Source organism: Marmota flaviventris, chromosome 5 (genome assembly GCF_047511675.1).
Source record: "Marmota flaviventris isolate mMarFla1 chromosome 5, mMarFla1.hap1, whole genome shotgun sequence".
Taxonomy (NCBI): Eukaryota; Metazoa; Chordata; class Mammalia; order Rodentia; family Sciuridae; genus Marmota; species Marmota flaviventris.
In genome coordinates this window covers 115,108,198-115,684,913 of record NC_092502.1, presented here as the reverse complement: position 1 = coordinate 115,684,913, position 576,716 = coordinate 115,108,198, and the positions used below count along the sequence as shown (strand labels likewise).

The window sequence follows — 576,716 nt, the reverse complement described above, 5'->3', positions numbered from 1 at the left end:
AGCCCAGGAGGAACAATACATGGTTTGGTTTCCATACAAAAAGCCATGGTCCTCTCAACAAGCCATTTTTATAACCAGCTAAATCTACAAAGAGTGATTATAACACATCATATTTTTAAAAACAAATCTATAGTGATAAGAGAGAGAAGGAAGTAGTTGTGGAAATTTAAAGAAAAAAAAATACTGACATGGAGGAACCATGGCCATACTCCAATCAGCCCTGACTCTAACCAGGTTGGATGAGAGGGTAGAACTGAGCCTGCAGGGAGAAGAAAATTGGGCACATCTGTGAGGAGAGGGAAATGGTGAGAAGGGGGATCCTAGAAAGACCTGCAACACTGGGAAACCCCATCTTCTTAGGTTGCCCCTCATCCTTTGGTTCTGTCATTGCTGTCAGGTACTAAATGTTCGGGATGATTTGCAAGCAGAGGTTGCTGGAAGAAGGGGGCTTTGTCTCCTTTTGTTTCTCATAAGCTTATAAGGGTTTATGAGGAAGACTCCCTTCAAAACAAAACACTGAACAAAAATGAATTAAAAAAATAAATTCTACAGTGAAATCATTTCAGGAGACACCATTACCTGAGAGCTGGAAAAATGAAACATTTCCTGAAGTTCTACATAGAGCCCTAATTACTACAGTGTTAATACTGTACACATAAACACCATTAAAGTCAGCAGGAGGAAGTCTTCCTCAGGAGCCTCATGAGTGAGGGAAGATCAGTAGCAATAATTTTTTTTTTTTCCACTGAGGTTGGTATTAAAGGCAGATTTGGTCTGGGCCAGAATTAAATTTCTACAGAGTAGATGAGCAACATATGAGACATGTGTAAGACCAAGGCAAAGACCTTACCAGCCAGCAAAGACACTGATATGTATGTGGTATCATAAGCACTGTCACAAATGATGGGTTAGTGGCTATTAGTTGGACATCTCTATTCTTTCCCAAGCAGGTACCCAGTTCTGGGACACAGCCTCTCTCCTTGAGAAGTTCCCACTATTGGTCTAAGTTCATAATCACAAGTTCTCTTTAATATTCCTAAGTATTCCCCTGACAGGAAGTAATCTTAGCAAACGAAAAATTTTGAATAGCATGGATAAAGGCTCAGTGGCCTTACACACACACACACACACACACACACACACACACACACTACATCTTTTAAAATCACAGGCCCTCTTTTGCTCCAACATATATCCAGCTCCTCCAATCTTTTTGCAAGATATAAGCTCTAATTCCCTTTCCTGAGGCTGTGAAAAGACACTTGTGATTTCTTGGAGACTGAGCTGAGCACAGTCTGCTTCACTTGGAGACTTGTCTTCCATACACACTATTTCTATTCTGTGCTGTGTTAATTTGAAAACATTCTCCTCATGATTTTCAATACTCATCACATTCTCACAAATCCTTTGAGGTTAAATTATTTTCTAATTATTGAAGAAACATAGAGGTTCAAATTCAAAAATTCTCCCTTGAAGAAAGTTCCTTCTACTCTTGCTCTACACAATAATTTTCCCCTAACCCTTTACCCCCAACAGAATTTCCAGTCTCTACCAAGCAAGGTGGCACATGCCTATAATCCCAGCAACTCAAGAGGCTGAAGAAGGAGGATTGCAAGAAATTTAGCAAAGTGGTCTGTGGATGTGGCTCAGTGGTTAAGTGCCCCTGGGTTCAATCTCTAGTACCCCAAAAAATAAAGCTACTGAGAATTCCCAATCTCCTACCATTTTGCTGCCTAGCTCCTTTCTTGGCTCCTGAGATAGTAAATTTTATGTGTGAAATTGGGCCACAGGACATCAATTTTTCAGTAAAATAGTATTGGAGGTATGTCTATGAGGATGTTTCTGAATGAAATTAACATTTGTTTTGGTATCAGATGCTGTCCCAATTGTGGGTGGGCCTCATCCAACCCACTGAGGACCTGAATGGGTCAAAAGAGTGAACAAGAGAGAACTTGCTCTGTGTAAATTTCTTCAAGTTGGCACATTGATCTTCCCCTGCCTTTGGACACAGATTGGAACTCACATCATCAGCTCTCCTGGTTCTTAGGCCCTTGGACTGCAAATTTGGGGATTTATCTTCAGTAATCACATGAACCAACTGCTCCTTAAAACAAAAATAAGTGTGCTTGTATAATGTATATATGTGTGTGTGTAAATAAAAATGTGTGCATAAATACATATGTGTGTACATATGTGTATATAAATATGTAATTTTCTGATAGATAGATAGATAGATAGATAGATAGATAGATAGATAGTCAGTCTTCTGGTTATGTTTCTCTAGAAAATCCTAATTTATAAAACCCTTTCCTTTCCCTTTTTCTCTCCCTTTTCTCCCTCCCTGTTTCTTAGAATAAAAGAATAACATACGTCATTCTCACTTTCTCAAGCAAGGTTTAACCACCTGTTTCTGCTGCTCAGCCTCTGCCACGCCTACCTACCACCTATCTCCAAGGAGTATATCAGGTGTTTTCCCAGCACAAGCGGTCCCTTCACACTTCCTTTCCTCGGAGGATTTCTCTTGCAGTTGTTCAGAATACTATTTTCAAGAATAAACAGTGATGTTTTCTCTTTGAGGGAAATATGGTGAGCCTAGAACTTGTCTGCTTCCTCCAGCTGCAGTTCTAACCTGAGCCACCCTCCTCCAGCTGCTGAGACAGCTCAGCAAACCTGAGAATGCTAGGTAGATCAGCAAGTTAGGTTTCTGCCAGCAGCAGAGAGCAGGTCTTTTGGGTTGAGGCACAGAAATAAAGACTGAACAAACGCCTGAAAAAGAACAGGTGTCTGTGAAGTGAGGTAAGGACAGGGCTGCCAAGGGGAATTGGAGGAGCAATGAACCCTAGGAGAAGTATAGGAAAGGAAAAAAGATTTCAACATTTACCTGCTACTGGTCCCCATGCCTAGTGCTGTGCAGAAAAAGTTAAAGTCTTGATCTTTTCAGCCCACAGGCATTACTATTATGAGACCAAACAGCACTGTCAATAGCAGACCTATAGCAAAGCAATTCAGACTACAAAGCAAGATGTATCTATACATGATAGAAAAGTGGGTGGTGAAATATGTTGAGGTATTTCTGAATATTTATATTTTTTGTATCCTATTTTACAATAAAAAAAAATAATGAGGGTACAAATGGAGTAAAATAATAGGTTGAAGGAAGCCAAGATGGTCTTGGATTTACTGGAGGATTTATTGGAGTTTTGGAGTATTTTGTTTTTATTTTTGTTTTTGTATTTTCCTCCTCCCATTTTCATAGCATAAGTCAGATAAGCCTCCTTAATGGTCTTCCCTCCTCAGAGCTCACTGGATCTGACCTACACACTACATTACCATACTCAGACTGTTATTAAAATCTTAATTAATTCTACAAACATCCGGAGGCAGTCTATAGTACAGGAGGCAACATAGTGAAATGGCTGAGAACATAGATTTAGGAAACAGACTGCTTGAATTTGATTTCAAGCTTTACTACTTACAAGTTGTATGACATGGATAAGTTCCTAACAACTCTGTGCTTTAGTTTTCTCATCTATACAATAAAGATAATAATAGTACCTACCATGAAAGATTTTATTGATTAAATGAGTTCATGTTAATGAAGTGCTGAGATCAATGTCCAAATTACAGAAAATGGTTCATTCCTATTTATGTGCAAGGCATTATGTTGGCTAGTTCACAGATGATCTTTGTGTTCATACAGCTAATGGTCTAATGGCTTCCAGAGGTCTACAGATAACTATAGGAAGAGCTCATTTTACCAGGACAATTATTACCTAGAAAATCAACTAGGGAACAAAAGATTACAGTTTTTTAAAGTAACTTTGGCCTAGATTTAATCTTTTCAAAATAAAAAGAAATGTTTATTTTATCTTATATTTAACAAATACAGGCATTAATTGCAACAAATAAATCATGTAGAGTTTTTATGTATTTTTTTCTGCCAAATTTATACTATATGACACCTTCACTTCCTATTTAAATTGTTGTAACATTACCATGAAGAAGATCTCCTTTATAAAAATTTTAGCCTGCTTCATCAATTTTCCTAATGCTTAGATATGCAAATCATTCTCTTGTTATACTCATGTCATCATTCTAGTTAATTCCTCCCAATCTTTTTGATCTTACCTATACTTTCATAAACAATTCTGGCATTTCCTGGGCATCATAACTTCCTGTATTTTTGTGGATCTTGCAATTTAACAGCAATCTAGTCACATAATATCTGAATTGTGTTATGGTTTGTTTACAACATCCAAAGACCAGAGAGGAAATGTCAGACATTACGGTGATTTATCATTTGTGATAAAATGGAAGAAGTGTTAGAGAAGTTGAGGTTAATAATATAAGTCATCTAATTAGTGGCTAGATTCACGATCTATTATTTTTGTTTCCTCTCATAAGGTATAACTTCAGAGATTAAGATGATCATGTTTTTCATATTAATAATGATAATAAGTTTAACACAAAAAATCAGTGTAATAATCAAAGTATACACCAAGTTCTACAGGAGTCTGCAAAAGAAGCAGTTTATTCTGCTTGAAAGAATTGAGCCTTCCCCATGAAAATGCTAATATACTTGAGCTAAGTCAGGTTGAGTAGAATTCCACAAGGCAAAGGCATTCTCAATAAAGGCAGAAAAGTTTATGGTATTTTCAGGGAATAGTAAACAATAGCACAAGGATTATGAGAGACTGGATATGTGTATTTGGAACGGGCATGAGAGGTTAAGACATCCACACTGAGACTTAGTAGTGAAGAAAAGATGGGCAAAACGAGGCTTCTCTTTTGCAAACAAGGATTTGAAAGAGAACTTTAAGCATTAAAAGATACAACATGGAGTCACAAGGTACTTCCTAGTTATTTCATTGGTGCTGTTAATTTTTTTTTTCTTTGCTCAGACACATGTGGTGGGAGATTGGTCTGGTCTGTAGAATAAATCAACTCTTCCCTGGATTTCTCAAGAAACCACACCTGAAATCCAAATATCAATGGTATTACTTGATTTCTTACTTATCTCAGGCTTACACTATTTTTTAAATTTTTTTATTTCTTGCATATATGACAATAGTGGAATGCATTATAATCATAATTATCCATTCACAACACCATTTTTCAAAAACTCTGTATATAAAATATGTTCATGCCAAATTATGCCATTATACATGAGCTCTTATTATTATTATTATTATTATTATTATTATTATTATTACATTATAATTCTTAATACACCTTCATACCACAATTTATCATTTCTCTGATTATTTATAAGGTATGTTGACACCAAATTCACATCTTCATACATGTATTTTGTATAATGATGAGGGTCTCACACTATATTTATAGTTATCTGATTTCCTCAAGAAATGAAACATCCTGAATGGGGTTGTCAGGGTAAAAATTTTGGAGGGAAATGAGAATAAGAGAAGAAAATTCAATATATTTTGAATGTTACCACAGGCCTGATAGCAGATTAAGCACTAGGAATAGACTGATTGATTATAAAACAGTTTTTCTTTCTTTATCATGCTTTTGTTTTAGGAAAAAGCACAATCCTAAGAAATACAGTCATTAAATGATAGTGGGAAGATTTCAGGAGGGGTCAGTAGACATGGTAGAGAGAAAGAGAGGTTTAGCGGACAGAATATCTTCAGTCTCTCCTTTCAGAGACATCTCTCACACACACACATACACACACACACACACACACACACACACACTATAAGAACTGCTCTTGCGACTACCCACATGGTTTTCTTCAAATTGAAGAATTAGGTGAGGTTGGGGCTGTAGCTCAGTGTAAGGATGCTTGCCTTGCATGTGTGAGGCACTGGGTTTGATCCTCAGCATCACATAAAAATAAACAAATAAAGGTATTCTGTCTATTCAAAACTACAAAAAACAATTTAAAAAAAAGAATTAGGTCAAGGAGAATTAAGCCATCTACCATATTGAGGATGGAGGTAATACTATTCTGTGTCATGTAATTTATTGAGTGGTCACTATGTGAATGATCTCAAATATGAAATTGAGATTAAGGTAGTCAATTCCATAAGCCCTAAATCTGATATTTCATGGCATATCAAAAGATTGACAAATAATAAGGAATAGCACAAACTACCCTTGTGGTACTTTGTACAGGAGAAAGAAAATATTCTGCCTTATGGACATAAAATAAATGGCAGAGAAACAAGGAAGTTGTAGAGTGCTCAAGAATTCATCCCTATTAGGAAATTTAGACACAACACCAAGTGAACATTAGAATTTGTTTCCATTAAGAAAAGAAAAGCAAGGTATCCCACAGTTCTAATGGGAAGAAGTATGTTCTGGCTCCTGGTGTGCAGGGAACATTCCTAGCATCAGTACTATCTTTTGAAATTTGAAATTGAACTTCTTATTCACTGTAGTGCTTCTCCGGATTAAAAAGGGGACTGAACCTACCTAATCTGTCTCTCTAGCCTCTACCTTGACCTTATCTCTTCCTCTTCTTCCCTTTCTTTGTCCAGCACCCTGGTCTCATCTTCACTGTTTTGGGGACACACCAGATATGCTCCTGCCTTTCTCAATTGCTATTCCCTCTGCCAGGAATTATTCTCCCCTAACTATCCATAAGGCTTATATCTCACTTTTCGTAGGTCTTTGTGCAAACATCACCTTCTCCAGTGGGGCCTCCTTGGGTCAAATTATAATAATTGCAACCCTTCCCCAACACTTCCCTCCCTTATTATTCCTCTAAGTTCTTGATCGGTTTCTAATGTGCTGTTTACTTTGCTCATACCTATTCTTTGCTAAAAACAGGCTTCTTAATGGCAGGCTTTTTTTCCTGTTACATCCACTGCTATAGCCTCAGGAGCCAGAACAGAGCTTAGCAGATTATATGCATTTAATATATTTTTGTTTAGTGAGTGAATAGATAAGTATAGACAACTACAGCTCTAGAAAGTTCTTAATGGAAGTACTTCCAACCTGATCTAAATCCGTCCAGAAATAGTGATTTCAAGAACTCCAAATATCTCCTTGTAAAAGCTCTATCAAGTCAGGCTCAGCCCAGGACCACCTCTACCCACCAGTAGATACCCACCAGAGTCAGGCTCAGCCCAGACCTGCCTCACTGACCTGTGTGGGAGCTCAGGCCCCACATTATCTGACATTATCTTACTGAAGAGATTGTGCATCCCTTTGGCTTGAAACTCAGTTCTCAGCCCAAGTCCATCCTGCCACCAGTAGTCACTCACCAGAGCTCAGGCTTGGCCCAGGACCACATTTGCCCACTGGCAGACACCTTTCAGAGTCAGGCCTGGCCCAGTCCCACCTCACTGACCTGTGCAGGAGCCAGGGCCCAGGGAAAACTTGGGTCTGCCCCACACAATACCACCTGGGAGCCCAGTTCTAACCCATTTCCATCTCGAGACACTGCAATCATCCCCATGTAGTAGCCTGTACCTTGGGACAATAAACAGGGCCTAGAAGCTGATGCATTTGGAGCCCTCATCCTAAAGCCAGTGTAAGCCCAACTCTTTAAGACCCATCTCTGAAAGACGTTGCATCCATCTTGGCGCACCTCTACTACTATCTTGAGTTACCTCCCACTATTGCCACCACCACCTATAGTTGCAGTAGCATCCATCTGGGGACACCAGCAGGGTGTGGAAGCCCAATACCAAGATGAGATACAGATAGTCTGCACACATACTACAAGATTATACGGTAGATACTGTAATACCTCAGATCCACACTGAAAGTAAGGAAATCACATAGATAGTATGAAAAAGCAAGGGAAGAAAGTGCCCCAAACAAACCAGGATACTTCAATAACAAAACTCATGGACAGCACAGTTGATAAAATTTCAGAGAAGGAGTTCAGAATGTTCATAATTAAAATGATCTGTGAATTAAAAAATGACTGAAATAAGAAAATGCCAGCAAAAATTAATCACTCCAACAAATTGATAAGTGAGCAAATACAAATACACACAACCATTGATTACATCAATAAACAGATAAGGGAGCAAATAAAGGCATTCATTGATCACACCAATAAAGAGATAAAGGAGCAAATACAGGTAGCAAAAGATTACTTCAAGAAAGATACAGATTCTGAAAAAAAATCAGAAGTGCTTGAAATTAAGGAAACAATAAACCAAATTAAAAACTCAATAGAAAGCATCACCAACAGACTAGATCACTTGGAAGGCAGAATGACAGATAATGAAGACAAAATATACAATCTAAAAAATCAAGTTGACCACACAGTGAAGATGGTTAGAAACCATGAACAAAACATCCAAGAATTATGGAATAGAATCAAAAAACCAAATCTAAGATTTTTTGGGATAGAGGAAGGCACAGAGTTTCAAACCAAAAGGATGCACAATCTCTTCAATAAGATAATGTCAGAAAATTTCCCAAACATGAAGAATGAATTGGAAAATCAAATATAAGAGGATTACACGACACCAAGTATACAAAATTATAACAGATCTACACCAAGGCACATTATAATGAAAATGCCTAGCATACACAATAAAGATAGAATCTTAAAAGCCATAAGAGAGAGGAATCAGATCACATATAGGGGGAGACCAATTCAGATCGTAGCAGGTTTTTCAACCAGATCCTCAAAGCCAGAAGATCATGGAACAACATATACCAAACTCTGAATTAAAATGGATGCTATCCAATAATCTTATATCCAGCAAAATTAACCTTTAGATGATGAAATAAAAACTTTCCATGAGAAAAAAAAAAGTTAAAAGAATTTACAACTGGAAAGCCTGTACTACAGAACATCCTTAGCAAAATATTCCATGAAGAGAAATTGATAGATAGATCTTCCAAACAAAAGCTAAACTAAAAAACTATAGAACTCAATAATATAATCAATAACTTAGACTTAACTGACATATATAGAATATTTTACCCTTCAATGAGCAAATACACTTTCTTCTCAGCAGCACATGGATCCTTCTCTAAAATAGACCATATATTATGCCACAAAGAAACTCTTAGCAAATATAAAAAAGTAGAGATGCTACCCTGCATTCTGTCATATTATAATGGAATGAAATTAGAAATTATTGATAAAATAAAAAATAAAAGCTACTCTAATACCTGGAGACTAAATAATATACTACTGAATGAATAGTGGGTTGCAAAAGACATCAAGGAGAAGATTAAAAAATTCTTAGAAGTGAATGAGCACCCAGATACAATATAACAAAATCTCTGGGACACTATGAAAGCAGAACTAAGAGGAAATTTTATTGCACGGAGTCCATTCCTTGAAAGAAGAAAAAGTCAACAAATAAATGACTTAACATTACATCTCAAAGCCCTAGAAAATGAAAAACAAATCAACACCAAAAGCAGTAGAACACAGGAAATCATTAAATCAGAGATGAAATCAATGAAATTGAAACAAAAGAAACAATTGAAAAAAATGACAGAACAAAAAGTTGGTTCTTTGAAAAAATAAATAAACTTGACAGACCCTTAGCCATGCTAACAAAAAGGAGAGAGAAAACTCAAATTACTAATACGTGATGAAAAAGGAAATATCACAACAGACACTACAGAAATACAGAAGATAATTAGAAATTATTTTGAAAACTTGCACTCTGATAAAAATATAGAAAATATTGAAGGCATCAACAAATTTCTAGAGTCACACTATTTGCCCAAATTGAATCAGGATGATATACAATTTAAAGAGATTAATTTCAAGTTATGAAATAGAATACACCATCAGAAGACTACCAACAAAGAAAAGCCCAGGACCATATGAATACACATTTGAGTTCTACAAACCTTTAAAGAAAAACTAATACCAATATTCTTCAATTTATTTCAGGAAATAGAATAAGAGGCGGCACTTCCAAACTCATTCTATGAGGCCAATATCACCCTGACTCCAAAACCAGGCAAAGACACATATAAGAAAGAAAATGTCAGACCAATATCTCTAATGAACATACATGCAAAGATTCTCAAAAAAAATCTGGCAAATTGAATGCAAAAACCTATCAAAATGATAGTACACCATGATCAAGTGGGGTTCAGCCCAGGGATGCAAGTTTGCTTCAACATACAGAAATCAATAAATGTAACTCATTACATCATTAGACTTAAAGATAAGAACCATATGATCATCTCAATAGATGCAGAAAAATCATTTGACAAAATATAGCACCCTTTCATGTTCAAAACACTAGAAAAACTAGAAATAACAAAAACATATCTCAACATTGTAAAAGCAATCTCTGCTAAGCCCCAGCAAATATCATTCTACATAAATTTAAAACATTCCCTCTAAAAACTGGAACAAGAGAGGGGTGCCCTCTTCCACCACCTCTATTTAAAAGAATTCTTGAAACACTGGCCAGAGCAATTAGACAGAAAAAAAATTAAAGGGATAAGGATAGGTAAAGAAGAATTCAAATTACCACTTTTGCCGATGATATGATTCTATACCTACAAAAGCCCAAAAATTCCACCAGAAAACTACTATAACTAGTTAATGAATTCAGCAAAGTAGCAGGATACAAAATCAACACCCATAAATCAAAGGCATTTCTGTATATCAGTGACATATCTTTTGAAATGGAAATGAGAAAAACTACTCCATTTACAATAGCCTCAAAAAAATAAATAAATAAAATACTTGGGAATCAACCTAACGAAAGAGGTGAAAGACCTCTACAACAAAAACTTCAAAACACTAAAGAAAGAAATTAAAGAAGACCTTAGAATATGGGAAGATCTCCCTTGTTCTTGGATAGACAGAATCAATATTGTCAAAATAACCATACTGCAAAAAGCATTATATAGATTTAACACAATTCCAATCAAAATCCCAATGACATTCCTCACAGAAATAGAAAAAGCAGTCATGAAATTCATCTGGAAAAATAAAAGACCCAGAATACCTAAAGCAATCTTTAACAAGAAGAGTGAAGCAGGTGGCATCACTATATCAGATCTTAAACTACACTATAGAGCAATAGTAACAAAACCAGCATGGTATTGGCACCAAAACAGACTTGTAGATCAATGGTACAGAATAGAGGACCCACATAATTAACAGTTATCTCATATTTGACAAAGGTGCCAAAAACGTACATTGGAGAAAAGACAGCCCTTCAACAAATGGTGCTGGGAAAACTGGAAATTCATATTCAACAAAATAAAATTAAACCCCTATCACTCACCATTCACAAAACTAACTCAAAGTGGATCAAGTACCTAGGAATTAATCCAGAGACATTGAGTCTATTAGAATAAAAAGTAAGCCCAAATCTCCATCATGTTGGATTAGGCCCCAACTTCCTTAATAAGACTCCTATCATGCAAGAATTAATAACAAGAATCAGTAAATGGGATGGATTCAAACTAAAAAGCTTCTTCTCAGCAAAAGAAACAATCTGTGAGGTGAATAGAGGACTACAATTTGGGGAAAATATTTTTACCACACACACTTCAGATACAGCACTAATCTCTAGGATATATAAAGAACTCAAAAATCTTAACACCAATGAATAAACGGGCCAAGGAATTGAACAGACACTTCTCAGAAGAAGATATACAATCAATCAACAAATATATGAAAAATTGCTCAACATTTCCAGCAATTAGAGAAGTGCAAATCAAAACATCTCTAAGATTTCATCTCACTCCAGTCAGAATGGCAGCTATTACACATACAAACAACAATAAGTGTTGTTGAGAATGTGGGGGAAAAGGCACACTCTTACATTGCTTGTGGGACTACAAATTGGTGCAGCCAGTATGGAAAGCAGTATGGAGATTCCTTGGAAAACTGGGAATAGCACCACCATTTGACCCAGCTATCCCACTCCTTGGTATATACTCAAAGGACTTAAAAACAGCATACTACAGGGACACAACCACATCAATATTTATAGCAGCACAATTCACAATGGCTAAACTGTGGAACCAACCTAGATGCCCTTCAATAGATGAATGGATAAATAAAATGTGGTATATATACACAGCATTAAAAGAGAATAAAATCAGGGCATTTTCAGGTAAATGGATGGAGTTGGAGAATATAATGCTAAGTGAAGTTAGCCAATCCCCAAAATACAAATGCCGAATGTTCTCTGATTTAAGGATGTTGATTTGTAATGTGGTTGGGGAGTGGGGCATGGGATTATTAGATGAACTCTAAATAGGGCAAAGTGGAGGGAGGGGAATGGAGAGGGACTGGGGGTAGGAAAGATGATGGAATAAGATGGACATCATTACCCTAAGTACACATATGAAGACATAAATGGAGTTACTCTATTTTGTGAACAACCAGAGACATGAAAAATTGTGCTCTATATGTGGAATATGAATTATAATGCATTTTGCTGTCATATGTAACAAATAAAAATAAAATAAAATAAAAAGCTCTATCAACCTCTCCTTGTTCCTCAAGCATACCAGAAAGTAATTTATTTTGAAACCTGTCTGGGATGTCAGTATGATTATGTCCAATTTTCACCACACAACAAAGCCATAATAAGGAAGAATGCTTGTCTGAAAACATGAATATTTTCCCCAACTAGGTCAAAATAAAACTATACCACATGGCCCTTGAATTATTACTGCAATGAAAAACAAACTACCCAACTAGTCCAACTCTCTTAAGACTCCAATGAGCTCAAAACAACAGAGTTGTCATTCTTTATGAGTAACTACAGACAGAAAAATCATGTTCACAGTGAAGCATTAAATTGTCCATAAAGCATACTATCAGTACTGCTCACTAAAATGAGATTATGCAATTATGGTGAGTACAGCCTTTCACCAACAATAATGGCCATACTTCTAAACATTTTATTTACACTGTTAAGAGCAAGCATGTCAGGGGCTAGGTTGTGGCTCAGTGGTAGATCACTTGCCTAGCACATGGAAGGCCCTGGGCTTGATCCTTAGCACCACATAAAAATAAAATGAATGTATTTTGTTCACAACATATAGGTGAACAAAAAAAATTTATATATATCATGTTAAAGGAAAACATAAATATATTTGACTTTAGGGCACTATCATCACCTATTCAAGGTCCATGTGGCGGGGGCGGGGGGCTACTTCTTCATCCATATTTAATTTAGTAATTATAGCATGAATTTACACAGATTTTACACTTAAAAAGTATTAATCCAATGATACCTCCAGTTTATCTGTCCTACCTACAAACAGATAAGCTCTCTCTTATCTTTCCTCTGGGCTAATGAAAATAGGGCAAAATTTAATCAATCTACCAGGTATTCCCAAAATAACTACTCAGCTTTTGGGTTTGTTTCACAAATACCATTAATAGAGACCAATTCTTTCTTTCACAATCAAGAATAAGGATTTTCAGAAAATATCCTTGAGAAGAGTAATGTGTTCCCTTAAATTCATGTAATGACTGGTCTCAGATCAACTTCTTAGAACCTGTTTCGATAATGAAGAGAGTATAAGACAAATCTCTATTCCCTCTTCTTACCGTCATGGTCTTTTTTAAATTTTATTTTTTAATTTGATCTAATTAGTTATACATGATAGTAGAATGGCTGTCACCGTCTTTTAATGTCTGGTTTCTGTTATTGTTCACCAAATAAAAATACAGGATATTCTTTTGCCAAAAGAGAGAGAGAAATAAAATCAAGCATTGTGAACTTTCTGCGTGTGTGGTGGAAGTAGATTGCCACATCTTGTTTGGCAGACCTCTAGAATTTATATGTTTTGTATGATTGAAATTTTTACCAGCTGATTATCAACTCCCTGTCTCCTCCCCCAAGCTCCTGGCAATAATATTCTATTCTTTGCTTCTGTGAATTTGACTATTTTAGATACTTCATATAAGTGGAAGCATGTGGTACTACAAGTGCTTCTGTGACTGGCTTATTTCACTTAGTATAATGTCCACAAGCTTCATCATGTTGTCTCAAATTGCAGAATCTCCTTTTCAAAAGGCTGAATATTCATTCCACTGTATGAATATACCACATTTCTTCTACTCCATTAATCTGTTGATGGACATTTAGTTTGTTTAAACTTCTCTGCTATTATGAATAGTATTACAGTGAACAGGGGTATGCTAATATCTCTCTGAGATGACTTCAGTTCTTTTTGATAGATACCCAAAAGTAAGAGTGCTGAATCATAAAGTGATTCTAATTTTAATTTTTTGATGAACCTATATACTTTTTTTCCATTAGCAGCTGCACCCTTGTGTCTTCCCACAAATAGCATACAAGCATTTCAGTGTCTCCACATCCTTAAAAACACTATCTTATTTTTGTTTTTGTTCATTTATTTGTATGTTTGATAATAGCCATTCTAACAAGTATAAAGTGGTTTTTGTTTGTCATTTAATCATGGTTTTTGTTTGCATTTTGCTGATGATTAATTGTGGTGAGCCGCTTCTGCCGTTTCTGCAGACTATGGTCGCCATTACGAGATGGCGCTGGCTCCGCTGTGGTATGTGACAAACAACTCCTTATCTGAGAGAGTTGGCACATGATTTTTCACCACCCTGTGAGAAAGCTCCACGCGGCGGCTTTGCATTGGCGCTTGGGATGCTTTATTAAGGCTGGGAGGGCATCCGGGGGGGAGAGAAGAAGAAAGAATAAGAAATATCAAGGGACCTGAATAAACTGCTGAGAGAAGATTCCTGAGTGTTGCGTCTTCCTTGCGGGCAAGGGGTCGCGACAAGTGGTGCCGAGACCCGGGAACCAGAACTCTCAGTAGTCAGGGGTGGTGCACCGGTTAGTCCCAGGTAAGTGGGATCCGCGATCAAAGCGGGGTTAGTCCCAGGTAAGTGGGATCCGCGATCAAAGCGGGGTTAGTCCCTAGTAAGTGGGATCCGCGACTAAAGCGGGGCAGTTCCTCTGTGATGAAAGAGGAAGCCTTGCATTTTATTGCAGCTGCACTGTGTACTTTTGCTTCTACTTTCGCTTTCGTTTTCTGTGTTTTTTTCGCTGTGTCAGTGTGTTTCTGCTGTCTGTATTTTTTTTGTCGTTGTGTCATGGGTGCCGCATCTTCAAGTCCGCTTCTTCTGGCCCTAGATGGCCTGTTACATTCCAAGGGACTGGAAGTGAAGCATAGTACTTTACAGAGATTTTTACAGAAGGTAGATATCGCTGCACCGTGGTTTGCATTTTCGGGCAGCCTTACTGTACCTAGTTGGGATAAACTAGGCAAAGATCTTGACTTTGCATCTGAGCAGGGCATGTTAGAGGGTGGGGTGATACCCCTTTGGAAAATGGTCCGTGGTTGCCTCACGGATGGCAGATGCCAGGAAGCACTTGCTAAAGGACAGGAGGTTTTAGAGCGATTACATGAGGAAAAGTCGGAGACGGCAGAAAGCGAAGTGACTCAGGAGGAGGGGAGTGTGCGGAGCATGACACGGGGGAGGAGACGGTTGTACCCAGATCTCAGTACGCTGCGTACACCCCCATGCGAAAGTGGGTCAGAGGAGGAGGAGGATGAGGAGGAAGAGCTCGGGAGGCTGTCTTGTCAGCTAGGGAGTTTAGCTATAGGAGAAGGGAACAAAAAGAAACAAGGGCTCAGGAAGAACGATTCCCCCGGATCCACCGCCGTATGGTGGGGGCACTACGGGGAGAGCTTTCCATGCCCAAACATGGAGGGCTGTTCACGCTGAGATGGGTCTTGCTTATCCAGTTTTTCAGGATGACAACAGGGGAAGAGTCCATGAACCCTTAGATTTTAAAATTGTAAAGACCCTGGCGGAGTCTGTGCGCACTTATGGGGTGGATGCCGCCTTCACACTGACTCAGGTGGAGAATCTATCTAGATACTGTATGACTCCCTCTGATTGGGCTAGCCTTGTTCGGGCTTGCGTTTCCCCGGGTAAATATCTGGACTGGAGAGCATTCGTGCTAGAGGGCGCAATAGAGCAGGCCGCCCAAAACCATGCGGCGGGACATCCCCATTGGGACAAAGATATGCTCTTGGGGCAGGGTAGATTTGCAAATCAACAGACAGGATTTCCTCTTGAGGCATATGATCAAATTAACAACATTTGCATTCGGGCATGGAAGTCGCTTCCAAATAGAGGAGAGGTGTCTGGTAATTTGACCAAGATTCTACAAGGCCCTGCAGAACCCTTTTCAGATTTTGTAGCAAGGATGGTGGATGCCGCTGGAAAGATTTTTGGGGATCCTGATAGAGCCATGCCCCTTATCAAGCAATTGGTCTTTGAGCAGTGCACCAAGGAATGTAAAGCAGCAATCACTCCTTATAAAAATAAGGGCATAGAAGCATGGATGAAAGTGTGTAGAGAGATTGGAGGACCTTTAACTAATGCAGGTCTTGCAGCTGCTGTCCTTCGGATGGCAAAAGGGGGCAGTCCTGGTGCCGGAACATGCTTCCATTGTGGTCAACCTGGTCATTTCAGACGTGAATGTCCTAAAAAAGATAATTTTACTGGACCCCCTCGCGGTGGCCCTTCCAATGGCCTTCGTCAACCGGGGCTGTGTCCAAAATGTAAAAAGGGGAAGCATTGGGCAAAAGAGTGTAGATCAGTGAGGGACATCTATGGACAGCCTGTTTCAGCTGGGCCAAAAAACGGCCGAAGGGGCCCCCAACCCCAGGGCCCACAAATATATGGGGCAATGGAGAATGTCACACCCAAACCCGAGACATGGCCATCTCTACGCCATCCCATGAGACACGGAGAGCCACTACAGGTGCCGCGGGATTGGACCTCTGTTCCACCTCCAGACTCGTACTAACACCTAAGATGGGAGTCCAATTGGTGGAAACTGAATTCAAAGGGCCTTTACCACCTGGCACTGTAGGTTTGCTAATTGGACGTGCATCCTCTATATTACAAGGTCTTCATGTCTTTCCTGGAGTCATTAGTCCTGATACTGTAGGATCAGTAAAGGTTATGGTGGAAGCTCCAAGGGGTATTGTGTCTATTTCCCCAGGAGACTGGATTGCTCAATTGCTAATTCTACCCAGTCTGCATACCCGCTTTCCTGCTGATTCCTTTTCGAGGACAAGTGATGAGATTGGAGTCACTGGAGGGAATTCTGTTTATTTGTCCTTAGATATGAATGACCGTCCTACTTTAAACTTAACCATAGAAGGCAAATCAATTTTGGGATTGCTAGATACTGGAGCAGATCGTAGTATAATAGCACAAAAGGACTGGTCAAAGGGGTGGCCGGTGCAGCTCTCAGATCAATCACTAAGAGGTTTGGGATATGCCCAGGCCCCTCAAATCAGCTGTAGACATCTATCTTGGAAGGACCCAGAAGGACACAATGGCACCTTTTAGCCTTATGTACTTGATTTACCTATCTCTTTATGGGGTCGTGATCTGATGAAAGACATGGGGTTCACTCTTAGTAATGACTATTCTCCGGTGTCTCAACAGATTATGCAAAATATGGGGTATAGGCCAGGTCTAGGACTAGGAAAACACCTACAGGGGTGTAGGCATCCTGTGCAAGGTCATCAAAAGCTTAACAGATTTGGTCTGGGTTTTTCCTAGGGGCCACTGGGGCTCAAATACCCATAACATGGCTCACCGAGGAGCCTGTTTGGGTGCCTCAGTGGCCTCTTCCCTCGGTTAAATTGGCAGCGGCCCATAATTTAATCAAAGAACAACTAAACTTGGGTCACATCCAACCTTCTACTTCTCCATGGAATACTCCCATATTTGTTATTAGGAAAAAATCAGGAAAGTGGCGCCTACTACATGATTTACGAGCAGTTAATGCTCAAATGCAACTTATGGGGCCCATTCAAAGAGGGCTACCTCTGCTCTCCTCTATTCCTCAGGGCTGGCATATTATTGCTATTGACATTAAAGACTGTTTCTTTTCTATTCCTTTGCATCCTAAAGACTCACAACGTTTTGCTTTCACCCTTCCCTCGTGTAACCACGAGGAGCCAGATCTTAGGTTTGAGTGGGTAGTGTTGCCACAGGGAATGGCTAATAGTCCCACGATGTGCCAGATGTATGTGGGGAAGGCACTCGCACCTCTCAGACATAAGTATTCCTCCATCAAGATTATTCATTATATGGATGATGTGTTATTGGCCGCTAAGTTAGAGCAGATAGTTAATGAGGCCTATAAAGACTTAGTAAAGCTGTTAGCTCAATATGGGCTACATATTGCACCTGAAAAAGTTCAAACGGGGAATTCTATTGAGTATTTAGGAGCAATAATTGGATATGATAAACTAAAACCACAAAAAATCACCATAAGAACTCAAGATCTCCAAACTCTGAATGATTTTCAAAAACTGCTGGGAGATATTAATTGGATAAGGGGATATTTACATATTCCTAATGGTGTGCTCCAGCCTTTGTATGCTACCCTTAAGGGTGATCCAGATCTTGCTTCTCCTCGTAGCCTCACCAAAGAGGCTAGAGCGGCCCTTATAACAGTAGAAGAAGCTATACAACATGCTACTCTATGCAGGCTCCAAAGTGATAAATCTTTCCAGTTATGTGTGCTTGCCACTATGCGGCAGCCTACTGGAGTACTGTGGCAAGATGGGCCTTTACTATGGATCCACCCACATATATCCCCAGGAAAATCTTTAGAATACTATCCTGATGCTGTTGCAGCATTAGCACTTAAAGGGATTCACCAAAGCATTCAATTTTTCGGACAATCACCTTCTTCTCTTATTATACCCTATACTAAGGCTCAACTTAATGTTTTGTGTGCTACTCTAGACAACTGGGCTATTCTATGTTGCTCATTTCAAGGGGATATTGATAATCATTACCCTTCCCATCCATTACTCCATTTTGTTAAAGAACATCCCATCATTTTCCCTAAGGTAACTTCACCCAATCCAATTCCGGGGGCTGTTAATATTTTCACTGATGGTTCCAAGTCTGGAATGGGAGCTTATGTAATTAATGATTCTCCCCCTGTTCAGCATCAATTTGCTCCTGGTAATCCACAATGGGTTGAACTGCAAATTGTTATTGAGGTTTATAAACAGTGTTCTTTTCCTTTTAATCTTATCTCGGACTCCATTTATGTGGTACAAGCACTCAAAGTCCTGGAGGCCGTGGGAGCTATTAGTAATGCCCATAATGTATCTGCTTACTTTAATCAGCTTCAACAACTTATCTGTAGCCGCACTGCTCCTTTTTATCCAATGCACATACGGGCTCACACTTCTCTTCCTGGTCCGTTATCACAGGGTAATGCCTGTGCAGACTCAGCCACTAGAGGCCAGTTGATATGCTTGGCTTCCTCCTTAGAGGGGGCTAAATTATTTCACCAAAATTTCCATGTTAATGCTTTAACGCTGCGCAGGCGTTTTTCCATTTCAAGAGCGGATGCTCGTCAGATAGTATTACAATGTCCCCATTGTGTCACATTTCTTCATCCCCCTACTTATGGAGTGAACCCACGGGGATTAAAACCATTGGTTGTCTGGCAAATGGATGTGACGCACATACCTGACTTTGGTAACCTCAAGTATGTACATGTTTCTGTTGATACGTGCTCTGGAGTTATTCATGCCTCTGCTTTGTCGGGAGAGAAGGCACGTAATGTTATCACTCATTGCCTAGAAGCATGGGCAGCATGGGGTGCTCCTGCATCCCTTAAGACTGATAATGGACCTGCTTATACTGGCAGACAATTTACATCCTTTTGTTCTACCATGGGAGTGCAACTTACTCATGGTCTGCCTTACAATCCTCAAGGACAAGGCATTGTTGAGCGTGCTCATCGCACCTTAAAAGAAACTTTACAAAAACAAAAAGGGGGAATAGGAGCTGAACACACTCCTAAAGAACGCCTGTCCTTAGCTCTTTTTACCATTAATTTTTTAAATTTGGATATTCATGGTCGCTCTGTGGCTGATAGACATGTGTCCCCTCAGCCCTCTGTGATTGGTTATGTTAAGTGGAAGGATGTTCTTACAGGCCAATGGAACGGCCCCGACCCCGTGCTGACATGGGCACGAGGATCTGTATGTGTTTTTCCCCAGGATCGCACGGAGCCGTTGTGGGTCCCTGAACGCCTGACAAGAAGAGTCTTGACATCAACCGACCAGCAACAAGAGATACCACAGCAACCCTGTGATGAGGATCTTCACTCTGCTACGTGCTCTGGTTCTGGTGCTGGTGCCGATGGCACAGACGACACCAATGCAGTGGTGGGCAGTGGCACGGGCTTCATTCTGATCTTCATTCTGCTGATATGGTTTATCACATTAATTGATTTGTGTTCATTGAATCACCTTTGTATCCCATAAATTAATTCTACCTGACAATGTTGTGTGATTCTTTTAATGTTCTATTAAATTTGGTGTGCTACTATTTCATTGAGGATGTTTTTTCACTAATTTTTATCAGGAATATTGACCTAGAGTTTTTTTGTAATGTCTTTGGTTTTGGTACCAGGGTAATGTTGGCTTCATAAAATGAGTTTGGAAGTGTTCCCTCCTCTTCATTTTTTGGGAAGAATTTGAGAAGGATTGGAATTAATTCTACTTTGAGTGTTTGATAGAATATGCCAATAAAACCATCTGGTACTGAGCTTTTCTTTGTCGGGGAGGTTTTTAATTACTGATTCAATCTCATTAGTAGTTATAAGTCAGCTTAGACTTTATATTTCTTCATGATTCATTCTTGGTAGGCTGTATGTTTCTGGGAATTTATCCATTTCTCTTAGGTTATCCATTTTTGGGATATAGAATTGTTCATAGTAGTCTTTTATGATCCTTTATATTTCTTTTTTAAAATAATTTTAGTTGTAGAGGGATATAATACCCTTATTTTATTTATTTTTATGCAGTGTTGAGGATGAATCCCAGTGCCTCACATGTGCCAGGCAAGCAAGTGCTCTACCATTGAACCAAAATCCCAGTCTGATAGTTTCTATTTCTATCATGTTAGGTATAACATCTTCTCTTAAATTTCTGATTTTATTTGAACTTCTATTTTTCTTAGTTGGTCTAGATAAAGGTTTGTCAATTTCATCTTTTCAAAACACCAACTCAATTTGCTTTTATTATCTTGTTTCATTTATTTCTGATCCAGTCTTTATTAATTCCTTTCTTCTGCTAACTTTGCATTTTCTCTTTTTCTAGTTCCTTGAAACAAAGTTAGATTTACTGCCTTCCCTGTTAATGTTTTGAATTTATGTGCTTTGATTTCTTTTTCTTCTTTCTTTTCTTTCTTTTTTTGTATCTTCTCTAGCTATTTTACTTGTAGTTATGATGAAGCTTGCATTAAATATAACTTTAGTAGTGTCTTTGAATCTGATAACAGATTAAATTCACTTGTACACAAAAACTCTATACTTTGCCTCTCCTCCAATACACATTATGTAATTGATGTCATGATTTGCATCTATTTATATTGTATATCTATTAGTGAATTTTAGTTTTAATTATTTTAATACATTTGTATTTCAATTTTTTGTTTTGTTTTTGTTTTAAATGGACACAATGCCTTTATTTTACTTATTTATTTTTATGTGATGCTGAGGATCAAACCTAGTGCCTTACACATGCTAGGCAAAGCACTTTACCACTGAACTACAACCACAGCCCAATACATTTGTCTTTTATTCTAGCATTAATAATGATAAAGCCACTGCTGTTATAGTAATACCATATTCTGTATTTGTGTTTGTACTTACCATAGCAATGTGTTTAATACTTTCTTTTTGTTTTTGTACTTACCATTAGCAACGTGTTTAATACTTTCTTATACTATCATGTTTCTGTTTAGTATCCTTTTATTTCAGATTGAGGAATTTCCTATAACATTTCATGCAAGGAAGTTCTCAGGTAATGAACTCCCTCATTTTTGTTTTTCTTGTAAATCCTCTATCACCCATTATTATTATTATTATTATTATTTTTGGCAGAGGGAGTACCAGGGATTGAACTCAGGGGCACTCAACCACTAAACCACATCCTCAGCCCTATTTTGTATTTTCTTTAGGGACAGGGTCTCACTGAGTTGCTTAGCACCTCACTTTTGCTGAAGCTGCCTTTGAACTCTCCATCCTCCTGCCTCAGCCTCCTGAGCTGCTAGGATTACAGGTGTGTGCCACTATGCCTGGCTCACTCCTTCATTTTTGAAAGACAGTTTTGTCAGGTATAGTGTTACTGGTTAGCAGGTTTTTTCCTTCAGTTTTTTGAATATATCATTCTACTTTCTTCTAGCCTGAAAAAAATTATTTAAAATCCACTGATAATGTTATGAAGGTTACCTTGAAGTTCTTTTTTCCCCTCTTCTTTCAAAATTTTCTTTTAACTCCTGATTTAAAAAAATTGAATAGGTTTTAGTGAGTTTCTTTGTATTTATCTTATTTGGAGTCTTTTAGGCTTCCTAGATCTGTATGCCTATTTCTTTTCCCAGATTTTGGAAGTTTCATCAATTATTTATTTGAACAAGCCTTCTGTTCCTTTATATCTTCCTCGAACACTCTCATATTGCATATATTTGTCTACTTGCAGTTGTTGCATAAGTCCCTTAATCTTGATTCATTTTTTTTACTCTTTTCTTCCTTTTGTTCTCTGCCTGAATAACATCCAATGACTTAGGTTTTATTTTATTATTTGCTTCCTATTCTTCATCTAATCCATAGTTGAAAACTTCTAGTAAATTTTTCAGTTCAGTTATTACATTCTTCAATTTCATGTTTTCTGTTTAATATCTTTCAGTAATTTTATTTCTTTGTTCAAATTCTTTACTTTGTTCATGAATTTTTCTCCTGAGCTTTGCCAGCATCCTTATGATGATAATTTTGAATTCTCTGTCAGATAAATAATTTACCTCCATTTGGGGGGTTTGTTTCCAGAAATTTATCTTGTTCCTTTGTGTGGGACATATTTTCCAGATTCTTAGTGTTGGTGTCTACACATTAGAAAAAAAAAAACAATCTTCATTTCCAGTCTTCAATGATTAGTCTTATACTGGAGAGAATCTTCACTAATCATTCTGGCCAGAGATGTTGAGTACTTCTCAAATGTTTATACTGGGTCAGCCCACTTTCTTTTTTATGAGGAGCCCCCAAGTTTCTAGAGTAAGCCAGGTCACCTTAGTGCTTCAAAATAAGTGAGACTGAACCAGTTCCTCAGAAAGCTTCTAGAGAAATTGGATCATTAGATACTATGTCCAACTCCTTCCCTCCACAGGTATAAGCTGGGATCTAGGGGTTTTGCCTATTTACTATGCCTTGAGCCAGGAGGAGGAGTTATGGTGACTAATTATATGCTTTATCAGAGTACCAACTTTGTCCTCACTGGCTTCCAGGTGAGAACTAGGAGCCCCTTAGCACTCTAAGACAAGTAAGACTGAAGCCAGTCCTTTGACCAGACCCTGGAAAAGTTGGGGTATTCTGCATGTGGTTCAATGTTTTCCCTCCTTGGGAAGAAGCTTGGAGCTAGGATTTATCACCTTTTCATTCTGCATTGAGCTGGGGGAAAGAACTTGTCCAGTTTTCTCTAGTTCAAGTTTCTGCTACTTCCTGTAAGCTGCAGAGGTTTGGTGCATGCCACACACTGTCAGAACTACCAGACAGGCAAGACAGAGGCCGAAGTCCCTCAGGTAATACCTAGAAAAGTTGGGGGACACTACCTATGCAGTCCAACTCCTTCATTCCTCAGGGAGATAGTGAGGGCTGAGGTTTCATATGGGGCAGTGCCTGCAGGAGGGATTATGGGGAGGGAATGTCTTTGCTTTTTTATTAATTCCAACTTGTCTGGTTTTGCATTTGCTCAGTGTACAGATTCTTTCAAATGTTTTCTAGATTTTCACAAATGGAATTTATCTACATGTAGTTGTTAAGTGGGTGTGTCTGTAGGAAAAAGGGGAGAGTCCAGGACTTTATATCCCACCATCTTGTTGCTATCATACTCACTTAGGCGTAAGTATAAAACTGTACCTTTGCCCTAGTGCCTTGAAACTCTACTTCCTGTTTAGTGAGTATACTGCCCAAAATAATAAAATTAGGCATAATTTCAGCTTTGCCAACTCTTAAGATTCCACTTCTCAAAAATATGTATACACAAGATGACCACATATGAGAAGCCCCAGGTTCTTCAAAATACACATTGTCTAAAACTAATGATTCTGTCTATTTCTAAATCATTTCTTTGTTCCAATGTAGACATGTGGGAAGACTAGCATGCTGATCTCTGTTCCACCCTTATCCCCATGAAAGGTTATAACCAAGTAAATTGTCCTTTCCTGGCCTCAGTGTTTGATTCATAAAGGAAAAGTTTTGTTTTATCAGAAAGAAAAACTAGTCACTGATCCTTTCGAATAGAAAACTCTGAGACACATCTACTAGAAATGGATATGAGATTTTTTAAAATTTGCTTTTCAGAAACTTGCTTCATTTTAAACCTTTCTAAGGCACCCTTAGAATCAAAACAATAAAATAAACCAGTGCATTTGAAATGAAAATAAGTATGTACTCATTTGTGTGTTTAAATTATTTATTCAGACAATTGAAGGGTAAACCTTTAAGGGTTAACACTTCATTAATTCTTACTAGGAGACTGGGACACCAAACAAGAAAGTAATAAGATAATCATAGGTAGAATGAAATAAACTGGGTTTGTTAACTTTCAATTAATGACAACAAAATTCACTAGACATGCAATGGCTATCAAGAGGCGTTAAGGAATGAAAGTATAATTTTGAGGCATTAGGGGAAGACAGAGCACAGAAACTGGTGAGAAAGAGCTTCAGAAGAGGGGAAGGGGTGTAAAGAAAGAAAAAGATTCTGTGGTTCCCCTGGGCCATTGGTTTGATTGAAGTCTATGCAGAAACAAGCTGCATCTCCAGCCTCTGCTGCCTGCATTTTGTCCTGGGAAACCAAACCTGGAGAACCTGAAGGATGTCGGCAAGGGGCTTTTAGGCTCAATATTTATGGAAAGGAATGAATGTTGTCCTCCTCTACACACTCTTCTCAGTAGGATGTTGTTTTCCTGGCTGTAGGGATACCATTAGCCTCCACCACCTTCAGAAAATAATGAGCAGTTAGTGAAAATTTAAATTCACTGAAAAAAAAAAAAAAAACCCAAAGCCAAAGAGAAAGACCAAACTAAACATCTAGAACAGGCAAATTCCACTGAAGACATAAGAAGTTTTAAAATAAATAAGAACACTCAAAAAGATAATTTAGGACACAAAGATATTCTAAATATTAAATTATAATATTTTAGGGCTAGACTTGTGGCTCAGTGGTAGAGCACTTGTCTAGCATGTGTGAGGTGCTGGGTTCAATCCTCAGCACCACATAAAAATAAATAAATGAATAAAAGGTATTCTGTCCATCTACAACTAAAATAATTTTTTAAATTACGATATTTTAATTTTTAAAGTATATTCACTAATGAGAACAAAATTTGTACTCTGGAAGACAAGTGAAAAAATATATTTTGAAGGAAATGCAAGATACTGGAAGGACAGACAGAATAATAAGAAAAACTCCAGAAAGAAAAGGAAAATAGATGATAAAAATAATAACATAACAAATAAATAAATAAAAATTCTGCAAGCCTCAGGTCTGTTACTTAGAGCCTGAGGAGACATAATGACTGAGGCTATGCTGTTGCCTCCCAGTCCTGAAGAAGCACTTCAGTATGAGAGTCTACCTCCAGCCAGGATAGAATAAGCACATCCCATCCCCTCTCTCCCACTGATTACAACTAAAACCCTTGGACAACATACATAGAGGGACTTGTTGAAGGCTCTGAAAAATAAATAAAAGCAAGCATATTCAGGAAAGAAACCAAACATAAAGAATAACCAACAGAGCAGATTTTACCAGTTTTCCACCATGTGACTGGAGGCTTGGATTCTAGAGCAATCAGAAACCTGTATCAGCACAAAGGATATGGGAAAAAAAGTTCCCAAGAAAACTCCTCAAGGACAACAAAGAGGGTACCGAAAGTCCCAATAAGATTGAGGTTCTGGGGGCTGAGGATGTAGCTCAGTGGTAAAGCACTTGCCTCGCACATGTGAGGCACTGGGTTCGATCCTTAGCACCACATAAAAAATAAATAAATAAAATAAATGAAGATAAAAAATGAACAAACAAAATAAAGATATTGTGTCCATCTATAACTAAAAAAAATTAAAAATAAAGATTGAGGTTCTGGGAGGAATCTGTGATTTCCCCCTTACCTTTTTACTGTCTGTGATGGTCAATTTTTTGTGTAGAGTTGCCTAGGCTAAGGGATGCTCAGATAAATGGTAAAAATTTATCTGTGGGTGTGTTTATGAAGCTATTTCTGCAAGAAAATTAGCATTTGAATTAGTAGCTCAGTAAAGAAGAACTCCCCTAACCATTATGGGTGCGTATCATCCAATCCATTGAGGGTCCACACAAAGAGAATAAAAAGATGGAGTGAAAGCAGATTTTCTCTCTCTCTTCTTGAGCAGAGACATGCATCTTCTCTTGTCCTCAAGCATCAGAACTCCTGGTTCTCGGACTTTTAGACTCCAGAAATTACATGGACAGCTCCTCTAGTTCTCAGGTCTTTGGACTGGGACTCAGTTACACCAGCAGCTTTTCCAGTTTTCCAGCTTGTGAAGAGCTTTCCAGGGACATCTTAGTCTCAATAAATCACATAAGCCAATTCCCATAATAAATCTTCTCTCATATAAACATGTATTTTATTTGTTCTGTTTCTCTGGACAACCTGATAATTCACACAAAGGAATACTATAAAACATTGAAAATGAATACACTAGAAATACATGTTGATATGAATAAATCTCAAAAACATGTTTAACTAAAATAGCTGCAGAACGATATGTATAGTACAAGACCGTCTATAGCATCCCAAAACATCCAAGATAATGTTATATTTTGATTACAGAAATATATGCATATAAGTTAAAAAATCAACTTCAGGATGGTAATTATATCTGAAAGAGGTAGGAGAATGTGCTTGACTATACATAAAGAACTTCATTTGAAGGTATATTGATTTATTTTTTAAGGTAGGTAGCAGTTATGTGATTGTTAAATAATTATTTCCTACATTTTTTTCAGTATACCAAGTGATACCAATTTTACTTATAAATTTTAAGGCAAAAATTCTAAATAAAATATTATCAAATACATAATGAATATATAAAAAGAATGATAAAACAGGAAAATAGGTTTATTATATTCATCAGTATAACTCAATACATTATAAACAGGTGCTTCCTTGATATAGTTCTTTTTCTCCCTTTCCTATTTGTATTTCCAGCCTTCCCATTAGAGGAGACAACCCACTATCTTCTTCAGGGCCAGCCTTAAGTAAACCTGACTCCTTCCTAACAATAATTGTCTCCTGAATATTGGTACTTGAGCGGTAAGCAGCCAGAACATTTGATTCTGGTAACAACAGCAACATGTAGCTGTGTATTAAAATAAAACTAAGACACAACCAAGGAGAGTTCATTCCAGTAAGTTCAATTGACAGCAGGAAACCTAGTAACAATTCTTTACATCAAAAAAGAGGGCACCTAAGCCAGGCTCAGTGGTGCGCTCCTGTAATCCCAGCCACTCAGGAGGCTGAGGCAGGAGGATTAAGAGTTCAAAAAACCACCCTCAGCAATGGCGAGACATTAAGCAACTCAGTGAGACCCTGTCTCCAAATAAGATACAAAATTCTGCTGGAGATGTGACTCAGTAGTGGAGTGCCTCTGAGTCCAATCCCTGGCGCGTGCGCTTGCGCGCGCACACACACACAGACACACACACACACACATTAAAAAAAAAGAGGACAACTATATTATAATATATTTGATGATACTCAAAGACTAACTAAGAATAATAACAATTTAAATATATTTCTTTAAAAATCTGGGGTTGTGGCTCAGAGGTAGAGTGCTCACTTAGCATGGTGGGGCACTGGGTTTGATCCTCAGCACCACATAAAAAAGTAAAGTAAGGGCATTGTGTCCACCTACAACCTAAAAAATAAATATTAAAAAAACCTGTTTACTCCTCCAAAAAATTGTTTTAAATTATGTATTTACCAAATCCCAACATGTTAAAAACACAATGTTAAAACAAGAATAAATCAAGAATAACCTCATTGCCACTCTTTTTTCAATACAGTTTTGGTTAATTATAGCTAAAACAAGAAGACCAAAACTATAATAATTCACATAAGAAAGGAAAAAAGTAAATGTACATCTATTGGCAGATGGCACTATAAGTGCTATAAACACAAGCACTTCTTACAAACATAAACTACTAGAATTTTGACAGTTTGGTCAGTTGGATGAATAAAAGCTACATAATTAAACAAAAATCAATAGATTTATTATATACCAGCAATATCCACTTAAAATTTTAATGCACTTGGAGACAGGCTCAGTCTCACCCTGGTCTCAAGGCACATCTGTGGAGTTGGAAAGTGAGACCTCACAAACTCAGTGTTCTCTCTGACATATTTCCTGGGAACAGAGATGAAACAGGTGTAAACAACTGACCAAGTATTTACAGGATTCTCTCTCACCCCATGACCCAGAATAAAATGGTCAATCACCACCAGGAGCAGCTAACCTGCATAGTCTAAAATTTCACAATCACATCTCATAGCCCTCAGCCGGCTAGCTACACAGATTTTTGGAGCTAGGATCATTGTGAAGGCTATGGAAGCAAAAATTTCCTGAAATCATTGAGAAATGTATGAAATAGGAGAATAATGGAAAATATATTTGTTTTTCTAGATATTAAAACTTACTTCAACTATTAAAATATACACTTTCAAACTGGCTAAAATTGTAAATTTTATATTATGTGTTTGTTCACAATTTTTAAAAAAATCAATATCATATTATCTCAGAAATTGTTAGGCAATTTTGGGGAGTTAATTTAGAGATCTGCTATCTCACCTAAAAGATTTGCAAAGTAGATGATCCAAAGCTGATAATGCTAGCCCCACCCTGATGAGAGCATAGGACTAAAGGGGACTTCCTCAGCAATATGTCCCCACTTTAAAGAACTCTATATGTTCCACCTAACATTTTCCATTTGCATTTCATTGACTAAATCTCTGTCACTTGCCTATATCTATCTGAATTGAAAGGAAAGAAAATATAATTTTATACCCAGAACTCACTGCTAGCCCAGGTAAAATTAGAGTTCTGTTGGTGGAAGGAAGGAAGGAAGGAAGGAAGGAAGGAAGGAAGGAAGGAAGGAAGGAAGGAAGGAAGACCAAGACATTGGATAGGCAAACAGAATTACATTGGTCCTGTATTTATATATGCACATAGGAAAGTTATGTCTGATTCATTCTACTATCTTTCCTATTTTCATTCCCCCTCCCTTCCCTTCATTCCTCTTTGTCTAACCCAAAGTACTTCTAATCTTCCCTATCTGCCCCCTGATTGTGATTTAACATCTGCATTTTAGAGAAAGCATTCAGCTACTACACTGCAACGAATATAGCATGGTATTAGCTAGAAATAAAGAAATAGCTGGGTTGAACAGAGAAGGAGTTTTGAAAGAGATGTAAGAATATATGGGAATATCAACATAATAAGATATTATATGTCAGCTTAATGGGAAAAGACGTTTTACTTAATACATAGATGGTGCTTTCATAATTACCTCTCTGGAGGGAAAAAGTTAAATATCCAACTTATAAAACATGCAAAAATAAATTATTAACTGATTTGAGTTTGTTTGGGGTAATGAGGATTGAACTCAGGGCCTTGTGTATGTGAGGTAAGCACTCTACCAACTAAATAACTTTAGGGTGGGACAATCTCCCCAAGCAGAACAGGGAATTTGAGCTCTATGCAATTTGACCACATGAAAATGAAAAGTTTACATGGCAAATGAGGCCATAATCAAACTCCAAAGGTAGGCAATAGATTTGAGAAAAATATCTGTGACACCTGTGAAAAACGAAGGGTTAGTAGCATTCCAAACATACCCAAGGCTCCCACAAAATTATTTTTTAAATCCCAAACAATTTTATACAAAAATAAGAAAAGGATTAACAACAGGCAATTCACAGAAGAGAAAGTCCAACTGACCAATAAATACGTTATCAAAACCAGATGTCAGGGAAGTGAAAATTAAAGAGATAAGATACATTTTCTACCCTTCTCCCCCATATCAGGCCTAATTAGAGAGTGGAAAACATTTAGTGATCATGATGCAAGGGACATCCTAAAAATAGTTGTTGGAACTAAAATCCTGTGTCTTTTCTTTTAGTAAGGTAGAAAGATCTATCAAAATTTAACATACCAAGTATGCCCACTTTTGGAAACCTACATGTTAATAGATAACATATAGCAATTACAGTGTGGGTCATCATGGCAAAAATTGGAACTCTAATTTGAATGTTAATTGGGAAATTGTTAAATAAAATCCATCATTACTTCAATATTTTATAATACCATTCAAAAATATGTATTAAGTTGAAAAATAAGTCAGGGAAAGATATAAACTGCTGCTAGTGTGGTTAAAAACAGGAAGAAAGATAAAAATCATCCCCCCTTTTCGATGAATTTTTTATTTGCTCTTACTAGTTATACATGACAGTAGAATGTATCTTGATATATTATACATATAAGGAGTATATGTAATATACTGTATAATATAATATAATGTATATCCCATTCTTCTGGTTGTACATGATATAGAATTGCATTGGTCCTGTATTTATATATGCACATAGGCAAGTAATGTCTGATTCATTCAACTATCTTTTCTATTCTCATTCCCCCTCCCTTCCCTTCATTCCCCTTTGTCTAATCCAAAGTACTTCTAATCTTCCTTTCCTGCTCCCTTATTGTGATTTAACATCTGCATATCAGAGAAAACATTCAGGCTTCAGTTCTTTGGGATTAGTTTATTTCACTTAGCATGATATTGTCCAGCTCCATCCACTTACAGGCAAATGCTATTATTTCATTCTTCTTTAAGACTGAGTAATATTCCATTGTGTGTATATACCAAGTTTTCTTTATCTATTCATCTATTGAAGGGTGTCTAGGCTGATTCCATAATTTAGCTGTTGTGAATTGAGCTGCTACAAACATTGATGTGGCAATGTCACTGTAGTATGCTGATTTAAGTCCTTTGGGTATAAACTGAGGAGTGGGATAGCTGGGTCAAGTGATGGTTCTATTCCAAAGTTTTACTGTTTTCCAGACTGGTTGCACTTATTTACAATCCTACCAGCAATGTATGAGTGTACCTTTTTTCCCACATTCTCACCAGCACTCACTGTTACTTTTATTCTTGATAATTCTGACTGGAGTGAGATGGAATCTCAGTGTAGTTTTATTTTGCTTTTCCTTAACTGCTAGACATGTTAAACATTTTTTCATATATTTGTTGACTGATCATATTTCTTCTTCTGTGAAGTACCTGTTCAGTTCCTTTGCCCATTTATCTATTGGGTTATTTGTTTTTAGGTTTTTAGTTTTTTTGAATTTTTTAATATATATTCTGAAGATTAATGCTCTATCTGATGTTCAGGTGGTATAGATTTTCTCCCATTCTATAGGCTCTCTCTTCACATTATTGATTATTTTCTATGCTGTAAATTATTTTCTATGCATTTAAATTTGATTCAATCCATTTGTTGATTTTTTATTTTACTTCTCGCACTTTAGGTGCCTTGTTAAGGAAGTCAGTTCCTAAGACGATATGGTGTAGATTTGGGCCTACTTGTTTTTTTAATAGGTGCCCGGTCTCTGGTCTAATGCCTAGGTCTTTGATCCACTTTGAGTTGAGTTTTGTGCAAGGTGAGAGATAAGTGTCTAATTTCCTTTTGCTACGTATGGATTTCCAGTTTACCCAGCACCATTTGTTGAAGGCTATCTTTTCTCCTTTATCTAGTATGAGATAACTATGTTTATGTGGGTTTGTCTCTGTATTTTCTACCCTGTACTATCGGTCTACATGTCTGTTTTGGTGCCAATACCATGGCATTTTTGTTACTATGGCTCTGTAGTATAATTTAAGGTCTGATATTATAATACCTCTGCTTCACTTTTCTTGCTAATGATTGCTTTGTCTATTTTATGTCTTTTATTTTTCCAAATAAATTTCATGACTGCTTTTTCTATTTCTATGAAGAATGTCATTGATATTTTAATAGGAATTACAATAAATCTGTATAGCCCTTTTGGAAGTATGGTCATTTTGACAATGTTAATTCTATCTATCCAAGAACATGGGATATCTTTGCATCTTCTCAGGTCTTCTTCAACTTCTTCAACTTAATTTTTCAGTATTCTGTAGTTTTCATTGTAGAGGTCTTTTGTCTCTTTTGTTAGATTGATTCCCAAATATTTTTTTTTTCTGTGAGTGGGGTAGTTTCCCTAATTTCTATTTCAGTTGATTTATCACTGACGTATAGGAACACAATTGATTTATGAGTGTTAACTTTATATCCTGCTACTTTGCTGAATTCATTTATGAGCTCTAAAGTTTTATAGTGGAGTTTTGGGGTCTTCTAAATATAGAATCATGAGGTCTTCAAATAGGGATGGTTTGAATTCCTTTTTCATTTGGATCCCTTTAATTTCTTTATTCTAATTGCTCTGGCTGCAGTCTCAATGGCAATGTTGAGGCATCCTTGTCTTGTTCCAGTTTTTAGAGGGAATGCTTTCCATTTCTCTCCATTTAGAAAGATGTTGGCCTTAAACTTCAATAGAATTCAATGAATATAATTTCAACATAGATTCTTGATGCTTTAGATGACAATTGAAAGAACTAATCACTGAAATCCCTTTGTTATTATTCAAGAACCCCATTTTCTATACTTCTTTGTAATCACAAGGAAGTATGATTTAGAGGATTGTTGAAGAGTTGTATTAAGTAAATAGACAGAAAACAGAAGCTAAAATTGAGCACTTATTGTATTTTTTAGCTTGATTTAGTAAAGTGAGATAAAATGCCATGGAATGAATTAGAGTATCTTTTTTATGTAGCATATTTTAGAAATGTCATTTATGTTTAACTGCTTTATTGACGTGTAATTGGTAATAAAGGACACAACATAAAAAAAAAGAAAGATGTTGGCCTTGAGTTCAGCATTTATAGTTTTACAATGTTTTGTATGTACATAGTGAATGTTGGGGAAGGACACAGATCACACTGTAGCTAAGGCTTCAAAATAGTGCATCTAAAGATGAGATACGAGTGGAAAAGTTGACTTATGTATACATCTTTGAATTGTTTTTACTTTCCTAAATGAGTGTATGTTACTTTTGGCTTGATTTGAAAATTCTTATTAAGAATTCTACATGAGACATGTCTTTGTAAGCCATCATTTTCCAGCGTATATAAGAAAAAGAAAGGTCTTCAATAAAATCATTCCCAAAACAGTAATTCTTTATGATATGCATCGTGGAATGTTGTTATTACTTATAATTAACTTAAAGTTTATTTTGCAATTTAGTTCAACTAGAGAAAACTGTTTAATGTGTACCATTTATATAGCAGGTACTATGCTTGAAGCTTAACAGTTAAAAAATATGTAGTCTTTGTTCTTTCCCTTAAGGAGTTTACAACCTAGTGAAGAACATAAGCAATGCTATGGCAGGGATCAGAACACAGTTATGCACTGCAAAGACATTTCAGTCAATGACAGACCACATATATAATGGTGATCCCATAAGATTAAAATGGAGCTAAAGAATTCTTATTGTGGGGCTGGAGTTGTGGTTCAGGGGTAGAGTCTTGCCTAGCATGTGAGAGTCACTGGGTTCGATTCTCAGCACCACATACAAATAAGTGAATAAAATAAAGGTCCATCAATATTTAAAAATTAAAAAAATTTCTATTGCCTAGTATTTTCACTATACCTTATATACATTTAAATACACAAATATTATTGTGTTATGTTACAATCACCTACAATATTAATTACAATAAAAAGCTGTACAGGTTTGTAGCCTATTAGCAATAGGTTATACCATATACCCTAGGTGGTATAATAGGTTATTCCATCTATGTTTGTGTAGGTACATGCTATGGTGTTCACAGAAGGAGAAAGTGCCTAAGAATTCCTTTCTTGGAATAAATCTCCCATTGTTAAGCGATGCAGGACTAGAGGAGGAGACGGGAGAGTAGCCACAGGAGGAATTATAGTGGTAGATTTTTGAAAAGTGTTTCCCCTAAACAATGAAACATCTAAGTTGAAACTCAAAAATATAGAGGAGGTAAGCAAATGAATGGTGATACATTGAAGGTAAGTGTACTCTGGAAACAGGGGCAGCATGTGAAAACTACTGGAGTTTACAAAGAATAGCCCAACTGCAGAAAGTCCCATCACAGTGTGGTGGGAACACAGAATGAGCTGGAAGAAATGGTAAGTTAAGGCTGGAAGGTAACTTGGACTTTGAAAACTGTGTTAAAGGTTTTAGGCTTTATCCTAAGTGTGGAATAAAACTTAAAAGAATCTTAAACATGGCAGTGATATAGTCATATTTTTAAAAAAAAAAATGCCTTGTTAACAGTTTGGGGATGGATTAGAGGGATCAAGCCTGAGAACAAAAATTCAGGCAAAAGAGGATGGTACCATAACAAGAAAGTAGCTGTGAGGACAGAAAATACTGGATGGATGGAGATAGGATTGGGAAACAAAATTGATTTAATCATTGATTGAATGGGATGGTGTGGGAAAGGAATGGATATTGAAACTGTTCATTGAGATGAGGCATATGGAGGACATTTTCAAGAGGAGATAGCATGTTCCATTTGGAGTGTGGTAGATTTGATTTATTTATGAAAGACTTAAGCAAAATTATCTATAACTCAAGAAGGAAAACTGGACTAGAAATTCAGATTTGGAAACCATCAGTATGCAAAGAGAAGGAAGTAAATATTTCCCAGAAAGGTGTATAAAGTTCCAGGGTTGGAGGGTGAGTTCAGAAAACCCAAGAAATAACTCTAAGAAACACCTGGCAGAAGGAGACTTAAAAGACAAGAAGAGAGTGCCAGCGATAAAAGAAGAAAACCAGAAGAGTATTGCCCTGTGAAACCCAGAGAAGTCTCAGTGTAGATTGTTTCCAAGTGATCACATTAAATAAGGGTTAAATGGTGTTTATTGGATTTAGCAAGGAGTGGCCAGTCATTCTGGCAAGAGGGGTTAGTGGAGCGACAGAGGCATTCAAACTGCTGTGAGAGGAGCAAAACTAAAGAGAAACCAAAAAGCAGGAGAAAGACTATATAAGAGGCGAGGTGTATTTGTAGTGTGCTGGTAGATCCAGTTTGATGGTTCCCTTCATGTGTGAGAAAACCAAGACACAGAGAATAAAGAATATTCACCTCTGAAGAGGCTGTATTTCCAGCTACTCAGAAGGTTGATGCAGGAGGGTCTTGAGTTCCAGGCTAGCCTGGGTAGCACAGTGAGACTCTAGCTTGAAAAATAAATGAATAAATGAAATGAAATGAAAAGGTCATAATAATTGAAACTTGGATTTGGTGCTTTCTCTAGGTTTTTCAAATTTGGGAGGAGGGCACCAATTTTACTTATTAAATATGTGTTTAGAAAATCAAGATTACTTATTACTTATATTATTACTTATTAAATATATGTTTAGAAAAAGTACATACTTTTCTTTCTTTCAAAGACTTTGAATTCTAAGGTAGGTAAAAAGGCAAAATGCTGAGTACTCGAAAGCAACAGAAGCAAGTCTACAAATTTTGCACAGGGAAGATTATGAAATACTAAACATCCTTGAAGATGAAATGAAGTCTCTGGGGTTTCAGTAATGGCTGGTGTGAATGTGTTACCAGCAATCAAGTAAGAATGTCTACAGTTAAAACTAATCTACTAGCTGTGAAAGCAACACGGTGTTACCTTGCCTTTACCGGCTTTGGGGGGCAATTTCCTGAGGTGCCAGCAGGTGGGGATAATTTAACAAAAGATGTCAGACAGAATAGTGGCTTCATCAGCAGCAAATGAGAAGGACATGAGCAGACAAACACAAGTCAGGACTCTCCTTACCTGCTCTTCAAGAAAAAAATATATATTTTTTCTTTTCCTTGAAATATAAAATGCAGTGATTGAATTGAAATAAATAATTATGAATGTGTTTGTTTTTCTCCTCATATCCAGTTTTTGAACTGCAGTTATGTAGTTTTTATAATTAACAATAAACAATTTTTTTAAAAAGGTAGAAATACAATGAGGCACATCTCATCCTATCACATTGTACTTCTAGGGATTAGGTAATTATTGAAATACATTTTAAAGTAAATTTTCACCATGCTGGTATTTCTAATCTGTGGAGTTAGAATTGTTCAGAGATAACAGGTATATCCCATTTACAAATTTGTTTAATACTTAACTCATATTTGGCAAACAACAAAAAGAATTATCTATCCCAATTGCTGAAATACTGAATATTATCTACATATTCAAAGCTGTTTGGTGTTGGATTATGCATACAACTTGGTTGTATTTAAAAAAAAAAAAAAACTTTCTTCTTTGATTTGGACTTTGGAAAGGCCTAGAACAAAATTCTTTAGCGGTATTTGTTTAATAGAAATTGTTGTTGTTTCTTGCGTTGCCTAAATAGTTCTTCACTATAAGTATATGCTCTCAAATATTGGGCATTCCTGTAATTGGCTTCATAAAAGTTGGAAAGGCTGATTTGTAATTTATTTATTTTGGTTTTTTATGAATGTTTGAATGGGTAGATATTTGGAGATAGGAGGTTGATTTTTCTTGAAATCAGCCTCTGGGTTTACAGGGATATTTGGGAATTTGGGATGAGCCAATTTTGTAGAGCTGCTTTCACTGAATGACAAAAAGTTGTTGTCTGAAATTATTTTATGTGTGAAAAAATAACTTACCAGCAAATTAAACTCAAAAACAATCTCAAACCCCAAAAAGAACATGTTTTAGTTAATTTTTTTTAAAAAGTACTAACTTTTTTTTTTTTTAATGCTGGGGTTTGAACCCAGGGATGCTTTACCACTGAGGTCATTCTCATTCCTCTTTATTTTTAAATTTTAAGACAGTGTCTCACCCAGTTGCCTGGCTTACCTTGAACCTGTGATCCTCCTGCCTCAGCCTCCCAAGTCACTGGGATTACAGGTATGCACCACCACACCCAGCTATTGACAAATTTTTTGAAAGTTGGATTGCTTTGGGAAACTAATTTCATTTTTAGGACACAGTAATCACCTCCCAGATAATATTTCTAAACCTAGTTTTCTTGAGAATCAGTTCTTTTTATTCTTATAGACCTAACATTCTCACTGGGAGTTTGCCCTCCAAAAGTAGTTCCAGGGAAAAATTAAGACATAAAGCATTTTATTCAACTTTATGATCTATTAGGGGAAAAATTTTTTTTTAACTAAATCTTTTCTTAAAAAAATAATAATAATTTCAAGTGTAAAGTCCCAGTGGTGGAAAGCCTAACTAGCTTGTCTTTTGATGAAGTCTTTTGTAAAATAGTTTATCTGATATGGTGTCCAGCTTCAAAAAGTCTGGGACCATAGTGTATAGAAAGCCCATATTACAGGCAGTGGAGGGAAAAAATTGCTCGGGCACTGTGCAAACTTCTGTCTAAAACAGGAGCACAGACTAATCTCTGAGCCAGCTGTTGTTCAGCCTTGCTTGATCACACATAGCAATTATGTGGATTTGGGGTAATGAGGCTACTGCCAGCCAACTGGTGAACATTTTATTACATTTAGTTTTCAAAGAAGGCGGAATTTTTATACCAGAGCAAATTAGAGAATATGGCTTTATTTTTGCCTATTTAATAAATTATTTTGGCCTTTTAACCTCCTGTGATTTTTATTCTGAGCTGCTGTCTACTTTATAAGCACTGACCTAGAAATGGTACTTTGTGCTTTGGACTATGGGTAGGATGTTTTGACTTTGAAACGTTTATGAAAACAGATTCAGACCCAAGACATGATGTTAGGCTGAGGCCGACTCACTGTCAAAGATGGGTTAAAAGCAAGCCATCTTCAACTCTGCAATTTTACCATTTACTTTTCACTCTTTGGCATCTGTCAGTGAATGTTTTCTTCCTGAGGCAGAGGAGCAAAATTCCTTTTAATCCCCTGGTATTCAGTATCATCACCACTCTCATGTTTGGTATCTATTTGTCACTTGAAGAAGATAATTCTCTGGTATTTTCACCCCACCGTTTAGATAAAAGGTTGGCACTTATGCACTGGGGAGATGAAGCAATTCCCTGCAAAATTCAGGCAAACATCATTTTTTTTTAATTTCATCTGATGAGTGCTTTGGGCTATGGATTTTGAGGATATTACCACAAGACCATTTTCTAAACCACCTTATGTTCTGTTTAAATGTGCTGTTAGTGTTATATTCTGTGGAAGCTTAAGATCCCTTGAGGGGAGAGAATAATCAAAGCAGTCTAATTCCATACCATTTGATCAAGGGATTAATTACTTGTATTTAAAATTCTAGATAATTGAATGGAAAGGAAAACTTGAAGCCATTTAGAAGTCAGCTGGTGGGGAAACCACAGATGGGGGATTTGGGGAATATCAAGAGGTTTCTTGAGTAGAAACAGCTGCAATGCCTTTTAAACAGCAGAATCGAATAATACCAGGAATGTTGCTATGCCATGAGGTATTATTTCTACATTCTGAAATATATCCCATTGCTTAAATATTGTGTACAGCCACATAGTAGAACCTTACATGAATGGAGCATTAGAAATAACAGCATAAACTATAATAGTATTTTTTAAAAATTTAAACTAAATTTGTGTTTTGTTTTGGGCACCAGGGGTTGAACTCCTGGGCACTGGACCATTGAGCCACATCTCCAACACTATTTTGTATTTTATTTAGAGACAGGGTCTCATTGAGTTGCTTAGCGCCTCGCTTTTGCTGAGGCTGGCTTTGAATTCGCGATCTTCCTGCCTCAGCCTCCCGAGCCCCTGGGATTAAAGGCGTGCACCACCACCCCCAGCCTGAATTTATTTTTAACTGATACATAAAAACACAAAAATTGCTCATATTAAAAGGTACCTTGTGATGCTTTCATACATGCACACATTGTGCAATGTTTAAATCACATTAAACATATCTATCTCCTCAATCACTTATTATTTCTGTATGCTAAAAACATTCAAAATCGTTTCTTCTGGCTTTTTGAAATACATAGTACATTATTGTCACCTATTGTCACTCTACCATACAAAAGCAAAATGGAACTTCTTGCTTCTAAATGCAACTTAGTACCTATTGCACAACCATTCCCCCATCCTTCCCTTTCTCCCACTCTACCAGGTGATTACCACCAGCCTACTCTCAACGACTATGAGGTCAAATTTTTTAGATTCCAGATACAAGTGAGATTATATAGTACTTGTCTTTCTGCACCTAACTTATTTCAAAACGACCTCCAGGTCGATCCACATCTCAAATGACAGAATTTTATCTTTGTTATGGCTGAATAGTATTGCATATTCAGCCATACAAATGTGACACATATGTGGTACATATGCAGTACCTATGTGGTACACATCCACCACATTTTCTTTGTCCTATAATAGTACTTTCTAAGCAGATACCAAAGTTTTAAGTAATGAGTACTTAGGATTTGGCAGGCACTATTGTTAAGTTCATTTAATTGGCATTGTTATATATATATATATATATATAAATGAGCTAATATATACATACATATATATGGAATATATATATACCATATATATTAGTTCATTTAATTCACAAATACTTATAAAATAATTACTATTGTTATCTTTATTTTTTTCTTTTTAAAATTCAAGGCTTGATGTACTTGCAGAAAAATAAATTTAGACAATGACTACAAGCTATAGACCAGTTTCTCAAGCCCCTTCCTAAAGAAGTTCCCATTCCTGAACCATCTTCAGACATAATCATTGTTCTGATTTTGATCACCAGACATTGTTTTATCCTGTTACAGATTCATATAAATAGAACCATACATCATGTTTTATTTTGTATCTGGCTCCTTTATTTCAAATTAATTTTTAAGACTAATATATATGAATTTACCACAATTTGTTTCTAAGCCTATACCAAAGTTTTGAGTAATGAGTACTTAGGTTTTGGCAGGAACTATTGTTAGATTTATTTAATTTGCACTGTTTTATAAATATATCATATTATATACCATATATATTAGTTCATTTAATTCACAAACACTTATAAAATAATTACTATTTTTATCTTGATTTTTTTTCTTTTTTAAATTTGAGGCTTGATGTACTTGAGCTATTATAAGTTAAAATAATGTTAATACTCTTGTTCAAATATTCTTTTGGGGCATATGATTTAATTTCTTTTGATCTAGGATTAAAATATTTTGTCATTGTTTAGGTGTTTGTTCTATATTAAAGGAAATTAAGATATTTTCCCAAAATGGTTGTGTTATTTAACATTTGCACCAATAATATGTGAGAATTCTAGTTGCTTCATGTCTTCACTAACATTTGGTTTTGTCAGTCTTTTAAAATTAATTTATTCTAGTGGGTTTGTAGTGGCACATCACTTTTGTTTTAATTCATATTTCCCTTACGAATAGTAATATTGAGTGTATGTTGATTTGCTTACTGACCACTGGGGTATTCTTCCATTGGGAAGTGTAAAAGTCCTTTTGCCTATTTTTAATTAAGGCTGTTTTTATTATGATTATGATTATGATTATGATTATGATTATGATTATGATTATGATTAAATGAGGAGGGTTATTTCTATGTTATGGATGCAAGTTCTTTCTTAGAATATGTAATGTGAGCTCTCCAGGCTCAGGCAGTCATGGCCTCATGGCTAAATGCACTAAGAAGGTTGGAATCGTAGGTAAATATGGGACCTGCTACAGTGCCTTCTTCCAGAAAATGGCGAAGAAAATTGAAATCAGCCAGCATGCCAAGTACACTTGCTCCTTTGGTGGCAAAACCAAAATGAAGAGACAGGCTGTGGGGATCTAGCACTGTGGTCCCTGTATGAAAACAGTGGCTGGTGGTGTCGGTATCTAGACCACCACTTCTGCCAGCACGGTCAAGTCTGCAATCAGAAGGCTGAAGGAATTGAAAGACCAGTAGAAGTTCTACTATTTGAGACATCCCTAGCCTATAATAAATAGGTTAATTTATATAGCAATATTATGGTTTGTTGTTAATTGTATTAATTGGATGTTCTGATGTGCACTGTGTTAATATTGCCCTTTCTAAAGAGATTTATAAATTGGAGTCCTTCTCATTTGAATTGGAAAAATTTGCTGAGATGGGTTATTGTAATTCAGTCTTTTTTTTCAGTAGTCAGATAATAATGACATGAAACTGAGTCTTACAGTTAGGTACATGCTTGGCTTTTCTTTTTTTTAAATAACTGTTCAACTTCTCAGAAATGCATTGACATATTGTGCCAAATTTGTTTTAAAGATAAAATATGCTAAAATATACAAAGGATATACATTTTTAAAAAGAATATGTAATGTGAATATTTTCTTCTTAAATGTGGCTCAGATATTCATTACTTTAATGGTATATTTTAATGAGTGAAAGTTTTTTACTTCAATAGGGCCTAATTAACCATTTATTTCTTTTTTATTTTATTTGTTGTTTTTAGATATACATGACAGTACAGTGTATTTTGACATATTATACATACATGGAGTACAACCCATTCCAATAAGGTTTCCATTGTTGTGGTTATACATGATGTGGAGTTACACTGGTCATGTATTCATATATGAACATAGGAAAGCTATGTCCTTTTCATCCTATTGTCTTTTCTATTCCCATCCCCCTCCTTTCCCTTCATTCCCCTTTGTCTAATCCAATGAACTTCTATTCTTTCTCTCCTCACCCTTTGTTGTGATAAGAAAGCAAAGAGAGAGGTCTCCACTTGCTAGATACAAATGTATACCCAATAGTCACGCCCCAATTTCTACCTCCTCCAGCCAGACCCTACCACTTCAGTTACGATTTAGTTAATCTCTATCAGGGAATTAATTCACTAAGTAAGCCAAGACTCTCACAACAATCATTTCTCCTCCAAACCTTCTTGCATTGTCTCACATGTGAGTTTTTTGAGGTACACCTCACATCCAAACCATAACACTGTTGTCAAAAATAAACTAACAATTTAACTGTGGTGTGAGTCTCCTGGATTTTCTAATCTGTTCTTTTATTCAATTTGTATATTTTTATTCTATGATAGTATTATTTTTCTTTAAAGAATTTTAATGATGTATTCCACTGTCTTCTGATTTGCATTGTTTTGAGGAGAAGTACAGATCATTCTCTTTTTTTTTCCTGTATGTATCTGTTACTCTAACTTCTGTAAAGTTTTCCCCATTATCTTTGATTTCAAGCCATCTCTATGTGATATGCCTTAGTGTGATTTCCTTAGGTTATCCTAGCTGGGGCTTATTAAAGTTCTCCTGGATTAGTGGGTTGCTATTTTTCATCAAATATGGAGAATTTTAATCATTATTTTTAATTTTTTTAGCTTCTGTGTCTCTTCTGTTTTCTATGACTCAAATTCCATATACATTAGACCACTTAGTTTTTTTTCTGTAGGTCACAGATTCTCTTTTCACTTTTTGTCACTTTTTTTGATTTGATATGTACAAATTTTAATTGCTGTTTTCAAGTCCTGATATATTAACTTAAACATACATATCATCTCTAGATCTGTTTCACTTGTATCCTTGATGTCCTTTGATCTGTTAAAAGGTCTAGAAATAAACTTTAGACAATTTGGTGCTGTCCATTTTGTCATCAGTCACTTACCCTGGTCTTGTCTTATGCACCTAGACTCAAAATTACAGTGTTAAATCTTTTTTAATCAGTTCCTCCACAAACATCAAATTAATTCAAATTCTAGAATATAAACAGCCTTAGAGATACTTTCTATTTCTAGACTCACAAAAATTTCTAGTTGCATAATGCATAATACCACTTAGTATGCTTTTAATGAAACAACACAGGTAAAATAGGACAATGTTTCCTCTGTAATAGGGAATTTAGATATTAGTTTGAGCCTTACATTTTTAGATTCTGTGAACTCAGATTTTTGTTGCTAAATTGAAAGTCCTTTCCTTGCTTTAATAGTTATAAATCCATAACTGGAGACTTGTCTCAGAAGCTACCCTTGGGAAGTAGAAAAAACTTCCACATAGTCGTTAAAATAACCCAAGATAATGCACATTGTATCAGTCCTTTCCTAAAGATAAAAAACTTGGTTGTAATTCCAACTATTAACACATAATTATTCCTAGCCTTAATTAAAATGATCATAGAAAAATTATGACTATAAATTCACAAAGGACACAAATTTTATGTGCTGAATAATATTTATAATAGATATCACAGACAAGATATTGTGCTCACTTACTTTATTCATTAGCTGTATGTGAACGGGAGAAATATATAATGCTTTAAAGCTAAGTAGTGAAAAATTTGGTCCAAAGCATAAACATAACAGATAATTGATTCAGTCTTTAGATGAAAGGAACTAAATATTTAAGTATGAATAAATAAGTGACATATGTTCTAAGGTGATCTGTCTCCCTATAGCCCTCTTTTCTGGGAACTGTCTGTTGAAATCTGTACCTTGTAACCACAACTGTACAGCTAATTAAACTATGGATATGCACTGAATTGAAAGAATCCAATGCTTTACACCAGCCAATAATAAATCATGTTTTCTATCTTTAATTTAAACTAAGAGTCACTGGTATAGCAGGAGTAAGGGGGATGAAATGTACAATTCAACTCAATATACATGGAAGAGGCCTAAAATACTTTTAACTGCATGCCAACAATTGAGCATATAGTGTGTGGTGAGAAGCAGGAAGATGGAGCAAGCACTTAGAAACAAGAAAAAACAGAAGACCAAATGCTCCTTATAAAAGGTGGAAAGAAACCTTCATCTCTGCTTTTTGGTTCCTAATTTCATAAGTGCACAGGTATTTACATTTTCATACTCTTGAAGATGCCTGTTGAATCCTTAAAATGAATCTCCCTTCCCTGGAACTAGCTTGAAGAGCTTCCTTACAATAAATATTACCTAATTCTTATTGTCCTTTAACAAAAATGCAAAACCAAAAAAAAAAAAAAATCCTCAGAACAAACTGACCTAAATCTTAAGTAAGATTATTCAACATAATTGAAAATAAGCAAGATATGAGCAGGTATTTTTGTATTGCTTCACTGATTAGGAAATGGGGACCAACAGATATATGAAAAAGTGTTCAACATCTTTAGCAATTAGAAAAATGAAAATCAAAATTACACTGAGATTTCATCTCCAATGAGAATAGCAGCCATCGATAATAAAAAATGCTGAAGAGGATGTAAGGCAAAAAGAACAATTCTACACAGTTTGTGGCACTGCAGATTAATATAGGCACTATGGAAATCAGCATGGAGGTTCCTCAAAAGACTAGGATTGGAACTACCTTATGACCCAGCTATACCACTCCTCAGTATTTATCCTAAACAATTCAAGTCAACATGCTATAGCAATACATGCATACCCATTTTTATAGCAGTACAGTTCATAATAACCAAATTACGGAACCAACCTAGGTGGCTGTCAATGGCTGAATGGATAAATAAAATGTGGCATGCATACACAATAGAGTTTTATTGGGGCCATAAAAAAGAATAAAATTATGTCATTTGAAGAAAAATGGATAGAACATGTGAATATTATGTTAAGTGAAATAAGCCAAACTCAAAAGTCAAAGGTCACGTGTTTTCTCTTACATGTGGAAACTAAAGAGGAAATAAGAAAAAGAAATGTGTGTTTGGGGAGGTGAGTCTCATACAAAACAAGGGAGATGGGAAATCAGCAAATAAAGGAAAGGGACCAGGAGGAGGGAGGAGGGAAGGGAAAGGGAAAATACTGGGATATGATGCTGACCGAATTATATTGCTATATCATATGCATGTATGAATATGTAACAACTGTCATGTATATAATGCACCAATAAAACGTATGAAAAAAAAATAAATTGTGTAGAAAGACAGTCAAATGAGATGGACATCATTACCCTAAGTTCATGTACAAAGATAAAAAAAAATTGGATCAAGAATCTGATAATACAAAATAAAAATCAGCATATCAAATCAAACTCAATAAAATAAAATAAAGAGGGATCTGCTATTTGGTCCTTGAGTAGCACATGTGAATTAACTTTTCTTTCTGTCGGGCCAAGAGTTAATATTAAAATAACAATGGCTCTATTGTACTGTCTTCTATTCCTTGTGTGATAACTGTATAATCTTCACTAAAGTGGACTTCTGTGTTTACTCTTGTGCCCTCATTAGGCCTAGATATTGTCAAATGTTAATGTACCGAAACAGAATTTAAAGTAATTTATATATTTTTTTTACTTTATTGCATTTCCAAGTACTGGATATAAGGAGTGTTAATTGGCTATTTGCACCTACAAGACCTCCCCTAGGAGTACCACATCACCTGGTTCTAAATCTAAAATCTAACTGGCACTTGGAAGTTTTCCATACCCTGACTCATAGAATATCTCATTCTATCTTCAGTGGAAGAAGAAGAAAGCATTATCCCTATTTGCAGAGCAGGAAATAAAGGTCAGGAAAGTGCAGTGTATTATTATCTATCAACTGCAGTCATGAATTACCACAGCTTTTGTGGTCAAAGGATACAAATGTATTATGCTGCATTTGTGCAGGCCACAAATCCAACATGGTCTCACCAGGCTAAAAGTAAGCTGTTGGCAGGGCTATTTTCCTTTTTGGAGGGTCAGCAAAACTCATTTTCTTGCCCACCAGGAGGGTCAGGAGAACACTTGTCCAACACTTGGCAGGAGACCCCCATTTTCTTACTGTCATCAGAGGACCATTCTTGGCTCCTAGAAGCCAGTCTCACTCCTTGGCTCCTAGAAGCCAGTCTCAGTCCTTGGCTCATGATCCCTTCCTCCTTCTTCAAAGCCAGCCACAGGATTTATCCTGTCACAGTCTGAATGCCACCTCCTTCTTTTATCATCTCATCTCTCTAACCAGTTGGGAAACATTCTCTGCTTCTAAGGGCTCATGTTATTAGACTGAGCTTACCTGGATAATAGGGGCTACTCTCCTCATCTCAAGGTCTTTAATCTTAATCACAACTCCAAAGTCCCTTTTGCCACGTAATATACCATAGTCACAGATTCTGGGAATTAGGGCATGCACATTTTTGGAGGAACCATTATTCTGCCTACTACATTGAATAAAGGCTAATTCAGTTCTCCAAGATTTCCTTCCAGGCCCCAAAATTAGAAGTTAGAAAAGATTATGAAGTAAGATTTTTAAATCTCCTCTTCAACACCACTCAAATAACTAAATATTGATAACATTTTTTAAAGTATCCTATGAATTTGGAAGCCAGAAAAATCAAACTAAATATCTCTGAGGTCTTCTGTCAGCAAGATGAAAAATCTGATTATAATTTTTTTCAAAGTCATACTTCAAATCAGTGTTTAAAACAAGAAAACTCATAGTACTTAAATTCACTGTTTTAAGAAGAATAAAACTGTTTTCTTGTCTCTATATCCTAATCGCTGCAAATAATATTTCATTTTTCCCACTGCCCTCTCTAAATTAAAAAAATCCATCAAAATAGTTTAGACATTGCATGCATAGTCCCTTTAATTTTCAAAAAGAAACTCATTTTGTTTTAAAGCTAACCTGTCTATATAGAATTTTACTGCCACAGCTGGAGTGGATTCTCTCTGGTATGTATATGAAAATCTTTGTGTATTGTACCCATGCCTACATGTCTATCCAAATGGCTTTTTTCAATCTTCCAATCTTGCCCTCCCAAGCCCCTGCCAGCCAAGCCATTTGCCATTTTCTGTACATCGCATCTTGGGTTTATTTTTCTACATGGAGATGATGATGTTCACTAACTGAAGTTCAGCCCTTCGGGAATGTTTGTCCTTCTGAGCCATCTCTGAATGCAACTATAGCTCAAAATCAGTCAGCTTTTTACTTATACCACCATAACAAGTCAACTGCACCAAGCTCTGTTTTTGCTTCTTTTTTTGTTTTTAACTCCTCAGTGCACATGCCTTAGGGAATGTCCATCCTAAGTCACAGGTATGACCTAAGGCATAAGCACCTGAGCAACTTAAATGGGGGTACACCACTTCTGCATTCAGCTTGATTATGCCTCTACACTTTTTCAAGGCTCTCAAAAGTACTACTTTCACTTATAATGATTCTTAGCAGATTGATTCTGGGCTCTTCTAATTTTGTGAATGGGAGGGCTTGACAATCTTCTAAGGGAAACTGGCAACTTCAACCACCTGGTCACTAGATGGCCCTATGCTTAGCTGCTCAGCTTTGCCTCTGTCTCAGAAGCATTCGAAGAGTGTTCTAGAAATGGTATACAGTTTTTTTACAGAAGATTGAATGGCCTCATTTCAGAATTCTAGGGTTCTGCCTTGCCACTTTCCTATTGAGTTTTTTCCTAGTGGCATCTTTTTCTACCACACATATTTCTACATGTGGCCTAAGTGGCAGAACTGCTTGTACTATATCCTAGACCTGTACACAATATTTGCTTGCTTTGAATCCTGTTCAAAACTAGCAGATGTTCACCTTACCCAACGGTTATATCAGTACTCTCAAGTGTTTCTTCAAAAAACCAAAAAGGATTACCAAACATGTTTGCTTCTCTGTTAATGGTAGGAGGTACAGGGTGCTTTGCTTTGAATGAGACGATGTCTTAGCATGCTTCAACTCACTGGACCCCTATCATTGCCCCTAGTGTGGCATCTCCCTAAATTTTTGTAGGATTTATCTCCTACCTTCCATGTGTAAGAGTTTACAAGCGCATTCTGAGGATGTACAGCTTATTGTTCATCAGTTCTGTTCAACATATTTCCAACAATATATTTGATGAAAGTATTGCTCAAAAGAACTCCCAACCTCTCCAGTCCCCTTCAAATTATGTTGTGAAGCATGTGGAAGAGTTACTATTGATCTGGAGACAAACTTGACAAATCATTTATTCTTCCTGATGGGTATGAAAAGAATGTATTCACAAGGTAAATAGTTACAAACTATGGATTAGAGAAGAAAAGAATGTAAAATGTTTCATTAATCAACCACTTGTTGGTTAGCTGTTAGTAATTCACTACAATATGTCATGGCCCATGCAAATTTTCAGACCATTAAATTAAATGGAGATATGATGAAGACTACCATCCCTGTATCTTTCAAGTTTTGAGTGTGGAAATAATTGCTCAATTTTCCTAGGATACATTATAATTTGACTTACTGAATTGGCAGTGATAGGAAGAGTACAATTTTGAGGATTCTACCTGGCCTTTCCTGCTAGACTTTACTTGAGACCATATCTTTTCCAAAAGAAACCAATTATAGGAAGTATAGGTTTGGCCTGACTCTGTGGAGACTCATTAAACAGGTAATTCCCTAATGCCCAATAGAAATAAAATGTGAGCCACATATGTAAAAATAAACAGGTAACTTGTTTTAATATATTTTATTCAACCCCAAAATAGACAAAATATTGTTATTTCAACCTATAATCAATAGTTTAAATGATTAATGAAACATTTTACATTCTTCTTAGTAAGCCTTCAGAGTCAACATATATTTTAGCACATCTCAATTCAGACTAGCCATGTTTCAAAGACTCGGTGGCTACATGTGGCTAACACTATATTGGATAACACAACTGTAGGATACAAATTGCAATGCGCTGTGTCCCACTTTGAGTCAAGGGTGCTTTGGCACTTCCATATCATTCAGTCAGAGACTACTCCTAGAGAGGAAATGGGTGTGAATCTTCCTCGACATTTCTAGGAGGAACAGCTCTTATCAGTCAAAGACAATTCTCTAGGAAGCTCACAAACATAAGTCACTATCAACAACACTTTTTGCTGTTAGGGAGTAAGTGCATTGGCTGGAGAAGGAATGCAAGTAGGAACCCCACAGCATCCTCTGTACTAAGTTAGCTAAATCATTTCTATTGCATACATCCACAAGCCTTAATGTGTAACAGAATAGCTGAAATGTGACATTATCTCACACTCTTATTTTTAAGAAGGCTTCCTAAAGCTGCTCCTAAAGCAGCACTGAGCTCTTGATTCTGGGACTCTCAAAACCCGGTCCCAGAATCAGCAACATCAGCAATATCTAGGAACCTGTTAGAAATACAAATGTGTAAACTCTGGGGCTGGGGTTCAGCAATTCCTGTGATAACCAGTTCTACAGATGATTCTGATGTACAACCAAGACTGAGAACCAGTGAATTAAATGCATGTCCCTTGAGAAAGCAACCTCACCCCTAGCACAGCAAAGGAAAATTTATTAGATAACTATATTCTTGACCCCTTTAAAGAAGACAGACTATCTGCCTATATCTATAATCCTAATACTGTGTGCACTTTCCATAAACCTAAGAAAATGGGGAAAAGTCCTCCATATTCGATGCATTTGTAATTAGGATGGTGCAACTTACCACCTTTGTATAGTAGAATGTTTGAAGCTAGTGTTCTATTTTCTGAGTTTATGAAACAGGAAATGATACTGAATTTTTAACTGATGTATTTCTGTGGGAAAGTGCAGCCCAGTATGACACCTGCTGGTAAAACAGACCTAACACAATGTGACAGAGAAACAGCAATGACAGCCAGAGCTATGCCAAACTCTCTGCCAAGCTGCCCTAGATTTGCTAAAATTCAAGGCCAGGTAGATCTGGGAAGTTCACAAAGTGCTGACTGATTAGTTTTCCTCTGTGAGATTGAAAGTCTCTCAGGAAAGTCACAAAAAACCACGTAGTATTGATCAAGAGATAAAATAAGTTCAATTAAAGACCAAACACAGACAATCATCAAAACAGAACCAAGGGACTCTGATTACACAGAAAACTGTCCCTGTCTTCAAATAAAGAACATTTTATGTAACTGGGATTTTTAGTCACTTGAAGATTAATCATTAGAACATTACTTGTTTATAACAAATAGGGCAGAATCATGACAGAACATTTAGATATTGAGCTTAATTAATGTAATGCCAATCTCTGTTTCCATAGTTATCACCTGTTACTATTTTGTTCCAACTCCAATCCATTGTGAAACTGTGCAAAAGCTGTTGCAAACATGTACAGATATTTTCACTCAAATGTTTGCAAAAATATTAAATAGGCAATAAAATATTAAAATGCACTTTTTTGTACATAACAACTCTATTAGCCATCATTATGACCGTATTCAGTACACTGAATAAGGATAAACAAAGTTTACCTTTGCTCCTTGGCCTATTAAGCAATTTTCTAAGAACATACTGAAATGTGTAACATTTAAAAGCTGGTTATAATCAGGACAATTTCCTATGATTGTACTGTTCATGTGTGATGGTACCCATTAGTAGGCAATGCATGAAAATAGACCTGAATCCTGTTACCTTAATTTGCCAGTTGCACAGCCCTAAGCAAGCAAGTTTCAACTTCTTTGTGCCTCAGTTTCCTCCTCTATGAAATAGGATTAAGATAAGTTCCCACTGGGAAATTAATTTACAATGGGAAGAAAGGGAAATGGATTCAGGGCAGGCAAAAATTGAGATGATCGCACACATAATATCTGTCTTCAAATACTATAACATTTAACAAATTAAAAATAAACCCAACAGGGCTGGATTGTAGTTCAGTGGTAGAGCACTTGCTTTGCATGCATGAGGCACTGGGTTCGTTCCTCAGCACCACATAAAAATAAAATGAATAAAAATAAAGATTAAAAAAATAAAAATAAAATCTACTTCTAAAAATAAATAAATAAATAAACCCAACATATTTTGTAAAATCTCAAATGACAAAACATGAATTAATATGTAGAAATTACTGGGTAGCATTCCTAATCAACATAAGAAAAAATATTATAACCATTAAAATGTTCAACTATAAATAGGCTGCATCTGAAAGTAAAGATATCTATCCTATCATGAAATTTCCAGAGTCAGATGGCCATTTTCCAGTGGTATAACAGGGGACTTCCCAAATTGTGCTAGAAGGAGTAGTAAATGACACCTAAGGCCTTCTCCAGATGTGTACATTGATAAACATTCTAGCAGAAAAGCATCTGTTGCTGTTGTTCCTTTAAAGGTACTGGTATCACTGAAAGGATTCTGGCATATAAGGAGAATAGATATGAATTTCTGACCAGCTCTACAGTTGCCATGGCAATCAGAGAAAGGGATGTAGCAGAACAGATTAGCTAGTGATTAGAAAGTTCTTAAATAGCGATTGCTGCAAATGAGGAGAAAGCTGATAGCGTGTAATAACAGTACCAGAAGATCGGTGGTTTTGACCCGTCACTTAAAAGGAAACATCAGGATGGGATATATAACCACAAAATATGACAGAAATTTCAAATATAAATGTCTGCCGAAACAAAAGAGAGAAAATTCAAAGTACTATGAACAGGTATTAGTGCAAGATTATGGTTCCAGGTTGTTAAAGAAAGTTGCTTTGAATCAATAAACATGATTATTTTTTAACATACTGATTCACAAACAGCATCTTTAATTTCTAATTAAATAACTATTTAAATGAGTTAAATATATCCTCAGGCATGATTCAGAAATGCAAATATGATGTCCTGGATGATGCTGCATGATGGAAGTTGAGTCCCTTCTATCCAACAATCTCCTGTCCAGCTAGAAGGTGGGTGGGCAGTCTACCTTAGCCAAGCACACATATTGCCCAAGATGAAACACAGCTAAATCTAATCAGTTTTCTAAATGGGCCAAAAGTTACCTAAATCTATCAATTTTAGGGGAGAAAAATAAAATAATGTTTTATTTATGTGTTTTGAATCTTATCTCTTTACATCTATTATTTTTCCCATTTTCTAGTAATTATATATTTTTTATTCTGATGAAAATATCACACAACTTCTTGAAATGTCCTCCTATACGTCATGATAGATAGCAGGTAGATAAGCATGCTAGACATGAGATGTGAAGAACAAGGGGTTAATTCTATAGACAAGAGCAAGGCCACAGAAAGGGAGAGGAAATTAGGGTGGACTGAGGGGAGGGAATCCCAAGACTGGGTGACAGGAAGGCCATGCCCAGTTGCAGTTAGAACTGTGGGTTCTACCTGGAGACAGCATTCCCATTCAAACCTGTCCTGATCCTTCCCCTAGGCAAGCAGCTTGTGTACTTAGCTCCAATATGTCTAAAGCTACCTTTGGCAAATTACCATATTGTTGTAATAATCATTAGCTTTGCGGTTTTGGCCCCCTCTTGTGGGCTTTCCCAAGCAATGCTAGGACGATTCAGGACTTTGCCCAGAAATAGATAATACCACCTGTCAATCATGTCTCCAATTCTGTGATACAGGGACAGAAAAGGAAGGAAACCCAGACCAAATCAGAACATAAAAACAGACTGAACTCAAATACCAGAGTTACCTCTCTCTTGAAACAGCCTGCTCAGTATTCTCTGGAGTGGACTTTTGTTTCATTGAATAAACCTGTTGTGCTTGTTTACTGTATCTGCTGTGTCTTCTGACTGAAATCCAAAGTTGCTCCTGCTCAGGATGCCCTCTTCTCACATCTTAGGAGTGTACTTTAATTTCTTGTATACACACATACTGCTTCTGTGACTCCACGGAAATCTTTTCTTTGAGAACACAAGAACTGAGGAAACCTCTGCCCACTAATACTTGGTATAGATCATTTTTAGTGGCATTTCTTCTGGGTCCTATTATTCGGCTTGTACAAGAAAAGTCTGTTTATATGTAATGTTTGTTCACAGATCTCTGATATTTAGTCTCTCTCTGTCAACTGGGGAGATGATTCATTACTCTTTTCACATATATAGCTGGAAAGTAGACTGGTGAGTGCCCCTTCTAAATGAGCTTCCAGGTTCTTGAAGTCGTTTTGTTCACCTCTGCTCTCCTGAAGCAGCAACTGTCTACCCCCATTTCCTGGAGCTGTGTTACTCTGAACGTCAACTTTAACAAAGGCCTCTCCTGTCTCAAAGCACTCTAATTTCTAGTGTAATATTCCGCACATGCTCTACAGCACCACACATTCTTGATCACTTTTCTTCCTAATTCTTTCCAGGTATATTCTCATGGAAATATCCTTGATAAGAATAGAAAATTAGTGTTATGATTTGGATGTGAGGTGTCCCACAAAAGCTCACATGTGAGACAATGCAAGGTTCATAGGAGAAATGACTGGGTTTTGAGAGTTTTAATCCAATCACCAATTAATCTCCTGATAGGGATTAACTGAGTGGTAACTGAATGTGGGTAGAGTGTGGCTGGAGGAGGTGTATTTACCCAATATATATATATAAGGTGTGGCTTTGGGGTATATATTTCTATTTGGCAAATGGAGATTTCTCTCTCTCTCTCTCTCTCTCTCTCTCTCTCTCTCTCTCTCTCTCTTCCCTTCCTAATCATCATGTGAGCTGCTTCCCTCTGCCACACTCTTCTGCCATGTTTTTCCTACCTCACCTGGAGCGCTGAGTAATGAAGCCAGCTGTCTATGGACTGAAACCACTGAAAACGTGAGCCCCCAAATAAACTCTTCCTCCTTGACAATTTTTGTGGTTGGGTCTTTTAGTCACAGCAGAAAAAAAAAAAAAGCTAACTAAAACACTTGGTAAAGAGGAATAGTATTTCAAGGTTGAGGATAGGCTAGGGAGGCAAGCAATTCAGCACCTTTTGGGTGAGAGACAGTTGCCTAATTGTCTGCATGAGATATATCCTGGGGCTCTGTGTTCAGAGATGGTCAATAGTAGCGATAGGAACAGTATTCCAATTTACTTTTTCAGGTGTACCCTATTTCATGAATTAAAGCCCCAGATATGCCATGAAAAGAGCTCTTGATATTATATTGTTCCTTGGTCTTTGTTTTTAGAGTCAATGTGAGTGTATGCTTTCTCTTATTTCTTTATTTTAGTGGAAAGTTAGGAGAAATTAAGAAGGACTGTAATTGAGAAAATAAACATCTCATCTTCTCAAATTGTCTTTAAATTTTAATCCTTTTTCTCCAGGGTAAATATTTTTTCTAAATTTGGTGTCATTCGTGGACCTGATTATTATACATAACAGATTATATTTTCCAAAAATGACCACAAAAACATTTCATATGCTCTTCTACAACTTGAGCTTGATAGTCCCTCATCAAGAAATGGAGGCGTCAATTTCTCCAACCTTTTGAATTTGGGCCAGATGTGTATTCCTTGAACCAATAAAGTATAGCAGAGTAACACCGTTGGGGCATGGCCTTTTCTGATCTGGCACTTTCCCTTCTTATTAACTGGAAAGCTTTATCTTTTGATACTGATTCTGAGAACCAAGAAGCCACCCTGCAAGAAGCCCAAGTGACCAGAAGAGTCAATGTGTAGGTATCTCAAGGCAAAAGCCCCAGTTGAGCTTTCAGGGTAAAGGTAGACTTTGCCATCGATTATAAGAGTGAATATAAAATATTCAGCTCAGTAGAACTTTCAGATCACCCATGACTCAGCAGTCATGTGACTTCAATTATAGGAAAGACCAAAGTAAGAACATCCTAGATGAGCTCAGTCAACACACAAAACCATGAAAAAAAAAACATAATTTTGTTTTTAACCATTAAGGTTTGAAGTGATTTGTTAAGCAAAAAGAGATAATAAGAATAATATGTCATATGAAACCAGATCCTATGATACTAACCTCAAGGCATTTCAATGGGAACTTGAGAAAACATACAAGCGACCCGACATAACTTTGAGATTAAAGGTAAATTAAATTAATAATACTGATCCAAACAGTACATATATAAAAGTGTGTGTGGGTGTGTCTTTGTGTGTGTATGTTGACCAATGTATTGATTTCCTGAGGCTATTGTAATGAATTACCATAAACCTGGTGGTTTAAAACAATGAAAATTTATTTCCTCATAGTTCTGTGGTGAAGGTGATCCCCCACTCACTGTCTTGACAGGGTCACAGTGAGGATGAATGCTAGCAAAACCTCGCTGGTTAGTGGGAAACTGAAACCATGAGACCCTTTTTTATATAATTGGGACTTTTCACTTTCATGCTTATGTTTCTGACAGGAGGCATGAGTATGTTAAATGCCAAACAAATTAAATTTCAGATGGCTAGAACATAACAGGTAGTTCATGCCTTGAAGGCTGTTCTACTACCCCTCAGCATATCAAGGACAAAGTAGAAGGCTGTTCTTCTATATCAGTACATTGAGGACAAATCTGATATGGACAACAATCATCCTCTGAAAGGTCACGAGAATTTTTAGGCACCACATTGATTATATCAACTAGAACCCAAGCTCATATTTCCGGCCTCTTAGAAAAACCTAATCATTATGCTTATTTTACAAAGCCCGCCATTTGTAGTCTCATTTTTGATGGAGGAAAGTTATATTATACACTTAGGAAAGTTAAAACATATAAATATATATTCTTCTCTTTTTATAAACCCTTTTTTACTTTACATAGGGATTTATGATGAGCATAGTTAATATTGGCAGAAAGTGGACTGATGTTTAGAACTTACCTTCTATTGAGAAAGATTATAAAGATATGAGAACTAGTGCACCTTGACTGAGAAACAAAGAAACCCTTTGAGAAAGCAGCTCAACCAGTTTTATGAGAATAAATTTAGGAATTAATTAAAGTAGCTTTATAAGATATATTTTTAGAATAATGTTAGAAATATTATCCTATTTAGATTTTTGGGTTTAGAAATTCTTAAGTTTTTAGTTGTATGGGTTTCTGATATGTTTTAAGAATGATTTATAAATTTTAGAATATTTTAAGTATAAGATTTAAGGGGACTTTTTTAGATGGGAATTTTAGATTAGAAATAAAGTAAAGGTGTACTTTAAACTTAAAGGTTAATGATAAGTTAGGAGACTTAGAGTCTGGTTACGTAGTTTGGCACTAGTTAATAAGAAAATAGCATATCTTGGGGAAAACAGTAAATCTTGGGAAAATCTGAAAAACGTAAATTAGTGATGCATTTTATTAATGATTCTGTACTGTTAATAATTAAATAACTAAAGGTCATATCCTGGAAAAATGTAAATTAATGTTACATTTTTTTGTACCCCTAATAATGGTTAAGGAAATGTCATGTCTTGGCAAAAGTTTTAAATTGTATAATCAATGACGTATTCTGAATCTATAATGATGAGAAAAATTGCAATAAAAGATGACCCAGAGAAAGCTGCATTAGAGCTCTCTCTCTCTGGTGATTGCTCCAACTGAACGACTCCTGTCTCATCTTTTCACCAACGCCACTCATCCTTCAGGACCTCCTGGACCCCGCTAGGGCAGGACTCCGGCAGTTCTGCAGTCCGTAAGTCTGAAATCAAGGTGTGCATCAACAGTGCCATGCTTCCTCCAAAGTTTCTAAGGAAGCTCCTTGCCTCCTTGCCTCTTCCAGCTTCTGGTGACTATCTGATTTTTTTTTTTTTACTTCCTTGGCTTGTGGCTTCATCATCCTGATCTCTGCCTCAGTCTTCGTGTTGCCTTCTCTTCTCTATGTCTTCTCCTCTCCCTCTCCCCTTCTCCCACCTGACCCCCACCCAAGAATCCAGATTACCTCTTCATCTCAATATCATTAACTCACACATATCTGCAAAGACCCTTTTTCCAAGTAAGGTAACATCCTCAGCTCCAGAGACTTAATGTGGATTGGAGGTGGTACATTTTTTTTTGCTAGCCACAATTGATGTGAGAAAATGAGCAGTGAAATGGAGTCCCTGCCATCTCAAGTTTCCAGAATAGGTAAATAAAGCTGATCATTATAAAGCAAGTGGTTGGGTATACTGCAGAGAATTTAATAACAGATGGTGTTTTATACTACAGTATGAATTCTTTCCATAGAATTAATGACAAAGTTTGAGAGACTCTCTGGCTACATACATTAATATGAGAGATATGTAGGTTGAATGAGTATTTGCAATAAATTCTAATCAAGTTCAATGAAGGATTACATATTTTAATTGGGTTAACTTTGTCTAACAATACAGGATGACTTTGTTACACTGCTTTGGAATTTCCCTGGCAAATTGCTTATACTGGCTACATGTTAATTTTCAGCCATTTTCTGACTTTATCAACCTCATACAATTACCATAAATGTACTGCTTATTTCTTTCACTTGAAGTTTGAATTTTTCTATGCATTGTCCCAATACTATCCTTTATGAAAAAGAATCTAAACTCCTTTATTCACCTTACAGTCTCTAAAAGAGAAGACCACATAGAAAAAAATTACAGTTCAAAATTGCTCACTAAAAAGTGTAAGAACTAGTCAAGTGAGACGCCAATAAAATATGCCAATAGTATTGGCAGGTGGTGTGATGTCTGCTGGAAAATGCACCAAGACACCCAAGTCAGTTAATTTTGGCAATTGTATGCTATCAGATATTTATGACTTATAAATTCGGTTATATTGATTTAAATCGTACAATATATGAACCAAGAATAAAGAGGCAATGAACTCACTCTGCTGAGGCATCCATACAATCCATTAATATTTCCACTGGTCAAAATTGTAGGTTTTAAAATTCTAATATTTAAATTTTCTCCTCCCTTCACTTGGTGTGTTCTCTCTCTCTCTCTCTCTCTCTCTCTCTCTCTCTCTCTCACACACACACACACACACTTACAAAAAGAGAGAGTAGCTATAGTCATGATTTTATCTTTTTTTAAAAATGTACTACAGAAAGTAAGACATGTCAGAACTTACAAAATCCTGCCCTTCTCTAGACTTAGAGAAAAATTAAAAATATAGATATTATTTCTTTTTTTTTTTAAGATAGAGTGAGAGAGGGAGGTAGAGAGAGAGAGAGAGAGAGAGAGAGAGAGAGAGAGAGAATTTTTAATATTTATATTTTAGTTTTCAGCAGACACAACATCTTTGTTTGTATGTGGTGCTGAGGATCGAACCCAGGCCGCACGCATGCCAGGCGAGCGCGCTACCGCTTGAGCCACATCCCAGCCCTGTTATTTCTTATACTACTGCTATGGACTAAATATTTGTGCCCCTCCTCTGGAAAAAAATTGTATTTTGAAATCCTAAAGTCCAGTGTGATGGTATTTGGGGATGATTATCTTCTGAGTAGAATTAGTGCTCTTATAAGAAGAGGCATGAGAGCTTGCCGTCTGCTCTGCTTTCTGCCATTTAAGGACCTAGCCGGAAGACAGCTCTGCAAACCAGAAAGAGTATTCTCCTCACAACTGGATCCACCATAGCCTTGAGTTTAGACTTCCCAATCACTGAAACTGTGATAAATAAATTTCTGTTGTTTAAACCACCCAGTTTATGGTAATCTGTTATAACAGAGCAGATACCTAAGATAACTACAGTCTTCCACTATTCTATAAATCTAATTATTGGGAAATGTATTCTTAGTCAAAAACTAAACACTTAAGAAAATACTAAAGCCATGGGAATGGGAATAGGAAAGACAGTAGTAGAATGAATCAGACATAACTTTCCTACGTTCATATAGGAATACATGACCAGTGAAACTCCACATCATGCACCATCGCAAGAATGGGATCCTAGTTAGAATAAGTTATACTCCATGTAGTATAATATGTCAAAATACACTCTACTTTCATGTACATCTAAAAAGAACAAATTTTTAAATTTTTTTAAAAATGCTAAAGCCATAAAATAAAACCACCCACCACTTGTATTGGAGCAAATTCAATGAGATTGGTGATACCTATAGACATTGTAATGCAGAGGGTCCAAGTTTTGCTTGTGTCACATGTTTATTGAATAATTCAAACAAGAAAGATTTATGTTCCACCAACTGTTCCTTACAAACAAGGTTAATGAGATCTAATCTTCATGTTCACTGATGATACCAGAAGTGTATTCTCATATTAATGGGGCAACTCAGCTCTTGGTATTAAAAAAAAAAAATCATTAGTCAAAATCAAACCAGCTTCACATGATCCCTAATTTCAGGTATGCTAACAAACTAACAGGGGCATAAAATGTCAACCTCACCTAACAGTTATTTCCAATCCTGAGAGAAGTTTTTGCAACTTCTCTGGATCAATACAATGCTAGAAAAACCTACATTAGTTTGCCAGGGTTGCTACAACAAAATTCCACAGACTGGGTAGCTTGAACAACAGAAATTTATTTTCTCATAGTTTGGGAGACTGCAAGTCCAAAATCAAGGTGGTGACACAGTTGATTTCTTCCATCTTTGGCTTACAGATGGCTGCATTCTCCACTATGTCTTCACATGGACTTTTCTCTTTGTAAAAGCATCCCTGGGTCTATAAGGACACAAAACCTATTGGATTAGAGCCCCACCTTATGACTTCATTTAACTTTCATTTTCTCTCTAAATGCCCTATCTCCACATGTTGTCATGTTTTGAGAGGACATAATTTAATTAATAACACCTTCTTTTACCTTATTTTTAGTGAGGAAAAGAAATTTTTTACAGCATCACTAAGTGGGATAGAGGAAATAAGGATTTCAGTTCCAGTTTGGTCAACTCTTGGTAATCCATAGTTCCTGTTAGCTCCTTACCATTTTATATAGGATCTTTGTGTCTATTTTCTACTCAGGGGATTTTCACTGAAATTCAGAGAGATCAAGAAAACCGAATTTAACATCCAATTGCCAGAATTCTACCTTTCCTTTGAGACCTTGATTCTGCAAGTGAATGCATTCTCTCCCTCCCCTGGATTTCAATAGCATTTGGTTTATACCTCATACCCACTACTTATAAATCTCTCATTTGAGAAAAGACCCTATTTTCTACTTGGTCCTGGCTATCTTAGAAGCAGAGACCACACTTTCTGCAGCTCTGTATGTCTCCCACAAATAGCTGACACAGTACCCAAATGTCGCAGCCAGGAAAGGTACATCTAATTAACTGATGAGAGAAAAGAAGCCATAGAGCTAGTGACTGGGAATTGGGGTCAGAAAGCACCCTGTAGCTGACAAAGGAAAGGGATGTCATGCTCTTATTCTTTGCCTTTAAAATTTGTGTCAGTAATAATTTCTGTGACCTACAGAAACTGTCACCAAGAAATAAAAATCATTCTCCCATTATATCTCAAGACTTTCCAAGCCAGTTGCCACTGTTAACTTCTCTGGTTTGCCAATAGCCTCAGTAAGGAAGGCAAAAGAGGGGGCACGAGCATCAATACCCTCTTTCCCGTTGTCTGCCCAGGAACTCCTCTAGTAACACAGACTTTACTGTTAGATTTGGGCCATGACAATCCCTACCCCTCCCCACCCTTGGATGATCACAACTTCAACATATCATAATGTCACTTTTGTAAAAATTGAAACAAGCAAATAAAATCTGAGGTAAATACTATCTAATTCCCATTTTATATGCAAGAAAAAAAAAAGTGTTGACTAAGATTAGTTAGATACTAAATAATGACGAGTATAAATGTGAAAGTGAAGTAGGTTATTGAGAGATTGGGTTAACAAATACATCATAACATCAATTCATTGCTTCTGCAGAGTCAGTACTTTACTGACCCAATGGTGATGCTTTGCACTAGTTCCGTTTAAGTCATCTTTTAACTCCTAATCTTTCGGATCAATTAAAGCCATAAATACCAGAGCTTATGTACTGCTGACATATGTATGCCTTTCTTTGTGCAGGGCTCAGCTGTTTTTTATTTTATTTTTGTTTTTGTGGCAGTGTTTGAACCTAGAGCCTTAAGCTTGCTCAGCACATGTTCTACCACTGACCTGCACCTCCAGGCCTTCTACCTGTTTTAAAATAAGAATGAATGCCACATGGGTAGCTTCATTGTTCCTTGATCTAGTTAGCCATGGGGTAAAATATTAGGTTACATAAAACGCCATGGTAAGTCTACCAGCTGGCTCTGTTTCCATGATTATCCTTGGAATTGATACTCTGGGCATTTAAATGTTCTTGGGTCACAACTAGCTCTGGATGGCATGTTTTCCACTAGGGTCTTGCATTATTATCTGAGCCAGCAATTGATAACTTACATAAAACAACGAGGAAAACGTTAACTGTCTTCTGAATAACTCTGTGAAATAGCTAAAACCTGAAAGTGTAAAGAAGGGTGGGCTGAATCCACTTATTATGAAGTAATGACAAGCAAACCCTGTCAGCATCTCCACTTAATTTTTCAAGCCACCCCTACAAATGAAATAAATGCACTGTCACTTCCAATTTTTTAATAATGAATTTCCATTAGTTACTGAGGAAAGAAAAAGGACCTCTCTGCATTGCCCTTAACTAAGAGCACTTATGGATCAAGCTTGAAAACTTTTCTTCCTTAATTGTTTAAAAGTCAAGTACATGTAGCTTAGAAGAAGATAATAGCAGTCAGCAAAAGGCCTAGGATTTGTCTGGTTTTATGAAGGAAAGGCTATTTTGAGGATGACCTCAAAAAGCAGAATCATTCCAGAGGAAACTCTGCATTATTTTTCCATTTTCTTTTCAGAAAATATCACAAAATTCTTATGCCAAAAGGCAACAAAAGAGTATGCAAACAGGAAAAGAATTATTTGAATGACCAACAACTACTACATGAAAAAATGTTCAACATCTCTAGCAATTAGAGAAATGCAAATTACACTAAGATTTCATCTCATTCCAGTCAGAATAGGAATTATCAAGGATACAAGTAACAAAAAAATTCCTTTTCTTATGTCTTCTACAATTTCTTTCATTGATATTTTATAACTTCCATTGTAGAGGTCTTTTACTTTCTTGGTTGAATTTATTAAAAGATTTTGCTTTGCTTTGTATTTCGTAGCTATCATGAATAGAATGGCTTTCATGTTTTCTTTCTCAAAAAATTGTTATTAATATTGTTATGGTTTGGATCTGGAATGTCCATCAAAGGAATATGTTGAAGACTTGGTCCCCTATGTGACAGTATTTGGGGTGGGGCCTTTGGAAGATGATTGGATTGTGATCTCATGAATGAATTAATCCATTTATGGACTGATTTATAACTTAAGGTGTTACTTGGGTGATGTAAATGTTAGGAAGTGGAGGCCTAGGTGAAGGAAGTAAGTCACTGGGGGAGAGCCCCTAAAAATTAGATTTTGTCTGTGGCACTTTCCACTCCTACTCCTCTTTCTTGGCTATCATAAAGTAAACAGCATTGTTCCACCATGTGCTCCCACTGTGATAATCTGTCTCACAACAGGCCCAGAAAAAAATGGAACTGAATGACCATGGTCTAAAACCTCTAAAGCTGCAAGTCAAAATAAATCTTTCCTTTTTTATGTAGATTTTCTCAGGCATTTTGTCACAATGATAGAAAGCTGACTAACACCAGTACCTAGAAAAGCTACTGATTTTTATAAGTTGATTTTGTATACAACAGTTTTACTGAATTCATTTATCAGTTGAATAGTTGTTTGGTAGAATATTTAGATTTTTCTATATATAAAAACAGGGATAATCTGACTTCCTCTATTCCTATTTGCCTACCTTTTATTTCTTTTGCTAAAATTTATAGCACTATATTGGATACAAGAAGTGAGAGTAGACACCCTTATCTTATTCCTGATCTTAGAGTCACTGTTTTCAGCTTTTATCCATTTAGTATGGTATTGGCTATGGGTTGGCTATGGGTTTAGTAAATTGAGATATACAATTCTTGGGTGCCTAATTTGTTCAAGGCTTTCATGATAGGATGTTGAATTTTATCCAATTCATTTTCTACATCTTGCTATGATCATATTATTCTTTTCTTTTATTCTGTTGATGTTATATATTACATTTAACAATTTGCATACTTCATAATTGTGGTGAATTGTCTTTTTAATGTGGTATTCAACTTAATTTGATGGTATTTTTTCAGTTTCTGCATGTATGCTCATCAGGGATATTGGTCTGTGGTTTTCATTTTTGTTGTGCCCTTGTCAACTTTTAGTTGCAGGGAATGCTGACGACAACAAATGAGTTTAGAAGAGTTCCCTGTATTTCAATTCTTTGAAATAGTTTGAGAAGAACTGGTTTTAGTTCTTCTTTAAAAACAGTAAAATTCAGTAGTGAAGCCTTACCCAGTTCCTGAACTTTTCCTTGTTGGGAGACTTTCTATTACTGACTCACTCCCATCACTTCTTATTGATACACTTTTATGTCCTCACATTTCAATTTTGGCAGGTTATAGGAGTCCAGAAATTTATCCATTTCTTCTAGTTTTTCCAAATTGTTAAAGTTTATCATGATAATCCCTAATGATCCTTTGTATTTCTGCAGTATCAGTTTTAATGTCTCCTTTTTGTCTCTAGTTTTATTTATTTGGGTCTTATCCCTTTATTCCTTGGTTAATCTGGCAAAGGTGTGTTGATTTTATCTTTTAAAAAAAAATCAACTCTTTGTTCCACTGATCTTTTGTAAGTTTTGTTAGTCGATATTTTATTTTTGCTTTTATCATTATTTCTTTCCTTCTGATTTGGGGTTTGGTTTGTTCTTGCTTTTATAGATTCTTGAGAGTCATCATTAGATTGTTTAAAACTCTTGTTTTGTAACGTAGGCATGTTTTAATGTTTATGGGTAGCAATATCCCTCTTAGTAGTGTTTTTGTTGAAACCCATAAGTTTTGGTATGCTGTTTTCATTTTCGTTTATTTTGATAGAACTTTAAATTTTCCTTTTAATTTTTCCAAGGACCCTTTGTTCATCCAAAGCTGCAGTATTCATTTTTTGTTTATTTTTATAATTTCTAAAGTATCTTTCATTGTTGACTTCTGGTTTTATTCCATTGTTCTCAGAAAAGATACTGGATATGATTTCAATTATTTTGAATTTGTTAAGATTTGTTTTGTGGTCTACTATATAGTCTGTTCCAGAGAAAGTTCCATGTCCTAATGAATGGAATTTGTATTCTATAGCTGTTGGATAAAATGTTCTAAATGTCTGTTAAGTCCATTTTATCTTTTGTATAGTTTAACTCTGATGTTCCTGTTTAATATTTTGTCTAGATGACCTGTCCAATGATGAAAGTGGAGTGCCAACATCATTTTATTATACTGGAGGCTGTTTTCCTCTTTAGTTGTAATAGTGTTTGTTTTATAAATTTGGATGCTCCAACATTAGGTGCATGTAGTTTTACAATCATATGTTCTTGATGAATTGATTGCTTGATCATTTTTGTAGTGATCTTTTTTGTCTCTTATTGTTTTCAATTTAATATCAGTTTTTTCAGTATAAATAAGCTATTTCTACTTGATTTAGGTTTTCATTTGCTAGAAATATTATTTTCCATTCTTTCACTTTTAATCTGTATGCATCTTTACTAGTGAAGTGAGTTTCTTGGGTGCAGCATGTTTTGAGTATTGTTTTCTTTAATTCATTCAGCCAGTCTGTATCTGTTAGTTGGAGAATGTGGTCTGCTAAAATTCAAGGTTATTTCCAGATAAGAACTTATCCTTATCATTTTGTTGATTTTATTTTGTTTTGGACATTCTTTGTTCTTTTTTCTTCTCTTTACCTTATCTTTGAGGTTTGATGGTTTGCTATATACAGTGTTCAGTTCTTTTCTCTATTGTGTGTCTGCTCTTCTAGTGAGATTTACACTTTAACATACTTTTGTGATGACAATTTCTTCTTTCCAATTCTTTATGTAGGATTTCCTTTTTTTGTGAGATAAAATTAGTGGCCATGAATTCCCTCAGTTTTTCTTTTCTTAGAAGGTTTTTATTTTCCATGTTAGAAGGATAGCCTTGCTGGATATAGTACTCTTGATTGAAGCTGCTTTATTTCAGGACTGGAAATATATCATTCCATTCCTTCCTTGCCTATAGGATTTATACTAAAAAAATCTGCAGTTATTCTAGTGATAATAATATTTAATTAGGAACTTTTTTCTTTTGCAGAGTTTAGAATTCTGTTTCTTGTACTTTTGACAGTTTGAATTAATATGCCATGGTGAAGATCTTTTATGGCCATTTATATTTGGATCCTATAGGCCTTCCATACATGGATATTCATATCTTTTCCAAGACTGGGGAAGGTTTTTGCTATTATTTTATAAAACAAATATTCTATCACTCTACCTTTTTTTCTCTTTTTCAGGTTCTCTTAAAATATGGATATTTGTTTGTCTTGAATGCTCTCTTCTTTCTTTCTTCATTTTTTTCTTGTATATTTCAAAAGGCTTGTTTTCAAGTTCAAACTCACATATTATTTTGTTGAGTTCCCAACTTCCAAGATTTCTGTCTGGTTATTTTTCAAAATCTCTATCTCTTTGCTGAATTTCTCACTTATATCCTGTATTGTCTTCTTGATTTCACTTAACCATTTACCTGCATTCTCTTTGATCTCATTGCCTTTGTATAATCATTTTCCTAAATTCTTTATCAGGCATTTCATCCGTACCAATTTCTTTGTGGCCTGTTGTCGGCAAGTTATCATGTTCTTTTGGAGGTGTTGTGTTGCCTTTTGGTTTTCATGTTTCTTATGCTTCTACATTGAGATATGCACATCTGGTAGATCAGTTATCTCGACCACTTTTATAAGGTGTCCTTCTTAGTAAGTAGCTTTCTCCTGAAGATGTGTCTTGGAGTGACTGGTTGTTAGGCAATGTTGATTTTGTCACTACTTGGGTACCATAGCATAGTCTCTTTACATCTTCTTTGCTATGACTAATGACAGAGCACAGTGCATACCTGAGTAGACTTGAAGAGGTCCACTGTCTGTGCAAGAGAGATAACACTCTAGTGGCAGAGGTAAGTATGGTGCAGACAGCATTGGATGTGGGATGTTCTCTGTGTGACTATTGCAGTAGAAGTGGTGGCTCCAATCCGGTGGATTTCCCCCAGACACTGTTGGTGTGAACTCTGCTGCTAGCAAGGGGCTCTGGTACTGGTGACCAAAGCAGTGGTGAGGTGTCTGGAGCACTTGTTCTCTAAGTAGGCAGTGTTGCAGTCCTAGATACTACATGGGGAGGGGCAGTGGTGGGAATCACAGTGCACCCTCCGTGACACTGACACCCAGTATCAGTTATGATGAAGGGGCAGGGAAGAAGTGGAAACTGAGTAGGTGTGGATAAAGCAGGATCCAGGGTGTAATAGTCTGGTAGTTATGCATGCCTTAGAGTGGTACAGCAGCTCAAGCCAAGTCTTTTCTCATAACCCCTTCAGCTGAAGGGAGTACATGGGAATGGAATGGTAGGTGGAGCCACAGCAACATTCCTTTCAGCTCCTTGGAGCTTGGAGATAGCTGTAGCTACAGAGTTTCTCAAGGTCACTCCTCAGTACATTCCCCTGGGCAAAGTGACAGCTAGAGTCAAAGCTTCTCTCCCAGACCTGTTAGTAGCTGGTGCCTAAGCACAATGCAGGGATAAGGTTAGCAGGAACTACATGGGTGCCTGCCTTCAGTCCTAGAACTAGAATAAAACCACATGAGGTTTTATCAGAGGATAAGCACCCTGATCTCCTGGTTCTCCAGACCAGTGCCCTCCAGTCCTCTGTGTCACAACACCTGTCCCTTATAGTGCTCAACACCAAGTGGACATTTGTCACAGTTACTCTGATGGGTTAAGTTGGGTTTTCAAGGCAGCTACCTCCCCCCCAATCCACTACAATGGAATGTCAATGAGTCCTCAGAGATGGCAATAATCAGGGTTCTATGACCCCTAGAGAAGCCCAAATCCAGATGATAGTTTACCTCTCAAAATGGCTCTTAGCTTCAGCAGCCTGGAGGTTCACGGGAAGATGATGTAAGACGCTTTTCCAAAGCAAAAATACCTTGAAGATTTCAAGTTGCTTGTCCAACTAGGCAGCAAGCCCCAGAGGATTATGAAACTTTCTGGTAGCTAGACTTGCTGGCATCTGTGCTGATAGTTTGCTGGAACTCTCCTTTTCACCCTTAGCCCTGCAAAGGGAGGCACAGCAGTAGTTGCCTGGCTGTTTTGTTTATCTTTCTATGCTATCATCCCACGACTCTGAATCTCACCAGACTCCAATCTCTCTCTCACTGATTTTCAGTGTTCTCTCATGATCACTAACCTCAGAAGGCCACTATACACCTTCTATTTAGTTGTAGTGGAGGAGGTGAATGCTGGGAACCTCTATTCAGCCATCTTGAATCCCTCTGAACAAACAATTCTAACAATTTCTAATAATTCATGTTAGATTGCATTCATTTCCAAAAAGGAAGACACAAGACACCAAAGATGTCTTCCAATGTCTTCCTCTCTGGAAATGAATGCAATCTAACATGAATAAACCATTCAAGGCTGTGGTTGTGGCTCAGTGGTAGAGCACTTGCCTAGCATGTATGAGGCACCGGGTTCAATTCTCAGCAACACATATAAAAAAATAAAAATGATGTCCATTTACAACTAAAAAAAATTTAATAAATAAGTAAATAAACCATTCAGATATTTAATAGGTTTTTAGAAGAAAATAAATATGTCCCACACCAAGAACAAGCTTTGCATTTGTATTTCACAAGATTCATTCTTTGATTCAATGAGTAATTATTGACTCCCTGTATACACAGGATTTCATTATGTAGCTATGTAGCTATATGATTTTTAAAAATACATTGTTTTTTTTTTTTTACCATCTCAGTACATTATAGTATTGGAAAACTAATTTAAACTATCCAGTGTAAAAAGTATACTGGCTTCCAAATTAGGAAAATCATGCAAGTTTAGGATACATCCAGATATTCGATATTAAGCAGATTCTTCTCTCTTCTCTGTTGATTCTGTTTCTCTAGGTTGACTTTTTTCTTAGATTCTACCATTACTTTTGTTTAATGACCACTACTGTTCCAACCAGAAATCTTAGTGGGAAAGGAGCACTTTTGCCATAGTTCCCGCTGAAGTCCCAAAGCTGGTATTCATCATTGACTTTGATTAACTCAATTTGTATCATGTGGCCATCCCTGAATCAATCACTGTAAATAGAGAGAAACAATATGCTGAATTTTCAAATTTATATCTGTCCCTGGAATCAAGAAACAAAGATAGAATAAAGCCTTACCCAAATAGCCAGGACTAAAATTGTGGACCAATGGTTCGCCAGTTAAAATGAAGAAATGAATACCTGCAATGAAATATTACACCTGACCACCACATTTACACTCAAGAAACTACAGACTATAATAAAACAGATACATAAGCAACTTATCCCTCTCTCTTTCTTTCTCTCTCACACAATATGGTGTGATGTTAAATGTTTAACTTGCTTTCTGGAAAATAAAAAGTCTTGATTTGTAGTGTTTCCACTTTGCATGGTGTAAATACCCCCAAACAGCTGATTTCAGTCCAGCACTATGTTGTCCCTGAATGAAAAATCAGGAATAGATGCATGTACACATCAAGCTCTTATGAGTCAGTATATCTATAGTATATACTATAAGTGGGAGAAGTTACTTCCATTTGAGATGCTCAGAAGTGGCATATAATCTGATGTTTAAAGGATAAATAAAATATTTGCAAATTGGTTTATGTGTAGTAGAATAAAAAAGTAAAGAAAGGCAAAAAAAAAGAATCAGAATTAGAAAAATGAGAGATATTTTAGATATCAGCTTGAGCCCCATCGAGGTAGGAGTGGTTATGGGAAAGGAGTGATCATGGTGGCTAAGATTTCTCTATTCTTATGGTCCCACAGATAGAATATAGAATCCTAGTCTAATGCTCTATTATGCACCCCCCCCAAAAAAAAGCTTGTTTTACTCTTTCAACTTCTCTAACATTAGAACTGATTTATGTGTAACTATGAACAATGGTCAATTCAATTTTTTAAACCAAATAGTCATATTGCCCCAGGAAGAATGCACTGGGAGAAATAGCAATGAGTTTTGCCAATGGAAACACCAAAGAAAGTTATGTAAAGAAGTAACATGGACTTCTAGTTTCAGCTTAGAAGAGGAGGATGGACGTCAACATCCTGCTGTTATAACGTGAATGTGTTGTCCACAGTCCAGTTGTGCCAGGGCAGTGGGGTAGGTTCAGACAAGCCAAATAAAGTGCCCAAAGACAGCATGGGAGACATATGTTTTTTTGGGGAAAGCTTTCAAGAGATCAGTCACTCTTCAAGAGTTCAATGGTGACAGGCTGACAGATAGCACCTGTCCCTCATGGTGATTTGCCAAGCAGTGTCTCCTTTCCCTCAGTGTTTTGTCCAAGTGACAATTATCCTTTCCACAGTGCTCTCACTTTCCACATCTGTCCCCACTGAAAGAGGTTTTATATCTTAGGCTGCAGACGCAATGACATCATAACATTAGCTCACTTAGTTTGCTTAAAACAACCAGCACCCTAGATTGCAACTATTCTGGTGCACGCGTAAACAAGTAGCTTTCTACAGATAATGCTATCCTGCCCTAGTTCCAGTGTGCAAAGAGAAGCTCTGTGGCCTGAAAGATAATATGTATCTGGATTTCCAGCTCAGGCTTTCATTGTTCCCCTAATGTGGCTAGGTTTGGGGGAACAAAAAGGGACATACAGAGACATAGTGTATGTCCCCCTTTTCTTTAGGGACTATGCAATGGAAAAGTTGAATAAACTGGAAATCAAAAACTTTTCCTATAACTTACCTGGAGTTACAAGGTCAACCACCAGCCAAAATCTGGAGACAAAGAGATGAACCCAAAAAGCTACCACCAACATCTACTCACCTAGAGAAGCAGCAACTGGCAACATAAACAGGTTGGAACACTTTAACAATTAATTTTGATGATTTGCTGGAAGCCAAATATAAATGGAGTGAGAAACTCCTGGAGGCTATAGTATTCAAGCAGATCCACATTTTTTATGGTTTACTTTTATGAGGGTTAGGGTTAACAGGTTCTCACAGTAAATACCTGAGAAAGATATGCTCATGTCTCTGTTTGGGGAGGGAAAGAGTAACTAATGTGAAAAACAAAGTGTTGTCCATAAGAAGGGGAAAGACCACTAGAGCTTTTTCCTGACTGAGGGAAGAACACTCCTCACCTTCCTGCCCCTGTAGCCTTCCTGTCTCATCTGATGGGAGAGATAAAAATTACAATATGGAAAAATAATTGAGAAGGTCACAGATGGAAGACACAAGCCCATTAAGTATATCACAAGACGCTTTCTTCTTCTCTTCCCCATATCTTACCACCACACTAACAGGGGTCTCCAGTATAACAGAAGATTATGGCCAAGGAGCTGCAAAACAGACTCACTCTTGGGAAAAGTACACTAAGTCAAGAAAGAGACAATACAAGAACACCAAAGGAATTTGAGGATCCTGAAACCTGCAGTAACACAAATGTTAAACTCAGCCCAGTTCGGAGCCGAATTGTCATAAACCCTCACAGTAAAGGCCTCTTTACCTCAGGAACATGTCAGTCTTTCAACAAAAGGTACATAGCATGATGGAAAGTGGCAGGGAAAGCACAATTTGAAAAGATAAAACAAACATCAAGATCCAGCTCAGATATGGCACAGATGCTGGGATGATGAGAAAGGGAGTTTAATGACTGTGAGGTACATATTAAGGATTCTGCTAGAAAAACTAGACAATCCACAAGAGCAGATGGGTAATGTAAGTAAAAAGGTGAAAATCCTTAAGAATCAAAAGGAAATGCTAAAAATTAAAATTATTGTAATAGCAGTAGAAGAAGACCTTTGATAGGATGGGTAGACCAGATAAGACCAGGAAAGGAATCAGTGAGCTCAATCTTGATCAAGAGGTAATGCATTCAAGCATAGGTACCAGTAATGCATAATGCAACATTTGTTGAAAAACTGTTAACCCCTAGGCAGGTACTAAATGTTTAAAATGCAAGGCTTACAGTGTTGGAGTGGAGCTGGTTTCCAACCCCCCCCCCCAGATAACTGTGAACATGCCGGCAAAACTTCAAAACTGTTTTTGGGGTGATTTTTTGTTGTTGTTGGTTGTTTGTTTTTGTGTGTGTGGGGGGGGTTATGTATGTATTTATTTATTTATGGTCTCAGATAAGGCCATCCAGAAAAGCGTGCAAGGATTCAATCAAAAATCACCAATTCACATCTGACTCACTCCTTTTAATGACCCTAGAATAAACTGGTCATTATGATACTAAATTCTCTGCCCAGAAAGCCTTTCTGGCTATGATTTTTACACATGGGAAGCATATTTTCAAACTGAGCATGCTCAGGCGTGTGCCTATCTCTACATGTGATGATGAGTCTTTCCTATATGAATAAGTTTCTTCAATAAAAGCCCCTGCTTTCTTAGTTCAGCAGGAACAGTACCTTGAGAATTACCTCTGGTGCTCTCCCTACTTTCTGTAAGTAATAAAACTTTCTTCTTTAGACCTGCTTGTCCCTTTGGGCTTGGCACTTGCAAAGGGATGAACTCACAGCATTGAGTTTATTTCTTTTTTTTTTTTTATTTGTTCTTTTTAGGGCTGAGGTCATAGCTCAGTGGTAGAGCACTAGCCTAGCATGTGCAAGACCCTGGGTTCCATCCTCAGCACTACATAAAAATAAATAAATAAATAAATAAAAGGTATTGTGTCCATCTACAACTAAAAAACAATTTTTTTAAAATTGTTCTTTTTAGATATACATGACAGTAGAGCATATTTTGACATATTATACATACATGGAGTATAACTTATTCTAATTGGGATCTCATTCTTGCAGCTAAGAGGTATCTCTTCATTACCCAGTACTTTCAGGGGCCATTACCACTTTATTTTTGTTGTTGTTATTTTCTGGAGAAATAACCTCAGGTTTCTATTTTGGAGTTAATGGTTTTAACATATACAAAAGTGATATATAACAATTTAAGTAATAATTGACATTCTTTGATTACTTATCATCAACCAATTACTGTTTGAAGCACTTAGCATAAAATAATCCACAAAATCCTGCAACAGCTCTACAGAGTATGTACTATTATTTTACCCATTTTACAGATGAGAGGCTTGAAGCACAGAGAGGTCAGTGATTTCCCCAAGATCACACAGCTGTACAGTGATAGAGCCAAGATTTTTAAGGCAAGAGGTCTGACACTAGGCTTTGTGCTCTTAACTACTACACTATACTTATAGTTTGTTAATTTATTTTACTTTCTCCTTGGCAACTTTACTAGATCTGTTTCAATTTCTTTACCAATAGAAAGGGAAAAGTTTAGGGTCAGCATTTTCAAACCAGTTCTTTATTCAGCCATGGAAAGTAATTTGAAGTTCTACTTGTGGTAATAGAAGTAAGAATTGGGCTGGGTTTTGCCTTGCATAAGCTGTGTGAGTAATTAAGGAAGTTTTCAGATATAAGGGTTCTACAAGTCCATTACTACTTCTAATAAAAAGTGATAGTGGGGTAAAATAAGCAAAGTCAAATTTAGCACTATTATATTCCATCAGGGTCTTCATACTTCTTCCTATTATATAGTATAATTTCTGAGACTTATAATACATATTTATAATTTTATTTTATACAAATAAAATTAAATTGTTTTATTCTCTCTCTTGGGATATATTTCCATTACAAGATTTATCTAGTTTTGGTTGTAAGTCTTTGTGGAAGAGCAAACTCTAGGGAAGAGGTGAACATTGGGAGAACTTCTTGTTAACCTTGGAATCACATCTGCCCCATTCACAAGGCAGCCCTGCTGGGAAGTGTTATGTGCATTGCTCCCCATGTGTGTGAGAACAGAGATTTGAGAACAATGTTAGGAAGGTGAGCAGTAGGAAGCTGAAGGATAAGGAGCAGCCAGGGGTCTTGCAGAGTCAGGACAGCCTCATTAAGTTATCACATCCAAGGACAGAAAGAACCTGAAGAGAGTTTCAGGGAGATCATTAGGTAAAGCCAGGGGTGAAAAAAATCAAGTCCTGTGCAAAGAGGTTACATAAATTTAGTTGATCTGCTGAGAAAAGAAATGGCAAATAGGACTTTAGCATCAATAAGTCAAAAGAAAATAGCAACCAGCTGATTCTTTTCCAGAGACAGAATTCAGAAGGCAGTTTTAGAACATAATAGGATAGATTGATCAAGGTTTGCTACATGTTTAAGTGAACTATCTGAAGGATGGTGGAAAATAGGTGATTCGTATCAACTATGGATGATCATCATTTCTGAAGGCCTAAAGAGATACTTACACCATATCCCAGACATCAAGATGTGACCTGGCTGACATCCTGCTTAACAATCTGGTTTTGTTGTCATTGTTTTTCAAGAAATTTACTAGCAAATAATTTGCTCAACTGTCAAATGTAAACAGAATGAAACCTCTGTCCAAAATCATTTCTTTTTAAAAAAAATATTTATTTTTTTAGTTGTAGTTGGATACAATACCTTCATTTCACTTATTTATTTTTATGTGGTGCTGAGGATCAAACGCAGGGTCTCCCATGTGCGAGGCAAGTGCTCTACCGCTGAGCCACAACCCCAGCCCCTGTCCAAAATCATTTCTACTGAATTATTTTCATTAAGAAGCCAATCTGTCTTATATCCTATCAAAAGGGTGCTTGATTATTGACAGGTCAAAAGTACTACAGAGTAACAGAATCTTATATATAAAGCAATCTCAGTATACAACTCAAGGTCAATGCCACAGTGTTCCTGCATCAGAACGATCCTACAGATACAACTAAGTACTTTAAAAAGAGAAAATTGTTCTGATCAGTAGACTCACTTTCTTGACAAGCTTTAACTGTAATATCTCCTTTATTGTGTTCAGAGAACCATTAGGCATTTATCCAGTAATTCTTGATAGTAACTCTATTTTCTTATTCTAATAAAATGGAATATCATAGACCTCCTCAGTTTTCAATCAAAGTCCTAGTTTTATAAGAATTTGTTTATCATGGGGTATTTTTGTCAATTCTCTAAAATTGTTGAAATTAAAGAACAGTTTTAGCTTACAATATGACTATTTCATGTGGAATCCATGAATTTTTTCAAATTTAATAATTTATTTTTCTATCCTACCTTCCCAATAAACACTATTGACTTCAAATCAATATCTATCTCAAAAATACATCCTTCAAAACTCTTAGCCTGTTTTTGTTTTTTGCTATAATTATTTGGTCATAATAAACATACAAATTAATGGGTTTCACTGCAGTATTTCCATACATGCATATATTTGTACTCTGATCATATCCACCTTCCCTAATATTCTCCTTTCCTCTCTCCTTAATTTCACCTTCCCTCCATTCCATCTTTTTTTGTTTGTTTCAATAAAGGAGAAAAAAATATGTGATACTTATCTTTCTGTGTCTAATTTCACTTAACATTAGAACAGTCAGTTCCTTCCATTTACCTAAAAAAATGACATGATTTTGTCCTTGTTTATTATAGCCAGATTTTACAAATCGCAAATTCTGATAAAGTAGAAAAACTTTAAGATGTTTTAGAAATCTTAGACTTAGTTCAAAAAAATCTGTTCAACCTTATCCTTCTGCTCTCATGAGAATAACATATCAAAAGAACAGTAAAGAAAAAATGGCCTCATGACATCTCAAAATAAAGCAAAAGATAGGAATAGGAATACTCATAAGCAGAACAAGGAGTATTGATGGGAAAAGAAGGATAAGGATGATGTTCAAAACAGAAGTTGCAGAAATAATCCAGAAGAACTAATTGAATATATAGTGGAAAGTGAAAGTGATTAAGAGTTATATCTGGTTTTATTGACTATCTTCTTAAAGACAATCTTAAAGAGGTGCCAGAATATTTAATGTCCATAATAAACTGGTTATGCTTCAGTGGTACATAGAGATTGAGATATGTTTCCCTTATTTAATAGTGTAAATCTGACAGGTATAAGAAATAGAGCCTACACATACCCAGAATAAAATAAAACAAGCATGTTTATTATAAATTATTCTGATGCCTGTTTTGAAAATATGCATGATAAAAAATGATAAAAAGAAAAGGTTGGGAAAACATGACAAAAATAACCTCATAATCTAGTTCCTGCAAGAGCTACACTGAACAATATAAAATAATAGAAAAATACATATATAATGGATGGAATCCTTACTTTCCATCTCAATCCTCCTGCCCTGGGCCCCAGTTTCCTTCAGCCCATTATCAGAGTGTTGTTGTTCTACTATGAATATATAAGGGAACTTCAGATCTAAAAGTCTGCCAACTCAGACTCTGCTATTCTAAAATAACTAACATTTGTACAGTTAGCAATTATTCTTTCCAACAATCCTGTAAGATAAGACCTGTCTTCTTTGATTTATTAGTGAGAAAATGCAACTGAGTTAGATAAGATTGAGGAAGGTGATCGAGATCCAGGTGTTCTTAAGTTCAGAGATAAGACTTGAACTCAAATTCACTGAGGCAAAATCCCATGTTCACACTCCAATGCTCATTGCACTAGGTAATCCTTGGTAATAAATGGAAGGAATCTGAAGCCTTCTAGTGACTCCTGGAATGCAGAATAAAGTTTTGCAAGGTCCTTCCACATCAGTAGATGTTTGATTCTTTAACTTTATAGAGAGAGTATCAACTTCTGGACAAGAACTCAATCAACCCAACTCTTTGATTATCAAATATAATTACCCCCAAGTAGTGCAGTAATAGATAGAGGAGCTGTCCCAACTCCTATCTGAATTTAATTGCTTCATGCAGCTCTGGATTCCATCACCATCTGCTCTCTCTATAACCTTACTATCAATCATCACTATCCTCTATACATCTTCATCCCTTCCCCATCCTTATCAGCTTCTACACCCCCTATTCCAGCAACTCCTCTATCAATTTTCTATCACTTTCTCAATTCTCAAAACTCTTAACAAATCTTCCTCTTCCTACTTTCTCACTTTATCTCACCACTGAATCGATTACAAAGTGTCTTCCTTCCCTACTAATCCAGTAAAACCTGACTTATCAAGATCACCTTTGAATAATGACTCCCAATTTTTATGTTCTTCTCTGAGTTTGACCTCCTATCTTGACATTGCCTCCAATTTTTGATGTCCATAACCTTTCTCCCCAAAACTGGTCTTCTACTACCCATCACTAAGTGACTGAACACAATAGTTTATGCAAACCACAAGCTTTGGGGCCACCCTTAACACTTCCTTCTCCCTCATCTCCCTCTATCCAGCCATCAACAAGCCCAAAAATTCTTGTAAATTCGTCTCTTCTCTCTACTTCCACTACCACCAACAAGAGAAGTCCCAGCTACCATCATCTCTTCCCTGAACTACACCAAGAGTTTCCTAACTGGTTAACTAACTCTTGGAATCCTCTGACAGCAGTCAAAGTAATCCTCTTAAAATGTAAATCTTCTTACATTCTCATTTTTCTTAATATGAATTCATATTTTCATAAACATCTGTGTTGTTCATATCAAATGTCATCTAGGTTGTAAACAAGTGGTATTAACTATATCACAGATCTAAAATTATGAGAAATTAGTAATGGTCTAGGGGTATATTTGGGGAGCAAAGGATGAGTAGCAGTGACTCAAGAAATTAGGCATTAAAATTTAGACTTATAACTCACACTTTCAGAAAGCATTCATTTCCCTGACAGTAAAAAAAGACTTGTGAATTAATTGATTTTTTAATATTTATGGTTTAAACATACCTTTAATTTGTTCACTTTATTTAACAAGAATCCCTTGTTATTTTCAAAGACTTCCCTCAGTGTTCCTTTATTATCCTCCCTTTGGCCCACACATGGCTGCCTTTTTCAAACTCACGTACTCTTGAGGATATCTGATGATGAGGGTGAAATTTAATATTTTTGTGAAGATTCCTACAGATTACAAGTGACAAAATCTAAGCTTAACTTAGGTTACACAAAATAGAACAAATTATTGAACGGATACTAGAATAGCTCTCAGAAATGAAGGAAGAACTGTAGGTCCCAGGAAAGTAAGATGAACTGTAACAGAGACACAAGCTCCTGCAACATTCTCCTCCTTCCTGGCCTTCTTGGGATCCTCTGTGCAGCTTCATTCTTTCCTCCTGAAGAAGGACTTTCTCTATACTATGTAGAGACTGCATTCTGACCTAGTAAGCCAGTGTTTTTTCTTCCAGGGCTAATTAATAAACTTCCAGGAATGGACCACAGTGTCCCTGGTTGGGACATGTGTCATACCCTTACCAAGTACTTCAGCAAAAGGGACACAGCATTATCATCAGCCTCATCTATGTGGCCACATACCACACTTATTCTTGCCGAGGTATCCAAACTGGAAGTGCCTTGATTTTGGTGGCTTCCTAGTTATATTGGCAGAGAAATCAAAGAAAAGGGATATTTTCCCAAGCAAACAAAACAATGTGCCCACTACTATTCTAATTACTACTGCAGTATAACAAATTACCCCAAACTCAGTGATATAAAACCACCATTACATTTTCTTGACCCAAACTTAGTAGATGTAATGTTTTTCTAGAAGAATATACTAGAAACTAATTACAGAACATTTTTTAAAGAATTAAATATCTCTTAATATGAAAACATCACTAATAAAGATGGTGGGTAGTAATATATACATGCATATATTATACAGGTACATGTATATGTGTAGTTTGATGTCTCTGCTTATAGCCAAAGTTTTATCTTTAAATCCAGAATGAAAAAGGTATCTTGCTGCTATTAATAAGAATAATAAAAACAAGAGAGAGGAGAACACTGAGAGAATTGATGGCTACCTAGGAGTGTTGACAGAGTGTGGTGAACACAAGGACAGTGCAGGCCAACTGCACATTCATTACATTGACATATTCAACAAATGAGGTCAGATAGTCAAGAACTAATGGTAGCACTGAGACCAAGGGTTGTAAAATGTCTTTTTAGTTATTAAATTTCATTTGATGTTCTGTTTTCCTAAATTGCTTTTGTGTTGCTTGTTATGACCTCCCTATTACTATTTTGGGTATGCTAAATATCCAAGCATTTCTAAAGAATTATTTCCTGATCAACAGAGTGGAGGAAATTTTAATCAGGTACCTGTGAGACCATGATTTTCTTTCTAGTTTGCAAAATAATATTAACAAATTGATCATCCTACAAAAAAAATTCCAACCCACCTTTTAATAATCCAACATGAAGAATTGCATATTTGTCTGCTTAATGACTCACTTTTATTTTATTGATATTAATCAGATAGTAATTTATGCCCTAGCATAATATAATAGCACACTATCACTAAGCTTTTTCCTTTTGAACAGCCTATCTTAACCTTTATTATTTAGTACTCAGTATATTTCTTACCTTTATAAAACCTCAAATGTTGCTCTGATATTTTACCTTTACTATTTCTTGGTACTATTTCATTCACAAGAAATGCACTGGGACAATGGAAAGTGAACTGGTCCAAATAACAACTGACTATAATTGAGTTCTTGGCTTGCACTAGCTCTATGCCCTAAGGTAGAGATTAGCACTAAGTCAGTGGTTTCCAAATTGGCTGCACATTTCAGTCACCTGAGGAGCTTATATAAATCCCATTGACAAGGTCATATCCATATCAATTAAATGAGAATGTCTGAGAGTGAGAAGCAACTTGAGTCAATTGGGAAAACTTGGGGCCACTTTACAATTTGATCTCTGAGGTCCTTCTAACTCTAGAACTCTGTGATTCTGTGGCTTAGCACTTGAAGCGAAGCATTAAATTTTAAAAACACTAAAGGAGAAGAAAGTAGGGACTTATTCGGAAAACTGAGATGTGTTTAGGAACTGTGAAATAAAGAGAAGGATTCATATGAAGCCCGAAGAACAGGACAAAACCTCTTGAAAAGTAAATCACTAGAGTCGATTTTTACCTGCCTCCACCCCTGGCCACAATACACTAAGAACAAATATTTCATGAACAAATTTACATTATAGATGATGGTCGTCTAATAAAAGAGGGATGGATCATATTATGTGAACTCTACATGCAAGTATATAAGGAAGAAATAGATGAAACTCCGTGTTTTATTCTTTTATCACAATTAGCCCCTGTAATTCTCTCCTTTCTTTCTCTCTTCTCACAGAAGTTAAGAAGAAATGTGTATCCAGGGTTCACATAGCCAAGATCCTGGCTGCTTGTAGCACTTATGTTCATGTCTTTTTAAAGAAAAGAGGAAAGAGACCAGTCATTTAGTCTTGCTCAGGGTAATCGGGGAACTATTTAATATATCTGTAGGGTAGAACAGAAATAGCAATTAGTGTTAAGAAGGCTTAATTAAAAGGCAAAACAAACTCCTTCTGAAATAGGTTGGTAGGACACATAATATTGTTGGGAGCAATGTATACATACCTTCATACACATTTCTGGCAGATGAGTCAATAGATTACCATAATGAATTAATCTATACATTCTCCTAAATTCTTACTAAGGATTAATACTTTGCAATCGTGTGACCTTTCCCTATGAAGACAATCCCAGTAATGTGGATTCACTCATTGTGGGTGTTCCCAAAAAAGTCTTGGAAAGTATAGTTGGGCTCAGGAAGAGTTTTCTAGTACAATCCATCTCAAAGCAGGATATATCTGAACTAACTTTGCTAGTATTGTTTTTAGACTACGTATCCAATTTGTTTTATATTATGGATTTCAAGATGGCAATTTCAGTTTAAGTACAAATGAGATGTAACTGCAAAATAAATATTTTTGACTCAAAAAAATTAGACTGAATATATTCACATAACTTTTTCTTCAGAAGGAAGACTCCAATGGTGCTACCACAGAACATGAGTTCAATGATGCTAATACAGAACAATTTGGTTGGGTTAAATTGGAAGCAATAAGAAGAGAAAGTTCTAGATGAGAAGAAAAAGGGATTTCTCAGTCAAGAACAGATAAGAGAGATTTTCTTTTCCTAATCCAGGGTGTTGGTTCTCTGGCAGGAGCAGCACAGAAATCTGGTCCTGAGTGAATGAATGCAGAGATAGAGGTGTCTGTCCTCCTGCCAGAAAACTCATCCACTATGTCTTAGTTATAAATCTGCCAGTACAAATAAAAGGAAGAGAACTGGAGGAACCCCCTTTCTAAGTTTTGCCACATCAGAAAGATAAAAAATAATGTTGAGATAGAAGACTTCTTCTCAAGAATAATATAAGAATTTAAGGAATCTGAAAAAAAACAAATAAAATTAATTAATAGATTAATTAGTGTGAGACAATGCAAGAAAGTTCAGAGAAGAAATGATTGGGTTAAAAGAGCTTTAACCCAATAGTGAACTAACCATCTGATGGGATTAACCCAGTGGGGTGTGGCTAGAGGAGGTAGGGCATTTGGAGCATAGCTTTGGGGTATATATTTGTATCTGGAAAGTGGAATTATCTCTCACTGTTCTCTGATCTTCATGTGAGCTGCTTCCTTCTACCACATTCTTCCACCATGTTATTCTGCCTTACCTTTAGCACAAGGAATGGAGCCAATCTTCTGTGGACTAAGACCTCTGAAACCATAAGATCACAAATAAACTTTTCTTCCCTTAAACTTGTTCCAGTCAGATCTTTAAGTCACAGCAGTGAAAAAGTTGACTAAAATAGAAATTGATATCATGAAGTGGGGTCGTTGCTGTGACTAACCTGACCATGTGATTCAAAAGTTTTTTTGTGTTTTTTTTGGATTTTGTGGGAGGAATTTTGAGATGCTTAGCAGTGCCAGCTCCAAAATGCTTTAAATTGTTATAAGCAGAGCTTAATGGCTGATTCTGATGGGGACTCAGAAGACCAGGATGTCAATAGGACTGTGAACAGTGAAGAAAAAGCTCAAGAGGATTCAGAGAAGGACTATATTGGAATTTTGACTAGAGGCCATTCCTAGCTTAGAAGTTGTCTACATTATGCCTGTGTCCTGAGACTTTCTGTGAGACTGATTTTAAAAACAACGAACTCCTTAATCTGGTGGAAGAAATGTCTAGGCAGCATGGCATTCAGGAAGTGGCCTGGGTATTGCTGGCAGCTTTTAACCAAGTTTATCTTGATAATTGGGAGCAGAAAGCATAGAAGAAAGATTTGAAAAACTTGAACTTGAAAGTCAGGGGTAAAACTGGAGCTAAGGAAGTTGCAGTTGTTAAAAACAATACTGACACTAAAGAAATGCTAAAGACTTTGCCCAGAAACCCCCAACCATCTCAGGCTCAAGGGAATAAAAGTGAAAATTCTCTGGAGAAGAGATCAATGGGGAATCCTTCTTGCACAGGGAGGCCTAATAAGTTTTTTTCAGTGTGCTCTAATCAATTTATTGTATTTTTTGGTTTAGTTTCTTTGTAACTTTTGTACTTAGAACTTCTTTAATTTCTTGAACCTGTGATTCTTGTGATTCTCTATTTTATTATTTAAGTGCATTAGAGCTTATACTTATATAAATTAAGATTATAGTCTACTTTTAAGTTATATTATTACATTTCATATAAACTGTAATAATGTTAAAGTAACGTACTTCCATTTTTTCTTCTTGATCTTTGTACTATTTTGTTGCTTTCATTTAGATGTGCTTATAAAACTACATATGTTAGTATTTCTGCTATGCCAGTTATATTTTTAAAATATTTTAATATTAAGAAAAAAAGTAGTTACCAATAGTTAAAGCCTTCATTTGTTATATATATCCAGATTAATAACTGTTATCATTCTGTTGATGAATTCTTTTTATGTGTAAAAAATAAATAAAGAGTGCAGGGCGCAGTGGCACATGCCTGTAATCCCAGCATCTCCAGAGGTTGAGGCAGGAGGATTGTGAGGTCAAAGCCAGACTCAGCAATGGTGAGGTGCTTATCCACTCAGAGAGACCCTGTCTCTAATTAAAATACAAAATAGGGCAGGGGTGTCACTCAGTGGTCGAATGCCCCTGAATTCAATCTCCAGTACCAAAATAAATAAATAATAAAAAATAAAGGAATTTGCAAAAAGCTTAACTTGAAGTCAATAGTGTATTCTAATACTTAGAATTATCACAAATGGAGTAGATTATCTTTTAAGGTAGTATGATGATATCTCAAACTAAAAATATCATGGCAAGAATTGAAAAGACATTTTTGATTACTTTTATATTCTTTGACATCAGAGAATAAATTTTCATAGCCATAGAAATGAACCAGAGTTTAAAATACATGGAGATAAAATGTATAAATTAGACATACTTTTACCCTACCATGTAAATCATGTTGTAAATATGCTTTTAGCATTGGAAGTTATAGTAATATTTACATTATTAAAAACCAGTAAATTTCTATTTCTTATCCAAAGTATTAATCCTCCATTTAACATGAAGAGATGGTCTAGCCTTTTGAAGTGTAAGCCTTTCAATTTAGTTTTGTTGCAGTATCACCTGAAGAAATACTGTGAATAGCAACATGGTAAGATTATGAGCCCAAATTCTATTTAAAATCAACCTTAAAAAAGGAATCGATTTTATTTTCCAAAGGTGCTGGGGCTCTCAGAATAGATATTTTCAGTTATTTTTCATCATTTGTAATAAATGTATGTAAGTATCTCTAATGTATAAGATTTAGGGATAGACTGACTATCTGGGGAAATGCTTCATCCGTAGAAATGAACAGAGGGAGGATCTAGATATGTGGGTGATTATTCTTTAACTCCTTGCTGTGTCATCCATGGTCCTGACAGGAAGCAGAAGGCATGCCCCCAAATTATTAAAGAGACTTAGGTGAAGACCTTATTTGTAGAAATGTGTGCAGTGTGATAATTATATCCCAAAGCTGTTACCATCTTTAGGCTTGAAGGGACAATGAAACCATCAGAGGTGGCAAGAGCTGGACTCACAGAAAATGCACCAGAATCATGGAGTTGTGTCTGCAGAGTAATGGAGAACTGTCAGAATCATAATGCTTATCATGGAGGGAGAGAAAGAATACATATCTCAACTTCTTTTTCCTTCACCCTCTGATCATCAGTCAATGCTTGTGACACAACCAAAAACCATAAGACAGGAGATACAGATAATGGTTTACAGAAGTCAGATGTCCAGGATATAGTACAGAGCCCAACAGAGAACAATAGAGAATGAATTCAGAGATAGAGTAGTAGTAACTGGAGAAGAATTAAAACACTAGGATCTCAGAGAAGGGGCCAATCAATAGTTGGTGACAGATGCCTATGTTGGTTCATTAAATATGCACAATGCTTTAATACCCACACGCTCAGTTACAAGTCACCCTCTCATACCTTGCATATTTCATAGCATATTATTACCTGAACTTACTGTATTAGTCTATTTGTTATCACCTATCATCTTTCCATTAGAATGTATGCATCATGAGAGCAAGGGACTTTGTCTCACTAACTGCTGTGTCTCTAGCACTCAAAACAATTCCTGGCACATAGGTAGTATTCAATAGAGATTTCATAAAGATTATTTGCCTGAGTACAAGTTTGAATCTGACATTCTTGGAATAAGAAGGCTTTAAAGCATTTTACTATGTGGAAAAGTATTGAATTTCTAGATAACTATTTGCAAAAAGAAATAGCTAATGGGAGTAATATTTAAACTGGATTAGAACAAACCATACAAAGGAACAAAATTCCTGGGCTAGTGCTTGCCTAGAAATAGGCATGGGGTTAAGCCAAGGAAAAATCACTGCTATGATTCTTGATAAAAAGATTCTACCAACACTGGGGAGCCACACAGTTAATCTCCCATATGTGTTCTCATTACAAACTAGCATGGAGCCAGAAAACCTCAACATGAATAAACTTCCAGCCAACCCTTTGATGTGAGTCTTGCCAAAGAGCAGGGGTGAAGAATGTAGTATGACAGCTCTTCAAATGGAATTTACTTTGGCTAACTGAAATAATGTCAAATGATATAAAAGCCCAGGCAGCTATTTTATAACCCCAAAAAGAATAAAGAGCACTTTTCCTCTTTTATTTAAAGGCTCCTAGACATTAAATAGCATATAAAATTATACAGTTTTAATTTATTCAACATAAAAGTGGCCCAAAAGACAAACTCATCCCTGTGTATGGCATTAATTCCCTGAATATTTGTTGAGCACTTATTATGTGCCAGTAACTGGGTCACCGAGCATATAAAAATGAGTAAAGTAACCCATGACCTCTAGGATATGACAGTCACCTGGCAGAAAGGACATGGGAATTAGTTTCATAACAAGGGATTTACAGAGATATAAACAAGCATGATGGAAACACAAAAGAAGGAATAATAGGCGTTGTCCAGAAACATCAAGAAAGGCTTCTCAGGTGTGATGATGTTTAAACTGAGCCTTTTTTTATTTTTATTTATTTTTTTTAGTTGTTAATGAACCTTTATTTCTTTCATTTATTTATATGTGGTACTGAGAATCGAACTCATGGCCTCACACATGCTAGGCAAGTGTTCTACCGCTGAGCCACAATCCCAGTCTTAAACTGAGTCTTGAAGGATGTATAGAAGTTTTCCAGTTGAACATGAGGATATGGGAATGGGGAAGAAAAGGCAAGCACTCAATAACACTGCCAGTATTTGCACTTGTGTTCCTAATTTTGTGGTTACTAATGGATAATTTAGTTGTAAACTAAGGAGGAAAAGACAGATATGGAATTAATTTAAAGGATACAGTCATTCCATGTGAAAACCATAGGACTACAGAGTGAGCTACATGAACTACAGTTGCACAATAGTTCAAGTAGATAAAAGTTGTCATCACATATCACAGGGCAAATTGGTCAGTAAAGTTGGAACCAAGCTCATATTGCAAGTCATAATTCAATTTTAGTCACAACTTTTGCCACATTGAATTAATGTTCTTAATTTGATCTTATGCCAACTATAAGATATATCACCAAAAACTTTACCACTACCCTAAATTTCTCCTCTGATTTCTTCTTTGGTGCTTGTTCAATATACATCTCAAACTAAGTATTTCAAAATAACAACTATTGTTCTTCTATCTTCTAACCTGCCCTTCCCACAGACTTCTCTGTCTCAATAAATGGGAATTCCAGCTGTCCAATCTTCCTTTAGCCCTCTATTTTATGTTTTCATTCAATTTATTGTCAAATCTTTCACCATCAAAATATACCCAGAACTTGACCATGTCTCATTAGCTCCATTCTACCATGTTGGGGTTCAAGTCACCGTTACTGCTTTCCTCCTAACAGTTCTCTGCTGTCCCTTGCAAATCCTAGAGTCTATTATTCATGCAATCCTCAAAGTGATCTATTTAAATATTTCATCTAAGCAAAACTTACTAATAGCTTCCAATCTGATAGAAATGTATATATTTATGTGTGTATGTATCAAGTTGCCTGAAATTTTCTGTATAATTTTTTCCTCCTACCCTTCCACATTTAGTCTCGACCTGTGTCCCACTCTCTCTCTTGGCTATAATTTGAATCTGGAATGCACCCTAAAGTCCAATGTATTGAAGACTTGGTCACCAGACTGTGATGCTATTGTTGAGAAGTGGTGGAAACTTTAGGATGTAGGGCCTAATGAAAGGAAGTGAGGATACTGAGGGTGTGCCCTTGAAGGGTATTAGGACCCCAACACCTTCCCCTTTCTCTCTTTGATGCCCAGTCACCATAAGGTGAGCAACTTCCTCCACTCCATGCTCCTGCTATGATGAATTGCGTTGCCACAGGCCCAAAAGCAACAAGGTCAAGCAACATGAACTGAAACCTTTCATACCATGAACCAGATAAATCTGTCTTCCTTATAAGCTGATTATCTCAGGTATCTGTTACCATAACAAAAAGCTGACTATCACTCTCAAGTCACTCTGCTCCAGTGCTTCAGACACACTGGCCTCCTTGATGTTCCTTTCTCAAGCATACTAAATAGTCATTTGCTGCCTATTTACATTGCACATTACACTCAGCCAAGGCTCAGCCCGGAGGAGTGCAAGTTCAAAGTCAGTCTCAGTAACATAGCAAGTACTTAACTTAGCGAGATCCTGTCTCAAATTTTAAAAGAAGGTAGGCAGGGGATATTGCTGGGGCGTGGCACAGTGGTAAATTTCCCCTAGGTTCAATCCCCCCATACCAAAGAAAGAAAGAAAAGGGTACAGATTTTTGTCTGTTGCCCTCACTGCTTTGTCTATAGTGCCTTACTAGCCCCTGTATCTCCTGCACACAGAATCTGCTCAATAAATAGTATTAATTCTTTAAAAAACACAGTTTTTCTTCACATTCTGTAAAGGCACACAATTGTAATATATTTACAAAATTCATTAAATAAGTATTTGTTGAACATTTAAGCCAGAAGGGGGCAGCAAAGTTTAAGCAGCCATCATTGTAGGTCAGCAATATGAAGATGAGGTGAACACAGCTGAGTCTGAGCTGAAGGAAGTGAGATCAGAGAGCCCTTTAGGACTGTGTCTTTACCAATAAGCTGAGAGGAGAAAGTGACAAGACTTGCCCCAGGAACAAGACTTGCCCCAGGAGCCTAAGACTCGCGGGAGAGGTCCACAAAAATGAACAGATGGGTCATAAGGGAATTTATTCAGATGCCAGAGAATTTGGCAAATCACCCCTATTGGTCATGGACACTACATGATCTCAGATAACAAGACTGTTTATGATTGTAGCCAGAATCTAGGAGTCAAAATGTGCCTACATTTAAGACAGGTCGGGAATTATGTAGGTCTCCACAAGTGGTTCCTCTTCCCTGAAAGCCAAGTTTCTTTTAATCATTGAACTGTTCCACATCTGTTAAGTTAAGTGAAAATAAAAACCTATAAAAAATAGGTCCAAGTTCCTAAAGAACAAAAGCAGATACTGGTACCTTTGGACCATTAAGACTAGTTAAAAAACAAAAATTGTTATTCATTCAGATTTTGTCAGTTACTCCCTAAGAAATCATCATCCCCTAAATTAAAATATAAAATATTAATACAAATTTTAAAATATAACAATGACACCATAGTTTTTCAACCCTGTTTTTCATTTCTCCAAGCCACTTTCCAAGTTCCTTTTTCCTCATGTCCAAGTATCCATCTTGGTGTTCTTATGTGATTTAGAGCTGCTCTGTTTACTATGGTAGTCACTGGCTACATGTGGTTCCTGGGAATTGCAGAAGTTGTTTATATGTGTAACAGGATTTAAATTTAAAATTTTATTTAATTTTAATGATTTATATTTAAAAGCTCATACTTGAGTCAGTTACTGGAAAACTTAACTGGGAATAATTTAAATACAAGAATGTTCTTTTGTAACAGTGGTTCACTTCACCTTTTGAATATAGCTCTGAGGCTAATTTTTAAAAGGGACCTATTTTCCTTTAACTTTTCTCCCTCTCCCCTCACTCAAGAACAGGAAACAAGATTACCTTAAGTTATCTGTGCTCCACAGGAAGCAGATGTCTAGGAAGTGAAAAACTTCCCAGATAATTAGTGCCCTGGGACCCCCTCTCAGGGCACACCAGAAATGTAGCCTTTGAATAGCTCCTTTAAAATCCTGCCCTCACCCCCAGTTCCTCCTGATGGGCAGAATCACAGCCTCAGGGACTGGAGTCCCCTCTGTTTCTCCATCGCTAGCAAAGTGATAAAGCATCTTTTCCTTTTACTCAAAGCCGTGTCCTCGTTATTAAACTGGCATTAATTGGCATTGGGGACAAGGACTGAGCTTTCGGTAACATTTTTAACTTAATAATGAAATACAAATGTGTGTGTGTGTGTGTGTGTGTCTCCAATAAAAAGTTAAAATCTGACATGGGATATTCTTTAAGTGATAAAAAAAACACTGGATTTTGTAGACTTAATATAAGGAAAGAATATAAATGTCTTATTAACAATGTTTATATTGATTATATGTTCAAATTGTAAGGTATTTGGGGTATTTTGGTTAGAACAAAATATATTATACAATTAATTTTATATTTTAACATTTTTAATGTGGCTGGTTAGAAAATTTAGGACTACACACATCTTAGATATAATTTCTACTGCACCAGTCTGGCCTAGAGCCTTAATACTCAAACTGTGGTCTGTGCATCAGCAGGATAAGGTCACCTGAAATCTTCTTAGAGATGACTAAGAATCTACATTTTTTTTTTTAATGTAGGCGATTTTGAAGCCAATTAAAAGAGGCAGTTGGTATAGATAGGTAAATCAAGTCAGGTCAGATCAATGAGGCCAATTTGAGTGAGTCACAGAAGTTGGAGAGGAATTGAAATGCTAAGGCTTCTGAGCCCTTCCTCCACCTTAATGAAGATAATCTGCCCCTGCTCCAACCTGTTGCTAAGGTAACCTGTTTGAGGAGTTGCCCTTCTCTACAGGGACTTGTAAAAGTTGTTAATTAATATGTCCAGGGCTGCTCCATCTGGCCCTTCCCACCCAACTGCTTCTCACCTTTTTGGCCATCCCACCAACATCTCCTGGGCCTAGTCAAGTACACAGGAAAGAGAAAGAGAACAGAACAAAGGAAGCCTAGGACATATAAAAGGAAAGACACCCTCACTTCTTGGAATACCAGGATTCCAGCTATGGCCCCCTTCTCCCTCCCAGGAGAAGTCTATGTTACTCTTTTCTAGATAAACCCTGCTTTATAAGCTTGCTTGCCTCAGCATGATTAACATGTGAGGGAGCAGAACTCCTCACAGGTAAGCAGCAGTACCAATTTGTTTACCCATTACAGTTTGAGATGCAATCTAAACTGCAACTAACAATCATGACTTACCCATTCTTTGTTTCTCTAGCACACAAAAACTATTCAATCCACAGTATTTAATTTTAAAACAGTTTTTCAGCTTCTCATTACACACTTGGCACTTCCTACAATGACTGGCTTTAGTGACCCTGACCAAGCTATCTGATGAACAGCATTTGTCTAAAGAAATGCCTGCCACTGTCTCTGGCTTTTCTTCCCCTTTAGCTATCTATAACCTAGTCCTACCTGCCTTTCCTCCATGTATTACATTCATAGACTCATACAATGCCAGAACTAGACAGTGATGCTTCTAGCCTCATTTTCCTAGAAGCTGAACCTGAGACTGATGTTTATTCAAGTGATTTATTCTAGGAGTGATCTCAGAGAAAAATGAGCATAGGAGGCAAAATAGATCAAGGAGAACAATGCTTAGCAAAGATGTGGGCTCTTTTGGAGACCAGCTCTATCCTGTTCCTACAGGGGTCATCTGGAGCCCAAATTTCACTAGTGTTGTTCATACCTAAAGACCTTAAGACAGGGTGGCTCCTGGATACCTTTAGACTAGTCAGTCATTATTTGAAGCTGGGGTCAATGCACAGCATACATGCATGGTGGCTTCCTGTCAGCCAAGAGAAATTCTCTGTAGAAGAGGGAAGTGGTGAGCTATTAACAACAAACTCAATGAAGCTGAATGAAGTGTGCACCTGCCAGTAAAGAGAACTGGGGTAAGCCTAATAGCATCAACTGCAGCCAAACCACTGCACCTCTCAGGTTCACTTGCTTTTCATATTAAGTTTATTCCATCCAAACATAGCTTCTCCAGGTTCCGACTGAACACAATGTCTGGAAGATCTTACAAAATGAGGACTGGTGAATGAAACCTTCTCAGCTGCTGATTCGGCTTGAGGCTATGCAGATGCTTCAAGTGACCCACGTACCTTACAGACCAATGTTTACCTTCCTCAGAATCTGTCCCACTTCCCATCTTGGCCACATGAAAATCAAATATCAGCATGTCCTGACTAGAATAGTATTTGGGTATGCTAAATAGGGGAGGGGAATTGTGTGTCAAAATTTCTGCAGGGCATTGACATATACCAACCAAAACTGAAAGAGTTGTCCTGAGAATGACCTAACTCCAGAAACTCATCCTTATAAATAACTGCACTCTAAAACCACTTTTCAGACTCAAGCACTGATATCAAACATGCATGTCTTTTTCCATTTCCCTGGAAGCACAGAATGAGATGGGCATTCTTGTTCAAGTAGTTTCTTGTGAGTGCTCTGAGAAGCAAGGGAGAGAGTGAAACAGGATAAGGCTGGAAGGAAAAAACCTCCTCCAGAATATGGTCTCTGATAATGACTCACATTAATTGATACCATAGGGAAGTTCCGGAAGTCAGATTGCAACACAGAATTGTTCTCACCTTGAGATAAGGTGCTTCTCCTTTTGTGTCATATGACAATTAATCATTTTTTAATCCTTGCCCTAGGTAAGGGAATGGGGGTGAGGGGTGTGTATGCTTAGCCTTCTAGGAAGATGGGAGGATCTTGTTTTGCTGAGGGTCCTCCTCTAGAGAAGAGAGCAAATGTCAGTTCAGTCTGCCAATACTGACAACAGCTGAAGGATGAGAACACTTTCAATAAAGTGGTCTGGGTAGGCACCAACAACACAGATTACAAGGCCTTAAATATTATCCACCTCAGTAACTTTTAAACCTTTTTTCTCTGTTGTATTATCTCTTTGAACAGTGATTAAAAGTTGTGAATTCTCTCCATAGAAAAGTAGACATGCATACAAAGTTTTGCATATAATCAAATGTGGTTGACAGATTGGTTAAGACCCAAATAATTTACATGTGATTTGTCCAAAGTGTATATGGTAAGTTAGAACAGCATGAGATGGACAGACAACCCAAATTTTAAATATTGAAATTTGGGGTGAAATTTTTTCATAATATACTGTGGGCACATGAGGTATTGAAGCAACAAGATATCTCTGAGAGCTCCCAGTTGCATAATTCACAGATATGTTAAAGTCATAGCCATGTTATTCTCTTTTCTCTATCATATATATGTGTGTGCATATACATATATATTGATTTATTTATTGTTTTAGTCAGATTTTTTTGCTGTTATGACTAAAAGACCTGATAAGAACAACTTTAGAGAAGGAAACAATTATTTGAGGGCTCATGGTTCCAAAAGTCTCAATCCATAGCCATTCCTTATGGTTTGAAGTGAGGCTGAACATCATGGCAAAAGAATGTGATGGAGTGAAGCAGCTCACATGATGATCAAAAGCAGAGACACCACTCACCAGATACAAAGTATGTATCCCAAAGGCATTCCCCCAATGCCCACCTCCACCAGCCACAGCTACCTACCCACAGTTACTATTCAGTTAATCCTATCAAAAGATTGATTCACTGACTGGGGTAAGACACTCAAAATCCAATCATTTCTCCTGTGAACCTTTTGCATTGTCTCACACATGGGCTTTTGTGGGACACCTCACATCAAAACCATAACATTTTATTTATTTATTTATTTACTTACTTACTCATTTTTGAACAGGTGTGGTGGCACGTACCTGTAATTGCAATGACTAGAGATTCTGAGGCAGGAGGATCTTACATTGGAGGACAGCCTTGGCAATTTAGCAAAACCTTTCTCAAAATGAAAATTTATTTACAAAGGCTGGAGATATAGTTCAGTGATAGAGTGCTGCTTAATATTTTTAAGTTAAAAAACATTTTAATATTGCTACTTGCAATTTTAAAATAACCATGAAGTTCCATTTAGAAGGAAGGTGTTGTGCTACTAAGATTAGAGGAAAGCATAAACATTAAAATCTAATCAGAGCTCAGAAATACCTTGTTTTAACTAAAGGCATAAACTTTAAGTTTTTTTTCTTTTTTCTTAGGAGTTTTTAAAGTATGAATTAAAGTTTGCAAGTTCAGAATGTTTTAAGAATGCCTGAAAGTTTCAAATTCCCTGTCTTCTCATTAGTGGTGCTCTCTGTAATATAATAATTTAGGTGCTGATAGAAGACAAGGAGGCTTTGGGTTTTAAAAATTTTTTAGATCTTATTCTGTGTTGAATATTTTTATAATGGAAGGATTTTGACTATTCTTTTTAAATAATCTTTGGATGTTAACTTTATACTTTGGAAATCACTAGGGAAAGACAGAGAAAGAAAACAACATAATTTTAAAATATGGTTATTTTCACTGACAGCTGAGTCCTTTGGGATCTAATTTGATATTTGGCCTCAAAGTAAACAACTATGTTCGTTAGCTTTTGTCTCTGTGACCAAAATGCCTTAGAAGAACAATGCAAAGGAGGAAATTTTTATTTTATTTTTTTCAAAGTTTTAAGTTTTAAAGGTTCATTTCATGGTTGGCCCACTCTGCGCCCAAGATGAAAGAGAACATCATGGTGAAAGGGTATGGCGAGGAACACTGATCAGCTCATGACAATCAAGAAGCAGAGAAAAGGGAAAGGTCTCCAGAGAAGATGCATCCTTCCAGGGCACGCTCCTAGGCACCTACCTCCTCCAGCCACACCCCACCTATCGCAGTCACCACCTAGTCAGACCATTCAAACTAGGATAGGCTAATTAGGTTACAGCTTTTAAAATCTAATCATTTCACTTCACAATACTCCTGCATTAGCACAGGAGTTTTGTTTTTAATATTTGTTTTTTAGTTTTAGGTGGACACAATATTTTATTTTTATGTGGTGCTGAGAATCGAACCCAGTGCCTCATGCATGCTAGGCGAGCATGCTACCACTTGAGCCACATCCCCAGCCACAGCACAGGAGTTTTGATGGGACACCTCATATCCAAACTATAATAAAAACTATCCATTTTTAACAGATAGTATGTATTTGGGAATGGTACTGGTAGTACTTTCAGAGTGATGATTTGACGTCCAGGAAAATTGGCTCTAGTTCTGGTGTAATAAGGTTTGACTATCTGAAAGTAATATGCAGTCAGGAAGCTCACATAATATCAAATATCAAATTAGAAACTTTAAATTTAAAAGCCCAAAAGGCTTAATTGTCAGTGAAGATAATCATATTTTAAAATAATATGCCCACATATTTGCATAGTGATTTTGCATGCATTTTTATATATGCACATAATTTTCTCCTATTATTTTCTGTATCCTTACATTATACCTGACCTCAGATCCTTTGATCCTTTTTATAACAGAGGCTCTATTTCCCCTAGTACATTACAGAAATTACCTCAAACAATATCCTATCCTGCTGAGGGATGCTCTTAGAAGACTGGTCTTCACATTATTTGCTATGAATACTTAGGAATATGTTTTGGTTTTTTCCCACCTGTTACTTCCTCCTGATAAGTATGGAACAAAGACTAGTTTTCACACTTGGAGAAATTCCTACTGTACCTAGTGACATCACCCACAAATGGAATCACCATGGGAGATATCCACAAGTTTTCTTTGGGTATGGGGGAAACTGTTGTTCCATCAAGGAGGACACTTGTGTTAATTTTTATTTTCCCTCTGTACTTTGCCACTAAAGCAAATCTACACTCTCTAATTGTGCCCATTTTCTTTCTACCAGTCACAATATCATTTCATGATGATCCTCATGCATAAAAAATCAAGTTATACTACATTACCACTGAGCTAAAATTAAGGGGTAAAAAATAAGATACCATTTGTTAACAGGGTACATGGTAATGCTTGGTAAATGCATTCAATATGTTTTAGTTTACCTTCCATTTAGTAAAAGCATTAATTTAAATCATTTAATTTTCCTTTTCAAAATTACATTTTCTTTTACATGCAGATATAGGCCACAGTGAACACTAATTTATCAGTTGATTTTGATCATTTTCTTTTGTCTTCAATTCCTATTACTTTGCTTCCTTTTGGCAAAATTCTCTATATGATTTCTTTTAACTCCCTGTCTCTTTGTTCTCCTTGAGTTCTCCTTGGGTTCTTTCTCAATTGCAATGCTAATGCAGAAATGAAAAGTTCCTGTTATAGGGGAATATCAGAACATGCACAGGATTTATAAGGGAATATCTCCTTTGTACCCTGTGCCTTATGCTATGAGAACTACTATAAAAAATTAATTTGAAACCAGAAAAATCTTTATCAGTCGGTTTCTAAGAAGCTGAATTTCAATTCTGAAACCATTTAGGAATCAAAACTCAAGCTCTACAGAATTATTCAGAACTACTTTATTTGATAAAAATCCTTCAAATAAAATAACAAAACCAACAACTAAATAATTAAGCATTTTATCATATTAAAAATTGCTTACTTTTAACAAAAAATTGCTCAGTTAAATGTGAGCATATTTTAGTTTTCTGAATATTGGTTTATAATTCTAGATTTAATAAATAAATTCTTAAAGATGTTGATGATAAAGATTATAAACCAGATGTTAATAATTAGTCATTCATAATTATTAGATACTTTTTGGTAAAAAGCACTCACTTGGTTCAAAACAGGTATATGAGGGCTAAAGTCCTCTTTCTACAAGTTTTTTTAGTAGATGGAATATTACAGTGAAAGCCAGATTCAGACAAAAATCAACCACCTCTATCCATTGAGAGAAAAGGTAGGCAGAAAAAAAAAATTGACTAACTTGCGCTGTAAATTCAATAGTATCTGTGTTGTTTGTTCTGTCAAGCACTTTGCAAGAAAGATTTACTGGAGGCTGATGAAGCAATATTCTAGTTGCAGGATTGTAGGATCCTGCCAACCTTCTGTAATATCAGATAAGAGACACCAACAACGTCTAGATATGGGAACTGATGGAAGATTTAGGCTTTGGTTCATGCTACTCTCAAGAGCACAGCATAATTTGAACACCACTGCTAACACCAGTGAAGAATCATTTCTAACATCCATATACTAACTGTCAAACCCTTCAGTGTTGATCAATGATAAGGCTAGTCATTCTAGATGATTTTTCAAGTACTAAATAAACATTTCTGGGATATTGATTCCTCACTAATGATTTCAACCATCAATTGATTGTCCTAGAATATAGATAAAAAGTACTTGCTATGGTCCACATGTTCCTCAACTTTCATATGGTGGAAACTTAATCCAAGTCATGTGTTAATGATATTTGAGAAGCAGTATCTATGAAAAGTAATTAAGTCAAAAGGTTCAGCCCTTGTAACAAGATTGACTCATTCATGGATTGATGGTTTATTGCAGGAGTGACTGTTATAAAATTGAGTTCTCTCTGGCATGCTTGCTGTCTCACAATGTAATGATGTCCCTTTGCTCTGTCATGACCATCAGGAAGGCCCTTACCAGAGGCTGAGTAGATGTCACCACAATGTTCTTGGACTGACCAGCTTCCAGAATCATTAAATAAATAAACTTAATCTTTATGAATTATCCAATCTGTGGTATTCAGTTATAGCAACAGAAAATAAACTAAAACACATAAATATACATATTTAGCACACTATTCATTATTTTTCTCCTTGCAGATTAATAGCTCTTACTTAGTTACTAAATTGCTCTTCACTGTCGGGAGTCATTTTGGACAGGAGATATGTACACACCTTTAAGTCCTGAGTAAAGGGGTACTGAACAGTTATTGCACCCTGCAATACATTGGACTTTTACCCCAGCTTGGATAATGAGGTGTGGCTCCAGGGGTGGTGTTAGCAGATGGGGTTCAATTACACCTACCTGTTCCTTTGTAATCCTACCCAGTTGCCCTTTTTGGGATAAAATGTTACAAGGAACTTCCCCTTGTGTGTCTCCCCTATATAAGAATAAAGAATTCCAGTGGCTTGCCCTCTTTCCACGGACCCCTAAGTTCACAGAGCTGTCCCTGGATTTTGAAAAGGTATGTTTGTGTGTTTGTGTGCTTTCTTTCACTGTTTTCTAAAGTTATTGGAATAACTTTTGTGAACCCAGCATAGGTCACCAGCTAGGATAGATAGCGATACTTCACTTACTCTTTTCCAATACTCAGTTGTTATGTAATTAAATATTTTCAAATAGAAAATACCTACTCACAGCCTCTCCAGCTAATTCCTCTCTTTTACCTCTCTTGATCTCTTAGCTTTCTTATCTTATTCCCTACTCCTACCTGATCTTTGAATGTTTTAGGAAATAGCCTCCCTGGAAATCAAATTTTATGTACACCTCTATACTAGTCTCTTCCCTGGGGTGGCACTAAGATGCTGAGAAAATGGCTTGATTTTCCTTCTATTGGGAAGGAATAAGAAAATGTAAATATTTCAGAGTAAAAGTATTTCTGTGGTTTACCATGCTCCACTGTTCTGGGAAAATAGGTCCTGCCCAGCACCTGGAGAGTTCTTTGTTGGTGAATAATGTGAGGGGTGAAAGTTTCAAGGAGAACTAGAAAAACACTACATTGCTCTACAATAAGAAAAGAAAAATAGAAAAGATTGAAAGACCAGAGGGAGAACCGGCTGGGAACACAACCAGAGATGCTGGGCTGAGGCCTCTGAGAGGGACGGCAGAAAACAGAATCCAGTGATATGTGGCCAGGAGCAGAGACTTGAGAAGAGACAACGAAGTGAGATTTTTGAAAGCCATATATTGTATGAGGTGCAATGTGATTATTCTGGGATAGGAAAACTACAAAGATAGCAATATGCTTGATGTGGTTGGGTTTCTTTTGGAAATAGAGGAAAAGGGCTGACTGAGGAAAAAAGGGATTGCTGACCTATGGGTTGGTATGTATATGCATCCAGCTCTGAGTAGGAAGGTGATACTTGAAACACAGTAGAGGAGGAAATGGAGCCATTCTTGTGTATGCTAAGGGTTGTGCAGCTGACTGTTCCTGCTAACTTCATACTATGTATAAGAGCAGGCACATAACACACAATAGCAGGAGTTACCTAGTTTTGCCAAAGAGCAATAAGAACAGGCAGTTGGTACAAAACCTTCTTCCTCCAGTCATTTGGAAAGTAAGCATTTAAAGCATTTGATGCCTTAAAAATTTGTTATTCCTTCATTTCTGCCCCCTACATTTCCAGCTACAAAATTTCATCTTATAGTTCTGTTACACCAAAAGTGCACAGAAGAAATAAGAAAGACACATAGACCATATAAAGAAAAGAAGGCACAACAATGGTGACTAACAATGTAAAACCACCTACTTACAATTCAAGATTTTCAAACCCAGCTCTTGATTAGGACTTATTACTGTCCAGCTTAATAGTCACCATTAATTATTAACTATTGATACATAGGAAGCATATTTATCAAATTTCAGAGAACACAGATGTATATTAGCTACCAGTAAAACTGGTAGGTAGCTAATACTCCAAATAATAGAATTTATATTTTTAAATATTGACAGATTGCATCAAAAACAAAACACTGTGATTGTTACCAGCTAATTAGATTGTTAAGCAAAAATATGTCCTCAAGCTCCAGACCCACATTACCATCAGCTTAATTGAACTCTTTTTTAGATATCTTACTTGAATACTCAATATTCCTTTCTAAAACATAGTTCTTCCAGTGTTCATTGTGTAATTTGAAAGTTACTACCATCTAATCAATTATGAATTATCCTAGAATATAGATAATTGTCCTAGAATATAGATAAAAAGTAGTTGCTATGGTCCTTGGTGTTTTGGGGTCTATTCTTAATTCTTTCTAATTCATTCTCCATATAAACCTAAACAAATCTACCCAGTTGCTTAAACAACTCAATGGATTCTCACTACTTTAGGGATTAAAGAACAAAATATTTAGCATAGCCAGTGAAGCCCCTGCATGATCTAACCCTTTCCTACCTTGCCAATCTCATGTTATGCTACAAACTTAATTTTGGCTCATACCAGTCCCAATGGCTTTTTTTTACTTTATTGAATTTATGTCTCATGATACAAACCTAGGCTTTACACAGACTTATCTGTAATTAATATATATATATATATATATATATATATATATATATATATATATATATATAAAACCATTATTTCCTCCCTGACTCCTACCCTTAATCAAATCTTCCAAGTGCATTCTCTCCTACTATATTGTACCTCTTATGCTACTTTTAGTACTTTAATTTTACTTTTATTTGTGTGATTATTTAACTCCCTTCTACCTTATACTGAAATCTCTATGTGGATAGAAACGATTCTTGTTTTATTTACTATCAGACTCCCAAAATCTAGCACAATATTTGTATATTAAATATTTAAATATTAAGTGAAATATTTAATATTTAAATATTTAATATACAACTACAACAATATAGTAGTTGTATATTAAATATTTAATGACAAAAAGATAAATGTGAATGGAGATTAATGTAAAATATTGTTTTGCTCCCAGCCCTTAGCAATCCAGAATAATTGAATTTGAGTTGATAATAAGCCCATTATATACAAAGATGATACCTGTTGTGAGGAAGCTTCTGGAGTCTTTGACTATGCTAATGGACTTGCAGGTGATGGTCTAGGGATGAGAATGCTCCTTTGTGCTTTGCATTGCCAAACTGTCTTCAGCAATGTGCCTTAGTACTTGCTGCTCCTGGAATGTTCAGGCCTCAAGTTTCTGCACAGCTAACCCCTACTTGTTACTAGTGATGGATACAATGTTGCTGGTGATCCCAAACACCAATGATTCAATCCCTGTCTAAATAGAAGGCTTCAGACTTAATATGGTACCCCTCCTTTTTTTTTCTGATGTTTATTTCCTTCTCTGTCACTAGAGTGTTTTGAAAGGAATGTAATTTCATTCCATTCCATTCATCATTCATAGCATCGAAATTCTTCAGAGAAATTTTTTCCCCTTAAACATTGGATTTAGTAATATAATAAAGTAGTAATATAATTTGTTTTCAAAAATAAAAATGATAATTATAACACACTAGGGACTTGGGATTTAGCTCAATTCCCCCCTTAAGCAATGTGGCTTAAGGACCGTGTCTGGTAGGTTGTCCAATTCAACATATGGTTCTTACCCGTCATGGGAAAAACTGACCTTTAGGCGTCAGCCTCCTGTCTTAGGTTGATACCACTGCAATTGGATCATACCCGTCACTGACTACCGGTCCAGCATACAGCCATACTTGTGGATAGGTCTATGCACCAGTGGGGGGGTGAGGTTCTTTGCCTCACCTCTGTTGGCCCCCAAATTTGGCCTTGGTGCCAGTGGGGGAGTGAGGTTAATGTGGCTTAAGGACCGTGCCTGGTAGGTTGTCCAATTCAACATATGGTTCTTACCAGTCATCGGAAAACTGACCTTTAGGCGTCAGCCTCCTGTCTTAGGTTGATACCACTGCAATTGGATCATACCCGTCACTGACTACCTGTCCAGCATATAGCTGTTGGCCCCCAAATTTTAGACCATCACTAGCAGAAGGGAGGAGGATACAGAAATGCCACGACACCAAGCCAATTGACGGCTCCTTGGGAAAAATTGCATCACTGGTGACACCATCAGCAAAGATATGCCAGCACTACCACAATTAACATGGGGTACGCTGGCAAGGAAATAAAAATTGCATCACTGGTGACACCATCAGCAAAGATATGCCAGCATTACCACAATTCGCTGCACCAAACGATAGTTACATAGTCCAGGCAAGTTCTGCAAGCAGTTCAAAGCGGAGGAATCTATCAATATGTCCATTTCCTCCCAAAATCCGTTTCCTCCCAAGGTAAGTTGACTCCTTGATTGAGCATTACTTGTTGAGTTATATTCATTGATGCATCAGTTTATACAGTTTACTGTGATAGCTATCATAGAAGCTGTAGTTTGGTTTTATCTTTGTCTTCACCTGCACTGGGATGAAGATAGGAATTCTGGCAATGATGCTAAAGAGACATTATCCTGAAAAGAATTATTAAATATAATGAAAAGGAAAGGTGAAAGTAAACAAACAGATCTGTTAACCTACTTTAAAAACAATCCTTAACAGCTGTTTACCTAATTTAAATTAGTAAACAAACAGATCTGTTAACCACCTTTAAAAACAATCCTTAACAGCTGTTTACCTAATTTAAATTAAACCATTTAAATCATGTGAATAAAAAAAAATAATAATAATTCGGATCCATTTTTTCATGAGCGCTCCTCATATAAGAAATATGGACATACGCACATACAGACATACAACACAAAACACAAGAGTGTACACAAACGTACAACACATAAGAAAATAGTAAAGGCCTTGTAGCTTTACCTAGGTGAAATCTCCATTGCAGTGTTTAAAAACTCCACAGTCAAAAAATAAAACTGATCAGAAAAACATTAACCTAGGTTTGTATGAGCTCAAAAAATAAAATAGAACTTTATGATGTGGGAAAAAGCAATAATAAAATAGATATTGAATATATCCTGGTTAATCACTGTCGCAGATGTAAGAATGGCCAAGCTGGAGTTCTGGATATCAGCTGTTATGGATTTGAGTCAAATCATCTTCTTTTTGATCTGTAGAAATTGTTTTAGTTAATCTCTCTGGAATCCAAATCAGCTGCTGTTCTCCCTGTGGAAAAACACAAACAGAACCCCGACTCCAGACAATCACTGGGTCAGGACCTTTCCATTGTCCTGTTAGAATATCTTTCCAAAGTACTTTAGGCTTATGTACATTTTTTGGATACATATGCCTTTCCGCAGCACTAAGTCCTGATGAATCCAAATTTAAAAAGTTTAGAGTAAAAAGCGTTATTTTAAGTTTATCTTTGGGGGATATATATCCCCTTCCAATTCCCTCTTTTTGCTTTAATAAGTACATTTTAATAGTTTGCTGAGCTCTTTCAACTATGCCTTGTCCCTGTGGATTGTATGGGATTCCTGTTATATGAGTAATACCAAATGATGAGCAAAATTGTTTAAAAGAGGTAGAGGTATAGCCAGGACCATTATCAGTTTTTAACTGTTTAGGAACGCCCACAGTGGCAAAATTTTGTAAGCAATGAGCTATAACATCTTTAGTTTTAATTAATCAGAAGTGGGGAGATGCTGGGAGCCATTAGCCAAGTAGGTATGACAATTTCCTTGCCAGCATACCCCATGTTGCTTAGTGGAAGGACTCGTGGAAATAGGACATTTTGCAGTGACATTGCATGTAGGTGACCTTGCTCAAGGACCAGGGCGGTTCCAGGTTTAGGGCGTTCCTGGTTTAGGATAATCGGGTTTAGGGCGTTCTGGTTTAGGTTCCAGGTTTAAGGTTTAAGATTATTCCTGCTGGGAATAGGGCGTATCCTGCTGCCTGAGTTCCCCTTGAGTTCTCATGGGATTCAGACAGTATTTTTTGGGAGACAGAAGCCCAGTGGGGGTGGATTTGGGCAGAGAACGTGGATTTCCCCAGAATGTGATTGTAGATGGCTGGTGTGAGTTCGGGAATAAAGAGTTGCTGTTTGAATCTACAAGCTGTGTGGTGGCTCGTGATTGTGTGCCCAGCCAGACTGCGGCACTCAATGGTAGAAGAACTTGACTCACATGTGCAAGGCCCTGGGTTCAATCCCCAGTACTGCATAAGGAGGAGGAGGAGGAAGAGGAGGAGGAGGTGGAGGAAGAGGAGGAGGAGGTGGAGGAAGAGGAGGAGGAGGAGAAGAAGAAGAAGAAGAAAGTTGGGGGGACAATACATACACTAGTCAGTATTTGACTTTCTGGCTCTTTAAGAAGTTGAACACATGAACACAGTTTCCAGACTGTAGATTCCGGCTGGATAAGTTAGAGCTAAACTTCTGTGCATACCCACTTCCTAGAGTTCCTTTCTGCCCTAAATTTATATGATTCTATTATTTTACATATAAGGAAACTAGGATTCATGCAGGTTAAGTAATTTGTCCCAAAGCAGCACAGGTAGTTAGTGAAAGAATCAGCCTGAGGCTGTTGGTTAGGGTAGATTCATTGTCCGTATTCCCTAGGATATCACTGTGTAATAGATAAAATGTTCGATTTCATGGATGCAATGTATCTAGAACTATGCCATGCAAGAGGTACTCTGTCAAAGCAAGGAAAGCAAGTCTCAAACCATAACCTTTTTTTAAAAAAAAAATGAATTACTAACATAGGCTTATTTTCTTACTGAGGAGCTAACAGTAAAGTTTGCCAATGAAACTATTGGAATGAAAATATCATCTCTTTCATAAAGGACAGAAGTGATAGCCGCTCAATAATATTAAATGATATGAACCGACAGCTATGTCAAATAATATGCACCAGTGTAAATTCTATTTTGGGAAATTAGTAAATTTCATTTTCATGATTCCCAAGATTATAAACTTTGAATATTAGGGCATACTGAAGGTTTAGTCTCCTGTAGTAAAAGTAATAGGTGACCTGAGAGATTCAGACCTTGCTACTGCCAGAGAGTAAGCTAGAGTAAGAAGTATCACAATATTTGATTGTATTTGCTTGGCTATATGTCCTTTGGAAAGATAGCAGTTATAAATCATAGAGTTTTGGTTTGTTTAGCTCTCCCCTCTCTTTTTCTGATTTCCCTGAAAATAACAATTCTTCTTCTACAAGCCAGTGTTTTTTAATTCTGAAACTACGCAACCAATATTGGAAAGGAGCCCACAACATTTTAAGATGGAAGGGGAAGCGCGACTCTAAATTAGATGTAGCAGACTCTGACTAATCTTTGGAAAATTACCCGAGAAAAACTACTTCAGTAAAAGTTTGTGCTAAAAATGTGTAGCCTTAGCCAGACATGGTGATGCACACTTATACTCCCAATGACTTGGGAGGCTGAAGCAGAAGGATTATAAATTCAAGGTCAGCTTCAGCAACTTAGTGAGACCCTGTCTCAAAATAAATAAAAAAGGGCTGGGAAGGTAGTTCAATAGGAGCACCCTTGCCTATCATATTCAAGGCCCTGGTTCAATCCCCAGTATTGCCAGATAAGAAAACAATGTAGGACTGCGGTTGTGGCTCACAGTAGAGCACTCTCCTAGCACATGTGAGGCACTGGGTTCGATCCTCAGCACCACATAAAAATAAAATAAAGGTATTGTGTCCACCTATAACTAAAAGTATAAAAAAAAAAATAAAAGTATTGTGTCCACCAATAACTAAAAGTATAAATAAAAAAAATAAAGGTATTGTGTTGAACTATAACCAATTTTTTTTTTTAAAGAAACAAGGTATATCTTTTAAAAGCATATTAGGGAGGTGGGGTCATGGCTCAGTGGTAGAGCAACTACCGTGTGTGAGGCACTGGGTTCGATTCTCAGCACTGCATATAAATAAATGAACAAAATAAAGGCCCATTGACGTCTAAAAACAATATTTTTTTTAAAAGTGAAGCCAGATTTAAAGTTAGGTAGTCAGTGTAGTTAGGTAAATTGGGTCTAATATCCAGTGAAATCTAAAATGGAGGCCATGCTGACAATGATTCCGGGAAACTCATGGAATATTAATGAAGTCCCAGAAAGGCCCTAGGCCAAAGTCCACCCCAAAGAAATGTTAATGGAACCCAGGAAACAGCCCCCAACAGATTTGGAGATAGCCCATCCCAAGAAGTGATAATTAAGTCCTTCCTGGGCCACCTGTGTCCTAATCCTTCCCCCTTGCATTCCATCACCAAACCTATAAAAAGGGGAGACAACCACACTTCCACGGATTCCACCTCTTGGGTCCCCTTCTTCCTCCAGGAGAAGTCTTTTCTGCTGTCCTTTAATAAACTTCTAATTTCTACTCTGACCTTGCCTCGGCGTGTGATTTTCTGATGTTATTCTTCAACATCAGGGAAGCAAGGACCCGTCAACGGCCAACAGCGGTAACAAAAGTGTATTAACTAATTAATGCTAGTTCAACCTAATAATTATTATAGTAAAATAATCACATTATAATAATGACTAGTTGTTAATAGAAAATAACATTTAAATGATTTTGTTGTTTAAAAAACACTTTCACATACTGTGCTCATTTAATCATACCAGCTGATTAAAACATACCATTAAGATCAACAATTTTTACAGCTAAGGAAACTTGGAGTCAAAGTCACATAATTTGCCTCAAATTATGTGACTGGAAAATAATAAATCTCAAGTCTTGTTTTGCAGTTTTACAATATCATGGTTTTTTTTTTCTTTTCTTTTTTTTTTTGTTGGGAAGGGGGTGTACTAGTAATTGAATTCAGTGGCACTTAGCCACTGAGCCACATCCCCAGCCCTATTTTGTATTTTATTTAGAGACAGGGTCTCACTGAGTTGCTTAGTGCCTCACCAATTTTTGAGGCTGGCTTTGAACTCTCGATTCTCCTGTCTCAATCTCCCAAACTGATGTGACAAAGCATATGACAAAGCTCCTGGCTCGTTTTCTTTTTAAGAAAGAAGGTTTTCCATGTTATGTCTTAAGGATTGAAGAATGATAATTCCTGGTAAAATGTTTATAATTTTAAAATTATATTAATAATAATATCAATTATTCTTGAAAAATTATATTAATTATAATATATAATTATATTACATTATTGTTTTACACATAACACATTAATTAATTAACTTTTGATTTACTGTCCTTAGAGTATTTTGAATAGAATTATATTTGTTCCAATAGTAATAAAATAAAAATTTGTACATCTTGGTTAACTGCAAATATATCAGAACGTCTCATCTTTTTCGGATGTTATGTGACCTCAGTTCAAGTCAACATATGTCCACTTAGTCTTACACTTACTGAAAGAGTGAGAAGAAGTAAACTACCTTTTCCTGAGGTTTCTGCATCTTTCATCCTATTACCCACAAACTTCAGGAGCATTGCCTGCCTTTTTATTAATCTTGGCACTCGCTCCATTCCACCACAGGAACATCCACACCCCTAGGGATTACTTAATTGATGTCTTTCTGGTCTTATTGCATCCCTGCCCAACCTGGACTCCATGGACTGTATTTCATCTGTGTTTTTATGACACCTTCTTTGCTTTGATCCTTGTCCTTTGGTGGTGTTTGATTTCTAGTCCTGAGCCTCATGGGGATCACATCATTGTAATTTCTTTATTTCTCTTCTTGGGCTGCTGAATACTTTGACAAAAGTCTTAAAAACTACATACAAATTTCTGTCATTGTTTAAACCTCTCTGATGTTTAGTAATCCTTTATGTAGAGCTCCATTGACTGGGCATTTTATTCTGATAACAGAACCCAATATTACTTTGGGGAACTATACCTTTTTCACTTTCAACTTATATGATCTGAGTACACATACACATACACAGTTTTATAGATGAGCAAACAATCCTCAACTGGGCAACTTATGTGATTCAAGTCTGAGATTCAGTTCCAGAACTTTTCTGGCAATATTGAGAAAGAGGCATTCTTTCTTCACTGGGTTTGCTAGACTGGTTTCATTTAAGCCTGTGGCTAATTAGCCAATTTGGCCATCACATTGATTCATTCTATCTAAAATAGAAGCTGACATTGAGAAAAATAGGTCAAAGGTAAAAAAAAAAAAATGTACTTTTAATAGCATCATTTAAGCAGCTAGATCCAAACATTCCTGAAACTATCATAGATTTACTCCTATAAATTAATAGATATTTTCCTTGGGTTTCTGTCATTGCTGAAGTGGGTCCTAAGTAATGCACTGGTCTAAAGAATTTTCTTAAAGGTTGTCATTACTACAAACAGTAATAACTGATATTTACTAAGTGCTTACCATATACCAGATATAATTTTCAGCACTTTCTTGGATAAAATCATTAACACCTCCCAATAACTCTATTATTCCCACTATTATTTTCTATTTACAGATGAAGAAACTGAGGCACAGAGAGATTAAGTAACTTGCTCTAAGGAAATACACTTGTAAGTGGTAGAGCTGGGATTCAAGCCAAGGCACTCTGGCCTAAGGACCCATGTCTGTATTGCTATGTGCTGCTTCATGAGTGAGCAATTCCAGTGGCCTTTCCTCATTCTCCTTAGCCTCTTAGATACATTAGACACTATACACTTGTTCTTCAAATTCACAGAAAGTTTTTGCTTTCCAATCATTCTAACAGGAATGTTTTTAGCTTTTCTTCTGCCCTATCTTCGAAATCTAGAATTTTCCTAAGGACTCCCTACTCTTCCCATGATACTCCACAATTTCAGATGATACTTCCATGCAAATGATACTGAAGGAAACAAAAATATTTATCCCCAAAACAAAAACTATTGTTGAGGTGAAGACAAACATAATACAGTGGAACTCATAGGCTCTCCAAAATCAGGACAAAGGTTCATAAAGACAGAAGACCTTTCTACCTTCTAACCCCCTAAGAACAGGATGCAGATTATATTTAAAATTTTTTTTTAGTTGTAGATGTCATAGTATCTTTGTTTTATTTAGATATTATTAGTGGTGCTGAGGATTGAACCCACTGCCTCACGCATGCGAAAAAAGCATTCAACCACTGAGTTACAACTCCAGCCCTAGACTGTCCTTTACAATGCCTATTTATCTTCTCAGAGATGGCAGCATCAGAGGAATCTGCCAGCAGACTTTCTTCCCATAGATTTACCTCCCCATACTTTTGCCACCTTTGAAATTCGGGACTTCTTTTGTTTGTCTTGTCATTTCTCTAAAATATATTGTTCTTTGTTGAATACAGACTCTTGACTCTGGATGTTAAGGCAGGAGGATCATAAGTTTGAGGCCAGCTTGGGCAATTTAGCAAGATCCTGTATCAAAATAAAAAAAGAAAAAGGTTTGGATAGAGCTCAGAGGTACAACAATCTTGGGTTCAATCTCCAGTATCACAAAACGGCAACAAAGAAAACCAATACTTTAGCCAATGCCTTCAATTTATTTTCTCCTGTGTGATGTGCACTGCACCAATTAATGAACTTGCTTCTTTTTTCTCTTATTAATCTATCTTTTGTTGCCAGAATCTGTCCCAATTACAAACTTATGAGGGTTGAGGGAAAATTATATTATATTCACATCAATACTATTAAATCAAACTTTTTATTTTGAATTGCCCACTTTCTCCTCCAAATCACTTAAATGTTCTGTTGAGGCCTCAAATGGCAGAAATTATACCATAAAATAGTATTTATAGAAAAACAGAAATGTTATTTAATTCAGTTTGGCTTTAATGAAGCCAGAGGTTATAAAACCCAACCATCAAGTAATAATAACATTAGGTAATCCAGTCTCATATTTATGGCTCCTGCATCTGTATATTCAACCATATGAGGGCCCACAATGTTATGGTTTGGCAATGAAATGTCCCTCCAAAGCTCCTGTGTTAATGCAGGAATATTCAGAGGCTAAATGATTGGATTATGAGAGCTGTAATCTAATCAGCCCAATCTAGTTTGAATGTGCTAACTTGGTAGTGGTAGGCAGATGGAACATGGCCAGAGGAGGTGGATCACTTGTGGCATGTACTGGAAGAGTGCATCTTCCCTGTGACCCTTTCCCACTTCACTCTCTCCACTTCCTGACCTGCCATGAGCTGAATAGCTTTTCTTCACTGGGCCTTTCTTCCATGATATGCTACCTCATCTTGGACTCAGACCACTAGAGTCAGCCATCTATGGCTTGAGATCTTTGAAACAATGAGCCCAAAATAAACTTTTCCTCCTCTTAGTTATTCTTGTCAGATGTTTTGTTCACAGTGATGCAAAAGCTGACTAAAATATACATCAAGAAATTCTGATGCAATTATACCAGAAGATATTTGAAGAAAAATTGTAATGAACAAATACAGACTTTTTCTTGTCATGATTCCCTAAATAATGAAGCCAGATTTAAAATTAGGTAGTCATTGTAGTAGGTAAATCGGGTCTAATATCGAGTAAGATTTAAAATGGAGGCCATGCAGGCCATGCTGAGAATGAATTCCCCAGAAAAGCCCTAGGCCCAAAGTCCCTCCCAAAGAAATGTTTATGAACAGCCCCAGCAGATTTAAAGATAGCCCATCCCAAAGAAGTGTTAATAAAGTCCTTCCAGCCCAGATTACTTCTTTGGCCCACCTGTGTCCCAACCCTTTGGGCCTTCCCACCTACATTCCATCATCAAAAACTATAAAAAGGAGAGACAACCACACTTCCACGGATTCCATCTCTTGGGTCCCCTTCTTCCTCCGGGAGAAGTCTTTTCTGCTGTCCTTTAATAAACTTCTAATTTCTACTCTGACCTTGCCTCGGCGTGCTTCTCTGGTGTTATTCTTCAACATTGGGGAAGCGAGGACTCATCACTGGTCAATAGCGGTAACAATAACACAGAACTAATAACAACAACAAATAACAACAATTCACATTGCATTTATACTGCATTAGGCACTATAAATAATCTAGAAATGATTTTAAAGTATATAGGATGATATATGCAGACACAACACAATTTTATAAAGGGATTTGATAGACACCACAGATTTTGGTGTCTGAGGAGGGTCCTGGAACTAATCCCTCCTGGATATGGATGATAGCTATATAAAGGTTATGTTGTCATGGATGCTTTGCAATGACTAAGACTTTTAGATAGCCATTACATCCAGTGAGATGAGAGATAATGTTAGTAAATATTTAGATAACAATTTCCTAATAGGTAAACAAAAATATATTTATTTTGCATATTATCATAAAGTTGAGTTTTTGTCTGCCTTTAATAAAAAGTGAAATATTTCCCTTGAAATATTGAAAATTGGACTCTTCATTTGTGATTTTGTTAAGATGTTTATTGAAAATAAAACAAAACAAAACAAAACCAAAACCTATTTCTGCACATCAGGTTGTAAACTGACAGGAAAAGCTGCTTGAGTTCACTAAATAAGTGTCAATAACTCCTCTCCCGGACTATGGTTCTCAAATTTGCCCATTCACTGGAATTCCCTTGTAATAGGGGACTCCTTAAAATTGGAAAACTTAAAAAAAGACCTAACCACTATCCTAATTAACTTTGTTTGTTTAACTTGTCCTTTTAAGTTATTTCTCTGTCCCAGATTCCTATAGGCAATCAGCTCATGCTAAGAATGGAAGCTGAAAGGAAGCTGCTCCCCAACACAGAACTTGTAAAACCAGATTTGCAAACCCCACAGGGCCTGAGTAGTTAGCAGATGCATATGCTCTTGGCTCCCCACTTTCATTCTTCTCCTATAGAATCTTGAAGCTGTTGTCTGTACAGGCAAGATAAATTTCCAGGCTAGCTGTCTTCTTTGTTTTGGCCAAACCAAGAGTAAATTCATTGGTATTTTCACAAGCACTCCATGTAATTCCTGTATGTTTCCAAAATTGAAATCCAAGGTTGAAAATAATTGTTCAGAGGGTACAATTTCTAGAGTTGCTAGATAAATATGGGTACAAATTTAAATTTAAATTTATAATGAACAATTATTTTTAGTATAATTATGTTTACACTAAAATGATGTTCATGATTGATTGATTGATTGATTGATTTTGTTTTTAACACCATCCCAGTGCTGGTGTTACTGGAATCAAATGCCCACAATGTCTACCTCTCAACCAAGAATTTTGGAGTCAGTTGGTGGAAGGAATCAGGCTTTAGTCAAATCCAACCCTGAAGAAGATAGAGAGGTTTACTCCCAAATCTCTATCTTAAGAGAAATTTCAGAGAGCAAAGGGCTTTTATATGGAGTGGGCAGGGGCAGTGAATAGGAAGGCTAATATCTGGGTAGGGTCTTTGTCATCCAGGTGAGTATCTTTGTTCCTTTTTAGTTGGAATATCACAATGGGCTTCTTTTCAACAAACAGGATTAGGAAGACGAAGAAGGAAAAAGGGAGGGGAAGAGTGAGCAAAGAGCAATTTCAAATGAGCATCTGTTACATTGGGAATAGAACCAGGGCTTGCACATGCTAGGTAAACTTTGTACCACTAAGCCATATCCCTAGTCCCCCAAATTCAATTTTAACTGGACATCCGTGTTTTTAAATGCCAAACTTGTCATCTTACCATTTCTCTGACTATTCTGTGACTTCATAGCAAATAAGAGGTTAAATTATATTCCTTAATCAGAAAGCATCAAGACTTTTTGTCTTGCCTCCCTTCTTTTCAGTTCCTCTAAAGGTTCTTTCTTTTTTAAAGAAAGCACTGCCAGCTGGCTGATCTTTCCCTCTAGAAGGTGATAATATCCTCTCTTCTGTTTTCATGTGGTTCCTCCCGTCAGTGGAAAGTCAAGTCCCTTTGAGGCTTCAAATCTCTCTGACATCTCCTTCTGTCTCATCTTTCTGATACCAACTGGAGAGTGTTTTCTGTTTTTCAAGGCTCATGTGATTGAATTGGGCCTACCTAGGTAATCCTAGATAATCTTTTTATTTGAGTTCCTAACCTTGATTAAGTCAGCAAAGTCTCTTACTTCATGATGTAACATATTCATAGGTTCCAGGACCTTAGAGGTGGAAATTTTGGAGGAGTGTTCTGCTTGTCACAATTGTCTGGAGAGTAATTTGCACTACTTTCCTCCATTAGAACCATCTCTCACAATTTCTTTGTTATTGTAGAATGCATCCTGCAAGTGAGTTTCTGAGAAAGGATGCAGGAAAAGAATACTTAGAATTTTACATATTTGAAAAGGTCTTTTTTTTAAACTTCATACTTTACAAATTTCAATTTTAGCCATTGGGTGGAAAACTTATGTGATATTGTCTTTCAATTCTGAGACTTTTTGCCCAGGGTTTCTTTGATACTTCTCTTTTTTGTTTGCTTTATTAGCTGTTAGATATTCAAACTTGGCTTCCCTAATTGCCCTGAGTAGAATCTACAGGACAATATTGAATAGGAGTGCAAGAACTGACCCCCTGTATTATTCCCAGATTTAGTTGGAAATGTTCATTCTTTCATGATTAAGTATGACATTAACTATGGGCCAAGCATGGTGGCACAAACCTGTAATCCCAGTGGCTGGGGAGGCTGAGATAGGAGAATCCCAAGTTCAAAGCCAGCCTCAGCAATGGTGAGGTGCTAAGCAACTTAGTAAGACCCTGTCTCTTATACAAAATAGAGCTGGGGATATGGCTCAGTGCTCAGTGGTGGAGCACCCCTGAGTTCAATCTGCGTCATCAAAAAAAGTATGACGTTAACTATGGGTTTTCATAGATGTCTTTTATTAGGTACTAGAAGTTACTTTCTATGCCTAGTTTAAGTGTGTAGTGTGTGTGTGTGTGTGTGTGTTATTATTAAAGTTGTTGTTTTTTGCCAAACGCTTTTCTTCATTTGTTGAGAGGATCATGTAGTTTTTGTCCTTTAATGTATGAAAATGGAATATTACATTGATAAATTTTGTATGTTACACCAACCTTGCATTCCTAAAGTAAATCCCACTTGGTCGTGTTGCATAATCATTTTCTATGTTGACTGGATTTGGTTTGTTAGTATTTTGTTGAGGATTTTTGCATTATATTCATTAGGTATATTGACCTGAAGAATTTTTTTTTTTTTTTTTTTTTGTGATGTCTCTGTTATCCTTTTCATTGTTTTTTTTTTTTTTTCCGGGGGTGGGGGTTCATCCCATACAGCCCTATTCTTGGGACAAAATTCCAAATAAGCCATCTCGGGCAAATGAAAATGTTTGTATCTATCTGAGAAAGAAAGCTATATAATTGTTTGGGGGTTCCCTTGTAGCTTCCTTCCCCATTCCGCAAGCCAACTAATAAAATGTGCTTTTCATATTCCACATCTCATTCATAGAGTTTTGAACATCTTTTTTCATTGCTCTGAATCAAGTTTTATGACTCTCTGGCAAGTCAGCATTTACTCCAAGCGTCACTCACTCCTTGAACAGGCACTTTTGACTCCAGGCACCAACTCACTTCACAATTGTGATTTGCCAGGAGTGGAGTCAGGTATCTTCAGTGATTATTCTCGATTATGCATGGGTGGAACCTTACGCACAGGAAGGTAAGCTGCGAATGTAGTGATATCAGAAGGGAAAACTGAACCCATATAAAGGTGCCACCTTTGGAAACCTTAGGCATGGGGATGGGTGGCTGGGACGCCGGCCGATTTTTGCAGGGAATGGACCCAGCAGGTGGGCCTGGAACTCCAGTAAGGGCTGGTTGAGGCCGGAGACAGCGCAGACTTTCCTTGTTCCGGCCAGTGGGTGAGGAGAGGGGAAACTTTCCCACGGTTCCGCTTGGCCCAGCGCGGCCCGCGCCTCTCCTGGGTCCACGCAGGGTCAGGGCCCGGCGCCGCCCACGCGGGCCTCGGGTGGGAACCCGCAGAGGCGGAGTGAGCCGGGCAAGCAGCGCAGAGGCACTGAGTCCGAGGCCGCGGGATCGGGGCTGCCGGCACAGCCCGAGCGCTTTCCGCGGGGTTTGGCTCCTGTCGCTTCCCGTCTCCCCGAACCGGCATCGCCGCCGCCGGAGCTGCAGCGGCCGCCACCAGGAGTCCTCAACGCCGGGCTGCGGGCGAACCGGAGGGGGCGCGGAGCCGGCGGCTCCGGGAGCGGACGCAGGTAAGGGCCGGAGTCTGGGAGCGGAGCGGGGCGGGGCGCGGCGGCAGCACCTCCCGAGGGGCTCGGCCTCGGCTCGACCAGGCGGCTCGGGCCCCCGGGCTGGCCCAGGTGAGGACACGCCGAGGGACTGGGCTGGGACTCGGCGCTGCTGGCCCGGCCTCGCGCCCCGGCCTCAGGTGACGCGGCGCGGTTTAACTTTCGCACCTGAGGCGTCGGAGGCGGCCTCCGGGCGTGCCCCGCCAGCAGGGTGGAATTACGTGGGGTATGAAACCCGAGCCCTGGCGGCGGGGCGCCGGGGGCGTGGTGAGGAGGCCGTGGCGGGTAGGGTTGGTGGGAGCGGGGTCTGCGCTGAACGCTCTTCAGGTCCGAGGTGAGGAGCGTCCTGCTTAGGGTCAGAGCTCCTGGGGACAGCTGGCGTACACCCCCTTCCAGGTCCGGTGCCCTCTGCTCAGATCCACTTTCTTTTGTCTGGTCCATTTCAGTATTGGTGTTTCAGCTGCTTTTGTTTCAGCCTTGGGTCCTGAGTGTACAGACTTTCTGCTAGGCAGCGGTCATAAGGAAGCTCTGAAATGCATCTGGACGGAGGTGGGAAGAGGGGGTCCTTTGGGGGATAATGCAGTCATTAGCACTAACGTGTAAATATGACCATATTCTTTCCTAGATACTACTCAGTATTTTCTTAGCATCTAATAGTTTTAAGCGTATTCACGAGAGCGAGAGCGTTTATTAGTTAACTTCAAAGGAGCATTATGTAGGCAGGTTACTTATTAGCCCATTTTATAGACCAGACAGCTGAGAGGCACCCAGGTAGAAAAGTGATTATATCAAAACTGAGGAGGAAGCTGTGATTAGCACTTGTTTGACAGAGTTGTCCTTGGTGGTCCAGTCACTCTGTCAGCCTCAAGCAAAATTTAGCACTCAAAAAGTGTCAGTCAGGTACCCATTCTATTTGAATTTACTCATTAATTATTAAAATCCTTCCTTATAAAATAGAGTTGAATGTTTTCAGACTCCTGAAAAAGATCAGAATAATTTTCAGTTATTGAATAGGATCACTAGAGTTGAAATAAGGAGTAAAACTCCTTCCTTTCTTTTGTTAAATCTTTTATTTCCTGTGTAAATATAGTGCTACTGGAAGTCCAAAGATTCTTGGTGGTGATCATAGCAGAGATTCTAAGTGTTCATAAATAAGTAGAATGGAAGAGATGAGCTGCTAGGTATCTGTGAATATAGCAAATTCACTTTGGTCATAAAGAATTGAACATGTAGGAGAACAGTCATTTTAGTGAAAATTAAATTGTACAGTAATTGCATGTGTATTACACTGTTGTGCTTTTTTAATCTCCCCAGAGATATCAGCAATTTACTGGTTTCCCTAGGGTTTGCATTTAAGTAGTTTTGCCATGGATCTTTTATAGCCCCATTTTTCTTTCTCGCTTACACTTTTATGTATTTGGCTTTTCAAAGTGAAGGGTTTTATTCTTCTAAAATTAAAAAAGAATAAAGTTTTCTTTCTTTATAAAAATACAGTTAACTAGAGACACTAAAATCTTAGTGTTTTGAAGACAGATCCCAGCCTCTTTAATAACTAACTCTCATACATCAAACAGGAATTCTTCCAGCCAAGTATGCAGTGAATTAATAATCATTTTAATAGACCTCTGTAGGATTTTATGACACACCTCCCTGAATAATAATAATAATAATAATAATAATAATAATACTTTGTACATATACATGCCTTTTTATCAAGGAGCTAAAAATGATCACTTAAATTTCGCTAACTACCCTAGCACAAATTTTAGGGGACAGTGTGCCTAGACTTCATTGTTGCCTCATGGAATAGACAGTTACTTTCCCTAATATATCACCTCTACTCAGCCATTTAAAAACGAATGATAACCTATCCTTTCTTTCATAGGGATATTTGGAGAATTAATGAAGTAATGTCTAGAAAATAGTTTGAACTTCATGGAAGAAAGTTGCTTTGTGTCTTCAAAGTGTGACCATATAGTCAAAGCATGAGGCTTATTCTGAATGAGAATTGCCTGGCCTATTCAGAAACCTATGGGAAGGGACCAAAACTGACATGGATACCAATTTAAGGCAGTTTGGAATGGATAATATAGACATATGGGTCAACAATATGGATAAATTGGGGATTGTGCTTTTAATGGAAAACTAAGGTTTATCTTTTTAACCAAATTCTGCTCAAATTTTTGGTTTTGACTACTCTAAAATTCCATCTCACTCCAGGCAGCATGGCAGTTATTAAGAATACAAGCAATAATAAGTGTTGGCAAGGATGTGGAGAAAAAGGTACACTCATACATTGCTGGTGGCACTGCAAATTGGTGCAACCACTCTGAAGAGCAATATGGAGATTCCTTTAAAAACTTGGAATGAAACCACCATTTGATCCAGCTACCCCACTCCTCAGTTTATCCCCAAAGGACTTAAAATCAGCATACTGTAGTGACACAGCCACATCAATGTTTTTTAGCAGCTCAATACAAAATAGCTAAACTGTGGAACCAACCTAGATGCCCTTCAATAGGTGAATTGCTATAGAAACTGTGGTATATATACATAATGGAATATTACTCAGCAATAAAAGAGAATAAGATTATGGCATTTGCATGTAAGTGGATGGAGTTGGAGAATGTCATGCTAAGCGAAATAAGCCAATCCCAAAAAACCAAAGGCCAAATGTTCTCTCTGTTAAGTGGATGCTGTTCCATAATGGGGGGCGGGAATGGAGGAACTTTGATTGGACAAAGAAGAGAGAGTGGAGGGGAGGGAAGGGGACACAGGGGTAAGAAAGATGGTGGAATGGAATGAGATGGACTTCATTACCCTAGGTACATGTATGACTGCACATATGGTGGAACTCTACATCATATACTACCAGAGAAATGAAAAACTGTGTTCCATTTGTGTACAATGAACTGAAATGCTATCTGCTGTCATGTGTAACTAATTAGAACAAATTAAAAAAATGGTTTTGAGATGGAATCCGTTGTTTCACACGCCATTTGTCTTCTGGGATATACAAAAAATGTATATTAAATATTTATATAGCTGAACCTGCTGGACTTAGAACTCATGAAATTGTAGAGTCAGAAATAAAGCTTCCCCTGCTCAAGTCAAGAATTATACTTCTTGCTAACCAAGCAACCATACTCTTTCCCATCTTAGCTTTTTGGTTTACTTATTTTCCTTCCTCAAAATACCCTTTTCTCTCTACTCTACCTGACTAATGCTACTTGAATCCTCTCTTATCTTTTACAACCTAGCTGGAAGTATCACTTTCTCCACAAAGCCTTCCCTGACTCCCTATTTCTTGCTTCTTGTTTTCAATTTACTTAATAGTTATATTTTTTATTTACTTTCTGTGATTTTGATTATTTAATTTATTTTCATTTTAAACTTTTTGTCCACACACATTTTCATACCCTGAAAAGCACAAACAAATCATGTCCCCTGCCATATATTTCTCCCTTGTACCATATATAGCACCTAGAATAGTAGATATATCTCATATATATATATATATATATATACACACACACACACACATATATATCATATAATAGTAAATATATCATATATATATATATGTATGTATATATATTTCAGCTTTGTATATATCAGCTCATAAGATTAGATCTACAGAAGAAATTTGGTACTCATGTATGAGGTGTAATTTGTACTTCATAATTATTTTAAACTGTTCAAATAGAAAAATAGATGGCTCAAGTGAGGTACTTGAGATGAGTTTAATTTAGAAAGATGTATATGGATTAAAATAAACTGACAATGGATGGTGAAGCACCCTAGGGCTAGAAATCATGGGGACAATTTTATCTCTGGGCCTGAAGGGGCAAGAGATGGGGATCATTATTGAAACCCAGAAAAGGTAGCTCTGTGTAGAACATTGTCTGTCTAGAATTCCGGCCTGTGATCTCGAAGTTTTGCTTTCTTCTGATTTACTGCAGGTGTTCCCACTGGCAAATCAAATTTGGAGCCAGAAGGCAAATATGTTAGTCAGCTTTTCATGACTGTGATCGAAATACCTGCAAAAATAACTTAGAGGAGGAAAAGTTTATTTTCTTTCATGGTTGGCCAAGTCCATTGCTCCAGGCCCATGATGAGGCAACACATCATGACAGAAAGGCTTGGTAGAGGGAATCTGTTCTGGACATGGCAGCTAGGAAGCAGGGACAGGAGGTGCTCTGAAGATATACCTTTCCAGGACATGCTCCTAGTGACCTACCTCCGCTAGCTACACTCCCCGTGCCTACAGTTAGCATTTAGTCCATTCCAACTAAAACAGACTGATTAGGTAAAAGCTCTCACAATCCAATCATCTCACCTCCTCAGTCATTCCTTCATTAACACAAGAGCTTTGATGGTGGTATGGAGGAGAGACATCACATATCCAAACCATAGGGATCTCTATTACTGCATTCCAAAAATCAGTCTCCTGGAAATTAGAGCAAGGTAGATGAGCTGGACAGTATATCCAGCTGGGAAAAAAAAATATTCAGCACCATTATCACATCATCCAGAGTGTGTGTTGATTATAGTGTGCAAACTTTTTGTGTTGTCTTTATTTTGTAAAAGATAAGCCTGTTTTTTTTTCCTAGTGTAATTCCATTACCAACATCCAAGAACACTTTATTTTATGATTGATCATATGAACTGCCACTACTATCCCCTATTTTTTGTGATATTAGCTAGTATAGTATTATTAAATGTTTTCTGAGAGTTTTTTTTTTTTCTACCTATGGCTTGTACTGTGTATAGAGAGGCTACATAAAACTTAGAATGAGCCACATTAGCAAACTATCCCTTTGGTATTCCAACTACATGATTTGTCTGAATCAGAGTTGCTCACTTTTTGTGCCATTTTTAGTCTTGGTATGTGCTGTCTCAATGCAGAATTCTAACTCAAACAGGTTTAGGAAAAATCCTGAGCATCTGTACTTTCTTTCAAAAACTTTCAGCTGTTCCAATGTACAAGGAGAACTCCTTGCACGGGTAGGGGTAGTTATTTTGACGCAAGTGTTGTGGTGGTAACCCCTTTCCCCTCACTATATCTGTTATTTTTTAGCATTTCAGAATTAAATGGAAATCTAAGGCTGCTTTATTACTCTTGAAAGCGAAATAAATATTTTATATTTTTCACATTGACAAATGCCTTAGTTTGACAACAGATGTTGGAGAACATTGAATTATCTTCTTCAGAGTCACAAAGGGATATAAAATGTAGTTTCTATTATATTTCCAATAGGATAAAATTTAAGTTTTTTTTTTTAAATATAGACTATTTCAAATATATGTAGAGAATGATATACTAAACACTCATATCTACACTTAGCTTTAAAATCATTAACATCTTACAATTTATTCTGACTTTTTAAGAGAAAAATGCAGATCAGGTGTAAGTCCCCTTAAGTCCCGTTTTCCCATGCATGTTTTTATGGTTTTACTACATATGCATGTATCACTGAACAAAATGTAACATTGTTTCACATGCTTTAAAATGTCTATAACTATACAATATTCAAACTTTAGGTGTATTTCAGCATCTTATTTTTAATCTGCCCAAAATAATTTTGAGTATTTTCTAGATATTCATGGCTTTAATTTATTAACTTTTATTGATATATTTATTATTTTATGAATGAACAAAAATAACTTATCAAATCTATTGATACACACTTTCATTGTTTCCATTTTTTTGCTATTACTACAAAGTGTTGCCAAAATGAACATTCCTATATGATATATTGTTTCTTTATATACCTATAAGCCTAGAAGTAGAACTCCAAATCCCTTACCAAATCTGTACAAATTGTTTTATAAAATGCTCATACTTAGTTATAACTTTCTAGTATCATGTGTGTGAAGTGGTATGTTTTAATTTTAATATTCTTGATTTCTGGAAAGTTCAACACCTTTAATGTGATTGCTGGCCATCTGGGTTTCCTCTTTGAGGAACAGCATTTTCATATCTTTTCTACTGTTGAAAAATTTATGTTGTAGGATTAATTGTACATACTAACCATTTGCCCATATGCACACATTTCTTTCAGTTTTGGGGTGATCTCTTAATTCTGTCTCTTCTTATACTGAAATTAAAAATATTCTCAATATTTCACTTTACCAATCATTATACTCCTTTTTTTGGAACATTTTTCTGACCCTGCATGTAGTCACACTCTTGGTCTTCCTTAGGTTTGTAGTTTTCTACCTTTCAAAACTTCTTTCTAGATAAAGTAGAGCATACATGAGTAAGTAAAGAAATTAAAATGCCACCTAGTTTCTCTTGGGAATACATAAAATTATTAATTTTTAAAAATGTATATGAGTCTCTCAGTCACCAATTTTTAAAAAAAGTCTCCCAGTTCAAAACTGGCATTCAACTAGTAGCTTCCAATATAGTCTTTTCTCATTTTTCATTAAGTTCTTGTATAGATGTAGAATAAAATGAAAACTCACCATTAAATAATGTATTTTATAAATAATATAAAAATGTTTGTGCATATTTATTTATAAAATATATATTTATGTAATGTTTTATCTTTTAGAAGATGTGTCTTTAACATACACAAAAATATATGCATATATACATATATGTATATAAACATATATATATATATATATTCTGAATATCTATATATCTATATAAAGTAAATATTCAGAAGGAAATGATCTTCACTAAGAAGCAAATGGCCCTAGGTTGAAAGGAATTTCTCTATATCAGTGCATCTGCATATCCCATCCTTTCCTTGTGATGTAGACTGTTTGATAAATACAGGCTAAGAGGCTTTATTCTGTCCCTGTAGTCAATTCCTTCATACATAGGACCTCGACCAGCCAGCAAATTGGACAGATATTCCTTTCTACCTTTCAGATACTTCTCTTTAAGGCAGGAATTGATGGGTTATCTTTTACTTCCTGTGATTCCAGAAAATTCTAGGAAGCCACTATGCAGTAGGGGAATTTGTAGCATGTACTACAGACAATCTGGAGACCTGATACATAAAGAACCCTGGTGATGGTACATAAGCAATTACAGTTAGCTTTTTATTATGTTATATCAGTTCCTCTCCCAGGGAAACAGGTAGGCAATAAATGGAATACAAGATGCTGTTCTGAAGAGTAGAGCAGAAAGGGAGAACCAGACTGTTAGGGGAAATAGACTAAATACTCTGTATATAAATAGGCTTTGAACTTAGTTCTAAGCAGGTAGGCAGAAAAGTGAACATGGGTAATTTCTTCAACCTGTATAACAACAAGTCTGGGTAGATCTCTTTGTAATTGAACTTGTATAGGGAAAAAAAGAAATAAAGTAATCTAAAATGAAACTTCAGGAATGCTATAGAACAAAGGAAGATTTATTATTGAAAGAAATTATAATGTTACTTTAATTTCACAGCCTGATTGATGGTAGTTTCATGAGTAATATATTTTGTGTCAGTGGTGTTTAGTCTGCTTCAGAGTTTCTGCAGATACTAGAGTATTTAACCTCTCCATTTTTTTTTTCTTGTGGGAATTTTGGGGTTCCTTGTAAGATTTTATGTGAGGGCAGTACAATTGCTACTTTGTTAAAGAATGTGATTTTCAAAAAAGTGGCTTTAAAGAAATTTCACAGAATAATTGTTATGAGGGAATCTTCACCAATCACCTTAGAAAGTTTTATTGTAAAACTATGAGTGTTAGATTTACAAAGAGTCATGACTAACTGTTCATAGTGTAGAAAACTTTAATGTCTGGAAACATTTAAAGAAGGCAAGCGAAACACTACATACTTCAGTGGTCTCTAAGGACTTTACTTAATGAGAAGACAGAAGAAACAACTAGTACAGATGAGATGTTTTAGTATATAAGCCAAATTTTCTTCTTAGAGTAACCATCTAATAATATTCACTGAGTTTCAGGGAGATCTATGCTAAAGGACTCTTTAGAGTAGCTATCTGCAGAAGCAGTTGCTGGCAAGTAGAAGTTTACAAAAACAAACAATAAATGACAGTATATTGTATATGTCTTGATATGGATTTCAAAAGAAAAGATGAAAAGTACAGAAAAGCAAAACAAAGTTTAAAAGTGAAAAAGACCACCAACATTCATATGATAAGATAGCGATGAATGCAGTTTTGTGAACTCTGTGAATTTATTGGACACTTTTATTTTTAGGATGGCTAAAGGAGAGTACATCTGATATCATGTGAAAGCTGATCAAGACTGAATATAAAATCATGAAGTTTCACCTTGGAACTGGTTGCTGCTTCCATGTTCTCCTTTTCTTGTTGTGGCCAGCTAGGGGCAGATCATGGACAGCTGCCTGGTCAGCAGAGGACAGAGAAGCCCCTGAAGAGAGCAGGGAATAATGATCTATTTTATATTTTCAAGGTTTATACCTTCAGTATAGAGAATAAAATGCTTCAAGTTTTCATAAAGTAAAACCTTGATGACTAGACCCACAATTTCTATTGTTGAGATCTCATATTTGCTTACTGTTTATAATGTGTATAATACAAAAAAATTTATAATAGAAATTCTCCTACATTTTACCTTTTGAAAGAGCTGGCAAGGAAGTATTTGTCCTCAAAAAAGGTCCCATACTACACTTACAGTACAGATGAGTTCATCTCCAAAATTACAAAATCCATGAGGAAATGATTGAATGTGATGGACACAACTGAGGAAATTTATATCCTTAGAAAATTTATGTGAACTCACAGCTTTGTAAGTTGGATCCATTTACATGTCTTTAGCAAACCATCCCATATTCAAACCCCCTGATTAGACATTTCAAACCTTAATATATCCAAAAACTAAACTCTTGGATCTACCTCTTCTGTTCTACCCACAGGTTTCTCTGTATCAGTCAACATCCATCCCATCCTTACAGTTGGTTCATGACAAAAAACATTGTGCCCTTTTGACTTCTCTTAGTTAGACTCCACATCCTATTGATCTGGAAATTCTGTTGATATACCTTTTATATATATCCAGTATTGATAGATATTTACTACCTTCCCTGCTGTCACCCTGTTCAAAGCCTTGTCTTGGTTGTATTTCTGTAGCAATGTTTTTCCATCATAGTTGAGTGTGTCTGATAAAATAGCTAGTAGTTTTCATTACCATTTAAATTCAGCATTTTATTTAAAACAAAATCTAGTAATCCATTTTGAAAGTGTTACCCTATTCCATTTTCCTTTGTAATTTTAAGTAATAATGAATACCATTAAGGTTTTACTAGGGAGGGGGCAGAATCTTATAAAAGCACATTGTGAACTACGGCAAGCATTTTGATTAAGCCAGACTCATATGACAATACAAATCATAATTTAATCTCTGAATTGGATGTTTTCCTTATGTGATTCAGCTTGATATACAGTTTGGCTCATAGGTGAATTTAAATGAAATGTATAATGTGGTTTATACCTGATATGTTTGAGATTCCTTTCAGTGCCCAAAGAAAGAATAGTAGCTCTAGTTACCTCTGATTCAATTCAGCAACATATATAGTCACATATAGTATATCTGTAGTATTCCAGGGATCATAAAGACTTTTTTTTAATGGTACTGGGAATTGAACTCATGGGCACTTGACACCAAGCCACATCCCCAACCCTACTTTGTATTATATTTAGAGACAGGGTCTCACTGAGTTGCTTAGCACCTTGCTGTTGCTGAGGCTGGCTTTGAACTTGTGATCCTCCTGTCTCAGCCTCTTGAGCTGCTGGGATTACAGGTGTGCCCCACCACCAGTATCATAAAGACTTGAGATACTGCTTACACCCTTCTTCTGAGAGTTTATAAGTAGAGGAAGAAATAGATGTATACATTGGTTTGATACATAGTGGCTCAGTGACATAAGTACTAAAAGAAGCTTAGGGCAGATGAACCCAAAGGTAAAGACCATTGAGGTAAAATAGAACAAACAGTAAAAGTGCTAGGAGCTTAAAACCCTCTTTTGGGGGAAGCTGGTAGGATAAATAAGTAAACTAACCTAAGTCCCTTGGTTTCATAGTCATTGCTTATGTATTGGGAGATATATAAAAGATACTTCTTTTTTGTTTCCATTATTTAGCAATGTTTTGGGAGCCAAAAATATTTTCGAGGTAACCTAGTGAACTGCTCTATATCCAAAAAGAGTCACTCTGTTATTGTTCCTTTGACCTGAAGATAAAAGCATTTGAAGCCACGTCAGTGTGCTTATTTGGGCTATCATCTTCTGATATGCATCTTTTCTTGATTATTGGTCATCAAAAACAATATATCCATTTAATAAAAGTAAGACAGTATTTATTAACTTTTGGTTAAAGCCATGTTTTCTAGTGTATTATTTTACTTAAATAATATTAATAATATTCACTAAATAATATTAACTTAAACATATTTCACTTAAATATATTTTAGCCCTTATCTCTTCTTCTAAGCAGTCAGCCTGAGAAGTATATGGGGAAAGAAGGCTTCATTTGACCCCAGGCTCAAGGTTTCAGTTAGATGTTTCCCTTTTCATCTACTCTCTCCCATCCAACTGTCTTAGAGCCTCCTTTACCCACTTATGTGCTTTCACAGTACATATCTATATTATTCTTTGTATTCACTGACAAAATAGTTAGCAAATCTACTGGATGAATCAATATTTGTAACCTTAAAATACAACTTAAAATTAACTGGAAAGGGCTGGGGTTGTGGCACAGTGGTAGAGCCCTTGCCTAGCACATGTGAGGCACTGGGTTTGATCCTCAGCATCACATAAAAGTGAAATAAAATAAAGTTATTGTGTCCAGCTACAACTAAAAATATTTTTAAAAAATTAACTGGAAAAAAATCACTTGATTTGATTTTCTTTATTCCTTTTTCTTATTTGTTCTGTTTGGTCTAATTAGAAATATTGTTGGCATCTTTATTAGAGTGATATTTAGATGTTTCCTGTATTGCTTAAGAATTTACAAAAATAGTGAGGCATGGTGGATTGGTGCATTCTTGTAGTCCCAGCTACTTTGGAGGCTGAGGTGGGAGTACTGTTTGAGACCAACTTAGGCAAAATGGCAAGATCCTATTTCAGAAAAAAAAATCTTCAAAAATGACTAGAACTGTTCCTTGGACTAAAAGCATGTAGTGTCATCATATATAGTGATTTCTAAGAGTCGTGTATAAATACAAATACATATGCACCTTTTGGAAATGTATATTTGAGTATTATATACAACTTTATTAATTTTGTATCTGATTTCTTTTATTTTCAGCATAAAAGGTAGTATGTGAGAAGTGAGTATATGGGTCCTACTATCAATTTCACTCATCTTTAAAATTTATTCCTCCTTTACCAAAGGATAGTATCAGTTAAAATGGACAGATCTATAACCAGGATATAGAACTTGCAAAATGTTTGTGTTGCTTCAGTGCTATTTTACAATTCCTGAAGGAGTGACTTAATCTGAAAGATAGCAGAGGGCTTTCAAGACTAAGTACTTGTGGTGTGTGTGTGTGTGTGTGTGTGTGTGTGTGTGAGTGTGTTTGGAGTGTGGGGGAATAGGCAATTTAGGAAGTGGTACTCATTCCAGCAGCTCAGTAGACTGCGAGAGGAGGATCACAAGTTTACAGCCAGCCTCAGTAACTTAGCAAGGCCCTAAGCACCTTGGCAAGACCCTGGCTGGCTTGCTTAAGTGCTCCTGGGTTCAATACCCATCTACCCCTGAAAAAAAAAAAAGTGGTGCTCAGCTTCAGTTGAAGTGTGTAGCTTAAGAATCAGGGTAGGAAGCATCTGGTTATTACTATAGTGTCAGAGTCCTATTAATTTTTCTTATTATGTCTGGGTATCAATTGCATAATGCCTAAGAACTCATCAATGCCTGGGAAGGCAGAAATAGAAATAAGGATGGTGAGAAGTAGATAGATGGAGATAAAGTAGTTCTGTATTGAAATATTTTTAATCAACAAAATTGGTTACTTTTAAAGAAAAATGTTTATGAATGTGAACACCAAAGTATGTAGACCTATTTAAACTTTATCATTTTCAAACTCAGAACTATATAACAGCAATGATTATTGAAGATTGAGGTCTCTATAATTCATTACTTAGGATTAATAAATTAGAAACTTCCAGTATGATTAAGGCAGCTGCTAAGCCTGGTATCGTAGAACTGACATTTTGGAAATAACCTGATCCAGTCTCCTATTTGTATAGATAAAGTATCTTATATCCTTGACAAAGATTGAAAGCTAATATAAAAGGAATCCTGGATTATAAGGTAGCTTTCACTAAATAATATATGTGCAAGAAATATTGAACTAAAGAAGGCATGTAAATTCCACAGGAATCTAGTTTTAACTTTAAAAAGCTATTTTCATTTCTACTTAACATAGGATTCCTTTTTGTATCCTGATGCATTTTTAAATGATTCAGAAACAAATCTAGAAGTTTGTTTTTTTTTAAAACTCACTCATTTTTATCTTTGCTTCACATAACACTGATTGCAAAGTTGTTAGTACTTCTTTGCTGTGGCCTGCTTGGATTTGAGTTATTTTTATTTCAGTTATTCTGTGCTCAGGAGGAGGATTCAACATTAGCAAGAAATACTGACATGCTATCAATTTTATAAAATAATCAATGTCAGTGCAGGTCATTCCCAACAGTTATTACATATGATGTTATGTCCATGTGAACAGTCACTGGTTCCTAAGTCCACTTCTACAAAGCAGTTATGAATTACTTCGAAGGTTCCTGTGTACTACATAATAATATTTCCCTTACTTTAATAAATGCTATTTGTTAATATTTATAAAAGGGATATTTCTTCCCATTTTATGGGACATAACTTCCAGTAATACAACCTCCAGGTAATTGAATATGCCACAGTCTAATGGCTACAAATGTATCACGGTGCTCATGAATTAAAAAAAAAAAGTAGATACACATTTTAAATTTAAGATGGTAATTTAAGTTTAAGAGAAAAAAAGAATGAAGCCGAACACAGTGGTATGCATCATGACTCAAGAGGCTGAGGCAGGAGAATCACAAATTTAAAGCCAGCTTGGGGAACTTAATGAGACCATGTAGTTCAGAAGTAGAGTGCTTGTGTGGCATGTGGGACCCTGGGTTCAATCCCCAGCACTGAAAAAGAAAAAAGAAAAAGAAAAACACCAAAATTTAGAAATAATATTGCTCTGATGGTCTGAGTTGGCTAAATCATTTAAGCATTTTATTTTCCACATAGGTGTGCATTGCTTTTTTCATACATTTACTCCTTTATCTCACTTGGCTTTTTATCTTATCACAGTTTTAAAGAAATACTGATAAATGATGAAGGAATTCCAAATTCTTTGGTCATTTCACTTTTTGATTTTTTTTTTTTTTTTTGGTCATTGTTCACAGGTGATTTTTTTCTTTTTGAGAAATTCCAAATTTAATATTTTTCTCCTTTATGCCATGATGTTATTTTATACATGAAGTATAATAGAAAAGACACACAACAAAACATGGGTATTATACTAATGTCCAAATTGAGAGGACTGGTATGGTTCTGTATGTACCATTATGAACTGAATTGTACACAACCCCCCATCCATATATTCAAGTCCTAACTCCTGATGTTACTATATTTGAAGATAAAGCCTTTAAGGAGATAATTAAAGTTAAATGCGTTTTTAAAAGTGGACCATTATCCAATATGACTAATGTCATAATTAGAAGGAGGAGGAGGAGCCACCACCAAAACAGGTGTTCAAAGAAAAGCCATGTGAGGTCCCACCTAACCAGAAGGCAGCCAATTCCAGGGCAGGAAGAGACACCTCACCAGAAATAAATCCTGTCAGTAGCTTGATCTTGAACTTTCATACTTAAACTGTGAGAAAATGATTTTCTTCTTTTTGGTATAATCCACTTAATCTATGGTATTGGGTTATGGCAACCTGAGAACAATAATTCAGATTTTGGTACTGTGAACTGGGATTCTGCTGTAATGAGGACCTAAAAATATGGAAATGTCTTTATAATTAAATGATGTGTGGCGGCTATAAGAATTTGATGCATCTGTTAAGGAAAAATTTAGATTGCCTTCAGGGAATTTTTTGGTAGAAATAAGGAATTAAAGGTGATTCTGGTCTATTTTTACTATATAAACTAGTGAAATTACATTGAGGGTAGGGTGTCTTTTTGGCTGATTAATAAAATACTGAAAGTATTGAATGTAAACCTGAAAGTTGAATTTAAACATTTTATGCCATGAATATTTTAATTTAGGAAAATAATGTAATTGAAATAAAAATCATCTTAATGAACAAATAGTTATTCAACACCTTCTACGTAGTAAGGGAAAATAAATTCTACATCAAAGGGTATGAGTGTATGTGTGTGTGTGTGTGTGTGTGTGTGTGTGTGTGTAGTATTATGTAAGTATTGTTTACTCAGACATTTTCTCATCAGTGCCTCAGCATAAGGGAACATGCTTGCTTACCATCATGATTATAGTTTCTAACAAAATGGAAACATTGTCAGCCTAAGAAAGAAAAATGGTATCATGTATAACAGGCTGTTAGTTTATTTTACACTGATAACCATTCCAATCCTTAGACCTCTTATTTACTTTTCTTCTTCTATTATCTAGGAGTTCTGACACAACTAGATAGTAGAGCAAATACTAAGCATCATTGTTTTTTTCCTGATTTTCATGGAATGCTTGCAAAGTTTCACCATTCGGTAGTTTCGTTGCTAGAGTTTTTGATAAACTCCCTCTATCAGGTTAAGGAAGTTTCCTTCCTTTTCTTGAGTATTTAAATGTTCTTTTTTTTTACTCACAATTAAGCTTCATACTGATGTTGTCATTGCATCTTTAAGGATGAGCATGAGTCTTTTCTAGTGTATTGAATATATTGAATAGATTTCTTTTATAATTTTGAATCATCTTTGAATTACTGAATATAACTTTTCTTGTTCAAAATTTATTGTTATTTTAATTTATTTATGGAGTCTGCTGGCTAATATATTATTTAAGATTTTAGCATCTATAAATAGGTCTATATTTTTTTATTCTTGTCTCGTTTTATATTTGCTTGTCAAATTATATATTTTTATGTATTTTCTATGTCAAAGTCATACTAACTTTATACAATTATCTTAAGGGCTTCCCATTCTTGGCAAAATTTTCCTGTTATACCATTTGTGCCAATATGCCTTCCAATTTTGTGGGGGTTGGGGGTTGGATAAATTACTTGAGTTGTATTTCAGTTTTTAAAATTATTTTGGTTTAGTTGGGTGCAGTGGTACATGCCTGTAGTTCCAGTGATTCAGGAAGCTGAGGCAGAAGAATCTCACATTCTAGGTCAGCCTTGGCAATTTAGTGAGACCCTATCTCAAAATTAAAAGGACTAGGGATGTAGCTCAGTGGCAATAAGACTTGCATAATTCATTTTTTTGTACCAAGTAGCTATTTTAAAAATGTGGTCTGTGAAACCTGCTGTCTCCAAGACCCATTCAGAAATCATTCTTTTGGTAATATCAGGATATTATTTGTCTTTTTCACTGTGGTGACATTTGCACTAATAATATAAAAACAGTAATGGGAGAAACTATTGGTCCCTTAGCTAAATCAAGACAGTGGCAGTGAACTACACTAGTGATCATTTTATTCTATACTGCTACACACGTTCAGTTAAGAATGTTGAAACAACATTTATTGAAACAAATATTACAGATTTTGTTAAATTTTAACTCTTTAATACATGTCTTTTAGGTCTTTTTTGTGGAAAAAAAAAAAGGCAAAAACATATAAAGTACCTCTGCAATCTGCCAAAAATCTGTTGAGTCTTGAGGAAAAGCCCTGCTCCATTGTTTTAGTTGAGAGCTAAGCCAGTGTGGCACCGTTGTTTGTTTCAAATCATTTTTACTTGAAAGATTGATATGTATTCAGATGTAATACTTCATAGTATTTGTTACAAGTGATAAATTGGAACTTTAAGTGAAAATTAGTATTTTTAAAACCTTGTATTCACCACTTTGACCTTGGCTACTGCCCAATAATTAAAGAAATTTTTTTTTGCTGAGGTTGATGGTAATATTAACAAATGTCATTTTTTTTCTAATTTTCCTCATTTTTTATTGGTGTGTTGTAATTGTATATAATGGGAAAATATGTTATGTATTCATAAATGCACACAATATAATGATATAATTTGGACAATATCATTTTTCGGTATTTTCTTCTTTCTTTCTTTCCCTTGGTTCCTTTTCTCTAATGATCTCATGGGATTCAATAATCCCACATTTCTTTTCCTTTTTCCTCTCTAGCTGTCACATATGAGAGAAAACATATGACCCTAGATTTTGAGAGTTTGACTTACCTCACTTAACATAATGTTCTCAAGTTCCATCCATTTTCCTGAAAATGACATAATTTCATTCTTTTTTATTGCTTGGTAAAATCAATTGTTTATATTTACCACATTTTCTTTATCTGTTTATCCATTGACAGACACCTAGACTGGTTCTTTAGTTTAGCTATTGTGAATTGTGCTACTGTAAACATGGGCATGCAGGTATTGCTATATAGTATGCTGGTTTAGATTCTATAGAATAAATGCCAAGGAGTGATATAACTGGGCCATATGGGGGTTCCATCCCTGGTCTTCTGAGGGAGCTTCATACTGATTTCCATAGTGGTTGTACTAATCCCACCAACAGTGTAAATGTGTTCCTTTTTCACCACATTCTCTCTAGAATTTATTGTTGTTTGTATTCTTGATGGATGCTATTCTGAGTGAGATGAAATCTCAGTGTGTTTTTGAGTTTTCTTTCCCTAATTGCTAAATATGTTCAACAGTTTATTCATCTATCTGTTGGCCATTTGCATTTCTTTTTTTGAGAAGAGTCTGTTTAGTTCATTTGCTCACTTATTAATTGTGTTATTTAACTTTTCTTTGTGGGGTCTTTTTTTTTTTTTTTTTTTTTTTGAGTTTTTTATATATTCCGAATCTTAATTCTTTGTCAGAAGAGTAGCTAGCAAAGATTTTTCTCCATTTGATATGTTCTCGCTTCATATTCTTAATTGTTTCCTTTGCTGTTCAGAGATTTTAAATTTGATGCCATTCCAGTTATTAGTTCTTGGTATTATTTCCTGAGTTTTAGGGGTCCTACTGAGAAAGTCATTATCTGCACCTATATGTTGTGTTACCCTACATTTTTTAGGATTTGCATAGTTTCTGGTCTAATTTCTAGGTCTTTGATCCACTTTAAGTTGACTTTTTGTACAGGGTGAGAGATAAGAATTTAATGTCATTCTTCCTCATATGGATAACCCATTATCCCAGTACTATTTGTTAAAAGACTATCTTTTTGCCAGTGTGTATGTTTTTAGCATCTTTGTGAAGGATCATATGATTTTATCTGTGTGTTTTTGTCTCTGTGTCTTCTATTCTGTTTCAATGGACCATGTTTCTGTTTTTTTATGCCAGCACCATGCTCATTTTGTAGTATAATTTGAAGTCAGGTATTATGATGACCCTAGCATTGCTTTTTTGACTTAGGATTGCTTTTGTTATTCTGGGTCTTTTATTCTTCCAAATGAAATTTAGGACTGTTTTTTTCTACTTCTATGAAGAATGTCATTGATATCTTAAAGGGGATTGCATTAAAAATGATTGCTTTTGGGAGTATGGCCATTTTAACAATATTAGTTCTGCCTATCCACGAACATGGAAGGTTTTTCCATCTTCTTGTGTCTTCATGAATTTTTTCTTCACTGTTCAATAGTTTTTCTTTTTTGGAATCAACTTAATGAAAGAGGTGAAAGACCTCTACAATGAAAACTACAGAATGCTAAAGAAATAAATTAAAGAAGACCTAAGAAGATGGAAAGATCTACCTTGTTCTTGGGTAGGCAGAATTAATATTGTCAAAATGAACATACTAACAAAAGCACTATACATATTTAATGCAATTCCAATCAAAATCCCAATGACATTCCTCATAGAAATAGAAAAAGCAGTCATGAAATTCATCTGGAAAAATAAGAGAACCAGAATAGCTAAAGCAATCCTTAGCAAGAAGAATGAAGCAGATGGCATCACTATACCAGACCTTAAACTATACTATAAAGCAATAGTAACAAAAACAGCATGGTATTGGCACCAAAATAGACTTGTAGACCAATGGTACAGAATAGAGGACACAGAGACTAACCCACATAATTACAGTTATATTTTCAAAGGCACCAAAAATGTACATTGGAGAAAAGACAGACTCTTCAACAAATGGTACTGGGAAAACTGGAAATTCATATGCAACAAAATGAAATTAAACTCCTGTCTCTCACCATGCACAAAACTCAACTCAAAATGGATCAAGGACCTAGGAATTAAACCAGAGACCCTGAACCTAATAGAATAAATAGTAGACCCAAAACTCCATCATGTAGGATTAGGACCCAACTTCCTCAATAAGACTTCTATAGCACAAGAATTAATATCAAGAATCAATAAATGGGATGGTTTCAAACTAAAAAGCTTCTTTTCAGCAAAAGAAACAATCAGTGAGGTGAATACAGAGCCAGCTAATTGGGAACAAATTCTTACCACATGCACGTCAGATAGAGCACTGATCTCTAGAATATATAAAGAACTCAAAAATCTTAACACCACAAAACAAAACAACAAAATAAATAAATAACCCAATCAATAAATGGGCCAAGGAACTTCTCAGAAGAGGATATACAATCAATCAACAAATATATAAAAAAATGTTCAACATCTCTAGCAATTAGAGAAATACAAATCAAAACTACTCTAAGATTTCATCTCACTTAAGTCAGAATGGCAGCTATTAAGAATTCAAACAACAATAGGTGTTAGGGAGGATGTAGGCACATTCATACATTGCTGGTGGGAATGCAAATTGGTGCAGCCAATATGGAAAGCAGTATGGAGAATCCTTGGAAAACTGGGAATGGTACTACCATTTTTTTTTTTACTCAGCTATCCCACTCTTCAGTCTATTCCCAAAGGACTTAAAAACAGCCTGCTACAGGGACACAGCCACATCAATGTTTTTAGCAGCACAATTCACAATAGCTAAATTGTGGAACCAACCTAGATACCCTTCAGTATATGAATGGATAAACAAAAATGTGAGATACACACACACACACACACACACACAATGGAATATTACTCAGCATTAAAAGAGAATAAAATCATGGTATTTGCATGTAAACGAATGAAGCTGGAGAATATAATGCTAAGTGAAGTTAGCCAATCCCCAAAAGCTGAATGCTGAATGATTTCTCTGATTTAAGGATGCTGATCCATACTATGATGTGCGGGTGGGGGTGGGAGGATTAAATGAACTCTATATAGGACAGAGAGGAAAAGGGGAGGGAGGGGAAGGGAGGGGGATAGGGGTAGGAAAGATGGTGGAATGTGATGGTCACATATTAATTCTGCCTATCCATGAACATGGAAGGTACTGTGTATAAAGTATGTGATGGTACCCTAAGTACATGTATAAAGACATGAAGGATGTGACTCTACTTTGTGTACAACCAGAGATATGAAAAGTTGTACTCTATATGTATAATATGAATTGTAATGCATTCTGTTGTCATATATAACAAATAAAAATTTTAAAAAAGATGGACAAATACCTTTATTTTATTTATTTAATAAAGGATAAAACACAGTGCCCCATGCATGGAAGGCAAGTGCTTTACCACTGAGTCACAACTCCAGCCCCTGTGTTCTATAGTTTTTATTGTAGATCTTTCACCACCTTGGTTAGATTTATTCCTAGTTATTTTATTTTATTGGAGGCTATTGTGAATGAGATTGCTTCCTGATTTCTTTCTCAGCAGATTGATTACTGGAGTATTGGAAAGATTTATTTTTGTGTATTGATTTTGTAAACTGCTACTTTGCCTAATTTGTGCATCTCTTGGGATGGATCTCTCTTCCACTCTTAAGTGTGAGCCGTTTTAGGGCACAGTATTCTCTTGCCAAAGTGTTCAGGATATCAGGTTGTTATGAATTTTTCAATATATTTCCAAGTAGGTTTTGTAGTATAGTTTTACTACTAGTTCTTTGGTGATGATTAATATATTTTTATACAGTGTATATTGTGTCAGAGCTTTAGGATTCTACTTTTTCTATAGGGGTCCATCTAGTAGACCTGGCAGTTGTGTTGTATATAGCAGGGTATATGGGGTTCACCTTCTGTGTTTACTCTTCTTAACAACTCTGTAATTATCAAAGGTTGTGAGGGTGATCTAGATTGAGACCCCTCCTAGTTATGGTATTCATAGCTTTTGTGTTAATCTGTTTTTGCTGTAGGAGTGGCTGCCCATGAGTGGGACCTAGAAACCCCCCTTAGCCGTTCCTTCTTGGGACTTGGTCATTAATTTGGGGTTTTTGTCTTTTCTATTACTTGTATTAAATTATTGCTGAAGTTTAAGTATGATTAATTTGTGTCTGGAGCAAGGTGTATTGTCTTTTGGCTTGGTTTAGCTCAGCAGTAGTTTCTACTCAGTGAATTTAAGAGTGTCCCAGTAGATTCCCAGCACCTTACTGAGAAGCAGTATTTTCAGTGATTGAATCCTGAGTCATGGGGCAACTAGAAATGCAGCCTTCTTCTAATCTGCCATCTTAAATCTCATTTTTTTCCAATATTATACCAATGACATGTTTTAGTGTTTGATATATCTCAGCAAAACATTGTTTTCCAAATTCCCAGTGCATTCAGAAAATGAAATGCCAGAAAGGAACATCAGTATAAGTAGGTAGGGAAGTACAGTATGAGGAAAAATGTATGCAAGCAAGGTTAAGAAAATTAAACAGTTATTTGCAGATCACTTGGTTAAAGTGACCAAGTGTAGGACAGGTGATAAAGAAGATCAGATTCGGGACTAGGATTATGGCTCAGTGGTAGTGCATTTGCCTGGCAAGTGTGAGGCACTGGGTTTGATTCTCAGCATCACATATAACTAAATAAATAAAGGTCTATCAATAACTAAAAAAAAAAAAAAGGTTAAAAAGAAGAAGATCAGGTTTTCATGATAAAGACACTGTGACATAGATAGGAAGAGCTAGCCTTTAAGGGTTGGGGATGGGGGCTGTCTATTTTAGAAAAATAACTTGTATCCAACTTGATGATCAGTACTAGAATAAGATATGAGTCACAGGATTTGGGAGAAAAGTAGAGGGTGCCTGAATGACTTAGGCCTTATCAATCAGCATGTTATGTTATCTTTCTGGTCTGTTGCAGTTATATGAACATAAGTATCACAGTCTCACTGTTTGTTATCCTCATCTGTTGACTAAAAAGCCAGAGTCCCTGCAGAATAGGTTCAAGTATGTCTGAGCATTGTGTGGCATCTCAAATGTACTCAGTAATAAATACATTTTTATATTGTATTGTTTTCTAAAATTACCTTGTCTTTGTTACTTCTCTGTTTGCTTCAATAGTTCTTTTGTTGCTGATTAGAGTTATTAAAGCCATGTGGTTGGTATATGCTATCTAAACTTTGTTTAATTCTGGTTATTACAGAGTTCAGAAAACAGAGTTTCAGTTGTTTTCTTATATAGTTTTCTCTCTTCCTTAGACCAATAGTATTGTCTAAGGTGCTCAGTAGTGGATGGAATTGAGTTTACAGTCCATAAACATGCTGTTGAAATACTGCCATTTTGTTAGTAGGTTGGATTACCATGTTTGACTTCTTCTTTCAGCTTAAGTTCTCTGACAGAGCTATTTCAGTCCTCATAAAAGTAGATCACTATTAGCCTTCAGTTCTCCTTTCATGCTCAACTATGTATAAACAATAATGTCCTCTTGTCTACTGTCAAATGTTTCCTATTTGTTTCATCTCACTAATTGGCCAGACATAATTAACATTTGGTATTGGAAAGTTAACACTTAGTGATTAATAGTTAATATTGCCATATCTTGTTCATCTGACTGTAATAAACATTTGTTGGAGGTCTTTTTTTGTTCCAGGTACTATGTTTGATAGAATATTAAATAAATAGATCATGGCACTTTTTAGGAACTCACAGTTGAACGGAGGAGACATTTAGCTGAGATCTCAATGATGAGAAAGGAGCTCATCATACAAGCACCTGGGGCAAGTAGGTGTAGAATAGAGCTGTCAAATTGGAATATAATGTAAATCTTATCTGTAAAGCCACATTAAGAAAGCAAAAAGAAGCAGGTGATATTGATTTTATAATTTATTTTACTAGTATATTAAATATTATCATTTCAACATGTATTTAATATAAAAATTATTGTGCTATTTTGCATTATTTTTCTTCAGAATCCAGTGTATGTTTCATGCTTACTGTACATTCTTAGATTCTGTACATTCTTAAGATTAGCTACATTTCAGACATTCGATATCCACATCTGGCTGGTGGCCACCTGTATAAAGGCAGAAATCTCTATTGGATGAATAGCCAGTTCAAAAGCTCTGAAAGAGATTCATGCAGAGGTGTACATTTGGCATTTGGAAGTAGACAATATTGGTCTTGATCTTTGGAACAATATCAAAACTAAATATAGAGATTTAAAAAATCATTGATATACCCAGGTCTGGTGGTATATACCTGTAATCCCAGTGGCTTGGGAGGCTGAGGCAGGAGGAGTTCAGCCAGCCTCAGTAACTTAGCAAGACCCTCTCTCTAAACAAAATATGAAAAGGACTGGGGATATGATATGGCTCAGTGGTTAAGCAACCCTGGTTTCACTCTCTGGTACCAAAACAACAACAACCAAACAAAAAATTATTGATACAGAAGAGGTGTCAGTATAGTTTTCAGTGAAGATATATAATGGAAACACCTACAGGTTTTGTTTTTTTTTAACTTTCTTATACACAGTTGTACTATAAAAGAACATGGAAGAATCTCAGAGAGGGGCCAGGTATCTTTAGGTTGGGGGAGCTAGCAGAGATAGAGTTTTTCCATAGTTAATTCTGACATGATTGGTTACTTCTTTCAGTCTCATTTCTGGCTGAGAACCACTACTTAAAAGTAAACTGAGGATAAACGAGGTTAAGAAGGATAAAGAAAGATAAGAGGAATGCTTAATAAGTTAAGTAAAGAGGGAAGGTGCTTTAACAATGATAGAAGAAGAAGACAGGACATTTTCATGTTAAAATTTTTGATACCCATTGAGATTGTAATTTAAATAGAGAGGTAAACTGGGCTAAGATGGGTTCTAAAATGAGTCAATGGAGTCATTGACTGTAGCTTAGCTGCTGGAAGATCCCTGATTAATTGACTGAAAGAGGTACTTGCTGTGCCCTCCCAGCCAGAGATTCTTAAATTCTTTAAACTTGATTATGGGCTATGTTCCTTCACTTAGAGTCCTGGTAGCTGTTGTATTTTAGTTAACTATTTGTGTTTGTCACCTCCATCTTCGCTCTAATTACACTATAGAATTACTTAGGGAGTTGTTTTTTTTTTTTTTAAGTGCTTGTTCCTATCCCCTTTCCTATCTGAAATCAAAATTTCTAGGAGTACAACCTAGATATCACTATTTTTTTTAAAGTTTCTGAAGTGATTCTGATGTTCTGAAGTGATTCTGATGTTCTATACCTGTACATAGTATAGTGAGCACCTCTAAGGCACAAGTTTTATTCACCTTCATGTTTCCTGAGTTTGACTAATTGTCCAGCATATAGTATGAAGAAGAATGAAAGAGTAAGCAAATGAGTAAATTTGATCAGCAAAATTGGCAGGCCTTGATGGATAGCCTCATAAATTAACATTGCTACCTACCTATTGCCTTGAACAATTACCAGGCAAGTTATTAAATACACTGTACTTATTTTGAAATTCTTACATAGTAATGTGCAACTATTAGCTCAGTTGATCTAAGTCAGGGTACTGACATAAGATTTCAGGTAGAAAAATAGATTAAAAAATGATGGAGCTATTCTGAATCTTATTGTTTGACTTCATACATCGCTAGATGTAGTAAACTGAGTACAATATATGAGAGAAGTTATTAAAGATAAAGGATTTTTGCCATCAGTTTATAAATTTGGCACTTCCAATTTTCACAGAATTAAATAAATATTTTTTTGTTTTTAAAATTTAATGCTGTAGGGCTGGGTTGTGGCTCAGAGGTGGAGCGCTCGCCTACCATCTGTGAGGCACTGGGTTCAATCCTCAGCACCACATAAAAATAAAATAAAGATATTGTGTCCACCTGTAACTAAAAAATTAAAATAAATAAATAAATAAAAATGTAATGCTGTAGCTATTCAAAACACCCTGCTTATAAGAATATTTATAGTTCTTTGTCATGACTCTTTTAAAATAACTACAGAAACATATTGAAGTGACTCTTCAATGGTTGCTTTTTATAACTTTCAATGAGAGATGAATGGAAAGCAACATGTATGAAATGTTCTGCAAAAAGAAAATAAGGTGGTAGTCACTAATAAGTCATCATCATCATAATGAAATGGCATTTTTAATCTCAGACATAGTTTATAGAGTACCCTTAGCCTAAGACCTAGTAGCAGCCAGGTATCTCTTTCATCTTACCAAACCTGTGTTGGAATTGCCCCCAAAGTAGTTGCAGAACCAGGTGTGGTGGCATGTGCCCATAATCCCAGTGACTTGAGAGACTGAGGCAAGAGGATTGCAAGTTTCAGACCAGCCTCAGCAACTTTGATGCTGTCTCAAAATAAAAAATAAAAAGACTGGGAATGTAGCTCTCTGGTAAAGTATCCCTGGTTCAATCAGTAGCAACAAAACAATGTGGTGTCAGAGGAGTTCCCCAAGGAGTATCCAGAGATAGTGCCATTGAGATTCTGAACTGAAAAAAAAAAAAAAAAAAAAAAAAGGAAAGCACTAAACTCCAGAGTGATAGGTCTAAAATATTTTTTAAGAGAACTCACAAAGTTCTCCAGCTTGTCCTCACAATGAACAATGACAGAAAAGGGATAGTCTACCTAATTATGTCCACAACAATTTGTCAAACTGTGGAGTTTATATGAGGGTTTAAGGAATTTTGGCTCAGGGCCAGTTTCTTTCAGTGTGTTCAGGGCAACAACTTAAATACTTTTATCAGTGCTTGCAAGTACTTAAAGCTCTTGCTTAGGTTCAAGCTTACAGGGATAAACCTGTTACAAAGCAATCAAAGTGCTTTATGAGTTTTTGCTCAGGACACAGAAAGTAGGGGAAAACGGGGGACTGTACAGTACTTCAATAATGATAGTTGTTTCTACTTGTAGCATTGCTGTATATTTGAAAATGAAGTTGATGTGACATAGTTTAACATTCTAAAACTGTATTAATGTTCCTACAGATGAAAAAAAGTGAAGAATTAATAACTAAAAATCATAATCAAGAAGAAATAAGTATTCTTCGTTGTTGGAAATGTAGAAAATGTATAGCAAATTCTGATTGCTTCATGAATTATCTTGAAAATCAAGTGATTAAGGTGAGTATTGCTGACTTTAGTCTTTGAACATTTTCTAGTGTAGGAATGTTGTGAGCATAGCATCAGACATACTATACTCTCTATATGGTATCCTTCATATTTCATAGTTACAAATAGTTTTAGCATTAGCTGCTAATGTTAATGTCCCTTTGAAATTCCTTGAACTTCTCTTAGAGTAATATTAAAGAGGCAATACTCAATAGGTACAAACTAGGAAGTAATTTGTGGAGTTTACAGGGAATTCTAAATTCAAAAGAGCATGACTGTAATCACCTGTTTTCTTCCCTCATTTAAGAGACACACTAATTTTTTGTCTTCTTATTGTTTTTTGCCTCAGCCATACTTGATCATGATTATTTCCTCTGTACTTTTAACAGATTAGCCAACCTGAATCTGATAATAGTAGATAACTTTTGGCTGCATACTTACTGTGTGCCACATACTTTTTAAAAACAACATTTTCACTGGATTAAAACCCCTCAAATTTTCACCCTATGTTACTCATCTTTTTGTTGCTGTGACAAAATACCTTAAAAAACATATTATCACCCTATGTTACTCATCTTTTTGTTGCTGTGACAAAATACTTTAAAAAAACATCTTAAAGGAAGAAAGATTTATTTGGACTTAAGGTTTTTGAGGTTTTAGACCTTGGTTAGTTGACTCCATTGCTTTAGGCCTGAAGCAAGGCATAACATCATGGTGGAAGAGCATGGTAGAAAAAAGCTGTTCATCTAAGGGTAGTCAGGAAACTGAGAAGGAGAGAGAGGAAGCAGCCAGGGACAAGATTCTTCAAAGGCATACCCCAATGATGTACTTCCTCCAACTTGACCCCACTTTCTAATAACCCATTCAGCTATTAACTTATTAATAGGTTGATCCATTGATGAGGTTAGTATTCTCATGATCCAACATCATTTCCCAGCAGCACTGCCTCTGAACATTGCTACACTGGGGGTGAAGTCTTCAAAACATGAGTATGTGGGGGGTACTTTATATCCAAACCATATCACATGCTGAGATTATTTTATTGAATATAATTTACATAGAGCAAAACAATGTGCACAGCTTGATAAATTTCATCAGTTTGATATGAATCAGTTGAAGATATAAACATTTCTGTAATCCCATAAATTTGGCCCTTTTCCAGGCAACACTCCCTCTTACAAGGTAGCTATTATTATCTATCACCATAGACTAGTTTTGCCTGTTCCTGCCCTTCATTCAAATAGAATAATATAGTATGCTTCTTTTTTGTCTGACTTATTTTCTTCAACAAAATGTTCTAGAGATTCATTTATGTGTTATCTGTAGAAGTAATTTGCTGAATAGTATGAATATATCATAATTAACATTTTTTTTCTGCCAATGGTAATTTGTACTCATTCCAGTTTGAAATTAGATGGGCTTATTGCAGTTTTATGCTCTAAAATTCTTACAAATGTCTTTCTGTGGTTATATTTTATTATTTCTTTTTGATACATATATGAATTTGGGGTCACAGGGTAAATGTATTAATTTTTTTAGAAACTGATACTAGATATCCAAAGTGAACACTCACTTTCCATAGCAGTGTATGAGAATTCCAGTTGCTTTACATCTTTGTCAACACTTGATATTTTAAGTGTGTATAATTTTAGCCATTCTGATAAGAGGAATAGTGGCATATAAATATAGTTTTATAGCATTTCCCTGGTTACTAAGATTTATGGGGTACCTTTTTATGTGCTTATTGGTTGGACACTGTTTTCTGTGCAATATTTATATTATTTATTCCCTATAGTAACTCTTAGAGGACAATAATCTATCATGTCCATATTACAGATGAGTACACTGAGGCAAAGAAGCCTAAATAATTTGCCCAGTTCACACTGCTACTAGGTAATGCATGTGCGGTAGGACTGGGTGTTGAGGCTCAGTCCTCTTAACATCCACATAGTTTTTGTTGCCTTTGGCCTTCCATAAGTATATCATGGAATATGTATATCACTCTCAATTGAGTGACTGGTCCTATTTACCTGCAGAATTCTTATTCATTCATTAAGCAAGTATTTAATAAACAATAGAAGTTCAAGCACTGCTAGGATGTATTTGGATGGGTAGTTCAAGAGAGCAATATAGAATAAAAAAATATATTCCAGTCCTGTAGGAGCTTTAAACTTTTCGCTGAAAATAGGCCAACCCAGTATAACTTAATTTGTTGTGTACTATAGCAGGAATGCAAACAAACTTCTGCCTGGACTAGTCATAGAATGCTTCCCAAAAGAAGAAATATGTGAAGACACACACACACACACACACACACATACACACACACCCAGGCAAACTCATGTTTTACATATTTTACAGCTTTTAAAATTTAATTTGTAAAATCAAAAATTTAACTTGTAAAATTTAATTTGTAAGCCCAAAAATTTATCCATTATAGAAATATAATCCAGTGATTTTTACTCATGCAATTATCACAACAATACATTTCAGAAACATTTTTGTTACCCGAAAAAGTCTTCTCATGCTCATTTTTTCTGTTCTCATCCCCAACCACCATTTTTATGTTTGTCTCTCTAGATTTTTATGTACAATGTATATGTATATATTTTGTAAAATATATATGTAAACTATCAAAACTATCTTATAAAATAAAGATATTTATGTGAAATTATAATCTGATATTATATATAAAAATATATATTGAAATATATATATAATAAAATATATTAAAAATCTAGAAAGTCAAAGGAGCAATTTATTTATTTATTTATTTTTAATTAATTCTAATTAGGTATATATGACAGCAGAAAGCATTTTGGTTCATTGTACACAAATGGAGCACAACTTTTCATTTCTCTGGTTGTACAGGATGTAGCATCATATCATATATGAAATTATACTTTACCTAGGGTAATGATGTCCATCTCATTTCACCGTCTTTCCTGCCCTCATGCTTGCTCCCTCCACTCCCTATACTTTACCCAAAGTTACTCCATTCTTCTCATGTCCCCCTATGCCCCCTTATGGATCAGCATCCATTTATCAGAGAGAATATTTGGCCTTTGGTTTTTTGGGATTGGCTTATTTCGCTCAGTATGACATTCTCCAACTCCATCCATTTACCTGCAAATGCCATAATTTTATTCTATTTTAAGGCTGAGTAATATTCCAGTGTGTATATATACCCCAGATTTTTTTTTTAATCCATTTAATCTATTGAAGAGCATTGGTTCCACAGTTTAGCTGTTGTGAATTGAACTGCTATAAACATTGAAGTGGCTATGTCCCTATAGTATGTTGACTTTACTTTGAGTATAGAAGGAGGAGTGGGTCAAATGGTGGTTCCATTCCAGGTTTTCTAAGGAACCTCTATACTGCTTTCCGAATTTGCAGTGTCACCAGCAATGTATGAGTGTACCTTTCCCCACACATCCTCACCATCACTTATTGTTGTTTGTATTCTTGATCGTTGCCATTCTGACTGAACTGAAATGGAATCTTATAGTAGTTCTGACTTGCATTTCTCTAATTACTAGAGACATTGAACATTTTTTCATGTATTTGTTGATCAATTGTATATCTTCTTCTGAGAGCTGTCTATTCAGTTCCTTAGCCCAATTATTGATTGGGTTATTTATATTTTTGGAGTCAAGTTTTTGAGATCTGTATGTGTCCTGGAAATTTGTGCTGTATCTGATGTGCATGTAGTAAAGATGTTATCCCACTCTGTAGGCAGTCTCTTCACTTAATGATTGTTTCCTTCGCTGAGAAGAAGCTTTTTAGTTTGAATCCATCCCATTTATTAATTGATTTTATTTCTTGTGCTTTAGGAGTCTAAATAAGAAGTCAGGACCTAATTTGACATAATGAATATTTGGGCCCACTTTTTGTTCTATTAGGTGCAGGGTCTCTGGTCTAATGCCTAGGTTCCAATCCACTTTGAAGTAAGTTTTGTGCATGATGAGAGATAGTGGTTTAATTTCATTTTGCTGCATATGGACTGCCAGTTTTCCCAGGACCATTTTTGAAGAGGCTATCTTTTCACCAATGTATGTTTTTGGTGCCTTTGTCTAGTATGAGATAACTGAATTTATGTGGATTTTTTCTGTGTGTCTTCTATTCGGTACCATTGGTCTACTTGTTTATTTTGGTGCCAATACCATGCTGTTTTTGTTACTATAGCTCTGTAGTATAGTTTAAGGTCTAGTATTATGATGCCTCCTGCTTTACTTTTCTTGCTAAGGATTGCTTTGGCTATTCTGGGTCTTTTATTTTTCCAAATGAATTTCAGGGTTGCTTTTTTTTAGTTCCATGAGGAATGTCATTGGGATTTCAATTGGAATTGCATTAAACCTGTATTATGCTTTTGATGGTATTGCCATTTTGACAATAAAAATTCTTCCTATCCAAGAACATTGGAAATCTTTCCATTTTCTAAGGTCTTTTTCAATTTCTTTCTTTAGTGTTTTGTAGTTTTCATTGTAGAGGTCTTTCACCTTTTTTGTTAAGTTGATTCCTGAGTATTTTATTTTATTTTTTTGAGGCTATTGTGAATGGGGTAGTTTTCATAATTTCTCTCAGAGGATTTATCACTCATGTATAGAAATTTGTTTGATATATAGGTATTGATTTTGTATCCTGCTACTTTGCTGAATTAATTTATTAATTCCAGAAGTTTTCTGATGGCGTTTTTTGGATTCTCTAAGCATAGAATCATGTTGTGGGCAAACAGTGATAGTTTGAGTTCTTTTCCTGGACATATCCCTTTAATTCCTTTTGTCTGTTTAATTGATCTGGGTAGAGTTTCAAGGAATATATTGAATAGGAGTGGTGAAAGAGGGCATTCCTGTCTTGTTAATATCATGATTAAGTCTAGAGAAGGAAGTTTATAATTAGGAAGGACTGAGGGGGTGTCTAAAATAATGTTGATTTTCTTTTTGTAATTTTTTTGTGGTGCTGGTCGTTGAACCCAGTGCCTTCATGTATGCCAGGCTGTATCCATGGTCTCATTGTTGTATCTCTCTCTCTCTCTTGTTTTTTCCAATTGACATTTTATTTTATTTATTGATATGTGGTGCTGAGAATCGAACCCAGTGCCTTATGCATACTAGGCAAGCACTCTGCCATTGAGCCACAACCCCAGCCCTCATTGTTGTATCTCTTAATCAGGGTAGCAGATATGTGATTTGCTTTTCCTTAAGTCCTTCTATAAATTATGAAAATGTGCCTTATATTTTATAAGCCTACATATTGTAAAAATATCAAAGATGCACATAAAAAGATATATTCTAATTATAGGAAATCACAAAATAAATTATTATACTCTAAAAGTAAGTTTATCAGAGGTTGTGTTGAAAAGATACTAAATTAATGACCTAATTATTTACATTTATTACCTACTAAAGTATACACTTAATTAAATAATAAAATAAGTGTTTTATTTCTGAACTTTCTATAAATGGAGTCACACTGTGGATAGGTGTTCTTCTGGAACTTGCTGTTAACTCAGCATCACCATGTTGAAGTGTGGCTTTAGTTTACTTTCATGTTTGTATAGTATTCTAGGATATTATATATGTCACATTATAATTAACTCTACTATTGGTAGACATTTGAATTACGTCTAGTTGTTTTGTGCTAAAATCCAGTGTTGCTTTTAGCTTTCTTATATGTATCTTAGTATACATGACAGAGGTATATTATTAGAAGTGGAGTTGTGGTACCATAGGCCATATGCATGTTGAGCTTTTCTAGGTTATATTTAAACTGAGCTGTAAAGGAATATGGACATTTGAGCTTTAGCTTTCCAGCCACTGTCATGCAATAAGACATGAGGGAATTTACAGTGGAGTTTACAATTTTCATAGAGAGAAAAGGGGGCTTCTACTCTGTCTTTAGACCTGAGTCATAAGACGTGTGGAGAAGAATCAAAAGTAAAATCAAAAGCAAAATCACAGCAAAACTCCTAAAAAAATTTAAAAATAAAATAATAGAAATTATCTCCATTTGTTCCATCTGTGGTAGTGCCCTCAGTTTTAGTTGTTATAGTTTGGACATGTCAAGTTAATGCGGCCTGTAGAACATTCAAATATGTTAGAAATAGGAAATAAGAGTATAGATTTAGGAGTGAGTCCTCAGCATGTAGGTAGTGAGGGAAGCTGTGAAAGTAGGTGGAATCACCATTGCAATATGTGAATGGAGTGAGAGAAGAGGACATAGGAAACTTTCTAGGATAGACAGAAAAATAGAAGATCACAAAGAAGGAAAAGGGAGCCATGGACAAAAAATAGGATGCAGTTTCATAGAAGTCAAAGGATGAACATCTTCCAGAAACACAGATTGGTTATTAGTGTTGAATGTTGTTGGGAGATCTAGAAGATGAGACACTGTCTTTCATGTGGATCCTAGAGAATGCTAGTCTATGAAATGTTTCCCCTACATTAATGCAGAGGTTGTGTACAAACTGTATAGCCATACGAAAAGACTCTGAATGAGAATTAAAAGTGGTCATTGGTTTTAGAAATGAGATCATTAGTCAATGATTATTGTAGTTGTAAGAAGAGTAGAGGCTAGAACCAAATTTCAATGAGATGAAGAAACTAATAACTGAGGAATAGTCCAACGTTTACTGTAAGGCACTTTATATTATTGGGTTATGACTCTTTTTCATCACTAGGCTAAGAAGTACTTCATCCTTATAATACCATGATAATGCAGTGGCTGCCATGAATATGATCAAAGAATATTGAATTGATTATAAAATTACATACCTCCTTTTTAGGTGGTTTGCTAATTTTCTCCTTGGCGTTATTATTCTGGTGGCTTTATTATTCTTTCCTTCATTGGCTATAATCTCAAAATATATATTTCAATGCTATTACATTTTTAATATTTTGTGTTTACTAGTTTCATAGTTAAGTCTTGTGACATGCAATGGACTGAATTGTATTCCCCTACTAATGCATATGTTGAACTACAACACAGTTGTATTTAGGTATAGGGTTTTTAGGAGGTAATTAAGGTTAAATGAGTGATAAAGATGAGGCTGTAATTCAATAATACTTGTGGCCTTATAAGAAGAAGCCAAGAGAAAGATCATGTGAGGATATAATGAGAAGGTAGCTATCAGTAAGATAGAAAGAACCTGAATATGCTGGTGCTGTGATTGTGGAGTTAGCCTCTAGAACAGTGAAAAAGTAAATTTCTATTGTTTAAGTTCTTCAGTCTGTGGGATTTTATTATGGTAGCCCAAGCAGACTACAACACCATGTGTCCTGTTATAGGCATAGGAAGTTCAGAGATGAGCAAAAGAGAAATTATCTGTCCTTGTGAAGTTTTCAGTTTACATATAATTTAATATTATATTAATATATTAACATACATATAACCCCATTAATAATTAATTAAAACATACATATAACCCCATTAATAATTAATTAATGACCTAATAATTAATTAATGGGGTTATATGTGTCTTATTAATATTTAATATTAAAGTTTCTGATTTAATGTTGAAAACTTAATATTTATAATATTGAGTAATCATATAATTATATCTGTTGTTCATATAAATATTAGATATTGGTCAATCACATAAGTTACTAGCTGAATAAATGGCATAAAGAAAAGCCTAGAGATCCATATGAATGGGATATAGCCAGGATGCTGGGTCTAGCTATGAGGCGAAGGTTTTTTCTGAAAAAGTAACTTGTATGGAGATAGAATAGGTAAGTGAGGGCAGTACAGGAAGTAAATCATTCCAAGCTTCAGGACCAACACACTCAAAGTCCCTGTGATACATTCATAGAAATAAAGGCGATTGCTATGATTGGGTTTCAGAGATCAAAAGGAATCTGACAACATATGAGGCTAGAAAGATGGGTGTTAGGTCATTTGTGGTTGTAAATCCAATGAAAGACTTTGTTCTTTATCCTAAGAGCTGAGAAATCCCTGAGAGGGAGTGATGTGGCTCTTGAATTTAGAAAAAATCACATTGGTTACATACTGTGAAGAGTGAATTAAAAAGGTGGAAGAGTGGATGCAAGTTGCCTATTTACTCTTAAGTGAGGATTGATTGATTTCTTTCTTTCTTTCCTAAATTCATTCTGAGCTTTTGATTTAAAAAGTTTTTACCCTTGAAGTAACTTCTCAAAGCAAACAGAAAAATCAAATAATCCAATAGAATTTTAATTTCTTTACATTTGCAACACTTTGAAGATTTCACTAAGAATAATTAATTAACACCACCAGACACAGTGACATATGCCTTTAATCCCAGCAACTCAGAAAGGCTGAGGCAGAAGAATTACAAGTTCAGGCCAGCCTGGGCAATTTAGGGAGATCATGTCTCAAAAGGGTTGAGATATGGCTCAGTGGTAAAGCATCCTTGGATTCAATCCCTTCATACTAAAAAAAAAAAAAAGAAGAAGAAGAAGAAGTTGCTCATCTAAATGACATTCTTGTTGTATAATTTTTTCCCTATGGTGTATTGCAGCTGTGGTAGTTAAATAATATAGTTGGCTCACTGTTAATGAATTAGCTAAGGAAAAATTATTGTTTTCTTGGAAATGCCGAGTGTTAAATATCTTTCAAAATGTTATTTTTTTTATTTGTTTTAATTAGTTACACATGACAGTACAATGATCTTGACATATCATGCATTTGAATCAAATGGGGTATAATTTCTCATTATACTGAGTGTACAGGTTGCAGAATCACATTGGTCATACAGTCATGTATATACATACAGCAATACTTGTGTCTATTTTATTCTGCTGTCCTTCCTATCCCCCCCATCACTTCTCTCTACCCAATCTAATGTGACACACTTTTTTTCCCCCTCACATCATCATACATGTAATATGTATAATGATGTTATTGTTTTAATCACCTTTTTCATCACTGTGACCAAAAACACCTGACAAGAACAACTTACGGAGAAAGGAAAGTTTATTTTGTCTCATGGCTTGAAAGGTTCAGTTCATAGTCAACTGACTCCATAGATCTGGGCCTGAGGTGAGGCAGGACATGGAAGAAGAGCGTGGCAGAAGGCGGCAGCTCAGGATATGGCAATCAGGAAGCAGAGAGAGCTCTTCTTACTAGGTACAAAATATAAACCCCAAAGTCACCCACCAGTGACTTACTTCCTCCAGCCACACCCTACCTACAGTTACCATCCAGTCAATCCATCAGTGGATTAAGATGCTGATTAAATTACAGCTCTCACTGTCTGAAAATTTTACCTCTGAACCTTCTTGCTTTGTGTCACATAAACTTTTAAACCTATATAATAGTTATTAAATTGTTTCAACTTTCTAACTTTAACCTGTTTCATTTAAAATCTTAAAAAATCACATAATGATAAAAAGCAAAGCATCAAATTTATAATTTTAAAATTAAATGGTATTCTGATTTTATTCAGTAATTGAAGACATTTCCTACCCTTAAAGAAAAAGTAAAATACTTATACATTAGCTCCCCCTGCTGCTTGAACAAATTATTTCATTTACAAACATTTTGGCAACATTTTCCTGGCAGCATTATGTGAATTGGCTATTAGTTTCTTCCTTCTCCTTCCCCCACATGATAAATTTGAGATGTAAAAATCTACTAATTTTTTTTAATCCTAGTGAAATTTTCTAATGTTCATTTATATTTTTCCCAAGGAGATAACCTTGGGAAAAATTAACCGCTACTTTAAACACCTTCAATTTCTCACATTAGGTTGTTTCTAGTTTCATCATTCATCTTAAAATATTTCCATTAAAACTTGTTTTAGATCTTGGGTATAGCTCAGTTGTAGCAGTTGCCTGGTACAAGTCAATGGATTCATCTCTCACACCACAAAAAGAAAAGAAAAAGAAAAAAATTGTGTTTTTTAAATATTTATATTTGTGTGATTTAAAAAAACTTAAGTGACTTAAGACTTTTATAATGTTTTTTTATAATGGTTGTAATGTGCCATTTTATCTGAAAAATTGTATTAGGAACAACTATTACAAGTGTCATACATATATTTCTTTTTCTTAGAAGGTACATACGGAAATACATGTGAAGTACTGTCAGTTTCATTTATAATTGAGGCCTCTGTGTTTATGCTGGTTTTTCTTTTCTTGCCTACCATATCTCAATTTTCAGAAAAGGAAACAGAATACTATATATTCAACCCAGCCTTTTATGCTCCTCTTATTTTTATCAATTGCTATAACTGATTTCTCTCCTTTTAAATTTTATTTATTTTTTAAATTTTTGGCATGAAAGTATACTTTGACTTTTAACTGTTCAGAAAATAATGGGGTTCTTGCTCTATATTAATAGTTCTCAAATGAAGATCAGGTTAAGATGTCAAATAGCAAGTACAGCTGTGGGATTTTTTTTTTCTAAATCTATCTTTCCCTGTACAAGTAAATATATTATTTTTGTTTAATTTACAAATATGTTATGACTCGGGAAGAAGAGCAGTATCATGCCTTAAGACATACTAAGGCAATATGTGTAAGAAAGTTTATTGCTCTAAAACTATAGTATTTATTTGGTATAGGAGATAACAGTGGGAGCCTATTGGGTAAGTTCATAAATTCTGAAGCCAGACTAGTTGAATGGAAATCTTTACTATGTTTCTTACTTTGTGACCTTGACAAGTTATTTAATAGTTTAATTTTTTAAATACTTCTTTTTATTTTTTTTTAGTTATCAATGGATCTTTTGTTTTATTTATTTATATGTGGTGCTGAGGATCAAACCCAGGGACTCACACTTGCCAGGCAAGCACTCTACCACTGAACCACAACTCCAGCACAGTTTAATTTCTTTTGTATCAACGTCCCTATCTGTAAGATAGAAAAAAAAATGTTAAAACATCACATGGGGCATAGTAATATAAAAATTTGTTATTTAGTAAAAATCAAAAGAAGTGTTGTCAAACTTCCTTTACCTGTCTACAACTATGATTATAATGTTTATTCACATAGAAATGTTTTTGAAGCATTTCAAGAACTTATGGAATATAGTGGCTTCTTAGTATTATGATCAATGTTATATGGTTAAATATTGTGTTAATCAGCTTTTCATCACTGTGACAAGATACTTGAACATGTCTTCATACATGTACTTGGGGTAATGATGTACATCTCATTCCACTGTCTTTCCTACCTGCCTTCCCCCTTCTTCCCCTCCCTCCCATTTGCCATATCTAAAGTTTCTCCATTCCTCCCATGCTTCCCTCCTATCCCCATTATGGATTAGCATCTTCATATCAGAGAAAACATTTGACATTTGTTTTTTTTGGGATTGGCTTACTTCACTTAGCATAGTATTTTCTAACTCCATACATTTCCCTGCAAATGCTATGGTTTTATTCTCTTTTAATGCTGAGTAATATTCCATTGTTTATATATAACAGTTTCTTTTTTCCAGTCATCTACTGAAGGGTATCTAGGTGGTTCCAAAATTTAGCTTTTGTGAATTGTGCTGCTAAAACATTGATGTGGGTGCATTACTGTAGCATGTTGTTTTTAAGTCCTTTGGGTATAAACCAAGGAGTGGGATAGCTGGGTCAAATGGTGGCTCCATACCCAGTTTTCCAAGGATTCTCCATACTGCTTTCCATATTGGTTGCACCAATTTGCAGTCCCACCAGCAATGTATGGGTGTGCCTTTCTCCCCACATCCTCACCAACACTTATTGTTTGTTTGTATTCTTAATAGTTGCCATTCTGACTGGAGTGAGATGGAATCTTAAGAGTAGTTTTGATTTGCATTTCTCTAATTGCTAGAGATGTTGAACATTTTTTTCATATATTTGTTGATTGATTTTATATCCTCTTCTGAGAAGTGTCTGTTCAGTTCCTTGGCCCGTTCATTGATTGGGTTATTTGTTTTGGTGTTAAGATTTCTGAGTTCTTTTTATATCCTAGAGATGAGTACTCTATCTGATGTGCAAGTGGTAAAAATTTGCTCCCATTCTGTATGTAGGCTCTCTCTTCACCTCACTGATTGTTTCTTTTGCTGAGAAGAAGCTTTTTAGTTTGAATCCATCCCATTTATTGATTTTTGATTTTATTTCTTGCTCTGTAGGAGTCTTTTTTTAATATTTATATATTTTTTTAGCTGTAGTTGGACACAATATCTTTATTCCATTCATTTATTTTTATGTGGTGCTTAGGATTGAACCCAGGGCTCTGTCCATGCTAGGTAAGTGCTCAACTACTGAGCCACAATCCCAGACCCACTATAGGAGTCTTATTAAGGATGTTGGGGCCTAATCCAACATGATGAAGATTTATTTGGGTCTACTTTTTCTTCTATTAGGTGCAGGGTCTCTGGTTTAATTCCTAGGTCCTTGATTCACTTTGAGGTAAACTTTATGCATGGTGAGAGATAAGGCTTAATTTCATTTTGTTGCATATGGATTTCCAGTTTTTCCAGCACCATTTGGTGAAGAGGCTATCCTTTCTCCAATATGTTTTTGGCACTTTGGTCTGATATGAGATAACTGTATTTATGTGGGTTTGTCTTTGTGTCCTCTTTCTGTACCATTAGTCTACAAGTCTATTTTGGTGCCAATACCATGCCGTTTTTGTTACTATTGCTCTGTAGTATAAAGTCTGGTATAGTGATGCCACCTGCTTCACTCTTCTTGCCAGGGATTACTTTAGCTATTCTAGGTCTCTTTATTTTTCCAGATGAATTTCATGACTGCTTTTTCTATTTCTATGAGGAATGTCATTGGGATTTTGATTGGAATTGCAATAGTGCTTTTTGTAGTATGGTCATTTTGAAAATATTAATTCTGCCTATCCAAGAACATAGGAGATCTTTCCATCTTCTATGTCTTCTTTAACTTCTTTCTTTATTGTTCTGTAATTTTCAATGTTCACCACTTTCGTTAAATATTTTATTTTTTTGATGTTATAGTAAGTGGGGGTAGTTTCTCTTACACAGGATTTGTCATTGATGTACAGAAATGCCTTTGATTTATGGGTGTTGATTTTTATAGCCTGATACTTTGCCAAATTCATTTATTGGTTCTAGAAGTTTTCTGGTGGAATTTTTTGGATCTTCTAGGTATAGAATCATGTTGTTGGCAAATAGTGATAATTTGAGTTCTTCTTTTCCTATCCCTATCCCTTTAATTTCTTTCATCTGTAATTGCTCTGGCTAGAGTTTCAAGAACTCTGTTAAATAGAAGTGGTGAGAGAGGTCATCCCTGTCTTGTTCCAGTTTTTAGAGGTAATACTTTCAGTTTTTCTCCATTTAGAATGATGTTGGCCTGTGGATTAGCATAGATAGCTTAAAATATGGAATGCTTCATGAATTTGTGTGTCATCTTATGTAGGGGCCATGCTAATCTTCTCTGTATCGTTCCAGTTTTAGTATATGTGCTGCCCAAGTGAGCACTATACTCTACCTTTGAAGGTAACTTTCTTAAACTATTTGATAAAGTAAATTGGAGTTAGGATCTTCAGTTTAGTGCTTTTTCTAAGTTACCCAGATTTAATTCATGAGTAACAAAAATAGGCTAGTAATGACTGAACTATCATTGCAAATTAATAAGTATTAGACTTTAATATTTTGGAAAAACCAGATAATCAAAGCACAGAAAATCAAATTCTAAAGATGTCTCAAGGTTCTTAACTTTATTGTATATGAGAATCCTAAGTGTTTATTTAGAGTGTAGTCACTCTGGGTGTGGATCAAGAATATGAATTTTGGGCTGGAGATGTGGCTCAAGTGGTAGTGCGCTTGCCTGGCATGCATGCGGCCCGGGTTCGATCCTCAGCACCACATACAAACAAAGATGTTATGTCTGCCGAGAACTAAAAAATAAATATTAAAAAATTCTCTCTCTCTCTCTCTCTCTCTCTCTCTTAGTAAAAATTTATAATTTTTATATATTTTTTAAAAGGATCCCAAGTGTTTCTGGTGCTGGTGATCTGCAGACTGCATTTGGAAGAACACTGTTCTGAGACAGTGCTTTTTACAGAGCTTGTGATCTTGATCTGGATGACTCTTCTTTTAGTGTTGTCAAAAGAGAGCCTTGCCAGAATGTTGCTGTTTATATCAACTCTGTAGAAATTGAGATATTTTAGAATAAAGTTTGGAGCCTAGAATTACCAGTGACTAAACAATGCAAGGTTTATCCCTGTAAGGGGCAAGTCTTGATAACATCTCTAAACATTTGTATTATGCTGTAGATTTAAGGAAAATGATTCAAGGGTGTTTCCTTATTTTCATGTAATTTTCTTACCGCTGAACAAGCACATGGAGACCCATTGTAACTTGAAGTTCCTAATTTCTTGATAAAATTGAAGATATATTTTCTTGAGATCATTGAAAGAAGTTAGAGGGCTTTCAGCTTATGACTGGAGTCTGGTGATGGAAGGACAGGGTACTCATCTAGACTGCATATGTTTAAATCCAGTGTGGATCTGTCACCTGTCAGCTATCAACTGAACCGTCTCCCTTAGGCTCCAATTTTCCTGTCTGTCAGACTGGGTTAGTAATATTAATTACCTCATGAGGTTATGGTGACTAAATCAGGACATACATCTAAAACAATCACAACCTCTCCTGGTACAAAAAACTTACTTTTCCATTTAGATCCACTCTTCAAATTGGTCCTTGGCTCCAGTTTCATTACTTTGTACTTTTTTTTCCCTCTTTTTTAGTCTAATATTCAGTGAAACTTTAAGGATATTTTATCTATTATTTTTCATTTTGGTCAATTTTATTAGTGTACAGTTTACAAAATATACATTGCAATGAGTTTTGACCAATGACCAATGTGTACAAAATTATAATTATATAACCATCATTTTTATAAGCTTATAGCCTTCTGTATTTCTATTTCACCTTTTTTAAGCAAACAGTATTAAATACATGTTTTATTGGCACTAACAAATCTACATCATTCTCATTAGTTGCTGTTGGTACCATTTTCATTGAGAACAGGTTGGTCCTCAGCATCTCATCTCTGAACTTTACTGCAGATGTTTTCCCTTTTTTTTCTAGGCAATTCTAGCCACCCTTGCATGTTGCCTTATTTCTTTCTGATCCAAGTACTACTCTTGCCTAAAGACAGATAAACTTCAACTGAATCCCTAATAGTTTCCCCAGTACCTCCTTTGTTTCTAGTTTCTACTACTGTGGCTTAGACCATTCTTTGTGATTTTTAATCTATTCTATACTTCAGTACACAATGCTGGGGGTTTTGTTTGTTTGTTTCCCCTCACTAATCTCTTAGAAGTTTCTTATGATTTCTGGTCTATTGGAAGTTGCCCATCAATATCTTCTACTTCAGCTATTGATTCCTTTTTTTCAAAAAATTACATTCTATAGAGCTTGGCTTTAAGATTGCACACCAGAACTTCTTGCTCATATCCAAGTGTAACTTGATATATATTGATTACTCATTACCACTGATTGTGTTCATTGTATATGAAATTTTACTGTGTATAGTATTCAGAATAATGACACATGGCTCAACATGTAAAAATAGCTCAAGTCTCTTTTCTCTTTTATTTATATTGTGGTTTGGGGATGGTGCTAAAGAAAATTAGATCAAGATAGCTTCTTTATAAATCTTAACAATATGTAAATAAATCACACTGAAACTTTTTGTCTATGGCCGGTCACCTTTTAGCATATTAAGAGGTAATGATAGACAAGAAAAAGAGCTCAGGAAGGACTAGCTTGGAAAATTAAACCTAGAAACTCTGGATGATACTGGCTCCAAGTCACAGCCTAAGATAGATTATTTGATGAAGGATTCTTTTTTTTTTTTTTTTGATGTGCTGTCTTTTCTTTTCTTTTTTTTTTTTAATTTTTTATTGTTGGCTGTTCAAAACATTACATAGTTCTTTATATATCATATTTCACACTTTGATTCAAGTGGGTTATGAGCTCCCATTTCTTAAAGTCAGCCTTTTCCCTTTTCTATCACTGTAAACACAAGACTTAAAAGGTGTCTCTAGAAATGTCCTTGCTGTTTGTTACTTTGTTTTATTGATTATAGTAACTAATATTATAACTGCTTGGAATCTGAGAGAGAAAGTATTGTGCTTTTGTAACTTGTAGAGCTATTCATCATAGAATCTGATCCTTAAAAATATGTGGGTGGGAGCCTTATTCTTTCTCTATTCCTCTCAACAACACTTCCCTGTCATTTCGTAGAGTGAAATTTTGTCAACCCAGCATGGACTTTAAAATTATGTAGCAATAACTTACAGGTGATTAAACTGAGACCCTAAAAGGAAATTAGGTCACATACATACATACATAGTAAACAGACATTTCTTTACCTTGGTCTGCCCCTTACTTTTTGTTGTTGTTGTTGTTGTTTTGGGTACCAGGGATTGAACACAGGGGTGCTATCCAACTGATCCACATCTCCAACCCTTTTTTATATTTTTATCTAGAGACAGGGTCTCACTAAGTTGCTCATAGCCTTGCTAAGTTGCTGATGCTAGCTTTGAGTTTGTAATCCTCTGCCTTAGTTTCCTGAGCCACTGGGATTACAGGTGTGCCCCACTGGGCCTGGCATTGCCCAGCTCTTTTCTGACATGTTGGAAAGCCATTTTGTCCCAATTATATATAATTTATTTCTACAAATCTGTTTTAGAAAGTCAAACCTCTCTCTTTAGATCTTTGTTGGTCTTATACAGCTAAAGTTTAGTCAGGACTTTTTGGGCTACCTATACAATTGTTCCTATAGGGGAGGAAAATTATTTTTTATCTCCCAATCCTAGGTTCATGGCCAAAGCTGTTATAACAGAAGACATAGTAGCAAGAGAAAATCATATAGATTTACTTAACATAAGTTTCATGTGACAGAGGAGTCATCATATGTAAATGAAGAACTGAAGAAATAAATGGGTATTTTAGGTTAGATGGATGACTACAGAGTCATGGAGAAATAGGATAGGGCAAAGGAGATATGATCTAATGGTAACAGATTGGGGAAACTTAGCATGATGTGTTTGTTCATATTCTCTGTGACCCTTCATGTTCAATGATAAGGATGTTTCTTTCCCTCTTGTATAGGAAGGTACTTCCCCATTGAGAGTCTTATGACCTACTGTGGAGGAGGTCAGAAGATTCTTCCTAAGTTGTTTACCTGTTTCAGGGGAAAAGGGGAGGAGGAATGGCAGAGAAATCTTCCTGTTTCTGCTATTTTTCAATCTATTAAGGTGGTATGTTTAGGGGTAGTGTGTCCTGAGCCCTATCATTCCTCTCCCCTAATCCTTCCAAATGTTTATTGAGCATCCTAAGAGAGAATATAACATCTTCTTTATTACGTTAGTAGTAGAAACAAAATAGAATCAGAGATTGAAGGCAGGGAGAAAGTTACCATGAATGGCATTATTTTATTTTACCCACCAGAAAAATAATAGGGCACTGGATTTGTTCATTCCATAATTTATGGCTGAACTTTAAATTTTATTTGATGAATTTAATAAAGTGAAGGGGATTTTGGTTTTGTCTTAAATCATAGGTAGTTATTTCCTAAAAAGAATTATTTTTGTCTTTGTGGATTTCTGGTGATGGGAGCAAGAGAAGGAGGACAGTGTATATTTGCTTTCTAACTGAAGTTTAATTTCTATTTTTGAATTTTATTTTAATATGAAATTTGTGAAATAAATTCCAAACTAATAATTACTAATAATATTGCTCATTTTTATACAACAGGATAGACATGATTCAGTTGATGCTGAAAGTATTTGCCATGTGTGGCACATGAATATAGAAGCCCTTCCAGAGTGGATAAATTGCCTAATACAAAAAGTAAGTTTCTTAGTTTCTGAATAAAATTAGAAATATGAAACCTTTAGAGAATTATTGTCTACTTTTAGAACTATTTTTCTTAGATGCATTGTTTTTTTTAAGATATTTGAAATATTGTGTTACTCTTTTCTTTAAAGTATTTAATTTTTTTTAGATATACATGACAGTAGAGTGTATTTTGGCATATTATATATACATGGAGTATAACTTATTCTAATTAGGATCCCGTTCTTGTGATTGTACATGATGTGGAGTTTCACTGATGGTGTACTCATATGTGAACACAGGAAAGTTTATTCCACTGCCTTTCCTATTTGTATCCCACCTTTATCTGTATTCCCCTTTGTCTAATCTACTGAACTTCTCTTCTTCCCCTCCCCGCTTGTTGTGTGTTAGCATCTGTATATCAGAGAGAACATTCAACTTTGTTTTTTGGGGATTGATTTATTTCACTTAGCATCATAGTTTCAGATCCATTCATTTATAGGCAAAAGTCATAAAGATATTCTTTCTTATGGCTGAGTAATATTCTATTGTGTGTGTATATATACATATATATGTGTATATATGTGTGTATTTTGTATATATATATGTGTGTGTGTGTATATATATATCTCTCACAATTTTTTTTTTATCCATTCATCTGTTGAAGGGAACCCAGGTTAGATCCATATTGTACTTATTGTTCTCCTCATTATAACTGAAGTGGTCCAGATACTTTTCTGTCTTAGACTTTACTCTTGACATTTCCCCTTTCAATCTTCTTCTCAAAATTACTCATCTGGTTTGTTCCCTCATTTCCATTGCTCTTTATTTAAGTGAGAAATTGCCTGGCCAATGTGTTGACTGTTCCTTCTCTTTATTATCCTTCTTCACACTGCCAATCTCCTTTGTTTGCTTCATGTACCTACCTATATTTTATAGGTTCACACACACTATAAGTAATATAACTATATTAAAGTGTATATATAACCTATATAATCATATACATATATGTATACACACATAGCATACTGATGTTGTTAATTGCCTAGCCTCCTCCATTAGAGTATAAGCTCTATAAAGTCAAGGATTTTTACATTTTGGTCATCTGTACTTCCGCAGCACCGAAAATAGAACCTGTTAAATAAAAGAAACATCTTGTATGTATCATTCATGTATAGACACATATGCATTTATACATACATATATGCTGGATAATTATGACTTTTAATGGTATAATCAAAATGAAAATGCTGGATTTTAAAGAATCCTTAATGAAATATAATCAAGAACTCACCTTGTGAATAACATGCTAATTTTTCACAATGCACAATACCTGTCTTAAACATAAGTAATATGATTTGGGGCAAAATACAATTGCATTTCTCCACTGAGAAGTTTTACTTTTTTTTGTCAGTGGTGTTAAAAAAAATAACATTTGGTAGATATCTCTTGCGCCCATTATTAACATTGTAATGATTTCCTGGGAGAATGCCAGTGTAAGTGGCATTGCAAATGTCCTGAACTTTACAAAATATATTAGGACACCACAGAGGTTCCACTATCTTTGTTGAAAAGAACATTTTAAGCCAGTTCATTATTAATTTCTAAACTGAGTATAGAAAATGCATTATCTAATGTAAGCAATCAGTATCTTTTGGTTGTATGTAAAAAGCTAGGAAAAGCTTTATTCTGTTAGTTGGATAAAATTCCCTCCCCTGGTGCTTGGTATGCAAGAAGTGTATCAAAACAGACACTTTTCTGTGAGATTTTACTTGCAAATTAAGCTCTGTAGACTGATTTGCTTCCTGGTTCCATAGAATATTTTTCTTTTCATTAATTCACCCTGTATCCATATTCAACCTATTGTTTAAGATACTCTCTTTTGGGATTCTTAGGAGTATTGTTTGGATGGGCATGATTTGCAATATGTTATCATTCTAGAACTTTGTAGCTGCTTATCTCTATTTATTGGAAGGCTTATTTCCATTTGCTGTTCTGCTACTAATCAGAAAAGGGAAAGCTAGTCTTTTCTGTAACATAGAAAACTTTCATGTGGTTGGCTTTTTTCTTTCTTTAAAAAAAAAACTCCCATTCTCTTCAGTTACTTTACAATGAAACCATTGTTTTTATTTTCTTTTATTACCTGTAGGCCCAGTGGACAGTTGGAAAACTGAATTGCCCTTTCTGTGGGGCCCGTTTAGGGGGCTTTAATTTTGTCAGCACTCCAAAATGTTCCTGTGGCCAGCTTGCAGCTGTACATCTCTCCAAGAGCCGGACTGATTATCAACCAACAGAGGCAGGCAGACTAATGAGACCATCGCTGAAATACTTGTCACATCCTAGAGTTCAGTCAGGTTGTGACAAGGAAACTCTGCTGACAGGTGGTGGCTCCAAAAGCAGAAATTACAGGCTTTTAAACATGGCCCAAAATAATAATGGCCTTGGAAGATTAACAGAAGCACTGTGCTTGGAGGTGCGATCGACATATTTTGAGATGAAGAATGAAAAATTGCTCTTCAAAACATCAGATCCAAAATACCAGCTTTTTGTTCCCCAGCTTATGTCTGGCAGGTGCACGGCAAGAGCTTTTCACAGAAAATCACATAGTTTGGATCTGAACATCAATGAGAAACTGACTTTATTACCCACTTTATATGAAATACGTAGTAAGACGACTGCCTATCCCAGGCTAAATGAAACACGGCCTGTTGCGCTTCCAGGCTTGCCTTTACAGTCCAGTAAAAATAGCTGTTCCTTTCAGAATCCATCCAGTTTTGATCCTGATATGTTGCTGCAAAGATTTTCAGTGGCTCCCCGTGAGACCCAGACACAAAGAGGAGGAGAATTTCAGTGTGGTCTAGAAGCTTCTTCAGTGTATTCTGACCACACTAATACTAACAACCTGTCTTTCCTGATGGACCTGCCCTCAGCCGGCAGGAGCATGCTGGAGGCCTCAGACCAAGAGGAGCACCTTTCTGCTCTGGACTTCTTGCGCTCGGCCAGTTTTTCATTGGGCACCATTAATCAGAGGCTGAATAAGAGAGAAAGGAGCAAGTTGAGGAATCTAAGAAGGAAACAACGAAGGCATGAAAGATGGCTACAGAAGCAGGTAATTTTTAAAATAAGAGTTTACTAAAAATTCTGAATTTACAAGTATTGGAATTTGGGGAGTAGAGCTAACTTTCAATATTTGTATTAAAAAAACGGAGTTTCAATTTTTGAAATGACATTTTTCTCTAGGTACACTTAATTATGTAGCCCTACTATAACTGCCATGTAAAAACCAGTTTCTATGTTTTACTTATGTTTAGAAAAAGCGTCTTCTGTGTACTTTTTCTCAGTTTTAGCTAGTATTATAAAGGAAGATTAATTTCATTATATTGAAACTGAATTGTTTATCACAAACATTTTAATTTTATTATGTGCTAGGATTATTTTGCAGTAATTTTATTTCAGGTTAAGTTGGAAAAAAGTTTTCTAAATTCAAATCATGTAACAAATTCATTCACTTTTCATCACATCATTTAAATGGTTATTTTCTAAAAACTTTAATTATGTGCTCATATGATTGATATATGATTAACTGTGCTAACTGATGAACATTATCTAAAGGGTAATTTTCCTTACTGTAATTTTATAGAACAGTTTGCTTTTCTATGATTTGAACTTCTTGTGTGCCCCATAATAATATGTTCCAAGGTGATATGTGTAAAAGGACTGCATGATAAATGTGAAAACCAGTTAAAACCAATGAATGAGGTGCTATAAAAATTTAGAAGTTTGATGACTGATATATTTCTGTATGAACTTTTTTTGTAAATTGCCTGTATTATTTGCTCATTAGTAGGATTGATAATTCTAATTAATTAATGTGTGAATGTTAACACTATCCACAGCACCAAAATATAGAAAGCTGCAACTTCATATAATAGTTCATTCTTTTTAAAGACAGTTAAGTGAGTCCTGTATGGCTTGTTATCCTAATCACAGACTCAATAAAACAAAATAACTGCAATGAGTGCTTCCGTCAGATTAGATGATTTTTTTCATCTTTCAGTTACATAGTATAATAATAATTATAGATAATTATTTTTGACTGGTTGCTAATAAGAACATTTAAGTTTGGTTTATGTGCAAGTGATGATGATGTTATGTTGAAATATACTTTATAGAATGTAAAAATTAATATATTATCATTATACTATACTGCATATTATAATTTACTAAAGCTGTAAAATTCAAAATGTTTATTGAGAATTTGACTTATGCCTAGATAAATTGGAAATGATCATATGTTAAGTGATCAAATAAGAAAATCCTTAAGAACAATGTGGAAAGCTCTGAAATAATTTTCTTCCAAATGGAAATTTAAAATAAGTATGAAAATCATATTTACTTTATTCTGTTAATAAATAACGTGTTTGTTTAGTTTTGGGGTTAGGTACTTCTGAAAATATCAATTATATTATTAATTATTTTCCAGCATAGAAATGCTCTATTTTACTCAGTTTAGAGCTAAACAACAACAGTTGTGTTTTTTTGTGTTTGTTTTTGTATAGAAGTTACTTTTTTATTTACATACATACTTTTGACCAATTTGCTTATCTAATTAATCAGAATTAGGGAATATTAGACCTGTGACAAGGTTTGTATGGGGAATGGCACTGTAGAATCCTAATAGGTTTGATTGGTTGCACAAGAGCTATAAGCAAACAAATGCCCAATGTCTCTTGAGCAGAAAATTTAAAAGAGTAGAGCAAAAGAGTAGAGAAATTTTGTGAGTTGCTGATATAAATACACAACATTGTTAGAGCCAGGAAAAAATAATTTTAAAGTTAATTATGCTAAATCAAGCAAAAAGACAAATTCTATCAAGTTAATATCTGAAATAAATTAATGGCTAATTATTCAGCTAATTACATGCTTAATAAAGATAAATTCTGTAAAGATTTACCAAATGCTCGTTTTAGATATCATGCTTTTGGGTAATGACTTTGGTACAGATACTGTCTTTTTTTAAAGATAAGAATAAAATATATAAAAGTACTAGTTACTGTTAATATTTTCTTAAAATGTTTTATATATTTTAATTGAAGTAAAATTGTACATATTTATGGGTAACGTGATGTTTTGACCCATATACATATTGTGTAATATTTAAATAAGGGTGAGCATATCTGTCTTCTGAAATGTTATTAATGATAAAATCATTCAAAATCCCTCTTCTGGACTGGGAATGTAGATCAGTGGTAGAGCCTTTGCCTAGCATGTGTGAGGTCCCTGGTTCAATCCTGAGTAAAACACCCCCCCCCCCCACACACACACACAACACACTGTTCAAAATCCCTCTTCTACCGTTTTTGAAATATGTAGTACATTATCATTACCTATTGTCATCATATTGTGCAAAAGAATACCAGAACTTATTTCTCCTGTGAGTGAGTACCCATTGGTCAACTTTTACCACTCCCCTCTTTCCCTTGCCAGCCTCCAGTTAAAACTATTCTACTCTCAACTTCTGAGATCAGTTTTTATATTCTATATATATAAGTAGGATCAAATGATGTTTTCTTCTCTGTCTGACTTAATGACCTCTAGTTTCATCCATTTTATACCAATACTGAGCTTTTTATGACTGCATAATATTCCATCACATATATTGTTTACATGCTTTTTTCTTTATCCATTCATCTGGTGATAGACACTCAGGCTGTTTCCATTTCTTGGCTATTGTGAATAGTGCCTTAATAAATATGGAAGTACAGATATCTCTTCAACACACTGATTCTGTCTCTTTTGGACACAAACCAACTAGTGAGATTGCTGGATCATATGGTGTTTCTATTTTTAAGTTTTTGAGAAATCTCCATATTGTTTTCCATAATGATTGTACTAATTTACATTTCCACTAATAGTATGTAAGAGTTCCCTTTTCTCCATTTCCTTACCAACCCTTATCTTTTGTCTGTTTGATAATAGCCATTCTAACAGGCATGATGTCTCATTGTGTTTTTTTATATTGATATAATTTATTAAGGTGTAATGGAACAATTAACCTACTAGTTACATATTTATTTCATTGTATGTAATAGCATAATCTCCAAATTGATGAAAATAGAAAACAGCATTTTAGACTCAAAGGAGGTTTTGAATCTGTAAATCTGTGTGAAAAAGGCTGAATGAGAAACTGAATTGAAAATGATATATAATCTTAAATTACAATAAACATGCAAATGTTTTATCTCTCAATAACTCATTAATATGGTAAAAGAGTTTCCTCAAAATTACTAAAATTTAAATTACCTAAAATATGGTATAATTAGATTGTGGTTTTGATTTGCATTTCTTAGATGATTTGAGGGGCTGAGTGTTGTTTTCATATATCTGTTGGCTATTTGTCTTCTTTTGAGGAATTTCTGTTTAAATTGATTGCAGGTTTTTCAATGGGTTATTTATTTATTTTTGCTAGTGAGCTTTTGGAGTTTCTTATATATTTTGTATATTGATCACTTATCAGATGTATGGTTTACAAATACTTTTTTTCCATTCTGTAGGTTCTTCCTTTATTCTGTTGTTTCCTTTGCTGTGCAGAAGCTTTCTAGTTTGTATAATTCCATCTATTTTTGCTCTCATTTTCTGTGTTTTTGAGATCTTAACCAAAAAATATTTGCCCTGAAATATTTACTCATCTTTTCTTCTAGTAGTTTCTACTTTTTTTTTTTTTTTTTTGGTACCAGGGATTGAACTCAGGGGCACTTAACCACTGAGACACATCCCCAGCCCTATTTTGTATTTTTATCTAGAGACAGGGTCTCACTGAGTTGCTTAGTGCCTTACTTTTGCTGAGGCTGACTTTGAACTCACAATCCTCCTGCCTCTGCCTCTCCAGAAGCTGGGATTACAGGCAGGTACCACCATGCCTGGCAGTAGTTTTTACTTTTTAGTATTGCTTTAGAATTTAGAAGTCTTTAATCCATTTTGAGTTTGTTATTATATATTGGAAGAAATAGGGCTCTAGTTTCACTCTTTTGAATATGGATATTCAATTTTTCCAGCACCATTTATTGAAGGGACTGATCTTTCCACAGTGTATGTTCTTAGCACCTTTGTTGAAGATTTGTTGTGTGTGGATGCATGGGTTTACTTCTTGGCCTAGTGTTCTTTTCCATTTGACTATATGTCTGTTTTTATACCAATACCCAGCAGTTTTGATTACTATAACTTCATAGTGTATTTTGAAGTCAGATAGCTTAATCTTTCCTGTTTTGTTCTTTTTGCTGAAGATTGCTTTGGTTATTTTATTTTTTATGGTTCTATACAGATTTTAGGATTTTTATCTATTTATTTATTTATTTTTGGTGAAGAATGTCACTGGTACTTTGTTAGGGATTGCCTTATGTTTGTGTGGTATGGACATTTTAATAATATTTGTCCTTCCAATCCATGATCATAGGATGTCTTTCTATTATGGTTTTTTCTTGTTGTTGTTGTTGTTGTGTGTGTCCTCTTCAGTTTTTTAAAATCAATGTCTTATAGTTTTCATTGAAAAGGTCTTTTAAACATATTTTTTAAAAATTTTAATTAATTGGCTAGGAAATCTGGATTTCTGACTATCATTTGACATTTTTAATGAATTATTTTGTAAGTTAGAAATCTTTCACTGGCATATACCATGATATAAAGTGTTCATGTCACTATAAAATTATTTAAACATTTAAAGCTTAGAAATGTAAATGAAATTGATGGTGAAGTAGATACTACAGCCAGTTTTGTGTGTTTCTTCAGCAAAAGTTAACTGAGCATCAATTTTGGGGAAAGACATAGTGCTAAGCTGTATTTAAACCAGAAAACTTCTTTTATATTCAGAATAGTTCTTCTTTTCATAATTACCATGTAATAAAATTTATTCCTAATATGTAGCTTTAGGTTTATATAAAGATCATCCCAATCCCCATTGGGATGATACGGAACTGTTGCATCATCCCCCAAACTCCTTTGTTCTGATCACCTTTAAAATCATACCTTTGTCCATCCTTAATCCCTGAAAACAACTGCTCTGTTCTCCATTACCATAGTTTTGTCAAATGATAATTTATACAAAAATATAATGTTATAATAGAACCATATAGTAAACTTAGGATTGACTTCATTTACTTAGCGAATGTGAATGCATCCAAATTGTTGCATACATTACAGTTTGTTCTTTTTAAATTGCTTGGTAGTATTGCATTGTATGAATGAACCACAGTTTTTTATTATTCAATAGCCATAGGACAGCAGGTAGGTTGTTCCAGGTTTTGACAATTATAAATAGAGATGTTATAAACATTTATGTGCATATATTTTTTGTGAACCTAATTTTTCATTTTTCTAGGGTAAATTCTCAGGAGTGGGATTGCTGGATCATATGGTAAGTGTCTATTTAACTATATAAGAAACTCTCAAATTGTTTTCCAGAATGGTTATTTTCTTTCTATATAGTTTTGAAAGTTCTTTATATATTTTTGCTACAAGTTCTAAATTAGATATATGATTTGTAAATATTTCCTCTCAGTGTGTAGCTTGTGTTTAATTATATTAACAGTTTTTTTCCTGCATAGCAAACATTCTTAATTTTGATTATGTCCAGTTTCTCAAAAAAAATTGTTTAATGGATCATGCTTCCAAAAGCATGTCGTATGGAAGAACTCTGCCTTACCCTAGGTTATAAAGATTTTTTTCTATGGTTTCTTCTAAAAGTTTTATAGTATTATGTTTTACATTGAAATTATTTACTTTGTATTGATTTTTTAAAATAAAGTGTGAAGTTTAAGTCAAGACCCATTATTTTACATAGAGGTTCAAAGTTTCAAGTACATTTTGTTGAAAACTGTGTCCTTTCTCTGTTGAAATGCTTTTGCAACTTTGTCAAAAATTAATTGGATATATATCTGTGGATCTAGTTTTGGATCTTCTGTGATGTTCAGTTCATCTTTAATTCTGCCCTTTTATCAGTAGCCCTTTTTCTTGTTTGTTAGAGTTTTATAGTAAATCATAAAGTAGGATATTGTGAATTCTTCAACTTTATTGTTATTTTTCAAAATTGTTTTACCTATTGTAGTTCTTTTTATTTTCCATATAAAATTTAGAATGAACCTGTTTGTATTTGCAAAAATTCTGTTGGGATTTTGGTTGGAATCATATTAAATCTATAGATCAACTTGGAAAGAATTGAAAACTTTACTTTGCTGATTTTCCAAGACTATAAGCATGGAACATCTTTCCTTTTATTTAAGTCTTTGATTTCTCATCATTATTTTGCAGAGTTGGCATTCAGAATATGTATGTTTATTTAGAATTATACATAAGTATTTTTTTCTTTTTGGGGAGAAGTTATTGTTGAACACTTTGACTTAAAATTATATATTGTTAGTATTTAAAAGTACTACTTTTGTTTTGATTTTATATCTTGTGATGTTGGTAGTACAAGTCTTTGATATATTTTGTCATTTTATCCCCAAGTATTTATATTTTTAATGAAATTGGTTTTTGTATGATCTTGCATGCTTACAATCTTTTTACTGTCACCTTCTAGTAATAGTTTTTTTGTAGATGTCACTGAATTTTCTACTTAGATGGTCATCGTATCTGCAAATGAAAAGTCTTACTTCTTCCTTTTTAATGTAGATATTTTTCTTTTTCTACTTCTTATGATATTGCACTGGTTAGCAGAAAAACATTCAATCTTTCACCTGTGTGATGCTATTTGTTGATAGTTGTAGCATTTTTTTTAAAAAAATATTTTTTAGTTGTAGATTGATGCAATACCTTTATTTTATTTGTTTATTTTTATGTGGTGCTGGAGATTAAACCCAGTGCCTCATGCATGCTAGGCAAGTGCTCTACCACTCAGCCACAACCCTGGCCTCAGTTGGAGCATTTTTACTGAAGAAGTTTTCTTTTATTTCTAATTTAAAGATAATTTTATCATGAATGGATGTTGAATTTTATCAAATGCTTTTTCTGCATTATTTGATATTATCATGTGTTTTAAATGTTTAGTATTAATTATAAGTTATTGAACCAATCCTACATATCTACAGTAAACCTCACTTAGTTATGTTGTAATATTCTTCTTATTGCTGGATACTATTGGTTATGATTCGATAATAGGTTTTGAGATTATTTTGGGGGGGCTTCTGCTTATGAAGGATATTGGCTTGAAATTTTCTTTTTTTTCTGCTGTTATTGTCTGTTTGGGGTATTAGAGTAGTGATGGCCTTTTAAGTTCTGTTCTGTTTTCTGGAAAATATTGTGGAGAATTAATATTATTTTTTTAAAGAGAGAGAGATATTGAGATTTTAATATTTATTTTTTAGTTTTCGGCAGACACAACATCTTTGTTTGTATGTGGTGCTGAGGATTGAACCCAGGCCGCACGCATGCCAGGCGAGTGCACTACCGCTTGAGCCACATCCCCAGCCCGAGAATTAATATTATTTTTACTTAAACATTTAGTAGTGAAACTATCTGGGTAATGTTGTGAAGATAATGCAAAAAGTTACCATATGCCCCACACCTACTCTTCCTTACTTTAATTAATATCTTACATTAATAGGTCTATTTGTCACAACTAATGAATCAATATTATACATTATTAATTATTATAATTATTTATTAATCAATTATTCAGATTTTCTCTCTCTCTCTCTCTCTTTCTTTCATTGAGGATCTCATCTAGGAGACCACCTTACATTTAAGTTGTCATGTCATTTCTCTTGACTCTTACAATTTCTCAGACTTTTCTTGTTTTTGATGATTTAACAGTTTTGAGGCGGACTGGCTAGATATTTTATAGAATGCCCCTTACCTGGGATTTGTCAGAGGATTTTCCTATATTTAGATTAGGATAATGGTTGTGTCATTGGTTCCCCAAATCATCTCACATTTGGTGTTTTGCCAAGAGAATCAGCATATGATCACGTTCAGTTGTGTTTTATTAAAGTGAAAGGATACAGATTATTATTAGCTAAAGGAAAATGTACATGGGGCAAAATCTGCAGTAAGCAAGCACAGGATTTCAAGAATCCTCTTCCTGTGGAGTCACATAGAATGTGCTTAAGTTTTCAAACAATATATTGTGAAAGGTTTTAAATACCAGGGAAGTTAATAGACTTAGCACCTATTGGGAGCTGGTCATGTAGGCACCTACTGCTTAGCTAATACAAACATTCAGATTCCTGAAAGTAAAGTAGGTGTTCAGTATAAATTGCATTGCTTGTACAAGCAAATTAGGTGCATTGAACCTCTCATCACTTATGGTGGGAACCCTCCCCAAATTTAAGGTCCTGAATTAAGGGCAGATCTGGTAAGTGCAGATAGGCCTGTTGTATTAATTCCTCTCTGAATATGGAATTTTAGGAGGAAGACCACTGAGATAAAATGCCATTGTCATTACTTTACAAGAACACATACTATCAACATGATTTAGCACTGTTGATGTTAACTCAGAAATGTTTTATAACAGAAAAGAATGCTAATTAGTTTTCTATTGCTGCTCCAACAAATTACCACAAACGTAGTAGCTTAAAACAACATATTGTATCATGTTATAGTTTGGAGGTCACAAGTCTGAAAATGGGCTTTATGGAACTAAAATTGAAGTGTTGGTGGGCTGCACTCCTTCTGGAAGCTCTAGGGTAGAATCTGTTCCTTGCCTTTTCCTATTTATAAATTTTGTCCTTATTCCTTGGCTTGTGACCTCCTTTTAGCCGTGGCACTGCTCCAAATCCTGATTTCTTTTATCACATCTTCTTTCTGACATTTAAGGCCTTTATCATGACATTAAACTCATGTGGATAATCCAAAGTAATCTCCCCATTTGAGGTCCTTAATTTAATCCTGACTGCCACATCCCATTGGCCATTGTAAGGTAACATATTTACAGGTTTCAGGAATTAGAATATGGACATCTATGCAATGGTAGCTAGAGTCATGATTCTGCTTACCTCACTTTATTATATGCCAGATATTTTGCTGAGTGCTTTATTTCATTTAATCCTGTCACCATTTTATGAGATAATTTCTGTTATTATCTCTATTTTATAGATGCAGAAATTGAGGCTCAGATAGGTTGAATAATTTGAATAATGTGATAACATATCTAGGTCCCAAAGTTTATGTTCTTAACCGTTAATCTACATCCTGTTGAGAAAGTTTTTTCCCCCATTTAATTTTTCTTTGATGTTTCAGAAAACATTTTCTATCATATACTTTTATTCTTTTTCATTATTTCCTTCATTTAACTAATTCTCTTTTGGTAGTTTACTCTTTGCTAGAAATTGCGTCAATGAATGAAATATCATCCTTTCCCTCACAGACCTTTGAGTCAAGGAGGATGACACATGAATTTCAGTGATCATTTTCTTGTGCATTTGCATAAATGCCATATTACAGATAACTTTGGCTAATGTTTACTTAATATTGGATTGCTTTCACCAAGACCTTGGGTTGCAACTGAGAGTTTTAGAGCAGTCACAAAAGATTAAGATTGATTGGGAGAGGGTAGGGAAAACATATAGAAATGGGAAAGTTGATTACAGACAAGAGGGAAATAGTCAGTTTATAAAGAATTATGATGTAATAGTTAGAAACTCATGTTAGATTTTGAGGATACTGTGTAGCTTCTAGAGAGTTCTGAGAAGCACCAATCCCAGTATACATTCAGAAGTCAGTAAACCTCAGAGGTTTAATTGGACAAATAAATAATGTAGCCAATGCTCCAGGCATGGTAAATGATTTGAGAATAAAGGCTAACAGTAGTTCTTAACCCTGATTTTGAGATGAAATCTCTTCAGGAGCTTGAAAAAATCCAGTACTCTAGGCTATATGAGATTATGCTTTAGTTGTCTATGTTGTGTGTGTGTGTGTGTGTGTGTGTGTGTGTGTTTGTGGGTGTGTATACATGCGGCAAGTATACACACATACATACACACATACAGTAGACATGGTATGAATATTTATGTCCGAATAATATTTGGTATGTTCAGATAACTTTCCTTAGCATGGAATTGAGAGAATGAGAATTTTGATTAGGAACAAGGGAGAGGAGAGCAATAGAAGGGAGAAGGTATGGTGGTGAGAGTGATGACAGCAAGTTAGTTTTGATGAGCATTACCGTATTCTAGGTACAGTATAAAGCGTTTTACTGATATTAGCTGATTTACATGAGCTATTCTGTCACTAGAACATAGAGAAGCTTTGAGAATGGCAAGCTTTGTTAGAGGAGAGGCACTGTGATCTCCTCAGTCACTGCGAGTGGAGAGAGAGAGAACAACAGAGATATACAATATCTTCTGCATGTGCTGTGGTTCCAATGTGTGACCTTCAAACTTCTGCTGTTCCTAATGAATAGTTTGAAGAGGTGGGGTGCTTAGGCCAGGAGGGCTCCTTCCTTGTTTATTGGAATAAGGTCCTTATAAAAAGGCTCCTTGCAACATTTGGCTTGCTTTTCCCTTGACCTTCCACCTTCTGCTCTATGAAGCAACAGAAGGAAGGCCCTTATCAGACTAAATGCCAGTGTCTTGATCTTGTACTTCCCAGCCTCCAGAACTGTGAGAAAAATGAATTTTTATTCTTCATAAATCACAGTTTCAGATATTCTGTTAGAGAAGCACAAGTGGACTAAAACACTAAGTTTGTGTAAGGATAACTTGTTTGGGGATGGAAAAAATATTAGAATAGTCAGTGAGCTAATCCCAGAATGATATGGAAAGCTGAAACCTATCCTTACAGGACGCAGCTTAGTGTACAGGACACAGCTTAGTGCTTGCTGTGTTTGATGAGCAGAACTAGGTAATAACTTCAGTGCTTTTGACCTTGTGTGCACCAAGAAGACTATTTTCTTGTTTTTATTCTAAATCTTCACATTTAGCTTTATTTACAAATAAACAAGCAAAAAAAAAATCATTTCTTTTTCTCCCTCATTGTTCTGTTACTGCACTTGTACATTTTTTAAACCACTTACTGACAGGCACCTCCTGTCCTGTTTGGATCTCCTTAAAATTTGCCCCATGATGAGATGAAAGTCCCACCTATTCTTCTCACATGTGGAGGTCTGACAATATCAGCTTCCACATGCCCCCGAAATGGGGAGTGCCTAGAAGCCTGTCTGTGTTTTGATGTAACCAACTGTAATTGGTATTGCCTGGGCTTTCTTTTGTAAACTAATATTTTAAAGTTGATTTTTAATTTTAGAAACAATATGAAAATGTGGCAGTTTTGCAGACAATGCAGAAAACTGAATATATCATTTTAAATTATCATTTAAATGCCTATTTTAAGAGAGTGGTTACTTATTCAGGGGAAGAGGATGTGATCTGGGGTGCTATATGGAGGGCTATAACTCTATTATGTTTTATTTCTTAAACTGGGCAGTGTTATCACAGATGTTATTATTTGGTTCATTTTGTATGTCTCTAGTAGGTAATAAAACATTGAAGATTCAGTTATAAATTATACCATTCTAATAATGTCATTACATTTTTATTCATTACTTTGCCACAGAGTCTTAGATAGCTCATTGGTGGGTTTTTTTTCTTCTTTTTATAAAGCTTGAGGGGAAATAGAGATAATATAGGCAATTATTATTTTACCTAAGAAATTTAACTTCTAAATAATACTTTTCTAATATGCCATCAGAATAAAAATTGAATATTTCATAATGAGTGACCACAAATTTCCACTAAATAATGATTATCTATGCTACACTAAATGTGCTAATCAGCTCCTGAATTCTGTGATTTTATGAACTGTGCTTATTTATAAAAGTTAAATGGATCATCTTCTTTTCCAACACCAGAGGGCACCAAATCTCCTCTAGGACCAAAATAATCACAACATTTCTTTCCATCAAAAAAATTCATATATTGGGGTAGAATATAGAATGGTATATTTTTGAGTTTCTTGAGAGTTTACAAAAGAGATTTTGTGTGTTGTGAGAAGGAGTTTTCAGAATTATAATAAGGTGTTCTCTTCCTGCCATCAGCTAAGAATCCATCAGCACTTTTGCTAAATTGTTTTTCAGAGACATTTGTTATGTGTTTGTTTTGAGAGAATGAAACAGCTACCTTGGGTTAATACTTGGGATAACATTTTTAAGGATCTGTAAATATGTTTATTCATTCTGTTTTTAAGTTTCAAGTGTCATGTGCAATTTAGGCAAGTTCCCTAAATTCAGGATGTAATCATTGATAAGTGTTGTGCTTCAGTGTAGAATATTGAGAGTGAAATGATATAGCCAGTAGGTCACAGAGCACCACTCATACATTGATGTTTAGCAGAGCTTATTAACTTGCATTTGATAAACCATCCTTCCTTCTTTCTTGAATAAAAGGGGTTAGAAAAGTTACCAATACGCCAGCCAATGATTTCTTTTCATTTACTATACTTTTTTGTTCAATTAAACATTCAAAGATATTTTTACATTGTACATCAAATTATTTCTGATTGTTGGATTTTCCTTCTATCTCCAGCCACAACAACTTGTAATCTTTTTAGATTTTCTTATCATTAGCACATACAAATGAGGCAACTTCTACTGTAAAACAGCAGCGTAATCTAATGGGATAGATACCAAGTATGTGTTTTAAGAAAATGAAGGTACTAGCTTCCTCTGTATATATAGATGGTGCACTTGTTTCCTGGTGCTGCTGAAACAAATTACCACAAATTTAATTACTTAAAACATTAATTTATTCTGGCTGTGGAGGTCAGCAGTGAGCTCAAAACTAGTATCACCAGGTTAAAATAAGTTTTGTTTGTTTGCTTGTTTGTTTTTTTAGGCTGCATTCCTTTCTGGAGGCTCTTGAGCAAAATTTGTTCTCATGCCTTTTCTACCTTCTAGAGTTGGCCCACCATGTCCGCCCTTTCATCTTCAAAGCCAGCAATAATTGCTGGAGTTTTCCTCATGATGCCATTCTCAGGTTCTGACTCTTCTAACTATGTCTTCCTAATTCAAGGACTCTAGATTACATTAGGCCCACTGAGTTAATCCATGAAAATATCTTTAAGGTCAGCTAATTATCAACCTTGATTCTGCCTTATTATGATTCTCATAATTGCCCACTCCCATTTAACATGATCACAGGTTCCATTTAATAGTATGTGGGCATTTTGTGGGGGAGGACATTATTCTGCCTACATCAGGCCAGCCTTGAAAGAGAAGAGATAACTATCTATAGGTCTTGATGGCTTCTAGAAAAAAAAAAATGGGTGTTTTCTCCATTACTCACTTATCTTTTTACAAGGTTCTGAAAATAAGTGTGTTTTCTGGCATAGCTCATTAAGTATTCACCATTAACATTATAATTTGAAAGAAATGATTAAAGTCTTGATCATTGAGTCTTGCCAATGTAGGATTAAAGACAATTATGTTTGAATGAGGGATCTGGATCAGGAAAAGCCAGAGGCATAGGTATTGTTTGAAAAGGTGTAGTGGGCCCTGAAGAAAGCCAGAGCTGCCTGTGGTAAAAGATATAGGCAAGACTGACCTGGAGTCAGGTCTGAGTGAAGACACTTTAGACGATAAACCACATCGTATTGATACATAAATAACTCTTAAGTAGCACAAGGCTGTGCTGAAACCTTCAGACTACAAGGGTCCATTTCAATCCATAGAAATATTAACAGCTATAAACCAGAGGTCTATTAATGGTAAAGGTGATAGCTTTCACTTGGGCTGCCTACATGTTTCATCTGTTATATTTGTTTATGAGCCAATTATCCTAAAATTCCAGTTTTCCTTGTATTCTTTTGAGTCAACTAAGTGTCATAGGAAAGACACTCAGTTTCTTTTCAGATAGTATTTAGTTCATGAGAAATAGATGCCATAAATTTGCCTGAGTTTGATAAGAGTTGAACTCTCATTCAATTATACTCATTGGTTTTATAGGTCCTAAAGCAATATGCTAAGTACAGAGACTATAATTTTGAGTTATCCTTTAACTAATAATGGTTTGGGGGAATAGTGTATATTGCAACATTCAAGAGTTTCTTCTTACTTAGGAATGAGTTGCCAAATTCTAGTCTACCAGCAAACTCTGGAACATTCCTTGTAGTTCCTTACTTTCATGCAGTATCATAATCTAGCCTAGATTAGATTGAACATGTTCACTATTTGAGATTAATCTAAAGAGGAAAGAAAATAGAGCATATCCGAGCTCTCCAAGAGAGCAAAAGCCTTTACAACTAAAGGAATACTTCATTTTATTGCATTTTGCTTTATTGCACTTTGTAGATACTGCATATTTACATGTTAAAGGGTTGTGGTAGCCCTGCGGGAGTAAGTCCATCTGTGTCATGTTATTGGACCATGTGCTCACTTGTGTCTCTGTGTCATATTTTGGTAATTTGTGCAACATGTCAGCCCTTTTCATTATCATTATGTCTATTATTGTGATCTGTTATCTTTAATATTACTATCAGAATTCTTTGGGGATAAACCATTCCCATATAAAGCAGTGAACTTAATAAATGTACATGTTCTGACTTCTCCACCGACCAACCACTCCCCCATCACTCTCCCTTTACTTGGATGTCTCTATTCCCTGGGACACTAAAGTATTGAATTTATGTCAATTAAGAACCCTACAATGGCCTCTAACCATTCAGGTGAAAGAGTTGCACATCTCTCACTTTAAATCAAGAGCTAAAAATTATTAAGCCTAGAGAGGAAGGCATATTTAAATCCTAGATAGGCCAAAAGCTAGGCCTGCCTCTTGTGCCAAATGGTTAGCCAGGTTGCAAATGCAAAGGAAAAGTTCTTGAAGGAAATTAAAAGTGCTACTCCAGTGAACACACAAATGATAAGAAAGCAAAACAGACTTATTGTTGAGATGGAAAAAGTTTTAGTAGTCTGGATAGAAAATCAAACCAGCCACAACATTGTTTTAAGCCAAAGCTTAATCCAGAGCAAGGACCTAATTCTCATCAGTTCTATGAAGGCCAAGAAAAGTAAGAAAGCAGCAAAAGAAAAGTTTGAAGATAGTAGAGATTGGTTCATGAGGTTAAGGAAAGAAACCATCTCTATAAAAATAAAGTACAAAGTAAAGTAACAAGTGCTAATGTAGAAACTGCAGCAAGTTATCCAGAATATCTAGCTAAGAAAATTGATGGATATGACTACAATAAAGAAGAGATTTTTCAGTGTAGAAGAAACAGCTTTACTTTTTAAAAAAAAATTAATTCCAATTCATTATACATGATAGTAGAATGCACCTTGATACATAATATGTAAATGGAATATAATTTCTCACTCTTCTGGTTGTACATGATGTAGAATCCCACCAGTTGCATAGTTATATATGTACATAGGGTAATGATGTTTGATTCATTCTGTTCTCCTTCCTACTCTACTGCCATACCCTCTCATTATTTTACTCCCCTTTACCTAAAGTAACTATTCTTCCAAAGCCCACCCTCGCCTTACTGTGATTAGCATCCACATATCACAGAAAACATTCAACCTTTGCTTTTTTGGAATTGGTTTATTTCATTTAGTGTGATATTTTCCAACTCCATCTATTTACTAACAAATGTCATAATTTCATTCTTCTTTAAGGCTAAGTAATATAATTTGTTTCTTGTTCATTCATCTGTTGAAGGGCCCTAGGTTGGTTCCATGGTTTAGCTATTGTGAATAGAGTTGCTATAAACATTGATGTGGCAGCATCACTGTAATATGCTGATTTTAAGTCATTTGGCTATATTCTGAGGAATAGGATAGCTGTGTCAAATGGTGGTTTCATTCAAAGTTTTCTGAGGAATCTCCATACTGCTTTCCATAATGATTGCACCAGTTAGCATTCCCACCAGCCATGTATGAGTGCACCTTACCCCCACATCCTCGCCAACATTTGTTGTTGTTTGTATTCTCGATAATTGCCATTCTGTCTTAGGTGAGATGAAATCTTAGAGTAGTTTTGATATGCATTTCTCTAATTGCCAAAGATGGTGAACAGTTTTTTATATATTTGTTAATCAGTTGTATATCTTTTGTAAACTGTTAAGTTACTTAGCATTTATTGATTGGGTTATTTGATTTTTTTTTTTGGTGTTTTTGAGATCTTTATGTATTCTGGAGATTAGTATTCTATCTGAGGTGAATGTGGTAAAGATTTTCTACCATTCTGCAGGCTCTTTTTTCACATTATTGATTGTTTTCTTTGCTGAGAAGAAGCTTTTTAGTTTGAATCCATCCCATTTATTGATTCTTGATTTTACTTCTTGCACTTTAGGAGTTTTGTTAAGCAAATCAGATTTTAATCTGCCATGGTGAAGATTTGGGCCCACTTTTTGTTCTGTTAGGTGTGGGGTCTCTGGTCTAGGGCCTAAGTCTTTGATCTACTGTGAGTTGAGTTTCATACAAAGTGAGAGATAAGGGTTTAATTTTATTTTGTTACGTGTGGATTTCCAATTTTTCTAACACTGTTTGTTGAATAGGCTATCTTTTCTCCAGTGAATGTTTTTGATGCCTTCGTCTAGTGTGAGATAACTGTATTTATGTGGGTTTGTCTGTGTGTCTATTCTGTACCATTGGTCTATGTGTCTGTTTTGGTGCTAATACCATGATGTTTTTGTTATTGTGGCTCTGTAGTATAATTTGAGATCTGGTATTATGATGCATCCTTGTTTCATTTTCTTGCTAAGGATTGCTTTGGATATTTTGGGTCTCATTTTTCCAAGTGAATTTCATGATTACTTGGAATGATGACATTCTTCTATGAAGAATGTCATTGAGATTTTAATAGGAATTGCATTAAATCTTTATAACACTTTTGTTAGTATGGCCATTTTGACAATATTAATTCTACCTATTCAGGAGCATGGGAGGTCTTTTCATCTTCTAAAGTCTTCTTCAATTTCTTTCTTTAGTGTTTTGTAACTTTCATTTTCGAGGTCATTCATCTCTTCTGTTAGATTGATTCCCAAGTATTTTATTTTATTTTTTGAGGCTATTGCGAATGGGGTAATTTTCTTAATTTCTCTTTCAGTAGATTCATCACTGATATATAGGAATGCGTTTGATTTATGGGTGTTGATTTTAATCCTGCTACTTTGATGAATTCATTTATGAGTTCTAGGAGTTTTCTGTTGGAATTTTTTTGGATCTTTTAAATATAGAATCATGTCATTGGAAAATAATGATAGTTTGAGTTTTTCCTTTCCTATTCATATCCCTTTAATTTCTTTCTCCTGTCTGATTGCTCTGGTTAGTGTTTCAAGGATGATGTTGAATAGAAGTAGTGAAAGGGCATCCTTGTCTTGTTCCAGTTTTTAAAGGTAATCCTTTTGATTTTTCTCCATTTATAATGATGTTGGTTGTGGGTTTAGCATGGATAGCTCTTACAAAAGTGAGATGTGTTCTTACTACCCCTAGTTTTTCTAGTGTTTTGAACATGAAGAGGTGCTGTATTTTGTCAAATGCTTTTTCTGCATCTTTGGAAGTAATACTATGATTCTTATCTTTAAGTTTATTGATGTGATAAATTACATTTATTGATTTCTGAATGTTGAACCAACCTTGCATCCTGGGATGAACCCCACTTGATCATGGTGCACTATCTTTTTAATATGCTTTTGTATATGATTTGCCATTATTTTATTGATAATTTCTGTGTCTATGTTCATCAGGGATACTGGTCTGAATTTTCTTTGATATCTCTATCTGGTTTTGGTATCAGGGTGATACTAGCCTCATAGAATGAATTTGGAAAGGTTCTCTCCTTTTCTATTTTATGGAATACTTTGAGGAATATTAGTGTTCTTCTTTGAAGGTCTTGTAGAACTTGGCTGAGAATCTGACTGTCCTTGGCTTTTCTTGATAGGTAGGCTTTTGATGGCGTTTTATATTTTATTGCTTGAAATTGATCTGTTTAAACTGTGTATGTCCTCCTGATTTAGTTTGGGTAGGTCATATATCTAGAAATTTGTCAGTGTCTTCAAGATTTTCTATTTTATTGGAATATAAATTTTCAAAATATTTTCGAATTCTTTTCTGTATTTCAGTCATGTCCATTGTGACTTTTCCTTTTTCATCATGTATTTTAGTAACTAGAGTCTTCTCTTTTTCTCTTTGTTAGTGTGGCCAGGGGTTTATCAATTTTATTTATTTATTCAAAGAACCAGCTTTTTGTTTTGTCATTTTTTGAATTGTTTATTTTGTTTCAATTTCATTGATTTCAACTCTGATTTTAATTATTTCCTGTCTTCTACTGCTTTTGGTGTTCATTTGTTCTTCTTTTTCTAGGGTTTGAGATGTTAGGTCATTTATTTGTTGATTTTTTTTATTCTTTTAATGAAAGAGTTCAATACAATGAAGTTTCCTCTTAGTACTGCCTTCATGGCATCCCAGAGGTTTTGATACATTATATCACTATTCTCATTTACCTCTAAATATTTTTTTCATTTAATCCCTTATTTATTCATTATTCAATAACATATCATTTAGTCTCAAGGTGTTAGAGTAGCTTCTGTTTTTATTCTATCTTTGATTTCTAATTTCATTCCATTATGATCTGATAGGATGCAGGGTATTGTCTCTATTTTTTTGTGTATTTTCTAAGAGTTGCTTTATGGCATAATATATGGTCTATTTTAGAGAAAGATCCACGTGCTGCTGAGAAGAAAGTGTATTCACTCATTGATGGATGAAATATTCTACATATGTCTGTTAAATCTAAATTATTGATCGTATTATTTAGTTCTGTAGTTTCTTTGTTTAGTTTTTGTTTGGAAGATCTATCCAGTAGTGAGAGAGGTGTGTTAAAAGTCACCCAGTATTATTGTGTTGTTGTCAAATAGATTCTTGACATTGAGAAGGGTTTGTTTGATGTACATAGATGCTTCATTGTTTGGGGCATAAATATTTATGATTGTTATGTCTTATTGATGTATTATTCCCTTAAACAGCATGAAATGTCCTCCTTTGTCCCTTCTGATTAGCTTTGGCTTGAAGTCCACTTTATCTGATATGAGGATAGAAACCCTTGCTTATTCTCGCCATCCACGTGAGTGACATGTTTTTTTCCCATCTTTCAGTCTTACTCTTAGAAGAGTATGCCATCTAGGATTTTCATAACCAGAGAGTTTCACAGCCTAGGTTCAAATGATAGGCTTAACCTTTACTAATATCCCTGGTGAGTTTAGGCTGCAGCCAGTGCTTATTGACCACTCCAAAAATGATAGTACCCTTAAGAATTATTCTAAGTCCACCCTGCCTGTGCTGTATAAATGGAACAATAAAGCCTGAGTGACAACACATCTGTTTACTGCTTTATTTTTGAAGTATTTAAAACCCACTGTTGAGATCTGATTAGAAAAAGAAATATTCTTTTCAAATTATTACTGCTCATTAACAATGTATCTGATCACCCAAGAGCTCTGATGGAGGTGTATAGTAAAATTACTGTTATTTCATGCCTGCAACTACAACATCCATTCTGTAGCCCATGGATCAGTGACTAATTTGACTTTAAAATCTTATTTAAGTAATGCATTTTTAAGATTATAGCTGACATAGACAGTGATTCCTCTGATGGATCTTGGAAAAGTAAATTGAAAAACTTTCAAAAAGGATTCACCATTCTTGATTTAATTAAGAACATTCCATTATTTATGGGAGGCTACAAATAAAATAAACATTAATAGGGGCTTGAAAGAAGTTAATTTCAATCCTCATAGATGATCTTGAAGGCATTAGGAAGAAATTGGAAGATGTAACTTCAGACGTGGTAGAGAAATAGCAAGAGAATGAGAATTAGAAGTGAAGCCTGAAGATGTGAATGAATTGCTGAAATCTCATGATAAGTCTTTAATGGAATTAAAAATCAAAATTATGTATTGCATTACATGTAACTCTGTATTAAATGTATGCAATATTTTTACTAAATCAAAAATCCCCAATTCTGCTATTTATTAGTGGTGTGATTAAAAAGAGAAAAGTGTAAGGCCTTTTACATACATTATTTCTAACTTGTACAGTAACTCTATCACACAGTAATGCTTATTTTATAGATGAGAAAACGAAGACCCAGGGAGATGAACTACTCTAATCCAAGTTGTGGTAGCAAGTCAAGTGATAGTGTTGAGATGCAAAGAAACATTTTTTTTAATATTTTAAAATTATGAGCCTAATAATATGTTACAATTGAATAATATTTTAACTTTGACACAAAGGATTTTATTGAAGTATAATCTACAAAGGAGCTATATGAAGCAGTACAGGCCTTTTATCATAACTAATAAGTGTGTAGATTATTTTTTATCTGTAAATACATTATCATGTCCTTTTAAATCCTACCACCACTCCTCCCACTTAGAAATTGATACTTACCAATGCAACTCTTCAGATTAGTGCCTGTCAGCTGTATTTAGCAGGGATCTGTCTTACATCTGTGGATTGCTAGTATGTGTCTTCTTTTGAGTCCATCTCATAGAAGATTCTTGTGTGTTGTTGCTTTGTTTTTCTTTATAAGATTAAGCTCTTTCATTTATACTTCTTTATATATATGGATCTGTACATGTATGTAAGAGTTTCTGAATATCTTCCCATATGTTTCTAATGTTCTAATATTATAAAATATTTACTTTGTAGGTTGTGTATTATGTAAATCATAATTTGCATAGTTCAGTTTTCATCAAGCATCTTACTGCTAAAGAAGCAAAGTATAGGCTGGGATTGTGGCTTAGCGGTAGAGTGCTCACCTAGTATGTGCAAGGCTCTGGGTTCAATCCTCAGCACCACATAAAAATAAGTAAAATAAAGGTATTGTGTCCAACTACAACTAAAAAATAAATATTTTTTAAAAAGAAGCAAAGTATATTGAAAAGCAAGTACTATTAAAATTTTACTTTCAAATAAAATTTCTTTTTAGTATATTTCTGACTTTTATTAAGATATGAACAAATCTTTTTAGGGTTATTATCATTTATTAGCATTATCTCAGGACTGAATTTGTTCTTTCTGAAAAGTGGCTATAGGAAGACTGTTAAAACTTTAAGGTTACTTCAGATCTGAAAGGTGATATTTAGATAACTGAATGATGTAAGTTGTTTATTATTGTTGAACTGACAAGAGTACTTCTTCTCAATGAAATAAAAATATTCATTGTTGTTGTATAATATTAAAACTGACTCAGAAAGATAAAATCTGCATAAAAATTAACTTCAGAAATGAAGCTTGGAAGTTCTATTAAGGGACAGTTAATCATTGTGGAGTTAAAGACATATATATGTGAATCTGTGTTGTGTCTCAGTACAAAAGTTTTCTTATGCAAAAAAGAGCATTTTCCATGAGTTATTTGTCAAGTACTTTAATGATAGCTTGAAATTTGAACTATTGTCACCCCTGAACTTTATAAATAAAATCAGCATTGCATCCTTGTAGGTTTTAAAAGACCACTTTATTCTGTATAGCTGTTTTAAATTTGAAACAGTTACATATCTTTTGATAGTTCCAGAGCACCCAAATTAACAAATACCTTTGTTCTTCATGCTTACGGAATTTAATAGACTAGATTTAAAGAAAAGTACATCCAAATCCTAATTAGAATAAATTATACTCCATGTATAATTTTTGGCACAGAGGTTGGCATTTCCGTAGTAAGGGACCCTCATGTTCTTCTATTTTGTTTTCTTTTCATATTTCCTTTGACCTTTATGCCCTTTTAAACAATTGTATTTTGCTAAGAACATTTAACATGAGACCTGTTCTCTTAAAATTTTAAGAATAATGTACAATACATTATTGTTGACTGAAAGTACAACATTGTACGGTGAAACTTTAGAGCTTATTTATCTTGCTTAACTGAAACTTTATAGGCATAAAGTAGATTTGTAACACCAAATTTTCCTCTCCCCCAAGCTCCTGGAAATTACCATTCCACTCCTTGTTTCTGTGAATTTGACCTCATATAAGTGTAATAATGGCTGTATTTGACTGGCTTTTTTCACTTTAGCATAATGTTCTCAAGGTTTGTCCACTTGTTGTATATGACAGGTTTTTCTTCTTAAAAGCTCTGTGGTATTTTATTAGATGTATATACCACCTTTTCTTTATCTATTCATCTATTGATGGACATATCTGTTATTTCCATATTGCCTAATGTGAATAGTGTTGCAGTGAACATAGTAATGCTGATATCTTTGTGAGATTCTGATTTTAATTCTTTCAAAAATATAAACACTTAGAAGTAGGATATTGTAGTTCTATTTTTAAGATTTTTGAGGAGCCTCTATACTGTTTTCTATAGCAGCTGAACTATTTTGCTTTCCCTTTGACAATGTGCATAGGTTCCCCTTTCTCCACAACCTTACTAACACTAGTCTTTTTAGTTTTTTGGTAATAGCCATCCCAATACGTATGAGATAAAATCTCATTGTGGTTTTCATTTACATTTTCCTTGATAATTAGTGACATTGATCATCTTTTTAGGTACTTGTCAGTCTTTTAATTTTTCTATGGAGAAATGTCTGTTTAGTCCTCAGCTCATTGTTTAATTGGGTTACTCATTTTTCACTGCTGAGTTGTAGGAGTTCCTTATATATTTTGGAGACTACCTCCTTATCAGGTATATGGTTTGTAAATATTTTCTTCCAATCTGTAGGTTATGCCTTTCACACTCTTGATTATTTCATTTGTTCTACAGAAGCTTTTTAGTTTGAATAGTTCCAGTTACTTGTTTTTATTACCTGTGCTTTTGGTGTCGTATTCATTAAATTATTGTCAAGGAGACCCTGATGTTTGAATTATTCAAATTAGCCTCCCCCCATGCTCAGCTACTTGAAATATTTAAAGTTTTAAAGGTTAATCTTATAATGAGGCTTAGTAGTTTATGAGTATTTTATTTGTTTGATTTTATTTTAGAAAGTTCACCATTGCTTCTTCTATTAGACAAATTTTTAAAGGAAAGTGAGTATAATTTTGACCCATGTACTATAATTCTCCCAACAGAATCCCTGTTGTGGAGACTTTTTAATACTGTAATTTATGGCTTGCTACTCAAAATGGAGTCCATAGACAAAGGTCATCAACATTATTTAACAAATTATTAGAAGTATACTATCTTGAGTTCCCTTTTCCCTATGTAATCAGAATCTGCATTCTCCAAGTTATTTATATGTTCTTCAGTGCTTGATAATTATTACTTTTGTTTCCTGGTGTTACAACTTTATAGACAAATTTCTTTGTTTGGGATAGTAATTGCTTGCTTTTACTGTATATTACATTTTCGTGTCAGTAAATATTGCCCGTTCTTTGCAAAGTTTGATTTTTTCTTTTTAATGTGTTTGATTCAAAGCAAGAATAGTCTATAGTATAAGGCAGTTGTCTTTTAAAGTATTGTTCCTCATTTGAGTTAAAAGCTGTTGTATTGATTGTGGCATTTTAGAGCTAGTTGAATTATTAATTTGGTTTCATTTGATAAATAGAAATATTTTATAAACATGGTGCTCTGTCTTATAAACATGGTGCTCCGTTATAGGTCTGATATCTTTCTCTTAAAGATGTGTTAGTACTAATGAATATTTTATAATCTACTTGCCTGGATATGGATAAGTAACTATAATCTTAAAAACAGGTATTATTTTCACTTGAAAATGCTTACTTTTAAATTTCTCATTTTAAGTAGAGCAAGTCTGCATTTTTCAAATGAGAAATATGATAAAAGTTCCACTTAGATTTTAATTGTGGAATATAATACAGTACATTCTTAAATATTACCTTTTCAAATCTTACATGAAATGGCTATAGTACAGCTCATCCATATACAGGTATCCTTCAATATTTAAACCTGTAAACCAAATGGATTTGAATACACTTTCAGAGATATACATTTCCTCTGTGTATTCTTGCTCCTAACTCTTTGCACTCAGTAACCAAGTAGAATTGAGTAGAAAGAGATACTTGTATTATTTTCCACCTTAATTTTTAGCACAATAAATACATATAAAACTAAAATATTTAGTAGCGTTTCCAAGCTTACTTTCTATAAAGTGTTAACTATTTTTTTTCATAGTATGATGTATATAGAAATACTCAACAGACTGTATCTTGGTTGGGTGGGAACTGGGAATTGAATTCAGGGGCATTTGACCACTGACCCACATCTCCAGCCCTATTTTGTGTTTTATTTAGAAACAGGGTCTCACTGAGTTGCTTAGTGCCTTGTTGTTGCTGAGGCTGGCTTTGAACTCATAATCCTCCTGACTCAGCCTCTTGAGCTGCTGTGATTACAGGCATTAGCCACCATCCCCCCACCTCTATCTTATTTTTAGAGACTTAAAATACAGATCACAATAACAAAGGCTCCAGTGGATCCTCTGTGATGTAAAATTGATAAATTTTGCTTTATTTAGCATTTCTAGCACAATTATATAAGAATAATTAGGCCATATGCTATAATAATGAGACACACTGTGTTTATGATAGAGCCTCTAAGAGCCTTAACTAGTATGAATTTCAGATTCCTCATTTCTAAACTGAGTTGATAGAATGAAACATGTTAACATACACTGGAATACCTGATAAAGTCATCAGTTTTAACTTCTCAGAGGAAGCATTGTGACAAGGTTACTTCAGAACTTTTAACCCATGATTATTTCTAAAAGCAGGGTTTATTACATCTTTTCTCAATACTTTCCTGATGGTATTAATCACTTGTTCTTCATTCACTCTGCTGCACTACACTGGCCTCTTCACCATTTCTTGAGTACACTAAGCACTTGTTGTTCCTTCTGCCCTCAGTGCTCTGTCTTCAGATATCTGCATGAGTCTTTTACCTCATTCACATCTCTACTCAAATGTTACTTCCTTGACATTACTGGGCAACCTTGTCTAAAACAGTGACCTGCCTACCCTCACATACATTCTGCTTTCTTATTTATGTAGTTTAAGTTTTCATAGTACTTACTGCTAACTAATATATGTTTATGTTATTATTTCTCTATACCCACTAGACTGTAAACTCCACAAGAAAAAAAAAAGGGGGCTTTTTTTTTGGTTGTGTTTACTGCTCTATAAACAGGAGTTTGGTAAAAATGAATGATATTTTATTAAGTAGTTTTAAATTAGATTTTTATTTGTGGCTCTCTCAGAAGTGTGTTTTTTAACATATACATAGTTTTGAACCTATATCAAATTAATTGTGGCAGATATTGTAATTGTGGCAAATACCATTCACTAATTTAACACTTCTTTCTAGCATCATTCTACCTTGCATACCTCTACTGCAGAGGACCTGCCCCGACAAAAGACAAATAAATAAGCCTTAAATATTTTACTAATTTTGTCAGTCTCCCCTTGTAGCGAGGACTGGCTGTATGGCATGATTCAGGTCAATGAGAAATTAGATCTATCTCTGAGGGCCTTTTGGGAAAGGTTTCCCTTGTATGCAAAATGGACAGATGTACTTGGTTCAGGCTTTTCTTCTTGTTGTAAACAAGAACACAATGTCTAAAGCTATGCTAGCCATCTTGCAGTATAAGTACTCAGTCTTCCTTCATAGTTGTTTAGGCAACATATAGTCAGTCATTCCATTTATTGCATTGAAAGCTTATCACACAGCTCAGAGCTTGGCACACAGTAGAAAATTCTTTCCTATTGTAACAACTATTATATTAATTATGCCTTTGAATGTTAAAAAATAAGAACTAGTCATATTATAGTGTTTTAAACAACCAAAGAAACCTAATTCTAATTAACTTTTCATTTTAATTACCATTTTAAATTTTATTGTTTTTTAAATATTTGTTTGCTTGATTGTTTTGTTCTTATTGATTATGATGTTTTTAATTCTATGCAGTAACAATATTCTTAAAAGCAAAAGCTTTTTTAAAAAATTAGAACATTATAATTATATACAGTAGTTGGGTTCACTTTGACAAAATCATACATGCATGGAATTTGATTTCAGTCCATCCTTCTATCTTTTAATCTTCCTTATATTTAAAGCGAAAGCTTTTGATTTGTAAGAACTGAGATATTTGACAGAAGAAAAATTGGGGGAATGGAATCCAAAGATAAAACCCTGAAGAATTTAGATGTGAACTTTATGCCAAAAGCAGTGGAAAAGACCTGTGGTTGATATAGAAACTCATTTTCCTTGTACTTAGAGGACAGATAAGAATAGTCTTGCACTAGAGGAAATAGGTCTATTCCACATCTCTCTTTACCTTGAGATTTGGGAGAAAAAAAGCAAGTCAATGAGTAATGGTGTAGTAGGTCCTTCAAAAAAGGATCCCATATCTTTTTCAGTCTGGGCATTGATATTAAGAATGGGATAGGGTAGAAGAATAATAGAACGTTCAGTGAGAACTGATGAAAGTAGAGCTGTCTCTCTTCTGAAATTGGGATACCCTTCATATCCTGCCCTTGGACATCCAGAATTCTATGTTCTGTGGCCTTTAGATGCTAGGCTTGTACAAGCAGTTTTTGGACTTTCAGCCTCACATTGATAGTTATGTCCTCAGCTTCCTTGGTTCTAAGATTTTTGGACTTGAACTGAGCCAGACTACCAGCTACCCTGTTTCTCTAGCTGGCATATGGTCTATTATGGGATTACTCAGCCTCCATAATTGATGGGAGAAAGAAAGAAAATGCAGTAATAGGATGGTTAGATACTAATGAATTTCCCTTCACATCTCTCTATTTCCATCATAGGAAGTAATTTTAAGTATACCAAGAAGAGACAATTTAAACAGAAATTAGAATAATTTCCTTTACTTCATTTCAAAGCAAAAGAAGAGAATATTTTTGAAATTGCTAAAGCAAAGGCTCAAACATTAAGATACATTAATTACAAAGATTAAGTTTGCTTTAATCATGGACCTTGAGTTCAGTTTCAAAGGGACATATATATTTATGTCACTGACAGTTCAGGGTTCATTATGTATATATATATATAACAAAAGATCATTTAAAAAAAAGAGGTTAGAAGAAAAATGGAGCAAGATGGCAGAGTAGGACTCTCCAGTAATCTCCCTTTCTGCCACAGAAACAACTACCCACATGCAAAAATACCTTCATAAGTGCTAAAGAAATTAAGTGAGCAATCACAGTACCCGGTAGTAGCACAATAAAAAGATTCATTGAAGGTACGAAGGACCATTTTACATTACCTGTATTACTGCATATTTTCAAATAATCTGTCTTCAAGTTCAGATTCTTCCTTCTTTATTAATTCTGCAGTTGATGCTTGCTTTCTGTTATATGTGTGCCCATCTTCCCTTAGCTCCAGGCAGCATAGCATAGAGAAAGAGAACATTTGCTTGTAGGAAACAGAAGAAAGTGAGTACAACATGTTACATTAGATCCCAATACTGGGCCTATCACAGTGATACTAAGAACTAGAAAGATATAAATGGCTCTATTCTGGATTGGTACCTATATCATGAGCCTCCAGACCCCACTGGTACAGGTGGGAGCATACAACCATAGATCTGAGACTTGCATGACACACTCAATCTCTAGCGAACACCCTGCCGCCCAGGCCAACTTCATTGGTCTTGACTCTGGACAGCCCTCAGTAATCACAGGCTTCTGTTCTTCTTCAGTACTATGCTGACCACATCTAACAATCTAACAAAGGCTTTTGTTCCACCCTAGCGCTGCACCTACCAGGACTTTCCCAGAAAGAGTTAGTCTGTGAAGACCAGGATAAATACCAGCCATTTCAAAGGTGCAGATCACATTTATTTCACACAAATAGGATTTTGTTATCAACCTCAAATAGTCTGTTATATTTGGAAGGTGTCCAGATAGTTATGATATAAGGTTCATGGTAACTTCAAAGCAACAACCTATGGTTGATACATAAAAAATAATAAGGGATCAAAATATTCCACCAGGAATAATGATTAATAAAGGAAGATACCAAGAGAAGAATAATGGGACAAAGGATCTATAAAATTACTAGATGGCATTATTAAGTTTTAATAAATAATTGCCTTATGTAAATGGGTTAAATGAGTTAAATTTTCTAATCAAAGACATTAAGTAGAAGAATGGATGAAAAAAGAAAGAACCAGTTGTTTGTTACAGGAGACTCACTTCACATGTAAAGATAGCACAAGCTGAAAGTAAAAAGATGGAAAAAATATTTCATGAAAAAGGAAACCAAAAGAACATAGGAGTAGCTATACTTATATCAGATATAAAATATACTTTAAGTTAAAAACTAAAAAGAAACATAGAAGGTCATTATATAATGATAAAGGGGCCAATTCAGCAAGAGTATATAATAATTATAAATACATATACAGTCATCATCAGAGCACGTAAATATATAAAGTATGAATAGATCTGAATAGAGATGTGGACTATAATTATACGAAGAGCAGAAAACCTCAACACTCCACATTCAGAATGAAAATCAATAAGAAAACATTAGATTTAAACTACACTTTAGACTAAATGGATCTAGCAGACTTATATGGAGTACCCTATCCAATAGCTGCTACATGCATGGTCATCTCAATGAAACATGGAATATTCTCCAAAATAGATCATAAGTTAAGCCACAAAACAAATCTGAACAATTTTAAGAATATTGAAATCATATCAAATATCTTTTCTGACTATAGTAATATAAAACTAGTTACGACAGAGGAATTTTGGAAAACTTACAAACACATAAAAATTAAACAACATGCTCCTGAATAGCCAGTAAGTAGGTCAATGAAGAAATAAAAGGTAAATCAAGATTTTTTTTCAGACAACTAAAAATGGAAACACAGCATACCAACACAGCACAAGCAGTTGCAAAAGGAAAGTTTATAGCAATAGATAGCTACATCAAAGAAGAAGGTCTCAAATAATCTCATATTGTACCTCAAGGAAGAAGAAAAACAAGAACAAAATAAGCCCAAAGTTAATAGAAGAAAGGAAATAAAAGATCAGAATAGAAATAAATGAAACAGAATTTAAAAAACAGAATATATCAACAAAATGAGAGTTGACTTTTGAAACTTTAAACAAATCAACAAACCTTTATCTAGACTAAGAAGAAAAAAAACCCTCAAAAGCAAAAAAAGGAGATACTAGAACTGATGAAATACAAAGGATTGTGCATGATTGTTATAATTGTATGCTAACACATTGGATTATATAAAAGAAATTGGTGAATTCCTTGATAAATCTATACTACCATATTGAATAATGAAGAAATAGAAAATATAAAGAGACATAATGTATAAAGAGATTAAATCAGTAGTAAGTCTCTTAGCAAAGAAAAGCCTAATGCAATAGTGACACAGCCACGTCAATGTTTATAGCAGCACATTTCACAATAGCTAAGCTGTGGAACCAACTTCAGTGCCCCTCAACAGATGAATGGATAAAGAAAATATGTACACAATGGAGTATTACTCAGCTATAAAGAAGAATGACTTTATGGAAATGGAAATGGATAGAACTGCAGACTATCATGCTAAGTGAAATATGCCAGTCCCCAACAATTCAAGGGTCAATTGTTTTCTCTGATATGTGGAAGCTAATCCAAAATAAGGGGGGTGGGGTTTGTGATAAAAAAGGAGTAGACAAAGTGGAATGAAAGGGAGGAAGGAAGGATGGGAAAGGAAAGTCAATGGAATGAATCTGACAACTTTCCTGTGCACATATATAAATATTCCACAGTGAATCTCACCAACATGTATATCCACAAGACACTAATTAAAAAAACAAAACCCTTTAAGTAAATAGCAGAAAGACCAGTAGACTAGAGGGAAGGGAATGGAGTGGGATAAAGGGAGGGTAAGGGGGAATACTGGACTCTAAATTAGAACAAATTACATTCCATGCTTTTATAATTATGACATAATATATTCTGTTGTTGTGTATAACTAAAAATAACCAGCAAAAATATTTTTAAAGCCTAAAATTTGGTGGTTCTGCTGCTGAAATCTACCATACATTTAAAGTAAACTAACACCAATTCTTCTCAGAACCTTCAAAAAAAATTAAAGAAGAGGGAATACATCCAAATTCATTTTATGAGGCCAGCTAATATCAAAGCCAGAAAAAGAAAGAAAAAAATACAGTTTAATATCCCTGATAAACTTAGATGCAAAAATCCTCAACAAAATACTATCAACCCAAGTCCAACAACACATGTAAAAGATTATTTACCATGATGAAGTGGAGTTTATCTCAAAAAATTTAGTTACTATTCAACACATACAAAACAGTAAATATAGTAACCGAATGATGAAGAAAAATCAAATGATCATTTCAATAGGGCAGAGAAAGCACTTGATAAAATTCAACATCATTTTTATTACAAAAACTCTCAACAAATTAGGTATGGGAGAAAGGTACCTCGGCCCACAGTTGACATCATGCTGAACATGGAAAGGTATAAAACTTTTCCTCTAACCAGAACAAGACAAAGATACTCACTATCATCACTCCTATTCAGTAGTACTAGTTGTTCTAGCCTCAGAAGTTAGGCAAAATAAAGAAATTAAATAAATAATTCTGTTGAAATGCAGAAATTAACTTTTCCCTGTTTGAATGCAATATCTAATGTATAAAAAATCCTAAATACTCCATAAACAAAATGAAAAAAAAAAAAAACCATGCAACTAATGAATGGATTCAGTTAAGTTAAAGGACACAAATCAACAAATAAAAATCAGTAGTATTTCTACACACTAATAGCAAACCACCACCATCACTCCAAAAATAAATAAATAAATAAAACAGTCTTATTTTCAGTAGCTACAATCTACAAAATAAAATACTTAGGAATAAATTTAAGCAAGGAGGGAGAGAGAGCTCTACACTGAAAATTATAAAACATGAAAGAATTGATGAAAGAAATTGAAGGAGATACAAATACATGCAAAGTTATCTCCTGTTCATGGATTAGAAGAATTAGGATTGTTGAAATTTCTGTATTGCCCAAAGTTATCTATAAATTCAGTGCAATTTCTCTCAAAGTTCCAGTGACATTTTTTCATGGAAATAGGTAAAATATGGAACCACAGAAGACTCCAAATAACTAAAGCAATCGTGAGCAAAAAGAACAAAGCTAGAGGCTTGATATTACCTAACTTTAAATATCCTATAAGCTGGTAGCAAAAATAGATTACTACAGCCACTAAAACAGACACATAAAATAATATGACAAAATAGCCTAGAAATCTACGCATTTGTAACTAATTGGTTTTCAGCAGAGGTACCAAGAACACACAATGAAAAAAGGATAGTTTTTACATAAATAGTGCTGGGGAAACTGGATATCCATATGCTGAAGAATGAAATTAAGACTTTTACATCACATCCTATACTAAAAGAAACTCAAAATGAATTGAAGACCTAAATGTAGAAATTGAAAGTATGAAAATGTGAAAGAAAATATGGGGGGAAGCACAAAAAACACTGTATGACTTTTTGAATCTAGTCATCCTAAAATGCATACAACAAAAATAAAAGCAAACAGAATTACATTAAAGTAAGGAAGTTTCTGCACCACAAAGGAAACAGTTCATAGACTGAAGAGACATTCTGTGTAGTGGGAGGAAATATTTGCAGACTATACATCTGATAAGGAGTTCATATCCAAAATATGTAAGGAACTTTCACAACTCAATAGTAAATTACAAGTAACCCAGCTTAAAAATGGGCAAAATAAATATTTCTCTAAAAAATTCTCAAAAGAATATACATAAATGGCTAACAGGTACATGAAAAAATGTTCAATATTACTATCAGGGAAATACAAATTAAGCCACAGTAATATAGAATGGCTGTTGGTGAGGATGTGGAGGAAAGGGAACCCTTAGGTACTGTTGGTGGGAATTATTTAACACAGCCATTAGATAGTGTTGAGGTTCTTTGAAAAAATAAAAATAGAATTACAAAAGGATCCAGCAATCTCCCTACTGAGTATATATCCAAGGGAAATGAAATAAAAATGTCAAAAGAGACATCTGTAGTTCCATGTTTATTGTAGCACTATTCACAATCATCAAGATACTTGGAAATCAACCTAAATGTTCACCAGTAGATGAACAGATAAAGAAAACATGGTGCATATACACAGTGGAATACTATTTTGCCATAAAAAGGAAATCCTAATATTTGCAACCATGTGGATGAGACTGGAGGTTATTAGGTTAAGTGAAATAAACCAGAAAGAGAAAGGCAAATATTGTATGATTTCAGTCATGTGTAATCTAAAAAAGTTGATCTTATAGAGAATAGAATCGTTATTTAAAGCTGGGTTGTTTAGGGGACAGATATAGAGTATATATCAAGGGATACAGAATTTAGGAGAATTAAGTTTAAGAGCTCTATTGTGCTGTGTTGTGACTATAGTTAATAATATGCTATATTCTTTAAAAATGTTGAGTCATAAAGAATTCTTACCACAAAAATAATAACTGTGTGAGTCGGTACAATTATTAATTAGCTAGATTCAGTCATTGATATATATATATATATATATATATATTTTTAAAACATAATGCACAGTAAATATATAGACTTTTTCAATTAAAAATAAAATACTGAACACTATCGAGTTAGGTATCAAAATGAATGGGCCTGAGGACAGCTGCCCACAGGTGATTAGTCCTGATGATGGAAAACTTGAAGGTTTTCTGTGCCTCAAGGGTGACAAGGACATATCTGATAAGAGGATGATGGTTCTAAAGGGGCTTCATAATATACTTAGTTGATGGGCATGGTCGCCAGAGACCTTATGAGTACACAGGCTTTGTTTAGCAGTAGATTCTGGGGTATATTACTGAGAACAATGAAGGGCAAGTTAGTTCTCAGCAGAGCCAGTACTGACAGAAGTCATGTAAGAACCACCCAGTCCTCCTCACTTATCTCATGCACACACCCCTCAGATAACCTTATTCATCAAAGTTCTGTACCTCCCCAAGTCCTCTGAGGAATCAATGATGGAAGAAGGAAAAGGTTGATATTCAAAGAGTCTGACTACCACAAAAAAAATGAGCTTTAAACTGGAAGATTCTAGAATGTCTTACCTTGAAGATTGCCCTTTAGTCTACAGAGAGGAAAAGAGAGCAAGTTAGATTCACTTGTTGAAAAATCATTAAATTTTTCAACATCCAAGTTTGGTAACTTTGAAATTCATACTTGCTAGATTATAAACCCTTATGAAATTATAACTATTCTATAAGTTCTTCCTTAATGCCCATGACATATCATGGTGTTTGTATCTTCTGTAGAATATTTTATGAGAAATATGTTAACTCAGCTTTTTATTTCTATTAATTTTTCACATCATTTATATCCCTTTTGTCATTTAACCATCAAAAATGATGTAGAGTTCTCTGTAAACTAGTAGAATTCTAATACTCTTTTTCTTCAAAGACCAAAAATTAATTAATTAATTTAACACTTGACATTATCACAGCTATCTCTTCTAGTTTGGAAGAAATGTTAAGATTAAAATGAGATTCCATAAGTTTTAATATTGTATTGCCTAAATATTATTGAGGTAATTTTTTAGATTGTAAAAATAATATCTAACTGGAGACTCTAGATCTACATTTTTGTGCCTTATTTATTCCATGAACCTGGGAAAGACATGAGGTGCTAGGTGTTTTATGCACAGGTAAAAACTGAAGATCTATAAGAGCTTAGGGTAGATAATGAAATTAGTACTAGAATAGCTTTCACATTTCTCTCAAGTCTTTATCCTGGAAGTGCTTTTAATAAGTGGATTTCCCATATAACTTCCCTGTTCATCAAGCATAAAAGTAGGGGGAAATCCTGCATTAAAATAATATTGATATATTATTTTTTTAAACAAACCTGATATGTCAGAATCTGAATTTATATTATGGCTGAAATAAAGACAAATTCTATTTCTAAATAGTTGCCATAGGCATTCTTGAAATAGAAAATTTCTATAATCTGACAAAAATATGCATTTTTATGTCAACCAAATATAGTTAGTTATAGCTTCAAAAATGATGTCCTGAATTCATTTATTTTTCTTGATCTTCTACTGTTAATCAAGTCACCATTGTCACTTGCATATACCACTGTACTATCCCAGTTTATTTTCTTATTATTGTTCTTGCCCTATCACATTCTGCTCTGCACTTCAAATCCCATAGTAATCAGGGTAGTTTGAAAGCAATAAATTAGATCTTTTTATCCTCTATTTCTAAATATCACTGGGACACAATCCCAGGGAGGTCCTTAAACGTGAGATAGACCTCACCTCAGGCTCTGAGGGTCCTTGACATCTTCACAGAAAGGAATTTAAGAGTCAAAGTGAGGCATAGATTAAATTTATTGAGAGAAAGAAGCACATACTCAGAGTGTGGGTGTATTTATTCATGTAAAATTTATCATAAAGGGACATGATCTAAACTTTTCTTTCTGCTTTGTGTTGAGGTTATTTTCTGACATGTTGACCATTACTGGGACAGGATTGGTTTTCTTTTCTTCTTTGCTTTTGATGAATTCTGCTTTGTGAATTTAAACACTATTTGGTGTACCTGTGGATAAGGTCTAACAATTGATTTAATAGTGGTGTTTATGATCAAGGCATGTGAAAGCAATTTTTAACTCTGGGCTTTAAATCTTGGCCACTCATGTGTTGTTCCACTTGGCTTCTTTCAATCCATCCTTCTGCCTTCTATCCTACCTCAAATATATCCTATGACTTTGTGTTGCCATGTAAGGTATATGGCACAGGATAAAAAATAAATTCCTTAGTAAGTTCCTAGGCTGTAATGATCTGCCCAGTAACCTTGGCTATCTCTTTGACCATTTTGTGCCATTCTTCACTAGCTTATTTAATGTTGACTATTCTGTTCCTCTTGCTGTTTCCTAGTTATATTCAAACATAATTCTACCTGTAAGCCTTGTTCTGCTCCTCCCCTAATCTCTGCATAGCTGACTTTATTGATTTTAATCAAATGCTATCTTCTGAGACTTTTTTATTACTCCTTAGCTTTTATATATCCCTGCTTATTTTATTTTCTACATAGTGCTTATCTTGAATTTATCCTAATGTTTTCATTTGTTTAGTTTTTATCTCTCACTTCCATTAGAAGGTAAGACCCATGGGAGTTATTCCTGTAACTCTAGTATTTAGAACTATGCCTGGCCCATTAAAATGCCTGATTTAATATATAGTAGTTGATTTAGTGAGTTATATGAACAGAAAGAAAAATTTTTGTAAATTACTACTTATAAATTAAATCATTCCAAAAACAGTAAGCAAAAACAAATGTTCATCTTTTTAAAGTTCACCTTTTTAAATCTAAGTGTGCTATAATTTAATTGTAACATAGTAATATAAGAGGTTAAGCAGTTTAGCATAGCAATTGAGAATCTGACTCTGGAATCAAACCAATTTTGTTGACTTCTGGCTCTTCCAGTTACTAGTTGTCAGTTACTTCAGTGCTCCAGGTATCTATGTCTTGATCTGTAAATTAGAGATAATAGTATCCTCCACTAGGTTTATTTAGGAATTAAATGAAATTATGCATTTTCATTTTAGGATACTTTCTTATATATAGCAAGCATTTGATAAATATTGGCTATTATTGTCAAAGTTAAAATTATTTTTTTATATTGAATTTACGCTTAATACTAGATGTAATCGCTCTATTCCCAGAACCTTACATAGTCTTAATGATTATACTAATATTATCCTAAGTGGTAAAATTGGACTATGGATATTCTGAGCTTGAAAAACTAGGCCCAAACTCTACCACTTAATTGTGTATATTTTAAAATATTGTTCAGTTATATAAAAGGTTGAAAAATCAAGATTAAGAAGGCAAGTTGTTTTTAAGTTTAAAGAGAACTAGTACCATAGAGAGCCAAACTTTTTGAGTTCACCTATTTTCAAGGAAGTTACTATTTAAGAAGAGATATTGGAATGAAAATAAGTAAGTCCTGATGACAAGATGAAGATGAAAAAGTGGAAGTGGTGTCTCATCTAATAATACCTTCTCCTCAGAGACTGGCAGAAGCATATTGGTGCCCTGTTTCTGGTAACATATGGATCTTCATACAAGAATTCTTAACAATTTACTTAACTGCCAAGATGTATTTTATGCCTTGGGGAAATCAGAAAACCACTGGCATTTTGCAATATGCTTTTTATAATGTGTTATGTTAAAAAGGCATTTAGGAGAGCTGAACTAGAGAAAAATGAATTTATAAATGCATTTATTAAATAAAAATCAAGTTTTGTAATGACAGTCATAAAGCTAGGTATTGTAAAAGTACAGGGACATTATCTTAAGATTATCAATTCTTTTTATGTAATCTTTTCATTTGGATATTGTATAGTAAATTGGACTTATTGTAGAATATGCTAAGCTTAAAGCAACTCGCATAAAACAAAGCACCTAAGAAAATACAAAGAGCAGGACTGGGGGGTATATCTCAGTACTTAGCATTTGCCAGGCCCTGGGCCCCGCTGCTCCCCACCGTGTGCAGATAGGTATATAGGTAGGTAGATAGATATGTATGTATACATAAATATATATGTGTACACATGCATATATAAATACATACATATGTATATGAATAGAGTGAGAGAAAATAACAATAAAGAAAATTTTAATTGGTGTGTTTTTCTCTAGCCATTAATAATTAATATAACTTCCCAAATTCAAAAGTTCATAAAGGGCCTTACAAAAGTCATTTGATCAACATATATGAGCCATTTTAAGTTATCTCTGATTTCTTAATCTTTAGGAAAGGAGAATCCACACTCTCAAAAGTTAGCTCCAATTATACCTTTCTACATTTTTCCTATGAATAAGTCATGTTCTCTGTATTTCTAGAGAAAGATCACAATTGTTTTAAACTAAATTTTTTGAAAATATCTTTCAAATATTAATCAACTGTAAGGTGAATTATGGCTATTTATTTTTTAAATATTCTTAAACCTTATTCATCTAAAAAGCAAAAGAGTTGACATTGAGTAAGTCTTCAAAACTCTTAGCATATTTTATGTAATTCAACATTTTCTGAACACTTACTATGTATAAGATACTCTTGTTATGGTTTAGATATGTCCCCATGTCCCCTGATATGGATTAATTGTATGGTTACCTATAGGCAGGTAGGACATGGCTGTAGGAAGTAGGTCACCTGGGGTGTGCTTTGGGGATTTATATTTTGTCCCTGGTGAATGGAGCTCTCTCTTCTTCCTAGTTTTGATATCCTGAGCTACCTTCCTCCATGACACCCTTCTGCTATGATGTTCTGTATCACCTTGGGCCCAGAGCTGCCATGAATCAAACCTCTGAAACCTCTAAGATGTTTCTTCTTCAAATTGTTCTTGTCAGGTATATTTATCAAAGTAATATAAAAGCTGACTAAAACAACTCTGAACAAGGGTTGGGGAAAATAAGAAAATAATGCTTGGGAGCTCACAGTCTATTAGTTGAGATGCAAGTAAAGGCAGTAATGATATCACAATTTGGCCTTGGAGAAAAAGTAGGGATAGAAGGAACGTGCCTAAATATTGTAGAAGCTATATAGGACATACTCAAGGCCAATATTATTCTAAACAAAGAAATTTGAAAGCATTTCCTCTAAAGACAGGGACAAGACAGGGATGCCCTCTTTCACCACTTCTATTTAACATAGTACTGGAAACTCTAGCCAGAACAATTAGGCAAAAGGAAGAAATTAAAGGGATATGAATAGGAAAAGAACTCAAAATATCTGTTTGCTGGCAATGTGATCCTATATTTAGAAGACCCAAAAAACTCCATCAGAAATCTTCTAGAACTTATAAATGAATTCAGCAAAGTAGCAGGATACAAAACTAACACCAAGAAATGAATTATATTCCTATACTCCAGTGACTAATCTAATGAAAGAGAAATTAGAAAAAACATTCTGTTCACAATAGCCTCAAAAAAATAAAATACTTGGGAATCAATCTAGCAAAAGAGGTGAAGGAACTCTACAATGAAAACTACAGAACACTGAAGAAAGAAGTAGAGGAAGACCTTAGAAGATGGAAAGATCTCCCATGTTCTTGGATAGGCAGAATTAATGTTGTCAAAATGGCCATACTGGGCTGGAGTGTGGCTTAGTGGTAGAGCACTTGCCTCGTTTGTGTGAGGCCCTGGGTTTGATCTCAGAACCACATTAAAAAAAATAATAATAATAATAATAAAAACAAACAAATAAAATAAAATAAAGGCATTGTGTCTATCTACAACTAAAAAATATTTTTTTAAAAAAATGATCTTACTACCAAAAGTGCTATACATATTTAATGCAATTCCTATTAAAATTCCAATGACATTAGAATTTTTAGAAATAGAAAAGGTGGTCATGAAATTCATTTGGAAAAATAAGAGGCCCAGAATAGACAAAGTAATACTCAGGGAGAAAAGTGAAGCAAAGAAGCATCACAATACCAGACCTTAACTTATACTACAGAGCCATAATAACAAAAATGGCATGGTATTGACACCAAAAAAGATACGAAGACCAGTGGTACAGAATAGAAGACATAGTGACAAACCCACATAAATATAGTCATCTCATACTAGACAAAGGTGCCAAAAACAGACATTGGAGAAAAGATAGCCTGTTCAACAAATGGTGCTGGGAAAACTGGATATCCACATGTAACAAAATGAAATTAAACACCTATCTCTCACCCTGCACAAAACTGAATTCAAAGTGAATCAAGTGAATCAAGGACTTAGGCATTAGACCAGAGAACCTATGCCTACTAGAAGAAAAAGTAGGCCCAAATCTATATCATTTCAGCTTAGGAACTGACTTCCTCAACAAGACTCCTAAAGCTCAAGAAGTTAAATAAGAATAAATAAATGGGATAGTATCAAACTAAAAATCTTCTGCAAAGCAAAGGAAACAATAAATAATATGAAAAGAGAGTCTACAAAATGGGAAAAAATCTTTGCCACCTGCACCTAGATAGAGCATTCATCTCCAGAATATAAAAGCACTCAAAAAACATAACACCAAAAAAAAAAAAAAAAAAAAAAACAACCAAATAACCTAATTAATAAGTGGGCTAATGAACTGAGCAGGTACTTCTCAAAGGAAGAAATACAAATGGTCAACAAATATATGAAAAAGTGTTCAATATCTCTAGCAATTAGAGAAATGCAGATTAAAACTACACTGAGATTTCAGATCACTCCATTCAGAATGGTAAGTATGAAGAATGCAAGTTACAACAAATGTTGGTGAGGATATGGAGGAAAAGTACTCTTGTACATAGCTGGTGGGGCTGTAAATTAGTACAAACACTCGGGAAAGCAGTATTCAGATTCATCAAAAACTAGGAATGGAACCACCATTTGACCCAACTGTTCCACTCTTTGGTTTATATTCAAAAAATATAAAATCTGCATACTACAGTGACACAGCCACATCAATGTTTATAGCAACTCAATTCACAATACCTAAGCTATGGTACCAACCTAGGTGCCTTTCAGCAGATGAATTGATAAATAAAATGTGGTATATATACACAATGCAATTTTTCTCAGACATAAAGAATGACTTTATGGTATTTCTAAATAAGATGAACCTAGAGCTTGTCATGCTAAGTGAAATAAGTCAGCCCCCCAAAAAACAAAGGTCTAGTGTTTTTTTCTGATATTTAGAAGCTAACTCACAATAAGGGGGTGAGAGGGGAAGAATAGAAACTCAGTCAATAAGAAAAAGGGGAATGAAGGGAGGGAAGCAGGGACAGGAAAAGGAAAAGCTGTGGAGTGAATCTGAAATAATTTTCCTGTGTACTTATGTGAATATACGATAGTGAATCCCACCATCATCTACATCCATAAGAATGCAGTCCTGACTGGAATAAGATATATTCAGTGCTTCTGTAATTATGCAAAATGAATACCACTGTCATGTACAATTAAAAAGAAAAACAGTTTGGCCAGTGGCATAAAAGAAGGATATTGGAGGAATAGTAAATTCTATAGGAGAAAGAAAGTCAGAAGGAATTTTTCTCATGGGAATCCTAGCATGAAATCTTTTGGGGCAGTCAGGAGTTGACTAAGCAGGTGGAGCAGAGAAGAGAAATCAGATCGCTCCAGCAAGAGTACCTTCTTGTGAAGAGGATAATAAAGTGTAGTAAGGCAACTCAGGATGAAAATAACTGACCTATGCCAGAGGGACTTAAAATGAAAACAAGTGTTCTATGCTAAAAGGACGTAAGGACTGAGTCCTGAAGATAAATGGAAAGGCCCCATCAAAGGATGCTGAAAATAAAGAAATCTGATTCTTGGGAATTATGCTGATCCCATAAGTGTATTAGAAAACAAGTCAGATGTACCTCTTTAAATTCATAAGGGGTTAGGCAAAATCCGTATAGGGAAGTCTTTTGTGGTGGATGCAGATGTTGATCAGGAAAGAAGCATGTAAAAGATCTCAGAAGCAACCATGATGGAGATTTGGGGTTAGGGAGGAGGTGGAGTTCCTAGTAGATTGGTGAATTGCCTGGAGAAGGCAAATGCCTATATTACCATAAGTGACCTGAAAGCAGAATGGAGAGATAGGGGCAACAATACAAAAGTCAAAAAGAATTACTACCCTTCATGGATAATATCTACCAGAGGAAATCCTGAAGTTTACTTGGGATTAATTTTTGTTTTGTTGTCGTTTTTTGTTTGTTTGTTTGTTTTACTGGGGATTGAACTCAGGATCATTCAACCATGGAGCAACATCCCTAGCCCTATTTTGTATATTATTTAGAGACAGGGTCTCACTGAGTTTCTTAGCACCTCGCTTTTTGCTGAGACTGGCTTTGAACTCGAGATCCTCCTGTCAGAGCCTCCTGAGCCATTAGGATTACAGGCATGTACCACCGTACCCAGTTGACTTGGGATTAATTGAGATTTGAAAATAGGCAGATCTTACCCAGGAAAAAGGCATATGAATGAGGTAGGGTAAGAGAATTCTCTGAAATGAGCATTCACCAAAGGAGAGCAAGTAAATTTGTCAGTGAGGAAAAGGAAAGGGGAGTGAGGTGAAGAAATCTTGACAGTCATAAGCCCAAAAGGGCTCAACCAAAGAATGGGAACCTCTCATTTTAACTTATTATTTATTTGAGTCATGGCAGCAAGATGATCATACCAAAAAATAAGATTTTACCTTAGGTAAAACACCACTGAATTGTGTTGTGTTCTTGGTTTTTGTGGTTCTTGCACAGGAGAATTTCAACCAAAAGAAGAAGGGAGAAAAGACACTCTGGAGGGAAAGAGCAGGCCCTCTTAGAGGGAGAGTGACAACTCTTTTCTTCATGGCTCAGCTTTTATTGAAGTCGGAGGAAGATTGTTAGAAAGTCCTATCCAAGTATCATCTCTGAGCTCTGGATTGACAGACTACATTACTTAACAACCTAAGGGCAACTGTTGATCATCTTGGCACTTAGTGACAGGCCTTAATTGGGACTTGTTTTACAGAATTTATGGTAGGTGGGCTGTGGTCTTAATCATCCAGCTTTCCTAGGTCTGGGAATCCTGACCTGTGTTGTTTGTGTGGCGTCTTGCTTAAGATATTTTAGCAATTAGGTCTTTTAAGCAAACCTATACTTGCCCTTTGATTCTTAACCCCTGAATTTATCAATCTTCCTCTTGTTGTCAGAGGAATAGTTTATAGGACTGAGGCAAGGATTCTGAAATAGTTATTTTGTCAGACCTTGTGATCTGACCTGGTCATTGAGGCGGGGATGTTTATTAACTAATTTGTTCTGTACTAAGAATTACTCAGCTTAAAAGAAGAGTAAAATTATGGAATTTTCCAGTAAGTGGTTGGAGTTGGAGAATAACATGCTAAGCTAAATAAGCCAGTCCCACAAAACCAAAGGCCAGATGTTTTCTCTAACATGAAGATGCTAATTCACATTAAGGCGGGAGGGAGGGGAGGGGGGCAGGCAGTGCACTAGGGAAGAATAGTGTTACCTTAGATTAGGTAGAGAGAAGTGATGGGAAGGGATAGGAAAGTGATGTGAGGATAGGAAAGATAGTAAAATAAAACAGACATTATTACTATATGTATATATGTGATTGCATGACCAATATGATTCTGCAAAATGTACACTCAGATAAATGAGAAATTATATCCCATCTATGTATGATGTATCAAAGTGCATAAATGCATTCTACTGCCATGTATAACTAATTAAAACTAATAAAAAAATTAGAAAAGAATTTTCTTAAACTCCTGATGCATAGCTCATGTCTAACTGCCACCTAACATTAGCGTTTGGGAGGCTGAGGTGGTCAGTTCACTTGAACCAAGAAGTCCTCAAAGAATAACCAATTCATCATTTTCATTCATTGTTGACACTGTTTTGTCTTACAGACTTACCTGTTTCCCTTTGTTGATGACTACTTCTGGAGAATTAGTTCAGTATATTTGTACAGAGCAAAGGCTTTGGAATCAGATCAATTTAGGATTGAATCCTGGTTCCACAAATAACTGGCTATATGACTAGGTCAGATTTTTGAAACATCACATCTCCCTTCAGTTTCATCATATGTAAAATGTGATGATAGTACCTGTTAAAAGGCTGCTGTGTCAGATATACATTTCAATTCTTTTAGCATGATGCTTTCCATGTAGCAAGCATTATTGTTTGTATCATTGTATATGTCTTCCCTTACGATCAAATTATTTATATTGGCTTAGTTTCCTTTCTATTACTGTATTATAGGTTGAATTTAATTCAGTAGTCATGCTCGTTCTGAATGCATACTGAATGCAAACAAGTGTTCTAAAGCTCCAAATAGGAAAGAACACAAACTAGATATATTTAATTGATGTCATACAGATTTACTTAGGCACATATAGAAATAGCACATTTAAGTTTTGACTTCCCATTTGTTCTAAGATTAGAAATCATTTCACTGATCTCTCAGCATACCATACTTCTGACAACAAGAATTCCCTTTGGCTGAAGTGACTTCATTTGTTAATTGTATTCTTTTACAAACCTCTAATACCAGTAATTTTTTGTTAATTCAGTTTTATAATATTTTTAATATATTCTGTGAGATTATAGGATGTTTTACCTTTCCTCTAAAAATATGCCTCATGATCAGACACAACAAACTCATTGACTTCCCTGTCCTTTCAGTCCTGTTTCTGAAAATATTATGATCTGATTGAATGTTGAAAATATATGGTATGAGTAACAATTTCTTTTTAAGCTCTTATAGATGAATACTATGTAGAAATAAACAAAGACCACCTAAATTAGAACAAGCAAAGTTTATTTATTCTGAATTTGCTGTGGCTAGGAAGTTAGTCACCATCACTAGTGTTTGGCAGACTCTTAAAGTAAGCAGATATATGGGAATTCATTACAGTGGAAAAAATGGGAAGACTGCAGGTATATCTTGATTGAAATCTGTTGCTAAGGGGAAGCTCTAGGAGGGCTAAGTACAAACATAGCATCCTGTGTGATTGATTACAAGGGTACATATTTGGCTGTCATAGGTTGGTCCTAAGTTGGAAGTGGGGCCACAAGATAGAAAACTGGTTTTAGTCAAGTCATGGCCATTTGGGGGGAAATTATTACAGGAATTATTGTTTGACTTCCTAGACTGGTTGCTGCAGGATCAGAGTTCTATTTTTATATATAGTCTGGCCATTTTCTACTTATACATTTGACTTCAGTTATTATTCTCTTCCAGTTATGAAAGTACTACAGACTTATTCCATAGCAACATAACTAAGGAAAATATCATCTTGAGTTATGAATTATGTTAATAATTTTATACTAGAAGTTGTACTTTTAAATATATTTTAAAATCAATTAATATAATAAAATATAAATTAGCAAAATGTGTATTCCAGTATTAATAATGAAGAAGATACTTCCATTTTTCCTATTTTATAGATGAGAGAATCCAAACAGTTAAGTCATTTATTCCAGGTTGTTCAGCCAGTGATGATGGAAAAAAATTTGAACCCAGGAATCTTGGCTCTGGAACCTAAACTAAAGTGAAAGAAAGCTAAAATGAAAGTAGAATTAGAGTTGTTACATAAGGTATCATCTGTAGTTAAAGCAACTTGAGAATCTTTCTTTTCCCCTTGTCCTGGGGATGGAGCCCAGGACCTTTCACATGCTAGGCAAACTCTCTAGCGGTGTCCCCAGCCCAACTTGAGATCCTGCGAACAAGAAAACAAAGCTATATTTTCTTATTGACCTTGGCCAATATTATCCCAATTTCCAAGAACTTTAAAGAATTTGATTTGCCATTTTGTCATTATACCTACAAAATGATTTTCTATGTTTAGATTACCTTTGGCATCTTTTACATTTGAAGTAGTATTACTCTATTATTTTCCTTACTAAGTGGTAACTTACTACAGGAATATAAATTATTTTAATCAAATAAGTAAGAAAAGAAAAGGGGGAAATAATACATGTATCTCAAACACTAAATATGAAGTTGTTGAATTATTCACTGTTTAAAATCATCTTCTTCCCTTTGTTACATATATTAATGAGTAAAAGCAGTTCAGGGAAACCAGGAGAATGACAGTACCATCAATTAATAAGTGTCAGCTATGTGCAGGGTGCTATGCTAGATGCTTTAAATATACCCATGTACCTGTACATTGTTCTGCTCACGTTTCATAATTGAACAGCCAGAATTAGCACCTCTCCCTCACCCTTTGAAACCTGTTAAGGGGTTGTAGAAATTTATCATTGCCATTACTTTGTCACAAAGTCCAAACAACCAATAAACATGAATTCAAAATATATTGTTTACTAGAAACATGTCTTTAAATCATGAACAAAGCCTCAGTTAATTGTTTCATATTGCTAAGTAGGAAAATATAGTGGCAGTATTAATTTTCAGAAACAGTGGCATTGAATGAGAAACATGCACTCATTTAAGAGACCTTTCCATGATTTGTAGAGGATTTTTATTTATTTTCTAGCTCTCATATAGAAAGTTTACTTTAGCCTTGATTTATTTTGAGAAATTGCCAGGTTGCTCACAACTAAAACACTCGGGGGTCACTCCAGGGGAACTGGGCTAACTGGGCTGCGTGAAATAACCATACAAGGGACAGAAATACCTTTTTCTTTGGGGGTGTTGTGACAGCTCCTCTGATCTTAAGGGTCTGCAGAAAGAGAGAGAGAGAGAGAGAGAGAGAGAGAGAGAGAACACACAGACTCCTTATATTGAGGAGAAGCTATTCAAATGAGGCAAGGGGTCAGGTTTCAGGGGGCTGAGTCTAGCTTTATGATGCCTGCTATCAGCAGGTTGACTGACATCTAGGAAGGTCATACTCAAGGGCACAGTAAGAGAAGGGGACACACAAAAGGTGTTTCCATGGAACATTCTATCCCAAACAGGGCAAGGGGTAATATTACAAAGAAACAGGTGAGCATAGCTCCACCCATGGGGATATAGAAAGGCACGCCCATGCATGAAAACACAGTTACTCAAATCCTAGAAAAGCGGTGCAGTTTAGCAGCATGGCTGCCGCCAGGCACCTCATCACTTATCAGGGGAGTTAACTCAGTCACATGTGAGGTTGGTTTCCCACAAGAAATAAAGCCCTTAAAAGGAGTCCTCCAACATTTTTATGAACAGCAAATACTTTTTATTTTCTCTCTGTTACTCTCTAGGTTCTCCAAAGGTATGTTTATGGTATATGAGCAAAGTGTCTCTGGCCAACAATAACAACAACAAAAACAGCAAAATATGTGCCTCTAGAGAGTCAGCTAGTTCAGATATCCTAGGAGTCCCAAGAAAATGTGAAACTGGGAGGTAGATAGGAAGTTGAAAATGCCATTGTATAAGAACATTATAATCAGACAGACATAATTAAGTCCTGGCACTAAGACCTCTATCTCTGGGACTTTGAATAAATCACTTATCCAAAAATCAGTTTCCAGGGATGGAACATGAGAGGGACCTTTAGTATTAGCAAGGTTATCTTTCTTCATCTAAATAGTAGATAGTCTGGTATTCATTTTGTTAAAATTTTTTGGCACTTGTGAATTTTCTTTATGAAAGTTACACTTCAATAAAAATAGCAGTGTACTAATAAATATCTCTTCAGGGGAAAAGAAGCCCTGATACCAAATACTTACCAGTTTTTATGGTATAACTATTCTCATCATGCCTGATTTCAAGCTAACAATATGAAATTGCTGAGTATGGAGTTGGGAAGAGATGTATACATTTACTGTCTTGAGTTCATCACTAAATAAAGACAAAATGTACTTGAAAGAAATTTGACTAGTGATAAATGTTTTAACTACTTATATTTCCTAATTTATTTTCTCTAAAATTTTGGTTAGCAGCCATGGCATAAAAAAATGGTTTCATAAAAACCAGTGAACATTTTTTTAAATATGTAACATTCTTTTTTTATCAGGTACATAAAATTGGATTTTTCATAATCCATAGTTTATGACAAAATATTATTGATTCATAAGAAAATCAGGGATGTTCCTTACTCAGGACAATTTTTCATTTTCTGATTTCCTTAAATTATAATTATAAGACATTAAGTGAATTTCTGCTACATGTGTAACTTATGCTATAACCAAATATTTGAAGAAAATGTTACTACTTCAATCAGATATAAATAATTTTGAGAAAAAAGTTATTAATTTGAAATTACAGGGGATAGGAGTGAATAGGGAAAAAGACAGAGAAAATCAATATTTTTTCCTCTACAAAAATAGGACCACAGTCCTTTTATTCTTGGTACCAGACATTTAACCCAGAGGCACTTACCAAGGATGTTTGACTGCTGATCCACATTCTCAGCCCTTCCCTAGGCTTTTTTTTTTTTGAGGGCAGAGTCTTACTAACTTACTTAGAGCCTCACTAAATTTCAGGGCTGGCCTTGAACTTGGAATCCTACTGTCTTAGCCTCCCAAGTTTCTGGGATTACAGATGTGTGCCACCACATCTGGCTATTTTTTACAATTTAAAAATTCAAAAATTGACATCACAGACATCTGTAGAATATTTCATCCAACAGCATTCAAAAACACTTTCTTCTTGGTTGCTCATGGAACTTTCTCCAAATAGATCATATTTTAGGTCACAAAACAACACTTATCAAATCCAAGAAAAGCTGATATAATCCCTTACATCTTGTCTGATCATAATGGGATGAAATTAGAAGTTAACACCAAAACTCTACAGAAGCTATATAAACAAACATATGGAGGTCAAACAATACACTTTTGAATTTTAAATTGGTAATAGAAGAAGCCAGGGGAGAAAGTTAAAAAATTTTTAGAATCAAAGGAGAATAGTGATACCATGTGCCAAAATGTTTGGAACACTATGAAGGTAATTTTAAGAGTAATGTCTATAGCTGTGAGTGCCTACATAAGAAAATCAGAAAGATCCTCAGTAAGCAGCCTATGATGTATCTGAAGGCCCTTGTAACAAAGAACAAATCTATTCCAAAATTATCACTGTTTGCCAATGATGTAATCCTATGCTTAGAAGACCCAAAAAAATTCTACCAAAAGACTGCTAAAGCTAATGAACAAATTCAGCTGAATAGCAGGTTACAAAATTAACATACAAAACTCAATAGCTTTCCTATATAGCAACAATTAATCTGCTGAGAACTAAATCAAGAAAATAATCACTTTCACAGTAGCCTTAAAACAAAACACCCTAAGCATAAATCAAGGCAATGCAAATACCTTATAGAGAAAAGTATAAAACATTGAAGAAAGAAATTGAAGACACATGAAGACCAATAAAAAAAAAAGAAGACACATGAAGATGGAAGACATCCATGTTCATGAATAAGCAGAATTAATATTGTTAAAATAGCCATACAACCAAAAGCAATAGACAGATTCAGTGCAATCCCCATCAAAATATCAATGACATTCTTCAAAGAACTAGAAAAAACAGGCCTAAAATTTATTTGAAAGAATAAAATACCCAGAACAGTCAAAGCAATTCTAAGACAAATAAAGGACTGCTGGAGGTATCACAATACCTGACTTCAAATTGTACTGCAGAGCTGTGGTATGAACTGCTTGCTCGTGGCATAAAAACACACATAGACCAGTGATATACACAATAGAAGACCCAAAATTAGCAGAAGGAAGGAAATAGTTAAGATCAGAGATGAAATTAAGAATTAAACAATACAAAGGAACAATGAAATGAAGACCTGGTTCTTTGAAAAAATAATAAGATTGATAAACCCTTAGCCAAGTTAACCAAAAGATAAGATTATTAAAATTAGATGTGAAAAAGAGGAAATCACTACAAATATCACAGATGTCTAGAGGATCTTTAGGTACTATTTTGAAAACTTGTACTCCAATAAGTTGGAAAGCTTAGAAGAAATAAACACATTTCTAGACACATAGACCTGCCAAAACTGAATCAAGAGAACATAGAACACCTAAGCAGATCAAATAACTAGCAATGTGATAGAAGCAGTAATAAAAAGCCTTCCAACAAAAAGTCCTAGGACCAGATGGATTCTCAGCTAAATTCTACAGGCCTTTAAAGAAGATCTAATGCCAGTGTTCTTCAAATTATTCCATGAAATAAAATGAAGATGTGAGTGGTCAGTCTACTGGTGTGGTTGAGTTGGTCACTTGGCTACCTTAGTCGAAGGGGGTAGAGATGCAGAGTCAACACTCAGACACCTGGAGCTGGTGAGAGAGCTGGCAGGTGACAACCTCAGTCGACCTCCAGCAGCTCATTTAGTGTAGAAGTGATTACGATTGATATAGAATGCATCTTCCAATCATACATAAGCAAGCAGATTATACAACATCTAGAAACCAATCATCTTATGATCAATGTAGCTGCACTATGAGGAAGTTCTAAATATTGCTACGTGATGGAAAGCAGTCTGGAAGGATCTTTGTCCTTAGGGGAGGGGGCCTTATGAATTGGGGGTTTCATGCCCTGAAGCACCTGACTCTCGGTTTCCTGGCCTTGTAGCTTGGCGACACTGACCTCAAGCACTGAGGATGTGGTTTCACAGATGGCTCACTAGAGCAGAGTGCCCCGTCCTGCAGGTGTTCCTGTCAGGTCTGTATGAGCGTAGGCTTCCTAGCACTCTGAGCTGCTCATAGCTGCTAGCTGCAAACTGAAAGTTATTCCAACAGGAAGGGAACACTTCCAAATTCATTATATGAAGCCAGTATTACCCTCATACCAAACAAAATAAAGACACTTCAAGGAAAGAAAATGACAGATTATCCCTGATGAACTTAGATGCAAAAAATCTTAATAAAATACTGGCAAATTGTATTCAACAACATATTAGGATTGCACATCATGACCAAGTTTGTTCTGTACCAGGGATGCAAGGATGGTTTAATTTATGCAAATCAATAAATATGATTCACCACATAAGTAGAATGAAGGATAAAAATCACATAGTCATCTCAATAGATGCAAAGAAAACCTTCAATAAAATTAAGCACCCACTCAAGATAAAACTAGGGATAGAAGAAACCTATGTCTATGTCAACATCATAAAGGCTGTATATGAAAAATCCAAAGCCAACATCACAGTAAATGTGTAAAACTGAAAGCATTTCCTTTAAAGTCTGAACAAGAAAAGGATGTCTATTCTCACCACCCTTATTTAATACCATGCTAGAAGTTTTAGCCAGAACCATTCATCAAGAAAAAGAAATAAAATGATAAAAATAGGAAAGAGAAAGGCAAATTATCACTGTTTGCAGATGACATGATCTTATACTTAGAAGGTCCAAAATGCTCCACCATAAGAATGCTCAAGTTAATAAACAAATTCAGTGAGGTAGCAGGTCACAACATCAATATACAAAAATTGATTGCTTTCTCATTCATAAATAATGAGTCTGCTGAGAAAGATATCAGGAAAACAATTTCATTCATAATAACCTAAAAAAATGCCTAGGAAGAAACCTAACCAAGAAGGTGAAAGACCTCTACAATGAAAATTATAGAACATTAAAGAAAGAAATTGAGGAAGACACAAGAAGATGGAAGACCTCCCATATTCATGATAGACAGAATTAATGTTGTTAAAATGGCCATGTTACCAAAAGCATTGTACAAATTCAATGCAATCCTCTTTGATATACCAATGACATTCTTCACAAAACTGGAAAAAATAGTCTAGGTATTCATGTGGAAGAATAAAATATCCAGAATAGCCAAAGCAATTCTAAACCAAAAAAGCAAAGCTGGAGGCATCCTAATCCCTAACTTCTAATTATACTACAGAGGAACAGTAACAAAAACTGCATGGTACTAGCATAAAAACACACAGAGACCAGTGGTGTAGAATAGAAGACACAGAGATAAACCAACAAAGATGCAGTCATCTGATCTTTGACAAAGATGAAAAAACACATTGGAAAAAAGGCAGCATTTTTAACAAACAGTTCTGGGAAAACTGGTTAACATGTGGAAGGAGACTAGATCCTTATGCCTCACCCTGCACAAAAGTCAACTGAAATGGATAAAGATCTAGGAATTAGAACAGAAACTATGCAACTTCTAGAAGAAAATGTAGGTCAACACTCCAATATATAGACTTAGGCAACAATTTTCTTAATGGAACCTCTCAAGCTCAGGAAATAACGCCACGAGTTATTAAATGGATGGCATCAATTTAAAAAGCTTCTGCACAGCAAAGGAAATCATTAAGAATGTAAAGAGAGAGCCTACAGAATGGGAAGAAAAATATTTTTTATCTACTTTTCTGAAAGAAGATTAAGCTCCAGTGTAAACAACTCAAAAAAACACCAAAAATGAAAGAAAGCAAACAGGCAGTCAAGCCAGCCAAATAACAAAACTAATAAGCAGGCAAATGAACTAAACAGACACTTGTCAAAAGAAGAAATTCAAATGGCCAACAAATATATGAAAAAAAGTTTAACATTGTTAGTAATTAGGGAAATAAAAATCAAAATTACACTGAGATTTTTATCTCATTTCACTTATAAAGACAGTCATCAAGAATATAAACAATAATAAATACTGGAGAGGATATGGTTAAAAAGGAACATTTACATTGTTATTGGGATTGTAAATTAGTATATAACCGCAATGAAAATCAGTATGGAGATTCCTCAAAACACTAGGAATGGAGCCATGATATGACCCAGCTATACCATTCCTTGGCATTTATTCAAAAGAATTAAAGTCAGCATACTATATCAATACGCGAATACCCATGATTGTGCAGCACTATTCACAATAGCCAAACTGTTGAACCAGCCTAGTTGTCTGTCAATAGATGTCAATAAATAAAATGAGGTATATATACACATTGGAGTTTTATGCAGCCATAAAGAAGAATGAAATTGTGTCATTTGCAGGAAAATTGATGGATCTTGAGAATATTATGTTACACAAATTAAGTCAAACTCAGAAAGTCAAGGGTCATTTGTTTTCTCTCATATGTGGGAGTTAAAGAGGAAAAAGGGAAAGGAAGGTGGTGGGGAATCTCATAAGAATCAAAGGGAGATCAGTGGAATAGAGGAAAGGGACCAGGGGGAAGAAGGAGAAATACTGGGGAATGATATTGACCAAATTATATTGTTTTATAGTGTGCATGTACAAATATGTAACAACAAATCCCACCATTATGTACAACTATAATGCACTAATAAAAATATGGGAACAAAACAAAATTCAAATACTGAAAACTAAAATGTATTTAATCTTTTTTTCATAATTCATTGGATCTCAAAATTTGCCCTGATCTGAATGTCTTTGGCAGCAAAACCTGACTTAAGCTAGAGGAAAGCTATATATTACTATCATTTTTTAAACTTCGTACATATTTTCATGTTTTTGCTAAATAATTGTTAAAATGTTAAATTCTATTCTATTGAAGTATTACAGTATTACAGTATTACAGAATTCTACTTTTCCACCTGTCTAAAATTTTAAAAATTCTGAATTTTTATGTACTGCTTACCCTGTTTCTATTAAAAAGATTATGAACTGTAGGAAACAAATGTTATGCCTAAACATGTGTTCTTGACCATTTTGTGCCACATTCTCTTTGGGAGACTTGTAAACCCTATAAACATTTAAAAGCATAAAATAAAATGCAGTGATAAGGAAGTAATTATATTGAAAAATGTATCAAAACATTAAAAATTTTTATATAGTCTGTGCTTCTTTATTAAGGCACTAAATAATAGAATCTAGCAGTGAGTCACTGTGAAGTCATTGCAGTAATGAATAAAATGCTATTTGGGGATATCTGCAATCACTGTAATATCAAATGAAAGTCTTTATTGACAAAGTCACAAGGTAGTATTTATATTCCTGAGGTTTGTCTCTTACATTGTTTTTTTTTTTTTTTTTTACATTTTTTTTTTAGTTGTAGATGGGCACAATACCTTTATTTATTTATTTTGATGGGTTGCTGAGGATCAAACCCAGGGCCACACACATACCAGGCAAGTGCTGTCCTACTGAGTCACAATCCAGCTTCATCCTACATTCTTCATTTAAGGATAAATTTTAAATTGAATCTAGAAAAATAGATGACATAATTCTTTTTCCTGTCTGTGTTCATTGAAGACACTCTATTGCCCCACTCCTGAATTCTATCCAGTGATTACTATTAGAAATCCTAATTTCTAAGACCATGATTACAAATGTTATTCACTATAAATATATCTTCCTTTTTAGCTTCCCGTCATCATTCATTTAGGTTCACAAGTTGATGAAGCTGGGCTTCAAATCTTTACTTTTAGTTGGTATCATTTTTTATTATTTTAGTTACTATCTTACTACACAATATATAAATCATCAGAGTGTGTATTTATAGGTTGAATTCAAACTAGTTTCCAGAGTATATCCTTTTTCAGCCAGGTTAAAAATTAGGAAGCAGTGAAACATGTTCATTCAAGTCTTTGTTCCCTTTTTCAAGACCCATGATAATCCTTTAATTGGCTGAGACATAGATTTCCAAATATCTTAGGTAAAGAGAATTTGTGTGTAGGGCATAAAATCCTATCCATGTAACCTCTGCTCACATTTAAACTTTGATATATCTGGTACTGTCATCTAAATGAATGTTTAATTTTTTAAAGTATATTTTTTTAATTGTAGATGGACACTCCTTCCTCTCTCCCTCCCTCCTCCCTTCCTCCCTCCCTTCCACCCTTTCTTCATATGTGGTGCTGAGGTTCAAACTCAGTGCCTTACATATGCTCTACAACTGAGCTACAACCCCAATACCTGAATATATAATTTTTAAAATAAAAATCTCTCTTATATATAAAAGAACATAGAAAAGTAAGATTTTGAAATATTCAGCTTCTAGGAACCATGTGACTAATTTCAAAACAACCAGTGCATTCTAATTTCCTTCAAAGCAAAACTTGCTGTTGGTATTACTCATTCTTTACATTTCTATAGCCAAAAAGTTGGCCCAGCCCCTATCATCTTATATTTAGACTATAGCAAGAGCCTTAGGGTGCTGCATTTAGTCCCTTTTAACTTCTGTCAATTATGTGCAAAGTTTCCAGTTCTTCCTTAAACATTCTTACTTTAACACTTCTTTCAATTATAGTGACCTTTCCAGAAATCTATACTGATTCATAACATAACATAAAATTTTCTATCAGGGAACTGCCAACTCACACTTATCTATTATTACTTTCTCTTAATAAGTCTACTGTATGATCCATACCTGTATACAGATTGCCACTACCCATGTCTATAGCCTTATTCATGCCATTCTTCCCCATTCCATCACCCTTCTGGGGATTGCATCCATGGCATCTCCTATTTGCTCATTCCATTGTTGTCTCTGTTGTGTTCTTTCTGTTCCTTTTTTAATAGCCTCCGTCTACCACTTCCTTTGAGGAATGATTTCAAATGGACACCCAATGACAGATTGTTAAATTAACTCTATTCTACTACAGTCATTTTTTGAACATGTCTTTATTGTTTTTTATGCTGTCTTCATCTATATAGCCCCCTTTGAAAATTATCACACCTCTCTGTCATAATTTTAAAGAGGAAATATGTGATGGTTTTGTTCTAAAATTTCCCTTGTGATGGGATGTCATTGCCAGCAGCAGACCACATGCAGCAAATTTAAGATACCTCTTCTGTGTTTTCATGTGCATCCTAGAGCTCTGCAGTCTCTTTTTTATTATTCCTGTGTGCCCAGGTAAAAACCTGAAAAATGATTTGTTCATTTCCTAGAAGTGGAAATATTTTTTCAAAATATCATACTAAAAACGTTGATATGTTTGAGATAAGTTGCTCTTCTAGTGAACTACAGTTCAGCTAAGTTTGGGACATCAGAGTAAATCATGTGTGTCTTTGGAAATTTTGATTAGAACCACAGTTGTTCACCTCTGCCTTTATTTTCAAACTTAAGCGTTTATTTTTGAGAAAAGACTGATTTTCCAATGGAGCACTAGAGGTTTTGGTATGTATAGGAAGTAATGACCTACTTTTAAAAGTTTAGTTTGGAACTTACAGGTAGCCATCCATTTTTAGTTATTATGGACATTAGCTACACATGGCTGAAATCCATGCCTAGGTAAACTGTATGCACTGCAATCTTCTGCTAAATTACCTCCTCTCTCTTCCTTCTTCCTAATACAACCATGCAAACAAAAACAACAAGCAAACAAAAATAAGAAATAAACCTGCTTTTAAAAGTGGGATTATAAAGGAATTTTATAGTATTTTAAATACTGTGTATTTTACAGTAATTTAATTTTACAATTAAAATTTGAATTTTACAGTATTTTAAATGTGTATTTTACAGTAATTTAAGAAAAGATCTCTTTCAAATAAATGGGTAAACCATTGTAATTGACTTGTCTATATCACATTTTTAGAGAGGAATATTGTTATTAATAACCAGCCCTACCCAAGTGAAACAAAATTAAATAGTGGACTTCACTGTCACTGATACCAAATTTTACACTGTCAAAGCAGTGTTAGTGGATATTGTTCTCTTCTCAGTTTGACAATAAATAGCTGGGTTGGGAACTTAATTGAGTAATATCACTGTTCACTTCCTTCTGTAGCCATCTAACTAGTAAGCATACTATTGCAAAAAAATATTCTTCTGGATTAGATTTGCTGAACGTGCACATGGCCTTAAAGGTGTCATTTAATGTGGTTTTGCATCAGGCTCTTTATGCATATGGTATCATTTGATGCTTATAAGGTAGGTAGTATTATTCCCATTGTGCAGGGATTAAACAGATTTAGATTAAATAATCTGTTTCAGATCAAAAGTTTCATAAGTAGCAAATCTGGGAATTCAATTTATGCCTTTCTGAAGCAATATACTTTTAAGGATCTAAGTTTTTTGTTTCTACAACTTTTCTGTAATTTACTTGTTAGCTATTTGTCTATTTCTTCAAATTAGGTTTTGAGTTACTAAGGAAAGGATACAATTCAACATCCTTTGCTCATACTAAAAATTGTTCTGAAGGAAATTTCAGATAATTTTGATGAAAATAAAGAAGTACTTGAGTTATGACCATTAGATAACAGATGCATTTTTGTTTACTTGATGCCATTGAGATATTAGCTTATAGTCTTATAAGTACTTCTGAATTCTTAAAATGTAATTCCTAGCCATTAATTACTACTAAAGGTAAAAGAGATAAAGATGGATTGAGCAATAAAACACTTAATTTGACAGAATCAGATATTTCATATGCTTCAAATCAATCTTTATCTGTGAACTAAGAGTAACTAGGTGAAATAGTGCTTGAAGAAATTAGAAAAAACACTACTGGCTGTAAACCTAGATTATTGCATTAAATTATTTTTTTTCTTAAATCACATTTTTATTTTTGTGATCAAAATTTAAAAAGTAATTTGTTATTACGTCAGTTACTAATGTTATTCAGTCATTTATTTAATAAATATTTAAGTGCTTTCTGTGTATAAGGCCTTGTGCTAGGAAACAAAGATGAGAAAAGATGAACATAATTGTTGACCTAGTGGAAGTTATAATTTAGTGAAGGAGACACATGAATCTATTGAAAGTTACATTGTAATAAATTCTAGGAAGAAGATATTCACAGTGTTATAAAAGTATAGAATGCTAAGTTAAGAATTTACATGTTCACAGCTGAACTTTTAGGGATTCAGTGCCAGAATTTTTCATTGTTTTTAAGAAGCTGCTTAAGAGGAATAAATCACAGAGTTTTAGGAACATTAAAAGAGACTTTATGTATCCTCATAGAAAAAGAACAGTGGAGATTTAGGATTATGTCTTCAGAAATTAATAACAATGCAGTGTGAAGTTTAATTTCACCTTCCATTTATCATTGCACTTAACATTTACTGTGCACTAGAACAAGGTTTCTCAACCCTGTGACTATTGACATTTTAGACTGGATAATTTTGTCATAAGGACTGCCCATCATTATAGATGTTCAACAACATTTGTGGTCTGTACACACTGGATCACAGTAGTGCTCCTACATCCCCAGTCATAACAATAAGCAATTTTTCTGGACATCAACAATGTTCTCATGGGGAAAAATCACCATGATTAAAAATCACTTCTTTAAAATATTTTGTATCTATTATGAAGGATTGGAAAAAAAATAGTTATCAAATGTTCTTAGTGGTAAAATATGTAGATCATGATGTATTTTGTGGGGAAAAAATCACACAGCAAAAGCAAAAGTCAATGACATATGAAATATTAACAATTGTTGCTGAGGCTAGCTTTAAACTCATGATTCTCCTGCCTCAGTCTCCCAAACCCTTGGGATTAAAGGTATGTGCCTCTGCACCCAGTTTAACAATTTTTTTTAATCTTTTATTTGTTCTAATTAGTTATACATTATAGTAGAATGCATTTTGATACACTATACATAAATGGAGTATAATTTCTCATTCTTCTGGTTGTACATATGTAGAATCACATTGATTGTGTAATCACATATGTACATAGGGTAATAATGTCCGATTCATTCTACAATACTTCCTACCACCCCAAACACCCTCCCCTCCCTTCACTCCCCTCTGCCTAATCCAAACTACCTCTGTTCTTCCCTAGCCATACCCCCTATTGTGAATTAGCTTCCGCATATCAGAGAAAACATTTAGCCTTTGAGATGGGGGGAATGGTTTATTTCGCTTAACATGATATTCTCCATCTCCATCCATTTACTGGCAAATGCCATAATTTCATTCTTTAAGGCTGAGTAATATTCCATTGTGTATATATACCACATTTTCTTCATTCATTCATCTGTTGAAGAGCATGTAGGAAAATGTATTATTATACTATGCACTTGAAAGACTGAAGTAAATTTATATGTGAATTTAATTTTTATTGATCTCCATGGAACTAGAATAATGTATGTGCCTAATATTATTTTTTATATAACTCCCAATATTAGGAATAGAATAAACTTTTCTGCCTGTTATAATTACTTACCCCCCCAAAAAAATGTTTATTCCTTGAAAGGAAATTAAAACTGGGACACCACATAGTGGATACAACAGAGTGAATACCATGTGACTTTTCTCAGTCACATGTTGGTGAGTAGCCTAAAGAGTCATAATTTGTCTCAAGATTATTTCTATTTCGAAGAAGTTTAGATTTATAAAAGAAGAAACAAAAACTAAGCTATTAGTTGGCAATCTAGGACAGCTGTTATCATTTTGTTCTCTCCTTACTGTGACACTAATGAAGGAGAATTTCATACATTTTTTCAGGAACATCCTCATGTTTTTGCACAGTTCCCAACTCCCTAACTATAAACCTCCATCAAGAAAAATCAGAACACAAATAGATTTAAATATATAAAAATAATAGACTAGAAATAAGGATTTTTTAAAAGCCAAATTATTTGTAAATCTTGGTGACTATTAATAGCAAATTACTATAATCCATTCAACAAATGTTGAGTGGCCACTACATAATAGGAAATGTATTAGGCATGGAGCTTTGAGACCAGTGAGAGTGGCACACATTAATCATGCTGTCATATACGAATAGGTAAAAGTCAAACTGTGATTAAGCACTGTGAAAGAGAAGCACATGTAGCTATTAGAGAATATAAATAGGGGACATATTTTAAATTGAGGAATCAATATGTCTTCCTTGAAAAAAATGTCTTGTTTGCCAAGATTTAATAAATGAGTGGAAGTTAACTAGGAAAAGAGTCATGAAGATCAGCATTTCATATAAACAGACCACACATGTCCTAGTCCGTATCCTAAAGGAAAATGGCACATTTAAGAAAGTAAAATAATGATATGCTGGAGCTCAGAGAGCAGTGGTATAGATAATGTGAGAGGAAGTTGGTGGTGTTGGAGTGATAGAAGAACCATGGTACAAATGTTGGTACTTCAGCCTGAGGGCAATAGAAGGTGTTGGACACTTTTAAACCATGGAGTGGCATTATAAAAATAATAGTTTAAAAACAATATTTTAGCAGGAATGCAAAATAATTAGAATGGTGCAAGAAGGGATGTAAAGACCAGTTAGTAGCTCATCTAAATAGTTCAGGTGAGAGATAATGCGGTGATTGTAAAGACATAAATACAGGAATGGACTCGAAATTCAGGGACCAGAATGATAAGGGTTTATTGATGGATTTGAAAGATATTATGAATGACACTAGGGTATTAGCTTGTGGAGATGGATAGATTTAATAAGTTAAAAGAGAATTAGAATTATCTCAGTTATGGAGAGAAATTATGAACTCAATATTGGCATATCGAATTAAGGTTCCTTTAAGACACCACAATAAAACTGTCTAATATATACTTCAGTATTATAGTTTTAGAGGTCAAAAGGAGGGGTCATGGATCTGGGATTGTACTTCAATATTAGAATTTATGCCTATCATGCACAAGACTCTGAGTTTGATCTCCAGCACTCCCCTCCACCCATTGCCACATGTGTGCAATGCCTGTGCGCGTGCACACACACACACACACACACACAGAGGGAGGGGGAGAGAGAGAGAGAGAGAGAGAGAGAGAGAGAGAGAGAGAGAGAGAGAGAGAGGTATCATTTCTGGAGTCCTAAATCTGAAGATCATCTTTTCACAGGTTCTGATAGAAGCTATGTAGGTCCATGGCCTGGGGAAATTACAGGTTGAAAAGAGAAAAGGGTGAGGGGAAAGGCAACTTAAGATCAGACATTAAGGAACTCCAGCTTTATGGGACGATTGAGGAAAATGCACTTGGGGAATAAGCAGAAAGATTTAAAAAAGTGGGGGGATATTTTATCATGAAGATGAAGAGATGGTACATGTATTTAAAGACATTTAAAAATTTTCAGAAGGGACCAGTCCATAGCGAATGCCACCAAGAGATCAAGAAAGATGAGGATTGAAAAATATCTATTGAGTCTAGTAACATCAAGAAAAGAGTTAAAGAATGTTTGAAAAGTAAGAAAATTTAAAGTATGGATGGTTCTTTTAAGAAGTTTATGACAGGAAGGAGAAAGAGGGAGGTAGCTGGAAGACAAGACAAGACTAGGAATTGTTTGGTTTTCTGTTTTTTGTTTGTTTTTTACATTTGAGAAGTCTTTAGAGAGAGAGGTAAGCTGTAGATCTAGGAAGAATTTAAAAGAAATGACAGTGTTTTCATGGAGTTCGTATCAGAGAGATAATGACTTAATAGAGGGCCAGAGAAAACTTGAGAATCATTCCTGTAGATTGACATTAGTTATGAACTGCCAATCTATAAGAGTACAATACAGTTTATTGGAGAAATATGCAGAAAAAGATTTTCAGAGAAGCCCTGATTTTAGTGCTAAATTAGATGATTTTATAAAAATTCTTTATAGTCTTATGTCATGCTTGGGAAATTAAAGGAAACTCCTACCTTGTCTCTCTAAGCTAAAAATTTTAGGGCCAGGTTTTCCATGTTTCGTTTATTTTCCAATTTGCCAATCCTGTCTTCTTTAACTTTACTTTTCATACTTAAAATCTCTGTTGTGGTATTTACTTTATCAGCTCCACTTCTTTTTTTTTCTATTATATCCTTTTCTAGCCTATTTGACTATATTCCTCTTTTAAATTATCCTTTAACATAGCAACAATAAGCTAACTACTATGAAGTGATTCCATAGCCAAGACTCCCAGATAAGGAATCAAAGGATCAAAGCTTGTCTACAACACACTGTAGTTAAGTGCCAATTCCTACCTCCAAACACAGTCCTTCTAAACCCCAAACCTGGCATATGGTGTTGCCTTTTTGGATACTAAGCTAGGCTCCATTTGGCAGAGGAATTTAAGGTAAGGTAAGAGGATATATTTAGAAGAGGGGAAGAGGCTGGGCACAGCATGAGGCTAAATGCTCTGGCAACTTTGGCCTCTGAAATCCAAATACACTCAGAACATTCAGTCAGCCATTGCCTGGGAGCTGCTACAGGTCAGCTGTGTGCTCTGTGCTCAAGAATAAGAGTCCTGCCTTTGCAGAGCTTATACGCTCTATTCAAGAGCAGCTTGCACAGATTTTAGGGCCTTTTGCTCTTCCTATATATTGGGCTACTATAATTAATATTTGTTAATAGGGACAATCAGATAATATATTCTCAGAAGTACAAAGAGAAAGCAGTTTTTCCTATTGCTTTCAGAAATCAGCTGATAAAGTCACAAGTGAAAATCTCCCTCACCCTGGATTATAATTAATAAAGCCTTTGCTGTATGCTGTATACTTATTTTAAAAGTTTAAGTTTGTTGCTCTAGGCAGTATAAAAAACAACTTCTTAACAAATAACATTTATTTTTGTTGATTATTCATGCCAATGCCCATGGGGAAGATCTGTGAAAGATAGTAAACTTGACATGTGCTTGCCTGTTTGAAATTAGAAGGCTATCATGTGCATTATTCAAGTTTTAAATACATAAATTGGCTACTCTGAAAAGATGGATGGATGCCATGAGACTCACTTTCTTCCAGTACCTACAGTCCATAGAGACAAATAGTCAGTTTTGAAACTTTGAACAATGAAAAGCATTACTGTAGAGGTGAGGTTTCTTAGTTTAAGACTACAGAATCCATGCTGGCTAGTTTAAGCACAAAGAAATTTAAGTGGTATTTTGACAAATTTGCAAAATTCTCTTTTCAGAATCTTGTCACTAGAAACCTTATTTAAAGACCATGAAACATAGAAGTTGAAACATAAAAGTGGAGAGTAGAATGGTGTTTGCCAGGGGCCTAGGGGAGGGGATTATGGGGAAGAATTAGTCAAAATTTCCCTTTAGAAAGAGTAAATCCTAAAGGTTTGTACCACTTAGTACCTGCAGTTGACAGTGCTGCATTGTACACATAAAATTTTACTGAGAAGGTAGATTTTATGTTAAGTGTTCTTATCACAAAATAATAAAAACTTTTGGAGATCATGGATATGCATATGCCATGTATTATAAAGTTTTTTTTAAAATGGATATGGTTTCATGGGTGTGTACTTACCTCTAAACTTATCAGTTGTTTACATTAACTGTGTAGATTTTTTTAATGTCAACCATATCTCAATAAAGTGATTTAAAAGTAAGTAAATAAAGATGAGAAAATTAAAAATAAATAAATAATCTTTTAACTACCTGTTTTAAATTTTTAAAAATATATTTCTCAGTTATACGTAGTTCTTCAAAAGTGAATTCCATTTGTACATCTGCTTATACTTTTTCATTGGCAATTTGTTTTCTGGCATACTTTATAACTTTTAATTATTAGCTCATCTTTAGTGGAAGCTGTTTCTGTGTGACTCTTAGGAACTCTGGACTGAGTCAAGTCCATGAAGACCAGTTTTGTGTTTAATTTTGCTTTCTTATAGCTTATGAACTTATTTTAATATTTTTTTTTCTGTTCAGAATTTCCAAGTCTCTTTAGAAGTGCTAAGTCAGCTTCACACCCATGAGTAGTGCAGGACTGGAGGACTAATATCCTTTTGTTAACTGCTATTCTCTCTTTTATTCAGAGTAACCAGCTTCTTTACCATTTTCCTGAAATCAAACAGCCTTTCTAGCTTGCTTCTATACATAGATCTTAGAGTTTTGTCTTCCAACCTGTATCTGCAACATCATATCAGGTTTTTAAATCTTTCATCTAGCATTTTTATTTAATTACACTAGAGGGAGATTTCCTGCATTGACTTGATTCTCCATATTGATTAAAATGGCTTTTTTATGGCTATATAAAAAACTTTCCTAATTGTTTCTTAAAATATATTTATTTTGATGACTGATATGGAAGCTAGCATATATTAGAAATCCCAAACTGTTAACTTTTAAATATGTATTTATGCAAATTTAAAACTAGAAATACAAGTTCTTATGACATAATGACATTTATTAAACAATTTGTTTAAGACCTAGAAATTAAAAGAATTCTGTAATATATACATTTATATATTTAAAATAACTTCCATATGCCCTTTCTTAGTCATTGTTATTTTCTGATAACCTTAATATTTAAACTTTTTCTGCAATAGCATGAACTTTATGTCAGGCATATGAAAAATGCAATAGAAAAAGATTTAGAGAAAAGTAGACATAGTTCAAGTTTATATGAAGGTTAAATAATAAAATGAAAAAAGGAAAGAATTTGAGAATGAATTATAGTCCACAAAGATATTTAGGAATTGTAATTTTCTTTATTTTAAATAAAAATTATATTTAATACAATGGACATAATGGATATTGAATTAATTCTTTTAACTTCTGATTGAGCTCCTTTTTATTGGGGGTTAGAAACTAAATCTTCTTACAGGGTTTTCTTTTCTCCTATTCCCAGAGGTCTGTGTTCTAGTGCCTTTCAAGTGTCAGTATGTTGGAATGGGGTAAATATTTGGCCTGGCTAATGCCTATTGAGCTGTCAGTTTTTCTCCATAGACTATATTCAGGAGATGGCAGTGTGGGCTTCTCTTACTGACAAAACTCTGAACCTAATGAAATGTTCTGTCCTGAGCATCATCCTCCCACCAGCTCTAGGCAAATGAATGTTATAGAATATTTTCCCAGAGACCCTCCAGTATCTTGTTCCAACTCCAGAACATCTTTTCTAGTATATATTGAGCATAAGCAGATGCAGATCATAGGAACAGAAAAAAATCTAAATCTATTATTTATGCTTAAAATTCTAGGCATTTGAAAATCACATACCAAAAATTTAATGATTTAATTTTTTTGTTATTTATATACTGTTGCATTATTCTTTCCTTGAAGTAGTAAAACATTATCTACTTTTGTCTAAATGGAGAAGTAGGGTAATGAATAAACAAAAATGGGAACAAAAAACACATTGGTTAATATATTAATGTTTTTCTGCTATAAAGAAACAAAGATATAAAGGAGAAATGAATAGAGCAGGAAAAGAGGACCATAAATTTTAGTAGAGAAGACCAATAGACCTCTTTATCGTTTGTGTATAATGTGTGACTTGCCTTGACTTAGGAATAGCTGGACTTAGTAGATTTGGAAACATCTTTGTAAGGATTTGTAAGGATTGCTGGAGGTTGAAAAATAGCTTTTGTTATGGAGTAGTGTTCTCTTTCAGTGGAGAGCGCAATGGGACTTCTTACCTTCCTAGAAGTGAGAAATTGAGATCTTTGACTTCTTTTTAAAAAATCTTCAAAAGAAATAGGTTAATGTAAATCAAAATAAAAGTGTGAACTCAGGAATTATTTTATGACTTAAAAGAAAAAAAATGCTCATTATAAAACCAACATATCCTCATTTGCTGAAATGAAAATTAGATCCTGTTGATTTTGCTTTCAAAATATCTTAAATTCCCGATGCAACTACTCCAGTTCAGGTTTTCAATATCCATGTCTTAATTATTGCTTCTTTGTGCCACTTAGCATTCTCGTTCTTCAAAATGTCTCTCTTTGTGTTTTTCCCCCTTTTTAAAAGAATTAGTTGAGAAGTCTTATTCACTGTATATTTTCATCACAGCTTTCCTAGTGCCTTATATGTTTTTTCTATGGAGTAGATTTATCACCTCGAAGTTCATATGTTTAAGCCCGCAACCCCAGTGTTACTATTTGTAGATAATATGTGTAGAAGTTAAAGTTCAATGAGGATGAGGATCCAATTTCAATAGGATTGATGTCCTTGTAAGATGAAAGGAGAACAATTTTCTCTCTTTCTCTCACACCCCTGCATGCACATATGAACACAGAAGTGACCATCTGCATGCATTTCAGGAAGAGAGCCCTCACCAGATTCTGACTATTATGTCACCTTGATCTGCCTATAGCATCTACAACTGTGTGAAATAAATTTCTGTCGTTTAAGCCACCCAGTCTATGCTATCTTGTTATGGCAGACTGAGCAAATTAGAATAATTTCCAAGGCCTGCAATAACGCTTAACTTATTCAATAAATATTTGTGGAAATTTGCATGGCTGTTTCACATTTGGATACATGATGAGACTTCTCAGGTTGACAAGTAATGGTCTCACTTGTAGGCTTTTTAGATCACAGTAGTGCAAACAAATGATCATGGCAGTGTTCCAGTGAAATTTTATTTGCAAAACAGGTGGCAGACTGGATTTGGAACACAGGTTACAGTTTGCCAACCCCTGGCCAGTAGCCACTGACTTATCTCAGCTTTCCAAGAAATTTTACCCTCCACTTCTTGATGGAAAAGCTCTCATCCACATGCTCTGTGAAGTTCCTTCTCTATATCTCTCCTTCATTCCAACTTATATTTTTCCCTCCAGGTCCAGACTTTAAGGAAAATCAAATAAAACACAGTTCCTGTTTATGTCTTATAAATGTAATAGAAGGAAATATGTGTAGATAATCAACATAACACACTGTAGATGTACAAAAAGAATAGTAGAGTCATTTGTGATGAGTAGAATGTTTTGTAAAGGGTAGAGTAGTAAAAGGAGAGTGAAAGGAAATGAAAAGGTAAAAGATTGAACACTATAAGAAATAAGACAGGAGAGAGCAGAAGTAACATCAAGAGAGTAGGTAAGGGGAAGGCAAGCAAAATGAAAAAGAAAAGCTGAAATATAAAAAAATACATATGCAATCATTGTATTTACATAAAATATGTGTGTATATAGGTTAAAAGTAAGGGAAAATAAGTCAATACATATTAAATTATAAGATATTGATAAGAGGGAAAAGTAGCAGCAGCATATTTATGGGCACAAATGTTGTTATATTTTGTGTGAATCAAAAAAAGGCATGAAAGATTCACCAGTGTTGCCTCAAGAGTGGTTGCCTCTGTAGAGGTCAGATGGAGATGGTTAGTGTGATTTTAGCTGGAAATAACTAGACATGACTGACAGGAACTTGGCAAGTCAGTTTATTTTTCTCATCTAGTAAGTCTGGAGATAGTGTCTGTCTAGGATAGTCAAGAATACAGACTCTAACTTTGTTTCTACTTTCCTTCTGTTCTCATGAATAGGGCCTCTTGTTGCAAGGTAGCTGACATAGATTCTGATACCAGGACTAGAATTGTTCAAGGACTGGAAAGGAATAATGTCATCTATTTCTTCCCTTTCATCAGGAAATTGAACTCTTTTCCAGGAACTTTCAGTGTAGTTTTCCTTTGGTCTTATTAGCTAGAGATGGTCCAAACCTAACTGGAAGAAAGCCTAACAAATTATTTAGACTTTCTTGGGTTCTATAATGGAGAATGATTCTATAAAGGAGGAGATAATTGGGAAAGATATTAGGTCAATCAACAAATAGTATCTGCAACTGTTTTCTTTGCCATTGCAAGTTATTGTTTTGTGGTTTCATTTGTTGCCATAAGCTTACTTGACTTTTGTAGTTAGAAAATAAAGGTCCAATATCAATCCTATTGTCAGCCAACCAGCTGACCTCTCAGCCTAAAAGTGTAAGATTTTTGAGTGTCAGCTTGTCACCTGCAAAACCAAAAGAAGATTGTTGCTATGCCTACACTTTTAACATGAACTCATTCACCAGTTGGTGACTTGTAAACTCTTTATCTCAGGCTGCATGGAGGTTTCTCTAGATTGGGGAAAGAGGGTAAAATTTTTCCTGTCCTCTAACATTCATAGATATCAATCTGTTCCAGATTCCAGTTCGAAAGATTTGCAGCAATCTTGAGTACAAATTGTACAGATTGTGAAAGAGGAGGAGATGCTTATCCAGACAAGAGATTGTAAGGGCAGTTACAATTCTAAGGCAGTTATAATGAACCAAGGCAGTTGTAATGCTAAGAGAGAAAGGGAGTAAAATATAAGAGCTGTTGAATGAGCGGAATTTATATGAGTTTATATCTGGTATGGAAGAATCAAGGATAACAGAAAAATCTAAAATAATTGCTAAATTTTTTCTTAGGTAACAATTGAGTCATGGTTAATAGTCTAACTAAGGTTTCAGATGAGGTTCAAGTTTAAAGGAAAAGTTAATTTACCTTTAAACATATTATGCTTTGCTGTGTGTGGAAAAATACACAAAGAAATGAACATCCAATGGATTAATGGTTTTAGGGGCTCAGGAGATTGATATGAGCTAGGCTAGAGATTACTGAGATATTAGCATGAGAGAGAGTGATTGAAACCATGGAATCAAAGATAAGATTTTTAAAAAGAATGTGTACTGTTGGAAGAGGTCTAAGATTGAATGGCAACATTTAGTGGTTGGCCAAAGGAAGAAGAGACAGAAAAGAAAACAGTTTGAAATTAAGAAAACTTCATATTAGGGATGTCCATGAATTGAGCAATCTTAAGATTGGACAATAATGTTAAATGCTGAAGAATTATCAAGAATTATTAATGAGAGCTAAAAATAGTTAATTGGATGTGGCAATTGGATCATAGATATTTGGCTAGAGCAATTTTATTTTAATAATATGTAATGGGAAAGAGTAAACAGAAATGAGTCAGAGTTTGACAGAGGAAAGGAGAGAAATGATCGTGACTAGATGGAAATACAGTATTCAAAGAAAGATTTTTCTTTGTCTTTCTTTCTTTTTATTTATTTGTTTATTTTTTGGTGGTGGTGTTGTTAACAATGAAGAGATTTATGTATATGCATATCTCCTTAAGAAAAGTACATGTCAAGAAAAAAATAATACTATTTTTTTAATTATTTAAATATTATGTTTATGAATGAGGAAAAAAATAGTAGAAAGATGGTGGTTGGAAGGTATTATAAATGGGCTATGTTTTTTAAAATTCCTAGTGATGTTGTTGCTTTGTAAATTTGAGCAGTCTAGGATGTGACATTTAAAATTGATCCTTTTAGTTTGTATGCAAATGATAGACTGTAGAGAATATGGAGGGAAGAAAGAATGTGAGTAACAGGTAGAAGCAGGAATCCTGTTAGGAGGCTTTTACAGCAATCTCAGCAATAAATGATTGTGCCTTGGGCCAGAATCATCGATTTGGGTTATATGTATAATATAAAAAAGGTGATAGAGAAAAAATATGTGATTGAAAACTTAGTACTAATTTCCTGGATTTAGTATAGATAAGTGGTTTAGAGTTTAAGCTTTGAAGTCAAGAGTTATGGCTCAAATAAGGTGTTTTCATTTTACTCTTGATCAATCACTTTGAGCCTCAATTTCCCAATCTATATAATAGGGACTGTCAATCTGCATGGGTGCTATAATAAAATGCCATATCCTAAGTGGATTTAAATAACTGATATTTATTTCTCATAGTTCAGGAGACTGGGAATTTCAAGGTCAAGGTACCAACAGATAGGTTCTTGATGAGGACCTGCTTATAGACAACTGCCTTTTCAGTCACTACTTCCTCACATGACCTTTCCTTGATACATTTCTGTGGGGAGGGGGAGGAGCATCCTTCTTCCTCTTCTTATAAGGATAGTAGTCCCATCATGCATGCCTACCCTCATAACCTAACATAAACCTAATTACCACCCACACTTAGCTCATAACAGGAATAATAATAGTTTTCATGAAAATTAAACTAGATATTATACATAAAATCATTTAACACTTTGCCTAATACAGAGTAGGTACTAAATAAATGTTATCATTACATAGTAACTGCTTATTCTTTTGGCCTAGTGACAAATTTATCACATGTCCTATATTTTAAAGATACTACAGATTGACACCATCAATTTGAGCATCAAAGCCTTTGGGGAAAGGGGAGAAGGAAGATTTTCAGATGACAGACACATTTCTGGTACTATTGTTTGAAAGTGGTGTTATCTTCAAAATTCATATTGAATCTTAATCCCCATTGTGATGTTATATTAAGAGATTAACTATTTTAGGAGTGATTATAGTTAAGGGCTCTGCCTTCATGAATTAAGACTTTTTTTAAAAGACTTCAGAGAATTTGCCCCTTTTGCCTTTCTACTTTATACTATGTAAGGATTCAGCACCAAAGCACTATCTTGGAAGCAGAGGGCAGTTCTCACCAGACAACAAGCCTGCACCTTGGTCTTGGATCCCCCGCCTCTAGATCTGTAAGAAATTTATTCCTCTTCATTATAAATGACCCCATAGTATTTTGATAAAGTAGGAAAAAAGACTAAGACATCTGGTTAAAATTAATTTCCAGTTTCAGAAATGGTAAAATTCTGGGAGAAACTAAATCACAAAAATGTATGTAGTCAGACTTTTTGCTTTGGAATTCTATTTGGTGTAAATGTAGGTAATTTAAATCATTGCCTGCCCAAACCTTGCTCAGCTTTTTAAACTATGAGGTGCTCCATCTGTGCTAGAGGAGGGGCCAGAAATGATCCTACCCGGTATAATCCATGTTCACCAGACACATGGAATCCCTGAAGTGCCATGATAGTCATTATTGCCTTGGAACTTTTGTTGCCAGTCACTACTCATCACATTTGACCTCTGAACATTGATACCAGTCTAGATTGGTATCAATTTTGTTCCCCACCATTGATTTGGATGTCCAAATATTCTCAAAGGATATCTGAACAAATGAGATTCCTTTCTACTTGCTAAATCAAGGCTTACACCCCCTTTCCATGGAGTCCCCAAGAATGTATGTTTGAGTAATTTTTTAACATTATGAATAATGCCTATCAACTTTTGTTTAAATATTTTATTTTTCAAGTAATTTAATTTGAACAGCATAAAAAGGGAAAGCCAATTCATGGGTTAGATAGATAGTAACCTAGTACACTTTTATATAGACCTCATAAAATAAATCCAGTGTTTTACAAGTGACACTATTATTGCTATGATAAATGAGACCCTACAGGGTCCCACTGAGTTGCTTAGGGCCTTGCTTTTGCTAAGCTTGGCTTTGAACTCATGGTCCTCCTGCCTCAGACTCAGGAACTGCTGCAATTATAGGTGTGTGCCACTGTGTCCTGCAGTTACTGTACATTTATTTGTGCTCCTAAAAATTCTAGTTTTAACTGTCTGTAGGTCTTTGGTAATTTGTTCTAGCTACTTTTTTGGAGAACTATTCAGCATGGGCTCTGCATAGCTGCTTCTCCAGAAATCAAAGTAACAGCACTTGCTTCCCCAGGGCTTCTCTGTTGCCGCTGAAGCATGAAGTGCAATGAGACCCACCCACTTGGTTCTCAGTGTGTAGTGAGGTTTTAATGCTCTGTGGGGAAATCTTGGACCAATGACAGATAAGCACCAAGAGATAAGTTGTTCTCCCTTTATCCCTTAACACACAGTAGCTCATATATTATATTGGTACATAGTAGTTCATAGGGCCTTTCTGAAGACTGTACTTTATACCATTTAAAGGTCTGCTTTAAAATCCATGTCCTCATGTCCCTCTCCTTCTTTCCCTCTATAACTCCCCAATAAAGTAGTATCAGATAAAATTTTGCCTCTGCCTCTGTTTCCTGGGAATCCCCAACTAACACATCATATATGTAGACATTACTTACCTGAAGTGTTCCTCTGGGGTTTTGCTAGGTTTTTTATTTTGTTTTTTTCTTTTTGCTTACTGGGAATGGGACTCGGGGCTTCTCACATGCTTGGCAAGTTCTATTTACTGTGCATCTTCTATGTGCCAAATATTCTTCTAAATGATAGGAATACACTGGTTAAAAATAATATTCATGGTTTCTGATTCATGGGCAAAAGTTGCATAGAAATGATAGGAGAGTTATTGCATAATCATTTCTAATCACTGTCTTCCCCTGCTTCCATTGCTTGGTTCTTCCTGAAGAAGAAATAAGACCACTTCCAGAACTACGAATATTGGTGTATTTGTAGTAGGTTTAGATTGAAATATCTTTACTCCTAATATGACCACAGCTATTTAAGACAGTTATAGAGAGGAATAGAGGGCACTTACATTCACAGATGTTCAATTCTAAAGTAGGGCAACTGAATTATCAGTATTAGTCTCCTATTATTCATCCACATTACTTGTGGCTTGTTTGGCTGCTTAAAGAAGAAGTAGACAAAAGGCAGTGGAAAACAGTTTTAGTTTTAAATACAATGTAGTTGAATATGGACAAGTTAGAGGGGGCTTTTAAAAACAATTTTATGGTACATTATAATTATATATAATATGGGATTCATACATGCACATAACTTGGTCAATCTCATATCCTACCACTTTCCTTTTCTCTACCTTTCTTCTTCTCCCAATACACTTGCTCTACTCTACTGATCTCTCCCATCTATTATTATTTTTAGTAGCAATAGTAGAAGTTATAGTGCATTGTAATCATATATATATATATATATATATATATATATATATATATATATATATATATGATTCCTTGTGGTATATTTGCACATGGACATAGCATAATTTGATAGGTTTAATTTCATAATGCTTCTGTATGGCCTTTCCTTCCTCTAATCTATTGGTCTCCCTTCAATTTTCATAAAAACATCTTTTTTACTCCCCCCCCCCACCTACCGTCCATATAAGACAGAAAACATTTGACCTTTGACTTTCAGTGACTTATTTCTGTTAACAGGGTGTTCTCCAGTTTCATCCTTTTACCAGCAAATGACACGATTTAATTTGTCTTTGTGGCTGAGTGTACCACATTTTATTTAAGCAGTCATCTAGACTGGTTCTATAATTTTGCTATATAAATTGTACTGCTATAAATATTGATATGCATTTATCACTATAAGATGCTAATTTTAGTTCTTTTGGATAAATTCCAAGGAGTGGGATAGTTGGGTCATATTATGGCTCCATTCCTACTGTTTTGCAGAATCTTCATACTACTTTCCAAAGTGGTTGTACTAATTTGCAGTCCCACCAACAATGTATGATTATACCTTTTCCCCCACAACCTTGGCAACAATTATCATTATTTTTTTTATTTTTTTATTTTTTGGTACTGGGGATTGAACCCAGGGTCACTCAATCACTGAGCCTCGCCCCACCCCTTTTTAATATACATTTTATTTAGTGTCAGGATCTCACTAAGCTGCTTAGGGCCTCACTGCGAGGTTAACTTTGAACTTGTAATCCTCCTGCCTCAGCTTCCCAAGCCACTGGAATTACACATTTGCCACTACACCTGGCTGTTATTTGTATTCTTGATGATTTCTGTTGTAACTGAAGCAAGATAAAAATCTCAGTGTAGTTTTGATTAGCATTTTATTGTTAAGGATGTTGGACATGTTTTTATCTTTGTTGACCATTTGCATTTTTTTGGGGGGGGATGTCTGTTTAGATCATTTAACCATTTATTGATTAGATTATTTGTTTGTTTTTTTTTTTTTTTGGTGTTAATGTTTTCAAGTTATTTATGTTCTGGATATAGATCCCTTGTCAGAAAATTAGCTGGCAAACACATTCTTCTATTCTGTAGGCTCTCTCTTCATGCTCATTTTTCCTTTGCTATGCAGAAGATTTTAATGCCATCCCACTTATTATTTCTAGGTTTTTTTTTTTTATTCTTGAGCTTTTGGGGTGCCTGTACCAATATATTAGAGTGTTGATCCTGTGTGTGTGTGAGTGTGTGTGTGTGTGTGTGTGTGTGTGTGTGTATGTGTGTGTGTTTCCTAGCAGTTGCAAAATTTCCGTTCTGTTTCTTAAGTCTTTGATTCACTTTGATTTGACATTTGTGCAGGGTAAGAGATTGGATGTAGTTTCATTTTTCTACATATGAATATCCATTTTTCCCAATATCATTTGTATCTTTTCTCCAGCATATGTTTTTTTGTACCTTTGTTAAGGATGAGATAACTTTATCTGTGTGGATTTGTCTTTGTGTCTTCTAATTTATGCTGTTGTTCTTCATGTCTGGTTTTATGTCAATACCATGCTTTTTAATTACTAATAGCTCTATAGTATAATTTGAGATCTGGTATTATGATGCTACCATATCATTCTTGTTGCTTAGGATTGCTTTGGCTATTCTAGATATTTTATTCTTTCATATAAGTTTTAGACCTTTTTTTTTCTCATTCAGTGAAGAACATCATTGGTATTTTGATGGGGATTGTATTGAACCTGTATGACACTTTGGGTAATATGGCAATTTTGACAATATTAATTATGGTGATCCAAGAACATGGGAGGTTTTTTTGTCTTCTTTAATTTATTTCTTTGGTGTTCTATAGTTTTTGTTGTAGAGGTCTTTTACTTCCTTAGTTAGATTTATTCCTAGATATTTGATTTTATATTATTTTTGCTTGAGGCTTTTATAAATGGAATTGTTTCCCTCATTTCTTTTTCAATACATTCATTGTTGGAATATAGGAAAGCTATTAATTTTTGCCTATTGTTCTTGTATCCTGGTACTTTGCTGAATTTGTTTATCATTTCTACAAGTCCTCTGGTAACATTTGTGGAGTCTTCTAATTATCCTAACATCAGCAAAAATAATTTGGCTGCTTCTTTTTTTCTATATATTCATTTAATATCCTTCACATGCCTGTTTACTCTGCCCAGAATTTCAAGAACTACATTGTATAGAGGTGGTGAAATAGGATCCTTGTTTTCTTTTTTTTTAAGTGTAGCTACACACAATACCTCTTTTTAATATTTTATTTTTTAGTTTAGATGGACACAATATCTTTATTTTATTTTATGTTTTTATGTGGTGCTAAGGATCGAACCCAGGGCCTTACATGTGCTAGGTGAGCACTCTACCACTGAGCCAACCCCAGTCCTAGACACAATACCTTTATTTATTTATTTTTATGTGGTGCTGAGAATCAAACCCAGTGCTTCACACATGCTAACCAAGTGCTCTACCACTGAGCTACAGCCGCAGCTCCCTTGTCTTATTCTTGATTTTAGAAGAAGTGCTTTCAATTTTTCTCCATTCCTCATGATAGTGGCTTTGATTTTGTCATGTGTAGCATTTGGGTTGTTGAGTTAATTTCCTTCTATTCTGAGTTTTTTCAGTGTTTTTAACATGAATGGGTGCTGTATTTTGTCAAAGGCTTTGTCTGCATTTATTGTGATGAGCGTGGGATTTTTGTCCTTAAGTCTAGCTATGTGATAAATAGCATTCATTGAATTGCATTGTGTTGAACCAATCTTGCATCCCTGGGATGAATTCAACTTGATCATGATGTACATCCTTCTTAATGTGTTTTAAAATACGGATTGCTAATATTTTATTAAACCTTTTTTAATCTTTGTTCCTCAGGGATATTGGTTTGTCAATCTTTTCCTTTGATATGTCTTTATCTGTTTTTGGTATCATGGTGATACTGGCTTTACAGAATAGGTTTGGCTGTGTTCCCCCCTTTTTATTTCTTAGAATAATTTGAAGAGGATTGGCAGTAATTCTATTTTAAAGGTCTGATAGAACTCAGCTGAGAATCCATCTGTTCTTGGGCTTTCCTTTGTTGGAAAGTGTTTGTTGTTGTTTTGGTATTTTTAAAAATTACTGCTTCTATCTCATTGTTAGTTATTGTTTTATTTAGATTTTCTATGTTCTCTTTATTTATTTTTGGCATGTCATATGTGTCTAGAAACATAACCCATTTTTCTGGGTTGCCCGATTTATTGGAGTATTCATTTTTAAAAGTTGCTAATGTTCCTCTGGAGATCTGTGATATCTGTGGAGATAACTACTTTTTCATATCTAATTTTTAAATTTGTTCTATACGTGACAATATACATGACAATAAATGCATTTTGACACATCATACATAGAGTATAACTTCTATACTTCTGGTTGTACATGGTGTGGGATTACATTAGTCATGTAATCATACATGCACATAGAACATAATGTCCAATTCATTTTGTTATCCTTTCTATCCCCCTACTCCTCTCACCTCCCTTCATCTCTAATTTGTTGATCTGGGTCTTCTATCTCTGTTTCTTTTGGTTAGTTTGGCTAAGTTTCTCACCTTATTTATCTTTTCAAAGAACCAACTTTTTCTTATATTTATATTTTATGGGGTTTTTTTTATTCCTTGTACATTAACTTTTGTTCTAATCTTATTTTCTGTCTTTAGCTTGTTTTGGAACTTGTTTGGTCCTTCTTTTCTAGGGCCTTCAGATATACATTAGATTCCTTGTTTTGGTTCTTTTTTAATTTTTTTTTTAATGTAGGCACTTAATGCTATAAATTCTTCTCTTAGAACTGCCTTTATAGTGTCCTAGAGATTTGGACATATTGTATCACTACTATTCTTGTTTGATTCTAGGAATGTTTATATTTCTCCTTTCAATTTTCCTATGATCTACTCCTCATAGGGTTGTTCAATCTCAATGTGTTTGTGGTTTCTGTATAATTTCTAACTGATATTTGATTTTATTATATTATGATCTCATAGAATGCAAGGTATTATATCACTTTTTGTGTATGTTTTCCAAGATTTGCTTTGTGACCTAAAATATGATCTCCTTTAGAGAAGGTTTCATGAGCTGCTTAGAAGAAAGAGAATTCAGCTATTGTTAGATTATATATTCTATAGATGTCTGTTAGGTCCATTTTTTGTAGATATTTAGGTCAGAAGTGTCTTTATTGATTTTGTATTTGAATGACATGTCAGTGAGTAGGGTATGTTGAAATTACTCCACATTATTGTGTCAAGTTATGTCTAGACTTAATGTCAGAAACATGTTTGTTTAACATAATTAGGGACACTGATGTTTGGGATATCAATATTTACTATCATTATATCTTCTTATTGGATTTTTCTCTTTATTAGTATATTGGTGGCCTTCTTTGTCTCTTTTAATATTTGCCTGGAATCTGCTTTGTCAAATATGAATACAGCTACTCCTGCTTATGTTTGGACTCCATTTGCATGGAATATCTTTTTCCATCCTATTACTTTCACTCTATGAGTATTTTTGCCTATAAGTTGAGTCTCTTCCAAATAGCATACAGTTGGGTCTTATTATATAATCCACTGTCTTTTAATTGGAAAGTTGAATTCATTTACATTCAGATTGATTATCTTGCCATTTTGAATTGTTTCAAATATTTAAAAATATTTAATTCAGTCTTAATTTTCATTTGCCTAATTACTGTTCTAATGAGCATCATCCATTTGGGAGTTCTAGGCTTTTATGTCCTCACATATGTAGTATTGCATTAAATAGGTTTTGTAGTGCTGACTTAGTGGTCATACATTCTTTTAGTTTATCCTCATCTTGGAATGTTTTCATTTCTTCTTTATTTCTGAATGATAGTTTACTGGATATAGCAGTCTTGGTAAACATTTCTTTTGTTTAGTATTTGGATTATTTCATCTTAAGTGCTCTTGGGTTTTAGAATCTGAATTGAGAAGTCAGAATTAAGGTTTATTGGTTTACCTCTAAATGTGACCTGATGTTTTTCTCTTGTAGTTTTTAAAATTCTATTTTTAATCTCTGTGTTAGGCATTTTTATTATGATATGTCTTGGAGTGTTACTTTTTTTTAATGATTTTGTTTGTTTGGAGTTCTGTATATAGATATCTTTCAAATTCCTAAAGCTTGGAACTTTTTGAGCTACTATTTCACTAAAAATGTTTTTATGTCATTAGCCTATCTCTCTCTCTCTCTCTCTCTCTCTCTCTCTCTCTCTCTCTCTCTCTCTCTCTCTCTTTAATTCCAATGACTTTATAAGTGTGGTCTCAGTGTTGTACCAGAGTTCTTGTATATTCTGATCCTGATCTTTCATATATTTATTGTTCTTTACTGGTTTTGAGTGTTCTAGTTTATATACCCTGTCTTGGGGGCCTAAAGTTGTGCTTTCTACATAGTCAATTCTGCTGCTGATATTTTTTAAATTAATTAATTAATTAATTTGTTCTAATTTGTTATATATGATACCAGAATGCATTTCAAATCATAGTATATATATGGAGCACATTTTTTTCATTTATCTGGTTGTACATAAAGTAGTCACACAATTCATGTCTTCATACATGTACCTAGAGTAATAATGTCAATCTCATTCCACCATCTTTCATACCTTCATGCCTCCTCCCTTCTCCTCTCTCCCCTTTTCCCTATCCAGAGTTCCTCCATTCTTCCTATACTCCCCCACCCCTGACAACCATTATGGATCAGCATCCACTTATCAGAGAAAACATTCGGCCTTTGGTTTTTGAGGATTGGCTTACCTTACTTTGCATAATATTCTCCAAATCCATCCATTTACCTACAAATGCCATGATTTTATTCTTTTTTAATACTGAGTAATATTCTATTGTGTATATATACCAGTTTCTTTGTCTATTCATCTACTGAAGGTCATCTAGGTTGCTTCCACAGTTTAGCTATTGTGAATTGTGCTGCTATAAACATTCATGTGACTGTCTGTCACTGTAGTATGCTTTTTTTTTCCTTTAGATATAGATAGCTGGGACAAATGGTGGTTCCATTCCAAGTTTTCACTGCTTTTCATATTGGTTGTACCAATTTGCAGTCCTACTTCTGGTGATATTTTACCTAAAGTTTTTATGTGATTTATTGTGTCTTTCATTTCCAGGAGTTCAAATTGGTTCTTTTTGAAATCTCTATTTCTTTATTGAAATGATATTTCTTTTATTTTCTCTCTTAATTCATTTATTAGCCCTTCTTTTAGCTCTCTAATCATTTTCTTGTTTTTTTTTAAATTTTTTATTGTTGGTTGTTCAAAACATTACAAATTTCTTGACATATCATATTCCACACTTTGATTCAAGTGGGTTATGAACTCCCACCTTCAACCCATACACAGATTGCAGAATCACATCAGTTACACATCCATTGATTTACATATTGCCATACTAGTGTCTGTTGTGCTCCGCTGCATTTCCCATCCTCCACCATCCCCCCTCCCCTCCTCTCCCCTCCCCTCCCCTCCTCTCTCTCTACCCCCTCCAATGTATAACCCTGAGGGTCTCCTTCCATTTCCATGCAATTTCCCTTCTCTCTCCCTTTCCCTCCCACCTCTCATCCCTGTTTAATGTTAATCTTCTTCTCCCGCTCTTCATCCCTACTCTGTTCTTAGTTACTCTCCTTATATCAAAGAAGACATTTGGCATTTGTTTTTTAGGGATTGGCTAGCTTCACTTAGCATAATCTGCTCTAATGCCATCCATTTCCCTGCAAATTCTATGATTTTGTCATTTTTTAATGCAGAGTAATACTCCATTGTGTATAAATGCCACATTTTTTTTTATCCATTCGTCTATTGAAGGGCATCTAGGTTGGTTCCACAGTCTTGCTATTGTGAATTGTGCTGCTATGAACATCGATGTAGCAGTGTCCCTGTAGCATGCTCTTTTTAGGTCTTTAGGGAATAGACCAAGAAGGGGAATAGCTGGGTCAAATGGTGGCTCCATTCCCAGCTTTCCAAGAAATCTCCATACTGCTTTCCAAATTGGCTGCACCAATTTGCAGTCCCACCAGCAATGTACAAGTGTACCCTTTTCCCCACATCCTCGCCAGTACTTGTTGTTGTTTGACTTCATAATGGCTGCCAATCTTACTGGACTGAGATGGTATCTTAGGGTGGTTTTGATTTGCATTTCTCTGACAGCTAGAGATGGTGAGCATTTTTTCATGTACTTGGTGATTGACTGTATGTCCTCCTCTGAGAAGTGTCTGTTCAGGTCCTTGGCCCATTTGTTGATTGGGTTGTTTGTTCTCTTATTGTCTAATTTTTTGAGTTCTTTGTATACTCTGGATATTAGGGCTGTACCTGAAGTGTGAGGAGTAAAGATTTGTTCCCAGGGTGTAGGCTCCCTATTTACCTCTCTTATTGTTTCTTTTGCTGAGAAAAAACTTTTTAGTTTGAGTAAGTCCCATTTGTTGATTCTAGTTATTAACTTTTGTTCTATGTGTGTCCTATTGAGGAATTTGGAGCCCGACCCCACCATATGTAGATCGTAGCCAACTTTTTCTTCTATCAGACGGCGTGTCTCTGATTTGATATCAAGCTCCTTGATCCATTTTGAATTCACTTTTGTGCATGGCGAGAGAAAGGGATTCAGTTTCATTTTGTTGCATATGGATTTCCAGTTTTCCCAGCACCATTTGTTGAAGATGCTATCCTTCCTCCATTGCATGCTTTTAGCCCCTTTATCAAATTTAAGATAGTTGTAGTTTTGTGGATTGGTTTCTGTGTCCTCTATTCTGTACCATTGGTCCACCCGCCTGTTTTGGTACCAGTACCATGCTGTTTTTGTTAGTATTGCTCTGTAGTATAGTTTGAAGTCTGGTATCGCTATACCGCCTGATTCACACTTCCTGCTTAGCATTGTTTTTGCTATTCTGGGTCTTTTATTTTTCCATATGAATTTCATGATTGCTTTCTCTATTTCTACAAGAAATGCTGTTGGGATTTTGATTGGCATTGCATTAAACCTATAGAGAACTTTTGGTAATATCGCCATTTTGATGATGTTAGTTCTGCATATCCATGAACAGGGTATATTTTTCCATCTTCTAAGATCTTCTTCTATTTCTCTCTTTAGGGTTCTGTAGTTTTCATTGTATAAGTCTTTCATCTCTTTTGTTAGGTTGATTCCCAAGTATTTTTTTTGAAGATATTGTGAATGGAGTGGTTGTCCTCATTTCCATTTCAGAGGATTTGTCGCTGATATACAGGAATGCCTTTGATTTATGCGTGTTGATTTTATATCCTGCCACTTTGCTGAATTCATTTATTAGCTCTAATAGTTTCTTTGTAGACCCTTTTGGGTCTGCTAGGTATAGAATCATGTCATCTGCAAATAGTGATAATTTAAGTTCTTCTTTTCCTATTTTTATGCCTTTAATTTCTTTCGTCTGTCTAATTGCTCTGGCCAGTGTTTTGAGAACTATGTTGAACAGAAGTGGAGAGAGGGGGCATCCCTGTCTTGTTCCAGATTTTAGAGGGAATGCCTTCAATTTTTCTCCATTCAGAATGATGCTAGCCTGAGGCTTAGCATAGATTGCTTTTACAATATTGAGGTATGTTCCTGTTATCCCTAGTTTTTCTAGAGTTTTGAACATAAAGGGATGCTGTACTTTGTTGAATGCCTTTTCCGCATCTATTGAGATGATCATATGGTTCTTATTTTTAAGTCTATTGATGTGGTGAATAACATTTATTGATTTCCGTATATTGAACCAGCCTTGCATCCCAGGGATGAATCCTACTTGATCATGGTGCACAATTTTTTTGATATGTTTTTGTATCCGATTCGCCAGAATTTTATTGAGGATTTTTGCATCTAGGTTCATTAGAGATATTGGTCTGTAGTTTTCTTTCTTTGAAGTGTCTTTGTCTGGTTTAGGTATCAGGGTGATGTTGGCCTCATAGAATGAATTTGGAAGTTCTCCCTCTTTTTCTATTTCCTGAAGTAGCTTGAAAAGTGTTGGTATTAGTTCTTCTTTAAAGGTTTTGTAAAACTCTGCTGTATACCCGTCCGGTCCTGGGCTTTTCTTAGTTGGTAGCCTTTTGATGGTTTCTTCTAATTTCTCAATTGATATTGGTCTGTTTAGGTTGTCTATATCCTCCTGACTCAATCTGGGCAGATCATATGACTTAAGAAATTTATCTATGCCTTCACTATCTTCTAATTTATTGGAGTATAAGGATTCAAAATAGTTTTTGAGTATCTTCTGTATTTCTGAAGTGTATGTTGTGATATTGCCTTTTTCATCCCATATGCTAGTAATTTGAGTTCTCTCTCTTCTTCTCTTCGCTAGCATGGCTAAGGGTCTGTCGATTTTGTTTATTTTTTCCAAGAACCAACTTTTAGTTTTGTCAATTTTTTCAATTGTTTCTTTTGTTTCGATTTCATTAATTTCAGCTCTGATTTTAATTATTTCTTGCCTTCTACTTCTTTTGCTTTTGTTTTGCTCTTCTTTTTCTAGGATTTTGAGATGAAGTATGAGATCATTTATTTGTTGGTTTTTTCTGTTTTTAAGGAATGAACTCCAAGCAATGAATTTTCCTCTTAGAACTGCTTTCAGTGTGTCCCATAGATTCTGATATGTTGTGTCTGTGTTTTCATTTATCTCTAAGAATTTTTTAATTTCCTCCTTGATGTCTTCTATAACCCATTGATCATTCAGTAACCTATTGTTCATTCTCCAAGTGATGTATGCTTTTTCCTTCCTTCTTTTATCATTGATTTTCAGTTTCATTCCATTACGATCAGATAAGATGCATGGTATTATCTCTACTCCTTTATATTGTCTAAGAGTTGCCCTGTGACATAATATATGATCTATTTTTGAGAAGGATCCATGTGCTGCTGAGAAAAAAGTGTAACTGCTTGATGTTGGGTGGTATATTCTATATATGTCAATTAAGTCTAGGTTATTAATTGTGTTATTGAGTTCTATAGTTTCCTTATTCAACTTTTGTTTGGAAAATCTGTCCAGTGGCGAGAGAGGTGTGTTGGAGTCTCCCATGATTATTGTATGGTGGTCTATTAGACTCTTGAACTTGAGAAGAGTTTGTTTGATGAACATAGCTGCACCATTGTTTGGGGCATAAATATTTATGATTGTTATGTTTTGTTGGTGTATGGTTCCCTTAAGCAGTATGTAGTGTCCCTCTTTATCCCTTTTGATTAACTTTGGCTTGAAATCTATTTTATTTGATATGAGTATGGACACTCCTGCTTGTTTCCGAAGTCCATATGAGTGATATGATTTTTCCCCTCCTTTCACCTTCAGTCTATGTATGTCTTTTCCTATCAAATGCGTCTCCTGTAGGCAGCATATTGTTGGGTCTTGTTTTGTGATCCCTTCTACTAGCCTGTGTCTCTTAATTGGTGAGTTTAAGCCATTAACATTTAGGGTTATTATTGAGATATGGGTTGTTCTTCCAGCCATATTTGTTTATTTATGTTAGTAAACATGGTTTGTTTTCCTCTTTGATTATTTTCCCCCCCTTTACTCTCCTACCTCCCACTGTTGGTTTTCATTGTTATTTTCCATTTCCTCTTCCTGTAATGTTTTGCCGAGGATGTTTTGAAGAGATGGTTTTCTAGCTGCAAATTCTTTTAACTTTTGTTTATCGTGGAAGGTTTTAATTTCATCTTCCATCCTGAAGCTTAATTTCGCTGGATACACAATTCTTGGTTGGAACCCATTTTCTTTCAGTGTTCGAAATATGTTATTCCAGGATCTTCTAGCTTTCAGAGTCTGTGTTGAAAGATCAGCTGTTATCCTGATTGGCTTACCCCTAAATGTAATCTGCTTCCTTTCTCTTGTAGCTTTTAAAATTCTCTCCTTATTCTGTATGTTGGGCATCTTCATTATAATGTGTCTAGGTGTGGATCTCTTATGAATTTGCACATTCGGCGTCCTGTAGGCTTCTAGGATTTGGGATTCTGTCTCATTCTTCAAGTCTGGGAAGTTTTCTCGTATTATTTCATTGAATAGACTGCTCATTCCTTTGGTTTGTTGTTCTGTACCTTCCTGTATCCCAGTGACTCTTAAGTTTGGTCTCTTAATGTTATCCCATATTTCTTGGATGTTCTGCTCATGGTTTCTTAACAGTCTTGTTGAGCTGTCTATGTTCTTTTCCAGTTGAAATACTTCGTCTTCATTGTCTGATGTTCTATCTTCTAAGTGTTCTACTCTGCTGGTAGTATTCTCCATTGAGTTTTTAGGTTGGTTTATTGCTTCCTGCATTTCTAGGATTTCTGTTTGTTTGTTTTTTATAACCTCTATCTCCCTGTATAGTTGATCCTTTTCTTCCTGGATTTGTTTGCGTAATTCATTGTCGAAGTGATCTTTCATTGTCTGATTTTGCTGTCTAATGTCTTCCTTGATACTCCAGATCATCTGAAGCATGTATATCCTGAATTCTTTATCTGACATTCCATCTGCTGCAGCTGTTACCTCTTCTAAAGTTGCGTTGACCAGCATTGCTTGTGGTCCTTTCTTTCCTTGTCTTTTCATACTGCTTGCGTTTCTTTCTTGCAGGCGCGGGCGGCGGCTCTGCTCTCTCCTTATTCCAATTGGGGTGTCGTGACTACCACGCCGGCAGGTCACTGGGCCTCTTCTGGGTGCTGGCGGCGGCTCTGTTCTTCCCCTACTCCAATTGGGGTGACGAGTGTACCACGCTGGCAGGCCACCGGGCCTGATCCGCCGGTCGGTTGCAGGTTTTCCTACCCTGCAGGCGCGGGCGGCGGCTCTGCTCTGCCCCTACTCCAAATGAGGTGACGTGTCTGTCGTACCGGCTGGCCACTGGGCCTCTCCCGCTGGTCAGTCCCAGGTCTGCCCACCTTTCTGGCACGGGTGGTGGCTCTGCTCTGCCCCTACTTCAATTGGGGTGTCGTGACTACCCCGCCGGCAGGTCGCTGGGCCTGTTCCTGGCACGGGCAGCGACTCTGCTCTGCCCCTACTCCAATTAGGGTGATGTGTGTACCACGCCAGCAGGCTCCTGGGCCTGATCTGCCGGTCTGTCGCAGGTCTGCCTACCTTGCAGGCACGGGCGGTGGCTCTGCCCTGCCCCTCCTACCACGCCTGCGGACCGCTGGGCCTGATCTGCAGGTTGGTCACAGGTCTGCTCACCCTGTGGGCACGGGTGGCGGTTCCGCTCTGCCCCCACTCCAATTGGGGCCACGTGACCACCACACCGACAGGGCCTGATCCGGGCGTGGGCGAAGGATCTGCTCTGCCCCTACTCCAGTTGGGGTGACATGTGTACCATGCTGGCAGGCCGCTGGGCCTGACCCGCCAGTCTGTTGCAGGTCTGCTTACCTTGCAGGCGCGGGCGGCGGCTCTGCCCTGCCCCTCCTACCACGCCCGTGTACCACTGGGTGGCGGGTCTGCCCACCTTGCAGGCGTAGGTGGCGGCTCCGCTCCGCCCCCTCTCCAATTGGGGTCACGCGATCACCACGCCGGCGAGCCGCTGGGCCTGCTCCAGGCGCGGGCGGCGGACTGGCTCCTCCCCTCTGGCTCGACGACAAATCGAGAGAGACTCGGGTGTCTGTGCCTCACCCCACCTACCAGGAGACCAACTGTTTCTGTCGCCGCTGGTATTGATGAAGTTCTCTCCTCCGCCGCTTTCTGATGACATCAGATCTCTGCCATGTTGGTATCCTATGCGAATGGCAGCATTTCGTTCCCCTTGCCGGGCAACCAAAGCAATGGGTGAGTCCTGACCGGCCCTCAGCAGGACCCGGACCGAGAAGCAGTTTCCGCGGGCTCCTAGCCCTGGTCCAGGGCTGTTCCGGGAGCCGGAACTCGGCTGCTCCGCGCTCAGTGTACGCTCCGATAAGAGCAGGCTCCAAGAAGGAGCCTCCGCAGGCTCCCCAGCCCTGGGCCAGGGCAGTTCCGGGAGCCGGAACTCGGCCACCCCGCGCTTGGTGCACGCTCCGATAAGAGCAGGCTCTAAGAAGCACCCAGGCACTGAGCCCGAGCAATCTGTCTGCAAGCCACAGGCGAATGGCAGCCTGAAATTACCTGTTCTATGGCTGAATGAGCTGCGGTCAGTCGAAAACAGGGATGGTGACGTCAGCTCTCCAACATGGTGGCCGCTGGCCTTCTCTGTGGAGAACCGAGATGGACCGCTTCCTTCCCCCGTCTCGAACCCAGAATTCAGCCCTGAATACGATGCTTGCACGGCTGGCAGAAACTTCAGCGCTGTATCCCTGCGTCGCTATCTCCTCGTTTCCCAGCACGCACTGCAGACTCTAGCCGCGGGGCGATTTGCTGAATAAGCAGTGTTACCCTCTGTGCGACAAATCTCTCGCATTTGAGTCCCCGTAGCCGATCCTCGTGCGATTGAAATCCTTCCTCCAGGTTCCGGAGCACCCCACTATTGCTGGAAATTCCTAACAAGATAGCCTTTAGCCGTCCTGATTTGTCATACTCCCACACAGTGACGCAGCACACGGGGGCAATGCACTCCCCTCGCCGCCATCTTCCCGATCTCTAATCATTTTCATAGTAAGTTTTTGTATTCTTTCTGTGCAGTTTTATCCCATTCAAAATCTGTGAGTTCTTTGTTGGGGGATTGTAAACTTCGCAGGGAGACTCATTTACCTGTTTTCTCATGTTTCAAATGTATGAGACTTGTACATGTTGAGTTAGGTTTCACTTCCTCTTTAATGTGAGGATATTTTTGTTAGTAATCCTGGTGCTGTCAGTATTTCCTAGCTTCAATACAAAGGCAGAGCATGTTCTCAGTATATTTCAATCTTCAATGATTATTTGAAATGACAGATTACTCAGTTTGCCGCTTAAAATCTGCTGATTTAATTCACTCTTGGAGAGTTGCAGCAACACTGTGGATTCCTATGAGCTGCCATCTTGCTCACCCAGTGTATCTGGGGTATATTTTTAAAATGCTCAACTTAGCATTTATATTTTTAGGTAGTTAAATGTTGCAACTTTTATTGACTCAAGACTGCAATTCCGTCCAAGTGCTAAACAAGATGTTCTAAATCAGGTTTATGCTCAAGCTTTAAGGTCTCTTTTTCCCCACCTAAACTTTTATACAAAATACCATATATAGAAAGTATGTGAATTTTTCTAGGGAGAAGATCCATAGCTTTCCTGACAAGATCCTGGGGAGAAAAAACAAGCAAAATGAAAGGAAAATGATTAAGAGTTAATGAGTGAAGGGTGCTATTGAATGTAATTGTAATGTTTTTGCAATTGGTGCTCTCCTGTCCCAGTTGAAGCCACCACCTTCCTCCCAAGACCTGTACTGTCTACTTTGACAATAGGAGGTACCATTTTCTATACTTCTCTTGGAAAGATAATGTATGGGAAAGAGTTTTCCACTATGTGTGAAATTCTCACATCCCATCTGTTTTGTGTTTCAGTAGGCAAAGTGTGACTTGTCTAATCATATCTCATAATCTTAAAAAAAGATAAAATATCTTTATTATAAGATGAAAAGATGTAGCCAGACATTAGGAAGATAGTAACATGTATGTAAAATAAATATTATAGAAGCAGATTCAAGTCAATAACTACCAGTTAGAAATAATAGATTACAACGGAACCCATTTGAAATTAATATGTTTAGGTTATTGATTGTTAAGTGTTCTCAGATGGGGCAACATAGTGAGAACTTGTCTTAAAATAAAATTAAAAGGCTTAAGGGGTAGCTCAACAGTAGATCACTTGCCTAGCATGCACAAGGCCCTGGGTTGAATCCCAAGTACCACAAACAAACAAAGAACAACAACAAACAAACAAAAAAAAAACCCAAAGAGAGAAAAAATACTGTTTCATTGAATTATGAAGCTGTTCTAAATGTTGACATACTTCATCATGGAATATCAAAAAATATTTTTAAATATCACTCTCTTCAGAAAAGTCTCTAAGTATAGGGAAGCCTTACATAAATAAAAATTTTCTAAAATTCTGATTTTTGCTTGGAAGCCCCAATTTTACCATTTTGATTGGCAACAAGTACTGTAAGTTGTTTCTCTTAAAGTGACAGATTTACTTTGTTCTTTTTTGTGAAAATGTCTGACAAAAATCACCAAATCTTAATAGTTAGTTTGGCAGTGGATCTTGAAGTAAAACACTGTTATTTGAAAACAACAGCTAGTTCATCTCACACCTCAATAACAAAGATACTTTTTTGAAATAATCATTATGATTTCAGATGCAGCAGAAAAACTTTATGTGTATCTTTCATTTTTGTCACATTCCATTTTTTAAAATGTAGATTCAGGAGTAAAAACTTAATATAATTAATATTTTCCTGAATTCATAAAAGCTGCTCCTTATGTAAACTTGCTTTTTTAAATTTTTATTTTTATTCTTTTAACCCGTGCAGGTGCATGGCAGTGAAGAATACAATGACTTAGATATTTTGCCCATTGCTTTGATTTGTACTAAGACTCTAACAACTTAACTCACTATTGTACTGCATCATCAGTACAATTGTCACAGTGAAAAGGGCAATTAATGTTTTAGTCAAAATACTTTTTGTCCTCTTGAATCCCCCAGGAGGATCAGGGACATACATTGAAATTCCTTTTCCTAGAGGATTCTTTATACCTGGTAAGCATTTCTCCCCTCTTTTTATTTTGTTCCAGAGGAATGTGACCTAATTAACTTACACAGAAATACTACAGACAGTGAAGTGCCCCTTCCTGGAAGTGTTTCTCTTGTAAGAGGCCTAGAATTGACAGTGCATGGCAAGTGCTATACTCATTCATGCATGCATGCTTTGTTCAGAACATACTCCGTGTAAGACACTCTAATATTGAGGGTTGACAATAGTAACTTTTTGTGAAATTGTCCCTGAATCCCTCAAGTTGCAAAAAATAGGTGACATAGCTATATTCAATATCACTTCTATATTTAATTGTTAAATTATAAATAAAAATATATAAGTTCAGCATACTTAATCCTCAACCCAACATAATCTTTAAAATATAAAATATATATATATTATTGGTGGAGAAGACAACTGAATTACTATCCTTTATTTCTTTGGAATATTTCTCTATCCCAAGAGAATATTATTAAAGTCTATTCATTTTGTACTGGAATACATATGCATATACATACATTATATAATAGGTGCAAGTTTTAACTTATTTTAATTTTATTCAACTCTTTCTCGGAGATAACTTTTAGTGAAAACAAAATTTTATATTTCTTTTTGTTTGATAGTTTTAAAGAAAGAATTACATTAAAAGGCACATTTTTAAAGAATATTCACTGCTAGGAAACAAAGCCACAGTCATTTTTAGAAGGTAGAATGTAACTGGATTTGCATTTGTTCTGAAGGTGAAGCAAACTAATTTCTCTTTACTTAAAGACCCAAGGAAAAAGCTGCTGTAGAATTGAGAGCAGTTTTCATCAAAGACTTGTAGTAATTTTCAGATCAAAAATTGATTAAGAGGAACCTTAAATTAAAGCACTTTGCTAGGTGAAAGAAGCAGTTCTGAAAAGTTATATATATCAACTGTATAATATTCTGGAAAAGAAAACAAGTGATTGACTGAAGTTGAGGAGGAGGATGAGAGGGATAAATAAGTAGAATATGTAAGATTTTTAGGGCAGTGAAACTATTCTAAAGGATACTATAATGGAGTAGATGACATTATACATTTTTTAAAACCCATAGAATTCTACAACACAAAGACTGAATCTTATAGACTTCATTCACTATGTATCAATATTGGTTCATCAATTATGATAAATGTACCACACAAATACAAGATATAATAATAGGCAAAACTCAGTTTGGGGGGCTACATGGAAATTTCCCGGATTTTTTGCATAATTGAAAACCAAATCTGTTCTCAAAATGTCTATCTATAGAAACGTCACCTAGATATTGAAACCTTGGTGTTATGCTTTTGAAGCACACCACAACCAATAATCCCAACCGCATTCTGGACAGTAAAAATAGTTTCATTAAAAGTCAAAAATAACAGTCCAGGATGCTAAAATGCAATCACTGGGTAGTCCTAAAAAATAGTTACTGTAAAAGACATCTTTGGGAAAATTGGTATAATTTTATGTACTAGAGACAATACTATATTAGTGTTTAATTCTCTGATTCTGATCATTATGCTGATTAACAGCATCAGCATAACCTTGTAATGTGCACTGTGAGAAATGCAAATTTTCACAGCCTACCCCAGACATTGAATCTCGAACTCTGAGGATAGACCCAGCAATATGTGGTTTAACAAGTTTTCCAGATGATTCTGACAGGTGGTAAAGTTTTACAGCCACAGAGAGAACATTGTAATAATTGATTACTAGGTTACTTTTTGAATAGTTGTGCTGTTCTTGTTCCTGTCATTCACCTTCTCATATAATGAACAGCTGGCTTTGACATTTACCCCGGGATAACACTCCCAGTACTTCCTAAATCAACTCAAGGATATGCTGCATTATGGTGTTGGTGGAGAAGAAAAGCAGATTCAGGAAATAGAGTTATGATGGATATGGAAAACAGTTCTCATGGATGGCATAGAATAAGTTCTTCACCCTGTAGGAAAACAATCTATATTTTAATGATAGTGTGAATTCTCACCTTGTATTCCTACTATCCACTTTTGTACCCAAAACATGCATATTTGTTGACATATTTCAACCATTTAGACAGAGTTTGTAGTCAGCTCTCCTGTTCAAGGTAGTGATCTCTGCAGAAACAGACATGCATGGCTGAGGAAATCAGTCACTTCTACTAGTAAACCTAAACTTTCGTCTGTAAAGAAGCTAAGTATCATCAGACTTCTGAGGAACACCAACCAATATTGTAAGGGATAAATAGAAAACTGATCTGAGGGGAGACATATCTTGAATACAAAAGTAATAGTATAAAAAGCTCCAATTATTATCCAAGATATTCAAGAGGGTATTATATCTGGAGTGAAAGAATAATTTACTATTTTCAAAAAGCAAAGTATTAAAAAGAACTCATGAAAATTAAAAACATGATTTATAAAATTAAAAACATGGTACAAGGGGTGTATAACAGAATGGGGCAAAATATAAACCTCAAAAACAAGCTTTCTGAAGAGGAGGATTTTATGTTATGTTCATTACTTTTTCACCAGCATGTGGAATGGTATCCATTCTGTACTATTCACTCCATGAATATTTGTTGAATCAAAGAATGAATGATTTTGTGTCTGTATACAATGAAAATTTAACAATAGGAAGGGAAGAGAGAATAGATAATATATCCAATGAAATGTTTCAAATTCAAGGATAAAGAGAAAGTTGTAAAGACTTGGAGGAGAAACAAAAGTAATATTTTTGCCAGACTTTTAATATTCAGTACTGAATACATATTACCAAATAATGGATCAGTATCTTTAAAGTTCTAAGTGAAAAAAAAATTATTTTGTACAGGGCACTGGAGATTGAACCCAGAGGCACTTAACCACTGAGCCACATCCCCAGCCCTATTTTTTTTTATATCTTATTTAGAGACAGGGTTCACTGAGTTGCTTATGGCCTCCTAAGTTGATGAGGCTGGCTTTGAATTTGCAATCCTCCTGCCTCAGCCTCTCAAGTAGCTAGGATTACAGGCATGCACCACCGCACCAGGACTCCAAGTGACATTTTTTTAGTCTAGAACTGTTTTCTCTTATGGTACCGGGTATTAAATCCAGGGGAGCTCTGCCACTGAACTACAAACCTAGCCCTTTTTCCATCTGTTATTTCTATTTTGAGACAGCCTCACTAAATTGCCTAGACTAGCCTTGAACTCTCTGTCCTCCTGCCTCAGCCTCCTGAGTAACTGAGATTATAGGTGGGCACCACTTTACCTGGTTCAATATAGAAATGTGTACTTGGATAAAATTCAAAAGTGAAGAAAAAGAGAATTTCAAACATGTAAAATGTACAAAACTTGCTGCCCACGTGAATATCCTGGAACAAGTTTCAAAGATAAACTAGAGTAAAACATAAGATGAATTTAAGAAAGGACCATATAAGAAAACAGTGTTAAATAAGCAGAAGAATAAAACATTTAAAACTAATATAGATTAATTCAGTTTTAGGAAAAATATTCTTAAAGTAGAGGCATAAGACTGTCTTTGTATTTGGGGGTTGGGAAGAAAATGCATTTTGTTTTATTTAGAAAGAGAAATTATGAACCCTGAACTTGAACTATTTATGTTAAAAGCTGAAATTCATCTTCAGAAGAATAGGATATAATAACAGATGCAAAAACTTCCACAGTACTTTTTATATTATGGGTACTGTTCTAAATCCCTTTTAGATATTGACCATTTTAATTCTTATCACTCCATGAGTTAGCTACTGTTAGTATAGACACCTTCCAAAGGAGGAAAGTAACCCAAGCAGTTCAGTAACTTACATAATATCACAGAGGCATTAGTGGCAGAGCCCATACAGGTTAACATAGTGGTCTGTGGCCTTACTCTGCTATAGTGTTGCTTTTGGAGGGGGGAAGATGAAGAAATAGGCCAAACATAACAGTAATCATAGATATTATAATGAGTTAAAAATCACTGTTACTTTGTTTTTCTTTTTGTTAATAAATACTAGGTTTATTAAAATTTATATTAATTTTAAAGTTTAAATGCTTATACTATTTATTAATTTATTATTCTTTTTTTTGGTGGGCACAATATCTTTATTTATTTATTTATTTAATTTTTTTTTTAAATTTTTTATTGTTGGCTGTTCAAAACATTACATAGTTCTTGATATATCATATTTCACAATTTGATTCAAGTGGGTTATGAGCTCCCATTTTTACCCCATATACAGATTGCAGAATCACATCAGTTACACATCCATTGATTTACATATTGCCATACTAGTGTATGTTGTATTCTGCTGCCTTTCCTATCCTCTACTATCCCCCCTCCCCTCCCCTCTTCTCTCTCAGCCCCCTCTACTGACATTCGTTTGTCCCCCTTGTATTATTTTTCCCCTTCCCCTCACTTCCTCTTGTATGTACTTTTGTATAACTCTGAGGATCTCCTTCCATTTCCATGCATTTTCCCTTCTCTCTCCCTTTCCCTCCCACCTCTCATCCCTGTTTAATGTTAATCTTCTTCTCATGCTCTTCGACCTTACTCTGTTCTTAGTTACACTCCTTATATCAAAGAAGACATTTGGCATTTGTTTTTTAGGGATTGGCTAGTTCACTTAGCATAATCTGCTCTAATGCCATCCATTTCCCTGTAAATTCTATGATTTTGTCATTTTTTAATGCAGAGTAATACTCCATTGTGTATAAATGCCACATTTTTTTTTATCCATTCATCCATTGAAGGGCATCTAGGTTGGTTCCACAGTCTAGCTATTGTGAATTGTGCTGCTATGAACATCGATGTAGCAGTGTCCCTGTAGCATGCTCTTTTTAGGTCTTTAGGGAATAGACCGAGAAGGGGAATAGCTGGGTCAAATGGTGGCTCCATTCCCAGCTTTCCAAGAAATCTCCATACTGCTTTCCAAATTGGCTGCACCAATTTGCAGTCCCACCAGCAATGTACAAGTGTACCCTTTTCCCCACATCCTCGCCAGTACTTGTTGTTGTTTGACTTCATAATGGCTGCCAATCTAACTGGAGTGAGATGGTATCTTAGGGTGGTTTTGATTTGCATTTCTCTGACTGCTAGAGATGGTGAGCATTTTTTCATGTACTTGTTGATTGATTGTATGTCCTCCTCTGAGAAGTGTCTGTTCAGGTCCTTGGCCCATTTGTTGATTGGGTTGTTTGTTCTCTTATTGTCTAATTTTTTGAGTTCTTTGTATACTCTGGATATTAGGGCTCTATCTGAAGTGTGAGGAGTAAAGATTTGTTCCCAGGATGTAGGCTCTCAATTTACCTCTCTTATTGTATCTTTTGCTGAGAAAAAACTTTTTAGTTTGAGTAAGTCCCATTTGTTGATTCTAGTTATTAACTTTTGTGCTATGGGTGTCCTATTGAGGAATTTGGAGCCCGACCCCACCATATGTAGATCGTAGCCAACTATTTCTTCTATCAGACGGCGTGTCTCTGATTTGATATCAAGCTCCTTGATCCATTTTGAATTCACTTTTGTGCATGGCGAGAGAAAGGGATTCAGTTTCATTTTGTTGCATATGGATTTCCAGTTTTCCCAGCACCATTTGTTGAAGATGCTATCCTTCCTCCATTGCATGCTTTTAGCCCCTTTATCAAATATAAGGTAGTTGTAGTTTTGTGGATTGGTTTCTGTGTCCTCTATTCTGTACCATTGGTCCACCCGCCTGTTTTGGTACCAGTACCATGCTGTTTTTGTTACTATTGCTCTGTAGTATAGTTTGAAGTCTGGTATCGCTATACCGCCTGATTCACACTTCCTGCTTAGCATTGTTTTTGCTATTCTGGGTGTTTTATTTTTCCATATGAATTTCATGATTGCTCTCTCTATTTCTACAAGAAATGCCGTTGGGATTTTGATTGGCATTGCATTAAACCTATAGAGAACTTTGGGTAATATCGCCATTTTGATGATGTTAGTTCTGCCTATCCATGAACAGGGTATATTTTTCCATCTTCTAAGATCTTCTTCTATTTCTCTCGTTAGGGTTCTGTAGTTTTCATTGTATAAGTCTTTCACCTCTTTTGTTAGGTTGATTCCCAAGTATTTTATTTTTTTTGAAGATATTGTGAATGGAGTGGTTGTCCTCATTTCCATTTCAGAGGATTTGTCGCTGATATACAGGAATGCCTTTGATTTATGCGTGTTGATTTTATATCCTGCCACTTTGCTGAATTCATTTATTAGCTCTAATAGTTTCTTTGTAGACCCTTTTGGGTCTGCTAGGTATAGAATCATGTCATCTGCAAATAGTGATAATTTAAGTTCTTCTTTTCCTATTTTGATGCCTTTAATTTCTTTCGTCTGTCTAATTGCTCTGGCCAGTGTTTTGAGAACTATGTTGAACAGAAGTGGTGAGAGAGCGCATCCCTGTCTTGTTCCAGATTTTAGAGGGAATGCCTTCAATTTTTCTCCATTCAGAATGATGCTAGCCTGAGGCTTAGCATAGATTGCTTTTACAATATTGAGGTATGTTCCTGTTATCCCTAGTTTTTCTAGAGTTTTGAACATAAAGGGATGCTGTACTTTGTTGAATGCTTTTTCCGCATCTATCGAGATGATCATATGGTTCTTATTTTTAAGTCTATTGATGTGGTGAATAACATTTATTGATTTCCGTATATTGAACCAGCCTTGCATCCCAGGGATGAATCCTACTTGATCATGGTGCACAATTTTTTTGATATGTTTTTGTATCCGATTCGCCAGAATTTTATTGAGGATTTTTGCATCTAGGTTCATTAGAGATATTGGTCTGTAGTTTTCTTTCTTTGAAGTGTCTTTGTCTGGTTTAGGTATCAGGGTGATGTTGGCCTCGTAGAATGAATTTGGAAGTTCTCCCTCTTTTTCTATTTCCCGAAGTAGCTTGAAAAGTATTGGTATTAGTTCCTCTTTAAAGGTTTTGTAAAACTCTGCTGTATACCCATCCGGTCCTGGGCTTTTCTTAGTTGGTAGCCTTTTGATGGTTTCTTCTATTTCCTCAATTGATATTGGTCTGTTTAGGTTGTCTATATCCTCCTGACTCAATCTGGGCAGATCATATGACTTAAGAAATTTATCTATGCCTTCACTATCTTCTAATTTACTGGAGTATAAGGATTCAAACTAATTTTTGATTATCTTCTGTATTTCTGAAGTGTATGTTGTGATATTGCCTCTTTCATCCCGTATGTTAGTAATTTGAGTTCTCTCTCTTCTTCTCTTTGCTAGCATGGCTAAGGGTCTGTCGATTTTGTTTATTTTTTCCAAGAACCAACTTTTAGTTTTGTCAATTTTTTCAATTGTTTCTTTTGTTTCGATTTCATTAATTTCAGCTCTGATTTTAATTATTTCTTGCCTTCTACTTCTTTTGCTGTTGTTTTGCTCTTCTTTTTCTAGGATTTTGAGATGAAGTATGAGATCATTTATTTGTTGGTTTTTTCTTTTTTTAACGGAATGAACTCCAAGCAATAAATTTTCCTCTTATAACTGCTTTCAATGTGTCCCATAGATTCCGATATGTTGTGTCTGTGTTTTCATTTATCTCTAAGACTTTTTTAATTTCCTCCTTGATGTCTTCTATAACCCATTGATCATTCAGTAACCTATTGTTCATTCTCCAAGTGATGTATTCTTTTTCCTTCCTTCTTTTATCATTGATTTTTCACTTCCATTCCATTATGATCAGATAGGATGCATGGTATTATCTCTACTCCTTAATATTGTCTAAGAGTTTCCCTGTGACATAATATATGATCTATTTTTGAGAAGGATCCATGTGCTGCTGAGAAAAAAGTGTAACTGCTTGATGTTGGGTGGTATATTCTATATATGTCAATTAAGTCTAGGTTATTAATTGTGTTATTGAGTTCTATAGTTTCCTTATTCAACTTTTGTTTGGAAGATCTGTCCAGTGGTGATAGAGGTGTGTTGAAGTCTCCCATGATTATTGTATGGTGGTCTATTAGACTCTTGAACTTGAGAAGAGTTTGTTTGATGAACATAGCTGCACCATTGTTTGGGGCATATATATTTATGATTGTTATGTCTTGTTGGTGTATGGTTCCCTTGAGCAGTATGTAGTGTCCCTCTTTATCCCTTTTGATTAACTTTGGCTTGAAATCTATTTTATTTGATATGAGTATGGATACTCCTGCTTGTTTCCGAAGTCCATATGAGTGATATGATTTTTCCCAACCTTTCACCTTCAGCCTATGTATGTCTTTTCCTATCAAATGCGTCTCCTGTAGGCAGCATATTGTTGGGTCTTGTTTTGTGATCCATTCTACTAGCCTGTGTCTCTTGATTGGTGAGTTTAAGCCATTAACATTTAGGGTTATTATTGAGATATGGGTTGTTTTTCCAGCCATATTTGTTTATTTATGTTACTAAACATGGTTTGTTTTCCTCTTTGATTATTTTCCCCCCTTTAGTGTCCTACCTCCCACTGTTGGTTTTCATTGTTATTTTCCATTTCCTCTTCCTGTAATGTTTTGCCAAGGATGTTTTGAAGAGATGGTTTTCTAGCTGCAAATTCTTTTAACTTTTGTTTATCGTGGAAGGTTTTAATTTCATCTTCCATCCTGAAGCTTAATTTCGCTGGATACACAATTCTTGGTTGGAACCCATTTTCTTTCAGTGTTTGAAATATGTTATTCCAGGATCTTCTAGCTTTCAGAGTCTGTGTTGAAAGACCAGCTGTTATCCTGATTGGCTTACCCCTAAATGTGGTCTGCTTCCTTTCTCTTGTAGCTTTTAAAATTCTCTCCTTATTCTGTATGTTGGGCATCTTCATTATAATGTGTCTAGGTATGGGTCTCTTATTATTTTGCACATTCGGCGTCCTGTAGGCTTCTAGGATTTGGGGTTCTGTCTCATTCTTCAAGTCTGGGAAGTTTTCTCGTATTATTTCATTGAATAGATTGCTCATTCCTTTGGTTTGAAACTCTGTCCCTTCCTGTATCCCAGTGACTCTTAAATTTGGTCTCTTGATGTTATCCCATATTTCTTGGATGTTCTGCTCATGGTTTCTTAACAGTCTTGCTGAGCTGTCTATGTTCTTTTCAAGTTGAAATACTTTATCTTCATTGTCTGATGTTCTAAGTGTTCTACTCTGCTGGTAGTATTCTCAATTGAGTTTTTAAGTTGGCTTATTGCTTCCTGCATTTCTAGGATTTCTGTTTGTTTGTTTTTTATAACCTCTATTTCCCTGTATAGTTGATCTTTTGCTTCTTGGATTTGTTTATGTAATTCATTGTTGAAGTGATCTTTCATTGTCTGATTTTGCTGTCTGATGTCTTCCTTGAGACTCCAGATCATCTGAAGCATGTATATCCTGAATTCTTTATCTGACATTCCATCTGCTGCAGCTATTACCTCTTCTATTGAGTTGACCTGCAATGCTTGTGGTCCTTTCTTTCCTTGTCTCTTCATACTGTTCGCGTTCCTTTCTACTTGGTGAAACTGTTGTGCTATTGAATTTTCCCCCTATATATTTATATTGGTCTTGTATAGTTGCAAAGTCTCCCTCGCATGCGCGGGCGGCAGCTCTGCCCCTCCTCCAATTGGGGCAATGTGCCTACCACGCCGGCAGGGCGCTTGGCCTGCTCTGCCGGTTGGTAGCAGGTCCGCCGACCTTGCAGGCACGGACGGCAGCTCTGTCCCTCTGCTGGCCTCTAGGCTTGTTCTGTCGGTGGTCGCAGTTCTGCCTACTTTGCAGGCGCAGGCAGCGGCACTGCCCCTCTGCAGGCCTCTGGGGCTGTACTGCCAGTGGGTCGCAGGTCCGCCTACCTTGCAGGCGCGGGGGGGGGGCGGCTCTACCCTTCCTCAGGCCACTGGGCCTGTTCTGTCTCTCGGTTGCAGGTCTGGCCTGTTCTGATGGTGGTCACAGTTCCGTCTACCTTGCAGGCGCGGGGGGGAGGGGGCGGCTCTGCCTCTCAGCAGGCCGCTGCTCCTCTTCTGCCGGTGGGTCGCAGGCCCGCCTACCTTGCAGGAGTGATTGGAAGCTCTGTCCCGCCGTGGGCCACTGGGCCTTTTCTGTCGGTGGTCACCGTTCCACCTACCTGGCAGGCGCGGGGGGTGGGGGGCGGCTCTGCCCCTCAGCAGGCCGCTGGGCCTGCTCTGTGCGTGGTCACAGTTCCCTCTACCTTGCCGGTGCAGGAGGAGGGGGCGGCTCTGCCTCTCAGCAGGCCGCTGCTCCTCTTCTGTCGGTGGGTCGCAGGCCCGCCTACCTTGCAGGAGTGATTGGAAGCTCTCTCCCGCCGCGGGCCACTGGGCCTTTTCTGTCGGTGGTCACCGTTCCACCTACCTGGCAGGCGCGGGGGGTGGGGGGCGGCTCTGCCCCTCAGCAGGCCGCTGGGCCTGCTCTGTGCGTGGTCACAGTTCCCTCTACCTTGCCGGTGCAGGGGGAGGGGGCGGCCTAATTTATTATTCTTGAGAAAATAACTGAAGAGATTTTGTTTGGTTGACCTTTGTAGTATGATATCCATGTGGCCCAAAATGGTCAAGCAACTGAGCATTCATTTGTGATTGTTAGTAACTAGCCAGCTATCAAATTCCGATAAGGATTTGGGGGATGTGTTTCTATGAAGATTAAAATGGTGAGGAGATAAGAGTGAGTCCATAGGCAGAACCATTAAAATTTTTCTTTAAAATAGTTAATATTGAACCATTAATGAGTGAATTTTTTAGGTACAACTATCAAACAGCAAATTTATTTTACCAATCTATATCCCTCCAACACAGGAAGAAAACCACCAGTGAAGATCTACTTTTGAGATATTATGCTGTTATTGTGAATAAGAAGAACAATTTATCATTGTTTTGTTTTTTACCAGAAATGTGCAGTTTTCCTGATTATTAAACACTTTTGAGCCTTTTTTAATCCATTAAACACATTTATCCTAATGTTCTTTTTATGTATTTTTTGTTGATTGATTCATTTATTTCAAATAATGAATAGTTTCAACTTTATTTTCTGATTTCAAACTTCTACCTTTAAGTTTACATTCAAAATATTATCAATATTTAGAAAGCAAAATATTTATTTTTGAAGTATATTTTAGTAGAATTTTGTATATGTAAGATATAAAATTCTTTATATAAATTAAACCGCTCAAATATTTGTGTCAAAGTTTGGAATGCTATGAGTTTTCTCAAATTATACTTTTTCATGACATGGATTTCTTTGAGGTTAATTAGTTCAAATCTCAAAGCACAATCCTGAGGCTGTAATAGAAACATAATAAACTGGCACTATGAAATGAAATTTAGGTAACTAAGCAAGTAGGTCCAAAGGCTTTCTCTGGGGTTCCCAATTAAATATTAATACACTTATAGCTTTCATTTTCAAGCATTTTTTAAGTTCAGGGAGAAAGTCTTATGTCAACAATGAGCAAAAATTACTAATCCAGTTGCCTTTGCAGTAGGTTTTTCTTTATCATTGTTCAAATTATAGCTGCAAGCTTTCTGTTGATGAGGGACATTTATTTCATATCTTCTCTGTTTTGAACTTTGTATACATTACACTGTGTTTCACAGAATGCCTATTATCTGAATAGAAAATAAGGTCCACAAGAATACGTAAGAAGGGCTGGAGATGTGGCTCAAGCGGTAGCGTGCTCGCCTGGTATGCGTGCGGCCTGGGTTCAATCCTTAGCACCACATACAAAGATGTTGTGTCCGCTGAAAACTAAAAAATAAAAATATTTTAAAAATTCTCTCTCTCTCTCTCTCTCTCTCTCTCTCTCTTTAAAAAAAAAATACATAAGGACACTTAATAGAGGTATCTTCAAGAGGATATAAATCAATATAATGTTGTACATTGAACCAATGAGAATTTTGAAAATGAGAGTATACATAATCAGGATCAACTGAATGATAACATCAATTTTAGAACAATCAATTCAGTAATTAATATATATATATATATATATATATATATATATATATATACACACACACACACACACACACACATATGTGTGTGTGTAAATAAAAATAGGCAAATAAAAATAAGAAGAGATATAAAGGAAAAAACAAAAAGCAATGACAAGTAACTGATAGAGGACAACTTGGAGAACTAATTTATATACAATAGCCAGTGAAATCATCTTTGGAAACTTGATATATAAGCTAAGATTTTAAGTTTTAAATAAAATTAGGTATGTATAGAAAAGTATATGTTGGTGAATACTTATGACAAATTACTCTAAAATTTAAAATTTAGTTGCTAATGAAAAACACCTATTTTTACTCAGAGTTTTCTGGGTTGGCAACTTGGGCTAGGCTCAGCTGTGATGGATTGTCTTGTGTTTCATGGTGTTATCTGGGCTTACTTATACATTTGCAATCAACTGACAATCCTTGGCTCCGTTCACGGGTCTGATAGTTGGCTTGTTGTCAGCAGTCACTATGGCAGTAACTGGACAAAGTGTCACATATTCAGCAAGGCAGCCTTGCTTTGTTCACGTGCTATTGGCCTCAGGGTTACCAGCAAAGGAAGGCCATCACCAATGCATAAACATTTTATGTTTCTAATTGCATCATATTTATTAATGACTCATTGATAAAAGCAAGTCACACTTAAAGGCCAAAGTTTGGAAGGTAGAAAAATGTTCTTCCCTTATGGAGGAAATGAATAGGAATGTGCATGGAATGAAAAAGGATTTTTTTTTCTGGTTTGTAATCTACTTTATGGAGAATGAGATTTTAGGAGGAGAAAAGCATCATTCTCAAGGTCCTAAGGCAAGAAAGTGTTTGGTATGTTTGTTAGTGTTCAAATACCACCGATGATGGAGAGTAGTTCAGTATGGTAGATGAAAAAGTAGGCTGGGTCATTCAGTGCTGTAGATCAGTGTCAGGAGTCTCATCTTACTTTTGAACAACCAACAATAAAAAATTTAAAAAAAATAGAAGTTGAAAAAAAAAAGAAGCCATTAAGTTTCTAGGAGGAAAGACACTCTGATCTCCATAGGAAATGCTGCTGAAAGATTGAGGAGGGTATGTCAGGGAAGTATCCTGGATTTGACTATACCAGAGATTAGTTAGTGAACAAAAGCCAGACTTTTGTTCTGAATAGCTTTCAGCAGAGTATTAGGAACAAAGAAACAGATTAGAGTAGGTTGAAGAATGGAGGAATAGGAAATGAAGAAGCAGAAATTATGTATAATTAAGACTTGTGAAGTTTTGCCATGGAAGGGAGCAAAGGAATATAACATGAGCTGAAGAGGGTTTTTTGGTTTTGTTTTGGTGTGAAAGATATTAGAACATGAAATCATGTATACTAGTAGAAATAGACTAGCTAACAAAAAGTACTAAAGGCAGAGAGAAAATATTGAGTTAAATAGAGGTAGACTTCAACCAGGATAACATTTTTAATGTTTTTTTTAATAAATGGGAAAATATACCAGGCTCATATACTTTGTATTATACAATATTTCTAATACTTCATAAGTTTATTTCTAGACTCAACATAGTTCCAATAAAAATATGAACTTTTAAAAAAAGTGCAAAATAATTGTAAGTTTTATATACTCATGAAAAGGTCAGAGATAACAATAAGATGAAAGGACCTCTTCAACCGAAGAGTGAGGCTTACTATAAAGCTTTAAGAGTTTATAATTATGACATAGAAAAGACAGTAAACTAATGGAACAGGATAAAAATCTCGAAAGCAAACCCAGGCATATTTGGCCTCTTACTGACAAAGTGACACTATAAAGCAGTACAGGAAAGGAAAGTCTTTGCAATAAATAGGCTAGGTCAATTAATAACTATACAAAGAAGAAAAGTGAAATTTATCCATAAGGCACACCATACATAAAAGTCAATTTTAGGTATATTATAGGGTCATGAAATGTTATGAAATGCAACATAATGCTATCTTAGCACTTAAAAATTTAATAATTCTTTAATAAAACACAACAAATAGTAACTTGAAGGAAAAATGACATTAAATAGATTACTTTAAAAAAAATAAAGAACTTTGTTTCATCAAAAGACACCAGGAAAAGAGTGAAAAAGCAAACCAGTGAGAGGAAAAAAAATACTACACATGTAATCAGTAACAACAAAAAATAAATTAAGTAAAAATGCCTATAGGTCTATAAGAAAAATCAGACAATCCAATTAAAAATGAACTGACTAAAAAAAATTAATGACTAACAACCCAAATGTATCCTTCATAAAAGAAAATACCAACAGATAACATATAGGAAATCTATGGGGGAACAAAACCATGGGGATAAATCAAATAATAATTTATCCAGTTGTGTTATAACAGCACAATGGCCAGATATTTGTTACTATAACACAAATATCACAAGACTAGGTAATTTTTTTTAAAAAAAATTTAGTTGTCAATGGATCTTTAGTTTATTTATTTATATGTGGTGCTGAGAATCGAACCCAGTGCCTCACATATGCTAGTCAAGTGCTGTACCACTGAGCCACCATCCCCGTTCACAGACTAGGTAATTTTTAAGAACAGAAAATTATTTTTTACATTCTGAAAAGCTGCAAAGTCTAAGATCAAGGTCCTGTCAAGGTCAGTGTCTGGTGAGGGCCCAGTCTTTTCTCCAAAGATGGCACCTTGAATGTTACTTCCTTGAAAGGGATGAAAACTGTGTACTCATGTGGCAGAAGAGTAGAAAAGCAAAGATGAATACTGTTCCCTTTGGCCCTTATGTAGATTGCTAATCCCACTGTGAGGATTCTGTACTCATGACTTAATTGCCTCCTAAAAACCTCATCTCTTAATACTGTTGCACTGGAAATTTATGTTTCAGTATAAATTTTGGATGAGACAAACATTGAAACCATAGCAGAAAGATTTTCTGTATTCTCAAGTTTTTTTTTTTTTTTTTTTGGCCTCATTTACATAACCTTTATATTTCATGTAACTTATAAATATTTCTTAAGTCCTTGTTTTAGTCAACTTTTTTTTCCGGTTGTGACCAAAAGACATAACAAGAACTATTACAGGAGGAAAAGTGAGGCCTTCAAGTTTCAGAGGTCTTAATCCATAGATGGCCAACTCCATGGTTCTGGGCCCAGACATGACAGAAAAGCGTGGCAGAGGAAAGCCTCCACTTACCTTGGATACAGTAGATACCCTAAGGCATTCCCCCAGTGATCTACTCCCTCCAGCCACACCCTACCTGCCTGCAATTACTACCCAGTTAATCCATTTAAGTTGATTAACACAATGATTAGGTTTTGGTTCTCAAAACCCAATCATTTCACCTGTGAATTTTCTTGCATTGTTTCACAGGTGAGCTTTTGGGCGGCACCTCATATCTAAACCATAACACTTCTGTTATGCTTCAATGGACTGAGGCTGGGTGAATTTCAGGAAAATGTTCTTAATACTTCAACAAAACTGCAGAACTTTTGGTGAAAGGGGAGAAGGGTTAGAGGAGAGTGGGAGGAAAATGGCTGTGGTTAATGTTCATTAGATATATACTATGTGCCAGACATTGTGCTAAATTCTGTAAGTCTGTTGCCTATTTAATTCTCACAACAGTTTCACAGATGTGGAAGTTTTGAGGTTAAGTAAGAGGAATTTTACTACCAGACCTTGTGCTACTAATCTCTGAGCTGCCTCTTAACTATTTCATTTGGGAGAGTGGAGGGGTTCATCATATTTCCTAGCTACAAAACTAATCCCATAATCACTTGCCATGTCTATTTCTTGACATTCCTTCAGCTTTAGCTCTTTCTTGGCTTTGAGTTACAAGAAGATGCAAAGGATAGAATAGAAAATTCTCTATGTACTGTATGAGAATGAAGTAAGGTATCCTCCTATCCTCACTTTCCATCATAGGTGGATGCTCATATTAAGGCCCTGTGACCTTGTGAAAACCATCTTCTTTTCATGGTAGAAGTGGATAGAGAGAAACTCTGTATTCCTGAGACTGATATCGCTAACACTTCCTTAAATGGTTAAGCAGAGATACAAATATATACCTAATGTGCTTCTTTTATATATATTTAGTTGTAGATGGACACAATACCTGTATTTTATTTGCTTATTTTTATGTGGGGCTGAGGGTTGAAACAGTTGCCTCATATGTGCTAGGAAAGCACTCTACCACTGAGCTATAACCCCAGCCCCTATTTTATGCTTCTTATAAATATTCTAATAAAAAGTAAAGCTAGTCTCTCTCAAGGAAACCAAACTTAAACTGAACTCAGAAAAAACTTTTTTCTTATTTTTTGCAGACTTTGAATAATGAGATGAGTACAGATGATGATAATGAATATGCAGAAGAAAAGGACAGCTACATCTGTGCAGTGTGTCTGGATGTTTACTTCAACCCTTACATGTGTTACCCTTGCCACCACATCTTCTGTGAGCCCTGTTTACGGACTCTAGCCAAAGACAATCCTGCAAACACTCCCTGCCCATTGTGTCGGACAATTATTTCAAGAGTGTTTTTCCAGACAGGTAACTCTTCTATTCCATTAACATGATTACTAGTTCTTCTAACTACCTTTTTGTTCTTCTTCTAAAGCATTTTGTGAATTCTAAAAAAAAATATTGAAAATCATATAAAGTATATATAATGTGCATTTGTTGCTGTCCAGGTCATAAAACAGTACTTACCCAACTCACAGAACAGTGTGAGAATCAGATGAGAATAGATCATCTGTAATCCCCTGACTGTACACTAAGATTCTTTCTAAAACATCTTAACTAGTTGTTATTGGGTCTTTAAAATAAGAACTTCTCCAGTGTCAAAGAAATTCCATTTGAACAAAACCGTTGATTATTTATTCCTCAAAACTACCTTCTGCTACTATTGATTCTGTGGCCCTTATTATTTCCTCTGGAGTCACAGAGAATAAATCTGTAAATATCTGAGGATAATTATTAAGACTTTAGCCCAAACTCCAAATCTTCTCAGCATAACTAATGTTAAGGTCTTTCTTTTTAATAAGAGAAATATTGTAACAAGGATTTGTTTACCTAATTATCATTTGAAGTTGGAATATAATGCTGCAGTCTGGCTGGGCACAAATGCCGCAGTCTGGCTGGGCACACAATCACGAGCCACCACACAGCTTGTAGGTTCAAACAGCAACTCTTTATTCCTGAACTCACACCAGCCGTCTACAATCACGTTCTGGGGAAATCCATGTTCTCTACCCAAATCCACCCCCACCGGGCTTCTGTCTCCCAAAAATATACTGTCTGAATCCCTTGAGAACTCAAGGGGAACTCAGGCAGCAGGATACGCCCTATTCCCAGCAGGAATAATCTTAAACCTGGAACGCCCTAAACCCGATTATCCTAAACCGGGAACACCCTAATCCGCCCTGGTCCTTGAGCAAGGTCACCTACATTCAGTGTCACTGCAACATGGGGTACGCTGGCAAGGAAATTGTCATACCTACTTGGCTAATGGCTCCCAGCAATATAACACAGTATTTCAAACATATTAATGGAGAGAGAAAAACTAATGACTATGGAACATAAAGAACTATGGTAAAATGATAGAATACACCACTGTGTGCTAAATATTAGGGGGTAAATTTTCTATCTCCAGATTCTTACTTCAGCCATAAAGGAGCCTAATGAGTATCAAAGTATTACTTCATGAATAGTAAAACTAAAGAAAATAGATGGTACATTTTTTCTTGCCTGAAGGAAATCCCAGGACCCATCTGTAGGAGAATCAGATTATTAAAGTTAAGCTTTGGGTATCCTAAGCCAACCAGCTGCATGTAAGTTTAAAAACCTGCTTTAGAGGCTTAGTAATCAAACCATGAAGGGAAATTAAAGGAGCCCATCCCTGATCTGCCTGTGCATGTAGACTGCTGCATAAAATCAGTGTACCAACTTTAGGCAGCTCTAGAGACAAAATAATATGCAAACTACAGTGATTCTACCCAGTTAGAGCAGTGTGATCAGGACACCAGGGTTTCATCATTTACTCCTGTTTTTTGGAGGAAGGCCACGTGAGGGAGGTGGAAAAAGGAAACAAACACTTCCATGAAAAAGCAGAAGTTTACTGGAAATTCCTCTTCTCTGGCCTGTGGCTGGAATTTTAAAGTTTCCTTTCTAATACCAGGTCCCTAGCAGGGTGCTTTGGGTTGAACAAAAGAGAAACACCAGTTATAGCTCTTTCTCAGTGTTATTTCAGGTCAGCTATAAAAAACAACATTTATTTACTAAAAGATTGTTTTGATTGGAAGCAGCTAGGTGGTGTTTAGACTTAGTGTCCCTATTGAAACAGAGCTTGTGTCTCCCTTCTAGGATCTTGTTTAACACTGGCAGGGATCATAAATATTTTTCTCTTTAGGTCTTAAAATAGTAATGGCTAAAGTTTTTCTTGGTTTACTTATTGAAACAACAATTTCATATTCTCTTTTATTTTCAAAATAGTACTTCTAAAATAAATTACATTGGAAATACTTACAGTCATTTCCAGTGAAGACTATGTTTGGCTGTGTACTGTCATTTAAAGACTGATAACAATGTTAACAGGAATATCCTACTTAATTATTTATACTGTACTCAGAAGAAGAATTTGAGATGATTTATAAAATACATTCATTGAAATAGCAGGACAAAGGAATCATGAATAGGAATGGAATATAAAGACAAAGTGAGGATAGGAGGGCAGATACACAAGCCATGTGGCCCTACATCTAACTATAATTAAATGAAGTATTTGGCTTACAGTGTTCAGACTACCTCTAAGATTTCATCTCATGCCAGTAAGAATGGCAGTTATCAAGAATACAGACAGTGGTCACATATAAATTTTAAAAATTAATTTAAAAAATACATCATTATATAATTCCAAAAAAAATACAGACATAAATAAATGTTGGCAAAGATGCAGGGGAAAAGGCATACTCATACATTGCTGGTAGGACTGCAAATTGGAACAACCAACCTAGAAAGCAGTATGGAGATTCCTTAGAAAACTTGGAATGGAACCACCATTTGACCCAGCTATCCCATTCCTTGGTCTATACCCAAAGGACTTAAAATCAGCATACTTGTAGTAATGCAGCTACCTCAATGATCATAGCAGCTCAATTCACAATAGCTGAACTGTGATGCCCTTCAGTATATGAATGGATAAAGAAACTGTGGTATATATACACAATGGAATATTACTCAGCATTAAAAGAGAATAAAATCATGGTATTTGCAGGTAAATGTATGGATCTGAAGAATGTCATGCTAAGTGAAGTAATCCAATCCCAAAAAAACAAAGGCCAGATGTTCTCTCTGATAAGTGGATACTGATCCATGACTGGGCAAGGGGATGGGGAAAATGGGGGAATTTTGATTGGGCAAGGGGAGGGAGGATGCATAGGGGCAGGAAAGATGGTGGAATGAGATGGACATCACTACCCTAGATACATGAATGACTGCACCTATGGTGTGACGCTACATCATGTACAACCAGAGAAATGAAAAGTTGTGCTGTAATTGTGTACAATGAATCAAAATACATTCTGCTGTCATATATACCTAATTAAGATAAATTAATTAATTAATCTAAAAAGTTCAGACTACTTAAGGAAAAATAAAAGAAGGTACATAATTAATTGATTCTCATGCTTCCATTAAAAGAAACATACTAGTTCCTCAAGTTCCTTTTCCTGCTGCTTTACTTTCAGAATTTTTATTTAATTTCTTATCTAGGGCATATTGAGAAGTGGAGTAGCAATGTCCTCAAAAACATTCTTGGAGCAAATGCAATAAAGTTGTCTGACATTATTTCTTATGATATTCTTTGATAAAAGTAAAGGACATATCTTCATGTAAATTAGGGAAACAATATTGGTAGTAGCCAAAAAATATGGTTTAATTTTTTTGGTAAAATTAACTTTTTAAATTTTGTAAATAAATTATAAGCTCAAGATCCCCAATATTTCTACTATTTATAAAGACAACATTTATGAATTGCCTTCCAGAACATTTTATATACATGTGGTTAAAGCTTTTTGTTGTTTCCAAAAAATCAGACATTATACCTGGGATCTTTAATTTGCTTCGTTTGTTTCATTTAAAGCTCCCTGATTCCATCATGTTTTTATTATTTATGGATTTACTTATTGATATTAATGGATAAATATTTGAATATATCACATAGTATTTCCTTGGGATGAATTTTAAGAACTGGAAATGATAGGTAAAACCTATGTTCTTTTAAGGCTATTTGTTATAAAATTATACTCTTGAATTATTGTAAGCAGCAGTACATGAGGGCTTGTTGTCTCTGTAGTACTGGCCATCCCAGTTTTCCTTTCCACATACCTGACTATAAGAATTTTTTTAATTTTTGGTGCCAACTTTTGTTATATATGGAAAATAATTTTCCCTTTTTGCCATTTGCATTTTAATTTTGTTTCAGGTACTGCATGACTGTGCAGAACTTCTATCTTTTTATGTAGTTTCATGTAGTGATCTTTGTCTTTATTATTTACAATTTGAAACAGAATTTTATAAACATACTCTTTACCTCTAGTTATATGAGGTGGTATTTTGTTCTCGATACCTCACATTTATCTCTAGTCTATTTGTTGTGGTGTATAATTTGCTTAAGAATCAAGTACTTTTTGAGGGGCTGGAGCTCAGAGGTAGAGCCCTTGCTTAGTACATGTGAAGCACTGAGTTCAGTCCTCAGCACCACATAAAAAATAAAGGTATTGTATCCATCTACAACTAAAAAAAAAATTAAAGAATAAAGTACTTTTTCCCCATTTAAGCATATATCCTAGCAACATCTATTAAATAGTCTATTCTTTTTATGCAGATTGAATTGTCTTTTAGAAAGCAATATTAAGTATGAATAAATTGTGTGTGTTTCTTGGCAACTGTTCTTTCCATTTATCTTTCTCTCTTGTCCTAAACCATCATTGCACTCATAATTATTGTAGCATTTATATTTTAATAACTCACAAATGAATTAATCTTAATTTTAAGAGGATAATTGACAGTGGATATTTTAATTATATTGATTAGTTCTCAATAAAGTTCTGTAATTTTCTTTCTACAGACAGTGTACATTTATTGTCAGCTTTATGCCTATATATTTCTTGTTTCGTATAGTAAATGCTTGATTTTGGCTGCTTTTTTTGATATTTGGGGAAATTTAGTCTTCCAGTCTTGGATACTTCTGTTAACCATCACCTTACTGAACTTGAGAGTTGTTTACTCAGTGAATGAATAATCTCACCTACCATTTATTTTGTGTATAAACCAGGGCATAGTTATTATCAAAGGTTATTGTCATTCTTGATAGGAACTCAAGATTTTTACAATGAATAAGAGGTCCATTGTAACATAATTCCACTATAGCAACTCAATGGATAGAAATAACATTGAAATTAATTCCAGATTTATTCCACAGAGTGTTCTTTATCAAAATAATTATTTAAGCCTGATCTATAATAGTCACTAGATATGCAATCTTGCTTAAATTTATCCCTATAAAGTACTTAACACTGTTATAAGCAGAGAAGTTGAAGTGGGATAAAATATGTAGAGGAAAGGATAGAGGCATGAATATGTTTTTTAAATGGAGGTCAAGATATACTCTTGAAAGTTCATAGAAAAAAAGAATCAGATTTGTAGTAGGCACTGTTGTTTGTTAATTTGTATCCATAACTTCCTTGTTTCTTCTTAACTTTGAGTATCTCCTCCAAAATCAATCAGGTGGCTCCTTATGTCACATCGCATTCTACTTCTTAGTAATCTGTCCTCTTTGCTAGTAATTGATACACAACTGGGATGTGCATTATTTGGGCCAATAAGATGAGGAAAACGTTTGTTTTTATGTTTAAGATACTTAATGGAAAAGCCATTCTTTGGACATGGACAAAAAAAATGCATAAGAGATAATAGATTTGCTGAACGATATCTTATGATCAAGTGGGGAACTGCCTTAGTATGAAGGCTTTATTTTGATGGCAGAAGTGAGGAAAGACATGAACATGGAATCTTGGTAGCATTGTTGAAAAACTGAGTCAGACAAGTCTGGAATCCAACCTAACTGGGATTCAATTGCTGTGAATCTTCTTTTACATAAAATATTAAATTTATTTACTGATGCAGTTTGGGCAAACTTTCTCTTTCAACTAAGAGCAACTTAACTGATAAAAGCATGCTAGTTATATAACAATCATAAAAATACTAAAAGTGATGATTTTTTTTTTAGGTGAGTACGTATCCTTTTCCAACTTCTATTCTTTCTTTTTTTTATGTATATATCTTTTTTTAAAAATTTTTTATTGTTGGTTGTTCAAAACATTACATAGTTCTTGACATATCATATTTCACACTTTGATTCAAGTGGGTTATGAACTCCCATTTTTACCCCATATATAGATTGCAGAATCACATCAGTTACACATGCATTGATTTACATATTGCCATACTAGTGTCTGTTGTGTTCTGCTGCCTTTCCTATCCTCTACTATCCCCCCTCCCCTCCCCTCCCCTCCCCTCTTCTCTCTCTACCCCCTCTACTGTCATTCATTTCTCCCCCTTGTATTATTTTTCCCTTTCCCCTCACTTCCTCTTGTGTGTACTTTTGTATAACCCTGAGGGTCTCCTTCCATTTCCATGCAATTTCCCTTCTCTCTCCCTTTCCCTCCCACCTCTCATCCCAGTTTAATGTTAATCTTCTTCTACTGCTCTTCGTCCCTACTCTGTTCTTAGTTACTCTCCTTATATCAAAGAAGACATTTGGCATTTGTTTTTTAGGGATTGGCTAGCTTCACTTAGCATAATCTGCTCTAATGCCATCCATTTCCCTGCAAATTCTATGATTTTGTCATTTTTTAATGCAGAGTAATACTCCATTGTGTATAAATGCCACATTTTTTTTTATCCATTCGTCTATTGAAGGGCATCTAGGTTGGTTCCACAGTCTTGCTATTGTGAATTGTGCTGCTATGAACATCGATGTAGCAGTGTCCCTGTAGCATGCTCTTTTTAGGTCTTTAGGGAATAGACCAAGAAGGGGAATAGCTGGGTCAAATGGTGGCTCCATTCCCAGCTTTCCAAGAAATCTCCATACTGCTTTCCAAATTGGCTGCACCAATTTGCAGTCCCACCAGCAATGTACAAGTGTACCCTTTTCCCCACATCCTCGCCAGCACTTGTTGTTGTTTGACTTCATAATGGCTGCCAATCTTACTGGACTGAGATGGTATCTTAGGGGGGTTTTGATTTGCATTTCTCTGACTGCTAGAGATGGTGAGCATTTTTTCATGTACTTATTGATTGACTGTATGTCCTGCTCTGAGAAGTGTCTGTTCAGGTCCTTGGCCCATTTGTTGATTGGGTTGCTTGTTATCTTATTGTCTAATTTTTTGAGTTCTTTGTATACTCTGGATATTAGAGCTGTATCTGAAGTGTGAGGAGTAAAGATTTGTTCCCAAGATGTAGGCTCCCTATTTACCTCTCTTATTGTTTCTTTTGCTGAGAAAAAACTTTTTAGTTTGAGTAAGTCCCATTTGTTGATTCTAGTTATTAACTTTTGTGCTATGGGTGTCCTATTGAGGAATTTGGAGCCTGAACCCACCGTATGTAGATCGTAGCCAACTTTTTCTTCTGTCAGACGGCGTGTCTCTGATTTGATATCAAGCTCCTTGATCCATTTTGAATTAACTTTTGTGCATGGCGAGAGAAAGGGATTCAGTTTCATTTTGTTGCATATGGATTTCCAGTTTTCCCAGCACCATTTGTTGAAGATGCTATCCTTCCTCCATTGCATGCTTTTAGCCCCTTTATCAAATATAAGATAGTTGTAGTTTTGTGGATTGGTTTCTGTGTCCTCTATTCTGTACCATTGGTCCACCCGCCTGTTTTGGTACCAGTACCATGCTGTTTTTGTTACTATTGCTCTGTAGTATAGTTTGAAGTCTGGTATCGCTATACCGCCTGATTCACACTTCCTGCTTAGCATTGTTTTTGCTATTCTGGGTGTTTTATTTTTCCATATGAATTTCATGATTGCTCTCTCTATTTCTACAAGAAATGCCGTTGGGATTTTGATTGGCATTGCATTAAACCTATAGAGAACTTTGGGTAATATCGCCATTTTGATGATGTTAGTTCTGCCTATCCATGAACAGGGTATATTTTTCCATCTTCTAAGATCTTCTTCTATTTCTCTCTTTAGGGTTCTGTAGTTTTCATTGTATAAGTCTTTCACCTCTTTTGTTAGGTTGATTCCCAAGTATTTTATTTTTTTTGAAGATATTGTGAATGGAGTGGTTGTCCTCATTTCCATTTCAGAGGATTTGTCGCTGATATACAGGAATGCCTTTGATTTATGCGTGTTGATTTTATATCCTGCCACTTTGCTGAATTCATTTATTAGCTCTAATAGTTTCTTTGTAGACCCTTTTGGGTCTGCTAGGTATAGAATCATGTCATCAGCAAATAGTGATAATTTAAGTTCTTCTTTTCCTATTTTTATGCCTTTAATTTCTTTCGTCTGTCTAATTGCTCTGGCCAGTGTTTCGAGAACTATGTTGAACAGAAGTGGAGAGAGAGGGCATCCCTGTCTTGTTCCAGATTTTAGAGGGAATGCCTTCATTTTTTCTCCATTCAGAATGATGCTAGCCTGAGGCTTAGCATAGATTGCTTTTACAATATTGAGGTATGTTCCTGTTATCCCTAGTTTTTCTAGAGTTTTGAACATAAAGGGATGCTGTACTTTGTCGAATGCTTTTTGCGCATCTATCGAGATGATCATATGGTTCTTATTTTTAAGTCTATTGATGTGGTGAATAACATTTATTGATTTCCGTATATTGAACCAGCCTTGCATCCCAGGGATGAATCCTACTTGATCATGGTGCACAATTTTTTTGATATGTTTTTGTATCCGATTCGCCAGAATTTTATTGAGGATTTTTGCATCTAGTTTCATTAGAGATATTGGTCTGTAGTTTTCTTTCTTTGAAGTGTCTTTGTCTGGTTTAGATATCAGGGTGATGTTGGCCTCGTAGAATGAATTTGGAAGTTCTCCCTCTTTTTCTATTTCCTGAAGTAGCTTGAAAAGTATTGGTATTAGATCCTCTTTAAAGGTTTTGTAAAACTCTGCTGTATACCCATCCGGTCCTGGGCTTTTCTTAGTTGGTAGTCTTTTGATGGTTTCTTCTATTTCCTCAATTGATATTGGTCTGTTTAGGTTGTCTATGTCCTCCTGACTCAGTCTGGGCAGATCATATGACTTAAGAAATTTATCTATGCCTTCACTATCTTCTAATTTATTGGAGTATAAGGGTTCAAAATAATTTTTGATTATCTTCTGTATTTCTGAAGTGTCTGTTGTGATATTACCTTTTTCATCCCGTATGCTAGTAATTTGATTTCTCTCTCTTCTTCTCTTCGCTAGCATGGCTAAGGGTCTGTCAATTTTGTTTATTTGTTCAAAGAACCAACTTTTAGTTTTGTCAATTTTTTCAATTGTTTCTTTTGTTTCGATTTCATTAATTTCAGCTCTGATTTTAATTATTTCTTGCCTTCTACTTCTTTTGCTGTTGTTTTGCTCTTCTTTTTCTAGGATTTTGAGATGAAGTATGAGATCATTTATTTGTTGGTTTTTTCTGTTTTTAAGGAATGAACTCCAAACAATGAATTTTCCTCTTAGAACTGCTTTCAATGTGTCCCATAGATTCCGATATGTTGTGTCTGTGTTTTCATTAATCTCTAAGAATTTTTTAATTTCCTCCTTGATGTCTTCTATAACCCATTGATCATTCAGTAACCTATTGTTCATTCTCCAAGTGATGTATGCTTTTTCCTTCCTTCTTTTATCATTGATTTTCAGTTTCATTCCATTACGATCAGATAAGATGCATGGTATTATCTCTACTCCTTTATATTGTCTAAGAGTTGCCCTGTGACATAATATGTGATCTATTTTTGAGAAGGATACATGTGCTGCTGAGAAAAAAGTGTAACTGCTTGATGTTGGGTGGTATATTCTATATATGTCAATTAAGTCTAGGTTATTAATTGTGTTATTGAGTTCTATAGTTTCCTTATTCAACTTTTGTTTGGAAGATCTGTCCAGTGGCGAGAGAGGTGTGTTGAAGTCTCCCATGATTATTGTATGGTGGTCTATTAGACTCTTGAACTTGAGAAGAGTTTGTTTGATGAACATAGCTGCACCATTGTTTGGGGCATATATATTTATGATTGTTATGTCTTGTTGGTGTATGGTTCCCTTGAGCAGTATGTAGTGTCCCTCTTTATCCCTTTTGATTAACTTTGGCTTGAAATCTATTTTATTTGATATGAGTATGGACACTCCTGCTTGTTTCCGAAGTCCATATGAGTGATATGATTTTTCCCCTCCTTTCACCTTCAGCCTATGTATGTCTTTTCCTATCAAATGCGTCTCCTGTAGGCAGCATATTGTTGGGTCTTGTTTTGTGATCCATTCTACTAGCCTGTGTCTCTTAATTGGTGAGTTTAAGCCATTAACATTTAGGGTTATTATTGAGATATGGGTTGTTCTTCCAGCCATATTTGTTTATTTCTGTTACTAAACATGGTTTGTTTTCCTCTTTGATTATTTTCCACCCCTTTACTGTCCTACCTCCCACTGTTGGTTTTCATTGTTATTTTCCATTTCCTCTTCCTGTAATGTTTTGCCGAGGATGTTTTGAAGAGATGGTTTTCTAGCTGCAAATTCTTTTAACTTTTGTTTATCGTGGAAGGTTTTAATTTCATCTTCCATCCTGAAGCTTAATTTCGCTGGATACACAATTCTTGGTTGGAACCCATTTTCTTTCAGTGTTTGAAATATGTTATTCCAGGATCTTCTAGCTTTCAGAGTCTGTGTTGAAAGATCAGCTGTTATCCTGATTGGCTTACCCCTAAATGTAATCTGCTTCCTTTCTCTTGTAGCTTTTAAAATTTTCTCCTTATTCTGTATGTTGGGCATCTTCATTATAATGTGCCTAGGTGTGGATCTCTTATGAATTTGCACATTCGGCGTCCTGTAGGCTTCTAGGATTTGGGATTCTGTCTCATTCTTCAAGTCTGGGAAGTTTTCTTGTATTATTTCATTGAATAGATTGCTCATTCCTTTGGTTTGGAGTTCTGTACCTTCCTGTATCCCAATGACTCTTAAGTTTGGTCTCTTAATGTTATCCCATATTTCTTGGATGTTCTGCTCATGGTTTCTTAACAGTCTTGCTGAGCTGTCTATGTTCTTTTCAAGTTGAAATGCTTTGTCTTCGTTGTCTGATGTTGTATCTTCTAAGTGTTCTACTCTGCTGGTAGTATTCTCCATTGAGTTTTTAAGTTGGTTTATTGCTTCCTGCATTTCTAGGATTTCTGTTTGTTTGTTTTTTTATAACCTCTATCTCCCTGTATAGTTGATCCTTTGCTTCCTGGATTTGTTTGCGTAATTCATTGTCGAAGTGATCTTTCATTGTCTGATTTTGCTGTCTAATGTCTTCCTTGATACTCCAGATCATCTGAAGCATGTATATCCTGAATTCTTTATCTGACATTCCATCTGCTGCAGCTGTTACCTCTTGTAAAGTTGAGTTGACCTGCATTGCTTGTGTTCCTTTCTTTCCTTGTCTTTTCATACTGCTTGCGTTTCTTTCTGCTTGGTGAAACTGTTGAGTTTTTGAAATGTTTTTTTCCCGTATATATTTATCTTGCTCTTGTATAGTTGAAAAGTTTCCCTTGCAGGGTCGGGCGGCGGTCTGCCTACCTTGCAGGCACGGGCGGTGTCTCTGCTCTGCCCCTCCTCCAATTGGGGTGACGTGTCCAGCACGCCGGCGGGTCGCTGGGCTTATTCTGGGCGTGGGAGGCGGTTCTGCTCTGCCCTTACTCCAATTGGGGTGTCGTGACTACCACGCTGGCAGGTCACTGGGCCTGTTCTGGGCGCGGGCGGCGGCTCTGCCCTGCCCCTCCTACCACGCCCGCGGACCGCTGGGCCTGATCTGCAGGTTGGTCGCAGGTCTGCCCACCCTGCGGGCATGGGTGGCGGTTCCGCTCCGCCCCCACTCCAGTTGGGGTCACGTGACCACCACACCGGCGGGGCCTGATCCGGTCACTGGCGAAGGCTCTGCTCTGCCCCTACTCCAGTTGGGGTGACGTGTGTACCACGCTGGCAGGCCGCTGGGCCTGACCCGCCAGTCTGTCACAGGTCTGCTTACCTTGCAGGCGCGGGCGGCGGCTCTGCCCTGCCCCTCCTACCACGCCCGCGTACCACTGGGTCGCAGGTCTGCCCACCTTGCGGGCGTGGGTGGCGGCTCCGCTCCGCCCCCTCTCCAATTGGGGGTCACACGACCACCACCCCGGCGAGCCGCTGGGCCTGCTCCGGGCGCGGGCGGCGGCCCCGCTCCTCCCCTCTGGCTCGAAGACAATGCTAGAAGGACTCGGGTGTCTGTGACTCACCCTCCCTACCAGGAGACCACCTGTTTCTGTCGCCGCTGGTATTGATGAAGTTCTCTCCTCCGCCGCTTTCTGATGACATCAGATCTCTGCCATGTTGGTATCCTATGCGTATGGCAGCACTTAGTTCCCTTTGCCGGGTGACCAAAGCAACGGGTGAGTCCTGACCAGCCCTCACAGGCCCCGTCTCAGTCCTGTTGCCACTGCCCACGAAGGCTCGGTTGGTATTTACCTCCACAGTACTCAGCAGGACCCGGACCGAGAAGCAGTTTCCGCGGGCTCCTTAGCCCTGGGCCAGAGCAGTTCCGGGAGCCGGAACTTGGCCGCTCCGTGCTCGGTGTATGCTCCGATAAGAGCAGGCTCCTAGAAGCAGTCTCCGCGGGTCATCTAGCACTGAGCCTGAGTAATCTGTCTGCAAGCCGCAGGAGAATGGCAGCCTGAAATTACCTGTTCTGTGGCTGAATGAGCTGCGGTCAGTCGAAAACAGGGATGGTGACGTCAGCTCTCCAAGATGGTGGCCGCTGGCCTCCTCTGTGGTCTGACCAGTGTGGAGAACCGAATTGGACCGCTTCCTTCCCCCGTCTCGAACCCAGAATTCAGCACTGAGTACGGTGCTTGCACGGCTGGCAGACACTGCAGCGCTGTATACCTGCGTCGCTATCTCTTCGTTTCCCAGCGCGCGCTGCAGACTCTAGCCGCGGGGCGATTTGCTGAATAAGCAGTGTTACCCTCCATGCGACAAATCTCTCGCGTTTGAGTCCCCGCAGTCGATCCTCGTGCGATGGAAATCCTTCCTCCAGGTTCTGGAGCACCCCACTATTGCTGGAAATTCCTAACAAGATAGCCTTTAGCAGTCCTGACTCATCATTCTCCCACACAGTGACGCGGCACACGGGGGCAATGCACTCCCCTCGCTGCCATCTTCCTATTCTTTCTAAAAGTGATGATATAATTCACAAAAATTTGACAGAAATGAAGGGAAGATGATGTTTAAAAGAATTTTAATCTTCTTAGAAGGAAGTCAGTAACATTTAAAGTTGATAAAACAAGAAAACCAAAGTAGATTCTGGGATGGTGGTATGAGAAGTCAGTGTAACCCAACCCCCTACCAACATAACCCATTTAGCTGTTAAAAGTGATTTAAAAAAAAATCAGTGTCTTGAGAGTAACCTAAGAACATAGAGCAAATGAAAAAGGATTTATTCAAAAATATCTACCAAAAGCTACCACTTTATAGGTACAAATAGCCTGGAGCATTTGAGACAGGAATAGCTTTCAAACCCCTTACTGCCAATTCAATGTAACAGAAACTCTGCTCTAGTTGGGTGTATCAGAAAGATGGGATTCCCTCCATTCAATCACCAATCTCTAGGTCTAGGACTCAGTTTCACCCTAGGGAGAAACAGACCACTGACATATTTCATCCTTCTAGCTTCATATTGTAGAAGATATATTACAGATATGCTCAGCAGACAGGACTGGTGCTCCCTGCTCCACCTATCCCCCACTTACAGGGTGGAAGTGCTACTTTAGGCACGGCAGTCTGACTATACTGAGTCCTACTCTCCTTCACCCAAATTTGCTCACAGATAGAGGTTTCAAGCAAGGAGAATCAAGCCAACCCCCAAAACATCAGAAACTACCATTCCTGTTCATGTCTCTCTTATAGAATAGTGTTCTCATGCTTAAAGAAACTAACCACTTTCCCTGTGCCCAGCACCAGTAAAATAGTGCAGAGGTTCTGCCTGGAGATAGAGCGGGGTCAGACAAAAAGACCAGAGAGCTCTGCAGCTGTAACAGAACTGACTATGGAGAGGTTCATACCAAAGTATGTTGTTGAAAACAATAGATTTCTTAGTGTTGAACAATTAAGGAGAGGTTGATACCTCTATACCTCTAGTAACAAAAAGAAAAACAGTAAATAAATTAGAACTTCAAATGATAATCAGGGAAAGAAACCATGAAGAAGTGTCTTCCTAGGGTGGAGTGAGCCTCAAAGGCTGGCAACACATAAACAAGCCATGATATAAACAAGCATTTTGAGGAGTGGGGTCATACAAGGGAGAAAGGAGGAATCCCTCAGCCAAGGAAATTACAATCATCTTGGAACATAGACATTTTTTCTTAAATTGACTTTTTATAGCCTTCATGCCATACATGTTACTTCTTTCATTGTGGACTTATTCTGGGAATCCTTTTGCCAGCATGCTTACTAACAGACTCAAAGTCCATGTGGAGGCACCCAGCCCATAGTTACATAAAAGATGAAAGTGACTCAGGTGCTGCTGGAGGATCCATAGGGTCCAAACAACATATATACTTATTGTGAAATTATGCTTTCATCCCCTTCCCTTTCACAATGCACCCAAACCTTAGTAAGGAAGATTCCCATCCTTGTTCCATTATTTTCCTCTCTTCAACCTTCATTTCTATTTTGTCTTTGTCCCTACCCTGCAGCTTCATCACTCCTGGGATGTGCTGATGAGGAGATGTAGTGAGGGACTCTATTGGTAAAACAAAAGGAAATAGCTAATTTTCTACCTTGTCTTTTAAAGTGCCAAACAAACTAAGAATATTATATTTAAGCTAACCTGGAATTTTTAAGCATTGAGTAGGCCTGTGATTTTTTTTTCATCAGGGTATTTTTACTATCACAATAACTGGAAAATGTTACTGACATTTTGTCAACCAGGCAGGGATGATAGATATTTTGTAGCATTTGGGCTAGTCCCTCACAATGAAGATTCATCCTATGTTCCAGATGACTTTCTAATGTCCTGTGAGACTTTTGCCAGGATATACAGCTTATCTACAGAAATCACACTTCCTCTTTTTATCTACCATGATCATCTATAATTCATCTTGGCCTATTGTCTATATTCCCACTAGTTAAGACCATTTCACATTTTCTCTTATTCTGTACCAATAAGCCTGGTATGTTAATTCTTATGGTAATGTCATTTTGTACTTCCTTCCATCCATACCTCTACTCTTTCATTTTTCTGTTCATCTTATACAGAATAATTTCTGTCTCCAAAAGCCATACTAATTTCTTACCTGACCATGTCATGATGTCTTCTAGTGTAGCCCTTCTCAAACTTTAATATATGGAAACATATTATTTTTATATTTTTATTATAAAAAGGAAATTGCAAAATAAGCACAATATTTAGACATATTCTTTAAACAACTGTCATTTTTGTACCACCTTTACAAATTTTACTGTACCCACATACCATGTGAATATTTTTTTCTTAAGGACTTTTTTTATATCAACATAATATTTTTTCTTGAGTACATTTTTTGGCTGCATGGTTAACAATATCCTTGTGAATTTATTGATTTATTTACTTATATACCTTATAAAGAGTTAGCTATGAAAATTTTAAATATATTAATTCATTCAGTTTTATCCAAAATCATTTCATATATAACTGGTGTTTTGCAGAGCAGTGTCTGATAAACTAACTCATATATGGAGATTAGTCTGTAGAAAAAAAAAAGAACAAAACAAACAAACAAACAAAAGAAAAAACCCAGACAATAAAACTGTCTCCCCAGGGATGATAGATGGATAGAACATATCATTGTTATTGAAACTGACCTCAGTCTTCTGAGTTCAAGAGATCCTCCCAGCTCAGAATGCTGAGTAGCTTATACTACAGGTTGTTTTAGGTTTTGTTTTTGTTTTTGTTTTCTAAGCTCTATTACACATTTTGATGTTTCATTTTTCAGTCTTTGCTTTTTTAAGCATTTGAAAGTTTTACTTTGACTACTTTAAAAAATAACTAAACCAGACAGCAGCATTGTGAATAACAATGAGAAGGAAGAATGAGGTCCTGTTTCTTTCCACCTCAGAAGACAAAATCATGGGTTCTTTGAAGCCAAGGATGGATGCAATGATCACCTTTTGAGGAGACACTAATATATTCCTATCCATATTTTTAAAAGCTTTTTGCTATATCCTAAAGTGTAACTTTACAAACAAAATAATAACAAATATCCACAAACATGTAAGATACTTAGTGTTTTGTCTGTGTGATAATAAGAGCTTAATAAAAGTTATAGTTAAGTTTGGCTTAGCTTGATAAAATTCCTTTTGGCCTTTTCATCCCTCTCACATTGGGATGACCAGTTACTCTTGAGTAATGAATCATTTGTTGAAATGATTTTTCAATGTCCTAAAGCCACTGAAGGACATCAGTAAGCACAAGGTAAACACAATTTCTCAAGGCAAAAAGTTTTGATAAATAATCTAACCTAAGAAAATCTGTCTTCTGTGCTAAAGGTTAAAAAAAATGATGATAACAACTCTTTCTTTATTCTAGTACATAAAGTTATATTTAATTGTATTACATTTAATATAACATTAATTATATTACATTTATAAGTACCAATTCTAAATAGGATTCTTCTGTTAAAATGGGTAAATGCTAAAATAGGAACTCCTAAATATTAAACATCTGCTAAGCATAAATTGCTTTCTATAATGACTAAGATATTATAGTTCATTTTGACAATGTGAAAAATAAATTTGGTGTTTTTGTTTTTGTCTCTGTTTTATGTGTATCTGTCATCAGGCTACATATTCAGCTAGAGAATGAAACTTCCCAAACTATATTTTAACCTTGAATGATCCACTAGGAGAAAATATAAAAAAAATCAGATGCATTCAGAGCATACATAGATAAGTTTTTGTCAGTATTAAATGAAATATTCCTGTTGGGCTCCCCTTTCCATCATGCACACCTTCTCTTACCTCCAAATCCCTTAGGATATTCAGTTACTGGTAGACATTCAGCCACCAGATAGTGAGGGCCTGTAAGGTCTCAAAAGCTACCTCTACAATTTAAACACTTAGTTTGAACTGTGATTCAAACGGATAATTTTCTGTGTATATAAACCATAACAGCATATCCAATTTTTTCTCTAACTCAGATCCAAATTTTTCTCTAACTCATGTTTTTACTTTAAAAACATCTGAGTGTCTTGCATGGATACAAAATGAATTTCATCAGATGTGTTAGGGTCCCTTTGCAAGTGTAACTTTCTTGCCCTTCTGGCAGAGGTACAAAGTAAACATTGCCCCAAGAGTTCCTGAAAATAGCTTTGAGGTAGTTGGTGGATTTTCATTGTATAGCAACAAAATAGGTTCTAGCCAGATATATTAACACTTCTCCATTCCTGTGTAAAGGAAGGTTCTAAGATGTCTTTGACACAGCATCCTAATTCACCTTACTCTTAATCTGTTCAAAATTACAAAGAAAACTATGTTATATTATGTACCTTACAAAATAGTAAAAGCAGCACATTAAGGGATGAGTAAAAAGAGGCTAATCAAAAAGTTCTAAAGATCACTTCACAAGATATTATTAAACCACAAGCTATGATAAATAATGGGGATTTAGCATCAGGTGGTAAAGGTTGTTTCTTTTATGGTACCCAAGTGCCCTTTACTACTCATTATTTTCTAGAACCAAATAATGCCTATGAACTGCATACACAGCATCTATTGAAATGCGGGAGAGTTGGATACCCATTCATGCTAAGGATCCCTTCTAAATTTATAATTCAAATCTCTTGGAGAATTAACCTTGTTGTTATTAATATTGTTATAATGTTACAAATTTCCTTTGGGATAAGATCATGTTTTTATACTTCGTCTCTCTGGAAAAAAGTGAAAAATTATGTATCAAACAACATAGAACCAAGACAGGAATTGTGAAAAAAAGCTTTTATAATAATGAAAATAATTTAAATTGGGTAAACAAGACATTTAATAATATGAATGAGATGACTGAACACACATCTCTAGCCTCTTAAATTAGAACATAATACTATTGGGTCCACTTAAATGACTTGTGCCTATATTTATAATAATTTTAGCATATTCCCCTTCTGAATAAGACTCATAAGTCACCTGAAAAAACATTATCAGAGCACTTAACCATTTAATTTTAGGATTGTCTTTTTATTAGATATATTGGTTTAAAAATAGTTAACATTTAAATGAAAAGCTGAAATCAATGTGGTAAACTTTATTGGTACTATCTATTTCAAAATTATCATAATACATATGTAGTTGTGCCTTCATTATTGTTAGATATAATACCATAAAAGTTTATGGAATTACACCATGTAATAACTTGTATTATGATTGTATGTAGTGGGTAATTGACTTTTGTATTCAGCCATGTCAAGAAAACTAGAATTCTTTTATCCTGACAATCATGTACTTTTTTGATGATAGCATCACACAAAGATGTTGCTATTTCCACTGCTACTGCCACCAAATTTTACAAAGTATTATAGGAGGTCCAACATGGCGGCGGGCGGAGAGGCAGCATTTTCGATACCCCCCCAGTGATGGGGTCATAAAGATGCATAGATAACGCTTAGATTCTACCAACGGAGAATCTCCTAGCAAAATTCCACTGAAGAGAGACTGGCCGGGAGCTACTAGGATTTTTTGAAGCGACAGATTGCCCCAGACGAGCGAATCCCTGCCAGGAGACGCAGAGGTCCAGATCCGCCAGCCACAGTCCGCGCACCGCGGCGCGGCTGCTGGCCCGTCCGCCAGCAGCAAACGTGACTGGGTCCCGCTAGCCTCCGAGACGCAGCTTGGCAGGAAGAAGTCTTTAGCCAAGCCTTCATGAAATAGCGAGCTGGGAGCTGAAGCCAACCAGGGACGGACCAGTCCCACCCCTCCCTTGGGACACTCCAGCAAGGAGCCTGGGGCCCGCCATAACAGAGAGGTGACGTCATCCGAGTTCGGCTGACGGAATTCCTTCCCAGCAGAATCCACTTTAGCAGGTGTGTGACTCCCTCCCCATCCAGATACAAGCAGCCAGGAAACTTCATGGACCTCTCAGGGGTCGTGTCAGTAGGGAAGCAGAGGGGATCCCCGACCCCCAACCCCCCATATCACCAGCGGTGACTCCCAAGGTCTTAGCCGCCAGTTTACCACAGAACTGGGGCTTAAATGGGACATGCGGTGGGGCTACAAGTGTAACTAGGTCTCTGGGGAACTGCTTCTGGTGAACAGGACCTGGCTGGCTGGCTGACAGGAAGAAGTGGGGGGAAGGGCCGGAGTAGTGTAACAGCTCTGGACTGACAAATCTGAGAGACTCCCAGGAGACTCCTTACAGGGATTGCTATGGGCAGGTAGAGAGCAGAAGCTCCGCTCAGAGGGCACAGCTCCGCCTACTGGAAGAGAAGAAAATGGATCTCTAAGACTTCAATATTTTTTTTCTTCTTCTCTCTCTGTTCCTTTCTCCCCTTTTCCTTCTCTCTTTCTTTCCCTTTTCAAGTTTTATTGTTCTTTTCATTCTCCTCTAATCTCTCTCTCTCCTTCTTTCTTTTTAAGAGCACCTTCATTCCCCTACCCCCCAACTTTCATCCCAAGCATTACGTCTTCCATTACGTGTAATTGTCTAAATGCAAATAGGTGAATGTCTTGAGGCTGTCTATAGGGCTTCTAAATACCTACATACTACCAACACCCTGATCCAATTGCCTGTTAGTATCCACCTTCAGTAGAGCAATCTTCTAAAGTAGCCAAGACATACTAACCCTCGTACCATCATAGCACCTAACCTAAACATATAGTCCTAAGAACAAACAACAAATCACTATATGCATACAGAACCTGGAAGCCTTTTATGAATTGAATGAATCAGCTTTAAAGTACAATAAAGCCCAGCATTTCTAGACATAATCTCCCACCACAAAGGAGAGACAACAGAGATATACAAAGCCAAAACAAATGTATAGGAGAAAGCAGTTACAAAGCAGTCAAACAGAGCTGGAAAGTAACGTGAACAACATGAAAAATCAATGGAAAAAAGGACTACAAACAATGCAGGACAACTTAAATCTACAGGAGGACCTAGAAGCATTAGAAACATGGACAGGGAAAGAAATCAAGGCATACCTAACTCAGATGGAACGGAATATTAGAGAAGACATGAGACAGCAAGTCCAAGCATTGAAAGTATATTTTGAAAACGAACTAAACAAACAAATTCAAACTGCAAAGAACGAGCTTTACCAGGAGATAGAGATTAAAAAAAAAAAAAAACAAACAGTAATCCTAGAAATGCAAGAAACCATAAACCAGATTAAAAACTCTAACGAGAATATTACAAATAGACTAGATCAAATAGAAGTCAGAACATCAGATAATGAAGACAAAGTTTATCAACTTGAAAAGAATATAGTCAACACAGAAAAGATGCTTAAATCTCATGAGCAATCTATCCAAGAGATATGCGATCTCATAAAAAAAAACAAATTTGAGAGTCATTGGGATAGAAGAAGGCACAGAGGATCAAACCAAAGGAATGGACAACTTATTAAATGAAATAATCCTAGAAAACTTCCCAGAGATGAAAGATGGAAAGGATTGCCAAATCCTGGAAGCCTACAGGACCCCAAACATCCAAAACCGTAATAGACCAACTCCAAGACATATAATTATGAAGATAGCTAACATACAGAACAAGGAGAGAATATTAAAAGCTACGAGAGAAAGGAGGCAGATTACATTCAGGGGTAAACCAATTAGGTTAACGACTGATTTTTCATCACAGACTTTGAAAGCGAGAAGATCCTGGAACAACGTATTTCAAAATGCTGAAAAATAATGGATTCCAACCAAGAATATTGTATCCAGCAAAATTAAGCTTCAGATTTGGCAATGAAATTAAAATCTTTCACGATAAACAAAAGCTAAAAGAATTCGCAGCCAGAAAACCAGCACTGCAAAGCATTTTGAGCAAAATACTACAAGAAGAGGAATTGAAAAATGGTGCCCAAAACTAACAGTGGGAGGTATCTCAGTAAAGGGGGAGAAAAATAACCAAAGAGGAAAAACTAGCCAAACTAAAATAAATAAATAAATAAACATGACTGGAAGTACAAACCATAATTCAATTGTAACCTTAAATGTTAATGGCTTAAATTCACCAATCAAGAGACATAGGCTAGTAACCTGGATTAAAAAAACAAATCCAACAATATGCTGCCTTCAGGAGACTCATATGATAGGAAAAGACATACACAGGCTGAAGGTGAAAGGTTGGGAAAAATCATACCACTCATATGGCCCTCGGAAGCAAGCAGGAGTGGCCATACTCATATCGAATAAAATCAACTTCAAACCTAAGTTAATCAAAAGGGATAAAGAAGGACACTATATACTGTTAAAAGGAACCATCCACCATCAAGACATAACAATTATCAATTTGTATGCACCGAACAATGGTGCTGCAACGTTCATAAAACCAACTCTTCTCAAGTTCAAGAGTCAAATAGACCACAACACAATAATTATGGGGGACTTCAACACACCGCTCTCACCATTGGACAGATCCTCTAGACAAAAGCTGAACAAAGAAACTATAAAACTCAATAACGCAATCAATAACCTAGACTTAACCGACATTTATAGAATATATCAACCATCATCAAGTGGATACACGTTCTTCTCAGCAGCACATGGATCCTACTCAAAGATAGACCATATATTATGCCATAGGGCGACTCTCAGTAAATATTAAAGGTGTGGAGATAATACCATGCACCATATCTGATCATAATGGAATGAAACTGGATGTCAATGATAAAAGAAGGAAGGAAAAATCCTACATCACATGGAAAATGAACAATATGTTACTGAATGATCAATGGGTTACAGAAGACATAAAGGAGGAGATAAAAAAAAATTCTTAGAGACAAATGACAATACAGACACAACATACCGGAATCTATGGGACACAATGAAAGCGTTGGCGAGGATGTGGGGAAAAGGGTATACTTGTACACTGCTGGTGGGACTGCAAATTGGTGAGGCCAATTTGGAAAGCAGTATGGAGATTCCTGGGAAAGCTGGGAATGGATCCACCATTTGACCCAGCTATCACCCTTCTCGGACTATTCCCTGAGGATCTTAAAAGAGCGTACTATAGGGATACTGCCACATCAATGATCATAGCAGCACAATTCACAATAGCTAGACTGTGGAACCAACCTAGATGCCCTTCAATAGATGAATGGATTAAAAAAATGTGGCATCTATACACAATCGAGTATTACGCAGCACTAAAAAATGACAAAATCATAGAATTTGCAGGGAAATGGATGGCATTAGAACAGATTATGCTAAGCGAAGCTAGCCAATCCTTAAAAAACAAATGCCAAATGTCTTCTTTGATATAAAGAGAGCAACTAAGAACAGAACAGGGAGGAAGAGCATGAGGAAAAGATTAACATTAAACAGAGACGAGTGGGGGAGAGAAAGGGAAAGAGAAGGGGAAGCATATGGAAATGGTAGGAGACCCTCAATGTTACACAAAATTACATATAAGAGGTTGTGAGGGGAAGGGGGGGACAAGGGAGAGAATTAAACAACAGCAGATGATGTAGAGAGGGAAGATGAGAGGGGAGGGGAAGGGGGACAGTAGGGGATAGGAAAGGCAGCAGAATACAACAGTCACTAATATGGCATTATGTAAAAATTGTGAATGTGTAACTGATGTGATTCTGCAGTTTGTATTTGGGGTAAAAATGGGAGTTCATAACTCACTTGAATCAAATGTATGAAAGATGATATGTCATGAGCTTTGTAATGTTTTGAACAACCAATAAAAAAAAACCAAAGTATTATAATTTGAATAGACTTAAGAGCTTCCCTGGATATTCACTTTTTTATCTTTTTCTAGCATACTCAACAATATTAAATATTGATTATATCTAATAAGTTATCACATATATAATAAGCTACATTGACTCCCTAATAGTAACTTTTGCTGAGAAGAGGATACAGATGTTTTGCATCACCTTTTACACTGCTTCCAAATTTTTCTTAGTGTTTCTTCGAACTATTTTAGGAAATGTAGTTTTTGAATATTTAATTGATTGCTAAAACTTAACGTTTCCAAGCTCAAATGACACTGAAATGGAGCAACACAATCCATAGAAAGAAAAACACCCTTGGGTAAGGTTATTACAGTTTTATACAAGAACAAGATAAGGCTTAAAATATTTAAATAAATTCAGATAATTTTAGAACAGAAAAGGGATTAAGATCATTTCATCAGTGGCTGTCAAATCTAGCTATGCATCAGAATCACTTAAGGAGCTCATTAGAAAGCACAGATTCCTATATCACAAGCACAGCACTTCTGCTTCAATTTTGGGTAAAATCATAGAATTTTTCTTTTTAACAAGTAGCTTAGGTGCATAGCCAGGTATTTTGGAATCACCACTGTAATATAATGCCTTACACATAGGAGTTACATTTAATTCATCTCTGTAATCCTAGGTAGATTAGCAAAGTGCCAGGTTCATGGCAGAAGACAGGGCAGAAAGTTGGTTTAAAAAAAATTCCATGAAAAGCATTAGAATCTAGATCTTAATTGGCTGGCCCAGAAATGGTAGGATAAGAACTTCAGATCCTATCTTTTCTAACAGTCATTTATTCATGTCAAACAAAGTAAATAAATCACCCCAAATTCTCAATCTCATAAGATTATGTTATGGGCATACAGGTATGCATAAAGGTCCTATTCCCATCTCACAAGTTTTAATACTTTCTCTGATCATAATTTTCTTATGTATTATAAAGATTTTTTTTAAAACTTTCTCAGCTTTGGTGTTTTAATATGTGGGTTTACTAAATAATTTAAAAATACATTGTATAATTCCTTGAAGCAGGAAACACAACATCATAGGCATCATTGTTGCTTTTACTTATCTACTCCCTACAAAAAGTTTGTGTCACTTACATAAATGTAGGTATTTGATGATTCTTCTAATGTCTTGTTGAACTATTGTACTAGAATTTGATTGCATTTCCAAATAAGTTTTCAGTATAAGAGAAAGTTATGCAATTGCATTCTCCTGTTATTGCAGCAACATTTTAGGACCTTACTACAAGATTCCCAGGAGGGGAAGAAGGAAAAGAACAAAAAGGAGGCAGAGGGGACAAAGGAAGGGAAAGAAGAGGAATAATAAGACTTCTTCAGTTCCAAACTTTCACCTTGGTTTATATTCTCACATGAAACCTTTATTGATTCCCACAATGGTCTAATTTATAAGTCAGTTTTCCCAATAGTGAATTAACACAATACAACTTATAGGGGTTTTGATTTCTCAAAACATTCCCCAAATTATAGTCATCAATACTTCAGTGTGAGTCCTGTAAGATCATTATGGTTATAAATGAATGTGCTATAAATCATTTGGTATCTCCGTTCATTCTTTTCATTAGTGTGAATGGCACTCATGAGTACTTGAACATTTTGAACATAGGGCTTATTTGTGGGCAGTGAGCAGAGTAGGCTTGCATAAAACAGCTGTGTGTTACTGTAGAAATTAAAATGAGATTATCCAATCTGAAATGATTTAACTTCTACAAATATCCAGGATTAAATAAAAACATAGTAACCATAACAACCTCATCTTATATAATGAGTATAGACTATTAAAATATCTTTTTTAATTTAATTTTTATTTGCTCTTTTTAGATATAGATGACAGGACAGTGTATTTTGACATATTATATATACATGGATTATAACTTATTCTAATTAGGACCCCATTTTTGATGTTATACATGATGTGGCGTTTCATTGGTGATGTATACATATATGAACATAGAAAAATTCTGTCTTACTTTTTTCTGTTTTTTTTTTTTTTTTTCCTTTTTTGGTGCATTATAACTATACCTAACAGTTGGACTTGTTATCACATATTTATATATGCACACAATAAAATATTATAATTTGAACAATTTCATTCTCCAGTATCTTCCCTTTTCCTCTCCTCCCTCTCCCTGATGATCCCCTTCTTCTATTCTACTGGTCTCTTTTCTATTTTTTTAAAATCTGTGTTAGGTATAGATGATAGTAGAATGCATTTGGTACATTGTACACAAATGGAGCACAACTTCTCATTATTCTGACTGTACATGTTACAGACTCACACCAGAAGTGTAATAATACATATATAGTGTAATAATGTCTCTCTCATTCCACTGTCTTTCCCATCCCCCAGACTCTCCCCTCTCCTCACTCCCTTCTGCACAATCCAAAGTTCCTTCATTCTTACCTACCCTACCTCTTCCACTATGGATCAGCATCCGCTTATCAGAGAAAATATTTAATATTTGGATTTTTTGGGATTGGCTTATTTCACTTAGCATGATGTTCTCTAGTTCCATCCACTTATCTACAAATGCCACAATTTCATTTTTAAGGCTGTGTAATATTCCATTGTATATTTTTTACTACATTTTCTTTATCCATTCAATGTTGAATGGTGTCTATGTTGGTTCCATAGTTTAGCTATTGTGAATTGGTTGGCTAAAAACATTGATGTGGTTGTATCATTGTAGTATGCTGATTTTAAGTCCTTTGGGTATAAATTGAAGAGTGGGACAGCTAGGTCACATGGTGGTTCCATTTCAAGTTTTCTGAGGAATCTCCTTACTGATTTCCAAAGTGGTTGGACCAATTTGCAGTCCCACCAGCAATGTATGAGGGTACCTTTTCTCCCACATCCTTGCCAACACTTATTATTGCTTATATTCTTTATAATTGCCATTCTGACTGGAGTGGGATGAAATTTAGAGTAGTTTTGATGTTTCTCTAATTGCTAGAGATAATGAACATTTTTCCATATGTTTGTTAATCTATTGTATATCTTCTATGAATATTGTATATCTTCTATGAAGTGTCTGTTCAGTTCCTTAGCCCATTTATTGATTGGGTTATTTTTTTTTTGGGGGGGGGGGTGTTAAGTTTTTTGAGTTCTTTCTATATTCTGGAGATTAATACTCTACCTGAGTTGCATGTGGTAAATATTTTTTTCCCATTCTGTAAGCTCTCTCTTCACATTATTGATTGTTTCCTTTGCTGTGAAGAAGCTTTTTAGTTTGAATCCATCCCAAGTATTGATTCTTCAATTTATTTCTTGTGCTTTGAGAGTCTTGTTAAGGAAGTCAGGTCTTAAGCCTACATGATGAAGATTGGGGCCTACTTTTTCTTCTATTAGGTGTGGGGTCTCTGGTCTAGTTCCCAATTCTTTGATCCATTTTGAGTTGACTTTTGTGCAGGGTGAGAAATAGAGGTTTAATTTCATTTTGCTACATATGGATTTCCACATTTCTCAGCCCAATTTGTTGCATAGGCTATCTTTTCTCCAATGTATGTTCTTGGTGCCTTTGTCTAGTATGAGATAACTATTTATATGGGTTTGTTTCTATGTCTTCTATTTTGTACCATTAGTCTGCATGTCTATTGTGGTGCCAATACCATTCCATTTTTGTTATTATTGCTCTACAGTATAGTTTAAGGTCTGGTATTTTGATGCCTCCTACTTCACTCTTCTTTCTAAGGATTGCTTTGGCTACTGTGGGTCTTATTTTTCCAAATGAATTTCATCATTTCTGTTTCTAGTTCTATGAAGAATGTCATTGGAATTTTAATAGGAATTGCATTAAATCTGTATAACAGTTTTGGGAGTATGGCCATTTCGACAATATTAATTCTTGTTATCCAGAAACATGGGAGATCTTTTCATCTTTTAAGGTCTTCTTCAATTTCTTTCTTTAGTGTTCTGTAGTTTTCACTATAAAGGTTTTTCACCTCTTTTGTTAGATTGATTCCCAAGAATTTTAAAATTTTTGAGGCTATTGTGAATGGGGTAGTTTTCCTAATTTCTTTTTCAGTAGATTCATTGCTTATGTATACAAATGCATTTTATTTGTGGGTATTGATTTTATATCCTACTACTTTGCTAAATTCATTTATTAGTTCTAGAAGTTTTTTTGGTGTAATTTTTTGGATATTCTAAATAGAGAATCATGTCATCAGCAAATAGTGATAGTTTGAGTTCTTCTTTTCCTATTCCTACTTGTATCCCTTTAATTTCTTTCATCTGTCTGATTGCTCTGGCTAGAGTTTCAAGGACTTTGTTGAATAGAAATGTTGGAAGAGGGCATTCCTGTCTTGTTCCAGTTTTTAGAGGGAATGCTTTCAATTTTTCTCCATTTAAAATGATGTTGACATTGGACTTAGTATTGATAACTTTCACAATGTTGAGGTATGTTCCTACTATTCCTAGTTTTTCTAGTGTTTTGAACATGCAGAGGTGCTATATTTGGTCAAATGTTTTTTCTGCATCTATTGAAATAATCAAATGTATCTTGTCTTTTATGTCTGTTATGTGATCTGTTATGTCTGTTATGTGATCTATTATGTTTATTTATTTCTTTATGTTGAACCAACCTTGTATCCCTAGGATGAGCCCCACTTGATCATGGTGCAGTATCTTTTAAATATGTTTTTGTATATGATTTGCCACTATTTAATGAGAATTTTTACATCTGTGTTCATCAGGGATCCTGCTCTGAAGTTTTCTTTCCTTGATATGTCTTTGTCTAGTTTGGAATCAAATTGATACTAGCCTCATAGAATGAGTTTGAAAGGGTTCCCTCCTTTTCTGTTTCATGGAATAATTTGAGAAGTGTTGATGTTAATTCTTCTTTGAAGGTCTTGTAGAACTCAGCTAAGAATTTGACTTGTCCTGGGCTTTTCTTGGTTAGTAAGTTTTGATGGTGTCTTCTATTTCATTGCTTGAAATTGATCTGTTTAAATTGTGTCTGTCTTCCTGATTCAGTTTGGATAGATTATATATCCCTAGAAATTTGTTTATGTCTTTGAGATTTTCTATTTTACTTGAGTATAAATTTTTAAAGTTGTTTCTAATTATCTTCTATATTTCAATAGTGTCTGTCATGATATTTCCTTTTTTATCACAAATTTTAGTAATTTGGATTTTCTCTCTCCTTGTCTTCATTAGCATGGCTAAGTGTTTATTAATTTTATTTATTTTTCAAAGAACTGACTTTTTGTTTTGTCAATGTTTTCAGTTGTTTCCTTTGTTTCAATTTCATTGATTTCAGCTCTGATTTTAATTATTTTTTGCCTTCCACTACTTTTGGGGTTCATTTGTTTTTCTTTTTCTTGGGTTTTGACATATAATGTTAGGTCTTTTATTTGTTGACTTTGTTTTCTTTTAATGAATGAGCTCAATGCAATGATCTTTCTTCTTAGTACTGCTTTCATAGCATCCCAAAGATTTTTGATATATCAGTGTTTTGATTTACCTCTAAGAATTTTTTTTATCTCCTCCCTGATGTCTTCTGCCATCCATTCAGTAGCTTATTATTTAGTCTCCAGGTGTTGGAGTAGCTTCTAGTTTTTTATTTTTTCCTTGATTTCTGATTTCATTTCAATATGGTCAGATAGAATGCAGGGTTGTATCTTTATTATTATTATTATTTTTGTATTTGCTAAGACTTGCTTTGTGGCATAATATATGGTCTATTTTGGACAAGGATCCATGTGCTGGATATATAGAGTATGGTATATAGATATACCATATATAGAGTATTTCATGGAGCAAATACTCCTTCTTCTTAGCAGGAAGAAGGAGTATTTGCTTGATGAAATACTCTATATATGGTTGAAATGCTCTATATATGTCTGTTCAGTCTATATCATTGATTATGTTATTTAGTTCTGTTGTTTCTTTGTTTAGTTTTTGTTTGGAAGATCTATCCAGTAGTAAGAGCAGTGTGTTAAAGTCTTCCATTATTATTGTGTTGTGGTCTGTTTGATTCGTGAAATTGAGAAGGGTTTTTTTTTTTTATGTACATAGATGCTCCATTATTTGGGGCATAAATATTTATGATTGTTATATCCTTTTGATGTATGATTCCCTTAAGCAATATGAAATGTCCTTCTTTATCACCTCTGACTAAATTTGGTTTGAAGTCCACTTTGTCTGATATGAAAATGGAAACCCCTAATTGTTTACACAGTCCATGTGAGTGAACAAGATTTTCCCCAACCCATCACCTCCAGTCTGTGGATGTCTTTTCCTAGGAGGTGAGTCTCATGAAGACAGCATATTGTTAGGTCTTTTTTAAAAATCCAGTCTGCCAGTCTGTGTCTTTTGATTAATAAGTTTAGGCCATTAACATTCATGGTTATTATTGAGACATTATTTGTATTCCCAGTTATTTTGGTTTATTTTTGGTTTTTAATTTGACTTAATTTTTCCTTTGATTGACCATTCCTTTAATACAGCTCCTCTCTTTGCCAGGTTTCACTGTATTTATTTTCCTTCTTGTGGAATATTTTGGTGAGAATGTTCTGTAGTGCAGGTTTTCTAATTGTGAATTCTTTTAACTTTTGTTTATCATGGAAAGATTTTATTTCATCTTCAAATATAAATCTTAATTTTACTGGATATAAAATGCTCAGTTGGCATCTGTTCTCTTTTAGAGCTTCATATATGTTATTCCAGGACCTGCTGGCGTTGAGGGTCTGGGTTGAGAAATCAGCTAAAATCCAAATTGGTTTCCCCCTATATGTAATTTGATTTTTTTCTCTCACAGCCTTTAAAATTCTATCCTTATTCTGTATGTCATTCAATTTCATTATAATGTGCTTTGGTGTGGGTCTGCTGGAATCTCAGTGTTGTTTTAATTGGCATTACTCTAATTGCTAGAGACATTGAACATTTTTTCATATATTTGTTGACCATTTGTATTTCTTCTCCTATGAAATGCCTATTCAGTTCCTTTGCCCATTTATTGATTGGGTTTTTTTTTCTTTTTTTGTATTTAAGTTTTTTGAGTTCTTTGTATATCCTGGAGATTAGTGCTGCAGATCTGAGGTTCAGGTGACAAATATTTTCTTCCATTCTGTAGGCTGTCTGTTTACATTATTAATTGTCTCCTTTGCTGTGAAGAATTTTTTTAGTTTGATGCATCCCATTTATTGGTTATTGATTTTAACTTCCTATGCTTTAGGAATTTTGTTCAAGAAGACAGTTACTGAGCCAATATGTTTCAGTGTTGAGCCTATATTTTTTTCTAGTAGGCACAGAGTGTCTGTTCTAGTATAGGTCCTTGATGCACTTTGAGTTAAGTTTTGTGCAGGGTGAGAGATGTGGTTAAATTTCATTCTGTTAGAGATGGATTTCCAGTTTTCCCAGCACTATTTGTTGAAGAGGATACCTTTCTCCAGTGTATGTTTATGGAGCCTATATCAAGTATGAGGTAACTATATTTATGTAGATTTGTCTCTGTGTTTTCTATTCTATTCCACTGATCTTCTTGCCTGTTTTGATGCCAAAACCATGACAATTTTGTTACTCTAGCTCTGTAGTATGAATTAAGGTCTGGTATTGTGATGGCTCCTGCTTCACTTTTTTTTTTTTTTTTTTTTTTTTTTACAAATTCTTGCTTTAACTATTCTGGGCTTCTTGTTTTCCAAATGAATTTCATAACTGCTTTTTATATTTCTATGAAGAATGTCACTGAAATTTTGATGATATTTGCATTGAATCTATATACTACTTTTGGTAGTTTGGCTATTTTGACTACATAAATTCTGCCTATTCAAGAACTTGGGTGGTCTTCCATCTTCTAAGGTCCTCTTCAATTTCTTTCTTTAGTGTTCTGTAGTTTTTATTGTAGAGGTCTTTTGCCTCTTTTGTTAGATTAATTCCTAAGGTTTTTTTGTTTGTTTGTTTGGGTTGGTTTGGTTTTTAAGGCTATTGTGAATGAGATAGTTTTAAAAAATTTTCTCTTTCAGCTGATTCATCATTGTCATATAGGAACAAAATTTATTTCTGGGTTAAAAAAATAATTAACACAATTAATTAACCCAAAATTAAAATTAATTTAACACAATTTATTGTGTATCCTGCTATCTTGGTGAATTCATTTATGAATTCTAGAAGTTTTCTGGTGGAGTTTTTTGGGTCTTCTAAATATAGGATCATGTTGTCAACAAATAGAGATAGTTTGAGCTCTTCTTTTCCTATTAGTATCCCTTTAGTTACTTTCTTTTGTCTCATTGCTCTGGTTAGAGTTTCCAGGACTGTGTTGAATAGAAGGGGTGAAAGAGGGCATCAGTATCTTGTTTCAATTTTTATGGGGAATGCTTTTAATTTTTCTGCATTTAGAATGATGTCAGCTTTGGGTTTTATGTATGTAGCTCATAAAATGTTGCAGGTATATTCCTACTGTTCTAAATTTCTAGTGTTTTGAACATGAATGGATGCTGTATTTTGTCATGTGCTTTTTCTGCATCTATTGAGATAATCATGCTATTCTTATGTTTATTGATTTCTATATGTTTAACCAACCTTTCATCCCTGTGATAAAATTAACTTGATCATTTTGCACTATTTTTAAATATGTTTTTGTATGTAAATTGCCATTGTTTTAAGAATTTTTGCATTTACGTTCATCAAGGTTACTAGTCTGAAGTTTTCTTTCCTTGATGTGTCATTGTTTGGTTTTGATATCAGGGTGATACTGTCTTCATTAGAATGAATTTGGAAGGGTTCCCTCCTTTTTTATTTCATGGAATAATTTGAAGAAGACGGTGTTAGTTCTTCTTTTAAATTCTAGTGGAACTCAACTGAGAATTCATCTAGTCTTGGGCTTTTCTTCATTGGTAAACTTTTGATGGTGTCTTCAGTTTCATTGCTTGAAATAGATATGTTTATATTTTCTATGTCCTCTTGATTCAATTTCTTCAGTGTCTTCAAGATTTTCTATTTTATTGGAATATAAATTTTCAAAATAGTTTCTGATTATTGTCTGTATTTCAGTAGTATTTGTTGATATTTCCTTTTTTCATTATAAATTTTAGTAATTTGAGTTTTTTTCATTCTTTTTCTTTATTATCTTGCCTAAGTTTTTTATCAATTTTATTCAAAGAATAAACTTTTAATTATTATTTTTGTTTGTTTTTTGTTTATTATCATTTCATTGATTTCAGTCTGATTTTAATGATGCTGTGTCTTCTGCTTTTGATGTTGATTTGTTGTTCTTGTTCTATGGCCTTGAGTTGTAATGTTAGGTTACTTATTTTGTGACTTTCTATTCTTTTAATTAATGAGGTCATTGCAATGAACTTTCCTCTTAGAATTGCCTTTATAGTCTCCCAGATATTTTGATATATTATATTGCTATTCTTATTTACCTCTAAGTATTTTTTATTTCACCCCTGATTTCTGCTATCCATTTGTCACTCAATAGTGTATTATTTAGTCTCCAGGTGTTAGAGTAGCTTCCATTTTTTTATTGTTGATTTCTAATTTCATTCCACTATGATCTGATAGAATGCTAGATATTTTCTCTATTTTTTTATTTTCTAAGAGTTACTTTTTGTCTGAAGATATGGTATATTTTAGAGAAGGATCTGTGTGTTGCTGAGAAAAAAGCACATTCAATCATTGATGGATGAAATATTCTTTATATGTCTGTTAATTCTAAAATGTTAATTGAATTTTTTAGTTTTATAGCTTTTTTATTTAGTTTTTGTTTGGAGCATCTATCTAGTGATGAGAGAGATGTATTAATGTCACCCAGTATTATTGTGTTGTGGTCTACTTGATTCTTGAAATTGAGAGGGCTTGTTTGTTGTACATATGTTCCATTGTTTGGGGCATAAACATTTACAATTGTTATATTTTGTTGATGTATAATTCCCTTAAGCAGAATTAAATGAAATTCTTTGTCCCTTCTGTTTAACGTTGGCTGGAAGTCCACTTTATCTGATAGGAGAAAAGAAATCCCTGCTTGTTTACAAGATCCATGGGAATGATATGTGGTGTTTTTTTCCCAACGCTTTTACCTTCAGTCTGTGGATGTTTTTGCTTCTGAAGTGAGTCTCTTAGAGACACCATATTGTTGTGTTTTGTTATTTAATAAAACTCCCAGTTTTTCTTTTGATTGATGAGATTAGGCCATTTATATTCAATGTTATTATTGAGATATGATTTTTATTCCCTACCATTTTGATTTATTTCTGGTTTTTAGTTTGAATTAGTTTCTTCTTTGATTGTCCATTCTTCTAGTGTAGTTCTTCCCTTTGATTGTTTCATTTTTATTTTTCATTTCTTCTTCATGAATATTTTATTCATTTTATGTTTTATGGTCCAAGCTTTACACTTGTGAGTTCTTTTAACTTTTGTTTATCATGGAAAATTTATGTCAATTCTGAAGCTTAATTTTGCTAGGTATAGTATTCTTGGCTGGCATTCGTTTTCTTTCAGGTTTGTATACACTATTCCAAGACCTTCTAGCTTTGAGGGTCTGGGTTGAAAATCAGTTAGATCTAGGTTTCCCTCTAAATGTGACCAGTCATTTTTCTCTAGTAGCATTTAAAATTTCTATCCTTATTCAGTATGTTATGCATTTTCCTAATAATGTGCTTGGTGTGGGTCTGCTGTAATTTTGTATATTTGGGGTCCTATAAGCTTCTTGTATTTGATTTTTTCACTCCATTTTTAAGACTTAAGAAATTTTCTGATGTTATTTCATTGAAAAGATTGTGCATTCCTTTGGTTTATGTCTCCAAGCCTTCATTTATCTCAATAAATCTTATATTTGTTCTTTTAATGTTATCCCATATTTTTGGAAGTTCGGTTTATGCTCTATTAACATCTTTCTCTATGGTCAACTTTAAGATTATATATTCTGTATTCATTGCCTGAAACTCTTTCTTTCATATGGTTTTGTCTGCTGGTGATGCTTTTCATTGATTTTATTTTTAATATTTTTTTAGTTGTCATGGGACTTTATTTTATTTATTTATATGTGGTGCTTAAAATTGAACTAGTGCCTCATACATGCTAGGCTATGCTCTACCACTGAGCCACAACCCCAACCCTCCATTGAATTTCTAATTTGTTTTGTTGTTGTTTGTTTGTTTTTGGAGGGGGTACCAGGGATTAAACTCAGGGGCAGTTGACCACTGAGCCACATCCCTAGCCCTATTTTGTATTTTATTTAGAGTTAGGGTCTCACTGAGTTGCTTAGCACCTCACTTTTGCAAAGGCTGGCTTTGAACTTATGATCCTTCTGTCTCAGTCTCCCAAGCCACAGGGATTACAGGCATGGTTCACCATCCCCAACTTGATTTTTTTTTTTTTTTTGAGTCCTTCATTTCTATAATTTCTGCTTGGTTTTTTTTTTTTTTTTTTTTTTTTTTTTTTTTTTTTTTTTTTTTTTTTTTTTTTTAGAATCTCTATCTCATTATTGAAGTGATCTTTCATGTCTTGTATTTTCTCTCTGATTTCATTCCTTTCAACACTCTTTACCTCACAGATCAGTTTAATAGTGAACTTCCTAAACTCCTTCTCTGACATTGGTTCCACCTGATGGATTCTGTTATTGGTGTATTTTGGTTTGTTTGGAGTGATTTTTCCCTTGCTTTTTCATGTTGTTTTTGTATCTACACATCTAATAGTCTGGAGCAGGAGTGTCCCTGTGGACTTATAGTATCCTTGAAGGTTTCTAATACCTCAATTTATGGGGAGACAAATAATAATAATAACTAATGCAAATAATATACACCATTAAACCAAATAGTTCCTTCTATGATGTCTACAATGATAATTATCACAATAAACAAAAATGATGTGATTAGTTATTAACCACACTAAAAATAGTAAATTTACAAAATTGTTAATAATTTCAAATGTTGAAAAGGGTTAAAATAGAAGCGATGTTACATATGATGATTATGAGGGAGGAAGAGAGAAAATAGAAGCAAAAAAATCGAAGGATGAGTGAATGAGAAATCAATAAAAATTTTCTGTTAGCAGACAAAATAGAGAAAGAGAATCAAGGGAAACTTTTAAGTGAGAGAAAAATAAAAATTGTATGTGTAAAATTAAAAGAATACAAAATATATTAATCAAACATTCTATCCCTTAAAAGACTGTGTGATGGAAGATAACTGCCCTTAAATAATGCTAGAAATTTGGAAAAAGAGGTGTGTGTGTGTGTATGGTCCATTCTTGTCACAATTAAACAGAAAAGAAGATGGAAAAAAAAGTTCTCAATGGAAAGTTAAAGAATCGTTTCTCTCGGATTTCAAAAAAATTCTTGTCTTCCCTTGTTAGCAGTGTTGGGTAGGGTGGACTGGAATATGATGCCTGTTGCACCCTCAGGGTGGGGTCACTGGAATGTGAGAGGAGATCCTGTAGACAGACTTCCTGCAGGCAGGGCTTAGGCCTAGATAGGATGCAGTTTTTTCATTGAGTGGTGATTTGTCTAGAGATTTTAAATCAGTGCACCTCTAAGGCCCAGCAGTTGCCTGTCCATGCTGGGAGACTCTGGGTTCCACCTGTGTGGCATAACAGTCAATTCTTTCTCCCCTTCATCATCTGTAGACTCTTGTGTTTCTGTCTCTCAGGTTCAATCTTTAACCTCAATCTCTCTCATCCCTGTCCTTTCAAACTCCACGTTGGGTGTATCCCTCCCAGCCAATCCTGTGAGCAGCCTGACTGGAGTGGAGGGGTATAGCCTCAATCCCTCTCTGCATCTTACCCTCTCCTGATCACTTAATCACTCTCTATGCCATGTGGTGTGGGTTTGTCAAGCCTTGATTTGCCGGGAATTAGCCTCCATGGCTGCCAGCCCCATGATGCACTGTAGAAAGGCTACTTTCTCTGTCCACGAACAGCTAGGAGAGAGACAGCCCCTTTCCCACGCAAGGATAATGTATCAAGCAGTGTCTCTGATCTCAGATCTCTTAGTATCCAAACATGCCACAGGCCTCCCCAGTTGCCAGTGGGGATTTGTTCCTTATATTATTATACTCAGTCTCCTGAGTCCCCAATCGGCTTTGATGTCCAGCATTAGTTCCCAGTGAAGTCTCCTTTTCATTTTTTTTCCCACCCACCATGCTGAGAAGCTGCTTATATACTTTCTTGGTTTCACTTCCCCAAATCCCCAAGTACCTTTATTTCCCTACCTTATATGCTTGGATTTTTGTTTCATGGGTGTTGAATCAACGGAGTTGTAGCTTCAGCTTAAAACATAACCTCACTTATCTGGAGTAGTCTATTTTTTACATTGTTCCTGTTGTTGAATATAAACTCTGTGAATTAGTTTTCTCTTTGAATTTCGTAAGTAAGAATCAATCTAAGGTAGAGATTGGGAAAATACAGAAACTGTATTGCTGAAGCTCCAAGCTTAAGGTAGAAAGGAAGCTGAGGAAGTGTGTCAGGAGATAACTATAGAATGAAAGTAAGAGGGATTGGCTGATGAAAGCCTCATTTATTCTCAGGTCAGTTACCAACTCTGCACTGACCTAAGAACTTCTTCAATGAAGGGTATGATACTGATCATAACTTTCTTTCCTTGGCTTTTATACAGAGACTCCACTACAGAGAAGATCAAGTGTGGTCTCTGATTGATCTGTGTATACTTCAGATGAATACCCTTTTAAAATCACTTGCAAAGCTTCTGAGGGTTGAGAATTTATTTTTACAGTTTTACAACTCTCAAATCTGCAACATTAGACTCAGTAAGATGCTGAATATATCACATATAGAATGAAATAGATTATGAAGTAAAAAGTTCTACATCAAATGACTTTTTATTTTCACTCACTCCTAAACCCTGATTGTATTCTTGTTGAGAGCCACAGCCAAAGGGGCCCCAGCAAACTTCCAGCTGCCAGCTGATGATTGACTCACAGCGGCCCCAGCAAACCTTTAGCTGCCAACTGATTGGCTCCTCTGCAGTGACGATCGTTGGGCTGTTTCCCCGCCCTTTCAGACCGCCCTTTCAGACCACGGAGCTGCTCATTGGGGGACTTTTTTTTGGCTCTGCCCACGGGACCCAGCCAATCAGCCTCAAGAGCAGGAGGAATGGGGGAGGTGGAGAGGCTTGTGGGAAGCCGGTGGTGGCAGTTGGGCTCTGAAGGTTTTTCCTGAGGAGCTGTGTGGTTTGGTGTGTGTGTTCTAAAAATAAAGTTTGTTTCTTTTGACAAGTGGCTCCTGAATTGTGCCCAGCCAGACTGCGGCAATTCTAGCTATTCTGTTGCTAAACCCATAACACATGACTTCCCTTTTTTCAATCCACCTGGTTATTTCCATATTTTAGTCTGTAGTTTTCTGGAGGGGAAGGATTATGTTTACTTATCCTTGTGTCCTGCATACCTATAGTACCTGATGTCAAAGCTACTCAGTAAATGAATGTTCCTTGTATAGTTATATCAAAGTTTCATCATGTGTGAGTTTGGCTACATTTGTTTGAAATTTTAAAAATCTTTTTGAATTTTTTTCTGAATCTACTTTTGTCTTCATGGATTTAAAGAGATCTGAATTTATTATCAAAATATTGCACCAATAATCTCTCATGTTCTTGCCATTTTACTCCAATTAATTTTTAAGATACTACTTTCTTTTGCTTTACTCCAGAACTGAACAATGCCACAAAAACATTCTTTGCTAAAGAATATTTGAAAATTAAACAAAGCTTTCAGAAGTCCAGCTCTGCAAAATGGCCTCTACCAAGCTGCAGAAAAGCTTTTCATCTTTTTGGAGGTAAGGAAACTAATACCTACCCATCCCCGACCCAAAATAAAATTCTTGTAACTGTCAATTTTTCCAAGCCTATTCTTATACCTAATTTCTTCCTGTCTTAAAAATGTTAGTGGATATATTTCTGTATTGATCTAATTTAAGTAAAGGTTTTGCTAAATATCTCCTTGCTGAAAGCTACAAATATACATATGAAGACAATGAAGTCTATACATTGAAAGCAAATTTGAGAGAAACCAGTATTAAATTGACTTTCCTGGGGAGAATAAGAGGGAAGGTGGATGGAGAAAGATTGGTCATTGGGTTCTAAGTTACAGTGAGATAAAAGTAAGAAGTTCAGGTGTGCTATTGAATATACTATAGATAATAATAATGTACTGTATATTTCAAAAAGCTAGAAGAAAAGATCGTGCATATTTTCACCATAAAGAAATGATAGATGTTTGAGGAGATAGATATATCTAACCTGATTTAAACATTACAATATATGCTGTATCAAAAACATAATATCATACCTCATTAATATGTATATCAGTTAAAAATTCATAAAAATAAAAATAAATTAACTTTGCCTTTCCATCAGTGTTTAATATATAGATGATAAACAGGTATCCCACAAGTATCAGATTTGATAAAAACTATTTGACAAAAGCACTAGTACTCTTAATAAAAATTTTTATTAATTCAATTATCATAAGCTAAATTTATGTAGTTTAATATATTATAATTCTAGCACAAGTTTAGGACAAGTAGAAAGTGACAGAGCCTTGGAGTAGAGGGTATCACAGAACTGAACAATGGTCTGAGAATGGTATACCAGTGTCTAGGTTCAGGTCTAAGTAGCTATATGATTTAAGGAATGTCATGAGCACCTCTATTGCTTGTATTCAGATAAAGTGTAAATGATTTTATCTGCCCCACCTAATTAATATACTAGTTGTAAAGACTGAATGAAACTAATGCCATTTTGAGCTTAAAGAATGTGTTACTGTATGACCATACAACATGGACATAAAATATAAAGTCATCTTTTATAAATTCTTGGTTTGTAAGAGCATGAATTACTATGTAGTTTTAGCATTTACAACTTATGATATTATGGGGCCAGATGGGGGAATCATGATCTTCAGAGAACAGAAGGAACTTCTACATAAGAAAATAAGACCAATACAGTGATGACAAAGACCCAAAGCAGATAGAGGCAGAGCCTGTATGGTGGAGGCAAAAAATAAATTGATACACTAAATCTCTTTAAGTTTGAAGGAAGTAAGTGAAGGACCAATATAACTTTGTACAGTGGTTCAAATGAATAAAATAGTTTAAGGATACTCAGTAAGCCCTTATGTCTTTATAATTTGGTTAGTATCTAAAAATATTATCTAGGATTTGGTATAAATAGGTTTAAAACTATAACATTTAGCCCAAAATATAATAGAAAATCAAATATGAGAAAAATCAGCTTTACATAAAGAATTCATACCCAAAAGGAGAATATTTATAATTTGGTTTTTGTTCTTTAAGAAGTTCCCTGTATCCTGGGTGAGGGCCGTGGCTCAGTAGTAGTGCACTTGGCTGGCATGTGTGAGGCACTGGGTTCCATTCTCAACACCACATATAAATAAATAAAAAAGGTCTATCAACAACTAAAAAAAATTAAAAAAAGAAGTTTCCTTTATCCTGTCTTCTACCTTACATTCAGTTTATTTAAATACAATAATCCCACATTTTCCTTTGTCTTTTTCTATTCTGAAGTAAAAGTGAAGCAATAATTCAAATAGGTGTTCCTTTGTGATTTTTGTTTTATTTGTCCTGTGTGGAGCAGAAGAGTGCCATAGACCTTGATTTAAAAAAAAATTAATACTTACACAGGAGACTAAACAAATTAAGATGGATTATATGGTACAATATTAAGATACCTTTGAACTTACTGTTTTAGAAAAACAAGCAATGATATACAGTATGTTCCTGCTTTAGTGCATGATAAAATTAAATGTAGTACAACCCAGACATTAACACCTACATATAAATACATGTAAATGCATATCATTAGGCATCCATAGAAAAGTGAGGGTGTGAGAGCATCACATGCAACATACACACATGTATGTGTTTAAAGTAAAACTTGATTATATCATACATTTTTATGGTAGAAGTTCAAAATAGTTTTATTACATCATTCAATTTAAGAAGTATTGTAGTATCACAAGCTCAGCTGAACTGGACAAGAGCTGAACTGTCAGGTAACTAAGTAAGGTAAAGCAACACACCAAAAAGGAGAGAATTAAGCTTTCAATCACTTGCTACAATGGCATAAGCAAATCTAAACCTAGAGAAAATGCATACTCCCTTTTCCATTTTCTCCATAGAATAAGAATACTGGCCCAGGGTCAGGTGGAGCAGAGCAGATGTGGGGATTGGCTCACTGTACAGAAACTAAGTCTCCAACAGTTTTATGGGTCCTGGAGTCAGGGGGAGAATAACATGGAGGAAGGGCTACTAGTGAGAAAAAAAAAATTGGATATGGAGTCACAATGGAGAAAAGTCCCCTCAAGTTATCCTCTTCTAATCCCCAAAAAGAGGCATCAGCAGAGGCAACTGAAAAAGACCTCTGTGCACTGTCTCAGATAAAGAACCTTGCAATGAAGATGCTGTGAAAGAGCATCCACTGACCTTGAGACCTTGACTGCCACTCCCTGTGGAGACTGTAAATACTGCCTGTGCAGCAAGTCTGGCATAGGAAGGGCAGCTTTCTGCTGTGAGGCCTACAGTAACAGTGGCTAGACCTAATACACACAGGATTGGGAATCAGATATCTCAATTAACAATATTATTGAAGCACTTTCTGTACTTCTCTTTGTTTGCCTCTTGCCTCCCCCCAAATATTTTATTTATCATTTCTGTATAGATATACATATATACTTAATCAACATTATTTATTTTTGCTTGTTTTTGCACTTTTGTGATGGTAACAAATGTACATATTCCACATTTACTTTGCCACTCAGTATTAGGTTTCTCAAATCTATCTATTTCAGTAAATATAGTGACATTTGTTTATTTTTTAATGCTGTACTATAGTCAATTATATGAATGTACTAAAATTTGTTCATTCTCCTGTGGATGAATTGAGTTATCTGACCTTTTCATTGTTATAAACAATGCTACTGTAAACATTTTCGTGTCTTCTGGAATAATTGCCAATAGAAACTTGGGAGATCATAGGAAAAGTACATCTTGAAGTTGATTAGCTAAACCAAACTATTTCCCTAAATGACTGTACTGATTTTTCAGTAGTTTTGTCATCGCATTTGATCTTTTCAGTCTTTTATAATTTGCTAGTCTTGTAACTATAAAATAACACCACAGTGGGGTTTTAATTTCCATTACTGTGATGGGGGTTGAATATGGCTTTGTCTATAGGTATATTGGCCATTGAGTTTTTTCATTTGTTGAATACTTATTTACAAATTTTATATATTTTTCTATGATATTTTTGTTAATTTTTAAGAGTTTATAATATTTTTCTGGTGATTACTTTTTCTGTTAATTATATGAATAGCCATTCTCATCACTGTTTGAAGTCTGCCTTTTTACTTCATTGTATCTTTTAATGAATTATAGTTCTTCATTTTCTTCATTTTTCTGGTATGTACTGTTAAAGAAATTTCTCTCTATTCTCAGGGTCACTTCTTATATATTTTTCAAATAGTTTTAAAGGTCTTTGGAATTGACTTATGTTATATTGTTTTATGAAGTTTTTGTTTTGTTTTGTTTTGCTGTGTGCCATGTAGGGAACCAATTTCTTTGAGGAATTTTTGCTATTTAATTTTTTCCATTTATTAATCATTTCTCTACTGATGTATGATACCAATCTGTCATATTTAAATTCCCTTATGCTCTATATCTGAGTTCTTAATTTGATTCCATTGGTTTATTTGCCTATTCTTAGGCCAAACACCAAGCCTTTATATTTATAAGCTTTTAAATCTTCCCTCTAGCTTGTTCTGTTTCACAAGTATCTTAGCTATTTTGAGGACCTCTGCTCTATTATTTGTCTATCATGTTCTCTGTTATAAGAAATTCTTAACTTCATTGTACCTGAATCAAATTCTTGCTTTACCATTTGTTTTGAAATTTCATTTTAAAAAGTTCTTCACCACTCCCAGACCACACAGGTTTTCACTTAGATTTTTTTTTCTATGTCTACATTGTGGTTTTACCTTTCACATGTAGGTCTTTAACTAGAGTCTACCCTTTATATTGTGTTACAAAGGATTCACAACTTTTTTCAAGTAAAAGCCCATTTTTTCCAAATATTTATTATACAGCATTGTTGCATTTGTAAAGATTATTTACTGTTGTCTTATAGAAATATAGTATAATGTGGGAAAATGATCTAATATTTAACAACCATACTAAATAATCTAATTAAGTTTAATATTTAAATGGTCTTAGGTGCTTTGAGTGAAGATGATTATAAGTATAGTTTGACATCTTTGTTAAACTATGCTTACACTGAACAGTTAAACATCTAATGCATATATACTTTCTTTCTCTTTTATCTTGATGAACATTTTGAACTGGGTTCTCTCTTCTATTTTGAACAAAATTAGTGATAGTAGCATCCTTAATTTTAGATGGAATGCTTTTAATATTTACCATTGAATATAATTGTTTTTACTTGTTGTTGATGTTCTTTCTGTACCATACTAAGATAATTTTCTATGTCATTAACTTTTATCCTTTTTACCAACTTCATTATTTAATGTTATAAAGTTTTCTGCCATCACATATTTTTGTTATTCTTCATTTCTAATGTTTAAATAAGTGATATTTAATTATATACTGATCGAGTCATATTGATTCAAAATAAAGTAATTATTCAAAAATCAGGATCATACTGGAAAATAAGAGTCTGTGATTTATCACTATTCTGCAAACCATACCATCTATGCTATGTTAATAGTTACCTGAGAAATTTATTTTTCAGCTGTTTTTCACAGTTGCTAGGAGGAAGTAAGGTGGGAAATGCAATCTGGAAAAAAACAACACATTCCAGTATTTGACTTTGGCTCCAGAATTTTATCAAAAAAAAAAAAACACTTGAATGTAGATTTCCCTAGCCAGTGATACTCACATAAAACTTTTCATGAACTCAGCCACAAAAACTAGCTCACACTTTAACTATAATACTTGTTGTTTTCCTTTGGATTCTGTGAGGTACTGTCTAGGATACACTGATAAGAAAACAGACATGTTTAATTCTTTTTCTCTTATAAATACATATTTCATGTATTTATACGTAAAATAGGTAATATGAAAAGGAATAAAATATTCTGAAAAAATGTGAGCTTGCATTTTCCATTTCACATCAAGTCTAGTTGCACTGATGACTGTGTCAGTCCTAGTTCGTGCCTCTGAGTATCTGACATTTCCATGCATTACAACCTCTGTTTATTTTATCAGTAACCAATTGTCATGGTTTCTAGTCCTGCCCTATCAACTTATGCCCTAAGAAACCACTTTGTGTGTGTATGTGTGTGTATGTGTGTGTGTGTATAATGTATCTATCTTATTATGTATGATATGTACAAAATTATGTGTGTTTGTGTCGCATACACACATACATACACAAAGTAAAAACTAGCTGAGAAGTTTTATTAAAATATTTTTGCCAAAAGGGGAAAAAGATGAGTTTCACATTGTTGATATCTGATTTTTCTAAATTCAGCTCAAAGAAATGAAAAGAAGAAAATCAGGATTTAAAAAAAGCATGTCCTTTTTCTATAACAAAAACATGCAGCTGAAATGCAGGTGTCGGAGATATATGTATGACAAGGCCATCCATTTCTCAGGAAAGGCAAGGGGAATTGTTTTATTTGGTCATTAGTTTTTCTGAAGGTGTTAGATTGGTTTTGCAAGTTTAAACATGTTCAGTATAATTCAAAGAATATCTACATGGGAAAGAGTGCTAGCCTCTAATAGAAAACAAAGCACTGTATGCTCAAACAACAGGACTTTGATTATAGCCCAGAAATATTCCTTCTCAGAAAGTTAGAGGTAAATTGGAGATTTTTTTTTCTTTTTTTTATTGGTTGTTCAAAACATTACAAAGCTCTTGACATATCATATTTCATACTTTAGATTCAAGTGGGTTATGAACTCCCATTTTTACCCCAAATAAATTGTAGAATTTTAAAATGTACTGTAAACTTGGTGCTGCCTGTTAGCAGAAGGTATATTAGTGTTTACATTTTCTCAAAAACTGCAACAATTTTATTCATATGATAAGCTTTTGAAAATGCCTAGGAATTCTGAAGTGTCTTTTTCTTTCTTTTTATTGTGGCAGAATTAGGTTCTGTTTTTTTCTCTGAGATGTACTTATGAGTTTGAAATTTATTTCAGAAGCAAACACTGCAACAAGTTTTGCATTATCTAAGCTACTTTTAAAAATAGTTACATACCATTCTAAAATGTGAAATCATAGATTCTTACAGAAAGAATGCACATGTCACTTCCCCAGCCACTTTAAGAACAACTTCAATAATCATACTCAAAGACTTCTAGAATCTGCTTATCACAAGCAGTGACAGGGAGCTCATCACCATACAAAAATAAGCTTATTCATCTTAACAAATATATCAGAGTTTCTATGTTGAATTGAAATCTGCCTTCCACAATTTTTTTATTGGTTCAAGTGTGTTTTAATCTAATCTTACGCTACATAATGTTACTTCAAATATGCAAAGACACATATAATAGCACTTCCACAAGTCTTTAATCTGCACACTAAATCTACATTCCTTCAACTGTTCCTAATGGATTTGAGGAACCTGATTGCTGATTTCAGAGATACAAAATAGGCTAGAAATTATGTCCACTGGGTACTGATAAACTGAGCATGTAATGCTTAAAAATAGATACTTTAGGGTAAAGAACTGTGATTGACAAGAGTCATCAGTGAAACGAATACTTATGAAGGATGTAAAGCTTACATTTATCTGGGTTTCCATTTCTTTTCACATTACCCAGTGTTATTTTGGTGTTGGGTCACTGAATCCATGGTCTGTCTAAGGCTAAATAGTTCAGTTGAGCAATGGACTCAAAATTAAAATATTTTAATTTTGCTTCTATATTATGCTTATGATAACAAATGAATTATAATGCAAATTATTCAAATATCACTACTTTATAATTATTATTTATTTTTAAAATTAATAGCAGTGTTTCATTTTCTCAATCCTTCTCTTTCCTTTATTCTTCCTCCCTCTCTCTTTCACACACACACACGTACACACACACACACACTCTCTCTCTCTTCATTGTTTCATATATGTAGAATTTTCTTAATTGCCTATGAAGTTGGATGTTAGTAGGAAATGCTGCCTTGTAAAATACTTTCATGTATAACATAAATGCACACATATGTACATACATTAAAAATCAAACCACTGACTCCAGGACCTCTGAGATTGACACATAAAACAAATTCTCTTGGTAAGTGAGGGTAGTCCTGGCCTTAACCTTGAGCTCACTATTTTAATGCTTTGTCCTAGTACTAATGCTTTCCCTAATGATCCTGCAGAATAGATGACAACAAGTTAAAAAGTTTAAATATGTGGTAAGGTGACTGATATTGGACACTGGATTATTGGACCTTTCGATGTAGACAGCTAGAAAGAAAGTGAAGGAGCTCAGCATAGCCAAACTCATAGTGAAACATTGATCTTTAATAAATGGTATTATTTAATTCTTCAGAAAACTTAAAAAATATTCAAGCATTCTAAAGTTTGACCACTGTGTGACTCCCTTATTGTAGCAATGGGTAATAAGTGTATCATTGTGAACCATCATGGTAAACTATGGTCAGTCTTAGGATAGAACATGAAGACAGAGAAGGTAGGCAATTAAGTCCCTTAAGTGAGAAGACAAAAACCTACTTGTTTTGGGGAGAACATGTGGTGACTTCATCCTATTCTATAATCATAGTGAGTAGAGAACACTTGTAATTGTGGATACTCAGCCCTAGCACATAGAGATAGGCAGGCTATGCAGAGGTACAGTAAGAGTGAAGCAGGTTCTGTGCAATGGCTGCAGATTATTCTTGTCGGTAACTTTTTATCCCAAATGATCAGAAAATGTTATGAAAAGCTACAGCAGGCTTCTTCTGTCCTGCGGGCCTGTTACATATTTGAGAAACAGTGGCAAAAATTAGTTTGGGACTGTTCTCTCTTACTTCAGCCCTGGAAGAGTAGCTATCTCATTTGATCAAAAGCAATAGAAGTGGCATTGCCAGATGAGAAGACCAGATTAGAGGAATGCATGGGACCAGATTCTGAGCATAATAATGAGAAAATAACCACAGGACCTTGAGGAATAGCAGGCACATTTATATATTAAATTTTTTGCTCCTATCAACAGCAATGGGGATTTCTACTTCAGAGTAGGATGTAATAAGTCATATCAAGCCATAATTCTCTGAGACAATATGACAAATTACCAAAAGTCATATTTTATAATCCGAGAGCTGTGTAGTTAAAGACTAGATGAATTAAAATTCTAGTATGATAAGAGCCACCTATGAAAACTAATATTGCCAGCTGTTTGTTTCACTGGACATATTTTATGAGTCTTGGAATTATCTGGAGATCGGTTTTATCTTAGGTAGAGAACTCTATTTGGGGAAGAGAAATAACCAGAGGTTTTGATAACCATGTAGACTGACATGTCAGATTGGAAAACAAGTTCAAACATATGGTCACCATGAGACATTTGCTAAGAGTTATGGCAGTACAAGACAAGTTGATACCTCACAAAGGCAGAATAAACTCTTTCCAGGCTCATAGCTTAGGAATCAAACTGTTCTATAGTGAGGGACCTGCAACAAATACAGTCCACCTTAAAACATTCCTCATATTTTAAACCTTTGGAGAATAGAAGGCTAACAAACAACATTCACCTCTGAGAAGTAGAACTTTCAGATTAGAGGAGACAGAGTTCTGCTGAACTATTAACCAGACAACCCAAAGGACCAAGCTTAAGGAGAAGTCAAGACTTGAAAAAATACAAACAACAATAAAACAGAAAAGCATTAAAAGTTTCCTATTATGTCCCCCTAGTTCAATGATGCTTTGGAGATAAAGTTCCATAAAAGAATGAAGCTGCAATAAAGACGATAGATCATGCTTTAAGGCATTTAAAGTCAAAGGCTGACTAAGTCTAATGAAAGCTGTATCCCACAAAACTTCTTATTGATTATTGTATCAAGGTGATGAGCCTCCTTACCCTGCCTGACAAAAGAAAGGCTCCACCCTCTTCTAGAGGGAAATAATATCAACTTAAATCTCCATAGATCCTTTATACAGTAAAATTTAAGACATGCCAAGGATTAGGAAACTGTGACTAATAATCAAGAGACAAAGCACAAAACAGAAATAGATCCCTAGGTTATCTAGATGTTGGAATCATCAAACTGTGACTTTAACGTAACTATTAGGGAAAAAATTGTCCCCTTCAACTGGAACCACCATCTTCTAGTAATATGCTAAAATGAATAATACAAAGAGAAGGAGAAAAGACCCCCAATTATGTTTTCGGAAAACATGGAGCTGGGGCTGGGGCTGTAGTTTAGTGGTGGAGGGCTTCCCTAGTGCATGTAAAGCACTGGGTTCGAGCCTCAGCACCACATAAAAATAATAAATAAAATAAAGGTATGGTGTTCATCTACAACTAAAAAAAATATTTTTAAAGAAAGAAAATATGGAGTTTTTTCTTTAGTCACATGCATAGAAATCTACCACAAAGTGATACTGTAAACATCAAGAGAATGCATGCTGTTCCAAAAGGAATGCCTCACCAATGTCAGCATGGAAAAACTGTAAGTGTACACAGTGTTACCCAGCATGCTGTTGGCATTATGGTAAGCAAACAAGTTAAGAGTAAGATTCTTGCTAAGAAAATCAATGTATTTGATTAATTTGCTATTGATCAAATTAAGTACTTCATAAGAACCAAGATAGCTTCCTGAAATATAGGAAGATAGATAAATAAATAAATATATGGTCCTGCGTTCTACTGAAGCATCGGTCTGTCTACTTCCTCTAGAGAAAAGCAAGAACTAGTGAAAAGGAATCTGAGCTATTGAAACTTATCCCTATGGATTCTATCACAAGAAATTTTAAAAATAAAACCTTCTCAACGATAAAGATATTTGTCTTCATTGAGAAGAAGTGTGGTATTCCCCTTCCACAAAGAAATATTTAAAGCAAACTTGTCCAAAAACATTAGTGAAAATAAAGAAAAATATTAGTGGAATATGTAAAAGAGGTGTAAAATGTCAAAAAAAAAGTGGAAGCTATGAAAAAACATTCTGGAACTACAAAGTACAGTATCTACATTAAGAATGTATTAGGTGGGGCTAGGGTTGTATAGCTCAGTGGTAGAGCACTTGCCTAGCAATTGTGAGGCACTGGGTTTGATCTTCAGCACCACATACAAATAGATAGATAGATAGATAGATAGATAGATAGATAGATAGATAGATAGATAAATGATATTTTTAAAAAAGAATGTATTAGGTAGGCTTAATAGCAGATTATGTGGAATGCAGTCTATTGAATATGTACAATTGAGAGTCTCTGAAGGGGAAGAGAAAGAAGGGATGAGAAAATAATATCCAGAAAGATTATTGTCAAGAATTATCCAAAACTGATGAAAGACAACAACACCTATTAATAAATCTCAGCATGACCTAGTTAGAATTATTAGAAAGAAACCATATCTAGAGACATCATAGTCAAATTACTGAAACCCAAAGATAAAGGAGAAATCTTAAAAGCATTCAGGGAAAAAAATAATGTTACCTTCAAGGAAACAAGCAAGGATTACTGGCCTCTAACAGATATAGATAGATAGATAGATAGATAGATAGATAGATAGATAGATAGATAGATAGATAGATAGATAATCTACTAACATACAGTTCTCTACCATGCAAAATATTCCTTCTAAAATGAAGATGTAAAAAAAGACACATTCAGGCATCCAATAGTCCTACACTAAAGAAAAACTAAAGGTTGTTCTTTATGGGGAAGGAAAATGATCTCAACAAGGAAGAACACCAGAAGGGGCAATTACATGAGTAAATATGAATAAATGTTATCTATTTAAATCAACACAACACTAATCTGATGGGTTTGATCATAGAACATGAAATGTAAGACAGTAACAGCAAAACTATTGAAGGTGGTAAATGAAGTTAAACTGTTATAAGGATCTCATATCATTTGAAAGGTTTTAAAAGTACTAATTTAATATATACCATCATAAATCATAATTGTATATGTAATCTCTGGAGTAACAACTGGAAGAAAAATGAAGGAATGTATAATTTAAAAATTAGTAGAGATGCTACTTCTCCAAACTTCTTACCAAAAACTCATACCTTCAGTCTAATCATGGGGAAAACATCAGACAAATCCCAAGTGAAGTAAATTCAACTAAATATCAGTACTCCTCAGAACTATTAGTCTTGAGAACCTGTCATAGCCAGGAGATGTAAGGAAATATGATGATTAAATATAAGGTAGCATCTTGGATAGAATAATGGAACAGAAAAAGGACATTAGATAAAAACCAGCAAAATTTGAATAAGGACTTTGATCAATAATAATGTATTGGTATATTAATTGTAGCATGTGTTCTACTAATTTAAGATGTTAGTAATGAAGAAAATAGAACATGGATTATTTGAAAACTCTCTATACTATCTTTATAACTTTTTGTAAATCTAAAACCATTCTAAAATAAACAAAACCAACGTGGAGAAAATAGAATAAAAATACTTGATTAATGCTTACAAAAACAGTAAGAGAAAAATAACAAAGATGAGATACATGAAATAAATGTAAACATTCAGATTGAAAGAAACTGGCAGATGGATTAAGAAAGAAAGTAAGAACCAACTAATACATTGCTTATAAGAGACAACATTTAAATATAAAAGCACAGAAAGGTTGAAAAAGATGAAAGTAATATAGCAATACATGTACCAATACATGTACCATGTAAACACTAACCAAGAGAAAGCAGGTATTGCTCAGTTAATATAGGGATTTCTAGAAATAAAAGTACCATTTCATGGTAATAAAAGGGACAATTAAACAAGAAAATATAAAACCATGAATGCACATGCTTCTCAAAAACATTTTCAAAGTCGAGGACTGGATGGATTCTCAGCTGAGTTCTACCAGACTTTTAAAGAAGAACTAATACCAATCTTCCTCAAACTATTCCACAAAATAGAAAAGGAGGGAACTCTTCAAACACATTCTGAGAAGCTAGTATCACCCTGATACCAAAACCAGAAAAAGACATATCAAGGAAAGAAAATTTTAGACCAATATCCTGATGAACATACATGCAAAAAATCTTAATAAAATATATATCGCATACAAAAACATATTAAAAAGATAAGTGCACCATGATCAAGTGGATTTCATCCCAGGGATGCAAGGTTGGTTCAACATATGTAAATCAATAAATGTAATTTGTCACATAGAGTTAAAGACAACTTTATGATAACCTCAATAGATGCAGAAAAAGCATTTGACATAATATAGCATTTATTCATGTTTAAAACACTAGCAAAAATAGGGATAGAAGGAACATACCTCAACACTGTAAAACTATATATAACAATCCCAAGGCAAACATCATTCTAAATGAAGAGAAACTGAAGAGCATTCCCTCTAAAAACAGGAACAAGGCAGGGATGCCCACTTTTCACCACTTTTATTCAACAGAGTCCTTGAAACTGTAGACAGAGCAATTAGGCAAAAGAAAGAAAGGGATATGAATAGGAAAAGAAGAGTGCAAACTATCTCTGTTTGCTGAGGATATGATTCTATATTTAGAAGATCAAAAAAAAAAACTCCACCAGAAAACTTCTAGAACTTATAAATGAATTCAGCAAAGTAGCAAGTGGCATTGCCTACTCTTTTTCCCTCTCACTTATTTTATTTCTTTTACTGAAGCACAGTGGATTCCCTGGTGCTTCCTCTCTGAAACTCATAAATGACCATCTGTGGTTAATTCACTATTCAATTCTCTTCTGCAATTAGAGGTTCAGTAATAGAAATTGTACATACTTTTGAGTTCTTTATCCATGCAGCTGGATTAATTGAATAAGTGGCCAGAGATTCAGTGTGTAGACTTAGTTCTACATCTTATTCTGAGTACAGAACCCAAAATGTACACTATGGAGGAAACAAGGAGTCCTTCATTCTTCAGGCCAGTTTACCATAAGGCTCTCATTTTTGGGACTGTCAGTGATTGCCTATATTGAAAAGCAGTGTTTGTTTCCCATTTGGCTAGTGATCAATCCACCTAAATCTAGATAATATGGATTTCAAGGTATATTTTGTAGCCCCCTAAAGGGGCTTCTATCCTGCCTCATCATAGTGGATTGTGGATTATCCACCTGAGTTTCCCTACCTTTTCACATGAGGAAAGCAGTGAGAGCTTTGAAGTCTGGGTACCACTTTGCCCAGCTCCAGGAAACATCATTTTTTTCTTTAAATCAATATAATTATATATAATAGTTGCATTCATTTTTAACAAAATCATACATGCAAGGAATTTGATTTAAAAACCCCATCTCGCCCTCTTTTCCACCGCTTCTTCCCCCCACCCCATGCTCCCTTCTCTAAGTCTTTCTTTTACTCACTCATTTATTTTTTTATGTTTCTTTGGTGCTTTCTACATATACATTAAAGTGACTTTTCCTTGGTACATTTATATATGCATATTCCCTCCCCTCTCCCTTCTTTCCTCCCTTTCTCTTGTTCTCCTTCCATTCCACTGATCTTTCCTATATAGCTATGATGTCAATCCCAGTCCCCTGCACACCATCAGCACCACCTTCTTTCCCTTATTTTGATCTAGCTAAGGAAGATCTTGGACATAGTGACATATATAAAGTATGCTCTCTGGCATTCTGAAGAACACAGTAGAAATATTCATATGTCTTACTATGTGAGTTGTCCTTTGTCTTGATAAATATGGCTTATACATAGTTTATTAGATTCATCCTCAGCCTCCCCACTGGGAAAGATTACTTTCCTGCACAAAGCTGTTTCTCAGCCTTGACACATGTTTATCACAAAGCACTGCAATAATCTCAAATTTTATATAAGAAAAAATATCAATTGCTGATGGGACTGCAAATTGGTGTAACCACTATGTAAAGCAGTTTGGAGATTCCTCAGAAAACTTGAAATGGAACTACCATTTGACCCAGCTATCCCACTCCTCAGTTTTTACCCAAAGGACTTATAATCAGCATACTTCAGTGATGCAGCCACTTCAATGTTTATAGCCACCCAATTCACAATAGCTAAACTATGGAACCAACCTAGGTGTCCTTCAGTAGATGAATGGATAAAGAAAATATGATATATATTCAATGGAATATTACTCAGCTTTAAAGAAGAATGAAATTATGACATTTGCCTGTAAATGGATGGAGTTGGAGAATATCATGCTAAGCAAAATAAGCCAATCCCAAAAAACCAAAGGCCAAATGTTTTCTCTAATATGCAGATGCTAATTCACAATAAGGCAGGGGCTACTAGAGAAGAATAGTGTTACCTTAGATTAGGTAGCGGGAAGTGAAGGGAGGGAAGGAGAGGAGATGTGGGGATAGGAATGATAGTAGAACGAAACAGACATTTTTACTTAAGTATATATGTAACTGCATGACCAATATGATTCTACAACAGGTACACTCAGAAAAATGAGAAATTATATCCCATCTATGTATGATATATTCCCTCTAAAATCTGGAAAAAGACAGGGATTCCCTCTCTCACCACTTCTATTCAATATAGTTCTCGAAATACTGGCCGAGCAATAAGACAGACAAAAGAAATTAAAGGCATTAAGATAGGAAAAGAAGAACTTAAATTATCACTATTTGTGGATGATATGATCTTATACCTAGAAGACCCAAAAGGGTCTACAAAGAAACTACTAGAGCTAATAAATGAATTCAGCAAAGTGGCAGGATATAAAATCAACATGCATAAATCAAAGGCATTCCTGTATATCAGTGACAAATCTTCTGAAATGGAAATGAGGAAAACCACCCCATTCACAATATCCTCAAAAAAAAGTAAAATACTTGGGAATCAACCTAACAAAAGAGGTGAAAGATTTATACAATAAAAACTACAGAACCCTAAAGAGAGAAATAGAAGAAGATCTTAGAAGATGGAAAAATATACCCTGTTCATGGATAGGCAGAACTAACATCATCAAAATGGCGATATTACCAAAAGTTCTCTATAGGTTCAATGCAATGCCAATCAAAATCCCAACGGCATTTCTTGTAGAAATAGATAATAGCAAAAGCAATTCTAAGCAGGAAGTGTGAATCAGGCGGTATAGCGATACCAGATTTCAAACTGTACTACAGAGCAATAGTAACAAAAACAGCATGGTACTGGTACCAAAACAGTCGGGGGGACCAATGGTACAGAATAGAGGACACAGAGACCAATCCACAAAATTACAACTATCTTATATTTGATAAAGGGGCTAAAAGCATACAATGGAGGAAGAATAGCATCTTCAACAAATGGTGCTGAGAAAACTGGAAATCCATATGCAACAAAATGAAACTGAATCCCTTTCTCTCACCATGCACAAAAGTTAACTCAAAATGGATCAAGGAGCTTGATATCAAATCAGAGACTCTGTGCCTGATAGAACAAAAAGTTGGCTCTGATCTACATATTGTGGGGTCGGGCTCCAAATTCCTTAATAGGACACCCATAGCACAAGAGTTAAAAACAAGAATCAACAAATGGGACTTACTCAAACTAAAAAGTTTTGTCTCAGCAAGAGAAACAATAAGAGAGGTAAATAGGGAGCCTACATCCTGGGAACAAATCTTTACTCCTCACACATCAGATAGAGCCCTAATATCCAGAGTATACAAAGAACTCAAAAAATTAAACAATAAGAAAACAAATAACCCAACCAACAAATGGGCCAAGGACCTGAACAGAAACTTCTCAGAGGAGAACATACAATCAATCAACAAGTACATGAAAACATGCTCACCATCTCTAGCAGTCAGAGAAATGCAAATCAAAACCACCCTAAGATACCATCTCACTCCAATAAGATTGGCAGCCATTATGAAGTCAAACAACAACAAGTGCTGGCGAGGATGTGGGGAAAAGGGTACACTTGTACATTGCTGGTGGGACTGCAAATTGATGTGGCCAATTTGGAAAACAGTATGGAGATTCCTGGGAAAGCTGGGAATGGAACCACCATTTGACCCAGCTATTGCCCTTCTCGGACTATTCCCTGAAGACCTTAAAAGAGCATACTATAGGGATACTGCTACATCGATGTTCATAGCAGCACAATTCACAATAGCTAGACTGTGGAACCAACCTAGATGCCCTTCAATAGATGAATGGATAAAAAAAAATGTGGCATTTATACACAATGGAGTATTACTCAGCACTAAAAACTGTCAAAATCATGGCATTTGCAGGGAAATGGATGGCATTAGAGCAGATTATGCTAAGTGAAGCTAGCCAATCCCTAAAAAACAAATGCCAAATGTCTTCTTTGATATAAGGAGAGCAACTAAGAACAGAGCAGGGAGGAAGAGCATGAAAAAAGATTAACATTAAACAGGGACGAGAGGTGGGAGGGAAAGGGAGAGAGAAGGGAAATTGCATGGAAATGGAAGAAGACCCTCATTGTTATACAAAATTACATATAAGAGGATGTGAGGGGGAAAGGGGGAAAAAACAAAACAAGGGAGAGAAATGAAGTACAGTAGATGGGGTAGAGAGAGAAGATGGGAGGGGAAGGGAGGGAGGATAGTAGAGGATAGGAAAGGTAGCAAAATACAACAGTCACTAGTATGGCAATATGTAAAAATGTGGATGTGTAACCGATGTGATTCTGCAATCTGTATACGGGGTAAAAATGGGAGTTCATAACCCACTTGAATCAAATGTATGAAATAGGATATGTCAAGAGCTTTGTAATGTTTTGAACAACCAATAATAAAACAAGAACAATAAAATAAATCGCAAAAAAGTACATAAATGCATTATACTGCCATGTATAACTAATTAAAACAAATTTAAAAATAAAATAAGCAATAGGGAGATACACATTAAATAAAATGAATTTAAAATAAGTTTTTTAATAGATTGAAGCAATGTAGTCTACAGTTTCTTCTAAGAAATTTTTTAGTGATTTTTTTTCTTTAGCATTCAGATATAAATGCTTGGAAAACTTAGATTTCTCTTTCACAGTAAGGACACTTCCTACCAATAATATTCATAACACCTGGCATAACACATGCAAAAAGGAATACATTATAAACAATTTGTTTTTCTGCATATATGTTGAAGATTGCTGGGCTGGGTTTGTAACTCAGTGGGAGTTACCTAGCATGTGTGAGGCACTGGGTTTGATCCTCAGCAGCACATAAAAATAAATAAATAAAATAAAGTTATTGCGTCCATCTACAACTAAATTTTTTTAAGATTTTTATATTGCTCATGTTACTAGCCTAAAGTTCATTATGGATCATAGGCCATTCTAAATATGTATATATTTTATAAATTTGTTTTAGAACCCCAAATCCTGAAGTCATGGAAGGAATTTTTGTTCTACTTTTTTTGCTAAAGGAATGGTTATATTTGCACATATTTTTCAAAATTATATTTAATAATCAACTTCTAGGATATTGACAGTTTGCCATTGTTTATTCCATAGAGGAACTAAAATGTAAGCTACTCAGACTCATTTCAATCATTCAAGTGAATATTTAGCTTGATGGTACTAATAAAGAAGTGAAGAAATTCCAGGAGAGATAACCACCAGCAGTCATAATCTTAATCCAAAACCTCAGGAATGGGGCGCTCCAAAAATAGAACAACTACAAAATAAGACCACTGTTGTGAAACAACTTTACATCTCATCTTGGAAAATTCCAAAGTCTCAGTTAACTTTGACAAATGAAAAAGACAATATTTAAATAAATACTTATTTAAATAAATTTAATAATAAATGTTTAATAAGGACATACATAAATATTTGTATATTTGTTTATCACAGGAGGGAACAAAAGAGCTAAGCTTTAGTTTTCTTTTATTTTTTGAAGGAAAATAATTCTCAGTATTAGCTTCTATTCTTTCACAGTTGTGACTTTAAATGCATCCCAATGTCTTGGGAATATCCCAGACAAATTAATTTGGAATCTCTGGAGATGGGTCTCAAACGTCAATATTATTTAAAACTCCTCAGATAATTTCAGTGTGCAGCCAAATTACCAAGATTAATAGACACTGTTCTCAAAGCTGATTAGAATTGTGGACATAAAGCAAAAAAGAATGGTGCACTCAGAATGGAAAGATACTTTTGATTATTTTCTGACTTCTAGGCAGTGATATAACTGAAGTATTATGAAAAGATGAAATTTATCTGAGGGATTACAATGCTATAAATAAAAGAGATGAACAGTTGCCGCAGTCCGGCTGGCAAAATAACCAGGAGGTGACAGGCAACTTGAAGGTTGAAGCGGGAACTGCTTTATTGCGGGGAAACTCAGCGGGAACTGAGGGGGAACTCAAGGTAGCGGGTACCCAAGGTAGCGGAAGCCGCCTTATTGCGGAACAGCAGAGGTATATATACCTAACTGATTACACACAGCTTGACTCATTAGCATCATCTAGATACAGCAGTCAGCCAATAAGGAATCCCCATCATCTTAATGGCTCCGTGGCATTGCCTCACAAACCACTCCTCCTGGCAAACTGCCAGGCGCCATCTTGACTTGATTTGTGGTTCCCACAAATAGTTGTTTGTTTTATACAGAAACAAAGTTAACTCTGGCATAATACACTGACAGTTAATAGTGCATGACAAGTGTCCACTTGTTTTAGTCAGGGAATACAAATTTAATTGAAACTGCAGTGCAAACTGAAGAAATCTGCAAGTGATTGCACAAATTATAGAGTTTAGTCAATATGCTAAAAGCAACACTGTTCTGGGGAAAATGCCATGGGATTTGAAAGACCACAATTGTCCACAGTGTTTCAATATCTAAGACATTATATTTTCTTGTATTTATATCCATAAATACATTTTAAAATCCGAAAAGAAAGAAAGAACAAACGAAGAAGAAAGTGGCTAAAAATTTGATATCAAGGTATTCCAGGAAGAGGAAAAGAAGTCCCAAAATGAAAAGCAGCAATATCTGAAGAAGAGAAGAGGGATAGTCCCAACATCTTTCCTTTTGGAAACTTTGGGAACATGAGAAATATGTTAATGATTTCAAGATAAGCTTGAAAGTTTCCATCCTTTTCTGCCAGTTAACGGAGCTACTCCATGATTTACCCTAGCACAGTTATAGATTCATCTTTCATTTTTATACACATGATGTAGGACTTTATATGGTTTAACAAAAAGGAATATAAAATAAGATGTATAACCATATATTTCAACAGCTATTACAGTATTAGCCCATTAAAATTAATAGGGTAACATGAAAACTTTTTAGTTTGTGTAGATTCATAATTTGCTACTGAAACTTGCAAATAGCCAGTTTAACACTTGGAGTCTTTACCTTCACTAATATAAAGCTTGTATTATAATTAACCAAAGCAGCTTAAGATTTTATTAACTCAAACCAAGTGTTGGTTTCAAAAAAAAAACTTCATAACTATGCTGGAAATTAAGTGATTTTTATTAGTAAAATATTACTATATATACATGTTTTAACTTTTCTAAAATTATATTGTAACAATTAAAGGTTTTGTTAATAAATATTATTTTTTCAAAAAGACCATCATTTTGCTAGTATAATTGAAATATTACTAATAATAATACATTATCAATTAAGATACATATAATACTGAATTTCTCATGTGCTGCTTTAGAGGTAGATTGAATATAATGAGGCAAGATTATATATAAATTTTATATTTTGTATTATAATCTGAAAATATTTGGTTTCTGTCCCATTTTTTCCTTCAATCCTACATCTAAATATCCTTTTATCCTAACATAGCAAAAAGAGAACATTAATATATACCATAGGGGCTAGTTTTCTTTTGTTCCTTCTTTCTAGGCTGAGAAAAAGGCCATTGGATAATTTCTCAAAATATTCCAGAGAGAATTTAAATGACTTGAAACTCTAAATTCACCCTGAAATAGGCATAATACTTTTGTTATTTTATTCTAAATTCTTTTTTATGGTATATCCTAAGAGTTTTCATATGGGGGTCTAATAGGTTAATAAGTCACTTTTTAAATTTATATAAAATCTGGTAGCTATCTAATGATGTTTTCAAGCTGAATTTAGTAATATGACTTCCTGTTAGTAGGCACTGACTGTTAAGAACACCAGTAGAATTCTGAAAGATGAGACATAGCTGAAGCAAAAATACTTTTTTTAACCTTTAAAAAGGAGAATAATCTCTCAAGCAGATAAAAAATATATATATTTCCTAAATTTAATTGTCATTAAATTAATGGAGTCTGACTTTTCTAAACAGCATTTCCTATTAGCATGATATCCAAAATACTTAACAACTAGTAACATAAAATCTCTAAATAAATAAAAAATTCTAATTCTCTGAACAACTATTTAAAAAACTAATTTCTAAGTGATGACAATTTATAGAATGAATTACTTACCAAATCATTGTAATAATATTATGTAAATAATTTTTGCTTAACATGGATATTACTATTCAAATGATGCTTTGCCTGAGCTATAAGATAAACTTCCAAATAATATTTAATTATTAGTTTAACAGTGCATGGATCATTTTCTTAACTCCTCAGTTTTAAAAATACATTGAAAACTTACCCCTATAGTGTTTCTAAAAGGGTATTTATTGGTCATTTTTAACCCAATGCTGCTGAACATTAGCATGTCTGACCAGAAGCAAATCCTCCAATTTATTGTAACAAATACACTTCCGTATGTTTCCAAATGTCTGCATATCATCACTGGAGAAAAACTGAGGTGACAATGAGGTTAAAACATTAATAGGAATGCTAACTTTTAATGTGAAAGGATTTTAAAATGAGATATTTATATATCCACACAAAATAGATATAATGATTTTGATAAATTTGAAATATTTTTGTATAAAGTGTCAGGCTACTGAGAGAAAAATTTTAAATTGTCTTATACACTTGAAATATCTGAAATTTATATTACTGTAATAGATAAATAAATAGCCAGTGGCTTAGCTCCATCACTTAACTTATATGTGACCCATGACATTCCATCTAAACTCCTTGCCTAGGGCTTCTTGTTTTTTTAATCTATAAAATAGGAAAGATATCTATCCTGAATGACTTACTGATAATTAGAAAGATTCAGTACACTTTGTTTCTCTGTTTTATAACATATAAATGAGGGTCTTTTGCATAATTTCCTGATAAGAGAGACTTGTAATATTTTACAAATTAAATTTAACAGCTAAAATCATGAGGCTAAGGTTACTGTTAAAATTTTACCAATGAATTAAAATATTATTATATAGTTATTTTGTTAAAAAGATCTTTAATTCTGTGTCTAAAATTATTCTATTAAAATCTAATTCCTAGCCGGGCATGGTGGCACATGCCTGTAAGCCAAGCTGCTCCAGAGGTTGAGACAGGAGGATGGCAAGGTCAAAGCCAGCCTCAGCAAGGGCATGGTGCTAAGCAACTTAGTGAGACCCTGTCTCTAAATAAGATATAAAATAGGGCTGGAGATGTGGCTCAGTGTTAGAGTGCCCCTAAGTTCAATTCCTGGTACCAATAAAAAAAAATCTAATTCCTTATTAGAATAAGATGTACTCATGTTTGTATAAATATGTCAATATATACACTACTATCATGTGTAACATGACAAGAACAAATTTTTAAAATCTTACAATATAAAATACGATTCAATTCAACATAGATTTTAAAATATTAAAGTAAAACAAATTGACAAATATTAGGGATTATATTTATCCAAATCTTAGAAAGCAAACACTCAAAAGTAATCTCACTAAATGATTTCACAATTGCTGTTTAATTACCTTTTAATAGAAAAATGACCTTCTGGTGTTGCTCTGACAGCAACAGAAATAAATAAAAGCAAATTATGCTTAGCCTAATTCATATCTCTGAGGTCAAACAGAAATAGAATAATATAAGTCAGAATCCATGTGTAGAAATGTAAATATAATACTATTTTATATAACTTAAATGAAAGTATTATAATACCCCAAAACTAAGGAAAAATTAAAATAGGTAAATCCACATTTATTTTTGGTACTTAAAGTAATAAAAATCAAAAAAGCATGGCAATACCACAAAACTAGTCATTATATATTTTAAAAGACTGATACCATACAAAGTATCAACTGACCAAGACAGGAGGAGTCTAGAAGTCTATATAGAAGGAAAATTGAGAAATACACAAATATGTGGAAATTACACAACACATTCTTCAACAACCAGGTAAGTCAAAGGAGAATAAACAGGGAAAATTGGAAAATACCTAGAGCTGAATGAAAATAAAAATATACCAAGCATTTATTAAAAACATATAATCATATATTATACATATAATCATATAATATTATATATTATAATATATAATATCAAACTAAGTGGTAAAAAAGTCCAACATAAAAACAAGGAAAGGTTGCCTGCTTTCACCACTATTGTACAATGTACTGGAAGTTCTAGCCTAAACAATTAGGGAACAAAAATAAATAGAATCCAAACTGGAAAATTAAAAAAAAATCATCTCTTAAAAACTAATAGAGCTAATAAATTTGGCAACACTTCAGGTTACAAGATCATAACACACAAAAAATCATTTCTGTACACCAGTGAAAAACAATCCCAAAAGATTATTAAAAATGAAATTCCTTTTACATTCACATCTAAAAGAATAAAATACCTAGGATTTTTTATTTGGGGGGGGGGTGTTTGCTTGATTGGTTCATTGATTTTTGTTTTGTTTGGGGGTTTTGTTTTTGTTTTGATTGGACCCCAAATTTTTACCAAGGAATAATTTTAACCAGAGATATAACAGATGTACACACTGAAAACTAAAACACATTGTTGAAATTAAAGACACTCCAAATAATGGAAAGATATCCCATGTTGATAGATTATAATTGTAATGCAAAAAAAAGTACACGTATAAAGACATGAATTGGCGTGAACATACTTTATATACAAAGATATGAAAAATTATGCTCTATATGTGTAATAAGAATTGTAATGCATACCTCTGTTGTGTATTTAAAAAATAAAATCAATTAAAAAAAGGATATCAATATTACCCAAAGCTAGTCACAGATTCAGTGCATTCCCTATCAAAATTTCAACATCTTCATTTGAACAAATGGAAAGCCTGATTCTCAAATTCATATACAATTTCAAAGGACCCTGAATAACAATAGCAACAACAACAAAAAAACTCTTTAAAAAAGTATAGTGTTCACTATTTTAAAACATACAACAAGCAACAGTAATCAAAACAGCATGATACTAGTGTAAGGACAGATACATATACCAATGGAATAGAACATCAAGACATAAACCATATGTCTATGACCAACTGATTTTTGGCAGTATGCTAATTAAGTTCATTCAATGGGGAAAGAATAGCCTCATCAACAAATAATTCTAGGACAATTGGGCTTACATATGGAAAAGAATAAATTTAATTCTCTACAGCATATTATAAAAAATTAATTATATGTGGTATATATGTATTGAAATATCACACAGTATCCAATAAATTTGTATATCATATGTTCATTAAAAGCATATGTATTATTAAATATAACTAAATGGAAAATTAACTCTAAATAGACCAATAACCTAAATATAAGAACTAAAACCCATGCAAGTCTTCAAATAAAATGTAACAGTTAATCTTTATGACAGGTAATGACACCAAAATTACAGGTAACAAAAGAAAATAATAAGGTCAACTTCATCAAACTTTAAAATTTTGAGCAAAACACATTTATTAAGAAAATAATAAAGGTAACATGACAACTACAGAGAGGGAGAAATTATTTGCAAATGACGTACCTGATGAAAAGTCAATACCCAGAATATAAAGAAATCCTGCAACTAAATAGTGAGAAGGAAAGCAAATCAATTTTTTAAATGGGTCAAGTACTTGAATAAACATTTCTCCAAAGAAAATAAACAAATGGCCAAGAAACATAATATGAAAAGATACTCAACATCATTTATCAGCAGGAAAATGGAAACCAACACAATAAGAAGGTTCAAATATGTTAAGATAGTAATAATAATAGGAAAATAAGTGTTGGCAAGAAAATGAAACCCTTCACCTTGCTGGTAGAAATGTAAAATGGCATAACTCACTGTGAAAACAGGAGGGTCCTCAAAAAATTAAATATAGAATTACTGCATGACTATGCAGTTCTACCCCTAAATACATATGCAAAGAATTGAAAAATGAACTCAAACAGATGCTTATATGTTGATGTTCATTGCTGCATTATTCACAATAGCCAAATGGGAGAAACATCCCAAGTTTCTAGTAGCTTCCAAGTCTCTATTAGTTGTTGAATGGATAAACAAAATGTGATAGATAGATAAATTGATTTAAAAGCAACAAAATGCATAAAAACAGATGCAGTTCTGCAATATGGACAAGTCTTGAAAACATTATATAAGAGAAATAAGCCAGACACAGTGTTCTATGATTCCATTTAACATGAGGGGATGTAGAACAGGCAAATTCATAGAGACAGAAAGATTAGAAATTACCAGGGTTTCAGGAAAGGGGGAAACAGGGAATTATTGCTTAATGACTGTTGTTACTCTTTTGGGAAATTTTGGAAATATACAATAATGATGGCTGTGCACTCTTGTGAATGTAATTAATACAACTAATTGGATTATATGCTTACATGATTAAAATGTCAAGCTTCTATATATATTTTGCCCAACAAAAGTATTTTTTAAAAAAATAACATTGTATTTCTCACCTGATTATAGAATCAAAACATTTTTAAACTTGATAATTTAGCCTCACACTTTATAAACTATATTGAAATTTAAGTGGGTATTCTAGAGTTAAAAGTAATCTGTTATAAATCTTAAATTTTTCAGTATAAAAGGTTAATTTTTACAGGGTTAATACATTTGATTCTGGGGGCCTAAAGACATAGAAGATGAAGTTGACATTTAAAATCTATTTGCTAACTTTTCAACTATATTAACACAGCAACTCTATACCTATTTGTGTCTATAAATATATCACTCCACCCCTGCTAAGACCTACTTATGTCAATCAAGTTTTGACACAACAAAATTCTTATGTAATATGAATAATACAGAAGAGTAAAATACTGTGCTTTTAAACCTTTTGTCTGTCCCAGCACACATGAATAAGAGGCTATGTCTCCTTTTTAATACTGATTTTAGGGCTCTCAGAATTAAGCTGTAAAGGATATTTTTTACAGAATTACAAAATATCTTTCCCATTTATGAATCATAATATTCCATTTCTGATGAAAATACATTGCAAAGGCTTGATTTGGGACATTCTCCAAAACTATGCCAGTTACTACTTATATTATCTTAAAGTCCATGCTTATCTGCAGGCATTATCCATCCACCCAACAAATACATTGAGTATTCACTGAAAGCACAGGGCAAGCTGCAGAAGTAGCAAAAAATTAGTGAAATAACTTGTTAATAGTCTGTCTCTGAGAATAGATTCAAAATAAGAAATCCCACTTGGTGGTCTTTAGTAAAGATAAATTTGTTCCATATGCATAGAAAAAACATCATAGCCTCCCCGCCCCCTAAAATATGAGAGAAATCCTTCTGAGACAAAATTCTTTTTATAAAATAAAATTTAAGATGAAACAGAAGTAACTTTTTGGTTCTGAAATGCTCGTAATTTTTTTATGTTCTTTCTAAACCTGATAGCAACTTAAGAGATTTTCTTCACAGATTTTTCTTGCTCTTTGATTTCACTACAATTAATTTTTCCAGAGGGTTTTTTTTTCAGTCATGTGAGAAACCAAGCAGATTCAACTTCCTTTTTTGTCACCCTTTACTTGAGTTGATTTATAAGTTACTTTATTATTTTCAGCCAGAATTTATAGTAACATTGAAATAATTTTACCTGAACCGATAGATGCTCTGCTCCATATCATTCTAAACTTTTGGGATGCAAAGAGCACCCTTTTTCCAGTACATTTCTGGTTGTTGTGGTAGAAGAAGGACCCCTGCAGCATCTTAAACCGATAAATGTTTCTACACATTAATGACACGAATTATTCATTAGACAGTAATTTTCACTGGTCATGCCTAATTTCCAAGTAGAAGGGAAGTACAAGTAAACCACATACTTAGACTAGAATATTTGTGAAGAGTCTTCAGTATATCAAACCTATGAAATTTTTTAGTTCAATTCATTTGAAAAAATGGATATACTGAATAATATTGTATAAAATTTACCAAGAATGACTCAAGAACTAGAATACATGAGTAAACCTCAACAACTCTTAAAGATATCAACTGGTATTAAAATCTGCCTCTATGCCTGAAAAGACTATATAATATAGGCCCAAATGGTTTTACAGGACTAGGGATTAGTTCAGAGGTAAAGCATTTGTCTAGCATTTGTGAGGCTCTGGGTTTAATCCCCAGTACCAAAAACAAACAAACAAAAAATAGTTTTTCAGGTTAAATTTTCCAAACCTCCTATGATTCTATTTTTATGCAAACTATTTCAGAAACTATAGATATCATAAGGTTACCAATATCAAAAACTGCTAAATGTCAGAAATTTTATCCCATTTGGAAGTAATTCAGGCAGTTTCATGTGTACTGGCAGAAAACACAAGACTCATGAGTCAGAGACAAAATGCATTTTCATCACTCACAGCATTAGCCAAACTGGCAGCATTTGTAATAGGTAGAACTCCATTTCCCACAGGGTATCAAAAATAGGACTAGATTATATCTATACATGATGTGGTGAGTTACATCAGAGAACTCTGAGCTTACAAAACTCAAATCTTTTATGACAGGCATTAAATGTACTATGTTCCAAAACAATGCACAAACCTGCCCTGTGTTACAAAGGGAGATCATTTATTTTCTGTTTGCTATATAAATACTTTTGAAAAGACAGTCTAGGACAAAGGCAGTTAGTACCTGCTTGTAAGATGTATGGAGACACACACATACATCCATGGGGAATTGTTACCTAACATGTTTTATGAATCCAATAAAAAATATTATAGGCTAATCTTCCTTTTATACATGCATAAAACCCCGTGTAGAATATAACAGGCTGATTCTATCAATGTATAGATGTCAATATGTCCATATAGACTTTGTCTAGGAATGAAGGAATGATGAAACATGGGAAAATATCATTTTAATAGACTTTTTAAAAAATTATCCAACATTAGAAAAATCTAGTTGAATTCATCACATTAACAGATTAAAGAAAGAAACATATGAACGAACATCTTGATAGATAGAAATTATTTTGACTTTGATAATGAGTATGTAGCATATTGGCATTAGAATCTAAACCTTTACATTCCTTGAAAAGTATAATTTTCACTACAATATGTTTTTCCCACTAGAATATATGTCATAAAAAATAAGACAGGGCAAAAAATAAATTAAGAATGAGGTATGTATCTTTACTTTAAAATAGAATAGTTTAAACAGACTAAAAATATTAGGTGCTGTTTAAACCTGGTCTTAAAACAGAGAAATTATCAGCTTATGACAAATAGGAGGTTATATGAAGTCTAGAGAAGTGAATTCCTTGTACAGAAACTTCTCACTTCACTAACTCCAGTATACATATTTTTCTGGGATAACATGTTTGTAGATATTAAAATACATATAATGACTCTTGTTATAATAGTATTAGGTATACTGTCTCCTAGACCATGATTTTAAGTGGGGGTAAAAATTTGTTCTTGGGAGACCAGAAAACAAACAAACAAAAAACAGACCAAAAAACAACCTTAGATATAACAGTCGTTTGTGGCCCCCAGAAACTCAAGCCTACCAAGCAAAATCCTTTCTCTACTATTTATTTCTTTTATTGAAAACAAATTAAGTTTATATTAAATTTAATTTAAATTTATTATTTACTTAAATTAAAATAATTTAAAATAAATTAAATCTAACTTAATTTATCTCCGTAACCACTGAAACACATACACAACCTTTTTATTTTTTCTTTGAGTAAGTTGCTTAGGGACTCCCTAAGTTGCTGAAGCTGGCCTCAAACTTGTGATCCACCTGCCTCCACCTCCTGAGTCACTGGGGTTACTATCATACATCAACACACCTGGCTAGATTGAGGCTCTTTAAGAAAAATACCAGGTCTAAAAATATCTTTAAGTCTTCATTCACTGAAATATTTAATAAATTCTATAGTTTCAATATATGATATTCTGATATCTATATTTAAAGTTAACAACTTAGAAAAATCAACTCAAGTTTGAAAGAAACAGTTACGCATCACTTTGTTTGTACAAAAAATAAATATCTTATTGATTCACAAAAGATACCCATAGTATGAAAAGCAAATATCAGCTATAAAAGGTAGCTTTCTTCTTATAATAAAACTACAGGTAACAATAGTAATTATAGTAAAATAATGAAAATGTAACATTATTAAACATTTAATGTAGATCAGACGTACTTGACATGTATTAATTCATTTCATCCTCATAACAGCCCATTGAATTCAATATTTTCATTATCATTTTATAGTGGAACCTGTATTTAATCACTGGGGTTGGTACTCTGACCATTTTTCTAATGTTATAATTGATCTGATTCCTACCAAATAACAGTATTTATGATGTGTTTTTCATTTAGTCTGACTTTGAAATGAAATTACTAACATTCCAAGGAATTTATAGCTTTTCAAATCCTAAAACACATTATAAATACCTATTCACTCCATCCTCACCTAAAAAAAATTTAAAGAAATTAATTAGCCAATGATCATTATCCACTTTACCTATAAAAAACCTTTTTGGGGGCTGGGGCTCTGGCCCAGGAGAGAACTCTTGGCTGGCATGCAGGAGGCCCTGGTTTCTATCCCCCATAACTGCTGCACCACCCTCCCAACAAAAATAAAAATAAAAACCTGTTGACTAAACCAGAAAGAGACAACATGTGATGCCAAGACTTCTGGCATCACATCTGGAAATTTTCTAATCAGTGTCATCTTCTCTCCCTCCTCTACCAGGAAAGGAAATTAGCCCTACAAGGACACTTTTACAGTGGAAGTAGTTATGCCAGGATGAGAATAATGGAGCTGCCCTGGGGAAACCAGCATGTATGGTCATCCTATTTATAATGCTTCATCTTTTGTACCTTATCTACTCACAGCTCTACTGCTTTCTGTAACTATACAATTCATATTATTACTCCTATGATCAAAACAGCTGAAATTTTGAATCTGAAGATGCTAAAGCCTATACATAATACCTATGCACAGACAAAAATCATATTTTTATAATAATTTCCAATAACAATGTGACTTTATCTCTAGTCTGTATTAATGAAGAAGCTTTTAAAAAGTATATAAACTACTTTGAGAATATTTGTGTTGACACATTAGAGAAACATTTAAATATGAGAAAAACTATATATGTCCTTTCCCCTTTCCTCTTCAAATATTGACTGTAGTTATGAAAACAGTAGTTTGGTAGAAATTCTGTTAGGATTGAAATTCCCTTATCTAGTGCTCTCCCAAATAGAATGTCCAAGGTTAGGTGCAAATCATTTCATTGAAATGTGGAAATATAACATTAAAATTTTTGTGTATATAAATAGAAAAATATAAGTTTCTGTAATATTTGCTGAAGCCTGACACTAACATTCTTACACGTCACCATTGTATGTAATGTTAGCTGAGGAGAAACTGGAAATTAAACAACACAGAAGGACTGACTTCACTAGTTTGCTTATTTTCCACATGTTGCAATACATTGAACTTCATAAATGCCAAGTTAACTGGATTATATTATCTAGTTATAGCTATACTACCAGCACAACAGGATTTAGGCAGAATCATGTAAAGAAATCAGTTTAAAGATAATACTAATAATGTCAGCCAACAAAAGTAAAAAACAAAAATGGTAATTTGGCTTTTTGTCAACTATAAATATTAATAATTAAAAATTAAATCAGTGCAGATAAAGCCTTTGACAAAACTCAGCACCCATTCATGATTAAAAAAAAACTATTGAAGAAACTAGGGATAGAAGGAAAGTACCTCAATATCATAAAGGCTATATGCAAAAAAAAAAAAAAAAAAAGCCAACCTTATAGTAGATGGGGAAAAACTGAAAGAATTTCTTTCAAAACCTGTAACATGACAAGGAAATCCACTCTCACCACTCCCCTTTAACATGGTATAGAAATTCTAGCCAGAGCAATTAGGCAAAAGGGATTAAAAATAGGAAAGAAAAAGGTCAAATTATCATTGTTTACAAATGATATGATTCTATACTTATAGATCAAAAAATGCCACCAAAAGACTAGTGGAGCTAATAAACAAATCTAGCTAAGTAGCAGTTACAAAATCAACCTAAAAATTCAGTAACTTCCCCATACACTACAAATGAATCTTCTGAGAAGAAATCAAGCAAACAGTCCCATATACAATATTCTCCAAAAAATCTTTTTAAAACCTAGGAATTAAATCAAGGCAGTGAAAAACCCCTACAATGAGAATGATAGAAATTGAAGACGACACAAAAAAAATGGAAAGACCTCCCATGGTTGTGGATAGGCAGAATTAATATTGTTAAAATGGCCATACTACCAAAAGCAATATACAGATTCAATGAAAGCCCCATCAAAATATCAATGACATTCTTCACAGAACTAGAAAAATAAGTCTTAAAATTCACTTGGAAGAAGAATATACCCAGAATAGTCAAAGCATTTCTAATTCAAAAAAAAAAAAAAAAGGCAGCACAATACCTGACTTCAAATTATACTAGAACTTAGTAACAAAAACTGCTTGGTACTAGCATAAAGAGGGACACAGACTAGTGGTAAAGAATAGAAGACACAGAAACAAACCCACACAGATACAGTCATCTGATCCTGGACAAAGGTGCCAAGAACATACATGGAAGAAAAGACAACTTTTTTAACAAATGGTACTAATTATCTATACCTAGAAGAATGAAACTAGATCCCTATCTCTGACCTTGCACCGAAGTCAATTCAAAGTCCTCAGAATTAGACCAGAAAGTTGGTGATTCACAGAGAAAATGTAGGATCAACACTCCAGCATCTAGACACAGGCAACAACTTTCTCAGTAGGACTCCTAAAACTCAAGAAATAATGCCAAGAGTTAATAATTAGGATGGCACCAAATTTAAAAGCTCTTCACAGTAAACAAGAATGTGAAGAGAAAAACTAGAGAATGCGAGAAAACTCTTTCCTAGCTCCTCTTTAAACAGAGGATTAATATCTGGAATATAAAAGAATTCCAGAAACTTAACACCAAAAAAATACAAATGACCAACAAATATATGAAAAAATGTTCAGTATCCCCAGAAAGCGGGGAAATACAAATCAAGACTACGCTGAGATTTCATCTGCACTCCAGTCAAAATGCCAGCAGTCAAGAATAAAAATAGTAAATGCTAGAGAAGATATGAGAAAAAAAGGAACAACTTTATACTCTTGGTGGAATTGTAAATTAGTACAACCACTATGGAAATCAGTGTGGAGCTTCCTTAGAAGACTAGAAATGGAACCACCGTATGAACCACCATCATCTATATCACTCCTTGGTATTTATCCTAAAGAATTAAAGTCATCATAATATAGTGATACATGCATACCCATGTTTATATCAGCACTATTCATAGTAACCAAACTATGGATGGAATCAGCCTAGTGTCTATCAAAGACTGAACAGATAAAGAAAATGTGGTATATAAACAAAATGGAGTTTTATTCATCCATAAAGCAAAATCATATTTGCCAAATTATATTGTTATATTGTGCGTGTGAATATGAAACAACAGATTCCACTATTATGTACTATTATAATGCACCAATTTTAAAAATATGGGAAAAAACAAATCAAATGTGCTAGGAAGTCAGATAAAAACAATTAGAAATTATCAAAAACCTATTTGAAATTTATATTCTAAAATATCACTAATTTATTTTTATCTCATCCTTTCATGTTTTAAATATACATAATACAAATGAATATAATAAAATTAAACATATATAAGCAGCAAAATGGGAATGTTCTTGATTAAAGAGGTTAGACTTTAACCATACTGATGCCGAGGTGAGTCTGAGTAAGCAGCCTGATGTAGAGCATACCATTTAACATTACTCAATTATTAAAATGGAAGAAACAGAATTTCCTTCCAGCTAAACCCTCATAGAACCTTTACCACCAGATTCATTAGGATATGCCAGAATTATTTTTTTTTCTGCTGTTTATTGTGCAGTCTCATTCTTATACAAATAAACTCAGAAATTCTTAAAAGTGGACAATAGATAAGAAAAAGGGGTTTACATCACAGCTTTTTCACTGCTGTGATGTAAAGGTCCAACCAGAAAAATGTGGAGGAAGAAAAGTTTGTTTGGGAGCTCATGGTTTCAGAGCTCACATGATGATCAGGAAGCAGAGACTCCACGTGTCAGATACAAATATGTACCTCAAGCCACACCCCAATTCCACCTTCTCCAACCATACCCTACCACTCAGTTACCATTTAATTAATCCCAATCAGGAGATTAATTCAGTGATTGGGTTAAGACTCTCACAGGCCTATCATTTCTCCTCTGAACCTTCTTGCATTGTCTCACATGTGAGCTTCTGGAGGACACCTCACATCCAAACCATAACAAAAGGTTAATAATGAGTTTATCACACAAGAGTGAGATCCTAAATAGAATAAGGAATTTTTAATGTATGTATATTCTTCCAAAATACATTCTATTATCATGTAAAACTAAAAATAAAAAAGAATACATTCTAAAAAATAAAAATAATCAGGTTATTAGTCCCTAGAAAATCGAATTTGTTTTTTTAAATGCCTTAGATATTTTATGTTGATCAACTAACAAAAACAGCTTACCATTGAGGAAGTTTATACTTGAGCTCTAGATAATTAACATCTAACTACACAGAGGAAAAAAGCCCAACATTTCACAAGATATAACATTTCTCAGAAATTTAAGAAGGGACTATACTTCGATATTTGCATTTTATGTACAAACCAATCTCCTACAGGGACCCTAATATGAAAATTAAAGCTAAATTTCCTTGGAGTTCCATACAACATGTATTTATTCATTCCTAAAACAAAAGACATTTTTCTCATATTTGCTCAAATAACCAGACTGATGTTCTCAAAGTATAAGAACACAGGTTAAGCTGATGACTGGAAGTTAGTTATAGCAGTTGTAATACCTGAAATTCTAAATGTTCTCATGTTAAAATAGTTAATTTGATACACAAATTTTGACATGCTCAGATGGTATAGATGATAAATCTGAGACCTAAAAACATGAATAACTTGACCCAAGTAAATAACAGAACTCAATTAGTCTGCTGTTCCTTCCCTTAACACGCTGATCTGGAAGAGACTTTGGATAATTGCTTGTAATTAAAAAAAAACACTGGGAACATAACCTACTACTCATGAATCAAAATATGCTTTGCTCATGGTACTGTGTTCATAATGCAGCTTCCTTTCTGAGCACTTATCTGAATTAAATGAGGTTTAAAATACTTTGTTCATAATCTAGGTTTCCACAGACGGGCAGCTCCAGTTACAAGAAGGCAGTTCCCACATGGTGCACACAGGATGGATTACCTGCACTTTGAGGATGACAGCCGTGGATGGTGGTTTGATATGGATATGGTGATCATCTATATTTATTCAGTGAACTGGGTCATTGGATTCATTGTTTTCTGCTTTCTTTGCTATTTTTTCTTTCCGTTTTAGGAATTGTCATACCTTACTTCAGTGGAACAATCATAAATGTTGTAAACAATAAATGCTTAAACATTTTTAAAATGTGCTTTGAAGTTTTTATAATGTTGCATTATATAAATTGTTGGTGTTTATAGAAGGCTTGAAAATAATGGATTTATTTATTAATGTTTTTCATGTAGCAAACTTCTATCCAGCACAAAGGAACAATGCACTGTTAATTTCATAGTTCATGGGTTTAGGATTTGGAAGTCTAATTTTACAGTGTCACTTATGTTATTTTGATTGTAAAGACTGATTTTTCCCTCAACTTAAAAATAGTAAAAATGCAAAATGAAATGGTAATCTGGGTAGATAGTATCTTTATTGATAAGATATTTAATCAATGATTTATTCTTAGGTAAATGATATGCATCAAAGATAAACCATATTCTCTGGAAACTAATCTAACAGGGTATATATTCCAGTTTGGTTCCCAATTATCTGTACTTGTGCCCCGTTCTATTACCAAAAAAAAAAAAAGCAACCTGACTATACTTTGTACAGACCTAATAATAGCTTCAATATGACATTTTTAATTATTATAAGCAACAGATTAGTAAATACAAGCAAATAATGAGACTTCCCCCACCAATAGATAGTTGGAAAGCCATATTAACACTTCCAATTTCAGGTTGAATCACTTGAAGAAACAAAAAATATTACTGACTTTTAGAAGAGCAATGCATGTCCAAAATGTAATTAATTTAGTGATTTATTTAGGAAATTGTCAAATATATTGTAAATGTGCAATAAAGAGTGACTTTAAAATTTTTTATTGTAATTGATTTAATGTCTGGAACAAAGAATTGTTGGAAATAGACTTATGTATTTTTAGAAAAACTTGACATTTACTTTTATTTGTATTAATATTTATAATTCATTTTTCCTTATTATAAGAAAAAGATATCTGAATTATTCCAGTGTGGGAAGGATTTGGGCAGATATCCCAATTTCAAAAATTAAAAAAGCAAAGCAAAAAGGCACTCAAATTTATTCATTTATTCACGTGGTTTTGGAGAAATCTAGGACAAAAGTTTTGATTATGAATTACTAATCCAAAATTCCTATGGTGTGGCATCATATATCTAATAGTTAAATAAGTTAATTTTATGCAAAATATGTGAATCTCTCATGGCATTTCAATACTACCACCATTCAAAATAAAATGAGACACATATGACTTCACCAGTTAAGTTTAAGAGAAGTCAAAATTTGGCCTAATTAATATTGACTGCATTTAAATGTAAGCACTTGACTGATGGTATGTGATGTTCAAAGAAATATGGAAATATGGATGAGTGGAACAGATTTTTATTCTAACTTTTATTCTAATACTATTCTGATTGTGTTTAAAACATCCGTGGAAGAAAATAGTGTACATTAGACATCAAATCTAGAAAGCAGACAATTGAATAAAATTTAGAAACAGATAATTTATCTTTACAAATGGATATTTAAAAGCACTAATTTATTACTCAAATATAAGGGAAAATATCAGCCCTTCTAATATATAAAATCAGGATTAAAAAATTAAAACAAATATGAACAACATTTTAAGAACTTTAAAATAAATTGCAGTGATTTCCTAGGCAAATCCTGGCTTATATGTCATAAAGAGTTTATTTAAAACCCATAATTCAAACTTCTTCCTGTTTTTTTAGTAAAAAATATTTCTTTTTCCTATTTTTCTTGATTACTTGTTGGCCTTCAAATCTCTATGCAGACTCTATTCAAATACAATAAACCTGGGATGAAACATCTAACAAAACCATATCTAGAGATAGAAAATAAAAATTTCTATGACATTTCTCCTCACCTTTAATTCTTATTATTGATTATAATTGCAAAAATCAAAAGAGACCTCATTATCACCCTGGGTTATATGAGTAAAATTTGCTTAACATTTATTTCCTTGTTTTCCTCACTTGTACAACTATGCATAAATGCATAATAAAACAGACATTGACAGGATTCTCTTAGGCTCAAATTCAGTTCAAAAAATTAGGGAGCAAATAAAAAAGTTCTTTAAGAAAAGGTTTTTTGCAAAGACTAGTAAACATTTATAGAATGACTCTGGGCAGGTTATTTAACCCCTGTGACTTTCTGTTTCTTCATTTCCAAAAATGGAGAAAAATATTAGTAAAAGCAGGCACTCATAAATGTATATCATTTTCCTCTCTGTTATCAAAACTAACATTTAAAATGTCTGAATAAACCTAGATCTAAACCTAGAACCCCATCAAGTAAGAATAAACTGATTACCTTTTTGTTTGTACTCTGGGGATATCTTACTCATAAATGCCATAATTTCTACAAGTCAAACTATTCTGATTACTATTTTTACTGTACTTTTCCATTATGATAAAATGCCCACTTTATCTTTAAATTAAGTGCCACCATTTGACCCCTTAACTCCCAGGATTCCATTGTCTCCACTGTATATAGGTATCTAGTTTAATGGTTTCCAGAAGATGAGTTGACATTCAAACAACATGAAAAAGCAAGGAAATAAACCACTCCAAACAGCCCACAGCACTTCAACAACTGATCCCATTCACACCACAGTGGAGGAAATGTCAGATAAATAATTTAGAAAGTTTCAAGGATATTCAAGATGGCAGATTAGAAGAAAACCACATTTCTAGTTGTTCCATGGCTGGAGTCAAGCAACAGGAGTACTAGTTCTCAGGAAGGTGGGTGAAAGGGAATTCACTGAAGTTTAATATTGAATAGTTAGAGTCTCTCATAGACTTAAATTTGGTGCATTGAACAAAGAACAAGAAAGAGTATATTAGAGCAAAGTTGGTTATGGCAGTGGTGAGCTGGCTCACCTCAGACAGGAAGCAATAATAGAAACACAACATTGGAAAAACCTACAGAACATAAAAGCAGCTTAAATTTAGCTAATCCAGAGATGGCACAGTGAACTGGTGTTTTATAAGTGACAAGCAGGGAGTCATCTTGAGAAGGCCATGTTGCAGCTTGGGAAGCCTGAGAGAGTATAGCAAATATTGTCATATTGTCCTGGCAAGAGCCTACCGTGTGGCCTAGGGTGTACCTTATAGAACCCAAGTGAATCAGGCATAGAGAAGATCAAAAGATATGGAGAGGAGTACAACTCACTTTCCCTTTTAGTTTGGCAGCTCATTTGACCAGCTAAGAGGGTGAGAAAACTCAATGGACAGGCATGATTGTTCTTAGGCATTAAGTCTGAGAAGGCCCTATTCATAGGCAGTGGGATGTATGAGACCTCTGGTGGGTTGGTTTCTCTGTCTCACAAGTATAATTCTCAGGACTTTCTTAAGAACTAGGCTCACAGCACAGATCACCATTTACCTGGCCTAGGAGTTTGTTTATATAATCTCTCCAGAACAGATACCACCCAAAAAAGGCTGTAAGGCCTGACTGGAGTTAAGTTCCATCCCCAGGAACTCCCCACATAGAACTGTGCATTAACCCCAACTTAGAAGTGCATCAATCTGATCTTCCCAGACAGAATTCCAAAGTACTTCCCATTCCATGCTACTGTATACTAATGAGAAGGGAAGTTGAAAACTATTTCAGCCAGCTTCACTTTTAGACCACTCTATCTGGCAGCTCAGTGAGCAACACAAAAAGAGGAAGAATTTAAACCCCAAACTTTGTGTGTGCACTCATGCTCCTCCTCTTCTCATACCCGCCCCCCTCAGTTGGCATAGGCAATCACCATTCATCCTCATTAACAGCTTTGACCTCCTCCTCCTCCTCCTCCTCCTCCTTCTCCTCCTCCTCCTCCTCCTCTTCCTCCTCCCCCCCATACTAATTAGCTCATGGTACATATACATATACGTGGTTTTCTCCTCATTTCTGCATTTTTTATAATTGTTAATTTTCCTTGTCTTTTGAGGGGTAGGTTTTTTCCTTTCTTCTTTTTTTTTTTTTTGATAGTTTCTCTTCTTTCTCTTTCTCTTCTTTCTTCTTCCTCCAACAGCCAACTTCTCTCGTCTCTCCCATTAATTAATTTTTCTCATTTATCTTTTCCTCCTTTAGAGCCATCACTTGCTACATCTCTTCTGCTTTCTCTATGTTTACATTCTGAACATTCTAAACGTTTTTCTGCCTTTCTATCACATTTTCTTAATTAAATGTATTTTACCATATTTTAGAATTATTTGGTTTATACAACTTCTGCCGTCCCCATTCATGTTCTTTCAGTTATTAGTACTAAGGATGACAGTTGACAACTGCTGTTCAATACCCAGAGCTAGTTGACAGCTATTTATTATTTTTGCTGTTAGCAATTGCTGACCACATTATTTCTGTTTTTCTAGTAATTAGTGTTGTAGATATTGTTACAAGCATAGGGTATTTATTTTAATGTTGTACATTGTTTGTTTCTATTGCTATTGTTTCCCCATTTTCTGTGAGGTGCTCTGAATGTAGTGGTACACTACAAGTTCACAAGGTGGAGACTGCAGCTGAATTACACCTAGCCTAGTGACAGTACAACTTCCTTCACACGCAAATTAACCAGGCATAAACTACAGCAATACTTTAATGTAAAGAATAAAAGAGGTAAGATAGAGAATTCAAAAGAATGATTATAAAGGCGACCAATGAATTCCAAGAGAACAGAGAAAAACTCCTGAATGAATCAAGGAAGGCAGTACAGGATATGAATGAGAAATTCAATAAGAACCAAACAGAAGTCCTGGAAATGAAAAGCACAATAAGTCAAATAAAATGTTCAGTTGAAAGTCTTTCAAATAGAGTAAATCATACTGAAGACAGAATCTCAGAGCTGGAAGACAAAGTGACCAGCTTTGAACATTCAGAGAGTATTACAGAAAAGAAAATAAGTAACCATGACAGAAATATATGAGAAGTCTGGGACAAGATTAAGAGATAAATTGAATAATCATTGGAATTAGACAGTTGTGAGATGCAAGCTAATGGCATAGATAACCTCTTCAGGAAAATAACAGAAAATTTTCCAAACCTTAAGAATAATATAGACAACCAGATACAGGATGTATTCAGAACTCCAAATAGACAAGATCAAAAAAGAACCCCCTCCACAACACATTATAATTAAAATGCCTAACAGAGAACATGGATAGAATTTTTAAAAGCCTTAAGAGAAAAACATCAGGTCAAGTCACATTTAGAGGCAATCCTGATTGCCTCTACATCTCATTTCTTAGCACAAACTCTAAAATCCAGGAGGGATTGGAATGATGTGTTTGTTTCAAGCCCCAAAAGAAAATGTCAACCAGGACTGCCATATCCAGCAAAGCTATCTTTCCAAATTAAAAAAAATAAAAACCTTCCAAGATAAGCAGAAACTAAAAAAATTCATGACAATTAAACTGGCACTTACACAAAATAGTGAAGGAAATACTACACACAGAAAAAATCAGAACAAATCTGGAAGTTTCCTTAAATGGACAAATCTCATTTGAATCAATGATAAGCAGATCAAATTAAACATTTGAAATAATTTGTAATGGCAGAAATTAATAAACATTTCTGTATAACAACACTGAATGTAAATGGTCTCAACTCTCAAGTTAAAAGACATAGGCTGGCAGAATGGATTAAAAAATAAGACCCTGACTCTGTTGTTCTCAAGAGACTCACCTCACAAGAAAACAATAGGCTGAAAGTGAAAGGATGGAGATGGAGCCTGAAAACAGTAACTACTCTCATATCCAACAAAGCAGACTTTAAGTCAAAATTAACCAGAAGAGACAAAGAAGGTTACTTCATACTGGTAGAGGGAACAATCCAACAAGACAATATAACAATAAATATCTATGCCCTAAACATTAGTGTACCTAATTACAAAAAACATAACACTACTTGAATTAAAACTTAATATACTCCAGTATGATAATACTGGGTGATTTCAACACAATTCTCTCATCAATAGTAGGTCATCTAGACATAAAATTGGCAACTGCGTCTTCAGGTTTGTTGGGCAATGTCCTTATCCCCTAAATGCTCCATACTCAGATATGCCTAAGGGCTCCCCAAAATGCAGGTTCCTTTAATTCTCTTATCCCTCTACTATGCTCACGAGGGACCACTCCAGCTAGAGCTTCTGGCCCAGCTATGGAGCAGCTGTGCCACTGGGGATTTTTTTTCCTTATTTTATTGTATCCAACCTCCTGTATCCCTGGTCTGCTTTGAATGTCCAGTTTTTATTTCCAGTAAAGCCCCCCCCCCTTTTTGTTGTTGTTGTTGTTCACCCACCTTGCAGAGAAGCTGCCTGTCTGCTTTCTTGGTTTCACGTTATGGAATAGCCAGGAACACAACCTCCTCTCAGATCTATTTGTCACATATTAAATCCACCTTTTTACATTTAAAAACTCTCTTTTATACTTAAAAAAAAAAAAGTCACTGGCTGGATCTGACTCAGAGGCCAAAGTTTGCGAACCACAGATCTATCACTGTTTCTCAAATTGGGCTGCATAATAGAATCACTTGAGTAGTTCTTAAATAGTAGTTCTTAATAACTACTATTATTTGGTTCTACAATATTTAGTTCTACTCCCAAATATTCTGACTTAATTGGTATAGGATTTCTTAAAAATTCCCCATGTTAATATGTACTAAAATTTGAGGACTAATGCTCTCTACCACCCCTATTTCTGCCCAATTGTACATTTTTGGACATTAAATCTTTTCAGTACATTTTGCATGACTGGATTAACACAGAAATCTTTTCATTTCTATATAAAATTGGCAGTATAATAATAGAATAATAATCAAAAAATAGAAGTTTTCATTAACACATCCCTGCTCCCAATAGGAAACCTAACCCCAACAGATGAGTCAGTAAAATAAAAATTAAACTTGACAATGAGTTAAGAACTCATTGAAAGAGCTGTTATTTTTAATTACATTTCTCTAGTTGCTATAGATGTTGAATATTTTTTCATATATTTGACCATTTGTATTTCTTTGTAAACACATACTTCACAGTAAAGTGCCTGTTTAGTTCCTTGAACTGCAAATTAAAACTACACTAAGATTCCACTTCACTCCAGTCAGAATGGGAATTATCAAGAATATAAGTAACAATAAACATTGGTGAGGATGTGGGGAAAAAGGTTCACTCAACATTGCTGGTGAGACTGCAAACTGATGTCGTCTATGGAAAACAGTATGGAGATTCCACAGAAAACTAGGAATGGGACCATTATTAGACCCGTTATACCACTCCTTACTATATATCCAAAGGAGCTAAAATCAGTGTACTACAGAGATGTGGCCATCAATGATAGCAGCTCAAGTCACAATAGCTAAGCTATGGTACCAACCTAGGTGCCCTTTAACAGATGCATGGATAAAGACACATACACAATGGAATATTACTTATGCATAAAGAAGAATGAAATTATAGCATTTGCCAGTAAATGGATGAATCTGGAGACTATCATGCTAAGTGAAATAATCCAATCCCCAAAAAACAAAGGCCAAATATTTTCTCTGATAGATGTAAACTAACACACAATGCAGGGGAGAGGAGCAGAAGTTCATTGGATTACACAAAGGGGAATGAAGGAAAGGGAGGGGAAATGGGATAGAAAAGACAGTAAAATTAATCACACATAACTTTCGTATGTTCATATGTGAATACTCCACAGAAAACTCCACATCATGTACAACTACAAAAGTGGGATCCTAAATAGAATAAGTTATACTCCAGGTATGTATAATGTGTCAAAACACACTGTCATGTATACCTAAAAAGAACAACAGAAGAAAAAACACTGTTATTTTATACATATACACACAAAAAAAATATTTCAGAAGTAAATGAAATATTAGTGAGGATGTAAGGATAGAAATGAACCTTTTTCTCTGTATACTTTTTTGAAACTTTTCAATTTTATATCAGCATATAGAATAACTTCCTGAAATAAAATGAAAAACAAAGTTAAAAAAAGTACTGGAAGAAAAAAGTGAAACATGGGAAACTTCAGAAAGTAGAGTAATAATTTGTTAAGGCTATGAAAAGTACAAACTATCATAAATCTTATCAATTCAGGATAATTAGAGGAAACCTATTTAAGAAGCCTCAGCTAGTAGAGTTCTGCTTTAAGGATTAAAAATTTACAAATGGCTTCAGAAGCTTGCATAAAATATTCTCTTAGGTGCTTTAAACTATCAAACATATTTTATACTGCATAATTACACTGTAAAGGGTTTTCAAAGAAAGTTATAAATTCTTTCTCGGCTTTCTCTGAATATGAATTTAAATTGAATTTTAAAGCACCATAGTTGCTAGTTTCCTTAGAAAATATCTTTAAATTCCTACTTCGATTAGCACAATCTGAAGAGCCACTTTATGCTTGTCATCTTTCCCAAGCAAAATTATTTAATATGTAATATGTAATATGTTATAATATAGTCAAGTAATCGCCCATTTTAAAGACATACTATATTTTTATTCTTACCAATGTTCTTATTTCAATTTGATTACGTTTCTATCTTCTCAGAAACTTTCATATAAAATATATCTGCAAACACTAAACAATAACATACATACAAAGTCCCCTCATGCATTCAATGAACAGTATGTGTACAATAAATATTCATTGAATGAATGTCCATTTTATAAATGATGCTCAAATGTTTTACTGTTCTTTTTGTTTTTTGAACCCAGAACCTTATGAATGCTAGGCAAGTAGGCAAGCACTCAACCACTGAGCCACATTCACAGCCCTCAATTCAAGTTTTGACCATGACTAAACCCAACTTAAATGATGGCCACATATCCTAAGAACTTCAGAACAAAGTCCTTGTGATTTTCTCATGATTATAATTTAAAAATAAGAAGTCCAGAAATCTGGGTATCACATAAAATGAAATCTAAAATTACTGTTGGAAGCAATGTTTCTACTCCTGTCTACTTTCTATTATCAGGTATTCATCAGAGATAATCATCAGTATGTATGTATGTCAAAATATTCATTTATGCATATGATTAATAATGAGCTAAAAATAAAAGGGAATTAAATGAAAACTGCACCACCAGAGTTCCTTCTACCAGATAAACTCCTATTTACATTAACTATGCTAATGTATGGTTACTATTATTCACAACTTACAATACAGACACAATTCAGAATGTCTTTTTCCTTCTACAAACTAGAAAAAGATACACATAGCCTCCCTAAAATAGAAAATGTCCCTTTTCCATAATTACAATATGCACAGCTCTTAACTGAAAAAAGGAAGGAAAACTTACTTTAAAAATTATAAACTTAGGGCTACAGTTGTAGCTCAATGGTAGAGTGCTTGCTTAGTATGTGTGAGACACTGGGTTCGATTCTCAGCAACACATATAAATAAAATAAAGGTACACTGACAACTAAATATATTTTTTAAAAATTATAAACTTAAAACTATCATAGATGAGGTATATTTAGAAAGGACCATAATTTTATTAATCAATTAATTAATTACCCATTTTGAATTTTGTCCAATCTGATTTTAAATAATTATGAAGCAAAATTTTTCATTATGGCTTACTGGTAAGTACTACATCCTTCCTTCTCATTGTTTTCTGGTAAGAAAGATTTCTTTAATTGAAATTATAATGTAAGCAAACTGCATTTTAAAAAGTATGCTGTCTATTTAAGATGAAAAACTCAGGACTTCTAAAAATATTTATTATCCCATTGCTTCCATACTTTACAACATCATTAAAGTTACAAAGAATAGTAATGATCAGTGTTAGATAAATTTACCTTATTTTTTTAAATTCTGGATCAAATGAGTCATAATGGCAAAATAAAATAGTCTTAAACTAAAAATGGAAGGAAAAGTATATTATTTTAGATAGAAAAGATAAGCAAAGCAAAATTAAGAGAGAAAAAAGATAATATATAAATAAATACTGTAAAAAAGGTGAACAGTGAAGTAATTTAATCTGGAAACATTAAGTAATAGACTTAAATCACAAACTTATTCACAAGTGTACATATATTGTGTACATATATGTGTACAAATATTGTTTCCTGCATAACCACAGAAAAGTCAAAAGTTATATAACTTGATAAGAATCAAATAAGAAGAACATTTACAGAAATATTCTTTGAATTAACATCAATTCTAGAACAGTACAAAAGAATCATTTACATTACTATGTTTAACAATGCTAAAATTGTGTTAATTGGTCAGATTCACTTTGGCACTGACTAATAAAACACAATACCCATATTATATTTCAATCAGAATCAGAATTCTCAGACGTATTATCACTAATGGTGGGAAAAGTTCTTAAGCCTTTTTTTCTTTCAGTTCTAAGTTGGTGCAAATGTTCTTTCATATCCTGAGAAATGTGGCAAATTCGTCCTTCAATGCCAGGTACTGCAATTATTGATGATGGTTTATTTGACTCTTCCTCAAAGGCTATAAGTACAGTAAAACCAGTTAAATTCATCATGACTACAAAAATAAATACTTAAAAATTATATATAACTAATGAAAAAATTTTAATCAGAATTTCTCTGAATAGTCATTCTTCACAATCAACTGTACAACCAAGAATAAAATTTCATCATTTACTAAATGTATATATAATCAAAAGGATGTTAATTCATTTTTATTTTAAAGATTATAAAGAAAAATGATAAATATTTGAAGAGATACATATATTTACCTTGATTTGAACATTACACCATGTATGGAAACATCCTAGATACCCCATGAATATGTAAATTTTTTAAGAAGAGCTTTCAAAATATTATTATATATATTCTAAAGAGGATTATCAGTTCAGTGTATACTTTATTTAAATGAAAAGATGTACTAGATTATATATTTTATAATGTGATATTTTTAATTCTATCTTCTTATTTCATGTTTCAAAGAAACCAAATGGACACAAAGTATGGTTATTACCAAGTATGGTCATTAAAAACCTTATTTTCTTGTATTAAAAATATGTAATTTGCTTTCAAAACTATGAATATAACTTTCAGAAAATGGGTATATTTAGGAAGACAATTATTTTATCAATTAACCAATTATAAAAACCCATTATGAGTTTAGCCCACTCTTATCTTTAATTATTGTTAACTGACATTTTTAAAAGAATAAAAGTTCTAAACCAAATCGATAAGATGAACTCTAGATGCCAATGCACAGTGCTTATCAAATAGGAAAAATAAACAAGATATTTTACAGGATGCCAATCTCACTAATTAGAAGTTGTGGGGGGAGTAGTTAAGTTAGAGAAAGAGTAGAATTTGAAAAATATACAATTTTCACTTATGTGTGCTTTTAAGCTTTGAATTTTTTTTTATGCCTTTCTTATAACCATTTGTACTTTCCTTCGATCTAGCTTTTTACACCTTGGCAAATAAATCTCAGCCTTTATTTTATTCCTATTTCCCAAAATATAGTAAAAACAATAAGCCAAATACTATTTTCCAATGCCCTGAAGGTAATAAAAAATTGCTCAAAAAAGAAGCATTTCTAATAAAAGAAAACTATATTATCACCTGTTAGTGATGGTGATTTGCTTGTAGTAGTAATTAAACTCATTCGATGACCTGAAAGGCACTTCTTCCTTCCCTGCAATATTTTTATTGACTCAAAGTGATTCATGACTACTGTAGAAAGTACTTGTGCAGTTTCTGTGTCAAACATTCGAGGACAACTTTTAAGCATACTGTAACCATCCTTCCCCTGGAATATCAAAACATTTTAATTTTTAGTCTAAAATATTAATAAATGAATGTATATCTTTTAAATTAACTGTTGGGACTGAAGTGAATATCATGCACATATACCAAGACATACATTTCCTTTTATGTAAATTGATATTCTAAATTCCTGACCCACTCCTAGGATCTAGACATGATCCCCCTGAAATTATCCTTAGCTCTGTTGCTTAACAGCCTTAAAAGAATAGGTCACCTACCATACATATCTAAACACAGTTGTGGAAACAGCCTCCCCTCAACTGGGAGATCTTCTTAGACTTGGATTCCTGAACCCATCTGAAACTCATTAAATGAATAGTAATGTGGAATCTGCACGTCTACCAAGCTTCCTGTCATCACCTTCACTGTTCCAGACTCAGATACAGAAGAACCCACTGAATCAAAGTCCTTATAAATTAGTCATCAAAGTTTATTCTACATGACTAAATATGACATAAACAAAATATGTAAATGTGTTAGAAGTGTTTTTCATTAAATTTAAAGTTCAGCAATCCTTTATGGAATTTTTTATTCTGGCACTTTCAATCATTTAGAGAATAAGCATGAATTTCAGATGCTCTGTATTTTTAAATCTAATAATAAAAACAATGAAATCATACCTACATATAATAAATTTAACTAATTATAAAAATATAATGGAAAATATTTATTTAAATTACAGAGGATCTGAAATAATCAGAAAGAAAATTATGTTTTTATATACATTAAAATTAATATATAGTAACATAAGATAATGAATTTATTTAAAACCTTTTCAAAAGAAATTAATCTCACATTTGCAATATACTCTTTAATAGCAAGGAGGTAAATTTTTTTTTTCTGTAAGTATTGTCCTTGAACTTTTACAGTATCTCTTATGATTCGGTGTCCTGGTTCTGCATCTGGATCAAATCCAAACTGTATTCCAGCAACTTGAGGAAATCTGAAATTTAAAAATATATTCTTGGAATTCTGTAAAAGACATACTAAGTGAGAGAAATCATTAAAACTTTAAGTGAGCACATTTTATGCTGCTGAAACTGCCAATGTGTGTAAAAGTTAGAGATTACACAACTGGGAAGAACTTGCCAAATGTACTAGATTTAAAAAAGTGTGGGGGGAATGATAGTAATTCTAGTTTATTTTATTCTACTTAAAAAGAATGTTAAGAATTCTATTCTCAGACTCAGGAGATGGCAGGGTGGATCTAGGCAGCAACTTGTAAATCTACAGCTCAGAAATAAAGCAGTGAAACAACAGCTGATCAGACAGGTGAGTGACAAGAGTAAAACTCAATATTGGACAGCTTGAGACTTGTAGGAATTTGGAATTTGGATACTGGAGCAGAAAATGGGAAAAGAATTCCTTAACCCTGACCCCTGACCAGAGGGAGGTTAGAGAGAGGAGGAACAACAAGAGAAAAAGGGAGAGAAAAATCCCATAAGCTTACTTCCTTAACAATAGTCAGAAAGAAAAGCAAACCAAGTTAAAACTACTGGTGCAACAGAGACAGTGAAAGAGTTCAATTCAAATTGTGGGCAGAATGCTATGCCTGGCAAGGCAGCCATTCTGTAGAGTCCACAGCAAGGTGGCCTCCTTAGAAGAAATTAAGTTAATATAGTTTCTTCCCCCACCTACACAAAATAATAAAATCATACAGAATGCTTCTGAAACAGGTTGTTTCAGTAATCCATCTAGAAGGAGTTTGTAGAGTGATCTCTGTTGGCTGATGATTACTGGAACTCCCTCCCCTTCACTACAGACAAGAGGAGTAAGATGGAGTCTTACCTGAGAGCAAATCACTCCTGAGAAGTGCTAACTCCAACCCAGCCTCATGGAAGTTCAGGCAAAGATGGACCAACTGACACCTAAAATCCTAGTAATCTGCAGCAGCCAGGATGGAAGCTTCTGTGCCAAAAATCATGCACAGAGATCCTGCACTCACAGGCCCAAGATTTGCAGACAACCACTGAATCCTTAGATAGGGTTATGACAAGTCCCAGCAGAGGGAAGTCAGCACCCAGCATTTCACAGCAGTAAGCATAACAGCCCTGAGCCCTGACCCAACACAAACAGCAGACAAAGCATCCTCCAAGAACCCTGACTTTGGCCTCTTGACTAATAAGCATCTATTGACAAAAACATCATAACAACACAGCAAGCAGCCCCTGTACCACAGCACTTCTAGGAGGATCCACAGCTGCAAGTCTAATAGTTGCCAGCTCAATTCTCATTCAGATATATGGGCCTACAAAAGGACATTTCCTGAGGATAAAACACACAGCCAATGGAGAACCTCAGGGTCTAGGCTGAAAAAAATAGTGGAAAGTCTAACTGGCTTACCTGCAAATGTGACCTCCCATTTTTCTCTTGTGGTTTTCAAAATTCTATCCTTGTATTCATTTCAATTATAATGTATCTTAGAAGGATCTTTAATCTTGTCTATTTGGAGTTCTAAATGCCTCTTGTATTTGGATTTCTATTTCATTCCTAAGGTTTGGTAAATTTTCTCATATTATTTCATTGAAAGGGTTGTGCATTTCTTTGGTTTGCATTTCAATGCCTTCTTTTACACCAGTGATTCTTAGATTTGGTCTCAATGCTATTCCAGTTTTTAAAATATTTCTGGTCATGGTCTCTTAACATCTTTTCCTTTTTGACAACTTTATTTTCAGGATTATACATTTTGTATTCAAGGCCTAAGCATCTCTTCTATGTGGTATACTTTATGGGTGATGCTTTCAACTGCCTTTTTAAATTTGATCTATTGAATCTTTCATGTAAAGGATTTCTGTTTGGATCTTTTTCAGAATTTACCACTCTATTGAAATGATCGTTCGCTTCCTATATTTTCTTAGTTCATCCCTTATATCTTCTTTTAGTTCACTGAACATTTTAACTAGAACTTTCTAAATTCTTTATCTGACCTTTCCTCCACTGTAGTGTCCGATGGATCAGTTGTTGAAGTGTTGTGGGGTATTTGAGGTGGCTTGTTCCCCTGCTTTTTCTTATTGTTTGTACCTCTACTCATTTGCTGGAATCATTCCCTCTTCTACTTTTATGCAAGGAACTATTTAGTGAGCTTGTTTCCCTCAAGTGCTACAGGCTGGGCAAATATCCAAGTATTGATATTACTACTCAATGTCTATTCTTTGTTATGCCCATAATCCAACATCACTTTAAGATACTAAACCCTAAACTTCAATCACTTCTGAGCAAAGCCATATGCTAATAAACCTTAGGTAAATAAAACTTACTGAAAATGTTCTCCACAGTTTCTCTAATCCAAGTATAAAATTGTAATAATGTTCTTAAATAGATTGAAAAACTAACTATTAAAAGTAAAATTACTATTATACTATATATAGTTGAAAGGGGGATAAAAGAAAAGTGGGCAAAGAAAAAGAAAAAAAGATAGAAAAAATAATAAAATCTAACATAAAAAATAAAAATGGGGGTGGGGTATTTGAAGTAGGAGCATGCAAGGTAATTCAAGAGGGAAAATAGAGACAAAGAAGAGCAAAAACAAATATAGAAAGAATGATTCCAGTTAATGCTTACAACATTAGAAGAAGTACAATCAATTGTGTTGAGGTCTACAATACTGAATAATAAAGGAACATTTATCAATGCAATATGAAAAGTTAGGTCAAACCAGACAAGATTTATTTATGATACTCCATGCCAAGATGGGAAGATTTCTTATTAAGTCTTCTTAATTTGGACTGCATTAGGATTTGGGACTTTTACAAGATGCCCACAAAATTCAGTACCCATTCATGTTAAAAATGCTAGAAAAAGTGGGGATAGAAGGAACTTACTCAACATTATAAAGACTCTATGCAGCAAACCCAAAGCTAATATCATACTGAATGGAGAAAAATTGAAAAAAAAATTTCACTAAAATCCAGATCAAGACAAGGTTGTCCACTCCCACCATTCCTATTCAATACAGTTCTTGGAACTTTAGACAGAGCTATAAGGCAAGAGAAGACAATTAAAAGGAATAGGAAAAAAAGAAAGCAAATTATATCTGTTTCCTGATGACATGTTCTTATATCTAGAAGACTAAAAAAACTTCACAAGAATTTCTAGAGCTGATAAACAAATTCAGCAAAGTAGCAGAATACAAGATTACCATACAAAATCAATTATCTTCTTCTACTCCAATAATGAATCTGCTGAGAAAAAAATCTGGGAAAGTATCCCATTCATAAGAACTGCAAAAAAAAAAAAATAAGATACTTGGGAATAAATCTACCTAAGGAGGTGAAACACCTCTACAATGAAAACTATAGAACACTGAAGAAAGAATTTGAAGACCTTAGAAGATTTAAAAAAAAACTCCCATGTTCTTGGATGTGTAGAATTATTATTGTCAATGATCATATTACCAAAAGCATTGTAGACTCAATATAATCTCCACCAAAATACTAATGATGTATTTCATATAACTAGAAAAAGCAGATCTAAATTTATTTGGAAAAATAAAAGTCTTAGAATAGCCAAAGCAATCCTGTGCAAGGCCAGCAATGCTGGAGGCATCACAATACCTGACTTCAAATTATACTACAGAGTTATAGTAACAAAAACAGCATGGTACTGGCATCAAAACAGACTTGAAGACAAATACAGTAAAAGAGAAAACACAGACAAACCCACATACATAAGGTACTGAATATTCAACAAAAGTGTCAAAAACATGGTGGAGAAAACATAGCCTTTCTAACAAATGGAAAAACTCGTTATCTGTATGTAAAAGAATGAAACTAGACCCCTACCTTTCACTCTGCACAAAAGTCAACTCAACTCTATGTAACAAAGACCTAGGAATTAGACCAGAAACTTTACAACTGCTAGAAGAAAACATAGGATCAAACACTACAACATACTAGTGCAGGTACCTGGCCCCCTTAACCCCTAAAGCTCAAGAAATAAAACTAAGAAAAAAATAAATGAGATGGCACTAAATGAGAAAGGTTCCACACAGCAAAGAAAATGTGAAGAAACAGCCTACAAAATGGAAGAAAATCTTTGCCATCCACTCCTCTGATGGGATTAATATCTAGAATCCATAAAGAACTCAAAACATTTAACATCAAATAAATAAATAACTCAATTAATATATGGGCAAAAGATCAAAACAGAAATTTCTTAAAAGAAGGAATACAAATGGCCAACAAATGAATGAAAAAAAATGTTCAACATCCCTACCAATCAAGGAAAAATTGATCAAAGCCACATTGAGATTTTATCTCATTCCAGTCAGAATGGCTATTATCAAGAATACAAATAATAATAAAAGCTGGTGAGTATGTGGGGTAATTGGTACACTCAAAATGTTGATAGCACTGAAAATTAGTACAGCCACTTTGGAAAGCAGTATGGAAATTCCACAAAATACTAGGAATGGAACCACCATATAATGAACTACCACATTCCTTGGTATTTATCCAAAAGAATGAGAATCAGATACTACCATGATACAGGCACATCAATATTTATAGAAGCACAATTAATAATAGCCAAGTTATAGAACCAGCCCAGGTACCTTTCAATATAGGAATGAATAAAGAAACTATATAGGTATACATATACAATTGAATTTTACTCAGCCATAAAGAGTGAAATTATGACAACTGCTGGTAAATGGATGGAAGTGGAGAACATCATGCTAAGTGATATAAGCCAGACTGAAAAAGTCAAGGGTCAAATGTTTTCTGTTACATGTGGAATCTAGAGCAAAATAATGGAAAAAATGGTGGGGTGGAGAATCCCATGAAAATATAAGGGAGATCAGTGGAATAGAGAAAGAGTAATGAATAGGAGGGAGGAAGAATAGGAAAAAGGAGGAACTATAGAATGAAATTGACCAGATTATGCTATATACATATATGATTATACCAAGTGCATTCACCTTTATGTGTTATTTATAAAGCACTAATTAAAGAACAGTAAATAAATAGAAGGAAGGTCAGTAGAGATGGGGAGTAATGGGGGAAGAAGTTGCAGAGGGAAAGAGAAAGTACTGGAGAGAAATGGAGCAAATTACATTCCATGCATGTATGATTATGTTAAAATGAATGCCACTATTATGTATAACTGTAATGTAGTAATAAAACATATCTTTTTTTAAAAAATATTCTATTCTTCAACAACTCTACACTAGTCTGAGATCACTGTTGTCTCAATTTCCTTCCTCAAGTTACTAAAGGAATACAGTGTAAAACAGACATGTTTTGTCTGTTAAAAATGTTGGCTCATTTTTTTTTACTTTTTAAATTTTTTTATTCTTACTTGTTCTTTATGACAGCAGAATGCATTACAATTCATATTACACATATAAAGCAGAATTTTTCATATCTCTGGTTGTATACAAAGTATATTCACACCATTCGTGTCTTCATACATGTACTTAGGGTAATGATGTCCTTACCATTTCACCATCTTTTCTACCCTCATGTTGGCTCATTTATTAATTGAATTCATTTTAAATGTAAGAAATAGGTGGCTTCTTCTTGACTATTACTTCAACATTAAGAAATGGCTAGAAAGATTTTTAGTAAATTGATAGACCATTATTAGGATAGTCTGGGAAAAACAAAGTTTGCCTTCTAAATTCATAAACTCAGTCTTATGACATTCTTGGAAGACTATTCATATTGGTTCCAATGCCTGCTCTCTTTTCTATTCCTATTGTACCTGTCCATTCCCTTGAAGTTTCAAACTGGAAGGAGCTGGCCTGTTTTGGTACCAATTCACAGAAGTTATTAGGCAATCATTCATTCAAATAAAATAAAACAATTAACTGAATATTCAGTATCACAGTATTGCCTAGTATAAAAGTGATAAATACAGCATTAAAACTAAGATAAAATAATGCATATATCTAGATAACATAAAGAAATTAAAAAGAAGCACTGCTTGTTTTAATCAATAAAAACTAAATCATCCAAAATGTCAAGCTTCCAATATGTATCTAGATCATGAATATAATACCTTACTCCCCAACACACACCACACAATAAGTCCTGATTACAGAGAAACAGCACACAGACAATGGGAAAAAATACACCTGATTTTCACTGTAATTGATACATTAGCAAATAACATGTAGGGACATTGGGTGAATATTTTTGCTTGAGCTGTCACCATGTTGTTTAGACTTTTTGTCTCTAAAATTATGTGTTACAGAAACATTTTTTCTTTATAATTTAACCAGCCTTATATATTTTATTATAGTAACAGAAAATGAACAAATGGTATGGCTAGTAAAGAACAATAAGTGTTAAATCAAGTACTCTGGGAATTGTGCCAAAATTCTCATTACATTTTATTTATGTACAAGCAAATTATGGAGTAATTCTTTATAATAAAATTGGCAAAAATTATAGTAACTGACAATATCAAATGAGAAAGTGTGAAATTTAAACTCTGAAGGAAAGAGTTAATTTTTATGTCCTCCACGGAGGGCAATTTTGTAAATCTGAATAAGTACATGCCCAATAATTTTATTTCCTGGTTGACTTTTTCCTAGAAAAAGTTAGCACATCTACACAGAACAATATTGTGTGTGAGGATATACTATGGCAGTGCTGTTTAAAAAGGAAAAATTGAAAATAGTCCATATGTCCACAATTAGGTAAATGGATAAATGTAGTATGTGCTTGCAATGGAGTTAAGTTTCAAAAAATAAAAGGAATACATCAGCCCAAAGCATTTTACTAAAAAATTATACTAACTACTTGACAGTAATTCTATAATTTTAGTAAAAAAAAGATGAAGAACACTTTACAATTCATGTTAGGTATCCAATATTTCTCCATATTACAAAAAGATAATCTAAAAAGCTAGAAAGTATTATGCTTCATGAATATTAAATACTGACATAAGATTTCCAGTTTTCCTAGCACCATTTGTTGAAGAGGCTATCCTTTCTCCAATGCATGTTTTTGGCACCTTTGTCTAATGTATAATTGTAATTTTGTGGGTTAGTCTCTGTGTGCTCTATTCTGTAGCATTGGTCTACCAATCTGTTTTGGTGCCAATACCATACTGTTTTTGTTATGATTTCTCTGTAGTATAGTTTAAGATCTGGTATAGTGATGCCACCTGCTTCACTCTTCCCGATAAGGATTGCTTTAGCTATTCTGGGTCTCTTATTTTTCACATGAGTTTCATGATTGCTTTTTCTGTTTCTATGAGGAATGTCATTGGATTTTGATTAGAATTGCATTAAATCTGTATAGTGCTTTTGGAAATATGGTCATTTTGATAATATTGATTCTGTCTATCCAAGAGCAAGGTAAATCTTTCCATCTTCTAAGGTCTTCTTTGACTTATTTCTTTAGGGTTCTGTAATTTTCATTAAAATGAAATTAAACCCCTATCTCTCACCATGCACAAAACTCAACTCAAAATGGATCAAGAACTTAGGAATAAAACCAGAGACCCTATGTCTAGTAGAAGAAAAAATAGTCCATAATCTCCATCATATGGGATTAGGCCCCAATTTCCTTAATGAGACTCCTGTGGCACAAGAATTAAAATCAAGAATCAATAAATGGGATGGACTCAAACTACAAAGTTTCTTAGCAAAAGAAACAATCTGTGAGTTGAATAGACAGCCTACATCTTGGGAGCAAATCTTTACCCCTCACACATCAGATAGACCACAAATCTCTAGGGTAGATAAAGAACTCAAAAAGTTAAACACCAAAAAAACAAATATCCCAGTCAATAAATGGGCCAAGGAACTGAAGAAACACTTCTCAGATGATGATATACAATCAATCAACAAATATATGAAAAAATGTTCATCATCGCTAGCAATTAGATAAATGTAAATCGAAACCACTCTAAAATTTCATCTCACTCCAGTAAGAATGGCAGCTATTATGCATACAAACAACAAGTGTTGGGGAGGATGTGGGGAAAAGGGTACACTCATACACTGCCGGTGGGACTACAAACTGGTGTAGCCAATACGGAAATCAGTATAGAGAATTCTTGGAAAATTGGGAATGGAACCACCATTTGACCATCCCTCCCCTCAGTCTATACCCAAAAGACTTAAAAACAGCATACTATAGGGGCACTGACACATCAATGTTTACAGCAGCACAATTCACAATAACTATACTGTGGAACTAACCTAAATGCCCTTCAATAGGTGAATGGGTAAAAAAATATGGCATATATACACACTGAAATATTACTCAGCAATAAAAGAGAATAAAATCATGGCATTTGCAGGTAAATGGATGGCATCAGAGAAGATAATGCTAACTGAAGTTAGCCAGTCCCAAATAACCAAATGCCAATTGTTTTCAGAAGGCTGATTCATAGTGGGATAGGGAGAGGAAACATGGGAGGAACAGATGAACTCTAGACAGGGCACAGGGGTTGGGGGAAAGGAAGGGGCATGTGGTTAGAAATGATGATGGAACGTGATGATCATTATTATTATCCAAAGTACATGTATGAAGACATGAATTGGTGTGAATATACTTTGTATACAACCAGAGATATGAAAAATTGTGCTCTATATGTGTAATAAGAATTGTAATGCATTTCATTGTCATATATAAATTTAAAAATGACAGAAACAAAAACAAAATAAATAAATAAATACTGACATAAAATCTTTAACAAAATATTAGAATTCAGTAGTGCATAAAAATAAACATGTACCATTACCAAGTGCAGTTTATTCCAGAGATGGAAAACTAGTTCAATATTTGAAAAATCAATTAACATTATCTAGCAAATTAACAACTTCAAAAGGCAAAAATGCATGATTCTATGAATTCATTCATAAAAAGAATTTGAAAAAAATTAACACATAATTTTAAAATTGCCGAATACTGGGAATACAGGAAAATTAGTTCAACTTAACAAAGAACATCTTCAAGAAATGCATGGCTAGCATCATATTTAAAGATGAAAACATAAGTATTTTTTCTTCCTAAAATCAGGACAAAGATATCTGCTCTCACCAAATCTGAACATAGTGCTAGTCATCTAAGCCAGTGCAATAAAACAAGAAAAGTGTGTAAATGAAGTTGTTTTGGGATGTTTGCAAAATTGTAATGACACATGGTTAGCAAAGAAAATCTGAAGGAGCACACAAATATGTTCCTGGAACTAGTAAGGTTGCAAGATACAAGATCATCATTCAAAATTCAATGATATATTTCTATATATCAATGAGCAGATGGAAATCAAAATTAGAAACTTATCCATTTATAATAGTGCATAACAATGAAACTCTCAGGTGTAACCCCTAACAAAACATGTACAGAACTTGTATGCTGAAAACTACAAAGTGCAATCAAATAAAAACTAAATAAAATGTAGAGACATACCCCAATTGTGAACTGGAAGATTCGTGACAGTGAAGATGTCAATTCTCCCCAAACTGATATAAAGGTTTAACATAATTCCTATTAAAAATCTCAGCAATACTTTCTATTGCTGTAGACAATTCATTCTAAAATTTATATGGAAAGGTTAAGGAGTTAAAATCATTAAAATAATTTTGAGAAAGAATAAAGTGGTTTTAAGACATAATATATATCAAGTCTGTGGTATTGATAGGGAAGACATATTGATCAAGGGACATGAATGGAGAACAAAAATAGAAACACACAATCACTAATTTTTTGCAACAGTACAAAAATAATTCAATGATAAAAAGACAGTAATGACATCAGAAAGATATGCTATCCACAGGCAAAAATAAACCCAAAAAAACTCTAACTCAACAGGACTCTCACACCTTATAAAGTATTTAATATTTTAAATGAATCACAGATTTAAACCTCACACATAAAACTATAAAACTTCTAGAAGAAAACGTAGGAGAAAATCTTCAAAACTAGGGTTTGTTGAAGAATTCACAGACATGAAACCAAAAGTAAGATGCATTAAAAAATGAATTAATTGGACTTTATCAAAAACTCATTCTCCAAGAAAAACCCTACTAAGAAAATGAAAATACAAGACTGGAAGAAAATATTTACAAATCACACAACTCACAAACAACTCTCATCTAGAATGTATGAAGAACCTTTAAAACTCAACAGCAAACCAAAAACAAATAGAAAATAGCCCCAAAACATGAATAGATATTTCATCAGAGGATAAACATCATTAATAAGCACTTTAAAAGTGCTAATTGGGCTGGAGTTGAAGCTCAGTGGTAGAGGGCTTATCTCGCATTGTGTGATAACTAGGTTCAATTCTCAGCATCACATATAAATAAATAAAATAAAGGTCTACTGACAAGTAAAAAAATTTTTTGACACCAAATTCAAATTTGGTGTCAATATACCTTATATACAAACAGAGATATGATAAATTTTGGTATATGTGTATTAAGAATTGTAATGCAAAAAAAAGAGTAATTTTTTTTTAAAAAAGTGCTCATTATTCATTAGAGAAATGAAATTTAAAACTAATGTATACCTATTTTAAAGTTAAATTTTAAAATAGTAATAATATGAAATTGCAGAGAAACTGGGATCTCTCATACACTGCTGTTGGAAATGGTGTAGTTACTTTAGAAAGCAGTTTGGCATTTTCTTTAGAAAATAATCATATATTTACCATATGCTCCCACAATTACATTTCTGATCATTTATCACAGAAATGAAAACTTATATGCAAACACCTGTACACTAATAATAATAGCAGTTTTATCTGAATAGTCTAAAACTGGAATTCCTCAATATAATGTAATGGTTACATTATGGTACATCTATAACATGTAATACTAATCAGTAATAAACAGACACATGCACTAACTTAAATGGATCTGAAGGACACTGAGTGAGAAAAGCAAATATAAAAGGTCACACAGCTTATAATTTCTTTTATGTAATATTCTCAAAATAAAAAAAAAATTATCGTAGAGATAGAGAACATGATGGAGGTTGCTAGAGATTAGGGAAGGTGAGTGGGAAAAGAACAGGTATGACTAAAAAGGGGGCAACATAGGGAGATATTTACGATGAATGTTCTGTATCATGATTGTGCTGGTGACTACATATGATAACATTGCACATAATTATACAAACACACTGCACTAGTATCAATTTCCTGGCTTTGATCATGTACTATAGCTATATAAGAGGCAATTTTCGCAAAAACCAAGGGAAAGGAAGCTAAAACCTCTCATATTAATCTTGTAAACTATCTATGAAACTATAATTATTTATAAATAAGAAGTTAAAAAAAGAAAAATCTAAAAAACTGACCAAGTCCTCATTTGAGGCATTATATGGAGATTTTCTTATTTTATCCTTTAATAATAATCTATATTAAAAATATTTTCAAAGACATAGCTAAAAACCTATCATATAAAATGCATATTTCAAATCAAATTCCTAGTTTATTATTTCATATAAATGGTTTTCAACAAGGGATTCTGGGAGTGCCTGAATTTCAGAATATACCATAAAGTGAGTGGCTTAAATAATGGTAATTTATTGTCTTGTCCAATCACAAATACCACATATTATATGATTACTTTCATATGAAATGTCCAGAACAGGCAAATCTATTCAGAAAGTAGAGTGGTGATTGCATAGGAATGGGGAGTGACCACTAAGGAGTATAGGCATCTTCTTGGGATGATGAAAATATTCCAAAATTTGACTGATGATGGATATATAACATGAAAACACTAAACATCACTCAATTATATACATTAAATGGGTAAATTATATGGTATATGAATTATATCTCAATAAAGCTATCAAAATTCTACAAACCCGACATTTGGAACTTTTTCTAGAAAGCAAAATCCAAGCGAGTACTCCTTCAATTTACGTGAATTCTTTCTGAGGGCTTATATCATTAATATTTGCATATACTTAAATCTTCAGCACATTACAAGGTTAATGATGAAGACCATAAATCTCTACATAGAATAAACTTTAGTGTGATTCATTTGAAGGCAGAAAATAACAAAGTATATCTAACTAAGTTTCAGCCAAAATAAAAAAAATTCAAATCCTGGACTTAAAGAGTTAACCCTTTCCAGTCACAGTGGCACATGCCTGTAATCCCAGTGGCTCAGGAGGCTGAGGAAGGAGGATCATGAGTTCAAAGCCAGTCTCAGCAATTTAGCGAGTCCCTAAGCAACTCAGTGAGACCCTGTCTCAAAATAAAAATATATTAAAAAGGCTGGGGATGTGGCTCAGTGTTAAGCACCTCTGGGTTCAACCCCTGGTACCAAATTAAAAAAAAAAAAGAGGTAATCCTTAGCTGGAAAAATATGGCTTTTCATAATAACAGTCAAAATCACTAGTATTTTCCTGCAAATCTATATATTAGTAATTAGGACTAAATATAAAGTTTATGTACACAGAATTTTCATGATTATTTATGATAACCTGAGACAGGACATATGCAAATGTTTGCCCAATAGTTTGTTCAGTGAAAAAAAAGCACTGTCTTGTGTCTGCATTTGGCTTGATTTTGGTATTTGTCTCAGTTTCTTCTTCCCAGCCTAACTAATGTCAACAGAGAGAATGATGCAAGTTAGGGTCCACCTCCAAGCAAACAAAAGCATATGTCAACCATTTCAGACCAGCCATCACTGATAAGGACCTAGAAATCACTTCTCTGTTCCTGACATATCATCTCTTTGTTATTACTGCATCCTTCCTAATACTGATTTTTTAAAACCTTTCAATGCTTCTTAGCTCATTTTAATTTTTCCATATTTTTATTGGTGCATTATACTGATGCATAATAGTTGGATTCTTTTAGCCCTACCAAACTAGAATTTTAATATTTGACTAATAGCCACTTGGCCAAGATAAAATCTGTACTACTCTGTAATAATTTTTTGATTTTTTTTAGTTTTGACTCAAAAAAATCCCTTATATTCCTACTAGACCTCCCCACTCAGCCTTTATTTCAGAAAAATAAGCCAAAATATTAATTTGCCTCCTCCTAATTCCATGCAGTCCTATAAAATCAATTACCAGTCTAAGAAATGCCTTACTATATATGAGATTCTATTTTTAGGTACTGTAGGATAATTTAAAAAGCAAATGACATAGAATAACTTTATACCAGTGGAACTCCAAAAGAAAGAACTGCCTCCAGAACTAGAATATATGCAAGTCTCATAAAATCTATTTCTACTCATCTCTGAAAGTTCCCTAGAAAAAAATGAAGAACACTGGGAAGAAGGGCATAAGGTCACATAATTTAAGTACAGGTTGAAAGAAAGCCAACAATCTAATTAAAGTTTAGAGGCTAGGCTCTAAACTAGGCTCAGTTAAAAATCATGTATGAAATCCCTTTGTGGACACATGCCTCCAGTTAATATCAAGATATCAAACTACTTAGAAAAATAATGATATGGGGGCTGGGTCTGTAGCTCAGTGGCAGAGCACTTGCCTAGCATGCATGAGGCACTGGGTTCGATTCTCAGCAGCACCATATAAAAATAAATAAATAAAATAAAAGTCTCCTGTCCATCTACAACAAAAGTATTTTTTTAAAAAAATAACTATACTAGCTGCTTAGTCTTTTTAACTGCACTTATGTTAAATAAGCATTTCTACTTTTGAAAAAGAAGGTGCTTACAGAGCTTCCTAAGCACTTCACCTAAACTGTATACATAGAAAACCATTCATAGTACAAGTTTTTCCTTGTGTTTATTCACCATATTAGCAACACAATGTTAATGTTGATGTAAAAACATAACTAATTCAATAACTCAATTTATAAAAATCAATTTTCTTTATATTAGCATTGAATAGTGAGAAATAAAATTAAGAAAACAATTCAATTTACAAAAGATCTAAATATAAAATAATTAGGAATAAATGTAATAAAACTACAAGAATTATAATATGAAAACTACAAAACACTGTATAAAGAAATTAAAAGAACTAAACAAATGTTAAAAGACATTCTACACTGTTGAATTGAAAGATTTAACATTGTTAAGAAATGCAATACTCCCCAAATTGGGCTACAGATTCAACTTTATTCATATCACCTGCCTTTTCTTTCTTTTTTTTTTTTTTAAGAAATTGAGAAGCATTTTCTAAAATTCATTTTGAAAACACAAGGAATACAACGTGGTCAAAATAATCCTGAAATTACAAGTATTCATAGCTTATTTTTAAAACTTATTACAAAGGTAATCAAGACAGTGTGGTATTGCCTATAAGGATAGACCTAATAGATCAATGTAACCCAATGAAAGACCAGAAATAAACCCTTACACGTACTGTTGTAACAAGAGTAATAAGACAATACAATGGGGAAAAACAGGCTTTTCAACAAATGGTCTCAAACAATTGGATACCTACATGTAAAAGAAAAAATTGGACTAACATCTTATGCCATACACAAAAAACAACTCAAAATGGATCAAAGACTCAAAGGAAAGAGCGAAAATTATAGAAGTCTTGGAAGAAACAGGTATAAATCTCTGTGATCCTGGATTAGGCAGTGGTTTCATAAAATGGCAATAAAAGACAAGTAACAAAAGAAAAATAACTGTATTTCTCAAAAATTAAAAAACTTTTGTGTTCCAGTTTGCAAATCACAACTGAAAAGAGATTTTTATCTAGAAGATAAAAAGAACTCTTACATAACTCAATAACAAAAACAAAATAACCCACTTTTGAAAGGCAAAATATAAAATTAAACATTCTCAAAAGGAGATACACAAATGGCCAATAAACACATGAAAAGATCCACAACATCAATAGCCATAAGAAAATGCAAATTAAAATAAAATGAGATGCCATTTCTCATCTACTAGGATTGCTATTATCAAAAAGGTAACAAGAAGTATTTGCATAGAAGCGGAGAAACTAAAACCTTCATACAATGCTGAACAATGTAAAATTATGTAGTCACTTTGGGAAACAATCAGTTTCTCAAAAAATTTAGACTAACCATATGATCAAGAAGTTCTATTACTAAGTATATGCCCAAATGACATGAAAAAATTATGTCCAAACACCTGTGCATGAATTCTCATAACAGCATTATTCATAAGAGCCAAAAAGTAGAAACAGTCCAAATGTTTGTCAACTGATGAATAGAAACATTTATGATTATCATACAATGGAATGCTACTCCACAATAAAAAGAAATGAAGTCCTGACACATGCTATAGCATGGATAATCCTTGAAAACATACTGAGAGAGAGAAGTCAGTAAAAGAGTCACATATCTATGAATCCATTTATATGAATGCACAGAATAGGAAACCTATAGAAATAGTAAAGTAGAAAAGTATTTGCCTAGTACAGGGAAGTTTGGGAAGAAATGGTGAGTGATACTTTGGAGTTGATGGAATATTCTAAAACTGTGAAAATAACTGTACAACTCTGTGAACTACCAAAACCTATTCAAATATACATTTTATTTTTTGGTAGTGTTGGGGATTAAACTTAAAGGATGTATGCTAGACAAGGGCACTACCACTGAGGTACAACCTCAGCCTCAATTGTATATTTTAAATGGATGACTTGTATATGAATGATGTCTCAATAAAGCTTCTTAAGCAAACCTTGATATAACATTTTATAAAAGTATAAGATTTTTCTATAAACTTACTCTCCAGGTGGTTGGCTTCACTTTTTTTTTTCAGTTTATTAACTCTTGCCGTCAAGGTACCCTATAAAATGTACAACACAATGATACCATAGAGAGCAATATTTAGCTGCTGACTTATCATATATTTTAGTTAACAGTTAAAGGAGCTCTGGGAATGGCCTGTCCACTGCTACCTCTGTCGCTACTTCTGAGGTCACTGCCACTGATGCTGGGAGGTCTCTTCTCCAATCAGCTGCTGCCTACACTGCTACTGCCATTGCCGCTGCCTGTGATACTGCTGCTTGCCACCCTAAGGTTTCCTGGAGATCTTCTTTCTAGGTGCTGCTGCCCATGCAGGTACACCCACCTGCTGCTACCACTGAAAACACTACTGACCCTGAAGCAACTGATGCCGACACGGCTGCTGTACCCCAGAAATTGCCTGGTAATGCTGCCCCCATAGCCACAGTTGCAGCCACCGCTGTGGCTGCTGCTGACACTGTTTCACTACCTTCACTACTGTTGCTGCTTACATGCTACTTGCTTCCACCAATCACCACCACCAACACTGCTACCACTGCTTAGAGGTCTGCTGTGAGGGGGACTCCAGATTTGGTTGCACACAGCTGCACCCATTTTAGGACACCAGCCAGGGTCTGGGGCCCAGGTGCCAGCCAGCAGGTTTACCACCACAGAGCCTGTCTGGGAACTCCAGCTGGGACCTGCAGGTTCAGTGTGGGGGTGCCTGCAGCATTGGAGGTGGCTGGGAATGCTGGTGGCCCTTGTTTTGCTGCTGAATCTCAGGTTTGCAACCTGAGACCATCCCTGGTGCTCTCTCTGAAAGTAGGAACAGCACTGAGATCTTGGGACTGCAGTGTGACTGAGCCTGAGGTATCTGAAGACCATATTGATGGGATAGTGACTGAGTCTCAGAAGGTTGCTGTGGGCCTGGTGATCCTGATAGACATCAGAGACAGGGCTGAGAAGCTTTTGAACACTGATGGAAACACTTTGACTTTCCATTAAGATAGATTTATTTATTTATTTAGTTAGTTAGTTAGTTAGTTAGTTAGTTAGTTAGTTAGTTAGTTTTCAATTCGCTGATATCTCTATAATATTTGTAACAGGGTGTTTTTCATGCATCAGTGTGTGGAGGACAATGATATATGAATGGTGTTTTGCATTTTTGTTACATTCTTATGTTTTTACTTTTTTCTCTTTGTTTGTATTCTTCCTCTCACTTGTCTGTTTTCTTGGATTTTCTTTCCAACTCTTCTCCAACCAACAGCCAATCTCTGTTGGCTCCTTGTCCACTTTTCCTGTGAATTTCTGCTTCTAGCTTCTCCATTCCTCCCTCATGGACATCGTGGATTATGCTACCACTGTTCTCTAATCCACCATTTGAAATTGTAAACCGTTTTAACAAATTTTTGTTTATACTATAGAGAGTTATTGAATTCATCATTTTGGTTTAATGTGAGAAAGCAGTAGATGCTTTAGTGGGAGCTATGAGGTTTAAGGTATATATTTTTTATATTGGGTGCTGTTGATATTGGTCTCACCATAAAGGCAAGGTGCTGGAAACCTTCAGGGACACTACAGGTCCACAGGGTAAAATTTGTGCTGTCTTAATCCTACTTCGAGATGGGAAAACACACAAACAACATGAAAAACCAAGGGAACAATGCGCCCAAACAAACCAAGATGCTTTAACGACAGACGCCACTAATAACACAGTAGAAGAAATGTCCAAGAAGAAGTTCAGAATAATCTGTGAAGTAAAGGATAGTTTAAGGAGTAAAATCAAATAAAAAGATACAGGAAGTGAATGGTCACTTCAATAAAGAGTTAGAGATTGTGAAAAAAATAAACAAGCAGAGTGCTTGGGTTGTAGCTCACTGGTAGAGCACTTGCCTATTATGTGTGAGGCACTGGATTCAACTCTCGGTACCATATATAAATAAATGTATAAAATAAAGGTCCAGCAACATCTACCAAAAAATTTCAAAAAACAATAAGCAGAAATCTTCAAAATGAAGGAATCAGTAAACCAAATTATAAATTCAATAAAAAGCATCACCAACAGACTAGACCACTTGGAAGACAGAAAGTCAGGCAATGAAGACAAAATATATAATCTTGAAAGTAGATTTGAACCATTCAGAGAAGATGATAAAAAATCATGAATAGAATATACAAGAATTATGGGATAACATGAAAAGACCAAATTTAAGAGTTATCAGAATAGAGTATAATAGAAGGAGTAGAGACACAAACCAAAGGAATCACAATCTTTTCAATGATATCATAACAAAAATTTTCCCAAACCTAAGAATGGAAAGGAAAATCAAATACAAAAGGCTTACAGGACCCCAAATGTACAAAACTACAGCAGACTCACACCAAGACACATTATAATGAGAATAAATAACACAGAGAATAAAGATAAAATCTTAAAGTCTGTGAGAGAAAAAAAAATCAAAATTACGTACAGGGGGAAACCAATTCAGATCTCCAAGGATTTCTCAACCCATACCCTCAAAGCTAGGAGGTTCTGGAATAATATATTTCAAGCTCTGAAAGAAAGTGATGCCAACCAAGAATTTTATATTCAGCAAAATTAAGTTTCAGATTCAAAGATGAAATTAAAACCTTCCATAATAAATAAAAATTCAAAGAATTCACAACTAGAAAGCCTACATTACAGAATATTTTCAACAAAATATTCCATGAGGATTAAGTGAAAACCAGCAAAGGGAGGATCTACACTAAGGAATATTTAACCAAAGGAGAAACTGAGTCAAATTAAAAACCAGGAAAAAAAACCCAAAATGACAGGGAATAAAAGTCATCTCTCAATAATAACCTTGAATGTTAATTGCCTAAACCTATCAATCAAAAGATAGAGAGTTGGCAGATTGGATTAAAAAGCAAGACATAATAATATGCTGTCTTCAAGAGACTCACCTCATGGGCAAAGACATCCACAGGCTGAAAGTGAAAGGACAGGAAAAAACTTATCACTCTTATGGATTGTGTAAACAAGCAGGGGATTCCATTCTCATCTCAGATAAAGTAGACTTCAAACCAAAGTTAATAAGAAGAGATAAAGAAGGACATTTCATACTTCTTAAGGGAAGTATATATCAGCAGGACATAACAATTATAAATATTTATGCCCCAAGCAGTGAAGCATCTATGTACATCAAACAAAACCTTCTCAATTTCAAGAGTCAAATAGACCACAACACAATCATACTGAATGACGTTAACACACCTCTTTCACTACTAGACAGATCTACCAAACAAAAACTAAATAAAGAAACTATAGAACTAAATAATACAAACAATAATTTAGACTTAACAGACATATATAGAATATTTCAACCATCAACAAGTGAATCTACTTTCTTCTCAGCAGCACATGGCTCCTTCTCTAAAAATAGACCATGTCTTATGCTATAAAGCAACTCTTAGTAAATACAAAAAAAAGCAGAGATAATACCCTGCATTCTATCAGATCACACTGGAATGAAATTAGAAATCAATGATAAAATTAAAAAATAGAAGCTACTATAACAATTAGAGACTAAATAATGTTCTATTGAATGGTGAATGGATAGAAGAAATCAAGGATGAAATAAAAAAATTCTTAGAAGTAAATGAGTACACTGACATAACATCAAAATCTCTGGGACACTATGAAGGTAGTACTAAGAGGAAAGTTTATTGCATTGAGAGCATTCAAAAGAATAAAAAGTCAACAAATAAATGACCTTACACTACATCTCAAAGCCCTCAAATTAACATTATCAATATGATTCAACAACATGTATACTCAGAAGAATGAAAAATTATATCCCATATATGTGTGATATATCAAAGTGCATAAATGCATTCTACTGTCATATAAAACTAATTAAAACAAATAAAAAATTAATGAAAAGTGGAAGAAGATAGGAAATAATTAAAATCAGAGCTGAAATCAATGAAATCGAAACAAAAATAACAACTGAAAAAATTGACAAAACAAAAAGTTGGTTCTTTGAAAAAATAAATAAAATAGATAAACTCCTAGCCATGCTAACAAAGAGAAAAAGAGAGAAAACTCAATGTACTAAAATACAAGATGAAGAAGGAAATATCAATGTACATGTCTGAAATACAGAAATAATTAGAAACTATTTTGAAAATTTATACTCCAATCAAATAGAAAATATCGAAGAATCAACACATTTCTAGAGACATATGAACTACCCAACTAAATGAGGAGATCATACATGTTTTAAAGAGATCAATTTAAAATAATGAAATAGAAAATGCCATCAAAAGCCTATCAACCAAGAAAAGCCCAGGACCACACAGATTCTCAGCTGAGTTCTACAAGACATTCAAAGAAGAATTAATACCAATACTCCTGAAAGTATTCCATAAAACAGAAGAGGGAACCCTTCCAAACTCATTCTAGGAGGTTAATATCACCCTGATACCAAAACCAGACAAAGACACATCAAAAAAAGAAAACTTCAGATCAATATCCCTAATGAACATAGGTGCAAACTTCTCAATAAAATTGTGGCAAATTGCATACAAAAACATTAAAAAGATAGTGCACCCCCATCAAGTAGGATTCATCCCAGGGATGCAGGGTTGGTTCAACATATGGATATCAATAAACATAATTCATATGAATACTTAAAAACAAGAATCATATGATCATCTGAATAGATGCAGAAGCATTTGACAAAATACAGCACACCTTCATGTTCAAAACACTAGAAAAACTAGGGATAGTACAAACATACCTCAACATTGTAAAAGCTATATATGCTAAACTCAAGGCCAGCATCATTCTAAATAGAGAAAAATTGAAAGTATTCTCTCTAAAAACTGAAACAAGACAAGAATGTCCTCTTTCACCATTGTATTTGTGTGGGTATGTCTCTTGTCCTCTAGTTTGTACCACTAGTTCACAAGTCTATTTTGGTGCCAATACTATGCCATTTTTATTACTTTAGCTCTGTAACATAATTTAAGGTCTGGTATTGTGATCCTCCTGCTTCACTTTTCTTGAAAATGAATATAGAATATTTCACTTCTATTCAATATCATGCTTGAAACTCTAGCCAGAGGAATTAGACAGAAGAAAAAAGTTAAAGGAATATAAAATATGTAAAGAACTCAAACTGTCACTATTTGCTGATGACATGATTCTATATTTAGAAGATCCAAAATATTCCACCAGAAAACTTCTTGAACTAGTAAATAAATTCAGCAAAGTAACAGGATATAAAATCAACACCCATAAATCAAATGCATTCCTATATATCAGCAATGAATCCACTGAAATAGAAATTAGGAAAACTACCCCATTCACAATAGCCTCCAAAAAATACCTGGGAATCAATCTAACAAAAGAGGTGAAAGACCTCTACAGTGAAAACTACAGAACACTAAAGAAAGAAACTGAAGAAAACCTCAGAAGATGGAAAGATCTTCCATGCTCCTAGATAGGCAGAATTAATATTGTCAAAATGGCCATACCACCAAAAGCATTACACAGATTTAATGCAATTCTGATTAAGATCCCAATGACATTCTTCATAGAACTAGAAAAAGCAATCATAAAATTTATTTTGAAAAAATAAAAGAACCAGAATAGCTAAAACAATCCTTATCAAGAAAAGTGAAGCAGGAGGCATCACAATTCCGAACCTTAAACTATACTACAGAGCCATAGCAACAAAAATGGCATGGTATTGACACCAAAATAGACTTGTGGACCAATGGTACAAAAGAGAGGACACAGAGACAAACCCACATAAATAGGGTTATCTCATACTAGACACAGGTGCCAAAAACATTCACTGGAGAAAAGATAGCTTATTCAACAAATGGTGCTGGCAAAACTGGAAATCTATATGTAGCAAAATAAAATTCAACCTCTTGTTTCTCACACTGCACAAAAAACTCTCAAAGTGGATCAAAGACTTAGGCACTACAACAGAGACCCTGACCCTAATAGAAGAAAAAGTAGGCCTAAATCTTCACCATGTCAGCCTAGAATCTGACTTCCTTATAAAGAAAGATTCCTAAAGTGTAAGAAGTAAAATTAAGAATCAATAAATGAGATGGATTCAAATTAAAAAGCTTCTTCTCAGCAAAGGAAACAATCAATAATGTGAGGAGAGAGCCTACAGATTGGGAGAAAATCTTTACCACATGCATCTCTGATTAATTAATCTCTAGGATATAAAAGAACTCAAAAAACTTAACACAAAAAAACAAATATCCCAATCAATAAATGGGATAAGGAACTGAACAGACACTTCACAGAAGAAGGAATATAACAACCAACCAACAAATATATGAAAAAGTATTTAACATCTCTAGAAATTAGAGAAATGAAAATCAAAACTACACTAAGACTTCATCTCCTGTCAGAATGGCATTTATCAAGAATACAGGCAACAATAAATATTGGCAAGGATAGGAGTGAAAAGGTACACTCATAAATTGTTGGTGTGACTGCAAATTGGTACAACCACTATGGGAAGCAGAATGGAGATTCATCAGAAAAGTTGGAATGGAACCACCATTTGACCCAGCTATCCCACTCCTCAGTTTAAACCCAAAGAACTTAAAATCAGCATACTACAGTAATGCAGCCATGTCAATGTTTATAGCAGCTCAAATCACAATAGATAAATTATGGAACCAACCTAGGTGACCTTCAATAGATGAATGGATAAAGAAAATGTGATATGTGTGTGTATATGTGTATGTATGTATAAATATATACACATACACAACACAATGGAATATTACTCAGTTATAAAAAAGAATGAAATTACGGCATTTGCCTGTAAATGAATGGATCTGGAGAATATCATGCTGAGTAAAATAAGCCAATCCCAAAAAATCAAAAGCTGAATGTTTTCTCTAACATAGTTCACAATAAGGTGTGGGGCACTAGAGAAGAATAGTTAGGTAGAGGGAAGTGAAGGGAGGGGAGGAGATGTAGGGATAGGACTGATAGTATAACGAAACAGACATTATTACTTTATGTATATATGTGACTGCATGGCCAATATTATTCTACAACATGTACACTCAGAAAAATGAGAGATTATATCTCATCTATGTATATCAGAGTGCATAAATGCATTCTACTGTCATATGTAACTAATTAAAACAAATAATTTTTTTTTTAAAAAAGAGAAAGAGATGCACCTCAAATCTTTTAAGTCTACTAGTTTTTCTGATTTGCCTACAAATTTTATAGTGGGATTTGTATATAAAGCCTGACCACAAAATAGTACCTTATTTCTCAAATAAGAAAAGTAACTTTAAAAATAAAATTTTAGATACTTAAAAATTGAAAGAACCTACCCAAATATACCAATAAACAAATAAATAACTCTAATTTTTAATAGGAAGTATATTTTTTACATTCTAATACTTTGACAGTCTCACACTACTAAAAATTTGAGATGATTTTATAATCACCCTTACACATTAACATTTTAAAGTTTTACAAATTTAAACCTTAAAAATGTTAAGTCATTTATTTTAGTTTCATTATATAAAAAATAATTGATGAGTGTGTCACTTATTAGAAACGTTTATACATACCTCCCATCGAGAGCTGGGTACTTGTATACCCCATTTTCAAGTGCTTCAAGCAGCTGTGCACCTGTTACTCTAACAACTAAAACTGGGTCTACTATCGGAAGAACAGCCAAAAGATCATGCAAAGTGAAATTCCCTACTGGATGTATTCGATCAGATCTGAGTGTACCTATAATAATTTAAAAGAAAAAAGTAATATACATTTTAATTTAATTTCTTCCATAAAATGTCACCTTTATGTCTTATGTTCAAAAGTTCAGAGTTATATACCACACTTGATAAAAGTTCCTGATTATTTTTCTAATCTCTTCCCCATGTTTACTTCTATCTTAATCATGTCTAGCATATTCATTTTTGGAAGATTTAATTTCATATTAGCTACCATTTTCTCCTAAATTACAACAACTGGAAAGCCACTACCTCATCTCCTGTTTTCAGACAGGAACTTGCCTAAGAAATTCCAAAGCAAAGATCGTCTATTTTTAAAGATGTCCACAGGGGGGCAAAAACAAAATAATTGTAAGTTAATAATTTTAAATTTAAACAAATTTCACTCTTAGAAAGTGTTTCCACAAGTTTAATTATTTGTGTGTAAGATTAAGATCACTTGTATTTTCAGTGGAAATAGCATTAAGAGGAATGCATAGCTAGAATATTACATGATGTTACATTCTAAATTTCTGAAGTCATCCATCTCATACTCACTGTGACTATACACAGTATCTAAAGCTCTAGATTACAGCATATGGATCAAGGCTTGTTTCAAAAAAGTGCTAGAAATTTTCTATAGAGAATTTTAATATCTCATAACCCAAGATAAGTCAACTTCAAACTATTAGTACACAAAATTGGTTAGGTTATGAACAGTTTCCCCATTTACCCTACAAGATTTCCCTCATCACTTCCTCTTATAGCTCAGGTAGGAGCTTGGGTAAAGAACAAAAGTTAAATGAAAGATTTCAGTCCATTGCTTCTCATATCATCAAAACTTGATAGCACACCATATTTAAGAGAGATAACAATGAGGCCACATTTTCATTCAAATCTCATTAAAAATTAAAAACCGGATGCTTTAATTTTCAAATAGAGTACCTAATGCTAAATGTTGTACCTAAGCATAACAAAAAATAAAAGGGCTGATCTCATCGAGTTAATGGAATGAATTTTGATATAGGACATTGCATGTATTAAAAAAGGAATACTGTTATTGTACATTTTAAAAACCTAATTTTCGTCATTTTGTGTTTATTTTTAACAAATTAAATAATGAAATCACCTGAATTGAGTAGTGCTACATCAGCACGAGTAGCTTCCAACATTGCATTAGTTACCAAATTTCCAAGATTGCTCTCAGATCTTCTCACAGTAATTTCACGACCATCTAATTCCATGTCAATTGGGCAAAGAACTTCTTCTAACATATACTAAAAGAAGGAAAAAAATAAGCTATCTAAAATAAACATTTATCAGCATTTAAATTAATTTTTTTCTCTTCTCAATCATTTCTTCTTTACCTCCAAAATTGAATAATCTATGGAAACTCTTCCTCTCCAAATAATGTACTAAATAGATATCAAAATAATACATATTTCAACAATAATTTATTTTTCAAAGACATTTCAAGAGTCAGGTTATCGTAAATTTTAAGAAATACCATCTATACATTAGAGAAACAGAAAACTACTATAAAAAAGCAGTTCCTGACACCACGCTTATCCAAAACAAAGCCATCCATTAATACGCCAACCAAAATCAAAATAGGGAGCTCTATTCACACAGAACCAATTCAGGTACTCAAGATCATATGAAACAATGCATACAAAGATGTAAATACAACCTGGTTTATATTTCCCATCAGCTGTTACAAATGTAACATACACATGCACCTATAAGGAACTACAGTTTGTCCAATATGTAGAGGATACTTGAAAAAAAAACAAGACTTTCAAATGCCTATAAAAGTTTATGGTATTCAAGAAGAAAGAAGGGAGAAAAGAATGTTTGTCATTATAAATTGATGTAAAAGTCACCTGTAATTTTGTTAACCCGGTGCTTCTTTGAGAAGTAGAAGTAATCCCTTCAATAAAAAATAAATTCTTGCAGAATTAAGTACAGAAAAGTGTTTTCATAGTGATTGCTAAATAAGTCTACTGAAGCCAATCTAAATTCCTGTTATATTTATAAAAATTCCTGTTATACTTACAAAATTCCTGTTATATACTTATAACGCCAAAATAAAATATAAGTGGAACATGAAAGTCCAAATCTATTAAAGCAAAAACTACTGTTTATTATTTTGAAGAAGATGCCATGTGCACTATTGGTTATTTACTAATTACATACTATTATTTTGCACTACTGTCAATGTGATCAGTCTGTACTTAAATAATATAAGCAATTCGCATACCTGTATGTTCTGAGTAAAATCTTTTACTATTGCTTTAACATGTGAATCTTCTTCCAGGTAACTCAAAATGTCCACTTTCTCAAATACATATTGAAAAGATTCACCAAACAGTCTTATATTTATTTTTGTCAAGGTTTTAAAATCAGATCCACTTTTGACAATCCAAGTTTCATTCACCTTCCTGATTCCATAATCATGGTCATGGCCTCCTAGAATCAAATTGACCCCTTCTGCTCGTTGGGCAAGTCTGGTATCATTTCCCCATTTCATATGAGTCATTGCAATAACAAGATCTGCTCCTTCTTCTCTAAGTTCTATTGCTATTTCATTAGCAACTTCAACATAATCTTTATAATTTACATTTGACTTATTAACAGTAGCCAAGGTATCTAGCCAATCTTCTTCAACTAATCCCATTAACCCAATCTTTATATTGTTCCAGTGAATAATTTTTTTCACTGCACCATGTCCAAGAGGTTCAGAAGTAAATCTGTCATAGACATTACTGAGAAACCATGTAAAATGCATTTGTTTCATGTATTCTTCCAAAATATCCACACCAAAATCAAACTCATGGTTTCCTATAAAGAAAAACAAAATGTTTTTTGTTATTTCATTTTCATATTTAATTATTGTAGTTCTCCAAACAATAGAATTTTCAACACTTGTAAGACTATGTGTTAAGAGCAAGCATTTTATCACATACTACGTTGAATTACTCCAACTTCCATTTACATATGATAAGTTTTAGAGGCCTTCATTTTACAGATTTTTTGCAATTCAGATAGCATTGTTTTATCAAAAAATCCTTTTTAATTTTTATTTTGTTCTTTTTATTTATACATGACAGTAAAATCTATTTTGATATATTTACACAAACACTGAATATATCTCATTCTAATTAGGATCCCAGTCTTGTAGAGATACATGTTGAGATTCACTGTGGTGTATTCATATATATACATGAGAAAGCCATGTTAGATTCATTCCAATGCTTTTCCTATTCCTATTAAGAAGGAGGGACTTTTGCTGCCTTTTAGATAATTTATTTTGCAACACATTACTTTCACAGTTGTAAATAACTTATGTACTGTAACATCACTTTCAGCTATGTGTAAAGAAATAAATTAATTAATTAAGGTGCAAAAAAAGGAGGGAAAAGAAGCCTTACAATATGGGGAAATACAATGGTATAATTAATCCTGGGTTAATAATATGCAAATTTGAAATTTTAGTGAGTCTAAGCACACTTACCTACTTCAAAAGGATTCTAGTTTCTCATAGAAAATTTAAAATAACACCATTTAAATTAGCACTACTAAAAATGAAATAATTAGGTATAAATCTAACAAAATATGTATATAGTCAACATGAGGAAAGAAATCAGAGAACTAAATAAATGGAGATATACTGAATATTCATGGAAAGATTCTTTACTACAGTTAATTAAAATGGAATGCAGACCTACAGTTCAAATGCAGAAAGTGTAAAACTCTTAAAATTAAGATAATACAGGAGAAACTCTAAATAACCATAAATTTGGCAATGCCACTTTAAGAAACAAAATTAGAGCAGGCCCAGCAGCCTGCTGAGGGGCAGAGCCGCCCCCCACCCCCCTCGCCTGCCAGGTAGGGGAAGGGTGACCACCGACAGAAAAGGCCCAGTGGCCCAGGGCGGGACAGAGCTTCCAATCACTCCTGCAAGGTAGGCGGGCCTGCGACCCACCGGCAGAAGAGGAGCAGCCGCCTGCTGAGAGGCTGAGCCGCCCCCTCCCCCTGCGCCAGCATAGTAGAGGGAACTGGGACCAAAGACAGAGCAGGCCCAGCAGCCTGCTGAGGGGCAGAGCCGCCCCCTCCCCCTGCGCCGGCATAGTAGAGAGAACTGGGACCAAACACAGAGCAGGCCCAGCAGCCTGCTGAGGGGCAGAGCCGCCCCCCACCCCCCTCGCCTGCCAGGTAGGGGAAGGGTGACCACCGACAGAAAAGGCCCAGTGGCCCAGGGCGGGACAGAGCTTCCAATCACTCCTGCAAGGTAGGCGGGCCTGCGACCCACCAGCAGAAGAGGAGCAGCCGCCTGCTGAGAGGCTGAGCCGCCCCCTCCCCCTGCGCCAGCATAGTAGAGGGAACTGGGACCAAAGACAGAGCAGGCCCAGCGGCCTGCTGAGGGGCAGAGCCGCCCCCCACCCCCCTCGCCTGCCAGGTAGGGGAAGGGTGACCACCGACAGAAAAGGCCCAGTGGCCCAGGGCAGGACAGAGCTTCCAATCACTCCTGCAAGGTAGGCGGGCCTGCGACCCACCGGCAGAAGAGGAGCAGTCGCCTGCTGAGAGGCTGAGCCGCCCCCTCCCCCTGCGCCGGCATAGTAGAGAGAACTGGGACCAAACACAGAGCAGGCCCAGCAGCCTGCTGAGGGGCAGAGCCGCCCCCCACCCCCCTCGCCTGCCAGGTAGGGGAAGGGTGACCACCGACAGAAAAGGCCCAGTGGCCCGCGGCGGGACAGAGCTTCCAATCACTCCTGCAAGGTAGGCGGGCCTGCGACCCACTGGCAGAAGAGGAGCAGCCGACTGCTGAGAGGCTGAGCCGCCCCCTCCCCCTGCGCCGGCATAGTAGAGGGAACTGGGACCAAACACAGAGCGGGCCCAGCGGCCTGCTGAGGGGCAGAGCCGCCCCCCACCCCCCTCGCCTGCCAGGTAGGGGAAGGGTGACCACAGACAGAAAAGGCCCAGTGGCCCGCGGCGGGACAGAGCTTCCAATCACTCCTGCAAGGTAGGCGGGCCTGCGACCCACCGGCAGAAGAGGAGCAGGCGCCTGCTGAGAGGCTGAGCCGCCCCCTCCCCCTGCGCCAGCATAGTAGAGGGAACTGGGACCAAAGACAGAGCAGGCCCAGCGGCCTGCTGAGGGGCAGAGCCGCCCCCTCCCCCTGCGCCGGCATAGTAGAGAGAACTGGGACCAAACACAGAGCAGGCCCAGCAGCCTGCTGAGGGGCAGAGCCGCCCCCCACCCCCCTCGCCTGCCAGGTAGGGGAAGGGTGACCACCGACAGAAAAGGCCCAGTGGCCCAGGGCGGGACAGAGCTTCCAATCACTCCTGCAAGGTAGGCGGGCCTGCGACCCACCGGCAGAAGAGGAGCAGCCGCCTGCTGAGAGGCTGAGCCGCCCCCTCCCCCTGCGCCGGCATAGTAGAGGGAACTGGGACCAAACACAGAGCGGGCCCAGCGGCCTGCTGAGGGGCAGAGCCGCCCCCCACCCCCCTCGCCTGCTAGGTAGGGGAAGGGTGACCACAGACAGAAAAGGCCCAGTGGCCCAGGGCGGGACAGAGCTTCCAATCACTCCTGCAAGGTAGGCGGGCCTGCGACCCACCGGCAGAAGAGGAGCAGCCGCCTGCTGAGAGGCTGAGCCGCCCCCTCCCCCTGCGCCGGCATAGTAGAGGGAACTGGGACCAAACACAGAGCAGGCCCAGCGGCCTGCTGAGGGGCAGAGCCGCCCCCCACCCCCCTCGCCTGCCAGGTAGGGGAAGGGTGACCACCGACAGAAAAGGCCCAGTGGCCCGCGGCGGGACAGAGCTTCCAATCACTCCTGCAAGGTAGGCGGGCCTGCGACCCACCGGCAGAAGAGGAGCAGCGGCCTGCTGAGAGGCAGAGCCGCCCCCTCCCCCCCGCGCCTGCAAGGTAATCGGAACTGAGACCACCATCAGAACAGGTCAGACCTGCAACCGAGAGACAGAACAGGCCCAGTGGCCTGAGGAAGGGTAGAGCCGCCCCCCCCCCACGCCTGCAAAGTAGGCGGACCTGCGACCCACTGGCAGTACAGCCCCAGAGGCCTGCAGAGGGGCAGTGCCGCTGCCTGAGCCTGCAAAGTAGGCAGAACGGCGACCACCGACAGAACAAGCCTAGCGGCCCGCAGAGGGACAGAGCCGCCGCCCGCGCCTGCAAGGACGGCGGACCTGCTACCGACTGGCAGAGCAGGCCCAGCGGCCTGCCTGCGTGGTAGGCACATTGCCCCAATTGGCGGAGGGGCAGAGCCGCCGCCCGTGCCTGCGAGGGAGACTTTGCAACTATACAAGACCAATATAAATATATAGGGGGAAAATTCAATAGCACAACAGTTTCACCAAGTAGAAAGGAACGCGAACAGTATGAAGAGACAAGGAAAGAAAGGACCACAAGCATTGCAGGTCAACTCAATAGAAGAGGTAATAGCTGCAGCAGATGGAATGTCAGATAAAGAATTCAGGATATACATGCTTCAGATGATCTGGAGTCTCAAGGAAGACATCAGACAGCAAAATCAGACAATGAAAGATCACTTCAACAATGAATTACATAAACAAATCCAAGAAGCAAAAGATCAACTATACAGGGAAATAGAGGTTATAAAAAACAAACAAACAGAAATCCTAGAAATGCAGGAAGCAATAAGCCAACTTAAAAACTCAATTGAGAATACTACCAGCAGAGTAGAACACTTAGAACATCAGACAATGAAGATAAAGTATTTCAACTTGAAAAGAACATAGACAGCTCAGCAAGACTGTTAAGAAACCATGAGCAGAACATCCAAGAAATATGGGATAACATCAAGAGACCAAATTTAAGAGTCATTGGGATACAGGAAGGAACAGAGTTTCAAACCAAAGGAATGAGCAATCTATTCAATGAAATAATTCGAGAAAACTTCCCAGACTTGAAGAATGAGACAGAACCCCAAATCCTAGAAGCCTACAGGACGCCGAATGTGCAAAATCATAAGAGACCCACACCTAGACACATTATAATGAAGATGCCCAACATACAGAACAAGGAGAGAATTTTAAAAGCTACAAGAGAAAGGAAGCAGATCACATTTAGGGGTAAGCCAATCAGGATAACAGCTGATCTTTCAACACAGACTCTGAAAGCTAGAAGATCCTGGAATAACATATTTCAAACACTGAAAGAAAATGGGTTCCAACCAAGAATTGTGTTTCCAGCGAAATTAAGCTTCAGGATGGAAGATGAAATTAAAACCTTCCACGATAAACAAAAGTTAAAAGAATTTGCAGCTAGAAAACCATCTCTTCAAAACATCCTTGGCAAAACATTACAGGAAGAGGAAATGGAAAATAACAATGAAAACCAACAGTGGGAGGTAGGACACTAAAGGGGGGAAAATAATCAAAGTGGAAAACAAACCATGTTTAGTAACATAAATAAACAAATATGGCTGGAAGAACAACCCATATCTCAATAATAACCCTAAATGTTAAGGGCTTAAACTCACCAATCAAGAGACACAGGCTAGTAGAATGGATCACAAAACAAGACCCAACAATATGCTGCCTACAGGAGACGCATTTGATAGGAAAAGACATACATAGGTTGAAGGTGAAAGGTTGGGAAAAATCATATCACTCATATGGACTTCGGAAACAAGCAGGAGTATCCATACTCATATCAAATAAAATAGATTTTAAGCCAAAGTTAATCAAAAGGGATAAAGAGGGACACTACATACTGCTCAAGGGAACCATACACCAACAAGACATAACAATCATAAATATATATGCCCCAAACAATGGTGCAGCTATGTTCATCAAACAAACTCTTCTCAAGTTCAAGAGTCTAATAGACCACCATACAATAATCATGGGAGACTTCAACACACCTCTCTCACCACTGGACAGATCTTCCAAACAAAAGTTGAATAAGGAAACTATAGAACTCAATAACACAATTAATAACCTAGACTTAATTGACATATATAGAATATACCACCCAACATCAAACAGTTACACTTTTTTCTCAGCAGCACATGGATCCTTCTCAAAAATAGATCATATATTATGTCATAGGGAAACTCTTAGACAATACAAAGGAGTAGAGATAATACCATGCATCCTATCTGATCATAATGGAATGGAACTGAAAATCAACGATAAAAGAAGGAAGGAAAAAGAATATATCACTTGGAGAATGAACAATAGGTTACTGAATGATCAATGGGTTATAGAAGACATCAAGGAGGAAATTAAAAAATTCTTAGAGATTAATGAAAACACAGACACAACATATCGGAATCTATGGGACACATTGAAAGCAGTTCTAAGAGGAAAATTCATTGCTTGGAGTTCATTCCTTAAAAAAAGAAAAAAACAACAAATAAATGATCTCATACTTCATCTCAAAATCCTAGAAAAAGAAGAGCAAAACAACAGCAAAAGAAGTAGAAGGCAAGAAATAATTAAAATCAGAGCTGAAATCAATGAAATCGAAACAAAAGAAACAATTGAAAAAATTGACAAAACTAAAAGTTGGTTCTTTGAAAAAATAAACAAAATCGACAGACCCTTAGCCATGCTAGCGAAGAGAAGAAGAGAGAGAACTCAAATCACTAACATACGGGATGAAAGAGGCAATATCACAACAGACACTTCAGAAATACAGAAGATAATCAAAAATTATTTTGAATCCTTATACTCCAATAAATTAGAAGATAGTGAAGGCATAGATAAATTTCTGAAGTCATATGATCTGCCCAGATTGAGTCAGGAGGATATAGACAACCTAAACAGACCAATATCAATTGAGGAAATAGAAGAAACCATCAAAAGACTACCAACTAAGAAAAGCCCAGGACCGGATGGGTATACAGCAGAGTTTTACAAAACCTTTAAAGAGGAACTAATACCAATACTTTTCATGCTACTTCGGGAAATAGAAAAAGAGGGAGAACTTCCAAATTCATTCTACGAGGCCAACATCACCCTGATACCTAAACCAGACAAAGACACTTCAAAGAAAGAAAACTACAGACCAATATCTCTAATGAACCTAGATGCAAAAATCCTCAATAAAATTCTGGCCACTCGGATACAAAGGCACATCAAAAAAATTGTGCACCATGATCAAGTAGGATTCATCCCTGGGATGCAAGGCTGGTTCAATATAAGGAAATCAATAAATGTTATTCACCACATCAATAGACTTAAAAATAAGAACCATATGATCATCTCGATAGATGCGGAAAAAGCATTCGACAAAGTACAGCATCCCTTTATGTTCAAAACTCTAGAAAAACTAGGGATAACAGGAACATACCTCAATATTGTAAAAGCAATCTATGCTAAGCCTCAGGCTAGCATCATTCTGAATGGAGAAAAATTGAAGGCATTCCCTCTAAAATCTGGAACAAGACAGGGATGCCCTCTCTCACCACTTCTGTTCAACATAGTTCTCAAAACACTGGCCAGAGCAATTAGACAGACGAAAGAAATTAAAGGCATCAAAATAGGAAAAGAAGAACTTAAATTATCACTATTTGCAGATGACATGATTCTATACCTAGCAGACCCAAAAGGGTCTACAAAGAAACTATTAGAGCTAATAAATGAATTCAGCAAAGTGGCAGGATATAAAATCAACACGCATAAATCAAAGGCATTCCTGTATATCAGCGACAAATCCTCTGAAATGGAAATGAGGACAACCACTCCATTCACAATATCTTCAAAAAAAATAAAATACTTAGGAATCAACCTAACAAAAGAGGTGAAAGACTTATACAATGAAAACTACAGAACCCTAAAGAGAGAAATAGAAGAAGATCTTAGAAGATGGAAAAATATACCCTGTTCATGGATAGGCAGAACTAACATCATCAAAATGGCGATATTACCAAAAGTTCTCTATAGGTTTAATGCAATGCCAATCAAAATCCCAATGGCATTTCTTGTAGAAATAGAGAAAGCAATCATGAAATTCATATGGAAAAATAAAAGACCCAGAATAGCAAAAACAATGCTAAGCAGGAAGTGTGAATCAGGCGGTATAGCGATACCAGACTTCAAACTATATTACAGAGCAATAGTAACAAAAACAGCATGGTACTGGTACCAAAACAGGCGGGTGGACCAATGGTACAGAATAGAGGACACAGAAACCAATCCACAAAACTACAACTATCTTATATTTGATAAAGGGTCTAAAAGCATGCAATGGAGGAAGGATAGCATCTTCAACAAATGGTGCTGGGAAAACTGGAAATCCATATGCAACAAAATGAAACTGAATCCCTTTCTCTCGCCATGCACAAAAGTTAATTCAAAATGGATCAAGGAGCTTGATATCAAATCAGAGACGCGCCGTCTGATAGAAGAAAAAGTTGGCTATGATCTACAGTCGGTGGGGTCGGGCTCCAAATTCCTCAATAGGACACCCATAGCACAAAAGTTAATAACTAGAATCAACAAATGGGACTTACTCAAACTAAAAAGTTTTTTCTCAGCAAAAGATACAATAAGAGAGGTAAATAGAGAGCCTACAACCTGGGAACAAATCTTTACTCCTCACACTTCAGATAGAGCCCTAATATCCAGAGTATACAAAGAGCTCAAAAAATTAGACAATAAGAGAACAAACAACCCAATCAACAAATGGGCCAAGGACCTGAACAGACACTTCTCAGAGGAGGACATACAGTCAATCAACAAGTACATGAAAAAATGCTCACCATCTCTAGCAGTCAGAGAAATGCAAATCAAAACCACCCTAAGATACCATCTCACTCCAGTTAGATTGGCAGCCATTATGAAGTCAAACAACAACAAGTGCTGGCGAGGATGTGGGGAAAAGGGTACACTTGTACATTGCTGGTGGGACTGCAAATTGGTGCAGCCAATTTGGAAAGCAGTATGGAGATTTCTTGGAAAGCTGGGAATGGAGCCACCATTTGACCCAGCTATTCCCCTTCTCGGTCTATTCCCTAAAGACCTAAAAAGAGCATGCTACAGGGACACTGCTACATCGATGTTCATAGCAGCACAATTCACAATAGCTAGACTGTGGAACCAACCTAGATGCCCTTCAATGGATGAATGGATAAAAAAAATGTGGCATTTATACACAATGGAGTATTACTCTGCATTAAAAAATGACAAAATCATAGAATTTACAGGGAAATGGATGGCATTAGAGCAGATTATGCTAAGTGAAGCTAGCCAATCCCTAAAAAACAAATGTCAAATGTCTTCTTTGATATAAGGAGAGTAGCTAAGAACAGAGTAGGGTCGAAGAGCATGAGAAGAAGATTAACATTAAACAGGGATGAGAGGTGGGAGGGAAAGGGAGAGAGAAGGGAAAATGCATGGAAATGGAAGGAGACCCTCAGAGGTATACAAAAGTACATACAAGAGGAAGTGAGGGGAAGGGGAAAAATAATACAAGGGGGACAAACGAATGTCAGTAAAGGGGGCAGAGAGAGAAGAGGGGAGGGGAGGGGAGGGGAGGGGAGGGGAGGGGGGATAGTAGAGGATAGGAAAGACAGCAGAATACAACAGACACTAGTATGGCAATATGTAAATCAATGGATGTGTAACTGATGTGATTCTGCAATCTGTATATGGGGTAAAAATGGGAGCTCATAACCCACTTGAATCAAATTGTGAAATATGATATATCAAGAACTATGTAATGTTTTGAACAGCCAACAATAAAAAAAAAAAAAAAGAAACAAAATTAAAGGCAAAAAAGAAGGTGGATAAGCTGGACTTCATTAAAATAAACATTTCTCTTCTAAAAAAGACACTGTCAAGACAATGAAAAGATAACCCAAAGATTAGGGGGAAAAATCTGTGAAAGACATATCTGATAAAGGTTTGCTAGCCAAAATCTATAAAGAACTCTTAAAATTCAACAATAAGAAAGAAAACAACCTAAATAAAAATGAGTCAAAAGTCTTTAACAGGTCAGAAAACACATGACAAAATGCAATATATTGTATGTCATCACACAGATACAAATTATGTCAGTATTACTACAAACCTATTAACATAACCAAAATCCAGAAAACTACCACCACCAAATTCTGACAAAGACATAGAACAAAGTAATTCATTCACTGTTTTTGGGAATGCAAGATGATATGGCCATTTCTAAAGATAATTTCTCAAGGTTTTTAAATTTTTTTTAGTTGTAGAAGAACACAACATGTTTATTTTGTTTGTTAACTTTTATGTGGTGCTGAGGATTGAACCCAGTGCCTCACACATGCTAGGCAAATGCTCTACCGACTGAGCTACAACCCAGCCCAGTTTTGCAGGGTTTTTTTTACAACACATTTTCACCATATGACCCAGCAATCATACATTTCATATTCACTCAAAAGAGTTGAAAATTTATATCTACGTAAACACCTGAAAAACAGCTATTTTATAACTGTCAAAACCTGGAATCAATCAATATGTTTTTAATGTATAAAGAACTCAGAAAACCTAACAAAAAATAAGTGATCCAAACAAAAATTGGAAAATTAACACTTCTCAAAAAAAGTAGTACAAATATCCAAAATAAATATAATGTAAGTGAAAAAAAATTATAAACAAATAAAATACATGAAAAAACTACATTGAGAGTTCATCTCACCTGTTAGAATGGCTATTATCAAAAAAGGCAAAAAACAACAAATGCTGACAAATATGTGGGAAAAAATGAACTCTTATAAACTATTGATGGAAAAATAAATTAGTATAGCCACTATAAAAAGAATACAAAGTTTCCCCCAAAAGCTAAAAATACACCAATCATAGGATCTAGCTATACCACACCTGAGCATATATCTGAAGGAAACAAAGTCAGCATACAAAAGAAATACCTACAGTGATCATAATAGCCAAGATATGCAATCATCCCAGGTGCCCATCAACAGTTGAATGAATAAAGAAAATATGGTACATATATACAATGGAGTATTACTTAGCAATAAAGAAGGAAATCCTGTCATTTCCAAGAAAATGAGCAGAATGGGAGAACATCATGTTAAGTGAAATAACACAGACACAGAAAAACAGTATACCGGGGAGGGGGGAAAGATGACCTGAAAGTTGAGAGATCATTAGGGTTTGGGAAAAGGGGGTCTGAAGGAGAGAGAAGAGCAGAGTGAATGGGAGAGGTAGAAGGGAGAGTAGACATAATGCATAATATATGAATGCGAAAAATGACACAGGGGATCCCATTAATTTGCACAATTAATGTGCAAATTTATTAATAATTTTAATAAAAAGAAAAGAGGATGACCTTCAGTAGGTAAATGAGTAGATAAAGCATATTACATCCAGACAGTGGATTATTAAATCATCAAGCCATTAAAATATATGGGAGCTGGGTGTGGTGGCTCACGCCTGTAATCCCAGTGGCTAGGAAGGCTGAGGCAGGAGGATCTCAAGTTCAAAGCCAGCCTCAGCAATTTAGCAAAGCTCTAAGCAACTTAGCAAGATCAAAATAAAAAATAAAAAGGGCTGAGGATTTAGTTCAGTGATAAAATGCTCCTGGGTTCAATCGCCAAAACCAAAAGAGGGTGGGGGAAGCAATATAGGATACAGAAAAGTTAAATGTTTACTATTAAGCAAAAGATGCCTATCTAGAAAGGTTACATACTATAATGTATGTACATACTAGAAAATGCAAAACTGCAGATAAAGGAAAAAGATTGGTGATTACCATGGATTATAGGGGAAGGAAGGATGAATTAGGCAAAACAGAAGATTTTTAAGGCAGTGAAATTATTTTATGATACTATAAATGTATATATAAGTTGTTATAAATCTGCCCAATCTCATAGAATATACAGCACCAAGAATGAACCCTAATGTTAATTATGGATTCTGGGTGACAAAAATATGTCAACGTAGGTTCATCAACTATAACAAATATACCACTCTGAATGACGATGCTGATAATGGAAGAAATTATACATATGCAGGAGAAGGGGATAAATGGCAAATCTCTGTATCTTCTTCTCAATTTTGCTGTGAACCTAAAACAGCTCTAAAACATAAAGTGTATTTAAAAAGAAAAAAAACAAGATATACAGTAAAGACAGACAAAGTCTAGTAGTTTTCTCTAAATATCACAATTTCATTTATTATAAGTACACTCACTTAGAAGATAGTTAAGATAGTGGCATGTAATATCTCCCATTCTTATTTAAGGCATAAATATTGAAACTGCATTGAACTATTTAAGACTGTATAACTTAATTCTGAACCATTTGTATTGTATTGAACCTTATTATATTAACACAAATTAATACTGAACTGTATAAGACTGTGTAATCTATGAAGCAACTTGGGGTAATCTCATGTCCTTAAAAACAATGCAAATAAATATCTTCACTCATATACAAAGAACTATTATTGAGCAACTCCAACATGCCAGACACTACTGTTGGTGTTTAAAATACAGCAAATATAAAACAGAAAAAAATTCTACTCTCATTGAATGAGGCAGACAAACAAAGAATAATTAAGCAAAATGTTAGAAACTTAATAACTGCTTTGGGAAAAAAGTAAAACAAGAAAGGCAGATCGAACACAAAAGTAAAGGGTGTAATTTTAAATAGGGTCCTCAGAGAAGGCAACTCTGGGTAGATATTTAAGCAAGAAAATCCAACCATGTAAATAACTGAAAGAAGACTTTATCAGAAAGAGGGAACAGCAAAAGCACAGAATTTATGTTAAGAATACTCCAGTAGTGATTGAGAAATATAAGCTGACAAAACAGCACCAGCAAAATAAGTTGAGTGACAAGACAATATTATGTGAATCCCAAAAGTAATGGAATGCTAGATCATATCAGGTCTGATTGGCCTGTGAAGACTTGATTTTACTTTGACTAACTTCAGGAGACATTGGAGTTTTTTTAATAGAGGACATTATCTGACATTTCAAAATGTCAGATGGTGGATGGTGTGATGAGAATAATCTATGGGAAGGCAAAAGCAGAACTAGGAAACCATTTTCTGGTAATAATCCAGAAAAGAAATAAAGTTGCTTAAAGCAGGGTGATAGAGTGGATAGGACAAAGTGAATAGATTCTGAACATGTTTCAAAAACAGAACCAGTAGGATCAGCTAGAAAACTGGTTTGAGGCTGCTAAGAGAATGACACCTAAGATGTTTTTACCTAACAGATACAAGGATGAAGAAGATGGAGTTGTATTAACTAAGAAAAGCACAACTACAGAGGAGAATATTTTGTTGGGGAATGAGGGGTTAATTTCAGACCTATTCAATATCCAAGTCAAGATGTCAATTTGGGCTGGGGATGTGGCTCAAGCGGTAGCGCGCCTGGCATGCGTGCGGCCCGGGTTCGATCCTCAGCACCACATACAAACAAAGATGTTGTGTCTGCCGAGAATTAAAAAAAATAAATAAATATTAAAATTCTCTCTCTCTCTCTCCCTGTCTCTCTCTCACTCTCTCTTTTAAAAAAAAAAAAGAAGATGTCAATTAAGCAGTTAGTTAAGAAGATCCAGAGTTGAGGCAAGCAATCAAGATCAAATATATGATTTTGGAGTCAACAAACAAATAGGATTTGAAGTCAGAAATATGATGAGAACACCAAGAGAGTGAATATAGACAGAGAAAAGGAACAATAAATTATTCTAATAGGCAATTAATATCCACACTATTTAAAGAACCCAAAACACAAAACACCAAAAAACAAATAACCCAATCAATAAATGGGAAAATAATCAAAACAAACATTTCTTAAAAGAAGAAATACTATGGCCAACAAATATATGAAAAAATGTTCAACATCCCTAGCACTCTGAGAAATGCAAATCAAAATTATACTGAGATTCCACCTCACTCCACTTAGAATGGCATCAAGAATATAAATAATTAATGCTGGTGAGGATGTTGGTGGGACTTCAAATTAGTACAACCACACTGAAAAGCAGTATGGAAATTCCCCAAAAGACAAGGATTGGAACCACCATATGGCCAAACTACCCCATTCCTTGGTATTTATACAAAAGAACTAAAAGCATACTAAAATGGTACATATATTCCAATGTTTATAGTAGCACAATTCATAATATCCAAGTTACAGAATCAGCCTAGGTGTCTCTCAATAGATGAAAATGTGTTCTATGTACAATGGAGCTTCACTTATACATAAAGAAGAACAAAATTGTGTCATTTGCTGATAAATGAATGGAACTGGAAAACATCATGCTAAGTGAAATAACCAGACTCAGAAAGTCAAGGGTCAAATATTTTCTCTCATATGTGGAAGCAAGAGAGCAAAAAAGAAGAAATAAGAAAGGCATCTCTTATTAAAACAGAGGGAAGACCAACAGCATAGAAGAGAGGCATCCAGAGCGAGGGAAGAACAGAGGGCACAGTGAAGTACTAGGGAACAAAATCTACCAAATTATGCTACATCTATGAATAAATATATCACAATGAATCCTGCTTTTATATATAATTATAATACCTAATTTTAAAAAAATAATAAGAGAAGGAAGACCAGTAGGGTAGAGGAATGGTGTCAGGTGGAGGGAGGAAGGGAGGTAAAGAGGAGGGGCTGAGGAATGAGCGTCATCAAAATATAACTTGTACAGGTTTAAAAATGGCATAATTAATTCCTATATTATATGTATAATTATAATGCACCAATAAAACACTTTAAAGTCATGCAAATAAAAAAACTATAAAAAGTTTCTCAAATTATGGGAAACACTTAAAATTACTCAGTTAACTAACTGTTTGATTGCTATTCCAACCAACAATTCTGTTTCATTTATTTTTTATTTAAATTAAATGCAACTATATATCCTGAATAATTCCCATACTTAAGAGAACATTATAACTTTTCCTAATAAAGTCATAATATAATGTAATACATAAAATAGGATGTACAGTCCTTAAAAATATATTTACAATGCATTTCAAAGGGGTGATTATGATGGAAATATTCAGTAGACTCCTCTATATTTACTCTGTACCTTTTACTATCCTACTCTAGTTTTAGGTAGTCCAGCTTCTACTGACTTCATTAGCTGGCTCCTTTATCTGCCAGCTTCCTATTAGATCAAACCAATGATAGATACAGAAATTTGAGAACTGATTAGGAAAGCAAACAGGGTATATATTCCCTAGATTTCTTCCTTCTTCTTCAGCATTTCAGAATGGCTGATAATAGTTTACTGAAGGTCATGTAATCTAGCAACTAACCTTTTCACAGAACTCCTCCCTTCCCTTTTTAAGGCTTAGATATGCCTCTCTATGCTAAACTCCATACTATCATTAACATAAAGAAAGTGTAAGCAATGTGTATAATTTTAAACTTTCCAGCAGCCACATTTAAAAAAGAAATAGGTAAAAGAAATTTAATATATATTTATTTATTTATCATAATATTCCAATGTATTATCATTTTAGCATGAGATCAATACAAAAAAAGATTGAGATATTTTACAGTCTTCTGTTTTCAGTCTTAAAAGCCCAGTATGTATATTAAACTTACAGTACACCTCAATTGAACTAGCCACATTTAAGGAAATGTCACAGAATGTTAACATAAAATTATGGCATTATGAGTGATTATTTACCATGTCTTGGTACTTTCTATACTCTCAAAATTGCACTAAATTCATTAAAAATAATTTAAAGTGTCAAAACAAACTGCAAAACTAATAAGCTGAACATAACCAACAAGTTTGTCTCGCCTTCTTAGAATAGAAACCACCCAAAAAGTCTATAAAAAGAACACTGAAATCAACCAACTATAGTTTTGTGTTACAAACAATTCAAATAAACTGAAAATAACACCACTTATGGAAAATCTGTATGTTCTTCAGAGAGGGAGTCAAACACTATACAGCCCAGACTGTATTGCTAGTACAATGGTTTTCAACAATCATAGTTTCCTCTTTCATATTCAAGCCCAGGCCCAGCTAACTCAAAATTCATGATCTTAAGTACTCTGATAATATTTTTTTACTTTTGAACAGGCACAATTAAAAATATTATCATATAAAGTCAAACCTAGGTTTGATTACAAATTTTCATATTTACTGAACAGTCCTGATAACTGGCTCTGTCTTAGTGCCTATAAACTGATAAACAGGGTTATTTAACTCCTGTTCCATAAAATATTCTAGAAGCAGTATGTAAATTAGATTTCAAGTAATAAAAAAGGCTTACAAATACTTACCAAACACTGCAAAATGTACTCCCAATTCATTTAATATAGGAATCATATGCTTTCCTTTTGTTATTGTACTTAAAACTGAAGGATTTAAGCAGTCACCACTAAAAATCAAGAGTGGACTCAAGAAATCAAACTTTTTCACAGCTGTTGCAAATCTAAAAAAAAAGTTATATGCTATAATTTCATACCTTTGTCAAAAAGAAACAAACATCTTAAACAGCAACATGGTTTTCCTTTAAATTAAAATAAAAACTAAAATATGAAAACACAACAATTTTTAATTAGATCACTTCCTATAACCAACATACCTCACCTTTTAGCATAGTTGCATTCTGAAAAATTAAAACACAAATTTCTTAAATCATTTTCCATTTAAACATGAGATATATTATAACTCAAAAGATACTTAAAATTATGTGAAATGGATTAAAAGAGCACACTTTAAAGTACATAGCAAAACAAACTTTGCTAAACATATAAATCCTTAAGTATAAATTAAATCCCCTGGGGACCAGATGAAAGGAGGTTTATCTAATGTTTAACTAAGTTTTTTAAATTAAATTTATTGCATCAAGTTTGATATAAGAGAACGCCTCTTTCCATCCTTATAATCTAATGTTCCAATGGTAAACAAATTCCTCAAGACTCATTACTGTATACTTCCTTCATCCAATGCATCCCTTTGCTTTCACTGAAATCTGAACTTTCCCTAAGGACTGTAGTTACTTTACTAAACTTGTCCTCTCTAGTGGCCACTGCTCATTTTCTGACTTCCACAATAAACAGGATAGGGAGTGAAGAGAAGAGAGAGAAAAGAGGCATTCCCCAAAACTAATTTTAGACTGGACAAAGCTTCCCTTTTAAGCCTCAAGTTATCTAAATCTACCACTTGCTGTGCCAGCAAGTCCCGACATATTCAGTAACAGCACTCACTTCAAGAACTGGCCTTAGATTATGAAAAATCTATGTACATGATTCTGATCGTTTTTTTTTTACATAACGAAAACCAAAATTTATCTCCCCACATTCATGTATCTTCTACCTTTCCCTTTTCTCCATATTTTGCCATTCTTTTTGTGACATTAACACCTTGAAGAGGCTCTACTACTTTGATAACTATCTCTAGTCCACTACATAAACTCATTGTTGTGGCCACATCTGCAATTTTAAAAATCCTTTTAAAGATGTACCTGATTCCTACATGTCTTTCCAGCCTTATCTCCTCTTTCAAAATGCACTCTAGCCCCAGGGACTATAGAAAATCTCTCTCAAACTTTTATTTCAAACGTACTATTCCTTCATAACCAAAATACCCTTTCCCAACCAAATACAGGAAAGTCTTCCTTCTCATTTTAAAGCTTGTGAGCTCTGGGAAATCTCTTTGGCATATGAAAAATACCAGCATCATTGTTCTTGCACTTACTTATTTTTGATAAAGGTTACTCAAGGCCAGTATTGCAATACCATGATGCTTGATCTGATAACTAAGTTAGCAACAAAATAAAGGTAAGCAGTACATAAAGCATGGATATGCTGGACAAAGGGACAATTCAAGCCCTGAAGCAGAACAGTATGAGATTTCTTCAAGCTACACAGAATGGAATACAACTTAAAAATATGAATAATTTATTCCTGGAAGCTTCTATTTAATATTTTCAGACCATTGTTGACTGGGTAATTGGAACCACAGAAAGCTAAATCATGCTTGGTCAGGGGGAGCAGGGAAATTAGCATACATTCCTGTTTCAAAATTTATTCACTCACATTGTTCCAGCTATAGTCTATATTATATGATTTCCAAATCAAAATCTCAGACTAGTCACCAAGTATTATACTACAAAATATGTAAGGAATACTACCTAAATTTAAGATTAAACTATCTAGTAAAGGACTAAGTGAGGCTTCTGCTCTCAAGCAGGATGTAGCAATTTTGGCAGACTACATTCCCATTTCAAAAACAAATAATAATTTTGAAAACATCAAAGAACTAAGGGAGTAAAAAAAATTAAATGACTTGAAATTCCATAAAGTTGAAAACCTCTAAGAGGTAAGCAATTTATCACTGACTGGGGGATATCTGTCAATTATGGATGAATGACATTGTGAGTATAAAAGATGCAGAAAGGTTAAACAGAAAATAAAGTCTAACATACACAACATACAAGTAATTAGAATCCAAAGAGGAGAAGAAAAAGAGTCTGTATCAGAAGTAACATTTAAAGAGCTATTATCCATAATTCCTCAAGTTGATTTAAAAAGAACCCACTAACATGTTCAAGAACCTCAGTGAAGCAAAGAAAGATATGAACAAAAAACTACCTTAGCACATCATAATCAACCTGCTTAGAAAACAAAGATAAAAAACTTAAAAGTAGAGCAGGGTTAGTAGGGTGATTGTGGTGATGGTATACAACATTACTGATACCTGACATTACAACATAAATTTTGGAGGCCATAAGACATTATAAAAAGTATTGGGAAAAATACCTGCTAATCTAAAATCTTATGGTCAACAAGGAATGATTAAAAAATGAATGAAACATGGACATTTATAGACAAAAAGAAAATTTATTGCCATTCAATCTGTATTACCAGAAATATTACAGAAAATTATTCAGGTTGACAAAATGATTCCAGGTAAATGCAACTGAACTATATACATAGAAATGAAGAGCACTGGAAAAGGTAAATATGTAATTTTATTTTATTTATTTTTGATAGTGAGGATTGAACACATAGACACTTTACCACTAAGCTACATCCCCAACTCTTTTTATTTCGAAACAGAGTGTCTCTAAATTGCTTAGGGTCTTGCTAAGTTGCTAAGGCTGTCCTGAAATTTGCAATCCTCCTACCTCAGCCTCCCAGGTCATTGGAATTACAGGTATGCACCACCCTGACTGTCTATAATTTTTTAACTGACTATTCAAATGAAAAATATTAATAATGTCATGTATAAATGAAACTAAAAGAGGTACACGTAAACACTAGGAGGAAGATAATTAAAGTACTAGTTTCATACAACGTTCAGGAAGTAACAGAAGATTAATAAGTTAAATAACAAATGAAGGATATATACATGTAAATGGACTAAACACTCCCATTAAATAAAAGAGATAAAAAGATTAAGTGGAAAAACCCTACAGTAATCTACTTGCAAGAGATACATTGTAACTCAACTCAAAGTGGATCAAGGACCCTGGCATTAGACCAGAGACCCTGTGCATAGTAGAAGGAAAAACAGGCCCAACTGTCCATCATATCAGCTCAGGAACAGACTTCCTCAATAAGACGCCTAAAACACAAGAAGTAAAATCAATAATGGGATGGCATCAAACTAAAAAACTTCTTCACAGCAAAGGAATCAAGAACATGAACAGAGACTCTACAGAATTGGAGAATATCTATCACCTGCACCTCAGATACAGCATTAATCTCCAGGATATATAAAGAACTCAAAAAACTTAACACCAAAAACACAAATAACCCAACCTATAAATGGGCATAGGAACTGAACAGGGACTTCACAGAAGAAACATGAATAGTCAAAAAATATGAAAAATGTTCAACATCTCTAGAAATTAAAGAAATGCAAATTAAAACTACACTAAGATTTCATCTTACTCCAGTCAGAATAGCAATTACAAACAATACAAGTAACAATAAACGTTGGTGAGGATGTGGGGGAAAAGCTTCACTCATACATTGCTGGTAGGAGTGCAGACTGGTACAACCACTCTGGAAAGCAGTATGGAGATTCCTCAGAAAACTTGGAATGGAACCACAATTTGACCTGGTTATTCCACTCTTCAGCTTATACCCAAAGGACTTGAAACCAGCATACTACAGTGACACAGCCATATCAATGTTTATAGCAGCTCAATTCACAATAGCCATGCTATGGAACCAACCTAGATGCCCTTTAACAGATAAATGGATAAAGAAAATGTGGTAAGTACACACAATGAAATACTATTCGGCCATAAAGAAGATTGAAATCATGGCATTTGCTAGTAAATGGATGGAGCTGGAGAATATCATACTAAGTGAAATAAGCCACTCCCCAAAACCAAAGGTCAAAGGTTCTCTCTGATATGTAGATGTGAACCCAAATAAGGGAGGATAAGGAGAGGAAGTATAGAAATTCATGAGATTAGATTAAGGGGAATGAAGGAAAGTGAGGAAGTATGAAAATAGGAAAGACAATATAATGAATCGGACATAACTTTCTTATGCTCATATATGAATACACAACCAGTGTAACTCCACATCATGTTCAACAACGGGTTCAAAATTATAATGTGTTGCACCCCATGTATTATAATATGTCAAAATACACACTTCTATCATATGTATTTAAAAACAAAAAATAAAAAGAATGAAGGAATAAGAATTTAAAAATCAATAAAAGAAAAACTATGTGCAAAAGAGATGCATTTGAAATATAATGCTATCAAAAGTTGAAAAATTGTAAATAATATACTATATAAACACTAACCAAAAGAACACTGATATAGATATATAAATATAAGGAAAAGATAGAACTTAAGAAATATTACTGCAAGTACTACTACAGATTAAAAGGTATACTATTTTTAGCTATTAAAGTGTTTATTCAGAAGAAAAATATAAAATACATTTGTATGCACTCAATAACACTGCCTCAAGAAAGATAAAACAAAAGTTGACAAAAATAAAAGGAAAAAATGAAGAAATTCATTATCTTGTCAATTTAAAAAAATACTTTTCTCAGTGTCTGATAGAATAACCAAATGAAAAATCTGATAAAGATACAAAATATTTGAAAAACATGATTAACCAACTTGACAAAATTCACATACAGAAGACTATACACAATAACACAATATGCCTGTTTGAGGGAATATGAATTTTTTTAAAAAATATGCTAGATCTAATAAGTATTCAAGTTCTGTAACATAAAGAATATTCTCCCTTACCTTAATGAAATTAAAGAAGCACTCAATAACAAAAGATAAGTAGAAAAGTTCTATATATTTAGAAATTAGGCAACACAAATCTAAGTAAGTTATGGGTCTAATTAAAAAATCACACTGGAATTCTGCAATGAATAATAATGGAAATACAACACCTTACAGCTTGTGAAATAGAGCTAATATGGTATTAGTAATTTATAGTTCAACATGCATATACTAGAAAAGCAGAAAAATTTTTAAATATGTAATCAAGTTTCAACTTCCAGGCAAGTTAGAAAACAAATACCAAATTAAGCTGAAATAAAGTAGAAAAAAAGAGTGAAAATAAAAATACAATAATTAAAAAGTCAATCAAGCTAGAATTTCATTCATAGAAAAAAATTCATAAAATAAATGTTATAGAAAAACTGAGAAAAATTAAATTATCAATAACAGAAATAAACAAAATTAATACAGATTCTATAAATTTTAAGATGATAAAAAAGAAAATATTAAAAATACCCCTGGTAGGGGGCTAAGAATATATCTTGGTGGTAGAGTGTCTTCCTGGCATGCAGGAGGCCCTGAGTTCTATATCAGCATCACACACACACACACACACACACACACACAAACACACACACACCCCACCCCTCCTGTCAATTATTTGGAAAATTCACACAAAACAAATTCCTTGAAAAATATAACAAAACCAACACAAAGTTGTAAAAAATCTGAATTTTCCTGTCTATTAAAGAAACTGAAACCTTAATTTAGAACTTTTCAGCAATAACAAAACTTCAGTCCTATATCTCCACTGGAGAATTCTTCCAAGCACTTTTAAGAGGAAAATCTATTATTCTTAAATAAATTCTTCCAGAGAAGAGAAAAGGAGTAAGATTTTCCAACTAATTTTATAAGGTCAGAATCATCTTGATACCAAAGCCTGAAAAACATAAGAAGATTGTAAGAGAATATCACTTATGAACACAGTCACATAATTCTTAAACAAAATGTTAGCAGACTGTATTAAGTAATATGTAAGAAGAGTAAGACATTATAACCAAGTAGGGTTTATTCCAGGGATGCAAGGATAGTTTAACATAAAAGCAAAACATAAGTATTACATTAAGGATAAAAATCATTGATTTTCCTGCACCTATCTAAAAAAGATACAAAAAAAGTATCGAATTTCAATATCGATTCCTGGGAAAAAATAATCATCAAACTAGGAATATGAATGTTTTAGGTAGAAAATCTTTTTTTTAGAAATTTACTACATAAATTTCAACATAAAATTTATATGTAAGTGCAAAAGTTCTAGAATAGAGAAGCAAATATTGAATAACAAGTAAACTAAAGGACTTACTCAGTTGAGCATCAAGACTTACTTTAATAAAGCTATGGTAATTAAGATAGTAAAGTATTATCTTAGATGAAAGAGAACAAAGTAGTCACACACATAGTCACTTGATTTGCTACAGAAACACTTCTTTTCAGTGTGGGAAAAGACAGCTTTTTCAATTAACAAGACTAGATCTAAATATACAAATAGTGCAAGTATACACATATAAATATAATTATTAAAAATATATGCTACAAGAGCAAAATTTTACCCCTAACTCAACCACACATAAATATTATTTCAAGGTGGATCACAAATCTAATCTAAGAACCAAAATAATAAATTATTTAGAAGAAACTATAGAACATCATCTTCATAATTTTGGAGCAAAGACTTCTTAAGATGAGAAAAACACAAATCACAAAAGAATGTATTGATAAATTTAGTTTAAATTAATAAAATGTATTTATCAAAATACACCATTAGAATAGTAAAAAGGCAAATACTGACTACAGAATATATCTTTAAAGCACATTCAACAATAGAATAATATCCAAAATATATTAACTACTCTAACAAATCAATTTTTAAAAAGGCAGGCAATTATATTTTTTAAAAATTTTAAGCCTTAACTAAAGAACAAATGTAACTGGCCAATAAACATGAGAAAAAAAAATGCTCAATATCATCACTTAACAAGAAATGCAAATTAAGCCCACATGGTATATCTATACATATAACTATACACCTAGCACAATGGTAAAATTAAAAACACAATACAAAATGGCAAGAATACAAAGCAATTAAAACTCTCATACATTTCTGATGGACACATAAGTTGGTAAAACTATTTTGGGAAGATGTTTGGCAGCATCTACTAAAACTATACATATGTCTGTATGTGACATTAAAATTCCACTCCTGGGCATACACCCAACAGAAATGAATTCAGTCCACCAAATTATTATACAAGAATGCTGATGGTAGTGATTTCATAAAAGCAAATGTAAGAAAACAATCTAAATGCCCTTAAACATTACAATAGATAAATTGTGCTGTATTCACAGTTAGAATACAACTCAACAATAAAAGGAACAAATTATTGTTACATACAATATGGATGAATCTCAATGCTAAGCAAAAGCAGCCAAACACAAATGATGCATGCTGTACAATCTTAAGGGGTAGAGAAAAGATAGTAGAGATTGGAAAGGGCATGAAGAAGTCATGTACTGTTCTGGAAATACATGATTACATTAATAAAAATTAAGTAAGCTCTACCCTTAAGATTTGTATTCTTCAGTATACTAAATACCTCCCTTTTTTAAATATTGGAAAATAATACATATGCACTATACAAGACAGTAAAGAAAAAATTATTAGTACAAAAATTGACCAGTACAGGAGTTCAGATGACCCTAAGGACAGCTATATTTAAGATGGACAGTAAAAGGATTTAGTCCAAATCTCAGGAATCATCTAAGTAAAAAAGAATAAAAATATGAGCAAGATTATAAAATTTAAAAATACAAGCCATATGTGATGATTAGTGTTAAGTATTCCAGCAGTTCCTAAAGTATTTCTTCAAACCAGAAGCAATCAATATCACTTGGAAACAATGGAAATTCAAATTCTTATGCCCCCTTCTCAGATGCTAGGTTCAGGCACAGAAATGTGTTTTAAAAATCCCTCTGGGAAATTCTAATACATGCAAAATTTGAGAACCAATGTTATAAAATAAAGTGAAAAAAGAAAAAAAAATCTATAAAAATAGGTCACAATTACAGTTTTACTCTTTGGAAAGGCCATGTAAATTATTTGGGATAAGGTTAATATATTAAATGAGAGATCAAAGTTATGAGAAAGAGGTGTTCTGGAGCTGATGAGTTTGATTTTAGACACAGAATATACTATTCAAGGAAACATCAAAGTGGGTTTTCTCAACAGGCAGGCAAAAATGTAGGACTGAAAAGAGGTTGAGGCTAGATTATAAATCTAGGAATAGAATATGTGAAGTTGTTAATGCCAGAATTTACAAATGGCAATACACTACTAGGTCTTAGAAAAACAAACTTAATAGAAATAGACCTTGCCACTGCAAATTTACAATCTAAATTAGAAGTTCTCAAATTTTTCAGTCAAGAACCTTTACATACTTTAAAAAATAATTAAGAAACCAAAAAGCCTTTTTATATGGGTGATAGCTGCTATTACTTATCATATCAGAAAATAAATCTCAGAAATATATATATATATACATATATATATATATATATATATATATATATATATATATATATATATATATACTTGTTAATGTTCATATCTATAAATCCAGCATCTCTCCCTCTCCATAAGGTCCATTTTCAATACAGCAGAATGATACTTTTAAAATCTGATAGTTTATATCATTCCTCTACTCATAACTTCCCGTGGATTCCCAGTTTATTTAAGTTGAAAACCAAAACTGTCAATATGACAATAATCTATGATGTGATTTCTGCTAACTCTGTGATCTCATCTTCTACTAATATCCCTTTGCTTTCTCAGCTCCAGCCAGTTGCCTCCTGATGGTCATGAAACCCAATAAGCACATTTTCATCTCAGAACCTTTGCTCTTGCAATTTCTTCAACCTGTAACACTCCTCATAGACAACCAAATGTCTCATAGTACCTCATTTTACTCACATTTCACCTCAAGTGACACCCAATCCATGAGATCCCATCATATTAACATTTTTATAAAATAGGAGCCATCCCCAATTTCAAATTCATACTTCCTATTCTGTTTATCCTGTATTATTTCCATTTATTACCATCTGATAAAATACATGCTTTCTTCTTTTATCTTACTCCCAACTAAAACACAAGCACTTATCAGGGCTGGATTTTTTCTCTTCTGTTCCCTGCTATATCATCACTGCCTAAAACATTCCCTATATGGTTCATTTTATTGAGTTATATTATTAATAACTCCGACACCAGGTATTCCATACCTGATAAATGGTATACTTTCAATGAATATTTGTTGAACCAAATAAATATTAAATAAATCTCTACTTTAGTAAGCAGAGAAGTGAGCAATGGAACTGAAGACTAACTTTCAGACACACAAACATTTAAGGAAGAGAAGTCATGACATCTTGCTAATCTTATAACCAAAGTCAAAATGGTCCAGAGATTCCATCAATCTAAATACACACAAATTCTTTCTGCAACTTCTTAGTTACAATTATGAACAGAATATTCCCAGAAAAGCCACAGCACAAGAATATTCATTAAATGAGTTCTAATTTCTTTTTATCATCAGAATAGTCCAGAAATCATATGAGTACTTTCATTTGTTCCTTCAAAGGCAGTCACTAATGTGGTCTATTTTCTAGTATCTCAGTATGGTCTCCAAGTTTCATACCTCTGATACCAAAGATATTGCTGATCCAAATCTCTTGAACTCTACCAAAGACACTAACATTTTCCTTAGTATAAGAAATATGTATATGAATAGTAGGTTTAATAAAAGGCACGAGATGAAATAAAACTACTAAGAGCTTGTACTGAACTGCACAACACATACAAAGAATGTATTTCCCAAATCCAATTCTGCTGTCAGACGTATATTGTTTTTAAGCCCTCAAAAGTCAATCCATGGTTTTTCTTTAGGCTTCCATAAAAATTGAAAGGAAATTAATAACATCCATTTTCTGAGAAACAGCTTTTTAGTTTGAATCCATCCCATTTATTGATTCTTGATTTTACTTCTTGTGCTTTAGAAGTCTTTAAAAAGTCGGAACATAAGCGGACATGAAGGTGATTTGGGTGTACTTTATTTTCTGTGAGGCTCAGGGTCTCTGTTTTAATGCCCAAGTCTTTGATCCACTTTGAGTTGACTTTTGTGGGGGGTGAGAGAGGGAGGTTTAATTTCATTTTGCTACACACAGATTTCCAGTTTTCTCAGCACCACTTGTTGAATAGGGAATTTTTTTCTCCAACGTATGTTTTCAGCACCTTTGTCTAGCATGAGATAAACATATTTATGTGGTGTTGTCTCTGTGTCTTCTATTGTGTACCATTGGTCTACATGTCTATTTTGGTGTCAATACCATGCCGTTTTTGTTACTACTGCTCTGTAGTATAGTTTAAAGTTTGGTAGGGATGTCTCCTGCTTCATTATTCTTGCTAAGAATTGCCTTGGCTATTCCGGGTCTCTTATGTTTCCACATTAATTTTATGATTGCTTCTTCTAGCTCTACGAAGAATGTCATTGAAATTTTAATAGGAATTGTATCAAATTTCTATAAAAGTTTTGGGATGGCCATTTGGGCAATATCCAAGAGCATGGGAGGTCTTTCCATCTTCTAAGGTTTTTTTCAATTTCTTTGTTTAGTGTTCTATAGTTTTCATTGTAGAGGTCTTTCACATCATTTGTTAGATGGATTCCCATGTTGTTGTTGTTTTTTTTTTTTTGAGGTTATTGTGAATTGGGTAGCTTTCCTAATTTATCTATGCAACAAAGGAAACACTAAATAACATAAAGAGACAGCCTACAAAACAGGAAAAAATCTGCATCTCCATCTGCACCTCAGAAAGAGCTTTAATCTCCAGGATATATAAAGAAATGCAAATCAAAACTAAGATTTCATCTCACTGCTGTCAGAATAGTAATCATCAAGAATACAGGCAACAATAAATGTTGGCAAGGATGTGGTGGAAAAGGTACACTCATACATAGATGGTGGAACTTCAAATTGGTGAAAGCACTATAGAAAACAGTGTGGAGATTCCTCAGAAAATTGGAAATGGAACCACTATTTGACCCAGCTATCCCACTCCCTGGTTTATACCCAAAGGACTTAAAATTAGCATACTATAGTGACGCAGCCACATCAATGTTTATAGCAGTTCAATTCACAATAGGTAGACTATGGAACCAACCTAGGTGTCCTTCAATAGATGAATGGATAAAAAAAATGTGGTATATATTCTCAATGGAATATTACTCAGCTTTAAAGAGGAGTGAAATTATGGCATTTGCCAGTAAATGGTTGGAAGTAGAGAATATCACGCTAAGTGAAATAAGCCAATCCCACAAAACCAAAAGCCAGATGTTTTCTCTAATATGCAGATGCTAATTCATAATAAGGCAAAGGGCACTAGGGAAGAATAGTGTTACCTTAGATTAGGTAAAGGTAAGTGATGGGAGGGGAGAGCAGGGGATGTGGGGATAGGAGATAGTAGAATGAAACATGTATGTATATACATGACTACATGACCAATATGATTCTGCAACATGCATACTCTGAAAAATGAGAAATTATATCCCACCTATGTATGATGTATCAGAGTACATAAATGCATTCTACTGTCATGTATAACTAATTAAAACAAATTAAAATTTAAAAAAAACTAAAAAAACTATAAACACCAAAAAAACAAACAACCAATCAACATATGGGCTAATACTGAACAGACATCACAGAAGAAATACAATCAATCAACACATGATAAAATGTTCATCTCTCGCAATTAGAGAAATGAAAATCAAAATTAATCTAAGATTTCATCTCACTCCAGTCAGAATGGCAATTATCAACAATATAAGTAATAATAAGTATTGGCAAGGATGTGGAGGAAAAGTTTCAAATTGGTACAACTGCAAATTGGTACAACCACTATGGAACAAACCAAGTTTTCCTCAGAAAACTTGGAATGGAACCACCATTTGACCCAGCTATCCCACTTCTCAGTTTATACCCAAAGGACTTAAAATCAACATACTACAGTGATATAACCACACTCGTGTTTATAGCAATTCAACTCACAATAGCTAAACTATGGAACCAACCTAAATGCCCTTCAATATATGAATGGATAAGGAAAATGTAGTATATAGACACAATGGAATATTACTCAGCCTTAAAGAAGAATGAAATTATGGCATTTTCAGGCAAATGGATGGATCTGGAGAATATCACGGTAAACAAAATTAGCCAAACCCAAAAACCAGAGGCTGAATGTCTTCTCGATAAGTGGATGTTGATCCATAAAGGTGGGTGGTAAGGAAGGAACTTTGAATTGGACAGAGAGGAGTGAGGAGAGGGAAGCGGGTGTAGGGGATGGGAAGGACAATGGAATGAGATGGACATCATTATCCTATATACATGTATGATTACACTACCAGTGTGACTCTGCACCATACACAGCTAGAGGAATGACAAGTTGTGCTTCATTTGTGTACAACTGTCAAAATGCATTCTACTCTCATGTATAACTAATTAGAACAATTTAAAAAATAAAAAATTAATGACATTCATGAATGTCACTAGAATATTTATTAGAGGTTAAATTATGTTCCCAAAAATATTATGGTGAAGTCTTAATCCCCAGTATCTATAAGTATAATGGAACCTCATTTGGAAACAGATTCTTTGCAGATATAATTAAGATAACATGAGATGATTAGGGTGGACCCTGATTCAATGACTAGTTTCCTTACAGGACAAGGGAAATCTGGGCACAGATACATAGAGGGAGAATACCATGTGAAGACAGACTAGAGACTGGAGTAATATATTTGTAATCCAAGGAATACCAAGGATTCCTGGCCTTTGCCAGAAAGTAGGTGGAAGCATGGAACAGATTCTACCACAAAGCCCTTAAAGAAACCAATTCTTCCAACACCTTGATTTCAGATTTCCAGTATCCAAAGCTGCGAGAGAGAGAGAAAAAAAAACTTTTATTATTGAAGCAACCCATTTTGTGGTATTTTGCTACATCAATCCTAGGAAACTAATGCAATACTGATATAAATAAATGGATAAATAAAAATAAGGAAAACACAAATCTTCCATTAAGAAGTTCTACAAATAATTTGAAGTTGATATTTCACCCGTTAGGTTAAAAAGCATTAACTCCCCATTTCTTAAATGTGAGCTGCACATAGTCACTCCTTACAAGTACAGTACGAAAATTCTGAGGGGAAAGAGTAGTTTTAGAGTAGCGAAACCTGACAAAGATCAATACTGACAATGATAAATCATGTTGGTAATATGTACCCCTGGGAAAAAAATTATGAAAATGTGACTTTATTTCTATGTTCTATGGTATAATCTTAAGCAAAATACCAGACAAATCTCAAATAAATGATATACTACAAAACACCTCACAAGTACTCCTCAAAATTGTCAAAGTTATTATAAACAAAGAGGTTTAATAAAACTGCCACAGCCAAAAACAGCCCAAGGAGTCAGGAACAACAAATATAATGTGGTATCCTGTATGGGATCCTAAAACACAAAAAGAACATCATGAAAAATTGCAGATATGAGAATGAAGTATGGATATTGGTTAGTAACAACTATCAAGTTTGATTCACTAATTGTAACAAATAACACTAATGTACTCATGTAAAATGTAAGTAATGGGGAACATGCAAAATTTTGTACTATGTTCATAATTTTTGTGAAAATCTAAAATAGCTTAAAACATTTATAAAAAATAAATGACCAACAATAAATAGAATTCAGTTCATTAACCACCACCACCATGGTCAGATTAAATTAAAAACTCACATTCAGTACCATTTTATCAGTTCAGTTGTACCAGCATGTCCCATCCTCCTCCATTAAAAAGTAGTACCCACTTTGTACCAGACATTAATGTGGGTACTGAGAAAAACAAGATGATAAAAACAAAGTTCCGGCTGAGTAGTTCACATTCTGATATAAATTCATAAATCTTAAAGACCAGGGCATATGCAGTTTCCTACCTGATCCTCAGCATGATTCCAATTATACATCCTATAGTGACTTGGAACGGACAATTTTAACTAAAAACACAAGCAAACTGTAAGCACTGGTGAAGGAAGAAACTAGCCTACCCCTATGAAGGAACACTCAGTAGGCCTCTAAATGGCTTGTACTACAACAAATGAACTTCTCCACAGAGAAGATGTAGAATTTCAAGAATAGGATTTTCTTCCCAATTCTCAGAAGAGCCACATACATGCAAAAGAACTTGGGGAGGGGGATTAAAATACTGGAAAGATAAATACTACTATTCACTTCTACTTACCTACTCAAAAATTAACATTTATTATTGACTCAAATTAACATTTCCTTTCCAACACCAATTCCCAAGAAACTAGACACTCCTTCAGAAATAGTTTAATGCTCTTGTTACTCAATATTAAACAAAATAATGGTAGATTCCTCCATTTTCTTCTACTTAAACCCTAATGTTTCCCTTTCTGTGTGTATACATGTACATATACACGTTCTTTAACATGTCATTAACTACTATGTCTTCTTTATTGTATCTGCTATCTCCCAAATCCATCTGTTCCTTTTAATTCTTACTGCCCAACCTGACTTAATAACTATATTCATACAAAGAGCCTCAGTGATTTCTCCTTTAATAGATTTTCTAACCTTTTATATCCAAAATCCCCCTTATTATTTCCAAAATACCTCTTGGATCATGTTATTAACACCTTTTTGATCATCTACAAAAACCAAGACTAGTTCTCCAATTGCTAACCAAACATTCAACATTTTATATGACCCCATGTTTTATATCCCATCCCATGCTCCTTTAGATTAGTGCCACACTGCCTTACCTTAGCACCCATTTGATTTCCCCATTTACTCTTTTTCATCTTTGAATTACTGAGAGCAATTAGATGGCATGGAGCCCAACCTCACTTTATAACAAATAAATAAAGGAAAATAAAGTTCAGAGAGAAGGTTTAAGTGACTTGCCTTATATTACCCAAGCAGGAAAAAAAAATATCAAACTTATAAAAACCTAGGTTCCCTAAGCTGCAATTCCTAATTGTTCTCACCTAACTCACATTCTACCAGTCTTTAAATTCCTGTCAAATATCGTCCTGTCTTGATCACTCTAGGGCCACTAGTTTGTAGCTGTATTGGCAAAAGATGAAGGAAATATATGTTTAAAAAATGTAGGTTCCTGACAATTAGTAGTTAATAGACATCTGGCAAATTTATAATACAGAGAAGGGGGAAATTATTAATTGCTTAGAACAGGCTAAACACTTGATAGCTGCTTTCCATAAATCACCTGTTAATCTTGAGGAGAAATAAAACAATTTTCTCTTTACAAACGCTGAAATAGGTTCAATAAGCCCTGCTCCAAGATCACAAAAATAGTGGAAAAGTTGTGTCCAGATCCAGGGTTGGATTAAAAACAAGGGCACTTCCCACAGTGCACATTTCAAGACAGGGTTTCAGATACCAGACCCAGCGTTTTTCACCTTAGCCCTGCTACTACCTGATGGCTTGGAAACCATCCCATTATTAGCTAGAGCAAGCACGGAGCTGAAGCTCACACAAGAGGGTCTTTGCCAGGGAAGCCCTGCCAGCTTCCAGGCGTTCTTGATGGGTTTCGAAGGCCACATATCCCGCTTAACCCCTCCGGAATCTGATAGGGGAAGATGACGGCCACACCTAGCAGCGCCTCCTACAGGCTCCTCTGGACTCGGGTCCACGTCATACACGTCGTTGAAATGAAGGATGGTCAAGTCGCAGGGACTGATGTCTCCTGGGCAAGAAGACAGCTCTGGGGACTGAGGCAGTGCCACCAGGGGAGCCTGCTCGGCAGCCTCCATTCCCTAGAGAAAGAAACCACTCCGGCTCTCTCAGCTTCGATGTCCCCTCCACAAAAGGTGCGGGTGCGCCTGCGCAAAAGTAGCACGTGGGTGCCGTGGCGTGCGCGCGCACTACAGCGTGCTTTGCAGCCTTGCGCGGGCCCTCCGCCACCTTGGATCACCGAGGTGGTACGCTGTGGCTCGCGGGCTGTTGAGGACCTAACGGAAACCCAGGTGCCTTTTGTTTCCTCTTTCACAGGATATGGCAAAAGGGGATTCAGACCAGCAAAACTCATGGCACTGGGAGTGTAGTCACAGTTCGTTTCTGTAGAATTTTGTAGTTTCAACATTTTTAACCCTGATCCTTATAAAAATTCTGACCTCTTGACAGGGACATAGCAGGCTATTTTTCAAGGACTCTTTAAGTACAACCTTTTCTGCAACTAAATACGTAATTCCTCCAGTGTCTCTGAAAGGTTACTTCTGTTTTCCCAGTCAATTTAAAATAATTAAATATCTTTATACCAGGCACTTGTGCATGGGCCGACTACAAAACAAAATAGACCTGCCTTTAGGGAGACCATACAAGATGATTTCATCTGATTCTTTGCCATATCCTGAGGTCCCCTTTCTGTCTCCACCATAAAATCCCAATGACCTTTCCTTATGTCACTTTTATTTAAAAATCCACGCAGTTCAAGATTTTTCTATTTACCTCATGATTCTTCATCTGTACTTTTCTATCGTCTCTAATATTATGACTCTGAAATACAGTCGTCTGTTGTAATGTGAGCTCTGATATGCTTGTGAGAATAGAGCAGGTCAAAAAATAATGTGCCTGTTGAATTACATTTTACACTCATTATTAAGGACTCATCAAATCTATCCAATAAATAATGTACCCCAGAGAACTGCAACCCCTTGAAATATTGCCAGTTGGTCATTTGCTCAATTGAACTTTGATTAAATGGACACATCTAGAAGAAAACAAAGTGCCAAATTTGATAAAATAAGAAAAATAAAACTTGAACAAATAAATGAAATTAAACTGAAGTAATAGCAAAGTTTTCTCCTTCCCCCAAACCAAGAATGTTTAACATGTGAGTTGTACAAAGTTGTTCAGTCTATTTTATAAAATTAGTGCAATTAAGATTCCAAAACCAGATCACAGAAAGATAAATATATAAACTCATTTTATTTATAACTGTGGGTGTAAAATTTCTTTTAAAATAAGTTCAGTAGTACATTTCAAAATGACATTGTTTAGCATTTATCCCAAGAATATTAACAATGGCTTAACAACAGAAAAATCTGTCAATGTAATATATGCCATAGTGATATATTGAAATAGAAAACTAAATGATTATGGCAAATGACACAAAAAGTCTGATAAAATTAAGTATTAAAAATTCATAACAATTGAAGAAAATGACTATTTTAGCTTGGTAAACCAACAGTAAAATTCTATATAGTAAACTAACTTTAAGTATGTTCCCTATAGGACCAGGAATAAGACAGGTCTGGCCCCAATCACCACCATGGTTTAACAGATTACTGGACATCTGGAAAATGCTGTAAGAAAAAGAAAAAGGTGAAAGGGGAGAAAGATACAAGGGGGAAAACAGTGTAACATGCCAAACTGAGTGAATAAATGACAAAAATCACCAAATCACCTTAACAGACACAGAAAAAGCGTTTGACAAAATCCCACAGTCTTCCAAGATTAGAAACTCAACAAATGAGAGAGAAAAAAACTTCCTAGTTGACAAAGGGGCATCTTTGTAAGTTATAGTTATAAAGAAAGCAGTAAGGATGTCTATACTCATCCGTTCTATTCAGCATAAAAATGTATGTTCCCAGTTAGTTTATGAGGCAAAAAAGAAAAAAAAAAACATCCAAACTTAAATTTGGAGGAGGAAGAGAAAGGGAACTTCATTTTTGTGTGACTTAATTCTGTACGTAAAAAATTCTAAGACACCCCAATACTAAAACAAAAAGGACCAATGATCAGATAGATTCTCAGCAGAGTTCTACCAGACCTTTAAAGATTAATACCAATCGTCCTCAAATTATTCCATGAAATAGAAAAGGAGGGAACTCTGCCAAATTCATTCTGCAAAGCCATTATCATCTTGATACCAAAACTAGACAAAGACACATCAAGGAAAGAAAACTTCAAACCAGTCTTCTTAATGAACATACATGCAAAAATTCTTAATAAAATATTGGCAAACCACATACAAAAGCACATTAAAAATGATAATGCACCATGATCAAATGAGTTTCATCCCAGGTATGCAAGGTTGGTTCAGCACCAACCAATAATAATAAATAAATACCAATCAATAAATGTAATTCACCACATAAATAGACTCAAAGGCGAGGATCACATGATTATCTTAATAGATGCAGTTAAGGCATTTAACAGCACCCATTAATGTTTAAAACACTAGAAAAACCAAGGATAGAAGGAACCTACCTCAACATTGTAAAGGCTATATATGACTAAGTCCAGGTCCACATCATTCTAAATGGAGAAAAATTGAAAGCATTTCCTCTAAAAACTGGAACATGACAGGGGTGCCCACTCCTATCCAACATAGCCCTTGAAACTGTAGCCAGAGCAATTGGGTGAAAAGCGTAATTAAAGGGATACAAACAGGAAAAAAAGAGTTCAAATTATCTGTTGGCCAACAACTTGATCCTATATTTAGAAGACCCAAAAAACTCCACCAGAAGACTTCTGTAACTCATAAATGAATTCATCAAAATAGCAGGATACAAAGTCAACACCCACAGATCAAACACATTCCTATATACCAATAATTAATTGCTGAAAAAGAAATTAGAGGAACTATCCCATTCACAATAGCATCTAAAATAAAATACCTGGGAATCTGTCTAACAAAAGAAGTGAAGGATTTTTACAATGAAAACTATAGAATACTAAAGAAAGAAATTGAAGAAGAACTTAGAAGATGGAAAGACCTCCCATGTTCTTGGATATGCAGAATTAATTTGTCAAAATGTTCATGGTACCAAAAGTGCTATTCCAATTCAATGCCATTCCCATTAAAATTCCAATGATGTTCTTCACAGAAATAGAAAAAGCCATCGTGAAATTCATTTGGGAAAATAAGAGGCCCAGAATATCCAAAGCTATCCTTGGCCAGAAAAGCAAAGCAGGAGGCATCACAATCCCAGACCTCAAATTATACTACAGAGCTACAATAACAAAAACAGCTTGGTACAGTCATGAGGACCAATGGAATAGAATAGAAGACACAGAGACAAACCTACATAAATACAGGTATCTCATACTAGACAAAGGTGTAAAAAAAATACACTGGAGAAAAGATAGCCTCTTCAACAAATGGTGCTGGGAAAACTGGAAATCCGTGTGTAATAGGATGAAATTTTACAATCTATCACCCTGCACAAAACTTAACTCAAAGTGGATCAAAGAGCTAGCAATAAGACCACAAACCCTGCACATACTAGAAGAAAGTGTTGGCCCAACATGGGCATTTTTTGTCAGTAGACAAAGGAAAATGAAGGGAAGGGTGGAGGGATGAGATAGGGAAAGACAGTGGAATGAATCTGACCTAACATTCTTATGTACATATATAAATACACCACAGTGAATCTCATCATCATGGACATCCAAAAGCTGCTAATTTTAAAAAATTGAAAGTAAATAGCAGAAAGATCAATGGAATAGAGGGAAGGGAATGAGGGTTGGAAAGAAGGGATAGGAAGGGGAAGTACTGGGGACTGAATTAGAACAAATTACATCCCATGCTTCTAGCATTATGTCAAAATAAATTGTCATGTCTGTCTGAGTTGGGTAGACTGAAACACTCTCTCCTCACAATATCTGGAAATCTAAAACTGTTTTAAAATTGCTTATTTTTTAAAGTTAAGAAGGTATTTAATGAAATTCTACTATCAACTTCACAAAATTCAAAGTGGGTCAAAGAGCTAGCAATTAAACCACAAACCCTGCACATACTAGAAGAAAATGTTGGCCCAACACTAACATTTTTGTCAGTAGACAAAGGAAAATGAAGGGAAGGGAGTTGTTCAGCAAAATCATGGGATACAAGATCAATTTACAAAAATCAATCTTATTTTTTTATATTACCAATGACTAATCTGAAAAAGAAATTAGGAATATTCTACTCACAATAACAAAAAAGAACAAAATACTTAGGAATAAATTTTAAAAGAGGTGCTGCCTCATACAACAAAAATTATAAAACATTGCTAAGAAAAATTAGAGAAGTTTTAAATGAAATAATTTTATTTATGGATTTGAGGACTATATTAAGGTGTCAGTTCTCTTCAAATCTATAAATTTGACACAATCCCTATCAAAATTTCCATGAAGGGTTTTTTGCAGTGAAAAGCTGATTCTAAAATTTATATGGAATAGGAAAGGACTAGAAATGTCAAAAAATGTTAACCAAGATCATTTAGTTTATTGAACATATATTTTTAATTCTATGAAAATATTTATAATAATTGCTTTGAAGTCTTAGTCTCTGCTAAATCAACATTGAGCTCAATTGGAGCCATTTTTCATTAATCCTTATTTTTTCTGAGTGTGGATCTCTTTTTCATCCTGTTTCTTTGCATGTCTAATAATATTTGATTGGAAACTAGACATTATATAATAATATGGTGTCTTTGAGTTCTGTTGTGTTTATCTGGACATTGTTGTTTTGGGTTTTTTTCTTTTTGATAGCTATCAAGGATTTTTTTTTCTTCAGAACATCATTGTTCTTTTGTTTTACTGGATAGTCTACTTGCTTGCATTCAAATTGTGAACGTTGTCTTCCCCTTGTTAGGCAACTACTGATATCTGTGTCCTAATCTTATGAGTTGTAGTTATTGCCTGGCTACTCGTGTATCACAAGTATTGTTGCCTGTATGATATAATCGTCATTCAAGGATTTGGACAGCTCTCCTATTAGAGAGCTTATCCTAGCCTTTCCTGGTTTCCAAGGATTCCACTCCCTCCTTCCCCAGTTTCAACATCTTCTGGCTCAGTCCTCTGACACTTCAAGCCCTTAATTTTTAGCTTTTTCCTGCCTTCATGCTTTTGGGAGAATGCACTCAGTTAAAAAAATAATAATAAAATCAAAACAGGCAGCAAACTAACAGCTCTCGCCCTTTACTTTTTCTCTCTACTTTTCACATCTCTGCCTACTTTTTTTCTGTCTGCCTTGGAATTTACTCCACATGTGAGTAGGTTAGAAATATAGGCAGAGTTTATACTCAGATTTCAAGTCTTGATCTTTGTTATTATCCAAATAAGAATTTTCTCTTTAAAATTCCAAATACTTTTCAGATTCTGAAGTCTGATCTGGCACCTCAAATTGATAAGACTGTGGTTTGCAACTCCAGTTTTCTAACTCACTAGCATTGGGGTTGGGAGGAACCATCAGGTCAAGCCTTCCTCAGGCCAGTCCTCAACCTTGCAATTCTTACCCCCTCCCATTGCAGTTGTTGGAGAAAATGTTTCCCCTTGATTTCTACTAAGATGCTTTCCAATGTCTTTATTAAATTTTTACATATCCAGTTATAATTACTATCTGTGGTACTATTCACATAACTATTTCATTCCACTTACTAGAAGTTTGCCCTCCTCCCCTTTAAATAGTCCCATGCTTGGAAATTCTTTTAAATTCCAATAGTGATCCTCTTTAAAGGCATTAACTTATATTGCTTTCTTAATCAACAGTAAGAAATATATCTAGATTCCAAATTTGGGCCCTATATCAAAAGAGTAGAGGATGGTCAGTGGGAACAGTCTGAATGAGTTCAGGAAATTTAAATGATATATAAAGTTCAAAATGAGCATAAAACCAACTTTAAAATGCTCTGTTTTTCACTATTACCATTCACCAGCAATTCTAAGCAACATTAGTGATTAAGTATTTAACTACTGCCCTCTCTTTTGGTATGCCATTATTGTAGCACATTTTAATTTCATTCCCTCCTGCCCCGTGATTCTGTTTTCTTTCTTTCTTTCTTTCTTTCTTTCTTTCTTTCTTTCTTTCTTTCTTTCTTTCTTTCTTTCTTTCTTTCTTTCTTTTTCTTTCTTTCTTTCTTTTTCCTTCTTTCCTTCTTTCTTTCCTTCCTTCCTTCCTTCCTTCCTTCCTTCTTTCTTCCTTTCCTCCTTCCCTCCCTCCCTCCTTCCTTCCTTCCTTCCTTCCTTCCTTCCTTTCTTTCTTTCACTGGGGATTGAACCAGGGTCACTCAACCACTAAGTTATATCCTCAGCCCTTTTTGTATTTTATTTAGAGACAGGATCTCACAGAGTCACTTAGGGCCTCACTAAGTTGCTAAGGCTGGCCTTGAACTTGTGATTCTCCTGCCTCAGCCTCCCAAATAGCTGGGATTACAGGCATTGGCCACTGTGCCCAGCTGATTCTCAGTTTTTCATAACAATATCTGAGATTTGAGTTCTAGATTATTGCTGTGTTGCTATATTTATATCATATAACTTCATTTTCAAAATAAATTAAAAACCAGGTGTACCACTATTGCTCACATCTAGCTTTGTGTGGGCTGTTTTCAGTGCTAACACCCATTCTTTTTTTCCTTGTTCTTTTTAGTTATATGTAACATGAGAATTCATTTTTACAAAATTACAAAGCACAAAATATATTTGTTCAAAGTCAGTTCCCAGTACTTCCTCCTTCTCTTCCTTTCTCCCTCCCCCTTTTCCTTCCCTCTACTTACCTGATATTTCTCCTATTTACTCATAGATCCCTCCTCCTTTCCCTTCATTCCCCTTCATCTACTCTACTGATCTTTCTTCTACTGTTTTATATCTTCTCCCTTATTTCAGATTAGCTTCCACATATCAGAGAAAACATTCAACCTTTGACTTTTGGGGACAGTTATTTCACTTAGCATGATAGTCTCCAGTTCTATCCATTTTCAAGCAAATGCCATAATGTCATTCTTCATTATGGCTGAGTAATACACCATTGTGTGTATATACCACATTTTATCCATTCATCTGTCAAAGGGCACCTATATTTGTTTCATAGTTTGGCTATTCGCACCCATTCTTTTTACATTCATAGTTCTTTCATTAATGAAGTCTAGAACTTAAGATCTAGATTAATTTTGTGTTGGTTTGTTTTGTTTTATTGCTAGGGATTTAACCCAAGGCCTTGCACCTTCTAGGCTCTCTACCACTAAGCTGCGTCCCCAGCACTAGACTATTTAGATTATCTCTGTTGTGTTATATTTATACCACATATTGGCTCTTTCAAGACTACATCACCCAGTGGACCACAGTAAAATCATATACACCTTTTTTTTATACTTTGTACTCCTGAGATCAATTCCGCTTTAACTATCAATAATTTTTTCAAGAATATATATTATTACCTATAAGAAAATATCTTACTTTCTTATTTATAATACAGCTTAGTAAGAGAAATCCGAGATCAGTATGATTTTTGTTATTTTGGAATCTGTTTTTCCTTCGTTTGTGCTTGTGATTTTTTTTCTTTATCCTAACATTTGAGAAGTTTTGCCAACATGTGTGTGAATCTCTTTTCATTTACTTTTACCTGGAATACAATGACTTTTTCTAGTGTACTGTATACAGAGATGAGAGCTTGGAAAGAGTGATATAAAGAAACTACTCCCATTTTAGAGGAAGGATAAAAACTAGAAGCGATTTATTTCTAATTACTCCAAGCATTTACATGGTAGGGGAGTTTAACTTTCTCCAAGGGAATCTGATAATGGAGAGAACTTTGTATGTTTAAATTTTAATTTGCAGGAAATTTCTGTTGCTAATTTTATATTATATATATTCTATCTTTTATGGTGATATTCTTTTGTCTTTGAGGTCAGTTGACAATACAGATGACAATATAGTAAATAAAGATGGAAAGTTGAATTGGAGGTGAATTCTTGGCCTCATATTTAAGGAGGCTTAAATTACTTGGGTATTATATTGATTTTGATCATTTTTTATACTTTAGGAACAGTTCTCAATAGGAAGGAGTAGTGGCAAAAAATGAGAAAGTAGTTCTTTGATATTCCTTCAATCTCTCTCTCTAAAGGAAACATAATCATGTCTTTGATAAACAAGTGGACTATTTTAAGCCCATTAGTTAAGAGAATAATATTTTTAAATTTCTAAATGAGAACTTTGTTCTCAAGAGAAAAGAAAAAAAAATATTCCTTCACGTACATACACACTTCATACTGCCCTTAGGAAAATGACTTCTATCATTGACCAAAAATAGGAACATTTAATTGGCCACTTCCATTTGGTAATAATTCATCTGATTAAAAAGGTTAAACACAGGAATGTGGACACTTCTCTCATTCTTCATGTTACCAAGTGACTAGAATATTAAAAAAGACTGTGCCAACTCAGCCAGCTTTTACTTTTTCTCTCTTATTGTATATGTATGATATTATAAAATTTCTCAATTCCTCTGGAATAAAATAATTTCACTTAAAAAAGAGAAATAAATAATAAAATGTAATGACCAGTTTTTCTTATTATACATTTTTCATAAAAAAATGAAAATAAAAATTGTTATTTGTGAATGGAAAGCAAAAAATCAAAATAGGAAAACAGTTTGCTGCAAATATAGAAAATGGTAACATTCTTACTATAGTCAGAACTTAACCAATTTTTAAAATCATTAAGATAATTGAACTACCATAGATAAACAAGAAAAGACAATGAACACATATACAATATACACAAGTAGATTAGAAACATGAAAAATGTTCACTAATAATCAAGAAAATACCAAGTAAAACAGAATGAAAATTCTTATTTTTTAGGTCTATCAATTGCAGCCAATATACCCTTCTGATGGGAGAGTTGATGATTGGCGAAAATCATATGGACACAGTGGGTATATGGAAAATCTCTACCTTCTTTTTAATTTTTCTGTAAACCTGCTCTACTTAAAAATTTGTGTTGTCAAAATAGTATAGGGGAAGCAAAACTCCACCTCCAACCCCCTAGCCTACTAGCTAGCCCTGAGAATTAAAGATAGAGTGGAAGGAGAAATGCATGCAAGTTGTACTTAATATGGTTTTTATGTAACACAGGAGCCCCCATAAGGACATGGAGATGCAAAGAGCAGTTAGTCAATCATTTATACACTGAAATTGCATGGAGCACACTTGGTAGTGAAATGTGATAAGGCAAAGGAGCTCGGGGCTAAAGTAAGAGTTTAACAAGGCTTATTTGTACAGATATCTGTCTTTAACCTTTCATTCTTGATGATAAGAATGTTATTTTTATTTTGGTGTAAAGATGACTTCTTTCACATGGAAATTTCATCCCCTGCTCTTAAGACACAAAATGAAAATCAGCATGATCTTGCACCTGCTGTTTTTTCAAGTGCCTTTAATTCAAGATAGTTGACATGCCAAAGCAGCATATTGTGGGAGAGCATATTCTTAACTCCCTCATTAGCAAAGATAAATTACAATGATATATTAAGTGATTGTTAGGGTTAATGAGTTGAAAACTTAACAAATCTGATGTTTCCAGTTTAATTAATTTGACCCAGCCTGGAGATCAATTAGGGAATATTACAAGTTTTTGAATATCCATATGGTCTTAAAGGTAGGTTCCATTCTTAAATATTCCTGTGGGACATACTGTAAAATGAAGACAAAAACCTTTATTACTACGTTATTTACAGTAGAAACATTTGAGAACTCCCTAAACATCTGTAAAATAAATTATTATTGTCATTCATACAAAGGAATATTACAGTCAATAAAATGACTTTCTAAATAATTTAAAATGATAAACAAAAATGCAAGATTGACGTGAAAAACAAGGCTATAAAACTGCACGCATGTAATACAATGTTAAGTGTATTGACATTTCTGTAGTTTTTAAAACCATAGAACATTTACATTTCTACTATTTTAAAAACCATCAAAAAAAAGATTTAAAGAAAATATACCAACATATTGCCTCTAGTTGCTTCTGGATATTAAGATTATGATGGTTAGTTTATTTTTATTTTGTTTCCTTCTAATTTTTTACTTACGAGAATGTCTTTTACCTTTAAAAATTTATTTGTAGATTATATAAGTGCTTAAATAGAATAATTCCTTCCCAATTCTTATTCTTCTTATTTCTTCTTATATTATCATGCTAGGTAAGTATATCTACGACAATGCAAGTAGTTATGGCAGGTAACCCTTGTAGGTTTACAGATCTTAAAGGTAATGTTTTTAGTGTTTTAACACTGTAGATAAGGTCTGCACTAAGATTCTGTAGATACTTTATAACATTCAGCAATTCTTCTTTTATTTCCTAGGTTGTTCAGAGTGTTAATATTGAATTGCTATCAATTTTTATCAATGATTTTATCTGGTCAAAATCATGTGATTTTTCTTCTTTAAGCTGATAATGTGAAAAGTTATACCAAGTGTTTTCTCATATTAAATTAACCTTTCATGCCAGAAACAAACCCTAATTGGCAATGTTATATTAGTTAATGAATGAAAGTGAACTATGATTTTCTTTCCTGTACTACCTTGTCAAAATTATGCTAGTGTTATAAATTAAATCAGAACTATTTCCTCTTTATATTTTGGAATAGTTTGTGTAATATTGGAATTATTTTTTGCCTCACTGTTTGGTAAACTTGCCTTTAAAGCCATCTAGGGTTTATATATTTAATTTCCATTTTTTCTTTTTTTAATTGGTTGTTCAAAACATTACAAAGCTCTTGACATATCATAGTTCATACATTAGATTCAAGTGGGTTATGAACTCCCATTTTTACCCCAAATACAGATTGCAGAATCACATCGGTTACACATCCACATTTTTACATAATGCCATATTAGTAACAGTTGTATTCTGCTACCTTTCCTATCCTCTACTATCCCCCCCTCCCCTCCCCTCCCATCTTCTCTCTCTACCCCATCTGCTGTAATTTAATTCTCTCCCTTGTTTTTTTTCCCCTTTCCCCTCACAACCTCTTATATGAAATTTTGTATAACAATGAGGGTCTCCTTCCATTTCTATGCAATTTCCCTTCTCTCTCCCTTTCCCTCCCACCTCATGTCTCTGTTTAATGTTAATCTTTTCCTCATGCTCTTCCTCCTTGCTCTGATCTTAGTTGCTCTCATTATATCAAAGAAGACATTTGGCATTTGTTTTTTAGGGATTGGCTAGCTTCACTTAGCATAATCTGCTCTAATGCCATCCATTTCCCTGCAAATTCCATGATTTTGTCATTTTTTAGTGCTGTGTAATACTCCATTGTGTATAAATTCCACATTTTTTTTTATCCATTCATCTATTGAAGGGTATTTGGGTTGGTTCCACAGTCTAGCTATTGTGAATTGTGCTGCTATGAACATCTAAGTGGCAGTATCCATGTAGTACGCTCTTTTAAGGTCTTCAGGGAATAGTCCGAGAAGGGCAATAGCTGGGTCAAATGGTGGTTCCATTCCCAGCTTTCCCAGGAATCTCCATACTGCTTTCCAAATTGGCCGCACCAATTTGCAGTCCCACCAGCAATGTACAAGTGTACCCTTTTCCCCACATCCTCGCCAGCACTTGTTGTTGTTTGACTTCATAATGGCTGCCAATCTTACTGGAGTGAGATGGTATCTTAGGGGGGTTTTATTTGCATTTCTCTGACTGCTAGAGATGGTGAGCATTTTTTCATATACTTGTTGATTGATTGTATGTCCTCCTCTGAGAAGTTTCTGTTCAGGTCTTTGGCCCATTTGTTGATTGGGTTATTTGTTACCTTATTGTTTAATTTTTTGAGTTCTTTGTATACTCTGGATATTAGGGCTCTATCTGAAGTGTGAGGAGTAAAGATTTGTTCCCAGGATGTAGGCTCCCTATTTACCTCTCTTATTGTTTCTCTTGCTGAGACAAAACTTTTTAGTTTGAGTAAGTCCCATTTGTTGATTCTAGTTATTAACTCTTGTGCTATGGGCATCCTATTAAGTAATTTGGAGCCTGACCCCACAATATGTAGATCGGAGTCAACTTTTTGTTCTATCAGGCGCAGAGTCTCTGATTTGATATCAAGCTCTTTGATCCATTTTGAGTTAACTTTTGTGCATGGTGAGAGAAAGGGATTCAGTTTCATTTTGTTGCATATGGATTTCCAGTTTTCCCAGCACAATTTGTTGAAGATTCTATCCTTCCTCCATTGCATGCTTTTAGCCCCTTTATCAAATATAAGAAAGTTGTAATTTTGTGGATTGGTCTCTGTGTCCTCTATTCTGTACCATTGGTCCACTCGCCTGTTTTGGTACCAGTACCGTACTGTTTTTGTTACTATTGCTCTGTAGTATAGTTTGAAATCTGGTATTGCTATACCTCCTGATTCACACTTCCTGCTTAGAATTGCTTTTGCTATTCTGGGTCTTTTGTTTTTCCATATGAATTTCATGATTGCTTTCTCTATTTCTACAAGAAATGCCGTTGGGATTTTGATTGGCATTGCATTAAACCTATAGAGAACTTTGGGTAATATCGCCATTTTGATGATGTTAGTTCTGCCTATCCATGAACAGGGTATATTTTTCCATCTTCTAAGGTCTTCTTCTATTTCTCTCTTTAGGGTTTTGTAGTTTTCATTGTATAAATCTTTCACCTCTTTTGTTAGGTTGATTCCCAAGTATTTTATGTTTTTTGAGGATATTGTGAATGGGGTGGTTGTCCTCATTTCCATTTCAGAAGATTTGTTGCTGATACACAGGAATGCCTTTGATTTATGCATGTTGATTTTATATCCTGCCACTTTGCGGAATTCATTTATTAGCTCTAGTAGTTTCTTTGTAGACCCTTTTGGGTCTGCTAGGTATAAGATCATATCATCCGGAAATAGTGATAATTTAAGTTCTTTTCCTATTTTTATTCCTTTAATTTCTTTTGTCTGTCTAATTGCCCTGGCTAGTATTTTGAGAACTAAATTAAATAGAAGTGGTGAGAGAGGGCATCCCTGTCTTTTTCCAGATTTTAGAGTGAATGCCTTCAGTTTTTCTCCATTCAGAATGATGCTAGCCTGAGGCTTAGCATATATACCTTTTACAATGTTGAGGTAAGTTCCTGTTATCCCTAGTTTTTCTAGAGTTTTGAACATAAAGGGATGCTGTACTTTGTCGAATGCTTTTTCTGCATCTATCGAGATGATCATGTGGTTCTTATCGTTAAGTCTATTGATGTGGTGAATAACATTTATTGATTTTCATATATTGAACCAGCCTTGCATCCCAGGGATGAATCCTACTTGATCATGGTGCACAATTTTTTTGATATGCTTTTGTATTCGATTCACCAGGATTTAATTGAGGATTTTTGCATCTAAGTTCATTAGAGATATTGGTCTGTCGTTTTCTTTCTTTGAAGTGTCTTTGTCTGGTTTCAGGATCAGGGTGATGTTGGCCTCATAAAATGAATTTGGAAGAGCTCCTTCTTTTTCTATTTCTTGAAATAACTTGAAAAGTATTGGTATTAATTCTTCTTTGAAGGTTTTGTAAAACTCCACTGTATATCCATCCAGTCCAGGGCTTTTCTTGGTTGGTAGTCTTTTGATGGCTTCTTCTATTTCCTCCTTTGTTATTGGTCTGTTTAAATTGTGTGCATCTCCTGACTCAATCTGGGCAAATCATATGACTTAAGAAATTTATCGATATCTTCACTATCTTCTATTTTATTGGAACATAGGGTTTCAAAATAATTTCTAATTATCTTCTGTATTTCTGTAGTGTCCGTTGTGATATTGCCTTTTTCATCCCGTATGTTAGTAATTTGAGTTCTCTCTCTTTTTCTCTTCGTTAGCATGGCTAAGGGTCTGTCGATCTTATTTATTTTTTCGAAGAACCAACTTTTAGTTTTATCAATTTTTTCAATGGTTTTTTTGTTGTTGTTGTTGTTTCAATTTCATTGATTTCCGCTCTGATTTTAATTATTTCTTGCCTTCTACTACATTTGCTGTTGTTTTGCTCTTCCTTTTCTAGGGTTTTGAGATGAAGTGTGAGTTCATTTATTTGTTGGTTTTTTTCTTTTTTTGAGGAATGAACTCCAGGCAATGAATTTCCCTCTTAAAACTACTTTCATTGTGTCCCATAGATTCCGATATGTTGTGTCTGTATTTTCATTTATCTCTAAGAATTTTTTTGATTTCCTCCTTTATGTCTTCTGTAACCCATTGATCATTCAGTAACATATTGTTCATTTTCCAGGTGATGCAGGATTTTTCCTTCCTTCTTTTTTCATTGATTTCCAGTTTCATTCCATTATGATCAGATAAGATGCATGGTATTATCTCCACACCTTTATATTTACTAAGAGTTGCCCTATGTCATAATATATGGTCTATCTTTGAGAAGGATCCATGTGCTGCTGAGAAGAACGTGTATCCACTTGATGATGATTGATATATTCTATATATGTCGGTTAAGTCTAGGTTATTGATTGTGTTATTGAGTTCTATAGTTTCTTTATTCAGCTTTTGTCTGGAGGATCTGTCCAATGGAGAGCGGTGTGTTGAAGTCACCCATAATTATTGTGTTGTGGTCTATTTGACTCTTGAACTTGAGGAGAGTTTGTTTAATGAACGTTGCAGCACCATTGTTTGGTGCATACATATTGATAATTGTTATGTCTTGTTGGTGGATGGTTCCTTTTAACAGTATATAGTGTCCTTCTTAATCCCTTTTGATTAACTTAGGTTTGAAGTTGATTTTATTCGATATGAGTATGGCCACTCCTGCTTGCTTCCGAGGACCATGTGAGTGGTATGATTTTTCCCAACCTTTCACCTTCAGCCTGTGTATGTCTTTTTCTATCATATGAGTCTCCTGAAGGCAGCATATTGTTGGATTTGTTTTTTTAATCCAGGTTACTAGCCTATGTCTCTTGATTGGTGAATTTAAGCCATTAACGTTTAGGGTTACTATTGATATATGGTTTGTACGTCCAGTCATGCTTATTTATTTTTTTATTTTAATATGGCTAGTTTTCCTCTTTGGTTATTTTTTTCTCCCCTTTACTGAGTTACCTCCCACTGTAAGTTTTGGGTGCTGTTTTTCTATTCCTCTTCTTGTAGTGTTTTGCTCAAAATGCCTTGCAGTGCTGGTTTTTTGGCTGCGAATTCTTTTAACTTTTGTCTATCGTGAAATATTTTAATTTCATTGTCAAATCTGAAGCTTAATTTTGCTGGATACAGTATTCTTGGTTGGAAAACATTATTTTTCAGTGTTTGAAATACGTTGTTCCAGGATCTTCTCGCTTTCAACGTCTGTGATGAGAAATCAGCCGTTAACCTAATTGATTTACCCCTGAATGTAATCTGCCTCCTTTCTCTCGTAGCTTTTAATATTCTCTCCTTGTACTGTATGTTGGATATCTTCATAATTATGTGTCTTGGAGTTGGTCTATTACAGTTTTGTATGTTTGGGGTCTTGTAGGCTTTCAGTATTTTGCAATCCATTCCATCTTTCATATCTGGGAAGTTTTCTAAGATTATTTCATTCAATAGATTGTTCATGCCTTTGGTTTGAACCTCTATACCTTCTTCTATCCCAATGAATCTCAAGTTTGGTTTTTTTATGACATCCCATATCTCTTGGATGGATTGCTCATGATTTCTTAGCATCCTTTCTGTGTTGACTATATTCTTTTCAAGTTGATAAACTTTGTCTTCATTATCTGATGTTCTGACTTCTATTTGATCTAGTCTATTTGTAATATTCTCGTTTGAGTTTTTAATTTGGTTTATGGTTTCCTGCATTTCTAGGATTACTATTTGATTTTTTTTTAATCTCTATCTCCTGGTAGAGTTCATTCTTTGCCATTTAAATTTGCTTATGTAATTTGTTTTCAAAGTATACTTTCATTGTTTGGACTTGGTGTCTAATGTCTTCTCTAAGATTCCATTCCATCTGAGTTAGGTATGCCTTGAATTCTTTCTCTGTCTATTTTTCTGTTGCCTCTAGGTTCTCCTGTGAATTGAAGTTGTCCTGCATTGTTTGTAATCCTTTTTTCCCTTGTTTTTTCATGGTGCTCACGTTACTTTCCAACTCTGTTTGACTGCTGTGTTTCTGTTTTCTCCTTTAAATTTGTTTTGGTTTTTATAGTTCCAATATCTCTCCTTTGTGTTGGGAGACAATGTTTAGAGATGTTGGATTTAATTGTGGTTTAAGGTAAATTCATTAGTTTCATTAAAGGCCTACAGATTTTGATGGGATATAGAGAATTGAGGTTTGAACTTAGGATTTTATGTTAAGGTCCATCGTTTTGATGGTATGGAGGTTAGTATATGTTAGCTTCTTTGGGGGGGTTGCTCAAATGCAGGCGGATATTAACAAGAGAATAGACAGGAGTACTTGGGGGTAGTTATGGGCTTAGGCGGACTATAGACCGACTTGTAGTATTCATCTATTTGCATTTAGTAAATTATACATAATCTGGGTGGTCATGCTTAAGAGGAAAGATGGGGAAAAGGTAAGGAAGCAAACCAAGAAAGAGAGAGGGGGAGTAGAAAGAAAGAGAAAAGAATAGAAAAGAAAAATAAATAATAAAAAATAATAAAATGCAGTAAAATAAAAATTACAATTAAAAAAATAATTTAAAAAAATTAAAATTAAAAAATTTTAAAAATTTTTTAAAAAAGGCACTGTTAGGCTTCTATTTTCTTCGCTTCCAGTAGGTGGTGCTGTGTCTTCCGGGCCAAGATTTTGCCCTCCGGCTGTAGGAAACAATCCATGTGAGGCCGCTCCCCCCCAGCCCCGTGTCTCTCAAAACCTGTTAGCTTAGGTTTATTCCTGGTCTCTAGTCTCCTCGCTTCTCCTGCCAGACAGGCCTTCCCCAGTGTGATACCTCTCCGCAATTCAAGCTACACTCTGGGCCTGCAGTTTCCTGGATGTGGAGCGAGGCTATTGGGAACCGGCCCCTTATTGTTTTGATTCCCTCCGATAGCCACTCCTCCGAGAGCTGGCAAGACAGGTTTCGTTTTCGCCGCTGGTAGGAGGGGGGAGTTGGAGGTCAGGTGCCTTTACCTTTCCCCATGCCTCTATTCACGCTCACTCTGATAATCACGCCCCCGGAAAGCCGGGGAGAGATTTTATGTGATTTCCCCGCTGTATGGGAGAAGGGCTAAATGTCACACACCTGTTCTATCACTGAACTTGCTGAGATCTGTTGGAAACTGGCGATGGTGATGTCAGCTCTCCAAGATGGTGGCCGCTGGCTTCCTCGGTGGGTTGTCCGGTGTGGAGGACAGACCTGGACTGTTTCTCTCCCCCGTCTCAAACCCAGAACTCAGCTTGGAGCACAGTGAGGGCACAGTTGGCAGGACCCCACAGAATCCGCAGCACTGTTTCTCTGTGTTGCTGGCACGCCATTTCTCGGCGCGCCGCCGTCTCTGGCTGCGGGTTGGGCTGCCGATCAATTAGCCTGAATCTCTAGGCGCATGGTTCACTCACGATTGAGCCCCAGTAATTGATCCTCGGGTGATGGAAATACTGCCTCTAGGTTTTGGTGAACCCCAATTTTGCTGGAAATTCCTAACAAGATAGCTTTTGGCCGTTCTAACTCGTTATTCACCTGTGCAGTGATGCGGTACATGGGGGTGATGCACTCTATTCGCCGCCATCTTCCGAGAGTATTTTTCTTTTCTTACTTTCTTTTTTAAAAATATTTATTTTTTAGTTGTAATTGAACACAATACCTTCATTTTATTTATTTACTTTTATGTGGTGCTGAGGATTGAACCAAGGGTCTCGCACCAGTTAGGCGAGCATTCTACCGCTGAGCCACAATCCCAGCCCAGTGTATATTTTCTTTGTTAAAAAAACAAAAATTATCTTAATTTCTTAAAATAAATTTTTTTCTAAGAATTTTTCCATGTCATCTAATTTTGGAGTGTATCAGCATAAAATTTTTCATAATATACTTTTACTATCTTTATGTCTAAAATCTGAAAAGGTGGTGCTCCTTTTTAAATCACTAACACTGTTTCCACATGCCTTCTCAACTTTGCCAAGGTTTATCAAATATATCAGTTTCAAAAACGGATTTTGTCAGTTTATTTACCATTTCATTAACTACTATTCTTATATTTTTTATTTTCTTCCTGATATTTTCGCAGAGGTTTTTTTCCCCCTCTGCTATTATTACTCCAACATCTTGAGTTGGATACTTAGGTCATTAATTTACCCTTCTGTTCTTATATAAACACTTATGGATTTAAATCACCCTCTAATTACTACTTTAGATGGCCCAATAAGTTTTGATATATAGTATTTTCATATCATTTAATAACAATATTTTTATATTTTCATTGTAAGTTAAATATTTAACACAAAGTAAGTTTGTTTTTTAAAATTTCCAAACATAAGATATTTTATAATTATATATTGCTTGCAATTTCTGTCTTGTAGTCAAGGAATAAAATTTGTATTTTTCCAGACTTTTGAAAATTGTTGGCCATATGTGGCTAATTGTCACACTAACCATACACTTTCTATAGTTGTAGAACCTAGGCATATATCAATTTATTGTCCTTTCAGATTTTCATTGTTGTTAAATTTTTAACAATTTTATCTGTAATTATTGGAAAATATATGTTAAAATCTCATATTATAATTGTGGATTTGTTTATTTCTCCTTTCAATTAAATCAGTTTTTGTTTCCCAATATTTTGAGATTATGTTATTAGATAGCATCCTATCCAATAAAAAAATAATGTTTTTCCCACCATGGAGTAACTCTCATTATCTTACATTAATGCCTTTAAGTCTGATATAAATGTATCTATGCATAGAATGTATTTTCTTATCCTTTAACTTCCAACCTGTATATTTAGATGTATTATAATTATTTTTAAGTATTGATTCCCAGGGAGTTAAACATATTATTGTACAGAAAGGGACTGTGTACCTTTACTCAGTTTCCCCCCAAAAGTTACATCTTACATAACCGTCAAACAATATCAAAACCAGAAACCTGACATTGGTACAATGTGTTTGTAAGATCCTTGTCATGTGATCACATAGGTAGTCCTGAACTAAGATCTAAACAGCCCAATGCACAAGATGACTCAGCCAACTGATATTCCACAGCCTTCATTAGTGCTCCTCCCCTCTTCCAAGTCCTAGAGTTGCTTGCTGGCCATGCTCACAGACCTGTGATAGGGCTAAATTTAGGAATATCTGGTTTTAGGGATTCAAAGGATATCATTAAGTCCCTGTCCCTTTCTCTTGGCTTCGTCATTAGGCAGACTTTCTTTATATTGTGGAAAAGAGAACCTACAGAAAGTTTCTTCCTCCCATCATCTGCATAGCTAGTGATTCCAGAGAGAAGAGTTAGACCCTGTTTACCTTGGTCTACATGTTAAATAGTAAAGACACCCAGTTTTGTCCCTACTTTTGGAGCAGTTTTCATATCTAAGGATATGATTGTCCTGACTGAGTTGTAGGTCTTCCTTTATGTGTAGGAAGTGGAACCCCATAATTACAGACCCTCTAGCCAAAATCATGGAAAGGAAGAGAGGCAACTCTTAAAATGAAAAGAGATGTACTGTTACACAACAGGGAAGACAGGCAGAATCAAACAGCTGCTGAGGGCACCAATGATAATGACATATAGCCTAAGTTTACAATCACTATTCTACACATTCTCCAAGAGAATCCTCTATTAAGTAAGTGCTTAAACTTTCATTTCTACAGAAGGATTCTCAGACATGCATTTCAAGCCCTCTTTACTGAATTTCAAATGTGGTAAATATAATTATCTGCAGGACAATTTCCCTAAGAAGTCTCATTATCACCTCAATTTAACATATCTACATCCAGCTAATACTAGATTTGGGTACTTCAGCATAAATTCAGCCTCATAAATATGAGACTCTGAAGACTTACCTCTTTTTCCCATCATTTGAAATCTTACCAAGTCTTCCTTAGTAATGTCTTTCTCAGCACCCCCTTTTATCCCACCATTTTTTAATTCCAGGTTCCCTTATTTTAGGGTAATAATCTTTCTCACCCAGATCTCTATCCATTCTATACATTGATATTTCTCAATTTCTCTTTTGTTTATAGGATGAAGTCCAAAACATTCTGATATTTCAAGATCTTTTATAACCTGGCTCCAAACCATGTTCCAATCTACTTGATTATTATTTACTTATATAAACCCTCTGATCCAGCCAAAAAAGATACACTTACTTTCCCCATATGTGCATTTGAACCCTTCTCTTGTGCTTTTATTCATACCAATTCTCCTGCCTTGATAGCTTTCCCTACTCTTTTTTCTTATCTAAGTACCAATTCTTTTCTTCCAGACCCACTCCCTGAAACCTTTTCTTTTTTTCTTAACAACTTCAGCACTGTACTGACTCTCTCCTCCAATCTTTTGACCCCCTACTCATTTAGTAACCAAATGTAAGCTCCTCATTCCCCAACCACCATCAAATAAGTCACTGTGAGTTAGAAGCCAACACAGCTCCACTCCTAGTTCCCTAAACACTCTTCTCCAGGGAAGGTAGTACACAATAATACTCTAGATTTAAAACCAATCTTGTTGCCAAAAGCTAGAACCCTGATATGGATGAGTTTGTATATCAATGAGGCCATTGAATTGTAAACCTTCTCTCTTCCCAAAAGTGTTGGCATGACCCCTATCATTGACCTTCTGCTTTGCATTTTACCCCAACTGTCATCAAATCCTAGCCTGCTTCTCTGTGACTTAAGAACCTTGCTGAGCTCCTGTTAGCCTACTACCCTGCTCCCCTGTCTGCTGGGAGTCTCACTGCCAACAGACTCTTCTCACAGATGATTCTGTCACCCTGCATATGTTTCTTGCCATTTTTATATCTGTTACTATAATGTTGAGAGCCACAGCTGAAGCAGCCCCAGCAAACTTCCAGCTGATTGGCTCCTCTGCGGTGATTCTCATTGGGCTGTTTCCCCACCTTTCAGACCACGGAGCTGCTCATTGGGGGACTCTTTTGGCTCCACCCACACAACCCAGCCAATCGGCCTCAAGGGCGGGAAGAGTACTGGTTGTGGTGCTCTCTGGAGTGCCGGAGGTGGCAGTTGGGTTCTGAGGGAATTCCTGAAGAGCTCGTGTGATGCAGCATGTGCATTCTAAAAATAAAGTTCGTTCCTACTTGATAAGTGGCTCGTGAATTGTGCCCAGCCAGACTGCAGCATTTGGTGGCCCGTGCGGGGAACACCTGAAGCTTGGGGGTAAGTGAAATTGCTCGCCCCTGAGGGAGGGCAAGAGAATAGGTGGCCATTTCAAAAACTAATGTGTTCTTGTTTTGATTTGTTATGTTTCTGTTTCAAGCTGCCTGCCCCTAGAAATAAATGGGATGCTAGAAAAGTTGTTCGGCCCTGAGGAAGAGATAAAGATAGACCACGAATATACATTTCAAGAAAATAGGAAAATTGATACAATGCATTTTTGTTCTGTTTTTGTTTCATTCTGTTTTGGTTTTGTTTTGTGTTATCTTGTTGGGTTGTGTTATCTTTATAGTAGAAATATGGGATCAGAAATTAGTGAAAAACAAACCGAAAGAGTGTTAAGTAAATTGTTAGAGGAAGGAGGCACCCCAGTAAAACCAAGAACAGTTAGGGCATACATTGATACAATACAAAAATGTAGCCCATGGCTTTTTAAGTAGGAGTTGTTGAATATATCACAATGGGACCATCATGGTGAAGATTTAAGGAAGAGGGAAAAGAAAAACCCAGGAACTCTGCCAGTTGGCATATTGCCATTGTGGATGATGATACTATTTTGTTTGCCTAGTCCAAAGCCTTCAGATCAGACTATGGTAGAAGACATGTTAGATCAAGTAAAAGAGAAGGTCTCTCGAGCTAGTCAGACAGAGGAAGAAAATTTAAAGGAGGAAAAGCCATTAGGGGAGAAGTTACAATAGGAGGCTGCTACTAACACCTTTCTATCACCAGAGGGCGTAAGTGCCCAACCAACAGCTCCACCTCCATATGCTGGGAGGCCCCCAACCCCCGTAGTTGATGAACGGGATCCTGAGACAGGACCTCAAAGATTAGCATGCCCTGTATTTGGGCAGGCAGGAGGGCAGCAAATTCACTATGCTTTAGATTTCAAAACAATGAAGCAGCTAAAAGAGGCTGTAACAACCTATGGTCCTCAAGCACCCTTCACTGTAAGCATGGTGGAATCCATTACCAAATTGAACATGACGCCAGCAGATTGGACTAGTACGTGTAAAGCTGTGCTAAATGGAGGACAATACCTGTTATGGAAGGTTGCCAATGAGGAATTTTGCACAGAGACAGCTAGGCGAAATGCAGCAGGTGGTTATCCTCAGAGAAATCTAGATATGTTGTTAGGAAAGGGACCTTATGAGGGTCAGCAGCAACAAATTGCATATGATCCTGTCAAATACAAATTGCTGTAGATGCGGTTAGGGCATGGAAGACTTTACAAGGACGTGGAGATTTACAAGGTCAATTATCTAAGGTAATACAAGGAGCTAATGAACCTTACACTGAATTTGTAGATAGGCTTATTCAAACAGCTACCAGAGTTTTTGGGGATACAGAACAAGCAATGCCATTAATTAAACAGCTAGCCTATGAACAAGTGAACAGATGGTGCAAGGAGGCCTTTAGACCATGGAAACATGGAGATTTAAACACATATATTAAATTATGTAGAGAGATTAATGAACAAGGGCAAGTCTTAACAGCTGCAGTACAATAGGCTTTAGATGCCAGGCAAAAAACATGCTACAATTGTGAACAAATAGGACATTTTAAAAGGAATTGCCCATAGGAGGAGGGTTGAACAATACTAGGTATCAAAGGGGTAGAATACCGGGTATTTGCCCATAATGCCATAGAGGGAGACATTGGGATAATGAATGCCATTCTCAAACCACCATAGAGGGTACTCCATTATCAAAAAACAGACAAGGACCAGGTGACCAGGTGTTTACCCACGATATCGTGGAGAAAGGCATAGGGCTCCATTGCCAAAAAACGGACAGGGGGGCCCAATGCTCCGGGGCCCACAACCACAAAAATACGGGGCACTGGAGGAATCCAGCAACACCATCAGGGTAGTGCCTAGGACACATTATCCATTAGATCCCTCACTAGACAAACCAGAGGGAGCACAGGATTGGACATCTGTGCCTCCACCAGAGCAGTACTAACTCCAGAGATGGGGGTTCAAATCATTCCCACAGGGGTAAAAGGGCCTCTTCCCCAAGGAACAGTAGGCTTATTATTGGGACGCAGTTCTTCTACTCTAAAAGGACTTATGATAAGTCCTTGGGTAATTGATCCCGATTATGAAGGTGACATAAAAATTATAGCCAGTTCTCCAAAGGGTATATCAGTAATTTCACCAGGAGATAGGATAACACAGTTATTAATAATACCCAGCCTACATGATAAATTTTCCAGTCATACTGTAGAAAGAGGTTCCAGGGGATTAGGCTCCACAGATGTAGTGGGCTATGCTTTCTTTAAATTTAGATTCTCGCCCCATGCTAAAACTAAATATTCAAGGACATGAATTTAATGGGCTACTTGATACAGGTGCAGACCTTAGCATCATCTTTCGTCAAGAATGGCCAAAACATTGGCCATTACAACAAGCCACTAAAATGCTTCGAGGCCTAGGAGTGGCGACTAATCCCCATAGAAGTGCAATGGTATTAGATTGGAAGGATCCTGAAGGATGTGAAGGAACTATACAGCCATATGTATTGGATCATCTTCCTGTAAATTTCTGAGGACGAGATGTCCTAGATCAATTAGGACTAACATTAACAAATAACATCAATTCAAATTAGTCCACTATTATGGCTAGACAAGGTTTTAGGAAAGGAAAAAGATTAGGAGAACAAGAACAAGGTATAGCAGCACCAATACAAATAGATCAAGGAACACACAGTCATGGATTGGATTTTCAGGAGGGGTCACTGAGACAATAAAAATTACTTGGAAATCAGAAAGACCAGTGTGGGTTCCTCAGTGGCCCCTGACTAAAGAAAAGATACAAGCAGCCCATGACCTTGTCAAACAACAATTAAGGGAGGGACATATACAACCTTCTGTATCTCCCCAAAATACTCCCATTTTTGTCATTAAAAAGAAATCTGGTAAATGGAGATTATTGCAAGATTTAAGAGCCATTAATAATGAGATGGTTATTATGGGACCTGCTCAATTGGGGATTCCCCAATTGTCTGCTTTGCCAAAAACTTGGTATGTTTTAGTTATAGATATTAAAGATTGTTTTTTTTTCAATTCCAATTCATCCTGAGGATACTCCAGGTTTTGCATTTATTATCCCTGCACTGAATCATGAAGGTCCCGATTAGAAATATGAATGGAAAGTACTCCCTCAAGGGATGGCCAACAGCCCAACTATGTATCAAATTTATGTTAACAAAGCAATCCAGCCACTTAGAAATCAAAATCCTGAACTACAAATATTTCACTATTTGGATGATGTATTATTAGCACACAAAGATAAAAACACATTGCTAGAATGTTATGCCACACTTACAAACTTATTAAAAAATTATAATCTAGAGATAGGAATATATAAAGTACAATTAAATTTTCCAATTAATTATTTAGGAGTTCTATTATCCTTAACCATGTTCCGTCCACCAAAAATTCAAATATGAGTAGATCAACTCAAATCACTTAACAACTTTCAAAAGTTATTAGGAGACATAAATTGGATAAGCCCTTATCTAGGCATACCAACAGAAGAGTTGGGACCTTTATTTGATAACCTAAAAGGTCCATCAGTTCCAAATTCACCCGCATGTTAACGCCTGAAGTAAGAAAGACATTAAAAATCATTGAAACATATATGGAAAATATGCATTTGGATAGAATTTATATAAATTTCCCTTTATTATTTATTGTACTAGCAACAAAAAATATTCCTACAGGAGTATTTTGGCAAGAAGGTCCATTATTATGGATATATTTATCTTATTCTCCTAACACTATTCTTACTAGGTATCCTGAGGCTGTAGGACAATTAATACTCAAAGGAATAAAAGCAACAAAGGGAGTGTTTGGAATTTCTCCCAATAAAATTATTAATCTATATACTATGGATCAAATTGATGAGTTAGCTAATGAGTTAAATACTTGGGCAATAATCATGTGCAAATCTAATGTTTCATTTGATAACCACTTACCATCTAATCCTTTGTTGTCTTTTTGGTCATCGCATCCTGTAATTTTTCCAAAATGACAAGAAAAACACCTATCATGAATGCTCCAAATATATTCACTGATGGGTCAAATAATGGTACAGCAGGAGTAGTTACCCCTGATCAAACTTTTACATTTTTAGTACCCAAACAATCAGCTCAAAAGGTAGAGCTTAATGCAGTATTACAAGCTTTTGTGATGTTTACAGATTCTGTAGTTAATTTATTTTCCAATAGTCAGTATATAGTTAATGCTATAGTTTTTCTCTTGAAGATGCCGGTAGGATTTCCCCTTCCTCTACTGTTTTCTCTTTGTTTTCCACTATGCAAAGTCTAATCTTGGACAGAAAAGATCCATTCTTTATAGGACATATCAGGGAACATACAGGATTGCCTGGAGCCCTTAGTTTGGGCAATGATTTAGCAGATAAAACTACACATGGCATACATATTTTCTCTACACTAGAAGAAGCTACAAATTTTCTTAAAAAGTTCCATGTCAATGCTAATACTTTACAAAAGGATTTTAAAATAACTAAGGAACAAGCTAGATAAATAATAAAACAATGTCAAAATTGTGTGACATTTTTACCACAAGTTAATCTTGGAGTCAATCCTAGAGGACTGATACCTAACCATATTTGGCAGATGGACGTTACACACTTGCCAGAATTTGGAAAATTAAAATATTTGCATGTTACAGTTGATACTTCTTCCGGATTTTTGATGGGCTCCCTTCGTGCTGGAGAAAAAACTAAAGATATTATAGCTCATTGCTTACAAAATTTTGCCACTGTGGGCGTTCCAAAACAGTTAAAAACAGATAATGGTCCTGGTTATACTTCTATCTCTTTTAAACAATTTTGCTCATCATTTGGCATTACTCATATAACAGGAATCCCATACAATCCACAGGGATAAGGCATAGTTGAAAGAGCTCATCAAACTATTAAAATGTACTTATTAAAGCAAAAAGAGGGAATTGGGAAGGGGTATATATCCCCCAAAGATAAACTTAAAATAACCCTTTTACTCTAAACTTTTTAAATTTGGATTCATCAGGGCTTAGTGCTGCAGAAAGGCATATGTGTCCCAAAAATGTACATAAGCCCAAGGTACTTTGGAAGGATTTTCTAAAAGGACAATGGAAAGGTCCTGACCCAGTGATTGTCTGGAGTCGGGGGTCTGTTTGTGTGTTTCCACAGGGAGAACAGCAGCCGATTTGGATTCCAGAGAGATTAACTAAGGTCCTGACCCAGTGATTGTCTGGAGTCGGGGGTCTGTTTGTGTGTTTCCACAGGGAGAACAGCAGCCGATTTGGATTCCAGAGAGATTAACTAAAGCGATTTCTACAGACCAAAAAGAAGATGATTTGGCTCACATCCATACCAGCTGATATCCAGAACTCCAGTTTGGCTATCCTTACATCTGCAACAGTGGTTCTCCCATACCTGGAGGCTAATGAAACCAGGATGTTTTTTTCAATATCTATTTTATTATTGCCCTTTCCCACATCATGAAGTTCTATTTTGTTTTTTGAGCTCATACAGACCTAGGTTAATGTTTTGCTGATCAGTTCTATCTTTTGACTATGGAGTTTTTAAACATTGCAATGGAGATTTCACCTGTAAAAATTACAAGGCCTTTACTATTATGTTATGTGTTGTATGTATTATATTATGTGTGCACACTTGTGTTTTGTGTTGTATGTTTGTATGTGCATATGTCCATATATCATATATGATGAGCGCTCATGAAAAAATGGATCCAAATATTTTTTTCTTATTCACGTGATTTAAATGGTTTAATTTAAATTGGGTAAACAGGTGTTGAGGATTGTTTTAATATGTGAACCAAAAAGGAGGTTAACAGATCTGTTTGTTTACTTTCACCTTTCCTTTTCATTATATTTAATAATTCTGTTCAGGATAATGTAAATTGTTCAGAAAATTGCTTTCTTTTAGTGCCTGCATGTTCAATCAAAAAGTCGATTTGCTTTGGGAGGAAATGGATATATTAATGGATTCCTCTGCTTTGAACTGCATGCAGAACTTGCCTGGACTATGTATCACTTGTATGCATTGTGAACTATCTGTTGGTGCAGCGACTTGTGGTAGTGCCGGGGTATTTTTGCTGATGGTTTCATTGGTGGTACAATTTTTCCAAAAGGAGCCGTCAATTGGCTTGGTGTCGTGGAATTTTGTATCCTCCTCCCTTCTGCTTATGATGGTCGTTCAGTTAAAATTTGGGGGCCAACAGAGGTGAGGCAAAGCACCTCACCCCCCCCCACTGGTACAAAGGCCTATCTACAGGTGTGGCTGTATGCTGAACTGGTAGTCAATGACGGATAAGATCCAATTGCAATGGTACCAACCTAAGACAGCAGGCTGACGCCTTGAGGTCAGCTCATCCGATGACGGGTAAGAACCATATGTAGTATTGGACAACCTAAGACAGGCACGGTCCCTAAGCCACATGCTTGTTGTTTAATTAAACAGAGAGGTGGAGATGTTGAGAGCCACAGTCGAAGCGGCCCCAGCAAACTTCCATCTGATTGGCTCACCGTGGCCCCAGCAAACTTCCAGCTGATTGGCTCCTCTGCGGTGATGCTCATTGGGCTGTTTCCCTGCCATTTCAGACCACAGAGCTGCTCATTGGGGGACTCATTTGGCTCCGCCCACGCGACCCATCCAATTGGCCTCAAGGATGGGACGAGTGCCGGTTGTGGTACTCACTGAAGTACCGGAGGTGGCAGTTAGGCTCTAAGGGAATTCCTGAAGAGCTCTTGTGGTGCGGTGTGTGCGTTCTAAAAATAAAGTTTGTTCCTGCTTGATAAGTGGCTTGTGAATTGTGCCCAGCCAGACTGCAGCACTATAAGTTCCTTGTAGGTAGAGATCTTTCTTATTTCTCTTTGTATCCCCAGAAATTAGCATATAGTAGGTATATGTTTTCTTAAATAAGTTTTTTATTTTGGAATAATTTTAGACTTATGAAAAACCTGCAAAAATAGTACAGAAAGTTCATGCAAACCTTTTCCCCAACTTCCCCCAATGTTAGCCTCTTACATAACCATGGTACAGTTCTCAAAGTGAAGAAATTAACTTTGGTATGCTACCATTAACCAAAGTACAGATTCCAAAGTTCACAAATTATTCCAAAATGACCTTTATCTGTTATAGCATCCAATCAAGGATACCACATTGGATTTAGTCATGATATCTCATGAGTCTCTTCTAGTCTTTTTCAGGTTCTCAGTCTTTCCTTGTTGTTCATGACCATGACTCTTTAGAAAAACATTAGTCAGGTTTTTGCAGAATGTTCCTCTATTTTAATTTTTTCTAATTTTTCCCCTAATTTATTTATTTTTCTTAATTGACAAGTAAAAATGTGTAAGTTCATCAAATATAATGTTTTAAAGTGTATTTACATTGTGGAATGATTATATCAAACTAATTAGCATCCATGTCTCACACATTTAATCATCTTTGCATGAGAATACTTAAAAATCTACTCCCTTTGCTATGTTTGAGAATATAGTATTAACTACAGTCACCATGTTCTATAGTGGATCTCCTGAACCTATTCCTCTTAACTAAAATTTTGTCTTTTGACCAATATCTTCCCAACACCTAGCCCATGATAACACGAGTCATGTTTTTAGAACAGCAAAAACTCTCCAACAAGATTACACCTCCCTGGATATTCAAGCTGACATAAATTGTGTCAATTTTGTCCTGTCTCTTTGGACAAAGCATAATGGACAGTTAGTTCCCCAACAAGGGTCAGTTCTCCTTGTCCCAGTCCTATCTGGACTCCTTTCTTCATGTGGATTACAAGGCCTCGTAAGCAAGCATGAATTATGACATTTAATATTTGCATCTTAGATATCTATTTTTATGGCTCTAAAAGTGGTAACTGTATCACCTGATTTCTTGGATTTCCTATTATATAACCTAGTGTCCTAAAGACACCAAACATTCTCAATCACGATTTGTTAATGATGATCTGAATTTATTGTAAAAACACTAAAATGACTTTTAGCATTATAATGAATTCATTGTAATCAATTGTCTTTTACTCTGATAAAGAAAAATTATCTATCAATCATTCAATATATTCCTGGACTGCACATAACATCCTCCAGATGTCTAGTACTTCTCAGTCTACTTATCTAATATTTTTTTTAGTTTTATTGCAATTATAACTATAGAGTAACAAGAAAGATTAGATCTATAAAAAGGAGAAGTTATTAGCTCCTTTAAATAAGCACAAAACAATCAGGTAATAATAAACAAAGGTCTTTCCTTTGCAAGTTTCTCTATTAATTGATATGTAGTTCTGCTTAATTTATTTCATATCTCTCTTTAGACCAGGTCTAAAAGCATATTATTACATCATTTCTCTTCCTACTGTGGTCATATAAAACAAGAATATTTTGCTTTATATTTTTCTCAGATCACAAAGTCAACACAAATTATTAGAATAGTTATTTAATTTTAAAAGCTGTAAATTAGAGCCTTGAGGCATTAGTTGGATATAATATGAAGGTACAACAAAGTTATTTTTACTTCAGTCATGGTATTAGTAAAGACCTTCTCAAGAATAGAGGTTAGTTTCAAGTATTTGGAAATAATGAAAATGAGTGTGCACATCTCCAAGGAAGGGGAAAGGAACTAAATTACTTTTGCCTGGAAGGACAAAACCTGAAAGGTGACATCATATGAATCTTAAAGGATGCAAGTGTTACTATCAAGAGGTTAGTGGCCTCATTTTACCTATGGTCATGTAACAAATCAGCAGAGATAGTGGACTCTGCACTAGCAATTTTGAAAAAGCCAGAAGTACTGTGGCTGCATCTGCTGCCAAATTGAAAGTCAGACACACTCTACTTCTGCCAGACTACCAGAACAGAGACATCAGATAAGTCCTTCCAATTTCCAGAAATGGAGAAAGGACAGGATGAGTCAAACAGAAGGGGCTGGAACCAATCCTAGCCTGATGCTGAACCCTTCATCTCTCAGTCCCCTAAAAGGTTCCTTTTATTTCCCAGTTCTCCCAGGGAGGAGAAACCCTAGATCCTCCATGCCTTAGAGCTAAGAGATACTCTCTTCATCCTAGTTTTCTTCCCATTTCTATCAAAGTTTGAAAGACTTAGCTGTATACAGCCCAATTCATGGAACCAACCTAGGTGCCCTTCAACAGATGAATGGATAAAGAAAATACGGTAATGGAATATTACTCAACCCTAAAGATGAATAAAATCATGGCTTTTGCCAGTAAATGGAAGGAACTGAAGACAATGATGTTAAGTAAAATAAGCCAACCCCAAAAACCAAGGGCCAAATGTTTTCTCTGATAGGTAGATGCTAGCACACCATAGGCAGGGGAATAGAATAGAAATTCATTGGATTAGACAAAGGGAATGAAGGGAAGGGAGGGAGAATGGGAATAGAAAAGACAGTAGAATGAATCAGACATAACTTTTTTATGTTCATATATAGATACAAAACTAGTATAACTCCACATCATGTACAACCACAAGAATGGAAATTTATACTCCATGTATATATAATATGTCAAAATGTATTCCACAGTCATGTAATATAAAAAGAACAAATAAAAAATGAAAAGAACTTAGTTATACCAATATTTTGAAAACACAGATTTATATTAACTCATCTATCTATGTCAAGTCCAACTCTAAATTTCCTGTATTTACTAAAGAAATTTTCCAAGGAGAAATTTAAAATAGATATAAAGAAGAATGTCCTTACTACAAGGTTTATTAGGTGCTAGAATATGTTGTTGAAATAAGTTGTAGAAATCAGCTTAAGAGAAAAGATGCAAGCCTAAGAAGACCCTGAATCTCCCTATCACCCTCCCTCAAATGCACCAGAATTTCAGTAACTCAATTGGAAATGCAAGAGTTCCAATACCTCTTGAAGATGTACTCCATGTTTGTATAAATACATCAAAATATACTCTACTGTCTTGTATAACTAAATAAGAACAAATTAAAAAAAAAGAAAATTCAAGATTTCTAATGCCTCAATCCCTAGTGCCAGATGCTGGTGTTATTTCATAGCCCTTTACGTGTTCAGTATTTTATTTACTTATTCTAAGGACTTAGACACTTAAACTTCGATTTTATTGTCAGTATTAAACTGAGATCAATACCACTGAATTCCTGTTAAGGACTCAGGAATATTGTCCAAGACTCTTCTTATTTAAAAAAAAAAATTAAATAGTAGATTTCCATTCATTTGTACATTGGACAAATTCCATTTTCTTCTGACACCTTTTCCCCCTATAATTATGACTTGTTATTAAAGCAATGTCTGTCTGTACTTATCTACTAGATCTTCCCTTCTTTTGCAAAAACAGTCTTTTAAAAAAACAAACCCACTAGTCAGAACTTCCATTTCATGCCTGTTGTCCTGTGTCCCCATGTCCTCATACCTGTTGACCTTGCTGGTTTCTTCTACTTTCTTAACTTCATAGTTCACTTATAATTTGGGTTTTCTCCTACTCAACTATAAATACTCAATTTTTCATAAAGACTTCCTCTTACCCAGATGTATTTTTCTAAGATCTTTACTCCTTGAAACCCCTGAAGCAAACACACAGTTCACTCCTTGAAAGTGACTCCACCCTTTGATTCTGGGACACTGCATTCAGTGACTTTTCCTGAAGAGTGCTGGCAGTCCCTTCTCCGTTTCTCTACTCACTTCACCTTTGCCTTTTTCTTTCCTATACTTACTCCTTTTTTTAAGTATTTATTTTTTTAGTTGTAGGTGGACACAATATCTTTATTTCATTTTTATATGGTGCTGAGGATCGAACCCAGTGCCTCACGCATGCTAGGTGAGTGCTCTACCTCTGAGCCACAACTCCAGCCCCTACTTACTCCTTTTTGTAGACATATCCATTCTTGGACTTCTTTGACTACTTTTTATTTCTGACTTCTAAATTTATATCCCTAGCTCAAACCTATAACCTAGTCTAATATTTTCAATTGTCCAGTGCTATCAGAAAAATTCCATTTTCATTTCCATTTCATTTCCATTTCATTCAGATTAGGAAATTTGAATTCATCTTTTAATTTTTTTTCTCTTATCCCTGTCCTGCCTATATTCCCTAAAAGCAAACAATTTGGAAGCCCAGCCTTTCTAAGATAGGCTGCACAAACTCATGCTTACTTGTGTGAGCATATGAGTCTTAGGGCCATACTGGATAAGACAGTAGTGTCGGGGGAGAAGAGGCAGGACACTACCAAGTACAAGTGACAGAAATTCTCTGCTAAGAGTTACTAAATCAGCAGAAGCCTGGAAAGCAGAGAGAAAGAATGCAGCATCAAAATAGGAAAGTCAAGTTGGAACACATTTAAAAGTATAATGATATCAAACTGGCCAGTATGTAAGGAAAGAAGAACCTTCATAAATAACCAACATGCATGTAATTTCATACAATCATTTTGAAAACAAATTTCAAGTATCTCATTAAAATTTAAATGTTCATAGTCTATGACCCAGGAATTTCACTTCTTCATATGTACTTTTGAAGTATATACACTTATATAAAAAAGAAGGAGTCTTAAGAATTTCATTGCAGCCTTATTAATAACATTAAAAGATTGGAAATAATCTAAATGTGCCAACTGGTGAGCTGGCTTAGTAAACTATAATATATCTATTATTCTAGAACCCCATACAGAAGTCCAAGATTGAGGTAGATGTGAACCAATACAGAAGCTTCTCCAAAGACATAGTGGTGAGAAGAAAGAGAAAAGGTATGTTGCAGAATGATATAGAACATATCATTTCTACAAAAATACACATACATAAACAACACCAAAGTGCTATACAGTTTTCCCAGGAAGATAAGCATACACTTACCTAATAGAAGATCTAGAAGATTTACATAGTAAATTTATAAGAAGAATTATATCTGAGGAGGCAGGGTAAGAATGAGACTGGGATGGTGGTCAAAAAGGACATTCTCCTTTTCTGCAATGTAATTTTTTTTTAAGTAAAGAAAAATATGTACACATTGTATGAATCATGAAGGAGAGAAAGAGTAAAGATGAACCAGAGAATGTAGCAAACGTAGGAAATGAAAGAGCCAAAATGAGGCAGGATACAGATGGGTCAAAGGACAGTTAAGGAGCTAGTTCTACAGACACAGTCCATCTTCTGCAGTGTTCCTGTAATGCTTCAGTACACTTGGCAGGTCCACAAGTGTCCTTAAAGGAACCAGATTGTGTTGGAAGAGAGACCACTGCAGACAGGATTGGTATGGCCAGAAGAAGGAAATAGGTTCAGCAAAGCAGTAAATAATGTGTCTTGGGTGGTGTGGTATGGATTAGGGTTAAGTCAGAGCTGTGGTTGGAGAAAGAGATCTGTCAAATGGCATGAAGTTTCAGTAAAATTCAGAGACAAGGAGAATGGAGGGGTGAACTAATCGGTACTTGTGCTAGATACACATCAGGCAGAAAAGCCTCTATGGAGCCAGGGCAAGATGCAAATTTCAGGGATAATTGTCAATGAGTTTTGTTATGTCCATGGGAAATTGAAATGTCTATTGCTGTTTTGTTTTGTTTTGTTTTTACCTTTAGTAGTTCAGCTATTTTCCAGTTAGTCCTATTGTGGGTTTATTCTTTGACCCTAAAACCTCTTAAATATCTCCCTGGTTCTTATAAGCACAGGAGGGTTTCTCCTCCTCTTGGTTTATTATAGTAGCTATCTCTTTATTCCAATCCATGTTACACACACTGCCAAGTTAATCTTCTTAAAACATCACTTGCCTCTTGCTAATTCCCTTAATTGAGAAATGACAATTGTCTTGTTTTTTTCCCATGATTTCTCCCAATCCAGCATCAGGAGCAAACCTGTTTTGTTCAAAAAACTATAAGTAATGTGAACCATGCCATTATTAGCTACTATTAACTCCCATCTGCTTATAAATTGTATCACTAATTCCTGAGAACACTGGAATTCAGACTCAAAGTCCACTTCTGCAAAAGTAGGAAGACCATGGTAGACATCAGATTAGTGCTAGGGGATATATTTCCTAATGTGAAGTCAATTCATACACATTTTTGCCATCCAAAAAAAAATTGTTAGGTTTTCTCTGTTGCTCAGGTAATGTTTTGTTTTTACTTTTAGTAGGTCAGATATTCCTTCCTTTCCTAAACCAAAGAAACCACACCATTTATCCAATATACTTGACCTCTCCCAAAACATGTTTACATGAGCCCCTCTTTCTTGTCTTCAGTTCAGGTCAGACTCCTCATGGCCTCTATTCTTGTGCCTTTGCTCCTGCTATTAGCCAACCTCGGAAAAGCTCCCACACATTTGTCCAGATCCTACCTATACTTCTATACATACCTCAGGTTTAATAGTTCAAAAATGGTTGAATAATGACAGTGTCATATGTTTTGACCTGATAGTTCAGGAAAAAGTCTCAAGGCTAAACTTCATTGGTCTACTTTAGATTTCATATCCATTATTAAAACAATCATCATGGCTGTCGGGATGCAGTGCTCTCATGGGCCAAACCTGAGTCTTATTGTCCCACTCACAGAGCCATGTGGGCAAAAAATGAGAAAAGACTAATTTCTCAAAGGAAATTTAATGTGCTATCATCAAAGGGGGGGAAAAAACTGAGCAAGGTGTGCATATATGAGATACGAAAGGTAGAAATTTACATGAAGGTAATGAAGCTTAAACTTCAGGGAACTTCACTTGCACAGGTTTCTTCCAAGACCACGTATCTAGTTTTATATTTAAATTGTTGAATATTTTTTTAAAGAAAGGCCTACAAATTGCAAAAGTTCTAGGACCAGTAAAACCTGGATGTTCCCCTGCTAAAAACATAAATATTTGTAAAATTAATAAATAAATGTTCCCAACATATTGGGCTCCTTATTTTTAGTAGAAATGAATCATTTAGTGGACAATTCATTCACTTTAAATTCTTCACAATAACTTAATGTCTTATCTTTTGACATTAACAGAAAAGAACTTAATCATTCACTTCAGATGTCTCCAGCTTCAATATCTTAACATATTTTAACATACTCAGTATCTTAACATATTTTTCTCTGCCTGTGTCACAGACCCACTCAGATAAGACCCTTTTCATTGTTTTTCACCCCCTCGAACTGTGTTTCTAAATGAAATCTGCCTCCCAGTATCTCCATTCATGAGAGGCCTGACCAGTTATAGTTATTCGTGGATCACAATGTGGTTCCTCATAGCACCAATGTGAAGAAATGTGCCAGTGGTTCATGTTCACTCTAAACTGATATTCTCTCATAGTATTCTTTTTAAAAAAATTCCAAATTAAAATTATACTTCCATGGAGAGAACATGAAATGTAAGGTATATCTTATATTGGGGTGAATCTAGGGTGTGAGCCTTATCAAAGCCATTCAACTATAGGGGAGATATGTCAAAATTGGATCTGGGTAACCAGAAAATGTGCCCTTGTTTTTGAGTTTTCCAACTGCACTTTAATCTTCTTCTTGGCAGTTAAGGCCAAGGGGAATCTATCTACAAATGACAATTTCCACTTAATACCCCAGCAGGTGTCCAAGTCTATAGTCCTTTAGATGTGGCATTGCATTTGTCCCATTTATTCCTTAGTTTTCTTCCCTCTCTCACCTCCTACAAGAAATATGGCATGGAGACTGGGCAGTGCAATTTTGTTGCCTTTTTTTTTTTTTTTTTACTTTTAATTTGTTCAAATCAGAAGAAGGGGATGAGGGCAGGAGCCAGATGGTTGTAGCTAGAGTAGAAATCTACTACTGCAGAGCTTTGAGATTCTCAGATCTAGTGCAAGTCACAATTTTCTTGCAGTGAAAAGGGATGAAATAACAGACTAGTGACAAAAGGCTTCTAGCAGATTGAGCCCCAGTGCCCCATTTTCTCCATCCTGTCTACACACATGTAAAAGGCAGTGTCTTTTCCAGTCATTCTCCAAAGCCCCCATCAACCATGGACTACAGCAGATTCTCTTAAAGTTTGGGGGAAGGAGGAGGAAGACAATTCAATTATAATGAAAGAAATTTTTATCATAGGACTTAAAGAATTTACAAATGAGTATCATGAATTTCTCTTTAAAGTCCTTCAGCCCCTCAGTCACTTTCTTCCTAACCACTCACCAAATCCCAGGCACTTGATGTAACTAACCCTTAGCCCCTCCTTCTCCCTATGCACGTGAAGTACAGAACAAATTGAGACTGAGCGAAAGAGGAACAATAAGGCTAAGGGTTAAACTCTTTTATCTTCTTATATTTGAGGAGATTCAGCCAATAGAAGATTCCTTTCATACTGCTCTCTGGACCATCTAAAGCCCTAGAAGATAACAGCACACAGAGGTCTGAAGAGAACTGATGGTTCCCTCCCCTAGTCTGTGATAAAGAAAACTGACTCTCAATCTTTTATGAAATAATATGTAAATGCAGCTGAACATCCACTCAAATATCCACTTGTTAGGTTTTGTTTTTCCCTCCCCAACCAGACATATAATGCCTCTTCCAATACTATTCCAACTCTCTCATACCAAGGTGTCCTACAATTCAATTCATTTCTATCACTAACTACCTGGAGTTAACATTAGACTCCACAGGTATAAAGGCTCATTCCCACAAAACTGCCCTTACTTTAGAGGCCAGTCAAAAGTGTTAGACCCCCAGGTACTCACTCTTCTGTCCAACTTGGTGACAAACGCAGGGATTCCAATCTCCTTTCTTCTCAGGTTCAATAATTTGCTAGAATGACTCATACAACCTGGGGAAACACTTTATTTATTATTATCAGTTTATTTTAATGAATACTCGGGAATAGTCAAATAGAAGAGAGTCACAGGGCAAGGTATGGGAGTGGGATGCAAGGAGCTTCCATGTCCTTTCTAGGTATGCCACCCTCACAGCACCTGGATGTTTTCCCTATTGTAGAAATTCCCCAAACTCCATTCCATAGTTGTTTAGAAGTTTTTAAATGGTGGTTTCTTTATACTATAGATATAATTGATTAAATACTAGGGAACTCAATTGCTTATCCCCTCTTTTTTCCCCAAAGGTTGGAGTGAGGCTGAAAGTTCCAATCTTCTAATTAAGGGCTATTTTTTCTGGCAACAAGATGCTCCTGTCATCTTTATCCCTCAGGTAATTTCCAGGGGTCTTTGGAGTTCTGCTCCAGGAACCAGGTTCAGAGGCTAACTATCTCTCTTATTTTATTACACCATGTCAGTGTTTAACTGTCCTGTTTAAAAAAAAAAAAATCCAGAACCACCCCGACCGATTCTGGCTCTCCCTTTTTATGCACTTTCCATATCCCCTTAAGAGATTGACCAGGAACCTCTGATTTGTTCTTGATAGGCTTTTCCCCATGTAACTAGTTCCCCTGTGGCAGAATTCTTTTATCTCTCTCCTCCAATAAATCATTCATGAGAACAAGCATCCTCAGAGCATTAGAGTCGAATGCCCCCTACTTGCTCTTCTTCCCAGAAGGATTTTAGGAAGTCAGTGGTTGAGAGTGAAAATAAGTGGCTGACACCTCATTCCAGTCCCTTTTCATATAGGCATCTGCTCCTCTTTCCATTGACCTACAGGTTATTGATGCTCCAAAGAGGAGAAAGGATAATTTTTGAGGGTCCATGGAAGTGTTTTGGCTCTTACTTCTTCTTATTTATACTGGGAAACTCAGAGCTGGATCCTGAGACTTGTCAATGCAAAACTAAGAGTTTTGCTAGTTGAAATGGGATGGGGATGAGGACCAATTTGAGTGAATGTCTCTGTGTATTCCACCTGATAGCCTCCCCACCCCCACAAACAACAACAAAAACAATTCAGGGAAACAAAGCTTCCCTTTTATGTCATCAAGAGATCTTTCTTTGAAGCAAAAAACTCACTCCCTCCTGTGGCCCCAGACAGACTCCTCTGAGATGCTGAGGGCTTGAGCCCACGTTGGCTCATTTAAAATCCTGTTTAGGTCCCAGCATGTGGCAATGTGCTCTACTCTGATGACACTTTTCGTTTCTAATAATAGAGCAGATGAAGTAATATTGCAATTGATGTTCCCTGGGATTTGATTGGATAAGTGTATAAACTGTGGAGGGGGAAGGGGGTTGTATGGACAGATCACATTAGTATTCCTGTCCTATCAATGTGCGGGGCCGCGACCAACGTCAGCCGGACCGATTCCCTGCGTCTACCAGTCCCGCCACGAATTCATTTGGGATCCTTAAACAGAGAGAGGAGCCCGCGGAGAAGGGATCAAGGCAACCGATTAGAGCCAATTGCCTGCAGCGGGGACAGCCAGCCCTTCCAGGCCTGGCGACCGCAGAGGGAGGGGAAAGAGGAACTGAGCACCGCTGCGGGAAGACACTGAAGCAAGAGCGACACCCTTTCCCGCCCCCCCCCCACCACCTTGCAGCGCAGGCTTTGAAAGCTGCTCCCCCATCTGAATGGAAACTCGGAACCGTGGGGCAGCGCGTTCCTCCTCGCTCAGCCTTGCAATCCATGCCGAGAGGAAAGCGGTGCGAACCCACGCCAGTGTCCAGCTCCCGGGACAGGGCCGGCAATGCTGCTGAGCAGAACTTGATCGCGCCTCTTCACAGCTGGTAGTGGAAGCGATGCTGCACGGCACAGCCAGCGCTTCCCCTGCTCTCCTTCAAGCTGAAGGTTACCCACCCGCGCAGCCAGCTCCAACCTTGTGAGCTGCGCGCCTCGGGTCCCGGCTTCTGCTGCTTGGCCGCGTAGTGCAGGGCAACCACCGGGCCGCCCGCGCCGGGGCGCACTGCACCAGCGTCTTTGGCTTGGTGGATGTGTATGCATGAGTTCTGCACCGAATGGGCGCAAAAAGCGCCCCAGCCGGTCCGCCCGCTCCTCCATCTTCCAGATCAGCAAACCCCCGCTGCAGAGCGGAGATTGGGAGCGCAGGGGCAGCGGCTCCGAAAGCGCCCACAAAACCCAGCGAGCCCTGGACGACTGCAAGATGGTGGGTGAAAATTGCGCCTCTTTTTTTTTTTTTTTAAGAGGGGGTGGGGAAGTCGTGTATGTTAATCGTTCGCTTGAGTGCCAGCCACTCCCCATCCTCGGCTCCTCCATGCTGATCACGTGCCATGTACTATTTTTAAATCTGCAGTCCCCCAGATTCGGGGTGACAGCCCGGTCGTAATGACCCTACGGAGAAAAGTGCCACTACTAGGGTCGTGGGAGTAAGGATCTGTGGTTGTGCCTCTAACCCCTGGAAGAATGGTGGATGTGAAAGACAGGGTGAACTGGCTCGCTCACAAGGAGGGAGGGGTTGGGGTTGGGGTGGGGGGTGCTGCTTTGTGGTGAGACAGTAGCAAACAAACCCAAACAGAGAGCACGGGGCGCTGCGGAGGGGATGAAGAAACTGGCAAATCTTCTTCAGGCTCCAGAGCCAGAGGGGTTCCATGGCCAGGCAGGAGGTGACTGTTTTTGCCTGTTAACATCCTAGTCTTTTATCTCGTGCCACTTCATATCCATGTCCTAGCAGTAGCAGAGGGGAGCATCTACGTGGGAGTCCCAGCATCATTCTATAGTGACCTGCCTGGGAGTGGAATGATAGCTCTCCAAATAAGCTCTTGCTCTTCAGAAACATTCTGAATGGGTGGGGGCAAGTGGTTGTGCAAATAGAGTTTCCAGGATTAGGCTTGCTTATGGAAAAAAAAAAACATTTGCTTTGGATAAAGAGACTTTCCATCTTTGCGCCTTAACTTTAAACAGTCTTTAGGGTCCTTGACAGAAGATGTGGGGAGGTGGCTCAGAGGTCAGTGAAATTTCCTTTATGTACACCGAAATAGGAAACTTTCTGATGACAAGTGTTTGGTGAAAGAAACTGGCTTCTTTTCCAGCTTGTCCAAGAGTTCAACACGCAAGTGGCTCTGTATCGAGAGTTGGTCATTTCAATTGGGGACGTCTCAGTCAGTTGCCCCTCACTTCGCGCGGAAATGCACAAGACAAGAACCAAAGGCTGTGAAATGGCCCGTCAGGCACACCAAAAACTGGCTGCCATCTCAGGGTAGGAGTCTCTTGGCATTATTTGATAATTTGTATATGAGGCATGGATACTGACAGAATGTTAATGGTGTCCAAGGGTCAGAGATGATCTTTGCAAATTCGGTATTTAAACCAATCACCCTAAGGTTGGAATTCTCTAGAGAGCTATAAACAAACTATAGGCCAAACCATAATCTGAAGGCTATAGGAGTCTTGTGTGTGGAGAGGTAGTAATAAGTGATTTATTTCTTTAAAAATTTAACTTTCAGTATGATGGCTGCATAATGGAATTGGGGACTTAAGATTTGAGGAGTGGGATTGAGAATCAAATTAAAGTTAAATTATCGTGCCTCAAGATTATTTTGTCATCTGCTGCCAAAGAAAAGGGCTATGCTGTAGAGAGAAAATCTTTGCTAAATTTAAGATTTACCAAACTATTTATACCATGAGTTAAATTCCTATGATTTAAAATAAAATCCCTAAAATAAAGTATTGGATATAAATTACTCTCTTCACTGTAATGATATTGAAAGTGAGGGGTTTTGTTTGTTTGTTTTTACAGATTGGAGAAATTCACAAATCTAAAAAAACCTAGGCCACTTTGTTCCTACAAGTTATTCAAGTCTATGTAAGGTGATAATAGAGTGAGTGAAAACTTTTCTCCTGGGACCCCATCTACTCCTTCTTGATCTCCATATTGGGAGAAAAGTTAGCCAGGGACTTGTTAACAGTTGCTATTTTAAAGTACTTACAGCAAAGAAGCACAGAAATTCTTGTACAAATACAATAATTTAAGTGCTTGTTTCAGTCATGATATATCTTTATCTTTATATAAAGAAGTTATATAACTTCTTTATCATAATAGAAGTTCAAATTAGTCAGACCCACCTACTAATGTTGTAAATTGATCCTTGTAGGAATTACATATAATTTCTTCTTCATCATCCTTAATTCCAATAATGACTATTACTGGTCACTATAAAAAAGACTGGAAAGCTCTATGCTGCCTTTCTTACTAGCTTACATTTGACAATAGTCATTTTATATCAGGAGAAAAGATACATCTTTCTAATTTCCTGGGAGTGAGGGACACAAATGTACTTAATAGGAAGTGAATCCAGGAAGTGTATTTTAAGAAATGCAGGCTATAATATATTTGAGAGACAAAGATAATGTGAAACATTAAGGGACAAATGTGAAGTGGAGAAAAAACAAAACAAGAAACATGAGGGGAGAGTAATGGTTTTAAAAAGTATAGAGAAACAATGTCTCACAAGAAAAGCAGGTTAGGTCAAGCAAATTTCCACTCAGGGCTGAGGCATAGCAACTCTATAACCTTCATGTCTAAGAGTGTAGGATGGAGTTATATCCAGGATCCCTTTATGTGGAAACTCAAAACAAGAACTCATTCTAAGCAGAGAAAGTAGAAGAAATGAACAAGTTCAGTTCAGAGTATTTTTCTGTACATATGAAATTCAGTTCTTCTAAGTTTTAGGAAAGAAGAAATCTGAAACTATTGGCTGAAAGTTGAGTTTTGAGGATTTGAGGTAGATTGTATTTACTTTGTTGCTTATCTATTAACTGAGGGTCAATGGTTAAGGGGGGAAGTTTTTTATAAGAATTCGTGAGAAAATATGGTATTCTTAGATCTTTGCAAAGGTAAAGCTAACTTCCGAAAATGACCTAGGATAAAATTTGACACATTCCTCCCTTGAAAATAATTAAATGCAGTTTAACATTCTTTATAAAAGGTGACAGTGATATAATTGAAGGAAATTCCTCTGGTTCCTCACCTTCAGGGCTCCATCAATGAAGAATGTGATTTCCTTTTTGCAGAATTCCATTTCTGATATTGCTTGTTATGTGGCTTCTCATTTCAAGCCTGACGTGAAGGCCAGTAGAGAGACTGTAAGATTCCTTTTACAGTATAAAGCTAGGGTGAAAACAGCAAAAGTTCTTCCAAAAGTAAAGAAAAATATTGGATTTCTTGAGTGCCTGCTATTTGCTGTCACGATCCAGCTAATTCATAAAATAGGCATCTCAGGAGGGATTATTATTCTTATTTTATTAAGAAGGCCCAGGGAGATTAAGGAAGTTGCTCAAAGACCCAGCTACAAAGTCGCACCTTTGATTCAACCCCCATGTTTTCTTGCTTCTGATATCCATGCTCTTTTCTGATGATCTTTTAATGATACCATTTCAAGAGTTGTGTAAAAAGGAAAAAATACTAACAATGCCAAAATATTGATAAACCTTAAAGAGAATAGGCTAACTGAAAAAAATCTAGTCATAATCATAGTATATGATTATGTTGATATGCAATGCCCAGAAAAAGCAAATTTATAGGGACAACAAGTAATGATTACATAGTACTTCGATGGGAACAGGTAGTGACTCAAGATGGACTCAAGTAATCTTTTTAGAGTGATGGAAATATTCCAAAACTGGAACGTGGAAATATTCCAAAGTACAACTCTGCATATAAACTAAAAACCAGTGAATTGACAACTAAAAGTGAATTCATTTTATAGTATATAAAGAATATCTCAATAAATGTTTTTTAAGACACCATCACCATACTTAACATTTGGTCTTTTTTTGGCTTCATTCTTTTCTACAGATGTAGTTTGTAGTGAAAGGATATAAGTTAGAGGGATGGAAAAAAAATAAGTTTTGCTCTCCACGCATCCATCAAGATACCTATCTGATAGCTAGCCTCTAAGCACTGATGCTTTTGTAGGAGTACAGGTGGAAGAAAGGCAGGAGTTGAAGACATTAGTAAATTCACCAAAGAGTTAGTGAATTCATTGCTTACCACTACCCCTTTCTTGTCCACCAGCTGAACCTTGGGCCAGAGAAGGGAGATGGGATTGAAAGTAGACAGGGTAAAAAGATGAAAGAGAGAGGAAGAAAAAAATTATGAGTCAGAATTAAGCCACAAATGCTACTACCTCCTTTTCATCCCTAATCAATTGAATCACTCCAGGTATGGTAGTAACCACAAAGGAGAAAACCCAGCTGAGTTTCTCATGACCACCCTGGGTTAGAAATGTATCTTTCCCAACGCAATCAAATACTTTCTCAAATGGTGTTAGGTCAGTAGCTGTTTCAGCAACAGCCTTTTATTTCAGAGGCAGCAAGTGTCTTAGCACAAACCCAGCCAGGTGAATCAGAAGTCTTCTCGGCCTGAGATGATTTACCAAGGTTACTAAACCTTTACAACTCAGATCTTTTCCTACATATTAAGGCCGGAGGGACCTTAAAGATTATTTGCATTGAGGATGTATCTCAGTGGTAGAGCACTTGCCTGGCATATGTGAGGCCCTGGGTTCAATCTGCAGTAAAACACACACACACACACACACACACACACACACACACACACAGATTTGAAGATCACTTGCAAGAGTAGTCCCCCGCCCCTGCAAAAAAGTAGACGTTTTAAGCAGCAAATCTTTCCTTCAATCTAAATGTAGAAAGTCAAATCTAGAAGACAGGCCAAAGTAGCATTGCTATGTACTGTTTGAGGGTATATGTATGTATCTATGCACATGCATGCTTTCATATCAGTGGGTAATGGTCCAGACCCTGTCTCCTTGGACTTCCTTCCCAAAGTGACTTCTGCTCCAGAGTACTTTATATTTGAGGAGTCTGAGATTCAGAAGATTAAGATGAATTTAGAGGCAACTTGGCAGAGTATACAGGAGATTTTGGTCAGACAGACCTGGAATAAATACCATCTTTTATGACCTTGATGAAAGTAATGTTCTATCAGTTCCTTCATCTGTAAACTAGTTGTTCTGTTCGCTCATGGAGTACTTGAGAGGACTAAGAGAACTCAATATGCAGAGAAGGGACAACATGCCCAGCCTGTCTGATGGACACTTTGCCTATCAGAGGCTGCCTAAGACTGGAACCTGAGTCTTTTGCTCCCTGGTCTAGTGCCTATTCTGTCAAACATTCCACCAACTCCTGAGAATGATGAGAGCACAACACACAGGGGAGGGGTGACCCAGAAGTGCCACTGTCCCCCAGCAAATCCCAGTAGCTGATGCTGTGGTGGGCTGGTGGTTAGGATTCCTGTCTAAGGCTGCTTTTGTGGTATCTGTGTTAAACAGAGTCTTCCTCATGCCAATACCTTCTGTTAATGGCTGCTGAAGAAACTCCAAGTGTGGAAGGGCATATGCCAGATCTTAAAAATAAGATTTAAGTATGCTAATGTGAGAGGCAAGATAGTGTAATGGAAAAGAGCATTGACTCTAAATCAGATTAGATCTGGATAAAATTCTGGCTTTACCACTTACTAAGGGTACATGTGCAAGTTGATATGCAAATTGCTTCACAGAGTGGCAAGTGGCCATCTGGTATAGTGGCTAAGTACATAAACTTGGGGGCCAGACTGGTAGTGCTACCATAGTTCACAACCTTGGGCAAAGGCATTATCTCTCTGCCTTAGTTTCCTAATCAGCAAAATAAGGTTAATAAATAATAGGACCAAATCATATGGCGTTTACAAGGGGCAAGTATTTAGGAAGCTGCCTTTTATATAGTACATTTATCTTATTATTAAGTTTGAGTTGATGTTAGTATAATTGTGAAGATATAAATTTTAAGACATAAAGTTCAGGTTGTCAAGATACATTTATATAAAAATGTATATTAATCCATCAAATATTTTTCAAATAAATATTATGGCTGGAATAAATTTTTGTTTCTCTTTGTTTCTTACATTATATTTTGAGGAATTTTCTATGGTGAAATTTTCCAGAAAGCCACCAAAAGGCCCAATCTTGAACACCTTACAGATAACATGGAGAAGTCATTAGGTTCAGACATATTTTCTTTGTTTATATCAACTTCATAAGTTATATAATACTTAAATTTTTTAAAATCTAGTTCTGTTGTAGCCTGTGTGACATTGGACAAGCCCATTAAATTCCCTGTGCAACTAAATGAGAGGGTTGAACTGAATGGCTCTTCGTCTCATGGCTTCATCATTTATTTCAGTATTCAACATTAATTGATGTAAAATCACATAGTTTTTGTTTACAGACAGACCTAGGAAATAAGAAGCACCACATAGGGAGTTTGATGATTAAATTCCAAAAATAATTTTCTTTTTGAATCTGAACATATACTAAATTCATAAGAAGAATCTTAATTTCCTGATGTTTTTAGAAGCATTGTAACAAATTATCCTAGAGCTCCATAAATACAGATTTCATGATTTTCCCTCCAGCAATGATTTCCTGACCAGCCAAGCCTGTGTTTCTCTCCTTTTCTCCTTCTCTCTGCCTCGTCCCTCCTTGGTTTGTTTTGGTTTGTTTGTTTCCTATACAAAATTCCTGCTCCATTTTTTTTTCATTCCCACTTCTAGTAGGTTTCTGGTCCATTCCCTTGCTCCATTTTTTAGGAAGAAGGAAAATAGAACTGCAACTTAGTAAAGTTCCTTTTGACACTGTGGCCAAGACCACAGCAATGACATGAGTTGTGAAAACGTGGAAGGAGAGAGCTCAGTGACCATGGTCGCAAGTTCTCAGTTTTCTTTGATCCACAGGATGGAGGAGGCCTTAAGTGGGCAGTGACAGCCTCTGCTGTTAGCAGAAGAGCCCTGCAATTGGCAAGCATGCCAGGCCACCCACTCTGTCCTTTATTTTCCCTTCCTATGACAGGTGTTTTGCTTTATAATTTTAAATTCTAACTGGCCAAATAGTAAAAGGCAAGTTATGTCTACACCAAACGAATATGCTATTCTTTGAGATAATGATGAAAGCACAATTCTGCATTAGTTTGTTAGGGCTATAATTTTAAAGTGCTACAAACCGGGTGGCTTTAAGCAACAGAAATGTATTGCCCCACAGCTCTGAGGCAAGAAGGTTAAGGGGAATGTTTCAGCAGAGTTGGTTCCTAGTTCTAAGGACTATGAGGAAGAATCTACTCCATATGTCTCCCTTAGCCTCATGCCTAGCTGGCCATCATTGGTGCTCTCCAGTTTGTTGAAGTATCTCTGTCTTCAGCTTCACATGGTGTTTGCTTTTGAGTGTGTCTATATTCAAATTTCTCATTTTCACAAGGACACAATCAGGTCAACAAAAATCAACTGACAATACTCACGTGGAGTGACTACTTTCTCTGATATGCAGGGAAGTACTGGGCAGATGGCAGCCCCTCGGTGGTGTGAACACTATTGGTTAAGGACCATAAACATACTGTGGAGCACATGACCAAGTACCAACTCACATTAGATTAGAGAGTGCTCTGATTAGCCACTAAACTCAATGTGAGAAGGGATCTAGAAAAGTGTTCCTCCATTATCTGCAAAGTTGAGCCTTTTTATGTTCTGAACAGATTGAATTATTTTCACCTTGTTAGGGTTTTCTCAATGGATATTCCAATTAAAAGTTGAGTCTAGGATGAACTTTAGGAAAATTCATCATCACTTTATTGTTTATACTAAGAAGTGCAAGAGGGCAAGGCTGTGTTTCATTATCTGCACACAATGAATGGCATGTTCAGTGACAATGCATGCCTTGCTTGTTCATTAAGTTTACTTGATATTTCAAAGTGTATTCTTAAAAGGAACTGTGATGTGATACAAACTTTAGTAAGAATTGAGAGATTAGATTAGTTCACATTTTATGAAATTTCTATTATATTTGATTGCTACTTTTACTGTTTTATAACTCTAAAATCAATGTTGGTTTTCAAATAATGGAGGACTTGAAGAGCATATCTAAGATCAATTTCTGAAGCATAAGCCCTCATTATTATAACCAACCAGGGGTCAGTGTGTTATTTTACAATTACTCACGAGTAATTATGTTTAATATCATCATTATATCTCCCTGCTTGGTGCCTTTATATTGAATAGTTAAATAATAGTTACTATTGAGATCGTCTTTTAGAATTGTTCTTTAAACTTTTAGCTCTTGGGTGTTTAGTTGTGCTGCATCCCAGAGACATCTGTATACATCATGGCTTCAGAGCAATACCTACATTGCCTATTTATTTCCTTCACTTTACTTGATTTAAAAAAAGGAAAAAAGAAAAACCTCATGAAAAATCTTTAACTGCTTGTATACACACACACACACAGAGATATAAATGTGTGTGTGTATATATATACACACACATATATTTATAAACACACTAAACTTATTTGTGAAATTGTTAGGATAAAGCATCCAAACCTTTAAATAGAACTGATTTAGCAAATAAATGTTTTCAACCTAATGAAAGGCTCTAGATACACGCGGGCTAAAACAAACAAACAAAAATCAACCTAAGGTTTGTAGCTGTAGATACATAGTTAAATAATAGTAGACAGCTATTTAATTGAGTTTAAACAAAAGGGGCTATATGCATACTAACCTAGAAGTCAGACCCCCTAGTATATTCCTCCACTAAGAATATCTTGAGGCTCCCCCACTCCTTATCCTCTCAGTTACCAAGTCCTATAGTGTTTTATCTTTTTCAGTGTCTAATCTTTCTTTCCCCTTTTCCCCATTTCTGTGGCCACCCTCTTAGTTCAAAAATATATCCCCCCAGGCCATCAACTATTCTTTTACCTCCCATCTGATCTCCTTACCTTCAATTTCTCACCTATTCTCTTCGATTTATTCATCAGATTCAGCCTAATCCTCCTGAAATCCTCCTCTGATCTTGTTATTTTTTTGCTTTAAAACTTCCAAAGATTTCCCACTGCCTAAAGCAGTGTCTCTTCAGATGTGATCCTTGGATTGTCAGTACTGGAATCACCTGCCCTCAGACCTAACGAGCTAAAACCTCTGGGTGTGAAGCCTGGAAACTCAAGTTGTTAACAAGCATCATTGCATCCCCTAGGAGATTCTGGAACATGCTACGTACGAGGCCTGTCAGCCTAACACAGTGATTCTTAACCTGAACTGCACATGGAATCACTGGGGCAGTGTTAAACATTTGCTATGCCTAAGTTCCATCCCTAAAATTTCTGACTTAATTGGCCTGAGATGCAGTCTGAGCATTGGGATATTTTTTAAAAGCTGCTTACATGATCATCTGTATCAGAAAGGATTATGTGGCTACATTTAACAAAAAATTTTAAAGTAGCAGTTGCTTAAAAACACCAGGCTTTATTTTTGCACAGAAAAGTCTTAGAATGGACAATTTAGAACTGGGGATGGTGACTCATGTAACCATGGTTCTGTTGCTCATCCTTAGTTTGTGGCTTCCACCTGAAACCTCACTTTATGATTCAAAATTACTGCATTGGGTTCCCAACTAGAAGGAAGAAAAGAGGAAGGGCAAGAGGCCACAATTCCAGCTGCATCACCACCTAAGCAGTTCCAAATAGAACCTCTTTCCGAACTACATCACATTGTCACATCTAACTGCACACTTTCACCTAAAGGGTTTTATTTTCCCTTGCCACATTAAATGAGAAATTTATAGCTAAGAAAAAAGAAAAAAAAAGAGAGAGAGCAAATGAAGATTGAGAAACAACTAAAAATCTGTCAAAAGTACCCTACCTATATGCCTGGGCTTAGCTTTTACCACTTAACTTTTAAAGTCTCCACTTCTTCACGCTGTTCTTTTTAATTTCTTACATGTATGTAACAGGAAAACTCTATCCTATTAGTCTAGGCAGATGGTTTCTGTATGTAAAGGCATACTCGTTAGTAAATAATAAGTCACTCTCCTGAATGTCAGGGTCTTATAGTCTCATTATGACCTCCTGTGCTTCTCACAATGAACGACAAAACAGAGGAAAGCATCAGTTTTGGTGTTCATCAAAAAATATGAGGCACAAAAAACACTGAAGAGGGCAGGAAGTTAGACAAGATGACTTTGAAGGGATTTGAGTATGAGTTTCACCAAAATAGGATATGAAATGAGATAAGACCTGGAAGGAATATAGGTAAGGACACTCAAGAAATCAGTTTTCAAAACTTACCTGACATTGAGAGAGACTAAAAAAAAAATTTAAAAAAGTTTTTTGAAGCCACCTTTAGTAAATCAAAGAATTTCATTTCATCAAGAAGTTAAAATCTGATCTGCTGTTACGAATAAAATGTGGGCAAGCAGCTATACAACCAACTTGAGGAGGCAGGAGGGTTTTCTGGATATGGGGATAAAGTACAAAATGTTCTATGATCCAGATTTTAATGAGCTCATTAAGGGAAATTGAACTCAAAGCTCAGTATCTCCTATAAACACTGCTCTATAGTTAGGTTATAAATCATATTTAACCCATAATTCCCTAAATTATAAACCCATTCATTACATATGATAGTATTTTGTATGGGAAACTCTATTTGTGGCCCAACTCCAGGAGTCATCTCTCTATTTGGGAATCTATTCATGGAGCACCCACCATATGCCACCATATGCCATGTGTTCTTCCAGGTGCTACAGACACAACCACTCTGAACAAACTAGAGAAGGTTTCTGCATTCATGCTGTGGAGGGAAGGGGTGACCAAGATGAAACAAGCAAAAAGGGCATTTCAGATAGTGATAAATGCAGTGATAAAAATAAAGCAGAATAATATGAAAGAATTATGGATGCAATGTGAGAAGTTATTTTCAGATAGGGTGGTTAAAAAGGATCTTCTGAGCAGTGACATCCTACCTTAATATCTTATTTTGAGAAGGAATTAACTATGTGATAATCTGAGAGAAAAGCATTTTAGGCAAAGGGAACAGCAAGTGTAATGTTCCTAACTATTAACTGACCTTGGCATGTTTGAGGAAAAGAAAGCAAGCTAGAGTATTAGTTCAAAATTGGCTTTAGCTGTAACACAGTCCAGATATCAATGATTTAAATACATAAATTAAAACCCCAATATGGTAGAGCACTTGCCTAGCATGTGTGAGGTGCTAGGTTTGATCCTCAGCACCACATTAAATAAATAAATAAATAAATAAATAAATAAATAAATAAATGTATTGTATTCATCTACAACTAAAAATATAATTTAAAAAAAACAGGGGTGGGCCTGACACTGTATGGCACACCTGTTATCCCAGCAGCTCAGAAGCTGAGGCAGGAGGATTGCAAGTTCAAAGCCAGCCTCAGCAAAAGTGAGGTGCTAAGGAACTCAGTGAGATCCTGTCTCTAAATAAAATACAAAATAGGGCTGAAGATGTGGCTCAGTGGTCAAGTGTCCCTGAGTTAAATCCCCTGTACCAAAAAAAAAATGCCAGGGGTGGGACATTACAAGCATTGTTCATAATTCAAGGATACCAGGATTGAGATTTCTGTAGTACTCCAAGTGTTTTCCTCAAGGTCCCAAGATTGCTATTGCAGTTCCAGAAATCGTCTGATGTACTTATCTCTCTCTTCATACCAGTTATCTAGTGAGAATAAAACTCTCCTAATCCATAAGCTAAAGCCCAGGACACCATCTTTAGCAAAACTGGGGAAATGGGAAAAGTGAGAATCTTAGATGTGGGAAGTAAGGAAAGGATCTGAAGTGGGAAGAAAAAAGTAGAAGGAGATATTTAGCATTTCCCTGTCCTTCCTGCCCATTCTCTTTTTAGTTTGTTCCTTCACTTATTCATTAAACATTGAACACCTATTATGGGCCAGATATTGTGCTAGGTTCCAGAAGTATAAAGATGAAAAAAACATAGTCCCTGCACTTAGAAGTGCTGAGCATCTAGCATCTGGATGGAGACAGACATGTAAACAAACCATTGTCAAACAGTGTGATAGATGCTGCAGTAGAAATATCCAGATGAGTGAAGGTAGACAGGAGGCAGCAGTCAGCTCTGCCTCAGGGGGCATAGCCAAAGAGGAAGACTTCAGGAGGGGGATGATGCCATTTGGCTGGACCTTGTAAAGCAAATAGGAATGTACTTTCTCTTTTATTTGTGGCTTCCTGCCATGGGTAAACCTCATGAGACACTCTTTGTAGGTCTTGCACCAAAAGGAGACAGAAATAGTTTTTATTCATTTATTTATTTAGAGATGGGGTCCTACTAAGTTGTCCAGAGTGGCCTCAAACTCCTGGGCTGAAGTGATCACGGGTAGCTAGGACTAGACCTGGCCAGAAATAGGAGTTTAAGAGCCTACTATATGTTCTGCCCTTTGCAAATATTGCTTCATGATTAAATGAGTTCTTCAGAAATAATATTTTCTTACAGGCCAGTGAGATAACGTTTTTAAAGGCTGGCATGCTGACTGGGAAGTAAATTTACTTGCACATGTCAGAGATTGGCCACAGTGACCATAACACAGAGCCAACTATGTAATTGGGTGGGAGCTGGAATTATTTCACCAGTTCAAGAATGTCAGGATTGAGGCCCTTGTCATTCTTTTGACTTTTCCCTATGGTTCCAAGATGGCTGTCCTTTTCAGGGCGAATGCATTTCCAGGGTTGTCTCTGGATTCTAGGTGAGGCACACGTGGAAGCTTTTCAGAGAAAGCAAAATGCTAGGGTTTTTTGTTGTTGTTGTTTTTGTTCTTTTTGGTTTTGTTTTTTTAATCATCACTTTGTAGTAAACTGGGGTTCTGAAAATTTGACATATTTGTTTAAACTATTTGGTGGGCTGGGGTTTGAACACTAGTCTCCCTGGTCTTTATTCCAGCCACTCCATGGGCTGTTCTCCCAGACTGACCCTTTCTTTCTTGGACTGCCCCAGGATTCCTTTCATTTTCTTCCACTGCCACAAACTATTATTTCCACTTAGAATCTCTCTCCTCCCCTGAACACACTTCAGAATAAGGATCTCTTCAGCTGCCACACACAGCGGACTTGAGGGCTTTTAAGGTTTTCTCAGCTACTAAGAAAAGGAAAACAGGATGGAAGAATAACAAAATTATGGCTTTACTGGAGCTGCCAGTGGAATGCAAATGGATCTTGGCTCTGCATTCCTGAGGTCTCAGCACTTTTCTTTGGACCCCAAATTTTTCACTTTCTTCCCTCATAACCACATTTACTCAAATTGCTCTATCCTCAGGCACTGTCCTTCTGGGTTGTGATTATGCAAGTCCTAAAAATGACCCTGAAGGACCAGACTTTGTTCAGGCATGGCTGGGCTGAATTCTGGGTATTTCAAGAGCTGATCTGTCTCTTCAAGGCAGAAGACATTATAGCAGGAACAGGATATCCCATCACCACAATGACAGTGGCCACCCAGCTCCCTTTCAGGGTGCCAATGAGCACAAGAGTAAAAGAGAAATGCAGGTGAGGGTGAGGAATGGTACCAAGGGCTGGAGGGTCTCAAATGAGAGACAGCTTCCACTGGGATGATAGGACCCCTCATAAGAAAGTAGCCTTTTTATTCTTGCCATCTACTCATGAGCTGAGGACATATGTGAAGTTGATAGGTCCTCCCCCCTCAGATATTCTTTATCAGTAAGCAGATATTTTCTCATGTTTCATTTTCAGTATCATATTCTTATTATTCCATTACCTTGAATATTGTCACTTGTCTTATAATCAAAAAGGAAACCATCCCTCTTATCCTCACCAAATATATCTGATATAGGAAAAATTCAAGTGGGAAATTTATCCCCAAAATGGTCTCTGATGTATAGTACTACTTAATGTTTCTTGAATTATATACCTCAAACATTTTGGATTTTGTGACTTCATTTCTGTTTTTTTATCTATTCTTATTGTAAGAGAGAGAGAGAGAGAGAGAGAGAGAGAGAGAGAGAGAGAGAGAGAGAAAGATGGGGCCCATGCATATTTTTCCACAGAGTAAGAAATCAATAAACAGTGTCTAGGATCCATCATCTTAAGACTTGTTCCTGTTCTTACTAGTGGTTTATTAATTTTTATAAAGATGTTTGTTTTTGTGTTGTGATATTTTTCCCCTAGGCATTGTTCATAAGTAGTAGCCAAAGTAGACAGGTCTTCTCTATGAGGACCACAATATGTCTTTACCCCCAAGTAATGTAGGTGAAGCAGGTGTAAATGGTCAGGAACTTTCTGGGACTGGGACTTAGGAATATATAGATTGGATGAGGGCATCCATGGGAGAGAGAAATGCTCACTCTACTGGAGGGTGAGTGGAAGGTCTCTCCCCATTTGGGTCAGTTCCCTTGGCTATCACAGGTGGCCAAAAGCCTCAGAATTCATCATTTTTAGAGGGTAGCTGTGGGAGGGTAACCTGTAGACATTTGAGGAGCCTTCTATGTGTGCACAGCCAGAGGGGAGAATGGTGGTAGCTCCCACTAGACAGCACACCATCAGGAGACAGGACACATCAACCACCTACTAAGAGTGACTCCACAAGGAAGAAAAAGATTTGACAGATTGCACTGGGTAAGTCCTATGAATCTTTCACCTCACAAGCCACATTTTCTGTCTGTCTGAAGTTTGAGCTCGAATGGCTGCATCTGTTTGAATACTGTACCATTGTTGAATAACGAGGAAACTGCTTAGATTATTTTAGGCCTCAATATCCACCATGGTACAGAATCACTCTGCAAATGTTCCTTCCATAAAACAAGCCATATCAACTGTTTTTATATTCATAGATTCAGTCTTTTGTTTTCTGAGGAAGAAATGTGTTTTAAGCTACCAAATCTGTTCAGACTTAGAGTGGATTTAAATTATTCTCTAAATCTTCATATCAGGTTATTGTAAGGTGCCACTGTACATCTCATGTGAAAATTTGAAGTGACTTCAGGTATCCACTTAGGTATAATCTTTCCAGAAGCAAGGCGAGCACAGTTCATTCCGGGAGAGTCTTGCTTGACGCGTCAGCATTCTAAAGGCATTCTCCAGCTTCTGAGGAGGAAATTCTGTGGGATGTGAGGGGGAACAAGGCAGGCAAGGAGAATGATTCAGCTGAAAAAGAAGAAAGGAAATGGGGAAGGAGGGCCGAATTAGTTCTTTGGGAAATATGCTGATTAAGGAGTTGGTACTGCCAAGAGATGAAGGGATGAAGTTGAAGGGAAATAAAAGGGACTGGTGGATCTCAGGACAAGAAGCTGGAGGCAGTGTGTGACTCAGGGTCTTTGAACTCATGTCCAGCTAGGGCCAAGATAGATGAGGGTGTGAGTGCAAGATCACGTGCCAAGGCGTCTGAAGCAGGCTGTGGCAACCAGGTTTCATTGGTTGCCAATTCCCATGGGCCAAATGTGCGGTTTTGATGCTTCTTCTTCTTCCTTTTTTTTTTTTAAATCTTATTTATTTTTGTTCCATTTTTTAATTGTTTCAGTATAGTTGTACATAATGGTGATATTCATTGTTACATATTCACATATCTGCACTGTATAACAGTATAATTTGGTCAATATTATTCCCCAGGATTTTTTCCTGTCCCTCCTCTCCTCTGTCCCCCTGGTCCCTTTCATCTACTCCACTGATCTCCTTTAGATTTTTATGAGATCCACCTCTACCTTTACCACAGATATGTAGCTTATTTTCTAAGAGACCATGAATCCATGTTTGTGTATGAAATACCATGGTTTTGTACGTTGGCCAGTGTTTTCTGACTCAGGGGGCCTCAGCCTTCTGTGTCTGCCTCTGTTAGTTATCACCTCCTTGCTCAGAATATTTGCCAGTTGTTGATGGTGGACAAATTGAGAAGTGCCTGGAAATTTTATAATTTTGGATTTGTATTAGTCATTGGTATCAGTGTCACCTTCTTAATTTCTTTGTTGCTTTCACAGTGGCATATGGTAGAGATTAAAGATTGTCAATATCATTCACCTCATAAAAAAATCCTACCAAATATAGAAAAAAAGGAAATACATTTTAGTTTTGAGTTATTAATTAATGAAGGCCAATCCTATTTTATTAGCCTTAGGAAACTAGAATTGAACCTAAGGAAGGAATGATAATATTTGTACATTTGTCCTAAAGTCAAATTGCTTGAAAGACCCTCTTTTGCCAGGAAGGCAGTTACTTAAATGATTATATAATTCACATATTATTCTTTTGCATTAAACAGGAACCATTAATCATCTTATGAGCAAGATCAAGCCTGTCAGAGTCTGAGGTCTGCATGCGTACCATATATCAAATATACACATTTTACTTTATCTAAGTGAAGTCCTAAGGGGGAAAAAAAAAAAGTCTTAACCTGATTTCTTGTTATTTATATGATTTAGTAGCTGGTAGGATTTAACTGAAAGAGAATACCATATATGACACACTGACAAATTTTACTCTATAAGAGTTATGGCTGTATCTGCATAGCTATTTCTGAATTCCCAAATGAGTGTTCATTCTATGATCAGATTTTTTCTTCTCATGGGCATGGAAACTGTATCTAACATTTCCTTTTGTATATTGAATCTGTCCCTGTTCTAAGACTAAGATTGAACGCAGCCTGGAATTATCCATTCTTCTCATGCTGTCCTCTGTTTACCTCTCCCTCTTCTAGAAAAGCAGTCAGGTGAGATGAGACTAAAGGGAAGGGGATTTGGACTAGAAAGACATTGGTGTGACATGCAGAGGAAAAAAAAATTTAGGGAAGAAATTTGTGCGTTTGGAAGAAACTAGATCAAATGGCTGACTTGTAAGGTTCATGAAAACTCCAAGATCCACAAATTCTATAATAATTTAACTTTGTCTTGATAGCTTCTTCTAGTCATAGATTTAGCACCTATATATGTGATTTGGCATCAATATTTCAAACATTATTATTATATTACTAATGCAATTATACCTTCTGGAGTTTTCAAGGTTAGTAAGGTTCCTAACTCCTGCATTTTCAGGGTTCTTTAATTTTTTATTGTTTATTACCATATTAGTCCCTAAGGAATAAGTGCACATGATCAATCTGCAACCATAGGCCCCACACAGCAATCGTTACTGTCCACAGGCCCCTTAGCACAGCTTCCATGCCATCATCTTGACAAGTCCAGGCAAAGGTGTTGTCTTAGGTATTCTGAAAACAACCAGTCCCTAGAGTGGTGGAGTGGTACTGGGGTCCATCGGGAAGAGGGAGAATAGCCACCACACTATCTCCATGCCAAGGGCTGGAAAAAACTCTACCCATTTTTTAAACTGTTGATGTATTTTTAGAATCTTTTGCCTCTGCTTCATCTCATCACTGAGGCTGAGTCTCATCTAGGGTTCAGGTGGTAAACAGACACCATTCAACCTCCTACAGCACTATTCCTTCTTCCAGACCTATTTCCCAAAATCTATTTCCCCACACCCCACAGGGACAAGTGAAACCCCAGGAATTTCCCCAATACATATTCTGGCAATGGAGGTGGAGATGAAGACAGAAAAAGATTCAGAAATAGGAGAAGGTGTCCTTGATCTGGGGCCTTCTCTACCCTAGCTCAGCAAGCTAAGTTAAATGAATAGTTGAAGAAACAGCTACTGGGACTCATATTCCTTCTCAGGCATCTGATGGAGTCCTCTCACCCTACCTACCATTGCAGGGTCTACAACTTTAGAGCTAAGTGGGTACTGTGTGATATCCCTTGATTTCCTGGAGTCCTCGAGGGCCCTAAGAAGTGCACTTACCCTTAGTTGAATAAACAGAATCCATTGTCACCATGGATATTCTGCTTTCCCAGAGCAAAGTGCTTCCACTTACATTAAGGACATTTAATCCTTACTACACCTTTATGAAGTGGGAATCATTATCTCTGTTTTACATATGAGGAAACTGAAGCTCTGAGAGGTGACTTGCCTTCACCACATGACCCGAGAGCATGGAGTGAGAAGCCATGGCCTTGCCCTCCATCCCACAGGGCTCCTCTCCATTCACTCTGTTATTTATCTTTAAGGGAATTTTTTTTTTTTTTTTTTTTTTTAGCTTGCAACAGGCAGATTCTTTTATCTCTTATGAGCGAATACCCATCTCCATTTTTATTTCTTGCACTTATCTGCCTTCAGTTGTTGTTCTGATGTATTATACAGATCTGAAGAATCTCCATCACAGAAGTGACAGCAGGGTGCGAATTCACCACAAGGGAGAAGTAATTTAGCACTTTGCTTAGTTTCTATGGGAGTATACTCTGGTATACTTGCACCTAACCTGTTCCCAACTGAAGCCCTGGTGGAGGGGAATTTGTGGGTGTGAGTGGAACATTGAATTACTAAATCCTAGAGTTTTTCAATCCAATTAACCTTGCCTTCATACACTTCACCAAAGAAGTGGAAGACATGGCAAGCAGTCTTTTTCTAACCTGCAACCTTTGGTCTGAAAAAGTGATGGGTGAGTTCTACTTTTCCTAGGCTCAAGGTACCATCCATTTCCAACTCCACTGCAATTAGGAAGGGATAATGGCAGTAATGGCCAAATTCTAGTCCAGCTGACACTTTTGTGAGACAGTCGGGTCTGAGTCTGCAGGTGCTCCAGCCAGCTTACTTAGGCAGTGAGCAAATAACACTACCATTTAAACACCTACCAGTATTTTACAGAAATACAACCTTGGAGTTTCTGGAAATGCTTGGAGAGGCTGCAGCCAAGCAGGTGGGGACTCAGAGATATTGAGATCTGAGGGCCAATGCTAAAGGATTTGGAGCTATGAGTACAAGTGAGAAAAGCCTGAGACACTCCAATTTCCCTTGAATTGAAGCTCTTCGTCTGCCCTCCAGCCTTTCCCTTGTAACCAGCTCTAAAGCAAAACATTCAAAGCTCTCTAAAACCTGAGCAGTAACAAGAATATGCACTTTTCTAGCTTTAAAGACCAAATACCCTGTGAAAATCGACTAAGAAATCACAAGAGTGATATGCCCATGTACTTTTAGCTCAAGAAAGAGTAATTATAGGAGGTTTCAAGAGGCTCCATTATCCAGTTGCCACTTTAACTTGCAGAAGCTAATGCTTAGAGGGTAGGGTCCCGGGACACCACTCTTGAGAGATCCTGATTTCAGCAGCTGCCTGGTATTAAGCAGTGGTTCTTCGCCCTGTTGCACATTATAGTATTTAAAAATTATTATACCTGGGCTCCACCCCAGATAAATTAAACCAGAATGTCTGGGAGCAAAGTGAGGGAATGATAATTTAAAAAATTTCTACAGTTGATTTGAGAACATATAGTAGGAATTGAGAACCACTGGTATAGAGGAAAATGGTCAGAATTTGTCAACAGAAGACCGCCCCCACCCCATTTAGAATTTCTGCCAAGCTTTGTAACAGGATAATTTTGATCACATAATTGACCACTCTGAGCTGTAGTTTTCATATAATTTCTAAGTTTCCTGTAGGCTGCCAACATTTGCATGTACATTAAAGCATTGTTTACAACCATAAAAAATGAGGAATAATTTAAAGACCCAATAGAGGATTGAATAACTAAGGATATACCAAGGTACTTGAATATTGTGCAGACATTTAAAATGACATTAAGTGAAATACCAGATTATAAAGCAGTTTTATCCTGTGACCTCATTTTTGAAACAAAATTCAAAACATACATACACACCAAAATCTACAGTTTTTCCTTTCTATATAAGTAATTTTCAGTTTTTTTACATACCCATGTTTCTAAATATTTTGTATTAAATGCTAAGGGGAAAATCTACTCACACACTTCAAGTCTTGAATATTAGTGTTAAATAGAGTTGTAGTAAAATCTAAAAAATTAATTATGCTTATATATGTGGAGTTTTAGTTTAGTTTAGGAGCTTCATTGTTTTTGTTTTTGTTTTTGACAGTGTAGGGGATAAATCCCAGGGACTGTCTCACCCATGCTAGGCAAGTGTTCCACCACTGAATGACACCCACAGCCCCTGAGTTTTAGCTTTTATATGTGTTGGGCAGCTAAATGCAAAACTGGCTGCTTTGCTTGTCCTCTAAATTACCTACAAAAGTGTACTAGTCCTAGACTTGTTTCTTTTCCTGATTTGCAGACTGAAGATTAAGAGAAAGAGTGGGAGGAGGAAGAAGGCATTTCTCCTGCAGTGTTTGTTCTGGGTCCTGATAGGGCTGCCCTCATTTCTTTGGAGATAATAATGAGAGAGGAAGCAGGAGTGAGAAAGTCAGGAGGCCAAGGGAGCCTCAAGAGATGGCTCTTGATCTATTTTTCTCCCCTAGATCATCTTGTATCTATATTTTTATCTTATATTTCAGTGGTGATGAAGATAAGATGAGAGACATCAATATATGAGACTAGGACACAGTCAGGCACACAATCACTCAATAAATTTCTGTTCACCCACATATGCCTCCATGAAGTGAATGACATAACTGTTATTTAACAAACATGTGACCTCAGTAAATTATCACTTGCAAGCCTTAGTTTCCATTCCTGAAAAACTGAGGATAATAATAGCACCCATTTTACTTGGTTGCCATGAGAATCTAATAATGTGAAGCATTAAGCAAAACATCAAACATATGTGTTTGATACATGGCAGTTATTATTATTATTCTAGTATTTCTTAACCAAAAATACTTGATGTATTAATAACATCTTCACTGTAATCCAGAAAAAGAGAATTGTACATAAAATAATAAAAATAGTTTGGGAGAAAAGGATATTTCAAATGTTCAAAAATAATTCTTCTGAGGTCTGACATCAAGAATAGAATATTTCATTTTAGAAAGAATGCCTTAGAGAAATGATGAGCCACCTACAAAGGCTACTACTACACTAGAAAATGACTTTGGGTTTAAGGCCAATATTTTTGTCATAAAAGTGATTAGGCCTTTGAAAATATTTTCAAAACAACACGGTTAATGCACATAATATAATAAGGATATCTTGACTTTATTTCCAGGTTCAAGCATCAAGAGAACTGGGTAGAGGAACAGGGAAAAATAAACTCTCAGGTTTAGCTTTTATATATGTTGGGCAGCTAAGTGCAAAACTGGCTGCTTTGCTTGTCCTCTAAATTACCTACAAAAGTGCACTAGCTTAAACAAGTGTACTAGGTAGAGACTGGTAAGTGAAATGATTCTGGCTTCAAATTGTAGTATACTTGCAGATGCTTTCAATTCAAGACTTTACTGGAATAAACAGGTTTTGAAACAATATAGGTGGTTTCCAAACTTGCATTGCCCGATATAATCTTCCCAGGAGCTTAAAAAATGTCAGCATTTGGATTTTACACCCATAGATTCTGACTTATTTGATCTGGGGCATGGCCTGTCCTCCAGACTTTTTTAAAAATATCACCAAGTGCAGCCAAGTTAGACAACCACTGGCATAGACAAAGGACTGTTTCAAGCAAGCAAAGCCCCTAAGAAAGGATGTTTCCCTTCTTTCTTCAAGGGGATGTTCCCAAAGTAGAGCAATGGAGAGCAGTCCCACATGGGTGTCCCTTTCTTTTCCCCTATTTTTTTCAACCCTCTGCTGGAGGAGTTACATCAGCTTCCAAGAGACAATTGTTGTATCATTCATGACAATGACCGTTTTTCAGATTATAATTCTTGTTTTACCAGCATCATGCCACCTTCTGATTTATGCACCTCTGCCTCAGTTTCCGCAGCTGCCCTTTATCTGTGATAGCATCACATAACCAGAAAACTTCCATTTATGGCCACATAAGAATCTCCATGGGCAATATTTAATTTTGTATTAAGCGACATTGCTATATGAAGATGACATACCAACCATATTAGTTTTAGGTAGAAGTCAATGTGTTTAGTTGGTAGCTTTGAAGTATGACCCAGCCAAGGAGCTCTTTTGTTTTGTTTGTGTGTTTTCTTTTTTTGGTGCTGGGGTTTGAATCCAGGGCCTCATACATGCCAAGGAAATGCTCTACCACAGAGCTACATGCCCAGCCCCAGGAGCTGGGTCGTGAATACAGCGCTTAATGTCTACATTTGTGTGTCTGTCAGTAGGAGAACAAAGTAAATTGGGTTAAATATAAACTTAAGTTTTTTAATTGAGAAATAAAAGGTCACTCACTCATCTTTCAACATAGTTTGGACTTCATTTCTTACACTGAAAGTAAAGGTAAAGGTTCTTTATACACTAGAATTTGAAGCCAGAATCATTTCACTTACCAGTCTCTACCTGAAAAAAGAAATTAAGAAATATATAATGAGGACTGGGTTGTGGCTCAGAGGTAGAGCACTCGCCTGCCATGCGTAAAGCACTGGGTTTGATCCTCAGCACTACACGAAAATAAAGATGTTGTGTCTACCTATAACTAAAAAATAAATTAAAAAAGAAATATATAATGAATGTGGATGGTGTACACATTGAGACTATATAGAAGAGAGTTTGTTGGCCTGAAATGATAAAAATAGCTTCCAAATTTAAAAGGGCTTTCATGATTAAAAAAAATGATCTTTCATTGTCCTTGGAACATACCTGTGTGATATTTTTATTTTTCTGTTGTAGATGAGAAAAGGGAGGCTCACAGAGGTCAATGTCTTGCCAAAGATCACATAGTCAATAAACAGTAGGGTCAGTGCTCTAATGTGCATCCTCCTGATTCAAAAGCCACCAGACTTGTCACTGTACCACAACTGGAAGAACACAAATAGCCTCTGAATGTGGTTCTAATTTATTAGACAATTTATAACATTTTGCTCTTCTTTTTATTTTATATGTGACTTCCAGAAATAGGCTTAGCTCTGCTATTGATTGGTAGTTAAGGAGATTTATCAATTAGGTTTTTTTTTGTTTGTTTGTTTGTTTTTTTTTTTTTTTTGCAAGCAGGAACAGCTGGCTATATCTATCTTAAGCTAATATTAAAATTTATTGAAACATTATAGTAGGATCATACAGTTAAGTGAGAATAGGAGAAAAAAGGGTTAGAACGTGGACATGAACAAAGGTATCTACACAGACTATGTGGAATGGCCCAGGTGGGACGGCCAGGGTAGTGCTGCAACCAGTGCCACCAGTGGACGCTGCTGCTCCAAATGAGTCCTAACCATTCCTTTTTCTTGGGCTGCATACTCCAGTTTCTCAGGCCTGGTAAGAACACCCAGTTGGCCATGTGGAACATCCTGGCTGCAGGGGGTAGTGGAGGGAGGCTGTCCCAATTTCATCTTCCATGGACTTCATGAGTTCTCAGAACCACTAGTAAGGGGAAGAGAAAGAAGGGTTGAATGCTGGGCATCTAAAGAAATGTCCCCTACAGAACAACACTGGTTTAAGAAGTTATAGCTATATTCTTCTTTCTGTTTTTCTTCAGTATTAGAAAATCTCATAAGAGAGGATTCCGTGAAAATTATGAGCTATTATAAAATATATATATATATTTTACTCATCCTTTTAATTAAAAAAACCTGTGGTTAATAACTTCAAGTCATTGGAGACATAAGTCAATTTGCACATTGAGCAGAAACAACATTCTGCACTGGGGGACTTTGTTATTTGTCTTCTCCCAAGATATAGGGTGTGCGGAGTTACACTCTCATTAGTTTTCTAACCCAGTTTTGGCTCATGAAGAAGTCACCTCATGCAATTGGGTCACAGCCACTCTAGGCCAGAGTCCAGAAACACACTCCTTGTTCATTCATTCATGCACTTCTTCATTCATTCCTTCTTCAGCCTACATTTATTATGCATTTTTGTGCATGTTAGGCTTTGGGGTTTCCAGTATCTGGTTATGGGAATATGAAGATAAAAATTCATAGATCCTGAAAAGAATATATTGTTTGTGCATATGTGTGGTGGGTTCCTCCTCACATGACTTGAGTGTGTGTATAGTGCTATGCAAGAATTAGAGATAATCTAAGTTTTCAAACTATATGTGGGATTTAGATCATTTAAAGAATACCTTTATTAATAACATGAGAATAGCAGAGATACTAATATATTTAGACAGTGTTAAAATTTTCATTATCTTAGAATTCGTCCTTTTATCTCCTCTAATTTTGTACCCGCTAGGGTTTTTTTTTTTTTCCCTCTCTCTCTCTCTTTGCTGTGTGCATACATGCAAAACTAAACAGCAAAGATTGCTCATTGCTTATCAGTAAGAGGTACTTTTTAGAGAGAATGTTAGGTTTTGAAAAATTTTTGTTTCATGAATCTTTTTGGCATGCTTACTGTCTTTCAGAAAAATGACAAGGAAGAAGCTCACCAAAGACAGATTTTTATGTAAAGTTGGGCTAATGTAGGTGTTAAAAACTGAGCTGGAATCATATATAGGAAGAGCTGAAAAATGACTTAATATTATCATGGTTTAAATCTTTCTCTAAACAGTGCAAGCACCTCCACAGTTTGTTGCAATATCCCTTTTTTCCTGGAGCCATACCTGGGATACGTCAGCTAAGTGTCTGTTTTCATAAACCCAAACAGAAAGAGCTCCCTGGAACAATGAGGCTTAATTGGTAAAGCATACAGAGGCAGAATATGCTTTATAAAAAGCATTTATTTTTGAGAGACATTGTGTAAATACCGTTTCAAGTGTCAAAATAATAACCTTTTGTTACTGGAAATTGACTGTAGGAGCATCTCCGTTTGCCTTTTTAGCTATTTGGAAGGCCATTCATTTCCACTTTATATACCCATATAAATAATGAACAGTTTCTTTAAATTCTTCTGTCTGGGGCTGTTATTTCATTTTATTTTATTTTTGAGAGGGGTGCTGGAAATTGAACCCAGGACCTAGTGAAAGCTAAGCACACACTCTACCACAAAGCTACATCCCTAGCCCCCTGGAGGCTACCATTACATTTAGAACCCAAGAAAAATGGCTTGAGTCCCCATCCCTCATTCTTTGAGAAATCTAGTGTACCCCACACCCTACACAACTCCTGTGAGAGTGTTCTTCTGAAGTGTCTTTGGTAGCAGAGGCCTTGTCTTTCATTTGCTGTTGTCAGCCCATGCCTCAGCCAAAGCCCTGATGGTGCCAGAATGCCCCTCTAATATCTTTCTTTGATCTTGTGTCTCTGGCCCAGTACTCAAAGCTCCATCCATCTAGAAGCACTGATTGGAATCTGGACTCTTGCTCATACCTCTCTTTCCCACAGCTCACATAAGCCTGTTTTTACCAGTTTATCTCCCTTTCTGTCCAAGCATCCTCCAGATGCCATGCCTGAGAATTCTTCTACCTACTGGTATGGCCCAGGGGATAACCATAGCAGTTTCTCAATTGAATAACAAAAATAGCAACCTAATTTCTTTCCTCATGAGTGGGACCATTAAATTCTGCCTATATTCAGTTAACTTCTCATTGTTTCTGAAATATTCAGCCTCTTGTCATCAGGCTCCACCAAGCCTTCTCAACTTTGGAGAGTGATGTGGTTGGTGACACTGAAACCTAGCCAGGATGAATTAGGCCTTTTAACTCCCAGCTGTATTAATGAATAAGAAGCTGTGAAAACCTATAATACAGACAAATAGCCCTATTTTCCAGATTCCCTGGGATTTGAAAGGCATATTTGATGTGATCCTAAAATATCCCCTAGAACAGGCACTGGGGGTACCTAGGAAATAAGCAGGCATAATTTTCCCTGATGCAATTTATATCTGCTACTGGAGACATATGATAAATAAGAAAACAGACAAGTACAAAAATGTAACATGTTCAAAGACAATGATATAAAAGGATAATATGAGAGCATATATGCTGTATCTGGGAGCAGAGAAAGGGCAGCTGATTTAGGTAAGCAGGAAAGTCCTTTTTGAATGAGTGACATTTGAGGTAAATATCTGGGGCAGAACATGCCAGGCAGAAGGCAGAGTGAGTGCAAAGACCCTGAGGCAGCAACAAACTTGGCGAGTTCCAGAACTTGGCAGATGGGAGTGTGGTGAGAGATGGATGAATAGGACAAGACAAGGTCTTGTCAGGCTGTGAGGTCATGCTAGGTCACAGGGAACAGTGGATTTGATTTAAAATGAGTAAAATGCCATTAGAAGGTAAGATTTATGTTTTTTTAATGTCAAGAGAAAAACTGTGCAGGGAAAGAGAGCAATCAGTTGTTCAGGTGACAGTGGCTATTTTAGAGGTACTGTTTTAGAGGTAAGGCAGTGGCCAGCAGGACTTCCAGATTGATTGACGGCTGGAGGGAGAGTGAGAGGGATAAGGGAAAGGGAAGATAAAAATCAAATCATTCGACTTGGCCTGAACAACTGACTCAGTGAGGGTACCACCTCATGAAACAGGAAAGTCTAGGTGAAGCACACATAGGGGATGAGAGCAAAAATCAAAAGCTGTGTTTGCATATAATAATTTAGAGATTTCTTTAGGCATCCATTAATATCCACTAGAAGATCATGTCCATTAGGACAATTCTGGAGCTCAGAGGAAAGGTCAGTTCTATAAATTTAAATTTGGTAGATATTGGCAAGAGGTGGTATTTAAAGCTTTGGGAATAAATGGTTTTGTTTAGGGGGATAATGTAGCTACAAAATGGAAAAGAGTGAAGAATTGAGCACAGAAATACTTTGAAAGTTCAGGAAGAATAGAAAGATTCAGTAAAGGAGACTGAGGAGGGAGCCAGAGATTCAGGGTTATAGGGACCTGAAAGTCAAGGAAAAAAGTGTATCAAAATGGAAGGTATAACAATTGTGCTATATGCTGGTGACATGTCAAATAAGATGAGGACAGAGGGAACAGTGGATTTTGTGAGAAAGTTTCTTGGTGATCTTGACATAAGCAGCTAGTAGAGTGCTGGGGACAGAAGTCCACACTGGCAGTTGAATACACAGTGACAAGTGAGGAAGTAGAGACAGACTATTGACACATTTACCAAAAAGTTTTTCTATTCCTGGAAGCATGGGTTTATTCCTCGTCCTGATTTAGACCTCTGAATAGACAGGTCTATTATGATGTTCGCGTTTTTCTTGTCAGAGCACAAGTGGATGCATTCATCTTGAATGTCATACATTCAGTGAATCCACTGGTTGGCTTCATGGCCTCCAGAAACTTGAATGAATGCTTGGGGTAGGATTGGCTCTGCTCTCAACCCATACAAGAGTAAGTGCTGGAAAGATGCTTCCTACCAGTTCCTCCTCCTCATTAGCAAAGAGGAAAATATATGGTCACCTTAAAATGGCTATACATAAAAACAGGTTGATTATTAACTACAAGGAAAGGCATTTTAACACAGAGCTTCCTTCTTAAATAGCATAGGGCAAAGCTTTCTCACATATTACTATTCATTTTTTCTTAAAATCTGAATAAATTCACATGGCTTTTAGTTGATGTTTATTCTGCTCCAAAGCAGACAGGAGGACACACATCTTCCTTTATGGAAATTAAATAGTTCTGCCAGCACCTTCTAAGTTATGGCCTCAAGAAGCAACTTGCATGTGTTTGGGCAGTTAGTGGTAAAGGAAGAGTTTAATGGCAGTTTTGAAAACGGCAAAAATCTACTATGGCAAGAGATTCTTGGGAATAGAGATGGCTAGCACCAATCTCAAAATCACTTATCTAGGCTGTCCATGCAGACAAGCCCTTTGGAGTATAGTTAGAAATGATACAATAAAGGTGCCAATTTAAGCCTCTACTTTACTGAGAAGAGAAAGTCCTAAGAGTCTTACCCTACAAAATAAGACTTTCAGAACTAAAGTCCAGAAGTCTCTGGGTGGGAAATATCCTCATTGGACATCAAGAAATACCCGAAAAAAGACTCATAATCTTGGAGCAGGGCTGAGTTTAAAGACAGAAATCTGTGGCCATAGCAAGAAAAGGATGATAGTTTTGAATTCTGTAGAGAAGACTCACTTGAGAGCAAGAGGTAATGATTGTGGTGAAGAAGTTGAGAGCATATAGGAAATTCTGAGATGTGTTATGTGAAAAATTCACTAGGAATCAAATATCCCAGATGGAGGAGTACAGAGAAAAAGAAGTTGTGTAAAAGGATAATTATGCTCCTTTTGAGTTTATAGTCACAAATATACACAATTTTTTAAAAAAATCCAAATATGTTTTATAATAGCAGTAGTAGTTGTTTTGTTGTAGAATGAAAATCTTGATCCAATTTGCATGTAGTGCTACAATTCAAGTTTGTGTGAATTTTGTACATTTTACTTTTCAAAACAGAATATATCTAAAGCATACATGCAATCAATTCCAATGAATAACTATATTTCAGGTACTATAGGTGTTCATTTCTAATTATTAACACATATTGATTGTACGTGTATCAATTGCACAATGAAATTGATGGGTTTCACTGTGACATTTCCATACATGTAAATATCATGCTCTGATCATGCCTACTTTCCCTCCTACCCTCTTTTGTCCTTTCTTTTTTCTCCTTCCCCCCAATCCACTTCCGCTTTCCTGATGCTCACTCTTCTACTTTTAGGTTATCTTTTTTTTGTTTTCCATGTATAAGAGAAAACATGGGATACTTGTCTTTCTGTGTCTGGCTTATTTCACTCAGCATGATATTCTCTGGTTTCACCTATTTTCATGCAAATGCTATTATTTCATCCTTTTTTATAGCTGAGCAATACTCAGTTGTGTATATATGGACCATATTTTCTCTATACATTCATCTGTCGATGGGCATCTAGTCTGATTCCATAGCTTGGCTATTGTGAATAGTGCCTCCGTAAAATGTCTACACTGTACCTCTTGTGTATACTGACCTTGTTTTCTTCAAATAAATCCCCACAAGTTGTATAGCTGGATCATGTGGTTGTTCTATTTTAGTTTTTGGAGAAAACTCCATATTGCTGTCCATAGTAGCTATATAATTTACTTTTTTATTGACCATGTATAAGAATTTTTTTTTCTCTACATCTTACTAGATTTTGTTTGTTTGTTTGTTTGGTTGGTTGGTTGTTTTTTTATGGTACTGAGGATAGAAAGAGGACCTCACATGTGGCAAGCACTCTCCTACATAGCTATCTCCTGAGACCTTTTTTATCCATTCGATCTATAGTGTAATTTATTTCTGATGTTTCTTTGTTGATTTGTTTGATCTGGATAGTCTATATAATTGTAACAGTTGGGTATGAAAGTCACCCACTATTATTGTATTGAGCCTATTTCTATCCAGCAGTGCTTGTATTATACAATTACATGCTCCAAATTTAGCTTAATATGTATTTGTAATCCTTATATCTTGATAAATTATTCCCTTTATTAATATATAGTAACATTCTTTGTCTCTTCTGATTTGGGCTTACAGTCTGTTTTTTTTTTCCAGATATGAGTGTAGCTGATCCTGATTGCTTTCAGATTCCATTTGTTTGAATATCATTTCCCATACTTTGACTTTCAGTCTATGTATGTCTTTACCAGTAAGATGAGTTTCTTGCAGGCAGTATATTTTTGGGCATTATTTTCTAATCCAATCATCCAGTCTAAATTTTTTAAATTAGAGAACTAAGACCATTTAAATTTAGGGGTATTGTTGAAATGTATGTACTTGACCTATCATTTTGTTGTTGTTGTTTTCTGGTTGTTTTGAATATACTATGTTTGTTTCTTTTTATCTATTCATCTTAGAGATTTGATGGTTTTCTGTATTAATGTTTCTTTCCTACTTCTCTTTGCTTATCTATTCTAGTAGATAAGATTCATTCTTTCCCATACTCTCACAATTTTGTTTATCTTTCTTCCTCTTTTGGGTCTAAGACTCTCTTCAAGTATCTACTATAATGCTGGCTTAATGGTCATAAATTAATTTAGTTTATGCTTAGCAAGGAAAATCTTTATTTCTTCTTCAATTCTGAAGGACAACTTCGCTGGGCATAGTAATCTAGGTTGGCAGCTATTTTCATCCAGGATTTGGAATACATCATTCCCTCCTGTCCTGGCCTTTGGAGTTACTTCTGAGAAATCTTTTGTTATTTTGATGGGTTTGACTTTAAATGTGACATGGTGCTTCTCTGTTCAAGCTTTTAATATTCTTTCTTTTTCTGTACTTTTGACAGTTTAACTATAATGTGTCATGGAGAGGTTCTTTCCCAGTTATATCTATTTGGGGTTCTAAATGTCTCAAGTACCTAAATATTCATGTCTTTCCAAAGATTTGGGAAATCTTCTGCTATTATTTCACTGAACATATTTTCTATGCCTTCTGCCTGCAGCTCTTCTCTCTTGAATATTTCAATTATGCTTTAATTTTGCCTCTTAGAGGTATCCCAGAGACTGTATACATTGTTTATTCTTCTTTTTCATTACTATCTGAATGTAATAATTCCTTAACCTTTTCTTCAAGCTCTGATTCTTTTTTTAAGATAGATAGATAGAGAGAGAGAGAGAGAGAGAGAGAGAGAGAGAGAGAATTTTTTTTACTATTTATTTTTTAGTTTTCGGTGGACACAACATCTTTATTTTATTTTTATGTGATGCTGAGGATTGAACCCAGCGCCCCGCGCATGCCAGGCGAGCGCGTTACTGCTTGAGCCACATCCCCAGCCCAAGCTCTGATTCTTTATTCCATTTTATCTCATCTACTGGTAAGGTTGTCAAATGAATTTTGAATTTTGCTTATTGAACTTTTTATTTCCAAGATTTTAGTTTGACTCTGTTTTCAAAATTTCATCCTCTTTTGAATTGCTTGTTCTTATATTGTATTGTCTTTCCTAATTCATTACTGTTTATTTATATTCTTTTGGAATTCACTGAGCATTTTAAAAATTATTCTTTTGAATTCTTTGTCTAGAATTTTATCTACTTTAATAACTTTGGGATCAGTTAGTTACTAGAGAGTTATGAACTTTAGGTAGTGTCATATTTCCTTGTTTTCTTTTTCATATTTTTGTGTTTCTCCCTTGAAATTTGTGCATCTGTTGAGATGGCTATCTCTTCTACTTTATGTGAGGGCATTCTTAGTAAAAGGTCTTCCCATTATGTGGTGTCCTGGGGGTATCACTTTTTTGTGTAGTATTGAGTTCAATTTCAAGTATAATTCATAGTGTATTTTCCCTGTGTTTTCTTTGGCTGTGATTAGAGGATTTTAACACACTGTCAGAGCCTGAGGAACACACTTTCTCTGTAGGTCTCACCAGAGTGGGATTGCTCTGGTAGTTCAGGCAGATGTGATACAGTCAGCAGAATATAAGGGCACAGAAGTAATATCTGTGGTTACTTCTCTAGTCTTGTCAGCAGTGTGAGATCTGATATGGTATGGAGTGATCTATGATGAAGTCCCTTATAAATGCCATGTCTACAACTCTGTGTGATTCTCTCTGCTATTGGTATAGAAGTTAATGTACAGAAGTAGGACTTCAGTCCTCCCAGTCCTAGCCTACTTGGGGCTGAGGGTGTTTTATTTGCCTTATTATTTATGTTCAAGTATTTGCCAAGGTTTGAACAGTATAGGGCATGGCTAGAGTAAGTAACAATTCCTCTGAACTGGTCTGGGAGTGTAGCTGAGAAGAAAAGCACTCATTCAATTTGCTCAAAGTATAAGACTTGATTCCTAGTACCACACAGAAAAAAGAAAAAATATATAATATAAGGAAATAAAGTAAAAATAACCACCACAACACCAACAACAACATGAAAAGATCGGGAAACTATAATATAGAATAAACTGAGAAGTTAAGAAATAGTAAAAAAAAAAAAAAACCATTTATTTAAAAACTTTTTTTAAAAGAAGAAAGAAGAAAAATGGGGAAAGGAGCAGAAAGTTTTTAAATTTTAAAAGAGAAAAGAAAAACTTGGAAATAGGAGAAAGGTAAAAAATAAAAAATAGAGTGAAAAAGTAAAATAAAATGTTAAATATTAAAAGAAGAAGAAAAGGAGTAAAGGAACTATAGATATACAAATGATAAATAGTAATAACAGAAAATGTATTAATAAATAATAAAATTCTCCTCTTTGCCAAGGTGCTTGATTGTACAGGCAAGAGTGGAGGATCACAACCTAAGCAAATCCATTATTCCATGTCTTCTCAGACTGTGCCTCTGGAAGATATCAAAAGCTGTTTTTGTTTTTTTTTTTAACCCCTTCTTCTTTCCTTTGCCATGCTGGCCAAGTAACCAGTAGAATGGTTTGTGGCCAGAGACAGCTGGAATACCTCTCAGCTATTCTGCCACTAAGATTAGGAGGGGAAGACTCAGAAATCCTTAGGAAAAGATTTATTATCGAATTATCTGAGTTGCACACTCTGAGAGGGGGGAAAGCACTAATGTTACAGTGTGTCATCAAAGTACCATTGTGAGTGGAATTCCTCTAGCACAGGGTCCTTCTGAAGCCCTGTGCACTTCAATAGCAAGGCCAACATTGGTTTCTGCAGCATGTCAAAGACTCTGGTGACTTTTGAATTATCACTCTGAGTATAGCAAGGGATTTTAGAGTCACATCTATGTTGAGAGATGGGTGGCATGGCCCTGAATAATTCATAGCCTACAACTCTCGTGTTTTCAGACTTAGCTCCCTGGAAAAATCACAGTAATTGCCTGGTCCCTGGGACTCCTACAGTTGGCTTCCTGAATCTTCCCCACTAGTTGGTATGTACAGTTATCAAGAGTATGTTATGTTGGGTTCCAAATCTGTTTATGATACACTTTTGATAAAGCAATTCAATTAAATAGGAAGGCAAAAAGAGATGTTAGTACCAAAACTGACTTGATGAGCTAGTAAAAAAAATTGATATCAAATTGGTGTGGACAAAATAATTATAAAATGTTATGGAAAATAATCACAAAATTCTAGAAGTATTGTGCATTTGGTTGTGCATATGTTGTGCATATGCACATGTGTTTCTAAATTCTTGCTATACTTAAAAAAAATTAAAACTAGAAATTGGAGATAATGTAATATGAGTATGGTTTTTGCCCGATAGTGTAGTCTAATCAATGAAACTATATTCAGAAAAAACCTCAGCCTATTACCAGAAGACTGGTAGATTTATGTACAATTACATATACCAGCTTAAAATAACAGTGTAAAATATAAATTATAGAGTACTTGCTAACCACGCAAATGCTAGTCTCAGTGACAATGGGTAAGGGTTTCTATCATACCTAATGGGGATGTCCATTTCGGAACTTTTAAGCTTTACCTTTTTTAGGAGGTTGGCTAAAATCATTTATATTCAAGAGAGATAGCTTATGGATATGAGTTTCCTTAAGTTCTGTTCCTGGATCAAGACCAAGCTCCAGAAAGCTACATTTATGACCATTTTGCTGCAGATCATAGTGGAAATTCCTTCACAGAAATATGAGTTTAGTGTTAATCTCTTGACTTTTATTGAGAATCCATGAGACACAGTCAGATAAAGAATATATCTGTCTGCTCTGTTAAGTTGCTATCTAAACTTTCCATTATGCTATTGAAAGCCTGGTACCTGAAGAACCACATGATAAAATTCTCTAAATGATAAACCATTGCAGGCATCCACACTGGAACACTGGAAGAGTAGGAAAGAAAAAAAGGAAAGAAATTATAACCTTAGAAATGACTAATATATCAACCAATTAAATATAAAGTTAATTTTCCCTCTGCTTTGACTTCTCTTCTTGTGGATTTATGAGTTTAAAAGTTGGTACACCCATTAAATATGTATATATATATATATATTTTTTTTTTCCATATATTTATTGCTAATTTTGTGTGTGTGTGTGTGTGTGTGTGTGTGTGTGTGTGATGTTGATCAAACCCAGGGCCTCATGCATGTCAGCCCTATATAGCTAATTTTAATTAATATTATTATCAATGTTTTGAATGCTTCTATAAAACCTATCTTTTCAAGTCAAACAATTGATGTTTCCCAAACTTGTTTTTAAGTCATCATATTTTTTAATCCTTTAGCATTTATTTAACTATAGTAAAATTCACGTTTGCACATTTCTGAGTTTTAATAAATGCATAAAGTTGCATGGCCATGATCAATATCAAGATACAGAAGAATTTATCGCCCCCAAATCTCTCTCATGCTGCCCCTTCACAGTCAATCTTTCCTCCGATCCCTATCCTCTGGAACATGCTGATGTAGACATGGGTAGTTTTGCCTTTGTCAAAATATCAGTTAAGTGGAATCATACTCGCTTTTGCCTTTTGAGTCTGACTTCTTTCACTTAGCCAAATGCACTTGAAACCAGTCCATGTTATTCAATATTCATTTCTTCTTATTGTTCTGAAGCATTCCATTGAAGGGATATACCACTATATTTTTATTCATTTACCAAATGAAGGACATTACTTAGAGATCTTGGCTATGGTCATGGGTATCTTCTTCATTCTTCTGTGCAACCAGTGTAATACACAGAACACCGTATCTCATTTTTAAAAAAATTATTTTGTGATTCCTTGGATTGTAATATAATTGTACTTATGTTTTTCATTGATATTTTGTGTTTCCACATTTGGCAATTACCTATCATCTTTGCCCCTTTCCTATGGTGGCACTAACTTTTTTCCCAGTGATTTCTAACAGTTAATATACTAAATCCATCTATGTAAAATGTTTTGCAAATATGTTTCCTTGGTTTGTTCTTTGTTTATCAGTCCTTTCTGTACTGGTTCTTCCTTTGATTTTTTATTTAACTTAAATAAGTAATTATTTATTTATTGCTTTAAAAAGATCTTCCCTAAGTAAAAATCAGAAATAGTTTCATACACTTTCTATTCTAATTTTAAAATGATTTTTTTTCCTTTTTATTCTTTGTTCTAGTATATAATCTAAGGTAAGAATCCACTTATTTCTAGATATTGACCATTTCACAGCACTTTAAAAAAATATTGTCTCTCTGGTCTGATATGCTACATTTACTAGTTTCTCTTATCTAGACTTGCTATATTAACCACAGAGTTGAAATTCAAAGTAGACTCATGAGTATTATATGGCTTACCCAATCGGAGACTTTACTAATGATACACAGGGTACTGGTAAAAACCCAGTACCCTGTGTATCCATTAGACATTCCTTTCTGGATGACCCTGAGTCTATCTGACATAGTTTCCCAAAACTGTCCCTTTCTTGGGGCTGGGGTTGTGGCTCAGTGGTAGAGTGCCTGCCTAGCATGTATGAGACACTGAGTTCAATTCCCAGAACTACATATAAATAAATGAATAAGATAAAGGTTCATCAACAACTAAATATATATAAACTTTCCCTTCCTCCTATATTAGATAATGTTTTGGTTTCAGAGTAACAACTGAATACTAAACAATTCATATGAACATGTTGTACTAAAAAAAAAATTCGTTTTGGTTTTGAGGTTCCTAGTTTTATACTTTTTTTAGATAGATAGAAAATGCTTATATAACTTCCTCCCAATCTTCAGCCAGTCGTGTCCCATAAATCCATAAACCACAGGTTTATTTTCAATACAGTCTAGACAGACCAGGTCTAAACTGCCCAAAAGCATTATTTTAGATAGGGACTTTCTGGTATCTTTTCATTAGTAAATACCATTAGCATTTTTACAAGGATCTCTGGTTGAGGTCAATCATTTCTCTCTAAGTAGGAGGGAGGGAGTCTCAGAGTGCCCTCAACTCTTTACTTGGCATGTGGACATTGTTTGATTCACCAATAAATATCCATGACTTTCCTTCATACCTGCTTTACATCTCCTCCTGTACTATGAATGGAATGATATGCATTTATCACCATTTTAATGCACCACATTTCATAACAATAATGAATGAAGAAATAAATACAAAGTTATTAAAACATACAGTTTACATTTCTTCTACATACACCATCTTCTTTTAGCTCCTTTTATGAAGTCAGTATTGAAGACTCTTTTGTTCTATTCCAGATGTTTTCTTCCATGTGGAAGTGGCCTTGTTAATGTCATATTTATTGTCTTGGAAACATAACAGGAGGCATGTCCTCATTTTATAAGTGATACAGCAATAGTATTTCATATCTAAATGCATATGCTTTCAGTACATGATAGTGTCAGGAAAATATACAACTTTGGGGAGAGGGGTAACTGGGGATTTAACCCAGGGGCACTTAACATTGCCCCACATTCCCAGTCCTTTTTATTTTCTGTTTTGAGACAAGGCCTCACTGCATTGTTGAGGCTGGCTTTGAACTTGTGTTCCTCCTGTCTCAGTCTCCAGAGCTGCTGGGATTACAGACATGTGCCACCATATCCAGCACAACTCTTTAAATAGAGCATGTCTTCAAAATAGATAGTCCTCTTAAAATTGTGAAAAACACTCAAAAGTCTTTAGAACTGTAAATTAAACAAAGGATTCTCCATTCTTCTTATTCTTTGTAAGTAGCATTACTATAAAAGTACCAGGCTACTATTGAGAATCAACATACATCAAAAAAAGGATGAAAATTGTCATCATTTTAGAGTCCTAACTAATGTAATGACAAAAATTATTTCATGAAGTGTTATCCTCTGAACATGAAAAATAGTGGAGGAATCAACGCATGGACATATCTGTACTAGGAAAGTCCTCTGGTAAAACATGACCATATTTTGTGTTCATCAAACTTAATACCTACAGTGGAAGAGAGAGAAAGCAAACAAGTAGTGATAATTCAGTAATTCAATATACATGTTATCTTCAGAATAAGTTTAGGATATATGGGGATCTTACAGGGATAGTACCTAAAGTAGATTAGGGATATTAGGGAGGATTTCCCAAAAAAAGTAATGTAGATATCTAAGATGAGACTTTAATGACATACGGAGTTGGGGGGGCTGAAATTTAGCTCTGAGCTGAGTTAGATCTGCAGGACTACAAAAAAACAAAAACAAAAACAAAAAACCTTTATGGGAGTTAATGGGAGTTAATGAGAAGAAAGGAGATGAGAAAAATGTGGCCACCAGAAGAGAATGTACAAAGGCCCTGAGAGGAAAGGAATCATGCACATCCTAAAACTGAAAGTAGTTTTAATATGAGGCAAAAGTATGTGAACTCAAGACTAAACTGAGCCATGCTGTACGACACCCTGAGGAGTTGGTTCTTATCCCGAGGGCATAATGGCAATAGAATAAACGAGTGAGCCTTTTTTTTTTTTTTTTTTTTCTGTTCTGACTAAAAGACCTGACAAGAACAATTCTAGAGAAGGAAAAGTTTATTTGGGGGCTTGCAGCTTCAAAGGTCACAGTCCATAGACTGCCGGCTCCATTCTTTGGGGCTCAAGTTGAGGCTAAACATCATGGTGGAAGAGTGTGGTGGAGGGAAGAAGCTCACATGATGATCAGAAAGCAGAGAGAGAGAGAGACTCCACTTGCCAGGTACAAAATTTATACCCCAAAGGCACACCCCCAATAACCTACTTCCCCTATTTACACCCTACCTGCCTTCATTTACCATTCAATTAATACCATTCAGGGGATTAATTCACTGATGGTTAAGGCTCTCATAACCCCATCATTTCAAATGTTCTTGTCTCACATATGAGCTTTTGGGGACACCCAAAATATCTAAACCATAATAGGAACCATTGAAGAGTTCTTAACAAAGGAATAATATAATCAAATTTGCATCTTAGTTTGCTCTGAATATTCAGTACTATGGAGATTGAGTGGGAAAGGAACAAAAGTTAAGTGAATGTTGGTATAATTTATGTCGGCAGTGATGTTAACCTGAACTCCAATTATTAGATGAGAATAGAAAGAAGCAGAAAAATTGAGTATACATTCAGAAGATAGAATCAAAGTGGTTAATTGTATCTGAGGAAAGAAAGGGAAGAATTAATTAAAAATAACTTATAAAATTCTGGCCTAGTCATCAGAGTAAATGCAGTGCCATTCATTCAGGTAGGGTAAACAAGAAGAGAAAATTTAAAGGAGTTTGGGGTACATGTGGGAAATCAAAGTGAGATGCCTAATAGGCTGACAAATAAATGGATTTGGACTTACAAGAATTTATGGAAGTAGCAGGAATGGAAGAGACAGATGCGGGAAAGTGTGTAATGAGAGATGACAGGCACTAGGGCAGAACCCTGAGGACATCAAGAGATAAAGGAACAGCAAAGAGTACTAAGAAGCAGCACCCTCAGAGGTTAAAAGTAAAACGAAGGAAGGCAGCATCATAGAAACAAGAAAGACAGCGACTTTCAATAGGAGAAAGAGGTCAGGAATGACACACGCTCCAGACAGGTGATAAAATAACTGAAAATTGTTCATTAAATTAAATAACAAGGATATTAGGGGGTTTGGACGGGATTGTTTCAGGGGAGGAATGAGGACAGTGGTTGAAACAAGATTTGAGAGGTTAGAAAAAAAGTGATCACAGACATTTTTTAATTAACTTCATAAAGGAAAGGGAAGAGGTAGATACTGAGAAAAGACAAGAGGCCAAGGATTCTTTTAAGATGGGAAAAACTTGAATATACATACTTCAATTCGCATAAGTTAAAACCATCATCAGAGTTTTTTCTCTTGTGAAATAGGATATACATATAGTAAAGAAATTTAATGGACTAATATAAGTGTATAGTTCATTTAATCATTGTGTGTGTATAAGCCTGTGTAACCACCCCCCAGATCAAGATGATCAAGCTTTAAAATACTTCTAGCACTCAGAATGTTCCCTCATGCTTCTTCCCAGTCCACCTCCCCAGAAGAGTTAAATAATCACTCTTCTAATTTCCATCACCATAGATTAGTTTTGAAAGCTCATAAACTCCACATCAGTGAAGTTATTCAGCATATCTATGAGATTCATTCATGTATTGCAGTTTTTTTTAGTTGCTGTACAATATTTCATTATGTGAATTTATCCATTTTCCTATCAAATAACACTTTATTTCCAGATAAAGATATCATGAATAAGGATGCTAGTCTTGTATACATCTTTGGATGGACATAGGGTTTTTAGTTATCCTGGGCAAATGCTTAGGTAAAATACTGGATCATTGGTTGGGTACGTATTTTGCTTGAGTAAATACAGGCAGAATTTTTAAAGAAATAGTATCAGTTGCACTCTTGATAGCAATAAATGAAAATTTTCCTCACTAAAGCTTGGTGTTATCTGTCTTTTTAATTTTATCTTTGTGGTGAGCAGACATTTTGAAAAAAAAAAACTGGGTTTTCTGAGATTATAAACCAGAACTTCTCATTGGTACTTATAAAAATTTCAAAGCTTTTTACCTTAAGCATTTCCCATTATTAGCTAATGCCCTTCAGTAAGCCAAATCTAATATTAAACACATATAAACATAATTCAAGATGTTTTATGAGAAAAAAGTAATTTAATTCTCCTTTTAGTTAGGTAAATGATCACATAATGATCAGGAGAATTCTGTCAGAAAGTCCCACCCCTAATTACGAGTATGTAGAAAATATTGCCATCCAATATATTAGAGAGAAATAGATTGGCTTCTGTGATGATGGAAATTTCTCATTGATACATTTATTCCAATTTACATTCTGTATAAGTAGTGAGTTTAAAGATAATAGCTTGGTTTCCTCTTCTCATTTCACTTTAATGAGCTATATTTAAAACCATCATTCACTATGATCAGAATTATAGACTCTGCTATTTTGATGAATGCTAGTGGATCTTTAGGTGGAAAATAATGAAATAGAATAAACCATGAACATAAAACTTAATGTGATGATTTTATATCTTGACTCACAGTCTTTGATGCAGTTTGCTGCAAAAATAAAACCTGACGAAGAAAATAAATATGATACACTCAGATGTTATGTGTATGGTTTATTGTTTATTCATGTTAATGTTATTACCTGTCAACATCATCACTTAAATCATTTATTTAATTTTCACAAGTGTCATTATAAATGTATTTAGAAATCTGTTTGCTCATTTCACCAAAATAATGTAGGTAACAGACTTAATAGTAAAGTCCAAACTAATAAAAGTCCTGGAAAATGATAAAGATACAAATTTATATAATTGAGGAAATTCCATTCTAAATATGCACTGAAACCAAAGACCATAAAGAAAATGCTTGACACATTTGCCTATATAATAATTTTAAATTTTTGTATGAAAGTTAAATAACACCACATAGAGACAAAGATTCAGGACTTGAAATATTTTGTTTCTTCTCTTAAAAGAAGTAAAAAGTAAAGACAATTCAGATTAAAACATATTGAAATGACGTAACAACTTTGTGTGAATTTTGATTCCTGTTTTTAAACTTTTTCAAAAATATTTAGAGACCATTGAGAAATTGTGTAGCATATCAATATTACAAATGTTTTCTGTGTTAATTATATTCATTGCACTTATCAATTTCTGTATCTATTTGCCTAGCAATTTAAAACATTAAGAAACATATTTTAAGTGCATCAGAATTAAGTTAATAACTTATCTTTAAAACTTCTACATATTAGTAAAAAAGACAAACACTTCAAGAATAAAGTAAGCAAGAAACACAAAATCTTAATTCAGAAAAGAAAAGAATGAGCAGAAAACTTACAAGGAAACTCACATGCTAGTTATCATCAAACAAATACAACTTCAATAACCAAAGAGTTAAAAAAAAGTTTCAAAATTTATATATTCTCAGAAGTGGCTGGTGGAGGATATAAATTAGTTGATGATTTTATGAATGGCTTGAAAAACTTGTTGATGAACTTAATGAATGGCTACTTAGCAACACTGATCAAAAGCCTTATGCATATCCCCACATTTGATTCAGAAATTCCATTTGTAATAATCTATTCTAGGGAAATAATCATGTTTTGTGAAGATTTGTGGATGTTTTCATGTAGTAATGTAAGTATATCAATATGGAAAAGCATTCCCAGTGTAGCATTTCCAAAAAGCAAGTTACAAAAGACTATTTCGGTTGCCATTTATTCTAAAATTGTGGATTTCATATATTATATAAAACATCTGAAAATATAATAAAATTGTTATATTGATTTATGAGTGGCTTTTCTTTCCTCCCTTACATTAGGTTATTTTCCAAAGATTCTATGATGAACATACCATAATAATTTCTTACTAATGAAAAAATGTTGCCCTTAAAAGGCAGTAACCTGGTAGGCAACTTAGCTAGTCTTGAGAAGAGTGTGTTTTCCACTTCCTTTAGCCGAGCAAAAAAGCATTTGTAAGCAACTTGATTGTGGCTCCTGATGTATTTCTGTCTGACTTAAATCCGCATCAGGAAGTATGAAGTGCTTTCCCACGCATTATACCCACAAACCCTATGAAGACATTTGGAATAAGTCTGATCTCTTACTCGTCTATTAAACAAAGTGAAGGTCACAGTGATGAACTCCTTTTCCTTTGTCAGAAGGATGTGGCAATAAATGAGGCTCCTTTTTCCATGGACCCTTGGGAGTTGTTTTCTAAGCAGTTATCTATGAAGTACATCATGCTAAGGAGGACAATCATGATTGCTTTGTTTTTCTCAGGGATTGAATCAAGAAAACAGTATGACTGCACTGTTTCACTGAACACTACCATGAATCAAATCTAAATATTGATTTTTTTTGATGTGAATTTTTAAATAGAGTAAGTTTTATTCATTTTATCTACAAAAATGTTTCAGATAGGCAAAGATTATTGTATACCTATTGTTAACATATTCACTTATTATTAACATTTACTCTATATAAATATTTTATATCTATGATGATTTTCTGAACCATTTGAGGGTGATTTCCATATATCATGACCCTTTACTCCCAAATATTTCAGGGCATATTTCCTAAGAGTAGGGACATTATCTTACATAACCACAGTACAGTTAGCAACTTCATAAATGCACATTGAAATAATAATCATTGAATATACTGTGCATCTTCCAACTTTGTTAGCTGACCTAATTACATCATTTTTCCCCTTTCCAGTATAGGATCTGCTCTTAGTCAGTTATTGCATTTAGTTGTCATATTCTCTTTAGCTTCCACTAATCTTGGATAGTTCTACAGACTTTTCCCTCTTTTATGACATTGACATTTTAAAAGAATACTTTCTTCCCTTTTGTAGCCAGGCTTGGCTATGCAAACTATAATCCCAGTGACTCAGGAGACTGAGGCAGGAAATCACAAGTTGGAGGCCAGCCTCAGCAATTTAGCCAGCCCCTGTCTCAAGAAATAAAAGACGACGTAGGTCAGTGGTAAATCACCCCTGAGTTCAATTTCCAGTAACCCCCCAAAATTGCTAAAAATAAAAAATAATATCTTTCCGTTTTTAATAGAATGGCTTAATCTGCTTTGCCTGCCATAGTACAGTCCCTTAGTCTGGGTGCTTCAATTAAATAAATTTATTTTCTCACTGTACTGAAACCTGGAAGTCCAAGATCAGGATGCTACTAGCATCGTTGAATTGTGGAGTGGCCTCCCTTCCTAGGTTGTAGATGGCCAGCTTTTCACTATATTTATATTGTGAAAATAGAACAAACTCTCTGCTGTCTCTTACAAATATGCTAATCCCATCAGACTAAGCCTCCTTAGCCCCCCATCTCATGACCTCATTTAACCCTCAAGACCCCATCTCTAACTACCATGACATTGCAGGTTAGGGCATCAACATATGAATTAGCGGGGGTGGATACAGAGACTCATAGAACATTCCTCACTTTGTTAAATCATTTTTAAATATATCAGAGGAAGTGGCCTAAATTATAAAAATAGCCTTTCCTAAATCTTTTAAACCAGAATAAAATCATAGCATCAATTTCCCAAATTGAATCTTTACTGAACTGATATTTTATTTCATTGAAACCCCAGCCATTATTACTTAGTCTCTGAAGTTGGCTATTTGTCACTCTTGTTCAGTAATGTGTCTCCTTCTGCCAATGCAATATTGAAACAAATATTACTCTCTATAGAAGCATTCTGTGTCTTAAAGACTTTTATGACAGCCAAACTATCAGGACCATAGAATGTGCTTCAATTTATTTTTAGACATCAAGTATTCAGAAAAGAATATTTCAGATCAGCACTTGACTAATAAGACCAAAGGGATTTTTCCATGCAGCTTCTGATCTTTTTTTAGGTCAGAAAAATACAGTATGGTTTTTTTTCTGCATTTTGTTGAAGTACTGCATCTTTCTTTCCTTTTATTATGTGTTAAGCAGTTATTAATATTTAATTTAGTCCATTAAATATTAGTATTCTATTCTTCATAATTAACCTAAATTTTTTTACTTTTTAAATTTTAAGACAATTTTCAATTGTTCCAAGTATGTATCATCTGGCTTATATATAGTTTCTTTAAAAAAGAACTTGACATCCTCACATTAAGTGTACCAATATACCAAAATCAGAACTTAGTTATCATACCAATTTCATATTGACACTTTACTAATTAAATTAAAATTTGGATTAAAATCTAGTTATTTGCCTTTATTAGATAGCTTTGAAGAATTAAAGCATCTGTTTATTCTTATCTACAGAATTCATTTTCCAGGTTTGCAAGTTACATTCTAAAGTAAATTCCCTTTTGATGACCATAAAATACTAAAAATGTGTTCTAATGTAAACAGTCTACAAAAGTTTATCCCCTAAATATTTCCCAAAATATTTTAAAATGTACATAGTGGGAAAAAATTTTTTCCCCCTCATTTTTAAGAAATCTTACTCCTTTTTTCTTCATCATTTTCTGATTATTTCCTCCAAAGTCAGTGAAATTTTCTAAATAATTTTCAAGATTTATCCGGTTTTTAGACTATGTTACCTACTTCTGAAATTTTCTTCAAGTAGAATGTATCTTATTGTATTTCAAGGGTATTTTTTTTTTTGTCTTTGCACTAATTTCTCAAGCAAGATTATTCTTTGCTTTCACAAAAGTTTTAAAATGTAATTTGCTCTGTGTAGTTAATGTATCTTTGTTTTGAATCACTTCTATACATGACACAATTTTTTGATCTGATACAGCATAACATGGAATAAGAATTACTTCTTTGTGTCATCCTGACACCTGGATCTGAATTGTAGATTGTGGTGTTCTGAACTTATTTGCTTTTCATGGTTTCTGTTAACTGTTTTGTCAATTTAGAAGCTTGTGATTTGAAGTAACATGGCACAGTTACTTGTAAATGCTCAGACTTCAAAAGTAGAATATTTTTGTGTAATCATCTTACATTGTCCAAAAGAGAACAAATTGTCAGGAGTTACTTATTTCCCCTTTTAATAAAAGTGGAAGAAGCAATGTTAGATTCACACCCACAATCTAGAATACCTAAAGGTCAGCTCTGATCAGTGAACCTCTAATATTATAGTACTCTTGTTTACTAGTCTGTCTTATTTTGTGACTTTTTACAGTTAATCTTTCAGATGATTTAGTTTTACTTGAATCTATAGGCCTTCCTTCCTTTTTTCTTTCCTTCTTTTCTTTCTCTCTTTTTTTAAATGGCAACTACCTCTCTTCTGATAGCACAAACATCTAATGTTTAGTATAGCATAAAGAACCTGGGCCTTGGAGTCAGTATTCCAGTCCCAGGCTTAATAGTTCAGTGACCCCTGGGAATTAACCCAATCTCAGTGTCTTCCTCTTTAATAGTATCTGCATCATAAAGCCTGTGTAAAATTGGGTGAGATAACTTGTCTTCTTTTCCAGCAGTATGCCATACCTAACCCTAAAGGCTACAAGTCAGAGGAGTTGCAGAAAATAAACAAACACTCTTGGAAATGTGTGACTGATTCACAACAAAGTTAGAGAAAGCCCCAGGGTCAAAAATGAAAAGGGAATAGGGGCTGGGATTGTGGCTCAGCGGTAGAGCGCTCGCCTAGCACTTGCATAGGTCCTGGGTTCGATCCTCAGCACCACATAAAAATAGATAAAATAAAGGTATTGTGTCCAACTACAACTAAAATAAATAAATATTTTAAAAAATGAAAAGGGAACCAAAGTTGGGGTATAAGGCAGCATGAACCCCGAAGGAGTTGCTGGTACATTGAGGGGCTTGCAGTTGGAACATCATTTGGGGACAAGAATTAGAACTGAGAAACTCACCTGAAGTCATCTGCTGGATGGCTGCTCTTTCCTCTCTAGATCCACTCTTTGCCCTTTCCCACCGTTGTCCTGTGGCTTCCAGTTGGGCTTAATCAATGGGTAGCCCTGGAAAGAGTCTGGAGTGGAAGATACAAGGGAAGTCATGGTATTTATTTCTTCTGTTTCCCTCCCTATGAGGTCCCTTTGAATTGGCTTTGTTCCACAACTGTAGGTCACTGTTCTACCCAAGAAGGCCTGTGCTAAACATCTCTTTCTTTTTTTTTTTTTTTTTGCATTTTAGGAATCTTGCCATCCTCCCCACCCCACCCATCTCTTATGGCTTAGGAGTACTAACAGTGCCATGTGATCAACTTCAAGTTCCTCGTGGTTCCCATGTGCCACCCCCACCTTTGTAATCAATCCCTAGGTGAACAGATTTGCTCCTTAAATCATCCACTTGTTTCCTGTTAACATTCTGATTCAAATTAGGACCCTCAAAAGGTTATATGTTTCATGAAGGTACTCCAGGGAAAACATGACCAACACAAGGAGGATAACTAAGATGATTGCTTGACTCAGCCTTCTCAGAAATCATCGCCACATTGTTGTTATAGTTCAGAAGCAATATATCCCTAGAATCTAGATAAAATCTACTGAATTTGAGATCACAAGCTAAAATTATAAAACATGTAATGAAAATATCTAGCAAAATGAACATGAAAAATAAACAACATGATTTAACCCAAGAGCTTTACTTAATATCATTACCTGATAATGACTTAGAGTAAATATGTCTTAAATTATTAAAAACATGAGATGAATTGAAAATCAGACCAAAAAAAGCAGGTAAAAGTACCAAGAATACTTGGAAACAAACTCAAATTCCATAAATGAAAAAACTATGACTGTTAAAATTGAAACTTAATAAATAGCAGAAACAATAGTAGAGGGAAGGCAACAGGGGAGTAAAGAAGGGAGAGGAAGGGGAAGTACAGGGAACTGAATTAGAGCAAATTATATTTCATGCTTTTATAATTATGTCAAAATGAATCCTAATGTAATGTATAACTAAAAAGAACTCATAAAAAATAAAATAAAACCTAATATGGGCTGGGGATGTGGCTCAAGCGGTAGCGTGCTCACCTGGCGTGCGTGTGGCCCGGGTTCGATCCTCAGCACCACATACAAACAAAGATGTTGTGTCCGCCGAAAACTAAAAAATAAATATTAAAATTCTCTCTCTCTCTCTCTCTCTCTCTCTCTCTCTCTCTCTCTCTTTAAAAAAAAAAAAAAAAAAAAAAAAAAACCTAATGGATGAATTATACACAGCTAAAAGGAATAAACTGGAACATGAATCTGAGGGAAATGACCAGAAATAGGGAATGATAAAAATACAGAAAATATACGAGACATGAAAACTAGAATGAGGAAGTTATAGTTCTTGTAAGAGTTTCAAAAAGAGAAAATAGGATACCGTAGAACACCAAGGAAGGTCTTTAAAGCAATCAGATAAAAAAGATTTTACCTATAGAGGAAGTACAGTTAAATGAGAAGTAAGTTTCTCCACAACAAAAATAGAAGCCTTGTGACAGGGGAATAAAATGTTTAGCAGACAAGGGACACTTAGTAAATGAGCAATAAATCTTTCTATACCTGTCAGTGGATTTTGTTGTTGTTTTTGTTGTTGTTGTTAACTAAATGAGTCCTTCACAGTTTAGACAAGCTTGTCTTACCCAATGCAACCCAGTGTTTGCATTTCTGTTTTGTTTCAATGGCAGTTTAGTTCTTGTATAGTTGAACATGCTGATCTTAACTAAAGTTGCTTAACTTCAAACAAGAAACCATAGGCTAAAATGCGGTAATATTTTAATGCTTCAAGGAAAGTACAATGGGAAAAATTGCACTGAAGTCCTAGAGGATATAAATCAGAAAGAACTTAAAGAATATTATAAAATCAATAGAAACTATTACCAGAAAAAAGGTTTAGCTGGGATTTAATACCAACAACTTCAGCTAAAATGCACAAAAAGGTAGGGACAGATGATTGAAGTAAACAAATACAAGCAAAAATATCCAAGTCTATTATTTTTTTTTAAAGCACACGGTGTATAAGAAATAGAATTCTACACATTGAAAAGTAGCAAAATGTCAAAAAGGGAAAACATCCAGTTCTGGTAATTCTTTTTTTTTTTTTTTTAATTTTTTATTGTTGGCTGTTCAAAACATTACATAGTTCTTGATATATCATATTTCACACTTTGATTCAAGTGGGTTATGAGCTCCCATTTTTACCCCATATACAGATTGCAGAATTACATCAGTTACACATCCATTGATTTACATATTGCCATACTAGTGTCTGTTGTGTTCTGCTGCCTTTCCTATCCTCTACTACCCCCCCTCCCCTCCCCTCCCCTCCCCTCTTCTCTCTCTGCCCCCTCAACTGACATTCATTTGTCCCCCTTGTATTATTTTTCCCTTTCCCCTCACTTCCTCTTGTATGTACTTTTGTATAATTCTGAATAACATTGGTACACATATATTGCTAGAGACATTGAAATTTAAATTTACATAATTAAAATTTAAAAATTCAGTTCCTCAGTTACATTAGTCCATTCTAAGTACTCAGTAGCCACATGAAGCCAGTAACAACCATATTTTTCAGCACAGAAGAATACTTCCACATTAAAGGAAATACTATTGAATGGTCCTATCTACAGGGTTGAAGGGTTGTTGAGTGTGCACAACTTTCATTCTACTCAATCCTTTAAGTTGTTCTCTAGCAGTTGTGTCAACTTACCTCTCCATTGATCAGTATACTGCTTTATCTCTTCTTGAAAATTAATGTTTTCATATTTTTATTTTTTAGTCGAATAAATATGAAATAGTATATCTCACTGAATTGAATTTGCATTTTTCCTTACTAGTAGTGAGATTGAGTATTTTTTTTTACATATTTACTTGTCTTTCATATTTCCCCATCTAAATTTCCTATGTTTTTCTCACATTACCATGTTGAAATTATTTAAATGGAAAAATGTTTAGACAGAGTGTTTTTTTTTTAAAAGAAGCCATTCCTCCCCCAACAAAAGAAAACAGTCCCATAATGATTTTAATTATGTAAAAGAAGATATTCACATGACTAAAGTTTAGAAAATTCAGTATGATAGTTAAGTACATTAGACTAGTGAGATTTGGGGTAATTTACTTTTCACTTAAAAATTATTTTAATGTTATCATAATAGTATTTTCTCATTTTCAAAGGACAAAACAAGTTTTGCTTGAGATTTGGGAAAATTGCTCCACAACTTCTTACTCTTTGTTTTCCAAGTCTTCCTCTTGGCTCCATGTAGACTGTGTGATGTTTTTCTTTACCCCTGCTATTGTTTTTATTTGATGTTTCTCCCTTCTGATAGAACACTGTGTGCTTGACCTAAAAAAAACAAAACAAAACAAACAAAAAAAAAAACCTATGTGTGTGTGTGCATGTCTGTGTGTGTGTAAAAAAATCAAAATATAGTGGTGAAAGGAGAAAGATATTTCTTTCTAGATTTGTATGTTTATTTAGGCAATATGTTTAAGTTGCAATGGAGAATGCATTTCGTAATTCATAGCAGAGAGATGACTTTGTGCATACTGCTGGAGATTTCATTTATTCATGTTTCAGAAATGGAGTTTATGCATACACCAATACTTGGAATTCCAATTAGTCAACTTGGAAAAGAAAGACATTCTTTAAAAATAGAACTGCACTGTTCAAGAGAAAGAGAGGAACAGAGAAAGAAATTGTAGTATAGACATTAAATAGAAATTAATTTCTGCCCACCTAACTCCTGGGGAAGGAATGGGCTGTATCTATGAGATGCTTCACTACTACCAGCCTGTGCAAACTTCCACTGGTGAACTGTACTTAAGCTCCCCCACAAATCCAAGCAGATTTGTCCCCTATTGGCTATTTTCTTCTTCCCGGCTTCTTGCTGTTGTTTTTTCAATTCTGCCCAAACCAGAACCAACTTTTCCAAATTCCCTGCTACTCTCACTGAATGATGTCTCTCATCCTTGGTACAAATTCTCTTTGCATCCGGTCCAGATAGTACGGCCAGGATTTTCACCTTGAATAAAACAAACAGGAGGGGTCTTTATACCTTTCACTGAGACTGCAGGCCCAGCTCATGCTTCGAACTGACACCCTTCCAGTAGTTTTCATCAGCTGTGGGAACATTAGCCATCTGTCATGGATCTCTTAAATTTTAGTAGAGTGAGCAATAGCACACCTGTGCATATCCTCTACCTTTCCCATTTGCTTCCATGTGAACATGTGGATGTGTTTAGATGTGTTTAGAACAGGAGGCGGAAAGTCTGTAGTTATTGGTTTTGCCCTTGCCCTTGCCTGGAACACTGCCACTTTCCAGTCATCTCACCATTTGGGGCTCTTTGCTAACTCATACGCTAATTTGTAAAGTGGGTATTGCTGCATTGTCTTCCCTTTGCGACATGATGTCAGTTCATAGTAAGCCAAATGAGACGTAAATTCAAGGACAAGAAATGAAAGAGGCCAAAACAAAACAAAACTTGTAAAATTTTTAAATCAGGATAAAACCTTTCCGGGTAAAACCTGGAGTGCAAACCAAATAGGATTTGCAACCTGAATGCACACTCTCCAGGAGACCTTGAAGAATAATCTGCCAAGCAATGCTTGGCTTCTCAGGGGTGCTCATCATGCTGGATGCCATATCACTGTGGTCCTGGAGCCTCCTGTAGTCTTCCATCTGCTTAAGTTTGAGTTAAGGTGTGGATTTGGATCTACTTCCTAAGATTTCTCTAATGTGTATTCTGAATGGCATCTGAAAACATTTTCTCTCCATGTGTTCATTTGGAATGTACTTGGATGTTTACTGAAGCTGCTCTTTGCTTAATGGAATTAGCTCTACAGCTATGTGTTATGTATGATTTGGGCCTAGAGGGTCGTCTGCTTCAAATATCAACCTTACCATCAGCACACAATATTGCTTCTTTCCCATGGATGCTGGGATGCTGGGTGCCTTCTCACCTTCAAAAATTTTCTTTTAAATGTATCTTTGCTGACACCTCATATTTCAGGCTCTTATCTGATGTTAATGGATGGAAAAGAAAAGCATGAACAGGACATGGGAATAAGAGGGATAAAAGCTCTAATGGAAGAGGTAAAAGAGGGCAAAATAAGTTTTCCTCATGCAATAATTTTTTCAGGTGCTGAGACTCCTTCCAACAGTTAAATTTTGTTTAGACACTGTATTATTTCATTGACATACATGTAAATGACATACATATTGGTATTTACACAATCAAACATAAACATGGGATCTTTAAAAGAAAGAAGTAATTTGTCAACTGAAAATATAATGAAATTATATTATGGTTGGGATAGACTAAGCCAATGATTCTCAAAGTATGGTTTCCATTACTTTAATGGAAAGTAAGTTACCAATGTTTATAGCAGCTCAATTCACAATAGCTAAACTGTGGAACCAACCTAGATGCCCTTTAATAGATGAATGGATAAAGAAACTGTGAGATAGATATATATATATACACATATACATATACACACAATGGAATATTACTCCACATTAAAAGAGAATAAAATTATGGCATTTGCAGGTAAATGGATGGAGTTGGAGAATATTATGCTAAGTGAAATAAGCCAATCCACAAAAACCAAAGACCAAATGTTTTCTCTGGTATGTGGATACTGATCTATAATGGAGGGTGGAGATGGAAGAACTTTGGATTGGGCAGAAGGGAGCAAGGGGAGTGAATGGGTATGAGGGTGGAATGAGATGGACATTATTATCCTAGGTACATGTATGATTGCACAAATGTTGTGACTCTATATTGGCACACTGTACAATCAGAGAAATGAAATGTTGTGCTCCATTTGTGTACAATAAATCAAATGCATTATGCTGTCATATATAACTAATTAGAACAAATAAAAAATTAAAAAATAAATTATCAGGCTCCACCCAGTATCCCCTGAAATGGAAACTCCAGGGACAGAGCATTGCATTCTATGGTTTAAGCAAGCCCTCCAGGTGATTGTGATGCACATTTAAAGATTGAAAGTTTCAAGCTAAGCCTATGAGCATCAAAGTGACATGTGCAAAATAATCTGATAACTTTGATCTATGACTTTATAATTCATATTCTCTTTTTCTAATTTCTATTTTTGTGCATTAAAATATATTTAATAAATCAAAATGCATAATTTCTCAATAAACCTATATTGCATAGTAGAAGTGCATGTTAAATTTTTTTAAAATTGGTAGGAATGCATGATATGCAAAGTTTGGATACCAGTTATCTAAGTATAACATTTTAAAACTTTTCTGCTCCAAATCCAACTGAGCCATTAGACACAGGATTATATATTTGCATTAATGCATTTATCTCACTTCTTGCTTCTACAATACTCTACAAATAATGTGCAGTACCGCTTTCTCCTCTTGTGAAGAGAATTTTCACATTCCTGGTAAAGAGATAAGAAGGGCCTTTAGCATTGCATCCTGGATTCTTGTGGGAGAAGAAAGTAGTGATGGCCCATGAAGACCATCGGTGCTGCCTTCCCACTTCCCACTCAATGCATCAACATTTGTGTGCAGCAAAGGGCACAAAGAGCTAGAAGGAGTGTTGTATGCCCAGTCCTTGTCATTTCCTTTTCCCATTTTCATTGCTCTGCTTAGATGGAGAAAGCCCTGGCGGGTGGAGCACCCTATTCTCTTTGGCAGTTTCTCCCGCTCCCCCATATACACCAGTTTGCACTAGTCTGGAAGACTGCTTCTGCTAGACGCTTGTGCCTCTTTTGTGTTACACATTCTTCTGAGCTAGGCAAAAAATATCATTGCACACTTATGATACATAGAAAATGAAGGAACTAGGAGTAGGGCTGACTTTTAAGCCACAATAATTCAGGGTCTTCATTTAAAAAAAAAGTAGGAAAAAATTATTTATTACTCACATAATATTTTGCACATAGTATGTTCTCAATAACTATGCATGGGATTAATAAAAAAAATATACTTCAGTTCCTGAGCATTCTGTGCAAGTAATGTTATATAGCAGTGAAAAGCATAAAAATGCATTTGAGTCTTGTCATTGTGCTTGCTATTGATGGAACCATTAGCAAGTCCTACAGCCTCTGTTAAGCCTCATTTCCTTCAATGTATAAATTGAGGATAAGGATAGCAAGTACCTCATAGACTCATTGTGTGAATTAAATGGGATGAATGCGCTTAGCATGGTGTCTAGCACATAGTGAATTCCCAGTAAACATCAGTTATGTTGTATTTTGCTAATTCGGAATCAAATGCTAAGAAATACCAAAAGCAGTTTACTGCCCTTGATTCCTTCATCAGTGAAGTTTATTAGCCTCTTTATTTTCCCTAGCTGAAGACTAATGATTCTTAATAATTTATACTGTTTTGAAAATCAAAAGTAATTCCTCCATTGGAGAGGCCTAAACATTGGCTAATCACTATCTCTTCCTGCCCATGTGTCTGTCTACCTGAAGAGCTACTTTTATTCCTGAACTGTTGGCAGAGGGGCAGAGTCCTTTATTCTGTTTCACCTAATGGCATATTTTACTTCATTATTAAGAAAGAAAGAAAAATTAACATTTTTTAACTCCACTGCATAGCCATTTAGTCAAAAACTTGTTGGTAGTAAAATGATACCGGGGAAGGAATAAATAACTGCAGGTTTTCTATCAGAAAAATTAATTTCTGTTATAGGAGACTTTTCGATATGTTATCATCAAATAAAAACACCATAGGATAATAATGGGAGTTTTAATGAACTCCTAAGAAAGGACTTTAGAAAAGGTCATGGTTTTATTTATGTTTTTCCCTAAATTCACTCTTTTGTGCATATAAGGAACTCAATAAACATTTGAAACACTAATTAAGTGGGGGATGGGGAGCCTACAACAGAAGTATAAGCATGTTTAGAGATAATAAGTAGAGTTACCTTCCTGAAATATGACCCTCATTTACTTGTTTTCTTCTATCCCATAGTTCCCATATATTATTTACCTTAAAACTTTTCAATAATGTTATGAAATAGATATTCCTCTCCTAGTTCAGTGTTTGAAGTACTAGGGGTTAAGAAACAAGCCTAGAGTTACACAGTTGATTAAGTAATGAAATCAAGTGAGAAACCAACTCTAAACCATTCCTTACTCTGTTGGAGCTGAAAGATGGCCTTCCTGTTAATATCTTTCCTTCCTTTTGAGAAACCATGAACTACTGCAGTAGAATAGAATCCTCCTTTTAAAGTCCCATTACTGTTTCTTTCTTTCACTAATTAACCTTGCCCCTTTGAGGACACTATATGAACTACATGAACTCAAATCCATGGTCCTTCCCAACAAATGGCCCAGTGCCATTTCCAACAGTGATACTCAGGCAGACTGGTGCAAGAGCAGGACTCACCATCTTCCACCATCTTCCACAGTGTCAGCCTTGAAATTTCAATTGGATTCATTTCAGTAAACATGGATGAAGAGCCTTCAGTGAGCCAGGCAATATGCTAGGTGCTAGAGAAATAGAGATAATGAATAAAACTTCCTGCTCTTGGGGACACAGTAATATACAGAGTAAAAAAGGACACAGATGTCCTAAGATTCATTTGCCACTGCTCTCCTTTTGGAGAGCTTTTGTTTAGGGGTTGATAGTTTTCACTTTGACCTTGGAATTTTGTTTCCTTTTATGTGTTCCTTAGTTTTCTGAGCATATCATTCATATCCAACAGAAAACAAACTTTCTCAGAGTGCCGCTCCCCTGACACCTCCTTCCTGACTGTCTCCCCCACTACTCCTTCCTCCTCTTCTCCTCTTTTGGGTAGCCCTCTTCCTAGAATTGGATGAAAAGTTGCTTTGGAAGTCTAGCACTGACACACATGTGTGATTTCAAACCTTGGACAATATATTCCTTGGTTAAAGTGGCAGGAAATGGGGAGGAAAGTGGGATAAGTTCCTCTAACACCTTTGTAGTGTATTACACATATCTGTCTCTCATCTGTGAATCCATTCTTGCACCCATTTATATTTTCAGCCTGAAAACTCTGGTAGGGCTTCTTAAATTCATCAACTAATTTTTCAAGTAAGAACATGTTATGAATTGAATTGTGTCTCCCATAATTCACATATTGAAATCCTAATACTTATTTGAAATACAACATTATTTTGGGGAAAACAAAAGGTCATTGCAGAAGTAATTAGTTTAGATGAGTTCATCCTAGAGTTATGTGAGTCACTGTCACTGATATCCTTGTGACAAAGGGAAATATGGACATATATACACCAAAGCCTGTAAATATGAAGGCAGAGATTGTGGTGATGCTCTCATAAGCCAGGGAAACTCCAGTGATCACCAGCAAACAATAGGAAGTAGGAGAGAGGCATGGAACCCTTTCTTCTTTGCAGCTCCCAGTAGGAATCAACCCTGCTGATGTGTTGATCTTGGACTTCTCAGCTCCAAAACTGTGAGAAAAGTGCATTTATGTTGCTTAAATCACCAGTCCGTGGTCATTTGTTACAGCAGCCTTAGAAAACAAATACACACTACCTTTAGTTTCTTCCAAATGCATTTGCTTTGAAACTAAAAGGAATTTTTGGAATTAAAAAAAAAAAACAAGTCTGTGGTGCTCTTTGGATGTCTTTCAAGATGATATTTACTTTGATTAAGGACCTCACAGCCTCAGACTCTTTGGTCTAAGCATTCCTGACCTTCTGTTTGTGATTAAGTTTGTTTCCCATTTCTTCCCACAGAACAGTCCATCCTCACACTTCACCCAAAGGGCATCAGAACATCAGTGCTGGAGTTGTTTTAAATTAGCATCATTCTCTAGCCAAATGAGTTAGCTCCCTTATTGCTCAGCTTTAAAATGGAAATTTAAGTTTGTTGAAATTGAAGTGGTTATTTTAAAGTAAGAGGACTAAAAATAACTCTATATTGTTAGCCAGTATCTGACCCTACCCCACTCTTAATACAGTTTCATATAACACCCTGCCACTTGTCATTTTCTGCCTCAGTCTACCCACAAGCATTGTAGTCAATTTGGTAAGTACAACTGTGGAAATATTTCCAAATATGTTTAGAACTATTGAAAAACAATTCAAGCTTCTTTATTATTTTCTTTATACTTCTTGGTGAAATGATAAACATGGAACTTTTTGGATTTTGATCAGAGGGCTTATTTTGTTTTGTATTTTTTTTCAAATCTATGGCCTATTTTATGATTTGGACTCTTGATTTCAGCTCAAGAGATGTTGAAGCTTTGAAGTAATTACTATGGTTACGATTCACAATTTATCAAGAACATACAGATTGTGGTGAGCTTTTTATACATTCTTAAGTAATTACCATTTCTAGATCCCCAATTTTATGTTTCATATCAAGGCAAGTATTTTTTTATCTGGGAATTCTATGGCACTAAAACTGATGCAAGCATCCACCGCAAACCTACCTCCCAAAATGTGGTTGTTTGGTGTGCTCTCTTTGTAGAGTGTTTGTTATTTACAGATGCTTCTTGACTTACATCCTGACAAGCCCCTTGGAAATATTGTAAATCAAAACTGCTTTTAAAACATGGAATATCCTACAGGCTATAGGGTATCAGTTGTTTACCCTCTTGATCTTGTAGCTTATTGGGAATCATGGCTCAGGACTGCAGCCCAGCATTGCCAGCACACAAAAAGATCAAAATGTAAAGTTGGAAGTGCAGTTTCCCCTGAGTGTATTTTGCTTTCACACTAATCCAATGTCAAAAAATAATAAGTCAAACAACTGTAAACTGGGAACTGTCTGTTACCTCATTCATTGGACTCTAAACCAACACTGATGAATCTAGCTGCAATAGGAATGACAACAATAAGTAAAGAGGCATAGAGAAGGCTGCACAGGTGTGAGGAGAACTGAGTTACAGGCCTGATGCCCTAAGATTTTCTGCTTTTAAAGAGAGACAGAAAATCCAGCTTGCTATGTGGATTCAAAAACAGAAGATTGATTAGTGCAGGCCAGACAAAACAAGTTCATGGGGAACTTTGGGTCATGTGACACTTGTGTAGAATCTCAGTTATCAAACCTTTACTACAAGTAAAACTTTACTAAAAGTAAAGAAGAAACTTGGACCAGCATTTAGGATGCTTCATCCTTATCCATGTGTGATCAAACTGGAATGGTGATCATGTACTGAGCTTTCCATGGATAATTTCATTTGTCATGAAATTATCCAACGACAATACAATCAGATGAGAACTGTCATCCCCATTTGATAGATAAGGGAACTAAGTCTCAGAGAGGTTAAAAATACCTTACAAAGGTTAAGCTCATGGGTGATGTGCTGCTATGTGAAAAAGTGGATTCTGAAGTAATGTATATACCACGTGTCCTCCTGTCTCCATGCATATTTCCCTACATATACATTTATATATTTACATTTTTTTTATCTGGAAGGAAATATACCATAATGTTAACAATGTTTTCCTATAGTATTAGTATCAGTCATATTTTTCCCTTTTTACTTATCTGCATAAAATGTCTGTCAATATGTATTTCATAAAATCATTGTGTTTTTGTTTTTTGCAATGCTGAGGATCGAACCCAGAGCCTCACACATGCTAGCAAATATTATACCTCTGAGCCACATCCCCAACTCAATGATTTTATTTTATTTTTTAAGGACATTTATTTTAAATGGCAGTGTAGCCCTTCTTTTCTTATGTATACCTTTATTTTATTTGTTTATTTTTATGTGTTGTTAAGGATCGAACTCAGTACCTCACACAAGTTAGGGAAGCACTCTACCACTGAGCTAATATCCCAGCCCTTGTTTTATTTTTAAAGAGGGTCACAAGAAAAGAGACTGTAAGAAACCAATCCCTAATGGTGAAATGAAGCTGGTGATGACATAATAAGCCCTGTGATCCCAGCCTTCCACATAGATACATATCACACAGACACTAACTTTTAAAGGCATCTGAGGGATTGTTTCTTTGAGGACCTACTAGTGCCAGACAATCTTTATTCGAGGGATATGTAAGGTAAGCTTTCTGACCTCAAAGGCTTTACTGTCCAGTGAAAAATCTCATGGTAAAACATGGTATTTTCCATGTACGCAGATACTAACCTCTTCTATTTGCATAAAGCATTTGCTTTTTTGTTGAAAATAGCTCTTACGTCTGTCTAGAAATGCACATTTCCATATTAGCATAAGTGTCATCTTTTGACAGTTATGCAAAAAATGGAAATCATCATTGCATGCCAATAGAAAGACACAATAACACCCCAGGATCCTATTAGTGTATAGTATTTACAGACGAAAGGGAGACTCCTGAAAAAGGATACTGCAAAATGCTAAAAGAAAGAAAAAGAAAAATTTAACTCTAACTCTTCTCTGAATTCTTCATATGAATTAAAGCATAAACCAGAAAGCTAAGCTGGCAGTCCTGAAACTCTGGAACATAGCAGAAGCTATATGTATTTGCTGTTATCATTATTAATATGATAAACAGATGCCACTTTTTCACCTTCTTTTTAAGCTCTCTCAAAGAGACTTTCTGGCTTCATTCTTTTGTAAGTATAGCAAACAGGATTTTAGACCTGTATGGTCATGTTTGAAATCCTCATGGTCTTCTATCACCTTTTTGTCCATCACAGTAGATAAAGGGTCTCTCACATGTAAGATTAGGCCTTTGGCACTGACAACCACAATGGGTTTGACAATTAATTATTCTATAATTATGCAACTTATAGGAAGTAATTATTAAAATATGACACAACTTCTCATGCTATTATAGTAAATGAGATAATGGAATAATTCCTTTTATCAAAATTTTTATCAAAAATTCTTTTTCATTAGTTGAATAAGTGAAGTTTGACTAGACCAGTTATCTCAGGTAATTGTAAAGCTGTGTCATTGTTTCTGGCAATATTGATGGAGCTTATAGTTTTACTGAAGAGAATTACAGTATCACTATACCTAATAACATAGTTAAGAATCAAGGGCTAAGTACTGTCTAGATAAACCAAAATTTTACTATATTGAGCCCTAAACTTCTACTGGATAAAAGCAGGAATTAATTGCATGCTGTAATGAAATGACCCAGACTTTGGATAAATGAAAATTAATGAGTTGAATTTTTTCCAGTGTAACATGATAGTCAAGTGATGATTGACCTTTGATCATCATTAATATCAGGAAAAAACAGTAAGCCTCAGAGAAGTTTTTGATTTTTAAATGCAAAAATATAGGTTGAATGCTGTGGCACACACCTGTAATTCCAGCTTTTGGGGAACTTGAGGCAGGAGGATCACAAGTTTGAGGCCAGCCTTGGCAATTTAGCATGATCCTGTCTCAAAACAAAATAAGGGTTGGGGATGTAGCTCAGTGGTAAAGTGCCCCTGAGTTCAATCACCAGTACTACAGAAAGAAAAGAAAGAAAACTGAGATTTAGTAGATTAATTTGCCCAATTTTTAGAGACTAAAATTCCAGATTAAATTGTGGAAACACATATATGCTTCTTTAATTTAGATATATTTACATATATGTATGTATATAAATATATATTCTTTAGAAATAATTTGGTCTTAACCTTTTAAAAGCTATAGATATTCAGATATATAAATATATACACAAATTCATATGCAAATAAATACATACATTCATGTATATGTATATATTTATGTACTTGTATATTTATATGTAATTTTTTATAGTTTGGATCTTTATATATGTAAATATATGTATATGTTGTATATATTTTTGTATAATTTATATAACTTTTAAAAAGTATATATCTTTAAGGACTGGAGTTGTAGATCAGTGGTAGCACACTTGCCTAGCATGTGTGGGGCACTGGGTTTGATTCTCAGCACCACATAAAAATAAATAAAATAAAGATATTGTGTCCAATCTACAACTTTAAAAAAAGAAGTATATATCTTTAAAAATTCACTGACTCTCAATATACACAGTGGGAAAGGGCTGTGTTCTTGCCATGTATTCTATGGTGCTGTGTTCACTCCAGCAATGACTCACGAATCTGAAACTCAGACTCCACCAGTTTTAAAAATTACAAGATCTAGTAAGACCTGAAGAGCTATTTGCAGACCCCATGTGATTCCCAGTCAGATACCATAAAGGGGAAAACATCAAGAAAAGTAGAGGGGGAAATGGAGAGGCCAAGAGACTCTGCAGTCAGAAAGGGTAGGGAGGTGGTGAAGGGACCAAGACAGAATAAGAAAGACATCTTACTTTGAAGATTAATGAATGTTGCCTTGTCCATGTTGATTTTCTCTTGGCCTGGAAGCCTGGGCTTTGTGAGAGGTAGTCCTGTAGCAAGAGTGAGCAGGCATATTGTTCAGCTGTTAACCCCTTTGCCTCTTCAGACTCACCACAGCTGGCACCTGTCATTCCCAGCTCTCCCAAGCATCACCCTTATCAGTACATTTAAGATAAATAAAAGATGATATGAAATTTAATAGTAATATTTTTAGTATTATTTCATTGTAAGTATCATAATGTCAGAAAACTGATGGGGATTGTTTATTTAGTGCTCAAATATAGTTTTTACTTTAAAATAGAAAAAAAACAAGTAAGGCACTTGGTAACACTACCCATTATTTATTTCTCACTTCTCCCAAGGGGATGTGAAGAAATGGCAAATGGCAAAGGTCCTGACAGGGGCAAACTAAAAGCAATGGGAAGATGGAGACCAGAATGCAGCCCCCAAATTGTAAAAGGTGCCTGCCTCTATAAGCCCGTGGCCTTTCATTAAGGGGCTCATAGTAGCTGCTGAAAGAGAATTCAATTGCACTTCAGATTTCCTTTTGCTTCAAATTTCATTTCTGACTGAACCCGAACTGCTCCAGGGCAGAGTTTGATCCCTACTTGTGCACATAGAGAGGAAGTCCTAGAGCCAGCCATATGCTCCAGTGAAATAATAGGCTGCAAAGTGAGGGGAATTACAGCAATTACTTTTTTGAAGGCTCTCAGGGGCACCAAACTTGCTAAGACTCTCTATGAGGAAAATACAGAAGGATTCCACCCAAAGCACAAGTTTCACAAAAACTCACAGGGGGAAGATAATGAACAAAATGAGACAGTGGGGATACTCAATAGTTATATGTAGAGGTACTTTGGAAAATGTCTTGTTTCTTTTCTCTCAATTAACTGGGCTTCTCTTTTTTTGGAAGTATACATTTTACATAAAAAAGCATAGTCATTTAATAGATATCCAGCATCTGTCTGTGTTTATGAATGTGGATTAGACTCTATAATTACCTTGAAGAATCTGAAACCTAGGATCATGCCCTCCTTTTCCCCTGATTGTCTATTGCTTAAACAGACCTATAATCAATAGGGACTACCTTGAGGAAATCTCCTTCACTAAAACCATATGAAGGCTGAACTCTGAAGTTGGCACAGAATTAGGTGTATTCCTATGTACCTAAGAGGAACCAGGGGGGATATTTGAAGAGACATCCTGGAGATCATTCAGTCTGCCATGTAATCTCTGATTCCTCCCTAGCCATTTGCTCTGAGAAATAAAGGATACCATTCCCTTCCCTCATTCCCCTTAGCTTCCTATGTCTTTCTTTGCCTTTTGGCTTAATAGACAAAAACGTAATTACTTCCAAAAAGAGAAACTTGGATATATTTGCTGCAGCAGGAGTTCTGGTTTCCATCTCTGCTAGCTGACAAATGCCATATATTTATCTGTCATCACTAAAATCTGCAAAATGTTGAGCAGTTGTCAATGGGGTCACTACCTTCTTTTCTCAGCCTAATGGGACATTTATTTAACCAAAGTCTCTACTTGAGAACTGCAAGCAAATAAAGAATGCTACAAAATAGTGGAGGATTTCAATAACTAAGGACTATATGTGAGCATAAGGCTAAGTAAACACAATTTTGATGTAAAATGGATTGCAGCCAACTTCTTACAATCCTTCACATTTTTTACTTGTTTTCCCACACATGATCTCATTTGATCTGTGCAGTAACTTTGAGATTCTTTGTATAGTTATTATTCCTGTTTCAGAGTGGAGGAAACTGAGTCTCAAAAAAAGTTAAAAATGTTTTTTTCCTAAGATCACAATTCTAAGCAGTTAAATTAAATCTAAGTTTTCTGACTCAAGAACCCATTTTCCTTTCTTTGTCTTACTGCCTTCAACTAAATACACAAACGGACTATCAAAGCAACAAACATTTTGCTGGTTTTTAAAAACCTCTTAGCGGCTACACAGACAGCCAAAGTCTGGCAACCTTAGTGAAAGAGCAGACAGATGCAGGGCCAAGACATTCCACAACTAAAATCCCAGTGTAACTCCTGAACTTAATCTTACAAACCATAAATCTTCCCAGATGTTTTGTTCAATTTATGCCATGTAGTTTTGGGGGGAAATGCAAATCCTCAGTGATTATGTAAATGCATACCACTGAGACGCCACCATTTTATTAATGTACTTGCTTTACTATATATCCACCTGTCTCTTCATCCTGTTATCCCATCAAAAATTCATAAAACTTTTCTGAAGTTGCAGACATCAGTAAATTTTACCTCTAAACAATTCAGCATGCATATCATTAACTACAGTTCAGTATGAAAGTAAACTTTGTATATAATAAAATATACAAATCTTAAGTGAAACAATTCAATAACTTAAGTGTACCATTCAGTACCCACCCATGTCACTCAAATCTCTGTCTAGATATGGAGTATCACCCTCATCCCACAAAGTCTCCTCATTTCCCTTCCCAGTCAGACCCCAATACTATTTGAAGATTTTTCTCCAGCAATTACTTTTACCTATTCTAGAACTTTGTGTGAATGAAGTTTTATCTTAGTCTTTTGTAAAAGGATTTTTTTCACTGAAGATGAGGTTTTAGTGATTCATCCATGTTATTTTAAAGGAGTCAACTACTTTTAATTGTTGAGTATACTGCTCTGTTGTAGCAATATACTAATTTCTGCAACCATTTTCCTCTTGACAGACACAGAGTCTGTTTCTGGTTTGGGGTGATTCTAAGATGAGTACTAGGAACACTCATGTAGATATCTATGTGTTAATGTTTTCATTTCTCTTGGGCAAATATTTAGAAACAGAATTGCCAGGTCATAGGATAAGTGTATATTTAGTTTTGTAAGAAACTTCCAGAACTTTTCTTGAAAGGTGTTGAACATTTTAACTCCCACCAACAATATTTGAGAGTTTCTGTTCTTCCACATCGTCACCAACATTTGGTGTTATCATTTTTATTTTACCCATTTGGGCAGGTCTCTCTCATATTACTTTTTGAATTATAAGAATATTCACATTGAAAAGAGTCTCATTTTCAAAAGGGGATTAAGGCAGTATCTGTGTTCATGTCCTCTTGTTACTATAGCAATTTGGGTTTCTTAAGCTGTATAATTCATTCATTAAATCCTGATTCTCATCCTTAAAGAGTTGATTGAAAGCAGATTCATAATTCAGTGTCTATTTTAAATGTTTTGGGGTTTAACTTTAGCCCTGAAACTTTGTCAGAACTAATTTTCAGGGGTTTTTTTCCTATAAACACTGAAGCTTTGACATTAATCAAAATGGTCAGGTTAGCTCTTGACTTAGACTCAATAGAAAAATAAACAAATAATCCTAACCTTTGATTGAATTAAATGAGCATCACCTCAGGGTAACTCTCACAGACCTAAACTTTGATTAATAAGAGTGAAGCTTTTTAGAGCAAACATAGTATGTTGTCAAGACACCTTCAAGCTGGATGTTCAGAGGTCTAATTTTATTACAATTAAATATTTTCTTGGGTTTTGTAATTTATCCCTAAGATAAATTGATATTTTTTGGCTTTTTGCCCATTTTCATACTTCAGCTCTTATTCATTTGTTATGAAAATAATTTAATGTATTTAATCCTTCTCAAAAATTCTTTTCAGTTCACTGTTTATAACATTAGACATACTATAATTCACTGGACAATGTCTCTGGATGTACTTTTAGTAATCAGTAACAGTGATGTATGTTAGAGCTCTAAAATGGTAGATATAAATTGTACAAGTGCAGAGATTACTATATGTTGCTCTAGGCTCCTGAAACGCTAACATAAAAGATATCTTAGCATTTCCACTGCTCTTTAACTAGTTCCTATAGGCATACTTCGATCTTCCAAGATATGAAAAGCTAGTATATGAAAGAATATGTATGAATGTTTTAACCAGAGATTTAAAAATTTATCTTTAGCATCAATTAATATTTTAGGCAGATTATATATCTGGTGGTGTCTCTTCTGTTCCTTCCCATAACATTTTTGAGGGGCAGAGTAGTTTCACAGTTTCTAGATCTCCATGGGTTATAGAGGCATTAAGGAGATGTCACCTACAGAAACGTTTTGAATAGGAATCTGTTCCAACTTGCCTTGCCTTTTCTCAGAGTGTTTACTTTATTTCTCTCTAGTTGTAAAATAATAAAATATACTGGACCTTAAGATATGTTAACACAGTAGTCATTTGCTTAAATGTCATCTATATATGAAGTTTGCATATTTTTGGAACTAAGCCACTAGGCACATATTTTGTAACTCTGAAAATAAGAATACCCCATGGATTGGAATGAAACTGTACTGGCTAATTGTCCCACACATAAAATGTGCAATACATACAACAGATTTTTTTATAGGGTTCTGTTTCTTTTTTCTTTAATCTGCATATGAGCCACCAGGACCAGTACTATGCGTAGGTGAAAACAGGCAGCTGCAATTGGGATGATGAAGCAGCATAGAGAAGACCTGCCTGCCTTAAAATATTCTTCTCCTAGTGTGCCCTGGGAATAAGACATTATCTTCAGATGTTTCTATGAAAAGCAATCTATTAGCAGATAACATACCAAGATCACCTTTTATTATGGGAACTGTTAATTCCTATTAACCATTCAGAGTTTAGAAAGACCATCAGGGAGTAGAACACAGAGACATTTCCAAAGGCTGAAGATGATTTGAAATAATGAGTGTGTGTCGCTGGTGGCATGTGCCTAGAGGAAACTCCTGATGGAGAACTTGAAAGTAGAAAACACCTGTGGGAGGAAGCCCTGCAAGAAAACCTGAGACCTTCAGCCCAGATCACAGCCCAGACCCAGTGTTGGTCTAGGGCTGGATCCATGAGAAACAAATGAGAAAGTAAGGTAGTCTTTTAATTTCCAGATAAAGCCAAATTTAGCATTCAAGTTCTCTGAGGCACTTTATTCTGTCTGACACAGGAAAGACCTAGGATGACTGTGGCAAAGAACTGTGAATATTCCTGCACTGCATAAGCCATATGGTTCAACTCTTTGCTCATCAACTAAGCATTGGAACTGAAGACTAATTGTCATTGTCATGTGCAGTGTACATACAAATTATTTTTGCTATGATTTTAGAACTTTTATACAATGAAGCCACCTTTTTGTTTCTAATAATTACTCCTGACATTCACCACTGACCCATTTAACAAAGGAATCAAGTCCAGATACTACATTGTTTAATAAGACTTCATTGCATTTTTAATGAATGAGGATAGAAGTAAAGACAATACATTAGAACACATGACAGTTCACTTTCAGGCTGGCTTTCGTCTAGAGTCTATCTTTAAACTTTAGCTTTTTTATTTAGTTTACATTATACAGCATATTCTATTTTGTTTGGAAATAATAGCTTAGATTATTAAGAATAATTATTAGAACTTGATTATTTTTCTTTTTTCACAAAATTTTTATTTTTCATTAATAACCTTGGGATTTTCATAAATTAGTCCTAGAAAACAATACAAGAATATCGTTAAGACACAAAGAACCTTGATAAAAATAATTTGTAAATTAGCACTCTAATTATATTATGCTGGTGCCCTAACATTAAAGAGTTGTCTTATGAACGTTAATTTAATAGAGTTTGGTAGTTTCTCTAAAAACAAGAGTTTTTTATCTCTTTTTACAGGCTAGGATATTACTATGCTTTAAGTATATTTTGGAAATTTGTACAAATGGCTAAATTGAAAATGTCTGATATTCTCAATTACTTAAAGCATTTATGATTTTAAGCTCCCAGAAGAAATCTGCTACTGAAGGGAGGAAAAAGTAAGAGCAGTTAGTCAGAAAAATACTTATATAAGAGCTGTCACATCAATTATTGGTTTGAAAGCAGTAAGCCCTATATTTCAGACTCTAGGCTTTAAGGAATCCTTATTGAGCATTTTCCCTTTGCATAGCTGAGACAAATGGCTGATAAGTGAAATCTTGAGACTGTTCACAGCTTTTCTCTTTCATTCTATTGCAGCCCGGAAGATGGTGAGATACACCCAGAAATCTGTCGGCTTTATATCCAACTGCAGTGTTGCTTAGAAATGTACACAACAGAGATGCTAAAATCCATTTGTCTACTGGGGTCTCTTCAGTTTCATCGAAAAGGTATCTATGTTTAATAGATTTCAAGAAACACTGAGGAATGTTAAACAAAGCTAATCTTTTGCCAAGTGTTTATGTACACTACATACTCATCTACACACAATTAGAATGAATTTAAATTTTCAGAAAATGCTTATTATATGAATTAATAAAATGTCCATGTCACTACTGTGTAAGAGAACACTAATTGTTTTGAACAGAAATTATGGTATAAAGAGTTTTTAAATTTACTCTTTTACCACTTGTGAATATAAATTTCAATAATCAGCAAAGCAGCAAAAATATATAATGAACTTACTAGGGTAGTAAATGCTATCTGAAAGTGCCATTATTTTATTTTTCTAAATGAATTAAGTTTCAAGAAGACAAATTACATATTGGATCCCAAGGATTTAAAAATGGGGGGAACTCAACATATAATAGGAAGGCATATGAGTTATAGGAAATATCCTTCTCTTGTTGAAATCATAAAGGGAATATATAGGCTTAAATAACTGTATCCTCCAGAAGTGGCTGTGGCTTCAGTGTGGTTTGATCAGAATTCTGACTCCAATTTGGAGTGATGCCTTGCCTTCTGGGTGTTGGCTTTACCCTCAATCTGGCTTCTCCCACACTAGCAAATTAATTGCAGTAGTTCCAGTCATTACCTCAGCACATCACATGCTCTATAAAGAGAGAGAACTTCTCCCAACTCTAGAGAAAGGTGCTGAGTTTCATCCTGGTTGGACAAGCTCCAGGCCTGAACAATAGGTAGAGAGGTGGAATTCCACTGGTTAGTTTAGGCAATCGAGGCCCACTTATAGAGGTAAGAGTGGAGTTAACTCCACCCAACCAGCACTATTACACAATGGAAGAGGCTAGAATGATATTGGTGCTATAGAGGAAGCCAAAAGTTTCCATTAATAGAGGATTTGACCTATATTTTCTTTATTCATTGAGCAGTAATTAATTACTGGGACCCTTTCAAACAGAAACTTGTTGTGCTTCAACTCAGGAGAATAAAAGAGTGTGTGGAAGGTAATCCTGGGCTGCGATTTAGATTCAGAGATGGTAAAGTTCAATGAACTCAGGGAAGGAAAAAAGATATTTCAGGTGAATATTCAGTTAAAGGTTTGAAATCATATAAGCATAGCCATTTGGGGAGAACAAAATGACATGATAAACTACTTGCAAAAATCAAATTTTGTATACACACATATACATAAATGTATGTTCACAGCAGAACTAAAAACAAGATTATGCTGAATTCTTCCTAAGACAGGGAATATTTTCTCAATATCTTAATATTATTTCTTTTTCTTTTTAAAGGCTGATCTTTCAAGGGTTTCAAAAATTTCAGTTTCCAAAATTGAATACTCACACACTCATATTGTCCAAATATGTGTCATTGGCCTAATGTTTTTACTTCTTAGTTTTCTCTCTCCCTCCCTTTCTCCCCACCAACCATGACATGTGTGTATATGTGCACACACACGTATGCACACTCACACAAAAGCACACATTCAGAGTAGTATTTTTATTCTTTCTAATGACTGAGTAAGCTGGGTATAAATAGCTTTATTCCCCAGGTCCACATATAATATATCTGCAGAAATTGTTCCCTTTTTGCAGAACTTCTTTGCTGGTGAGATGTACTTAACACTAGGGACCTCCACTCTCACCCCATCCTAATTCTTTGGTTTGTGGCCTGATCTCCTGCCATCCTACTTTTTCTCTTTTCACAGTTGACTTTTGAAAGGAAAATTCTTCTGTGCTAGTTCTCTGTTTAAAAAAGGATCCCCTCATCTATATTGCTTCCTTGTTATAGTTGGTGTTGAGCATCCAAATAAAAGCCATGCTGCATCTTAACTGGTGAGCCTGCTTGGTCTTCATTAACAATCTCTGTTTTGCCTTCATCCTGCTGCTTCTATAAAAATAAATAATAGTGGTGGTGTAGCTCAGTGGTAGAGCATTTGAATAGCTAGAAATTTCTGGAATGCTAAATGAAATACTAGCTCTTATGGGAAGGTTGGGATGATTCCATTAAAATATCATTTCAAATTTTACAGTCCTACTTTAATATGGCACATCCTTTCTATTTCTTTATTACTTTTATTAATTTCTTCATTATACCTAAGGAATTAACTCTATATTACTATTTTGGATTTCTGGGTTTTTTGAACGATAGTTGTCATATTCCTACCATTACAATAACACAGAAAATTCTGGTGTTATTAGGTTTTGTTTTTTCTTTGGTATCTTTGGGAACTGTAGAATAGCCTACGTCCATAGCTTCCAGCCAATACTCAATGAATACATGAAATCTTCCACTGACTCTCTGGGAAGCCCTGGTTAAGAAAAAAAATAAATTGGCTCCAGTGACTATAAACTATCAGATATCAATTGAGGTAGAAATTGGTCCACAGATACAGCACAAGAGTATTAAACTTTAAAGAGCTGAATTGGGGAAATTAAGAGACATGACATGTATCTTGACCTTGAATCCTGGAGTCCTTATTCATAAAAGTAGACAGAGAGTAATCAACAAGCCTAAGAAATCTCATTATGGCATGGGAAGCAAAGGAACTGAATGCCTGCCTCATCCTTATAAAACCAAGAAATGGGGGAGGGATAGAGAGGCAGACTCTGCAGATGTGACATACCAAGCCCTGAGTCAAGATGTGAAACCAAGGAAAAACAGATTTACTCTAAGGGAGCAATGGGGTGGGAACCTAGGAATACGCAATTGCAAATTTCAGGCAAGATAGTAGAGATAGTGAAAGAAAGCATGCATTAAGAAATCAGCCTTGCCAGGCTTGGTGGCCCATGCCTGTAATCCCAGAGGCTTGGGAGGCTGCGGCAGGAGGATCACGAGTTCAAAGTCAGCCTCAGCAAAAAGCAAGGCACTAAGGTACTCAGTGAGACCCTGTCTCTAAGCAAAATACAAAAATAGGACTGGGGTGCAGTTCAGTGGTCGAGCGCCAATGAGTTTAATCCCCACTACCACCCCCACCCCACCCCCACCTCACAAAAAAAAAAAAAAGAAAAAGAAATCAGTCTCCTTTCCTCAGGATTGATATTTATATGTGCATATTAAATTATGTAATTTAATACATATGTCATGTCTTAGTACAAAGACCATTTATCCACTAGAAAGAAGTCTATCTACTGAGATCAAAGATACTAGTCTAGTTTTCTAAGATAATATACTCTTTATCCAAACAGTGCCTCTGATGTGGTTTCAGGCTAGAAACAGAGCATGTCTACAGGACCTCACTAAATTCCTTTTTTTGAGAAATCAGATAATCCCTGAGGTTCTGGGGAATAGTGGCTCCCACTGGAATTTGTAATATTCAAAATCTCTTTCTGCTTTGAATCTCCATCTGGTTTGTTTCTTTTAATGTTACAATGAAAGTTGGTATATAACATCCTTTACATAAGCTAATTTCCTTTTCTTCTGTGAGTGTGGCTAAAAGTTGGCTGTTCCCCTCTCTACCTTTTATTTTCCAGCCAGGAAAGGAGAGGGATTTTAATTGAGTTACAAAATTTAACTTTACATGAGAATCTATACTGAAACCAAGTTATTTCATCATAATCTGCACACTTGACTTCTTTTTACATTTGTACATGTTCCTGGCTGCTACCAGAAATCCAGATAATGTTGCATATTTCACTTAGTTTTACAACTATATTGAGTAGTCATGACATGAGTTTGCTATTTGATGAGAAAGGGCACACAAGGTCACTCTAGAGGTTAAGGTCATTCTGGAAAAATGAGCCTCAAATATTTTTAAATCTTCTGAAGTGGGACTGAATTTAGTAATGAAGATTGTCCTCTAACCAGGCTCCATGGCACATGCCTATAATCCTAGCAACTCAGGAGCCTGAGGCAGGAGTATTGCAAGTTTAAAAACAGCCTCAGTGATTTAGCAGGACCCTAAGAAACTTACCAAAACCACATCTCAAAATAAAAAGGGCTGGGGATGTGGCTTAGTAGTTAGATGCCCCTGGGGTAAATCCCCAGTACCAAAAAAAAAAAAAAAAGAATCGTCCTTGCCCAGTTAAGCTAATTCTAATCATCCTTAGTCCTCTGCATCGTCTTCATTGGATCTTCTTGCTTGTTCCATACACTCTGCTTCTGAGTTTTTGCTGTCTCATAACTCTGAGAAATCTTTTATACTTTGCAAGATCATGCTATTGCCAAAGAAATGAAGAAAAGCATTACTAAAATGATTTTCCTTTTTCATGGCCAACAAAATTAAAGTAAATTACAGTGATGTGAGGTAAAACCCACATCATTTAATAAAAGCTATTGGGTTATATCAGGTAGCAAATGGCTCTGAAAAACTGTTTGTATAAGAAGATGACAGATGGGAATAATTTTAGTCATTTTGTAATTTCATATTCTAACACTTTAAGTTGTAGTTGGAGCATTACTTGACAAAGTCTAATTTCTATGTTTATGATGAAAAATAGTTGTTCTCACTTCATAGTTAGGTAAGAAATCTTTTCGCATTACTGAGTCCATGTATCACATTGACCATTAATGCCTATTTCCTGCCACTGGATACAATGAGATTACAAGTTTCATTCACTTTGTTGGAAGAAAGTGGAGCCAGGTTTCTAAGGGAATTAGATGGCACTATTTTGACTGTGGCTTTTCCCTCCCTTTCTCTCCACCATTCAGGCAGTTTGGCAACACTCCCATTCTGAAAGGAGCCCCTTCACATGGGAACGTGTTCTTTCCATCTTTGTTATCCTCTCCCCTTGCTATGTCAGTGGTCTCTCTGACCCTGCTTGCCTCTCTATCATAGCCTGTAACAAAATTATCCTCAGGCCCTTGAGGTTCTGTCATCCTTTCTTCTGCCTAAGATAAGAGGGGTCCTTCTCCCAGCCTGTGCCATATGGCATATATAGGAATAAATCCACACAGAGAAAATGTGATCACAAAATGGAAAAGACAGAGAAATGTTAAAAGTTGAAAAATGTTTTTTCAAAATCCAGTTTGAGATGCTCTAATGAGACATTAATGATCTGCTATCCAGCAAACACAGAAACTCAAGACAAGAACAAGACGTGGGCAGTAAAGATTCACTGTCTTCAGCAGCATAGCAGGAAATGCAGAGGGAATGATCCACATCAATAAAAGAAACAAGCAACATAAAGACAGAAATAGAATATAACCAAAACACCTTATTTTCCAATGCAATAAGGCATTTGATCCTAAAACAGAATAGTGGGTTAGAAGAAATGAAGCAGAATAAATCTTAAAATAGAAAGTATGGTTCAAATTCTGAACTCTAGAAACATGCATTCACTCTTTGAACAAATATTTATTAAGCACCTGTTATTGTTATTGGTGTCCCCCAAAAGCTCATATGTGAGACAATGAAAGTTTAGAGGTGATATAATTGGGTTATGAGAGCCTTAACCCAATCAGTGCATTAATCCACTTGAATGGATTAAGTAGGTCTAACTGTAGTCAGGAAGGGTGTTATGGAGAAGGTAGGTCTCTGGGGGGGGGGTGCCTTTGGGGTACATATGTAGTTCCAAGTGAGTGGAGCTTAGTCTCTCTCTGCCATGTCCTGACTGCTTTCCTCCTTCACACCTTTCTGCCAGGATATTCTGCCTCACCTTGGGCCCAGAGCAACAGGGTCAGCTGTCTATGGACTGAGACATCTGAAACTGTGAGCCAAAAATAAACTTTTCCTCCTCTAAAATTGTTCTTGTCAGGTCTTTTGGTCACTGAGGCAAAAATCTCAGTGATCAAGGCTGAATAAGTCCCTGTTCTTATGGAGCATATATTCTAGTGGAGAAGAAAAGAAGGGAGGAAGGAAAGAAAGAAGAAAAGAAAGAGACAGGGAGAGAGAAAGAAGGGGATATAGAAAGGAAGAAAGAACAGTAATAGTCAAACTTTCTAAAAAATCCCAAATATTAATGAATACAATACAAATAATTTAAAACAGAAGAGATAAAGTAATAGCATGTGACTGGGTGGCTACTTTAGATGGGACGGTCAAAGTTTTCTGAGAACATAATTTTGAATCTGACTTGAATGACAAAAAGGAAACAACGTCATAAACATTAGCATTTTATGTAAAAGACCCAAGACCAGAAGATGGTAGTGTTTGAACAGTATAAACACAACCAAATTCTGTAATCCAAATGTAATCTAAATCATCTATTATTCTCATGTCTTCATATATTAATGAATAGAACTATATTGTCACCTTTATCAAATTAGGTGTCACATAAAGAATAGGTTAATAGTACTGATAATAGCTTCCACTTACTGTGCCCTTTTGCTTGCTAGATGCCTGATGTATGGTATCTCATTTTACCCTCAAGAATATTTCCTTCATTGTACAGATAGAGTAACCTGAAGCTCAATGAGGTAAGTTGCCTGAGGTCACATGGCAAATTGGTCCCACTGCAAAGTCTGATTGGTCTACCACATTAGTCCTTTTCCATTAAACTACGTCAGGGAAGGACAGCAGAACATAGCAAATGGAGAAATAGAGAACAGTAGCACAGTTGACCAAATTTTATTCACATATTTGGCTTATTTAATGATAATGAGAAAATTTCAAAACCATGTTTAATGATTAAAACCCATCATGTGTTAGTTTCTTACCATAATGCTAAGCTTGGAGACTTGCTTTTAAGGATTGGAGGGAATGTTAATTCATAGATTACTGAGTGATTTATATTAATTCATAAAATACTGAATGATTTATAAAATATTTTACATTAGATAAAGACGTTTAGTTCTGGGCTGGGGTTGTAGCTCAGTGGTAGAGCGCTTGCTTAGCACGTGTGAGACACTGAGTTCAATCCTCAGCATCACATAAAAAATAAATAAATAAATAAAGATACTGTGTCAAAAAAACATATTGTATCATTTTTAAAAAGAAGATTAATTCTAAGAAGTCATTGTATTCAGTAAAAATATATAAATAAAATGAAGTATTCATGGGAGCCAATGGAAACATGATTCAGTCATGTCACCCATTGTGGAAAAGTTGGAATTAATTAATTATATAGTAAACACATCTCACACATTGTTCTGCTTGTCTTTAAAGTATGGAATTAGAGAAAAGCCTCATAGGGATCTCCTTTGAATGTATTTTCCTTTGTCTTCTCTTCTTCTGCATTCTAAGGGAATCCTGTGTATCTGCTTTCTCACACAGATTTATGATGCCACCATTATGGGTACTACTTTGGGGGCAATGATGGATCTCCAGTGCCATATGAAGCACAGAGAAGGCTGTAGGGCAAGGGGCAGGGTAGAGTACTTTATCTCTTCTGATTTGGAAAATGTTTACTTATAAGTGTATGGCCAAGATTGGAGCTCTTATTATTTCTGGCCATTTGGGGTATTTTTTGTTTTTGTTTTTATTGGGTTTTATTTATTTATTCATTCATTTATTCATTGTGGTACTGGGGATTAAATCCAGGACCTCATGCTTTCTAGGCAACTGCTCTACTACTGAGCTATATCCCCAGCCCTGCTTTTTGTTTTATTTTGCAACAGGTTCTTGCTGGCCTCAAACTTGTCATCTCCCTGCCTTGGCCTCCCCAGTACCTGGGATTACAGGCATGAGCCACAGGTCCAACATCTGTGATATGTTTTGTAGCACTAAGAATATCTTCTTATCATCGAAGAGTCTTTCAAACTATGGTTTAATATAAATAAACAACTAACTTAATTGATATAATTTTTTTTCTGTGTAAGTCATATGTTTTCTAGTACATGAGAGCAGAAAGATGGATTGTTAACAAACATGCTGCATTTCCCCAGTGCTTTCCATAATGCATGGAGTTAAAAAGCACTGACCCAAGAGAATCACTATTTGGATAAACACCTATGCATTTGATTAAGCCACGTTCATTTTTTTTTCTCAATTCAGTCAGTATGAAAACTATTTTAAAAGCCTTATCTGTGTGTAGATAATGCACAAAGGACATATGAAATTTGCCCTTAATATCAAAGAAATGATAGGGCAGTGATATAGAATTGCTCAGAGAAGATTGGTTTGTTTTATTTTTATTTCTGGATAACTGTACTCAACTGGATAAAATTGACTTTTCTGGACACTAGAGGTCAAACTAATGACCTCCAAAGAGATAACTGTCCATGGCAGTGCCTTCTGTAAGCTGGGGACAAGCAGGAGAGCAAGAAAGAATGGAAAGGGAAAAGAAAGAATAGAGAAAATACAGGAGAAAGAGGATTGGAGAAATAAGGAGGAAAGAGGTCACTAGAGTAGGGGTGATGAAGGAGCCCACTGGTGCCAGTGCCTCGGATTTCTGAGGTCAAGGGTGCTCAATGGCACCCTAGATATGGCCCCACAATCAGATGTGGTTTTGTTATTCCTAAATGACCATTTCTCACGAATATAAGAATAACCAGCCCTTTAATCTGGTATGTGCTTCATGGGTGGTTTCCTTTAACTTTTCTTCAAACATGCCTCTTATATTCTCCATAAACAGGCTAAAAATACATGGAAATCCCCAAGGATCTGAAAGCAAAAATCTTTGCAGGACCCTAAGGAAAGTGGCCAAGTTCGGATGTCCTAATTCTAAACAGTGACACAGCCAACTTAGTATGATTTCAAGGTGCTTTGAGGGCTCCCTTCCCCCTTCTTACCTCCATTCCCCCCCCCCCAAGCAAACATTTGTTCACTGAGGCCTGAAATTGACTTTTTAAGGGACAGAGTTTTTTATTTTATAATAAGAACTATTTTAAATGCACATTCATTCTCTTGGGCAAAGCAAAACTTGGACTTGAGGTTTCCATTTTGAAGCATGTTGATCTTGTCTTAAAAGAAGCACAGGCAACCCACCTGCTACAAGAGGACGAATGCCCCCTTCTGAGTTCAGCCAGGCAAAGGAGGGAAACTGGGCATGGAGTTCTTTAACTGGTTGGTGGAAGGGTCTTCCACTGGCTCCTTAATGTGGCTTAGAATAACTTCCATAAACTGACTCTGTTAACATTTCCAACCTCACATCTCACCAGCAATACCCTCCCTCAGCTTCCCCTGCCCCCTGCATATCCTGCCCTGCCACACTCAAGTCAACTTGAACTATGTTGAGGAATCTCAACCTACAGTCCTTTCCAGTATGTCCCCCTGCTTGGGACATATGACCCTTCCTGCTTGACCCTACACCCGTCCCTTTTTCCTGGCCCATCCCTGCACTATATTTGGGTCACAAGTTAGATGTGATTTCTTGAAGGAAGCTTTTCTTGACGCTTCAAGGCTGGGCCACTCAATATGTCCCTCAAGCATCTCCATTACACCCACTCCATGTGTCCCCCAAGCATCTCCATGACACTGATCATGTGCACATTACTTGAGGTGTTATTGCCTGGCTCTGTGCCTGCCGTTTTCTCTTGACTTTTATTGCCTTGAGTGTGTTCACTATTACATCCCCAACATCCAGTACAGTACCTGGAGCAGAATAAAGTTTCAATTAATGATTATTGAATAAGTGGATGATTGCTTTCATTTCTGCATCTCTTGTCAAAAGAGAGGGAATGTAATTAGAGGAAAAGATTATCCAGAGATGCTGGACTGAACTGATACACATATTTCTCTTCCTACACATACACATATTTCATACACATATTTAGAATCCATTTAAATAACAGAAAAGTATATAATGAAAAGAATAAATCCATATTAGCTCTTGTATTTGTCAGGATGAGATAACTGCTATATTTAACAATACCAAATCTCAATAGATTAGAACAATGAAAGTTCATTATTCACTCATGTCCAATGACAGAGCTGGGGTGGGGCAAAGAGTATTCCTCTATTCATTTTCTGCACATCCAATGTTCAGAGAGGAAAAAAGAAAACATGGAGGATTCTAAAGGAGAATTTTTAGGCACCAGTCTAGAAGAGAGGCCTACATCACTCCTGCTAAGGAAGGGTTCACTGGCCATAACACTTTCACATGACCCTTTCTAATTGTAGAAAAAAAAGAAAACACAGGTTAGCAATCACAAAACTCTCACAACCCTGAAAAACAAAGGACAACTTAAGCAAATCAGAAATTTTGAGAAATTTCTCAAAGCTAGGAGGCAACTGGAATTGAGTTGGTAGAAATAAAAGAACAGAGGAATCCATAGCAAATAAGAAACTCAAGAAGAAATTGAAGCGGGAGAAAATTTTTTTTTGCAAGAAATCAATTCCAGAGACATTTTAAACTCAGTCAGTAAATACAAATCATAGGAAAGATTTCTGGAACTGTTGTCAGGGAAATTAGTTTCAAAATTGCATTCCGGAAAAGCTGGGCTACCCCACACTGAGCAGCAGACTGTGTCTGTCCCAGGAGGATGTCTGGTGTCAATGTCAGTCCTGGGAAGCAAAGCCGAATAGAGTGTGAAATCATTCTGGGCCTCCATAAGTACAGCAATGGAAGGAAAAGAACCTGAGCTCCAGACGATGGTGGTTTTTTGCAGACATAATTGCTCAGTGTATCTCACTGAAGTGGAAATTCTAACCAGGAAACTCAGAGCAGACATGGGGCATAAAGAACAAGCAGGCTGCCCAGGAAGCCTACCACCAAAGATGGAAAACCTTTGCATCCAGCCATACACACTGCTCCTTCTTCACAATTACCAGAAGCACACAATTATAAGAATAATAGGCAAACAGAGATCTTCAAAGACATATCTGAATAGACAGCCAGGAATGACCAGATTTTTAAGAAAAACCAGCTCTATGAAACGGTGCTACCAGATGCAGCAAACAATTAATTCTAGAAGAACAAATTTAAGGTGATGAAAATTTAAAATACATGTAATCAATATATGCAAAGAGATTTATGAGTCTGTCATATACATAAAACAACAATTGTCTGCAACAGATAGGAACCAGTCATATTTGTAGGAAATACAAAGTTTTATCAATGAAAAACTCCTTAGATAAGTTAATTAGTGTTGGGTGACAATTCTCCATTAGTCTATTGCATTTTATGGGTTTTACAAAGTAAGGTACTAATTGCCCTTTGTTTTATACTATCTTTTCAAGGATGCTTATTTAGCAAATGTCTTGGAAAATAGAGTGTATCCCTCCAGAGTAAAGCATAGGCTCTCTATGCAGTATAATTAAAACGTTTCCTTCTGGAGCAAAGGGCAGGCATGCTGATTAAAGACTCCAGAACCCTAAGTCACTGTTCCATTGTTGTCACAGCCCACTGTGTGTGTAGGTATCATTTGGCCTTCTTACATCTCTCTCTGAGAACTAAGACTCAGAAACCCAGCAAATACTTATATGCTGGCTACTGCTATTTTTTTTTTTTTTTTGGTACAGGATTGAGCCCAGGGGCACTTAACCATCGGCCCACATCCCCAGCGATTTTTTAGGTTTATTTTGAGACAGGGTCTCACTAAGTTGCCTAGGTCCTCTCTAAGTTGCAAAGGCTGCCTTTGAACTTGTGATCCTCCTGCATCAGCCTCCCAAGCTATTGGAATACAGGCATGCATTACCACACCTGGCTAGCTACTGCTATTCTGTGAGTAATCAACTATCTTTGTCTCTGACCTAGGAATCTTATGTTGTCTTCCACTATCTATAAAATTGTAGCAGGCTAACTTGAAAGTAGGGTAAAATCTCAGACCTGTCATAGTTCTTTAAAATTATCATAATGGAAATACTGAAAGCCTAAAATAGTGAAATGAAATATCAAGTCAAAGTATTCTCCCAGAATTTGGCCCAAAAGACAAATATAGACTATTGGGGAGAATTAAGAAATGTGAAAGATTCAGAGGCTACTCAAATATGAAATAAGAATTCTGAAAGAATAGAATTCAGAGAAGTAGAGAGTCAAGAAAAAGAGAAGATCTTTTCCCCAAATCTAAAGTAAGACAGAAATATTTAAATTAAAAAGATCATACTGTCTCAGTGAATCACCTTTAAGATTATTTACTAATCACAAAGGGGAACAGGTGTTATTATAATAGTGAAAGTTGGCAGAAACCAACTTAGCAAAATTAGCAGCATTAATAGTGGGCCAACTGAGTCATGTGTTTTTGATGTGATGCACCAAGAAGGATTCAATATCACTTCTATGATATTCTTGCCAAAAATGTTTACTCTGAATCTAGACATGTTGAAACAATCAGAAAAATCCAAATGGAAAGATATTATATCAAACAACTGGCCTGGACTCTTCATTCAAAAGCATCCATGACATGAAATTTTAAAAGGTGCCGGGGTTGGGGGGGCTGGAGATATAGCTCAGTTGGTAGAGTGCTTGCCTCACATGCACAAGGCCCTAGGTTCAACACACAGACAAGAATGTTATTCTAGAGAAAAGGAAAATAAAGAAACATGCTAACAAAATACTTTGTAGAGTCCTTAGTTGGGACCCTCAATTAAAAGGAATTATTGGAATATTTGGGAAACTTAAATATTAGCATATTAAATAATAGTGTTGTATTGAATTATATTTAATCAAAATTTGGGGGCTGGGGATGTGGTTCAAGCAGTAGCACCCTTGCCTGGCATGCGTGCGGCCCGGGTTCGATCCTCAGCACCACGTACAAACAAAGATGTTGTGTCCGCCAAGAACTAAAAAATAAATATTAAAAAAATTCTCTCTCTCTCTCTCTCTCTTTAAAAAAATTGAAATTGTTTTGTCTAATAGTGGTTTTGAGGTTATGTAATAAAGCACTCTTGTTTTTCATGAGATATATACTAAAGTATTTTAGGATAAAGTGTCATTAATGCTTGCAGCTTACTCTCAAATGATTCATTACAAACTACTTTTATATATAAAATCTATAATATTTTTTAAAATAAAAGATTAGAAAAAATAAATTTCAAATGCCAAGAGAAACTAATACAAAGAGGACTCATACCCAGAAATATTTAGGAACCTTTATAGAACTCAAAAGTTTGAAAATTACATCCTGAAAATTTTTCAGGGAGCCATAAATAGGCTACATACCGAGCATCCCTAGGTATAAATAGAAGACAGAGAACAATGTCATCCAAGTTCTTAGAGAAACTTAGTTTGAACATAGATTTCTACATCCAGCCCATCAAAATTTGAGCACAAAGAAGAAGAGGAAGGGGAAGATGTAATTTCAGTCATGTAAAGACTAAGAAACTTTGCATTCCAAAGATCTGCTCTGAAATACTTAGGCAAGGAAATGTTCCACAAGTGATTTGAAAAGCAGAGAGCTGTACTGGGGGAGCCCCACTTTTGGCCCTCTTCAAGATCTCAACCACTCCTGCTCAGGCTCACATCCTATGGCTAACTCTGCCCAGAGGTGGGTGGCAAATGGACTGACTGCATTGGCCACACTCTAACAGGAGACAAAATGCAAATGCTTTTAAGAGATCATTGCCCTCCAACTGTGAAATGGTAATGGGCTAAATTATGTGTTTAATTAATTTCCAGCTAACAGCATACCATAAAATTGAGAAAACAATTCCTCAGGCAAGTTCCATCCCTCGGGATCAGTGTGCATAAAGTACACACTAAAGGATCAAAATTTCTCATCAGTAAACTTGTGTCTGTCCTTTGGATGAATGTTCAGAGGTCTATTTCTGCTGTGGTCTGATGAAAGGTGCAGTTACCGCTTATTGGTTTGTCTTTTTCTCCTTGTGTTTGTAACCATATGGATTAGAAATTTTTGCTAGTTCTTTTGGATCAGGAATCCAAAGAAAAAACTTGCTGTTAGATTTTTACCATGAACAGCCATCCTCTTCACAAGTTAGAGTTTTTTAAAGGAAAAAAAAAATCACAGCAGGATTAGGGAGACTGAGCTAACAAATAATGAATGTAGCTTCAGTCTTGAGAATATTCAGTGATATGGACTGAAACAATATTTAACTAAGCTAGAGCTGTGCCTGCATAATAAAAATAGAATGAAGCAAAAGAGTAAAAGACACAAAATAGGTACCTCTTAATCCAGACTACATAATATTGTACAACAGCTTTACAATGATTTGTATGATTTTTTTTTTTTAATTTTAAGCTCCATGAACTCTATTTCTTTCTTTTACCTCTTATATTTCTTTTTAAAAAATATTTTTAGTTGTAGATGGACACAATACTTTATTTTTTATTTATTTATATATGGTGCTGAGGATTAAACCTAGGGCCTCTCACGTGCTAGGTAAGCACTCTAACGCTTAGCCACAACCCCAACCCACCTCTTATTATTTCTAGCATTAATTTCAATGCTTGATACTGAGCTGACACTTGAGAAATATTGTGAATTAATAAATAAGTGAATAAATGAATGACAATGCCAAGTTTAAACCCCAGTTCTGTGGCATTATTGGCCATTTCCATGGTACCCAGTTATCCTACTGTGGATACTCAAGGCAGAATAAAAGACATTAACAGAGCATGCCTGTAACACAGACTACCATTTAATTTCATATAAATTTATGACTGAATCAATTTGGCTATTTGTTTCCAGAAAATTCCTACTTTATCTACTTAAGATCAGTCATGCTAAATACAGGTCTTAGTGGATCATCAGTATGTTGCCGTGGACAGCTCCCAATACAAGGCCCTCCATGGGACACTTCAGTTAATGGCATTTTACTGCCTCAGCAGTAAAGCTGGATGATATGGCTGGACTGTTTCCTCATAGAAGAATGCACTAAAAGAGGTCAGAGAGCCAAGGAATTGAAAGGCAGATCCAAGATCTCTGTTGCAGACAGAGAGAATCAGTGTCTAAAATCAGAGGGAACAGCAGGAGCTCCCATTCTTCCTGCTGGGTGTCACCTGTTCCTGGCCCTTTCACCTCCTGCTGCATCTGAGACCAAAACGCAGCATGGTTTCACAGGCAAATTCCTCCCCCCCCAAGCTAACTTGATATAACTCAAAATAGGCTACAAGGCACTAATAGTCCACTAAACACAGGAACCTTGTTTTTTGTTTTTTTAATTTTTTTGCTATTCTAGGGATAAAACCCAGGGACTGGCACATGGTAGGCAAGTGCTGTCCCACTGAGATACATCTCCTAATCCGTTTTCTTTTATTTTGAGACAATCTCACTATATTGCCCAGGCTGGCCTTGCATTTGTGATCTTCTTCCCTCAGCAACCTAAGTAGTTGGGATCACAGGCAAGTGCCACTGCATGCAGCAGGGACCTTAATTTTATCTTCATCTTTAGGTTACACTGACCTTAAGAATCTTTCCCAGATGTTGAGAAAACATCTCTTCCCCCGCCCTCACACACACACACACACACACACACACACACACACACACACACACAACAATTATTCTGTTACTCGGAAAGCTATTAGATTTAATGTAGCATTTGGCTCAAAGCATAGCCAACTTTTGCAATGCCATCCTGGATATAGAACTTGCACTTATGATTTCTTACCCTTTCTCTTTGCCAACAACTTCTCTGCCTTAGGAAAGGAACCTGGTGGGGGAATGAAGAGTTTGGATTGCAAAATTGAGGAAAGTGCTGAAATACCTGCCCTAGAGGACTCCTCCTCATCCCCCATAGATAGTCAGCAACATTCCTGGCAGGTTTCCACAGACATTGAGAACACTGAAAGGTAAGTGGGAAGTTACCCTGAATAGACTTCCAATCCTCCCCCAGCTAATGTTCTTAGGGGCCACAGAGAGTTGAGAGTTTTCTATTTCAGGTTCAGAAGAAACAGCTTTCTTTGGTCTGCCAGAGAAGTATAATGCTGGCAGGGACCTTGGAGACTGTTCTCATGGGCAGATGAAAAAACTGAGATGAGAAAGGGTAAGTAGTCCAAATCCTACAGGCAAACAGTAGCAGGACAGAAGGTGCCAGCTCCTAAGACTCTGCTTATCCCTCTCAAGTATGCTCTATCTCTGTAGAAGGGAGAAAAGTAGCTGTATATACTGTCATAGTTCATCCACCAAACTGGTTCCCAAATTTCTATTTGTTTAAGAGGAAAAAAATCCAAAGTCATGCAAAGACGCTTCTAGTGGATTTTTAAATTTCAGGTACATGGAGTGGCCTATTTAGCTGAGCATTCTGTCCTGTTCACAAAGGGCATTTCATGGAGCCTCCTCTTACTTTCCCAGAACGTAGATGATGGCCCCTTAGTGGCCAAAATGAGTTAATGCACTGTCATAAGTAGGAGCTTACTTCTAGAGGGTGTTTTTTTCTTGGGAAGAAATTCTACAATGATTCTATTTCATTTGAGAAAAAGAAGCAATAATAATATCATAACAATAAGTGTCATGTCCTATCTAAAGGCTAAAAATGGTGTTCTGTGAGGCAGAAAGATGAGACTCTTGTTTATTGGTTTTCACACTAATATCTGTACCCTTTGCTACTAATGTCCCCAGAGTTGGCACAGAGCAGCTGAATGAATATTGGGCAATTCCACTAAGTGTTCTGTGTGTGTAGGGTTGACTCATTGACAACATAATAAACATTTTATTTTTTTACATTTAGAAATGTAACTTCCAATGACATTTATAGCCATTGTAGTTCTACTTTTAGATTGTAATATAATTCTAAAGCTAATTACTGAATTTCTATGTTTATAGAAAATTGAACTATGTGGTGATTATGTGCTATTAATAAAACTTGGATTTTGTAATAAGCTTGGAAATCCAACAATTCAAACAATAAAACTGTTTGGCTCAGTTTGATAAAACTGTAGACAAATCATGAGGTAGTGATTTATCTTAAGTTACAAAATAGAAGATTCTTTGTTCTGTTCCCAGGGGGAAATATATATATATATATATATCTCCAGAATGCCATAGTCAGAGCAGAAACCATCAGTAAAGCCATTTTCCTTTTCAAAGCACCTTGCACAGCAGCTATAGCCACACATTATAAGTTTTAAGAAAGCAAGCTGTGGATGGTAGTAAGAACAGGGTAATAAGCCCACAGTGCTGGCTGTATTTCTGGTCAGCCTGGAAGTCCAGATTCTGGTTAAAGGAGTGGAAAAGAGTGAGGGAAGTAGGCACAGGATTCCTGATCTGGATGTGGCTTCCTCAGCTCTCCTGGATTCTCTGACTTGGGCCCAAACTAGTCTGTGCATGTAACTCTCCAGGAAGGCTTTTTAAAAACATTGAGGCCTGGGCCCCACCAGAAGCCAAGGGAATCAGGGTCTCTCTGGTGATACTCCTGTGCAGCAGTTGGTCTTATATGGAAGCAGAATATACCCCTTGAATTTATGAAGAGAGGGACCTTTTTTTTTTTTAATCTCATCTGCTGTCTGCTTGCAGTGCTCAATGTCACAGTGTGACATTGAAACATTTCTACAGACCTGTGTGCTGCTTTCCCTTCCTTTTCTAATCAGCAATTCCTGAGATTTGAGCTCCTATTCACATCTTAGTCAATTCTTTTGAGGAAGAGGTCCCTTGGGGTCTCTAGTGCCCACGTCCCCCCGCCAAGGCAGTGGCCCTCAAACTGTGCTTAGCAGAATAGTGGTGTTTTGTGAAAGGGACTGAGAGTTTTCATACCTGAAGTTAAATGGTGGCTCTCCTAAATGCACAAGAAAAATAAATTAGTGGATAGAATTTCTTCCACTTTAGAATTGTCTCTGCTCCCAAACTTAAATCTATGGTGCCTATTAATGCTAGCCTATTCTAAAGTTGATTAAAAGATGTATCTGGTTTTTGCATCAAATTATTGCTGTTTTAGATGAAATCTACCACTAGGTCCCAAGATTTTAAGAGCATTATCTCTCTTTGCACAACCACCTTGATGTATGTGGGTACCACTGTCCCAAACATTTGAAAAGTCCAGTTTTCCCACTGTACTAGGCTAGAAGCCCCTGAAGTTGTTGGTTTCTCTACAGTTCTGGGATGTTATGATCACATTCCGCTGAGATGAGGGAGGATGTTGGAAGTATGCAGTGGTATTGCAATAGACCATACTGGGGAGCCAGGAAGTTTTGAAAAAGAGGCTGGTGGCTACAGGAAGACCAACCTGCCCCCAGGTGGTTTCTCTTTCTCTCTTTATTAAGAGCTCCTCTCTAGAGGTTGTAGAATTTGTCATACTCTCCCATCATTCAATTTAGTAAGCATTGATTCTCACAAATGCTTAATACTTCATTATGCTGAATTCCAATCACAGCAAGGAGAGACTTGAACCTGAGCAGAGAACAGTGAGGAACCTACACAGTCACCACTGCCTCTGACCAGAACCCCAGATATCACATCTCCCTACCTCCACCCCTGCTCCCCAATTGTTGCATTTTGTATGTCCTTGGCCTCTCACTGTAAATCTGAAGCATTGTCCTCATTACCAAAGGCTCCTCTCTGATCTCAGCCAGGTGCATTTGGAGGCAAGGATGAAGTCTCCTGTAGGACACTATCCTTTGGAAATGTTCCTCAGAGTAGTTCTCTCTCCCACAGGAGCTGACCCCATCTCAGATTTTTTTCTTATAAAAGCAAAATAGATCCAATATTTGCCTACTGAAAAAAAAAGAGCTAGTACAACTAGGCACAGATTCTTGCCTTTCAGTTGTCTCATAGAACAGACTGAGACTTCATTTTAGAAATTTATAGCTGATTACTTTTTCTTTTTATCAATTTTACAGAGACATGCGAGAAATGAAAAACCTTTTAAGCAAACTCAGGGAAACTATGCCTTTACCATTGAAAAATCAAGGTGAGTCTTGTCATTTCTCTGTGTGGCAAAGGATGTTTTAAACAAGATACATAACTTGGAACTTATTTCTTGAGAAATTAAAGCGGGTGTTTTCCAGAAACAATAGAAAGCATTAAGCATACATTTGTCTTCCTGGGAGGAAATGTAATCACAAAATTGCTTTGAACTGGGTAGAGAAAACTCTGACCTAGAAGCAGATTTCTCCCCGACTGATTGCATGTGGTGGTGAGCACTATACCAGATGGGGTCACACAAAAGGACTGAGAATGTGGCCCTTGTCTCCAAGAGGTTTGCAGCCTAGGGGACAGACTTAGGAATACTTCCAAAGAAGATCCCTAATATCTACATGTCTAATTATTTAAAAAGTAATAGTAATACTTAACATAAATTGGGAACTTACCATGTCACCATCCTGTATACATACAGTAACTGTACTAAATTATTTAATTATTTTTGTGAGTATAATGCAGGGGATTGAACCCAGGGGCCTCACATGTGCCAAGCAAATGCTCTATCACTGAACCACCTCAGCTGCTTATTTAATTCTAACAACTTTGAGGGAAATATTATTATTTTTCCGAGGTTACAGGAAACTCAGACATAGAAAGGTTAATTAACTTGTTTAAAGTCACACAGACTGTAAGTAGAAAAATTGGGATGTAGACGCGCAGGTAGTCCATCTCCAGAACTATCTTGAAGTAGACATCCTAACAGAAAAGGAGGGGATATTCACCAGAAAGAGAGAAGGGCCTCTCTATGTTTTTGTTAACTATTGTATCCCCAGTATTTAGAGATAGGGACCTAGTAGAATAATACCTGGCACAAATGATAAATGTTTGTTAAAGCTGTACCCAACTTTGCAGGCCTTGGGACTAAGGATGTGGTGGGGGGTGAGGGAGACGACAAGCACTCTCACAAAGCATATGCAGCTGGAGCAGCTTCAGAGAGTGGCACAGAGAACGTGGGGAAAGGCTTTTTGGAGGCAAGTTAGAAACTCCTCTTGTTTCCACTGAGCAAAGCCTAGGCGGGAGAGAGGACACGGTGCTGCCTGCCTTAGAGCGAGGAGGAGGGGAGGAGGAGGATTTGGCAACAGAGCTGAGGCGCCTCTTGGCTCAGGAAGCAGCTCAGCAGAAGGTAGAGAGGTGGAAGTGAGAACACCAGACGAAGAGGCTGAAAGGCTTAGGAGTAGTGTGGCCTCAGCTGCATGGGGCGAGTTGCAGGGGACTAGCATATCAGGTCACTTCAAGCACCCCCAAAGGGCCTGGCCACCAAGGCCAGCTGTCTTGAGCCAAGGGTGTAGTGCTTTTTGAAAAAAAAAAAAAAAAAAAAGACAACACGTTGTAGTGATGATAGATTGCTCTGATCACAACATGGATTGTTGGTAGAAACAAGCAAAGTTTAAGACAAAGAACCTTGGATTAAAGCTAGCCGCAGTCCAAATGCTGTCACTACCACGTATCAGCTCTTCACCCTAGATAAGTGTTTAACTTCTGGAAATTTTAATTTCCTCATCCCTGAAAGGGGATAATAGTATCACCTACTTCAGAGGGTTGTCATGAGGATAAAATGAAACAGTGCGTCATATGCCTATTACAAAGAGCAAATGTTTGACAGATGCTTTATTGTAAGTACTATTGTTATTACTGGTATTGTTGATATTATTTACTAGCTGACCCACCCAGCTTTGCTCAGGAGAACCCCAAACCACTACTGAATCAAACAGTCCCTATTACCACTCACCATGACCACGTGTTATATCCATGTGAGGCTGGTCTTGAGGCTGCAGTTCATAGCATTGGCTTCTGGACTTGGAAATCATGTCTAAAGTGTCCTTTGTGTCTACTTGGCAAATCTCCCCCATCAATAGCACCAGGCCCCTTGCTGAACCTCACATTCAGTTGCCTAGAAGGAAGACTACCCAGGGTCCCCCAGTCTAAATTTCACGGATGCCATAAAGTCTACATTTTAAATTATGCCATCTTAAACATTCCCTCCATATCCGGTGGTAATTCATTCAGCAGGTTTTGAATTGTACATTAGTGGAAAGACAAATTTTATTCACTTAGTCTATTTTTAGAGAAAGTATAATACAAATATTTTACATAAATTTTTATTATTTTCATAAACAAAAATAAAATTTTAAATATATCTTTAAAATATTAGAATACTAATAAAATACTATGAGTTAAAGGAATAAATAATACAGGGGCTTGAGTCCTGGATCCATATGGAGAATGAAGAGGAAAGAGCTAGGAGGTGTAAGAACTTATTCAGAAGAAAGTGGTACAGTAAGATCTTAATTAAAAAAATAACTTGGGGTGAAGGATTGGTAGAAATTCAGGTGTCTTCATTTTGGAGGAGAAATGTGAACCTTCAGCATGTGAAGATCTGTGTTCTCTAAATGTTCAACATGTCCCCACAGCATGTTGCCACTGTGAGCTGGCTGATGGGGAAGGGCTTGAGAGATGCCTGCAGGGTCCAGGGAGTGCCTGAGGACAGGAGAACAGGTCTCTTGTGGTCCCTCTGGGAATGTTTTTTGACAAATGCCTATGACATCATTTTAATGAGCAAATCATATGAGATTCTTCTCTCTGACTGATCCAAGGTGGACTGCCAAGTCTTCTCCATTCAGGTGATTTGTTTATTATACAGGTCTAGTCTAACATGTGCAGGAAACAGTGGGGGGAAAGTATGGAAAAATTTTTCCAATTCTTTTCTGTAGAATATTATTTTCAAAACATGATTCTAACTGGTTGAAAACCTTTATAGAAAGCCATCTGTTTTCTTTCTGGCTTCTTATTTCCTTTCTCTTTTTATTCCATTTACATGTCTGTTTGAAACAGAGAAAAGGGGGAAAGATACCATTCCTGACCCTCGTTTTTCCAACCCAGAGCCCTGACCATGTAATTACCTGCCAGCCAGATCCCCCTCTTCTCCAGGCTCCCTCTCAGCCCTTGGCTCAGAAACTGTTCTGTTTTCTTTTTTAGTATTTAAAGATTTAATCATATCTCTTTCCCTTTCTACACAATCAAAACTTGACTCAACAAAAGTTGACTTCAAATTGATTTTCAGTAGAAAAGAAAGGAGGGTGGCCGAGGGCAGGGATTTTAATGGTTAGCGATGATGGCTTTATTTTAGAGAAAGTCTTTTCTTTCCCATCCTTCCACTTTAAGACTGGAGACAAAGAGGTGCACAAAAAAAGAGCCAGCCACCCTTGTTGTGCTGCAGCTCCCCAGCAGGCTCCAGGCGACACCCAGGTCTCCTGGCTCTCAGCCCGCTGTTCTTTCCACTGCTTCAATACCCCTCCTGTCCTACATTCTGGGTCACTGGCAGTGCTGTAGGGAGCTTCATTAATTATGATGGTCTTGCTGTGTCAAATGGATTACAAATGGAACCACCTGTGGAGAGCCCGCAAGGTTACTGACAAAGGCTAAAAGGAGATTGGAAAGTGAAGGACAAGCATCTTCTAAATGCACACTGTTATGAAACAAAGCGAATCGCCAGAAATAAATTAAGCCTGAAAGACAGTTTCACCTTTTCTAAAATTCTGACTTAATGCTGTGGGTTGTATTGGTATATTCAGTCTTGCATAGAATTCCATTGTTGATACCATGCACGAGAATCAGCCTGGAGTAGGTAAATCAGGAATCAGATCTGCTCTAGAATGGGTGCTCACATGTGGACAGTCCTGCTCCAGATTAAACTGAGCCTATGAACTGTTCTCCTAGATTTATATCCTCCATCCACTCTGATTTGGACCACTGTATGTAAAACCAATCTGGCCATATCAGATAAAAGATATCTGGATATCTGGCTAAAGAGCACTGGGAAGTTATGCTCCCTCTGTCCTGGAGGTGACCTTTCAAGTCCTTCTCCCAGGGCCTCAACTGAAGACATTCTATGTTACCAGGTAGTGTTGGAAAGCTATTCTGGGCAATTTTACCAGTAGCCCCATATCCTTTGTAATCTCCACAACCTTTTATCCAGCTTTCAATGTGACAAATGTAATCCCTCTCCTCCAATCTAATCCATGCATCAATTCTAATGCATTACTCTATGTTGAGTCTCTACTCACAAATGTTAAATATCTACTGAAGGAAGAACAAATCTCACTCTAGTATCCATTGTCCTTATCACCATCCAACATGTGATGATCACCTATGTAATGTGTCAAATTCTGTGCCAGATCTGGGGATAAATCCCACCACTGCACCACCCAAGGTAGAATTGACTGAGAATCACCTGGGAAGCTTTTCCAGATGGCCCATCCCTCCCTCATATAGATTGTGGTAAAGTGTTCAGAGAAGGCATGTGAACTCCAAAAAGGACTCTCCCTGCCTCTGCCACCCGCCCCCATGTCTGTTACCATTAAGATACAAAGATGAGCACTTAGAATACAATAATGCCACAGTGATTACACACAGGTTGCTACAAGATTATATTGGATTCTCACTTAGCCTGAATGTGAGTTGAAATGGGGAAGCATTTGAGCTTGCTTTTTGGAAAGTATCCAAGCTGAGACTTTTTAAGGTGAGTAGGAGTTACTCAAAGAAAAAAGATGGGGTAAAGATTACCTAGACCCAACGACCTAGATATAAGTAGATACAGCACAGAGCATTTCTTTTAAAAACTACAGCTCTTCGGTAGTTAGGAAAGTGGTTAGATGGAGGCTTAAGAAAGATGAGAGGGCTGGGAATGTAGTTCAGTGGTAGTGCTCTTGCATGTGTGAGGACCTTGATTTGATTCCCAGAACAGAGAGAGAGAGAGAGAGAGAGATGAGAGAAGTAGGTGGGCTATACCTTAAGGCACCTGTAAGCCACATTAAGAGGGTTGTATTTTTATCCTGGAGCTGTTGGAAGGATGCAGTTAGGAGAAAAGTGCAGTATTCCAAATGAGAAATACTTAAGATCTGACTTAAAGCTAAAAGATTGGAAAGGGTAATATGGCTAGTCAGAGGTGGTGCATGACAGAGAAGGCAGAATCAGGAATGAAACCCGGGGTCAAACTTGGAAAGTGATTGAAAAATGGTGTCAATCATTAAGCTAGAGAGAACAGAGGAGAAGCCTTAGAGATAGAGAATGGTTAAGGTGTTGGACATGAGGAACCTCCAAGAGCAGTGCTCAGTGGTTGGTAGTGCTGAAGTGAACATTTAATCCAGGAGGACAGAAACAGAGCTGACCATCCTCCACAATGGTCACTGAAGCCCCACAAATAGTTGAGACCACTTCATGGGAAGTGTGCAGAGAGAAGAGCCCTGGAATGCCAAAAGTTAAGGTTGGACAGAAAAGGAGAGCAGTTTACAAAAAGGCCTGAGAAGAAATCCAGGAAAGCATTATGAAATAAAGAGAGTAACGAGGAAAGAATGGCTACTAGGGCAGGGTGATGAAGCCAGATAAGAACCAAAGATGTTCACAGGATTCAGCTGCAAGGTGTGACTGTGGTAGTGGTGTGGCTGGCAAAAGCAAATTACGAGGAATCTGGGATATGGAAACCGGGCTGAGGATGGTCAGGGAGTAAGTGGTAGTCAAAAGCTGGGGCAGAAAGGGTAAATGTATGAATATTTTCATGAAGAGTTGCTTACAGGGTGGTGAGAAGACATGATTGCATGCAGATAATGTGCCAAGACCTATAACAATTGTTTATAGAAGGAATGGGAGCATAACAGAATGCGAAAGCATGGAACAGTCAGAAAAGACTTTATGGGGGAGAAAAAAAGTGTTGAATCTTGAAGTGGAAATTAGCTTATCATTCATCTAAGGAGGGAGGACTTTTCTGGGGAAAAAAAAAAACAGCATGAATAAAGCAGGGAGGCAAGAGAAGGTGTGGGCATACTTAGGTTCTGTTTGACATCCTCCTTCGTAAACCCTTAATTTCAACCAGACTAGACTGTTCACTTGAATCCAGATTAGCAGCCTTTTATCACCTCCATATCTTTGTCTATAGTGTTCTCTTTATTCCAAATGCCCACCCCTGCAACAAACATCCAAGTTTTCCTCATTTCTTGAGGTCCAGAATGATCACTAGGACCTCCCAGAAGCTTGCATGAATGTTTTTCTTCTCCTCTAAATGAGAGCAATCCTTTGTCCCCTCCCCTTGGGAACTCTCATTGCACTATATTTGGAGATCTCTTATAGCATTGTAATGAAGCCTCATAATTACTGAAGGAACTATCCTTGCATCCAGGGACCATCTTTTTGTTGGGACTCATCTTGATATTACTCTCAGTACCCAACATAGGGCCTTACACTTAGCAGGTTCATTTGTGGTTTTCAAAGTGTGGTCTCAGAACCAGCAGCATTATCATGTCTGGGTAATTGTAAGAAACACTGATTCTCTGACTTCACCCACAACCTGTTAATCCACAACTTCTGCGGGTGTTACCAACAATCTGTGCTTAAGCAAGCCCTTGAATGATGCTTATGCAGCTAGTATTTGAGAACCACTGAGCTCCTGGAACACAAACATGAAACTATAGTTCCTTTATCAGTGTTTTTTCTTATTATATCTAAGAACACAGCTTTAAACCCATGCAACATATTCTCTGTATAAGAAAGTTGAGGAATTTATTAGCCAAGAAACTTGAGCAATAAAGAAATGGTATCCTTGTGTCCTGCAGGATTCCAGTCTCTGGTTTGAGTAACATCCAAGAACTAAATATCAAATGAATAGAGTTTGACCTTCCTGATGGCTGAATTCCATATTTTCCCTTGTCTTTCACTTTGCCCTTTGCTTTCATTTCTCCCCTTCCTTTCCCCACTTTTCATTTTCACATTTAAAGCTGTCCTTGTTTACATTCTCCTGATATTGTGCACTTTGGAGAAAAGAAGCTACAAAAGTCTTAATTAGTAAACCATATCCAAACAAACAGTTGCAATAAAACCCAAAGATTTTCCAACGAGTTCAAGTGGATTAGCCCAGACAATTTAGAATGAGTAGGGAAATGTTCCATTTTGCTCATATTCTTTCAGCAACCCTTTGCTTCAGAGACAGGATTTCAATCAGTGTAAAGAGACATCTTTTCTTGGAGTCTAATTCACTTCAAACCATTCTAGGCATACTTCCTGCTTGGTGAATTTCAGCATTTACTGAAATCTCAGTTTCCTGTGGTGTAGAAAGCTGCTCTGAATTTTTGCCAAGAAGTTCTGAGCTTTTGTGTCTCTTTGGCCCTAGGGGATAATCAGACAAGCTCTGGGCTGGGCAAAGGTGTCACAAAGATTCCCCAAATCAGCAGTGTCCTTAACAGGCAGCCTGCTCTTTGCTTAATGTCTAAGCACCTTCCCCACAAGTCCTAACACTTCTATCCTATTGTGAGTGACACGTATTTATGACATATATACGTAATATATATGTGTTATGTATACAGTGACATATATAAGTGCAGCACATATACCCCGTGTGTGTGTGTGTGTGTGTATATATGTATGTGCATGTATGTGTATGGGCACATAATGTGTACAAATGCATCTATGAAGAAGATTAGATGAGAAGAATTTCAATACCAAAAAAGCTATACAACTGAAAGCCTTTTTGATTCACTGTAATGAATGAACAAGATTCAGTCTAATAAAGACCACATAATATCTGTATATCATAACTGTGTGCATTTAAAACATTAAAAATGGAACTAAATATCTGACCACAGCATACAGAAGCACACTTTCATTTATAAAAACAATATTGTGGCACACATTTCATCATATAATGAGAACAATACACATCAGAATTGCATTTTATAATATATATATAAATACCAGTTAAGTCTCTTCTCAAATCTGCTAAGTATTAGGGGGAAGGAAAGCAGGAAATGTAGGAATTTGGAAGATAGATCTTCCAAGTCTTAAAAAAGTGAAAATATAAAAACTCTTTCTTCGAGATGTGTGTGTGTGTGTGTGTGTATATATATATATATATATATATATAAAATCTGATATATATATATATAATATACATTTGTGTATATATATATATATATATATTTTTTTTTTTTTTCCTCCCTAGTTCTGATGACTCTGTTCCAGGGAAGCATTGAATTGTAGGTCAACTTGAGTTTCAAGATGTGTAGTTACCCTTCAGTGTTTTACAGAGTCTCCTAAAATCTTTGCCATCTCCAGTTAGGTTAAGCTTATTGATCATTTGTTGGTTAAAGAAATAAGAGTCCTAGAAATGATGAGAAAGTGAGTTATGATTTCTTTCTGTCCCAGATCTATCATGGTTCACCTCTAAGAGATTATCTTGAAAAATGAGGTTCATGCATATTATTAGACATTGCTTTCAGTAACTTCATCCTTTGGGGACAAATTAATGCTAAAAGAAAGATACTCTGGTTCTAGCTCTCAAACTGTTGATGTCCAGATTATCATAAATTATATTTCACTATGGAAAGGGAAAAAATAGTCCTTTTAACAGAATCTAAGTTTTGAGAAAGAATTTTAATCTATGGAGACTGGATAAAGGATTGTGTTTAAGTCATTTGATGTGCCCAACTGGGTATCTGTTTTCTTCTCTGGCTTGGACTTATAAATATTTAAAATAGTGTTCCCTTCTAAGGACTACTGTCAGTTTTGGTGGACAAGGCCCATTTACAAATAACACATGGAAGTCTTTAAGGATGGGGAGGAAAAGCTGGGGAATTGGATGATACATTTTAATGTAAGAGGACCAGAAAACCAAGATTTTTAAAAATATTTTTAAATTATAGATGGATACAATATCTTTATTTTATTTGTTTATTTTTATGTGGTGCTGGGAATCAAACCCAGTGCCTTAGCCTCACGTATGCTGGGTAAGCACTCTACCACTAAGCCACAACCCCAGCCCCAGGGCTGTTTTTTTTTTTAACCTGACAGTTTCCTAAGCAACTAGGCTCAGTTATCAAGAAAAACAAGCCCTTACCTACAAACCAGTTCTATTGAAGTGAAGCATTCCATCTCTTCATTTAATTCTGTGACTTTTGCAGATTTTCTGTCTCCTTTAAGGTTAGGGTAGGGAAAGGGGGATCCCCTAAGCCCCACTCTGAAGGGCACTTAAGGTTCACCAGTCCCACCCAGCCCTTTTGGTCCAGTCAGACCATGTGCTAGCATCACCCCAGTTGGCATTTTCCAGGCCATTCCTTTGTGTGCCCCCAGGTTCTGAGATCCCCACAGCCCAATTCTGCTCCAACAGGATCTTTCTACCCTCTCTGTCTTTTGGACTGCAGTATTTAACAAACAAACAAACAAACACAAAAAGCAATCTGTTTAACCAGATCTGGCTTACTGATTTAATTCTTCCTCTACTTGCAAAATAATTCAAACCAAAACTTAGAAATTCAACAGTTCAATCTTCTCTGGATGCCTTTATGAACAGAAATATATAGAAAATGTTGGGGAAAGACCCAACAGGAAATATCTGAAGACATGCAATTCCTGAGACATGAAGGAAGTGAATATTGCTAGGGTAATAATGGTCCTATGTAAAGGAAAAGACTTAACAATGGCTGTATTACCTGAGTGCTTCCTCTCTATGCAAGGCACTTAATGCAAGGCACTAAGCTACCCACCTGAGCTGAGTGTTTTTCATAGCTTATTTCATTTAATCCTCACCTAAGGTAAGTATTATTATTAAATCCTAATTTATAGACCAGGAAACTGAAGCTTAGTGAGCTTAAGTTACATGTTCAACATCACAGAACTAGTAAATGGTAGAGGCAAATTGAGAAAAGAAGCCAGCACACACTCTTTCTAGTAAGCTATATTCTTCTCCTAACTCAAAGATTGCCTCTTAGCAGTTTTCATTTAATTCTGAGTAGTGATTCTCAATCTTGGGCTATTTTGCCCCTCCTCTAGGGGACATTCTGCTATATCTGGGAACATTTTTGGTTTGTCTCAACTGACATGAGAGTGTTCCTGATGTCCTAGAAAGTAGAGACCAAGGATATTGCTAACTATGCAAAGCTCAGGATGGCCTCCCACAATAAAGAATTAATTATCTGTTCTAAAATGTCAACAGCACTGAGGTTGAAAAAGCTTGATTCAAGGGATCATGGATTTTTTTAAAGCCAATTCATAAAGAGCAGGGGTTTTTGTCTATACCTCAATCATATGTACATTCTGTCCCCTCACAGATGACAGCAGCCTTCTGAATCTAACTCCCTACCCTCTGGTTAGAAGACGGAAGAGAAGGTTCTTTGGGCTGTGTTGTCTCGTCTCAAGCTAGGCTCTTCTTCTTCCTGAAGCCCACCACTGAAAACACCTGGAAAAAAAATTACAAAACCGGAGGACCTCCGGACAGCTGGACCACACAGTGATGGGTTTTTGACTATGTTTTCTATGCTTCCTTCTTATTACTTTTATCCGCCTCTCCCTACCCTTTTAAATGATTTTACACTTGAAAGCAGCTGCCTTCAAGAGAAAAAAAAAAAAAAAGAACAGAATCAAAAAGCAGGCTGTTTTTAAAAGGATTTTTAAAGCTGACATTGTGCATGTCTGCTCCAAACCATGCCATAACAGATGCAAGGATTATGATTTTTAAATCATTTAAAGGTTTTTTAAATGTATTATACAGAGAAAATTTATTTCACTTATAATAGTCTATCTATAGCTCTTGCTGATCTCAACAATTTATCATAAATGAAAAAAAGTCTTTAAACATAGAAATTATTTAAAACTGCAAAACTGTGTTCAAATATTCAATCTATCCATATCATTAGAAATATTATAATCAAACATACACCACCTCACCTATTGCTTTCTCTGCACTCATTTAAGTTTAGTCTTCCATTCTGTCAGAATCTAAAAGCTTCAACATAAAAATATCTTAATTTATAATGCAACAAAAATCATATATGAAAAATATTTAATTTTGTAAATATACAATAATCCTAATAACTTCATACAATGCATATGGGCAACTAAGTTCCCTTTGATCCAATGGTGTCTTTTTCAGCTTCTTGGAGAATGAAGTTATCCAGTTAGGAAATGGTGTAGTAACATATACAATTACCCTCCAATGTAAAATTGAATATTATCACATTTCGTTCTAATTGAAATTTGAAGCATGGTGTCTGCACATCAGCATAGTGTTAAATCTTATAGGGCATGCTGGAATTAGCTCAGATCGTAAAAATATTTAACATTTTACATTATTAATAAAAAAATTTTAGTTAAGCTAAGCTTGTCTCATTTTATATGACTATGCAGATATGACTTTTCCAATGTGTACTTGGTGTCTTGTCTTATGCTTAGAATCTTGAAAGCAGGACACATTAAGCAATACTATATTTTAGAAAGGAGGAAGCCACATGCTTTGTTTATCTGCTCCAGACTTCATTGTGATCTTCCTCCACTAAACTTGTATCATGGTATAAATTTTGTTATATTTCCCCCTGCTCTTCCTTTGACCTATTTCCCACACAGAATTTCCTGTGGTTTGAAAGATCAAGTCTTTGCACTTCTTTTCTTGTTTCACATAGTCTGAACAATTGTCAAGTCAGAGAGGAAATACCAGGGTCCAGCACAATAGAAGAAGGAGCTAGATGCCTACAAGTGGTTTACCCAAGATACAACTTTAATCTCAATCCTGTATAGGCACTTATATATACACCAATACTGTGACCTAAAAACTAAATATATTAAAGCTTTTAGCTTTCATGAAGATGAAGAGAGTAAATAATTATTCTATTAGGTTGAATTATATGAAATTGCTGGTATTTGACTGTTTTGACCTACAAAATAGCATTTTCATATAGTTCATTCTATTGGAATAGTCTTCTAGCTCCTTGTATTGAAAGAAAACAAAAGGATTAAAGGGTTGGAGGAGAACTCAAAAGGCTATGCAGGTCTCTATTTTGATTACACCAGCTATTTATTGACCTTATTCTTGGAGTCCAGAGTTGTGTTTCAAAGGACTGGTAATGAATATGGGGTTACAGATATTCTGGCCTTCCACAAACAGAAGTACCCCAGACAAGTCATACGAGAAAAATCACAATTTTCTTTGTTAAATAGTTGTAAAACACTGTGGGACCATGCTATTTAAAGACTCAGTTGAATACTCGCTTAGAAAGCAAGCAACCACTCCCAGACTCAGCTGGTCTGCCCACTTTGATTTTTACAAATCGATCTTGATTAAAGCTTAATATTTTTTTCCTGGATCTGGTTCATTTTCATCCCCTGAGCTTATTTTATTTAAAGGCCTGTTTTCAAAATTATGAGTAGCCCAAACTGGCATGCTCTCAGCTCCCATCTCTGCCCTCTCCCACCCTTTGACTATATTGACCTCTTAGCTTCAATCTTGTTCCTACTAATCCATGCAAAGCTACTAACTAATAAGTCCGACCTTGGTGTTCAGCACGTTCTTCTAAATGCCTGACCTAAATCACTTCTGCTTGGTTAATTTGTGCTCACTCTCGCCTTAGTCTCTGTGTGAAGTAACACTTACCTTCTGTGCAATTGTCCTTTGTACAGCTGAAGACTGTTAATAAATTCAGGTCTCACCTCCATGTCTGGGAAGGCTGTAGTAGCTACTCATGGAGATGGGAATTTGTCTAATTACTTAGCCAGACTTTCCATATCTAAGGTAATATATTCAGCCACCTTATCTTTTATTCATAGTGCCTGTTTTCCAGCCTTCGATCAGTTTTATAGTTCCTGTAGACACACTCCAAGATTTATAGATGTCCTTGCAGTAGCAGGTCCTAAAAATTACATTTAGTACTCAAAGTTCTGATAACCTACATTGGCTCCTAGCTGCAATAGGTAATTTACCATCTCCCATTAGATATGCCAGCACAACCTTTAAGAGCTACCCCTCTCTACTCTCACCTACCCAAGGACTTTCTCAGGTGTGGTCTCATGAGATAAAGTTCTGCTGTCTTGGCTTCTGCTAGTGATTTGCTTTGAGATTGGCAATAACATTGAGCTGATCTCAAGGGTAAGAAGAGAATTTTGAGCCTATTTTCTCATGTGTACCCACAAACTTGAAACAGAAAGGATGTAAATTTTTGTGGCACACACTCACTTATTTGACCACCATATTTGTAAATCCTATGTTGGTTTTACCCCCAGATTACAACAACAATATGTGTTCCTTGTGGGAAACCTGAAAAATACAACCTCATATAAGGAAAATAAAAATCACCGAAATTTCACCAAAATCTTTGCACTTAAAGCCCCCTGGATTTTAGATCAGTCAGGACACTGGGCCCAAAGACACTTTAGGATAAGATGAGTAAAATGCCTACAAGTCCAAGGTATCACTTTGAAAATCTCTCTGCTTATGTTTTCCGTGCATCTAGGTGCAGACTCATTGCAAAGAGAACTTTAGAAGTAGAACAGTCTGATGCCTCCTCAAGTGAATTAAAGCTCTTGGGGGAAATTCTGAATTCTGCCTGACCATTTTGTTCCTCTGAGCCCCTGTGAAAACTGTTGAGATGCTCAGTGTTTGGTAATACTGCCACCTACTGAAAGCTGGGCTTCAGAATGAGGGGAAATAAACAGAGTATAAAACCATAGGATTCATTTAAGAAAGGGAACAAATGGGGCCAGATTAATAATGATCCTGTCTGGAATTTCAGACTCTGAAAGTCTTGACATTGAAAGGATTAAGGCTGTCATACAGCTTAACTTCCTATCCCTCAACCCCATACTTCAGCAATGTTTATTACTGCTTGTGTTCTAGAATGTCACCAAAAGGAAAGCATTCAACCTTTAGGTAACTATAGGCAGACTAAGAAAAAGCAGTGGTACTAGTGGCCTCACTAGAATTAAACACACAGTCTACAATTAACCCAAGAACAAAAAAAAAAAAATCAAGCACATTATAAATATAACATTTCAAATTTGAGAAAACATTGAATTATTAAACAACTTTTATTGGGATAACGGATTAGCCATTTATTGGGAGAAACATTAGAACTATACCTCATAACTTTCATCCAAATAAATTCTAAATTAAATAAAGATAAAAATGTTAAAGCACATAATTAAGTGTACAAAAGGATTAGCAGGCAACATGGATGAAGATGCTATTTTAGTGTGGAAAAAGACAAACAATCAAACAAACAAACAAAAAAGCCTTTCTAAGCATGATGCCAAAGGTAATAATTGTAAGAAAAAGATGGATGGATTGGACTGATTCAAAATCAAAAATTCCTTTGAAAAAACACCAAATTAAGAGAAAATATTATTTTTAATATATGAAACAGAGTCTATATCTCAAATATATACCAAGAGTTTAAATACCACTGCTTTAGGGAAGTTTTCATGGTTTATAATCCCCCATGCTTTTTTCACTATTGCTTGTTTAATTGTCTGGTTATCCTGCTAAACTGGAAGCAGAGATGACAGCAACCATAACTATTTTGCTTACTTTGTTTTCCCAACTACTAACACAGCTCTAGACACACAGAAAATACTGAAAACATTTATTGAGTGAGTTAATAATGAATGAATGACATGAGTGATATTTTATGACTCAAAAAAGAAGCAAACTTTCCAGTGGAAAATTGAAGTAAGGACACAAAGTGGCAATGTATCATAACTTAAAATAATAGTTGAACTACTATTAATAAAAAATGCAAATTAGTCTGACAAACTCCCTTTTACATCTCAGAAAGGCTGAGAGTTAAAGAATAAAGTTTCCAGGGACAACTAAGAAGTATGGAAATGAACATTCTCTTACAGTCAACAGGAGTGTAAATTGATTCAACCTTTCTGGAAAATATTTTGGCACTATATTTTTCCTGTATGCCCAGTAATTCCATGTTAGGGGAATTTTCCTTTAACATTTTCAGCAAAAAAAAAGGAGTAAAGATGCATTTATTCATTATACAAATATATGCAAGAAAAGACGTTTATAGCAGCATTATTGGAGAAGTAGGAAAATGTAAATAAGCCTACATTATATGGTTGGTTGAATAAAGTACCTCATCCAATGGAATTCTGTGCATCAATAAAGAATAAGCTCTATGTATATGTATTGAAATGTACAGGTTAGATTATGAAATAAATAAAGGGAAGTTGCAGAAGAATACCATATGATCCCTTTTAAAAACATACATACATATGTGTGCATTGGAGTCTGAAAGGATGCTTGCCAAAGGATAACAGAATTTATCTCTGGGAGGTGAGATTTGGAGCAGTTATATTTTCTTTTTTGCATATCTGTAATTTCGAATTTTTTCACATGAGCATGTAGTATCTGTATAATTTTTTCAGGGAATAAACAATGATGTTCACAATATATATTAAATGAAAAACATGTTATAAAACAGTATGTATACTATGATATAATATTTGTAAAAAGAAAATTATATATAAATATATCCATGTATGTATATATATATATATATATGCATAAGCAAGCTAGAAGGACACACATTACAATGTTAATAGCAGTTATCTATGGGTAGTGGGATTATGGGTGATTATTTTTTCTTTTGCTTTTCTGTGTTTTCTAATTTTTTCTACAATGAACATGTATTACTTGTGTAATAAAGACTAATAATAAAAGTTTTAAAAATATGTAAAAGTGAGAGACATTATGACTCACCACTTCTCCTACCCCATCCTACCCATTACTTGGCTTATTCCATGTCATTAAATTGTAAGCAGAGGGATGTGGAGAGGAAATGCCAGGGCACCAGATTGAAGATAAAAGAGAAAGAGGAGTGGGAGGAAACAAGGAGGGGAAAATGGAGCGAGACAGGAAGGAAGGAAGGAAGGAAAGAGAAAAAAACTATTAAGTTAATGAGAACAAAAACAGGCTTTGGAAACTTTTTTTTACTAACAATAGCAAAAAATTTTAAATAACGTTCATTTGAGAGCTTCATCAAGAAAAAAAATACATAGTGAAGAAATATTATTTAGTAATAAAAGGGTGCACACACACATCTGTAGAGACATCTAAGAATTAAATTCTGATAGAAGGTAACCCACAAATCTACTTGATAGTAAATACTTAGTGCAGTTGCTGTCAAAGGCTGTGCTGTGCAAGTTAGAGTTACACAGTCCTGATCTCAGATATGCTCAAACCAAGTACCTGGCTATGGCTGGCTATTTCAGTACTCATTATCTCCTTTTTTTGTCTTTAGTAATAAAGACCCTAAGTATCAGGGACATATGGCCATCTAAAGTAAAGACTTTGTTTCTCAAGCTCCTTTGGAGGTGGGTGTGGCTATAAAACTAATTTTGACCAAAGGTATATGAGTGAAAGTGTGCAATTCCCAGGTAACATCCTTGAAACAGGGAGTGTGCATCCCATGTTCTTCTTTCCTTCCCTTTAGACTACAATGAGAACAAGAGTGTAAAAGCTGAAGCAACCATGTCAGACCCAGAAATGCAATCACATGTGGTTAGCAGAAGTTCCTTAGAAGGCCTGGGTCATCAATTTCCATTATATTAAATATGGAAACCATTCCATCAATCAAATCACTTCTATCTTGTTTAAAGCATTAGTAGGGTGAATCCTTGTATAGAAGAACCTATTCCTGAATTAATTAGCTTCTCTAAATTTCGATTTCTTAATGGGAAAAAAAGGAGGACTATAATCACATCATCACAAGAGATTCAACCAAATAATTTTCTAATAACTCATTTCAAACACAAACTCCTTTATGAGGAAAGCCAAACAACTAAAACATTATAGGTACTGTGTTGGAGAACAGCAGAAGAAAGGGGAAACTTTTCAAAACACTTTTAAATTGTGTTTTGAATCAAATATGCAATTTATTTCCATATGGAAAAGAAACTAAACTTGAGTCCTGTCTCAAACCATACATAAAAAAACAATTCTAAACAAAAAAAAATTCCAAGTTGATAACTATATTAGTCAGCTTTCTATCATTGGGACCAAAATATCTGACAAGAACAAATTGGAGTGGAATGAATTTGACATAACTTTCCGATGTGTGTGTGTATGTATGTATGTATGTATATATGTATTGTCATATATATATCATCATATACATATACAAGAAAGTAATTTTTTTAAAAAACATGGATAAATGGCAGAAAGATCAATAGATGGAAAGGAGCAGAAGGATGGGGAAAGGAAAGGAGAAGTAAAGGTACTAAGGACCAAATTAGAACAAGATATATTTTCCATGCTTTTATAATTATATTAAAATGGGTTCTACTGTTAAGTATAACTAAATAGAACCAATTAACAAAAAACAAACTAGAGGAGGAAAGGTTTATTTTGTCTCACAGTTTCAGAGCTTTCAGTCCATTGGTCAGACAGAACATCATGGCAGAAGGGCATGGAGAGGAAAGATGCTCAGCTCATGGTAGCTGGGAAGCAGAGGAGGGCAGCTGGGACAAGATATAGTCCCCAAGAACACATACACATCTGTGATCTAATTTTTCCAACCATGTCCCACCTGCTTACAGTTTCTACCACATCCCAATATCCATTCAGCTTTCAGTGGATTAATACACTGATGAAGTCAGAGCTGTTATGATCTAATCACTTCCTAAATGCCTCACTTCTAAACTGCATTGAAAACCAAACTCTCAAAATATGAATTTTGGGGGGACACTTCATATCCAAACCATAATAATTTGTGATATAAAGGTAAAAAGGAGAGCAATAAAGCTTCCAGAAGATTATATAGGAGACTATATTCATATCTGTAGAGTTAAAAATAGTTCCTACCAGGACACAAACTGCCTTGGAAAAGTGTTTAACATTATCTAATATCATAGAATATATAGAACTATGATTTAGTAATTTCACTCTTGGGTAGAAATCCAAAAGAAATATATATGTGTGTGTATTAAAAGACAGGTAAAAGAATGTCCACAGGCATTTGTAATAGTTTGTAACTATTGTAACTATTTGTAATTAGTTAAAAACTATAGACAATTCAAAGATTCATCAATAGAATGTATAACAAATAAATTGTGATATATTCCAGCAATCAGATGCTGCACAGCAGTAAGAACTTTACTGTAGCTACGTATAACCACATTATAATGGGATATACCCATTATAATGTTGAATGGACAAAAGTTAAATGCAAAAGCACGCATACTGCTCTTAGCAACCATCATCTGCAGCAGCTGGAAGAAGGACACCATGGCCCTATACATCGGCTGCAGTTCATCCTTTGCACAGCTCAGATTAACTTCACACAGTAAGTTTACTCCATGTGGGAACAGCTTCTTTGGCATTCTGTTGTCACAATTCCTGGGGACATCTACCAAAAGAGGACAAATCAAAGCCTCAAATTTTGCAGTTGGTAACAAGATTATATACTGATACTCATCATCTCTTTTCTATACCATCCATTCTAGATTCCCTTCATCCCCAGCTGGCAGGCACTTCTGGGTTGCCTGGGGGGATGATCAGGACCTCGCCATTGAATGGTATGAGACCTCCGGTACCATGCTCTTATTGAACTTTGATTGCTATACTTTCCCACTTACTTAGGCATTGTTGAGCCTATGCATTGACATACCAAAAGACAACCCAGAGGGTTCCCTGCATGCCAAATGTATTGCTCCATGTCCTCCTCATGTTGCAGTAGCCCTCCCTCCTCATGATGGTCAGGACTAATTGCCCCTGTCATATGGGAACTCTTCTATTTGCCTCCTAATGTACTGGAATGAGGAATCTAAAATGACCACTCAACAGCTGTGCTTCAAGTTTACTGGAACTTTCATTTCTTTTCTGTAAGACCCATAGATTCTACAGTTGTAAGAATAGGAAGCACAGATTTCTCAGTAGTTCAAAGTCCTCTCCTACTCTTACCCCTTGATTTTCATATATTTTCAAATATTCTCTCTATTGGAGCTACATAACCATAAATTGAGCATTGATTAGAATGTAGTGTGTCCTGAAGCAGGACACCCAGAATATAAGGGTCCTCTCCTTTAAAAGATCACATCACCATGCCATCAAGAAGGAGCTTCTGCAGGGTGGAGTATGTGGTAGGGACAGTGGATCCCATAGTCATGTTTTCACTGATGTACCTTCTCTGTTGCAAAGTGGGGTCTATGGTCTGGAACACTGCTGATAGTATCCCATATCAGCAGATCAGACACTATGTGAGTCCAGGGATAGTGGGGCTGGCTGATGCCCTGAATTCAGCAAAGGCAAAACACATTCAGAGACAGGTTATTCCTAATCAGGGAAGACACTGTCAAGTTGTCATCAAGTAGCAGGTTGTTTACCTTGTATCAAAGACACAGTGTTGATCTCTATTTGCCTAGACATTCAGCAGGCCTAAGGCCTCCTACTTTTGGTGAGCAAAGTCTGTATGAGTTTCCTACCGATGCTGTAACAAATCACCACATACTTACAACAACATAAATTTATCAATGTCCCATTATGGAAGTCAGTAATTAGTTTTTTTCTGATTTAAAATCGAGGGTCAACAGGACTTCATTCCTCCTGCATGGCCCATAGCCCCTTCTTCTATCTTCAAACCAGCAGTACAGTATATTTAATAATATATCTCTCTCTCCCCACATCTCCCTTCTCTTCTCCTTCTCTCTCCCTCTCTCACCCTCTCTCCCTAACCCTTTTCATGCCATTTCTTCTTCCTTGACTCTGACCCTTTGTATCCGTCTTACTAGGACCTTTGTTATTAACTTGCACTCATCCAGATAAGCCAGGATAATTTCTCATCTCATAATTATTAACATAATCATATTTGCAAACCCCCTTTGCCATGCAAAATAACATATTGACATGCAGATAGCATGGCCTTGCTTCAAAAGCTTAAGGGTCTATGCTGTGTAACTTTCTTATTGGAATTTACCCGTCTCCATAGTATCATTGAGTACGCAGATACCTCTAGTACCACAGTCCTATCTACTGGGTGATATGGCTCAAGTGACCAGGTTGCTTATGTTGCAAGACCCCTCCTTACTTGTAGGACGCACTTAAAACTATCACCGTTAACACTACCTGATGAATGTATGGGAGCTCTATCCCCAAGTGTCAAATATGCCTCCCAAACCTGAACAGGCTTCAGATTTTGAACCAAACTTCAGGCTTTTTTCAAGCTTCAGAATTCATTCATACTGATAGGAGGCTCAAGGGATACTGATTTATTTTTACTTTGTAGAGGATGTTCCAGCATCCCATGACACCTGCACCACTGTAGAAGATCCTTTAATTTCTGCAAGGTTTATCTTCCATCCTTTGGATTTCATGCATGTTACCAAGGCATTCAGAGTGTTTCCTGCTCATCAAGTCCATTTCGTATGACATCATCCACTTAGGGGACAAATATGATGTTAGAAAGAGCACTCAGTTCAATAGGCTGAGTTCATGCTGCCTTGAGGCATGGCAAGATTTGGGAATCTGGGGGAGAAGCCAGATTCCCAAAGAGGACATGAAATTACATGCTATGTCTCAGATACTCAGCTATTCAATGATTTTTAAAAATACCCAATAAGAAGACAGAGTACCTAAGACAGGCAAAGTCTACTAGAGTTAGAAACACCCAATTCCAAGAGGCAACCTGAGAACTGGAGCTAGCCTATACCCAGGTCCATAGCTTCTGAGTAAAATTACACAATGAAGCTTAGAGTTTATTCTGGCTATTGGATAAGAATCCATAAATCATGGCATAACTTAGAATAATGCATATACACTTCCTGGTTGATTAAACTCAGCCTAAGTTTTGGGGGCTTCTTACCCACTGGATACCAGAAAAACTGCTGAAGAAGACTCTTAAGGACAGTTGTTTGCTAAAAGAAAGAAGTAGAAATGTGTTTCTGTGTGGTGCTGGGGATTGAACCTAGGATTCTTGCACATGCTAGACAAATCTCTAATTCAAAAGTAGCCATTCTTATTGGGAACAACTCAGCCTCTCTAAAATTCTGATCCTCTTTAATTTTCTTGTATTTTTCTGTAATAATTTTTATTATAATTGCAATAGGAGAGATCTTTGGAATTGTGTTAAATTCTCATCACATATGCACCTAAGGCTGTTAAACTGTTCTAGTAAGGGTACCACATTGGCACAGCAACCACTATTGGAGCTTCATAGATAAATTTGTGACAGTCTACTCATTGCCAAGATCTGTCTAGATTTTAAAGGAAAAAAACTGGTGAATTAAGTGGGGATATGAGAAGAACCACCACCCCAAATCTCTTCCATTATCCTTGTTATATAATGACATGTGTGTGTGTAAGTTTGTGTGTGTGTGTGTGTGTGTATGGTTTTTATCACATTTTTAAGGACAGTGGAGGTTTCAGTAACTTCCACAAGATCTTTCCTACTACACTAGCTCTTCCTCTACAAGTCAAGAATTGAAGTGTTGGTACTACCAAATGCTAAGTATGAAATAATTATGGGTGTTTGAATGCAGTTGACCCACTCACTGTGTGTCAGATCTGGGCAAGGACTCCATTTGTTCTTCTTGTAACAAGGGTTGGGTCCCTGGATATCAGTGTCAGCCCAAAACTTGTATCCAAAGTCCTTACCCTTGAAAGATCCAGGAACTCCTTCTTCCCCATTTGTTTCCTGAGTAGGTAGCCATAGGATCCTTTGGGGAAGAACTTGTGGGGGTGGGGATCACTACCGTATAAACTTTGAAAGTCTATCAGGGACCATTAGCCTCAGTGGTGGAGTTCTGGGTCTGATAACTGGCTTAGGTCTGGAAACTGGGTAAGAGATTGTGATGTCAGCCTTCTCCTCATCCATTTTTAATCTCTTCAAATTACATATTACATAATGCACTGTCCACTTACCCCTGGGATTAACATGATTACCTTTATTAGCTATCTGCAAAGATCCTGCAGGTCTGCCTCTCCTGATGCCATTCTGATATTGCTGCCCATTACAGTAATTCTGCCCACCTTGCTTCAGATGTTTAGGCCTTAACAACTAATCCAGGACTGCCATCTCCACTGTTATTAGGAGCCAAATAAACCCTGTGCTACTGAGGATGGATGCTGCTGAGCTTCTACTGATGCTGGTCCCTCACTAATAGGCCTGTTTATTGTCCTGGAAAATAAAGTGTCCTCTCTATCCTCCCAAGAAACAGGGCCAGGATGGGTTTTCCAATGTCACAGTAGATCCTTTCAAACATGCTCACTTCTATACGCTCTTCCCTGGAGTTCTGGTTTCCTAACTGTATGTAGCATGGCCCATCATTTTTTCAAGCTTCCAAGTGTCATAATAACAGCATATTAAAACTGTTTTCCAGGGTTGTTACAAAAGTATTAAGTCCTGTGTTATAGAAAAGTGTTGCCATATTCAGCTTTATATTTGCACTCCTTGATTCACGATCCTTAGCATCCACACCTAGTCATACTTTTCTGGTTTCTGCTAGCACATGTGAGTCAACTCACTGGTGTATAATTAATCTGTATCTTCCCTAATAAGTCTAGCAAATGATCATTGAAGATCAGAGTCTAGTTATTGGTCTGGCAGCCAGAAAATATAGTAGAGACAGAAAATGAGAAGACAGCCTATTTTCTAAGATTCAAGTCTCTTTTGAAGTGTCTGTATTGCCTTTGAAAAGGGAAATGGGGTCTCTGTCTTCCACAGGGTAGAAGGGGGCCATATCTGCAGGCAAGTGGTTCTAACAGAATCTGATTTAAGATGCTCAAGTAAAAATACCCAGAAATTCCCTTTCTAGCTCTCCATCTTTACTTGGGCCCTAACTCTGGTGTTGAGAATTCTTCAGCCTACTGTGAAACTCTGTCACTCTCACAATTAAGTCTCCTGTCTGCTCCTCAGGTGCATGTCTGCCTGCCCTGCAGCTACAGAAAACAATGGTCCCTTTAAGTTCTTCCCAAGAGGCCCACTGACTCTCACAGTTTGCTTTCAATTATCCATTGATTGCCATGAGCCTGTTATTTTCCCTCATCAATGACTACCTTGTTCCAAAATCCTTCTAATTGCTAGTTCTCCCATGCCAGAGCCAGTGCATCTGCTTCTTTGCATCCTGTTCAAATTCGCCATAGATGTGCGTCAGCAATCACTCTGCCACAGTGTGCCAGAGTACAGTGCTCCACCTACTGACAGGGCTGGGGCCTGACTACCATCTGTCAGGTGAATAATCCCATCCTTGGAGTCAGTTTTCTAGAACTCTTTTTGTACCCAGTGTCTTCGGTTGAATTTCATAGAAGCAGATCCTAAGATAAGGATTTGTGTGAAAGTAATATTTTGAAGCACATAAGCCCAGCACTTAGAAAAGAGACAAGAGTTCAGGACACATGTATGAGCCACCCACATAAGGAACTGGATGAGATTGTCCTAAAAAAAACCCATGGCTAGAGAAGGTTAGGGACAAAGACTGAGCCAAGGGATCATCTGGGGCTTACAGCTTGGGTAAAAGAGAAGGAGGTACACAAAGAAGTCTGAAAAGGAGCACATGTAAGAATGAAAGAAGATGATGATGTCCTCGCCACTAGTGATAGGGTTCAAGAAAACCCAATTATGTTACATGTTGGAGTAAATCAAAACTTAAAATGGGGTCACTGGGTTTGCCAACATGTGGGACGTTGATGATTTCAACATTGAATGGTAGAGACAAAAATTGATTAATGGGAAAATTGCAGATTGTAGGATGGAGATAGCCAGTGTGGACAACTACTTGAAGAAGTTTTGCTCTACAGGGAGCAGATGAGGGGAAAGTTGGAGTCAAGGAAGGGGCATTATTAAGACAAGATGTTAGACATGTATGAATGCTGATAGGACCAGTCTAGTAACAAGAGAAACACTGACAATGCAGGAAAGACGGCAAAGCACTGGCAGAACAATGTTTTGAGATGATGAGAGAGAAGAGTATCACTCTGTAAGTGGGGACTGTGCTTAGACAGGCACTTAGACCTTCTAAATTCCTGGTTCTAACTTCTACCTGTATATTAGGACCCCTTCGAATTAAAAAAGAATGAATAGAGAGGGAAAAATGATGTTCAACTCAGATTAAATAATTCAGAATTTCTGAGAACAGATTTGAGCATCCGTGTTTTAAAAGCTCTGCACAGAGCCAGGGCTGAGAACCACTGAGGCACCAAACCAGGAGCAGAGGCAGTGGGTGAGCTAGCATGCAGAGGACCTGAGGTACTCCATGGTGGGAAGAGGAGGCAATTGGCCTCGGTTTTCTTAACGAAATACGAAACAAGGTGTCAGCTAAGAGGGTGCTATTGCTTTGAAGAGAGAGGGAGTTAAGGTACGAAATAATTTTAGAAAGTAGAAGAGTAAATTTACTCATGAAATATAATAGAATTGCAAGGACGTGCAGAGGGCCCACTTGAGATTTGAGGGGATAAATGTAATGTGAGACTAAGTTAGCACAGCTGTGTTTTTTCTCCAGCCACATCCATCCGGGCACAGGCAAGGAGTAGGTGGAGATGTTCTTCTGTGACATTTGAAGCAGTTGCCACCACTTGACTCCTGAGTAGAGTTACAAAGTGGAGGCGGCTGCCTTTGGAATTTTCCTCCCTCCCTCCTGCTTCCTAAAGCTAATGTGCTCCCAGTTGACCTAACTCCACTGAGATGATATAAAAAGAAGAGCTAGGAAACCCAAATGGAATTCTAATTGGAGGGGTTGAAAGAGAGGAAAGGAGATTTTAATGGTACCATACTGAGCCATAATTTACGTAAAAGAAAAATGTACAAACCTAATGTGTATTATCTTTTTGCACATTTGTAAACCTTAATGTGTGATCACCACTAGATCCAAATTTTAAAAAATATACTTATATGATACCAGCCTACGAAGTTCCCCCTCATGCTCTTTTAAAGTCTGTGTTCTTCAACGTACCCCTAAAAGTTAACCAAATTTGTGATTTCTGTGCCCATAGATTAAATTTTGCCTGTTCTTTAACTTTATGTAAATGGGATCATACCCTATGTACTCCTCTTGTGTATGACTTTTTTTAAAGTAGTACAATATTTTCAAGAGTCACCTATGTTGTTTCATGTCTCTGTAGTTTGTTCTTAATGCTGAGAAATCCATTATATAAAAATACCACTGTTTCTTTATCCATCATCTAGTTGGTGGATACTTGAATAGTTTCCAGTTGCTTGCTTTTATGAAATAAAATTGCTGTGAACATTCATGTATGAGCTTTTTGTGGACATATGCATTCATTTCTCTGGATTATATACCTAAAAGTGGATCATAAATTAGGTGCACGTTTAACTTAATTGGTTTTACCCATCTTTTTCTCCAAACAGCAATGTAAAAGCATTCCCATAGCTCCACATCTTTGCCAATAATTTACATTGTTAATCTTTTCTGGTTGGCAATTAAAATTTTAGTGGGTGTGAGAAAAAATATTTCTAAAGAAGACTTTCAGAAGCCACTTATCTACTCCAGACCTACCACATTAAGCCATAGCTCAAAAATTTAATGCAATATCTAAAAGGTTGCTGATCCTTCTGCTGCAGTACAGGGTGGAACCCACTCAGGGACTACTACATCTCAGGGACTTTTGCTCTTGGGACCTAAATGGTATTTGCCTGCAGGATAATCTGTAGCCCTAGCCTATAGTGTTCCAAAGGAAACTGTCAGGCTGTGAAAGGCATTCCCCAGGCAGGAGGGAACTTCTTTGTAATATAAATCAGGCCAAGAACAAAGTGTCTCTAGACTAGTCATAGGATCCAGATTATATTCATAGAAACAATACATATTCCCTCACATAACCAAATCTTTGGAATGTATTAAATCCTGTTACCAAGCTTCCAATCAAACTGGTCCCAAAGAGTTACTCTTGGACCCTTTCCTGCTGGATAATGAACGATTCTTCCTTCTTCCTGCATAATATTTAAGTCCTCAGCAGAGGAAGACTCGACTGACCCACAGCCGGAAGCTTAAACCAAGGTTTGGAAACAAGAAAGGGCTGAATCTGAGGACCTTTGTCTTGAGGGCAGACTGATATGGCTTGAAGAAAGGGACTGTAAAGAGAGGACCATAAATGGACTAGGAAGGAGGTGAGAGTTGTGGAGGAAAGGCAGCCACATCCCCCGAAGTTTATTAAAGAGCAAATTGCTCAATATACTTGCTTAAGCATATAAGGCTCACTTTATTCAGGGCTCTTGAGATATGTTCAAGGACCTCTGCAATGGGATTCTGCTGTGGACAAGAGAGATTGGGCTCAATTCCTAACACAGCAAGAGTAAATGGGAACTTATAGCCAGTGGAGAGAAAATTGCTAAGAGGAAATCTTAGGGGGAAGGAGTATTCTGGTTTATCCAACCTTACAGAATTCTTGCTGAAGATAGGCCAGGGTGATCAGACATCTTGGGGCAAGAAGAGGATGACAGAGGATAAAGACCTTGATCAGATATTAAGAATGATCAGAGATCAAGGACGGGGGTTCCTGCTAAATGAATATAGCTAAAAACTGGATTTTTATAAGGAAGGACACAGATGGGCCCAGAATAATGTTCAGAAGTTTGTCCAAACAAAACTCATTGTCAAGTTTTAAATGTCAATTGAAGTAGTGCAAAAGATTGAGTTACTTAAACAGAAGCACAACTCTTTTTTTTTAAGAGAGAGTGAGAGAAAGAATTTTTTTTAATATTTATTTTTTAGTTTTTGGCAGACACAACATCTTTGTTTGTATGTGGTGCTGAGGATTGAATCCGAGCCCCACGCATGCCAGGCGAGCGCGCTACCGCTTGAGCTACATCCCCAGCCCCAGAAGCACAACTCTTGACTTTTGTATTCCCTCTTTCCTTCTCTTCCTTCCTAACACACACTCTTAATTCAGTACAGCTTTGATTCTCTTGCCTAAATTCTCCAGTAAAATAACTGCTTAGCTTACTTAGGAACCATAGTTTATGCAGCCTAAGGAAGCCAGAGAGTCTTTTAAAGGGGTTTCCTCCATTCCAGTCTTCTGAATATCACTTCCCCATCCCACTGTGCATTATTAGGTAAAGAGGTACTAGATACACTCATATTACCAGGATGGCGTACTTGAAGTTTGCTTTTCTGATTTCTGTCTTCATCAGACAGAGCCCAGGATCATAAAGGAATGGGCTATGTCACAAGTTTCATGTTTTCATTCGTTCACACAAGGATATATAGACAATGTTTGTATGTAGAGCCTGGATGTCTGGTGTCTCTCCTTTATGCCAGACATTGCCTATCCCCTCTTCCCAGGCAGCTCCCAGAGCTGAAATCTGCTACTCTTCCTGTTGCTAAATCCCCAGGTTGAATTCCCCTCAGGGGAAGCAGACAGGAAGCCATCTGCAAGAACTGACTTCTAATGTCCCTTCCAGCTTTAACAGTTAATCATTCCAGGAACCAGCCTCATCCATAAGGAGGGCTCTGTGACAGGTGTTAGTCATTGTTGACTCAATTCCTTGTGATTTATTGATCTAGGAGCTTTTTAATGAGACCTTCAGACTCTACACCAATAGCCGTAATAACCATTGCTGATACATTTAAAACATAACCTCATTGCCTTTGAAAAACAATTTACTTCAATTACACAAAAGTGTAGTTCAAAATATGTCCCAAAGATGGCAGTACAATAATATTTTGTGCTCCATTGTATCTTCAAATATTTTTAATTCTGTTAAATTACAAAGCATATTGAGAGGAAACTTCATTATGAGAGAATGGAAAATGATTTTTTGTTTTCTATTATTCTATTGTTGCTACAGCAAAATGTTTTACAGATAATTAATATCTCATCTGCACATACTGTAAAAAATAATCAGTCACATTATTTCACTTATTCCTCACAGCAGATCTTCATGATAGTTATTTTTATTTTATAAAATAGGGCTCAGAGATTAATTATGGTTAATTCAATACAACTAGGAAAGTAAATCAGTAGAAACAGTTTCCAAAAGACTAAAATTTTTTCCTGTATATCTCTGTGAAGCAAAAAGCAAGTATCTACAGGCCTAATAATTTACTCTAAATATTATACATTATTATAATCCAGCAGAAATTTGGGGTTAAAAAATCATAGAAATTGAAGCTGAGTTGTCTGATAAGTAGGGTAATCAATTCATCATCATTTGTGAGAGACTAAATAAATTTTAGCTCTAAAAATCCCATGTCCTGAGAACCCATTCAGTCTCAAGCAAACCAGGACAGTTGACTGTGAGCTCCGGAGTAGCCTGTCACCATTGGTTACTTTGTTGTTATTCAACAGTTCTCTGAGTTCTGCCTAGTGGTACCCAGAACCCTGTCTTTTACTTAATATTATGTGATAAATATTTATGAAATTGCAATTCAGCTTTGTGTTTTGTTGGGGGAGGGGCAGATGATGCTCCTTCCTGCTGTTTTCTAGATAAAACATAATCTTTGGGCTCCCTCTTATTGACTCCAGACCAAACAGCTCAGCCCATTTAGGCATCATCTAGTCTCAGCTTGGGTCAGACTTCCTTGGACTTAATATCTTCTTCAGGGTCAGCTTTTTAAAATGGGGCAGGAAACTACAGAAAGTATAGAAACTGAAAGGAACTGAAAGTGGAAGAGAAGAAACTTTCTCTATTTGTCTCCACTCTGTATGCCACATAAAGCAAACCAAGTTCCTTCACATTTCAGAGCCTTAAAAACTTTATCAATTAGGACCACCCACACCCACCCCTGAGGGAGCCCAGGCTCAACTTAGGCCCAGGTCCACGCCCTGCTGACCAGCTGACCCACACAGGAACCCAGGCCAGGGTCAGGCCCAGCTCCACCACCCTAGGCCTACCTAGGAGCCCAGGCCTAACCCACTTCCATCTTGGGACACAGAAGCCATCACCATGGCTCTCCACACACAGTAGCCTCCACTTTGTCACAATAGACAGGGCCGAGAAGCAGCTGCATCCCAGAACAGGCATCCCAAAGCCATTATAAGGCCCACCCTTTTAGCCCCATCTCTAAAAGTGGTTACATTCATCTTAGGATAACCCCACTGCTATCTCAAGTTACCTCCTGCCATTGCTGCCGCCACCTTTAGTTGCAGTAGCATCCATCGGGGGACTCCGGCAGGATCTGGAAGTCCAACACAAGGTGAGGTACAGATAATCTGCACAGACACTACAATATAATAGGGTAGAAACTATAATACCTCATATCCACACTGCAAGAAAAGAAGACACATAAACAACATGAAAAAAAGGAAGAAAGTGCCCCAAACAAACCAGGATACTACAGTAATAAAGAGTACTGTTGATGAAATGTCAGAGAAGGAGTTCAGGATATATACAATTGGAATGATCTGTAAATTAAAGAATGACCTAAATGAGCAATTACAGGCAAAACTGAGTCACTCCAACAAAGAGATAAGAGAACAAATATAGGCAACCATTGATCACACCAACAAAGAGATAAGGGAGCAAATACAGGTAGCAAAAAATTGCTTCAAGAAAGAGATAGAGATTCTGGAAAAAAAAATCAGAAATCCTTGAAATGAAGGAAACAATAAACCAAATAAAAAACTCAATAGTAAGCATCACCACAGAGTAGATCACTTAGAAGACAGAATGTCAGATAATGAAGATGAAATATACAATCTTGAAAACAAAGTTGACCACAAGGTGAAGATGGTAAGAAACCATGAGCAAAATGTCCAAGAATTATGTGATAGCATTAAAAGACCAAATCTAAGATTTATTGGGATAAAGGAAGGCACAGAGATTCAAACCAAAGAAATGTGCAATCTCTTCAATGAAATAATATCAGAAAATTTCCCAAACATAAAGAGTGAATTGTAAAATCAAATACAAGAGGTTTACAGGACACCAAGTGTACAAAATTAAAACAGATCTACACCAGGGCACATTATAATAAAAATGCCTAGCATACAGAATAAGGATAGAATGTTAAAGGCCGCAAAAATCAGATCACATGTAGGGGGAGATAAATGTGTATCTCAGCAGATTTTTCAACCCAGACCCTCAAAGCCAAGAGATTGTGGAACAACATATATCAGGCTCTGAAAGAAAATGGATGCCAACCAATAATCTTATTTCCAGCAAAATTAAATTTCAGATTTGATGATGAAATAAAAACTTTCAAGATAAACAAAAGTTAAAATAATTTACAGTGAGAAAGCCTGCACTAGAGAGCATTCTCAGCAAAATATTCCAGGAAGAGGAAATGAAAAACAACAATGGAAATCAGAGAAGAGAGGAACTACACTAAAGGAAAGGCCAATCAAAGGAGAAACCAAGTCAAGTTAAAAACCAAAATGTCATGGAATACAAATCATATTTCAATAATAACCCTGAATGTGAATGGCCTAAATTCATCAATTAAAAGACGTAGACTGACTGTTTGGATTAAAAAAAAGACCCAATAATATGTTGCCTTCAAGAGATTCACCTCATAGAAAAAGACATCCACAGACTGAAGATAAAAAGGTGGGGGAAAATGTACCACTCACATGGACCATGTAAACAAGGAGGGGTTTCCATCCTCATGTCACATAAAGTAGACTTCAAACCAAAGTTAGTGAAAAGGGATAAAGAAGGACTTTTCATACTGATTAAGGGATTTATACATAAACCAGACGTCACAATCATAAATATCTATGCCCCAAACAATAAGGCATCTATTTATGTCAAACCAAACCTTCTCAAATACAAAAAAAGACCACAGCACAATAATATTGGGTGACTTTAATATACCTCTCTTACCACTGTATAGATCTTCCAAACAAAAACTAAACAAAGAAACTGTAGAACTCAATAATACAATCAATAATTGGACTTAACAGACATATTTAGAATGTGCCATCTATCAACTTTCTTCTCAGCAGCTCATGATCCTCCTCCAAAATAGACCATATGTTATGCCACAAAGCAAGTCTTAGCAGATACCAAAAAATACCCTGCATTCTATCTGACCATAATGGAATGAAATTACAAATCAATGATAAAATTAAAAAGAGAAGTTACTCCAACACCTGGAGACTAAAATATATGCTATTGAACGATGTATAGATAACAGAAGACATAAGGGAGGAGATTTAAAAATTCTTAAAGGTAAATGAGAACTCCTATACAACTTGTCAAAATCTCTGGGACACTGTGAAGACAGTGCTTAGAGAAAAGTTCATTGCATGGAGTTCATTCATTAAAAGAAGAAAAAGTCAACAAATAAATGACCTGGCATTACATTGCAAAGCCCTACAAAGAAAAAAAAAAGAGCAAACCAACACCCAAAGTAGCAGAAGACAGGAAATAATTAAAATCAGGGCAGAAATAAGTGAAATTAAAACAAACAATTAAAAAACTGACAAAATAAAAAGCTAGTTCTTTGAAATAAACAAATAAAATTGACAAACCTTAGCCACCCTAATGAAAAGAAGGAGGGAGAAAACTCAAATTACTAAAATTTATGGAAAAAGAAAATATCACAACAGAAACTATTGAAATACAGAAGGCAATTAGAAACTATTTTGAAAAATTATACTTCAGTAAAATAGAAAACTTAGAAGCCACCAACAAATTTCTAAAGGTACATGATCATCTCAAACTGAGTCAAGAGGACATATACAATTTAAACGGTCAATTTCAAGCAAGGAAATAGAAGACACCATCAAAGGCCTACCAACCAAGAAAAGCCCAGAAACAGATGGATTCTCAGCTGAGTTTTGCAGGACCTACAAAGAAGAATTAATACTAATATTTCTCAAATTATACCATGAAATGGAAAAAGAAGTAACCCTTCCAAACTCATTCTACAAAGCTAGTATCATCCTGATAACAAAACCAGGGAGAGACACATCAAGGAAAGAAAATTTCAGACCACTATCCCTGATGAACATTGATACAAAAATTCTCAATACAATTCTGGCAAATTACATACAAAAACATATTGAAAAAATAGTGCAACATGATGAAGTGGGGTTCATTCCAGGGATGCAATGTTGGTTCAACATACGGAAATCAATAAATATAATTAATCACATCAATAGACGTAAAGATAAGAATCATATGATCATATCAGTTGATGCAAAGAAAGCATTGGACAAAATATAGCACCCTTTCATGTTGAAAACACTAGAAAAACTAGGAATAGTAGAAACATATCTCAACATTGTAAAAGCTATCTATGTTAAACCCAAGACCAACATCATTCTAAATGGAGAAAAATTGGAAGCATTTCCTCTAAAAACTGGAACAGGACAAGGATGCCCTCTTTTACCACTTCTATTCAACACAGTCCTTGAAACTCTAGCCAGAGCAATTAGACAGACAAAAGAAATTAAAGGGATACAAATAGAAAAAGAAGAACTCAAACTATCATTATTTGCTGATGACATGATTCTATCCTTAGAGGATCCAAAGAAATTAAAGGGATACAAATAGAAAAAGAAGAACTCAAACTATCATTATTTGCTGATGACATGATTCTATCATTAGAGGATTCTAGAAAACTTCTAGAATCAATTAATGAATTCAGCAGAATAGCAGGATATATAATCAATACCCATAAATCAAATGAATTTCTATATATCAATGATAAATCCTCTGAAAGAAAAATTAGAAAAACTACCCCATTCACAGTAGCCTCAAAAAATAAAATAAAATACTTGAGAATCAACTTAACAAAAGAGGTTAAAGACCTCTACAATGAAAACTATAGAACACTAAAGAAAAAAATTGAAGGGGACCTTAGATGATGGAAAGATATCCCATGCTCTTAAATAAGCAAAATTAATATTGTCAAAATGACCATACTACCCAAGGCACTATACAGATTCAATGTGATTCCAATTGAAATCCCAATGTCACTCCTTATAGAAATAAAAAACAATCATGAAATTCATCTGGAAAAATAAGAGACCCAAAATAGCCAAAGTAATCCTTAGCAAGAAGAGTGAAGCAGGAGGCATCACAAAATCAGACTTTAACCTATACTACAAAGCTATAGTAACAAAAATGGCATAGTATTGGCACCAAAATACACCTATAGACCAATGGTACAGAATAGGAGACACAGAGACAAACCCATGTAAATACTGTTATCTCATACTAGACAAAGACACCAAAAACATACATTGGAGAAGAGATAGCAATGGTGCTGGAAGAACTGGAAATCCATATGCATCAAAATTAAAATAAATTCCAATCTCTCACCATGCATAAAAATCAACTCCAAGTGGAACAAGGACCTAGGAACTAGACCAGATACCCTGAACCTAATAGAGGAAATCTTCATCTTGTCAGATTAGGCTGCAATTGCTTTAACAAGATTCCTGAAGTGCAAGAAATAAAATCAAGAATTAATAAATGGGATGGACTCAAACTAAAAAGCTTCTCAGCAAAAAAAAAAAAAACAAAAACAAAAACAAAAACAAAAAAACAATAAGTTGAAGAAAGAGCCTACATTTGGGGAGCAAATTTTTGCCACACATACATCAGATAGAGCACTAACCTCCAGGATATATAAAGAACTAAAAAAACTTAACACCAAAAAAAAAAAAAAAGCAATCCAATCAATAAATGGGCTAAGGAGATGAACAATGAATATAGGGAAAAAATGTTCAACATCTCTAGTAATTAGAGAAATGCAAATCAAAGCTACTCTAAGATTTCATCAGTCAGAATGTTAGTTATCAAGAATACAGACAACAATAAGTGTTGGCAAGGATGTGGGGGAAAAGGCACACTCATACATTGCTGGTGGGACTGCAAATTGGTGCAACCAATCTGGAAAGCAGTATGGAGACTGCTTAGAAAACTTTGAATGGAACCATCATTTGACCCAGCTATCCCACTCCTCAGTCTATACCCAAAGGACTTAAAATCAGCTTAGTATAGTAATGCAGCCACATTACTGTACTTAAAATCAGCTTACTATAGTAATGCAGCTGTTCATAGCAGCTCAGTTCACAATAGCTAAACTGTGGAACCAACCTAGATGCCCTTCAATAGATGAATGGATAAAGAAACTGTGGTATAAACAATGGAATATTACTCAGTATTAAAAGAGAACAAAATTATGGCATTTGCAGGTAAATAGATGGAGTTGAAGAATATCATGGTAAGTGAAATAAGTCAGTCCCAAAAAAACAAAGGCCAAATGTTCTCTCTGATAAGTGGATGCTGATCCATAGTGGGTGGGGCATGGGAAAAATGGGGGAACTTTGGGCAACTTGGGATGGGGGTGGGGAGGGGGCATGCGGACAGGAAAGATGGTAGAAGAGAGATGCACATCATTACCCTAAGTACATGTATGACTGAACAAACGATGTGACACTACATTGAATACAACCAGAGGAATGAAAAGTTGTGCTGCAATTGTGTACAATGAGTCAAAATGCATGCTGCTGTCATATATACCTAATTAAAATTAATTAATTAATTAATTTTAAAAAGAATTTCATCAATGTTGAAAATATGAAGCACAAAGGTCAGTTTTTCTTTTCATTACCCTGTAAGCTATCTTGGATTTGTGGAAATTAACACACCCCTTTAAACATAAAAACAAAGTGAGGTCTTTGAGGAGTTGAAGTAGAAAGAGAGCAGGGTATGTGTGGCAATGCTTGCACAGATGGTATGCATGCAGCCCAGGACACGATTCCCTGAAACCACTGTGACTCTGCCTCATTCTGTTCTAGTCCTGAAAGCAGAATCCCTAAATGCATTAGGAAAGCAAATAGAATGGACATAAAATAGTTTAAGATAAAGAAGCCAATTCCTTCATTAAAAGAAAATACTCTTGATATTTGTGACAATACTTGAAATTAAAAATATCCAAGAATTGTTATTCTAAAAAGTACATTGAATACTAGATAAGAAAATCAAATTGCTACCAATTTTTGAAGTGGCTGCATGAATTCACTCAAAGGACTTTTCCTTTTCTAATCTTCACCTGCCCTGACATATCTTAATCTCTTTGGTTTCAGCAATTTCTTTCCAGTATTAGCTTTCAGGAGAATGGTGTCTATCAGAGGCGCCCACCAACCTCATCACCAAGATGGCATCTCCATATATATCCTGTGGGAATGTTGACACAACCTGTGGCTCCCTTGCCCAGGTGTTCCTTCCCTTGTGTCACACTGTTTCATTAGCCAATGAAGTCTGTGGCTAATGAATTTGTGTGGGATCATCCTCAGCTTAACTGGACCCCACCGTGGCTCTTCCCTCATGTAACCTCCTCAAGTTTAACCATAAATCCTGTTTGCTCCCTGTTACAGGCAGTCAGCCTGGAAGATCCAACTGAGGTGAGCAGAGAGGAGATTAGAAAGGAAATTTAACAAGAATGAAGTTTGGAAAATTATCAAGCTGACAGTTTACTTCTTCTTTCTTCTCCCCAGTAAATTATGTTCTCAGGCAGGGAGCCATTCCGTCAATAGAGCCCCACGGAAGGGCGAAAGTGAGTGAGAACAGCCCCTCAGGAAAAAAGACAGGATGCAAGGGAAGTTCTAACTACCTAGGAAGAAGTGGTAATTGGTCCCTTTCAGCTTCTAGGAAATTATGGAGATGGAAAGAGAAGAGAGTTAGACTTGTAATCCCAGCAGCAGCTCAGGAGGCTGAGGCAAGAGGATCACAAATTCAAAAGCAGTCTCAGCAACTTAGCAAGGCCCCAAGCAACTTAGCAAGATCCTGTCTCAAAATAAAAAAATTAAAAGAGCTGGGGAATGTGGCTCAGCGGTTAAGCACCCCTGTGTTCAAACCCCACCCCCAACCCCCACCAAAAAGAGAAGAGAGTTAGAGAAAATATGATGTCAGATTATCTGTTATCTGAATTCTGATTTCTAAACTGATATCACAGAAAAGAAGAACACACTAGACAGATTAAAATGAAAATTGCAGACTTCACAGAAGCGCCCAAGAATCTTCTCACTGCACAATTTCAGGGGGTGCAGCCATGTGAACAGCTCTCTTGGCAACTCAAGGTGGCTGCTTTACAGTAAAATCAGAAGGGTCATGGATTTACATGGTGTTGGGGGGCTGCTGAGTCTTCCTCAGCTCTTGGTGGTATGGACAGTGGTCTGTGGGACACAGAAGAGTTGCTCTGGTGGTCAGGTAAGTTTCTCTGGATCATCCTAGAGTGGGAGCCATGTCTCCTGGACCAGGTCCCAAGCTGAGAGCCAAGTGGTAATTCACAACCAAATCCCATGGGCAGTGGTGGGTGGGATTTCAGCATCACCAACAGCTGAGGTGAGTCTAGGTCAATAGGCAAGAAAGACTACTCCAAGAAAAACCAGACCACTAAGTCTCCAGTGACGTCAGCAATGAGAACCAGGGGGAGGGCAGTGACAAGATGGATAGAAGACATTGTTTCTCAGAAACCAGGGAACAACACAAGGATCCACTCACAGAAGAGAGAGTCCTTTCCTCTCCTCCACCACTGCCTCAAGAACAGAATAAAGATGGATCTCAGAAATCATCTCCACCAGGTACCAAGCAGAAGGTAAAAAACTGTGAAGAACTAAACATTTACTGAAGAGCCTAAAAGGAAACACTTGAATCTTACTCTGATGATCAGTTCTTACCAAAAGTTCCCCTGGCCCACACTGCTCAATAGGGCAGGAGTAGGGGAGAGGGCTGCTTATAAGAAAGATTAAATATTGAAAAGTAACATGGCCACATTTTATTTTTACTTTTGTTGATAAAATGAACATACATACCATTCTGTTCTGATAGTTCACAGAAAGATGTTTTTAGTGTATGGATAATTCAGCATTAGAACTTTTGGATAAATTCCTCAATTTGCTGATCACTAGTCCATGAATCACTATTTGGCAAACTAGTGCTCAGCAAATTGGTTTCTCAACAAACTGGTATTTTGATAAACTGGTTTTCAGTGAACTGATCTGGTAAAAAAGTACAAAGAATCCCCACTTTCATCATGCTTATTTTGACACTCAGTAGTCGCAGTGACTCAAAAGGCCAGTTGAGAACACTTTAAGGCACGTTATTTTGATTTCACATCAACACCTGCAAGCATCACTATTTTGGCATAAACATGAAATCTAATGAGCCATGTATGACTAGGCACAAATTTTGTGTGAGAAGCTCTCCAAATACAGTTCTTAGTCTTTCCAGATACCTCCAGGCATAACCAAAATGCAAAAGAGAAAAGGGGAAAAATAAGAAAAACGGAGTGGTGGTGGTGGAGGGCAGGAGAAGTTGGATGATACAAATAATCCTGCAGCCACACACACAAAAAAAATATGAAGCTTTCCCCTTCGAAGCTCATCTGCCTTGTTTTTGCTTTAAGACAATCACCTCTAAACCACTTTATATTTCTACACAGGATGGAGAAATTTGTCATGGCTAAACTTTGTACAGTATGGAGCATTTTTTAAAGCTTTTATTTTTAATATTTTTTAGGTGTAGATGGACACAACACAATGCCTTTATTTTTATGTGGTGCTAAGAATCAAACCCGGGTCCACCCGTGCTAGGGGAGCACTCTACCGCTGAGCCACAATCCCAGCCCTGAAATATTTTTTTAAGGTGTACTTTGTGTAAGCTGAGACTTGTGTGCCCTCAGGAGCATCTGCAGTAAGACATCCTTACCATCAGAATTACCCCATGTCATATCTAGTGTCCCTACCTGAGAAGTTCAATTCCAATTCTATCTACTATGACTCAGTGCAGGCAAGCCAGTATCCTGTCTCTCAGATATCCTCATTTACTCCTGCCTTGCTCACAGGCTCCCACCCTTCCTACTGCCTGCTCAAATGCTAGTTTTTCAAGGTGCTCTGATCTCAACAGCACATAGAACCACCCATCAAACACCTGGGCTCCCACCGATCTCTCTGTTTTTTGGAAACCCAGCAGGCACTGCTTGCCTGCATCATTCATTTTGGCTCTCAACTCCGTATGTCTCATATTTAATTTATTTGATCTGTATGTCACTCTGAACCCCATAAATGTCTTGAATTGAGGTTTCCTGCTTATATTTGCTTACATTTCAGCACCTTGTTCTGTGATGAGGACTCTAACAAAGGTTTATGGAATTGAGTGGTGTTTTCAGCTGTAATTTAAACACTTTGCTCTGATGTAGAAATAATTTTGCTTGCTCATATGCTTAAAATAGACACCATACCAAACCATTTAGTAGCAAGAATGCTTTCAGAAGGATTTTTGTAATGATGGGGGAAAGATGGTATTCAGAAATAGAACTGAATTGGTTCTTTGCAAAACAACTTTGGAACATAATATTCTTCTTACAAATTTGTTGAACAAAGTATACAGAGCATATAAATACTTCTTGGGGAAAATGTACTATTACATTATAGAATAAATTTAGGATACAAATGAAAAAATAAAGACAGAGACTAGGTAGTTTAAACTTATAAAATGTGAGGCAAAAAAATAGAGAAAAATATCTTCATGTTGCAATAGGTCATAAATGAATATGGTATTTGTAGAGAGTGAATATGATATTTGGGGAGAACTAATGGGGCATTTATACCAATGAACAGGAGCCCAAAAACAAGATAGGTTTTGGACAAAATGTTCATATACATGTCTATCTTTTTTTTTAAGAGAGAGAGAATTTTTTAATATTTATTTTTTAGTTTTCGGTGGACACAACATCTTTATTTTATTTTTTATGTGGTGCTGAGGATCAAACCCAGTGCCCCTCACATGCCAGGCGAGCATGTTATCGCTTGAGCCACATCCCTAGCCCCATGTCTGACTTTTAATAGTAAGTTTCTTAAAGTTTCCTTAAATGAATTTAAAATAATAATAGTAGTTGATGTATATCTTAAGAATATATCTATTAAATACCTTTGGGCATTAAGACACATTCTTTATGCTCTATTATGATTGGTTAACTTTTAAAGTATTGAATTCTCATTTGGAAACCTCAACTGAAGGAATAAAGAAATTGGAGTTAAGTAAAAGAAGTGAAGGCTAAACAAAGAAGGAAAAGGTGAAAGCTTTTGTAAACATAATGTCATCTACATAATTGCTATGAGCAAAATATATATATATATATATATATATATATATATATATATATATATATATATATATATATTAGCAGTAGATACTCAGAGATATAAATACCAAAAGAAACAACTATAGGATTGAAACCTATACCCCTGTAAGAGGAAAATAGAGATGGAATATCATAGAGACCAAGGCATTATAAAATTATACTAATTGATTTTTTTAAATATTCATCTATTACTATAAAAAATTAAAATTTAGTGAAAGTGTGAGTACTGAGAACTGGTTGGAAGCTTATAGCCCTGGGTGGAACTTCTTGGCTGTGATGTGGAATCTGGGTGATTGAATAAAGGTGGAGATTTCAACTATTATTAACCAGACTTCTTTTCTCTAGGGTTAATTTTCAGAGAAAAAATCATCTGAAGGAAGTCAATAGTGACTATATTTGTTCAACCAAAATATAACACTAAGCATATCTTTAGAGATCGGGAGATTATCTCAAGAATAAAACATATTCAGACTGTAAGAAGGACTGGTAGGAGGAGAAGAACAATCTGTCACTTTCCATTACAAGTCGATTTTAGCCATTTGTATATACTATCGGGAACACTAGAAAAAGTAAAACCTTTTTGGATGGCAATCCATTATGAAGCCTTTCCAAAATTTAAACAACTACTTCCCATAGGACTACTGCCATTTTTGTCTGTTTCTTCCACATTTCAGAGTTTGATGCATTGCACATACTAAATGATCAGTAGGTGTTGAATGGATGATTGAACCTTGATACACACATCAGCCTTATAGTTTCCATTTACCCTTCCACTATGCTTCAACCTTATTCACCCTGTCTGTTGGCTTCCAGTTGGCTCAGCCAATAAGACATCTAACCATGGAATTAAAAAGGTCAAGGCATCTGCTCCCCCAGCTCTTATTTTCTTTATCCAGGTCACACTTTGGTAGCAGCTGTGTCCCACCACCCAAATTCACAGCTCTTAAAGGGGTGTCGATCCCCTACAGTTACATTCTTGCCAGATTCTAGTAGTCACTCCTTCTCTTGTCTCTTCAGACCTATGAAAGGAAACTGCTTCCTGCTCTTACAAATCCTGCCCTACCCATTCAGGCTGCTATAACAAAGTGCCATAGACAGGTAGCTTACAAATAACAGAAACTTGTTCTCACAGTTATGTAGGCTTAAAGTCCAAGATCAGGGATCCTTGTGGTGAGATTTCAGGCAAAGGAACTCTTCCCAGGCTGGAGATTGCTGTCTTATTGTATCCACACATGTCAGAATGAAACGAAGGGTTTCTTTTAGAAGGTCACTGATAACATTTATGAAGACTACACCTTCGTGATCTAATCACCTTCTACAGGCCCCACTTCCAAATACCATTTCATTGGAAGTTAGGATTTTAATAGGAATGTTGGGAGGACACAAACATTTCACCCCATGACATACCTATATGCTTCACCACCTTTCCTTAATCCATATCTCTGTAAGTAGTCCTTTTTCACTTTTTTTTTTTCTTTTGCAGTGCTAGATGCTGAACCCAGGGCCTCATGCACGCTAGGCAAACACTCTACTACTGAGCTACCCCGCCGAGCCATTTTTATTTTATTTTGAGACAGGGTCTCACTAAATGGCCCAGGCTGGCCTCAGGCTTGAGATTTTCAGTCTCGGTCTCCAGAGTAGCTGGGATTATGGGTGTGTGCTGCCTTGCCTAGCTTAAATAATTCTTTCTATTTTTCTCTTGGGTTAAAAAAATGTTTTATAATGCATTATAATTATACATAATTTTGGGGATTCATTTTGCCTTAATAATACGTGAATGGAATGTAATATGCTCCACTTCAATTCCCAGTGCTTCCTCTTTTCCTCTCCTCTTCACTCTCCCTGTTCTTCTCCCTCTACTCTACTGGTCTTCCTTCTATTTATTTATAGTTTTATTTTTAAATTTGAGCTTTCTAGTTGTAGATAAATATGAAATTCACTGTGGTATATCCATATATGTACAAGGTGTAATTTGGTTCATTTCATTCTTGATGATGATTCTTCTTTATTCTTTCTCAAACTTTGACAGCTGCAACATGTACTTCATGTTCTTAGTCCAATAAATCCAGTAAATAAATATTTTTTCTTTTATTTATTTACTTTTTATTTGTTACTTTTAGATATACATGACAGTAGAATGAATTTTGACATAGTATACATACATGAAGTATAAATTATTCTAAGTAGGATTCCAGTCTTGTGGTTATACATGATGTGGAGTTTCACTGGTGGTATGTTCATATATAAACATAGGAAAGTTATGTCTGATTTATTCTATTGTTTTTCCTATTCCCATCTCCCCTCACTTCCCTTCACTCCCTTTTGTCTAATCCAATGAACTTCTATTCTTCCCCTCACCCCTTTTTGTGTGTAAGAATACACATATCAGAGAGAATATTCAATCTTTGTTTTAGGGGGATTAGCTTACTTCACTTAGCATGATAGTCTTCAGATCCATCCATTTACCAACAAAAGTCATTAAGTCATTCTTTATAAGTATGAATAACATTCCATTGTGTATATATAGCACATTTTCTTTATCCATTCCTCTATTGAAGGGCACCTCAGTTGGTTCCATAGCTTAGCTATTGTGGTTGAGCTGCTATAAACATTGACAATACAATAAATCTTTACAAAACCAGGCATTGTGCAAAGTCATGAGGAACAATGAAGATTCAGTCTTCAGATGCAATGCAAATAATTATATGTTCATTATACCGATCACTTTTATTAATTATATAGTGATGTAAAATATTAAAATAGAATGACTGGTAAACACAGGGCAGGCAACTTTCAAATTTGTTTTTTTTCCCAGGATGTCATGGACTTTGGAGCCAGGAAACTATTTGGAATCAAATCTTGGCTCTGCCGCTTCCTTAAGCAAGCTATTTGGATCTCTGTGCATCACATCTAAAAAATGAGGATAAAAGAATCCTGATGAAAATATCAGCAAAAACATTTTATATAGGTCATGCTATGTGCATATTAACTGTTGTTGGATGGTGGGCGAGAGTGGAGGGAACTAATATAACCATTATGAAATCCTTTCTGAGTTAGGCTTGTTCTGGATTGGCTTCCTCTGATGTGAAGAATTCCATGTAGCCTGCAAAATCTCTTGAAGTTCTGCCAGTCAAATGTCTCTATCATGATTTATAGAACCCAAAGTTGATCCTAATTGGTTATAACACGACGAAACGTATAACAAGATTTAATATTAAGAACTCTTCAAAAGCTAAGTCACAGGTGGCTCAAAGAAAGAGGAGTTGATATTGATGGGGAAGAGGTTAATAGATACTTTGTAAAGGTGAGTGTTCCAGAAGGAGCATGAAAAATCAGTAGGCTGTAGAGGAGGGGGAAGGAAAGCACATGTCTGTCCTCTTAGAAACCATTTTTATTTACCAGATTGTGCTTGTATTTTGTTTATACCGGGTACACTTTCTAAAAGCACTTAATCTTCCCAAGGCCAGCACTAATAGGCACTGATATTGTCTATTCTGGAAGAAAAAAAGGAAGGAAGCCAAATAAAGTTATATAACCATGGCACAAATGTAAATGCTTTGTGCTACATTTTGCAAAAATTCCATTAAACACTGTAAGGTCACATCAATTAGGATGTACACGTGTGTGTAACCCATCTGCCAGCCCTTCTTGCCCTCCTTCTGAGTCAACTTTTTCCCGTTAATTTAGAGAAGAGATTTGTCTCATACCTGATCTGAGCTGCTTCTCTCTGTCTCTGTGAGGTTCCCTATGGGCCATTATCCACCTTATTGCTAGCAGCTTCCAGGACACAGACTACTGTCCCCTTGGAATGATGTTGCTACACCTGTGGTTGTAGCAAAAAGGTGAGAATGGATGGAATTTTTGTTGCTTTTTTTTCCCCCTATAACCATCCCACAGGGTTGTTCTGGCAAACTGATTTATAGCAAAGAATTAGAGTTTTCTTCTTTAAAGCACAACTTGCAATTAAATATTTTACTCCTTGATTATAGTCTTCTGACAACTCCACCACTGAAAATTTTCACCCATCTTATTCCTTGATTTTTCTCTCCTCCCTCTCCAATCCAAGCCCTCTTCCCTTTTTGATTCACCCAGTATGTTTGTTCATTCTTATGCAGATCAATTTATTCATCTTTTTGTTTCATCATTCTTTTCAAAATACATGCCCTAGAATTGCCCTAGAGTCTCTCCTTCTGCCCTCAAACTGTTCATCAAGGTATTTGCTTTAAAAAAAAAAAAGAAAAGAAAAAGAAAACCAGACATTTTCTCTAGCACCAGGTGCTAAATTGTCAACAAATGTGATAAGATGGAGTAGAATCCTCACAGGAAAACTGTAAATAAATATAAAAGAGCTAGCAAAGCTACATACAGGAGCCTAGGGTTGTGGCTCAGCAGTAGAGCAGGGCCCTGGGTTCCATCCTTAGCACCACATAAAAGTAAATAGTTAAAATTAAGGAAACTTAATTCCCACTATAATAATTACTTCAGGACCTTTGGTTCTAATTCCTGGGCTCTTCTCCTCCACTCCTGTGTCCCTTCTGCCTCTGCCTCTCAACCCTCAAAGCATGTGGCCTTCTCCCACCTCCTCACCCTTCCCTCTGTCCTTTTAAAAAAAAAAAGATACATAGAGTAGCAAGGTGGAAGCCTTCTGTGTTTAGCCATACTAAATGATAAATGTTTGAAGTTGGATCCCCTAGAAACAGAGCTGAGATGGGGCTTCCAGTGTGACTATGTCACCGAGACAATGCCTCATTGAAGCTGTAGAGGAGTAAGGAAAGCAGAATGGATCTGGGGAAAGCCAGGCAAAGGTGGGGGATCTGTCAAACTGTAGCCCTTGGCTGATCCCACAGGGAGCTCTGGAGCAAGAATAACACAACAGAATTATCCTAACTCAAGACTAGAGGACCAGGTTGCTGTACCCACGTGTCAGTCAAACATTGACTGTGGGTTGCTTTGAGGGGAGGGTGTTAACTTCCTCAGTATTTCCAAGAAAGACAGCTCTTGTTGGCACAGAACAATTCTCAGGAGAAGGGTGAAATGTATTGTTATTAATTAGCATGCAAAACAGCTGGGGGAGGGTGCCCAGGCCTGATGAAGAGGATGGGAGAGGAGCAACTATGGCATCTACTGCAATGCCTAGTGCTGTGTAAAATGTACATCCAAGTCCCCTGGTCTGTAGAACTGGCCAGACTCAGGAAAAGCTTAATCAAACATCAAACTGCATTCCATCAAAGTCATTTTCTTCTCTATATTTTTTTCACTTCATAAATCAATTCAAAATTTCTCCCCCTTTACATTTTTAGCATATTTCATATTTTTATTTGATTGTAGCTCAATAAACTTAAGTGCACTTTTCTCAACTTGGTGTTTAGTTCCACAATAGGTACAGTCAGAGTTGAGCTACTGAATTCTAATAGAAAAATACTAGCTTGATTGGCTGGATTGCTTGCTGATAGATGGATCCAAATCTTAGCTGGAGAATCATACATCTACAAAAATTGTATTGCTCTTGCAAAAGAAGTAGAGCCTTTATTCATTTAATATATTATATAGGTTTTTCCTAGGCAAATAGTCATCTGACAATTTCATATTAAATAACTCCAAAACACAATAGCTTTCTCTAACAAACAAGAATGAAAAAAAAAAGATGTGCACGATTATACTATTTGGCATTAGAGCCAAGATTTGTCAGTTGCAAAAACAATAAAACTAATTTTACTAAAAAAAAGAATTTCAAGGATTCAGAAACCACAGACTCCAAGGACAGTGAATGACCAAAGAGCTAGAATTTCACTCCCATTTTTTTTTTTACAGACTTGTCCAATCATCATAGTCTCTCGATCTTTCTTTAGTTCCTCCCCTTGCACATGGCTGTGGAAACCAATGCCACATTAGACCATCAGTGACTGAAACATTACTTCAGGCCCTTTGGTTCTAATTCCAAGCAGGGGAATCTTATTGGGTGAGGAGACTATTTCTAGATCACTGAACTCTGGACAGGGTAGAAAAGTCCTGTCATCTCCTATTTACTCAGCAGAAGTAGAACAAGGTTTAAACTAGAAATTAAATTGGGTTTGATAGATAGACCAATACTTATGGCACATAGTTTACATAAGAGACATGTATTCACCTCCTGCAACTGAATATTTTGTGTTGACCTCCTAAGGCCAATGGAAAGTCTGTTCTGTTATAGTCTGAGGCCTGGACCACAATAAAACTCTTGAACAAATGTCCCTGTTACTTAATTTACCTTAAATATATGCTTAGGTCAGTCTACACAAAATCTGTGTGAGGAGCAAATAAGTGATAAAGAAGATATCTGGAAGAAGTTTTAGCATTGGACTATTTCTGTTTAGTGACACAGATGGTATCAAAAAGTTAGAGGGGAAAGCATTATTTTCTTCATTTTTGTTTTAGGTCATAGAGATTGAAACTAAAGATGACAGGTTTTGCTCTAATCAGGGCTTCTTGGTCCCATCCAGCTTTTGGAAACCCCTAGATGGTGCCTGACTCATGAATAACCTTATGGATACGGAGGAACAATGTTGTATTTAGTATTAGATGCAGTGTAATTATAGAGGTTTTTGGAAGGGCATGACTACTCCCAAAGGTCTCTTGCAAACACTAATAACAATGCCTGAAATTTCATCAGTAAAGATGCACCTCTGTCCAGATGGGATTCTAACTTCTATTACCCACTAAAAGGAGCGGCACACCTTGGAAAATGGCAGATCCAAGGCAGAAGAAGAAAAGTCCAATGTGAACCTGGGTAACTTGCTACTTCACAAAACAAAGTCTTCAAAAATTGTTTAGCTCACATCAATGGGACATTAGAGTTGATTTATAGAGAATTTCACTGGCCAAATTTGAAATAATTTGAGCATTAACAGGAATAATGACGATAAATACAACAATCATGCCTATAGTTATACTTAGAAGAAAAGCTTAAAAAACAAAATGAAGGTAATACATGTAGATGAAATGGTAGCAGAAAGAAATTACCATTTGGAAACTTAATTCCCTGTGTAATAATTGTTGAGACAAGAATCCTCTGCAGAGTCTAAAACCACTGGGTGAAAAGACATTGATTGTGAATATTCAGTCCTAAAACCTGCACTCACAGACTACCTACTAATCGAAAATGGAACCATCAAGTGATCAAATTTATAATTATCCATAGTTAGGCAACTTTGCATTATATTATGTGCTCCTTGGTGTGATACGTGATAAAAATGTTTTTGTCCAGATGTTTACCTGAAGTTGACCAAACTTAAAGTTACTAAAAACACAAAGAAGAGTGGAAAAAGCTAAATTAGCCCAGGAAGAATCTTTCTAGTTATCAACTATTAGTTTCTTCATGTCATAGAAGAGTTAAAAAAAAAAATGGGAGGACAGCTCTTGATTAAAAATAACCAGGGACATAGCAAACAATTGAAATGTGTGTGCCTTGCCTGAATCCCAAATTTTAAAAGAAAATTATAGATGGCATTGTGAGAACATTGGAAACATTTAAATATGGACTGATTATTAGATTATGTTATATTACTGTCAACTTTCTTAGAATTAACAACTATGTAAGATAATACCTTATTACTAGGTGGCTCATGCTGAAGGATTTAGGTGTGTGAATCATATGTCTCTTATGATTTGGGGAAAAAACATATATATGAGAAGTAGGGAAGCAGGAAAAAGGGATAAAAAGAGAGACAAAGAATGTGGCAAAATGTTAACAATTGATGAACCCGACATTGAGTATACAGAATATTCATGGCACAATTTTTTTCAATTTTGTTATAGTTTTTTTGTTTGTTTGTTTTGTTTTTTTATCTTTTTTTTAATTTTTTTTATTTTTAATTTTTTATTGTGGGTTGTTCAAAACATTACAAATTTCTTGACATATCATATTCCACACTTTGATTCAAGTGGGTTATGAACTCCCACCTTCACCCCATACACAGATTGCAGAATCACATCAGTTACACATCCATTGATTTACATATTGCCATACTAGTGTCTGTTGTGCTCCGCTGCCTTTCTTTGTTATAGTTTTGAAAGTTTTAAAAATAAATAATTTGGGGCCTGGATTTCCTATCTTTTCTCCTGCTAAAAACCAATTTCTATCAATTCCTCTTCCACTCTTCCTATAAATTTTTACTTCTAACTTCTCTCTTACTCCTTCATAAACATCACATCCCGTATCATTTTTGTTTTCTCTTTATCCATCATTTGAAATTGTAAACCCTTTTAGCAAATTTAGTATTTATATTGTAGACAATAATTGAATTCATCACTTTTTATGGTGAGAAAACTATAGATGTCTTAATAGGAGCTATTAGGATTAAGGCTATATATTGTTTGCATTGGGTGTTGTTAATATTGGTCTCCCCCTTAAAGGCAAGGTACTGGAAGCCTTCAGGAACACTATAAGTCTACAGGGTAGAATCTGTACTGCCTCAGATCCATTTTGTTAGATGAAAAAATACACAAACAACGTGAAAAAAAACAAGGGGAAAATTGTGCCCCAAACAATTCAGGATGCTCCAATAATAGAAACCACAGACAACACAGTAGAAGAAATATCAGAGAAGGAGTTTAGAATGCACATAGTTAAACTGATCTGTGAAGTAAAGGATGGTATAAGGAGTGAAATCAAAGAAAAAATACAGGAATAGAAGGATCACTTTGGTAAAGAGATAGAGATTTTGAAAAAAAAAAAGCAAGCAGAAATTCTTGAAATGAAGGAATCAATAAATAAAATTATAATTTCAATAGAAAGCATCACCAACAGACTAGACCAAGTGGAAGACAGAACTTTAGGCAACGAAGACAAAATATATAATCTTGAAAATAAGTTTGACCATGCAAAGAAGATGGTAAGAATCCATAAACAGAACTTCCAAGAATTAGGGGATAGCATGAAAAGACTAAATTTAAGATTTATCGGGGTAGATGAAGGAGCAAAGGTACAAACCAAAGGAATGCACGATCTTTTCAATGATATAATATCAGAAAATTACCCAAACCTAAAGAATGAAATGAAAAATCAAATACAAGAGGCTGACAGGACCCCAACTGTACAAAATTACAGCAGATTCACACCAAGACACATTATAATGAGAATGACTAACATACAGAATAAGGATAAAATCTTAAAGGCTATGAGAGAAAAAAAAATCAAATTATGTAGAGTGGGAAAACAATTTGAATCTTAACTGATTTTTCTACACAGACCCGCAAAGCTGGGAGGTCCTGGAATAATATATTTTAAGCTCTGAAAGAAAATGGATGCCAACCAAGAATTTTATATCCAGCAAAATTAAGCTTCAGATTTGAAGATGAAATAAAAGCCTTCCATGATAAACAAAAGTTAAAAGAATTCACAACTAGAAAGCCTGCACTACAGAACATTCTCAACAAAATATTCATGAGGATGAAGTGAAAACCAGCAAAGGGAGGAACTGCACTAAAGGAATAGTCAATCAAAGGAGAAACTAAGTTGAATTAAAAACCAGAAATAAACCAAAATGACCAGGAACACAGATCATATCTCAATAACAATCTTGAATGTTAATGGCCTAAACTCATCAATCAAAAGACATAGATTAGCAGATCGGATTAAAAAACAAGATCTAACAATATGCTATCTCCAAGAGACTCATAGGCAAAGACATCCACAGACTGAAGGTGAAAGGGTGGGAAAAAACATATCACTAATACAGATCACATAAACAAGCAGGGGTTTCCATCCTTGTATCAGATAAAGTGGACTTGAAGCCAAAGTCAATCAGAAGGAACAAAGGACATTTCATATTGCTAAAGGGAATTATACATCAGCAAGACTTAATAATTGTAGATATTTGTGCCCCCCAAAATGGAGGATCTGTGTACAACAAACAAACCCTTTTCCATTTCAAGAATCAAATAGACCACAACACAATAATAACACACCTTTCTCACTACTGGATAGATCCTCCAAACAAAAACTAAACAAAGAAAATACAGATCTAAATAATGCAATCAATACTTTAGACTTAACAGACATATATAGAATATTCCATCTATCAATGAGTGAATATTTTCTTCTCAGCAACACAACACATGGATCCTTCTCTGAAATATACCATATATTATGCCACAAAGCAACTCTTAGCAAATACAAAAAAAATTGAGATAATACCCTATTCTGTCACATCATAACGGAATGAAATTAGAAATCAATGACAAAATAAAAAATAGAAGCTACTCTAACACTAGAACTAAATAATACACTATTGAATGACAAGTGGATAGCAGAAGAAATCAAGGATGAAATTTTTAAAAAAAGTAACTAGAGGTAATTGAGAATAGTGAAACAACACTCAAAATGTCTGGGACACTATGAAGGCAGTACTAATTGAAAAGTTCATTGCATTGAACTCATTCATTAAAAGAATAAATGACCTAACATTATATCTCAAAACCCTAGAAAAAAGAACAAATCAAACACCAAAACTAGTAGAAGACAGGAAATAGTTAAAATCAGAGCTGAAATCAATGAAATTGAAACAAAAGAAACAACTGAAAAAATTGACAAAACAAAAAGTTGGTTCTTTAAAAAAAATAAATAAAATTGATAAACCCCTAGCAACAATGACAGAGTGAAAAAGATAAAACTCAAATTACTAAAATACATGATAAAAAAGGAAATATCACAATGGACACTACTGAAATGAAGAAGATAATCAGAAAATATATTGAAAATATTTATATATTTTGAAAATTTATACTCCAATAAAACAGAAATCTTGAAGACATCAACAAATTTCTAAATACATGTGTACTTCCCAAACTGAATCAAGAGGACATACATGATATAAACATATCTATTTCAAGTAATGTAATAGAAAACACCATCAAAAGCCTACCAATTATTAAGAAGAGCCCAGGACCAGACAGATTCTCGGCCGAGTTTTACAAGACCTTCAAAGAAGAATTAACACCAATACTCCTCAAAGTATTCCATGAAATAGAAAAGGAGGTAACCCTTCCAAACTCATTCTATTAGGCTAATATCACCCTGATACCAAAACCAAAGACACATCAAGGAAAGAAAACTTTAAACCAATATCCCTGATAAACATTGATGCAAAAATTCTCAATAAAATTCTGGCAAATCACTTACAAAAACACATTTAAAAGATAGGGCACCACGATCAATCGGGATTCATCTCAGGAATGCAGGGTTGGTTCAACATACAGAAATCAATAAATGTAATTCATCGCATCAATAGACTTAAGGACAAGAATCATATGATTATCTCAATAGATGCAGAAAAAGCATTTGACAAAATATAGCACCCTTTCATGTTCAAGACATAGAAAAACTAGGGATAGTAGGAACATACCTCAACACTGTAAAAGCTATTTATGTTAAACCCAAGGTCAACATCATTCTAAATGGAGAAAAATTGGAAGCATTCCCTCTAAAAACTGGAACAAGACAGGATGCCCTCTTTCACCATTTCTATCAACATTGTCCTTGAAACTCTAGCCAGAGCAATAGACGAAAGAAATTAAAGGGATACAAATAGGAAAAGTAGAACTCAAACTATCATTATTTGCTGGTGACTTGATTTTATATTTAGAAGATTCAAAAAATTCCACTGGAAAACTTCTAAAAATAATAAATGAATTCAACTAAGTATCAGGATATAAAATTAACACCCACAAATCAAATACATTCTAATACATCAGTGATGAATCTACTAAAAGACAAATTAGGAAAACTACCTCATTTATAGTAGCCTCAAAAAAAACACAACTGGAAATCAATCTAACAAACAGGTGAAAGATTGCTACAGTGAAAGCTATAGAACATTAAAGAATAAAATTGAAGAAGACCTTAGAATATGGAAAGAGCTCCCATATTCCTGGATAGGCAGAAGTAATATTGTTAAAATGGCCATACTATCAAAAGCACTAAACAGATTTAATGCAATTCATTTTAAAATCCCAATGACATTCTTCATAGAAATATAAAAAGCAATCATGAAATTCATTTGGAAAAATAGTAGACCGGGAATAACCAAAGCAATCCTTAGTAAGAAGAGTGATGCAGGAGGCATCACAATACAAGACCTTAAACTACACTACAAAGCCAGAGTAACAAAATAGCATGGTATTGGCACAAAAATACACACATAGATCAATGGTACAGAATAGAAGACACAGAGACAAACCTACATAAAGACAGTTATCTCATACTAGACCAAGGTTCCAAAGACATTCAGTGGAGAAAAAAATAGCCTATTCAACAAATGGTGCTAGGAAAATTAGAAATCCACATGTAGCAAAATGAAATTAAACCCCTATCTCTCATCCTGCATGAAACTTCACTCAAAGTGGATCAAAATCTTAGGCATTAGAACAGAGACCCTGCGCCTGCTAGAAGAAAAAGTAGGCCCAAATCTTGACCCTGTCAGCATAGGATCTGACTTCCTTAACAAGACTCCTAAAGGACAAGAAGCAATATCAAGAATCAATAAATGGGATAGAAGCTATCCTCACATGACAGAAGAGATAGAAGGGCAACTCTCTGAAATCTCCTCTATAAGGGTATTAATTCCATTCCTAAGGATTGAGCCCTCCTGGCCTAATCACCTACCAAAGGCCCCAACTATTGATACCATCACCTTGTGGTTTAAGTTCTAACCTTATGAATTT

At 35.7% G+C, this 576,716-nt stretch overlaps 3 protein-coding genes, 1 non-coding gene and 1 pseudogene across 5 annotated transcripts; 3 read left to right on the top strand and 2 right to left on the bottom strand.

Annotated features, from left to right (window-relative positions):
- Positions 1 to 40,756: 40,756 nt before the first annotated feature.
- On the top strand, positions 40,757 to 41,035 carry LOC114105206 (large ribosomal subunit protein eL43-like; annotated as a pseudogene).
- A 70,653-nt stretch (positions 41,036 to 111,688) lies between these two features.
- On the top strand, positions 111,689 to 332,203 carry Rnf180 (ring finger protein 180). Its single transcript, XM_027951641.2, has 8 exons — positions 111,689 to 111,791; positions 137,119 to 137,253; positions 154,933 to 155,028; positions 157,163 to 158,122; positions 163,388 to 163,423; positions 260,482 to 260,707; positions 297,974 to 298,099; positions 331,986 to 332,203. The coding sequence occupies exons 2-8, from the start codon at positions 137,119 to 137,121 to the stop codon at positions 332,183 to 332,185; spliced, it is 1,779 nt and encodes a 592-aa protein (XP_027807442.2). The 5' UTR covers positions 111,689 to 111,791; the 3' UTR covers positions 332,186 to 332,203.
- On the bottom strand, positions 150,537 to 150,642 carry LOC114105258 (U6 spliceosomal RNA). Its single transcript, XR_003584979.1, has one exon. It is a non-coding gene; the product is annotated as a U6 spliceosomal RNA (small nuclear RNA).
- A 10,231-nt stretch (positions 332,204 to 342,434) lies between the features above and the next one.
- Positions 342,435 to 402,409, bottom strand: LOC114105237 (snake venom 5'-nucleotidase-like). Its single transcript, XM_027951622.2, has 8 exons — positions 402,249 to 402,409; positions 386,509 to 386,660; positions 370,538 to 371,118; positions 369,407 to 369,554; positions 368,134 to 368,299; positions 344,713 to 344,860; positions 343,714 to 343,900; positions 342,435 to 342,619 (listed from the first exon to the last, which is right to left on the bottom strand). Exons 1-8 carry the CDS (start codon positions 402,407 to 402,409, stop codon positions 342,435 to 342,437), a joined length of 1,728 nt encoding a protein of 575 aa, XP_027807423.2.
- A 38,343-nt stretch (positions 402,410 to 440,752) lies between these two features.
- Rgs7bp (regulator of G protein signaling 7 binding protein) lies at positions 440,753 to 540,680 on the top strand. Of its 2 annotated transcripts, XM_027951631.2 has the most exons (6): positions 440,753 to 441,629; positions 442,513 to 442,679; positions 506,496 to 506,626; positions 522,001 to 522,148; positions 525,131 to 525,201; positions 535,304 to 540,680. In XM_027951631.2, exons 1-6 carry the CDS (start codon positions 441,465 to 441,467, stop codon positions 535,393 to 535,395), a joined length of 774 nt encoding a protein of 257 aa, XP_027807432.1. In that variant the 5' UTR covers positions 440,753 to 441,464; the 3' UTR covers positions 535,396 to 540,680. The 2 variants fall into 2 exon arrangements, with proteins under 2 accessions (XP_027807432.1, XP_071468667.1); XM_071612566.1 differs by lacking the exon at positions 442,513 to 442,679 and having other exon boundaries at positions 440,758 to 441,629.
- Positions 540,681 to 576,716: the final 36,036 nt, after the last annotated feature.

Coding starts and splice junctions, on each gene's coding strand:
- Rnf180 (XM_027951641.2), top strand. CDS start 137,119: ATGAAAAAAAGTGAAGAATTAATAACTAAAAATCATAATCAAGAAGAA. Junction 137,254..154,932: donor TTGAAAATCAAGTGATTAAG/GTGAGTATTGCT, acceptor TTTATACAACAG/GATAGACATGATTCAGTTGA. Junction 158,123..163,387: donor AAAGATGGCTACAGAAGCAG/GTAATTTTTAAA, acceptor TCATTTTTCTAG/GGTAAATTCTCAGGAGTGGG.
- Rgs7bp (XM_027951631.2), top strand. CDS start 441,465: ATGAGTTCTGCACCGAATGGGCGCAAAAAGCGCCCCAGCCGGTCCGCC. Junction 441,630..442,512: donor CCCTGGACGACTGCAAGATG/GTGGGTGAAAAT, acceptor CTTCTTTTCCAG/CTTGTCCAAGAGTTCAACAC. Junction 522,149..525,130: donor GACATTGAGAACACTGAAAG/GTAAGTGGGAAG, acceptor TCAATTTTACAG/AGACATGCGAGAAATGAAAA.
- LOC114105237 (XM_027951622.2), bottom strand. CDS start 402,409: ATGGAGGCTGCCGAGCAGGCTCCCCTGGTGGCACTGCCTCAGTCCCCA. Junction 368,300..369,406: donor TGTAGCACTACTCAATTCAG/GTGATTTCATTA, acceptor AAATTATTATAG/GTACACTCAGATCTGATCGA. Junction 342,620..343,713: donor CAAATCACCATCACTAACAG/GTGATAATATAG, acceptor CTGTACTTATAG/CCTTTGAGGAAGAGTCAAAT.